Genomic DNA, 569,251 nt, shown 5'->3' with positions numbered 1-569,251 from the left:
CTCTATCATATCCCCCTTTAGTCTCCTCTTTTCAAAGCTGAAAAGTCCCTGTTTTATTAAAGTCTCCTCATCTGGTAGCTGTTCCTAATGCCTAATCATTTTTGTTGCCCTTGTTTGAACTTATTCTCATTCCAAGATAAGTAGATTTAAGCTATCTCAACTTGAGTTACCACGGAGTTGACCCCACACAGGATCAACAGAGAAACTCCCCTGTTGACACCCCTTACTCATCTCGTTCCAGTGAAGCACTAGAGTCAACAAGAGAACGATCAGTGGTCAATTTAGCGGGTTTTCACTAGACCCACTAAATCAACCCCTGGTGAATTGATCGCTGCAGCATAAATCCACCAGGAAGTGAAGACAAACACTTAGAATAGCTATAGAACCAAGGAGCACTGGCTCTCTGGCCCAGAGAATGGGGTCTCTGGAATCTCTAGAAAGATTGCAGAGTAAGTATTTATTAATAACTGCCATCTGATTTTCCTTAGCATTAGCGTTGATGGTACACCACAGAGTCATGTTGCTATTGCTGCGACGCACTATGGCAACGCCGCTGGGATTTTTATGAGATGCAAACAGCATCAGTGTTAATCCTGTATTATGGAAGAGAACAAATAGGCCAAGCTGTAATACAAGGACCGTTTGCCTCAGGAGCCCGGGGCCTCTGCTCTCCCGAAGCATGATGGGTATGGTATTTTTACTAGAAGAGCTCTGTGCCTTCTTCCTGTGGGCCATTTCTAGATGTTGCTTCATGGCTTGACCACTGCTAGATGCTGGATGTTTCTCTCAATGGGTGAGTCGAGCTGTATGTTCCTAAGTTACCAGAGGCCCTTGCGGGAAACAGTCCACAAGGATCTAGACAGGAGGCAGGTTACTTTTTTCCTGTGTTTATTGTAACTCAGCAGGACAAGTACAGGAAGGCATTTCTGCTCCACATATGCACGAGAGCACCAGGCATGTGGGTTCTCAGCCTCCTTTTATGTCTTTGCAAGTTGGGGCTGGAAAACGTCTCCAGCAGCAAACCGACATCGCCTCGCATCTTGTTTGGTCTGTGTCTGCTGCCTCCCCCTTGCTTTGACGTCAGGATTTCGCCTGCATCGTTCAAGCCCCTCTGAACGGTGCTCACACCCGTCCCCCAGGGCCCTTCTCGCGGCCTCTCACGGTTGCCAATGTGTCTGGTGCCACAGGATGCCTTCAGTTGCCATGGAAATAGAGAGGGTCCCCCATGAATGGAACGAGGTTCACTCCAGCCAACCCAGTGGTTCGATATGTGACCCAGCGGCCTTCTGCTGCAGTGGAGAGCTGAGTCGTCCCAGCAGTGTGTGGCCGTCACATGGATTTGGCTCTCCAGACGAGAGCAGCACAGCGTCCGAGGTCACAGCTGTGCAGATGCAGCGTCTATGACGGACCAACTCAGGGAACTGCAGCCAACGACGACAGGGAGGCGCAAGGGCCCTGCCCTGCAAGGCACTGCCACCCACGCGTAACTATAAACAAATCAACTCTCACACTGGCCTCAGGGACTCACAGGCACCAAGTGAAGCACCAGTGAGTCGGAGCCTGGACAAGCAATGAGTTGGATCCTTCTGGGCTCTTGGGTCCACTGGGAACCCACATGGTAATGGCTGCTTCTTTGTGCTGTTGAGGCAACTTTGTCCATGATGCAGCAGAGAGCACAAAATTGCTGGCCAATTCCAGCAGGTGGCTATGATCCGGCTCTGCCACTGGTTTTAATCCCACTGGAGCAATGAGCGCTTCCGCTCTTGGGACATGGTCTATTGGCGTATCGGATCCAGAACATGGTCCTTGCTGCCTAATGAGGATTTTCGAAACGGGACAAATTTGGAGCCTGATCTAAACGCCTTGACAGGTAAGCGACATAAAAAATAAGGGAAGATTTGGCTTTGCAAAGCATCGGATCGAACTGGCCACCACAGGTGAGGGGTGGGCAAGAAACCTCTTACAGGCCGGATCCGGCCCACCGACATCCCTCCCGGGACCTGTTTTAAACACAGGGCTGCTCTGTGGGACTCTACTCTGGAGGAGGGGGGGCGGGGTTCAGGTGATCTCCCCACCCCCAGCCCAATCCTCAGCTCTTATTGGTTGGAAACAATTGGCCGCTAGGAGCGGAGAGATTGGCCTGGGGGATGGGGGCAGCGCAAGCCTCTCCTCCCTCCCGGAGCAGAGAGCCAGGTGGACGCAGCAGGCTGCATTTTCAGTGCTGTGGGGCTGCAACAGGCAGGGAGCCCAGCCGGCCTTGGGGCTGCTGGCTGGGAGATGCTTAGATAAGCACCTCCCTGCCAGAGCCTGCCTCTAGCACCCCAGCCTCTCCCACACCCTAACTCCCTCCCCCAGGTCAACTTCCAAATCCTCTACACCCCCGCCCCAGGTCTCAACTTCCTCCCTGTATCCCCTCCGACACCCACCCGCAGGCCAGAATCCTCTCCTGCACCTCTACTCCCTGCCTGACCCTACACCCCAATCCCCTGACCCAGGTCACAACCCCCTCCTTCACCCAAACTCTCAGCCCTAACACCATCTCCTGCACCCCCATCCCTCACCCCGTGCGTCCTGTGTAGGGGGGGTGCAGGGTCTAGGATGGAGGCTGGGTGCAGAAGGGCGCACAGGGTAAGGACCTCAGGCACTGGTGCACCTGGGACTCTCCTATTCTCTCTCTGTGGCATGCAACAGTCTGACTCAGGGGTGGGCACTGATTTCTGATGGGGGGGCTATTCAAAGACGTGGTCAGGGGCTGCACATTCCTGTGATATTAACGGAGGGGGGTCTGGGGTCTGGGACAGAAGCTGAATGCCAAAAGGAACCCAAGATAAGGGACTCGGGCATGGGGTCTGGCAGACGGGTTGGGTGTAGGAGTGAATTCTGACCTGGGGGAGGGGTACAGGGTCTGGGGGGAGGGCAGAGCTGTGAGCAGGGGGAGGGGTACAGGGTCTGGGGGGAGGGCAGAGCTGTGAGCAGGGGGAGGGGTACTAGGTCTGGGGGGAGGGCAGAGCTGTGAGCAGGGGGAGGGGTACAGGGTCTGGGGGGAGGACAGAGCTGTGAGCAGGGGGAGGGGTACAGGGTCTGGGGGGAGGACAGAGCTGTGAGCAGGGGGAGGGCAGAGCTGTGAGCAGAGGGAGGGGTACTAGGTCTGGGGGGAGGGCAGAGCTGTGAGCGGGGGGAGGGGTACAGGGTCTGGGGGGAGGGCAGAGCTGTGAGCGGGGGGAGGGGTACAGAGTCTGGGGGGAGGGCAGAGCTGTGAGCGGGGGGAGGGGTACTAGGTCTGGGGGGAGGGCAGAGCTGTGAGCGGGGGGAGGGGTACTAGGTCTGGGGGGAGGGCAGAGCTGTGAGCAGGGGGAGGGCTAGAGGGTCTGGGGGGAGGGCAGAGCTGTGAGCAGGGGGAGGGGTGTAGCGGGAGTGTAGAGGGAGCCTGTGAGGATTGTGCTGGGGGGCAGAAGCAATGCACAGAGAACCCCTCCCAAGGGGCGCACACCGCACAAGCTGGCCCCAGCAGCTGGCTGCTTCGAGGGGAGCATGGGGGCGTGGCGAGCAGTGAATCCGCTCAAGGGTCCCAGTGGGCCATGGGACCTGGGCAGCCCAGATGATGTTGGTGGGCTGGCTTCAAATATTTGGTGGGCCAGATCCGACCCGTGGGATTTTTCTGTCCACGCGTGGTCTACTCTCGTGTGGGCTGTAATGTCGTGGTCTAATGTTGGTGGTTAGGCTGAGCGAGTGGGTGCTGGGTGGTGTGGGTAGGTGATTTGGCTGGTGGCGTTTTCTGGAATTAAGCAGTCTGACTTTATGTCTCCAGCTAAGAGCTACACAGAGAGGACAATCCAACCTGGGAACAGTACAAAGAGAGGCTCAGCTCACACACCAGTTATCTGTATCTAGGTCACAAACCTAAAAGACTTCTTGCTGCTAAGCCAACAGAGGGAAGAGAACAAAAAGGATTCAGTGTCCAAGCCGTCTGCAAGGCAGGAAATAAATTCCCCCACATTCTGTCCCGATCAGGGCTGCTAACAGATCAATGGGGAAAATTGCAGGAAGGTGAGCAATGACCCAGAATTATTTCAAAGCGATTATCTGGGATAACAGTAATTACATTCAAGTACAGAGAAGGTCAGACTGTCCTGTCCTGCTGCTCAACTCTGTTGCACATGGCGCATGAATACGCGTGTACGTGTGTGTGTCACAAAGAGCTGTGGACCAGAGAGGAAAGCCCCCTGGCATGATGGTGCCCTCCCCAACATACACCCCCCTAAAATGACATTGATTCAGCAGTAGAGCTGGTTGGGAATTTTCCACGCAAACTTTTTTTTGGGAGTTGAAAAATGTGAATTCCGCCAACACAAAACTGTTCACACAAGAGGGTCCATTTGGGTGAATTTATGCACTCAAAAAAAAGTTGAAAAATTTGAAATGTGCCCAAAAAATCCCATTTCAAAAATTGCCAAACAAAAATGTCTGCTTTCCTGGTTCAAAACCCCCCTTCATTCCCAAATTTGAGCTCATTGATAATTAAAATAATGACATATGGGACAAAAGGCAAAACAAAATCTTTGACAGTTTCAAAAAGAATAATTTCCATTGACCCAAACAGAAATATTTCCAGTTTCTTGGCTGACAAAACATTTCAAGATTCTGGTTTTTCTTGTCTTCCCATCTTAGGATGGAAATGGTTTTCAAAATCTTGCATATTCTCCTGAGATGAAAGAACCATTTCCTGCCCATCTCCCTGCAGCAGCCAAATCAGATGGAGTTGTTTATCAGGAGACAAGGGTTAGTTTGACTCTACCCAAGAGCACTATTTCTTCACTCAGCACACAGTCAACCTGTGGAACTCCTTGCCAGAGGATGTGGTGAAGGCTGGAACTTTAACAGGGTTCAAAAAAGAGCTAGATAGATTCATAGAGGTTAGGTCCATCAATGGCTATCAGCTAGGATGGGTAGGAATGGTGTCCCTAGCCTCTGTTTGTCTGGAAATGGGAGACAGGGGAGAGATCACGTGAGGATTACCTGTTGTAATCCCTCCCTCTGGGGCACCTGGCACTGTCCACTGTCGGCAGACAGGATACTGGGCTAGATGAACCTTTGGTCTGACCCAGTGCGGCCGTTCTTATGTTCTTACTGTGCTCTTTTCAAATCTTTTTTTTTTTTTTTTGCATGTATTATAGCACAGCTGTCCCGGACTCCATTGCCATACATACCCCTCATGAGAGAGAGCCTGATCCTTTGAGCTTATAGTCCGAGTAGACAAGGGAAGGAGAAAAGAAGAACAATTTAAAGGAAATCTTGACAGTCCCAAGGCTAGACTTGAATACTTCATGGAGCCAAAGCAAGACAAGATGCATTTCTGGGAAATATGCTTTACCCAAAGAACAGGGGAACGAGACACAATGCAATGGCTGTACTATACGGGAGGTCAGACATGATGACCTTTCTGGCCTTCAACACTATGGCTCCATTATCCCCATTTTTATTGAAGGGAAACTGAGGCACGCAGCAATGGAGTGACATGACCAAGGTCATAGAGGGGATCTGTGGTGTAGACGGGAATTGAATCCTGACCTCCAGAGTCCCGGCCCAGTGTTTGAACCACAGACCAGCCTTCCTCTCTATTCACCACATCCTCTGGCAAGGAGTTCCACAGGTTGACTGTGTGACCAGTGAGTCAATCAATCCAGCCCTTCTTGCCAGCTGCTGACATTTCGTAGCCTACATGACTCAACACTGCCAGACTGCTGGTTGTTTGGACCATGGCGTGCCGCTCGGTTGCTGGCCATGGCTACTTGCCCCCACGCTCCCCACTACCCTGGGTTTCTCCACGCCGCCTCGCGTGGGCCTTGGTCAGACGCTCTCCTTCCCCTCTGCTCTCACCTCGCTTTGCTCTCTCAGCTGCTATGGGCAGACCTGCCCGCACTGCCTGTCTCCTGGAGCTCCTAGGTTAGCAGCCTGCAGGTATGCAGACCCCTTTCCAGCCTCTACCATGTGGCTCCCCCAGGACAGACACTGACTGCTAGTCCCGTCTGCCCCTCCTGCTGGCCCTGCAGCAGTCTCTTCGGGCCCCTCTCCTGGCCTGCTTTGCTCACTGCTTTTTCCTTCTCTCCAACAGATGCTACTTCTGGGCTGTCTCTTCCTAGCCCCTCTGCATCCATCCCCTGCCCGGCTGCACAGCTGCTCTGTGTAACCAGGCTCTGCCAGCTCCCTACAGATACTCACCTTGCTCCGTAGCTGCTCTGAGCCCCAATTTGCTCCTCCTGGCCCTGGGTGGGGCTTACCAAGCCTCCTTCCGATCCCAGCAAAGCCAGGGGAGTGGGTTGATCCTACCTGGTCCAAAGGTCTGCTACCAGGAAGACGGGCCTGTGTTTAGAGACCGGGGCCTTTCCCCGTAAAATGTCCTAGGATCCAACCCATATGGGACCTAAGCCACAGAAAGAATCCGTGGGCTTTGAGCCAGATGCGCCGATTGGGGAGGGTCCCTCGCAAACCTGCAGGACCTAAGGCTGCCAGTTCTGGTGGGCTGTACTCCTAGAGGTTTCCCCATCGTACATAATTGCTCGTTACATGTTAATCTTTAAATCCTGGAGACTCCCGGGCAATCCTGGATGGCTGGCAACCCCTGCAGGACCGTCCTAGGCCAAACAGAGCTGAGGCGGCTGGAAGAGGATCCTCTCCCCATACAGGTTTTCAGCTCCCCTCGCTCACAGGTCCCACTCTACTCATTCACCAGCATCCCCCGCATTAGCCCCTGCAATGACTCTTGTGCCCACTCCTGCTTCTTTAGGCAGAGCCAGCCTATTGCTAATGGGCCCCAACGTCGCCTCTCTGCTGGCGTTCCCCACGCACCAGACTCCTGCAACAGCCAGAAAAACATCCCTTCCCTCATAGGCAGGCAGTACGTGAGGCAGGGGGAGGCGAAGCCTTCCCAAACTGCCAGCCTGGCCCCGCCCAGACTCCGCCCCCGGAGTGCCTGCTGTAGGCGCCCTGGGGGCGGAGTGCGGCTGCCTCGAGCGCCCGCCCTCCCCCGTGGTGCTGTGGGGGGCGGGGCCTGGGCAGAAGGGGCGGGGCTGGGGGCTTGCTTCCCCCAGCCCTACCCCGCCCATGCCTTCCCTTTATACCAGTTACTGTGGGGGAGGGACACCTGTGATGCCGGGAGCCTTTTAAACACCAAGAACATGGGACCGGCCAGACTGGATCAGACCCACGGTCCATCTAGCCCAGGGTCCTGTTTTCCGACAGCAGCCAATACCAGATGTCCCAGAGGGAGTGAACAAAAACAGGAAATCATCAAGGTCCCCTTCCTTCCTCCCACACTGGCCTGCACAGGCGTTCACACGAGACTCAGAAATGGGTGCATCAGAAGCCATTCGAAGGCCCCTGCCCCATAAGCCAGCTGGGATCTGAGCGATGAATCTATCCAGTACCACTGGGGATCCGCAGCATTTTCTTTACACACTGTATCTTCAGTAGGGTTTCAAAGTGGGATCGTCAGCTGCAAAACCACTGGGCTTGACTGCTTGGGCTTCTGCGGAGCAGGCTGGTACGGTAACTCGGGCCAGCCACTAGTGACATTTCCCCACCCTACAGGTGAAATTCGCCCCGCGCCACGGGCCAACAAAAAGCCCATGAGCCTGTTGACTTGCCCTCAAACCCTCAGGCACTTGGCAAAGTGTTGCACAACCCTCAGCCCACGGTGAATTCTGCCATCCCCACACGGAGGAGCGAAAACTGACTCACCCACATGTCCCTGCAGCGATTGACTTTTTCACAACCCAGCAGTTCTCCCCAGCTCTGTGCAAACACCTGAAAATGAACACGCTCCTGCCTGCTTCACCCGGAATTTACCACCGCCACACGCCTGACAGGTTTAACTGGGAAGAGACTGATGAATTGGTTCCCATGCACCTGTCAGAGCCGGGGCTTCTGGCTTGGGCAGAGCATTTCATGGACTGGGTGAAAGCAGGCCTGGGCTGCAGAACATGGTGACTGCAGTGGGCGAATGCACACAGCTGGGAGCCGTTTCATGCAGGGCTGTGGGAGAGATTGTCTTAGCCAAACACACACATGTATACACATGCACGCACTCGCAAACCTGCACACAGATGCATGCACATACATACAGCATACATCTGTGAGCATTTACACATGCACAAAATCATACACAGTACACGTACCCTCTGCCTGTGGCTGTTGAATGAACAATGTTCATTTAACTTACCTAAACCACAACCAAGGAGAATGAAGTGGAGACAGGATGCTAGAAGCAACTGATGCGCCAACCTGAGCACTGAGCCTTCCAGAAACAGATTGGGGTAACTGCACTTAGACTGTCAGCAGCTCACAGCAATAGGGGTTCTGGGTTTGTACAGCACCAGGCGCAGCGTGGGCCTGGTTAACAGCCAGATCTTCCAGGCACAACTGCAATAGAAATACAGCCGTGTGTGCTGGCAGCTCTTCTGTTTGTCTGTGTCTGGGGCCTGGTGACACACTCATGCAGACGCTCCTCTAAGTGCCCTCCAGAAAGATGCTCTTGTTGTGTGAGTAGCAATCTGAGACGCGGCTCCACAGGCTGCCACAGTCAGGTATGTCAACAACATAATTAAACAGGCAGCCTCAAGTTGCAAGTCCTGGTTTTCCGTGGGTCTGTAATCAGCCCTGCCATAAACGCGGCGCAGTTCATCTCAGCGGCACGCTGGCCTTTTCAGATGAAATTATTAATGAATCTGAATAACAAACGCGGCGCAAATCGGGTCAACGCCAGTTTCCCTGCCTCCAGGGCATGGCGAGGGACTTTATAATGGAACACTGCCCTCACAGTGGGTGAAACATGCTGTTATTATTATTAGAAATAAAAGGGCACCTACATCCCCTATAGGTGATCAGGGGCTGATTGTGTTAGTTCCTACCCTGGTGGCTGACAAGTTAAATAAACAAGACGGACCAAGGGTGGGAGGGAAATCAAGGCACATAAAAGCAAAAGACTTGCCCAAGTTAGAGAAACCAGGAATAGAACCCAGGTCTCCTGAATCCCAGCCCAATATACTACCCAAGAGATCCTCCTCATAGACTTTAAGGTCAGAAGGGACCATTATGATCATCTAGTCTGACTCCCTGCACAGTACAGGCCACAGAATCTCACCCACCCCCTTCTAGAATAATCCTCTCACCTATATCTCAGATATTGAAGCCTTCAAATAGTTTGAAGACCCCAAGATGCAGAGAATCCTCCAGCTGTGATCTGTACCCCATGCTACAGAGGAAGGCGAAAAACCTCCAGGGCCTCTGCCAATCTACCCTGGAGGAAAATTCCTTCGCAACCCCAAATATGGTGATCAGCTAAACCCTGAGCATGTGGGCAAGACTCATCAGCCAGACACCCAGAAAGTTCTCTATAGTAACTCCTATCATCCCTCCATTGACCTATTTCCCACTGATAATGAATGATCCTACTTGATTATTAGAAATAAAAGGTCACCTACATCCCCTAGGATGAAAATACTGATGGGAAAAACGGGGGAGGGGGGAGAGGAAGAGAAAGATGGGAACATGCGGGATGAGACAGAAGAGACGAAAGGTGGACCCATTGGATGGCTGTGATGGTCAGCCCCTCGTTGGGGAAAACGGTGTCTGGGGAGGGGTGGGAGGAGCGATCCAAGGTGTTCAGCGGAGAGGAAAGACACCCACGAAGGGAAAACAAAAGGGAAAGAGGGTAGCCCTTAGCTGGGTTCCCATGGCAGCCGGGAATGGGAGTGGGCCGGAGAGGCATCCCCAGACATTCTGGGAAGGTGAAATTCACCCCTGGGGCATGGTCTGGCATGAGATCCACGTACCGGGCACTTACACCGCCAGCACAGGGGTGAATTTCACCAGCAGTGCATAAGAGCAGCAGTGGGGGGTGGGGAGGGGCTTTACCCTGACTACCTGGTGCACATGGGCCTTGCTCAGTTTAAGGGCTAGGGAGCGGAGTGGGGACTGTGGAGATGCCAGGCTGAGTCTGGCAGGGTGAATAAACTGGCTCCTTACCGCCTCTGTGCCACCCAGGAATGCTCTACTGCCTCCCCCATGCCTGCGAAAAACCTGCTCCAATGAGACTCTCCGTGTGCCGAGAGCCACCGGACAGCTCAGCACCTGCTCCCTAGCGGGGAGGTAACGGGTCAGCTTTGCCAGCGGGACCCAAGGCAGCGGGTGACTCCTACCTACAGCGATGCAGCCAGCGGCTTAGGGAACTCTCCGGCTCCCTAGGAAAGCATGAGGGCCCCTAGAGTCCCACGCAGCCGAGAGCCAGTGGACACTCGGGTGCCTGCACTGGTGCCAGAGTTTCAGAAATCCCAGCGGATGGATAATGCGGCACAAAACCATCCAGCGGCTTGAAGACAGGACAGTGCGGCGGCTGCCGATGCTAACGGCTTGCCCGGGTTAGAAAGGTCTGAATTGGGTTGTTTCCCAATAAATGGAGGGAGACGGGGAGATTTCTGCAGGCCACAAGCACCGGGAAAGCGAGAGCTTACCACACCGCTAGCCCTCAGCCTGGGCCACTGAATTGGAGAGCAAAATTCCCAGGGATGTCAGCAGGTGCAGGACTGAGCCAGGCAGCTGTTGTTTATTAAAGTGCAGGAAGGAGGACCTAGCGGCAGAGCACGGGGCTAGGACTTAGAGGCCTCAGTTCGAGTCCCTGCCCTGCCACAGCCTTTCTGTTTGGCTTTGGGCAAGTCGCTCAGTCTCTGTGCCTCAGTTCCCCACCTGTACAATGGAGATATTAACCCTGCCCTGCTTACAGGAGTGTTGTGAGGATACATTCGTTACGGGGGGGTGAGGAAATGGAAATGGGGGCAGATAACGGCTTAAGACAGAGCATGTTCTTTCAAAGCTTTTCCTACCCTCAAGGATTGGCTAACGGGGGAAGGGCGGGTGTTAAGGACGGTCCCTAATCTTGCTGTGGGCCCCCACTACTGTCAGAGGCTAAGGCTCAGAGTTACAGTAGCAGCGGCTTTACGAAATCTTCCCTGCTGGCTGGACAGCTATGCAGTATGTGCTAGATGCTGTCCATCACATTGCAAGAGGCGTGCCGCCATTCTATGGTCTAAATAGAGGAGACAAAGAGGGGAAACTGAGGCACAGAGCAAGGCAGTGACACAAAGCAGGTCAGTGGTAGGAACAGAACCCTCGTCTCCTAACTCCCAGGCCAGGAGCTATCTACAACAGTAGGTTTCACTGTCTGCCGCTACGCTCCGTGTCATGTCTCCGCTCACACACCGCACTGCCGGCAGCACAGGGCTCCCTACGCCCATGCTGGGGCACTAGCGCGATCCTGACTCAGCCGAGTCATTCGTTCCCATTGATCCACCGACTACACTTCTAGCAAAATGGAGCTCCCACCCCAGCCCACACCCACACTGGGATCAGGCATCGGAGGGAGCACAGACTTTCAGGTTAATCGTTCTAGATCTAATTTGGTCTTCTGCATAACGCGGGCCATGCAACCTTGCCCACTGGTCTCTGCATCCAGGCCATAACTTCTCTCTGCGCATCTCTTCTTGAAAGGGAAAGTCTCTGTGGAAAGGTCTCAGGTGACAGAATCCACTGTCCCCGGAGAAATTCTTCCAATTGCTAATCACCTTCACTGTTAAAATTTGCACCTTATTTGTAGCCTGAATTTGTCCATGGGCAGCTCCCAACCCCAGGTCTCATCTGGCTTTTGTCTGCTAGATGAAAAAGCTGGCTTTTGTTGGAAATCTCTTCCGTGCAAAGGTCTTTGAAGACAGTGGTCAAGTCCTCCAGTCGCCTGCTCTTGGATAAACTAAACAGATTAAGTATCTTCCGTCTCTTCCGGGAAAGCACAGTTCCCAGGTGCAGGAGATCCAGAAGAAAGAATAGTAGATGGGATCGCATAAACAGGAAGAGACATGCAGCATGGCTAGAAGCACTGAATACCACGCACATTCTCCCCACTTTGTCCGAATCTCCCGTTATGCGACTTTAATTTTTATGGCAGAGCAGGCTTGCTCGCATGACCAAAAGAATAATTTAATTAACGTGGCGAAATGTAATTAATTGTAATTGTTTGTGGTAATTGATTGTTTAATAGGATATTAAAATTATAAAAATCCTAATGCCCAGTAAACGTTCTACAATATAATAGTTAAACTCTCATATAGGAGGCACTTCAATTTAAAGGGCTTTGAAATTGCTCCTGGGCTACAGAGTCGAAATCAGTGACCCAGAGAGACAGAGCACCTGCAGGTGAGCCCCAACAGCGGGGCCAGGACACTGCGGCTTCTTTAAGTGTCCTGTGCGGAAGAACCAAACTAAGGGCTTGTGTACCCAGAAACACTCAGAAAAGTTACTCTGAATTACCTAAAGGCTTGAATTTAAAGTAGATGGTTTCAACAAAAATACCGGACCCACTTGACATTACATCACAATCTACATTACATCTTATTTAAAAAATACCGGACATTTCTATTTTCTCAATTTGTTTCCCAAACAGAAAGCTCAAATACTGGACTGTCTGGCTCAAAATCGGACACCTGGCAACCCTAATTTAAAGTGGGTTAGTCAAACCACATTATACTCCCCTGTGGATGTTTTCATTAAGACTTAAAGGAGCCTTAATTGGTTTTATTTTAATTCACTTCCAACGTAAACTAAACCAAATGGAGGACGCAAGCAAGGCCCTGCTGGGATAGGTGCTGTCCACACACAAGGGCGGTGTCTAGACACAGCAACCAAAAGCGGGAAGTCAACGTGCGTAGGTTAAAGCATGCTGAACCCCGTGCGGCTACTCTCATCCAGGAGTAAAATGGCCTAAACAACTCCTCCTCGCCACCCCCCACTCCCCGGGGGGGGGGGGGTTAACAAGAGTCACTCTCCCCCTTTTACAAAGGGCCAGAGAAACTAAAGCAACTTGCCCAAGGTCAGTGGCCATGTGGGGAAGTGAACCCCCCAACTTCAAGGGCCTTCCCCTGCAACAATATCCACGCTGCAGAACAGCAGCCCTCGATTTTGCCTTCGCTGGGACCACCGTGGAGCAGACGCGAGGTCTCTTAAGCGTGGTGCTTTTCTTTCCCTCCGCCCTGCCCCGGCATAAAGCCCATGTTCTTGCTCCCTCTGCATTTCCACCCCAGGAATCTATAGATGCTGCATCAGTTTCTGCCAGACTCTGCCTACGTTGAGAGGAATTCAAACGCGCCGTTCCACAACAGACACATTCTGCCCCGCAGGTACGCAGGGCAGCCGCAGGCTGGGATCCGGTAACTGCCGCCCATCAAAAGACCAACTCCATCGGCTTCACGCCAGACGCTCTCTCTGAGCTTCCCAGCAAACGGTGCTGGTGATGTCGGAGAGCTGTTAGCAGCTGCGGCTCTCCAAAGGGCGAGGGGAATATTCCTGCAGCGGCCTGATGGATACGTGCACCGGCCTCTTTTGCAATGGGTTTGAAGACAAAGGAAACGCAGGTTGGTCCTGCCCTTAGGACACTGAATGAGGAGTCGAGAGACATGGTCTGAACGGGCCTCTCTTTGCCTGACCCTGGGCAAATCATTTCACTGCCCTAGAATGGGGATAGAAATCTCTCCCTCTCCCTCGGCTATTCAGACCATAAGCTTCTGGGGCTGGGCTTGCGTGCGTCTAGTGCTTAGTGCAAGGGGGATTCCCTTTCAGCTGGGATCTCTGGATGTTACCATGGGGGTCTGGAAGGAACAAGAGCCGTGTTTTCCTGCAGCAGGAATACGCCCCCTTCCCAAGTGGCAGGCCCACCGAGGGGGAGGGGCAACAGAAGCAATTGCCCCAGGGCCCAGCGATCCAAAAGGGCTCGCCGCTCCCGGCTGCCACCGCCGCTACTGCCACCCCGCTGTGCCTGGAGGGTCAGCAGTTCTGTCCCCCACCCCACCAGGTGTGGTACATACAAGAGAGAGGGGGCCCGCACATCCTGCTCGGAACAGGACAGTCCCTTTCTGAAGCCCTGTCGCGGCCATCTCGCCTTCTTCGCAAAAGTGGGGATTTGTCCCCTTTGCTTCGCTGACCAGACCAGTTGGCAAGAGCAAACAGGACAAATGCCCGGAGGGCATAGCGGGGCCAGCTCTGCACGGGAGGGGGGCAGGGCTCGAGAAAGGAGCGTTGCCAGCCTCACCCTCACATGGCGGGGTGGGGGGGCGGATGAGCAGCAACAGTAGCCTTGCCCAAGGAGGAGGAGCAGGGCTTGGCTGAGTGGTGGGGGAAGGAGAGGAGGCAGCCTCAAACCAACTCTGCACAGTCTCCTATTTTCCCCTTAAAACAGGACTGGGCAAAATACAGCCCACGGGCTGGGTGCAGCCTGCCAAGCCACCAGATCTGGCCTGCAGACCCCTCGGGGAGCCTCAGACAGGCTCCCCATGAGCCCCCCCCCCCCTCAGAAAAGCAGCTACGGGGCCATTTGTCGTTCAATAGCTATGTGCCCAGGGAGGGGGGAGGTGTCAAGTGCTGCCCCACCCCCAGCACAATCTCATTGGCCAGTTTCTGGCCAATAGGAGCTGCCTACTCGAAGCAGGCACATGGTCCCTGCAGGCTGAGCTGGGGCAGGACAGGCAGGAAACCTGCCTGAGAAACCTGCTGGGCTGCTGGTCGGGAGTCACCCAAGCAAGTCCCCTGGCCAGAGCCTGCCTTTGCCTTTCCCTCACACAATCCTCTGCTCCCCCAACTCCTGCCCCCATTCCTCACATAACCCAAACCCTCTGCCCCCCACACCTATACTCCACAAAACGCAAACCTTCTGCCCCCCACACGTATACTCTACAAAACGCAAACCTTCTGCCCCCCACACGTATACTCTACAAAACGCAAACCTTCTGCCCCCTTCCTGCACCCGTACCCCCTCCCAGAACCTGCACCCCAAGCCCCTGTCCTGGCTCACAACCCCCTCCTGCCCTAGATCACAAGCCAAACGCCTACACTCCCTCTTGCATATCAGTCTCCTGCCCCAGGTCACAACTGCCTCCTTCACCCAAACTCCCTGCCAGATCCCTTCCTGCACCTCAGTCTCTTAACCCAAACTCCCCTCTGCACCCAACCCCCATCCCAGACCCCACACCTACTCCATTCATATAGTGGAAGAGCGCGGCCCTCGACCACTTTCCAAATTCTTGGAGTGGCCCCCCCCCCACCAAAAATTGACCACCCCTGCCTTAGAAGAAATATGGTCCCCCCCCCCCCGACAGGAGTTAATCCCCAGATCCAAGCCACAGGGTTCCCTCAACCAGGAGGAGAGCACGATGAATCAAACCACCCGCCATCCCCATCCCCACTCCAGCTGCGCATGTAGAACCTGCCTCCACGACCGTTGTGTTCTCCTCTCCTCCTGCCCCCCTCAGCTTCCTCACGAGGCCAGAAGAACCCGGCGGTGGCGGCTCTTCCCTTCCCCCGCCACATGGGGAGAAAACAAAAAGCGCACGAGCCCCAGCAGCGCTCGGGGAGCGGATCAGAGCGATGGCATTATCTGAAGCCTCATTGAACTTTCAGAGCTTGAAAACGCTCTAATTTCCATGTGCCGGGTGTCCTCTGCCACTCGCATCACCAGCTTAAGTACTTAAATATACAATTTACATGAAGGAATTATATGCTGCTGGCTGCTTTTTAAAATAGGGAAAGGACCCCCCACAGAACTGTTTGCTTTCCTCTCGTGGTATAAGCTTCTGTGAAAAATCTGTCCTCTCCCTCTAATTGTACCATCTGTGCCTTGGTGGATGGGCATGTATATTCCCCCCTTTCTCCCCCTCTCCTTCCTTCCTCCTCCTTCATACCTCTCTGAAGACATTTGCAAGCGGCGTTTTTCCATTCCGAGTACAAAAGCGGCGGGTAATCGGACTCACGGGGCTGGGCAGATTCAGGTTTTTATCTCGCTGTCAAATGCGTGACGCCGTTCGCACGGGTGGTCGTCGCCGAGAAATGCCACGGTGGCTGGGGCTACACGGGCCGCGTGCTTGCAGCCCGGGGGAGGCAGCGTTGAAAGGGAGTTGGGAAAGCGAGAAGGGCACTAAATGCCGCCCTTTGACGTATCGCAATTCCAAAAGCTGCTGCTCCCCCGCCTTTTCTGTGGGCTGGGTCGGCTATTTGAAGCCCCAGGCAGCACACAAAGTATCCCTCCCCCCTTCTCCTCAGGCTCATAGCTATTCACAGATGCACATGGCCCCTGCAGCCTGTGAGGGGGAGGACAGGTAGGGAGCCTGCCTGAGAAATCTGCAGGGCTGCTGGCCGGGAGTCACCCAGGTAAGTCTCCTGGCCAGAGCCTGCCTTTGCCCCCCTAGTACCTCCCTCCCCCCAACCCTCTGCCCCCCACTCCTGCCCACCTATTCTGCCTCTACCCCTTCCCCTTGATATTATCACTTGCATTTCTAGAGCTCTTTACTAAATGAGAGATGCATCATACACCCATTGAGGCAGAACACTCCTCTGCTCTCCCTGTGAGCTGGTATCAGCACAGATCAGATAGCAATGTCGGGTTTGCTGAAGAGTTACAAAAGTCTATCACACCCCAGTGTCACTTGGTCCAAATAGGTGCGTCTCACGCCACACGAGCCAGACTCCTGCAGATGCGAGTCCCACTGGTCTCAGCCTTAGAACAAGAAAGACCTGCCCCTGTCCGCCACGGGAGCTGCACCAGCCAAAACAGCCGTGGAGATGAGCAGAGAGCAAGGCAGTAGCCAGCGTAGCTGCTCTGCCACCTTGGCTCAGCAAAGCCCGTGCGGACAGGACTCTTGCTGATAACGTGAGATGCCCTTGCAACAAGCCTCGTTGTCACCCCTGGGGAGTGTGGGTTGCAGGTTGCCCTCGGGGCCGGTTAGAGGGCATATGAGTTGGCACAGCTCCCAGCTCGGAGCCAGAATTCTGTAGCCCGGGGCTGGGGAAGCTCGGGCCTCTGTCGTGCTTGGATCTAGCCCCTGAGATTCGGGGCTCCCCCAGCATTGGGGAACCTGTGCTGGTGCTCCAGCCCCACCTACCGCCCCGTGGGTCTGGAGCACACAAAAACTACCAGGCTGAGGCCCCCTCATCTCTGGTTTGGGAGGGGAACGTGGAGAGTGACTTTCTCCTCAGCTGGGGGCCATGTCAATGAGGGAGGGTTGTTTCACTTCCCACCGACTGATTGTTCTGTGGGTCAGTAGCTCCTGACCCAAAGGAGGTTCCCCACCCCTGCTGTAGCAGGTCGTACATTCGATGCCAGCCGGCCGGGGTCCAGTCCCTGGTGTGCTGGCCAATGGAGCGGCCATCACACCCCCGCAGGGTGGTCCTCAAGGAGAAACTTTGCCAGCGGACTGACCGCTGCGCCCCGGAGTCTCCGCAGCCCTGGCTCTAGTGACGCACCCAGACTCCGCCAGAAGGGCCATGCTAATCCGCACTGCTGGAGCCCTTGCAAAGACCCACTCTCTGGTGAGGCCGCTGGCTCCTCCAGGACCGTCGGCCATGTTGGCAAAGCGACAGCTACCTAGGGACAAGCCGTGACTGCGTACGTTAGCACCACACGGCCTCTGCCACAACTGGGCCTCCGCCACCTGTGAGTTCTCCCCTCCTGCTGCCCCCCTCAGCTTCCTCACGAGGCCAAAACACCGCGATGGCGGCTCTCCCTTCCCCCAGCCCCCGGGGAGAAACCAAAAGGCGCGCGAGGCCCAGCGGTGCTTGGGGAGCGGATCAGAGCGATGGCATTATCTGAAGCCTCATTGAACTTCCCGAGCTTGAAAACGTTCATTTCCATGTGCCGGGTGTCCTCTGCCACTCGCATCACCAGCTTAAGTACTTAAGGATGCAATTTGCAGGAAGGAATGATATGCCATGCCATGCGTATGAATATTAGCCCCTAGAGGCCTCGGTCACAACTGGGCCCCGCTGCACGAGGAACTCTACCGACTCTCAGAGGTGAGAGCCTCTGCGTGAGCGTTTACAGTCCACACTGAGGTAGGTGGAGAATCCGGCGCAAAGGGAGGTGGAGGGAGCTGTCCAAGGTCACACTAAGGAATAAAGGCAGGTCTCCTGCCCGCCTGGGCAATGCCCAAGATCACTTTTTGGAAATAAAGGGCAATGGTCTTTCCCAGAGGCACGGCCCCTTCCCCCAAAGCCCTGCCTACTTCACCTCCCCGGCTCGCTCTCCCCCACCCTCCCCCACTTTCCTCTGGCTGGCACGGGGCTTGGTGTGGGAGGGTTGCAGGCTCCGAGAGGGAATTTGAGTGGAGGGGGCAGCGTTGTGGGGAGTGCAAGCTCTGGACTTTGCACCAGCCTGGAGTCTGCTCCTGCACCCAAATTCGCTCCCAGAGCACACACCTCACACCCTTCCCGGCACCCCAGTGCTCTGGGAGGGGGCTCCAGGCTGGAGCAGAGTGTTGGGTGCAGCGCAGGGTGTGGACGGTGGGCTCGGGGAGGGGGTTTGGGGGCAGGCATAGGGGATTGGGAGGCAGGCTGCAGCTGGGAAGTACTTGCTACAGGTAGCTCCCAGTCTGGCAGCACGGTAGCCCCATGCTGCACCTGGAAACACTGGCTGGTCGGGTTCGGGGACCCCTGTGTGCAGCCCCTGGAGGGGGTCTCCACATGCTGCAGGCTCAGGGTAGCAGTGCAAGTGCAGCTCCCATTGGCTAGTTCCTTGCCAATGGGAGCTGCTTTGACAGTGCTGGGGTCAGAGGCAGCGCAGAGCTGCCTCCCTCTACCTCCTTCCCAGGGGGCAGTCCCAGGGGCCTGCACTCAGCAACCGGGTGCTTCCAGGAGCAGCCTGAGGGCCAGGCAGGCAGAGATGGCCTACCTGAAGCTCAGGATGGACCGGCAGAGGCTCCATGATCTACCAGTCGATCGCGATCGACTGGTTGGTTGCACTAGACCAAAGTGCCCCAGGGCAAGGCCGGGTCAGAGGTCGGACATAGACACGCTCCTCTATTATTGTGATTATCTGGATTATCACAGCGCCTAAGCGACCCAATCACTGACCAGCACCTCACTGTGCTAGGTGCTATACAGACCGAACAAAACACCAGGCCATTCCCCAGCAATCTCATCTACAGCCCCGAACATTTCCTGGGGAGCTTTGCAAGCAGGGATCCAGACGTGATCATGAACCAAGGCTGGCTATTTAGCAGAGACCATGAAACCTCCCACCCAGGCACGTGTACTAACCCCAATCCTGAAGCCCGGCTTTCAAACTGGGTCATCTCCAGCATCTTGGGTGGGGAGAGGGTACAGCTACATTTCCAGAGCATCCTCCACTGATCCAAAGGACCCAAGGGCACTGTGACGGCAGCACGTTACACCTGTCCGGGTAAATCGAGGAAAGCCAATGTTCCCAAGAGAGCGTGCACACACCCAGCGCGGGTGGGGCATACGATGACTTTTTTTCAAAATTATTGAAATTGTTAGACACAAAATGGGCTTTTAGTTCTTCTGTGAATGAACAGTCATTTCTTTTTCCTTAATCAGGCTTTTTGCCAAAAAAGGAGGGAGCTTGGGGGCCGGCATGGGGTGGGTTGGGGTGCAGCTGGGAAGCACGTGCTACAGGCGGCTCCCAATCTGGCAGCACACCGGGGCTCAGGCAAGTTGCCTCTGCCCAGCTCCATGCTGCTCCTGGAAACGCTGGCTGGCTAAGATCAGTCTCCCTCTGAGTGTGGCCCCTGCTGCCCTGAGCCTGCAAGCACAGCCCTCCTTGGCCAGCTCCCAGCCATTTTTCGCTTTCAAAAATGTTTTTGAACAAATGTTATAGAACACGGCTTTTTCCAACAGTCCAGTTCTTAGCCAGCCTTCCACCTGGTGGCTGGGGAGACCGAGAGGCCTATGGCGTTGCATATAAAGGCAGGCTACTTGGAGCGAGTGGCGGTGAAAATAACTGAACATTTCTTACCAGTCCTGTTCTATCGCCACTCGGGTCCTTGCCAGCTCTTTAACTAGCTCCCTGCTGGCTTTTGCCGCAGCTCAGCCCTCTCTTGCCGGAGCTGCGCATCACGGCGCCCCAGCTTCCTTTCACCGCCAGAAGCAAGTTCTTTTACTCCGGCCAGAGAGCTCTGCTTTACCTTCTGTTCGTGGTGGAACAGCCTGACACAGGCCACTTGGAAATACAAAACAGATCACCGGATGGGGACGTAAGTGGCAAAATGCTCAGTTCCCCCCTCGTACCATCCTGCCCTAGCTGGGCAGAGCTCCATTTCCAGAGCCTGTAGAGTTGAAATCCTACAACAGCCGCCAGCACCGACTGAGAACTGCCGGGCAGGAGAGGGTGCGAAATTAACACACAATCCACACATGTGAATTTCGCAGGACGAGCCCGTCTCCTGGCAGCCAGGCGCTGTGCCGAGAACACATCAGCCCCAGGGTACGGGGTGGTGTTCGGGCATGTCTTTCAATGGCTGCTGACTGATTGAGATCGCAGGGGGCAGACAGAGACGCGAGTGCCTCAGCGACAGAGGTCGGCAAAGCTGTCTATTCACCGGAGCCGACAGACACAGCGATGCGCGAGCCAGCTGCGCACATGCTGTCGCTCATTCTCACTGCGAGACCCTGGCTCAGGAGCACCGGGCCATGCTGCGGTGTCGGAACATCGCCTGGGAGACAGTAATTGGGCCATCGCTGTTCTCTGCCTCGTACACACGAAGAGCGGAGTCCTACAGCGCAAACGTTCCCAATGCCGGGGGAAGCCGGCCGTGCTTCAGCCAGGAGAGGAGGATTATTATTAATTATTATTTTATTGTGGCAACCTGAGCCGTGCGCCTGGACCCCACTGTGCACGGAGCTGTACAAAGAACAAAAAGATTCAGTCTGCCCGCCGAGGAACCGACAGTCCTAAGACTTAAGGATCATTCGAAGTCGCTCGGCCTTGGCCTAATTCTGCAACCAGGGAGGTCGATGGGAGATTTAACATCGGGCACTTTGGAAACTTGCCCCCTTGCTGCACTTTGGACTTAGCCCACCTTGGGTGTCTCTGAACAGTACGACCGCTAGAGCCAGCCCTCCGTCAGGCCAGGAGGTGCCATGCTAGACGCACCAACCATTATGCTGTTGGGGGGTGGGAGGAGAGAGGATGAATTCCCTTCTCACTTGGAACAAACGTAGCTCTTTGCCTGCAAGCCAGAAGCAGGGTAGTTAATGCCTCTGACACACCCCTCCCTCCCTCCCCCAGCAATAGTTCTGGTGCATGGTAAGGATGTTAAAATGTGGCTCATTCACTAGTCAACTAATTGATGGAATTCCCATGGACTAGTCCATAGGCACTTCTGCAGTCCTCCCTTGAAACGCCAAGAGGCCCTGCTGGGGTTTTGTACATTTCAAAGGAGGAATGAGGAACTCCGCCTACAGCCCTGGACCAGCAGGAAGTCCCACTGACTCCAAGCTGCAGGCTACGTGCCTGCTTTGAAATGCACAAGAGTCCCTAGGAGGGGCTCTTGTGTATTTCAAAGCCATGGAGCCCAGGGTCAGCAGGGGACTCTCAGTCCCCCGATGACCCTGGGCTCCATGCTATGCGGCATACCGCTAGGCACTTAGGGTCAGCTGGGGAATCCAGGAACAGCAGCTGATCCCAGGATCTGGGGAAGTGCCGTGGGGAGCCCGAGATCAGCTGGGAGTCCCCACCCCTCCTGTTTGTGCTCCAGCATGACGGACAGTAGCGCCAAAGGGGTGCTTGAGGCAAGATTAGGGCCCCTGTGCCCTGCCCAGTGGAGCAAGGTGGCTGGAACCTGCCTGCCAATGCCCAGCAGAGTCATCTCCTGCTGGAGAGGAGCTATGCACCGGACAGAGCTGTGAGCAGCAAAATTGCTAGGCTCTGTAGATGGCAAGGTGGTGGGGAGGCGGGGAAGGAGCAGGAGAAATATGTGGCACCCATAGCGCCAGTCCCCCCGCACAGAATGACCATTGGACTCTCTGGTGCCCCTCTTTCTAGCCCCTGAGGCCAGAGGGGCAAACCTCCGTGTCCGTACCTTCCCGCCAGCCGCAGGACAGAGAGGGGCTCCACGTTCCTCTCCGCTAGCTCTATCTGAAATCAATTGGCCCAGCCCATGGGTTCTGCTCAGGTTTGTGCTCTCGGTGCATGCTGCTCTTTGCTGATCAGGGTCTGTTGGGTGCATGTGTGCGCACACGTGGACACACGCCCCTCCCTACCTCCAAGGCAGGTTATGATCCACATGCATGTGAGTAGGGACTGCCCCATTGTCCCTCAGTTTGTGGTTCTCCATGTGGGGAGCTTGGGAAACCTGCTCTTGGACTCACTAACATAAGGCACGGTGTTTCTGGTATCGTCCAGGCCAGTGTTTATCAGCCTTTTTAAAAAAAAATAAAGTACCCCTTTAAAAAAAAAAAGTATAAATACTCCATTTTAAAATATATATAAGTACTCCCCCTACAGTTTTCAGAGACACAAAACATTTTTCTACCATTGCAACACATTTGTTTAAACAACTTAATCAGAGCTGGGCAGGAAATGTTTGGGTGTAAGGTACAAAAATAATAAAATGCTGTAAAACTTAACACAAAAATTCAGTTCTCCAAATTTCGGTTGCGTTGACGTACTCCCCAGACTTCTCTCGAGTACCCTTAATAGTACTCATACCAGTGGTTGAGAAACACTGCTCTAGGTGAGAAAGCCACCAGCTGTGTAAGCATTACGGGAACCCTTCTTTAAACGACCTGCTTTCTGCCGCACCACAGCCAAACAACAGAGACGCAGTGACTGCAAGGGACACGTGCAATGTCTTTTGAAGGGTGAGGCCCTGTCTACACTAAACAGAAGATCATCACGGCCACAATCAATCTTCCAGAGTTCGATTTAGTGAGTCTAGTTAAGACTTGCTAAACCAAACTCAGAGGGCACCCCCGCCAGAGTTAGGAACTCTTGCTCCCATCCGTCTCCCACTGTGGGGATGCTGCCAAGCTTGGCTTAAGATAAGCCGACTCCAGCTACGTATTCTATCTAGCTGGAGTTGCGTATCTTAATCTGAGTTGCAGAGTCTAGCGTAGACCTGGCCTGAGCAAGCCATGCTGAAGGCAAAGTGTGGTAGCCCAGTAGGAGGAGAAAGCTTTGCTGGTCTCTTTATTAAGGCACAGGGAGCTGTAAATATAAAGTAATGCAAGTGTTAATACCCGTCATCTAACCCCGATACAACAAGAAGCTAAACTCTGGGTTCACTACAAGCCACAACCCGGTGCAGTCCACACCCCTACCTTCCCCTTCTATCACTTTGCATACCATTCTCCCACCCAATGCTCACAATCTCACAGACCAGGGTGGTGGAGGAATGTGAGGGTAAGCAGCATGGTGGATCCATGAACCAACTTTGGTCCCTGGAGGAGGGGTTTCCAACTGAGTAGGTTGCAGGGTAGGGGTGAGGTGCATTGGCAGAGTGTGTAAGGGGGGGGTGTCACATTACCGAATTGGAGGGAAGCAGCCAGATCGCTGCTGCACCCCTAGGTGGGGGTGTTGGCCCCAGAAATTGGTATGAAAGGGAGCCATGTGGGGTATTGAATGGGAGCTTGTTGTTTTCTGATCCTGTGTACACTATTTATGTGAGTATATAATGTCTGCATGGGTAGATCTGTAATCTGTGTGGAAGCTGAATATTTCTTTGAATGTGGTTAAGCATGGCTATGGACAGGCTGAGTAGTGAAGCCTGGTGGAACAATGGCACTTGATGGCCCAAAGACACACCTAAAGCAGGAGGGCGGAGACCTAAGAGAGGCCAGCAGAGAGAGGCTGAGGACCAGGTGACCTGCTGCATACCAGAAGAGGCCAGGAACGGGGTATAAAGAGGCCATGTGGTCGATGCCATTTTGTTCTCAGCTCAGCACTTCATCCCAGAGGCAGCACTGCAGGGATTGAAGAGCCCGGAAGACCTGTGAACCCATCCTGATCATAGGATGTGCAATAAGAACTTTTAAACCAGCAGCTGCAACATCTCTGCTAGAACCTGCATCGAGAACTGGGAGATTCGGTGCATGTAACGTACTGTACTTTAATAACCTTACTCTCAGGCTTTTCTTTCTTGTAATAATAAACCTTTAGATATAGATTCTAAGGGATTGGCCCAGCGTGATTTGTGGGTAAGGTCCAGAGGGTAAATTGACCAGGGATCTGTGGCTGGTTTCTTGGAACCGGACAGAACTTGTTCGGGGTAGGTGGGATTGGGTGCTAGGACCCCCCACCTGTGTATAGGCCCGGGGCCATCTGGGGCACAGATATTGCTGGGGTGTCAGAGGGGTTTTGCTCGGGAGGCTTCAGGCAGGTTGCTGAAGCGCTCTGTGGGACTGGTTTGTGGCCTGTTTGGAGAGGTCACCAGTCAGGGAGCTGTAAGGAGCCCCGGATTCGAGCAATTCGCCCTGAGCGGACGCCCTCAGCTGTGCCCAGACACGGCCCGGTCCGTCACAGGGGGGCCCTGCAAGTCCAGGGTGAGGTGCATTGGCAGAGTGTGTAGGGGGAGGGCAATGCATGGAGCCCAAACGGGGCCCTGCAAGTCCAGGGTGAGGAGCACTGGCAGAGTTCTGTGGGTGCTCAGGACGGCAGTGGAAGGATGTGATGTAGGCCAGGGTCGTGGAACATCGGCAGAGTTTTCAGATGCCAGGACTGGATGACCCAGCAGGGCAGCTTTGAGTTATCTTGGCAAGTGCCTAGGATGAGAAAAGGTCGGGAAGCCAGGACCGAAATGCATTTATTGGCAAAGCTGTGCAAAGAGAGACTCTCGCGCCCCATGCTGCTCACCTCTGGCCCGCTGCTTACCAGAGCAGCCAGCCCCTAATGAGTTAGTCACACTTTTACACCTGGCAAGATTAAAACTTCACTGCACACCATTTAAATAAGAACAGAATAAAATTTAATGAGCAGCCTTTTCAAACACAGTGTGCGCCGAGAGCAAATGCTGGAAGAAAGCCGTATCGCCCTTCCCAGCAGTTTGACTAAGCCACTCCCACCTTACGGGAGTAACTTTATGGATGCAAGTTTGCATTTTTCCATTTCATAGTCTCTTCATCCCTGTAAAACATCTCCCTCTCTTTCTTTTTAAGCTCTGTGCTGCTCTTTCTGAAGGTCCCAGCTAACTAATCAAACAGCCCATGCATACCCACCTCTCAGCCAGCCCGTCAGTTTTGCTGAGCAATTGAGGCAAACCAGCCGAACCGGACAGAAAAGAGGTACAAGGCCAAAGCTGAGATTGTGCTAGCGCAGGGGATGTGAACAATTAGTCAACAATCCGATAAGCAAATGCTGATTGGAGAGTCAAGCACACTAATCGACTAAATACTCCCGCACCCTCCCTCGCTCCCGTTGCTGCATCTCGGCAGCAAGGGGTGGGGGGAGGAAAAGGAAGGGGTGCTTCAAAATGGCTGTGCCACATAGCGCTCTGGGTCAGGTGGGGACTCCCTGCTGACCCAGGGCTCCATGCGGCGCTGCCGCTTTGAAATGCCGGGGGAGCATGGGGCCAGCGGAGGACTGCTACACTGCGGTTGTTGCTACACTTCAAAGGCGGAGGCGCCCTTATCGACTAATCGAATAGTCGATGCAAATTGATTATTCTAAATTTAACATTCCTAGCTAGCACAGGGAGACTTATCCCTGTTTTCCAGTAGCTCCTCGGGGCTACCAACACCTAGATCAGGGCCCCACGGTGCTAGATGCAGGACTAAGAGCTGAGGTCTTCACCAAGGGCTCGTTTAGACTATGCCGAAGTTCCGAAAGAGGATATGCAAATTCTGCGAGCATTTGCTTATCTTCTTCCGCTCTCTTCTGAAAGCGGAGTTTTCGAAAGTGAAAGTCGTCGGGGTGGTTTTTCCGGCAACCCCCCCCTTTTCGAAAAGCCATGTAAACCTCAGTTTGAGGAACAGCGGCTGTTTGAAAAAGGGGGGTTGCCGAAAAACCCCGTCTCAACTACTTTCGCTTTTGAAAACTCCGCTTTTGAAAGTGAGATTGGAAGAAGATATGCAAATTCCCACAGAATTTGCATATCCTCTTTTGGAACTTCGGCATAGTCTACACCATGGGTTCCCAAACTGGGGAGCATGCCCCCCGGGGGGCGTGAAGAAATTCCAGGGGGGGTGCAAGGGGAGCCAGCCACACACACTCCCCGTCAATCCCACCCCAAGTTTTGCTGCTTTTGGGGGGGGCGGGGTGAGGGTTTCTCAAAAATCAAAAGGGGGGAAAACTTAATCAGAGCGGGGCAGGACATTTTTGGGTGTAAAGTACAAAAATAATAAAATGCTGTAAAACAACACAAAAATTCAGTTCTCCAAAGCCAAAAGACCATTGTCCCAGCTGTAGCAAGATTGACTTGCAAACTCCCACCTCTAATTGGATGGGCCACATCCCCCTTCTCGGCCAAGAAACTTGCGAACAGCAAGACAGTCTCTCCAGTGTTCATCTCCAGCTCAGGACTACTTGATCCTAAGCAACATATTGCGAGAGAAGCAGTCAGGAGGAAGAAGCTGTCAAGCTACCAGCACCTTTTGAGATGCCACCTGGAGAGGGGAATTGCCTTTCTAAGCTCTGGGAACATCATCAGTTGAGGACCTGCCCTACTAAGCGAGAGATGGAAAGAAAGAGGCACGCATGGTCCATGGCTATTAAAGAGCAGCAACCACCAAATCCAGATTGTTCCCAGAACTCTCAGTAGCCAACTCCAGGGATGAGCCTTTTCCGACTGAAGCTACAGGCTCCATTACTCTTCGGCTGCGTAGAGGACACCACCCCTCACAGAAGCCCCCATGGGTTCATCCTCCATGCTCCAAGCAACAAGAGGGCACTGTTGTCTCCGGACACAGAACACGAGCAACACTGAATTTGTCAATCTGCTAGGCATTTTGGTTCCCAACCTTTTCAGGAAGACAGCCTGAATAATTCATTGGGTTTCGCTCCGAGCTGGAAACCCAAGACAGCTACTTAACACTGCGCGTGACCATTGAAATTGCCCAGTCGGCCAACATCCTCTGCATGAGGAAACAGAGAAAAGGGGAAGGATGATCTTGCGGGCTAAGACTCAGGAAATCAGACTTCAGATCCTGCCTCTGTTACCACAGGCTCCGGATGACCTGAGGCCGTCACTCGACTCTCTCCGTGCTCACGCTCGAAAGCAAAGATAACCTCCCCCCGTTTGTCAGTCCGACCTGTGGCTTTTTGGGGTAGGGGCGGGGGAGCACAGGATGCAAAGCTATTGCCAGACTAGAAAATCCATAGCTATTAGCTGCTGTCTGTGCCCCCACCGGGCTCAACCGCAGACCACCCTGCAAGCAGCTGGCTCGTGTGCAGGAGACTCTCCTCCAAATCCATCCGCCACGATTAGTTACATTCTTTTGAGCATGCCTGAGCTACCAGAAACACGCAGCGGAACACCCACTTCGGGCTGCCTCTTTGGCGAACGTGCACAGCAACAGGCTGGCGGAACAGGGCGACACTCGCATCAGCCCCTCCGGCTTGACCTCTCGCCTCACCAAAAGCAGCGAGCAAAGCCAGAGGCGAGGGCTGCAGTAATTTTGTATCTTTTGAAGCAGTTACCAACTTCAGCACGTGACTGTCAAATCGACACGTTCTGCACATGGCAGAGCTAGAACTGCCCGACCGTGTGTCACGGGCCCTATTCTACAGAGAGTCTCCTTGTGCTTTTGTGGCAGGAAGACCAGCATTCTGGTCTCTAGTGTCACATGGAAATCATGGAACACTGGAACTAGAAGGGACCTCGAGAGGTCAGAACGTCCAGTCCCCTGCCTGCACGGCAGGATCAAGGACCATCTAAGATCATCCCTGAGAGATGCCTATCAAACCTGCCCTTAAATATCTCCAGAGATGGAGATTCCACAACCTCCGTAAGCAATTTATTCCAATTTTTAACCACCCTGGCAGTTAGGAAGTTTTTCCTACTGTCCAACCTAAACCTCCCTTGCTGCAATTTAAGCCCATTGCTTCTTGTCCTACCCTCAGAGGCTCAGGAGAACAATTTCTCTCCCTGTGACACCCTTTCAGATACTTGAAAACAGCTATCCTGTCCCCTCTCAGTCTTCTTTCCAAACTAAACAAGTCCAATTCTTTCAGTCCCCCCCTCATAGCTCATGTTTTCTAGACCTTTAATCACTTTTGCTACTCTTCTCTGGACTTTCTCCAATTTCTCTACATCTTTCTTGAAATGGGGTGTCCAGAACTGGACACAATCCTCCAACTGAGGCCTAATCAGTGCAGCGTACAGCAGAAGAATGCTGCCTCGTGTCTTGCTCACTACACTCCTGTTCACCTCACATGGCCTGCGGTTTGTAACAGTATTTTGTCCTCACATTTTTTTTTTTTTTTAAAAAGCCAGGGATGGGAATGCTGTGCTTCAAAACACAATCACCCGGGAGAAGTCAATGAAATCTGCTGACCAACACGTCTACGTAGGAAAAGCCAATGCAAGCGACCCAAGGAGGAACATTACACAGTTGCTTGCTCCTTTCTATCACTACCTTAGGTTGGCATAGTGCAGAACAGAGACTCTCTTCCAGCTCAGTGGTGTCAATAGAAAGACACACAGCAAGCAAGAGATCAAACTCAGGGCCCTGCAGTGCTGATCTTGGCCCTACCATGCAATCACCAAGAACATAAGAACGGCCGTACTGTGTCAGACCAAAGGTCCATCTAGCCCAGTGTCCTGTCTGCCAACAGTGGCCAGCACCAGGTGCCCCAGAGAGGGTGGACCGAAGACAATGATCAAGCGATTTGTCTCCTACCATCCTTCCAGCCTCTGACAAACAGAGGCCAGGGACACCATTTCTATCCTCTGGCTAATAGCCTTTTATGGACCTAACCTCCATGAAATTATCGAGCTCCTCTTTTAAACTCTGTTATAGTCCTAGCCCCCACAGCCTCCTCTGGCAAGGAGTTCCACAGGTTGACTATGAGCTGTGTGAAGAAGAACTTTCTTTTTAGTTTTTAAACCTGCCACCCATTAATTTCATTTGGTGTCCTCTAGTTCTATTATGGGAACTAATAAATAACTTTTCTTTATCTGCCCGACCAAGCAGATCTTTGCCAGAGTTCTCCACCTGGTCAAGCTAGAATAGCATTTGCTTAGCTCTTGGGGGAGCAAGACCCCTCACTATTCAGAAGATACTCAGACCTCAGCACCCCAGCCAGGCTGCAGCCCTGACCAAGGCAAACGCCGCTGAAGAACCATCTGAAATCAACTATTTTCAAGGCGACATGTGTGGCCAGTAGACCACCACCCTTTCCAGGGGAACCCCTGCTTGGGAGACATGGGTCAAAGGCCTCACTCTAGCTGACCGCCCTTCTGGGATGGGCTCCTTGCCTCTGCTGCACACCAGAGACTGGATTCCAGTATATCCCTTTCAAGGCAGCCTTGCTGAGCACGAGAGGAGAGCGCGGCACAGCTCTGCTGCTCCAAGGGCTCCGTTGACACTTAGCGCAAGTCGGAGGCTTTTGCTAAAAATACCGCCACGGATTTGAGTTACACGGCTCGCTTTGATCGGACCAGAGGAGACAGCTGCTGGCTCACAGCTCCGTGTGTGTTCCGGAGCCATCATTAACAGCTTACACGGGGCTGGCTGCCAGTTAAGTAGCTCATCTTCAGACGAGCGCTGTAAAGAGCGGAGTTTGTTTTACTTCCAAGGGCAGGAACTGTGGCTGCAGTTTTAACAGAGGGATTTGCTACAAATGCCGGTTAATTCCATTTCCACCTCACAGCCCGGTGGAACTAATCGAGGAATAGGAAGGGGCGGAGGCGGTGGGGAGGCTAGTTAGGGCAGGTTTGAGTGTGTGGCTAGAACCTGATCACTGCAGTGGGGCAGGGCCATCTCCAAGAGGTGGGGCAAACAACTGGAGGGTCGTGCAGCCCTACAACCTCCCCTGCTCGTTCACCCCCCCCCCCCCCAACCCCGCCCCTGCTCTTGCTTTCAGACAGAAATACAAGGGCCTGTTGGAAACATGGCATCTAACAAGCCGCTTTGACAGGGGAGTTCCCTCCTGGTTTCTTGTAGAGGTTGGCCCTGCCTAGTCTGGCAGCCTCAGGACCTGATTGGTCCCAACCAACAGAGTTTGCTGGCTCAGGGGATGTCAATTCTGGCCCCTCGGTCACTGGGTTCTGGTCCCCTCCTGGCCCCTGCTGCCAGCAACCTCTGCCACTGGACTACCAGCTGTTGCTAGACCAGGCAGCCCCAACATCAGTGGTCCTGCTAAGTCAGATGTTGCCAGACTAGTGAGGTTCAACTTGTACTGCTCCCAACACCCCGCTGCCCCCACCCCCCCGGGGCTTGCCTGCACTACCAAGTCTGGATGTTTGACCTTGTGCTACCTGGGCCCACACCTAGAATGTGTCTAACAATACCCCCCCCCATATAGAACCAGTGTGTTCTGCTTATAACCAAGTAGCAGCATCTACACTGGCAGGCACCCTGATGGTCCTCCAGCAGCTGTCCCAGGACCCATGACTGCTTTGACCTCCCATGCCTCAGATCCTAGAAGCCCCTCCACTTTCAAGGGCGCCAGCCTGGTTTTGCTGATCCTTTGTCTGGTTGCACACCCTGCTGAGCACCCGGACTGGCCTCTGAGCTGCAGTCCAGCCAAAACCACTTGGTTGGTAGAGGAAAGATGGCTGCCCTAAGTAAGCTAGAACCACTTAACCCCCTTCTCCCACCACCCCCTTACATGAGCTAGAATAAAGAGATATGGACACATCCTATTTCCCAGTTTGCTTCCATTGAGAAGGGCAGAGTTCTAGGACTCCCTGGCCTTACTGGCATGCTCAGCCATCCACTAGCACCCAGCCCAGGCAAAGCAGCCCCCTACACCCACACAACCTGCAGGCAAGGGGCTGCTGCAGCCTGGCTAGGTGCACTGGGCTGTGGCCAGAGTCCTGCTCCAGCAGCCTGGGCATGATGCAGTGGCTGGCAACACAGGAGTAGGGCTACTCCACTCTGGAAGCCCCAGGAGCCACAATGATACTCACAGCACATGCCGCGGGCCACAACGTAAGTGTGATTGCATAGAGATGCAGCTAGCTTTTCCCCATTGACCAGGCATGAATATCAAGCACTTCCCACAATGCCCCTGTGCTCCCTGCACCTCCTCCCTAGGGGGTTAGAAACACGGACACCCTGTACACACCTGTTCCAGCCAGCCCATCTGCTTGCATCTTTCAACACTCACACCACGCAGAAGATACTTGGCTGTTGTGGAGTGTTCCCAGTGGGGACCACATGCAGAGGATCCCACCCATGGGCTGCCTGTTGAGCCCTGCGTAAACCCAAACTGCACCATAGGTCGCACGTGGTTCACGTATTGAGTAGCCCTGCACTAGAGGCTTGACATTTTAAACGGGGTTTTGCATTTGCTCACCTGTGCATTTATAGGTAGGGCTAGCAGTTCAGTACAGGCAGGTCAGTACAGGCTGGTAAGACCCTTGTTTGTAGGCGATGGCATCTTAATTGGCTCCTTGGCTAGAAAGACCAGGCAGATGTTTCCTGGTGCCCACCAAGCTCCAGCCAGCTCTGCCAGAAGGTGTTTGACCATCTGTGTGCACGCTGCAGCGGTCTGGGCTGCAAGACCACGGTGGAAAGCCAAGTGCAGCGCTCTACATTTTTCCCCCACTTAAGGAAGATGTCACAGCTTGTCAAGCGCAGGAGATAATACACATGTACCATGGTGAGGCTGTTTAAATGCCCAGAATGCTCTTAATGATTTGCCTGATTTTGTTCACGCTCACCCAGAAAGGCAGAACACCCAGCCTTCGAGTCAACTAAAGAGGCTCAGGAACATCCCTCCCCCACGAGAGAAACCCTCATGCAGCTAAGGCATTAGCTGAGCACGGGAAGCCCTGCATGGTGGAGTCTCCAATCCCAGCAGCCTGAGGTTGTTTATGCACCTGAACATGGCTTGGGGGCAGGGCTGTAATGCAAGAGCCGCCCCCACCCCCCCCAGCACCTAGAACTCCCAGGCATGAGCAGATAGTGCTGAGTGAGAGCCAGGTGCTCTGGTCTAGCCCCCCCATCACAGGGCTAGTGAACCCTGCCTCCCCCATGAGTATTGCACCAGATCCCTCTTGTGATCTCTTCCCCCCTCGCCCCTGTGATTCAGTAGAGTCAGACATCCATGGAAATCCCAAGGAGTCCTAAAAAGGACTGTGGAGCTACAGCCCTGCTGGGTGCTCTGAAGCTCCTAGGATTGTCTCTTCCCAGGAGAAGCCCAGCCTTCCGGCAGGGTTGAGAGAGTAGCTCAAGTTAGTTTTAATCCAGATTTCAGTGCCTCAGCCCCGTGGTGGGGACTCTTTGGTCTGATTACATTATGATGGGGGAAGAAGGACATGGAAGCCACAGCTGAGGGACAGCTATGCCAACCTTAGTTCTGTCTGGAAAAAGGGGGGGGGGAGTTTAATAGAGGAGCTCCATCTCCGCAAGAGGCAGTGGAGTCGATGGGAGAGCTCTTCCACGTCAGCTTTAGGAGATTCCTCGGAGTGCGACAGGGGTGCAGTTGCACCACGCTTGCCCCGGCACAGTGTAAGAGCCTCCAATGCTGGGTTTCCCCATGCCTACAGCGCATGCAGTGGCTTGTCCAAATGCTCCTCTAGCACAGCCAGATGCTGTTTAGCCTCCACATTACGAGAGCGACAAGGAATCCTGTAGCACCTTATAGGCTAACAGATGTATTGGAGCACGAGCTTTCATGGGCAGAGACCCACTTTGTCAGATGCCCATGAAAGTTTATGCTCCAATACATCTGTCAGTCTATAAGGTGCTATAGGACTCCATCGCTTTTGCGGATCCAGACTAATGCGGCTGCCCCTGATACTGACACTTCAAGACAACACCATAGGAAACTGGAGTTTCCTTAAAAAGCAAGCGGTGTTGTCAGGACAAAACAGCCCTCCCTAGTCTGACTGCATGCCCTGATCTGCCACAGCAACAAGGCAATGTCAGTCATTTAGTCCTGCCCAGGCACTGCAGAGTGAGCATGTCAATTGCACGGCTAACCGGAGGCCCTTGGACCAAAGGTGCGATCTTTGTGAGAATTCCAATGTTTGCAGATCCCATCGGTTACCAAAAGAAAACCAGTCCTGCAAAGCACTTCAAGTATTTAATCTGCACATGTCCCTTGTCACAGGGGACTGTCTCTGCATGTTACAATTCTCCACTTTGCAAGCCAATACACACACTTACGCCTTCCCAACGATCAGTACAGCAAATGGTTACAGCAGCTTGCACAAGGAGACACGGGGCTAGAGGCTACTCAGACTATTGGTTGGTACAGTTGGGTGGGGGAAAAAAGAGCAAACGGGCCCTTTAATCCCTACTGGTACAGAAGCGAGACCAGTGGCAATTCACGTTTCCCCAGCCAGCCCCCACAGAGGAGTTATAGAATAATTAGTCCCTCTGCTGCAAGATGGAGTCAAAGCCAGACATCTAATCTCATCTCTAGCCCCGAGAAGGACAGTATGGAGTGCTCTTAGTGACAGATCCATAGCCTCACATTTTACTTCACCCTCATGATGAATCACCAGTAAGAAGTGCACGCTAAGTCCCTATACAGGTGATCACTGAATTAGGTTTATACAAGCTAATGCATGTGTCTAAAGCCATCTTAGGAAGTTTTGGAAGGAGCACTCCCAGCAAGGAATACACTGTCCCAGCACGTTTTGTGACAGGATTCAGAAGCATTTCCTGTGAACTATGGCTGGCCCGGCCTCGTCGTATTCCTGCTTGCTGATCCACACCTGCTGGAAGGTAGAGAGGGAAGCCAGGATGGAGCCACCGATCCAGACGGAGAATTTGCGCTCCACCGGGGCGATGATCTTGATCTTCATGGTGCTGGGGGCCAGCGCGGCGATTTCCTTCTGCAGGCGGTCTGCGATGCCGGCGTACATGGTGCTGCCGCCGGAGAGCACCGTGTTGGCGTAGAGGTCCTTGCGGATGTCAATGTCGCACTTCATGACCGCGTTGAAGGTGCTCTCGTGAATGCCGCAGGTCTCCATGCCCAGGAAGGCGGGCTGGAAGAGCGCCTCCGGACACCTGAACCGCTCATTCCCAATGGTGATCACCTGCCCGTCAGGAAGCTCGTAGCTCTTCTCCAGAGAGGCAGACAGTGCAGCAGTGGCCATCTCTTGCTCGAAGTCCAGGGCGACGTAGCACAGCTTCTCCTTGACGTCACGCACGATCTCCCTCTCGGCCGTGGTGGTGAAGCTGTAGCCCCGCTCCGTCAGGATCTTCATGAGGTAGTCGGTCAGGTCCCGGCCGGCCAAGTCCAAGCGCAGGATGGCGTGAGGCAGCGCGTAGCCTTCGTAAATGGGCACGGCGTGGGTCACCCCATCCCCGGAGTCCATCACGATGCCGGTGGTACGTCCAGAGGCATACAGAGCCAGTACAGCCTGGATGGCCACATACATGGCGGGGCAGTTGAAGGTCTCAAACATGATCTAGGAGAAAATGAGACTTACTGCACTGAAGGAACCACCATCCACACTGTGACCCAAGGCTCCCCCTTGTATCTGGAGCTAGCCAGGGCTAACTCTAGATAACGTCAAGGATTACAGAACATAACAGCCAGACTGGGTCAGACCAACCTTCCATCTAGCCCAGTATCCTGTCTGCCAACAGTGGCCAATGCCAGATGTCCCAAAGGGAGGCACAGAAGAGGTCAACACGTGATCCCTCCAGTCACACAGATTAGACTGTTCTGAGCTCAGTCAAAACACTGGTCTCCCCTTTGACCTAAAGAGACTTCTGCTGTCAACAGCAAGAGGTGTGCAGTACAGCAGACACCACACAGGCACTGTGGTGATGGGCATCCAGGTATTTCTTAAATAGCTTTTGCAATAGACTTTGTCCAGAGAGGTTTCGTAAGTTTAGCTCTTCTTCCCGCCCCAGGCCATCTACCAGTTAAATTTATAGTGAGACTTTTCCTCTAGAAAAATTGGTTAGAGCCCTGCAAGTGCTGGTGAACTAGTTCCCTGGACACTCAGTATCAAGACAAAGAAGAGGAGACAGCCAGACCCTGAAGTGGCAGGTCTGCCACTTTTTTGGAGCCAAGGAGTAGAACAGTAAGACACATACAGGATAGACAGTTGCAACTGTACCTGGGTCATCTTCTCTCTGTTGGCCTTGGGGTTCAGGGGCGCTTCTGTCAGCAGGACAGGGTGCTCTTCCGGGGCAACACGGAGCTCGTTGTAGAAGGTGTGGTGCCACACTTTCTCCATGTCATCCCAGTTGGTGACGATGCCGTGTTCGATAGGGTACTTCAGGGTCAGGATGCCTCTCTTGCTCTGGGCCTCATCCCCGACATAGTTGTCCTTCTGCCCCATCCCAACCATGACCCCTTGGTGCCTCGGGCGCCCAACAATGGAGGGGAACACGGCACGAGGGGCATCGTCGCCAGCAAAGCCAGCTTTGCACATCCCAGAACCATTGTCAAGGATGAGCGCGACAGTTTCTTCTTCGGCCATTTTGGTTTGTCTGAACGAGGAGAAAGGGAGACCAGGCTGTTAAGTCACAGTCAACTGCCCCTGCTAGGGAGCTGCTCAGCACTTTGGCAGCTAGTATGTGGATTGTTTATATCTGTGTCAGACCCGAGAATAATTACCCAAGTATTTCTGAAGACAAAGGGACCCTTAAGGGGAAGCTCAACAGATGCTTTTGGAAGGGGACTTGAGCAGCCCTCAAATACTGGCAGATATAAATGTCTATGCTATTTCCAGCCTCTATGGCCAGCTAAGAGACTAAACTCAAGTGCCACTTCAAGGACAGGCTTTTAATGCTACAGGCCAAGTCCGAGTGGAGGCTGCTTCTTTTCCCCAGCTACCCCAGGCAAGGCAAGTTCATTCGAGACAGAATTTAGGGGGATGTGGTTTTCATTCAGGTCATTCAAAATGCCACATCCTTGAGTGTCCTGCATCTGTAGGAGCTACATGGTGGGACCCACCTATGGCTTAATTCTGGCCTTCTCAGTGACTAAAGGCAGACAGTGGTAAGAGCTAGGTTTTCCAACTAGCTTAGCACTCATGTTTCTGGCATGTTGACTGAAGCCTCAGCTTGTCCTGGTGAAGGGCTTTAGTTATACCCCAACCTCTCAAGGGCTCCTCTAGCTAAGCCCATGTTGGATTTTGCCTCCATCTGTTTCCCTTACTCCTTGTGAGGAGCAGGAATACTAGTGCTGACAGGGGCACCCTCTGAGTTTTAGTGGATCTAGTACAGACCCACTCAACCAAACCCTGGAACATCAGCCATCTTCACTGTAGTGTCAACATGGTCTCAGAACCCCCAAGATTAACTTCGAGGTCCCTTCCAGTTCTGGTGTTCTAAGATTACCTGAATGGAGTTAGAGTCTAGTCCTCTGCCCTCACAGCAGAACCAAGCACCATCTAAACCATCCGTGATAGTCCACAACCTCCTTAAGCAATTTACTCCAGTGTTAGCCACCCTGACAGGCAGGAAGTTTCCTAGTGGCCAACCTCAGTCTCCTTTGCTGCTGTTTAAGCCCATTGCTTCTTGGCCTATCCTCAGAGGCCAAAGAACAATTTTTCCTCCCTCTTCCTTGTGACACCCTTTCAGATACTTGAAAACTGCTATTATGTCCCTTTCAGTCCTCCTTTCCAAACTAAGGTAGCCCAGTTCTTTCAGTCTTCCTTCATAGGTCACGTTCTCTAGACCTTTCATCATTTTTGTTGCTCTTCCCTGGACCTTCTCCATCTTTCTTGAAATGGTGTCCAGAACTGGACACCGTGCTCCAATTGAGGCCTAATCAGTGCAGAGTAGAGCGGCAGAATGACCTTGTGTCGTGCTCACATTTATTAATGCATCACAATGATGTTTGCAACAGTGTCTCACTGACTCGTTTAGTTTGCGGTCCACTAAATCCCTTTCTAAACTCAACTGCCTTATTCAGTTTGCACCAACTGCTAGAGACTGGTTACTTGCAATGCTGTAGCCTTTGAGCTCAGGGCAAGAGGAGTAACTCATGACCCTACAGACTATGCTCTTGCCCGGAGGAGCAGCTGCCCCTGCAGCAAGGCAGGAGGGGAGGAAGCTTCCAGCCGCCTCAGCCTGGCCCTTGCTAGAACCAAAGACCGTAAATGTATGCACCCGCTATGGGAAGTGGGGTATTTTAATGCCACGGCTCTGTCAGGTGGATGGACCTTGGAGCATGAACCTTATGTAGGATCTGACATGCCATTGCCAGCTTCCTAATGAACATCTGATTGCGTGTTGGAAAGGGGGGGCCGGAAGGCACACATGGGAAGAAGCAACAAAGCCAATAGTGGGGACCGACGAGTGCTGGAAGTGAGGGAAGAGTAATTAAAGCGCTGCCTAACCTCGCTGTACCTTGGAGGTATTTTAACATTACTCTCTGGCAGCAAGGATTGATTGATGGCCCCTTGGCATGCTGAAGCCCTGATTAATGTTAAGCTAACCAGTCCCTCCACTCTCTGGGGAATTAATCACTTAAATGTGGAAATTACTCACTAAACCATTCATACACGCAATAAACCAAGCCATTAAAAATTAATCGCTTGACATCCCTGCCATGTAAACACAGCTAATAAGATTCTGACGGAGGGAAGACTGCCAGCCGGCCAGACCACGCCAGGAACAGACAAGGCTACGGAGGAGAGCAAAGTCCAGGCAAGAGCCAACTAGGGTGTCTGAGGGCAGCTCTTTGGCCCCCATTCCAACATCCGCTAGTCGGCAGCCCCTGGGGCCAGGCTCTTGTTTGGAAGAGGCCTTGCCATCAATTGCACCCCCAGGGAAATTTGTACACAGCCAAGCATGTGCCATAACCAATGCCAACCCTGCAGCTAGATTAGGGTGACCAGGTGTCTGACCGAATGCCTCATTGAAGAGGGACCCTAGCAGTTAGTCACTTGCTGATTGGGCTGTTGGAAACCTAGGGGTGGTGCTGCAGGGGGTAAAGCGGGTAGTCCACACCCATCCTATGCCCAGGAAGCAGCCAGAAGGTCCTGCTCTACGTGGTACCCCCCTGCTTTGTGCTACCCTGCCCTGAGCATCAGTCCTTGACTCCCATTGGCCAGGAACCAACCAATGGGAATTTAAGGGCAGCACATGGAGCCTCCCGATTCCCCTAGGTGCCTGCCACACCCCGAAAGCTGCCAGGCATGGAGCCCAGACAGGTAAGGAGCCTGTCTTAGCCCTGCTGCACTGGCCAGGAGCTGCCTGAAGCAAGCCTGTACCCCAATTCTGGCCCCCACAAACCTGGAGCCCCCTACCCCTCAAGCCCCCCCTTCCCTGGCCCTAAGGGCATCAGCCTGCATGGGCCTCTGGGCAAGAGGGAGGGGCAGCTGTCCTCCTGGAAGGGGCAGGGCCAGGCAGCTAGCTCTGCACCACTTGGAGGTGTTTTGCTGACCCCTCCTGCTTAGGGAAATGTACCATTCCTCCTGCAGCCCTTGGCCTGTAACTGCAGAGGCATTGACGGTCCCCTTCACCTTGGAACCGGTTATCCTGTGCAAGATCATTCAACCTGTATTAGCTTTGATGCTTAGAGCCATTGATGCTTAGAGCCATCAAGGCCGGGAAAGCCACTCAGCAAGTTTAAATGCACGTCTCACTGATGGAAGTTGGTCCAATAAGATTAATTCACTCACCTTGTCTCGGGCATGTGCAAGAGATGAAGAGGTGCCGGAAATGGTGTTTAATTAGCAAAGCAGGGCAGGGAAAGTCAGCTCAGAGATATTTGAACAAGGCTGTGACGATAAGCAGTCACAAATTCAACAGCAATTCACGGCAAGAGGAGATTGGCTTTGGAAGATGGGCTACATGACGGGGAAAGATTAAGTATTTAGAACGGTCTCTGGTACCTGTCGATATGCCAAGGGCCAGTACTTGCAAGGAGATTAGGGCTTGCAGGTTGGATTACTTACCCATTCGCTAGGGAGCCCTACAGGCAGAAAGCCTCAGCTCACGAAAATATGCACATTTTGACTAAGCAATTTGGCAACAGCCAAAATGAATAGTTTTGCCAGATTTAAAAGAATTTGAGCATTCGAGCTGTGTGGATGTTACAGGGGACTTGAATTTTAACTTTAAGAAATGCTTGCTTGAAATCAAGACACAACATTGCTTCAAAACAAGGAAGTGATTTTTTGGGTAACTGCCAAGGAGCTGAAAAATTTGATACAGCTACAGCTTTGGCAGGATGAAACTGAGGACAGCTGTGAGTCAGTCTATGGAGATTGTTTGGAATCCAGGGAATAGCAGGTATGAGATGCCTGCCCATAGAGCTTTCTGCTGTTTTGCAAACACTCCCAATTGGCCATATCGAAGTTAAAAGCAACCTAAAAACCTCAGTGCCCGGTTGCGATAGCAACAGAAAACGTTCGATGATCTGAAGAGGAGTATTCTAGTCATGGCTAGATTTGCTTTCAGGTCAAGTGTTCGACCTGGCTGGCTGAATTTTGGAAATGTGATTTCCTGAGGAGCCTCATCAAGTTGTCAATAAGGTGTCTGCTAGAAGATCTCACTGGGGCCACATTTTCATCACAGCAGTGCAATAGCTTGGGATCATGGAGTCTTGGCAGCCACATCAGCATGTGTTGCAGTTCAGCTGGATCCGGGTACATTGAATTCAGGAAAGGGCCTGTACAGACTCATTTCTGGTTGCAAAGCTAGACAAGAGCTTTATTTTAAAGCAGAGATGCTAGGACAGCTCTCCCTACATGCTGTTCGATGTCCATTTTGACTTGGACAATGTTAGCTCGCTACTTCTGGGGCTGACAATTTCTTGCTTCATGGTCACTGACCAAAGAAACTTGTATTATTTTGAATTTCTCCCTCCCCCCACCATGAGGCCAAGACTGACCACTAGATGGCAATGCATGGTAGAGGCAGCTGGTGCTTAACTCCTAAGAAAGTGTTAGATGGTGCCATGACTGGGGTGGGCAATAATTTGATGCCCCCCTCCAGATTTTGGAAAGTGGTCATGGAGGGGGTGCAGGGTCTGGAATGGGGACAGGGTAGAGAAAGGAACTGGGGAAGTATAGGGAGCAGGAGAGGGTGGAGTCTAAGAGGGTGTTAGGGTCAACCCCTTGACCCTGGGCAAGGTATTGGAGGAAGGGGTATGGGTGCAGGAGAGGATTCTGGCCTGGGAGTAGGATGTAGGAGGGGACACAGGGTCTGGGAGGGAGATTGGACCTGCAGGAGGGAGGTGCAGAGCATTGGAGCAGGAGGCCATGGGATGCACAGGCAGGCTCTGGCTGGGAGGTGCACATCTTTGGGGGTGCCTGGCCAGCAGCCTAAGGAGGACTCAGGCTCCCTGCCTGCTGCAGCCCCAGGCTGCTCAAAATGGCTAGAGGTTCCCACCATGTGGTCCTCTGTACACCCATGTGGTGGGGGAACTTAGGCTGGGGGGACATTGTGCAATCATGAAAGCTCCCATTTGCATGCTGCCAAGTCCCCCACCCTGCCTGGGGCATGTGCTCTTAAATGGCTGGTTACTCTCCAAGTAGGCTCCAGCTGCAACAGGCAGGGAGCTTGCCTTGTGGTCTTGGGCTGCATGAAAAGGCTTAGTGAGCCACACCCAGCCCACAGAATGCCTCTTGCCTGCCCGTGCTATGAAGTTCAGGCAAAGCAAGCAAGACTCCAGCAGACACTCTGGCTAGAGCATAGGTTCCCAAACTGGGGGGATGCCCCCCTGGGGAATGTGAAGAAATTCCAGGGGTCATGAGGCAACCCAGCCCCCCTCCCCCAAGAAAGAGCCTGGGCCATCTGGTAAAAAAAAAAATGAATGGAACATCCCAGGCACACTTTCAAAATGGCTGCCTTAAAAGGGCAATGCCTGCTCTGGTCTTTAAAGGGCAACCCCCCCCCCCCCCCCCCAAGGTTTGCTGCTTTTTGGAGGCATGGGGGTTTCCTCAAATCAAGGGGGCATGATGCCAAAGTTTGGGAACCACTGGGCTAGAGGCTTGCAGAGCATGAGGGGACAGGAATGGAATGGAAGGTGCTGTGTTCATCTGCTTGGTTCACAAGCACTGCCAGCTCAAAGCAACACCACCGAACCAGCTTCAGTGCCAATGCCAGGCGAGAGCTTTTTAAAATCCCTTTCTCCCGTGATGCATCTGACACTAATCAGGGATCCAGCCCTGTGGGAATCAGTGATTAATGATGTTAAATATAGCAGGAGATTGCCAGGGTAAAATTAGGCACCATGCATAAAACATCACAGCTCCTCGTTAGATAGTCAAATTAGACTCTAATGGTTTGATGTTCATCTATTCACACTGGCCCTGTAATTACAGATGGACTGGCTAACCCACTCCCTGTCTTTATGTATATAGCTTTGATGTCTGTGCTCAGATGAAATTTAGTCTTCAGTCTTAATTGGAACACGGCAGTCAGTTTATTAGAGATATCGCTATTAATGGAGTGTAGAACCTCAGTCAGGTTCTTAGTTTTACTCCACACGCTAGTCCAGAGACCCAAAAGACATGAGCACAGGGGAGCACAATGCACATGAAGGCTGGTGTCACTCAACCGCTGTAACCCTTTGTCTCAGGAGACACCACTGCCTGCTGGAGGAGATCACTAGACTCATGGGGAGGTGTCCCTACCAGGCTACGGCAAACACCATTTCCTCTGCAGCAAATAGGATCCTTCTGGGAACTGCATTGGAATTGGGGGGGGGGGGACTTTGCCTGGAGCCACTACCTAACGGACAATTCCGTCACAGGGAGCCCAGGCTACCACAGAGGCTGAATTGTTTTACCATTTCAGTCCAGCAACACATCAGGGGTGGGTCTCTTAGGCTGAGAAAGGCACTGCCTCCTCCAACTGCCTTGCCCTGGCCCTGTGCCATGCCTGCTGGCCAGCTCTGGGGCTGGGCACCACCCTGGGGCAGGGGCCAATAGGCCAGGGAAGCAAGGGCTCTGGTGAGTGGGGCTTGCCTCCAAGCCATGAGGTCACCCTCCCTACCCCATGCATAGGGTTGCCAAATGGTTTAACCCCCCCCAAAAAAATTGGGGAAAAAGTTGAGAACAAAGGGGAGACCAAAGTTAAGCAAAAAAGGCACTGCACCTTTAAATAGCCCCATGCTTCACGCCCTTGTCCCCCACGAGGAGTGGCAGGGGAAAATTGTCCCCGCCAGGCTTCTGTCCAAGGAAACAGGAAATATGGGATATTTCATATAGGGTTTAACTGGATGGGAGACCTGAATAACCGACAGTCCAGGCAGAAACAAGACCTGGCAACCCTACCCATGCACTTCATTGAGCTGAAGATGCTGTGTTTGTAATGGGCCCTGTGGAGGCAGCTGGAGCTCTGCCACTCACAGGACCCACCCCAGCTCTGAACACAGCCTGTGCGTGCTGTTTGCCAGTGATGAGGCATGCAGGTCTAGGACAGTTTGCTAACATCCCTTCAAAGCCCACACCGCCTGCACAGCCCAAGTGGGGAGCGTGAGGTGGCTTCCTGCTACAGCAGTAAGCTACTTTCCAGACATAGGCACTGGCTACATCACAGCAAGAAGTCACGCTGCTGCGGGAACACGGCTCACTTGGGAATCCAAGCTCCCTGGGGCTGGAGCTGCTGGAAGCACCATTTACATGGCCCAAGATGAGCCAGCCATGTGACAGCCCCACCGCACCAGCCTAGAGGCAGCCCCGCAAACCCTTATGCTTCAATAAGGAGCCTGCTGAGTCACCGGCAGGTCTGTACTTCAGCAAGTGACTGAAGTGTTATTCCGAGCACAGCTAAATTTCTAGAGACCTACCAGTACAGGCATCTGTGTGTCAGGCCCCAGGCTGGAGTATTGGTTAAGCCCCATTCCTAGAGAGGATGCGCCTTTTAGCTTGCATACCCTGGAAGCAGGATTGTTCTCAGCTAGTACCCCCTTTGCCTGGGACTTCCCTTGGCCTGTCAGTTTGCTGCCAATGGATTTACACCCCCCCTCCCACACACTCCTCTGCATCTCAGGCTACATCTAGACTAGTGTCTCAGTCTTCTATAAAGTAATTTTTTTAAAGAGGTAAGTACCCCCAGTACCTACAGTTTTATGAATTTTTTCCTACCATTCCAATACATTTGTTTAAAAAAACCTTAATTGAAGCCAGGCAGGTGATGAAATTTTTGGGTGCAAAAAATACAAAAATAAAGCACTACACACTTAGTTCTCCAAATTTCAGTTGTGTTGATGTATCCCCAGGCTTTTCCTGAATACCCCTAAGGGTACTTGTACCACTGGTTGAGAAACACTGGTCTAGACTACAGGCTTCTTTTGGAAGAAGTTTTTTGGAACATTTCTTCCAAAAGAGCATCCACACTGCAAAAGTGCATTAAAAAAGACATCTGCTTTTTTGAAAGTGTCCAGACTGAATGGACGCTCTTGAATGTAAGCTGTGATTGCTATGGACGAAACAGCCACTAGGGCCCCTGTGCTTTCCCCTTCTTCTGAAAGAAATCTGTCCACACATGCCTTTTTGTGAAAGCTTTTGAAAAAAGGCTTCTTCCTTGTAGAATGAAAGTTAGCAATGCTGGAAAAAAAACCGTTTGCATTCTTCTGCAAGAAAATCAATTGCAGTGTGGATGTTGCTAAATTTGTCAGGAAAATGGCCATTTTCCTAACAAAACTCTGTAGTGTAGACTTACTCAGTTATTTCAAACCATTTGCTGAAGTCCGATCATGGCTGAAGTTTATTTGCTCAAAACTCTAATCTGACCAAGTTGAACTGAGTCTCACTGCAGTTTACATGCAAAGTGATCTTCTGTCCCTGGCAGGACTGTTCAGTCCAGTTACACTTTGAGATACTAATTGGTAATACAAGACACTGGAAAAAGATGGAGCAAGAAAACAAAGCCAGCACACTTCTCTTCCCTGATTCTCTAAAGAGAAAATGTAACCAGTCCCTCAAACGTATCACTGAGACAAGTCAGTGTAATTAATCTCATTATCTAGAAAATAGAGACATGGGAATGGGTTTAGTTCGAGACGGCTGTCAAAATCCAGCTACAGAAGGATAATCCTTTGTGAAAGGCAAAGCTTGGATAGCCACCAGAATTGGAGAGACAGTTGATGGAAGATCAGAGGATAACAGTGGAAAAGATCCAGGAAGTTAACCCACAGGGACCAATATAATAAGCCTGATTTCACCGCCTCTTTCCTCAGGAATTTCAAAAATAGCCCAGAAAAATCTTCCTGTCACTAATCTCACCACCTGTTCTGCTCCACCTCTAAGGAGACTGTTCACTCTTAGCTCACCTTCCTGTAGGAGATCCTCCTCCAGAATTGTTAGGGCCTTCTAGGACCTCCAAAGGAGAGACTGCTCACCCTGGCAGTGAGGAGGGAGGGAGGGAAGAAGAGACGAGTCAGCACATAACAGCCATACTGCATCAGACCAATGATCCATTTAACCCAGATCCTGGTCTTCACCAGCAGCTGGGGCAAGGTGCTGCAAAGGGAGGAGCAGAACAGGGCAATCAAGTGATCCACTGATTATTAGAAACTAGGGCTGGGTAACAGGGTAGGGATATCCAGAGCATAGGGTTGCATCTGGGACAGTTTTGACTTCTAGCCACTGAATGACGGGTCAATTCTGTTCAATCCTATAGAATTGTTTGCAATATCCCCTGGCAAGAAGTTCCACAGGTTGCCTGTACATTGTGCGAAGAGGTACATCTTTGCAGTTTAGGCTCTGCCCACCCTGGTTCTTGTACAGGTTGGACCTCCCTTGTCTGGCACCCTCAGTGGTCCTGAACAATGGCGTTTGCTGGGCCAGGAGAGATCAAGGCTCCCTCCCTGGCTGCAGGTTCTGCCGCCGGGTGGGGCTGTACTTCCTACCATCACCTCCAGCTCCCCACCATACCAGGCTAGGGCTGCAACCCCCACCACACCAGCCCCAGACAGGGGCAGACCTGGCTGCCTCCAGCCATGGCAGTGGCTGTGCCTCCAACTCCCTCCCCATGGCACCCAGCTGGGCAGCATGCCCAGCTAACTCCCCAGCCGTGACCAAACCCCTGCACTGTGCCAGCCCCAACTGGGACTGTGCCCCTTGCTGCCAGCCCAGCCTGGGCTAGGATTGTGAACCTGGCCAGCTGTTGCTGGACCAGAGAGTCCCAGATTGTAGAGGTTCAACTGGAATATGGGCAAGCACTCCAATTCATTTCCCCCCCCCCCACACACACACCCCCATTCATGAGCATAGGACCTCGGTCCTGTACCCCTGATTCTGGAGTGCAATCAGACCACTGCACTGTCCTACTGCCCTAGAGGCTTCAGTTTGTTGAAGCTTCCAACCCAAGCCTGCCAGCAGGTCATACTTAGAATGGGTGTTGCCACAGGCCTGTTACAGCAGCTGACTGTCAATCTAGCCTCCACCAGCTTGGCTATACTTGCCAGGTGACTGTACAGCTGCCCAGGAGAGGGCTGAGCAATGCAGAAGGTCAGTTGCCCCCAATCAAGGGTCCATATTCCATTTATATTAAAACTCAACTGTTAGGAAACCCCAATTTAAACTAGCCAAGTGGTGGGTTGAAACTGAAGTTGATGCAGCTACAGAAGATTGAGTACAGGCAGTCCGAGAAACTCAGATCCAACTTATGTCGGATCCACAATGTCAGATCCGCAGTTACGAACGGGGTTTGCTGCCCGTCTCCCTGGTCTGCTGGAGATCAGCAAACCAGGAAGATGGGAAGCAAAGCTGGAGCAAAGCCTCTGAGGACATGGGCAGCGGGACAGCTGCAGCCCATCTGGGCTGTCTACTGCTCGCGTGCTCCACAGTTTTGCTCCACATCTCCCCAGACCAGGGAGACGGGGAGCAAAGCCGGGGAACACGCGGGCAGCCGCGGCGTGTCTAGGCTGTCCACTGCCCACATGCTCCCCGTCTCCCTGGTCTGGGGAGATGTGGAGCAAAACTGCGGAGCATGCGGGCAGTAGACAGCCCAGATGCGCTGCAGCTGTCCCACTGCCCATGTCCTCAGAGGCTTTGCTCCCCGTCTCCCCGGTCTGCTGGTCTCCAGCAGATCAGGGAGACAGGGAGCAAAGCCGTGGAGGACCTGGGCGGCGGGACCGTGGTGCGTCTCCGTCCCCTGGTCTGCTGGGGGGGGGTGCAGCTAGTACACTTCCCTCCCCCCCCCCCAGCAGACCAGGCTTTTCTCCGGACGCCTGTGGTAGAGCAGCTGGGGTGCTGCCGGTTGGTCCCCCAGCACCACTCTGGGTGCTACTGGACCAACCCAGCAGCACCCCAGCTGCTCTGCCCCAGGCATCCCCAAGTCAGCCACTGCTGAAACTGACCAGTGCTGACTACAGGAAGCCCGAGGCAGAGTTGCTCTGCCCCGGGCTTTCTGGAATCAGCCGCTGATCAGTTTCAGCAGCGGCTGAATCTGGACACCAGTTCTGACTTACATACAAGATAAGAACAAACCTACAGTCCCCAAGTTGAATCTGTATGTAACCCGGGGACTGCCTGTACTAGATTTTTTTTTTTCTAATCGCAGTGCTTCTTAGTAGCTGGAACTCACCATAGCAGAAATTCCACCCTCCTCCCACCATGTTTGGAGCTGAAGGAATCGAGCCAGAATCTCCAAGTCAAAGGGCTGCTTCCTTCTAGCCAAGAGGATCTGGGGTGGTTTTGCCCCTCACTTTTATACTCTAGAAGAAAGGTTTCCAAGAGGGCTGGGGTCACCCTCTCGTCAGAGGGCATGCCAGGAGCATGGGCAGATGTGGCATCTTACGGAGATCAGTTCCGCTTGCCGAGAGCGTGGAGCCATCTGTTCCTGCCCACCTCAGAGGGCAAAGAATAGCTACTGACTGGCAGTCCACTTTGAGGATGCCTGGTCGGAGACAGCAGCTTGGTCCCATTTCTTAATACAGGCTTCTCCCCTCCCCAGACTTGCATATGAAGAAAGTTACTCCCACTTTTACACCCACATTTAAGCCACCCCTCACAAGGTCGGCCTTGCACCAAGACTAGAGTAGTGTTGAGGTTGTGACTAGAAGTGCTTTTGGTCATAGAAAAGGTGCCCGGGGGAGTTGAAGGGGGACTAAGGGTCTGTAACCCTTCTGAGCCATCCTCCTGCCTTTCCCAGCTCCAATATTTTTAAGTGGCACAACCAGAAAGGCGTGCAGTATTGAGGAATGGGCAAGCCAGGGACCTTTTCTACACTTCCCTTCCCTCCTTGTTCCCCAACTTTCTCTCAACAGCGCTTGCCTGAAGGGGATCGTTATGCCGAGTGTTGTGTCATCTGAAGTGGGCTGTGCCCACAGAAGTGCATGATCCCATCTACTTGTTAGTCTTTAAGGTGCTGCTAGTCTCTTGTTTTTAAAGTGTTTCCTGTTAGATGAACTCGGCTCCCCCTGTGAAGCTCGTGTTCTACTTGCCACTCTCAGCTTGTCTGGGGGAAGCCCAGCAATTTCTCACCTGGTGTCTAGATTAACTTCCCCCTTCCACTCCAGCTGGGAATTCTGATTCCTAGTGAGGTGCCTCGTCCTTAGTCGGCCACCAGCAATATTGTGCAAGTGTAAGGAGGGGGAATGTTTGTTTTCAGCAGAGACTCTGGGCAGGTTTACACTGAGCAATGTAGCGGGTCAGTCTGAGAAATCCACACCCTCCTGACAGGCCAGCCCCAGCGTCCACATTTTTTTTAATACCTGGTACTCAAAACAATCCTCTGTAGCTGCATCAACTTCAGTTTCAACCCACCACTTGGCTAGTTTATATTAAAACAACTGTTAGAGTCTTCTGCTGACCCTGCCAGCCTAGCTACTGCCTCTTGGGGATGGAGCTTAATACATCATAGAATCGTCACATCATTGTCCTGAGTGTGTACAGTGGTGCAGCAGCTGTAGGGCTGCAAGTGTGGAGGCAAGCACGGAGATCCCTGCACTACTGATGCAGGACTTGGCATTTGCAGGTCTTGACCTTTCAAGCCAGATGCCAAGACAGCAGCTCAGCAGCACTCCCACAAATGGTCAAGGGCTTTGTTCTACACGCCTCCTGCAGCTCGGACTGAAGCTCTGCTCCTGTGTCCAGCCGTGGGGTTACTCACTGGTGCCAAGGGAATGCAAGTTCCACAAGCAGCCACACTCCAGGCCAGACTAGAAACAGGCAGGTGCCCTATCCCCTAGGCCACTCGGAAACTCGCCCCACCACCTTATCGCAGGGAGGCCCTTTATCCCGCCTGCCCCAGGACTGCCCATCCCAACTCTACCCATCCCATCCTGTCCCTGACCTCAGGGGAGATGGGATTGAACCCATGACCCTGTCCTACACCAGAGCACCACCCTTTCATGCTCCCCACCATGCTAGAGCCAGCTAACACCAAGCCACATACCTAGCCCCTCTTGATGGCAACAGCACACTGCCAAAGCGACTCGGCTTGCTCGAGTCCCTTCCCTACGGAGGCCACGGGGCTGTCAAAACGCTCGTCTCCTTGTGACAACATGCTGAAAATTGCAGATGTCTGTTCTGTGCCGTTTCAATGGAGATTGTCAATTGTTTCAAGAAGGGCAGATTATAGCCTGTCAAGCAACCTGAAACCGAGCCAGCCAGGACGCGTCAGGATGTTAAGCCCCTGGAAACTAGTCAGCAGATTAAAGACAGACGGGAATAGCTGGCACATCTCCTCACCCCTTGGCTAGAACTGCAGAGGAATCTTCTCCAGAGGCTGCTATTCCTGCTTAGTGCTGCCACCTCTTTACACAGCCCCCATCCCTAGGGGACTTGATGGCAGGAAGAGGGCAGCTAGGCCACTGGTCTTTGTGGAAAGTGCAGAGGCTGGTTTGGGCTAGTGAAGGTGCCTAACAGGGACCTGGAGAGGGCGGGCTGTGAATGGTTACTAGTGCAGTCTCCCTTACCAGGTATAGTTACCCAGCAGGGGATGGAGCAGTGCCCCAGTGGCTCCCGCCTGAGCAACCCCCAGCCATGACGGCCTGAGGGGGTTGCTCCAGCCTCCCCCCGTGTAAGCAGTCCAACACAATGGTTAAGTGGCTGATTCTGGAGGGCTATAAAGTCCCCTGTAAAGGCAGGAGGGCTGTAGGAGTCTTTAGCATGGGAGGCAGCAACCCCAGAGCTGGTTGCTAAGAGAAGGCTTGGGCAGCAGCCTGCAAGAGCCGGGATGGTGGGAAGGAAGAGACTGGCCTAGAGCCGGAGTTCTGAAAAAAGTTGTGCAGCTGCTGGAAAAAAGTCTCTGCCTGCCCCTGGGTGCATCAAGCTATCTAAATACTTGCCTAGTTCTACTACAGCAGGGGTAGGGGAGTCTATGTCCCTGCTTCTCAGTGTTAGCTACTGGCCTGCTCCCCCCACCAATTTACCAGAAGATCCGTCAGTATGGCCACTTGGTTTGCTATTCCCGGCCAGTGGGAGCTATGGGAAGTGGTGCAGGCTGCAATGGCAAACTGGCCACCACAAGCCATCATACCTGTGGCTATTCAGGTGAACCACCTAGCTGGTGCCTCCCACCCCTAGTGACTAACCCTAAGTCCCATGTGGCCACACCCCTCCTCCCCCCCAAACCTCTGTACTACAGGCTACATCAGGGTGGACCATTTCAATGGGCCACTCCAGAATTTGTTCAGTGGTCAAAGGCTGTACTCTTCCATGAGATTCATGGAGGTAGAGCATCCGGGATGGATGTTGGCTGGCAGAAGGAGCTCAGGGTAAGGGATTGGGGTGTAGGAGGGGATTGTGACCTGGGGCAAGAGAAGGGAGCTACTGGGATGGTAGGGGCAGGCTCTAGCCTGGAGATGTTTGCTTCAGTGACTCCAGCCAGCAGCCCAGCTGGTTCCCTGCCTTCCATGCCCCTGGAGGCTGCTTAGAGTGGCCATGTGCCTAAACAGCCATGAGCCAGGGAGGAGGGAAGGAGGGGTACTTTGCATGAGGACTGTTCTTCAAACAGGCAGCTCCCATAGGCTGGTATCAGGCCAATGGGAGCTGCAAGGTTGTGCTGGGGGGGGCAGTGCACAAACCTTCTCCCCTTCCTCCCCAGGCTTGCAGCTGTTCAGCCAGACAAAAGCAGGCTGCAGGGCCCTGAGTAGCATGTGGGGGCAGGGTGCCTTGCTGAGGCTCCTGCTACATCTGCAAGCCACGCTGCTGGATGTGGCAAGTTGGATCTGGCCTGTGGTCCATATTTTGCCCAGCCCTGGGCTACCTCAACACTAGAGCAGCCAGAAATTTGTCTGTATGAAACTGACTTTAGAGGGCTCTGTACCATATACCGAAATGCAAGTATAATACCTCCATGCCAAATGATTCTAGAATCAGGTTAAGGGAGACAGCCAGTTGGCAAGTGTGCGCTAGGACGCTTACAAAATCAGACTAAACGCAAGTTAGAGGTGAAACTGGAATACACCAGACAAGTTGGGTACAGTAGGCCAGACAGGTTGAGCACCACTGCCCAAGAGAAGCTATGCAACATTGCAGGCCTTGGAGAGGTAATTCCACAAGCCTTGGTAAGCCATCTGTTGGAGCCTGACACTTGGAGGTAGTTTCCCAGGCCTGAGGAGCTTTGTAAGCTTTTCCTCATGACCAGAAGTTAGTCCAATACTGTTAGAAATGTAGCCGTGTTAGTCTGGTGTAGCTGAAGACTACAGGACTATGTAGCACTTTAAAGACTAACAAGATGGTTTATTAGATGAGCTTTCGTGGGCCAGACCCACTTCCTCAGGATACTAAACTCCAAGAGGCTCTGGGAGACAGACCCATAGTCTCCTATAGACAACCACCTAACCTCAAGATGATTCTTAACTACCACAGGACATACCACACTAATACCAACCCTGGTACCTTCCCTTGCAACAAACCCCGTTGCCAGCTTTGTCCACATATTCACTCTGCTGATACCATTATTGAACCTAACCAAGTGAGTTATAAGATCAAGAACACATTCCTGTGCATCAAGAAATATAATTATGCTATCATGTACCGAAAGTGTCCGTCTGCTATGTACATTGGACAAACGTCTCAGACACTTCGCCAAAGGATCAATGCCCACAAAACAGATATTAGACAGGATCACAAAGAAAAAACAGTTTGCCATTTCAACCAGAAAGGACACTGTCTCAACGACTTAATTACCTGCATCCTCCTTCAGAAGCCTTTTAAATTTGCACTGGAAAGGGAATCCTCTGAACTGTCATTCATGTTAAAATTCGACACTTTATGGGTGGGTCTCAAACACTCTAGTTATCTTACCCATTACAAAGATAGCTTCCTCATTATTACCTCTAATATCATTAGCTCAGAGACATTTACCCCCCCCCCCCCCGCATCCCCCTTCTGTTCTGAAATTTGATTTGTCCTTTCATATTTTTTTTAAAAGCATATACCCAAGGATACAATTTGTGACTATTTTCTTCCATTATTTGATCTGAGGAAGTGGGTCTGGCCCATGAAAGCTCATCATCTAATAAACCATCTTGTTAGTCTTTAAAGTGCTACATAGTCCTGTATTTTGTTCCAATACTGTTAACACTCCACCCACACACTAACCTCAGGGCCAACCCAGATTGTATGCTCTTACTGTAGTAGTTAACTTCTAGTCTTCACTACTACATATCCCCTCAGCCAGCTCTTTTATGACTCCTTCATGCAATGATGCACTTGCTTCCAGGTTCCTATGCTGGAGATCAGAAGCTTGTTTAAAGTAATAAAACAAAAAACCAGACTTCTGAATCTCAAAGCCACCGAGTTGCTTTTGCTTTGACCATGCAAACCTACACTGACTGCCCCCTCCCCCTCCCCCAATCCTTGAGGAATGGGTTTGGAGACAGACGCTAAGCTTGAAAGACTGACCTTGCATTTTTGGCCTGCTCTAGGGTGAGGTTTGGAGAGTATTTGCATTTGCTTGCCAGTGCTTGAGTATATTTGCATTCATTCTTTCCTTCTAGCCCTAGTCAGTTTTGGATACAGGTGACCCAAGTGGTCAGGTGTGTAGTATTAAGCTGGAATAACTGAAGATCTGCATCTGGGTCTATTAAATAAAAATACCTCATTGAGGGTGCACACCTATTTCCCTCTCCTCCCCATGCTAAGCCTTTTGCTCAGAGTCCCGGGGCTCTGAGTCAAGCCACTGAGTAATAGGAATTCTCTCATGCTTGCAGTGCACTCCACCACATCCTTTTGTGAAGTGGCTTCTGTCTATTGTCCAGGCAGAAACATCCCAATTCAAGGACAGAGGCCAACTCGCTTAGATGCAGGGAAAAAGCAAATTCACTCAGGAGCAAAAGTAGCATTTCAGAGTCTGCCCCAAAGCTGATCTTTCCAGACCCAGCAGGGCTTATCGGGTGGCTAAGAGGCCACTTTCAAAAGCAGCATTATGCCATACCAGGCTTGCTTTGCAAGGCAGCAGCCTTAATCTGAGGCCAACAAGGAGGAAGTGTTTACCAATTCATTTGTGAGGGAGGAGAAAGAGGCCCATGCCACCTGCATGCTGATCAGACTAGCCCTCTATCCTCCATGGTGGGAGGGAGAATGAGCACCCCAGCATCTAGCAACTTGCTGCAAGACAGCATCCATCTGTGTTAAGGGGCAGCTGTCAGAAGAGACAGCTGTTGAGGAATGCAGCTGGAAGCTCTGCCTTCCACTCCCCTAGCATGCCCCCCAACAGCATCACGGGCTGAATCTAGAGCATCAGCCAACGTTTGCTATAAGCCAGCACATTTGTTGAGACTTCCTCCAACATCTCTCCTTTGATTTACAGAGTGCCACTGGGTCATTGCAAGACTCAGCTGAAAGAAGATTATTCCTCTGACGGACTGAACTAGCCTCCATGGTGCTCCTATTTAGATTGCTAAGTGCCTCAGAAGAAAGAAAATACTCCCTGTATGTTGGGTGTATCCCACTGTGCCCTTGCGTAAGAACTAGGATCACCAAATGAAATAGGCAGCAGGTTTAAAAACAAAGGAAGTTTCTTCAGTCAACCTGTGGAACTCCTTGCCAGAGGATGTGGTGAAGACTAGAACTTTAGCTCTTTTTTTTTTGAGTCTTCTAAATAGCCATTGAGGGACCTACCCTCCATGAATTTATAAGCCAGGATGGGTAGGAATGGTGTCCCTACCCTCTGTCTGGAAATGGGTGACAAGCGAGTGTAGTAGTTACCTATTATGTTCCCTCCCTCAGCAGCCAATACCCGATGCCCCAGTTGGCAGACAGGATACTGGGCTAGATGGACCTTCAGCAATGCTGGGTCAGACCATTCTTATGTTATGTTGACTCCCTCCAGGGGTTCTGCCGAGGTCGAGCTGTGATTTCAGACCTCAGGACCCAGCCACAAGATAGAATTTCTGACCAGTGGTTCGAGGCAGCCTCGTTCTCTTCAGACAAGAGTCTCCCATTGTTAGACAGCAGCACAGCTGCATTTGGGAGAGGCATGGCAGCACCTCAGGACAAGTTTTGAGCATAAATAGTTCAGATGCTAGACACCATTTAGCCAGAATCTGTTCTGGCAGATCATTGCTTTGAGGCCTGTTGCTGCACCAGTTAGGCCAAGGTGCCGCCCCGAAGGTCCTTTCTTCTTGTGTTAGCGATTTCAGCATGTCGGAGGCTCCATCCTCATGTCTGTGCAAACTGAGCCAGACTGGAAGTCAAAGCCCTGCATTGGTCCGCATGGATTTTGGAAGGCGGCATGTAAAGTTCTACAGACCCAACATGCCCCAGACAAGATGCATCTCCCGGCAGCATCTGAGCAGGAAGTTTGCAGCGTAAGGGGAGGGCATTTTCAATCATTCTGTAACCAGACAGCAGCTGTTCTACAGCCCCTTGGGATTCAAAGCTGCTAAGCAGGGTTAGGTCAGGTCAGTAATTGGAATCAAGCCCTCAGGGCTTTGGGAAGTGGTGTTGACAGTTCAAAGCAGCCATCTTCCCTGTGCAAGAAGGGACTTAGGAGGCACTTTGCTGTTGGAGCTGAAGCTGTGCCCCATCTCGAGCCTTCCTGCCTTTACTGTAGGCTCTTTGGACCAGACGTGGCACTGCTGCTGCTTAGAGTTACTTGGTTCTGCTCACTCCATAGTAGACTTAAAAAAAAAAAAAAATCTACCAGCTTCCTGTGGCCTAGGAGCAGTAGTGACTAGTGGTCCAGCAGTACCTGATGAAGCCCTGTCATAGGCTGGGTTATTACAGAACTACAGGGAACTCTTCCCAATAGGGCTGGTAGAATGTTTCCAACCAGTTTAGAGCCAATAGGAATCGGTTTGGACAAAGTTATGGAAAGTGTGTGTGGCCAAAGCCATAAAGAATGAGTTTTGGCAAAGGAGTTTGAAGCAACAAAGAGTCCTGTGGCATGTTCGTGGGGAGAGAAATCAGCAGAGAACAACCAAAATGATTAGGGGGCTGGAGCACATGAGGGATTTGGGCTTAGTCTGCAGAAAAGAATCAGACTACAAGAACCAGGAGGGAATCTTGAAAGTTAAGCGAGTCCAGTCCCCTGCCCTCATGGCAGGACCAAGCATCATCTAACCTGCTCTTAAATATTTCCAGTGATGGCGATGCCACAGCCTCACTCTCCACCTCCCCCCCCCCACTTACAATTTATTCCAGTGTTTAACCACCCTGACAGGAAGTTTTTCCCTAATGTCCAGCCTAAACCTCTCTTGCTGCATTTAAGCCCGTTGCTTCTTGTCCTATCCTCAGAGGCCGAGGAGAACAATTTTTCCTCCCTCCTTGTTGTGACCCCCTTTTAGATACTTAAACTGCTGTCACGTGCCCTCTCAGGGTATGTCTACACTGCGTGGGTTTTCCAGGATACCAGGGAAAATGTTTGCTCCTTTTTGCAGAAGGCCAAACACTTTCAGGGAGCCCCGTATACCCTGTTCTATGAGGTGTAAGGGTTCTGGCTCTGACATTTGGCCCCATCTAGACAGGGCCAAATGGTGGAAAAGCCTCTTCCGGAAAAGCAATTGGAAAAAGCTATGCAAGTTATGCTTTGCAATTTGCATAGGTTTTTCAAAAAAAAAAGCCATGGTACTGTAGCCCTAGCCTGAGTATTCTCCTTTCCAGACTAAGGAAGCCCAATTCTTCCCTCGTGTTCTCTAGAGCTTAATCATTCTTGTTGCTCTTCGTTGCCTTCTCCAAAACTTTCTTAAAATATGGTGCCCAGAACGAGACAGTTCTCCAATTGAGGCTTGATCAGCACAGTAGAGCAGAAGAATGATGTCTCCTGTCTTGCTCATAACACTCTTCACTCACTTTCTTTGAAGACCCGTGAAGAGTTATGAGCAAGACATGAGATGAGGCAGGCTCAGACCAGCTCTGTGCCTCTGTCCTGTTACTGCTGTTTGCCACCCAAGCATCTAGTCCCTTGGGCTACATCCACACTGGCTGCTTCTTGCACAAGAACTGTTCTTGTGCAAAAACTTGCTGGTGTCTACACAGCACATGCATTCTTGTGCAAGTAAATTTACAGTATAGCACCAGAAAGCAGGGCTTCTTCTTGAAGAGTTATTCCTCTCCCCACGAGGAATAAGCCCTCTTGTGCAAGAGCTCTTATAGTGTAGACAGGCAACATGAATTTCTTGCACAACACACACCTATGGCTAAAATAATCAGAGCTTTCTTGCACAAGAGAGCATCCACACTGCCATAGATGCTCTTGAACAAAAGCACATGCTCTTGTGCAAAAAAGTCTTCCACAAGAGCATGTCTACACTGGCATGTGTTTTTGCACAAGAACTCTTCTGCAAAACCATTCTTGAGCAAGAAGCCGCCAGTGTAGCTGTAGCCTTGGAGTTCAGGGCACAGACAAAATCTGAGTCCTAGCTGGCCAGCCCTTTCCTGGGACTCTAAGCTTTTTGCCTCAGCAGGCATGTGAGCTCATACCTGCTATCAACTCTGGGAGAAAAAATGGTGGATTTTCTGCACTGGTCAGCGCCTCATCCCCCATCACGATTGGCTGGCTCCCCCAGGCTTCCTGCATGCTGTGGGAGGAGCAAGGGCCAGGCATGCTCCGCAGGGGTCTTGTGGAAAGGTAGAGTCATAGCCTGGGGTAGCACACTGGCCCAAGTCCGTCACCTTCTTGCCATGTGAGTGGCTGCTGGGAATATTACCCAATCCAGCTGCTTGAGGTCGACCGTGGAGGGGCAGCGTTACTGGCTGCCTCACGTTGCAAAGCTACTGAGCACATGGAATGGAGTTTGCAGCTCCCTGGGATATGCCTCCCCAAATCTCCTTTGTCCTCCCACTGCTCTGCCAGGAGCCACAGGCCAGCTCTTCCCACAAGTCAAGAGGCTGCCAGGCAGCAAAAGCTGCACCACTTGCCATCCCAGTGGGAGTGACAGACACAAGCCTAATCCCCATTATTAATGTAATACTCTAAAAGCTGCTCTCCCTCCCCCCTGGAATGTCTGGGAATGGCACGCCCCATGTCCAACTCGGAGTGACAATAACCAAATTGGCTCTTATTAAAACTCCAATAATGGCTGGGAGATTGCAGCGTTGATAAGTGCAGCCGAGGTCAACTGCATTAGGAAAATGTAATTAGACTAATAAATTCTTGGCAATCTTTTAACTCTCTCGGGGAAGTGGGAGCCACTTAACCAAGCCTCATTAGCTACAGAAGCCACAGATCTCTGGCTCCCACAGCAGAGCGCTCTGGTGGATTTTACACGTGGGTTAAGTTTGACATGAGCCTGTTTGGCTCAGGGTGGGGGGAGGTCTTCAGCGCTTTGGAAGACAGAACTGGTGGGAAATTTGTGTTTATTGCTTGATTCTAGAAGCCTGCTAACAGGGACCCAGCTTCATCTGCTACTGCCTGGCATGATTTCAAACCACAACTAATGGGGAAAAAACCTCTAGTTCATGCCTAATGTATGAAGGCTGGACTCCCTGCAAGGATCCAGCTCTTGCATGGAAATTAAGTATTCCTGATAAAAAAATTCTATTTACAGGTCTCTACCATGTGCTTTCCAGCCTACTGGCTGCTTCCTCTTGCCTCACCACCTTCCAGCTGCAACAGTGGGGGAGCCGCTTCTGCGGTTGGCTCCCAACTCTTCTAGGGTCATGACTCCATCCCAGCAGCAGAGAGCTATTTTAATGAGAGGTGCACCCGGGGCAAGGTTTGGGATGGGGTGGTATTGATTGCATTGCTTAAATATTTCAGCAGCATCTGTTGGGGAAGGTTTCTCCCCCTGCCGTTCAGGTGTTGCTGAGTATTCTCTGCAACATTCCCCTAATACCCCATTCAGCCGGTTCTAAGTTAGTAACTTATACTGCTCATCACTAGAGTATCTGAGCACCTACAGCTGTGCATTCAGAATGGTGAGGGAGATTGTTCGTGTGGTTGTCTCCTGGAGGAGACACCTTTGCAGGAGAGGGTCTTGTTTTGGTTGCATGTGGCTTGCAATGGCTGCACATTAGACCCCTTGGTACCTCCCAGGAGCAACACAGGTGTGCACAAGAGGCCCACTTTCAGAAACAATGAAACCGGATGAAAACAGCTGCTTAATACGCCTGTGCAGCAAAACAAGCTCTTCCAGGCCAGTTGAAGCTTGAGAGCATGCAGGAAGCAGCGAATTTTGCACCTCAAGCCAGACATCTTGCCCTGTGTCCTATTTAGTGGTATTTACACTCTTGTGGAGCCTGTTTTCACTGATTATTAAGGTGCAATACAGCAGAGTGTTAACAGCAAAGGTAACTTGTTACATCAATGGAAGATTTGCGTCATGTAAAGTATTGCACATGTGACTAGATGTGCAAGCAGGCCAGATTCACATGGACGCAGGGCAGCCGGAGTTATGCAGGAAGGCTGACTAGGGTGTGGTACCCGAGTGGGACGTGGAGCCACACTTGGCTGAACAGAAAAATTCTGTCTGAGATCCTCCCCCCAGGCCTGTAGACCAGCTCGGCTGCAGAGTCAAAGCCCAGATAGTGCCCCCTCGCTTTGTGTTCAGTGTCCTAACTGCTTCAGTGGCTAGACTGCACTAGTGTCCATTTGCTTAGACAGGCACCATGAGAGGGCATTCAAAAAAGATCACACTAAGCAATTGGGCAACAAAATTGCAAATGGAATTTAATTGCATGTGCATTACTTCCATTTATTATCTCCCCCCCCCCCCCCAAGCTATACATACAATATCATAGACATGGAAGAGACCTCAGGAGGTCATCAAGTCCAGAGCTTGCCCAAAGCAGCACCAATCCCAACTAAATCAACCCAGCCAGGGCTTTGTCAAGCCTCTAGGGATGGAGATTCCCACCACCCGCCCCAGTTGTTGGGTAACCCATCCTAGTGCTTCACCACCCTCCTAATGAAATAGTTTTTCCCTAATACCCAACCTAGACCTCCCCCAAATTGGAGAGGGTGGGAGGGGATGAGCAACTAATTTGACTACAGCCACAATAGATCTTGGAGTCATTGTGGACAATTCTCTGAAAAAATTGTTCAGTGTGCAGTGGCAGTAACGCAAATAGAATTTGGGAATCAAAAAAGGGAAAGAGAAGGAGACTGAAAATAGCTTATTGCCTCTAAAACCATGGGACGCCCACATCTTGTATACTATATAGATGTGATTGCCTCTTCCAATGGAAGTATTTGTTGAGATAAGGTTCTGGAAAGGGCAACACGAGTGATCAGGTCTGGAACAGGTCCCATATGAAGAGAAAGGAGAGACTTGGACTTTTCATCTTAGTCTTTTCTAAGGGGGATATGATAGAGGTCTATAAACTGACATGTGGAAAAAAGTGAATAAGGAAAAATTTACTTGTTTCCACAATATAAGAACTAGATGTCAAAGGAAATAGGCAGCAGGTTTAAAAACAGAAGGAAATTTCTTCACTCAGTGCAGTCAACCTCTGGAACTCCTTGCCAGGGGATGTTGAAGGCTAGAACTTTAACAGAGTTCAAAAAAATAACTAGATAGCTATTGATGGACCTAGCCTCCATGAATCTATTAGCCAGGATAGTCTAGGGAGACCATTCCTATCTGTCTGGAAATGGATGACAGGAGAGGGATCATGTTATGATTACCTGCTGTGTTCACTTCCTCTGGTGCACCTGGTATTGGCCAACAGGAAACCGGGCTAGATGGACCTTTGGCCTGACAGTAGGGCCATTCTTGTGTTTCCTCAATACTGACTGCCAGATGGAGCTAGTAGTGGAGAGCCAGCTTACCCAGCCATAGGGGACACAAAGCAGCACTCGGGAGAGGGCACCTCCCCCTTGTGCTCCTGCTGAAGTTGCTAAGTAGCTGCCTGTATGCCCCCCTCCTTGCCCTTCTGTGTGGCCCTCCAAGCACAGGTACCTCTACCCCACATGTGGCTTGGGGCATAGGGAGGTTCAAACATGCCATGTTGCTATAGGTCCTTGTTGCCACAGTCCTAGACTTGCTGTGCTCAAGTGTCTTTCCAGCAATTGCCCCATCAAGGGGATCTGCTGCTTTTCTCCCCAGGGCAGACTACTTAACAGGCCAGGCAGCTACCCCAGTGTTAGACTGGCAATTGTCCTACAGCGAGGTGGTAACACATCAGGACTACTCCAGAGGTTTAGTCTCACTGTGCTACTTACTTTACTGAGTCCGAGTTCAAGTGAAAGGGGGCTTGCACCTGCATGCTCAAATACAGGACAATCCTATTTAGCCCTTCCTAGATCCCAGGCAGAGAAATTGCTTTGCTTTACAGACACATTGTGGCTATCAGTCTCATCTAGTCATTTCTAGTCCAGGCACAATAGCCTAGTGCTAGTGCACAGGAACCAGAGCATGAAATTGACTGGCTGCAGCCTGGTCTTGTTTTGTCAGCACGGACAAGGAAACAAGTAGCCGAACAGCACCAGGGGTGAGACATTAAACACCCGAGCACAATTTAATGCGGGGAGTATTAGTAACACATTAAGCAAGGTGTCCATTTAGACAGGACACGATGTGGTTTTAGGGTGAGCGCACAAGCCTGCAGTGCGTAGGCAGAGTAGTTGTGGCTAGCGGGATGACAGCATGTGCTGCCTTAATTGTTTGAGGCTGAGTGTTCCGACCACAGAATGCTGTCGACAGCTGACTACTGTTAGTGCTCCATGCTTCCCCTAGATCGCTGCCCTCTGCCCAGCCAACCCTAGTCTAGTCCATCACTTCAGCTTCCCAATTGTCCTACAGCTGGGTCTCCACATGAGCTAGCATTGGCATGGCTGCTTGACCGCTTGGCAGCCTAGAACCACAGAGCTGGAAGAGGCCTCAGAAGGCCATCAAGTCCAGCCCCCTGCTCTAGGCAGGACCAATCCCAACTAAATCTACCTTGTCTAAATGGGGAAGCAATTGAGTCTGATCTCAAGGTAAGACTTGATCACCAACAATAGATGCTCCAAGCCAAGCTGCCCATCAGCCCAGCTACTAAATTTTAGTTAGAGTTCTAATCCTGAATGTCCTAGGATGTGCGTTTCACTAGGACCAATGTGAATTGGGCTGGAGCTCAAGAGGTCTTGCTAATCATTCTCCCACCTTCCTTGGCATTAGTAAGGCCAGGAGCCTGTTCTGCTGTCTTTGTGAAGTGGAACACATCCAGGCTCGCCAGTCACGGAACAAGCTACTTGCAGTTGCCCATCTAAAAAAAGCAGTCTGACCTAGTTACTCATATCTGGTTGAGAATCAGCCATTTTGTTATGTGCTGTTGATAGTATAAGTAGTCCTGAAAGCTCAAATTTCACCTAAGTACCACCCTATGGTGTCAGCCCAAAAGTCCATCTAGCCCAAGGTGCAGTCTTCCCACCTACATAACACTCCTGCCTCTAGCAGTGAGGCTATAGGAGGAGAGGCTCAGATCCCCAGGCCTGGTTGAACACCATCCTCAGAGTCCTGGTTGCTGGGGAAAGACAGCTGCTCTGGCTCACCCTGCGTCTCGGCAGCATGAATTAATTCCATCCTGAACTCTAGATTGATCACCTCACTTAATCAAATTAAGAACAAATGAAATAATGGCAGCTGTGGCGCAGTTATTCTCTGCAGTCAGGCACCTCAAAATTTATGGAGTGTAATAAAAACCAGATCTTTAACTGTCAGTTAGAATCACATTTAAAATGCTCTCCGTGCCTTTTTCAGCATGGAGTCGATCGAAGGAGAGGGAGAGCCCTACCCTGGAGTTTAAGAATTTGTTATTTTACCCAAGGCTGGAGACAATATATCCAACAGCTCGCCACACTGGACAGCAAACAGCTTCTACTAGAAAAAATGATCCAGGAATCTCCACCAATTGAGGCCTGTAAAGACCAGTAGTCCTAGCCCCAGACTACAGGCAGGTTGGTCCCTAGAGGGGAGCGTATGCAGGAGCAAGCCTACTGCACCACTCAGAAGGGTCACCTGTGTGCCTCATGTTGTACAGAATGCAGGGGTTAAATTCTAGTTTGAGGCTTCAGCATTTGGAGTAGTTACATGGGCATGTTGCTACACCCCTATGGGTGACTAGTTGGGTCCCCTGTTTTGCCAGGATTTCAGCTGTAGTTGAGTCAGGTTAGCTTAGTCTTACCAGTTTGAGTCAACCATGGAGCCTGAGTATGAGCAACTTCTGTAGTTGGGAGCAGGGGGGTTGGAGACTAGTCTTGCGGCAGAGCCCTTGTCTTGAGTTGGATGCCTGTCCAAAGTTGAGGCCACCTAAGATGTGCTTAGCCCTAAGCATTTTGTTCTAGTCAAACTGTTAACTCATGACTTCATTCTTGCTGTTGCTAGACACACCCTTCTCTCCCCCCCCCCCCAGGGAATTAGACTTGCATAAAGAACCAAAGTCTTTGCTAGAATCAGCATAGAAGCATACAGCTGGAAGAGCCCTCAGGAGGTCAAATCCACCCCCCCTGACCAAAGCAAGACCAACCCCAACTAAGCCATCCCAGCTTAGGCTTGGGCAAGCCCAGCATGAGGAAATGTTAGGCTATGTCTAAACCACAGGCTTTGGAAGAAATCTTCTGGTGGAAAAGAGCTGCTGAAAGAGCATCCACACTGCCAAAGCACATGGAAAAAGTCATCTGTTTTCCCAAAAGATAGCTTCCACACTGAATGGATGCTCTCTTGCATGCAAGCTGTGATTACTATGGGTGGAGTGGCTTTTTCCTCTTTCGAAAGAACCCTCTTCCCCATCCACACCCCCTTTTCTGGAAGAGCTCTTTTGGAAAAGTCTTCCTTGTAGAAAGAGGTTTACCAATGTTGGAAAATCCACTCTGTTCAATTTCTCAAAAGAATGCAATTGCAGTGTGGACATAAGTGACTTTTTTTGGAAACACTGTTGTGTAGACATAGCCTTGAACTGGTTATTTGGTTCAGCAGCAGCTATAGGGCAGGGCAAGCGGGGCTGCTGCCCCCGGCTTCAATAGGCCCTGCACATGCTACGTCTGGTCAGTTGCTGCCTAGGCACATGTGCAAAATTGTGCCTTCCTGGGCCCTGCGGCGCAGCCCTGGGTCCTGCAAAATCCACCCCAATTTGGTTAAACCCCGACAGGCTGGCGCTTATTGGTTAATGTTAGTGAAATGCTACTCCCCACACTTTGGCGCTGCATGTTTGCCTTTTGAGCCACGGGCCCGGTAGACAATAGACAAAGATTTAACACTAGGATCAATCTTACAAGTTCATGTTTGAAAGTGAACTCTGCCCCCTTCTCCCATGTGCCTCTGGCTTCTTAAGGCTCCAAGACAGTGGTCACCAACCAGTAGATCAGGATCCACTGGTAGGTCTGGAGCCTGACAGGTGATTGACCTGTTTGGACACATGGCTATCGAGTGCCAGCACTCAGGAGTGGCCTGAGGCCGGCTGCAGCAGCTAGCGCCCTAGACAGGGCAGTGCTGTGCTGTCATCAGGCACCCAGGCCAACAGTGCCCTAGGCAGCTGCCTAGCTCGCCTAGGATCATGGGCTACCCCTGCCGGCACTTCAGCTACCCCTCCCTCCCCCCACTACTGTGCAGCTCCGGCCCTTAGCCTTGGAGCGGTTCCCCAGGAGACTCCAGCTTGCTATGCACGGCACTGATGTCAAGGTGCCCCCTTCTCCTACCGTGTGTCCTATCTCCACAGAGCAGAGAGGGGGCAACAGGACTAGGATAGAGAAAGTTTGCTGGCTGCTTTTGGCAGTGGTGCAGGGCTTAGCCCCATTGCACCACACCCAGGAGCCACCTGAGAAACAGGGCCCAGCTGGAGCCCACGTCCTGAAACCCTGCCCAAGTCATGCACTTCCACCTGCACCCCAAGCGCCTGCCCTAGCCCTGCGCTCCCATGCACCCAACATCTTCCCAGAGCCTGCACCCCAACTGTCTGCCCAAAGATCAACTGAGCCCCTCACATTAAATCCCTTAACCCAAGACCAGAGCCTGCACCCCAACCTTCTACCCCAGTGTCAACTTTAGAGTACCCCTTTTTCAAATAAAATAAACATCCCCAGTACCTGCAGTTCAGACAATTTTCCTACCTTCAACATTTTTGTTTAAACTTAATAGTAGCTGCCAGGCAATTAAATTTTGGGGTATAAAAGTACAAAATTAAGTTCAATTCTCTAAATCAGTTGTGTTGATCTACCCCATCCATACACACTCCTTTCAAGTACCCCTAAGGGTTCTCATACCAGCGATCTACCCCACCCTAGTGAAAGTGAGGGAGGGAATGAGGCTGGAGTGAGCAGGGCAAGGATATTTGGGTGAGACAGATCTTTGCTTTCACTTAGATTCAGAAAGTGATCTTGTGCTGAAGGTTGGCACTCTGCTGTAAGGTGCCACACCTTGACGGGAGGGAGGAACGAATGAACAGGCTTTCCCTGTTCTCTGCATGTGATGGGACAAACTTCTAATAGAGTCTAGTCATGTTGCATCAAAGCAATCAAGAGTGATTATGAACAGAACAGATATGAGCAGGAATGCAAGGCATTTCTGATCAGCTATGGGAGGAGTGTGTTAGAGATTTAGTGCAATCAGTCCTTTGATTAAGGTTTGCATTGCCTTACGCAATGCCCCTTAACAAGCCCTGCATGTCCAAAAGCCTCCAAGCCAACTCTGGAGTAGACCTTAAGCAAGAAGGCCCTTGCAGGTCTTCCTACAATAGGAAAAGCTGGATTGGTGCCTTCTGCCATCCTTTGTAGGCAGATGTTACAGGGGACATTCGACTGGGCCACAGCCAAGAGGTTTCCTGTTCAGGGACTGATGTGCAAAGCTGCTTTGTGTCTGTCAGAAATCCATGGGCTAGGCCATTTTCAGCAATTTCAGCTCCATGTTTAAAGGATTTAAAGTCCCAGGAGGCCACAACAGGTTTCAGGAAGCAAGCAAGCAAGTCTTGAACGCTTTCAAGAGGGTGATCAAAATCCAGTCCCTCCACACACACACACACGAACCCCTCCATTGCTCTGGAAGAGGGGAACTTGCTCAGGGCAGGTACTGGAAATGTCACCGGGTGATAATGGAGACGTTCAGAGCCATTGGCGTACCAAAGACAAGTGTGAAAAATTGCTTGAAGAGACGCAGCATTTGCAGGAGGGAGAGGGGCTGACAGCCAAGGGAAGACAGGAAGCTGGGTGGGTGGATATTTTAAGAAACTGTGAGTCAGACAGTCTCTTTATGCTCATTGTTATGCCTCACTGCAGCAGTCTCTTGCTACCACACTACGGCTACATCTACACTGGCCCCTTTTCCGAAAGGGGCATGCTAATTTTCAACATCAGAATAGGGAAATCCGCGGGGGATTTAAATATCCCCCACGGGATTTAAATAAAGATGTCCGCCGCTTTTTTCCATCTGGGGAAAAGCTGGAAAAAAGCGTCTTGAAGTAGGAATAAGATCCTCTGGAATAGGGCTTTATTCCAGAGGATCGGGCCAGTCTAGATGCTTTTTTCCAGCTTTTCCCCAAGCTGGAAAAAAAGCGGTGGACATCTTTATTTAAATCCCACGGGGGATATTTAAATCCCCCATGGATTTCCCTATTCTGAAGTTGAAAATTAGCATACCCCTTTCGGAAGAGGGGCCAGTGTAGACGTAGCCTACTAGTCTTAACCCAGGGAGGGAGAGTGGGGAGCACATGTACCCACCTGCTGAGTCAGAGCGTGCTGCCAACTGCAGCAGAGCCCTGCCTCCTACCCTCCCCTCCCGGACAGGGGCACGTTTACACTGGAGAGCCCAGGGTGACTGCCTGAGGTCACCCCACCACTGTGCCCACTGACACGTGCATTTGGCCCACTGCTGGCCAGAGTAAATTGACTCTAGGAGCCAGGCATCAATGGTGTAGCAACCTGACAGGTCTCCTGCTCCATCTAGGACGGATGTTTGGCTGCATACATTCATGCACATGGGCACAGTCAGCAAGGGAAGCAAATGCAATTAGTCACCACAGCAGACTCAGCCTGCAAGGCTGCAAAATGGGAAGAGGATTGAAAGCAGCAGGCCAGGTTAATTGTAGGTGAGGCTGGTCCAGGGAAGCTAGAACCAAAAGGGTTTACCGTTGGGCATACGTGTGCTAGCCTATTACAATGGCCAGTCAGTGCCATGGAATTCAATGCTGCCACCTAGACCAGCCAAAGACAGCTCTTTGGGGTGCACTTTACAGGTACAGTCAAATTACACCTCACTCCTGATTGTCAGTTGCCATCTCCGGTTGCTTATTTACCACCCCTTATGAAAAGGGGGTTCTGACCTGTCATGCTGCCAGTTTAGATCCCCACCCTGAACCTGGGTCAGTTTGCCTGTTGTGGAGTGAGATTGGTACAAGGTGTTTAATGAGGTGTTCTGTTACAACCCTCCCCCCACCCCCGAAAAGTTGGCCTGTACCTGGCATCTTTTAGTGTTTTATACCCGTAACCCTGTTTCTACTACATCTTATTAGCCAAGCCTGCTTCCTGCTCACAGCTTAGTTTTGCTTGGAGCAAAGTCTTATTGCTCTTTGGTCTCAGGCCTGTGATACATGATACAGTTCTGCCCTCCCCACTATAGAAAGGATGTGGACGCATTGGAGAGGGTCCAGCAGAGAGCAGCCAAAATGGTTAGGGGCTGGAGCACATGACCTATGAGGAGAGAGTGAGGGATTTGGGTTTGTTTAGTCTGCAGAAGAGAAGAGTGAGGGGGGATTTGAGAGCAGCCTTCAACTTCCTGAAGGGGGGTTCCAAAGAGGATGCAGAAAGGCTGTTCAGTGGTGACGGATGGCAGAACAAGCAGCAATGGTCTCAAGTTGGGGGGAGGGAGGAATCTAGGTTGAATATTAGGAAAAACTATTTCCCTAGGTGGTTGGTGAAGCACTGGAATGGGTTATCTAGTGAGGTGGTGGAATCTCCATCCCTAGAGGTGTTTAAGTCTCAGCTTGACCAAGCCCTGGCCGGGTTGATTTAGTTGGGATTGGTCCTGCCTTGGGCAGGGGGCTGGACTTGACCTTCTGAGGTCTCTTGCAGCTCTGATGCTACATGGGCTTATGTTTTTCAGATCCTTCTTCCTACATGAGCCAGCAGTACAGGCAGTGGAAGCAGCACTATTAAAACATGCTACGTTGACTGCAGAGCAGAAGCCAAGACAGCGGGAAAGTACAGGGAAATAACACGTCTGGTGCTTTAGCACATTTGTGCTAGTTACTTGAATCCAGGAAGTGTTTCAGATACCATTCAACAGACAGCTGTGTTTAATTACCATAAAACCTCTGTGTTAAAAACTGTCCAACCCCTCACGTGGAACCAGGTGTACACAATAAGGCAGCAGAGACAAAAGTACAAAGAGGACAAAGAGCAGCACCACTTTTCTCCCTAGTGAAGTGTCAAAGCTGTATTAAGTCAGTGTTCAGGCATGACCTGTTGGCAGTACCACCATAGCATGGAAGGAAGTGGTTTGTAACAGAGGTTGCACTTGCTTGAGCTGCAAGAACACTGCCAGCATTGGAGGATGTTTCCCATTGTGCTATTGGGAGCTACAGACACCAGTGGGACAAGACAAGGAAGCAGCTCATTTTACAGACCAGGGCAGAGGCACCGAGTGTGGGGGCTTGCAGCACAGTTCTATGGAAGATGAACCCAGACCTTCCAAGGCCAAAACCAGCATCTCCAGCCACTAGCTCACTCAGCAAGGCATGTATAGGCCAACTAGTACCTTCCTGGGGTAGATGGATATCTTGGGACTGGAAAATGCCATGAACCTTGCCCTATTACTCCAGTGTCACGATGAGACTGACTCCAACACAGTTTTTTGGGCAAAATAACCAGAACAGATTCAGCAGCACAGTTGTTTAAGAATTAGAAACAATTAGTGACCACTCAAGTGTGGGCACCGTAGAGTAACACATATACCCATAGCATCATGAGCAAGACCCACTTCAGAGTTAGAGGAAGGCTTTGGCCTGGTTTTGACAGAGAAGCCTAGAAATTGTAGTCACACTGATTTGTCTGAAACCTGTTTGGAGATCTGCTTTCATTTTATCAAGTGTTTTTAAAGTGGCAATTGAAAGTTGAAGTTAAGCATTTGTGTTGTTTTAATTATGCCCACAAAGGCAGGCAAAACCTTTTAAGATTCGAGTACAGCTAGTTCCCTTAGAGGCCTTGGGATGAACGCCGGTATCTGCGTAAGGTGTCAGCTTAGATGAAAAGCTTTATTTCTGCTGCTTTGACTCCAAGTATCCCCAAAACAATTTTAAAACTTGACTGGCATCTCAAAAGGGGCTGAAGGTTTAGGTGTGGGGAAGACTAACTTTGAGGGAGCATGGAACACACATTAGCAACATCTTGAAAGGCTGAACATGACACAGGCCAAGCTCTTCACAGGGCCAGGTTAGGGCCAACAGAACCAGGTGCTGCTCTTTGCAAGGAGCTAGAAGCTCAGCACTGAGGTTGACAAATCAGTTTCAGGAGGAAAAACTAAGCCCCACCTACACCCTGCTGCTCAGCCAAGTCTAGCGGCCACCGATAGAGACAGCCTGCAATAGCATCAGTGCACTGCAAGGCTAGGTCTACACTGGCCACTTCTGTGCCAGAAATATGCAAGTGAGGCTAAGCATGGAATATTGCTGAGCCTCATTTGCATACCTAATGAGCTGCCATCTTTGCAGAACAGGCTCGTGCCAGAAGGAGCACCTAAACTGCCCCTTCTTGCGCAAGATGACCCCTCTCGTGCAATGCTGTTAATCCTGAAAATAATTGTCATAGTGCAAGAGGGGTTTTCTTGCACAAGGGGCAGTGTAGAAAGCTCCTGGCACAAGAGCCTCTTCTGCAAAAGAAGTCAGCTCATTAGGTATGCAAATGAGGCTGTGATATTCCATGCTTAGCCTCATTTGCATATTTCTGGCACAAGAAGCTTCCAGTGTAGACATAGCCCAAGAGCCCTAGCTAGTCTGTCATCATACACCCACCGCAATAGCCTTGCTTTGGAGAACCTGGCCTCACCTGCCAGCATGGCTGCCCCAAAGACAGCCAGCGTCCCTCTGCAGCAACAGAGAGCCACAGGGCTGCTCTCCCTTCCCACGCCCCTCCTGGGAGGAGAAGAGCTGAGCAGTGGGCACCTCATGAAGTCACTTCCCCATAGACCGCAAGTTCCCAGGGAGCCCCCCTTCCACATGTGGTCTCCTTGCCACCCCTTCAGGTGTGGATTTCCAGCATCAGTAGGAGCAGGGATTGTAGGAGCAGGGATCTAGTCTCATCCCACTCCGATCACTTCCTGTCATGCACCTTGCCAGCCCAGGTCTGCAGCCCACCAAGAGAACCTCAAAGCCTAAGAGATGCAGGCCTGTCCTGGGGTGCCCCAGTTTTACATGCTGCCAAGTTCAGATGAATTCCTGCCATTCCAGCCTGCACTGCTGAGATGGAGCCTTCTAGACCCCTCATTCAAAGGACAGGCCATGCCAGAGCCTTCCTAAGCCAGACTCTAGCCTCAGGACACTGCAACAGTGGCTATAGCAGACATAACAGGATCTTCAGGCCACATGCCAGGCCTAGACTGCAGGCTCAGAAGAGAAGCATGAGGGGGATTTGACAGCAGCCTTCTGCTCCTTGAAGGGAGGTTCTAAAGAGGATGGAGAGAGGCTGTTCAGTGGTGACAGAACAAGGAGCAATGGTCTCAAGTTGCAGTGGGGGTGGTCCAGGTTGGCTATCAGGAAACTTTCCCTAGGAGGGTGGGGAAGCACTGGGCTGGGTTCCCTAGGGAGGGGGTGGAATCTCCATCCCTAGAGTTTAAGTCCCAGCTTGATGAAGCCCTGGCTGAAATGATTAGTTGGGGCTGGCCCTGCTGTGGGCAGGGAGCTGGATTTGACCTCCTGAGGTCTCCACCAGGCCTGGGATTCTATGAAAACCTTAAGGGCTTGATCTCTGCTAGGCTTCTGGAAGTTGGCCTAGAGGGGGCCAAATTCATTGTCAATCACTTGGAAGATTCAGTTGCTTCCCTCCCCCCAGCAGGGTGCTCTGAAAGGTTAAGGACCCCTTCTGTTAAGCTGCTCTAGAGCAAGTCATCCTTGGGAGCGCCCTGCTGAAATCCAGCTTGTTCAGTGGAAGCGGAAGCAAGCTGGATGCATTTTAAACCTCTGGGATTAGAGAGTTACTTTGCCAACCATTCCAAAAGTGGAGCAGGCAGCTCCAGCACGGGGTCGCTGGAAGGCAGACTACGACAGGGTTGTCTCAGCTAGGATGCAAGGTATAAACACTGCCCATCATTGGCCTGGCATTACCACCGTTTGAGACCAAGACCAGACCATCTTACTGTGTGACAAGCCAGCGCTCCGATCGCCCCATTGAGCTGAGGTGGTTTCACAAATATGGAAACAGCATCATTAACAGCCTCCTGCCTAGGAACTGACACCATTCATCCTGGTCGAGAAGGCCTGATGAATAGTATCCTAAGATCCAATTCCCTGACCCCGGTGTCCCCTGTCACTGGAGCGCTTGGACAGCCACCCAAGAGACATTCAGATGCTGAGTAGCAGAGCAACACATGTTTTGATGCACATACAATGGATTCTGCACACAGATGGGAAAGTTAGAGGGAACACAGTCCTATTGTCCCAGTATTGGGCAAATTCTACCTGCTCTAGGGAGATTCCTGGCTATTGGTTTAGCAGCTCCCCACATTTGCAGTGTAAAGGGAAAGAATCTCGTTGAGTATCCCTCCTTCCCCCTCCCCATTTACTCAAGAACACAGGCAAGTAGTGCCTGCTCCTGATGGCATTGAAGGAGCTGGAGTATCCCAGTGGTGATGTTGGATAGGTGCATCTCCTCTAGACACCTCGCTGCTGCACTCCCTTACCTCTAAAGGAATTCAAGAGACAGCTGGTGCCTCACCTGGCTGGCCCCTGTAGACACTATGGTGTGCCTGGGAATACATTATCCCTGGAGGGTTCCAATACTAAAGCAGCAGCAGAGATCCAACTCAAACAGAACAGTTTACTTCAATTAGACTTACCCCGTTTGGGTTTTAAGGGGGTTAGAGACCAAGGTTACCGATCACTCGACATGAAATCCAGTGCACAGCTGAGTAAAGAGTGTGCCAGTTAAGTGTCACTTGCTGTATTTACACTGCCACCATTCACCCCAGCCCTGAGCATACCTTCCCCCTCCCCCTCGGATGCCAGAGGTCCAGATGCTTCATCTGCAGCGGAGCCAGGGCCGGGGCTGTGTCTCCCTTGACCAGAGGCAGCAAGCAGCCTAACTCCTCTGAAGCTGGGGCCAGCTTGTGCACACTAGAAGCAGAATCCTGGTTCAGAGCCCTCTGCCTCCAAGCCGTGCTCTGCTGTGCTCCTGTCTATGCAAGCCCTTTCCCAAACAGGCAACAGCTCACAGTTCCTTCTCTGCAGGCCCTTGTCAGCCAGCTCTAGACACAGACATAGCAGCTTTCCCTGAAGGGGAGAGACTAAGCCTCTGAAAACCCCAGCAGGCGCTAGCTTCCCAGCAGTTGCTGTGGAGGCTTTTCCAGACCAGGAGCAATCTGGGATATCTCTGAAAAAAAATGGAGCCCACCGCCAAGGGCTATGGGTACAAGCACTCCCCCTGCCATAGGATCTTGCGACAGGGAGCCTGCAAGGCCAGATTGCAGCATGCAGGAGCTCCCATGGAAGGTCAGTGTCTTGGTGAAGGGACTGACTTGTTTTGACATAGAAGCCAGGAGTGACTTGGTCACCAGTTGAGACCAGCTGTCTATGCCTATACACGGGTCAGGCTCTGTAGCCGCATCCTGCCAAAACTCAGCTACCCCCTCCCCCGCCATCACTCCACCCAGTTCCTTTCCCTTCCCACCCTCAAAGCAGGCCAAGAGTCACCACACTATGGCGGCAGCTTTGCTAGGAGACGCACTGCCACTTGGCCACAAGATCAGGGATTGGCACATTAGCTTTGAGTTTATGAAACCCACCAGGGGCTGCCCAAGAGATTCCACCCCCTTGACACACTAGGTTGGAGGTTACTGCTCAGCCTGGCTGGGAGACCGGGCCACGAACATGAGAGAACCAACCAAAACCTATCGGGGTGGCCTCTTCCACATTTACAAGCCCTTCACCAGATACAGGCCCTCACCCCTCCAGGGGATCACCACAGCCCATGTTTCCTTAAAAAGGCTGCAGAGAAAATGGAGCAGCTGCTCTAGTTAGAGTGTTGACTGAATGTGGCCAGTACAGGTACCCATCACAGTCATCTCGTTGTACAGCACTTTCCTTAAGGGTTTAAAAGGGACTAAGTCTGGCGTGCAGGAGGCAGGCCAGCTGAAAACTGGTGCTACACTTCAATGCAGAGAGGAGAAATTGTGGCTTTAACAGAGCCAATAAGGGGAGAGGTTTCCTAGCTACTTGTGGTCCCCAAGTCCAGCTACCATGACTAGGAAGTGCAGGGCAAATCTCCTTTAGCCCATCATGTGCAAAGCCATCACCTTAACGGGCAAAACCAGAGGGCTCCATTTCATCCTGCAGTTAGAGTTACATCAGTGTCAGATGGACCACAGCTGGGCTAGCCAGGTGCCTTCTCTATGGGGGGGAGGCTTAGAACTCCCTCATTAGAGCAATCAGATACCACTCTGAATTAGATCATTTAGAAACAAGGTTGGGGGAGGTGGGGAGTTTAAAGGGTGCTGCTTTTCAGTTCCTTGCACTTTCAGGGCAGTGCCTTACTCCAAAAAGCTACAGCATGCAAGGGGTTAACCCTGCAGCCCATCATTAAGAGATTCAAATGAACCTCTGCCTTGTTTTGGGCAACCCACCCTTCTGCAGCTCAATCAAGTTAAACAAGCAATCCGAGCAGGTGAAGGGCACTAGCTCCTTGAATCATTAGGGAGCTGGAAAACGAGAGACGTGCCTTTCCCCAGCAGGTTTAAGATTTTCTTTGCCTGCCAAAGCCTTCAGCAGCAGCTGGATGCAGGGGAACATACCCCGCCCAGCCCTTCTTCAGCATGCAGCTCATGTAGAAGATCTCACCAGAGGACTTTGTTATGTTCATGTACCTCAATGGGGCATGGATCTGCTTAGCAGAGGCCACTGTAGGGCCAACAGGGAGCGCACACAAGCCAAAGCCCAGGAGGCAGCTAGGAGCACATCACAGACACAAGCTAGGAGCAATCAGGGAGAAGGACACAGTCACACCACACCACTGGGGAGCGTGCCCTCCGAGCCAGACACACTGGGCACCCCTCAGGCAGAGATTGCCAAAAGAAAATAAGAGAACAATGTTTCCTGGCAATTCTTATCCCACAAGACAAGGCAAGATCAGTCTTAATTAATAGTCCCACCCACATAGTCTCACTGAAAGGTGAAACTCATACATCTGCTGTGCAGAAGGTAGATCAGACACCACCATATCCAACAGGCTAATAAATAACATGCAGTGACTCACACAGCCAGCTCCCTGAAAAAGAGCCTGCTCCTTACCTGACCAGGTGCTCTCACAAGGAAGGGAAGGCTAGTCTCAGCCCTAGCCCAGGGGCCTGCTTTTATAGGGGCAGTCTAAGAGGGCCCCGCCTCTCTCTTAAAGTGCCCCTGCACCCCATTTCCCTTTGACTACCACCAGCCCCGTTGCATCTACTTCTAGGGCAGAGAGACTCTGCTGAATGTGTGAGGCAGCAGTGTGGCCTAGTGGATAGGGATAGTACTCAGAAGACTTGGCTTCCACTCCCAGCCTGGCTGAACAGCCATGGATGAGATGCTCCTTGGCTCCGGTGGCCCTCAGGCCCTTTTGGGAGCTCCTCAGGGCAGGGGCTGTGCTTCATTGCGCATGTGTGTGGCCCCTCATACAACAGGGCCTCGCACTGTTACCATAATTCAAATAATAATCCTGAGGCCTGTAAGCAGGGGGGGTGCAAACGCCTCCCCTCCCCCCCCAAGGTCCTCCAAGTAAGCGTGAGGCTGGGGTGGTGCATTGCCCCAGCTTCCCTTCTCTTTCTCCAGTGGGCTGAGGGAAGGCTGGGGCTGATACCCCCTCCCCTCTGGAGTGAGGCCAGGGGCAGTGCTGGGCCACAAGGGTGGGGGCAGGGCAGCCACTAGCCCCTCCCACAACTCACCCCCCCCCACACACACACAGAAATTCCTGCATATAGGCCTGATCCTGAACCCACATTTTCATCTTCCAAGGCTAGGGAGGCTGCTTTGGATGCTAGACAGGCAGCAGGTTTAAAACAAACAAAAGGAAGCTTTTCTTCACACAGCGCACAGTCAACCTGTGGAACTCCTTGCCAGAGGATGTGGTGAAGACTAGAACTTTTACAGGGTTCAAAAAAGAGCTAGATAGATTCATGGAGGTTCGGTCCATCAATGGCTATTGGCCAGGATGGGTAGAAATGGTGCCCCTACCCTCTCTTTGTCTGGAAATGGGAGACAGGGGAGGGATCATGGGATAATTACCTGTTGGGTTCCCTCCTTCTGGGGCAGGAGTCTCCAACCTTTTGAACCACTAGATCCCTTTTTCAATTTAAGTGCAATACCTCAAACCCAGATACCCGTGCCCGGCCGGCTTCCTTCCCCCCCTTCTTTAAGTCCCTGCCCCTGCTCCACCCCTTCTCCGAGGCCCCCCCCTGCTCACTCCCTCCCCCTTCTTCCATCCTCACTCACTTACACCAGGCTGCGGTAGGGTTTGGGGAGCAGGCTCTGGTCTTGGGCCAAGGGGTTTGGAGTGAGGGAGGGGCTTTGGGCTTAGCCCAGGGCAGGGGATTGGGGTCCAGGAGGGGGCTCAGGGTGCAAGCTCTGGGAAGGAGGACTCATGTTTAGGGCAGGAGGTTGGGTGCAGGAGGAGGTTCAGGGCTGGGACAGGGGTTCAGGGAGCAGGCTCTGGCTGGGCTCCGATTAACTGAAGCAGCTTCCGGGTGGTGGAGCAGTGGGGTTAAGGCAGGTTTACTCCTGCCCTGGCCCTGCACCGTGCCTGAAAGCAGCTGGTGTGTACAGCGATGGCTCCAGGGCACCATGTGCTGCCCCACGTCTTCAGGCACTGAGCCCACAGCGTCTACTGGCCACAGTTCCCCATTATTGATCAACAGGAGCTGCAGGAGAGTATCTGCAGGCAAGGACAGTATGTGGAGACCCCCCTGCTCTGCCTCTCTCAGGGGCTGCAGGGACATGCCCGCCACTTCCTGGAGCAGCAATTCCCACAGGGATGATGACTCCAGCCAGGGCAGGTTCGGGGTTTTAGAACTCACCACTCAACAAATCACATGTAAGCGTAAGCAAAATGCAGGACAATGTAGCACTTTAAAGACTAACAAGATGGTTTATTAGGTGATGAGCTTTCGTGGGCCAGACCCACTTCCTCAGATCAAATAGTGGAAGAAGAGAATGTAAGCGTAAGAGAGAAATGAACACGATGAAATGCACAGACCAGTCAAACCCCCAAACTAACCCACTTTGCAAGCAGTAAAAGGAGTAACGACCCCCCACGTACGTGTTAGGGCAGGAGAGGAGTGCAGGACAGTGTGTGTGTGTGTGTGAGAATGACAAAGACACACACAGGCTACGTCTAGACTGGTGTGATTTTCCACAAATGCTTTTAACGGAAAAGTTTTCCATTAAAAGTATTTGCGGAAAAGAGCATCTAGATTGGCAGGACGCTTTTCTGCAAAAGCACTTTGTGTGGAAAAGCGTCCGTGCCAATCTAGAAAATCGCCATTTTCACGATCGGGGCTTTTTTGCACAAAACAAATCTGAGCTGTCTACACTGGCCCTTTTGCGCAAAAGGACTTTTGCCTGAATGGGAGCAGCGTAGTATTTCCGCAAGAAGCACTGATTTCTTACATGAGATCGTCAGTGTTCTTGCGGAAATTCAAGCGGCCAGTGTAGACAGCTGGCAAGTTTTTCCACAAAAGCAGCTGCTTTTGCGGAAAAACTTGCCAGTCTAGACACAGCCACAGTGTGTGAGCGTGGCAGAGATTTGCATTGCTAAACTCCTTCCATCCCCTTCTCTCTGTGTGGAGACAGGGTACTAAAGTGGGGGGAGGAGGGACACCCTGACATCAGCACCCTCCTTTCCCCCCCCCCCCACACTCTGCACAGCAAGCAGGGAGACTCCCGGGGGGGCAGCTCCAAGCAAAGGGCAGAAGCAGTGGGGGCAGGGGCAACTGAAGTGCCGGCACTTGATAGCTTCCTGGCCAAGCCAGTCAGGATTCCGTCAGAGGCTCCAGGATCTACCGGTAGATCCCAGTCGAGTAGATGGTGACCACTGCTCTGGGTCATCCGGCACTGGCCACTGTCGGCAGACAGGATACTGGGCTAGATGGACCTGTGGTCTGACCCAGTCTGACCGTTCTTATGATCCGATGACATTCCAGCGGGTAATTAAACCCTAGCCGGGAAATCAGTTACCAACTGATACAGCCACCTCCGACAGTTGTTGTTCCTGCGGTGGTTGACCCAACGCGGGGCTTGCCCGTTGTGACTCTCCCCAGCCCCAAAGGAGCAATGTCGGCCAAAGAGCAGGAGACAGCTCCTTCCTGCACCTTGATTTGCACTTGGCATGCGGCTAACTGAAGCGGTTCTGTTTCCCCCACCTGCCCCCAGAAAGGCAGAGGGAGGGACTGGCTCCCCCTTCCCACGCATTTCTCCGAGTGCATGGGAGGCTTTTCAGCAGCCGGGGAGAAGACGGATGTTAGAACGCAGGAGGGGACGAGCCGGGGCCTCGGGAAGACAGAGCGAGTACCCGAAACATAAAAGCCAGGAAAGATGGAGGAAGGAAAATATTTTTATGGATCCGAAAAAAAGAAAGAAGAACTTGCTTAAATGAGCCAAAAAGTCCACACCTAAAAATACAGCTCGACATACATGTGCAGGCTAGGAAAGTCCCATCCTGTTTCATTGGAAGGTGCTACACTGCACACTGCCGGCCAGCAGAAACCCCATCCCGTCTTCCTCACAGCCAGCCCCTGCAACCGTAGCTTACTATAGCAGTGAGAAAGATCTCCCTGAGAACGATCTCCCTCATCGTGTAGTGAAGGGCCCAAACTCTTTAAATAAAAAACGTAAGAGCAGCCAGACTGGGTGAGACCAACGGTCCAGCTACCCCAGTATCCTGTGTCCTGACAGCGGCCAATACCAGACGCCCCAGAGGGAGGGAACACAACAGGTAATCCTCATGTGATCCCTCTCCTGTCACCCATTTACAGACAAACAGGCTAAGGACACCATTCCTGCCGATCCTGGCTAATAGCCATGGATGGACCAATCCTCCATGAATATATCTAGGCTCTTTTTTGAACTCTGTTAAAGTCCTGATCTTCACAACATCCTCTGGCAAGGAGTTCCACAGGTTAATTTTGTCTTGCAAGAAGAAAAACTTCTTTTTTATTTGTTTTAAACCTGCTGCCTATTCATTTCATTCGGTGACCTCCAGTTCTTGTATCATGGGAACAAGTAAATAACTTTTCCTTATTTACCTTCTCCGCACCAGTCAGGCTTATTTACCTTCTCTGCACCAGGAATGAAGGAGCAGCATGAAGTCTAGCAGGCTCCTGAGATAATGAACTGCTTTGACAGGGGACTTGCAAATGCCCTTAACTTAGCACAAGGATATTGACTTTGCAAGTTATTAAAAATGCATCAGCATTACTTCCATCTTTGCTGGCTTGAGCTTAGCTGCATGGCTCTCCTCCAGGCCCTTATCTCTGCCAGCCATTAGCAGTGACAAGGGGGAATCCAACAGGAACACACAGACGCAAGCCTCTCCCCTCTCCCAGAGTAGAGAGTCAGGTGGACGCAGCAGGCTGCATTTTTCAGTGCTCTGGGGCTGCAACAGGCAGGGAGCCCGGCCTGCCTTGGGGGTGCTATAGGGCTGCTGGCCGGGAGATACTTAGGTAAGATACTTAGGTAAGCCTGCCTCTGGCACCCCAGCCCCTTCTGCACCCCAATGTCACCTTCCAAACCCTCTGCACCCCCACTGCCCTAGGTCACAATTCCCTCCCACGCCCTGTACCCCCTTTCATATCTCTCCCCAGGCCAGAATCCTCTCCTGCACCTCTACTCCCTGCCTGACCCTACACCCCAATCCCCAGACCTAGGTCACAGCCCCCTCCTTCACCCAAACTCCCTCTCGGACCTGGCACCATCTCCTGCACCCCAGTCCCTTACCCCGTGCGCCCTTCTGCACCCAGCCTCCATCCTAGGCCCCTCCCCTCAGTGTGGCCCTTGACTACTTTCCAAATTCTTGGAGTGGCCCCCCCACCCAAAATGATTGCCCGCCCCTGGTGTAGAAACCAAGCTGTCCCCTACACAGTCGTTTATGCTGGTGCCGGTGGAAAATGGATAGAAAAGGCTGCTCTTCTGCTGCAGCTTTGCCCTGACTGGTGGGGTTTCACTGGTGTAGCCACAGCAGGGGCAGGGCCCGGGGGAATCTAAGTCTTGACCTTCTACCCCAGCGAGGCTGCAAAGAAAACTGGGTTTGTGCGATGCCTGGTGCAGTGCTGCCCACCTGAGCCTGCAGCCTGCTAGCACTGAGCAGCGTGAACCGCCCCTGCGCCCCTCAAGGATGCATTCGTCCTGAAGCCCAGTGCTAATCATGTTAATAGCAACTCTGGCAGCTGTTTCGCCTGGGCGCCGAGGAGGCGTGTCGCTGCTATTCCTGTCCTTCCGCGACCTAAACAGAGCCCCCGCCTCCTCTGGCCTCCGAGATGTCAATGCTGCTCTCCCAGGCTACGTCTACACTGGCCCCTTTTCCGGAAGGGGCATGTTAATTTCAGAGATCACAATAGGGAAATCCGCGGGGGATTTAAATATCCCCCGCGGCATTTAAATAAAAATGTCCGCTGCTTTTTTCCGGCTTTTAAAAAAGCCGGAAAAGAGCGTCTCCACTGGCCCCGATCCTCCAGAAGTAGGAATAAGACCCTCCGGAAAAGGGCACTTTTTCCGGAGGATCGGGGCCAGTGTAGACGCTCTTTTCCGGCTTTTCTAAAAGCCGGAAAAAAGCGGCGGACATTTTTATTTAAATGCCGCGGGGGATATTTAAATCCCCCGCGGATTTCCCTATTGCGATCTCTGAAATTAACATGCCCCTTCCGGAAAAGGGGCCAGTGTAGACGAGCCCCCACACGACAGTGCAAGCCGTTTCTCTATAGGGATTTGTCTGTCGTTGCAGCTGAAACATCCAGCCACTGGATGTCTAGCCAGGGGCACCAGGTCAACCCATAGGATTCTATGGCAGGTCGACCTGGTGGCACAACTTAAACGTGCGTCTCTAAAAGCCTCTTAATAATCATCATCAAGATCACGATTTGTGGTACAGAGCCATCCAGAGGATCCGATGGCTAATGAGGCACCATGGATGTGCAATGCGAAAGACTGCTCCTACCCCAAAGGGTTAGACAGAGAGAGGGTGAGAGGGGAAGTAGACACAAATGGATGTGAAGCAATCAGCTATTTACACAGAGCTGGGGGGTGGCTTAGAACTCAGGTCTCTGGAGTCCCTGTCATGGGATCCTAGCAGCATAAAGCCTGGCCTACACTCCAGAGTTAGGATGATATAATGCAGTTTTTGGTACATTATCTCTGTAAGACCTGATCTACACTACAGCAAAAGGTCGACTTAACATACACAACTCCACTACGTTAATTACGTAGATGGCGTCAACGTATCTCAAATCAGGTTTCTGTGTCATCCAGGGTACGTCTAAACTACAGGCTTTTGTCGGCAGAAGTTTTGTCGACAGATACTGTCGACAAAACTTCTGTCGACAAAGCAAGCGTCTTTGTCGACACGGTAGTGTAGACGCAAAGGACAGTTTACATGCAATAACACCTTCTGTCGACAGAAACTCTGTCGACAGAAGGCGTTATGCCTCGTAAAATGAGGTTTACCAGCGTCGACAAAACTGCTGAGTTCTGTCGACGTTATGTCGACAGAACTCAGCGGTAGTGTAGACGCAGGTATAGTTTTGTCGACAAAAGTCCACTTTTGTCGACAAAACTCTGTAGTCTAGACATACCCCCACAGAGGGAAGTCGCTGGGAGCAAATGCTCCTGTCAATTTCCCTTACTCCTTGTGAGGAGCAGGAGTATCGGTGGGGACACCCTCTGAGTTCGACTTAGCGGGTCTAGTATAGAATCTCGGAAGATTGACCGTTGCAGCGTCGATCTGCGTAGTGTAGACGTGGCCTAAGTGTCTACACTACAGCATTGCTCTCGCCAATGTCAGTCGCCCATTTCACCAACCTAATAACTCCGCTGCCGCGAGAGGCGTCATGCTTCGCTTGGCAGGACGAGGCAGTGCCTGTGTGGACACTGCGTTACTTCCATCACCTGTTGCCTGTGAGCCTTGCATGGGTCTCACAGCTCAAGCCCCTGGCATCACCCAGGGCTGGCAGCTCAAACGGTCCTCCCCACATGACAGGCTCCAGCTGTCAGGGCCCCACACAGTTAAGACAGTAGAACTGCTCCTGGTCAGGGTCTAGACTGGCACGATTTTCCAGAAATGCTTTTAACGGAAAAGTTTTCCATTAAAAGCATTTTCGGAAAAGAGCATCTAGATTGGCATGGACGCTTTTCCGCAAAAGCACTTTTTGCAGAAAAGCGTCCGTGGCCAATCTAGATGCGCTTTTCCGCAAAAAAGCCCCGACCGCCATTTTCGCGATCGGGGCTTTTTTGCGGAAAACAAATCTCTGCTGTCTACGCTGGCCCTTTTGCGCAAAAGTTTTTCGGGAAAAGACTTTGGCCCGAACGGGAGCAGCATAATATTTCCGCAAAAACACTGACAATCTTACATGAGATCGTCAGTGCTTTTGCGGAAATTCACGCGGCCAGTGTAGACAGCTGGCAAGTTTTTCCGGAAAAGCAGCTGATTTTCCGGAAAAAGTGGCCAGTCTAGACACAGCCCTACAGAGGGACCCAAGTGTAGACGTGAAAAAGAGCAGTGACTACTGTGGTGGCTGTAGACTGACCTAACTTTGGTCAACTTAATTGTGTAGCATCGACTTGCCCGAGGACAGGAAGAGAGCTCAGTAGTTCACCTAGTCCGGTCCCTGCACTCCAAGCAGGCCTAAGTAATACTGAGACGGTCGTAGGCCCTAGCCCCTGGCCTGCACCGCAGAAAGGAGCAGCACTTCGCACGGTGCCGAGCGCTTACAGCCACGAGAGGAAGCCGTGAAACGAAAGTGCTTCCTTCCACGACTGCTCCCCGCTGGCACGAGCTAAGGCCTGGTGCAGAGGTGGAGGGAAGTGGATTTGCCCGAGCTCATAAAGAAGTCTGTAACCTTATTTAAAAGTCACTTTTACTCATAATTGGAGGCACTTACCCCCTCAGATACATCACTCGCCTCGCACCCGTTTTATTACCAGTAATAACTCTCGTAAATTCCTCAACAGATGGAAATTTTATTTGCCTAATCATTGCCATTTGACTTACTGTGGAGCTGCATATAGCGGCGCAGGGCAGACATTTTCCAGCAGCGGTGATGGTTGCGGGGGTGCGGGGAACGTGGCATTTATTGCCAAGGCCACCTTGAAGATTTGTGGGGTTGGAAGGTGGCTCCATAAAGTCACTTCTTCTGCGTTCCCTCCCCAGCAACCGCAGCCGTTCCACTGTGTGCGCAGTGGGTTGAAGAGCTGCTGCTCAGGTGTTCATCCTGTAATCCCTCTGGAGAACCCGTGTTTAATGGCACTGCGGTGCTTGGTGGGGTTCACACAGGGTGTGCGTCCCCTGTGGAATGCCCACGGGATAACCCACAGGCAGGATCGAAAGGGCACGTGTGGCATCTTAGCTTCATCTCAGACAATGCCGGGGTGCTCTGTGATTAGCAATGGGCTGAGAAGAGCTCTCGAGGCAGCTCCATCCTGCACGGAAGTTGGGATCTTGACCAATGCTGGGTGAATAACAGGTTTTTGTTTTGTTTTGTCCCCTGGCAATTCCAGAAAATGCAGGGAGGGAGGGTGACAGGTTCAGTCACAGAGACCCCCTTGAAACTGTCCCCTGATGTCCTGATATACCACTGAACCTACTGTTCTGCCCTCCCAGGTACCAGTGTTCCCTCTAATTTTTTCCATCCATGTGCAGAATAAATGTTGTTACATGCACCAAGACATGTGTGGATGTACACTAGCAGTAGAAACACATGCTGCCAGCTGTGGGGGCTCTGCGAATCAGCTGGGTGGCATTTGAATCTCTCCTGGGAGGCCGCCCAAGTGTTCAGCTTGCAGTGAACACTCCTGGACCCCCCCTCAATTCTGTGCTGCCAGGCTAGGCCCTCTGGCTTCCTCCAGCAGTGACACACAGAGAGTCACCGGCAGCCCACTGCAGTATAATTTAACACTGAGATCAGCTCAACTCTGGGAAGGTTCAACCAAAGGGACCTGCCTTAGCCCCCAAATGCACAGCACCAATGGGACCTGAACCCAGAAAAATCCTTCTTATACTGTATAAAGTTTATACAGGGCTAGCTCATATTCACCCTCTTTCTCAGGGTAAAGAGAGAGATGAACAGATTCAAAACACACACACCCCATAGCTCCAGTAACAAAAATTTATTAATAAACAAAAGGATAAAAAGTAGGATTTAGGTGGTCATACGAGATAGCAACCAGAACAGTGCAGGTTACTAAACAAAATAAAACAAAACACGCAAGCTACACTTAATACACCAAGAAACTGGTTACATGGCTCACCCTCTGTTATTCTGGTAAGCTTCTTTCATGGACTGACCAGCCTTCTAGTCTGGCTCAATCCTTCCACCTGTTCAGTCTTAACTGCGTGGGTGGTGAGCAAGGGGGTCCTTACATCTAGTTGAATTAAAAAACAGGACTATGTAGCACTTACCTCTAGTAGCCTCTATTATTGTTTGGCTTCCCTCTTTTACATAGATTTTGCCAAAGTCAGGAATCCTTTATGTTCAGTTTAAACGTTTCCTCATTTTCAGTGCTATCTCCATCCCTGGAGGATTTTACGTCCTACCGTCACCAAGACCAGGCTGGGATGATTGAGTTGGGGACCTCGATGACTCCTGAGGTCTCTTCCAGCCCTAGGATTCTAAAAAGAAACATCAAGCAAATGGTCTGGTAGCACTTTAGTGACTAACAAAACATGTAGATGGCATCATGAGCTTTCATGGGCACAGCCCACTTCTTCAGATGTCCAGAGTTATGATTAGAGGATAAGGAAATGTGAAATAAATAGGAGAAAGGAAGGGGGCAGGGGAAAGAAAGATGTTCTGTCGCCCACCCTCCTACCTCTATGCATAAAGTATCAGGAGAAAGGGTGCTAAACCTGAGTAGATAAAGATCAAAGTCAATGGCTGGATAAGGCAGGAAGGATACCATTCAGAATGTAATAGAAATGTAGCCGTGTTAGTCTGGTGTAGCTGAAACAAAATACAGGACTATGTAGCACTTTAAAGACTAACAAGATGGTTTATTAGGTGAAGAGCTTTCGTGGGCCAGACCCGCTTCCTCAGATCAAATAGTGGAAGAAAATAGTCACATATATATATGGTTGTGACTATTGGTTGTAACTATTTTCTTCTACTATTTGATCTGAGGAAGTGGGTCTGGCCCACGAAAGCTCATCACCTAATAAACCATCTTGTTAGTCTTTAAAGTGATTCAGAAAGTAGTTAGCACCTTCATTGATAAAGGTTCCACCACCCCATATCTTGATTAAGTCCATAATTAATTGAATTGAATTTGCATATGTATTGTAATTCCTAAGTAAAGCATCCAAGAAGGGTCCCAGCATCATTGTCCAGTGGCCACATGGTAGGATCAACCAGAGCCTCTCATCCCAGGCTTACAGGAAAAACAAGTCCATTTACAAGTCATTGTTTTCTTGGCAATGGGCCATCAACACCCTGAAGTACCATTAATGGCCCTCACTTAGCATGACTGCTTTAATGACGCAGGTTTACACTCCATATTTCTAACTCCAAATACAGGAATGATACATGCATACAAATGGGATAATCATATTCAGTAGATTACAGGTTTTCCAATGATACCTTTCATGAGCGCATTTAAGCATATTTCAGTTATGTCCTTTTCATATTCATCAGCATATTTTTATAACACATATGGAATGTCCCATCACAGGGAGGAAGGAATCATATGTAGCCACACGGCAAAACAACCACAACAAACCCAGATTTTGTCACAGGGAAACCTTTCATCAAACAAAACATTTTGCTTCAGGTTTGACCTTTTCAAGGAGATTTCAGACCGACACATCAAAATGGCTTGCCATTTGGGGAATTTCCAGACGATTGATTGGTTGTGGTTTTGTTTTGACGGGAACGGGTGGGAGAAATCGACAGAAATTCCTGGCACGTATTTGATGTCACTGAATGTGCATTTTTCACTAAAATAAAAATTAGGGATGAAAAATGTTCCCCAGCTCTGATCTTCAGGCCTGTTGACTGGCCAAAGATGTAGGCTATAAAAAGGCATTATTCGGCCTTCTAAGAAGGGGATCTGGCACAGTCTGCCTGACCTCTCTCCAAACCCCACTACTTACGCTCTGAGGGAATGATGCATTTATAAAGAAAGCTAGTTAGACACGTGTCTGCCTTCCAGTAAGGGAGTGGTCTCATTGACTCCACAAAGGGGGACTTTAGCCACCAAGGCTGAGGCCAGGTCTGCACTAAAAGGGAAAGTCGAATCAAGATACACAACTCCAGCTACGTTAATTACATAGCTGGAGTCAACATCCCTTGTCTGGAGTGTCCCCGCCATGTCCACAGTGGGAGGCCAATGGGAGCAAACACTCCCGTCAGCTTCCCTTACTCCTCACCTCTGAGTAGGGGAGCATCCTCTGAGTTTGATTTAGAGAGTCTTAACTAGACTTGCTAAATCGAATGCCAGAAGATCAATTGCGACATTTCTGTTTAGTGAAGACATGGCCTAAGTTTTTCAGAGCTGCCTTGGGCATTTAGATTGCTGCGTCTAACTCTGGGGTGGGCAACCTGCAGCCTCCACACAGCCCAGAAGGCTAATCTACTGGCGGGCTGGGAGAACATTTATGTTGGCTGTCCGCCGGCACAGCCTCCTACAGCTCCTAGCGGCTGGAGTTCACCGCTCCCGGCCAATGGAAGCTGTGGGACATGGAACAGGCTGCAGGGACATGCTGGTTGCTGCTTCACTCAGATCCCATTGGTCAGGAACAGTGAATAACGACCACAGGGAGCTGCGGGAAACCATGCCTGTGGACGGTCAACATAAACAAATTGTCTCATGGCCCTCCAGCAGATTACCCTGACAGGCTGCATGCGGCCTGTGGGTCACAGGTTCCCCACGACTGACTCTAACGCCGCTAGGGCAGCTTTGGGAATCTCTGCTAAATCCACAGTAGGACAGCTGTCCCTCAATACCAGCCCTGACACGTGGGCGAGTTCCGAAGAGTTTCCAGAGTCGACAGCTCTCTTCTAGGGCCCTTCCCTGCCTGTCGCCCCGGTGCATAGGGGCATGCGGAATCCGTGCTGTGCCCAGATGTCCAAGTGCTGATGGAGAATGACAGTTGCACCTCTGGTTCTTGGCACAGATCCCGTATTGCCATGCTGCCGTGGAGCTGCTACATTTTCAGTAACGTGGGGCCTACGCCAGTGACTATCCCGTGACATTTTAGGGGCCTGGCACCACACTGGGTGGGCCCTGGGGTGTAGCACACAAGGGTTATGTTTCCAGGATCTCTCAAAGGGGGTTGTCTTGTTATTGCATCTCTGGGGATCTGGTGTCTTTATCTCCGCGTGCTGTCATCGTGCCAGCTCCAGAAGCTTATTCGTATTCTGGAAGCGAGGAAGCCATCTGCTGCCATGTCAGAGGCCTCTCCTGCTGGGATCACCTGGATGGATGGTTTGTGCCCTGCTCCGGCACAGAGATAAGAACTGCTTGGTCGCTCGACCCATGTGAGGTTGGTTCTGGGGAAGGGCACAGGGGCAGGGGTGAATTAGATGAAGAAATGGACAGCTCATTATATTGCTTTAGCTCTTTCTTTCTTTCTTTCTTTCTTTCTTTCTTTCTTTCTTTCTTTCTTTCTTTCTTTCTTTCTTTCTTTCTTTCTTTCTTTCTTTCTTTCTTTCTTTCTTTCTTTCTTTCTTTCTTTCTTTCCCTTGCCTGGCTGGGGCTGTATAAGTACCTTCAATAGAGTCTGCCATTCTGATGGAAAGACCCTCCACCATTACTGTATTTTGATTTTGGCTGCCCCTTGGCAATTAACGCAGATGCTTTAGCTACCATGGCTATTGACCGTGTTGCCTAGCTACTGAGCTAAGCTAATGTGGGAACTCTGAATCGGGGACCTACTCTTGGTGAAGCAAGTCCCACTGCCCTCTCCCAGCCTGCTCTGCTCTGCCACCCTCTCCCACCCTGCCCCACCGCCCTCTCCCAGCTCACTCCACCCCGCCACCCTCTCCCAGCCTGCCCCACCGCCCTCTCCCAGCCTGCTCTGCTCTGCCACCCTCTCCCACCCTGCCCCACCACCCTCTCCCAGCTCACTCCATCCCGCCGCCCTCTCCCAGCCTGCCCCACCGCCCTCTCCCAGCTCACCCCACCCCGCCACCCTCTCCCAGCCTGCTCTGCTCTGTCACCCTCTCCCACCCTGCCCCACCACCCTCTCCCAGCTCACTCCATCCCGCCGCCCTCTCCCAGCCTGCCCCACCGCCCTCTCCCAGCTCACTCCATCCCGCCGCCCTCTCCCACCCTGCCCCACCACCCACTCCCAGCTCACTCCATCCCGCCGCCCTCTCCCACCCTGCCCCACCACCCTCTCCCAGCTCGCTCCGCCCCACTGTCCTCTCCCAGCCCACTCCGCCACTCTCTCTTAGCCCGCTCTGCCGCCTTCTCCCAGCCCACTCCGCTCCACTGCCCTCTCCCAACCCGCTCGGCCCCGCTGCCCGCTCCCAACTGAGAAGGGAAGCGGCATAACCTAGTCCCAGCCCACCCCCCACCCCCAAACCCTGCATCCCTCGGGAGCACAGTAGGCTGGAGACGGGGCGTGCTGCTTCCTGCTGTCACGGCGAAGAGGAGTGACCTGGCCAGGAGACGGCGATGGAGCAGAGCAGACTGATGTGTCACTCAGCTTCACGTGGCTCCCGCTGCTGTGGGGAGTGGGGTGAAGCCGGATCTGCTGCCAGCCTGAGGCCCCTCGCCCCAGGTAATCCCCTGGGCTCCACAGCTAATGTCACTATGGGGGATCATCCCATCCATAGGACGGGTGAGGTGGTCACCCTGGGGGCCCTCAACGTGCAGGGTCTGGCGCGGCCACCCCGAACCATCCAATGGTGCAGCCCGTCCCTCTCACCAAGGGAGCCGCTGGCAGATGCAGGATGGGAACGTGGGTCTTTTAAGTCTCAGCCCAGTGCAGTCACACACGGCCAGTCTTCCTCCTTTCACACCACCTTTGAGCTTTCTGCTAAATACAAGTGGCACCTCTGGCAAAGACCACGGATGTTGCTGGCAGAGCGCCCTGGGAGCGGGGCATTCTGGGAGTCCAGCGGGGCCAATGGCCGGGGGATTGGTGGGGGCTGAGAAGCCCTAGCTGGACCGGCCGCAGGGAACCCAAGTCAGGACGATGGCAGGGGGCTGGGGCCAGGAAGCTGCAGATGGGAGCCCCAGTTGGGAAGGAACCAGTGGAAGTGGAGCCAGTGGTCGGGAACCCCGCTGGATGGGGGCGGAGTCTGTGGAGCTGGTGTGGAACCAGCAGCCAGCAGGGGAACATTTAGTCCCCTAGACTATCAACATACCTGGTTTGGGACCACTCCGGTCCCAAAGGTGGGAGACCAAGGAGGTCCAAGTTGCTTCAATTCCAAAGCAGCCCTGAGTTCAATGGCTGTCAGCACAATGTGGACCCAGACCCCAAAGATAGAGGGTCTCTCAATTGGGCTCAAAGCCCATTACAATGAAAAATGGGCCCAGCTTTCCAAGGCTTTGGGGTGAGCGCATTTTTAATCAATAAACCAGATCCTCAACAGCTGTTGGTGTGGGCTGCTGCTCTAGCAGAACCAGTAAGCAAAAGCCAATAAGGGTGACACTTCCTGGTTAACCATTCACATCCCGAGCAGGCAGCTGCGTAGCCGCCTTAGCAAAAACATTTCTGGGCAAAAACATTTCACGTTTCTATGACATTTTTGTGACATTTTCCCCTGTGTGTTGACCAATTGTAGAAGTGGGAGAACGTTTCAAATGTCCATGACATTTCAAAAATTGATGAACAACCTCTCCAGCTCTCCCCCATCACCAGAAACAAACTCACCACCACCCTGAAGCGGGCTTCGGAGGGATGCTGACATTTTAGGCAATTTCCCCCCAACGCTGCATGCCTCAAAGCAAGTAGCCACGGGCCTGTTTACACCTCCTGACCTCTAGAAACCTGTGTTTACTTGTCCAATGGCATCAGAAGGGGACAATGAGTCCAGAGAGACGATGAAATGCCCAATGTGCAACATCTTAGAAGTACCCTAGGTAGAACTCTCACCAGTCAAATTGTCCAATGTAATTGCTGCCCCTTTGAGAATCAAGAACTACAAAGCCTCAGGGCATGCTGGGAATTGTAGTCTTTCTATGGAGATCTCACAGGTAGAGAGAGAGTGGAGAAGACGACTATGAAGAAACAGCAGTAAAGAACCGCACTCCCTAGCATCCATGAAGTTCTGTGGCTCTTAGCACTAAAAAGAAAAGGCCAAACAGTGATCACTGGGCCAGATTCTGATTTCAGCTGCCTGTGCGTTGTTGGGGTAACAAATTGGCGCCAGGGGACCATCCTAGCGCTAACCTGCATTAAGATCCAAACTGGCCCCTTTAGGATCTATCTCGTCATGAAGAAACATTCAAAATGATGGCTGTCACCATTCTTTCAGCGTGTTTAATCAATTTTGCATGAGGGTTTTTTGAATACCGAGCATGGTATTGAAGCAGCTGATAAGCAGTGTGCACGAAACTAGTGGATACAGCATTTGTAAATTGATTGCAGTGAAGTGGCATTGGCTTCCAAGAGCTGTAGCCAGCAGCTTTGTGCTTCACCCTACAGAGGCTTAACGCCGAAGTATCCCTACCGAAGTCACAAAAGTGTCTCCCAATTCCCACCAGCACGAGTGAGCCCTGAACCTGGCTCACTGTGCTTTGCCATTTATTGGTTCTTTGGGGGAGGGAGGAATGCAAACTTTGGGAGAACATCTGCCATCCTTTATCCATTGTTTTATACAGAGCTGATTGACTTCTGCTGTATTTCTAAATTCCTGGGCCTGGTTCTTCCCTATTGCACAGGGTGCTGAGTATAAAGACATTAAAGATTCATAGAATCCCAGGGTTGGCAGACCTCAGGAGTCATCAAGTCCAGCCCCCTGCTCAAAGCAGGACCAATCCCAACTCAATCAACCTGGCCAGGGCTTGATAAAGTCAGAATTTAAAACCCTCCAAGGATGGAGATTCCACCCCCTCCCTAGGGAACCCATCCCAGTGCTTCACCCCCCCACCTAGCGGAATAGTTTTTCCTAATATCCAACCTAGACCTCCCCCACTGCAACTTAAGACCATTGCTCCTTGTTCTGTCAACACTGAGAACAGCCTCTCTCCATCCTCTTTGGAACCCACTTTTAGGCAGTCGAAGGCTGCTATCAAATGCCCCCTCGGTCCTCTCTTCTGCAGACTAAACAAGCCCAAATCCCTCAGCCTCTCCTCGTAGATCATATGCTCCAGCCTCCTCATCATTTTGGTTGCCCCCTGCTGGACTTTCTCCAGTGTGTCCACATCCATTATATAGTGGGGGCCCAGAACTGGACACAATACTCCAGATGTGGCCTTACCAGTGCCGAATAAAGGGGAACAACTTCTCTAGATCTGCTGGCAATGCTCCTCCTAATGCACCCCAATATGCCATTAGCCTTCTTGGCTACAAGGGCACCCTGTTGACTCATATCCAGCTTCTCATCCACTGGAATCCCCAGGTCCTTTTCTGCAGAACTGCTGCTTAGCCAGTCGGTCCCCAGCCTGTAACAATGTTTGGGATTCTTCCATCCCAAGGCCATCGTTGAACCTCATCCGATTTCTTTTTTGCTGGCGCTGAGATGCCCTGGAGTGAGGCCCGGATGTGGCACCGATAGTCCCAGACCTATCTACATGTGGGTGGAGGGGGGAACACTATGCGCAGTGGGGCAATTGGTTCCATTCAGGCAGCACGATACCCGAGACTCAAATGGCGCCATAATTAGATGCTCTTTTGTCCTGTGGCTCTACGCTGGGGACACCAGCCCGTGTGGCTTTGCTGCTGCTTGGCGGGGAGAACCAAGCCCAGTGTCCCAGGTCACAGCAACTGCCCCATATCCCCTCTCTGTGTCCAGCAAGGGCAGCCACTCTTGGCTCCAGGCGCTTTGTTTGTCACCCCTCCAGGGTATGGGGATGTGTCTTGCTGTCTCCCTCTGAACTGGCGTATTTCCAGTCTATGCAGTCCCTGTCTTCATTACCTGATTCCCAAGGTCTAAACAGTCTCCTCGTCTCTCCTCCAAGGCAGTTGCTGCCCGGTTTCAGTGACCACCCAGCTCTTCCTAAGCAAGTACCTTTATTCTTAAGGTAAGAGCAGTGCCGAGAAAACCTAGAAAACAATGAAAGAAGCTGCACATGTCTGGAGATCACACACACACACACTCCCAACCCCAACAAGGGCTCTGGCTGCTGTTTAGTTCTTCATATCGCACCCGGAGCTTCTCCTGAGCCTCAAGGCCATCGGGGTTTCACCTCAGAACAAGGACCCAAGTCTTGTGGGGCTTCTGTGGGCACAAGACCTTCCAGCACTGCCCTGCAGATGGGAGCCTGCCTTGGGCTTGAGTACATTTGCCTAACCCCTCCCAATTAATCTTAGGCCTGGGGGGGCTGTTGTCCCCCTCCTCCCTAGGATTCCATGCAACCCCTCAAGAGTGCAGAGATATTCACATGTTTAATACAATGAACTCACAAAACACTTACACTTAATCCAGGAAGGCTTGTGCAGGAACATAAGAATGGCCACACTGAGTCAGACCAAATGTCCATCTAGCCCAGTATCCTGTCTGCCGACAGTGGCCAATGCCAGGTGCCCCAGAGGGAATGAATTGAACAGGTAATGAGCAAGCGATCTCTCTCCTGCCATCCATCTCCACCCTCGGACAAACAGAGGCCAGGGACACTATTCCTTACCCATCTTGGCTAGTATCCATTGATGGCCCTAGCCTCCATGAATTTATCTAGCTCTCTTTTAAACCCTGTTCTAGTCCTAGCCTTCACAACCTCCTCAGGCAAGGAGTTCCACAGATTGACTATACGCTGTGTGAAGAAAAACGTCCTTTTATTTGTTTAAAACCTGCTGCCCATTAGTTTCATTTGGTGGCCCCTAGTTCTTATATTATGGGAACAAGTAAATAACTTTTCCTTATTCACTTTCTCCACACCACTCATGATTTTATAGACCTCTATCCTATCCCCCCTTAGTCTCCTCTTTTCCAAGCTGAAAAGTCCCAGTCTCTTTAATCGCTCCCCATATGGGACCCGTTCCAAACCCCTCATCATTTTAGTTGCCCTTCTCTGAACCTTTTCTAATGCCGGTATATCTTTTTTGAGATGAGGAGAGCACATCTGTACGCAGAATTCCAGATGTGGGAGCACCATGGATTTATATAAGGGAGATTGTGAACCTGTCACACCCTGGTTTTAATCTGCTGCCATACAGTCACCTTTCTAGCCTCAGGGAGGGGGGCGTTGTGTCGTGTGATGTATGCTGGGAATGTACTGCCCGATCGTCGCGGCATGTGGCTTTCTGCTATTTTCTCCATCAAGGGCTCAGGCAGATTTTGTCTTGGCGTTTTTCTTGGCTTGTCGTTACATTTAATTATTTTTTTTAAAGACACCAATTAGATTAATCCATCTCTAAATTAGTTTGTGGCTTGGTGTGGAAACCTGATCGCCAGATCCTAGGCACAAGGGGAAACAAACAAGGACTCATGGCTTTAGTTTGTATCCTTTGTTGTTGTGTGCATCACGCGTGTGTGTGTGTTTGAGTACGCATACAGGTATACGGTGGTTTGGAGGCAGGGTCTGTGTGCGGTTATGTGCCTATGTTTGTGGGCATTATAGATGAATGCATCCTTCTGCGGGTGTAAGTCTATGTGTGGGGCTAGATGTGTATGTGTGTGATCGGCAGTGTGTGTGTGTGTGTGTGTGTGCGCGCTGTGTGTGAATGTGGGGGATGCACACACGTGCATGCTGTACAAGCCCAGGCACGTATGCACAGTTTGCAAATGTGGGTGCTGTCTTGGTGCATACTTTGGGGTACACGTGGGCATGCGTGTGAGACGCTGTGTGCCTGCAGTTGTGTGCCTGCTGTTGTGTGCATGCGCAGCTACATTTCTGCAATACAAACCAGAATGACTGGGCTAAAATGACACCCCCTCCCCCCGGGGGCCAGGCCTGCCCTAGTGAGTGCATTGCTGTTACACCAGGGATGAATTTGGCTCCAGAATTTGTAACCAAACCAAACTCAGCTTTTAACCCCACTCGGGCCCATGCAGCCGGCTTGCCCTCCTCCCGCCACCTTCACCAGGCAACGCGTCGGGCTAGGCCTGCACCTGTTCCCATTTCAGTCAGTCAGCAGCAGGCGCTATATTCAGTGCTGACTGACAACCGGCATCGCCGCGGGTTGCATGGGGTGCCAGATCAGCACAGGCGCAGCCCTGTCCACTGCAGCGTAGCCAGGCTGGGCTTTAAATCGGCAAATGTGTATCGAAGGGAGCACAAACCAGTCCGCCTGACGCTGTGAGGATGCTACCCTCAGCCCGGATGCAGCCGCTTTACACAGCTCCGGTGGCACAAGCAGCCGGATGCCACCATCCCACGCTATTATATTGCAGTAGCACCAGGGCCCCGGACGAGATCAGCTCCCCGTGTGCTAGGGGCTGTACAAAAACCTTGGAAGCGACAGGCCCTGCCTTGAACAGCTTACCGTCTAAATAGATGAGCCAGGCGCGGGAAGGAAGGGGAAAGAGGCAAAATGACTTAGCCAAGGTCACACAGCAGCTCAGTGGCAGAGCTGGGAATGAACTCAGCTAATACACCACACTGCCTCCCTTGGAGAGCTCCCCGTGGCTAGCCTCATGTGGCATAGAGGTGCCATTGTGGCTCCTATGCTTCCTCTCTGACAGCCTAATAGAGAGGATGCTCCATGGGGAAGGCAGGTTATTAGGAAAAACTATTTCCCTAAGGCAGGACTATGCAGCACTTTAAAGACTAACAGGATGGTTTATTAAACCATCCTGTTAGTCTTTAAAGTGCTGCATAGTCCTGTCTTTTGTTTCAGCAAGACCAGACTAACATGGCTGCATCTCTATTACTATTTCTCTAGGCGGGTGGGGAAGCACTGGGATGGGTTCCCTAGGGAAAGGGTGGAGTCTCCGTCCCTAGAGGTGTTTAAGTCTCAGCTTGACAGAGCCCTGGCTGGGTTGATTGAGCTGGGTTGGTCCTGCCTTGGGCAGGGGGCTGGTCTTGATGACTCCTGAGGTCTCTTCCAGCCCTGGGATTCTATGAGTCTAACTTCTACCTGCTGGAAGGTCTGTGTGTGTGTGTCCGTCTGTGCAAGTTCATTTCAGCAAAGCAGCTTTTGGCTTTTATTTGCGTTGGCAACGAGCCACGCGGCCAGGTTCTGTGCTTCCCTGTCCCGTCGCTGGTGAGCGGAGAAGCCGCCTGCCCGCCTACACCCCGGTACAGAGAGGCAACTTAGCCACAGCTGAGGAATTCAATTTGTTCTCTGTGTTGTGCTTTATGGATGTATTTGAGTTTTCCAGTGAGCAAGCGGCTCCTTGTCTAATCTGCTTTCGTTCCCCGACGCTTGCCTCCGAGGGGCGGCAGGCCGACAGCGTGCCGCGCCAGGGTGGTGACGGAGGATGGCGGCTCGCTCTCTTCCCGGGGACACACGCTCGGCTTGGCGCACCCAGGTAACTGTATCCGGATAATACACGCTGCGCCGGGAGCAGGCCGGGCGTGATTAAGAACAGGCCGTCATCCCCTCTTGCCGAGCGAGGAGTCGCGTCATCCGCCTTTATGGTGAGTGATGGGTTCGTTTGGGGGTTAACGCTCCAGCAAACTGGCCGCTGTGCTGTGAAATGACAGCCTTGTGTCTGTGGTAAACAAGCGTTGCCGGCGGCTGCCGCTGGGTCGGCTTCCTGCCGCGGGCAGAGCGCGGCAAGAGCAGCAGTGGCTTGCGCGCCTCTGTTTGACCCAAACGGTTCCACACACACACAACACGAGCCGGCGCCTTGGGCAATTTGATTTCACAGCGTGGGCCAAGACTCGGAGATTTCCCTGCCGCTGTTGCAGGTGAGCAGTGCAGAAGCCAGGCTAATACGCCGAGATCGGGGCTCTCGGTCTGTTTGGGGCAGCAAACCCCTTTTCCATCACCGGGCCTGTGTGCACAGACTGCTTGGGATGCGGCTGCCCAGTTGGCCTACACCAGAGGTGGGGGGGGACCTTTTTTGGGTTGGGGGCTGCTGACCCACCGAAAAATCAGTCGGGGGCTGCAGACAAGTGAGAAGCAAAAAAGAAAAACCCAACCCTCATGGGCGTGATCCCCGACTGAAGAGAAAGACACTCCCCGCATTCCCCGCACACACCAGAGCCGGGGAGCCTAGTAGATTTTGTGTGCTCCAGCCCCACAGTGAAACAGTGGGAGAAGGGGGCTGGAGCACCCCGGTGCTGGGATGGGGAGCCCTGAACCTTGGGGGCTGGATTCAGGGGGGCTTATCTGGCCCCCGAGCCTTAGGTTCCCCACCCCGGTCTACCCACTCAGTCACTTCATGCTCAAGGGGAGGCCCCAGCGCTCCAGATGTGCTGCTAATGAGCAGACTCCCCAGGCATGTGGCTCTGTCACTCATCCAGCAAGGGGTTGGAGGGATTTAAGGTGTGAAGATGGACGCTGGTTTTTTAAGTCTCTAGCAGGAAGCTTTACCAAAAGGGGGCTAGAGATGGCACAGGACAGACGCTCTTCAATGACCCGAGGGATTAAGGAAGGCACCTCCCCCCCCCCCATGCACACAGCTGCAGAACATCTGTACCCCACGGAATTCCTCTTAGATTTCAGAGGGACTTAACTGCTTGAGCGTAAAAAAAGTCCACGTTGAACAATTATATTCCTCTGCCCAAAATCCCACAGGCGGGGTCAGCTGGGTGTAACGAGCCAGACCCTCCTCTGGTGGAACTCCATTAACCTTATGGGTCTGATTACACCAGCAGAGCACCTCTTCCCTCCTGGACTGGACAAACACGCGGAGTAACGGCGGGATGCGGTTCAAGCACGTTTGTCGCTGGGGGGGGTGGCGTCTCACGGGCAGCCGAAGCGGCTCCTCTGTCGGGCTCGCTCTCCGGCAGCCAAGCGCCAATGAAAAGTCGCTTTCCTGCGACACAGAACAAGGAAAATGGGGGACGCAACAGCAATGGGTCAGTGTTGCCTCACACAAAGGGGGTGAAAGCTACTGAGCCACACCCCCCTCTTCTAGCAGCAGCCTGAGTCTTCTGTTAACTATTAGGGGCTGTGCTGCCCGGGCGGTTGCTCCCCAGAGCTAGCCGCAGCAGGGGCTGTGCTGGCCGCAGGGCAGCTCCCCAGGGTTGGCCATGGTGCGGTCCTGTCTGCCAGGGTGGAAGGTGGGAAGCTGACCTCCACCTCTGCCCACTGCTGGCCCAATGAGGCTGTAGCTGTCCCGCTCCCCAGCTCTGGATAGCCAGCATGAAAATGGAGGAGGCTAGGGCGGAGCTGACTAGCAAAACCTTGGACTGGAACCCTGCGGGCAAAAGGCAACAAGCTGGGCCACGGATAACACGGACACGCACAACGGCTATCGAATGACACGGGAGGAAGCTAAGGCAGCAGCAGGAGGAAGGGCATGGGCACAGCCTTCCCAAAACTGCCTACACACCCCACCGCCGAAGGCTGGGGCTGCTGCCTGGGCAAGCTAGGGCCACAGTGCAGCAGCCCGGCTTGCCCTGCTGCCAGGGAGGGATGGGGCTGTGGCCGCAACATGGCAGCCACGGCCCACCACGTAGCCAGGAACGATGAGGTTGGGGATGGGGCAGGACTTGGTTCCAGGGGCGGGACTTGGGCGGAAGGGGCGGGGCTGGGATTTCCCTTCCCCTGCTGGGCTTTCACCCACTGCCCGTGAGGAAGGGCGAAGATGGAAGGCGGTGGTGGTGGCGGAAGCAATGTGGTCGGCATGGAATAGGCAGGGACGAGAGCGTGCGAGCGTGATCCCAGCTGAGATCGGGGGCCCATTGTGCCCGGGGCTGTACAGCCACACAGGGCGTCTGACACTGGAGCCAGAGATGGAGAGATACCCAAGCTAGCTTTGACCTAACCCAGGCACCAGCCGCTTGAGTCTGTTCCCAGGCCCCCAGCGCGGAGCGAGTTAGACCCAGCTCCCAGCGCTGCGCTCACACCGCCTGAGGGACCCCCAGTCAGAGACGGAGGCTGCCCCCAAGCGTTTGCAGCCTCGGCGGGGAGGGAGAGGAGACAGAACGGTGAGAAGGTGAAGTGACTTGCCCAGGGCTCTGCCCAACACGGACCAGCCCCTCTTGCCAACGGAGGTGTTACAAAATCACCGCCCAAGCAGGGCGGATGTCAAGAGCCGCAGGGTGACTGACAACGGCGAGGCAAACGCAGCGGGGATACTGCTGGGCCCGAGGCCGGTTCCTCAGCTGCAGCAGACAACGGCGCTACTTACACCAGCTGGCTGCCTGGCTGCTTGTTCCAGGGACTGGCTGGGGATCACCGTCGTCACACACACGAGCCGTCCCCTGCAGGGAAAGGAAAAGCAGGGGCAGAGTTTACTAAGGAGGAAAGGCCTGGTTAGCTGTTGCCTGGGCATGGATCAGCATCCATGGGCCAAGGGCTATATTCCATCAGCCCCACGGAGCTCAACTGGGAGCAGAAACGGGCCCATCAAGTCACTTTCCAGCTGTGCCTCTGCTACACCACAACAATGCTCAGGTCTTTCGGGAGAGGGGTCTGAGGTGTAGGGAGTGCGGAGGGGCTCAGGGCAGGGGGCTGGAGGTGTAGGGAGTGTAGGAGCTGCCAGGGGCCACAATGCCTGCGTGACGGCTCCCTGGAGCTGGCTGCAGCAGAGGCCGGGAAGGACCGTGCTGGCTGTGGGGCAGCTCCGCAGGGCTAGCCATGGCAATCCCCTGGGCTGGCTGTGGTGGGCACCTCACTGCCTGGGTAGTGGGTGGGAAGTTTACTTCCACCCGTGCCCCCTGCAGGGGTTATAGCTGTCCCACCCCCCATCTCTGGCCCCTTGTTGTCCCCTGTGGTCATTACACAGTATAAATATCCCTAACAGCTCCCTTTCTATGCTATGGAACACAATAATATTCGAGGCACATCCCATTGTCCTGGCACAACCAAACGCTGATCTTGATTTAAGGTACGAGAAGAGGAAGTTCCAGTCCAAATATGGTTGTCCTAGCAACACTCCAGTCATCTGAAGAAGTGGGCTGTGCCCAGGAAAGCTCATGAAGCCATCTACACGTTTTGTTCGTCTTTAAAGTGCTACCGGACCATTTGTTGGTTTTTAAATTTTTCCATTTAGGAGTTCTTGAACAAACAGACGGATGGACAGGCTCATTCTTTCTCTGACAAAACCCTCTCCAAAATATCACAGTGCTAGGTGCTGTACAAACCCAAAAGAAACACACACACCCCATCTTTCTTCATTTCCCAGGTGACATTTCCCCATCCACAAAATGAGAAGGAAGCTGGGGAAATTCCTCGCTTCCCAAAGAGACATTCTGTTGGACATTGGACATTAGGCCAAATTCCCCTCTGCCGTACACTCACCTTTGCGTCTGTCTGTCTGGGGGTTCAGCCTGCCACCCATCACCAGAGAATCTGGGCAACTTCCATGGCAAATCAACAGTGAAGTCACTGAGTCTGGTTTCATGGTGTCTTTGGCAGTAAAACTTATAGAATCATAGAACCATAGAGCTGGAAGAGACCTCAGAAGGTCATCGAGTCCAGCCCCCTGCTCTAGGCAGGACCAATCCCAACTAAATCAACCCAGCCAGGGCTTTGTCAAGCCGAGACTTAAACACCTCTAGGGATGGAGACTCCACTACTTCCCTAGGTAACCTATTCCAGTGCTTCACCACCCGCCTAGTGAAATAGTTTTTCCTAATATCCAACCTGGACCTCTCCCACTGCAACTTGAGACCATTGCTGCTTGTTCCACCATCTGTCACTACTGAGAACAGCCTCTCTCCAGCCTCTTTGGCACCTCCCTTCAGGAAGTTGAAGGCTGCTCTCAAATCCCCCCTCACTCTTTACTTCTGCAGACTAAACAGACCCAAGTCCCTCAGCCTCTCCTCGCAGGTCATGCGCTCCAGCCCCCTAAGCATTTTGGTTGCCCTCCACTGGACCCTCTCCAATGCGTCCACGTCCTTCCTGTATTGGGGGGCCCAGAACTGGACACAATACTCCAGATGTGGCCTCACCAGAGCCGAATAAAGAGGAATAATGACATCTCTGGGTCTGCTGGCAATGCTCCTCCTAATGCAACCTACTATGCCATTAGCCTTCTTGGCTACAAGGGCACACTGTTGACTCATATCCAGCTTCTCATCCACTGTAATCCCCAGGTCCTTTTCTGCAGAACTACTACTTAACTGGTCGGTCCCCAGCCTGTAACAACGCTTGGGATTCTTCCGTCCCAAGTGCAGGACTCTGCACCTGTCCTTGTTGAACCTCATCAGATTTCTTGTGGCCCAATCCTCCAATTTGTCTAAGTCACTCTGGACCTTATCCCTGCCCTCAAGCATAACTTCACCTGGATTCCAGGGGTCTGTGGCAAACGGCCCCTGCCCAGACTTTCACAGCTTTTTCCTGCTCCCAGCTGGGCAAAGTGACGTGTCCCACCACTGGACCCTCCTCCCAAGAGCTACCAGCTCTCTGAGTCCACTGGGCCAGGGCTGCTAAACCTGGGCTTTTGAAATAGGACGAGAGCCATACATAAGGCTCCAGCAGTGCATGATAACCGAAAAGTTCCAAATGGGAGAGTCCATCAGGCTGTGAACTGAGCTGACTCTGACCGGCAGGGATGCCATTTGGGAGCATCGCCCGTGACAGATTTGGTGCGACAGCCACATTGCCCTGCCTGTTCACCCCGGCAGAGGTCAGCAAACTGTCAGCAGAGGCTGCGAAAGGGATCAGCTGCCTGGCTCAGCAACCCTGGAAGTCCCACCCGTAAATAGGTCAACCTTAGCGCGCCACCTGATCTCCTCCGGAAGGGTGTTCCACAGCTGGATTGCCTCCCCCAGGAATGGTCTGTCACCCCAGCATGCAGCACACCCACATCTGTCTGCCTGTCTGGGGGTTTAACCTGCCTCCCATCACTGCAGAATCGGGGCAGCTTCCATGGCAAAGCAACAGCGAAGTCACAAATGGGTTTCATAGAGTCTCCGGAACAGCTCCCTTTTCCGGGTCAGAACTCCGCTCCCGGTGGGGGAGGGACGAGACAGGGGTTGAATTGTGAGCAGATATGGGGAAGGCTCTCTGGAGGAGGAAGGCTTTGCAGTGTTTACACTGAGGCCCTGGCTATATCTGATCCACAGCGGGGGCCCCGAACGGAAAGGCTTCATCTCAGCTCAGGGTTGTGGTTTTTTCCTCCTGAGTTCTATGGGCCCTTTTAATTTACGGGCAGAACTTCTCCCTGGAAGAGAGATTAAAAGACTTGGACTTCTCAGCTTAGACAAGAGGAGACTAAGGGGGGTGGATATGATAGAAGTCTATAAAATCAAGACTGGTGTGAAAAAAGTGAATAAGGAAAAGTTATTTACTTATTCCCACAATGTAAGAACTATGGGTCACCAAATGAAATGAATAGGCAGCAGGTTTAAAACAAACAAAAGGAAGTTTTTCTTCACTCAGCGCACAGTCAACCTGTGGAACTCCTTGCCAGAGGATGCAGTGAAGGCTAGAACTTTAACAGAGATCAAAAAAGGTTATGTTTATCAGTGGCTATTAGCCAGGATGGGTAGGAATGGTGTCCCTAGCCTCTGTTTGTCTGGAAATGGATGACACAGGAGGGATCACGTGAGGATTCCCTGTTGTGATCTCTTCCTCTGGGGCATCTGGTGTTGGCCACTGTCAGCAGACAGGATACTGGGCTAGATGGACCTTTGGCTTGACCCAGTCTGGCCGTTCTTATGTTCTTTTCACCTTCAGCTCCCTTTCTGGCTAGCTGCTCAGCGCTCGGCCACAGAGGCGGTGGTGGGAGCAGGACGATAGCCCAGGGCCGCAGTCGGTCAGCACCGAGCTTTAACCCTAAGGCCATCCTGCCCTCGCCCGGTGCAGGCACTTCACGCAAGGAAAGGCAGGCCTCCGCTTCATGCAAACCTGGCTCAGGGTGGGACTGTGCGCTGAACCCACACAGGACTTTAGAATGACAGGCCCCTGTGCGTTAAGTAGCTTCAAACGCCTTGGCGAGGGGTGGACAAGGCCAGATCTGCACACCGGACTGCCGCTGCCTTGCCTTCGGGGAGCCATCCGTACGCGGGCAAGTGGAGCGGAGCGCGAGGGCAATTCTGAACTCTCCACCCGTTTGCACCAATTTACTCCCAGGCACACTGGAATAAATGACCCCATGAGACAAGGGTCCCTACCCCGAGGAGCTCGCCCTCTGAGCAGGCAACGGGACAAGTGGTCAGAGAGAGAGAGTTGTGGGGAGAGGCAGAAAGAAAGGAAACAACGTGGGTTCACACAATGAAAAGCTGGATACGAGTCAACAGTGTGCCCTTGTAGCCAAGAAGGCTAATGGCATATTGGGGTGCATTAGGAGGAGCATTGCCAGCAGATCCAGAGAAGTGATTATTCCCCTTTATTTGGCTCTGGTGAGGCCACATCTGGAATATTGTGTCCAGTTCTTAGCCCCGCACTATAGAAAGGATGTGGACGCATTGGAGAGGGTCCAGCGGAGGGCGACCAAAATGATTAGGGGGCTGGAGCACATGATCTATGAGGAGAGGCTGAGGGAGTTGGGTCTATTTAGTCTGCAGAAGAGAAGAGTGAGGGGGGATTTGAGAGCATCCTTCAACTTCCTGAAGGGAGGTGCCAAAGAGGATGGAGAGAGGCTGTTCTCAGTGGTGGCAGATGCAGAACAAGGAGCAATGGGCTCAAGTTGCAGTGGGGAAGGTCTAGATTGGATATTAGGAAAAATGATTTCCCTAGGCGGGTGGGGCAGCACTGGGATGGGTTCCCTGGGGGGGGGGGGGGGGTGGAATTTCCATCCCTGGAGGTTTTTAAGTCTCGGCTTCATCAAGCCCTGGCTGGGATGATTTAGTCGGGATTGGTCCTGCCTTGAGCAGGGGGCTGGACTTAGTGACTCCTGAGGTCTCTTCCAGCTCTAGGATTCTACAATAAGCTGTGGTCCCTGCATTTCAGTTGCCTTAAGTACCATTGCATAGCTACCCATGCTGGGCCACTAGGGGTGATGGAGATTCTGTAGCCAAAATATTTTTCATGGGACCCAAAACAAATTTTGTTTCCAGAATTGTCACTTTGCCAAAAATCCTCCAAAATGTCCATTTGGGGTTGATCCAAAGAAGTACATTTTTAGACCTGCCAGGGACCGGACAAATCTATTCCTCACCTCGCTCTCCTACCCGCCTGTCCAGGGCACTGTCTGTAGCCAGCCCACCCAGTCACTGGAATCCCTGTAGTTCTTCCCAGGGAACCGTGTCAAAGTCCTTGCAGCGCTTACAAGCTCTCCTTAAGCCAAAAGAAGCCAAAGAGCCTCTGGCTTATCTCCCCAGCTCACCTTTTCACAGCCAGTATCGACCCATTTATTCCGAACCCAGCATAAAATGCAGGCAGATCTGCTGCTGAGCAAAAGCCTCAGCCAGAGGGACTTCCCGCTCTCCAGGATTAAAGGCCAAGGCCCTGTGAAATCATTGGGATTACTCCCAGTGTCTCCAGCAGGATCAAACCCAAAGACCATCGCCCCTTCTACTTGCGAGGAGAGCAGGATTCCAGCTGGTTTGCACGGTCGCTCCTGTCTCACCTCTGTCTCACATTAGCTCGTTTGTTACTAAGGGGCCTTTTCAGAGTTGGGGGCCAAAGCTGTCTCCGGCCTGAGCAGGCAAGGTACGATGCAGGGAATTTGCCAGATCTGCGTTAAGCCCCCCATGGTGCCAGCCGCCCCAGAAATACCTCTGGTCAAGGAGGAGACAAAAATCCAGACAGTGCAATAAATAGGGGAAGAAATCATAAAACACTAGCCCTGGAAGGGACCTTGTGACAGGTCATCAGGTCCAGTCCCCTACGCTCACGGCAGGACCAAGCACCATCTAGATCATCCCTGACAGGTGTCTGTCTAACCTGCTCTTAACTATCTCCAGTGATGGAGATTCCACAACCTCCCTAGGCAACTTATTCCAGGCTACATCTACACTGGCATGATCTTGCGCAGAAACTTTAGCACAAGAGTTCTTGCGTTAAAGTAGTTGAGCCAGAGAGCGTCTACACTGCCATGTGCTTTTACACAAGAGCATCCTTGCCCGTGTAGACGCTCTCTCGCACAAGAAAGCTCTGGCGGCCATTTTAACCATCGGGCTTTCTTATGCAAGAAATTCATGTTGCCCGTCTGCACTGGCTTCTTGTGCAAGAACAGTTGTGCAAATGGGCTTATTCCTGAACGGGAGTGTCAGAATTCTGGCGCAAGAAGCCCTGATTTTATACCTTAGAACATCACTTTACTTGCACAAGAACACGCGGCCAGTGTAGACAGGCAGCAAGTGTTTGCACAAGAGCAGCTGCTTTTGCACAAGATCGCACCAGTGTAGACACAGCCCCAGTGTTTAACCACCTGGAGAGGCAGGAAGTTTTTCCTAATGTCCAACCTAAACCTCCCTTGCTGCAGTTTAAGCCCATTGCTTCTTGTCCTGTCCTCAGAGACCAAGAAGAATAATTTTTCTCTCTTCTCCTTGTAACACCCTTTCCGGTGCTTGTAGGTTTAATCACACAAAGGTGCCATAAAGTTAAACCATTCTCCTTGGGGGAGGGGAGGCATGTCCCTCGCCCCCTTTGCAAGGTGCAAGGGAGTGCATGGAAACTCCTCCTACCTCTGCTCTATGGAGGGGTGGCACCAGTTGTCCTGCAGACTGCTCCCTTCCACACTCCTCGCTCTCATCTGGCCAGCTCTTTCCAGCGGTCCCCAACGGGCACAACCCCAGCCCTCAATAACAGCCAGCTGCCCCGGGCCCCAGAGGCCTTCTGCCTCCCGCAGCGGCAGGCTCCAGCTTTCACCTGATGTTTGCTGCCTGGGCTGCGAACGAAGCGCCTCGCATGCAGCGAGTTGTGAGCGGAGGTTTGGCGGGCCCAGCGTGCGGTTCTGGAGCTGGAGCCAGAGAGATGGCTGGAGCTTGGAATTCAGGCTGCTTTGAGTGCTGGTTTGGAGACGGGTTTAGTGCCAGGTGCCGCAGGGATTTACACTAGTGGCATGACTTAGAGCAGCCCCCACGCCGCTCCAACTCCCTGCGCGCCAGCAGAGACTAAGGGAGCTGTAACTAGCTCCGTGACAGCCCCTCCCTTGCACCCAGGGAGGGCTGAGTCCCGGGAGAATGAAGATGAGAGAGTTGCTCCGAGTCCCATCGCTGCATCCGTGCAAATCCTAGTGCAGGTACACCAGGGGCGGGACAGGTTGCACTGGGAGTGTTAGGCGCCCCGAACCATCACTAAACTTATCTGCACTTGGTGGTTGGAATCAGGGTGAGTCCCCAAAGGAGACAAGGCCTAAAAAAGGGGGAGAGAGAAGCACTCACCTCCAAAGTGTCCGTCCCAAGCCAACTTCCATAAGGAGAGAGCAACGCTGGAGACAGAGACCCTCGGAGCACCTCAACAGACGGTTGGGGCCTCGTCCGCCACTGCCCGGCCCTGGTGGAGTCATTTCATAGAAACCTGGAATCCCAGGGCTGGAAGAGAACTCAGGAGTCACCAAGTCCAACCCCCTGCCCAAGGCAGGACCAACCCCAACGAAATCATCCCAGCCAGGGCTTTGTCAAGCTGGGACTTAAAAACCTCTAGGGATGGAGATTCCTTCCCCCACCCCCACCCTGTCGTTGGGTAACCCATCCCAGTGCTTCACCACCCTCCTAGTGAAATAGTTTTTCCCTAATATCCAACCTAGACCTCCCCCGCTGCAACTTGAGACCATCGCTCCTTGTTCTGCATCTGTCACTACTGAGAACAGCCTCTCTCCATCCTCTTTGGAACCCCCTTCAGGGAGTTGAAGGCTGCCCTCAAATCCCCCCTCGCTCTTCTCTTCTCTTCTCTTCTCTTCTCTTCTCTTCTCTTCTCTTCTCTTCTCTTCTCTTCTCTAGACTAAACAAACCCAAATCCCTCAGCCTCAACTTGTAATTCATGTGCTCCAGCCCCTCATCATTTTGGTTGCCCTCTGCTGGGCTCTCTCCAATGTGTCCACATCCTTTCTGTAGTGGGGGGCCCCCCAGAACTGGCCGCAATACTCCAGATGCAATTCCACCAGGGCGAGCGGAGGGCACGCTGCACGTGGCCATCAGAAGGCTCCTGCGCTTCCCTCCTGTGGGGACTGGGCAACATCTGGGGCACGGGGCAGGAAACCCGGGCAAGAGGTTTGTCCCACCTGCCTCCATGTCTCAGCTGGAGGGGCAGGCACGGAGCCTCGTCTCGCTGCACCGCTCCGGTGATGTGCTCTAGATGCAAATGGTGCCAAATGGGACGAGTAAAGAAAGGCTAATTGCAAAACTAAAGCAAAACCCCCTTACAGATTAATTTATCATTTTAATTAAGGCCTAATCAGAGGGAGCTGGCACTCCGGAGGGAGCGCATCAATCATTGCGTCAGAATCACTTCAGAGAAGGGGAAGGGAGGGGACCCAGAGAGCACCGCACTGCAAAGAGGCCGGCTGACTCTCTAACCAGTGCCACCCTGTGGCCCGGATTAGCCTATCCCAGCCGGCCGCAGGAGCACGGCCACGCCCCGTGGGACCCTTCGGAGATGCCCAGACACCAAGTGTGCCCCTCCCCTCCGGCGGGCTACGAGCCCCGCGCCGTGCTCAGGCTGCGGCGGAAGTGACCTGAGATGGAGGCTGGCTCTTTAGCTCCGACCGCAGAGACTCACGTGTTTCGCTCTGGAGGCCCCGGGGGCTGGCAAGCTGGTGCCACCAAACAGGCCGAAAAGAGCAAACTCCAAATGAAAAGCCGGGGCCGGATCCCAGCCTCAGCCTGGTGCCTGCAGAGTCAACGAGCCAGGGGTGACCTCCGTCATCGGGCTGGCTGACACTCTGTGGTGCTGGTCCCTTACGAGGGGGAGCCGCCAGGTCCGAACACGCACAGGGGCTGGGACTCACATATGACCCAGGTGTGGTGCATGCGTCACCAGTGCAGCTCCTCTGCTCAGCTCAGCCCAGACCTGGCGCATGCCCTGCGGCTCTCTGGCTATTGCAGGCTTGCTCCTCCCCCTGCTCCAGCACAGCCTGGCCTGCTGCCCCCCCTGCACAGGCCCTGTCGTAACCATGAGGGTGGGTCAGCAACCTGGGCACTAAGGTTAACTGTACCTAGCCAGGTAGCGGTCAGCCAATAGAAATGCAGGTAGGAATTTCAAACTGAGACAAAGGAATTTTTGGTTTTCCCTCCTTTGTCTCTAGTCAGTTTGCTCTCTAGATACGGAGGGGGAAGACAACATGTCTCTCCAAGAAAAAGACTCTTCAAAATGTGTAACGAGGGTAAAGTTTAGATAAATCCGTTAGGTTTTATCGTTTTCTGTCATGGGACTTTGGCTCTGATGTCTGTGCTGTTCGAAACGTTTTCTTCCCTCTTTTGTAACTGAGTTTTGAGCCCATGGGAAAATTCCCCCCGAGTTTATTAATTGGTGACGTTTTCCATCTAGTCATTATGCTTGCAACCGGAGTATTGTTTTCATAATATAAATTCTTTGGATTTTTTTTAATGAACCTGGTATTGGTTCAGTTCTGTGTCCTGGAAAATCTGTCTGTGGATCTGCATGCCTTTGACAGCAGCCTCAGCCTGCAGGTTCTATTTTCTCTTTCTTGCCCCTGGGGTTGGTTTCAAGCATCCACCCCTGTTTGTGGGTTCCAAAGCACTTGATGGTGGCAGCGGATTCCCCAAAATCTGGGAGTTTTTGTACCAAAGCCTGGAGAGATCAGGTTTTGGGGTACTTTTGCGGGCCCCCACTTCTGCATTTATAGTGCCAGAGTGGGGAAACAGCCTTGACAGGCCCCGATCCAGCTCCCTCTCGGGTTCAGCTCTGCCAAGGCCCCTCATTCCGCTCCTTTGGGAGCTTTTGTTTCTTCCAGGGCAGACAGAGCAAAATACTGGATGTAGCCAGCAAACTTCCTAATCCTTTCATCCGGCCTCATGCTCAGGGCTTTGCCCTCCCCTGCCTTGCCCCTTGAGGCTTCCTGCAGCTCCAGCGACCGCCTGGTTCAGCTGGATTTATGGCAGCACAAACTGGCTGGCACGTGGGCTGGGTCACAACAAGGATCTGTCACACACAGCTGTGCGAACTAGGAGTCCATCGCCCCGGAGGGCCACTAGGGCAGGTCACACACCTCGGCCATTCCCCACCCACACCAGACACCTCGGTCTTCCCTGGGCTCCTCCTGGGACTCACAGCAGGGGGACCCTCATCGGACTCAGATGTTTCGGTTTAATTGACATCGCTGGGGAGAGCATAGGGAGGGCGGGGGAAATGGCCTGTGTCTGCAGCAGGTGAAACGAGAAGACTGCGAGGTCCCTTCCAGCCGTAAACTCAACGAGCCTCTGAAAACTGGGCTGGCCGGTTGTCGTGTGGTTCGATTGTAAATCCGAGGGAAACCAGGACACTCCCGAGAGACTTAACCATTTCCTCATTAATTGCAAGCTTTAAGTAGTTAATGCAGTTGTTTAAGTTTGACAAGCTTTAAAAGAAAAACAATTACTGCCCGATTTCAACCTTACATCCTAGAAATTCCAAAACAAGGAGTACCGCACAAAACAATACAAAAGCAATTAGTAGAAGGTTTATTATATTACAATAACTAAGCCTAGTTCACTTACCCCTTAGCCACCTCCAGTACCAGGCAGGAGGCTCGTGGTCCCTTTGACTCCCACGCTTCGGGACGCCATGCACTGCGGTAGCCGGTGGGATAGGCCTTTTACTTCTACTTACAACGAGCAGGATCTTTGGGTCAGTCCTGCTCCCTCCCGACCATTGATTCTTACTAAGCCCATTTCATAGCAAAGCGAGACTTGGTCGTTCTAATAATATTTACCAATTGGTTACGTATTGGGTAAGATACCTCAAATGCCCAATGCCCTTATTTGGGGCACATCCTGCCCTCAGGATAACGATACTCGTGGTTAATAGTTTCATGGCTATAGCTTGAATTTTTGCTTGTCGGAAACTGGTGCCACAACAAGGTTCCTCCCGACGTCATGGGGGCGGTCTCTGTACCATGCTGTCTCTGCATGGCTGTGTAAAACGCATTCCTGCCTCTCAACGCTTCCCCCCAGACTTGCCTGCGATCTTAGGTGCACTAGACCTGAGACAGGCCTGGGTTTTGCTTGTTAGAGATCCACACTGTGGTCAAGGCCGACGTTGTTATTTTTGTCAAGGCAGGGCCGGTCCAGGCTCCCCGACACCGGTACAAAGGACTCCACAGGGCCGGCTGCTCGGTTCCACCACTGGGCCCAGGGAAAGGGGCCTATACGCTGCCACAGCCGAGCAAAGTGACCTGAGTTCAAACGGGAATCAGCTTTTCACTTGCAAAGTGGGACAACACTAGACCCCGTGGGCCAGAGTCAGAAGAAGTCAGCTCCCAGCGAGGCACCAAAAGCAGCATCTCGAAGAGAGCTTTTGGGCGCTGGCCCTGGGTGAATGCCTCAGGGTCCTGTTAATGCGGCACACAGCCATGCTACAGGCGGATAGCCTCAGAGACCAAACTGGGGTGCTGAGCCTCAGAGAGCCACCAGGACGGTCCTGTCCTCCGCCCTTGTTCCGTGCACTTTCTGCATGTGCGTGCGCACACAGTGCGGCTGGGCAGCGCCAGTGCACGCACGCGAGATGTTGTCTCATTTTCTACGTTGACAGGAAAGCGACGCCTTTTGCTAACACGCTGGGCCCCGTGTCTCAAAGACAGGAGTTCTTGTCTCCTCAAGTCTTCTTCAAGTCTCCTCAACTTCAGGCTGAACAAATTCCTGGCTCAGCCTCTCTTGGACAACGGTGCTGGAGCCAACGGCGCTGCATGCGCACGCCTGGGCATTTGAGGCAGTAACTCTACAGCTGGCATCTCCCATGTGTCTATGGCCTTGGGACCAACCAGGTCAGGAGCCTCCTCTTGTCAACCCCCCTGGTGGGACCCAGTGCTACCACCGCACCTCTGAGAAGTCCTCCTCAGGTCTTCACCTCCTCTTGGATGGACCATTGCAGCTTCCCCAGGGCCTCTCTGAGCTCCGGCTCTCAGCCATGGCCTAGTTTGGCCTTGCCTCTTGGTTCTCCCCACTGCCCAGGCACCTGCTTCCTTCCTGACCCCCACGGCACGATCGCCCTACTGCTGGCACAAGCCTTCTCCTCCACAGCTCCTGCTGCCGGGGCCAGGCCTCCGGTGCCATCCCAGCGTATTGCAGCATTGCAATCTCGGCGGAAACGCTCTCCCCACCTTCGTGCCGACGCGTCGCTCTCCCGCTGCTGGCGGGTGCAACTGCAGCACCATCGTTTAACCCTGCCAAGCGTTAGAACCGATCCAGTTTGTACGGGAGGGCGGTGGGGCGGGGCTGGACTCAACGCCAGATGGCGCCTCCTTCTGGCTGTTCTGGGGATTAGCTCTGCAGCCGCCCTGTGGCACTGCTTCCTCCTCCGCGGCAGCCCTCCCCTTACTCCCTTCCCTTCGGCCAGGCCACACAACGGTTCGCCTCTCAGGTTGGGCTTCCAAAGACTCTTCTGTCCAAGCAGACAGAGGCTGGCCTCATGCCCACAGACCCTCTCTCGCCAGCAGTGACCCAGGCAGCGCTCCCGTTCCCTGCCTGTAACAACACGGCGCCACCACAGCTGGCGGGGAACCCCCACCCACCCTCTACCCGGGGCTCTACTCTGGAGAACAGTTCAGGTCTGCAGCTCTCCCCCCGGATGCCCTACCAAGGTCCTTCTCCCCTACCTCCGGGATGGGGCAGGGGGCTGCAGGCTTCTTCCCTGCTGCCCACGTGTGCTTCCTTCTAATTAGCTTCCCCTCTGCAGCCTCACTGGCTGATTGGGCCCCCGTGGCCGAATGCCGCTGCAGCAGGCTCCATGCAGGAACTACCCCAACAAGTCCTTTCGCTTTGGGGAGGGGGCCAGATGCCCCCCAATCATGCCACACTGCAAAGCGGGGATGTTGCTGGCCCAGCAGAGAGCGGAGGGCAAAGAAGAGAGCAAATAGTCACTTCCCCAGCGAGCAAGAAGTGGTACCTGCTTTGTTCCTGGGCATTACCCCGTCCACCCCGACAGAGGGGAGTCGGAGGCAGCTGTCGCGGGCCTTGCATTTCTGTTGCTGGAGATTACCGAGGGCAGCCGAGAGCTCTCTGCTTTGAGTCTGGATCCCCCATCTCCGGCGCTGGCTTCCAAAGGACGTGCTGCCATTGATGCCCGCAAGCACGAGGGACGCCGGCTCTGGCCCATGTGTTCTCCCAGGGTTCTTTTGAATTAAGAAAAACAACAGAGGCCCCCGAATGTGAGAAACTGACATTCTGCTGGTTGGGGATGGAGGGAAGGGCAGCCTCCAAGGTATCACGGCACCTTCCTCCTGCAGATCGGAGGTGTCTAAATACCTTTGTGGCTCTAGGTCCCAGCCTGGCCACGTCTGCTCCTCCCGCTCCAGCCGGGTCGCAGCAGGAGAGGTGGTTAAAGCCCTCCAATGGCATCCGGGAAGGTCGTGATCTCCCTGGCTGATACAAAGGCTGTCCTTTGCACAGGTACAGAGCAGAGGGGTTACTTTCATGCTCAGCTATGGATTCAGATGGCTAGCTTTAGAGACTCAAGATTGAGCATGACTTGAACTGCTCAGAGCCTCAGTTTCCCCACCTTTAAAACAGAGATATTAACATGTCCTTTCTGTAACGGGAGCTAGTGACACTCCTGTCATTACAGACAAGCAATGTTCCCTCTGATCTTTTCCACCCATGTACGGATTTTTTTCCCATCCATGAGCGGCATCAATTTTGTTACGTGCACTGAGGCATGTGCAAATGTGCACCACCAAGAGAAACACAAACCTAGCTGTTGGTGCCCTGCTAATCAGCTGGGCAGCATTAGAATCTCTTCTGAGCAGCTGTGCAAGGGCACACTGCAGACAGGTGCTCTGAGATCCTTCGGTGGCATAAGAACATAAGAACGGCCGTACTGGGTCAGACCAAAGGTCCATCTAGCCCAGTAGCCTGTCTGCCGACAGTGGCCAGCACCAGGTGCCCCAGAGGGGTGGACCGAAGACAATGATCAAGCGATTTGTCTCCTGCCATCCCTCTCCAGCCTCTGACAAACAGAAGCCAGGGACACCATTTCTATCCCCTGGCTAATAGCCTTTTATGGACCTAACCTCCATGAAATTATCTAGCTTCTCTTTAAACTCTGTTATAGTCCTAGCCTTCACAGCCTCCTCTGGCAAGGAGTTCCACAGGTTGACCACACACTGTGTGAAGAAGAACTTTCTTTTATTAGTTTTTAAACCTGCAGGGGCTTGCTCTGGATCGACGACGTATGGTCTACGTCAGGTCAACTGACAAAGAACGCAAGGGGAAACTGAGGCACAGGGAGGGGAAGTGACTTGCCTATTGGCACAGAACAGGTCAGAGGCAAACCTGAGAATACAAGGCAGGACTCCTTCCCCTTAGAATAAGGCCCTGTCTTATTAGATCACACAGCTCCCCGCTGCTCCGTGCTGTCATTTCACTGCTGCGGGACTGTGTATTCGGTGTGGGAGGGAACGTGCACCAACTGAGCTCCAGGGATTTACCCGGAACAGCCGGGGAAGGGAGAGTGTTTATAAATAGGGTCTGGTTTGTCAAGTCTTCATTTTTAAATTAATCTCCCTTTCATCCCACCGGCACACAGGCTCCAGCTTAGCGCAACCCTGCCTCTGAAATGGGGCTCGGCTGCCGCTCAGCTAGTCCCTCGCTGTGTTTGAGAGACTAATATCCCCGTAGGAATCCCCCTCCTCACACAGGCCGCATCTTCGCTTGCAGCTCAAAACGTAATAAGCAAACTGCTTAAGAAGGCCCGTAACCTCATTGCTGGGGAATTTGATTCTCCTCCTATATTGCTCCTTTGACAGGGTCTTTGCTCATACATAGTTAGGTTTGTCACGCACAATAAAAACCCCAGCTCCTCTCCGGAGCACTCAGACGTTTGAGCTGTTTAATTCCTGGTGTGGTTTTGCCACAAGGAGTTTGATCCCTTCCTGGCCAATTCCATTCTTGGAGATTCATTTTCACCCGGCTCCTCGGTGTTGGCTTTTCTTGCCGTGCGTTTGCGGGAATCGGTAACCGAAGACCCTCGTAAGACCACGGAGGCCCTGGGTTGGGCTGGGACCCGTGGTGGGAATAATACTGACCCAAGCCAGTGGGAGCAGCGACTCTAGGAGCGGTTCCGCTCACCCTGCAACCGGGGCTGACGCTTGGGGTACGGATGCTCAACGGCTACAAGCAGACGTTGTGCTGCGGAAAATGCAGAGACGCTCCCGTTGGCTGGTGGCAATCAAGGCCTTTTTGTGCAGAGGCACTGGAGGAGGTTCCAAATCGGGTTGCCAAGTGTCCGGTTTTCATCCGGACAATTGCGTCTTCTGTCCGCTAGAAAACCCCAGAAAATACCGGACCCCAAAAAAAGGTTGTTCTAAATTCCCATGCTCTCCTGCAGTGTCTAGTGGGGGTGGGGAGCACGGGAATTTAAAGCAACCTTTTTGTTTTGCTCAACCCATTTTTTTCCCCACCATGTTCGGGATTTTTGATGAAAGTATCCGGCGTCTCTAGTTCAAAACCCATCCGGGCCTGACTAGTAGAATAGACTGTGCATGGCAAGGCCTAACGGCAGATGCAGCACGGCTGGGAGTGAAGCTGGAATAGGCTTCCAGAGAGAGGACAACGACGCTATGAGGAGGCTGTATAGCTCTATAGGGGAAGGGACTTGGCTAGGTCCCTGGAGCGGGTCCAAGGAGAATAAGTCTCAGGGTAGAGACACCGGCAAGCGCCTACGGGGAGGTGAAGTAGCCATGGGGAGCAGCAGAAACTCTCGTGACCCAGCAGGCAAGCCAGAAAAGAGGGGAGAAAGGCGGACAAGGGCCCAGGAAAATAGCACCAAAGCCGGCACTTGAGCAGAATGGGGCTGCTGAGCCCAGAGCCCTAGTAGTAAGCAGGCTGAGTTCCCACTGAGAAAATGGTACAGATGGGGCAGTGGATTGGAGAGGGCCAGAGACAGGTTCTCCAATGGGGCTGCTACCCTGCAAGGGAGAGTGATAGAGATGTAGCCGTGTTAGTCTGGGGTAGCTGAAGCAAAATGCAGGACAATGTAGCACTTTAAAGACTAACAAGATGGACGCTAAAGACCTGGTCGGAGGGCGAGTTACACAAACAGAACACCCAAGGCCAGGGACAGAGACTCAACGGGACCACCAGGGAGCATCAGCCTGGTGGAGCTAGTCCCCAGATGGAGATGCCCCAGAGCTGAGTAGTAAAGCCCCTACCAGGCCTGGCGTCTCAGGGGTTGCAAACAGAGCAGACACGCAGTGAAAGCGGCCCTTCAATGCCGCTTCCCCCAGGGCCCAGTGGGAGCTGTGGGCCACATTTCAGCCCTAGTAGAGAGACCCCACACCTGTCATTAGGCTTGTCAGAGGCTTTCAAGAAAAATCCCGATCATGGCAGTCTTGATTGAGCAAAAAAAAAAAAAAGCCACTGCACCTTTAAATGGCCCCGCGCTCCTCACTCCCCCGCCCCTGCCAGATGCCAGACAGGGGACGTGAATACCGAACTGTCTGGGTGAAAACCAGACCCCTGGCAACCCTACCTGTCATGTCGCATGCTGCTCCCCTCTAACGGAGGACGTGGCTGAGTTTAACGACACAGGTGGTTAGTCAAAGCTGTAGCCAGCTTGCCCTCCTCCAGTTACAGCTCAGCCACCAACAGAGGGAGACTCAGGGGTTTACACTTACATGGTGTCACATAAAAAGCCATATGTAGGCCTGCAGGGGTTACATCTGTATTCCTCTAGGCCAGCCGGGAGCCCTGTTGGCAAAAATACCAGGTGTTATTTATCCCATAGGAGGTTCTCAGCTAGCAAGCAAAGGGGAGTTTTGGCTGGTGAAGACCATCTGATAAAGAGTGCCTGGTATTTTTGCCAGCAGAGCTCCCGGCTGGCCTAGAGGAATACAAATGTAACCCCTGCAGGCCTACATATGGCTTTTTGTGTGACACATGGGACCAGCAATGTTTAGGGTAGGTGGAATTTAGCTCCTGGAATTCCTCTTGACGTGGGTGAGAAATGAATCCAGAGCAGACCCCCATGCACGACTCCAGCTGTGGGACGAGGCTGGTTAAATGCAAACTGCAGTAGCATCCCAGGGTATTTCTGGCTTGATCCCATGAGAAAGACACGAGCATTTGCCGAAGTCAGACCTGGACCCCGGCTGGGATTGAAACCGTCCAAAGTTCCGAGCTGATCACAGCCGGGAGTTTGGGTCAGGCTGATCTCAGAAGCTGACCTGCATCACAGTGATTAGAAACCCTCCGTTTCCTGCCCATCTCGTGACACGGTCCTTCCAGCATCTGCCTTGCAGGGGGCTCCCCCGTCCGATTGCAGATTCAGCTGGTAGGCCAGGCCAGCTTGAACAGCCTGGGGTTTTAAATGGCTTTCTTTGGAGACGTCTGTTCTGGAGTCTTTCCACCCTCCCACTTTGTCCCCTACTCCCGGGGCTGGTGTGCACGTCTTCAGGGAAGCTACCCCGCACCGAGCCCCTCAAAATGGCGTCCTCCCAGCCCCATTGGCACTAGCAGGCTGTTTGAAGATGCTGGTTTTCCACCACGCTGCCGCCCCCACGGTGCCGTCACCTTTGTGCCCTTCCACTGGGGAGACCTTTCATCTCCAAAGCTCTGTCAGCCACCGAGAGCGCTCGGAGGAAGCGAACCCTCTCTTCCTGCTGGTCAGAAGTTTATGCAAATGAGAGCTACCGCTCAAGGCCCAGAGATGAAAGGCGCTTTCAGGAGGCAGTCTGCTGATGCCGTTTGAGTCCTTTCGCTGTGTTATGCCCGGGAGGAGGGGTTGCGTGGAAGCTGGGAGAAGTCAAAACTAGTTGATTAAAAAGAAAAAATAGATATAGTCACCGCGAAAACAAACTCCTTTGCCTGCAGCTCTCAGTGGAGGAGCAACAGCAAGAAAGAACAGAAAGCTTGTTGAACTAGCGGAAAAGGGGTCAGGCAGAAAGCAGCACAAGAGTTCTGCCAGGACGCTAGTGGAAGAAGGCGGCCACGGAAGGGTCGTGGCGCACCCCCCCCCCCCAAAACGTGACTGTCTGTGCCATGCAGAAGGGCAGACTAGATCATCTAGAAGTCTCAGAGGGGTGGCCGTGTTGGTCTGTAACTTTAAAAGCAACGAGTGGTCCCGTGGCACCTTGGAGACGAACACAAATATACATCCTGAGCTTTCGTGGGCAAACCCCGCTTCCTCAGAGGAGATGATCATCAGCGAGTTGTGAGGGGTGGGACTGAGGGTGTGTATTTCTGTGCACTTCCGCCTCCTGAGGAGAGGGGACAAGACATGGGGAAATAAGGCCCTGCGGTGTCAGAGGCCTGGGATACATTTGCTGGAAACAAAACATCGCCTGCACTTCAGCCTTCTGGGCTCCGCTCACTCTCCACATGGCAAGGACCAGCGCAGCGGGCGAAGGGAAAACCCCCTAACACCCCACACCAATGAACTCTGCCCGATTATCGAAATCACAGGGCAAGGGAAAGGTGACTGCAGGAAACTCTGCTGTCCCTCTCTGACCCCAGAGTCCTGCGTGTCTACCAGTCCCCTGGCAGCGAATATGTAGCCAACAAATATTTTTTCTTGAGGGCACGGGTAGCGTTGCCAGTTGCTACAATGTATTTAATTTTACAGATTCATTAATTAGAAGGACTCTCTCTCAAAACATGCAATCGAGTTGCCCTAAATAACCCCATTCTCGCCAGAGGCAGGGAGGCGAATACATCATCAGCGCCCACTATCTGGATGCTGACACCACCCCTGGTATCCAGCCAAAATGAATATCCAGGACAACCGACACTCATTTGCAAGGGGCTTTCGTTACAGCAGTGCTCACCGACCAGTCGAGGGGGCCTACTGGCAGAGCTTGGAGCCTCCGACAGGGGATCCTGACCGGTTTGACCAAGAGGCTGTCGAGTGCCAGCACTTCGGCTGCCCCTCCCAGCTACTGCTGTGCAACTCCTGCCCTCTGCCTTGGATCTGCCTCCCCCCTCCCCCAGGAGCCTCCTCTTGCTGGGCAGGGCAGGGGAGGGAGGAGAGGGGCACTGATGTCAAGGTGCCCCCTCTCCCACCCTGGATCCTGTCTTCACAGAGCGTGGGGGGGGGGGCCCCAACAGGGCTTGGGATGGAGGGAATTTGCTGGCTGCTTCTGGGAGTTGGGCAGGGGTGAGCCTGGCTTAGCCCCCCTGCACCACCACCCGGAAGCCACCTGAGGTTAGCAGGGCCCAGTCGGAAACCACATCCTGAAACCCTACCTGAAACCCTCCTGCACCCCAAGCTCCTGCCCTAGACCCAAGCACCCCGGCATCCAAACACCATCCCAGAGCCTGCGCCTAGAACCCCCTCCGGTACCCCAACTGCCTGCCCCAAGCTCAGCTCAGAGCCCCTCTCACACTCCACATCCCTTAATCCAAGACCAGAGCCTGCCCCCCCCCCTCCACCATCCGCTGCCCCTGCCTGGGGAAAGTGAGGGAGGATCGGGGAGGGAGGGAGGATGGAGAGAGCAGGGGCGGGGCCTTAGAGAAGGGGCGGGAAGGAGGCGGGGCCAGAGTGTTTGGGTTTGAGGTAGACTCTGGATTGTGCTTAAATTCAAAAAGTGATCGCGTGCTTTAAAAGGTTGGAGACCCCAGATTTACAGCATATGGGAAACGGCGCGAGGGGCTGCTCAGGAGCTCGGCGGCTCGCCATCAGGGCTGTTGGCTCATTTGCATACCCTGCACCTTCGAGGCGCACGCCTGCTGCACGTGAGGAAAACATGTCAAGGCTGAAACACACACACACACACACAGGGAGGACTCACACACACACACACACACACACACACACACACACGGGGAGGACACACACACACGGGGAGGACTCTCTCACACACACACACACACACACACACACACACACACACACACACACACAGGACTCAGCTGAGCTGCGACACAGCACAGAGAACAGCAGGGCCTAGCACACTTTGGCGTCCCGGGGGGGGGGGCCGGCTCAGAGTTCGTCGAGGGTGTGACGTTGCTGGGAACTTACACCAGGGATGAATTTGCTCCCAGTGTCCGGCTGCCGTCTCAGGATCTGCTGAAAGCGTAAAAAGAATAAATAAGGCAGGAAATGACTAATAATGCTTTGTGCCCCGGTGGGATGGATCTCCAGCCACGTGCCAGCCATGAATTAACTCTTAACGCCAACCACGCTCCATGCAGCTGCCATTATTCTTCAGCCAAGGGCACAGTGACATGGAGCAGGCAACAAGAACTGGACCCCCAGAGCGTTAATAGTACTTCCATGCACTAACCACTAGGCCATACTCCAGCCCTTAGGGGACATACAAGGGACGTGGCAGCAGAGGAGGAGCGTTTGCAGGGAGCTGTGACCAAAACAGTAGCAAGGCCAACCACTTTGTATCCCTCATTCTTATGGGCCTTGCAGCTGCTGTTCTCAGCCAGCATGACTCTCCCAAATCCACCCCCTGCCCCTTTGGTCCACGGATGCTCCTATCCGGGCTACTACAAAGCCATGGTACCGCATGCTTACATACCATGCTCATGCCCTTTGCCAGGACTGGTTGCAGCAGCGGGTGCCGGATGCTGCCTTCTTTGCCTAATCCCCTCCCATATTCCTGCTCACCCATTAAGTTCATGCTCCCCTCTACCCCACAAAAAGAGTGAAGGGGAGAACTGGCAGCGAAGTGCCAGAGAGGGCAGGGCAGATGACGACCGCACCACACACCTGGGGCAGGTCTCCCACTGCATGCACCAGCCTGGGTGCAGCACATGGACCGTGGCACTTGGTAGAGTTTGGGCAGAGCTAGGACACAGAGCTGCCCCGACGGATGCCCCCTTCCCGCTCAACCCCCTGACCATAGAACTGTTTAAAGCCCCTTGAACCATGAGGCCTTGGCGGCACTGGTCTATTCCTTCCGCTCTGGCCCTGCTGCTCCACCATACAGGAGCATGCGCACAGACCAGCACGGGTGCGTCTAACCCTGCGCTGAGCCGCGTGGTTAAAATCCCCGGCCCCCTGCTAAGCTCAGGGCTCTGTTCCACTCTGGCCTGGCATTGAGACCTCTAGGGTGGGATTCAGAAGCCCTGAATTCTAGGTGTGGCTCTGCCACGGACCAGCTGGGGGATCTCGGGCAAGCCACGTGGCTTTTCCGTGCCTCAGTTTCCCCATCTGCAAAATGCACAGGAATAAGCCTGGCCTCCTTTGTAAAGCACTTTAAGAAGGTAGGAAGTGCTGTATTAGGAGGACGGTGTTACTGTGCTAGGCCCTGTACACACACGACGAGAACAGAAGGCAGTCCCTGCCCCAAAGTGCTTACAATCTATGGAGACAAGGCCCACGGTCACTCAGCAGGCTGTCAGTGCTGGGAATACAGCCAGGTCTCCGGAGACCCAGGCCAGCATCCTGACCCCCCCACTAGACCACACCACCCGCACCAGGGACAGCAGGCGGTGGGCCATGTCAGAGACACTCCCAGGCACACAGAACTCGTGAATGGGCTGGCTGCTTTGGCAGCATCTGCTGCAGAAGGCATGTGCTCCGTGGCAATCCCTGCTCGGCAGAGCCAACGCTGGCACAGGTAGCCTCCCGGCCACGCCACCCCCCGAGCTTCTCCGACTCGCTGCACGAGAAGAGGGCGTGCATCACCCGGCAGCGCACTGCTGGCCGCGGCGCCCGAGGGCGGGGGGGAGCTTCTCAGCACAATGAAAGCTTTTGTGCAGTGGGGGGTGATTCATGCCACAGCTGCGAGTGAGTAACAGCAGTTGCAAGCGGGGCCAGTCACTACCACTGGAGCATCCCAAGGGGGTGAGTTTATTGGGGGCAGATTCCCTGTGACGCTGGTGGGTGCCGGAACGGAGCCTGCCTGACAATTATTTCAGCATCTTGCAAGCATCAAACACTCCCCCCATCCCTACTCTGAATCCACATCTCCGTGTATGACTGTCTCAGGGAGGAGGAGTCTGGCTGCTACCAGGATGGGGGAAGGACGGGAGGGGATGAACAGGATTCCGTCCTTAACCCTGGCCCAAAACCCTCTGGGGTCCAGCTGTTTCCTTGGCAAAACAGAAGCCTAGAGGGGACTATATTGCAAATATACAAGTGCAGGCCACTGAGCTAATGGCCCGGGAGCTCCGGCGCCGACTGACCGGGAATTTCACGTGGTGCAGGAGTGAGACGCCTCTCCAGCGGCTGGCGAGGGATCGTTCTGCAATGAGAGGAGGCGGCCCAGGTGCCTAATTGGAATATGATTTGCAGAGGGGTCTATTGTTCGGGTTGAAACGCTCTGCAGAGCAAATAATTATAGGGCGCGGGAGCGATGCTCTCATTGTAGCCATTTATTAAGCAGCAGTGTCATTAATAAATGCCCATTAAAAGTGCTCTGAAATCGCCCCTCTGCAGCTACTGCCGCTCAGACAGACCTGCCTTAAAAGTCCCAGTCCCAGTCCTGTTCCTCTCTGGAGACTGTAAGCAGAGCACCATAGGAAGCTGGCCCTAGCTGCTCTGCTACCGCACATGTCATGCCTCCACCAGGCTTCTCCAAGAGGGGTGAAAACACCCCAAGGCTGGCCAGGAGAGCTGGGGCCAGACAGACCAGCTCTGGGAGTCTTGCTCCCATAACATAAGAACTAGGGGTCGCCAAATGAAATGAATAGGCAGCAGGTTGAAAACAAACAAAAGGAAGCTTTTCTTCACGCAGTGCTCAGTCAACCTGTGGAACTCCTTGCCAGAGGATGTAGTGAAGACCAGGACTTTAACAGGGTTCAAAAAAGAGCTAAGTCAATTCATGGAGGTTAGGTCCATCAATACATATTAGCCAGGACGGGTAGGAATGGTGTCCCTAGCCACTGTTTGGCAGAGAGTGAGAATGGATGACAGGGGAGGGATCACTTGTTGTGTTCTGTTCTGTTCACTCCCTCTGAGGCACCTGGCATTGGCCACTGTCAGAAGACAGGACACTGAGCTAGATGGACCTTTGGTCTGACCCGGTCTGTCCGTTCTTATGCTCTTATGGAGGCTTCAAGGAAGAGCAAGAGACTGTTTTCAGCCACAGAGCAAAAGATATGTATCGAAGGGGTAGCCGTGTTAGTCTGAATCTGCAAGAAAAACAAGAAGTCCTGTGGCACCTTATAGACTAGGGGTATGTCTACATTGCCACCCTAGTTCAAACTAGGTACGGACTAGGTAGTTCGAATTAAAGCTCCTAATTCAATTGCAGGAGGAGTAACGGTAGTTCGAATTAGGAGTTTTAATTCGACCTACCTAGTCCGTGCCACATGTAGCCGCGGGCAGGGAGTTCAAACTACGGGGCATTTAAAAATGGCAGCACCCGGGAACATGCAAATAAAGCCCCGGATATTTAAATCCCGGGCTTCATTTGCAAGTTCGAATGCCTACATTAGCCATCCTAGGGTGGCAGTGTAGACATACCCTAACAGATATATTGGAGCATAAGGTTTCGTGGGCAAAGACCCACTTGGACATGCATCTGACGAAGTGGATCTTTGCCCACGAAAGCTTAATCTCCAATAAATCTGTTAGTCTATAAGGTGCCACAAGACTAGAGCGAAAGAGAATGTTGGATAGGACGGAATTTGATCACTGATTCACCGGGACACTTCGTCCTAACCCTGGGGTTAACTCTCAGGCCCCGAGCCATGAAAAAAGTCAGGAGAGTCACCGATCTCTTTTCCTTTGCTATTTGAATGTGCCTGGGGCTGGCCGCTGCATGTTGCAAGTTGTTGGTGAGCTGCTGCATGTTGCAAGCAATGCAAATGATCAAAGGTTTAGAGAACTGGACCTACGCACAGAGGTGAAAGCAAGCGGGTGCACCCTGCTGTGCAGCTACGGAAAGAGCCAGCTGAGCTTCAACAAAAGGCAGCAGGGATCTGTTTCAAGAGCTGGGCGGGAGCCGGGTTGCGATAGGACAGTGTCTGTAAGAAATGTGAAGTTACTTTCTCCACTGCCTACAAAGAACAATTAAAAAACCTGAGTATGTTTCATCTCGAGAAAAGAAGATTTGAAGGGGCGTCTGATCAGTCTCTGTTCAGGGCTGTTCTACAGCGGGGATCTATTGTTCTCCATGTCCACCGAAGGCAGGACACACGGCCACAGCTTAACCTGCAGCAGAAGGGCCTCAGGTTAGACATTTGGGCCAATGGTCCCTGGAAAGACTGTTATTGGGGGGACATCAGCAGAACAGGAAACGTGGGGAGTGAGGCTGGAGGCAGCTCATCCCTATGGGCAGAGCAGTACATGGGGTTTAATAAAAGTTTGGGCATCATAACATTGTGAATGAAACCCCTCCCAAGCCCCTCCCTGCTGCAACAGCCCTGGATGCTGCATGAAGCGGCCAAAGCCAGAGAGCACGCCAGCCCTCCAGCACGTGGTGTCTCCAGTGTTAGCTGTCACTGTGAGCAGGGAGCTTGGCTCGGGGCTTCCGGCTATTTTCAGGCTCACGAGACTTGGACCAGATGGGGAGAAGGAGAGATGGAGCGGAACAGGCAGGGCTTGCCCAGCTGTGCCGCACAGATGCTGGAATTCCAATCAGGAAAGATTCTGCGAGGGGCGGAAGGGGACACATGGGATGTAGAGCAAAAAGGCATCCATGATTTAATTCCAGGCCCTTGTTCTGCAGCACAATCCCAGAGCATAATCCCAGAGCATGATCTCAGAGCAAGCTGATTCTGGCCTCTTGGGAGGGCATTTTGGGACTCTCCAACCTCTCACATTGCTGGGAAATCAGACACAAAAGGAGAGAGAAGCAAAATCCCATATGAACTAGGAAAATCATCCCCAGCCATAGTCGATCATCCCCAGCCATCTGTCGACAAAAGCCTGTAGTCTAGACGTAACTTTAGGTGCCACAGGACTCCTCGTCCCCTCTAGAATAAGTGGCCAGCCTTGTTCCCAATACCCCAGCCGATGGCCCCTGGTCTTCTGTAATCTCTATGCAACTGGCTTCCATCACTCTCTGTGGGGGATGTGTCTCCAACCCAGTGCAGCTCGGCATTCCTTCCAGCACCCAGCTCACATTTCCACTTCATTTCACGCCCTTGCTCCTAGCCATGCCTGTGCATGTTTCCCTCGGAGCCTCTATCCGGTTTACACACCTCAGATATTTGCAGACGTGTCTCTTCACACATAACCCTCCGCGGACCAGGGCTGGCTGGGGAAGCTCATAACGCTGGTGTCTATTCCGGAGATGGGGGTCTCCAGGGCTGCCAATGAGACCGGCATCGAAATCCACGGCGTAGGAAAGAATTAGCGAGCCCTGCGCATCTGCTATGCTGTCCCACATGCTTCCTCCTCCAAATTATGTCTCTCACTTATCACAGGTCACTGCAGCGTCTAGGCACAGGTCTAGATTGGCACAAAACTCCTATGAGCACGCGAGCCGAGCCTGAAAATGAAAAGCAACTGAAGCTGGTGGCGATTTAACCCTCTCATTGAAAGTCACCAGGAAGTACAGTCCCAAGCACCAATTTCCGCATCTCAGTGTCCACCAGGAATCTATGATCCTTGCAATACACAGGCAGGGGAAAAACCACGGAGTCCTGTGGCGCCTTCGAGTCTTTGCCCATGAAAACGGATGCCCAAATAAATCGGTTAGTGTTTAAGGAGCCACAGGACTCCTTGTTGGTTTTGCAGACACAGACTAACTCAGCTACCTCCCCCGACAGAGGCAGGTAAGACAGAGAGGGAGATATCTCCTCACTCCTCCACCAGCTGAGCAGGAAGGCACCGAGATGAGCTTCATGTCCACGGGAAGATGCTCCGCCATGCTGCCCATCAGAGGTGTGTGCTTGTCTTGGAAGGTGAGAAAAGGACAGCAGCTCAGTGGAAAACAGGCTCAGTTGTCTGGAACAGGTCATTAATTTCTAATACAGAATGACCTTCTAAATGTAAGCTGATGAGGCGACGCCGTGCCAGGTAGTACTCCAACAAGCTGCGTGTTAAGTACCCGGAGATTACAAGGTCTGACTGCCTGAGAGTGGGTGACTCACCTTTCCGGCACTGCATACGAAATCAAAGCCTCGTTAACATGGAAAGCGCAATGAGCAATCAGGCCTCATCGAGACCAGGGGCCAAATGCAGCCAGTGGGGCAAGGAAGTCAATTGGCTGGGAGGGAGTTGTGGCCCGTGACCTGACCTGCGACAGCGCTGGGAAAGATCAGCTCTGCGAGCCATCTTCAGGCAGCCCTGGAGGTTTTCATGTTGCTCCGAGATTGGACAGAAAAGTGTTCGGAGTGCACGGCTGGAGAGAACAGATCAAACAAAACTATTCCGGGTGGAAGGCTGTCGCATCCCTCTGCGGCATGTCCAGTGTGAGCACACAAGCACCAAAAGCAGGCAGAGAGAAAGCAGGCTGCTCCCTAAGCCACAAGGAACAAGGGGGATGGAATAGTGCAGTGGATTAACCAATTCACCAATAAGCAAAACCTTATTGATTAAAGCTGTAGGGTACACACATTTCCTCCCCGGCCAGTACATGTTTTTGCAGGCTGGCCGGCAGCATGGCTCAGTCCTGGCTTGTGCTGGATCTGGGACCTATCCCTGCTCTGGCTCTGCATTTAAAGTGTATTAGGAGCCAGGCGGGCAGGCAGCCTGGCTCAGTCCTGGCTTGCACGAGGTCTGGGAGCTCAGACCCCCGCCCCGGACAGGGACTGCTGCCACCCCGCACTGCTGCTTCTGTATCAGAGGCAACAGCAGGGGGGACAGGCAGACAGTCTGCGAGGGGAGCTGGTTTTTAAACTGTCTTCCCTAGTGGACCAGCTCCAGCCTGGCACCCCGTGCTGCTGCCTCTGATACTGAGGCAGCAGCACGGAGTGGCAGGGAGCTCCTCAGGAGTGGGGCTGGAGCACATTGGCTGCTGGCCCTGGCCCTGGGGACTATAGAATAGTCGAGTACCCAATAAGAATTCATGAGGTTAATCGACTATTCAATTCATCAACATTTAACATTCCTAGGCACAATTCAGGCTGCCTGGCTTTAAGCTGGCGCTTTCCACATTGATTCAGATGACATGCTGTAGCCAGACAGGAACCCCCTTGTAACATCCATTTTTGCTTGCCTGGAGCATACAGGGCACACAGAGCAGAAGGCCCAGGCTGTGTGACCGTGAATGGCTGTAAACAGAGATACGCCAATTGCTGACCAAGAGGCTGCCAAGGGGTGCCCTTGACTGAAACCCATATTGATACGAACACACATCCATCCGCGGGGGGAGGAATCTCTCGCCCAGTAAAAAAAAATGTCTAGTACTCACAATTTAGTTATCTCTCTTGCAAGTGTAAATTAACTTGAAACTTGCTTGTAAGAACTGGCGCCACAAAACGGACCAGTACAATTCGGCATCTTAGATAAGAAAGAGGATACGGGCCCCCAGGGGTATATAGATGGGTCCAGCAGCACATTTTCTCTGAGTGTCAATCTACCATCTATCTGCTGGTCGGGTTAGGTGTTTGATCTCCCGAGGTTCCAGAGGGGACGCCCACCTCGTATTCGTCTTTCCTAGGAATTGAGAGACCGGCCCTGGCCTGACACGCTGGAGTCGAGAGGCACAGAAAAGGGTAAAAATTGTACCTGGATGTGGTCCTTTGCTTAAGTATATATATACATAGACTTAGAGCTCTTTAAAGATTAAGCTGTCACTTGGTACCATTATTTCTATTTTCTATCTTTATTTTCTTTGTAACCATTTTTAAAATCTGTATTTGTTAGCATTTAAGAAATAGAGCAATAGCCATTGTAACCATATGCTTTTATAAGTCTTTTAATAAACCTGTAACTGTTTAAGTTTTAACCTGACTCCTTCAGTTGCTGTAACAGAACCAAGCACAATTTAAAAGAACTTCAGCCGGTCATAAAAGGACAGACATAGGGAGAGCTTGGGCGTTTGGATCTGTGTCACTCCCAGGTGACAAGATCCGTTAGGGCACCTTTCCAGCCTTTCCCAGGCTGCCCACTGCGAAGGAACTTTGTGTTCTAGCAGTTAAAATCTAAGGTGTAATAAGCTCTTCCTATATAACGGGGCGTCTGTTAGCCTGCTGGCCACCCTCTGCGACGGGACCCCGGTCCTAGCAGTAAAGACACGGACGTTAAACCTTTTCTCAGAAGCATACACACACACACTGCCCTGACCGTCGGCTGACACATGCTTTGCTACGGAGGCCCCAGCCTGCAAGACACACACACACACACACAGACAACAAGCCTCAGTACATCACACACACAGACAACAATCCTCAGTATATCACATACACACACACACAGAGACAACAATCCTCAGTACATCGCACACACGCACACACACAGAGACAACAATCCTCAGTACATCACACACACCCCCACCCCAATCCTCAGTACATCACACCCAGTTCTGATGTGGGATCAGCTATGGGTCTAAAAAGAGCCCCACCTGCCAGGTGTTTGGGGGAACGTCCATCCCAAGCTAGCCGCTGTAGGACGGACACTCGACTTGCCTCCCTTTGGCAGGGCTCTGCCCCAGAGATCATTTCACCCACAAAGCCTGCCCAAAGCCCGCCCTGCTGGGGTCGTACCCCCCGGAGCAAACCAGACACAAGTCTAAATGCAGCAAGCTCGGCTAGCACAGGGAGGGTGCTAACAAAAGAAACGCTGCAGGAGGGGCAAGCTGTTTAGGCCACGGGTGTGGTGGCATCGTGGCCTTGCACCTACAATCTCCCTGCCTTGCATGGTACCCGCCCGTGCTCAAGTAGCTTGCTCACGCCAGGGGCCGTGTTCCCATCCATCCTACTTGGCATGAGAACATCTTAGGCCAAGACACAAACCTAAGGGGTCATGCCTGCGCCACTCTAAGTCCCACCCCAAGGCTTTGTAATACCTGGCATGGATTCTTCAGCGGGGTGGAGCAGCCTCTATGGTTATTTTTGGAGGGGCAGGTGCTGGGGACATTACGAGACTGCAGAAAGAGGGTGCGAGGAATTTGTCTACACCTCCCAGGAGCTGTGAGAGCAGGATCAGCGCTGGCACCCCCATCTCCACTGCCCCGGTGGGAAATCCGGGGCTGCACTGTATTCACGAGACAGGCATCCAATCTGTACCTTAAATAGGACACCGAGTTCACTCGGAACCGCCTCAGCATCCAGGCATGATCCAGAACGATCCTGACGCGCCCCCTCCCCCCCCGGCCACCTCACACACGAGCCAGCAGCTGCGTTGCAGATGGGAGGCATTTGTTTCGGAGGCAGAACCGGGGGACGTAACAACCTAAAAATACCGTTACAAAAAAACCCTCCTGCAGACAGGTGCTGCGGTGTCTGACACAAATGAATGCTGATGGAATTAAATACTCCATTACAGCTGCCTCAGCCACACAGCAATGGCACGTGATGGGTTCAGCAGAGACGAAAAAGGTGCCAGTGGGGGGAGGGCGGCATCTCTTCAGCCAAGGGGTCGCGGCCCCCGGGATGATCATGACACATGGGTGGCGGGTAGCACAGGCAGGGGAAGGCTTGCCTTCCCAAACTGCCTCCCCTGGCCCACCCATGGGTCCTCCAGCCTCCTCCCTCGTCTGCTGCAGTGCCAGAGCCTGGGGAGGGCAGGCTGGCGGCTGTACCTGACCTCCCGGTGCAGGCAGGCTGGCGGCTGTACCTGACCTCCCGGTGCAGGCAGGCTGGCGGCTGTACCTGACCTCCCGGTGCATGCAGGCTGGCGGCTGTGCCTGACCTCCCGGTGCAGGCGGGCTGGCGGCTGTACCTGACCTCCCGGTGCATGCAGGCTGGCGGCTGTGCCTGACCTCCCGGTGCATGCAGGCTGGCGGCTGTGGCTGACCTCCCGGTGCGTGCAGGCTGGCGGCTGTGCCTGACCTCGCGGTGCGTGCAGGCTGGCGGCTGTGCCTGACCTCCCGGTGCATGCAGGCTGGCGGCTGTGGCTGACCTCCCGGTGCAGGCAGGCTGGCGGCTGTGCCTGACCTCCCGGTGCATGCAGGCTGGCGGCTGTGGCTGACCTCCCGGTGCAGGCAGGCTGGCGGCTGTGCCTGACCTCGCGGTGCGTGCAGGCTGGCGGCTGTGGCTGACCTCCCGGTGCAGGCAGGCTGGCGGCTGTACCTGACCTCCCGGTGCGTGCAGGCTGGCGGCTGTGGCTGACCTCCCGGTGCAGGCAGGCTGGCAGCTGTGCCTGACCTCCCGGTGCAGGCAGGCTGGCGGCTGTGCCTGACCTCCCGGTGCAGGCGGGCTGGCGGCTGTACCTGACCTCCCGGTGCATGCAGGCTGGCGGCTGTGCCTGACCTCCCGGTGCATGCAGGCTGGCGGCTGTGGCTGACCTCCCGGTGCGTGCAGGCTGGCGGCTGTGCCTGACCTCGCGGTGCGTGCAGGCTGGCGGCTGTGCCTGACCTCCCGGTGCATGCAGGCTGGCGGCTGTGGCTGACCTCCCGGTGCAGGCAGGCTGGCGGCTGTGCCTGACCTCCCGGTGCATGCAGGCTGGCGGCTGTGGCTGACCTCCCGGTGCAGGCAGGCTGGCGGCTGTGCCTGACCTCGCGGTGCGTGCAGGCTGGCGGCTGTGGCTGACCTCCCGGTGCAGGCAGGCTGGCGGCTGTACCTGACCTCCCGGTGCGTGCAGGCTGGCGGCTGTGCCTGACCTCCCGGTGCAGGCAGGCTGGCGGCTGTGGCTGACCTCCCGGTGCGTGCAGGCTGGCGGCTGTGGCTGACCTCCCAGTGCAGGCAGCCCAGCACTGGCAGCTTCGCTGCTGGGAATGGGGAGCTTGGGGTCTTGCCAGCAGGCATGGCCTGGGGCCTGATGGGCTGTGCCCCCCCACCAGTTCTCCTCTCTGGAGCTCTGGGGCCATGGCTGGGGGCAAGGAGCAGCAGCCACATTGTGCATGGGAGCGGGGAGGTCTGGGCAGGAGCCAGCAGCAGCCACAGTTGGGGAGATTGGACAAGCCACGGAGTCAGCCACTGCCCAGGCAGGTGCCGGGTTACGCCAGGACGTGGCTCTATGGGCGGAAGGGTTCCAGCTGGATGAGAGGAGGGCTCCAGGCTGGAAAAGGGGGGCCCCAGACGGAAAGGATTGAGAACACTGAAGTAAGCTCGATCAAACCCTGCTCTTGTGATTGTCTGGCCTGTGTGGGAATGGTGGAGGGGGGGGGAAGCAAGGAATCATAGCTGCCTTGGGAGTTACCCACACCGCCGCAGGTGCTCAAGGCCTGCACCCAGAATGAGGCCCTTCCCCTCTATGCTGCCCGTCCTGGTGTGACATCCCTGGTGGCCCAGGAGAGCCGCCTGTGATGCTGAGTCGGGGTTCCCCCAAATCCTGCAGCCCTGTAGCAGCAAGAACAGACTCCGCCAGCCAGGGAATAGAGAGGGTTTATTGCTCCTTCAGGATACAGCACAGTGTAGACGTGATGTGGCTACAGGAGTCTGAGCCAGGATGCCTCAGATCCCTTGGGTTAGGGGAGGTCCATCACACCCCTAGACCTTCAGCCCTCAGTTTAGGCCGACTCCCTCCTGTTCCCCAGCCAGCAACTGCCCTTCCCCCGAAACCTCCCTTCCTTTGTTCCCTGCCTACCTTCAATCGGTCGGACAGGTTGAGTCCGTGGCACTTGTGGGATGACGCTGGAGGATTATCCGCCCAGGTGGTTTTACCGACCTCTTCCCTGCAAGGTGAGCAGGTCCCAGCCTGAGGGAAACCAGAGTCTGGTTGTTTCAAAAATGGCAAACTGAAGCATTTCTGGTTTTCCTGATCTGTCCTTGCGGCTTTTTTCCAGATGCACCCATTCTGCAAATTCAACACGAAGTCAGACAACGTTGTAGTCCAATCAACTCTGCATTTTTCAGGGGGAAAGACAATGTTAGGGATGGAAAAAAGAGTTACCCGGCTGCTAAGGGAACATGGATTGTGGCCCACTGATCTCTTGGCCTGTAGCCTCTCTGCGGAGGCTGCCAGCAGGCAGGCCCGGGTGTGCGCCGTCGTTGGCTACAAGCATGGTGGGCAGGTTCCCAGCCATCAGCCACTGGACAGAACCCTCGGACTCCTGTCACAGACAGCTATTGGGTGACTGTTGCAGCCCGTAGTAAGAAGAGGGCCACGTATCACAGGCCTGGTGTGAGGCCTGAGGCCTAGGAACAAATGTTCAAGGCTTTGTTAATATAAAGCAAAATATAAGCTGTGTGAGCGTGCTGATAGAATCTGGCATGAATAGGGTTAAAGGCATAAAACAGGCACAGGCTGTAAACACATTCCCGAGGACACCTCGCGAAGACCTCACGAAGAAACGTCCTGAGGACACCTCATGAAGAAACATCTTGGTACCAACACACGCTCCTCAAACAACAGATGTACCCACCCAGGTCCAGAATGGGACCTGTCTGGTCAAGAGGGATGGTCAGCAGCTTGGGGACTAAGGGTTACTTGTACCTAGCCAAGTAGCAGTCAGCCAATAGAAATGCAAGTAGGAATTTCAAATTGGGACAAAGGAATTTTTGGTTTTTCCCTCCTTTGTCCCTGGGCAGTTGTTCTCCAGATACAGAGGGGAACAGACAACATGTCTCTCGCCAAGAAAAGACTCTTCACTATCTGTAAGTAGGGTAAAGTTTAGATAAATCCATTAGGTTTTATTGTTTTATGGTTTGGGAATGGGAATCTGATGTCTGTGCATTTAAAAATGGGCTTTCCTCTCCTTTGTAACTAAGTTTTTGGCCCATGGGAGTCCCCCACGAGTATATTAATTGGTGACTTTCCCATCTAGTCATTATGCTTGTAACAGGAATATTGCGGTGATGATAGAAGTTCTTTCTTTTCTATGAACCCAGTATTGATTAAATTTTGTGTCCTGGTTTTACTTTAGGGCTGAGATTTCCCAAGTGATTTCTTCGCTGGTTTTCTTACCATTACTTTGGTGGTGGCAGCGGATTTTTATCCCCCAAATCTAGGTTTTTAAGATTTTGGGGAGGAAGTTTTATACCAAAGCCTGGAAAGAGAAGGTTTTGGGGTACTTTTGCGGCCCCCACTTCTGCATTTGTTGTGCCACAGTCGGGAAACAGCCTTGACGGGGCTTAAACTGACACCATGGCAGACAGCGATCTGACCCCCATCTACAAGGCAAGCAGGTAACATCAAAGGGTGGCAGCCCGTTATGTCAAGTCCTCGCTTGTACCTATGTATGAAAATGTACCCCAAGGGAGTTGTCTATATCCAGCCTGTGGGGCAGTGGTTCATCCCTGTCACTGAATGAGTCGAGTCCATTGTAACAAGCACACGTGTGGTAGCCTAATTATAGTTATGTGATCCGGGGAAGCCAGGACCACGCTTCATTTACAATAAACCTGGCCCGGTTCCTTCACTGCCTAACCTGATTTTGTGGTCTTTGGGTTTCTCTCAGAGGCTATGTCTAGACTGCAGGCGGATCTTTCGAAAGAGCAATCCGCTTTTTCGAAAGAGAGCACCCAGCGAGTCTGGATGCTCTCTTTTGAAGAAGCCCTATTTACATTGAAGAACGCCTTCTTTCGAAAGAGGGACTTTCGAAAGAAGGCGTTCTTCCTCGTGAAACGAGGTTTACCGCCATCGAAAGAAAAGCCGCGTTCTTTCGAAATAATTTTGAAAGATCGCGGCTTGAGTCTGGACGCAGGGGAAGTTTTTTCGGGAAAAGGCTACTTTTCCCGAAAAAACCCCTGAGTCTGGACACGGCCAGAGCCTGCAAGGTCACACAACACACAGAAGGAGCACATGCATGCAACTGAAGGGTTACCGTCTGACGGAGCAGGAGACCTGTTAGGACTTCTGGCCACTGCACCCAAGCAGATACTACTGGGTTACGTCATTCAGTCACCTCTGCCTGCCTGAAATTTTCTTGGCTGCCTCCAGTGGGTTCCTGAGAAATCAGTAAAGCAGAAGGATGCCTGCTTTCGCACAACCCGATTTCCAGCAATGATTTCAATCAGCAGCCACTCACCTCGACAGAGTTCTTGTTTCTATTTCAAATGAAAAGACAAGGAAAAGCGTTTAGCGTGGAAAGTGGAACACAGCATTGTGTTTAATGCTCACATGCCGCTCTGCACTCCACAGCCTCCCGCCTCGTGGATCATCTTTTGCGGGGCTCCAAAAAAACCCTAGGGTAAGAAGAAAAAAAAGTGATGTAAAAAGAAAGTGGGGAGCGGGGGATAAAACGAGGGGAGGTTTTTGAAGCACAGACCGCAGCCCCTTCCGTAGCTCAGCTGGGTTTAGGGAAACATCAGACAGTGCAGAATAAAGGAAATAATTTATTGTGAGTTTTCCATGCCCTTGAAGTCTATGGGATTATGCGTGGCACCAGGTGCTCCCTCAGTGACAAGAATCAGAGTCTGGTGGTGGATTTGATCTCAATAACCCCCCTTCACCCTCGTCCCCATCCAGCTCTACCAGCAGCTGGGTAAGCATGGGTGATCGACACATTACATATATGTTGCAGCTAGGAGACGTAATTCTCAGCATGGGTAGATGTAAGCACGCTCATGCTGCTTGAACTAGTGCACAAAAAGTGAGCCCCTGCCGGCGCCGCTCAGGTGGCACTGCTATTTGTACATCTAGCTTAAGCCGAGCTAGCATGGGCACGTCTTCCCCTGCTAGGAATTATACCTCCCGGCTACAGTGTCGTAATAGCCCGAGTCAAGACACCACTGCTGGCCTCCGGAGCAACAGGTCCTGAAGGATTCAGACCAGCAAACAAGTGAAAAGAAAGCAACTTAAGTCCACCTTTCGGCCCCTCCCCTGGCAAAATGTGCTTCCTCTGAAAGCAAAGATCTTGGTTTGTTTCTGAGTTAAAACTGTCTCCCCTCTCAAGCAGCTACCCCCCTCCATCCTTTACCCTGAGATAAGCACATACACAGGTGACTGCCACCAGGTAGATTTGAACCTGTAACCTCAGGAGCTTAGTGGAGAAGCCTCTACAGCACGAGCTATGAAGCCAGCTGGCTCCCAACCCACGCTGTAGAGGTCTCTTGTTCTTATCTGTTGCTATAAGTGGTCCAAGTGCCACCGCATGGGACAGTGAGCCATACTAGGTGTGTGGGTTACACGCGCACACACACTGGCAGCTTTCGGGTGCTAAGCAGCTTTGGCAATCCTCTATCCCCCTCTTGCAAGATGCCAAAATTCACTGGCCACCTCCATCTCTGTGGTAACCCATAGAGCCCTGAGCTGGGGCCAGCATCTCTCTCCCCAGAGCAGTGCAAGAATATTCTCTTCTCCCCTTACGAAGGGGGAAGAGCTGCCCCCTGAAAGTACTGTTGTCACTGATTTGCTTTGTGAATTATGAACAGTCATTTCACACCGCATCACAGTGTAAAATTCCTTTTGTGTGTATATAACAACCTTATGGCCCTGCTGTGCTAGGCACGCATGGCCCCACAGTATGCTAACATCTTTATGGCTGACCTAGAACAACGTTTCCTCAACTCCCGTCCCCTTTCACTCCTCCTCTACCTACGGTACATCGATGACATCTTTATGATCTGGACGCATGGCCAAGAAACACTGGAGATATTCCACAGAGATTTCAACAACCTACACCCCACCATCAACCTCAGCCTGGACCATTCTACACGAGAGATCCACTTCCTGGACACCACCGTACAAATCAACAACGGAAAATTAGACACCACTCTCTACAGAAAACCCACCGACTCATACAGTTACCTACATGCATCCAGCTCCCATCCAGAACACACCACACGATCCATCGTCTATAGCCAAGCCCTTCGATACAACCGCATCTGCTCTAATCCCACTGACAGAGACCAGAAGCTTCAGGATCTCTACCAAGCATTTATAAATCTCAACTACCCACCCAGAGAAATAAAAAAGCAAATTGAAAGAGCCAGACGAATACCTAGAAACCATCTACTTCAAGACAGACCCAAGAAAACCAACAATAGAACACCACTTGTCATCACCTACAACCCCCAACTTAAACCTGTCCAACACATTATCAATAAACTACAGCCTATATTGGAACAGGATACCATACTCAAAGAGGCTCTGGGAGACAGACCCATAGTCTCCTATAGACAACCACCTAACCTCAAGATGATTCTTACCAACCACCACAGGACATACCACACTAATACCAACCCTGGTACCTTCCCTTGCAACAAACCCCGTTGCCAGCTTTGTCCACATATTCATTCTGCTGATACCATTATTGGACCTAACCAAGTGAGTTATAAGATCAAGAACACATATTCCTGCGCATCCAGAAATATAATCTATGCTATCATGTGCTGAAAGTGTCCGTCTGCTATGTACATTGGACAAACATCTCAGACACTTCGCCAAAGGATTAATGCCCACAAAACAGATATCAGACAAGATCACAAAGAGAAAACAGTTTCTTGCCATTTTAACCAGAAAGGACACTCTCTCAATGACTTGACCACCTGCATTCTGCTACAAAGACCTTTTACATCTGCACTTGAAAGGGAATCCTCTGAACTGTCATTCATGTTAAAATTCGACACTTTCCAACAAGGACTTAACAAACATTTGAACTATCTCACCCATTACCAAGATAGTTTCCCCAATTATCACCTCTAATACCATTAACTCACAAACATCCCACTCTCCCTACCTCTAATATCATCAATTCACAGACACTTACCTTCCTTCCTCCCCCCCCCCCCCCCGCATCCCCCTCCTGTTCTGCAATTTGATTTGTCCTTTTCATATTTGTTCATTTTTTTAAATTGTATCCTTTGGTATATATGGTTATGACAACTTTCTTCCACTATTTGATCTGAGGAAGTGGGTCTGGCCCACGAAAGCTCATCATCTAATAAACCATCTTGTTAGTCTTTAAAGTGCTACATTGTCCTGCATTTTGCACAAACCCAGTGTGAGAGACAGTCCATGTTCTGAAGAGAAAGAAAGGATGTGTTATCCCCATTTTCAAGATGAGGAACTGAGGCAGAGAGATTAAAGTGACTTGCCCATGTCCCACAGTAAGTCAGTAGCAGAGCTGGGAAATTAACCAGATTCCCTGAGTCCTACGCCTGGGTTTAAACCACAAAAGACCATCTTTCATCTAGCCCTATGAGATCCTTGTGAATGATGCCACATAAATGCAACGTATTATGAGCAACAACAAATACTTCCCAAAACCCAAGAGTTGCAGGCCCAACTGAGGGTCAGAAAGCAGCAAGAAAGCCTTTCACAGAGCTAGAGGCACCAGCTCGACAAATCCCCCGTGTCAGAGGAGCCAATATTGTTCATCTCCATTCCCTCACTTCGTGTTTGTCACACCGCTCCTGTAAATATCTCCTCTCGTTAGCCTCAGCGGAGTACTATAATTCAACCCTCTCTCCCTGTGATGGTTCATGAGCCGTATCACTGAGAACAGCACGGCTCAGGGCTCAGAAAAACACCTGCAAGTCGAAACCTGAGAACTTTATTCTGCTCTTTAGATTCCTGCCTACTGGACAAACCATGTTCTGGGGGATTAGGGAATGGAGAGAGACGATTATAGCCAATTGCAGCCAGCTAGTGGACTTGCAGACGATGGGCAAAGGGGAATTTGCAGCTAGTATTTTTGCACTGGTTCAAAGCGTTTAAGAAGCTGGAAGGTTTGTTGCAGCCTTAGGCATGTTATCTCGGCTCTTTTTCTTTTCCCCTCTTTCCCTATACACTTTGGAGTCGTTTGCTGTCATAAATGCTAAATGGAGCTTGCGATCTTTAACACTGGTAAGCTGGAGTTGTATAAACAAGGTGGTAACATTTAAAGGCATGCGTGGAGATAACCACAAGGCTGAAGAGCCAGCAGGGAGCTAACACAGGGTGTTAATCCCACCTTTAAAAGGTGGAGTAAACATACAGGCGAACCACAGGGGCTGCAAATCTAAGGGTGGGTGAGGTTGGCAAATACTAGCTGGGCCCTCTCCCCATTGGGGTACTCTGAATAAAGGTCCCCCAACCCGTTGGCCATCCAGACCTTTATCTTCACATCCAGGTATGAAACCTCCCCATTCTACCCTCAGGATTCAGTGGGGACTGAGGCTCAGCTATGGAATCACCAGGCTGGTGCAGCCAATGCAGTATCCTGTCTCAAAGTTATCAGCACCAGATCCTAGAGCTGGATGAGACCTCAGGAGTCATCGAGTCCAGCCCCTTACCCAAGGCAGCACCAACCCCAACTCAATCAACCCAGCCAGGGCTCTGTCAAGCCGAGACTTAAACACCTCTAGGGATGGAGATTCCACCCCCTCCCTACGGAACCCATCCCAGAACTTCCCACCCTTCTAGGCTACGTCTAGACTGGCGTGATTTTCTGCAAATGCTTTTAATGGAAAAGTTTTCCGTTAAAAGCATTTGCGGAAAAGAGCGTCTAGATTTGCACGGACGCTTTTCCACAAAAGCACTTTTTGCGCAAAAGCATCCGTGGCCAATCTAGACACACTTTTGCACAAAAAAGCCCCGATCGCCATTTTCGCAATCAGGGCTTTTTTTGCACAAAACAAATCTGAGCTGTCTACACTCCCTTTTTCACAAAACTTTTGCGCAAAAGGATTTCTTCCCGAACGGGAGCAGCATAGTATTTCCGCAAGAAGCACTGATTTCTTACATGAGATCGTCAGTGTTCTTGCGGAAATTCAAGCGGCCAGTGTCGACAGCTGGCAAGTTTTTCCACAAAAGCAGATGATTTTGCAGAAAAACTTGCCAGTCTAGACACAGCCGTAGTGAAATAGTTTTTCCTAATATCCAACCGAGACCTCCCCAGATGCCACGGAGGAAGGGATAGGAGCCCCACAGAAGTTCTGGGTGTAATAATTTGCCTCCCTAATGTTAAGTTTACCCTGATCTCTGATGGATAGAGACTGTCTCAGAGATGCCAAGACTCAGCCATTCACCCAGCTGCCACAGAGATGCTGCTACGCGGGTACTTATGCTTGCATGGGTTAGGGTGGCACGTGAACGCCATGGTGGTGGGTGCAATTTACAAACCCAGGCCAATGATCTCTGCTGTGGAAGACTGCACTACCTTCTGCCTTGTCTCGTTTCCCTAAAGCAGGGCTAGGGGGACCCTTTTTTGGGTCGGGGGCTGCTGACCCACAGTAAAATCAGTTGGGCAGAAGACAGCGGGGGCTGGAGTGCCAGCAGGGGCTCCCCATGGCTGAGGGTGGAGGAGCCCTGAGCACCAGGGGCCAGGTCCAAGAAAGCCGGGGACCACATCCGGCCCCTGGGCCTTAGGTTCCTCACCCCTGTCCTAGAGGAAGACAAACAAGCCCTAATTCCGCACTGGCCACTCCAGACTTTCCTTGAGTTCTCAGCGCTCAGCCCTGCTCTCCCATTCCCTCCTTGGCCATCCGCCTCGCATTACCGGACAGCCACTGTAGCTATGGGGGCTTTGCATGATGCCGAAACAGGCACAAGTCTGGTGAGCCCAACCGTGGCTCGTTTCTGAAGGCGATGCACTGCAGCTTGCGGGCGGGGGGAGGGAGGTGCGGGGGGATGAGAGCTGGAGTGCTGGTTACTGTCCAGGAAGGGGGAGAGGGCTTCAATTTCTTTTCTTTTCCCTTTCCGCTGAGTTTTAATTTTAATTAAAAAATGGAACACGCCTGCAGGAGCATTATACAGATCTGAATGGTTGTGCTGGGCAATTCCTCTGCGCTGGGGCCTAGACTGAGGGCCAGAAGGACTGTTCATCAGCCCTGCAGTATAGTCCTTTGGGTCCCCCGCCCCCCACATGAAACCTGCCACGAAAAGGGACAGATCCACATACACTCGACAGTCTTTCTATTATCTCGAACAAGTGGGGCACGAGCCAGCCCCTCACTGTGGGGCACAGAAAGGAACAGGGCTCCAAAATGTGGGAATGAAATGATAAACGCTACAGAGAAATGCTACATTGATATGCAGAGTAGGCCAGCTCGTCTTCCTCCTGCGAGGGGGGCTGCGCACATCGGTCTTGGCTTCCTTCTGTTGTTGACAAATCACGCCAAGCAGAGGCAGCTTTTCTGCTTTTCTTCCCCATGTTGTCCCCCTCCACCCGCTTTTGAATTTCTTGCACTGTCTCTTATCTGCAGTCGCCCTGAAGTCTCAAGTGGCTTTATATTGTCGCAGCGAAGGAGGAAACAAAAGAGCACAGCGTGCTTCACCACCGACTCACCCACTAAAGGGGCCGTATTGTCAAAGGAGACATTCCTACCCGCTAGCAAATGACTAGAGAACCAGATAAATGGCACCAACGAGCACGCACGTTCATCTGGATTGTCAAGGGAATTCACTTGGGTTGCGGCCTCCTCCCTTTCCTGTTCACTTTCCACAAACAATAGAGCAATCGAATTGCACTAGAAGGAATGTGCAAGGAAAGCAAATTTGAAGCACGCACAACAAGAGAAAACGGCAAAGTGTATTCTTTGGCAAGGGCCCCTCTTACCCAGGCCACCGCTGGGGCCGGCCTCTTCTTCCCAAACCCTGGGGTTGGGGTTCATAGCAGGCCTCTGTGGTAGGGAGCCCAACCACTTCTTCTGGGACTCCTTCCCCTGGGCTATGTCTAGACTACATCCCTTTTTCGGAAAAGGAATGTAAATTAGACGTATCGCAATTGCTAATGAAGCGGGGATTTAAATCTCCCGCACTTCATTAGCATAAAAATGGCTGCCGCTTTTTTTCAGCACGGAGCTTTGCCGGAGAAAAGCGCCAGTCTAGACGCGGATCTTTCGAAAAATAAAGCTTTTTCCGAAAGATCCCTTATCCCCATGAAAAGATCCCTTATCCCCATAAGGGATCTTTCGGAAAAGGCTTTATTTTTCGAAAGATCCAGGTCTAGACTGGCGCTTTTCTCCGGCAAAGCTCCATGCCAAAAAACAGTGGCAGCCATTTTTATGCTAATGAAGTGGGGGAGATTTAAATCCCCGCTTCATTAGCAATTGCGATACGTCTAATTTACATTCCTTTTCCGAAAAAGGGATGTAGTCTAGATGTAGCCCTGCTGTTTCTGCTCTAATGCTGGAGTGACTCTCTCCCAAACTTTTTGCATTCTCGTTCTCGTTCTCCCTCTCCCTCCCTCTCTCTCTCTCTCTCCAGGCTTCCAGCTACAGAGGCTTCTAAAGCCCTTCAGCAAGCCTGCAGTGGAGTCGGCCGGCCCTAATATGCCTGAGCCAGCTCCCGTCCAGCTGCTTCTAATTGTCTTGCAGCCCTCTGCTTCTATTTAGCAGATCTTTTATGCTTTTAAGGCTACCACTCTGCAGCAGCCCTCTGGTCTAACTCTGCTGCAAGAGAGAGCGAGAGACAGACACCCACCCACCCTCCATCTCTCTCCCCCAGAAGACATGACTCTGCTACAGGTCCTGGCCTTTGGCTTTTGCTTTTAGCTTTAGATCCCCAGTTCAATCATCAGTGTCAGTAACATCTCTGCTTTCAAATTTTGAAGGGCTACACAGGGAGCTGAAGCTGGTCAAAAGAACAATAAAAAATTCTTCTGAAATTTTGTACTTTCTTGAAAATTCAAGAAAACAGGGTGGGAGCTATATAAATTGGGACCCTGCCAGAATGAGCCAGTCACTGGCTTTTGTTGAAAGAATACAGGGAAGAGAAAGAGCCATTTTCATGCCCAGATCTAAGCTCACTTTCCAAACAGAAGGAATGGATTGTTAGCCCCACGTTGCAAATGAGAAAACTGAGGCCCATGGAGGTGAGTCTTAGGAAATTCAGGTCTCGGAATTCACTGTGCAGTTCCCTCTCCATGGATGACTGAAAAAATGTTTAGAACCTAATTTACCCTTTTACCACTGTGGCTGATTGTTTATATTTTGCACTTCATTCTGCTTGACACACCAAAACCAGACTGCTCTGTTTCACTTTCTGTTTATAATCAAATTTCGCTTTTCATGGCAAGGTCATGAACATGCATGTTTAAAACAATTAATTGCACATGTGTGCATGCACACACATCCTGCAATCTTTTTATTCCTCTGGGGTGTGTACTGCTGTAGCAAAATCTCCATTTTAGGCTTCAACAAACTTAGCCATGGGAGGATTCCTCCAGAGGTGTATGGGAATAGCTATCCTGGCAGAGCTCCCTAGTGAGGAGACAAAACATACCAGTATAAGGAGCTCTTTGGCCAGCAGCTTCACGCCCTCCTTAGGATTAGCTATAATAGCAAAAAGGACTCATTTGACCTTGCCCAAGGTCACACAAGCAGCCTGTGGCAGAGGCAGGAAAGGAATCCGTCTCTGCTCAGCCCCTATCCATTGCTTTATTCACCAAGACATTCTTCCTCCAACCTCCCTTTAAACGGGGGATTGGGACCCGCATGAACTTCTCTACCTGCCCCCTAAAATATCCCTCTGATCACATGCACCAGTCACGGCCAGTCTGTTCCTGATTCCCAGGAGAATGGAAGTGGTGCTGCCGGAGGGTGAAATCTGCTGAAATGCAAACTGTGTGAATTTTCACCATTGCTGTCCTTTCTCCCTCTCTGACCAGGAAAACATCCCAGCAGCAGGGGAGGACTGGCAATCAAAATAGGCCTGGGAAATGGGTTGAGAACGGCCCACGTTTTCACATCGAAGACATTTTTTTATAATTTACTCTTTGACCCCCCAATTAGCCACACCCCTGACCCCTGTTAACCACGCCCCTGGCCCCCATTAGCCAGGCCTCTGGAGGTAACACTCTCAGGGCAAGATGGACACATGACCAGAAGTAAAAGGTGTCATGTGACCACTCTAAGGACTTTCCCCACTATCCTCCTACCAATAGGGATTAGGGGCTCCAGACCACGTGCTGGGCCTCGAGTTGGGCCGCATGGTGCAACTTTGGGCCAAGTGCTTTTAAAGTCCTGGGATGTGACGTCACACCACACCCAGGCATCTTCCCTCTCACCTGTTGCGTGACATTTGAGCACACTGTGCATGTGCTCCCTCGGCCCCACCGTGCTCCGTACATGGCCAGCGCATGGCGCCGGGGAATTTAAAGTGCAGGACTGCAGTGCCCCATCACAATCCCCCTCCTCCTCCAGCAGTCTCCAGCTGGCCCTTCAGCCGGGCCTTCGGAGGACGAGGACGGCCCACTGGGAAATTCCCGGTGTCCCGCCGGGCCAGTCCGCCGCTGCCCAGCAGGACAAAGATTTCTCTAAAACTGGGGGCCATAATGTGGCTATTAGGGAGCTGTTAGAGACACAGAAAGGGACTGTACAGAGACACAGACCTAGACCAGCTGATGAAGCTAAGAGAAGGAGCAGGCTGGCAGTGAAGGAATGGGCCTGGCTACCGGTCATTCCTGCCAAAACACGCACCCTTTGCTCTTTCGATTTCTTATTCCCTTTCCTCCCGTCTGAGAAGAGGCCACATACTTGACTCTATGATGCCTTCAGCATCCCTCATGGGCCACCTCTGCCCACTACTTACCAGCGCACCCAGAAGAGCACAGCTTGCTGAAGCATCTGGCTTGGCGCACATCGCTTCGACTTTTCTCCCCTGAAGGGAGAGCAATTCCCCTTGGGAAACATCTTCACAAGCTCCTAACCCCCTTTCCTGGCAAAGGGCAACCGTTCTCTACTGACACGCCCCTTGAGCTTGTCACAGACTAGCCTCTTCTGCCCAAGTCGATGATCTTGCCTTGCTGGAGGCAAAAACCCTCTTTGCTCCTTCTCCGGCAGCCTTCCCTGCCCTAAATGGCTCCTTCAGACAGAGGAGTGCTTGTTCCATAACACACCTATGGTCAAGCCACTTTGTGTTGCCACGTTGGAAGCCAAGCAGCTGGCTGGGAGGGGATGCTTTCGAGGGAGACCCAGGCGGCCACCAGAGTTGCAGTGGGTGGCCTTGAGGAGTGCTCTGAGCCGGACACATCATCTGAGGTAACTTCTAGTGAGTCCTCAGGGCCCAGCCAATCCACAAGTAAAAGTCTAAGCAGGTGACCCTCCCAAGGCAGCGATATAGGTCCCAATGAAAGCAGCCATGCTGGTCTGCTCAACATCACTCCTTTGGCGAGGGGATACTCCCAACAGCTAGTAGTTCGGACAGCTTGTGCCTGCTCCAGCCATGGCCGGTTGCCTGACAGTGACCGAAGCGATGTCACTGCTCCCTCTGAATCAGAACAGAGCCAACACCTCTGTCTGAGATGCCCATGACCCTTTGTGTTCAAATGCTCCTCAGGAAACCGCTCCCTTAACCCCCAGTCATAGAATCATAGAAGACTAGAACTGGAAGGGACCTCAAGAGGTCATTGAGTCCAGTCCCCTGCCCTCACAGCAGGGCCAAGCACCATCTAGACCATCCCTGACAGGTATCTGTCCAACCTGCTCTTAAATCTCTCCAGAGATGGAGATTCCACAACCTCTCTCGACAACTTATTACAGTATTTAACCACCCTGACAGGAAGTTTTTCCTAATGTCCAACCTAAACCTCCCTTGCTGCAGTGTAAGCCCATTGCTTCTTGTCCTATCCTCAGAGGCCAAGGAGAACAATTTTTCTCCCTCCTCGAGACACCCAAAGGAGACGACTGTGGTAACAGCTAGCCCCAGGGATGTCAACTTGCTCCTCGCCCTTCCACCCTCACCTCTAGCCCCTTTTCCTACATATCTGGTGTCACCAGCCATCGGTAAAGTCACCATGTGGCTCTTTCCTCCTTGCCCTCGTGCACAGAGCCCATGATCATAGAGATGAGCCTCCAGGTGGCTAGAGAGGAACTGTGACAAACATGGCCATTTCCTGCAAAATCTTATTGACTTAAGTTAAAGTATCTGTGGAGTCCATTGTGCTAAATTCAGCGGCAGTAGTATCGTGGGGTGTGATGTAATTCCTAGGCCAAAATTACACTGAGTTGGCCTTAGTGCTGAGGGTAAAGATCTGTAATTTAGAGTAAAATAACATTACAGGATTTTAATTGACCTCAAAACAAGCATTTCTATAGGGAAGGGAAATACAACCCCTCGTGTACAGGTAACAGATCATGTTTCAGGGCTTGCCTTTAGCAAGCAGCATGATCTAGTTGGGGGGACACTGGACAGGAATGCCAGAGACGTGTTCCAGTTCACCCTCTTGCCCATGGCCGCAGACCATCAGTGCAAGTTTCCTCCCCTCTGTTTACCCTCCCACCTGTATAGCTTGTCTCTTTAGATTGACCGTGTCCCTTGTCATAAACAGTGCCTAGCACAATGGGGCCTCAATTCTGGCTGCAGCCTGTAGGCTGGGGATGGGCAATAATTTTTGCAGGGGGCCACTTCATGAATTTTGTTATGTGGTCACGGGCTGGCTCCACCCCCTAGAAAGGGCAGGGCCTGGGGTAGAAGGGGCGGGGCTGGGAACTAGCTTCCCCCCAGGGTTGTCTGGGGCTGGAGGCTTTAATTTAAAAACACAGCAAAAGGCTCACGGGCTCTGGGCCCTACTGCTACCGCATTGCCTGGCCGCCGCCTGGGGTTGCTGTGGCTATTTAGAAGGCTTGTGGCTCTGGCCCCTGTATGGGTAATGCCACGACAGAGAATCGTGAGCCATTGAAATGGGATTCTGCTGCCTGAGCCCCCGCCTGGAAATTTGATGGCACAAGCAGCAAGTGATACATAGAAAGTGGCCAGATGCAGTCCGAGGGCCGGATGATAGTGTGAGGCGGGCCAGCTCCGGCCCCAAGCCACATCTGGCCCAGCCCTGCTGCAGGCACTATACAAAGGACAAGAAGTCTATGACTGCAAGTGCTGGCTTGTTATCCACATAAAAAACAGAATTCGGGTTGGCAGAATTTGGTTTTTTTGTCATGACAAGCAGATAACCACAATGGCTATTTTTAAGTATTTTTCAAGTTTCAGTTGTGCAAAATGAGGGGTTTTCAACATTTTTTAATTTTTATCGATTAAAATTTTCACTGTTGTGGGAAATTATAAGGGATGAGACAGTAATTATTGAATGACAATAAATGTTGAGATTTAAAGAGCTAATGCACTAATTCGCAGTGTCGCAACCAAATGCGCCAAGTAAATATGCTTAAATCAAACTCCATTAAGTTCTCAAGCAACACTTTTCATAGCTTGCCTAACTTCTTACCACCAGAGGAATATTTTTTCGTTGTTTGCATGTGTATGGCAAAAATCAATGTTTACCCACGTTTCCTGATAAAAATCTAATCCTTCCAAGCCTAGGCGTGATGATCTCTGGCCCTGTGGAGGTCAATATTCATTTTGTTTGGGTTTATTTAGTCTCACCAGCCTTATCTCTGTAGAGCTGATCTTTCAGGGTTGCACCTGAGTTTGTAAGAGCTCTGTTTGACCAAGAAAATCATTTACCTGGAAGTCTGAAGGGGTTCAGCTGCATCTGCTGAGTGGCTCTGGGTCTTCACTGTTCACTTGTGGGTAATGTTGACTCAAGACAAACCAGGAAGTACTTTTCAGGGAAGGTCCTACCTCCTTGAAACAATGTTGTGCGCCTGTTCTTCTGAAGAGGAACAGAGGAAGTTAGAGATCCATGTCGGTATGATGCAATCCATCAGTCTACAATCTCCATTTTTTCTGCTTTTTTATGGAAGGAAATATAGAAGGAGCAATGAAAGATTAATAACCCACAAAATGCTGCCAACTCTAACGGCTAAGCTGACAAAACGGGAAACTGGGTGGCTCGGGGAATGAGTAGATCCGGGTTGCTGGTTCTGTAGCGTCCATCCGGAGCTGGCTTGGTTGTGGTGAATTGTGTGTAGCCGTCTCTCAAGAACTCACCACAAAAAGCAATCAGCATGACTGGCATGCATGTCAGCAGTCTTAAGGGTGACGGCGGAGCTACCCATGAGAGCTGACTGGAAAAAATAATTTTTCCTCCACCAAAAAGAAATTAAGATGGAAACATTATTTTTGTCTAAGTTTTCCAGGGCCAATTTCAAAATTCCTGCAAAAATTAGAATGGAGAAATACTTCAATTTGAAAACGCTGCCTCCTGGGGGCTTTAGTTTGGGTGCCTTGTGCGCCCATTCTCCTCTATAGGTCAGGCTCCCTATAGTTCCCATGGTGTAGCTCATGCAGAGCTGTCCCCATGCATATACAGAAAAGGTGCTTGCATAGGGCATCCCAAAATTTGGGGCACCACTGGGACTGCAGACAAGAATGGGTGAGGATGCAAACACTGTCATGATCAGAAGGAGTGCTGACTAGCATCTAGTGACTAAGGGTTAACTCAGTTAACAGATGTCGGTTGGGGTAGGACGAGGGCGGTTTGGGCAGCCAGCCAATAACAACGCAGGTAGGAATTTCAAACTGGAAAAGAAGGGTTTCTCTCTCTCTCTCTCTCTCTCTCTCTCTCTCTCTCTCTCTTTTTTGTTTGAGCTCAGAGCATTTCTCCCAGGTATTGAGGGAGATGGGAGACACTTTCTATTTCCAAGAACAGACTTCTTGAAAAGTGTAAGTAGGGAAAAGTTTAGATAGCCCATCAGGGTTTATTGTTTTCCTTGTTTGGGGATTTGGAAATCATGTCTGAGCTGGCTAATTGTTTTTCTCTTTTGTAACTAAGGATTGCTGGACTTTCCCTGAATATATATCAAATCATGGCCATTTACCACCTAGCCAATTTACTATGCTTGCAACAGTAGTTTTGTTTTGATAATAAAAGTTTTCTTTTTATTATAATTAACTGGTATTGGTTGATTGCTGTGTCCTTGGGATTAAGTGCCTAGTTACAAGGGCAGAAACCATTGTGTCTGTGGATTCCCTGTTTTTCGCAGCTCCAAGCAAAACGGAGGTTGGAGCAGGAGGGTTGGGGCTTTATCTTAGGAGGGGGATTTCCAAGTGATCTCTTCCCTGGAAAAGCACTTATTTTTATATTTTCTTGGAGTCGCTTGGGTGGTGGTAGCGAGGAACCAGTCTTGTCTCTTTTTTTTTTTTCCGGATCTCGGGGGACTGAGATTGAATACGTTTCTCTCTGGGAATTTGCAGAGACAGGTTTTTGCAGTGTTTGTTCTGCTAGCCGGCCTCCCACCTCTGCACTCAGAGTGTCAGGTTGGGGGACTGAGCCATGACAGGGCATGTCTACACTTGGAAACTACTTCAAAATAACTAAAATCAATTGAATAACTCCCCAAATAAAAAAGATCAAAATAGCGTGTCCCCACTACGGGGGAGCCTCGAAATTAGTTCGAGGCAGATTCCCTTCATGTGGATGCAGTACCCCAACTTAGAGCCATGGGAAGCACCAGGGAGTAATTACTTCGAATGACTCTGGGGAGTCGTTATTTCAAAATAGCGGCACTGGAGTGTCCACACGACTGCCATTTTGAAATAATTATTTCAAAATAAGCGTTATTCCCCGAGGAAAGCAGGCGTACAGACTTCGATATATCGGGCGTGGTAGGATGGACGTGCCACTTATTAATGCGACTTAAGGGGGAGGGTGTATTTCAAAATAAAAGCGTAGACCAGGGCTGGGGTGGTTACCTGGTTACTGCTGCTGCCAGCTCCTCACAACGAGCCATGGAGCTGAACAGCCTCTGCAGCACCAGGATCTAGGCCCCCTTCCTCCCTGCAGGACCCTCCCACATAATATGCCATGGGGAGGGGATGTGGAGAGTGCAGGGGTCCTGAGCTGGGGGTGGGAACAAGCCATATGGGGAAGGGGGGATATTAAGAACCTGGCCCACAAGGGACAATGAAGAGTCAAGGTGAACAAACTACAACTCCCATGAGGCACTGGAGCAGCACATCCAAACTGAACTCTTTCAGCTTCGGGCTGCTTGACAACCGAAGGGTTTCCACAGACAGCAGAGACGTTGCGGAAAAAAACATTCCTTGTAGTTGAAAACCCAATTTTCCATTAAAAACAATTCATAGGGAAGCGCTTTGACATTGAGGGGTGCCCAAAAGTTGAGTTCCACTGATAGCTGCGATATGGGCACCAACCAAGCTGTAACCCTTTTATCTAAGAATGGGATTTTGCCCTCAGTCCTTTTGCAAACCTTAAAACCATTTGTGCACTGTGCAACTTCCAGTGCTTTCCTTTAAAAAAAAAAGAGGAGGAGTTTTACAAGAAAACTCCACAAATTCTCAACTACCGCAGCAACGGGGACCATGTAAGAATGAAATAGAAAAATACCTGAATAAATGGACGGAATCCAAGATCATGTTGATGCAGAATTTTTATGCCTCCTCCGTGATCTTTATTTCTTGGTGAACATTCAACCCTTCTCCACGGGCCACTCTCTCGAAAATTGTGTATTCCAGATGGTTTGAGCATTTTTATACATCAGAGCCCTGTAGCTCTGCTGCACGCTCTGTTCTTTGCCTGGCCTCATCATCGCTTGGAATTTATTTCCCCCCATTTTCGACCGACAGTGCATCTGTTTCTCATAAAAGCCCAAATTCATTTTTTGGTGTGTGCTTTTCTCCAGCTCTCCCCTCCCCCGTCGCCTCACCACTTCTGAATGAATTTTAGTGCTCACCAAAGACCATAGCACATGCTGCAGACAAGCCTGCTGCAAACTGCATCTTGGCCAGTGCACCTGAACTCAGAGTGGCAAATTGTTGCAGGTTATGGACTAAACTGCCTTCAGGAACAAAGCAAGATGCACAGTGTATTGTGGACCTGAGCAAGCTTTGACCCCAAGTCGTCAGCAGTGAAAAGCTATTTGTTCTCCTCCTGCACAAATCAGTTCTTCTCAGGGAGATGCTAGGCAGGGCGGGCGTCTTTCTCTGAAGGGCCAGGAGATAATGCAAGGGCTGGAGCCAGTATCAAATCAAAACCAGGCTTTGAATGTTGGGGAAGTGTTGACAGCAGCCCCTCGGCCTGATTCTGTTGTCAGTTACACCGGTGTAAACAGGAATATCTCCCAGTATTGTCAAATTGCTAAAAATTGAGAGATTGGTTTAAAAAAACACAATACCCCAACCTTGAGAGTCAATGGGAACAGTCCTCATTTGGGTTCTTTTATTTGCCTTTAGTTTCTCAGCCCGAGGGCGTAAGCTCAAGGTTTTTTTCTGCTCTCCTCAGGATTGGAAGCTTCCCTTTCTAAACACACGAAAGCTGCGTTTCTCCGGTCACAGGACTCCAACAGCCAGCGCTGTAACAAACATGCCAGACCTGTCATGTCATCACAAGAGGGACTCAACTCACCATCCCTAGCCTTATTGAAGATCACTGGGAGGAACAAACTGAAAAGCATGGGCCCGAATCTGCCTGCAAGGTATGGGGGGTTGGACCGCCGTTTATCTGTGGATCTCATGCCTGTGCCAAGCAAAGACCTGTCTGAAGGGGAGAGGCAGGTTCACCACTCACACTAGAGGAGCTGATGAGTATGTTAGAGGGAAGACCTGAAGGAGCAGTGTTAGAGAGCATCCCAGGCTATGTAGTACCTGTACTACCACTTTGTCCTTGACCTGCTTCTCCAAGAAGACACAAGGTTTTCTCAGAGACAGCTGAGCCCCACGGAACAAAGGAGAATGACTCCTCCAAGACACCAGAGACATGGGCCTGGTTGCGCGGAGGATCAGGTCTCCTGTTCGCGGGGGTGGGGAGCAGCCATCTTGGCGATGCCACCACACAATTTTTGCTGCTTGTTACCAGAGGTCGGGTGGTTTCTCTATTCCTTCCACACACACACTCCCCGGAAGAGAGGCAACCGGCAGACAGCTGGCAAGCAACAAAACCAGCAGCCTGCAGGTGCCCAAGGGGCTTTGAAAACAGGGGATTACACCAGCCCTCAGCCCCCCTGAGCCTGCGGGCTCATCTCGCCAGGAACCACCTCAAGAGAGGAAGGGTCTGAGAAGCCTGCGAAAGCAGCGTGAGATCTGGGGAGGAAAAGGGGAGGGGGAAGAGTTGACCTTGATGAGGAAAAGAGAGGGGAATCGGGAGTTTCTTCTCCAGGCAAAGCAGCTCAGCCTGGAAAGCAAATCAAAAGGAACAGAGCACAGAGCTGGGTGCCAGCCGTCGCCACGCACTGCCTCTGTCAGGATTTAACTGGGACAGATCAGCCCTCGGGGTGCTGCAGCGCATAGGTGCGTGTGTGTGTGTGTGGCAGGCAGTTTGGCTGCACTCACTTCTCGTTTGCTTCCTCTTCGGCGTGCAAGGCAGCTCAGCGACCCTGGTGCCTGGGAACGCTCGGCCCAGAGGAGACACTTGCTTACAGGGATCTTGTCCCTCTCCTTCCCTTCCAACCCCACCCAGATTACAGCCCGAGAACCCAGGGCTACCGTGTTCAGTTGCGGTGCTGTTTGCCAAGCAATCTGGGGATACACAGAAGCTCCGTGCGCTAGTCAAGCTCTTCCTCCGGCCAGATCCGGAGAGCGGAATCGCAATGCGGAGTTTGGGTTTTGGAACTGGGCAAAAGCACTTCTTAGCCCATGCCCAGATGGGCAAAGGGCTAATTTCCAACCAAAAGCTCAGCCCAGGCAAGGCACAGTTGTCATTACTGGCATGAGATCCATGACTATGGCTGCTTAGCACCTGAGCCAAATGCTTCTGACTCATACAAAAAAAACGCCAACCCATCTAGGGGGTATTCCCTGCCCCAATGAAAGTTCATCTACAGAAAGACGTGGCCACAGACATGGCACCCAAGACATAGAGCTGCTGGGAGCGGAGGAGAAGCTGGGGAAGGCAGAAGCTCCTATGGGTTTTGGAGCTTAAGGCAGGCCTCCTACTGGAGGAGTAAGGGGGGGTGCAAATCATTTTAGCTGTGGTTTCGTGCATGGGTGGGGTGCAGCTCTGTACCCGAAGCCTGGGGCTGAACTTCCAGTCATTATGGGGAAAGATCAGGTCAGGATCCAGCCCAGCTCTGTGCCAAACCTGCATGTAGACTGAACGTCGCCAAGCGCCGCTCTTCGGGGTCTGCTTTCACGCTCACTTCCACGCTGGAGTCTTGCCATGCTCCATCTCCCTACAAAAGGCATTGAATTACATACAGCGACAGGCGCATACGTTTGCTTAGGCCAGCAACCCACCAGACCTCTCTTACTTCCAGCATCCGCTAATGCTTGCAGTTTCAGGGAAAGGCCAAACCCACAAGCTTGTGGGGTCAAATCCTCAGCTGGTGAAAGTCAATTCAGTGGAATTGTGTCACTTTACACCAGGGCTACATCTACACTGCAGGCTTTTTGCACAAGCACATCATGCTTGAGTTGCGCAGGAGCACAAAAGGTCAAAGGGACCCCATCAGAAGACACTTGCAGAAAAGACCTTCTCCTCAGGTAGAATCAGATGACGTCTGAGAGCGAGAGAGACAGCAAGAGAGAGATGATGGCTACAGCCAGCTACCTCCCCACATGCCCATCTCTCTGCGCTGGTGCAGCCCTGTGGCTTCTCCTCTCTGGGAGCACACGACCCAGCTACCCACGTGGCTCAGGCTGAAACAGATGCTCAGGCTGCCCCCAGAGATACCTCGATACAGATCAGACATGGCTCTTTAATGCTTCTGCTGACGGGTATTGTTTTGCCAGGCAATGGGCTTTATAGTCTCCTGGGGAGAAAGACTCAGAACCGGTTCCACTTTCAGCTCACCTCGACAGTATATTGAATAACCAGAGCCCTTTTCCCTGCAAAGTGTGCTGTAACTCCAAACTCCCCCTCCCCCTTTGCTTCCCATATATCTCCCGTCTCAACAACTTGTGTCTCTTACCCTGCCTTCCTATTCCAGTGACCAGGGCAGGAAGCTAAAGTGGAAGAGGAGGGGTTGTAGTGGGGAAAACAAAGCCTTGATCTTTCCCTCCTGGCAAATAATTCTAATCGCACAGACTTCATAATACAAATACATCCCAGGAGATTTTTAATAGCAGGTTAGATAAACACCTGTCAGGGATGGTCTGGATCGGGGTGGGCAAAAGAGCATCTGTGGGCCGGATCTGGCCTGCTAAGTGGGTTGATCCTGCTGCTCCCCCAATCCCAGGGTAATCAGGGCCTAGGGATGGGGGAGCGCACGGAACTTAGTCAACCTTGACTCTAAGGGTACATCTACACTAGATTGATCTAGGGAGGCTAATGAGGGCGACCGGAATTGCAAATCAAGCCCGGGATTTAAATATCCCGCGCTTGATTTGCATGCTCCCGGCTGGTCGCCATTTTAGAAATTGAGTAGCCTGAAGAAACTACCCACGTCTACATGCGGCAGTGAAACGGAATTCCGATGTAAACCCCCTAATTTGAATTAGCTGGTAAACCTCATTGCAGGAGGAATACCAGCTCATTCGAGTTACGGCTTTAAATCGGAATCCTGTTTCACTGCCGTGTGTAGACGCGGGAAGTTACTTCGGGCTAGTCAATTTCTAAAATGGCGACTGGCTGGGAACATGCAAATCAAGCGTGGGATATTTAAATCCCGGCCTTGATTTGCAATTCCGGTCGCCCTCATTAGCCTCCCTAGATCGATCTAGGGGGCTGGTGTAGACATACCCTAAGCACCATGCGCCAGAGGGCAGGGAGGAAGAGACTTTGTGCTTCGCCCGCCCGCAAGCCAATCAGGGCCTAGGGACGGGGCAGTGTGCGAAGTCGCTCAGCTGGTGGGTGACTAAGTGCGGTGCACCCTTGCAGGGCAGGGGCAGAGGCAGGGGCAGAATTTGGATGCTGTCCCCATCCCCAGGTCCTGATTGACTCGGGGACGTAGGGTGGGGTGGGGAGCGTGCGTCTGCTCCTACTGCTAGGGGCACGGGGACCTAGAGGGAACCACCAGCAGCTCAGAACAGCTGGCGGTTCTCTCTCGTGAAGGGGTGGGGGCAAAGACTTCCTGTGCTCCCCCACCCACAGACCAATCAGAGTCGGTGGGCGGGGAAGCATGGAAGTGTCCAGGTCCCGCCCCTCCACCCGAGGCCCCGCCCCTTCTGGGGTGGCCTGGGGCCACTTCAGAAATTTCTGAAGTGGCCCCTGGTCAAATATTATTGCCCTTCCCTGGTCTTTCACTGCCAGCACTGGGACTAATAAAAGATATTATCTCGTCCACCTTGTCTCTCTAATATCCTGGGACTAACCTGACTACAACCATTACAAACCATTATGTCTGGGTAGCAGCCATAAAGAAGAGAGCTGGCCCATTTCGTCCAACCTATGGCTCTCCATCATTAAAGCTAGCTCTCTGTTTAATGTCACCAGGCAGGAGTTTTCAAAATGCTGCCTGTGACCAGCTCGCCTGGCGCTCATCCTATTAGCATCTCAGAGCGATAACGAGTCTGGAGAAACCGATCAATAAAGGAAATATTGGAAACCTAGGAGCACCAGGATCTAAATTCATAGCTGTTAAGGTCATCCCTTCAATACACGGACGTCAAACCCATTGCCTCCTACAGCAGCCTGCACAGTTTAGACGTTAGAAAGTCAGAATTATCTCCAGAAAGACCCCATCAAAGGTATTTACAAGGAAATAGTTCAGGGCATGACAGTCCACCAGGTTACATATATGTTTTAAATAGAGAACAAGTCACATTACTGCCTCAGAGAAGCTTCCTGGAACTTGCCAAGAAATCCTTTCCAGCTGGCACTGCATAGTCAAGCTATCTTCTCTGAATATCCCTGGCATCACAATATATTTAAATCCATCTGGGGTATCTCATAGTGGTCGGGAGGCCAACTCCGTACAGCTGGACTGGGAATCTGCAGATAAGAGTTCTAGTCTTAGCTTAGTCACTAGCGGACTTTGAGCAAGCCATTTCACCGCCTTACGCCTCAGTTTCCCCATCCATAAAATGGGGATTATAATGCTGCCCTGCTGGGTAAAGCACTTGGTGATCAACTGATCGAAGTTGTTTTCTTTTAACAGCAAAGTTTTCCATCCCCTCTTGCAAATCATTACAGCACCAAACCTACTATCAGATGCTCACAGAGGCAAGGGGACGTCTACTTGGATCCGACAGAGGGGCCTAATATTGTAACAAAATGATGTGAGTAGAACCCACTTTAAAAAAGGTTTTGGCCACAATAGTTGAAACCTTTTTTTTTTAAAAAAAAGGGTAATAAAAATGTGGCTGATGTCTATCAACTGATGGCTAAATGAAAGTTCAAAAATTTGATATTGAAATGTTTTAACACAACAAACTTCTTTGTGGAAGTTTCTCTGCCTTTCTCAACCCATCCATGCATCTCGGCCACTTCTGCCAGATGGACGCTGCTCAGCCATGTTCATAAGCGGCTGGACGTTCAGATGCTACGTGGACGAAAAAGGCCGGGAGTGCTAAATCAGTCCGATGGCAAGGGCTTTTGGCGTAGGAGGAGCACACGTCAATCTCTGCTGCAGCTGGGAGCAAGGACTCAGAGAAACGATGGCCCAGAGGTTAGAGGACTTGCCAGAAACACAGATTACTGCCCCTGTCCTGTTTGCGTGCCCCTGGACTCACGGACTCTTGGTCTCTCAGCTCTCAAATTGGGAACAGAGCTCACCCGGAGTGTCTGAGGGTAAATACAGTGAGAAGATATTTTGTTAGGCCCTCAAATATAACAGCAATGAAGGCCATGTACGGAGCTGAAATAAAGCAACTGCTCTGGTGCCCTAAAGAGTTGAGTTGTGCATCATCCGTAGACTCCTAACCCATCCTATGTCGTTCAGGGGGGTGAGATGAGCCCTGGCTGGTTAGCCTCTAGCAGGTAAGAGAAATCATCCACCTAGATGTAGGCAGCCTGGCCTAGCAGTCAGAGCTAGTAGGTTGGGGAACGAAGCCAAAGGTCAGCACTAGAGTCACACTGCTCACGACTAGAGCCAAGGGTCAGAAGCTGGAGGTCAGGGCCAGAGCCAGGACTGGTAGCTGGGCATTCGGGGGGAGCGTAAGGGAAGGAGAAGAGGCAAGGAGCAAGCACGGAGCAGGAGCATGGTGGGGACAGGAGCCAAGGTAGGTGCCAGGAGCGGAGCAGGAATGGGACTGGGTTCAGGCAGCAGGTACAAGCAGAGTCCTGCTGCTCCTGGGTCTTCTTCTGTCTGAAATACTGGAGTTGGACCAATCAGTGGAGCTGGGCGCTCCTCCAAACAGAGCCCTCATGGGTGGGGCTTCGGCTGGGGATGTTGTCCTAGTAGCTCTTCAGCCCACCAGGTTCAGTGGGCATTGGGTGGAGGCCAGGCAGCAAAGCGCAGGGGCACCCACCTCTGGGTTCAAGAGCCGGGGACATCGCAAGCATTTTGAGAACTCTGATCGAGATGCGCATTACTCTAATTACCAGCCCGGGCCCTGGTCCTCGCTCATCCTTAGACTCACGACACAGAGGCTCTGCTATTGTGCGGCCTTAGCACTAGGGAGTCAGCGACTCATTCTCATAATCAAAAGACAGACTCTTCAGTGGCCAGCCCCCTGGAGGTGCAAATCTGTGCATGCGCCATTGATGTCAATGGGACAGATTGCCAGCCACGGCCAACGAGCACAGCACCACGGAAATAGAGCTACCCCAGCTGAGAGGAGACCTGAGAAAGGCCCTGCACAGCGAGAGGGATTTACGCATGCGAGCTAGCTCATGGGACCCCTCCCCGCCCCGCACGCTCCAGACAGCCGATCTCATTAAGGGAACAGGAATTAGTTTGTTCTCTTTGACGGTTTCAATCTGCGAGACACGGCGCCTCTCAGAAGTGCAATGCCTACCTTATTAGACAGCTGGCAGAAAACGAGGCGCTGAGAAACGTCTTCATTCCTCCGCTGCGCCGGCTAAAGTACATTAATTTGATAAAAGATAATCAAGCCCTCCGGAGCGAAGCTAACAACGTAACCCCGAGCAGCTGCTGCCAGAGCCTGGCTCAGAGCGACTCTTGTGATCAAGGCCTGCGCTGCTTGGTCTCGCCGTACGGGGGGAAGACAAGGGGCCCAGTGCATCCTTCTGCCTTCATATAACCTCTTTGCGTCACGCCTGCTCCAGTGTCCATTGTTGGGATATGTACAAATTCATAGGGTTCCGGGAAATAAATACAATAGTGGGAAGGGGTCCAGCCAAAGCAGGTACTGCCCTTTAAGCACGTTTCCCCCCCTTGTCCTTGCAGCCTAGGAAGACAGTTGCACTGAACAGTGTTTTCTTTGTTTTGTCTGTAAAAATACTGTCAGGGTCACATTCTTTGTAACCTGCTGACTTGGAAAGTTTGTAGTGTAAAAAATGTTGATTTATTTAAAAATTTGTGAAGAGTAATTAGGGGCGGGTATCATAATATTCTTCGCCTGCCTGTTCATAATCATGGCATAAAAATTAACATTACTACATAGAATTTTAGAAAAAACACTAATAAAGGTGTACATTAACATACTACAATAAGTAAAAAAGTGTCCTGATGCCAAATTATTGCCACTCGGAATGGCGTGTTGGGGGGTCCAAGGTAAACGTGCGGCGGCAATAAAGTGGTCCGTTTACCCCATCTGCTCCTGGGTCACCTGTTTCTTCTCTAGCATCCACCAAGTTACTGGTAGGACCCATGGACTGGAGTGAGCCTTGAATAAGCTAGTTACTTTAATGGCTTTTAGACTGGACCCCTGATTCTGCTTGAAAAGACATTAAACCTTGTACCCTCCCCTGTTTGCTGGGTCTGAACGGCTGAATCCCAGGCCAGGGAGTCTAAAGGATCCAACAGGCTCCAGGTGCTCTATGCTTCTGATTCTGGAGATCCCTGGCTTCCACTGCTGCTGAGCGCAATGTGACCGGCAAGAAAGTTCGAAAGTGCAAAGGGATGTGACGGGCCTGTCAGAAAATGTTGCTATATAAATGCAGGTCAGGGACGGGCTCTGGGAAGGAGTCCAGCATGTCCCTGGTTTGGAATCGCAACACAGTTTACGCTCTGGGACAAAAGGATGAGCTTGATGTTAAGGTCCTGGACTGGGACTCATGTGGCTAGGGTCAAGTTCCGGACACTCAGGGCCTCCCATGCATGCACGCCGAGGGACTGGCTTTGAAGGCCGTTCCTTGTGGCTCAGTGTCATCTCTGCTGAGTTCTCAAGAGGCTGCTCACCCATGGATCTGCCGAGGCGGCAGCAGGGCAAAGCCACCGTGCCAGTTGCACTTCCAGGCTGATGTTTGTGCAGGCCGCGGCAGCATTTTGGAGACGATGGTTCACCTGCATGCCATTTGCAAAGGTTGCTGGGTGTCTGGTTTTCAACTCATTGGCATGAGGGGGAATGGGAGACAGGGCCGGGGGGGAGAATGGGAGAAAAGGTTTGAGGGAAGAGGTGGTGCAGGGGCGGTCCTGGCACTCAGCGTCCGCTTTTCCCAAATTGGAAAGTTGGCCATCCTAGCAGGAGCCACAACTGCACTAATGAAACTGGGGAGGGGGAGAGAAAGTCTTGCCCCCGCTCGATGCTTGGAGTTCTAGCCCTCTTTGGCATTACATGCAGCTACAGCAGGTTCCTCGTTTCCAGGTAGAAATTCCTTTTCTGTACACTCGGAAGAATCCAGCGAGACAGGCCCTTGCCATCTGTATTGTCCGCCCAGATTTTTCTGCAATTCACTCACCTTGTTTCAGTTTTCATTTTCAGCTCCATGAAGGGTGAAGCCTTTTGGCTTCTGGCAAGAGGTTCAGCATCCGCTCGCCTAACATCACAAACATTCCTTTGTGGCAACAACTGGTTGGCAGGGGTGGGGATGGGATGGGTGCTGCCTTCGGGTGAGGAACACACACCTGGCCAAGAGCTGAGCCATGTCATGGCTCGCCCACGCGGCCTGGGATCTGGGGCGTCGGGTGAGAGACAGTTTGAAGGGGCTTGACTTCCAGAAGGTTCCGAAGAAGCCCTCTCAGCGAGGTCACCACTTGGCCCTTCCACAGCTCGGGACACACCAAATGACTCGTCGCTTTTCACAGCGTGGTCATCATGTCCCAGAGCCTCAAACCCAGACTCATAGACTTTAAGGTCAGAAGGGACCATTATGATCATCTAGTCTGACCCCCTGCACAGTGCAGGCCACAGAATCTCACCCACCCCTCCTAGAATAATCCTCTCACCTATATCTCAGATATTGAAGCCTTCAAATACTTTGAAGGCCCCAAAATGCAGAGAGTCCTCCAGCTGTGATCTGAGCCCCATGCTACAGAGGAAGGCGAAAAACCTCCAGGGCCTCTGCCAATCTACCCTGGAGGAAAACTGATGGCAACAGGGTTAGGTGATTAAATACCTGGGCCGACATTGCAGCGATGTGATCGCATCCGTGCTGTAAGGCAAGGATCCAGACCCTCAAAAAAGCTGGTCTCCTTTACCCCAGCGAAGGGGCTGCCCCCTTCCTCGACTCCATGAACTAACCACGCTTCCCTATGTGACAGCCGCTGAGATGCAGGGAAAACTTATTAAAAAACAGCTTTGCAAAAAAATACATGCAGATTTGATGTCTAATTAGAAAAATACCAGGAAATTGGTGTAAGCTGGATAATCTTCTCTTTTCTGACAAGCTGTCCCATTTCAAGGATGAATAGTTGGGAATATAAATCTGATAATTGCAATGCTGAAAATGAAAATCAAATTGAAGCCATCAGAAGATCCTATTTTAAATTGATTTAGTCCTCTGACAAAATTTCCATCTTCCCCCGTCCAGAGCAGCCCTAGCAGACAGCTGGACGGAGTGAGCGGTTGTCAATGGCTGAGATGTGCCGCAGCTGGTTGAAGTGTCCTGGTCAAAGATTCTTGGCTTTGGTCCCCTTTAGTCCCCCACCAAGCACCATCCAACGGGCACGTTTGGCTGGTACCAAGTCGATGTTTTTCAGAATTTTCATTTGGCAGGAAATGTCCAAGTTCAGGCTGTGTTCCTGCTTGGGGAAGGGACCAACCTGGCTCCTGCTGATAGCCCGAGGGCCACCAGAGTGCAGTGCTCAGTCTCACGTGGCGCTGAGCAGGCAGGTTGCCCACACCCCAAGCCAGTGGCCCTCCTCACCAGCGCACAACAAATTCTGTTTCCATAAAAGCATTTGGAAGATTTTGGTTTAGATCTGATGCTGTCCCTGGGTCACAGAACTGTCCCCCTCTAATGGACTCCTGGGGTCTTTTCCTTCTCCCTAACCTGACCTTCCTCCTCACCAGCTGCACGTTGGGCAAGGAGGGGCAGCCCACTTTCAGCTCCGATGCATTGCTACAATCCTACCCCCGACATGAAGGAAGGGTTTGGCAGATTTCGTGGCAGCGAGTAGATGGCAGCAAATGTTGATCATGTTAAAACGCCTCCAGGGCTGGTGCGGAGACATTCGAAATCCGCACTGAACCGTGGCCGCCCAAGCTGGGAACTGAAGTTCAATTCCCAGCCAGAAGTTCTCTCGCCAGCTGGTCTTGTAGCTCTAAAGGCAGCACCAGTCAATCGCTGAGCAGGGGCACTCAGCTGTTTTCTCCCAACATCTGGATGCTCTTGCTTTGGGAGTCCCATCCCATCCTCTGTCTGGCCAGAAGGAGATGGAGCAATACAAGCCACAATGGAGGGCCAGGAAGCCAGGAATGTCTTGGGGGAGATGAGTTTTTTAGAGCCATGGAAAACTTTGGGAATGACCCTGACAGCCACAGGAATACAACCCCCATCCCCCTGCCTATCCCTTCCAGGCAAACTCGGGGCAAAGTACAGTTGCAAGCAAGAAGCCACATCTGCTGGGAGACAGGGAGCATAGGTGAGGTGCAGGAAGCTACAAGGTGCATTTTGTAACCTCTCTATTAAGTCTCATGCCTCCCACACCAGCTGTGCCATGCACACAAGACGGGGAGGCAGGAGGGTGTCAGGATTCGGGGGCGGGAGTGAAGTTCGAGTGGCCTGAGACCTTCAAACGTACTTTGGCTCCAAGGCTCATTAGATTACGGGGGAGTGAACTGGTTTCAGGCATCTGGGCCTTAGTTCTCCATCTGGAAGACGGGGTGAACACTGTACCCCGTCCTCCATCTTGTCCAACTGGCCTGTCTGCATAGACACAATCGGTCTGATTTCAGCTGGATCAAGAGGTGCTGCCCCAGTGCAAACAAGAACCCAAAGGACTGGCCCAGTGTCTCCAAAAGGAGAGCTCACGCTTCCGTCCCAGCTGCAGGCTGTCCGGATTTCAAGAGTTCAGATGACAGCGGGCTGCCAGAGCCATTTAAACAGGCGTGAGCTGGCAGCAGGGAGCCCTGACTCCAAGACATGTTTTCCTCCTCTTGGCTTCCTGTTTGTTCCCTCTGGAGGGGGAGGGTGGGACTGGCAGTGGCCACTATCATCAGACAAGATACTGGGCTAGATGGGCCTTTGGTCTGACCCAAAAAAGCCGTTCTTATGTCCAGCTGCTTCATTTCCATTCGGGAAGGTTCGTCCCTCAGCTGCTGCTCCCATAGGTATTTGTATTGCAGATAAGGATCATGGTGGCACCCTTCAGAGGCTGGGGGGTGGGAAGCAACGCTTGGAAAGGAACAGGACTGCAGCTTCTTGCAGGATTATTCGTCGCTATTCCCCTGAAGGCCCAAGGACAGAGCCCCAGTTAATACAAATCCCGGTCGTGCCCTGCAAGCAGCGGATCTATGCCAATGTCGCTCTGCGTGGGCCCAGGCCCGGCCTTTGAAAGGCTAAGCAGCGATTTCCCCTAGAACGGCTCCTCCAAGCAAGACCCATCAGGTTTCCACGCCGTCTACTCCGTCCTTCCGCCCTAGGTCTCTGCTGCCAGGCACGTCACCGACGGCAGCTGCTCCGGGAGCCGTCGTGGGTGGGCTGTGGGCAGAAGGGGCAGGGTGTCTGCAGTCACTGGCTGGCAGCCCCGTCGGCAGGGAGAATCCAGCCCAACACGGCTGACTCCCTGGGCTGCGATCTTCTATTCCCTTGCGGCTTTGCTGGGCGGGGAGACCGCTACAGAGATGCCTGGAGTCCTCGCCTCTTGCTGATTAGCCTGTTGGGAGGGAGAGGCTGAAGGACCCACCTGGTGTATTTTTCTTCTCTGCATGGAGGCATGGAAACCATTGTTACTCTGTGGGGTGCAGCCAACAAAGGGACACATGGTGCAGGCAGTTTAGATTCCCTGAGGTCCCTGGCTAACTAACAAGCTCTTGCTCCATCTTTTAGAAGCTAAACCGGTTCGTTGGCACAAACCAAGCCCAGATCCTTGGCTTCCCTTCCAAAGACCTCCAGTGCCTTGCAATAAGAAGCCCTGAGGCTATTGCAGGAGGGCAACCCCCCACAACGCAGAATCGCTGCCAAGGGCTCCAAATGTAGCACTGTTGTTATTGGCAAAGGGGGTTGCTCCCCCCTGTACTCTAGTTCTCATCAAGAATCCTTCTCTTCCCCCACCCCCATGTGCCTGTCAGGTGTTGGCCCTGGCTAGAGAGCAACCCTAGTCAACTGCTCTGACACAAGCCACACAAACCTCCTAGAAGCAGCAGTACCGCGGCACTTCCCAGTGCAGCACGCTGCCCTGACGCTGGAGCGGTCCTCTTCCTGTCACCAGCTCTAGTCCCGACAGCAAATGGATGACTATTAGCCAAAGGATAGATAAGGTTACCAAAGAAGGTTGTAGTAGGGATGCTTAATTGCGGATAATAGACTAATCGAATAGTCGATGCACTTTGCATCGACTCTTCGACTAGTCGATAGGGCGCCTCCGCCTTTGAAGTGTGGAAACAGCCCTAGGACTGTTGCTACACTTTAAAGGAGAAAGCGCCATGTGGAGCCCGAGATCAGCTGGGGACTCCCTGCTGATCCCGGGCTTCTGTGCAGCGCTGCCGTTTTGTACTGGCGTGAGGAGCCTGACTCCGGGCTCCCATGGCGGCGTTTCAAAGCGGCAGCGCCGCATACAGCCCCCTCCCCAGCTGACCCCGGGCTCCACGCGGCGCTGCCACTTTGTACTGCCGTGAGGAGCCTGACTCTGGGCTCCCATGGCGGCATTTCAAAGCAGAGCCGCACACAGCCCCCTCCCCAGCTAACCCTGGGCTCCACGCGGTGCTGCCGCTTTGAAATGCCGGGAGGAGTTGGATGCCGGGCCGCATGGTGCCTGGTCTCCCTCCTTCCCATCTCTTTCTTACAGAAAAAGCAAAAGGGGGTGAGGGGGAAGCAACTAGTCGACAAGCTTGTCGACTAGCCCTTCACATCCCTAGGTTGTAGAATCACCATCACTGGAGGCTTTGAGCACAGGCTGGACACACAGCTGTCAGGGCCGGTTTAGATTTATTTGGTGTTGCCTCAGTGCAGGGCCTGGACTTGGTGACCTCCCAAGGACACTTCCAGCCCTGTGTTTCTAGGACTCTTGTGACCTGACATTGGGTTTGCGCCAGCCCACCCGAGGACCCTGGCCACTGCTCTTTCAGGGGGCAGCCGTCGGGTGTGTCATGGAAAACATGCCAGCTGTGTTCCCATGCCCAAGCAGCCATGCCCTGAAACGCCTCATGGCTGGACCGGTCGTTCTCTGCCCAGCTTGAGTCCAAGCCCCAGAGGTACGAGAAGAATGACCACTGGCACCACACAACCCAGCCGGGTGCCATAAATGAACCCAGGTGGCCGGCCAGCTGATCTCAAGGGGCTCCTGAGAGAACACAGAACCCGTCGGGCTGAAATTTGCGCCTCTTTATTCCTACGCTTCCTGCTGCCGCAATATATACAGATGGTTTATTTATACACATAATAATATACAGAATTAGATTTATATCTCTCTCTCTATATTCACACACAGACACTCGCGCCCCCTTATGAAGGGATGTGCCCAAGAGCTCAGCAAACCTCCTCAGCCCGCAGGGAGGGCGCTGTTCCCAACACACCCAGAACGGTAAAAGAAACCCCCATAAACAAGCTAGTTTCTCAAGAAAAATTACAGGAAATGTGAAAAAAAGTCTTTAAAAAAGGGGGAGTGAGGAGGGGCTTTGTTTGGTAAGTGAAGCAGCGACTCCCTCCTGACCAGCGGCAAGTCCTTCCGGTCGGCCTGGGACAGTAAGAGCTACAGTCGCAGCATTCCCTGGTGCAGGCTGCTCTTCCGAGAGGCTGGCAGGCGTCTGGAGCCAGGGTTAGGCACTCTCCGTGGTGCATTGTGGGTAGCGGATGCTGCCAACGCTATAGCATCAACGGGACCTGCCATATGAGAAGAGTGCTGTCCGTCTCGCTGCAGGCAGGCAGCTTGCTGCCGGGGTTGAAGTTCCGGTAGCCCCGCCCACCGGAGACGATGGCCACCGAGGAAATCTCCTTGCGGTGAGTGTCCCGGGCGCACGGCCTGCTCCGCACCCAGACGTCCGGGTCGTCAGCCATTTCGTAGATGGAGCCGTCCTCCTCGCTGTGCTCCAGGGTGTTCCCGCCCAGCGGCAGAGAGGCCTCCTTCACCGAGAGCAACTGTCCAGGCAGGTGGGAGGTGGAGCGGAGGCGGTATTGCAGGAGGATCCCCTTCTTCCTCATCTCCCTGGGTGGGTTGTCGTGGGCACACGGCTCTGGCAACGGGCCGTCTGGCTTCTCCTCCTGGCCGCCCTCCTCCTCCTTGTCGTTCTTCAGCACGTCCGAAGCCAGGGTGCTGGCGGCCACGGCCAGGAATTCCACAGGGCCACAGTGGCCGTTCAGAGAGACCATGCCTTTCCCTGGGAGCCGAGCAGGGACAGCGTGCGAGAGAGACAGAGAGGGAGAGAGGGAGAGGTTTTATTAACAGGAAACGCTTCAGAAAACAAATCAAGTTCACACCTCATAAATATTGCAAGGCTCGTCTGCCGAGCCCCGGCGGCTCCCTGCTGCCTCGATAACTAGAGCACGATATTCTGAGAGGCACAGACGGCCGGAGCTCTCCGCGCCTCACTGTTAACCCTGAGCCTGCCAGCACACGCAGACCCCCACATGCCCAACAGCTCACCGCCTCCTGGTTCCCACTGACAGCACTAAGAGGGTTCGGACTGACGTGCCGTGTGCCCCCGCTGGCCACCCCTGGCCTTTGTCATGTGAGCTAGTGGCTCCTGGCTCTCCTCACTGTACACACACCCCAGTCCCGCCCCTCCCTGCTGTGGCTCTGTTCCCTGACTACACCATGTCCCCTTGCCTTGCCGCGCTGCGACTCTAGGTTTGTATCGTGGGGGCGATGCTGGGAGATCCCCAGCAGACAGGCCAGCAAGGGAAGCTCAGTCCACCCGCCGTGGCGATGAGGAAAACGCTTTTGTCCCCGCCAAGGCAGCGCGTCCTCTCTCGGGGTTCAGACGGTGCCCGAGCAGGGCAGACATGCAGCGGCTGCTTGGGGGGGGAAGAGGGGAAACACGCCATGTGGGGGCTTGCAGAAGCCAAGGTCCTGCAGGGGTGCCTGGTGCAGGCCTGTAAGGAGGGGCTTTGTGCTGGCTTCCACACACGCAGCTCTGCCGGGTCACCCCAGCCCTGAGCGGCACCCCTCTCCTCTGCTACTCCAGCCCTGGAGACCCTCCTAGCTCAGCCCTGGAACTGGCCCCACCCTGCCCTTCCCCAAGTGCGGAGAGGAATGACCCTGGCCCCAGTGCTGAGCCAGAGAGCCAGGGGCTACTCTCCAAGACAGCCCCCAAGGGGGTTCATCTGGGGCTTTGGCCCCCACGTGTCCCCCGCTGGAAGGGGCTGGGAAGTAGGACACAGTAAGGCCCCTCCATGAGACTCCCTGGTGCGTGATCTCTCCAGGGTCCCATTGCGTCTGCCCAGGGCTCAGCCCAGGGAGGGAGGCTGCCCCCGAACACCAAGCGACGCCGTGAGGTGGCCGTAAGAGGGCACAGCAGTGGGTGGTGCGAAGACGTGGCTCAGTGAGGCACACTGCGGATCGACCAGCACGTGGGGCTTCCGGGCCCCAGGCCCCAGCAAGCGGCCGGGCTGCCAGGAGCACAGCACCGCTAAGTGCACCTCAGAGCATCCAGAGCACTGCCTGAGTCACCGCCACCGCCACCGCCTCCCGCCAGGACGGGGCCTTCCCTGGGCGTGGCCCTCCCAGCCCCGAGCCAGCCACCTTGCATCCCCTGCGCTGCGGAGAGCACGTCCTGAGGCGGGGGGGGGGGGGGGAGAACGTTCTGAGGCCAGGGGGGACGTCCTCAGGCTGGGAGGGGGGACGTCCTGAGGCCAGAGGGGGAACATTCTGAGGCAGGGGGGACATCCTGAGGGCGGGGGAAGGGGGGGAATGTTCTGAGGCGGGGGGAGGAGGGGGAACGTCCTGAGGGCGGGGGGGAAGAACGTTCTGAGGTGGGGGGGAATGTTCTGAGACGGGGGAGGAGGGGGAACATTCTGAGGGCGGGGGGGGAGAACATTCTGAGGCAAGGGGGACGTCCTGAGGCCGGGGAAAGGGGGGGAATGTTCTGAGGCGGGGGAGGAGGGGGAACATCCTGAGGGCGAGGGGGGGGAAGGAAGAACGTTCTGAGGCGGGGGGGGACGTCCTGAGGAAGGGGGGGAATGTTCTGAGGCGGGGGGAGGAGGGGGAACATCCTGAGGGCAGGGGGGAATAACGTTCTGAGGCGGGGGGAAGGGGGGGACGTCCTGAGGCCGGGGGGGGAAGAACGTTCTGAGGCGGGGGGGAATGTTCTGAGGCGGGGGAGGAGGGGGAACATCCTGAGGCCAGGAGGGAGGGGGGAAGAACGTTCTGAGGTGGGGGGGGACATCCTGAGGCCAGAGGGAGGGGGGGAACGTTCTGAGGCGGGGGGAGGAGGGGGAACGTCCTGAGGCTGGGGGGGAGGGACCATCCTGAGGGCGGGGGAGGAGGGATGTTCTGAGGCGGGGGGAGGAGGTGTAACGTCCTGAGGGCGGGGGGGGGGGGGTAGAACGTTCTGAGGCGGGGGGGGAGAATGTTCTGAGGTGGGGGGAGGAGGGGGAATGTCCTGAGGCCGGGGGGGGGGACATCCTGAGGCCGGAGGGAGGGGGGGAACGTTCTGAGGAGGGGGGAGGAGGGGGAACGTCCTGAGGCCGGGGGGGAGGGACCGTCCTGAGGGCGGGGGGGGGGGGATGTTCTGAGGCGGGGGGAGGAGGTGTAATGTCCTGAGGGCGGGGGGGGGGTAGAACGTTCTGAGGCGGGGGGGGAGGAGGAGGAACGTCCTGAGGCTGGGGGGGGGAGGAGAACGTTCTGAGGCGGGGGAACGGGGGAGCACATTCCTCCCCCCAGCGCTAGCGTTTCACTTGTCCGTCCAAGGAGCCAGCTTCGCAGTCCCACCGCTCGTCAGGGGTCCACCCGCCCCAACGCAGGCCCCCCCGCTGGCGGCGCAGACAGCCCTCCGCTCGGGCCAGCCCCCGGGGGCAGGCAGGCCAGGAGAGCAGACTCACCGGTGATTTTGGGGATGCCCTCCAGCCTGGGCACAGGCAGCAGCACGATGATGCCTTGGTCTGTGCCAACCCACAGGAGTCCCTGGCAGATCAGCAGGCTGGTGACCCGGACGTTCTTCTGGCCTGTGGGAGAGAGCCGGGAGTGAGCATCCCTCGGCCCCACCAGCGGGTTCAGCACTGGGCGGGGGAGAGGCGGCCCCGGCGAGATGAGCTCCCCTGCAGCCGCCAGGAGTGAGAGTCAGGCGGATGCCAAGGGGCACTGCCTGGAGCCACCGGATTAGAGCTGACAGGAAGCCAGACTCCTAGACCGGCACGCGCGGCCTTACACCAGGCAAGGGGGGACTGGCAGCAGGGGGGCTAGGCCACGCCGACTCCACAGGCAGCATGGCAGAGCCTGGCACCAACCAGGGCTGCTGAAGCTGAGCAAGGTGCCAGCCTGGCTGGGGACCAGCAGAGAAGGCAGAGCACCCCATGCACCCTCGCAGGGCCCAGGCACGACCCTGGCTGGGCGAAGAGCCGGAAGCCACGGGGCTGCAGCGCCTGGCAATCTCCTGGCAAGGCCCTGACGGCGCGATGCCGGAGCCGTGTTTTACATTCGGAGCGCATGAGTGCCTTCCGCTTGCGAGAACAGAACACCCTGTTGTTCCTCGGCACGGACAATGAGACGGATAATTCGCTGCCATGAATTAACATGTTTTTGATGTCAGTCCAGATTAGCTCGTCCCGCATGATCAGCGCCGGGCTGTCTTTTCACTTTAGCGGCAACGTTCAGGAGAGGGAGGACGGGGAGGCGGGCGGCTCAGCGAGGACGGTTCGGGCTCCGCTCGCCAGCGCAGACGCACCTGGGGCATGGCGGGAGGGGAGGTCTGAGCAGACGGAGGAGCCCATGGACTCCATGGGGGCCGGTGGGATACAAAGAGTTCCCCAAGACCCATCAGGTTGGATTCCTCCTCCCAACGCACGAGGGGCCCAGGCCAGCTGGTAATGATTCACCCTATGCTCTTAGTGCACTGTAGGATGGGGTTGGGGGGTAGGGCTGGCTCAGATCGCAAATGTGGGGGGGGCTCTGGCAACCCCCCAACTGGGCAGGACGGATGATGAGCAGGATATTTAGTGCCCAGTGCTGTCCAAGCCATTTTGTGCCAACCAGGGTCCCTGTGCTTGCGACGGAGCGCTCCTTAGGGAAATGGGACACGCCTCCCTTTGTCTCAGCCCAGGAAGGGCTGCGTGGCTTCTTTCCCCACGTAAGACAGGAATTCACACTCTGCTCCTGGGGTCTCGCAGCAGCAAGTAGCTGGATGGTAGCGTGGGGGAAAGGGGGGAGCACGAGAAGTCTGGTAGCCAGTGCCAGGTGCCCCAGAAGGCCCCGGCAGAAGGGGCGGGGCTGGGGGCAATCAGAGCTTTGGGATGCCCACCGCAGGGTGTGTGGTCCTGCCTGTGTTGGTGAATAGCCATTGGGGGGACCTATCCGCTATGGGACGTTCGAGTTCTCTTCTGGACCAAGCTACGGTTCTGGCCTGTGCTGCATCCCCCGGGCAGGGAGTTCCACTGGGCGGCTATGCAGTGTGAAGAACTACGTCCGTTGTTCCACACCCGCTGCCGGGCGATGTTATTAAACGGCCCCTGCCTCTGGTTTTATGAGAAGGGGTAAATCCATGGGTGGCGGGTATGCGAGGCAGGGGGAGGCCTTGCCTTCCCAAACTGCCAGCCTGGCCCCACTCACACTCCGCCTCCACAACACCTGCTGTAGGCGTACTGCGGCAGGGTGTTGCTCCCCCCAGCACCTGTGCTCTGGCCCGGGGAGGCTGAGGCTGCATGGCCACCATCCCCGTGCTTGGGGAGAGGGGTAGTGTGGCATGCTGCCCATCTCTCGGCGGTGCCGGAAGCGGGGAGGCGACTTGGCTCCTGTAGAGGGTGGGGCCTCAGCAGAAGGGGCGGGGCTGAGGGCAGGGCTAGGAGTTTGCCTCTCCCAGCCTTACCAGCACCCACTGTCCTTATTCCCTTTCTCCACATTACTCATGGTTTTCCAGCCCTGTATCATATCCCCCCTTAGTCGTCTCTTCTGAGCTGAGCAAACCCAGCCTTTGCAATCTCTTCCCAGCTGGAAGCCGTTCCAGACCCTTCGTCAGTTTTCTCGTCCTTCTTGGTACTTTTCCCAATTCTCACATTTCTTTTTTTGAGATGGGGCACCCAGAGCAGCAGCCAGCATTCAGGGGTAGGCGTACCATGGCTGCGCATGGAGGCATTATGGTATTTATTGCCCTATTTTCTCTCCATTCCTAACCGTCCCTAATGTGCTGTTTGCTTTTTTGATTGTGGAGGCCCATTGAGTGGATGTTTTCAGAGAATCATCCACAACAACGTCGAGTGGGAATAGCTAGTCTGCACCTCACTATTTTGTACATATGGCTGGGATTATGTTTTCCAATGGGCATCCTTATGCATTTATCTACATTCAGCTTCATCTGCCATTTTGTTGCCCAGCAGCCCGGTTTGGTGAGATCCCTTTGTAATTCCTCGCAGTCAGCTTTAGTCCTAAGCATCTTGTGTCATTTTGTATGGTCTGGAAACGCTGCCGCCTCACTGTGCACCCCTTTCCCCGGATCATCTGCGAGTATGTTGAACAGCCCTAGTGCAGACCCATGGGGGAACTCTCCCCCAGCTTCCCACTGACCATTTAATCCTGTTCTGTGTCTCCGATCTTTTAACCAGTTACTGATCCGAGACCAGCTTCCCTCTTATCCTATCACTGCTTAATTTGCTTACGAGGCCTCAAGTGGGGGACCATGTCAGAGGCTTTTTTGGCTGTGTCTAGACTGCATCCCTTTTCCGTAAAAGGGATGCAAATTAGACACATCGCAATTGCAAATGAAGCGGGGATTTAAATCCCCCCCGCTTCATTTGCATAAAAATGGCTGCCGCTTTTTTCCGGCTCGGAGCTTTTCCGGAAAAAAGCGCCAGTCTAGATCTTTCGGAAAATAAAGCCTTTTCCGAAAGATCCCTTATTCCTTATTTTAAGAGGGATAAGGGATCTTTCGGAAAAGGCTTTATTTTCCGAAAGATCCACGTCTAGACTGGCGCTTTTTTCCGGCAAAGCTCCGAGCCGGAAAAAAACGGCAGCCATTTTTATGCAAATGAAGCAGGGGGGATTTAAATCCCTGCTTCATTTGCAATTGCGATGTGTCTAATTTGCATCCCTTTTACGGAAAAGGGATGCAGTCTAGACACAGCCACTATGCCCCCTGGCACCCTCGGTCCCCATGCAAGAGAGGCTGGACTGGCCAAGAAGACGAGGGGTGCTATTAACACCTGCTTGTATCCCAGTGCTCCCTGGTTTCTAGAGCTAGCAGACACACTACCCCAGGGCTACTCAACGTTGAAGCCGTGGGGGCCATAATGATACTCACAGCACATGCCAAGGGCCGCAACTTCAGTGTGGTTGCATAGACCTGCAAATATATATGCAAATCTATGCAAATAGCTTCTTGCACACGGACGGGCATGAATACAAAGATGAAGGCAAGACTACACAACACGCAGGCCCCATTTAAGTCAGTTCTGCTGATATTAATAAAATGCAACAGTTACCTGATTTCCACCCACAGGCAGCACTTTTAACGAGCAATGACAGTGCAGGGATTTAACTACTACAGCGCATTTCAACAGAAGACCATCACATTGACTGCCTTCTGGTTTGGGCTCCCAACCAGACTCCTCAGGCTGCAAACAAATGGATTGCAGGCCACATGTGCCGCATGTTGAGTAGCCCTGCACTACCCTGTCCCCAGTGGAGGCAGCTCCCACCAGAGACGAGGAAATGTCAATTACGGGATGGGGCGGGGCGGTGGGCGGGGCAGGGGAAGAGAAGGATTATGGATTATACCCAGTCTCCCTTCTCCTTTCCCCCACTCCCAGGGTGCACTGCTTTCACCGGGCTGCCCTGAGCAGGGATCCAGTCTCCACAGACCCCTTCCCCGGACAGGGGCTGCTGTCACCCCACACTGCTGCTTCTGTATCAGAGGCAGCAGCGCGAGGGTGACAGGCAGCCAGTCCGCAAGGGGAGCTGGTTTTTACACTGGCTCCCCTCGCAGACCAGCTTCCGTCTGGCACCAGAGGCAGCAGTGCGGAGGGGCAGGGGGTTCCATGGGAGTGGGGCCGGAGCGCACTGGCTGCTGGCCCCACCCCCAGGGACTACAGAATAGTCGAGTAACCGACAAGAATTCATGAGGCTAATTGACTATTCAATTAACCGAGATTTAACATCCCTAGCACGCATGTGCGGGGTTAGCCTAGAGCCGGGGGCGCTGGACGACTGGCACAGGATCACTGCAGCCACAGCAGAGTCTCCAGCTCTGATTTGGACCTGCCTCTTAGATCCAAGCCAGGGCCGTGGCTTTGTCCCTCTGTTGTCAGTAGTTCATGTCTGTTGGCCCCGGAGAGAAGCATGAGTCAGGCAATTCCGTGACCCCCGGCGGCTCCACCCCGGGGGCCCTGTGTGGCTGGACCCTGGAGGAGGCTTTGCGAGAAACAAATTCTTCATGGATATTGGTTACCAGCACAAGCAAACAACACAGGGCAGGGCACGCCGGCTCAGGAGGGAGACCCCCTAGCTGAGCACCAGCTGGGCACAGGAGCACCAGCAGGGCCCAAGGCCCCCAGACATCTGCAACAGCAAGGGGGTTGGGGAGGAGCAGGCAGCCCCACTGAACCCCAGAGCAGGAGGGTACCAGAGCAGGACAGATGGCAAGCGCCCACCATGCCCAAGCACTGCAGGAGAGAGACAGCTGCTTCCACCCCTTCCCTCCCCCCCAGCAGCCGCCTTTTCCACTCCAGCCACCAGCTCAGCTGTGCATCCTGCCAGCATCCTCCCCATCCCCGCTCAGGCCTCCCCTGCCTCACCAGACGAAGGTCTTGCTCATTAAACTCGCACGCAGCCCTTTCCCGGCTAATGCTGTGAAAGGCTCAAAGGAGGCTTGAGAGCGGAGTTCTGAGCGCCCATCCCTGAGCCTCAGTTTCCCTGGCCCCCTTTGTTCATCCTACCTGTTTAGACTAACCCCCCCAGGGCAGAGACAGCTGTCACTCCTGCTCTGGCACTAGTAAAACCTGAATGTGAGGCAGCTAGTCCGGTTAGCGTTACGGTTTTAGTTTGTAACTGAAATAGCTCTAAGAGTTATGTACCAAGCCAAACGTGGACACAGTTACAGACACAAAATGGTGGCAGAACCATAGAATCATAGAACCATAGAACTGGAAAAGACCTCAGAAGGTCATCAAGTCCAGCCCCCTGCTCTAGGCAGGACCAATCCCAACTAAATCAATCCGGCCAGGGCTTTGTCAAGCTGAGACTTAAACACCTCTAGGGATGGAGACTCCACTACTTCCCTAGGGAACCCATTCCAGTACTTCACCACCCTCCTAGTGAAATAGTTTTTCTGAATATCCAACCTGGACCTCTCCCACCACAACTTGAGACCATTGCTCCTTTTTCTGCCATCTGTCACTGCTGAGAACAGCCTCTCTCCATCCTCTTTGGAACCTCCCTTCAGGAAGTTGAAGGCTGCTCTCAAATCCCCCCTCACTCTTCGCTTCTGAAGACTAAACAGACCCAACTCCCTCAGCCTCTCCTCATAGGTCATGTGCTCCAGCCCCCTAATCATTTTGGTTGCCCTCCGCTGGACCCTCTCCAATGCGTCCACATCCTTTCTATAGTGTGGGGCTCAGAACTGGACACAAAACTCCAGATGTGGCCTCTCCAGAGCCAAATAAAGGGGAATAATGACATCTCTGGGTCTGCTGGCAATGCTCCTTTTAATGCAACCTAATATGCCATTAGCCTTCTTGGCTACAAGGACACACTGTCGACTCATATCCAGCTTCTCATCCACTGGAATCCCCAGGTCCTTTTCTGCAGAACTACTACTTAGCTGGTTGGTCCCCAGCCTGTAACAATGCTTGGGATTCTTCCGTCCCAAGTGCAGGACTCTACACTTGTCCTTGTTGAACCTCATCAGATTTCTTGTGGCCCAATCCTGCAATTTGTCTAACTCGGATCTGTCTCTGGCTCTGGCCTGGGCAAGCCACCTTGCTCTGTGCCTCAGTTTCCCCATCTGGAAAATGGAGATAATGGTACTGCTGAAAAGTTCTATAGGAGAGCTAGGATGCAGTCATATGCGGGTACATGTTGTTCTCTTTCCTGTTTAGGTATCAGCTAGAGCAGTATCATTGTGTCCATGCTGTGGGAGTGGGACTGTTGGAACCTGGCTGGGATGATTTAAAAGGCTCAGCTTGCTAGTGCCGACCGTGCCTAAGCATCCGTGCATCACCTAGCACACCAGCGCCCCGAACTCCAGCGACTCTTCTCGGCACTGCCATTACACCAGCCCCATTGAGAAGACCCTTAACTCTTCAGGGCTCTTTGGTAGCGGGGCTCCCCCTCCCAGAAAGGAAGAGCAAGACATCAAAAAAAAAAAAAGTCAGATTTCTAATGGCAAATAAATATTTTATCACAGCGACTTAACGCCGCGGCGTTGGACTCACCGAAGCAATATATCTGCTGAGATACAGCTTGAGAAAGCCAGAGCTCTCCACGAAGACTTTATTAATGACCTGTCTAGTTAAGAAAGATGAGGGAGCTTAAGTTCAAAAACGCATTAATGCCAAAACACTCACTCTCCCAGGAAGAAAAGGAAGTGATAAATTTTTTAACATGCCCTAAAAAAAAAAAAAAGCCACCCACTTACACGACTACTGCCTTTATTACTAATTAAACAATTACTCCTGTTCAATGCGGGAGTGAAGGGCGGGGACCCGACACTTCAAAGCCGTGAGGGGGGAATGACAAATTTCAGAATTCTTTCCAGCTGACTTCCCTGCTGGTGCTTTCAGAGGTGGGTATGGAGCAGAGCTCCCTGGTTCCTTGGAAATTGGGGTCAGCATCCAAAATCTGGGGTTTGAGCCCATTTTGAAGGGCCAGCTTCAGGCCTGGCCCTCATTAGGGGGCTGCCCTGACTTCAGCCAGTGGCGTAGCTGCATCAGGCAGAGGGTATGTCTGTAATCACAGACTGCAGTTCCAGGAGCCATCCCTGAGTTAGCTTTAATCCAGTGAACCTGGGCTCTGGAGCCACTAGCCCCCAATGAAGCGCGCGTGGCCGCCGCGCCGTTACTCCGCTACCCCAGTTACTGCGCCAGATTAGAGCTGTGGGTGCATCCCCCTACCACAGCCCACGGTTAGGCTGTGTCTACACTGGGCCACTTATTCCGGAAAATCAGCCGCTTTTCCGGAATAAGCTGCGAGCTGTCTACACTGGCCCTTGAATTTCCGGAAAAGCAACGATGCTCTACTGTACAAAATCAGCCGCTATTCCGGAAAAACTATTCTGCTCCCGCTCGGGCATAAGTCCTTATTCCGGAACACTGTTCCAGAAAAGGGCCAGTGTAGACAGCCCAGTAGTCTTTTCCGGAAAAAAGCCCCGATTGCGAAAATGGCGATCGGGGCTCTTTTCTGGAAAAGCGCGTCTACATTGGCCACAGACGCTTTTCCGGAAAAAGGGCTTTTCCGGAAAAGCAGCCTGCCAATGTAGATGCTCCTTTTCCGGAAAAACTGAAAACGGAATAGTATTCTGTTTTCAGCAGTTCCGGAAATTCATGCCAGTGTAGACGCAGCCACACAGTACAGACATGCCAGAGCTGCTCCTTCCACTGGGGAGGCAAAACCCAGCTGGATCGCTGCTAACTGGCAGCTTAGAGCAATTTTACCGTCTCGGCAGAGGGCACGTCCATTGGTGCCACCTTGCCGGAAGGTGGGCAGACACCCCCCCCCCCCCCGGGTGAAAAGTAAACCCCGGTTTGGAGTCTATTTTTGGATTTTCTACAGCTTCTGTAGCCGCAGGATCTGAGCACAAGATACAGGAGAACTGCATCGAACCAGAAACTTGTCAGCCAATGCAGAAGGCAAGGGATAAACGGGGCATAAAGCTGTAATGGACAGGAATCCTGACCAGCACCCAGGGACTAAGGGGTTAAACTCAGGTAGTTCGCAAAGGTGTTGGCCAGGGGGTCCAGAGAACCAATCAAGATAGAGGGTTGAAATTTGAACTGGATCTAGGTTCCCTGCCTGTTTTCTTTGTGTGGGAGAGAGAAATCCGGAGTTGAGAGACACAGAGGCTGTGTCTAGACTGGCAAGTTTTTCCGCAAAATCATCTGCTTTTGCGGAAAAACTTGCCAGCTGTCTACATTGGCCGCTTGAATTTCTGGAAAAGCACTGACGATCTCATGTAAGATCTCATGTAAGATCGTCAGTGCTTTTCCGGAAATACTATGCTGCTCCCGTTCGGGCAAAAGTATTTTTCTGAAAGACTTATGCGCAAAAGGGCCAGTGTAGACAGCACAGTACATCGCGAAGATGGCGATCGGGGCTTTTTTGCGGAAAACCGCGTCTAGATTGGCCACGGACGCTTTTCCGCAAAAAGTGCTTTTTGTGTCTGTGTGTGTATCTGCATGCCTGACTGAGGGGTCGGCTATCAGAGACTGCAGCTTGTTTTTCTCTTTTCAAGCTCTTTTTGGGCTTGGGGGTGATTCCAAGTGTTTGCCCCTGGTTTTTAGGGATAGAAAAGCACCTGCTGGTGGCAGCAACTCCTCAAAATCTGTCTTATAATTCTGGGGGGAAGTTTTTGTCACCTGTGCCTGGAGGTGAGGCTTTGAAGTTCTCTTGCAGGCCGTCACGGAGTGCCAGAGAGGGGAACAGCCCTGACAAAAGCTCTAGGGCAGGACAGTCCCAGGGCAGCCTCGCCGGAGAGGACGACGACCTATCGCTATTTGGTGGATAAACTGAATTTGGCTCTCAGAGGCGGACAGCTCCCAGGAGCTTGTTTGGAGTCACTCCCCAGACTGCATTTCTCATCCCAGCAGCCTACTCAAAAAACCCCGTTAGCACCGCCAAGCATTTGCATGACAACAAGCTCTTTGTTTCCACAGAGTTCACCAGCTCCTGGCTTCCCATTGGCCGGCTAGTTACTCCTTGCGATATCGCTATCGGTTGCCTGGAAAACCACTGACAGTGCACATGTCCGATCGCGATTCGGGGCGGTGGGGGGATGGGAGGAATTTGGAGAGGAGCTGGGGAGACGTGAGAGACCATGCTCGATGGGGGCAGCCCTGGGAATAAAAGAAGAGTGGCAAATGGATGAGAATGCAGAAGAGGGGAGCTCTGGGCAGAGATTTCTCTGGGAGGGATCAGGAAAGGGCTGGAAGATGCAGCGGCTTGTCTAGAGGAGGGAAACGTGCAAGTGGGGTTCACTACGCCAGCGTCCAGTCTCTAGCGTGTGCCCATTAGCACAGAGCAAAGATGCGGCAGGCACTCATGTTGCGGGCTCGGGTGCAAACCCAAAGCAACGGTATCAATGTAATTACACCGGCACAGTTTCCTCAGGCAGCCAAGCACAAGGACTTTGTGGCTTTTTATACCATGCATGAGACTTCTCAGCTCATGAACGATGCCAGCGTGGCAACCCCAGACACCCAAGTGCTGTAACTAACCAGCACCGGAACCAGGCAGCACCCCCCTCCCGGCTGCCCTGCCAATGTGCCTCACCCCTGACACAGGGACGCCTGTCGAGGGCCGAGAAGGGGACTCAGTGGAGGTGGCCTGAGCACAATTTGACTCCTCTGAGGAAGCTGCTGGGAAGCGAGGGTGGTTCCAGTGGGACCTATGTCACTCTGCACTGAACAGCCTTCCATAGGGCAGGCGTCTGGCACCACCAGTGTCTGTATCAATTTTCAGTGCGATCCAGGGAAGCAATTGGGTTGCACCGACACGGACGTCAACAGAGGGTTTAACCAAGGGAAACAAGGCAGCAATGCTCCTCGAAAGCCCGTCTCCTCCCTCTCTGCACACCTCAAAGCGCTTGACAAAGGTGGAGTAGCATCACCAGCCCTATTGTTAAGATGGGGGAAACTGAGGCACGGACAAGTTCCCTAAACACACGTCGCTCTATCGATAAATGGCAGAGCTGGGGAACAGAACCTACGTCTCCCGACTTGGCCTGAAACCGCACTGATGTGTCGCGCCAGCGCCACAGAGTCACGAACGCTGCAGGGGGTGCCACGTTCGTGCATGGCACCTGGGTGGGGCCATGGGCAGCTGTATTGCACCCAGCTCTCCAGCAGCCTCCTGCAAACCTGCAGCCGCACACCCACTCTGAGAGGAGGCAAATAATCACTCTCACTTCACAACAGGAGCCTCCAAAGCAGGGCATGGGAGTGACTTGCTCCAGCACCTGATTTCCAGCCTCAGGCCTGTGTGTTCCCCCCACACCCACCCATCTCTCTCAGCGTAGGCATTCGGGATCACGGAGTGCCCCCCTGCGGTTCGCTGCTGATCCCGGTTGTGCAGCAACAGGGCACTCCTGAGGGAAGGCAGATGAGGGGTGGGCGGCCACACCACACCCGTCAGAGCCGCCCGAAGGATCGCTCAAGGCATTTTAATCTGGGGGTTCAGCCACTCACTGGGGTACAGTCCTGGCCCTTTAAGAGCCATCCTGGAGAATCCACCCTGCAGAGCAGCTGGCTGAGCTGCCCTTGGAAAAGACCAGACTAGGGCAAGAGGAAATGTAAAGGGCCAGGCCTACGGTTTTAAAACAATCTGCGCATCCCAACCCCCAGGCCTGGCTCCCCAAAGCTTTGCCAGGATGAGCCTGGGCAACGAAGATCCATGCTCAGAAATGTGGGATTTCTGCCCCCCCCAACACCCACTGCCTCAATTACACCCCACTTTCCCCCTCCACCGCTTTCCCTGCCCTCCTGCAAAGCCGGCTGTCACTACTCCACAGGCATCCAGCCACTCTGCACTGGCAGGGGAGGAGGCAGAAGAGAACGTCGGCCAGCATCAGCCCAGAAAGGGACCCCCTCTGTCAGACGGCGGGTGACGTGGGGAACAGCTTTTCAAATCACCAGCAAAGAATCCGCGCCCGATGCGCCGCGAGAAAGACGGGAGCAGCAGCATACGCAGGCATCACACAAAGGCCACTTCCCACAGCAGCGGCCACAGCCCATCTGTCTCCTGTAGCCGAGCAGGTCGCCGGAGTCTGGCCCACACTCTCCTTTAAGGATAACATGCCCCCCCCCCCCCCCCCCCAGCGCTGGTTCAGGGCTGAGGCAGGGCCCAGGCCAGAGACTCTTCCCCCTGAATGCAAGGGGTCGTTTGGCTCGTCTGCTCTGTGTGTCCTGCATGGATGGGACAGCTGGAAAAGGTTGGGGGGGAGAGGGGGGAGTCGCTTCTCTGCAGATCGTCACCTCCTGCCCACCTGTCACAGGTCCCGTATGAGGAGAGATCAAAGAAACTGGGACTTTTCAGCTTGGAAAAGAGGAGACTAAGGGGGGACAGGAGAGAGGTCTATAAAATCATGAGTGGGGTGGAGAAAGTGAATAAGGAAAAGTTATTGACTTGTTCCCATAATATAAGAACTAGGGGCCACCAAATGAAATTAACGGGCAGCGGGTTTTAAACAAATAAAAGGAAGTTCTTCTTCACACAGTCAACCTGTGGAACTCCATGCCTGACAGGACTCTGGGCTAGATGGACCTTTGGTCTGACCCAGTGTGGCCGTTCTTATGTTCTTATACGCCTGAAGAAACTGCTGGCAGGCTGGTCCTCAGGCAAAATCTGCCTTGTTTCCGATATGTGTGGTGGTTCTAGCCTGGGTGGGACATGGGGGTGGAGAAGGAAACCTCCCTTCCACCACACTGGTAAGATACCCAGGCCCGGCTTCAGAGCCCACTTCTGGCCGTCTGTACGATGCAGCATTCGCTCACGCAGGGAACAGGACAGGGGAGAGTCTGGACTGGGCACGGAACCTGTAAACCATGGGACGGCGGGGAGGAGGCTGAAAGCGAAAAGGTTCGAAAGTGCAGTCAAGTGCCCACGGCAGGCGCATGACTGCTCCCTAGTGGTGAATATCAGAATGGCTCAACTGTGTGTCAAGCCCCTACACAGCGAGCAGGAGGATCGGGGATGAGGCACAGCACAGCAACAAACCGGGGCGTTCCTGTCGGGCCAGGGGTGCTGGCCATAAGCGAGGGAGAGAAAGCAGGATCGGAAGCCGAGAGAAAAATCCGGCCAGCCCACTCAGTACGGCGCCCCCTGCTGCTTGTAGGCAGGAAGTGCTCTCTCCAGCGAGAATGAACGCAGCAACACTGCAGACACTCGACTGCCGGACTGAGGCCGGGGAGAACAGGTTCTTGGCACAGTCTCCAGGCTGATTTGCTTCCCTGGTTGGCGGGAGGCGGGGGAGGAGGAGGAGGAAGGGGTCTTTCTCCAAAGTGTGGCATTGCAGACCTCCAGCAAGCTCACCTGCTCCCCATGGCATCTCCCCACAGTCCCGTCCACTCCATGGCTGCCACGAAGCCAGGCCTGACCCCGGCTACGGTCCTGCGGCTGGATCCCATTGGGGCAAATGCAGCCTGCCTCACCCCAGACAACTTCCCCATGGACCCCACAGCCTGCGCTCTGGGATGCAGAGGCTGGAGATGGTCATCCCCTCCCCCCCCGCGAGAACAGTTGGCCCAGCAACCGTTACGGACACAGCCCTTTGCTAAGACGACGTACAGCTTCCCAAAGGGTCACGTGCCTTCCACAGAAATACCCCCCCCCCCCCCGGCCTCTCTAGCACCCCATGCACAGGAACAGCCTCCAGCACACCCCCCTGACCATGGGGCTGAGCCTCAGTGGGCTGCCCCCTCCCAAACAGCCCCGCCTCGCCCTACCTGGCAGGACGAAGGTGGTCCGTGTTGCTATGTTAATCTCCTGCAGGTGCTCCAGGGTCTCGGTGTGAAAGAGGCGAATGGAGGAGCCGGAGGAGAAGGCCATCCAGACGCCGCTGCCTGCCTTGATCATGTGCGTCACGCTGGCTTCCTCGTCCGGGTGGGCCTCGAAGGTTTGCTGCAGGGGGGATGAAAGGGGAGGGCTGAGACTGCTTGGCCACTGGTTAACCCGTTACCCAGTAAGTCTCCAACCAGTGGGGCTGGCGCAGCCTCCCCACACCATCCGCTGCGGGCAAGGGATGCTCCAGCCCCACACGGCCCACCATGGGCAGGGGTGTTACAGCCCTGCCGGAGCAGCCCCCGTCTGTAATGGGGGGAGGAGGGAAAGCACTCTATCACATCTGTGGTGGGGGGCTGCTCCAGTCCAGGTGTGCTGGGACAGCCCACCCACTTACCCCAGGGTTTACCCGATTAACCCAGGGGTGGCCAATCCATTCTGGACAAAGAGCCAAGATAGCACTGGATCCAGTGTGAAGAGCTGGGGCAAAGTTGTCAAGCAAAAAACCTGCCCCTTTTGCTCCTTTAAAAGGAGCCCCCGGTTGTGTTTGGTCGTGCAAAAAAAAAGAAAAGAAAAGAAAAGCTCTGCCCCTTTAAGAGGCTTTTTGGCCACATTAGGCTCCCACCAGCTGACACCCAGGTCAGCACAGAGAGCAGGGGGCCATTTTTCAGGGTGCGGGGACGGCTTACGAGCTATGGGGGAGGGGAGTGCTTCGCAAGCTGTACTTGGGGGAGGGGAGAAGCCTCCAGATGGCCATGGCGGGATTGACCAATTAAACAGGATTTTACAACCCTAGTTGCCACGGAGCACTTCTGCATTCGGAGTGCTGCAGGAATTCACAATTCCGATAGGAACTGACCGTACGCATCAGCCCGGTTGAAGTTACTCACCCTCACCCTCTCCCGTCGCCCAGGTCCCCCCCCACCTGCTCATGCCCCTGTGACAGCAGAGAAGGGAACGCCCCGTGTCCTTGCTCCGTGAGATGCTGCCTCCCAGGGGCTGGCAGGCTGCATGCGGGAGGAGACGAGGCGAATCGGATTCCTTTCCAAGAAGATAAACATTCCGGTGAACTAGAAACAACAGGGCCAAGCAGCATCACGAGCAGGCTCCAACGCAGCACCCGGCATCCCGTGGAGCCAGGCATGGGAGCGAGCCACGGAGACAAGGGCAGGCTCACGCATGCAAACGCAGGGAGCCCGTTTACTAGATCCAGGGATGCGGAGCCAGAGAAAGGACAAATTCAAGCGCTCTCTAGCCCAGCATCCCAATGGCCTCAATCCGTGCAGGCTGCCAGCTTGCTCGGAAGGTCCCAGGTGAACCCAATTTCTTGCTTAGAACGAGTCACTCTCGTTGCAACGCACCCACCACATCAGCGGCTGTACAGCAGGGGACGACTGTTGATCGCTCACTGCCTCTTATTTCTGAGGTGTCTCTTTAGACCAGGGGTAGGCAAGAATTTTTTGCCTGGAGCCACTTCAGAAATTTTTGAAGCAGCCCCTGGCCGCACTGGAAGGGGCGGGGCCTCAAGCAGACAGGGCGGGGCCTCAAGCAGTGAGGGTGGAGCTTCAAGCAGAAGGGGTGGGGCCAGGATCCTTCCCTGTTTTCCCACCCGCAGACCATGATTGGTCTGGGGGTGGGTGAGCACCTTTGCCCCCCCTCCACTCCCACCCCCTGCAGAGGATCGCTCTAGGTGCCCATGTCCCTGGCGGCGGGAGGAGACTTCGCAGGCTCCCCCTTCTGCCCCCAGCTCCTCGCAGGGTGGGGACACGGCAGAGGAAACTTCATGCACTTCTCCCCGCTCGCAGGCCCTAAGTGGCCTGGGGGCGGTGGAGCGCTAGGGCTTCCGTGGGCCAGATCGACCGGATCCAGCCCGTGAAGGCTCTTTTGCCCACCCCTGCTGTAGACCCTCCACGCCGGACACCGGGGTTTTAGTCAGCGGTGAGAGTAACTGAACATTTCCTACGGGGACTGGCCTATTGCAAGCCAGGTCCCCGTCAGCTCTTTAAACAGCTCCCTGCTGGCTTTTGCCGCAGCTCAGCCGGCTCTTGCCGGAGCCGCGCACCACGGCGCACGCCCCTCCTCCCCTCTCTGGTTTCAGTACCCGCTGCCCCAAACCACAAGCGTCCAACAGCTGCAGCCCCTTCTCCAGCACTGCAGGCCTGTCCTGTGTCTCTACACCTGGGCAGGGGCACGAGTCCCAGCTCCCAGTGAGCAGCAGCGCCAGGAGTGACTGAGCACACGCTCGCGAGACACTAGCCAGGGAGCCAGCCCGTGCAGCTCCGGTCCAGTGCTAGCGCCCGAGCAGGCTCCGAATGCTCCTGGAAGCTGGGGATCAGCCCACCGGCTCCAAGGGCAGACGTTCCCTGCGTCCTTTCAGGAGGACCGTCGGCAGGGACCGCACTTCCTGTTGCGTCCGTGGCAGGCTGTGCTCACCACCCCACCCGCCTTAGCAGGGACCCTACGGATCAGGTGGGGAAGCCACCACCCTTTCAGTCTGCAACTCGGCAGCTCTGCCGAGCTCTGCAATTCAGATTGCGGGGCTAGGCCCATCTCTGCCTAGCTAAGGGTTTTACGCTGCTGCCCATCACCCAAGCATCTGAGGGCCTCCCGCGTACCATCCCAGCAACAGGGAAGTCCCCAGTGCATGTCATGGACTCCATCTCCTCTATTCTCACCCAGTGTAGATCACCTCCTGACTCCACCTCATACGCTGCACACAGGCACTTGGCCTTGGCTCCTCCAGCCGGGTCAGCCTGCAGCCCAGCGAAGAGAGTAGAAAGGATTTTGTCCAGTACAACCAATGACTCATTTCCAGGTGAGGTGGCAATTGATTTACACTGGGTCTTCACGCACAAGGCTTAACTCGTAGGTTAGGCTTGCAGCACAGGTTACAAGATTCAGCTTTACCTGGAACTGCGGGTCTGTCTAGCCCCCTCTGGTCTCGGAGCAGCTGACTCTGGCTTGGGCTGTGGGGGCTAAAAATAGCAAAGTAGAGATCGGGGTTGGGGCTGGATGCTGGGCTCTGAGACGGGAGGGGGGGCTGAATGTCTCGGCTGCAATGTTATTGACCTCAGGCCTGCGCTCGGGTACTTTATTGCAGTGTAGACATGCCCTTGCAGTCAGGTTCTGGGCTTGGCCCTGGGCAGAGGGAAGTCTGGCTCTGGAAAGCAACGGGAGTTGTTTAAAAAGGTGCCGTGGAGGCAGGGCTTCTGAATTCCTCCAGGAAGTCTAAGGAGACACGCACAATGCATCATTCAGACCTTAAAACAATAAGCTCTGAACTGTAAAGGGTAAAAAAACCAATTCAGAATGACGTCTCTCAGCCTCCGCTCCCAACGGGACGATAGCACCGTGCCCTGCAGAAGCGTTTGTGCCCCGCAAGCTACCGTGCGGCAGCTTCACACCCAGGCTGGCCGCGCAGACAGGCTCTGAGTCACTTGGGTGTTTACCGCTCCCTGACTGTCGCTGCCACTTCCGCGCCTAAACCCCCAGGGCGCTTCTCAAAATGGGGAATGAGGCGCTTTGGAAAACTTTACCCCAAGCCGACCAATCGGCTGCAACCTTTCCGTGGCAAATCTGATTCCAAAAAATCCAACCTTGGTGTTAAAAATCTCCAACCAGGGAGACTGTCCCAGAACCTGTAACTTGTCCTGATGGTTAACGACCTTCACTGGGAAAGGACAAATCAGCCTCCGTCTGGCTTTGGATCCTGTTACACCTTCCTCAGCTAGACTGAAGAGCCCATTATCAGCTATGTGTTCCCTGCCCAGTTACTTAGGCTCCCGCAGCTAAGTTTAATGCGCTGCTGCCGCAGGGCTGTAACACAGCAGTGGGGTCCCGGCATCAGCGCTGGGGGGGAGCGCTCTCCTAGCGCTGTAGGTAAGCTGCCTCCACGAAGGGAATAACTGACTGCCAGAAGCTTGGTGCTTTAGAGCGCTATTACTTGCTGCACTTGGGGTGGATGTGGGGTGTTTTCATAGCACAGTAAGGGTATGTCTAGACTACATGGCTCCGTCGACGGAGCCACGTAGATGAGGTTTCTAGACATAGGGAAATGAAGCGACGATTTAAATAATCGCCGTTTCATTTACATCAAAATGGCCGCCGCGCTGTGCCAAAAACTCTGCAGCGTAGACATAGGCCGAGTGGATAAGTGACTTGCCCCAGGTGTGCACACAGGAAACCTGGGGCAGAGCAAGGCTGGAACAGCAGGTCTTCCAAATCACAGCCTAGCGTCCTAACCCCTGGACCACGCTTCTTGTGCTCACACCTACCTCCACCAGCATGTGTTAAAAGTAGCCAGACAGCTGATTTATTTTCTCCTTCCCCCAGTCTAGCAATAAAACCCGGGCCAAGATCCTATGCATTGCGTCCAAGCTCAGAGCAACATTTTATGGTGGGAGTTATAAAATCCTGAATATTACATTGGAAATGCTGCCACAAGCTTACCTACAGCAACACAGTATTTATGTACCTAGAAATGTCTATATAAAATAGAGGCTCTATAAATCCACACAGCAGCAAGCAAGGCAGGAAAAGTCATTAGTATTGATGAGGCATCAGTTGTGCCAGGAAATTTCCAACCTGCTGTTGATACTAAGAAGCTTTCTTGGGGACGTGGAGCCTAAGTTAATGGGAGTTTTTCCTGGTGAGTTTCATGGGAGCCTGGGTGGAACGTGGCATTTTGAGAAGGATGGTGGGGTTGTAAAGTCCAGGACTGGCTCTCGGAACAGGATTCCGGTTCCCAGCTGCGTTGTGTTTAGAGACAGCTGGGAATTTCTGGATGGACTTTTATCGCAAAAGCGACTGATCGGCTGGAAGAGAAGCTGCTTGCGAAACAGGGCCGGGTTCCAGGAATCGCCAGACTTAAAAAAGTGGAGACTTTCTCCCCTCCCCAAAAGGCAACATTTTCCAAACGAAAATTTGCGATTTTTCCAATGAATGACTTTTCATTTGGATATTGACGTTAGCGAGACGGGGGAGGGGGAGAAGATTCAAATCAGACAGCCATATGCATGGGGGGTGGGGAGGATCATCTCCCACCCATCTCTAGCCCATCCTCACTGAGTTACCTTGTGTAGGTCACGTAGGCGTTCCTGAAAATTCACCTTCAGTGACTTAGAAACCTAAGAACCTAAAGTCTCTTTTGTTCCCTTTTGTGAGGCTTCATTTTCCCACCGGTACTACAGAGAATACACCCTTTCTCCGTCCTGCCTCCTTCAACAGTTAGCCCTTTGGAGCAAGGAACATCTCTTGGGATGTGTACGAGCAGCAATCAGGTTTTAAAGTTTCCTCCGGCCGCCTGTCCTGTCTCTTACGAATGCATTTATACAGCACCTAGAGCGACAGAGGCCCGATCTCAGCTGGAGCCAGCCTGTCTCCAAACACGAAGGAGGCTGTGTCTAAACTACATCCCTTTGCTCGAAAAAGGAATGTAAATTAGACACTTTGAAATTGCAAATGAAGTCGGAATTTAAACTTCCCGTGCTTCATTTGCATAATTGTGGTCACGGTTTTTTCGAAACAGGGCTTTTCAATAGAAAAGCGGCAGTTTAGGCAGGGATCTTTCGAAAACAAAACCCTTTGTCGAAAGATCCTGTAAACCTCATTTTTTCCTGTAAACCTTTGAGAAAAGGTATGTCGTCTAGACACAGCCGGCGCGGGGTTTGCATTGCTGAGGAAAGCAGCTTAACCAAAGGGAGCAAGCAAAGCTGGGTGTGGATCGAGCAAGATTATTGCTGAAGCATAAATTAGGGGCTGGCAAGAGCCTCATTAGATTACCTCCACCTTCCTCCCCACGAGCGTGGGATTCACTTGCCCTGTGGTTCATCAGCCAGCACTTTGTCCCGTGCACGAAAATACAAGAGCCCATTACACAGCGCTCCGTCAAATTCTATTTATACTGTAACCAGAGGGGGTGTTTGCAGAGCCGCTATTATACCTCTGGTGGCTCGTGTTAGTCATAAGGGAAGTAATAATGCGGTTAAGTGACTGTTCATCGGATACGGAGGGAGAAAGCTGTGAATACGCAGAGCTAACACACGGCCCAACGTCCCCAAGCGGCAGCAGGAGCATTCATTAACACAATGCTGCTCCGGAAGGGAGGGGGGCAGGTGTTGGCCATGTTCAGAGACGGGGCAATTACCACAGAGGTAAGTGGCCTGAACTCTGGGGGTGCTGGGGACCCAGCACGAGCTACAGACACTCAGCAGCTCATTGGCAGGCCCGCCGACATGGGGGAGCAAAGGGAGCAGTTGCCCCTGGATCTGGCAATTCAAAGGGGCCCTTCAAATCACCGTGAGAGCACCGTGCCGCATGCGCCGTGCATTGGGGGGACTGCACTCCAGACGGCACTGAGAACAGGTTGTCTCCAGCCCCGCCCCTTCTGCCCTGCCCTCTCCGGAGCAGGGGCACTCAGGTGCTGTCTGCTCCCCTGGTCGTGGATAACTTGGCAAAGGCCCCCCAACAAGTCCCTGGCAGAGCTAGGCTCAGAACTTCGCCTTCCACCCAGACCCGTCTGCAACTTTGCCCGAGTCCCTGCTTCCCAGGAGAGACTCCCCCTTCCAGTGCGTGGGGCCGAGGCTCTTTCCACAGTAACGGATGGCTCGCTGGCACCCAGCTTAGCAAGCAATGCAGGACTTGCCCTCCTTATTTCTCATGCTGACGTGTGTGTGTCTGCGAGTGTGTGTGTGTGTGTGTCTGTGAGTGTGTGTCTGTGCGTCTGAGTGTGTCTGTGTCTCTGTGTGTCTGTGTGAGTGTGTCTCTGTGTGTGTGTCTCTCTCTCTGCGTGTCTCTGAGTGTGTGTCGCTCTCCGTGTGAGTGTGTCTGAAGTGTGTGTGTGTGTGTCTGTGTCTGAGTGTCTCTCTCTCTGTCTCAGTGTGTCTGTGTCTCTGTGTGTCTGAGTGTGTGTGTGTGTGTGTCTCTCTCTGCGTGTCTCTGAGTGTGTGTCGCTCTCCGTGTGAGTGTGTCTGAAGTGTGTGTGTGTCTGTGTCTGAGTGTCTCTCTCTGTGTCTGAGTGTGTCTGTGTCTCTGTGTGTCTGAGTGTGTGTGTGTGTGTGTGTCTGAGTGTCTCTCTCTGTGTCTGTGAGTGTGTGTGTCTCTGTGTGTGTGTGTCTGTGTCTGTGAGTGTGTGTGTATCTGTGTGTGAGTGTCTGTGTGTCTGAGTGTGTGTGTGTGTCTGTGTGTGAGTGTCTCTCTCTCTCTGTGTCTATGAGTGTGTCTGTGTGTCTCTCTGTGTGTGCCTGAGTGTGTCTCTCTCTCTCTGTGTCTGTGTCTGTGTGTCTCTATCTGTGTGTGTCTGTGAGTGTGTGTATGTCTCTCTCTCTCGCTGTGTGCATGTGGGTGTGTGGGATCTGCCAGCTTTGTCAGTGACGATTTTAAGTTTTCTTCCAGGTCCTTGATGACAACACCGAATAGCGGACGGCCAAGACCTGATCCCCACGGGGTCCCACGAGAAACATACCCTGTTCGTGAAGCTACCCTGTTTAAAACCCAACCCGCGAGCTGTCCAGATGTCCAATTTCTGTTTCCAGCTCCCCCCGCTTTGTTGGCTCTTCCAACTCCCCACGAAGAACGGAGCATGGAGGGACGGACTTTGTGGAGGAAAGCGACGCGCACGATCCCCTGCACACCAGAGGCCTGAACGCTGGAACTCTGCCCTTTTGGCAGCTTTGCAGCCTTCCTAAAACTCTGTTAATTTCCCAGCCCACATGCTGATTTGCAGGGCATTACCCAGCATGCCCTGCGCCGAGACGTCTTTTTTTCCCCTTTTGCAAAGAAGTCCCAGCCGGCTCGTGTCATAAATAAGAGAGGAGAGAGCAAACTAATCCAGCCCCGCAATGCATTATTCATCCCCGGCACTATTGTGATGACAGATTTACAACAGCTAATACATGCAAACTAAGTTTGGGCACTTAAATGTGAAATTTAAGGGTGGGAGAAAAGTCGCTACAGCTGCAGGAAGTTCGTTCAATACGACAGTGAAAGGCAGGCTGGCTTCAGCCCTGTCACTGCCCAGGAGAAGCTCGGCTGGTTCTGCCCCCCTTCCCCTAAGATGCCCCATCCAGGTGCTGCTTTGGAGCCCTTCGTTCCAAGGCCCTGCCTGTGCGGGGTCATGCCAGAGCTTGCACGTTGGTCTTTAAGCCGGCCGCCGCCGCCTGGTTTGTCTCTACCAAGCTGCACGTTTCCTTCCAGGCTGGCTTGCAGGCATGAGCTGGGCCCCCCGGCTTCGCCTGGGAGACCACGACTCTCTCCCTTCGCCACCGCTACCGCCACACCCCCAAGAAACCCAGACGATGCCGGGTGGGTGAATCTCTCCGTTATACGTAGCCAGACCCCTGGCTGGTGTAACCTGCCGCAACTTCCTATGCCACCCGGCCCCTTGTCACCTGCTTGGGACCATCGTGCTAGGCCCACTGGGTGCGTAGGTCACTGAGAACACCCCTTGCCCTTCCTCCTCTGGGTTGTCAGGCTTTGCTCCTTTCTTCTCTGCATCTCGGGGGAGCCTTGCCGGGCCCTTGGTGCATAATGGAGCCCTGCTCCGGACTTGCTCCTTCTCACGCTCCTCTTACTGCCACGGTATCCAAGCGCCTTCTGTGCAGGCCAGCAGACACGGTCCCCTCTTCGCTGCTCCCCTCCCACACGGCAGGCCTCTCCGGAATCGGCGACGGGGGGAGAGAGGAAAATCCCCCAATGGCTCCCTGTTCTGTTCACTCCCTCTGGGGCACTTGGCATTGGCCACTGTCGGCAGACAGGACACTGGGCTAGATGGCCTTTGGTCTGACCCACTGAGACTTTTCTTATGTTCTTAACACCAGGGCTAAACATCATCTCCCCCCCAGAGTGTTGGGGCCACCTCTCCCTCCCCAAGCCATCCACCGACCCCCCGTTCGCTGCTTTAAGTCTGTTCCTTGCTCCCCCTCTTACCCACGGCCTTGCCAAGGCTCAGAGGCGCCAGCTGTCCCCTTCTCCGTACAGCGACACTTGAGGCTGTGCCGAAGAGCCGCCGTAGGGGGTTTGGCGGAGACCAAACGGGGATCCAGACGCAGGAACAGGCCTGCTGAGGTGCCCAGGCAGAGCTGTGGTGTAGGGGGTGCTGCTGGCTGGATCATGGTTTGGGGCAGAGATGGGGTGGCTTGGTCATCCACCTGCCGCCAGCCAGAACGGCTGGGCATTGCCGGAGCTGGGTGCAGAACTGCCTGCCTGTGTGGGGGGGCACAGCGGAGAAGCGAACTCCTTCCAGCGCTGGCGTCGGGGGGCGGGGCAGGAGACGCCGGGACGGGAAGAGGAAACCGGGCGCCGCGGAACCCACTCGGCCTTCAGGTCCATCAGGCGCCCAAAGGGAAAACTGCAGGATCCGACGTGACGGGGGGCGGCCGTGGGAAGGGAAGTCATTTCACATGCACGCAGGCCTGACAGCAAAGAGCCTCTCCGGCAGCCTGCCCGGACGGCTCTCCCCAGCCTGCCGCATGCTGTGAAACGCTGCCATTACAGGGAAGACGCGCCCCCGTGACGCCCGCCCCACCCCCTACCCCGGCCCTGGCGAGATGGAGCGTGTGTGATGGTTGCGCGGACTGTCATTAGCTGTATCCAGAGGGCCGCGCCGTGGAAGGAAGCCCATTTCCTATTCCGCTGCCAGCAGGGGCAGCTCTCTATTAACGATGGAGCGAGTTCACCGTGTTCCCGCGCAGAATGGAAATGGGAAGGCGCGTGCTCAAGGCCAGCTCCCCCCCGCCGCACACGCCACCCCTCGACGTGGCAGTTGCCACTGGGTGGCCGACGTGGGTGGCTTGTTCGGTGCTCCCCTGCCCCCCCCCCTTCCTGGCACGCTCCCCTCGGCAATCGGCAGGCCGGGCATAAAGCGCAGGCTCCCTGCAGCCGATCCTGTTTAAAAGCCGCTGGTGCTGTGCTGGTCTGAAATCATGAGTGCCAAAAAGAGAGGGGCCGCGGCTTGCCCGGCCGGGGAAAGGAGGGGTCATGGCTGCTGCGCGGAGGCTGAACACGGCGACCTGGCCCTGGCAGATCCTCCCCTGGGGATCTGGCCCATTGACCCCGACTGGAGATCGGGGACTAGACTCCCTTCTCCCAGCCAGAGCTGGCACCACGAAGAACAGAGCAAGCACGTTCTGGGGGGTAAGACATAAGCTGAGCCTCTGGATGCCTGGCTGGAAGAGGAAACTAGCCCCAGACTAGCTGCCTAACCTCAGACCAGTCACTTGGGCCATGTCTACACGGCATGAGGGGGGGATGAGCCAACCCACCTGGGCCACATCCGTTCAGCAGCCCCACGCACGGCTGGGGCCAGCCCTATGCCCGCGGGAGAGTGGCCTCCGGCGCCCAGCGGGGAGGATTCCGCCAGTCCAAGGAAGAGCTCTCCCTGGTTGGCTTAGGGCAGCGACCCCAGGGAGCTCCCAGCGGCCGCGTGCCCCCGGCTGTCCAGCGGGGACGCCCCTCCCCTCAGCGCGGCGGGCTTCGAGCACATTGCGACTCGGGAACGTGACCCAAAGGCTCCTAGCTTGTCTCCACAGCCCCGGCTCCCATTTACAAGCAGTGGGGAGGGAGGAGGGGTCTCAGTGCAGCCCCTCACAGCCCCCCCAGGCCTGACGCCTTGCTAGTTTCCCTCCAGCTCTCTCATCCTCCCCAGCAACCGGGGCCAGGCGGCCCTTGGAGGTAGCTAGGCAGCCCCCTTGCTGGGGTGGATTTGCACAGGTGGCCTCTTAAGAAAGGAGAAAGGAACAGGCTGCGTCCCCTGGCCCAGAGCCAGGTTGGCTCTGTGGGGGCACATGGGAGCACCAGGAGCTGGGCCGGCCGGACCCGGGTCCCCAGTCGGAGCGGATGGGCCCGGTTTGCCCAATGGACGGACTGCCGGGAAGGAGGCATTGAGGGTCGGGCGGCCGATGGCTCAGAACCCAGGCACGTCGGGGCCGGCGCCCGAGAAGGACGGCGCCACGCTCTCTGCAGGGGGAGGTCTCGCAGAGGCTGGAGAGAGACAGGCCAGTGGGGAGTTTGCGCTCACAGGCAGAGGCCAGGGAAAAAAGCCCCTTAATGATGCAGCCCAGCCCCTCGTCAGCGGGAAACCTGTGCTCTCACCAGACCGACTAATGAGCTGCAGCCACACAGCCTGTTGGGCAGGAGGAAGCTGGGGTCGCCGGGCCGGCCCGGCAGAGAGGCCCTGACCCCACCGCCGTGGCTGGGCACACGCACGCACGCGAACAGTCTCCCCAGCCCCGGCGCGGCCGCCTCCGTTCAGCCCCTTGCGGGTGGAGCGTTGTAGCAGCGTCCCCGGGAGCGGGCGCAGCCAGGCGAGGGTGCCGAGGGGGCCTGCAAAATCCACTCTCCGCCTGCCTGCGCCACTCCCAGCTGGAAAGCCTCCATCACGGCCTTCAATGCCTGTTTGTGCTGCAGGCGCGGGGCCCTTAACGCCTCAGCTCAGAGCGCAGCCCCGCGTCACCTCCACAGGCTGCCAAGGGACGGGGGTCTTGGGGGTGCTGCCAGCTGCACCAGCTTTAACGTCTGGGACTTGAGTCTGCAGAGGGGGCCCCCAAAGCGGGCCTGGAAGCACCAGCTGTGGGAGGCTGGGGTGCGGTGCACCGTGAGCTCTGGGGGGCGGGCGTCCTAAAACTCTGGGGAGCCTGACTGGGAGGGGGGATGGGGGGGGGCGCCACACGTTTATTTAACCATTTCACAGCCAGAAACAGCAACAGCCTACAAAAGCCTCCGCTCCTCCTCCACACCCACTCCCCAAACCCGGGGGAGCTCTGAATCCCACCCCCGGGGTGCGGGAGAGGGGTCTGTGCCAGCCCTCCCAGCGAGCCTGCTGCATCCTGAACATGGCCCCTGGCTCAGGATCCCAGCCTGCAGCCCCCTGAGCGGGGCTGAGGCCCTTCAGCCTGACCGGGACCCGCACTGCCTTCGCGTGGCCTTTTAGAAGCCCCCATGCTAGGGCCTGCCAGGCAGCCAGCCTTTGTTAGACTGAGTTCTCCCCCCTCCCCCGCTCTGGTCCTTTGGAAACTGAGTCAGGCCAAGGAGTCACGTCGGACGAGACCCTCATCCCGCAGCTCCGGCCAAATGGGCCTCTACTGGAGCTACAGGCCCCTTTCTGTTAGGGTTGCCATACGGTTTAACAAAAAATACCGAACACTCCCCCCCCCCAAAAAAAAACGGGGGAGGGGGTGGGAGAAAGTTATTGAACAAAAAAAAAAAAAAGGTGCTGCACCTTTAAATGGCCTCACTTCCCCCGCCCACGCCACTCCCTCGCCCTGGCTTTCATCCGAGTGGACATATCACATGTCCAGTATTTTCTGGTTTTTTTACCGGACGGGGGACCCAAATAACGGACAGCCTGGTCGAAAACCGGACCCCTGGCAACCATACTTTCTGTGGGCCGAGCTATTGCAGTTCTCGGTGGCATGGGGAGCCCTGAGAGGAGCCAAGAGCAAGATGTCCTGTCGCCTGGGGCTGTGCAAACGCCATCAGACAGCTCCCGGGGGGCACCCCACACTCCCTGCCAGCAGGCTAGACACCCCCCGTCTTTGGGTTTGCCAAGCTGAGCCTCTGCCCGTCTCTCGCCACTACCACCCACGAAACCACTAAAACTCCAGGGTGCCAGGCCCATTTGCCCAAACGAGTCGGGGCCGGCCGATGGGTCCCATTCGGCCAGCAGACGGTTACCTCGGCCCCCCATCTCCCCCCGGACGCTGGCGGGGGGGGGAGGCTGGTAAACGAGCAGCACTCGCACAGCCGCGACGTGAGCCCGCTCCCTCCCCGTTCCTGCGCCGAGGGCCATTTCCAATCAAGTCGCAGCCCATTAGGCATGAGGCGGCATGGAGAGGCCGCGGCCCGCACATCCTTGGAACAACCCATCTCCCTCCGCGTAATAGGCCGGGAGCGCTCCCAGCGAGCCAGTGGCCAGCAGGAGCACGGGGAGCGCTCAACCGAGAAATGCGCCCTCGTTAGAGGCCTCGCTGCTGCCGTTAGATGATGGGGGAGCAGGTTCGGGAGGGTGGCCCCCGGAGCACCTCCAGCTGCATTCGCTTGTGCACGGCGACAGCCGCACGCGATGCATTGCCCGCAAAGCCTTCCTGGGCCCGTCGCAGGTGGGGCGGGCAGGGGCTGGCTGAGCCGAGCGGGAGGGAAGCTCGCATGTCTCCCCAGGCCCAGAGGGGGTGTGGGGTTCTCGGCAGGCTGTCGGGGGCTGGCTCGCCTCTCAGGAGCAGGGGAGGCGTTGCCCCAGTCTCCCTCACTAGAGAGGACACTGAGGGCTCGTCTACCCCTGAAACGCTACCGCCAGCCCAGTGCAGCTGCACCCCAGGGGAGACGCGAACGCCGAGGGGAAAGGTTCTGCCCTCGTGGTCGTTCATCCACCTCCGCGCCAGGCGCTACCAGAGCCACGGAGGGAATGTTCCATCTCCCCAGTGCTGTCTGGGCAGGGGCTTAGGTCAGCTTATTTACCCCCCCCGGGGGTGGCTTTTTCACACCCCTGAGCGAGGAAGCTGGGTTGATGGCGTGCCCCAGGGGTCTGTCTACACTACAGCAGAGAGCGGAACTGGCTCCAACCAAAACAGCAGCAAAGCCACGGCTGTCCAAGCCGCCTGGGTCCCGGAGCAGGTCTCCAAGCCCATCCTGCCACGGCGTCCGAGCCGCTGCTGTTCGGAGCTCGCTAGAGCAAGCTCGGGTCTGTAGACGCACCCAGAGGTGCTGGAGCAGCGGCCTCTCCCGAGGGAGAGCTCAGCTTGTCCCGGCTGGCGCACTGGGTGCACGAGAGCCAGTGTTCAATGGGGAGAATCGGGATTGCGAGCCGCCCCACTCCCCCAGTACGTTCCAGAGGCATTAGCTGGGCTGCGTGTCGGGCTACCGGCCTCCCTGCTCTCTGCAGGCTTCTGCCCCCCTCTCTCTTGCAGCCAGGCCTCAGCCGCCCCACTGCTCCTCCGGCCTCCCCGTGTAGCTCTGGCGCCATCTTGGCCCACACCCCCAGCGTCACTCGCTGCCTCGACCCGCATGGCCCCGACGTCCCTCTGGGCACGGGCTACTCCAGAGCACCCAGCGCCCTGGTGGGGGCTGCTCCCCACACCCCTCCACAGCGACGGCTCCACGCTCCTTCCCCATGCCAGTGCCTTTGGCAGGTCCCCCTCCCGCCCCATCAGAAGCCGGGTCCGGGAGACCTCACACGCGACGGTGCAGGGGCCAGGACTACTAAGAACACGGAGCTCCGCCGAGCCATTCCCCCCTCCCCCACCGCAGGTCCTGTGCCTGCTGCCCAAGGCCCGTTCCCGGGCCCTTTGGTGCCTGGCTAGGCTGCCCCAGGCTCCGGCCTTCCCCTTTGCAATCGTCCCAGCCTTAGCTCTGCCGGGCCCCAAGGCAGGCAGAGCCCAAGACAAAGGGCACGGGAAGAGCTGGCCAGGGTAGATCCGGCTCGGCTACTCCCAGCCTTGGCTCCAGGGCGGCTGATGGGAGCACGGATGAGACGGCACCGGGGCCGTGGGGGCCGGCGTCACAGCCGACCCCGAGGAGCAGAGAGGCTCACGGACCAGTGACGCTCCCCTCCTCCCGTTCAGCCATCACAAGATACTCTCCCCTCCCCTCCGCTGCTGCTCAACGCTCCCCCCGTCCCCCTCCCCTTCCCCTTCAGAATAGCAGGGATCCCGCAGGGCACAGGCCAGGCCGTTCCAGGGACTCCCAGCCCAGACACAGCGATGGGGAGAGGAGCGTAGAGCAGCGTAGCACCAAAACCAACATGCCCCAGTGGGGCAGGGAGGGTCAGTCGCCCAGCGCGCAGGTCGAGAGGCTGTGAGGGGATGTGCGGGGAGGGCAGAAGGGGAGGAAACCCCACTCTGAAGGCAGCTGGAGTCTGGGCCCCCGGCGCTGCAGACGGCAAGGGGAGCGGAACCGCCCGGAGGACCGGCCGTACCTGAGCCTTCAGGCTGGCAACATCCAGCACGGTGACGTGGTTGGCACAGCTGGCCCACACCGTGTCATCCAGCGTCAGCAAGGTCCGCACCGGACCGGTCCCCACCTCCAGACAGCTGGGCTGCGCCTCCAGATCCCAGAGCCCCCCTGCAGCAAGGGGAGAGAACAAAAGCCGGCGAAATCAGAGACTGCTCAGAACAGACCAGAGGAGGAGACACCTTGGAGCCGGACCTCAGCCCCCTTCCCTCCCTCCAATCCCACAGGATCTAGGGCTTCCCCCTCAGGAGCCGGATCAGACGCTGAGCCCCAGCTGAAACCCAGGGCATGACACGGTTGTGGCACAAGCCACGCTTTCCACAGACAGCTGGAGCCCCACTCTCGGACCATCCCTCCTTCCATTCACCACCTCAGCGCCGCCCCGAGCCAGTAACCGTCACTAGTTCCTGGGAACATCTGCAGCTGACCGTGGGCACGACCCGCCCGACGCTCTCCCCAGCACCCAGGCAAGGCCCCCACGGACTTGAGCTTGGAAGCCTCTGGCCTCACGCCAGGCCTTCCTCGCACATCCAGCCCTCAGAGGAAGAGGTCCCGCAGGGCTGGGGTGTGGCGCCTGTCACGCTGGGGGCAGGGAGAGGTGCCGGCATAGCTCTCCCTCCTAGGACTCCAGTCACACCTGACATGTCTCAACACACTGAATGCTGCAGCAGGAATCACACAACACTAGACCTCGAGAGTCACCAAGTCCAGTTCTCTGCCCTCGCGGCAGGACCCTGCACCGTCTAGACAATCCCATTCAATCTGCTCTTAAAAATCTCCGGGCATGGAGATTCCACAACCTCCCTAGGAAAACAGGCACAGCTCTCATCCCTGCAGCCCTGACAGCGTGCATGGGCTATTTATAACCCGGCAGCCAGGTGCCGGAGAGGGGGGATGGCGCGGGACTGTTGGCACTGAGAAACACGCAATTCTGGGGAGCACGCGGCAAACGTCGCCTTTTCAATCTGGCAGTGGCTACGCCGGGGCTACCTCACTACTCTGCCTAAACTTGGGCAGCAGCCTCTGGGCGCTCATTAACTTCTCTGCCATGCATGGGCACGGAGAGCCGAGCCGGGGGAGGGCTGGAGCAGGTGGCAGAAGTCAGCTGGCTTACAGCCTCCTTCGCAGAGCGCAGTGGTGTAACACAGATCCAAGGAGAAAGGGGTATGTGGGAGGCGGGGGGATTTCTGATAACAGAGACAAGCCGGGAGGAGGGTGCAGGGGGTGTGAAGGGAGAGGGGTTTGAAAATAGCCCCGATCCCAGGCCCTGCCCTACTGCCCAGTGAGACGTGTCTCCGCGGCGGCTCTACACCGGCGCAGCCACACGCGATTGAACGAACGCGCGTTGGGCACACGGAGGCGCGGCAGCTTTGAGAGCCGTGGAGCCCTTCTGCACTTCCTTGCGCTCGGCCCAGCCTGTCATTAAGAGAAACTGAACTGCCTCGGCTGTTTCATCAGGGCATCCTGCTGCGCCAATTTCCCCACACAAGGCGCGGCGGGAACGACCTCTCCCGCCCCTCGCGTTTTCTGATCCGCTGCCAGTTGACCCTTCTCGGCACCTGCCTGACGCGAGCCATGAAAGGATCCCTTTGCTCCCCGACTCCCGCCCCGCAGCGTGCGCGACTCCACAGACGGTTTAAAGGGCTGGAGGCGGTGGCTTCTCTTCGGGGAAACGGGGACGTTGAGGAAGCTCTAATTAAAGCGACGCCGGGTTACGGATGAAGCCTGAGACTCGAGAAGAAGAGAGACAGGATGCTGCCAGCGGCGTGTGATGCAGTGTGGGGACTCGGGGCAGTTGCATGCTGCCTGCTGGGGGTTGCGGTGTGGTGTGGCGCAGGGATAGAAACCCCTCCTGCTGCAGAGCACAGCCTCAGCCGCTCACGGTTAGCATGGGCCATCAGGGGCAGCGAGACAGACCTCCTGCACATGGCTGGCCACAGAACCGCCCCCACCCAACCTACTCAGCTCAAGAGGGAACTTTACCAAGCCCCCGCTGGGTAGGTTATTCCTCAGCTCCCAACTTCATGCTGCCTTGTTTCTTCCTGGCCTCTGGCGTTGGCCCTGAGCTAGGTGGAGAGCAGGCTGCGGGTGGCCAGGAGGGGGAGACATGGTAACACCAACCAAGCCAGTGTTAATTAGCTCTGTTCGAAGCAGAATTATTGACAACTCCCAGTCCTGAGAGCTCGGAGCTGCAGCCTCCTTGCCTGAAGGGCCCCAAGCTAAGGGCTGAGACAGGGACGGGGGCCCTCAGAGCTCGTTTTTTTTTAGCACATTTGGGCAATTCAGGTCCACATCCATTCAGGAAGGACCAGTATCTGCTCAGTGCCCTGGGCTCAAAGGGGAAGTGCTGGAAGCCTGGGGAGGACACGCCATGTTCTTCAGGAAAAACAGAGAGGCTGAATCCCTGCTTTAAGCCCCTAATTGAACTCAACTCGAAGGCAGGAGAACCACAGACCTGCACCGTCATAGCAGAGTGGCCACGCCCAGCAGGAGAGCCACAGACCTGCACCCTCAAAGCAACGTGCCCACGCCCGGCAGGAGAGCTGCAGATCTGCACCGTCATAGCAGCGTGTCCAAGTCTGGCAGGAGGGCCACAGACCTGCACCGTCATAGCAGTGTGCCCACGCCCGGCAGGAGAGCCGCAGACCAGCACCGTCATAGCGGCGTGGCCACGCCTGGCAGGAGAGCCACAGACCAGCACCGTCATAGCGGCGTGGCCACGCCCGGCAGGAGAGCCGCAGACCAGCACCGTCATAGCGGCGTGGCCACGCCTGGCAGGAGAGCCACAGACCAGCACCATCATAGCGGAGTGGCCACGCCCAGCAGGAGAGCCACAGACCAGCACCCCCATAGCGGAGTGGCCACGCCCAGCAGGAGAACCACAGACCAGCACCATCATAGCAGAGTGGCCACGCCCGGCAGGAGAGCCACAGACCAGCACCGTCATAGCAGCGTGGCCACGCCCGGCAGGAGAGCCACAGACCAGCACCCTCATAGTGGCGTGGCCACGCCCGGCAGGAGAGCCACAGACCAGCACTCTCATAGCGGCGTGGCCACGCCTGCCAGGAAGTGTCCAACCCAGGCTCCTCAGAACCTCTGGGGCAAACTTCCACCAGGTCCTTTTTCTTCCCCCAAGCTTCCTCTCTCCATGCAGAGTTTCCTTCCCTCCGCTCGTCACTGACAATAGTTCTCTGCCCACAGCTCGGTCAGGCGCACCTTCTCACATTCGCCACTTGCAAACTCCCACCATTTTGAGGTCACATCAGAGGGCTCATCTCCTGGTGGGACAAGCTTAGTTTTCAGTCAGGCTCCTAGCGCAGTCACTTCTGCGAAGGTTCAATGCCCAAACAGAACCACTATGAGCATGTAGCCTTCACAGCGCAGGACGGCACCGAGTCCCATTGCAGTGTGAGACTGGAAGCCACCCCCAGAAGCCAGCCCCCTGTGCTGAGGAAAAGCCAAGGACCGAATAAACCTAGCCCAGCCCTGACAGGCATTTGTCCAGCCTCTTCTTAAAAACCTCCCTTGATAAACCTATTCCGGAGCTTTCCTCTCCTTCTCCTTAGAAAGTTCTTCCTGACATCTAACCTAAATCTCTCTTGCTGCCGGTTAAGCCCATTATAATCTGTCCTCCTTTCAGTGGACACTGAGCAATTGATCACCATCCTCTTTATGGCCGCCCTGGACACAGTGGGAGACTATCATCAGGTTCCCCACTCTCAATCTCCATTTCTCAAGACAGCACGGGTCACGGAATTTCACCCCGTAATTCCTGCAGCGAAGGAAATTTTTCCCTGCTATTGAAGTGACATTACAGAGCCGATTAATGTGTGGTTGAACTAGAGAGCATCTTTTAGAAAGACATCCAATTTGGATTTAAAGCTTTCCAGTGATGAATTCACCATCGCCGCTTGCTAAGCTGTTTCAATGGCTAATTGCCCTCACTTAAAAATTAGCATCTTATTCCCAAAATGATTTTTTTTAAACTGCAAACCATTGGACCTTGTTATGCCTTCATTTGCTAAATGAAAGGGCTTCCTACAGTCAGATCTCTTTTTGCTGGTACCTGGAGTTTGTAATCAAATCATCCCTTAGCCCTCTCTTTGATAAGATAATGATCTTAATCTATTTAAGTCTGTCCCCAGAAGGCCTGTTTTTCAATTCCTTGATCGTTTTTGGAGCTCTCTGAGCATTTCTGCAATATTCGCCGAACATCAGCGGCTCCAGAAAATGCTCCTACAAATGAAGTCGCTCACCAGACCAGTTACTTTCGGCTTAAGAAGCTGCAAGAGCATTTATGGAAATATTTCTTCTTGAATTATTTATCCCGCCCTCCTCAGGTACTTCACACCAAAAAAATCTCTGCAGAAGAACTATAAACAGGGACTGAAAGCAACCTGGGCAGCCATCCCGTCATTACCTGGGCTTGGCAGACCCTGGGCTGGTGTGGATGGGCACCGCTCTACTGACTTCAGTGTCACTACACCGATTTGTACCACTTGGGGGCCTGACCCAGGCTCCTGGGCGCTGAGAAGCAGCCTTGGACGAAACTGCGAAAAGCTTTTGAGAGAGAAGCTGGAGACACTGGCATCCAGCCAAGTGAGAAGAAGGGAAGGTAAGCAGGTGCGTTGCTAATTTCTGCCCTTCTGGTCAAGGAGGGAGAGTGGCGAAACGGAACAGAAAAACTTCACTTCCTGAGGCCACTGTGGGTCTCAGCACCAGCTCCAGCTCAGCAGCCTCGGTACAGAAAGCGACCGGTGCCATCTGGGTCGGGTAATAGCACGGTGACGTCTGGCCACACACACAGGGCACCACATGTCTCCCGTACAGCCCGCAGCGGAAACACGGACGGGAACACACCAGCCTGGCGGGAGGGCAGAGCATGTCTGCATATGCTCAACCCACACCCGCTCTTACATTAATGGTCTCACTAGGATCCCACGCCAGGCCACCTGCAGCACTGGCTCAGTTGGAAAAGTAACATTCCCCACGCTGCTGCACGCGGCCTTTGAGCGCCCGCACCCAGCACCGGCCCAGCGCCACGGCAGGAGAGTTCAGGAACCCAGCGGCTGCGCTTCCGAGCCCAGGCCCTTAGCAGAGCCCCTGTGAGCAGGAGAGGGATCGAGGACTCTGCTGGCTCATACACCGTTGTCCTGGACAGCATGCCCACGTGTGGCCAGACACCGAAGCCTTGGGGAGGCTGGACGGCCACGCTCCGTGGTAAAGCCAGACGAGGGTGATCAGCAGCGACCCCCATCTGGGACCCTACTGCAGCTCAGGAATTAGTCTCGCTCTCTAACTACCGGGTTGGCACAGACACGCCTTCCCCTGCGGCCCCGCGGCTTTAACCTCGGGCCAGGGAGCTGGTGGAGTCTGCCCCTACGCTGCTGACGTGTTCCCCGCCTTCCTCTCCAACGCCCCCCAAGCCAGAGCCCAGCAGGGCCCCTAGAGCGCAGGGGACCCATGCTCCTTATGCATGTCTGTGCCCAGTCTTGCATGGAGGCTCTTTCCTGCCCTCTAGTGGCAAAACAGAGCTATTTCCTCGCCCACTCCGTACGGTCCCTCCCACACAGCATCCTCGCACGGGGATGTAATAGTGTAGTCGATTAACCAATTAATTGATACGCACATTTTTTTAGCAGGCTGGCCAGCAGCCCAGCTCAGTCCCAGTTTGCACTGGGTCCCGGACCTACCCCCGCTGCGGTTCTGTATTTAAAGTGTATTAGGGGGCAGGCAGCTCGGCTCAGTCTTGGCTCACGACGGGTCCAGGAGCTCAGACCCCTCCTCTGGACAGGGGCTGCTGCCATCCCGCGCTGCTACTTCTGTATCAGGGGCAACCGCACAGGGCGACAGGCAGCCGGTCCGCAAGGGGAGCTGGTTTTTAAACTGTCTCCCCTCACGGACCAGCTCCCGCCTGGCAACCTCCGCTGCTGCCTCTGATAGAGCAGCAGCAGCGCAGAGTGGCAGAGGGATGGGGGGGCTCCTCAGGAGTGGGGCCAGAGCCCATTGGCTGCTGGCCCCACCCCTGAGGACGATAAAATAGTCGAGTAACTGATAAGAAATCATTAGGTTAATTAACTATTCAATTAATTGTTATTTAACATCCTTACCTCACACTCCACCACATGTCCCATTATCCCTTTGGGCCTCTCAGCCCCCTGCCAGTCCTACGCGCCAACTCGCACCTGAGAGCCAGGGTCTCCCCTGGCAGATCCTTCCCGGGGTGGGAGGACCAGTCACAGGCCCTGGCTGGGGCTGACTGGCCTTGGGCCAGCCTCACCGTGCTTTCCGGGGACGCCAGTTGGTTCCCCCAAGATGCCCCACGGTTTCAGCAGAACATTAGAGCAGGGGGAGCTGGAGACAAACGAGAGAGCGGCTGATTCTGCCAGCCACCAGCTCTGAGAACTCCATGCAAGTCCAGCAACGAGCCAGCCTCCAAGATCCTCCACCTCAGACAGAAGGGAACCTGACCCCCTCTGATGCCACACGTTGGAGCCCAGCGCCTGGCCTCTGTGCGGGCTGCATCCCCAGCACCGGCACCAGCTGAACAGACACTGAAAACACAGGCAGACAGGCCCAGGCTGCCTTGGGAAGCCAGGCTGAAGGGCTGGGCATGAGAATGCCACTGGAAACCCTGCCAACCAGCACAGAACCGCCCCCCCATGTACACCCTCCCAGAGGGCAGCCACGGGCCCAATTAGCCTGCTGCCCCTTTAGCTAAGAGTGGTCAAGAAAGCACAAGCCAAGAAATTCATTCCCGTCCCTCCCCCCTCCCAGCCAGTCTGCCAACCGTCCCCCATGAAGGGTAACCCTCAGCACAGGAAACATGGGGCACGTCGCGGAAAGTCGTTACAGCCCCTGAGTCCCAGGGAGCCAGATCCCGAGAGAAGCAAAGCCCAGCCGCCGGGGAGAGGCGGGGAGGAAGTGGAGGTGTCACGGAGGAAAGGAGAGGAGAGAGACGCAGGGACGGAGCAAGCAGAGGGCGCGGAGAGCTGTTTCCACTCCGAGCAGTGCAGGGAGCCGGGCTCCCTCCCTATTTAGCCAGCAGAGCGAGAGCGCTGTGATGCATGAACCCTGCAGATATGGGCACATATTGACATTTCCCTCTCCCCACCCCTGCCTGCCTGGGAGACGGCGTGGGTTCCTCTCCCCCTTTAATTAAAATCTATCAATGCCTTATCAAAAACGCATTTAAAAAAGCCAACACGCCGCAAAGCGGAGCAGGAGCTCTGCACACAGCCCCGTGGATAACCCTGCGCGGGCGGCGGAGACCCAGCCGCGGAGCACGGCACAGGGAGAGGCAGCAAAGAGCCCTCCAGACCTGAGGAGAGAGTATTCCCCGCCCTACTGCAGGACACAACACACCCGGCCCCCAGCGCCCAACCCAGAGGGGGACGCTGTCCATAGCACGAAATCTCGACCCGGCCCCCCATCTGGGCGTCTTCCTCTCTGCCTGATCCAGTAAGACGCTGACGATCACTGATGCCGGCACAGGTACTTAGTCCTTTAGCTCCAGGGGCTGGGCTATGTCCTCTGGGCTCTGAAGGTCCCAGGTTCAAATCCTGACAGCGACCAGGATGACAGTCAGCAGGGATGAATCTCTTCAGCCCTCTTTTGACAGCCTGAATGGTGTATATGGCTCTGCCCTGGCCCTAGGGTTGCCAGATGGTTTCACAAAAAATACCGAACCCAAAAAAACAGGCTGGGAAAAAATTCTGTTGAGCAGGAAAAAAAAAGAACCGCAGAAAAAGTTGTTGAGAAGAAAAAAGAGGAAGTGACCCGAAATGCCCTTTAATTCCTGGGCCTCGGGAAAAACAGAAAATAGCGGGCTGTCGGGTTCAACACCGGACATCTGGCAACCCTACCTGGCCCTCAGTAGAACAGTCAATTTCCCCCCAAAATTCTCTCTGGCTAGGCATGGCCACAATCAGTCGAAGGGTGGCTACCAAGCCTGGCTGGATTCGATTTATTCTGGTAAATGGAGATTGCCAATTTCTCCCGGGCGGCCTCCTCCTGGCAGATGTCTCTCTCTGGCAACACTTGTGGAGCTTGGCAGGCCAAGGAACACTCCTTGTGTTGAATGGATCTGACACACCTCCATTGTCCATCCAGAACGCCGAGCAAGGAAGTTTAAAAGCCACTTGGAGACAACGTGGGTGTGCGGCGCCAGCGAAGTGCCAGCCAATCAATAGGAAATTAGTTTAATTCTCAAAGAGGATTTTATTTCTGCAGCTGTTACGAACCCTGAATTCCAGCGATTGCATTCACTTAGCAGCAGCTCCCTCTCTATATATTTACAACAGCAGGAAATAAAAGGTTTTAAATCGCTTGGCAATAAACTGGGATCAATTTTCCCCATGTGGCGTAGGGAAGGTTTGGACAAGACTCTGCCTCCCCTGGGTCAGGTTTAGTATTGTTCCCTTCAGAGATGTGGGGCAACCAGGGCGGCTACGCCTGCAGGCCACGGTTACCATGTGCAAATGGCCACGAGAAGAGCAGTAACTGATTGAAAACTGAAGCCAGGATGTGGTATACGGGACATTTCCATATCCCATCATCTCCTGTCTTCGGTACATCTACGGCCTTCATTACAACAATAGCCGAGTGGCTCTCCATCTCAGACATACTTATCCCTACAACAGCCCTGGGAGGCAGGGCAATACTATGAGGCCTGTTTTAGATATAGGGAAATGATGCACAGAGAGGTTAAGTGAGTTGGCCAAGGTTATGGAGGGGGTCTGTGGCAGAGCAGGGATTTAAATCCATGGCTTCCATCTCCTCGGGGCCAACCGGTGCCACTCCACCATCCTTCCCTTCTGAGCAGGACACTGGCCACAGGCTGGCTGTTTAGAAGATCCCATTCCTTCCCACCCGGCCAGCACGAGGCATGTCACACGCATGGACCAGGCACCAGTACAACAAACACCGAAGGGTTAACTAGCGGCCCTCCTGCAGCCAGGCCAAAGGTGAGACATGTCGCAGACCCGCTGCTGGGAGAAGGCGGGGCGATCATTCCCGTCGGGCCAGCCTCACTCCAGATCCCTGGGGAAGGCCGGTTGAAAGCAAAGCACCGGTCCCCCTCCTTCCTCCCCTCCCCCATGCTGCTCTCGTGCTCACCGCTGTTTCTGGCGTAAGCAGCAACGGTGCCGTTCTGCAGGCCGGCGAACAGGTAGTCCGGGCTGTGCTTCAGGGAGAGGACAGGCTGCAGCCCGGGGCTACTGCAGGTCAGCAGGCACTGAGCCCCCGTGTCGATGCTGCCATAGACCAGGATGCTGGACAGAGGGGAAAGCGTGGAGTTACCATGGTGAGCGCCCAGCCTGGCCAGCTGCTGAGCACACCGGGAGTCCTGGGCACAGGGTGGGCAGCGGGAGGAGGCCCGGCTGAGCCGCCTGCCCAAAGCAGGGTCTGAACATGCCCCCCCCACAGCTGATTTCTTCTGTTTCTGCCCCACCCGTTTGCTCCCAGACACAGGACGGTTTGGCCCAGCTCTTCCAGGCCCAGGAGTTAGCCTGGGGCAGGCACAGCTAGGAGCAGACAGCTGTGTCTGAACTGGAGTTCTGGGACTGGCTGGCGCCTGCAACGCCAAACTCAGGGCTCCGCCTCAGGGAGGTGCCATCAGGTTACGTTCACCACTTGGCAGTTTCCCGTAGCCACGGAGCTAAGTGAGAACGTGGGCAAATCAACATGCGCAATGCCAGGAGCGCCAGAGAGAGAGCTAGGTCTGGGGACACCGGAGATGCCCAGAGCTTGGGCTTTGCACAGGCATCCTGCTGCGGCAAATGCAAGACGAGACCGGGGGGTGGAGAGGACAGATGGGGGGTATCTACCGGCTGTGATTTACAGAGCCTGTCGGGGGCCTGGACTCCACCTTCCAGGCCAGCGGAGGCAAGAAAAATATGGTAGAGAGGAAGAGAGTTAAAAGCGCTTTACGAGAAGTGCTCCACACACAGCCCCGCCCATTGCTCCAGGAGTGGAAGGTGCATCCAGGCCCACGGTGGGAGACACTGGGTGTCCTCACAACGCTACTGGGTCACAGGAGGAGAAGGAAAGCCAAAGGAGGAAACCAACGCAGGGCCAGCCAGCCGGATATCTGCAGTTGACAGTGCTGCGGGGGGTAGCAGGCCGCTGGCATTCCATACACAGCACGTCACGGTGGCTGACTGACGGCGATGACAGGGGGCAGCTGCCTGCATACAGGATACCACGAGGCCGAGACACCACCCTCGGGAGACGGTGCCGCCGAATCCCCTACCCACAACTCACCTGCCGTCCTGCAGCCCCAGGCAGATGGTGGGAGGCGGAGCGGAGGGCTGCTCGGCCGCCGTTCCCGAATCCTCCGCTTTTCCCTGCTCCGGCTCCCCCTCGCCGGCCTCAGGAATGTATTCCATGCAGAGCACCTGGGAGGCCACCGGGAAGGACTTCACCGTGCGGGGCACCGAACGGTTGAGCGAGAAGATCTCCACCTGGCCTGCTGCGCCTTCCTGGCCTCCCCCGACCTGTGGAGATAGAAGCAGACACCCGGAAGGGCTTTTGACTTCCGCTCCCGTCGGCTGGAGCATCGCCCCCACCCCGAGCCGCCATCACCACGGCAAACACGGGGCCCCCCTCGTTCCCTGGCTTTGCCACAGTGGGGGAGACCAGAATGGACAAGCTACGTGGGCCATCGTCGTGACAACTCCTCCCCTGGCTTTGACTCTCTGGCCAGGGACTAAGGGGCCAGGCTGGCTGCACACAACAGCCTCAGCTGGGCCGCAGGCTCTCTGAGGTGCAGAGGCATGTCTGAGAGCGGAGCCTCCGCCCCATCCGCACTCACTAGGCCGGGGGGTTCATTAAGATGCGTCCGCCCGGCCTTAGTATCCCGCAAGGGACCAAAACGTCTGGGGCTGCGGCGTTTCACCGCCCTCCCCTTTGCTGCCAGCCCCCTCCCCGCTGACACCGACCAACGGCGTGCTGGCCCGGATTGCCCAGGACCTCGGCTGAACCCCGCCCAACGCATCTCTCCTCTTCACCTCGCCCATCACCGTAGTAGCTGGACACCACAGGCCTCAGCGACTTCGGGCCCAGAGGGTGAGCCCTGCCTGGCGCTAGCCCCCGACTCTCGGGAGCTGTTCCCCGGCAGATCAGCTCAGGCTGCACTCACCCACAGATACCCCTGTGGCAGGGAGGTGCTGACGGCCGAGAAACCCAGCAGCGAGGACTGGACGGGATTGTGCACCACGGCTCCAAGCTGGAAGAGAGAGGGGGACACGCGGCCGTCAGGGCAGGCCGGTACAGCGCTTTGCTGGGAAGCGCCGCGTGCGCACGAAGAGCCGACGGACTCCCCGCCACCGGCCTCTCCACCGCCCTTCTGCACCCCCGCGTACCACCTGGGGGAATTTGATCACATGCTCCCCACACTGCCCGGCGGTGAGAAACACCCCGGTAGAGAAGATGGCCCCCTGGCTCCTGACCGCCCCAGGCCCTGAGCCGAGCCATCTGGGGTTCGCAGACAAGCCTGGACGTGTCACTTGCCCACGGAGATGCTTGATCCTTCCCTCCCATCCTGGCGACGTGGGATTCTGAAGAGCCATTTTGGGAGACACCGGTTTGAACCCCGGTTTTCCATAGCCAGCCTCTGGATGGGCATGTGGGGTATTTGGGGAGCTCTCCACTCAACACAAGCTGTATTGGGGAGGTGGGAGGCCGAGGGAGAACAGCCACTGCCCAGCACGCAGCCCGCATGCCTCGGATCCTAGCGATCCAGCTGGCTTGGAATCAGATGCCAGCATGCGTTAAGACCCAGCCTTGAGGAAATGACAGTGTTGGCAGGTAAGCAGCCTCTTAATAATATAATAAATGGAGCTATACCTCTCTAATAGAGCTGGAAGGGACCTTGAGAGGTCATCAAGTCCAGTCCTCTATCTTCACAGCAGGACCAAGTACCATCCCTGATAGATTTGCCCCCGATCGCTAAATGGCCCGCTCAAGGATTGAACTCACAACCCTGGGTTTAGTAGGCCAATGCTCAAACCACTGAGCTATCACTCCCACAAGAAGGGGGAGGGTGAGGGCGGCAAAGAATCACAAACAGGCCCAGGGTAGTTTTTCAGCAGCACGTCCGTGACTCAGGATCACAGGGCAGCATCAATCACATGGGCCTTTCTGGAACGTCTCTCCCAAAGCGATTCGCTCAAGGTCACGCAGCGAGCGCAAGGCCGAGCCAGGAGTGGAGCCCGGCACCCTGTCGGAAGGCTCCATGGTGGAACCGAGCGAGTCTCCCGCTGAGCTCCACACCGCAGATCGCTATCTTGGGCGGGAGTGGGGGGTCTGGAAACACACTGACTGATCAGCCTCGGAGGCAGTTTCACATAAACGCTGTGGCACAAGCCAGACAAGGCTTGTTTGGCTCCAGGTTCCCTGCTCTGACCACTAGACTATTTTGCCTTTGCAAAACCCACAAATGTTCTCAGAGGAAGAGGGGCGCTGTAAACCCAGACCCCCTTCCGCATCTTTATTCCCTCAGCTGCTATCAGAGCAAACTGAGACAAAACAGGGACTTCCCAGTTTCCTCCGCCGCACACTCAGCCAGGGATCTCAGTGCACGCACGCAGACAGAGCGTCATGCACCTTTTCTCCCTCATCTGCACAGCGAGGCGCTCACAACCGAGACATCGTCTACACTGCGGCTTTTGCAACATGAGCCTATGCAAATGAAGCACAGATTAGCATATCGCCATGCTTTGTTTGCATAATTTATTCAAGTCATTTTTTGCGCAAGGGGTTTTTGCACAAAAACAAGCAACGTGAACGGGGTTGTTTTGCACAAAATTCCCATTTTGCACAAGATCCTTATGCCTCTCTGGGATAAGGGTATAAGGATCTTGAGCAAAACGGGGGTATTGCGTAAAAAAAAAGTCCACACGGCTTGTTTTTGCGCAAACATGGCTTGAATAAATTATGCAAATGACGTGTGGTGATATGCTAATCCACGCTTCATTTGCATAGGCTCTTGAGGCAAAAGCCACAGTGTAGACGTAGCCTGAGGCTCCGCCTGTCCGAACAGAGTCTCAGCTTGCTCTCCATTGCTCCACTGGCTCAAAGGCTCCCAGAGCAGAAAAAAGCACCAGAGGAGAGAGACTCAGGGGAGCAGGACAGAGCTGTTTCGACAGGCCTGACCCTAAACGTGTGGGCAAAGCCGGAGCATCCATCACTTGCAGGGGAGCCAATAGTGATGGCCTCCAGCAGCTGCCTGGGTGGGCAGAGGGGGGTAGGACTTGAACCCTGTGCTCCCCTGGCAAATCCCCTATCCAATAGGCCACTCCAGAACCCATCCCATCTCCCTATCTTGGGGTAGGTCTACACTAGCTCGTTAATTCGAGCTAGGTAGGCAAATCAGGCAACCGGAGTTGCAAATGAAGCCCGGGATTTAAATATCCTAGGCTTTATTTGCATATTCCCGTCCGGCCTCCGTTTTTAAATCCCCCTTCGTTTGAACGAACTGCCCGCGGCTACATGCGGCAGTTTAAAGTTAATCCGAACTAAGTCCTCAGTTCGGATTATCTGTTACTCCTCGTGGAATGAGGTGTAACAGTTAATATGAACTAAGGGGGATTTAAAAATGGCGGCCGGACGGGAACATGCGAATAAAGCCTGGGATATTTAAATCCCGGGCTTCATTTGCAACTCCGGTTGCCTGCTTTGCCTACCTAGCTCGAATTAACGAACTAGTGTAGACATACCCTTGGAGATTTCCCCAGTGCCTGGAGGCATCTGCAGACACAGCCTGGTGCATAGGACTTCCCTCCCCCCCCACACACACTATCTAGCGCCATGGGGCCTGCCAGGATGGCAGAGGGCAACCAAGCCCAAAGAGTCGGTGTTGGCTGGGGAGGGGTGCGGTTCAGGAAGCTGCTGACTGGGTGCATCTCCCCAAGAGCCTCAGCGAGCAGAGATGCTACGAGCCCAGCACACGGCCCTTCACCCAGCAAACCTGCGAGGGAGGGCAGTAACGGGCAGGCTGCCAGCCCTTCCCCACGGACGAAACGCCCCCTCCCAGGGGAGGCGCATGAACAACGCCGCCATCACTGATGGAGAGAAGCCCTTAGAGAAGATTCGCCTGCTGGGGCAAGATTCGCCCCTCAGCTGGCCCACCCCTGGGCACAGAACTGGGCCTCACCTCCCCCGGCACACGGATGAATACGTGTGGACCCCGAAACACGGCTCCGGCTGCGAGAGCAGGGCTTGTGTAGCCCAGGAAGCCACGAATCGGACACTGGCGCCACGCAGCAGGATGGGGAAAGGGTGAACAGCCCACAACCGACCGCTCGGGCCAGCGCATCAGAGACTGATGGCCAGGCTTGGCAAAGCTGGCCCCTTGGCCCGGCCATGCAGCACGTGCTCAGAGGCCAGCTCTGGCCGGCCGGTCACCACGTGGGCCTCACTCCTGCGGACTCCAGGACAAGCCCGGAGGATTGGCAACTGTGCTGGTACACGAAGGAGGGCACCACCCCCTTGGGGTACCCCATCTCCCATTACTACAGCGTTTGCTAATGGCATTCAGCCCTTCAACGAGCGCCCCCGTTAGCCTCCCCTGGGGGCCTTTCTAGCCTTGTTTTCGGTTTAATTGACCGACGTTATTTATTCATTCAAAAGCACCAGGACCCGGCCCATCTGTTTGGCATGGGCTGCCGAAGCTGTTCTCGCAGATGGCGCGGGGAGGGGCTGTACAGAGGCACGGACCAGGTGGCGAAGGGGGATGCCAGGAGTTCGAGAGGAGATGCCAGGAGAGAGGAAGATGGGAGGGAACAGAGCAGGTGCGAAAGGGAGAAGCCAAGGCCTTTGCTGATGATCACTGCAGGAACGAATCCCCCAGCGCAGGATCTGATGGGGAAAGGGGCTTGCTCAGCCTGGTCATAGAGACCCCGCAGCCGGCACTGCTCCAGCACAGGAACCGCGCGGGAGGTTTGCTGCAGCGCAACCAACTGGCTCACAAGCATCTCCCCCCTCTCCCCCGCAAACTGTGACATGGTCCTCTCCGCTCCGGAGAAGCCCAGCAAGGATTTGGACCCAGCCAGCTCAGGTTCTCCCCATCTCCTCCTGTAGCCCCACAGACCCATCCTCCCTGCCGCTGCACTCCAAGCATCCACAGAGCTGGAGACATCTCGCCTCATCTCCAAAAAGATCTCTTGGCATTGGACAAGGTTCAGAAAAGGGCAACAAAAGTGATGAGGAGTTTGGAACGGGTCCCCTATGAAGAGAGATGAAACAGACTTGGACTTTTCAGCTTAGAAAAGAGGAGACTAAGGGGGGATAGGACTGAGGTCTATACAATCAAGACTGGTGTGAAAAAAGTGAATAAGGAAAACTTTTTTACTCGTTCCTGTAATATAAGAACTAGGGGTCACCAAATGAAATGAATAGGCAGCAGATTTAAAACAAACAAAAGGAGGTTTTTCTTTACTCAGAGCACAGTCAACCTGTGGAACTCCTTGCCAGAGGATGTGGTGAAGGCTAGAACATGAACAGGGTTCAAAAAAGAGCTAAATAGATTCATAGAGGTTAGGTCCATCAATGGCTATTAGCCAGGATGGGTAGGAATGGTGTCCCTAGTTGTTTGTCTGGAAATGTATGACAGGAGAAGGATCACATGAAGATTACCTGTTGTGATCCCTTTCTGTTGAGCACCTGGCATTGGCCCCTGTTGGCAGACAGGACACTGGGCTAGATGGGCCTTGAGTCTGACCCAGTCTGGCCGTTCTTATGTTCTCAACACTAGCATGTGCAGGGCCAAGTAAAGCCCAGCTCGTAGTTCTCCCCTGAAGCGAGCGAGGCCACCTCCCATTTGGCACCAAACACAATCTGCTTAGTGAAGAAGCTCCGCAAACCTGAGCCATGAGGCGCCATGCTCTGTCGGGGTAGAGCCCTCCCCTCTGTGTCCTGCTGCCAAGGGGGAGAACCAGGGAGCTTAGTCTGAATTTGGCGAGGATCTGGAAAGCTTAAGGCTCCATAGAAAAAGACTAGAATTGGGGTTAGGCTCAGAGGCTGGATGCAGCCCCCAGCTTGCCTGCATCCAGCCCCCGAGGCTCAGGGCTCCTTCCACCCAGAATTGGGGAGTCCTCACGGACACTTTAGCCCCCCCCAATGTCCCTCTGCGGCGCTGGAGCACACAAAATCTACTAGCCTGCGCCTGGTGTGCGAGGCAGGCGAGTGTCTTTCTGCTTCTCGGTCAGGGGCCACGTCAGTGAGGGGTTTCGGGTTTTTTTCTCCCCTTTTGCTTCTCACTTGTGTGCGGCCCCCGACTGATTTTTCTGTGGGTCAGCGGCTTCCAACCCAATAAAGATTCCCCAGCCCTGGACTAGAAGTTCCCCAGCCCCGGGACCCCAGCGAGACTTCAGTGTGAAGTCAGGACACTGCAAGCGCTCTGCAGGATGTCACCTAGGCACAGGAACTGCGAAGATTAAAGACGTAATCGGAGCGCTGGACTCCTCCCGCTGGAGTGGCTATTAGCATGTTGGAAAACAACTGTAGAGCCTCACCGACAGGGCTGATAGGAAAGCAGCGTGCCCGGGAGAGACAAGCTGCCATTTGCTCTAATTAGCCGACACGACAGTGAGCGCTCCAGAAGGAATGTTCCTCCACTGACGAACCCGACGGAGCTGGCTGGGGGTGGGGGTGGGGGTGGGGGAAGGGAGCCAGCAGCTCGACCACATCCCATCTGTGACTGTCGGTAATGGGAGGAAAGGCCTAATTCCTCCCACTGATTGGGTTACTTCTCTAATGAACGGCAACAGGGAAGCTGGGGGAGAGAGAGGGGGTCTCTCTTGACATAGACGCAAGAGGAGATCACTGAGCATGGCCATGCAGGTACCCGCCTACCACCTGTTAGCCACGACACACCAAGAGACACCACTGCCTGCTAGAGAGAGACTAGGAGACAGAACTCCTGGGTTCTGTTCTTGGAGACTCTGTGCCTCAGTTTCCCCAGGAGGATGTGACGCCCCTACCTCCGAAGGCTACTGGAACGGTTCATGGTTCCTATCTTAAATGCTTTGAAGACCTGGGTTAAGAGAGATTATCCCTTTCAGGACTTCAGGGTTATAGACAAGGATGAGGCACCATCCAAAAAAGCCAACTGGCCAGGATATTTCCATGGATACCGCTTTCGAGGGGGGCATTTCTTGCCATGGGTGGAAACGCAGCAGGCAGAAGCGTCAGGAAATCCATGACTCTTTCAATGGTACCGTGGCTGCCATCCCCCTAAGCCACCAGCCTCCCAGCCCTCTCCATGGCACATGCATGTGTGATGGATGGGGGGGGTACGGTTCTTTTTTAGACATCCCAGCATTCGGTAACTAAAGGGTTAAAAGCAGACCAGGGGGTATCCAGGCCGTGTGGGCAGGGAGCCAGGAGAGCCAATGGGAAGAGAGCAGGTTTCCCTTTGCGTGTGGGTTTTTCGAGCAGGAGGTGGGGAGAGAGAGTTGGACTGACCCAGGCTTGGATTTTTGGCGCTATCTATGCCTAAGGAAAGGCTGAACCCTGGAGCAAAGGCCAGGTGAGTGAACAGAGATGCTTCTAGTTAGACGAGAGCAGGATATTTTCTTTGGTTTTGGTTTGGTTAAAGGCCTCAGTGCTAACCCCCCTGCACCCAGTAACTGAATCACAGAATCATAGAATAGTAGGACTGGAAGGGACCTCGAGAGGTCATCGAGTCCAGTCCCCTGCCCTCATGGCAGGACCAAATACTGTCTAGACCATCCCTGCTAGACATTTATCTCACCTACTCTGAAATATCTCCAGAGATGGGGATTCCACAACCTCCCTGAGCAATTTATCCCAGTGTTTGACCACCCTGACAGTTAGGAACTTTCCTAACGTCCAACCTGAACCTTCCTTGCTGCAGTTTAAGCCCATTGCTTCTTGTTCTATCCTCAGAGGCCAAGATGAACAAGTTTTCTCCCTCCTCCTCATGACACCCTTTTAGATACCTGAAAACTGCTCTCATGTCGCCCCTCAGTCTTCTCTTTTCTAAACTAAACAAACCCAATTCCTTCAGTCTTCCCTCATAGGTCATGTTCTCTAGACCTTTCATCATTCTCGTTGCTCTTCTCTGGTCCCTCTGAAACTAACCCCCAAGGAAGCCATTCTCTGCACTTTCAGCTTTTCTTGGGTTGCTCTGTGATACCCAGCGACCAAATCACATCACCGTTTTTAAGGCTTCGATTGGATTCCTGTGAACTACAAAGCAGGAGGGTCCACGTGCATGTGCCTGAGACGGAGGCAGCCGCTATTAGAAATTACAGTTTGTTTTCAAACGCTCTCCTGAAGGAGGGTAAAAGAGCTGGGGGAACCCGCAGGAAGAAATTCCCAAGGGAGTCCTGGGTTCGGGAGAGGGGTTTTGCACGTGGGTGGCGGCAGCGTCCTTCCCAAGACCAGGGAATCGGTGACCTTGGGGAGTTTAAAGCAGAAGCTGATAGGGCAGGGTATTTTTAAAGTCTCTTGCGGGCCCCCTCTTCTGCACTCGAAGCGCCGGAGTGGGGAACAGCCTTGCCAGCATGTTGTGCCGCACTGAGCCTGCGGCTGGCTCCGGGTGCACAGCGCGTTCTGTTCCACATTAGATGGTGGAAAGGAGAGTCCACCCCTCTCTGTCTCCCCAGGACCCATTGGCTTGACCCTACCTCGCACCTCCAAGGAAGGTAGGGCACTACCGGCTGGTAACAGCCAGTTCTGCCTATTCAGTTACCCTCAGCAGCCGCCGCAGGACACGAGGGCTTACCTGGGACACCTGAGCCAGCATTGACGCAGCACCTGGAACTGCTCCTGCCCCATAATCCAGTGTCAGAGACTCCCCTCGCTTCTCTCCCCGAACTTCTGAGCCGCCACCCTCTCTTTGGCTGGCTTCTCGCCTGCAGCAGCCACACGACTCACCCCGATTCTACCACTGGCCTGCCCTACAGCAGGGCATCACATCTGATAATCCCCCACCTTCCCCTGTTAGGGTTTTCCAAAAGGACACAAAAACCCATGTCCTGACTGGGGAACCTGTCCCCACGTCCCCTACGAGCAGGGCCATGCAGGCCAAGAGAGGCAGCAGTGACACATTCACGCGGGGCAGCCAAACAGCCCACCCCATCTGGCAGCCTACGCAGCTCAGGGGAGGGGAGGGGAGGGGAGGAGAGAGAAGAGAAGAGGCCAGGTTCTTACCTGCAGGTCGAGGGCCTTGGAGGAGAAGGCGGGCATGCGACACGCCAGGATGGGGCACCAGAAGGGAGCCTTGCTTTTCTTGTCTTCGTCAGGGCACAGCCATCCAGGCTGGTTCTCCTCCCCTGTGACAAGCGGAGCAGGCAGGGGAGGTTAAGAGCTTTGCAGGTCTTCCTAGCAACCGCTGCCTCCTCTCCGGCTCTCCCCAAATGCCTCCAAACATGCAGAGCCAGAGGGCTCAGAGCCCCAGCTGTCTGCAAGCTCTAGCAGGGGCCTTTGCCCATCCCACCGGCGGAGACAGGTTTCAAGCCCTGCTTCTTAGGGAAAAAATATCCCCATCCTGCAAGGAGCTAGAAACGGGTCCCCGACCCCCAGCACTGGGTTTAAAGTGCTCCCCGATCTCAAGCAGGTCTGACTGAAGTATTTACATGGCCCCCAGCACAAGGGGCATTTCTTCACCCGTCACCCATAGGTGCCCGTGCCAGCATCAACCCAGCAGCACTGGCTGGGGACTTGAGCGACACGCCCAACACACAGAGGAGAACCCAGATCTCTTACTTCCTAGTCCCGTGATCAAGCAATGGGGCAGCCCCTGTACCGACAGAGCAGAGACTAACCGCTGTGATATCACCATCCGGTACCCCAGCTTTCCAGGGTGCTGGTCCAGCACCGTTTATAGCAAAGGACACACTAGAAGCCGTGAGCTCACATCACCCACGCCTCACGGCATGGCGTCCCTGCTTTTCTCCAGCCGGCCTCTTCCATCCCCTCCCCTCCCGAGCCAGGGTGGGGACAGGTCGTATCTGTAAGGCACTCCTAGGAGCAAGGCTCCTCAAGTTTGAGGCCTGGTGCTGCTGGCAGAAGTTCCTCTAACTGTACAATTTCCTTTGCCTTGTCCATCAGTGGTTCATCTCCCGCAGCCACCGGGCACTCACCCAGCAGCTGCTTGCAGAGTGACCGCACAGTGCACCATCCACTCCTAGGCATGTGCCTGGCCCAGACGCCGCGCCACACAACACTGGTTTGTCCAGTCAACCCCAGGGAATAGCTGCACACCCACCCTTCCGAACCAGCCCCATGCACCTTAGGGGGGAACTGCCCAGTGGCTGCGGGAGACGAGCCTTTGATGGACAAGACAGAGGAAATCTACAATTAGAGGAACTTCTGCCAGCAGCACAGGGCCTCAAACACGAGGAGCCTTGCTCCTAGGACATCCTCTGGCACCCGATCGCTCCCAGAATGGATCTTTCCCTTTCCACCTGCGGGCAGAAGACGACGCACCCCCAGCTCAACGGGATGGGAGCTGTGGGTCCACACTGAAACCAGAGGCGTAACTAGGCAGACTGGAGCAAGTGTTACTAGCCAGCATGGCTACATAGCGCCTCGCACTGGCCTGTAATGACCCTGCAGGCAGCCAGCTTTCACTGCCAGACCTGCCAGCCAAACACCTTAGTGCGAGGCATTAGCCCGTTGCAACGTTGGTGCTTTCAGAGAGATTTCAGGACAAGACCGGTGCCACCAGCCACAGTGGGCATCAGAGGGCATTTTAGTCGCGGGCTCTGGCGTCCTTGGCTATCGGGGGGGCCCTACTGTAAACAGAAACATAGGGTATGTCTGTACTGCAGCTGACACCCACGGCTGACTCCGGCCTTTGGGGCTTGGGCTCAGTGGCTGTTTAATTCCGGGTTCTAGGACCCTCAGAAGTGGGAGAGCCCCAGAGCTTGGGCAGCGACACCGCACCCGAGGCCCAGGAGCCCTAGTGGCAAACCACAGGGGTCTCATCGCAGTGCAGATGCAGCCACAGCCTCTAGAGGAAGGGCACAGCAGGCACCAGCCGGCCCGTTCGCTGGCTAAGACGACAGCGCCCCGTCGCACGCGGCCTCGGCTTTGCCTCGCCTCGATTTGAACATGCCAGCTCGTGGGATCTCCCCCCACGTTTCCCTCAGTGTCTGTTCCCGCCGGACGCACGGTGCTGCCAGGACGGTTCGCCCAGGGCTAGCCGAGTGGTAGCCCAGGTTTGAGTTTGACACTCTTACCTCCCGCCCCCCCGGCTCTGAGCCTGGTTATGCAGCACTACTCCCCCGCCCCCCTTCCTTGCATCACCATCCCATGAATCAGGACCCCAAGCAAAGCCAAGAAAGGCTTCCCGGCCCCACAGGGATCTCCTGGCGCCCTAGAGAGAGGGGTGTCCGGAGCCACTGCACCCAATATTCTCCTCGCACCAGGCTGACCCAGCTCCACCCAAGTCACAGAGATGTTCCCAGCTTGCACCGGGAGAGAGGGCGTGAGCCCAGCACGAGAACAAAACAGGCCCCGCTCCTGCCGTCAGAGGAGGCCTTCTGCGCCCTCCTCAGCACGTGGCCATTGCGTCTCTCTGCTCAGCCTGGGGACTGCTGCTGGACTTGGGATCAGGCTGCACAGATCACGTGTGCAGAAGCCTCATTTGCACCTGTACCCTGCCCACAAGCCACGGCCCCCTGTGACCGAGGTTTTACTTCTTGTCACTTCACTGACATTCCCAGATCCACAAAGCGTGATTAACGGATGGAAGAACGATCGTTGACGAGGCTTTCATGAGGCCGCTTACCCTAGAGCAAGAAGGCCAGCGAAGAGCTTTGTACTTCTCCTCACAGAGAGACTCTGCCTTTTACGCTCAGAACTTCCCCTCTCCCCTCACACAATGGTTAACACGCAGGCACCGCTCGCGTCTCCAGAGTAGCGGCACTAGCCCCTTGCTAGCCACTGTCACCTGAAAAGCATCTGAGGTGAGACAGGGATGTGCCTGGGGAACCAGTCAAACGGTGATCCGGTCAGCATCACCCTTAACACACGATGCTGGTACCGGGTAGCTGGTACCAGGGAGCAGCCTCCTGCCCATGGCCCAGCACTCCCCCCCAGCAGCAGCCCTCACAGGCAGGGACTGCTCTAGCCTGTCCCCAATGGGCGAGAGGGCTGCTCCAGACCTGGTGGAGTGGCTCCCCGCCCACAGCCCTTTAATCGGTAAAGGGTGAAACGTAGTGTTAACCGATTAAACGGGATTTTACATCCCTCCTCTGAGACGCAGCCCTCTCAGGATACAGTCAGGCAACAAGAAGCTGTTTGGAATCTAGGGGGGCGTCAAGTGGGCACCACGCGGAGCTGGGGGTCCCCACCAGGCAGATAACCCAGCTGGCTCTTTCTCCTGCCAGTGCAGGGTGGCTTCCCGAAGTTTGCTCAGTCTGATGCAAGCAACGGGGGCCACAGGCAGCAGGAAGGCCCTGTATTCCAGCTGTAGTTTTCCTTTTCCCGACTCCATCCCGTATCCAAATCCGACAGGGGGTCTGAAGCAGGACACCTGCTCCAAGGTGCCGCCCAAGGATCCCGCTCTCACTCAGCTACTGAACGCGCCTGGCCATCCTACAAGGGCAGAGATGGGTGTCAGCACAAACCCCTAGAAACACATCACTTGGGAAAGATGCGTCGACACAGTCAAAGCTACGCGCGGGGCCTAGGCCTACCTGAATGCAGCGAGCAGGGCTAACAAGAGCAGTGAACACAGAACAGATGTTCAGCACAGACTTGAAGTGGAGCCTGGGTACGCCCTCACCTTGCTACCTATTGTTACTTGTGCCTTTGCTGGATAGACACAGACACGCCCTTATCAACTGCGTGAGCAGCCAGGCTGGCATTACCACCTCTCAGCGGACTAGCCTGCTTTGAGCAGTGTCTCTCAACAACTGGTCCGGCCGATCCCCAAGATCTCCATGGCACCATTGAGGAAGGACACAAACCAGCCCCTTGTGTGAAAAGTTGAAAAAAGGCGGCTTAGAGCTTTAGGGGTCGGAAATCAGATTAGATCAACAATGTTTAAAATGCGCACGGACCATCTGCCGCCAATGAACCTATCAGGGGTGGCCACATTGAAACACCAGCCCCTAGTATAGATGAGCACTAAGAGCGATTCTTTCGGCCTGTTCAGCGTCTCACACACCGTGTTCTCTGCGTCAGCTTGCAGCAGAGCCAGGCCCAAGCAGCAACAGTGGGAAAAAAAGGAAAAGAAATAACAAAACGTTTCTTCACACGAGGCTTTAATGCATTTTTTATTCCTAACTGGTGGTTACAGGATTGCCCCTCAGGCATCCCAGATAAAAAAAAACCCTGTTAAAAACAAGAGAATCAAAACTCCTTCCAGCCTGGGGGAATCCAGGCATTCAAATACGATTTCAAATGAATTTTTCTTCCATTAAAACTTTTTTTTTTTTTTTTTTTTTTTTGCTGCAGTGGCTGGTGGAGTTAGCCACAAAGATAAGAAGGGATGGACGGACCACAAGGGAACTTGAAGCTGACGAGGGACTGGAGAGCGGAGGGGAACGGTGGCTGCCTCGAACCATTTGCCTTTCTTCCCCCCCGTTTAATGAAGAGATCAAAAGGGCCCCCGTGCTCTGAAAAGCGATTCTACCCATGACATTGCGGGGTTACACAGACGCTCGCTATAACTCCCAGAGGGAATGTGCTCCGTTTACAAGACAAGATTGGAAACCGCCTGTGTGGCATGTTCCGCCTTAGAGGTGACAAATTACAGATCATGCAGGACTTTCCAAAAGCAGCTGGTGAATGTGGTGCCTCGGTTCTGTAGCTCCCAAATTAAGACCCTTTAAAATGGATCCAATCGCCAAGCACCTACCCTGAGGACTAAGGCCCTCCAACGCACCTCAGGCGAGGTACCCCTGACCACTAAGCAGTGTTCAGAAACCTGGCCATCGCAATGGAATCTTCCTGCCATTCAGGAAGGTGACAGGCTGCGTCTGACGGGGCACCCATGGAATAGGTTACAGGCTGCATCCGACAGGGCACGGCACTGCTTTTTCTAAGGCTAAGGTAATGGCACTGGCAGAGATCGGCATTTTCTTCCTCTCCAGCATGGTTCCACACCTGGCACCTTTTGATGAAAAATAGTTTGCTGCAGCACTCCCAGCTGGTTCTAGTCCAGATCACTCAAATGCTGGACCAAACATCCTGACCCCAACGTCCCTCATTTTTCAGACCAGACGTCGCTTTAAGCAGAGCACTTCACCTGCCTTTGGTTAAATCTCGTGGCCGTTTCAGTGGTGAAAGGGAGACGTCGGTAGATGGTGTCTCCATACGCATGAGTATGCCACATAAGCATATCAGAACGTAAAAGTGGCCATGTTGGATCAGACCAAAGGTCTATCTAGCCCAGTATCCTGTTTGCCAACAGTGGGATGCCCCAGATGCCCGAGAGGGAGTGAACAGAGCAGGGAATCATCACCTGAACCCTCTCCTTTTGCCCATTCCCGGCTTCTGACAAACAGAGGTTAAAGACACCATTCCTATCCATCCTGATTAACAGCGACTGATGGACCTGCCCTCCATGAATTTATCTAGCTCTTTTTTGAATCTTGTTATAGTCTTGAGCTTCACAACATCCTCTGGCAAGGAGTTCCACAGATTGACTCTGCATTACGTGAAGTAGCACTTGCTTTTGTTTGTTTTAAACCTGCTACCTATTAATTTCTTTTGGTGCCCCCTAGTTCTGATATTATGGGAACATACATAACTTTTCCTTATTCACTTTCTCCACAACAGTCCTGATTTTATAGACCTCGATTGTATCCCTCCTTAGTCTCTTTTTTTGTAAACTGAAAAATCCCGGTCTTTTTAATCTCTCTTCCTATGGCAGCTGTTCCAACCCCCTCATCATTTTTGTTGTCCTTTTCTGAACTTTTTTCCATTGCCAAGATAGCTTCTTTGAGATGCGGCGACCACATTTGTACACAGTATTCAAGAGGTGGGCGTACCATGGATTTATACAGAGACAATAAGCTGTTCTTGGTCTTATTCTCGATCCCTTTTTAAATGATTCCTAACATTCTGTGGGGTTGTTTTTTGGTTTTTTTTGGACTGGTGTTGCATATTGAGTGAATGTTTTCAGAGAACTATCCACCATGACTGCAGTTCTCTCTCTCGAGTCTAGTCCCCATCATTCTGTACATAAAGCTACACCTACAGCAGCTAAGGTACCTTTGCTCCCAGCTGAGAAACTGCCAAATTCCAAGCCACAGGCTCCCATCCTCGGTCCCCTAGAAGAACTCCAAAGAGCTCAGCTCCTATTCAGGACCCAAACAAGTGCCCAGATTTTCATCAAATTCAGCACCAGTTCGGATGGCAGCCGCTAAGTGTGGCGCTCGGCGACGAATCTGGTCTCAAGAGCGGGTACCGAGCACTAGAAAGCCAACGCTGAGCTCTGTGGAAAACCTGCGACCTTCTTCACCTCATCAGCCTCTCCCTGGCAAGGAAGCACCTGCAGAACCGACCCCTCCGGGTCCTTCTAAGCACGACACCCCACACTGGCAGGTCAGAAACACCACTCAGTACTGGGGGAAGGGGCTGTGATTGTTCTCCACTCAGGGTTCTCCATACTGGCCAGGAGGTGGCCACTCCAGGAAGTATCTGTCCAACCTGCTGCAGGACCCCAGCCATACCTATGAACCAGGGCCTTGGGCGGCATTAAGATTGCTTGCGCACGGCTCCACACCAGGCCGCGCTGTCTAAACAGGAAAGCTTGGAGAAGCTTTGGGACTAAGACCCAACCAGCCCCACACAAGAGCTAACCCACGTCCTCAGCATTCAGAGCCCATGCAGCCCAACAAAATCCCCAGGCAGGAGACGCTGGTGTTATTGATTCCTCTGATCTCCATGGTGATGGCGGCTGCAGGGCGTGTTAATTACAGAGCATTAAATGAGCGTTAATCAAAGGCCGCACACAAACGCGTCTTGCCCTGAAGGTCACTAGGAGAGCCAGGGACAAGCCTGGGAAGGAGCCGGCAGACGTGCTTACTTGGGGGTGTCGATGCTCGGCCGCCCAAAGCACGGCCTGCCATGACCTGCGGGGAAGCCTGCCGTCACTCCAGTTCCTTCTGCTGGGGCGTAGCGGTAGGGAACCGGGAAGGCTGCACTGCACCACCGGGTGGTAATCTCCTGTCTTCCAAGACCATCGCGATTGTCTAGTGTGACCCTCCTGTACAAACGCGGGGCGCAAGGTGCTGTCCAAAGCCTTTGAGAGGGACGGGAAAATCAGAGACGGGACTGGCTGGCTGAGATCCCATCAGAGAGAGGAACTGTTGGGGGAAACTGAGGCAGTCCATGGCATTCTGCTAAAAACCCTATTAAAATCCTACCTGCATCCAGAGTGTCCAGAACGATTCCCTACAAACAGAATGGGGTCCTTGCGATAGCGCGCGCCAGGGAAAAGGGGGTGAAGGCCCTCAAAGCGCCTCACCAGGACGCACAGCGCCAGGGGCTCGCGAGGAGCTGGAATTTCATTTGAGCCACCGACGGGTTTTCTTCCATGCGAAAAGCGACCGCGCGGCATCGACCCATCGCTGCTTGCAGCCATCGGGGTTGGGTCCCTCCCCTGTGGTGCTCTCGCTTGTGTGGCCCAGACACCTTCCCCGTTCTCCTCCTCGGCCCCAACCGCCGGAGGAACGCTGCCCAGTCGAGGAGATATGCCAACCTCGCTGTTCGAGCCACAATTCCCCCCGCTCCCAAGACCTGTGACTAACATTCTCCTGATCCCCTGCCACAAGCCCTGGGCACACGGGGTATGACCACTTAGCGAAGTCGCTCGAAGCAGCCGAGAACGGCACCCACCAGCTCCGGCTTTAGAGACACAGGCAGGAGGTTTTCCTTCTGCCCGCTTCGCAGCCACAGCATGGCCACCAGCAACCTGCGTGTTCCCGACTGACCCCCAGCAATACAGCCCCCCCCTCCAGTCTGTTACGTCACCTGCAACGTGCTGCCCGCTGGGGGAACAGGGCGCCGAGGGTTCGGTTTCCTGAACTCTGACTAAGCCACACGTAAGCCAGGAGTGCCATTTAAACAGGGGTGGGCAGCCGGGCCCCTCCCATCTCTGCACTTCGTACCAGGTAAGAGAGTGCGCAGGTGCCTGAGAGCCCCTCGTACCAGCCGAGCCAGGCCTCTCTCAGCGTGCCAGGACATGGGGACTGGGGCCCCTCTGCCCAACCTGCCTCCCTGGACTGGCCGGGCTAACGCGCAAGCTGAACGGCGGGACGTGCATGTCGACCGCACTGAAGCCAGTTGCGTGGCAGCCACCTCCCACAGCCCACCACACCCTGGAGGGACCCATCCCAGAGCCCCCAAACCCAGCCATCTCCCACAGCCCTCCACATCCTGGAGGGACAAGAGGGACCCATCCCAGAGCCCCCACACCCAGCCACCTCCCACAGCCCACCACACCCTGGAGGGACCCATCCCAGAGCCCCCACACCCAGCCACCTCCCACAGCCCACCACACCCTGGAGGGACCCATCCCAGAGCCCCCACACCCAGCCATCTCCCGGAGCCCACCACACCCTGGAGGGACCCATCCCAGAGCCCTCACACCCAGCCATCTCCCAGAGCCCACCACACCCTGGAGGGACCCATCCCAGAGCCCCCACACCCAGCCATCTCCCAGAGCCCACCACACCCTGGAGGGACAAGAGGGACCCATCCCAGAGCCCCCACACCCAGCCACCTCCCACAGCCCTCCACATCCTGGGGGGACAAGAGGGACCCATCCCAGAGCCCCCACACCCAGCCGTCTCCCACAGCCCACCACACCCTGGAGGGACCCATCCCAGAGCCCCCACACCCAGCCGTCTCCCACAGCCCTCCACATCCTGGGGGGACCCATCCCAGAGCCCATCCCACCCAGCTGTCTCCCAGAGCCCTCCACATCCAGGAGAGACGGTTCCCTGGGGTGTCTGCATGCAGAAGGGGTGGTGCCCGGAGGACCTGGGGGGCTGGACGGTTACTGGAGGGGAATGGGGCTGTGCACGTGTAGCAGGATGGTGCCTCAGGGGCTGTTTGGGGAGGGCAAGGGATGGTATTCGGGGAACTTGGAGGCGGCGGGTACTTGTCGAGGGATGGCACCCCGGCGTGTGAGGCGTGTGCATGCATGGGGGTGGTGCCACTGCCCGTGCGGGCCGGCGGAGAGAGGTGTACCAGGGGCTGTGTGCACAGCAAGATGGTGACTCCCCACGTGATGTGCGTACATGAGATTGGTGCGGGGTTCGACTCACTAACTTGGAGGCGGTGGGTACTTGTCGAGGGATGGCACCCCGGCGTGTGGGGCGCGTGCATGCATGGGGGTGGTGCCACTGCCCGTGCGGGCCGGCGGAGAGAGGTGTACCAGGGGCTGTGTGCACAGCAAGATGGTGACTCCCCACGTGATGTGCGTACATGAGATTGGTGCGGGGTTCGACTCACTAACTAGCTGTAGCCTGCGTGCCACAAGCATCAGCCCTGGAGGTCCTTTCCAAACCGTGCACTCTGTCGCCTGACTGGGGTTTGTTTTCTCCACTCCCGACTGACTTTCCTAAACAAGCTGGCTACGGAAAATAACTTGGTGCTATTTAACGCTTCAAAGATAAGCCCCTCCCCTGGGAAACCACTCCTTGTTTTACATCCATAACTCCCCTTGACTCCACAGTGAGAGGGCAGATACCTAGGGCGTCTGGTTTTCGCCCAGACAGTTCGGTATTTTGGCCTTCCGTCCAGTTAAAAAAAAACCCAGAGAATACTTGACACATAAAATGTCCGATATTTTTATGTTTTCCTCAGACAGATGGCCAGTGGTGTCTGCGAGGGTGGGGGGCGCGAGGTAATTTAAAGGCACAGCAACCTCTTTTTTTTCTTTTTTGCTCAACCAATTTTTCCCTGCCTGTTCGGGATTTTTTGTGAAGGTATCTGGCAACCCTATACCTTGGAGTCAGCTCCAGCCTACACTCTCTACCTCCTCTCACAAGCCAGAACCCTGAATGGAAGTCATACAATTTGCCTCTGATCCTCAGTTTTAAAAAAATGCATAAGCCCCAGCGAACAGGCAAAACGACCGGCCTTTCGTGGGGCTCGCTCACGGGAGACTGACACCCGTAAGCTCTGACCGACTCCGAGGGTCTATCAGGCTAGTATGCAGGACGGTACATTTGCTGTACATGGGGAAATGTCTCCAGAAAGGCTGCCAGGAACAGAGCTGGTACGTTAGACATTGTGTCCAAATGGAAACTAACATGGGGAACTTATTACAGGTAAGAATCCTGGCCCTGCCCTCCCCCCGCAGGAGACCCATGTTAGTCATTTTGTCATAGGAAACCTACATGAAACCACAAGTGCTCCCAGCATAGAGCAATTTTTTACACCTTATCCTTAGCTTCCAGGGGTCTGGGGACTGCTGGGGAGGCTGCCACCAGCCGCCTCCCCAGCACTGAAATCTGCCTCGTGCTCTCGGCTTAAGCAGTTCCTCTCTCTGGAAGTTGCACTCTCGATGCGTCGTGTAACGGTGTTTTCTAGCTATGCAAATCTGCTTCCCCGTTTCCGACAGGCACTTACACAACACCCAGCACGAGGCAGGGGAAAGACTTATAAAAGCAAGTTCTTAAAAACACAGAGGCGTGAGTCAGAGAAATTGCACCATCGCATTCCCTTGCCATGGCTGACATCGCCAGCTGGGGCGTGTAGGGAACCCAAGTCAGCAAGGAATCTCCCTAGGCGTTCTCCACCTTCACGGCCGCCTGTCAGCAGCAAGGAGAAGCCACAACTGTTGCTAAGCCTTGGGGCTCAACGACTGTTCCACAAAGGGAGGCCCCTGGTGACAGAGAGCAGGGCCTCCATTCCCACACACCCCCGGCATTCGAATACCTGCTGTGCAGCGGAACCAAAGGTCTGCAGGCAAGAAAGTCCCAGTGATTGTCACTGTCACCGGTCCCTGATGACACCATAAGAACAAGGAAGGAACACGCTTGTAGGGCATCCACGGCAACGGGAAGTCACCCCGAGGAGAGAGGGGTAGAAACCAAGCCAGACGTCACAACCCAAGCCCATCTGGACCATGGTTCTCCACTGCCCTGCAGTTTGCACGGTCGTTTGCACCAGTGCAAAGCGAGTGTGAGACACGAACAAGTCAGCACAGGCGCGCTGCACACTGGGAGGCGTGCACCAGGCGGTGGAGAGCTGGATCTCCAAGGATGGATGTGGCCCATCGCGAAAGCCCTCTTGGATAAGCGGCAGCCAACATCCTGCTCGGGACGCTCTCGGGTGACACTGGGCAGCCAAAGGCCCTTCCTGGTCAAGCTCATCTTTGCGGCTCTGGTAGGGTTTCGACCTTCCAAAATTGAGGCTTGTGCTTGGCACATTCCCCCAGTGCCACGCGCCGGGCAAGGAGCTTTGGTTCTTATTTCTCCTTCCTGAAAGGCGGCCACAGGCTCTCCCCACCCCGCCCTTTCGTTCGCATTCAGCGGCAAGGACCCCCGGCCCCTGTTACTCACGCAGGCCGATCTTTGCCAGGTGCAGGCGGTTCACCCAGGAGATCTTGCTGAGCGGGTTGGGGGTGATGAAGACCACCATGACGCTGATGGGACGGCCGGACCTGCAGCAGGAGGAGGATGGAGGCTAAACTGTAGCTCCGTTGGGAGTCGGACTGAAAGTCATTTATGGACCCAGGCTCCTGGCACCACCCCGCCCTGGAGTAGCTCCCCTCTGTGCTCAAGGGGAGTGGCGCCGCAGAGAAGTGCAGCCACCCCTGCGGGGAGTTTACACTAGGGATGGGAGCTATTGGGTAATAGATTAGTCGAGTAACCTCATGGATTCTTATCGAGTACTCGACTATTCCAAAGTCCCCGGGGGCAGGCCCGGCAGCCAGTGCGCTCCGGCCCCACTCCGAAGGAGCCCCCTGCCACTCCATGCTACTGCCTCTGTATCAGAGACAGGCGGGAGCTGGTCCGTGAGGGGAGCCAGTTTGAAAACCAGCTCCCCGCACAGACCGGCTGCCTGTCGCCCCGTGCGCTGCCTCTGATACAGAGGTAGCAGTGCAGGGTGGCAGCAGACCATGTCCAGGAGCGGGGACGTCTGAGTTCCTGGACTCCGTGTGAGCCAGAACTGAGCCAGGCTTCCTGCCCACCTGGCTCCTAATACACTTTAAATGCAGAGCCGCAGCGGGGGAGGTCTCAGATCCGTGCAAGCCGGGACTGAGCCAGGCTGCGGGCCAGCCTGCTAAAAAACGTACTGCCAAGGGGGGGGAGGGAGGAATGCATATGGTCTAAGATAAGCTTTTGCTTATCAGTTAATCGGCTGCACTATTCCATCCCTAGTTTAACTACGACGTTACTGAGACAGAGAGACCAGCCTGTCCTGTTTTCAGGCACTAAGTTCATAGGACTCCTCTTGGCAGCTCCGGGAGGCAGTTACGTGGTTCACCGCCCCTGTGGCCTGCAGCTCTGCCGGGAGACACAGCCGGGGCTTGCCGGGGGGGCGCCGAGCGGCTCCTGCGCAGGGCTCACCACCAGCATAGACCAGCGGCGGCGGATGCTGGTTCTTAGGCCAAGGCCCCGCAGAGCACGGGCCTGGAGAGGCTTTCGGAGCTCCGGCCGGGCCCGGCAGAGCCAGAGCTGCGACGCTGAGGAACGGCATCTCAGCAGGAAGGGAGAGGACCCAGACCTGCCGTCGTCACCGCCTCCCGCCCTTGTCTCTGTTCTAGCTAGAGGAGCACCCACACCGGGAGGGAGCAAAAAGGAGCCATGATGCACCAGGAGCACATTGGCCCAGATCCTCTGCTGCCGGAGAGCTGGACAGCACCCCACCCCATCGATCTCCACCCGCCCAGGACCCTTCCCTTTGGCTCCTCCATGAAACCTCTGAGTGTCTGCTCAGAATCAGGGCCCAATCAGTGTGGAGTGGTGCTTCCTCCTTCCCCCCCACAGTACCTGGGGGCCCACAGGGAGTTACACCTCCCTGCAAACCCTTCGGCATGGGGCCAGTTGTTTGTTCTGGGACGTCCCAGCCCGGCCAGGACACGACTCAGGCTGCTCTGGCCAAAACGTGCACAAGGCCCCGGGTATGGAGGAGACCTTGTTCTTACCCGCTGGCGAACACTTCCTTCACTGGAGACATACCCGCCCGGGCTGCACGCACACCCGTACCGGACTGAGAAAGTGCCTCGCAAAGCCCCTAGGTCTTCCCCCTCGGATCCACTCTCCATGCTCAGAGGGTTGCAGCAGGAAACGTCCCGCCCACAGGAGCCGGGAGCAGACTTACTTGTCCGGTTTCCCCGGCAGCAGGAGACGGAGGCGGCACTTGTTGGCCGAGTGGATTTCCTCCTCCTTCACTCTCATCATCCTCTGCAGGGCCAGGCACCAATCCTGGGCCACGGTCATGTTCAGATTCTTGGAGCGGGAGAGGAAAAGAAACCCTGAGACGGGGGAGGGTCCGGGCGTGGGAGAGGGGGCCATTCAGAGTCTACGAGTCACCATCCAATTGCTCCCAAAGGCCCAGCCAGCAACCCAGGACTAGCCCGGGCACCCCTCCAAGGCTGGAGAGCCAAGTCCATCGGGAGGTGGGCACGTCTGCAGGTGTCTGGGGAAGCCAACGGCCGTCCAGAGCAAGGAGCTACCTGTCCCCCAGCTAACGAGCAAGCATAGCAATGTTTGGGGCAGCGCGTGAGCAGGGGAGGTGGGGCCGCGGATAGGGAGGAAAGACAATCGCTTTAGAACCTCTTTCCGCGCCATTTCCTATCCTGTTCCGAGGTTACGTCCTTTGTCGTTTGGACCCTTCCCTGTGGGGACGATTTCCAGTTACCAGACTGCCCTGGCTTCCCCCAGCCTCGGCCGAGGCCCCAGTCACAAACCAGCAGGGGAAATTGCTCCATTTCGTTAGTGAATCCCATCCCCAACCGCCCAGCGAGCGGCACTCACAGAGTGTGAAGGGAGCAGCCTGGCCCGTACCTGGTAGGTGCCATGGAGGGTGCTGATGAGTAGGGTTATCTGCTCCACCACGGCCAGGTCCTTCTGCAAATCTTGGAGCTCCTGGAAGAGGCGAGGGGGGCCGAGGAACACCTTATCTTGGGAGGAAAGCCAGGCATTAGCGGGCAGAGGGGCTGAGTGGGATGATCAGCTGACCTTCCACTTTGGAAGATATGGCTCCAAATCCCAACTCGGGTCCCAGGGGGAAGCAAATTTGCATTCTCCCTTCGTAGCACTGGCAGGCCCTGCCGAGGAACAGAAGAGCGGGGGGGCGCTAGCATCCAGACTGGAGTACGTTTACATGGTGGCACAGGGACGCTGAGCGCAGACACGGCCAGGGCTACCCAGCCCTGCCCTGCCCGAGGGCCAAAACTCACGCGCCCTCTGAGCCCGGATTCCCTGGATCCCTTGGGCCATCATCCCTCTGGACTGCCTAGCAGCCGAGCTCCTAGGGCAGCATAGTCCGATGCGTCGGGCTGCCTGTCAGACACCCTAGGCCAAGAGGGCCCAGGCCCATCAGCCTTACCCCTGGGAAGCAGGGGGTACGGCTCAGCCTTCGCACCATGCTCCCACGCCGGGGAAACGAATGAGCCAACCAGTGGACCAAACTGAGCCACGAGTCTTGGCCGCCGGAGATGCACTGCGCAGCTGCTAAGAGGTTGCCTGACTCGGGCACAGTCCTGGCCTGAGTCCAAGGACACCATTTTGGGAGCGCGCAGGGGGGGAGGAAGGGGGCGCAACTGCACATACCAGGACGCTGCTTCCTCTTCCCCTCACTATCAGGGAGGGGAAAGTATCCAACCTGACTGCATGCCTCTTGCTCCTGCCTGGGGAGGGGAGGGACCAAGGAGGCGAACCACCCCCTGTGCTATCCTTTCGCTCCCCGATTGCAAGGGGGAGGGGAAGAAGAGCAAGCAGCAGCCCCGTACATGTGGCTACAGCCTCACCCTGAGTCTCCCCAGTAATCCCCACATCAGACTCAGGTTATGGCTGACCTAGGACACATCTTCCTCTCTGTCTCACTGTAAAGACTCCAAGCCATGGACAATAAGAACATAAGAGCGGCCACACTGGTCCAGACCAAAGGTCCATCTTGCCCACTATCCTGTGTGCCGATGCCAACTGCCCCAGAGGGAGGGAACACAACAGGCAATCCTCACGTGATCCCTCTCCTGTCACCCACTTCCAGAAAAACATTCCTACCCATCCTGGCTAATAGCCATTGATGGGCCTAACCTCCATGAATCTGTCTTGCTCTTTTTTGAACCCTGTTAAAGTCCTAGCCTTCACTGCATCCTCTGGCAAGGAGTTCCACAGGTTGACTGTGCGCTGAGTGAAGAAAAACTTCCTTTTGTTTGTTTTAAACCTGCTGCCTGTTAATTTCATTTGGTGACCCCTCGTTCTTATATTGTGGGAACAGCCGCTAGAGAAAGACACAGCACACACAGCTGGCGCGTTACCCCCGCGCCCCGAGCGGTTACTCACTGTGGGACGACTGGCTGGCTGGCGCGTGTTTTTTGGCTCCCACGTTCTGGATCACCACGTTGTCTTTGTCGTACGCGCTGTTCTCCTGCCCAACTTCCACCACCTGCACCTGGGGGAGGGCAGTGTTCCATTTCACCACGTACTTGGGGCCCAAAGGCACGAGGCTGCTGATTTCCAGCTGGCCTCTGCAGACAGAGGGAGAAACTCTGTTATTCCCTCATAAAACATGACCGCAGCACCTTCACCACCCCGCGCCACGCCAGAACTCTGCAGCACCAGGAGGGAACAGTCAGGTCATGCTAGGAGGACACCTCCAAACCAGAAAAAGGCAGGAAAGTTTGCAAGCCCAGCTCCCGCCCCGCTGCTTCAAAACTTGCATTCCACGCCCTGCACCAGCATGTTAATTCCTTCCACCATAAAACTGCACCCCCACCGCACGGGGCAAAACCACCACACCATGTGCTAAGCCTACCTGGTACTCACAGGCCTGGAAAGAGAGAAGATTAACAAAGGTCATTATCATAATGTCATGCAAGTCCTCAGCTGCTGCTCCCTCCCTGGATACTGCAGCTACTTTTTTCTACCCTTCGCTCTCATGCTAGTAGTTCTGGAAAGCAGGGAGTTCTGAGTTCAAATGCCGGCGCTGACACCATCTGTATCCTTAGATGAATCCCTGGTCGGCTGCCAAAATGCACAATCAGGGTCTTCAGTCGGCCCTCAGCACTTTGGAAACCAGGCTACTTACAGAACGATGGACGTGTAGAGCTAGGAGTCCTTCCCCGGAGGCTGAAGCAAGACCAAGTAAAACCATCCCTGACAGGTGTGTCCAACCCATTCCAAAAAACCTCCAGCGATGGGGATTCCATCGCCTCCCTAGCTAACCTGCTCCAGTGCTTAACTGTCCTGAGAACAGAAAAGTCCTTTCCCAAGGTCTAACCTGAATCTCCCAGAATGCAAAAGAAAAAAAAAGCCGATAACTTCCTGTGCTGCCCTGGCGGACACGGGGAACAACTGATCGCTGTCCTCTTGACAACAATATAAGGCAGGGCGTGGAACCTGTTTTGGGACGGGGGACGCTGACCGACAGAAAAAAATCAGTCAGAGGCCGCGCACAAGTGAGAAGCAAACAACTGCCCCCCTCAAAAAGTTAACAACCCCCTCCCTTCTGAGATGGCCCCTGACTAGAAGGAGACAGACACTCCTCGCATTCCTCTCACACACCAGAGCCTCGGAGGACCCAGGCTAGGAGATTTTGTTTGCTCCAGCAACGGGGAGCCTATTGGCGATGGTGGCTGGATTCAGCCTTGGGGGCCCAATCCAGACAAGCCAGGAGCCGCATCCGGTTCCCAGCCCCGATATAAGGTTTCAGAGCGGTCGCCATGTTCGTTGTAGATTTATTTGGGCAGAAGCTTTTATGGGTCAACTGACAAAGTGTTTTTGACCCACAAAATCTTGCGCCCAAATAAACATCCGTCTTTACAGCGCCACCGGACTCCTCGTGGTTCATACGGGGTCGCTGTCCTGTTTGCCCTTCAGCCTTCTTTTCTCAAAACGAGACACGTCCCGTCCTTCGAACATTTCCTCACACAATGTGTTCTAGCCCTTTCGGTTGCTCTCTTCTGGACTCTAAGGGTATGTCTAGACTACATGCCTCTGCCGGCAGAGGCATGTAAAATAGGCTACCCGACATAGTCAATGAAGCGGGGATTTAAATATCCCCCGCTTCATTAAAATAAAAATGGCCGCTGCGCTGTGCCGGCTCAGCTGATCGCCGGCACAACGCGGCAGTCAAGACGGGGATCAGTCGGCGAGGAAAGCCTTTGCCAACCGATCCTGTAAACCTCGTTTCACGAGGCATAAGGGATCGGACGGCAAAGGCTTTCCTCGTTGATCAAGCTGCATCTTGACTGCCGCGTTGTGCTGACAATGAGCTGAGCTCTGAGTTCTGTCGACAGACGGCGTTATTGCATCTACACTGTCCTTTGCGTCTCCACTCTTATGTTGACAAAGTAGCTTGCTTTGTCGACAGAATTGGATGTAGTCTAGATGGTCTTTGTCGACAGAAGCTTTGTCGACAGTATCTTTCGACAAAGCCTCTGTCAACAAAAGCCTGTCGTCTAGACATAGCCAGAGGCTGTAACAACGATGGGTAAAACGAGATTAGGATGCTAGTTATGACCGACGGGAGCCCAGGGCAGTGCTCTGCAGGGACAGGATGCGCTGGGATGCAGGCAAGAGAGAGTACTCAGACCAGCTGCAGGTGGTAGGTTAGCCTAGATTGCTGCAGCTAACGGCAGCAGCGGCTGGCAATGTACCGAGCCAGACAGGCAGATAACAGAGCTCTTCTGCAACAGCTCTCGGGTAACTTGCCAGTGCTGGGAAAGTGCAATCCAAGGCGTATTTTCAAGTCAAAAGGGGCCATCTTTGATCACCTGTGTAACTCCACGAAAGCCACTGAGATTGCACCAGGGATCCATGTGACCCAAGGTTGCTAGAACGACTGCCAAGAAAAATGCCAAATCCCAGCAGAGCTGGCAGAGGCGGGACTGAAGTGGTGCTTCAGAAAGGTCAGCCTGCGCTTGTTAGCTGGATTTCACTGCCTGGAGCCCTGGCGCTGGAGCCCTGCAGATGCCCCCGGGCTGCGGGGACACGTACGGCAGCCGTTCAGCGGGGCTCCCAGAGGAAACGGACGCCGCCAACGTACTTGAAGTTGATGTTGGCGCACACCAGCATGTCGTTGAGCAGGAAGACTTTGCGCTCCTTCGATTTGATCAGCTGGCCCCGGTCTCCGTACACCGTCTCCGTCAGGGTCTCACAATGCAGCAGCTGGCGCTGGCCTGAATTCAGCAGCTGCAGAGGCAAAGGAGCAAGGAGGACGTTTATTAAAGGAGCAGGGAGAGACGGTAACATCCTAGCTCATCACGCGTGTGCATGACTGCTTCCTGCTGACCAGAATTGGAACGGCTCCGCTCTGTGTCCTAGGCCCAATACTGCTAACAGCTACCGGGGTTTCTCCTGCTTCCTGCTGACCGGAATCGGAACGGCTCCACTCTGTGTCCTAGGCCCTATACTGCTAACAGCTACCGGGGTTTCTCCTGCTTCCTGCTGACCGGAATCGGAACGGCTCCACTCTGTGTCCTAGGCCCTATACTGCTAACAGCTACCGGGGTTTCTCCTGCTTCCTGCTGACCGGAATCAGAAACGGCTCCACTCTGTGTCCTAGGCCCTATACTGCTAACAGCTACCGGGGTTTCTCCTGCTTCCTGCTGACCGGAATCGGAACGGCTCTGCTCTGTGTCCTAGGCCCTATACTGCTAACAGCTACCGGGGTTTCTTCTGCTTCCTGCTGACCGGAATCGGAACAGCTCCGCTCTGTGTCCTAGGCCCTATACTGCTAACAGCTACCGGGGTTTCTCCTGCTTCCTGCTGACCGGAATCAGAACGGCTCCGCTCTGTGTCCTAGGCCCTATACTGCTAACAGCTACCGGGGTTTCTCCTGCTTCCTGCTGACCGGAATCGGAACGGCTCCGCTCTGTGTCCTAGGCCCTATACTGCTAACAGCTACCGGGGTTTCTCCTGCTTCCTGCTGACCGGAATCGGAACGGCTCCGCTCTGTGTCCTAGGCCCTATACTGCTAACAGCTACCGGGGTTTCTCCTGCTTCCTGCTGACCGGAATCGGAACGGCTCTGCTCTGTGTCCTAGGCCCTATACTGCTAACAGCTACCGGGGTTTCTCCTGCTTCCTGCTGACCGGAATCGGAACGGCTCTGCTCTGTGTCCTAGGCCCTATACTGCTAACAGCTACCGGGGTTTCTTCTGCTTCCTGCTGACCGGAATCGGAACGGCTCCGCTCTGTGTCCTAGGCCCTATACTGCTAACAGCTACCGGGGTTTCTCCTGCTTCCTGCTGACCGGAATCGGAACGGCTCTGCTCTGTGTCCTAGGCCCTATACTGCTAACAGCTACCAGGGTTTCTTCTGCTTCCTGCTGACCGGAATCGGAACGTCTCCGCTCTGTGTCCTAGGCCCTATACTGCTAACAGCTACCGGGGTTTCTTCTGCTTCCTGCTGACCGGAATCGGAACGGCTCCGCTCTGTGTCCTAGGCCCTATACTGCTAACAGCTACCGGGGTTTCTTCTGCTTCCTGCTGACCGGAATCGGAACGGCTCCGCTCTGTGTCCTAGGCCCTATACTGCTAACAGCTACCGGGGTTTCTCCTTTAGCTCAGGGAGCCTGGGCTTTCAGGCTCTGAGTTCTGCCGAGCAGTTCTGAGCGGTCCTGCTGCACAGAGCAGAGACAGCCGGGGTTACAGATTTGTACAGCAATTTTCTCCTGTGCAGAGCTTTATCCAACAGGACTCCGCTGCCTGACAGCACTAGCACACTGAGCCACACCCAGCAGGACCCGGCTCAGGGGCACTTCAGAACTTTATTCCTTGCTCCCCGAGTCCCTGAGCCCAGCTGCGGGGAAGGGGGGAGCGGATGGAGCCAATGACGGAGGGTAGGTCTACACTGTGTTTTAAAACCTGCGGTGGCGAGCCCCGGAGCCCTCTGATCCCCAGCTCTGCAGGATCGGTCCCTTCGCTTTCATTTCCTCTGCAGAGCAGATCGCATCCCGGCGTGCCAGCCCAGCCCCACGGGACTGCTCAGCCACAGGATGTTCTGCAAACGCCCTTCCCCGGCGATTTCGAAATCGCGCTGACTGCGTTCCAGCCTCTCTCCTCTCAGGGGGTGCACGGCGAGGGGGGAATTTCCGACGCGCTGGTTTCGGGAAACCAGAGGCACTCCAAGAAATACTGCAGCCTCTGGGTGGCAGCTAGCCAGGCCAGGCTCGCCCCGCCGTAAGGACACGTATGAGAGACGAGCCCACCCCCCAGGCTGCCCGACGCGGCCTCTGAGGCACCCGCTTGCCCTCCCTTCATGATATAGAACCCCAGGCTATTGGGGGGGGGGGTTGCTTTGCTTGGGGAAACAACGGGCTTCCCTTCCGCACTCTCTTCCCACCTACGCCCCCACTTGGCCCACACGCTCCCTCTCTTTGCACTCTGATCTCCCGCTCAGCCTCGCCGGGCTCTGCCTGGCCTCTGCGCTGGGCACCGCGGCCCTGCCCCTGCCCTGTTCCACTCTCAGCAGCGTTTGCAACGGCGTGGCCGGGCAGCAGAGCGGCCCCCGAGCGCTCACACGGGTTATAGCCCCCGCACAGCTGGCCAAGGAGCCACACACCGAGGCCTCGGCTGGGCCAGTCTGTCTGGGCGAGCTGTAAAGGGAGAGCTTGTCCGACGCCACAGGCACACCCCCGTCCCCAAACACTGATGGGTTCCAGGTGCCTCTGAGAACAGAGCCATCCCTGTAACAAGACACAGCCTCCATCCAGCCTTGGGCGGGGAGCGTGCCCCAGCAGGCTGCCTGCTCCCTGGGCCCAGGCTCCCTGGCAGAGGGCCCCAGCGCGGACAGCCAGGGAGATGCCAGCCAAGACAGTCTGAGGTGGCTTTTTCAGAGAGGAGTCGCCACGGCAGAGCCGCGAGCATAGTCCCCTCTGGGTCAAACCCTCCAGGCTCCAGAGATGTGTTCAGAAGCCGGCAGTCCGGCCAGATGTCCCAGGCTGGCTGCAGTACACTCCCGGTTCCCCTGCCAGCCCTGAGCAGAGGAGTGGAGCAGACAAAGCAGCCGGTGGGGCCGGGAGAAGAGAGGACCCGGGGGCGGCCGGTTCGGAGGGGGTCTCCTTGTGGCATCCCGCCCTGTCCCTCCCCAGGCTGCAGAGACCTGGTGCAGTTACATGGCAGAGGGCAGACCCGCGGGGCTGAAACAGAACCAGCGAGCGACTCCAGCAGGCGACAGGGGAGGGACGTCAGGGGAAGGGTGAAGAGGATACAGGAAGGAAGAGGTTTTGGTCCTAGCACTGGAAGCCGGAATGCAGCAAGGACAGCGTCGTGGATCTCCGGAGAAAGACTCAGGAATTCTTCTGGCCGCGAGACAAGTCAGCCACAACCCCACCCGGGAGATTGTCTACTCCGCACGGAGGCTGTAGGCAGAATCCGTGTGCGGGGGGCTCAGCTCTCCGGTGATTTCCTGCTCCGTTACCCCAGCCACGGGAGCAGAGCAGAGTCACAGGGAGCTAGTCTGATCTCCCCGTGCCAGCGCCTCCTCCCGCCCCGCCCCAGCGGGGATGCTGGCAGCAAGTAACGGCACACACCCGGCTCCAGTTCGACCTGGCAGAGCCCACAACTAGGACGCGTGGGATTCGGAGCACGTGTGTCCGGAGAGCAGAGACCCGCCCCTTGCCACCCAAGGCCATATCGATCCCGGCTCTGTCATAGGCTACAGCTGGGATGGGGGGAGGGCCCCCCAAGCTATTCACATACACACACTGTCCTCTAGTGGGCAGAGCCGGGAAGGGACTTTCCCACCCGGAGTCAGGCCCCCACCTTGTTCAGGCTGCTGCGGTCGCTGACGCTCCTCGTGAGCTGCTGGATCTCGGCCATCTGGTCGGCCACTCGCTTCTGCTCGTTGAGCTTCTCCGCCAGCGTCTCCAGCTCGGTGAGGGCGAGCTGGAGCGACAGCCTGTCCGGGTGGCCTTTCGGGGTGTTCTTCAGCATGTCCTGCGGGGGGAGGAGGAACCCCATTACCAGGTGGCGAGGGGATCATCGCGGGAGCCCGATGCCCGGGGTGTGGATTTGCACAGGTGCCGAGGAGCTGCCGCTCCCAACCAGCCCCTCTGAACAAGTCAGCCCTGGATTTCACACGGGCCTGGCCTGCGAGGAGACTTGGGGAGCAGCAACGGCTCAGGACGAACACGCCCACGCACAGTGTAGGGCCACTTTCTGCTCTTTATCCCCCCCACCACCACCCTGGCCAGCTGGGTGATCGGTGACCCTGGACTCTTCCCCCCAGGCACAAAGTGCATCCCCACGATGCTCAGACAGCTGCCCCGCCCTGGTCCCTCGCCGGGCGGCTTCATACTTCCCGGGCACAGAGACCTAGGAGGAAGAGATGCTGCTGCTTTGTTCTCCCACGGGGCTGAGTTCGGGGGCCCTGACAGCAGGATCTGTCTGTTGAATGGGAACTTTCCTGTACACCCCGGACGATGGGAGCAGGCCAGCCCTGGCTAACCTCTGGGATAGGCACCCAAATGGGGCGGGGGGGGGGGCATGTCCCATCACATTTTACTGGCCATAAGGGCGGGTGATGGGGCCTCAGAGGCAGAGAGGGGCAGAGAGTGGGACTGTGGGGGCAGGGCCATGGTTTGGGCACTGGTGGCATCCCCAGGTTTTGGGAGCTTCCGCCACTCCTGCCCCTGGGCCTGGAATTCAGGTTGAATTTCGAGCCCTTCATAGGACTGGTCCTTAGCGGCTGTGAAACCAGCTTCACTTTGCTGACTCCTGTGGAGCCACCCAGCTGCGGGGCAGACTCAAGAGACCAGACGGACGGTGCCCATCCCCCCAGCCCTCCAATCCGGCCCACTGCCTCTTCTCCCGGGCGCGGTACCTGCAGCAGCAGGATGAACTGAGGGAACCGCTGGATGGGCTTCACCATCAGCCCGTAGAGCGTGACCCGGTCGGGGCTTGTCATCTGCCGCTTCTGTAGAGACAGGCACAAGCCACTGCCCCCTGCACTTCAGGCAGGAGCTCCCGGTGCAGAAAGCCCGGCGCCGTCAGCTCCCTCCCCTGCCCCGCGCCTCCCCGAGCCACGGATCTGGGTGGGACTGGGGCTTTTTACTGCTCCACTCCAGCCCAGGCTCATTCCCTTTTCATCCCTCCCTCCCCGGCCGCCTCCCGCGCTCCCCGGTAGATCAGGGAGATGCCGCAGAGATGCAGTAACGAATCCACCCGCCCCGCCACGCTGCTCGGAGCACGGCTTCACGCAGGCCCTGCAGCGGCCTGCATGGGCAGCAAGACGGTCGCTCTGGGCCCTCTCTCCCAAACTCCCCCCAGATGCAGGGTCAGCAGCCGAGCCTGGCAAATGCACCGCAGGGATGCGAAGGGATGGGCAGGGCACGGTCGGGTCTGAATGGGCTGCGGCCAGGTCTATCGCATCACCCTGGCATCGCAGAGATCAGGAGGGTGGCACTGAGCGGGCGGCTCCCGCATTGCCGTTCTGGGGAGGGAATCCACGCCCCAGGACGACACGGGGACTTGGCAAGGGCTTGGTACGGGCCCGCTGGCAGGGGCTGCAAGCTGGCGTCATTCAGTGTGGCTATGCGGGAGGAGCAGCTACCCGCCCACGTCGGGCCAGCAGCCGGCTCTGCAAACCCAACCCTGGGCGCGGAGAGGCCTCCAAGAGAGCGGGGAAATCCTGGGAGCCGGCGAGTCACCGAGCAGCGTTTGAAAGGCGCCTTCTTGCATCCTCTGCCTGCTCCCGGGAAACGGGCGCCCTCGCGCTAGCCCAGCCGCAAGCCGGGCCCCCCGCAGGCAGGGCATCAGAGAGCACCAACGCGTCCTTCCCCCCCCCCCCGTCCACGGACCTTGAGGAACTCCAGGAACGCGGGCTTCGTGAGACAGGCCTTCTTGATCACCGCCATGGCGTTGGTGAAGTTATTCACGTAATCGCTGTACACGTCCAGCACCATCGACTTGGAAAACTTGGCGCATGCACAAGGAATGGGACAGGCGGGAGAGAGGGGAGAGTCAAATCCAGTGTCTCGTCACCAGCGCCACATAACGTGGCCAGCTCCCTGCAGACCGCCAGCAGCGCAGCCGGAAAACCTGCCCCCCCTCTCGCCCCCACCTCATGCTGGCCTAAGGCATCTGCATTCAGACACCCAGAGCTTCCGTTTCCACCTGCAAGGAGGGCACCCCCAACACACAGACCACGAGGGGTGCTGGGTCTGCCCCACACCGCAGAGCAGTCCGGGGGTATTCCCACTTTAATGGGGGGCAGCTGACCACTCGCTCTTAGGCCAGAAGACTGCGATCTCAAATTCCCCACCAAGATCTGGGCTTGCACCCGGCCTCGGCAGGGCTCCGAGCGAGGTACCAGAGTTCGTACAAGATCGCCGGAGCCTCGCTCGCCTCTGGCAGCTGCTGCAAGGAGTCTGAGCCATGGGAGCCCACCTGCCCGCCCCCCATCGCCCCGGCGAGCCCCCCAGCCTGCCTGGGCTACCGTGGGGACAGAAGGGCCGTGTAATAGCCACGGTGCTGCAGCCATCTGCCTGGCTGCCAACCACGGGGCATGAGATGGCGCCTACTACACCGATGCCTGAAAGCGGCTGGAGGACACCAAGCGTTTCTCGTGGGGGGGGGGTGGACTGCCCCCTTGGATCGCGCTAAGCAGCACTGTCTAAGGGTGCTCCGCCAGGCCTCCCCTCATTGGCGGCTGCTCTGAGATCCTTCCAGTCGCCTCTGTGGCCGAGGCGCGTGGCCACGGTATCATCTCCCCCACCCCGGCAGGTCAAGCCCCCTCCACCTGCACCGCTTGGGGCAGCTCCGTCCAGTTCCCAGCGGACCCACGTCGGAAGCCAGTGGGGTGGAAACTCGGCAGAGGGGCGTGGGGCCTTAGGGGCTGCTGGGAAGGTCCGGACGGAGGGACACTGACAGAAGACACTGGTGCATTTTGTATCCTACGTCACTGCCTGCCGGGGGCAGGGCTCTTGACCCCCCCCCACTGCCCCGGCCGTGGGAAAGGGCCGTGGGTTGGGGTGGATCCACGCTCCTTCCCCTCGCTCTAGAAAGTGCCTCTTACCGAGGCCACGAAGAGGTCCCCGATTTTCTCTGCGGTGTCCCACTCGGCCACGCGGGAGGACAGGGCGATCTGGAACATGGAGTGGCAGTGCAGGATTTCCTTGAGGCGGAAGAAAACCACCTGGCACTTCCTGGCGCTGAGGACTTTGGGCTCCATCTCCATCAGGGGGTGTCTGTAGTCCTGGAGGCCCCAGAGGAGGGTTTAAAGCGGCCTGGCCCAGCCTCCCCCTGCCCTCACCACCCTAGATCACTCACTCAGGGCCCACCAGAGGAGCCACAATGAGCTGGGGGCCCCCGTGAACTTCCCAGCCTTGGCTGCCCCTTCCCAGCCCCCAGCTGCGAGACGGGGGACTGCGCTGAACCCTCACTGTGGCTGCCTGGGGGCTTCTCTGCCGCCCCACGAGCTCTTCCGGACAGGGACCGACTCCCCCAGCATCAAGCACCAGGGCCCTCAGCTGGTCGGATCCAGCAGCACAGGCCGTGAAGCGGTTTGATGGTTTTAAAACCACCTGCCCAGCCCGCCTCGCCCCAGCCGTTTCCCCTCATCGTCCCGTTGCTGCTCCTCCACCGGGCTCAGAGAGGCAGGGGCAGCGGCTCAGGCAGCCAGCGGAGTGGGGCCATGGCTTGGGCAGCCGGCAGGGAGGGCACCGGGGAGGGCAGCCGGCAGGGAAGGCGGTGGCCAGCGGGGAGGGCACCGGGGCGGGCAGCCAGCGGGGGACAGCTGGGAAGGGGGATTAGAACTGCAGGCTGCGGTCCAGCCGTGCTCGGGGGAGGGGGCTTAAGTGCGTCATCACCTGGAGAATTCGCTTTAACGAGTCCACGTAGCTGCTCTCGCTCTGCACGATGGAGCCCAGGATGTGGCGCCGCACCACCTGCAACACCCACGGCAGGCCTGGGGTCAGACCCGCGGGCAAACCCTCCCCCGCACACCCGGCACCCCGCTCCTACGCTGCACCCGGGCTGGGGGTTTGGGAGGAAAACCAGCAGGGGAAGGGGCGGGGGAGGGAGGAACAAGTGCCACGGTGCCACGCTGCACAGGAGCGGAGCTATTTTGTGGACTCACAGCGCTGCCTGGCAGAGTGACACGGAGCCATCTTGCAGACTCAGCCTTTTGGGAGATTGGGGGGGAAGAGGGCTGAGGGGGGGAGGAAGGAAACTCCACAGAAGAAGCCCCATCGGGATCCTTCATGCAAAGAGGCCGTGAGCAGACCAGCTCCAGACCTTGGGGACACTTCTAGGTCCTCCGAGGACAGGGGTGGGGAACGTCAGGCTCAGGGGCCGGATGCGGCCCTCAGCTCGCTTGGATCCGGCCCCTGAGGCGCAAGGCTTCCCTCCCAGTATTGGGGAGCCAGTGCTGGCGCTCCCGTGGGGCTGGGGCACACAAAATCTTCTAGTTTGGGTCCCCCAGGCTCGGCTGGATGAGGAGAAAATGGAGCGCGTCATTCCCCTCAGTCGGGGGCCACATCAGTGAGGGGTCTGATCTATTTTTTTTTGCGTCTCACTCGTATGCAGCCGCCGACCGATTTTTCTGTGGGTCAGCGCCCCCCCCTCCCCCCAGACATGATCCCCTCCCCCATCCTGTCCCACGCGGTTCAGCCAGGGAAGGCAAAGCCACTTGCGCCACAGACCTGCTGAGGGCTTAATCCATCCGGCATGGGCCCGAGCTCTGGGGGCGGGTGTTTCACGTCCGAGACGGAGACCTCCAGGAAGCCCATGTCTTCCTCCTCGGAGTCACCTGGGAAACAAATCGCACGAGCAATGAACACCAGAGCCACGCGCCCAGCAGAGTGTAGCCGCGGCCGGAGGACGAACGGCTAGTACCTGGCATGGGCCAGTAGCCCTCTACAGCCTCCTCAGAACATAGGGACGGCCACACGGGCTCAGACCAACGGTCCACCTAGCCCAGCGTCCTGTCTGCCCACAGTGGCCAGCGCCAGGTGCCCCAGGGAGGGAACACAACAGGGAATTATCAAGCGACCCCTCTCCCGTCACCCCTTCCCAGGCTCTGACAGAGGGCAGGGACGCCGTTCCTACCGCCCTGCCCAATTGCCATCGCTGGTCCTAACCTCTGTGAATTTATCTGGCTCTTTTTGGAACCCTGATGGCTCACCTGCCCTGACATCCTGCCCCTCCTCACGGGGAGGCTGCATTTACCATTCAGCTCAACCCGCACCGTGGGTCTGGCCCCAGAGCCTCGCACAGGCTGCAGACAGGGCTGGCTCTCAGCATTCCCGGCGTTCTGCCAGCCTGCCCCCACCTTCGCCCGCACCCCCCACCTGGGATCCTTGCCTGGTCTCCCTACTGGCATCAAGGACTAACCTGGAAGCTTGATGCATCTTAGGTCTTTGCTATTCCCCGGAGGCAGAGATGTACCCACCCCCCCTACACACACACACTGCTCCCACCCAGCACTCAGGTCATGCGGGACTGAGACGTTCACTGCCCGCAGGGGTGGCCAGGGCTCAGCCACAGCCGGTTCAAGGTGAAGAGCACTGTTCTCTCTGCAGCAGCGTGTTGCACGACTGCTTCGGCTGAGCCAGGACTTTCGGGAGCCCCCAGAAAGCTGACACCCGACACCACAGGGCTGCAGGAATCAGCCCGAGGAATTGGCGGAGGCAGGAACGGGAGAGCCACCTTCTTTGCCGGTTGAGGTCTGACAGCCCAGTCCAGCTGGGAGCCGAGAGCCCTGTCAGCCAGGCAAACGCCTCGAACGGGGCCAGCCAACTGGGGAGGAAACAGAAAAGCCGCAACCCGCCTCAGGACCCTGCTAAGGGACGGAACAGAACGGTCCCAGCCGCACACCACAGGCCTTTTCTGCTGGTCTTCAGAAAGCCAGCCCACGCAAGGGGGGGGGACACGAGCCCCACACGGGGAGCGAGCAAGTTTGGGGAGCCGAGGCGGCAGAACCTGAGACAGGGAAGCCCAGAGAGAGGGATCTCCCCTTACCTGAGGCAGAGACCGAAGAGGAGGAAGAGGAGGAGGAGGAGGAGGACGGGCTGATAAAAACGTTGCTTTCAATGGAGTACCGTTTCCTCCACATTCTGCCTGCTGCATTCTCCCACCAGCTCTGCCCATCAGCTTCCTCTTTCCTCCCTCCCCCCCTCCAGTTCCCATTCTGGTTTGAGGTTGAAGCACGGGGTATAAATAGTCGTGGCATGGGACACTCCGGGCTTGTGCTGCCGGAGACGGGGAGGGGGAAGCTTGGCAACGAGGGGATCGGCAGGCTACAGGAATCAAGCAGCTGCTTGGCTCGCAGCTCCCCAGTGACCTTTTTCTTTCCCTAATTTTGGAAGGGCGGCTCAGCTCGCTGTCTCCGCTCTGACCCAGCTGCCCAGCGCTGCCGTCACAGCCAGGGATGGGTGGGGGACCCATCCTGTCGGCCCGGCACCCATCTCGGCTCGGAGGCGGCTCTCGAGGGACACGGCAGCCTCTCGGCCAGGTTGCAGGGCTCTGCAGTGGCCCCCAAGCCCCTTGCTGCACAGACAGTAGCAGCCTGCGGAGACCATGGTGGGGGACGGGGGGACAGTGAGGGGGAGGGGCAGAATTCAGCCAGGTTCATCCCTGACTAGATTTGTCACCTAGGGCAGCTCTTCCCTTGGACAGGAGGCAGCTATTTACCTCAGCCACCACCCATCGGATAACCCTACGTGCTGCTCCGGCATTATCCTGTGCTTCCCGCCCACACCCGCACCCAGCCTCTCTCTGCTATTTAATCATCCTCTAAGACCCTAAAGGACACGTGATGCTCTCTAGTTACAGCACAGCCTGTGTTTAGACACAGTAACTCACTCTCCCCATGCCTGTGGGCAGGCTCCGCTACAGAGGGCCCAGCTAATAACCAGCACGGTCTGCACTGTTGCTACCCCCTCCATTTGTGAATCTCAAAGCATTCAGCAAGTGACCCCTCGACACCTGTGTGTTAGACATTATTCCCATTGTACAGATGGGGAAACTGAGGTACCGCGCGAGGCAGTGACTTGCCTCAAGGTCACACAGGGAGTCTGGAACTAGAACTCAGGAGTCCTGATTCCCTGCCCTCTGCTCTAACCATTACTCAGCACTCCTTCTGGGAGATGGAGAAGAAAATGGACACTGAAAATCAACCCCCAAATACCAGGGAGCCATACTCTGGGTGGACCACAGGGTATGTCTAGATTACACGCCTCTGCCGACAGAGGCATGTAAAATAGGCTACCCGACATAGTCAATGAAGCGGGGATTTAAATATCCCCCGCTTCATTAAAATAAAAATGGCTGCCACGCTGTGCCGGCTCAGCTGATCGTCAGCACAACGCGCGAGTCAAGACGTGGATTGGTCGATAAGGGAAGCCTTTGACGACCGCTCCCTTATGCCTCATGAAATGCGGTTTACAGGAGTGGTCGACAAAGGTGTTTCCTGTCGACCGATCAGCGTCTTGACTCGGGTGCTGTGCCGACGATCAGCTTAGCTGGCACACCGCAGGCGGCCATTTTTATTTTAATGAAGCCGGGGATATTTAAATCCCCGCTTCATTGACTATGTCGGTAGCCTAGTTTACATGCCTCTGTCGGCAGAGGCGTGTAATCTAGACGTACCCATACCCTGCTCTACCAGACCCCAAGGGGTTTGCCTCTTTCTTATGCCCCAGCAGCTTTCATAGCGCTCGTTATGCCAGGCATGTCTCATTAGACTGGACTGAGTTCAGAGCATACGGACCGGAATCCTCCTACACTCTAGAAATCCCATTGGTATCTCTGGAATGCATGGGGGGTGTCGCACCTCTTCCATCTCCACTGCCCCATGCCTGTGTCCCCCATTCCCTGTATCACACGAGAAGCATGAGCAGAGAATCGGTTTGGCTGGACTAGACTCCTTGCTTCCCCTCCATCGGCAAGCCTCGCACCTCCCTTCTCTGCTGTTCTACAGGCCCAGCCTTTTCCAACGGTATTTAGGTCCCCAACTCCCACTGAAATCCAGCGAAATAGGGGACTAAGTGCCTTTACAAATCTAGGCCTCATCTGACCCGTGTGCACGCAGCTCTGTGTAAACGCGCACTGCCCAGCCTGCTAACCCAGCATGGGCCACTGGAAAGGAAAGTCCAATATGAAACCTTACAGCCAAAGCCAAGGACTAGCTAGCCCCTCGCTATTTGTACCCCTGCATGACGCCTCTCTATAGCCCAGTGTTTCTTAAGCAGTGCTCCGTGGCACACTGGCGTGTCGCAAAGCAGTCAGAGGTGTACCGCGGAGAACAACAGAGTTAAAAATGGCTGCCTTTAAAGGGGTAGGCAATTTTTTTTTTCTCAATAACTCCCCCCCACACACACACCCTTTTTTTGTTTGTTTGTTTAGTAATTTTTCCCTGCTCCTTCCCCCACCATTTTTTTCCCCTCAACAAAAAATCCTTGGTGTTCCTCCTAAAAGAAAATTATTGTTCGGTGTTCCTCGGTCTTAAAACATTTGAGAAACACTGCTATAGCCCCTGGCTGGGATTTACAAAGCCAGGGATGGTCAGAGCAGCTGGACAACAGAACGGAGGCCCAGGGAGGTGGTGGAAGCCCCTTCGCTGGAGGTTTTCCAAAGAAGGCTGGACAGCCATCTGCCTCGGAGGGCTTAGATACCACAAACCTGCTCTTTGGCAGGGGTTAGACAAGAGGGCCCATGCAACCCCTTCTAGCCCTACGGTCCTAGGCTTGTCTGAGTTCAGGAATCCCGCTCAGGATACATTTCCACAGGAGTGGTGTGGCTTGTGCCCGCTGTTGGGTTTGAAGGCCTCAATCCCTCCATGTAATGGGTAACAGCTCACTGAGGGTACGTCTACACTGCAGAGTGTTTCTGGAAAAACATGACTTGCGTCCACACTGCCATTGAGTTCTTTCGACGGAAAGTCAAAAGAACAGAAGGGTTTTTCCGACAGCAGTAAACCTCATTCTACGAGGAAGAAGCCTTTTTCCGAAAAAGGCGTGTGTGGACGCAGAAAAGACCGTTCTTTCGAAAGAACTCCAGGAAATAACAGAGGTGCCCTGGTGGCCACTCTGTCCAGACAATCACAGCGCTCTCTTTCGAAAAAGCACATCACTTTTTCGTTGCGCTTTTGTAGTGTGGACGCTCTCTTTCGGAAGAAGCTCTTCCAGAAGATCTCTTCCAGAAAAGCTTCTTCCGAAAGAAGCCTGCAGTCTAGACGTAGCCTGACAGATCGGCATGCTTTGGAAGACAAGAGTGCTCAGCAAAATCGACTTCTTTCCCATCCCCCAAGGCCATTGTCCATGAAGGCCAGTTGGGACCAATCTTCTCTGGGGTGGAACTAAATATTAAAGCTGATGAGAAAATGGGGCTTCTTCCATTACTAAGCCATGCACCATTTCAACAGAAACTAAAAATTTATGTCAAGCAATTGGCCAAAACTGAGATCCTATTTTCCACCAGAAAAAAAAGGGTGATTGACATTTTTGACCAGCCCTACTACGTATCCCTGATTTAAGGACATGCGGGTTTATCAGGGCCTGCAAGGGGCACTGTGCAATGTCAACACCTCTGCAACAGAAAAGTCCCCACCGAGACACACAAAGCACTGGCTGGCCGCACGGTGCTGGCCCTTCCTCCGCCCCAGCTGCAAAGACTCACTGAAAAAGTTTGAAATGCAGCAATACTTCCCTGAGGGCACTTCTCCGTGTGAGCACTTGTCCCTGACCCATCACGAATGGGGTAAGTTCTGGGATCTGGGTTACAGGATGATCTGTACAAAGAGCTGCTATTCTAGGAAGAGGAGGGGACTTGAGGCTGCAAGGGACGGTTGTACTTTCAATCTGATGCTTTGTGGTGCTTAGTGCATGTTCTGGACTCCTGAAGTTTCCCACCAGACCTCACCATACTGGAAACACCTTGGCGAGGTCTTTGTTTTCCTCCAAGAGGAGCGTGATTTGCTTTAACCATGTGCTGTCCTCTCAAAGACCACAGCGACATCCCGCTCTTGGGCCACCACTCGCTCGGGCTTCTCCTCCCATTCCTTGAGAAACGACGGTTCTGCCACCCAAACTAGCTGGTTTCCTCTCTCCTCACATGCCACCGAAAGGCTAACGGAAGGGGAAGGTTTGGTACAGTCGTTTCCATGGAAGTAAAGCAGCAACACTCAAAATTACAACAGAGCCAGGTGGCCGAAGGGGGAAGAGCCCAATTTAGCCAGGAAGGGCCAAATTCTCCGAAGCAGCAGTGCCGACCCGGCCAACAAAATTACACTCGTTACTCCAGCAGGCGCTTTTGCCCCAGCCTGTTCTTCTGATTTAGAAGCAGCAGCAGAAGCAACACATGAAATAAAACAGGGATGTGATTTTTAGCCTTAAAAAATGAGATTAAACAATCACATTTCAGGCCAAAAGCATCTGTCTTGGTTTCCCCAAAGCGTGCAGAGCACCCTCCACTGCTACTGCAGATAGACACTTCAGACATTTGGGCCATTCGGGGACAGGTTTTCAAAAGACTGTGGGGACAGATTTTTCAAATGCTCCCCAGTCAGAGTCGGGGCCAGATGACCAGCTCCCGCGGAGACCCGCAAAAGTTTTCAGAAGAGCACAACACTCAACCCAAGTTTGTCTGAAAACCTGGCCCGTTTTTCAGCATCTACTTCGGAGCAGGGTTCTTTAGAAACCTCGGCCCTGGATTAAGGGTGTTTTTAACATATGGCCTTAGGTTGCCATTTACAACTTGGGTATGTCTACACTACCCTCCTAGTTCGAACTAGCGGGGTAATGTAGGCATACCGCACTTGCAAATGAAGCCTGGGATTTGAATTTCCCGGGCTTCATTTGCATAAGCGGGGAGCCGCCATTTTTAAATCCCCGCTGGTTTTAAATCCCGGCTGGTTCGAACCCCGTGGTGTACCGGTAGTTCGGAATAGGCATCCTAGTCCGAACTACCTAGTTCGAGCCCCGTGTAGCCGCGCTGCACGGGGTTCGAACCAGCGGGGATTTAAAAATGGCGGCTCCCCGCTTATGCAAATGAAGCCCGGGAAATTCAAATCCCGGGCTTCATTTGCAAGTGCAGTATGCATACATTACCCTCCTAGTTCGAACTAGCGGGGTAGTGTAGACATACCCCTTGAGAGTCCTGAAGGTTTTAGAAAAGCTAAATAGAAAAAGGATTTGGGGATGAGTTTTTAAATCGTACAAAAACATTGGACGTGCGTTTTCCCAACCCCTTTGCACTGTTGGGGTGTGTCTAGACTACAGAGTTTTGTCGACAAAAGTGGACTTTTGTCGACAAAACTATACCTGCGTCTACACTACCACTGAGTTCTGTCGACATAACGTCGACAGAACTCAGCAGTTTTGTCAACCGCTATAAACCTCATTCTACGAGGCATAACGCCTTCTGTCGACAGAAGGTGTTATTGCATGTAAACTGTCCTTTGCATCTACACTACCATGTCGACAAAGCAGCTTGCTTTGTTGACAGAACTGAATGTAGTGTAGACGCTCTTTGTCGACAGAAGTTTTGTCGACAGTATCTGTTGACAAAACTTCTGTCGACAAAAGCCTGTAGTCTAGACGTACCCTTGGAGTCTCTGACTGAACAGCCTTGCACTAGAGAAGGGGTAACATTTTCTCAAGAACCTACAGAGTGAGCGTGTAGTTTACAGAGCAAAAAGCGTAAGTCGATCACAGAAAAATCAGCGAGCCCCCTACCGTCAGCAAGGCTACGGGTATGTCTACACTACCACCCTAGTTCGAACTAGGGTGGTAATGTAGGCAACCGGAGTTGCAAATGAAGCCCGGGATTTGAATTTCCCGGGCTTCATTTGCATAAAGCCGGCTGCTGCCATTTTTAAATGTCCGCTAGTGCAGACTCCGTGCCGTGTGGCTACGAGGAGTAACGGTAGTTCGGAATAGGAAGCCTAGTCCGAACTACCTAGTGCTACACGCGGCACGGAGTCCGCATTTAAAAATGGCGGTGCCCGGCAAGATGCAAATGAAGCCCGGGAAATTCAAATCCTGGGCTTCATTTGCAACTCCGGTTGCCTACATTACCACCCTAGTTCAAACTAGGGTGGTAGTGTAGACATACCCTACGATTTTTTCACGGAAGACATGGATTCCTTGATTTCCGTGACTTCAGCCTGCAGCGGTAGGGAGCAGCAGGGGGAGTCCCGGATTTCCAAGCGGTCCCTGAATCTGTATCCTCGTCAGTGTGAACCTGATCTCCTCATTTTGCCATTGGTATTTTTAGTGGAAGTCATGGACGGGTCATTTTTCTTTATTGCCTGTGACTTTTACTGAGCCAGCGCCCGTGATCAAATCTCAGCCTTCAATCCTGAGCAACGTGTGAATCTGATTTCTGTAAAAACCGGCTCTTTTGCACAGGACCCCGACTGTCTCCGCGCCAGTTACCTGGGGCTTCTTTCCGGTGCAAGAAGGTCACTTTCCGCATGACGGCGATCTTCGTCTTCTCCAAGCCATCCTTCGTGCCGCTTCTGGCGGCTTTCATCAGCTGGGTCATCTGAGCAGAATCGGGGGAGAGGAGGGAGACACAAAGAAGTGACCATCTCTGCCAACCCTCCAGGCCCAGCGGCTCCATCCCGGAGCAGCCGCCAACGTGCCTAGCCCCTAAGAGCAGTTCTACCCCCCAGGCACAAGCGCATCTTCCCCACGCCAACCCCACATACACTTCCCAAGGGGCATGGAGGTAGAGAAAAGTTCATTTCCCACACTGGGCCATTAAACAGGAGCTACTGAAAACTGTCCCCCTCATGGCCCTAAAGACTCTGCTAACTTCTTTCACGAGTGGCTTTAAAAATCAGCGACACTTTATACGAAGGATCCCTCAAGAAAGGGTTAAATCATTCAGCGCTGTCATCAGCATGTTCCAGGCAGAGTAGCAAGGGCCACAGCTGGCTGGAAGCGCAGCCCTAGAGAGGGCAGGTGGTGTATAAGCAGTCACTGATCGGAGGTCTCCTTAGCAATCTGGAACAAGTGAGAGGGCGTCTATTAACCTATTAGAGACAAAAGCCCTGGTACAAAACGTGGTCCATGTACCTAGAGAGATCCCCGGTGGCGATATCATCGCAGGAGCCCAATGAGCTGTGGCGAGCTGCAAGTTCGGATCTTTTCCATCTCCGCAAAAGAGGAAGTGCCCCTTTTTTTTGGTTTCAATGCGTGAATTTAGTCAAGGGGTGGGGCTGTCAGACACGCGCGGCATTGGCCAGCGTGAGGGTAGGTGGATCTAATCTTTGGTGGCAACTGGTGAGCAGCCCCGGGGACAGAAGCCCCGTTGGACATGGGGCAGGGCAGCAGCAGCGCCAGGCTCCCCCATAGCACCCTGCAACGCACTCCCTGGAGGCATTACCTCCACAATAGACACAGCCCAGGACCCGGCCGCTCCTTGGCCCCTCTGCCGAGCCCACAGCAAGGCAGCCGCTGTGTCACTGGTTAGTCCGCTAGGGACCGGACTGAGCCCCATGAACTAACTCCACACAGGCCACTGAACTGCCAACCAAGAGTGGCATCTCCTAGTCCCTGCCAGCCCGGATCGAAAGCTCCCTATGCCAATCTGCTGGGTGGGCAGGACAGCCTGCCCTCCTCTTCTTCCGGCATTTCCAGTCGGACTCAACAGCAGCGTCCTGGCATCTTTGCCACCTTCCCTCTGGGACCAGCCTGGGCTCTAGGAACGTGTCGCCAGCCACGGGCAGCCGAGCCATCCTACCGGCCGGACAGCTCCCCTTTAACACTGCCCCACTGGAGACCCCCATCACCCTTTGGCAGGCAGCCCTCACGTGGATCGGTCCAGCCCATTGAAAGGGCCAGCAGGGAAGGGGGGAAGAGCAGGTTCACTGTGCGGCCACACAGCAGCCTCGTGCACAAGGGGCTGCTTGAACACGTGGCACTTGGCAACCATGGCAAGGCACCTAGTGCCAGCTGAGGACAGCTGGGCTGTGTCCAGACTCAGGGGTTTTTTCGGGAAAAGTAGCCTTTTTCCGAAAAAACTTCCCCTGCGTCCAGACTCAAGCCGCGTTCTTTCGAAATTAAATCGAAAGAATGCGGCTTTTCTTTCGATGGCGGTAAACCTCATTTCACGAGGAAGAACGCCTTCTTTCGAAAGAGGAACTTTCGAAAGAAGGCGTTCTTCAATGTAAATAGGGCTTCTTCAAAAGAGAGCATCCAGACTCACTGGATGCTTTCTTTCGAAAAAGCAAGCCGCTTTTTCGAAAGTTCAACGTGCAGTCTAGACGCTCTCTTTCGAAAGAGGCTTGCAGTCTAGACATAGCCCTGGTGTACAGCACATCCGGACTCTTCCTACTCCCACCCCGGCACCGCGGCTGTGAGGAAGGCAGCCTGCTCGGAACACCCCAGCAAGAAGCATCTTGCACCTCTCAGGTGGTGAAGAAATTGCCCCATGTAGACCCCTTCGATCTGGGCCAGGCTTGAGTGTTAGACAAACCGAACATTTAAAGCAGGATGGATTCTCCAGCTGGGCAAATGGAAGGCAAAAGCTGACCTGATCTGCTCAAGACCCTACGTAACTTTGTGCTGGAAGCTCCATTAAAATGTTTATGGGACATGCTTTTACCACATCTGGCAGCCCCCCCCCCCCCACACACACACATACTTGTGCACTTGTAGTGGAACATCCAACAGCGGCACGTGGAAAATGTCCATTTGCAAACTTTTGGGGATCAAAACCAGTACAGCGTCCCAAGGAAAACACGAAGGGGAGGGCAGATGCGCAAACTCTGCTGAGAGCAGGACCAGTATCTAACCTCAGAGGTGACAGAGCTGGTCAGAACAATTTTCACAGCCCATTTTCCATCCGGGAATGTAGTTCTATCAACGTTCAAGCCCTTCCTGAAAGGTGGCAATTTCACCAGCAATCCATTTGGGACTAACCCCTCCCAAAAGTTCCTATGAGTAAAAAAGGGGGGGAGGGGGGTTCCTGTTGGCCATTTTCAAAACAGAATGGCTTGATTTTGCATTTTGAAAAAACCTGTTTTAATGACCTTTATTAGTATTATACATAGCGAGGAAGAAGTTAATCCAAATTAATTGAGCAAAAAATAAAACTGGAGTTTTCTTTCATGGAGTGTTTAGAAACGAAACCTGGACATTTCTAACCAGAGGGAAGACAAACGCTCCCTCGTCACTCGCTGACTTGTTGCAGGTGGCCTTTGTCAGCTGAGCAGGTGAGCAAGGGTGCCGTTTCGGGAGAGCGGGGGGGGGATGGCGGGGAAGCAGCCATGCACACCGGGACGCGGCTTGCTTTTCTTCCCGCTCCCATGGTTATAAGGGAGTGAGGGGAAAGTACTTGGATTCCGTGTATGACGCTCACTCCTGGCTGGTGAAGGGCGGGGCAGAAGAGTAATTCACGGAATCCAAGTACTTTCCCCTCATTCCCTTATCGCCAGGGTAATGGGAAGAAAAACAAACCGTGTCCCAGCAGGCACGGCCACTAGGCAGGCCACGCCCCGGTGCACACGGCCACGTCCCAGCAGGCACAGCCGCTGCCCTCCCCCCGAAATGGCACCCTTGCAGATGAAGTGACAGCAACAAGGGAATTCAATTCAGTTTCCTACCAACCATCGAGTGTTGAACGCTCTCGGCAGCGGGATTTGAACCCACGCCTCCAGCACTGACCTCCATCCCACTACTAGCACAGTACGGGGCCTTCCACCGGTCACTACAGTCGAGCAGGAACTCTTCCGATGGAGGATGAAGTTCAACCTCTGCCTTCGGGAGGAAGACTTCGACGGCAGGTTTTTAACGGGCAGCTGCTTCAAGCCACAAAAAGGTTTGGGATTCAGAGCTAGCCCTGGCTCAGATGGACTCCTGGGCAGAGGGCAGGCGAGCTGGACCAAGGGGCAGAGTCAGTGCCAGACATCTGACTGTTGTCGCTCTCCTGTTTCAGGGAGCATCGTAAGCAGCACTACTGAGAGGTGGAACCCACAGGAAAGACGTGACCATCAAATGAGAGGCTAGCCAAATAGGACGCCCGTGTTCAGTCTTCGGCAGTGGCTCAGATAACAACAGTCATTTTATACACAGGCTCCATCTACAAATGCTCTATAATGGGGGACTGAGCTGCCCTAAGCGTGCTAGACACCCAAAACGTGTGCTAGGGATGGTTGTAAGCGGATCACTAGAAGGCACCACAGCAAACTAGAAGACTTACTCAGCATTGCTTGGGTCTTTCAGGGCAGGGTGCCAGCAGCATGAGGGGTGCAGGCGTCACAGCAGGGGGTTGGGTGTTGGGGCGGGGTGCAGGAGCCAGGGCAGGGGGTGGAAGGTGTGGGGAGCAGCTCAGGGCAGGGCGTGGGAATGCAGGAGTCAGGGCAGGGAATGTGGAGCTCAGGACAGGAGTATGAGGCGTGGGAAGGCTCAGGGCAGGATTCAGGACAGAGGGTGGAGGGTTCAGGCCAGGGAACTCAGGGCAGGAAGATCTGGGGGGACAGGGGGCTCAGAGCAGGAAGATTTAGGGGGACAGAGGGCTCAGGGCAGGAAGATCTTGGGGGACAGGGGGCTCAGGGCAGGAAGATCTTGGGGGACAGCGGGCTCAGAGCAGGAAGATCTGGGGGGACAGGGGGCTCAGAGCAGGAAGATCTGGGGGGACAGGGAGCTCAGAGCAGGAAGATCTGGGGGCACACCAGCAAGGTTTACCCCTAAGCTGTGTGCCAGCACAGACCTGCAGCTGTTTAATGAGCCCTGCCCAAACAGGGGCTCAGGGAGCTGCCCAACTGTGTGAGTGGCACCTCTCCCTCAGCGACAGCAGCAGCTCCCTGCTGAGGAAAGAGCAGCGAGTCTCTCCCAGCTGGTAGGGACACGTCCGCTCCCTCTGGGGCTCAGGTCGAAGAGGGAGCTGAGCAGGGCCGGTAGATACAACCATCCTCCCCACCATTTCACTTAGTAACCACATTCACTTGAAAGAAAAACATGGAAACACTGTTCGCAGAGTCACTTTTCAGAGCCACGGCCATGCTCTGTAGAGCCCATGGCAGGCAGAGAAACTTTCTGCCCATTTCCTTGAAAGGTAAACTGAGGCACAGAGGTGCTATGGCTCAGCTGCAGGCTACACGTCAAGTTCGAGAGCATGTATCCATGCTGGCTCTGATGGAGCGAGCGCACTAAGGATAGAAGTGATGCTGCCCCCCAATGAGGAGACAGCGGCCCCAAGTACATGCCTATAGTCTCAGATGGGGTCAGACTCTGGGAAGCCAGCCCCGCCTGCGACTTGCACTGCCACAGTGACACTTGTACCGTGCATGCCATGGCGGAGCAGAGCTAGTGCGGGTACGTCTCCTCGAACAGGGGTTTGCACGTACCCGACGAGTGGCCAGGAACTCCCAGTTCTTGTCACTGGTCTGCACGCCCCTGCCCCTTTGGGAGCCTCGAGCTCCGGCAGGTGTGAGCCAAGCAAGCCTGGTATGAAAAGGAAGCAACTGTGCAAAGCAGAGTTACAGCAGATGGGAGACTGTGGTGCAGAGAGCATGCAACCCAGGTGGGACCAGGAAGAGAGTAAAAAAAAAAAACCGACTGAAGGAGGGACAGTACCTTACAATCGTACTTCTGCTTCAGCTCCTGCATGTCTCTCCCCCCAACTCTTAAAGCCAGAATGTCCCTCTTAGTCCTGGCGTATCTCTCCTTTAGCCTATTCAGGTCTGGAGAAAGCTGCGCCCCAAGCAATCGGGTAGGAGGAGAAGCAACAGGCGGAGGGAAGAGAGGCAGAGAAGAGAGATTCAGGTAAGCAGCCAAACACAAGAGGAGGAGAAACAAGAGGACCGGCAGCCCCTCTCACCTCACCCAGCTCCAGTCCGAACGCAGGCACGAGGTTCCTGGGCCCGCCATCTTAAGGAGGAGCAAGCCAGCCGTACCCCCACCGGGGCGGAAAGCTCTGGGCTGTGGACAACAGGAGTGAGGGGAATCTAATTGCTTCAGGTCCCTCTCTCAGGCAGCAAGAGGGCAAGACTCTCCCCACCCAAAGACCTGTCTGCGGAGAAGCACCAGGGGCTCCTGGAGTTCTGCCAAGGTGAGGGGGAAGGGGGCTAGGAAAGGGGGCTGCTCCCCCCCCCCAGGTACCATGACAAGGGGATTCCAGCCTGTGGAACTGAGGCCCCCACCCCTTTAGAAATGCAGGCAGGCAACAACTGCTACGTTCGGTAAGTGACTGGGCTCTCCACAGTCCCAATCACGTCCAGCCCCCCACTCTGAGCCCAGGAGAACTCGCTACGCCACTGAAGAGGGGTGGTCAGAGGGAGGGGGGGGGGATGCGCTCACTGCTCCAGAGCTCGACCCAGAGCACACAGCAAAGCGGGACAGAGGCCGGCACATGCAAAGACGCTGGCCGCAGGGGGTAGCACAGACTCATGCACTATGCAGGGCGCCAAGCGGGATCTCAGCCAGCAAGAGGCATTGCCGGGTGCCCACCATCCCCATCAACCCCTCTTCCCTCCCACGGCTGCATCCTGCCCCCTAGTCGCGGTGCCCGTCGGCCGAACCGTCAGAGCGCCGGGATGTCTTGTCCCAGCTGACGGAGCTCAGAGCCCTGACGTGCAATAGGCCCGGAGAGAACACAGCTTCACTGTGCACATCTGCCCACATGGGTATCTGGCCTGGCGGCTCAGTGGAAAACCCGGGAGGGATTCTCTGGGGCACGGGCTCTTCTCTGCTTGCTCCACAGTCCAGCTGTGGACTCGGGACAGGATCTCCCCAGGACATCACTGAAACCAACGGACAGCACGTCTAGAGACCTAGCTGAGTCTGTGCTGGGGCCTGCCAGGGTTGAGACCCGGCTCCTCTGGGCTTGACCGTCCACAGCCCTGCCACCTCTGGGTGTGCCATGTCAGGGATGCAACGAAACACCTGCCTGAGCCTCAGCACCACTTTCGTTACAAACTAAGCACCAGCTAACGGGCTACGTGCCCTTTCGAGACGGTGCCAGCCCGTGGTACGATTTCATGACTAGCCGCTTGAAGAGGCAATCGGTCAGTTCTGACTTGGCAGAGGGACAACCCACCATGCGAGGGAGCGGGACACTCGGGGTCCAAACACCCCAGGAGAGAAAAGAAGCTTTAAGCCCCCCCAAACGAGCACTTGAACTAATCCATTCCCAGTCCAATAACACCGTATGGATCACGTACGGGGAAGGTCTTTTAGGAAAGCTTCTAAAGTTCTGAACTTGGCCGTCATGCAAATCCGCGGCTATCCGCTTCGTCTCGGTGGCTACAGATGCAGAGATCTGCGGCTCTTTGTCGCAGGCACACATTTCGTATCTAGAACCCTGCAAGTTTTTGCGGAAACGGAGGCGGCTCTCCAGTCATGAGCTAAGAATGCAGGGCCCAGCTCCGTCCCTGCATAAACACCGTACTCATCACGGCATTACAATGTCAGGTACACCTCACCGCAGGGAGGGGCGCCTCCCATGCCACTGGATGAGAGGAAACTGATTCAAGTAACAAGTCACTCGGCGGGTGCTGTCCGTGAAAGACTGGATCCTCCCACAGCTCCGGGGTACACTGGGAAACTGTTCAAAGGTGACAGGCAGCTTGTACTAGGAAAGGGATTTTATGGCACGTAGGAGCATAACGCCTGTGGTTGCCTCTTTACATTTATCCTTTGGGTGACTCTGTCATCTCGGACTCGGCGCCTCTTCTATTCAATAAACCTGTTTTCACCCCAAGCAGGCCCCAAACAGGGCGGATGTGGGGTCCTGAGTCAGCTGGGGGGCTGGTTTCAAGCTTTGAGGGTGATGCACCGGAGGGGGAGTTAAGAACTAGGAGAGGATGGATTTGGGGAGTCCTGGGACAGTCGCCCTGCAAATAGTAACTAGGCTGGCAGATGCTAGCGTGAGACTTTGTGCTCGTGGGCTGGCTACTGGCATCAGAGCTCCGAGCCTTTGCTGCACAGCCTAGAGGCCACCAAGGCTACCCAGCAGGGGTGACTGGACACCCTGCCGGCCTGGGTGGACCCCAGAGCGTCCCAGGTCTCGAACACAACAGTCAGAAACGGGATTCTTGCTGCCCCACTGATGAGCCTCCACTAGTACCTGCAGCCAGTGGTACGTGGTCTGATCACAAGCCATTAGCTAGCTATGCATGGGGCAGGGGCCTTCAATGCACCCCCCAAGTCCCCGGCTCCTAGAACACTGCTGCATCTCAGGACAGTCTCTAAGCCACATGCTCCATCCTACCTGCTGTGTCCCCCCCCCCGGCCCATTCCACATGCAGACTCCTGAGTCATACAAGGCCAGAAATGGCTTCCCCAGTACCAGGCAATATCTGTGATGAGCACCTAATGTACAATCCCAGTTCAGTTCTCTAGGCAAGGTGTTCCGTAAATACAAAAAAATCTTCCCCACTTGAACATGTGGCTGTTTATAGGGCTTTACAACCATAGATCTCAAAGTACTTGACAAAGAAGGTCGGTGGCATTCGACCCATTTTACAGGTGGGAAAACTAAGGCACAGAAGGGAAGGGGCTAGCCAAAAACCACCTAACAGGCCCCTGGCAGAGTCAGGAATGGAACTCCGGTGCTCTGTCCACTAGGCAACACAGCCTCTAAAGAGTCACTTAAGTCCCCTTCTTCCTTCCCAGAGAGTGGGGTAAAAGGATTCACATCCAGGCGATTCGACTGTACCCCACAACTCAGCTGAGTCACATCTGGAACAGCTACCCTACTCCCACCGTCCCAGTCCACTGCTTACACTCAAGCTAGGGACATACCCTTCTCTGAACCGCGGATGGGCTACAAACATTTATAGATGGGCATTCGCCTGACAAACCATCTGGCATTTTCCATCCTGCGCCCCCAACCAGTACAGCCTTGGAACATGGATGGAAGAACCAGTCAGGGGTTATTTCAAACTGGCGCGCCCTCCCCCCACCCCAGACGACGAGGCACCGGGCGTATCATTTCTCAGGGCACATCATGTGCCGATTACCTTTGGCTGGAAGGATGCCTTGTGTTTGGTAGGTTCTGCCTCAGGCTTAGCCTCTTCTCCAGAATCGTCGCTGTAGCTCTCAAACTCGCTGGAGCTCCAGCCTAGATCCTCCGCTTCCCGATGTGCCCCATCCTCGCAAAGCAGGTTTCTGTCTGTCCCTGCCGGGGCGGGGAAAAGAACAGAACATCACTGGCAAAGACCGACGGCATGGCCTTTTGGGAGGAGCCATTTCCTTCAACACGCGACAGGTGCAATTAGTTCAACATTATCCACACTGAACCCCACGCCACCCATTTCCGCCGAACAGCCTTCACCAGTGTGGACCCAGGCCTGGTGATGCCGCTGCGTTCGTTTAGCATCGCGCCAGAGCTAGGAAAGTCTCCTGCGGCCAAGTGCAATGCCAGTAAATCGTACTGGGGGAAAAGAGGAGTGAGCGTCACCTAAGGAAATGTACAGACTCCTAGGGCTGGAAGAGACCTCAGGAGTCATCGAGTTCAGCCCCCTGCCCAAAGCAAATCCAACCCCGACTCAATCATCCCAGCCAGGGCTTTGTCAAGCCGGGACCCTAGGGATGGAGATTCCATCCCCTCCCTAGGGAACCCATCCCAGTGCTTCCCCACCCTCCTAGGATACGTCTCCACGACAACATTATTTCGAAATAACTAGTGTTATCTCGAAATGACTTAGTCTGTGTCTACACAGCAGGCAGCTATTTCGAAATAATGGAGGACTTCTTACTCTGACTCCTGTAACCCTCCTTGTACGAGGAGTGAGGGAATCGGAGGAAGAGCGCTCTATTTCGAGATACGTGCAGTGCAGACGCTCCCAATTTCAATTTCAAAATAAGCTACGCAATTGACGCAGCTCAATTTGTGTAGCTTATTGCCAGTTAAGCCCAGCTGTGTAGACTCACCCTTAGGGAAAACGTTTTTCCTAATATCCAACCTGGACCTCTCCTGCTGCAACTTGAGCCCATTGCTCCTTGTTCTGCCACCTGCCACCACTGAGAACAGCCTCTCTCCATCCTCTTTGGAACCCCCTTCAGGAAGACTGCTATGAAATCCCCCCTCACTCTTCTCGTCTATGGATTAAATAAGCCCAAGTCCCTCAGTCTCTCCTCGTAGGTCATGTGCTCCAGCCCCCTCATCATTTTGGTCGCCCTCCGCTGGACCCTCCCCAATGCGTCCACATCCTTTCTGTAGTGGGGGGGCCCAGAACTGGACACAATACTCCAGATGAGGCCTCCCCAGTGCCGAATAAAGGGGAATAATCACTTCCCTAGATCTGCTGGCAATGCTCCTCCTAATGCACCCCAATACGTTATTAGTCTTCCTGGCTACTAGGGCACCCCGTTGACTCGCACACACTTAGATTGCTTCAAACCAGGCAGGATGGTGGATGAGGAAAGGAAGGATCTTGGAAGCAGGATGGAGAGGGACAAGGCGGCTAAGGGACCGTTTCCGCTCTGCAACATCTGTTTCCAGGAGCTGGACTCAGCAAAGACAAGTAGTGGCTCGAGCTGGCGACCCTCTGAACATGCAGATGCCGAGCCACTTTGCACCGAGCCCAGAAGACGGCCTGCGCTCCTGGCCAGCAGCGTGCTCGACCTCTGAGAGCAGAGACGGCTGCAGGGACAGACCAGCCATGCGTCACCATGAGGAATTTGAGAGAAGGCGGAGGAGGGGAAAGCAAGGCGAGAAGTCCTGAGAGGGCCAGTAGAACACGACAACCCAGGAAAAGCAGCTTCGGAGGCTGCCCAGCTTGATAACGGATCCCCCTTTGAGTCAGCAATAACTGGAATCACAAGGGACAGCACAGAACCCAGCAAAGTATCAGTAGGTGGGTGAGTGGGCAGGGTGGTGCTGACCAGCAGAGGGAGCTACTGCGCCACCGTTGGAAAACTTCGTTCTTTCCCTGGAACTGCACGGAAAGGTAGGGCGAATGCTGGTGCACCCTAAGCTAGTCTGCAAGCCCTCCGCTAGAAGATCACCAGGGCAGTGGTGTCAGTGAGAGGCAGCGTTTCTTGAGAGAGATCCAGGGCGATGGAGCGAGGCATTTTATTACTGCTTGTTTTGTCACAACAATGCCGGAAGGACCCAGTTGGGACGGGGGCCCCCTCTGTTCTCTAATTAGAGGCTCTAATTAGAGCAGGACAAGGAAGGAGCATCAGCCCTATTTACAGATAGGAAGCAAAAGGCCAGAGAGATTAAGTGATTTGCCCAAGGTTACAGCAGAACCTGTGTCATAGCTGAGAGATTCCCAAGCACGGGGCAAAACCAGCCCTTCTAACCACAGAGCTGTTCTAGCCCCTTTCTGTTTGCTACTTGTATTTAAACCAGGGGTTCTCGAATTGGGAGACGTCAACCTCCCCTCCAAATCCTGTTTCACTTCCAACATTTGTAATTCTTGTTAAATATTTTAAAATGTGGCCGGGGGTAGGGGATAGGTATTTAGGAAGGGGGGTCAGGAGTCACATTCATGAATGTTTGAGAACCACTGGTTTAAACCTTGTCTGTTTGCTCCTTTTCTCCTCCTCCTCTAGCTGGTATCGCGTGCTTTTCCATTTCATTTTGTAAAACCACCATCCATTTCCGATTTCAGCTGTTCAGTTTTCCACTCTCCCCAGGAGAGATTTGGTCACATGGAAGAGGATCTGGGGCTGGATCTTGTATGTTTGTATCCCATCTACAATAAAAACCCCAGCCCGTTCCACACTGCCAAGCCCCTTTAAACTGATTGCATAGCATATTAGTACCAGTACTGTTTATTTCTTATTTGCACTGCAGTAGCTACCTCAAACCCCCAGCACGCCTTCAGTACGCCAGGTGCTGTACAAACAGAACCAAAGGGCGGTCCTTGCTCCTGCGAGCTGCTGCATTACACACCCCAAAGGTAGGCGGCAAGCCCAGTTCAGAGTAAAAAACACATCCGCTCCTCTCTCCTTGGCAAACAAGCTGTTCGTATGAGCAACGCCCAGATTTCCTTGCGGCGCACGCTGCCAGACGGCCAAGACACAGGCTGCTCATCTGTCTCTGTTCAGCACTGTGGAATCTAAGCCACGTGTCTCATTTTAGTTGCACAAGAACCAGTGTTAGCAAGTGAAGAAATGGGCCTGCTTTTCCCACACTCAGATCTGCTTTATTCCTCCACTGCAGGCGAGGTCCATGCGCCATCTCAGACCTCGTGGTCTTCCATCCCAGCTGATGCCACCATGCCTCAACTCCTAGGCACTTCTGGGACCTTTGCCCCAGGTCACCACGGGACTGCTGAGCCCACTCCTCCTGCTAGCTCCAGCCAATACCTGGCAGCCCTATTTAAACACGGTCCCGGCTTTTCTCAGCAGCGGCTTTCATTGTGTTCTTGTGAGGTTTTAAAAGACTGGTCACCGCAAGGAAGGGATGGGACTAAGAGCCCGGCTCCCGCCCCATTCCTAGGGCAGATCTTTCAGACAAACATCCACCCTGAGAACCCCGCTTGAGCAGTGTTCCCCGTAAGCTGGGCACGTGTGCAGCTACTCAGGAGAAATTCAAGTGTCACCCAGCTGATTAGCCAAGCGCTCCCAGCTAGGTTTTGTTTCTACGAGTGGTGCACATTCACACATGCCACGGTGCACATACAAATTATTCTGCACATCGATGGAAAAGATGAGCGGGAACATTGACCATGACCCTTGGTACATTGCTGAAATGGTCAATTACTCGCACAATTACAAATTGACACTTTCTCCCCAGTCTAAAGCCATTTAGCTTCAACTTCCAGCCTTATTGGCTAGTGGAAGATCCTTCTCTGCTAGAGGGAAGAGCCCATTATTAAATATTTGTTCACCATGTAGGTACTCAGAGACTGTAAGCAAGTCATCCCCTCTTTGTGACTCTAACTGGATTGAGCTCCTTGAATCTATCCCTATAAGGCAGGTTTTCTAAGCCTTTAGTTGTTCTTGGGGTTCTTCTCTGAACCCTTTCCAATGGATCGACCTCCTTCTCGTATTGTCACCAGAACAGGGCACAGGACTCCATCAGTGATCGCACCAGTGCCAAATACAGAGATAAAACAACGCTCTGCGCCCCGTCAAGACTCCTACTGAGGTACCACAAGATCGTCCTTGCTCTTTTGGCCAGTGCGTCGCAGTGGGAGCTCATGCCAGCTGATTACCCTGCACAATCCCCAGAATTTCGTCCAGAGTCACTGCTTCCCAGGACAGAGTCCCCCATCCTGTCAATACGGCCGACACTCCTTGTTTCTATGTGTGTGTGTTTACATGCACACTTACAGAAGCGGGTGACAGAGCTGGCCATCCATCAGTAGAGCCCCGCGCGGATACAGAATGTGTATCCGCCTCTGTGGTGCCACAGATATCCACACTGACATCTGCGGATACACGTGGATACAAAGCAGATATCCACGGATTTGCAGGGCTCTACCCAGCAGCGTTGCGCCTCTGGCCCTGAGATGGAGACGAAGGCTAACATCAGACAGGAGACCCCTCGTGTGCAGTGCACAGCACTGGCCATAAACTACAACTGTGTTGGGCTCTTGCCCTTCTGCCCAGCGGGAGAGCTCAGGAACAGACAGCTGGATTTTCTCCACTCTCGGAACATCCACTCCTCCAGCTGGGGAGGGACCCGAGTTCCACAGAGCCCGGCAGGAGGAGGAGATGCTCTGGAAAGAATGCAGGCGGACAGGAATTTTAAATTTGATTCCAATCATCGGGCTATTATTAAACAAAAAGATAAACAACTCCCTAAAAGAAGATTTGATTTTAGCTCACGTGTGCAACTGGCCATGGAGGCGTGAAAAACACAATCACCGCGCAGCCATGAGACGATGGCTACACTAACTTGCATTTCCACCTCCGGGGGCCTTGCTGGATGGAGACAGACGTTCACCATCATCGTGCACACCACAGTGCCACATAGGCGATGTCTTCAGAACCAGCAGCAACGAGCGTCCGAGCCCCAGGTAACAGACCTGACTCACGGGGCTCTGGTGTTAAAACCAGTGGGTGGACGTTCAGGCACGGGGCTGGGAAGCCTAGTGAAGAGGGCGGGTTTCACAGCCTGAACCTGAACATCGACACAGCTGTTTCGGGCACCATTCGCGCAAGCCCGAGGCTGTGGAGCCGAGCTCTGTGACTCCCAGCCCTGTAGACGTACCCGTAAGGTACAGACAGCCTTTGCCCACAGAGCTTCCCATCCAAACAGCTACCACAGACAAGGGGGAGGGGGGGACCACAGAAATTGTTCCCCTCCCCCCTTTGACAGACCAGACACAGAGGCATAAAGTGAATAAGAACCAGGGTGCTTCAAAAACATAGGCGCCTAAATCTCTATTTTATTCACCTAAACTCACTAAGCCCCGAAACCCGTCAGGGTAAAAGTTCTCTCAGTCCCTGTCTCTCTGTAGGGATCCAGATGCCCCCACCTAAGCCGCAGGGCAACTCCCAACCCAGGGAAAACAGGTGTGCCACCGGCCACGTGCAGTGACAGGCAGGGCCCAGTGTAGTAGGCGTCCACCGACCGGACTGGGTCCCATTGGCTACATCTAGATTGCAAGCCTCTTTCGAAAGAGGCTCTCTCGAAGTCTCTTTCGAAAAAGAGCATCTAGACAACAAGAAGATTTTTCGAAAAAGCAGCTCGCTTTTTTGAAAGAGAGTCTAGACGTTCTCTTTTGCAAAAGCCCTGTTTTCATGCAATAGCGCCTTTTTTCGAAAGATGACTTTGAAAAAAGGCGTTATTCCTCGCAGAACAAGGTTTACTGCCGTCGACAAAACTGCCGCGGTCTTTCCATTTCCTGTCGACAGAACGCGGCGGTAGTCTAGACGCAGGTACAGTTTTTTTTCGAAAAACCCCTGTAGACTAGACACACCCATTCAGAGCCTGGCAGGAGGAAGAGGAGCTTCTGACCCACTCTGGATAAATCCCAATGGGAGCGGGAGAGCGTCTCTGTCATCCAGTGCTTCAGGCGAACACCTTGGAGATTGGAGACCCGGGTCCTCCCCCCGGGAATGTCCAGTGGAGCTGCTTTCCCAGGTGAGATGAGGGGAGCCCCCCATAGGCCACTAGTCCATGGCTTAGAGATTAGCACGTCTCCGGAGAGCTAGGAGTCCCTCGTTGAAATCCTCCCTTCCCCCAGGCAGAGAGGGTCACAGAAGCTGGGTTTCCTACCTCCCAGGGGCGGGCATGAGTCACTGAGCTAAAAGCTGTAATAGGGGAGCCCTCAAGTGCCCAACTCGGCAGAGAGATACACCTCTACCGATCTCATAGAGCTGGAAGGGACCTTGAGAGATCATTGAGTCCAGTCCCCTACCCTCACGGCAGGACCAAGCACCATCCCTGACAGATTTGCCCCAGATCCCTAAATGGCCCCCTCAGGGATTGAACTCACCACCCTGGGTTTAGCAGGCTCGAACCACTGAGCTATCCCTCCTGGCTGAACTAGGCCTCTCCCTGCAGTCTGGATTTGGGAGCCTCAATCTCACACCTCTCTGGGCAGCACCTCCCATTGACGATCTTAGACAGCTCCCTGCCGCGTGTGCCTCTGCGTCACAGGCACCCCGCTCTCCCATCGTGCCACACAGAAGTGTAGGTGACTAACTCAGGCTTTGGGATGGACAGGGAGTTTTCCAGGAATCTGAATTACACACAGTGTCAAGGCCTAACTCCTTTGGTGCACTCAGCCCTAAGTGACTTGCCTATGGTTACACACAGTCAGTAGCAGAGCCAGGACTTGCTCCAAAGCTCCCAAGTGCTAGCCCACGCTCTAGCCATTGGGTCATACTTCCTATCTCCATCAGAGCTTACCCAGCACAGAAAGTGACAGCGCGGGTCTGGCTCCCCCCTGCAACACATCCAAGCTACAGCTTGATATTCTAGGTCCCCAAGTCAGCCTCGTGAGCCCCAGATGTGATATGCTTCAGATAATATCGATATTTTCATCCTTGGGACAGGCATCTAAACTCCCTCAGTTTCCCACTGGCCATCCATTAACCTCTCTGGGGAACACTCCCACACCCAGTGGCAAATATAGGGCAGGGCGAGTGGGGCAGCCGCCCCAGGCCTCACCCTTCAAGAAGCCCCGCGCATGCGCCATGCCAAAGGGGGGCCCCATGAAATTGTGATGCCCTGGGCCCCGCAAAATCCTCATCTGCCCCTGCCCACACCAACATCATAGAATCCTAGAGCTGGAAGAGACCTCGAGAGGTCAAGTCCAACCCCCTGCCCAAAGCAGGACCAATCCCAACTCAATCAACCCGGCCAGGGCTTTCTCAAGCCAGGACTTAAAGACCTCTAGGGATGGAAATTCCACTCCCTCCCTAGGGAACCCAGCCCAGGGCTTCCCCACCCTCCTCGGGAAATAGTTTTTCCTAATATCAAAGCTGGATCTCCCCCACTGTAACTTGAGACCATTGTTCCTCGTTCTGCCATCTGTCACCACTGAACACAGCCTCTCTCCAGCCTCTTTGGAACCCCCCTTCAGGAAGTTGAAGGCTGCTCTCAAATCCCCCCTCACTCTTCTCTTCTGCAGACTAAACAAACCCAATTCCCTCAGCCTCTCCTCATAGGTCACGTGCTCCAGCCCCCTAATCATTTTGGTTTCCCTCCGCTGGACCCTCTCCAATGCGTCCACATCCTTTCTATAGTGGGGGGCTCAGAACTGGACACAATACTCCAGATGTGGCCTCACCGGTGCCAAATAAAGGGGAATAATCACTTCTCTGGATCTGCTGGCAATGCTCCTCCTAATGCCCCCTAATATGCCATTAGCCTTCTTGGCTACAAGGGCACATTGTCAACTCATATCCAGCTTCTCATCCACTGTAACCCCAGGTCCTTTTCTGCAGAACTGTTACTCAGCCATTTGGTCCCCAGCCTGTAACAATGCTTGGGATTCTTCCATCCCAAGTGCAGGACTCTACACTTGTCCTTGTTGAACCTCATCAGATTTCTTTTGGCCCAATCCTCTAATCTGTCCAGGTCACTCTGGACCCTATCCCTGCCCTGCAGCATATCCACCTCTCCCCCAGCTTAGTGTCATCTGCAAACTTGCTGAGGGTGCAATCTCATCCAGGTTATTAATAAAGACATTGAACAAAACCAGTCCTAGAACCGATCCTTGGGGCACTCCGCTAGAAACCGACTGCCAACCCGACATCGAGCCGTTGATCACTACCCATTGGGCCCAACAGTCTAGCCAGCTTTTTATCCATCTTACAGTCCATTTATCCAATCCATATTCCCTTAGCTTGCTGGCAAGAATATTGTGGGAGACCGTATCAAAAGCTTTGCTAAAGTCAAGGTATATCGGCATCCACTGACTTTCCCACGTCCACAGAGCCAGTTACCTCATCATAGAAGCTCATCAGATTGGTCAGGCACGACTTGCCCTTCGTGAATCCATGTTGACTATTCCTGATCACCTTCCCCTCTTCCAAGTGCTTCAAAATGGATCCTTGAGGATCCCCTCCATGATTTTTCTGGGGACTGAGGTAAGATTGACGTGTCTGTAGTACCCTGGATCATCATTCTTCCCTTGTTTTAAAGAAGGGCACTACATTTGCCTTTTTCCAGTCATCTGGGATCTCTCCCGATCTCCACGAGTTTTCAAATATAATGGCCAGAGGCTCCGCAATGACATTTGCCAACTCCCTCAGTACCCTCGGATGCATTAAATCCGGGCCCATGGATTTGTGTACTTTTAGTGCATTTGTCTGGGGGCTGACCTTGTCCGTGAAGACAGAGGCAAAGAAAGCATTGAGTACTTCAGCTTTTCCCACATCATCTGTCACTAGGTTACCTCCCTCATCCAGTAAGGGCCCCACACCGTCTCTGATCACCCTCTTATTGCTAACATGCCTGTAGGAACCTTTCTTGTTATCCTTCACATCCCTTGCTAGCTGCAAGTCCAATTGCGCTTTCACCTTCCTGATAACTCCCCTGCATTCTCAAGCAATAGTCATCTGTCCCAGTTTCCACTTCTTGTAAGCTTCTTTTTTGTGTTTAAGCTCACCAAGGATTTCCTCGGTAAGCAAATCTGGTCACCTACCACTTACATATTTGCTTTTCTTGCTGCGCATGGGATGGTTTCTTCCTGTGCCTTTAATAAGGCTTCCTTAAAATATTGCCAGCTCTCCTGGATTCCTTTCCCCATCCCAGGGAATCCTGACCATCAGTTCTCTGAGGGAGTCAAAGTCCACTTTTCTGAAGTCTATGGTGTGTATTTTGCTACTCTCCTTTCTTCCTTTAATTTAATTAAATGGAGATTGCCTATCTCCTAGAACTGGAAGGGACCTTGAAAGGTCATCGAGTCCAGTCCCCTGCCTTCACAGCAGGACCAAGTACCATCCCTGATGAATTTTTGCCCCAAATCCCTAAATGGCCTCCACAAGGATTGAACTCACAACCCTGGGTTTAACAGGCCAATGCTCAAACCACTGAGCTATCCCTCCCCCTTTGGTCAGGATCCTGAAATCTACCATCACATGATCACTTCTTCCCAGAATGTCACCCACCTCTACTTCCCGTACTAGTTCCTCCCTGTTAGTGAGCAGCAGGTCAAGGTGTGCATGGCCCCTGGTTGGTTCCTTCAGCACTTGTATCACGTAAGTTACCCCCAACATTCTCCAAAAACTTCCTGGATTGTCTGTGTACTGCTGTATTGGTCTCCCAACAGAGGTCAGAATGATTGAAGTCCCCCATGAAAACCAGGGCCTGTCATGTGGAAGCTTCTCTCAGTTGTCTGAAGAAAGTTTCGTCTACCTCATCCACCTGATCCGGTGGTCTACAGCAGACACCAACCACATCATCCCTCTTGCTTCCTCTTCTAAACTTAACTCATAGGCTCTCAATAGGCTTTTCTCCCTCTATATGCTGGAGCTCCGAGCAATCATACTGCTCTCTTACATACAATGCAACTCCTCCTCCTTTTCTCCTCCACCTGTTCTTCCTCCACAGTTTATACCCTCCCATGACAGTGCTCCAGTCATGCAAGTCATCCCACCAAGTCTCTGTTATTCCAATCAAATCATAGTTCTTTGACTGGGCCAGGGCTTCTAATTCTTCTTATTGGTTTCCCAGGCTTCTTGCATTTGTGTACAAACGCCTTAGATAACCAGGTGATCGCCCTGCCTTCTCCATCCGAATAAGGGCCCTTCCTTGTTGCTTGTTCCTCCTTGTGTTTCTTCCCGGTATCCGACTTCCTTACTTAGCACTGGGCTTTGGTCACCATCCCCCAATGAACCTAGTTTAAAGCCCTCCTCACTAGGTTTGCAAGCCTGCCCGCGAAGATGCTCTTTCCTCTCTTGGTTAGGTGGATCCCATCTCTTCCTAACAGTCTGTGTGTCCGGAATAGAGTCCCATGGTCAAAGAAACCGGAGCCCTCTCTCCAACACCACCTGCGCAACCACGCATTTACTTCCTCAATTTGATAATCCTTAATTGGACCTTTTCCTTCAACAGGGAGGATGGACAAGAACACCACTTGCACTTCAAATTCCTTGATCTTTCTCCCCAGCGCTACATAATCTGCTGTGACCCGCTCAGGGTCATTCTTGGCCGTATCGTTGGTTCCTACGTGGAGAAGCAGAAAGGGGTAGCGATCCGAAGGCTGGATCACTTTTGGAAGACTCTCGGTCACATCCTGAATGCGAGCTTCCGGTAAGCAGCACACTTCTCAAGATGCCAGGACTGGACGGCAGATGGATGACTCAGTCCCTCTTAGAAGGGAGTCCCCGATCACCACCACCCATCATCTTCTTTTGCGGGATGGGGGTTCCACGACCACCACCCTAGGATTACGCATCCCATGCCTTCCTGTAGATGGTGTTCCCTTCTGATTTCTACCCTGAGAGGTCCCTACCAAAGTATTCTCCACTGCAGTGCCTGTGGAGAGAGTCTGACAGCGGCTCCTTACCCCTACAGGAAAGGGGGATACCTGAATTGGCCGCCTTCTTCTTCTAGAGATTACATGCTGCCAGTTTTCTTCCTTGTCCTGTACTGCCGTCACTGGCTCTTCAGCCTGCTGTGCCTGCAGGATTGAACGCTGCCTTCTATCGAGGAAGACTTCATCCTCTCTGATGGAACGTAGGGTCGATACTCGGGCCTCAAGTCCTCTAATTTTTTCTTCCAAAATGGAGATCTGCTTGTACTTAGTGCAGATGAAATCCCTTCTTTCTTCCGGGAAGATGACAAACATGGCACATGCTGTGCAGGTAACAACTGCAGACCTATCACCATCCATACCTGCCTTCCTTCTGAGAGATTCCTCAGCTGTTATTAAATACCTCCTTGAAGGGCAGGAGTTCAGTGAAAAGATTTTAAAGCAGTGGTTCCCAATCTTTTTGATACTGGGGACCAGTAAACCCATTCACAAGCTTTTGGAGGACCGGTAACATTTATTTGCATATTTGCACATTCATTAAGCAAATGATGAATATGCAAATAAATTGTTTCTGGTCCTCCCAAAGCCCCCAGTGCTAACAGGAGCAAGCCCGGTTGACTGCCCTGAGCAGTTTCCTGACCCCAACCCCAAGGTATCTACTTCACCCCCGTTTGGGACCGGTAAGGTTAGAAAGTCCCTCTCAGGCCTGCCAGGTGACTCAGCTCGTATGGGCTCTGGAGGTCGGGTGAGTAACCCCATGTCCTCTCCCCCAGTCACGCCTGAGGCGTGTTGCTGACCCTACCTATCTGGCAGGTTGTTCTGCCCCCCCCTCCTGGCCCCAATCCCGGTCGCGTTATTGGCCAGCACCAGCTCCCCTGGCTGCGTCCAGTGCCGGGCGTTCTGCATTGGTGCGCATGGCGCTCGGCCTTCTCCCTGGGTCCTAGCGCCTGCCAGATCTAGCCCCGCCTCCCGGGAGCATGCCCAGCAGAGACGCCACAGCAGGTGGGCTCTCTCCCTAGAATTGTGTGCGAACATTTTTCTGAGGACTGGTATTTTTTTTTTCTAAGGACTGGTACTGGGCCATGGACCACAATTTGGGAAACACTGTTTTAAAGAATGGTGAATGTATCTCACCCCCTTCCCACTCTCCTTCCTAACTCCCTCTCAAAACTCCCTGTTAGCAGTCCCTGTTCACAAGCTCCCTGGTTGCTGACTCACTCCTTTATAAAGCCCTGGACTGCCTGATAGCCCCTCCCCCGATTAAGGCTCAACCAATGAGCAGAGGCTTCTAGATTTCAAACCCTGATTAGAAGCTCACAGCTTTTACCTGCCAGCCACAGCACACACTCCATGGGGGGGAGGGAAAGGGAGAGGGGAAAAACCCAAACAGCCAAACACAAGTTCAGCACACAGCAAGAAAGCCCCAAACACAAACACACACTACAGACAGCCACTTCCCTCAAGGGTCCTGTATTAGCTTCCTCCTTCGCCTGGAGAACTCCGTTAGCAATCCCTGATCCTGGCCTCTCCTCTGGCCTCCAAGCCACCCCAAGTCCAGAAGCAAGCTCCCCAGAGACCAGGGTCCACAACTCAACCCAGGTGATCGACACGCCCACAGCACACTTTTTAAGACCCATGGATCCTACACAGGCCTCTCTCCACATGGGGTGTGTCTCCTCCAATGCACAATCCCCCAACACAAACCATGGGGCTGAAGCCAGCCAGTCTCTGTGCTCCTGAATGAACTCGTACCACTCAATTATGATAAAAGACAAAAACACCCTATGACCCACAGGCAAGCACTGTTCACAAAACGATCACTCCGCATCCGACTTGCCTTGCCCTCAAAGGAAACCGCTACAACACCTTCAAAAGAGCAGCCTTGGAGTTAAAATCCATCAACTTTGCTAGACACTAAAAATCAGGGACCAAATACAGAACCCGGATTTTAGGGCTTATTACAACAATCTGTTCCCTCCCCCTGTGACTGGAGAGGTGTTAACTGGTCACTTCACCTTGAAACATGTAAAAACAAGGAGTCCTCTGGCAACTTTGAGACTAAGGGTATGTCTACACTACCCCGCTAGTTCGAACTAGCGGGGTAATGTATGCATACCGAACGTGCAAATGAAGCCCGGGATTTGAATTTCCCGGGCTTTATTTGCATAAGCCGGCCGGCGCCATTTTTAAATGCCAGCTTGTTCGAACCCCGTGCCGCATGTACGGGCTAGATAGTTCGATCTAGCTAGCCATTCCGAACTATCTGTACGCCTCGTGGAACAGATAGTTCGGAATGGCTAGCTAGTTCGAACTATCTAGCCCGTGCCGCGTGTAGCCGTGCGGCACGGGGTTCGAACAAGCCGGCATTTAAAAATGGTGCCGGCCGGCTTATGCAAATAAAGCCCGGGAAATTCAAATCCCGGGCTTCATTTGCACGTTCGGTATGCATACATTACCCCGCTAGTTCGAACTAGCGGGGTAGTGTAGACATACCCTAACAGATTTATTAGGGCAGAAGCTTTAGTGGGTAAAACCCCACTTCATCAGATGAGTTGGAGTGGAAATTGCAGTGGCAGGGGCATATATAAGAACAGCACAAGTAGTTAGTTGTCAAGTGAAGGACCGGTGTTAATAAGGCTAATCAAGTCCGGATGGATGTGTCTCATTAGCAGCATTTGATGTGAAAATGTGAAAATCAGGAGAGGGGAAATTGCCTTTGTAGCGCGTTAACCAGTTCAGATCCTTAGTCAATTCTAAATTGATAGTACTGAATTTGCAAACGAACTCCAGGCCGGTTGACTCCCTTTGGGTATGTCTACACTACCCTCCTAATTTGAACTAGGAGGGTAATGTAGGCATACTGCACTTGCAAATGAAGCCCGGGATTTGAATTTCCCGGGCTTCATTTGCATGAAGCCGGCCGGCGCCATTTTTAAATGCCGGCAGTTCGAACCCCGTGCCGCGCGGCTACACGCAGCACGGAGTAGCTAGTTCGGATTAGGCTTCCTAATCCAAACTAGCTGTACTCCTCATTCCATGAGGATACCCTCTGTCATCCGGGTTTGAAGTTCTTTTGTAGAAGGATGGCTACTTTCAAATCCACTACTGAGTGTCCAGGGAGGTTAGTGTGTTCCCCACAGGTTTGTGTGTGTTGCCTTTCCTGATGTCTGATTTGTGTCCATTTATCCTTTGGTGCAGAGACTGGCCAGTTTGGCCCATATCCACGGCAGAGGAGCACTTGATGGCATAGATGATGTTAGCGGATGTGCAGAAGCATGAGCCCCGATGGTGCAGCTTATGTGGTTGGTTCCTGTGATGGTGTTGCACGTATAGATGTGTGGACAGAGGTAGCGGCGGGGTTTGTTGCAGGGGGAGGTTCCTGGGTGTTTGTGGCGTGTGGCTGCTGGTGAGTCTTTGCTTCATGCTGGGGGGCTGCCTGTAGGTGACAGCTGGCCTGTCTCCCAAGGCCTGTGAGAGTGAGGGATCGTTTTCCAGGAGAGGTTGTAGATTGTGAATGATGTGCCGGAGGGGTTTTAGTTCACCCCCCCTTGTAATTCACTGTAACACTCGAAGGCTTCCCAGGCCTGCAGGAGAGCTCTGCCTAAGCATGTCTCTCCCATCAAGAGAAGCTAAAAGATATAACCCACCTACCGTGTCTCCCTACTCAGCTGGGACCAACACGGCCATACCCCCATAGCAAATGGCGAGGGAGCAGGGAAGCAGTCCAAAGGCCCAGCTACGCGGCAGACGGTGCCACGGCATCACTGTATGTAGCCGCTCAAAGCCGACGGGGGAAAACTGTCCTGTCAGCTTCACTGCTCCAGCCAGAACCGTCCCATGCTAGGATGATTCAGGGCGGCCGCCCCAGGCCACCTCAACCATCCTATGGACAGGAGGCCCCCCGAGGAGGGGCTTGGCGTGGGGCGGCAGCAGGGGTCCCCCCCACCATGGCAGCAGGAAGTAGAGCGTCCCAGCCCTAGGAGGCGCTGCAAAGCAGTGAGGCGCAGCAGGCTGGAGTGGAGCAGGGTGCCGGCTCGCTCTGGTTCCCACCGCCGCGCTGAGTGCATGGCGGGGGGTAGGCCCCTGCTGCCGTCCTGCCCCAGGTCCCATAATCTTCCGGCTCGCGTGGCAAGAGGGAGTGGGCAAAAGAGTGGAGAAGGGGTGGGGCGGGGTTTGGGGAAGGAGGGGACCAGGCTTGCGGCAGAGAGGTTGTCCTGGGTCTCACATGTAGGGCACTGGGGTGGGGGCGTTGCCCCAGGCCCCCCCAAGGGACGGCCCTGACCCCAGCCCCATGCGTGGCAGTAGCGAGCTGGCAAAGGAAGCTCTCATGCCGACGCAGGGCTGTCCATACCAGTGCTTATGTTGCCGTAACTTACAGTGGTCCCCAACCTTTTGGGGCTGCTGGGCGCCGGGGGCAGGGCCGCACATACACCGCGCACCCGGGGCGGGGACCGCACATGCGCCCGGGGCTCAAGAACGGCTCGGGCTGGCCCTGGTCACTAGGCGGGCGCACAGAAATGCCCCGGCAGGCACCATGGCACCCACGGGCACCACGTTGGGGACCCCTGACTTACATGCATCAGGAGGGTGGTTTATTCACACCCCTAGGCACTGTAAGTTCTGCCGACCTCAGCTGTAGCGTAGATCTGGTTTAAGGAGGCAGGACTCCTGGCTTCTATTCCCAGCTCTGCCACAGAATCAGCAAGTCATGCCACCACGGTTGCCTCAGTATCCCCATTTGTAAAATGGAGTTCACACCTCCGTTCCTCCCACCACTCAGGTAAGGGCTCCACGCTGCTTGGATGGAAGGGGCTACGAGAGAAAGGAAAGAGCTGGCGGAGGCAGGGGAGGGAGTAAATAAGAAAGAGGGGCGAGGACAGCGTATGGGAGAGGAGGAAGTGAAAGACACGTGTGCTCATGGCAGAATTCTGGTGGGTCCATACCGAACTGATCTGAGTTCAGGTTTTCACATGGGACGTCATCATAGATCACATCTTCCTCCAGGTCTGGGAATTGAAACCGCTCGCCTGGAATGAAAAGCAACACAGGGCAAGCTGTGGAGAGGAACCTGACACCAGGAGAGAACCATGATCTTCAGCTACACCTGGCTTTGACGGTGTAATGGCAGCATAGGCCAGCGGGCAGGGCACTGAGTCAGGACATCTGGGCCCTATGCTGGTCTCAGCCAGTGACCTAGTAGCCAAGTCACTTCTCCTCTGGGACTGCTCCTCCTCCTTTGTCTACTTAGACTGTCAACTCTTTGGACAGGAACGGTCTCTCCCTGGGGATCTGCACAGAAACATCCCAGCTACGTCTAGACTGGCATGATTTTCCAAAAATGCTTTTAACAGAAAAGTTTTCTGTTAAAAGCATTTTCGGAAAAATCGCGTCTAGATTCGGAAAAATCGCGTCTAGTGGCCAATCTAGACGCGCTTTTCCGCAAAAAAGCCCCAATCGCCATTTTCGCGATCGGGGCTTTTTTGCAGAAAACAGCACTATGCTGTCTACATTGGCCCTTTTGCACAAAAGTCTTTCGGAAAAAGACTTTTGCCCGAACGGGAGCAGCACAGTATTTCTGGAAAAGCACTGATGATTTTACAGGAGATCGTCAGTGCTTTTCCAGAAATTCAAGCGGCCAGTGTAGAAAGCTGGTAAGTTTTTCCACAAAATCAAATGATTTTGCGGAAAAACTTGCCAGTCTAGACACAGCCCCCGAGTGCTACCGGGCTGCAATTCACAGCAGGTCTTGCCTGGAGCACCCGACAGTTCAGAGCCAACCTCCAATGTGCTGCTCTTGGTGCCTTTTCTGCCACAATGGCCAATGCCAGAACCCAGCCCCTCCCTCTGAGGCATCGCTAGGGAGAGCTCAAACCAGGGGCCTGAGTTCTCTGGCTGGACTTCCTAAGTCCTTTGGCTCTGGGGCTTAGCCCCGAGGAGAGAGAATTGAGGCCAGCTGTGAGAGCCACATCTGGGCCGGGCACTGATCCTCAGGCAAAGCCGGGATCAGGCCCTTCTCTAATTTCAGCCCATTAGCTGGTCATCCCCCTCTGTGGGGCCTGGTAACGGAAGTGTAACGTGTTGTCCCGCCGATGGGCTCGGACACGCCCCGCCTGGCCAGAGAGCCGTTCTAGTGATACCTGCCTCGGGCACAGGAGACGGGACGCGAGTCTGAAGGAACCCAAAGTCATTTCGATGCATCTCCAGACCCCTACCTCGTCGGATGCTCTTCCTCTTCCAGCTGCCAGTCCGAGTCCCGGGGACCACCACGTCCCCATTGCTGACTGCCGGCAGGAACCTAGGGCGGGAAGAGCACGCTGAGTGGAGCAGTGGGGCAGGCAGGCAGCTCGCAGCAAAAGCAGCAGCCACACCCCAATCGCTGGGCGACAGACCTGCCTGCAGACTGGGATCCTCCCATCGCCGACCTAGATGGAGCGTGACCGGCACGGGCAACCCATGCTCAGACACGCTGTCCCCCTCTAGTGGCTGACCCGTGGCTAGCGAGTCTCCTATGGCGTCCAGCTCCGCGTCACCCTGCAAGTCCCGTGACAGGCGCGCGAGTTTTGTGCTCTGAAGGGGCAACTCCCTACGCAGAGCTGGTACCACGTGCAGCCACGTACACCCCCAGGCTCACAGACTGACCCTGAGCACCCCACCATCCAGTCACACTGCAGTTCTCCATCACACTGGCGCCCAGCATGCCCCCCCAACACTGCCAACGTGCGTCACCCGCCCCTTCGCCCCCCGGTCCCAGCACAACCCCCCGACACTGCCAACGTGCGTCACCCGCCCCTTCGCCCCCCGGTCCCAGCACAACCCCCCGACACTGCCAACGTGCGTCACCCGCCCCTTCGCCCCCCGGTCCCAGCACAACCCCCCGACACTGCCAACGTGCCTCACCCGCCCCGTCGCCCACCGGTCCCAGCACAACCCCCCGACACTGCCAACGTGCCTCACCCACCCCGTCGCCCCCCGGTCCCAGCACAACCCCCCGACACTGCCAACGTGCATCACCCACCCCGTCGCCCACTGGTCCCAGCACAACCCCCCGACACTGCCAACGTGCCTCACCCACCCCGTCGCCCACCGGTCCTAGCATGACCCCCCGACACTGCGAATGCACCTCACCCACCCCTTCGCTAACTGATTCCACCATGCCCCCCCAACACTGACACTGCGCCTCACTCACCCCTTCACCCCCCAGTCCCACCATGCCCCCCCGACACAGGCCAATCAGGGCGTGGGTGGGGGGGAGTGCGTGAATTCTCCCAGCACATAAAATTAACCACCAGCTGCTGCTTAGTTGGCGGTTGACTCTAGGCGTGGTGCTGCCTGGCAGGGTGGGGGCAGGGAGCAAGAGACTTCACCTGCTCCCCCTTCCCAGGCCCTGACTGACCTGGGGGCAGCAGAGAGGAGCATGGGAAGTCTCCCCCCACCGCCAGGGGTACAAGTACCTAGAGAGAACCGCCAGCTGTTCAGAACAGCTGGAAGGTTCTTGGGGGGGGAGGGGGCAAAGACTTTGTGCGCTTCCCCCACCTCCAGACCAATCAGGGTTGGTGGGTGGGGAAGCAGGAAGTGTCCTGGGCCCGCCCCTTCTGCCTGAGGCCCCGCCCCTCCGGGGCAGCCTGGGGCCACTTAAAAAATTTCTGAAGTGGCCCCCTGGTCAAGAATTCTTGCCCATGCCTGCCCTACGCCCATCTCCCCCGGAAGCAGGCAGCAGCGCCTCCTTCACCAGACATGCCAGAGCATCATCCCGCATGGAAGCGGTTACCAATGTTTAATACTCAGGGTTAGAAGGGAGACTTCCCTCCCGTGACAGATCTCTGGGAAAGGTGGCGAGGAAGAGGACACGAGAGCAGTGAGATCAAAGCGTTTCCCAGACATCAGCTGACTGTGTCCTAGCGACCCCGCCTTCATCTCTCCAGGGGACGGGCTCTGCCTCCCCCAGCCCTGAAGAAACATGAACTGGGCAGATCTGGCCACAAACTCAGACCTGAGGAGCAGGCGTGTCAAGTCTCCAGACACAAACATCTTTCTCCTTGTGTCCTTTCCCCCGCGGTAAGATCCGAGAGGCTATAAAGCAGCGTCCAGGGCCAGTAGACGGTACGCTGAGTTAACACACCCGGCCTCGCCCCGGCTCTGCAGGGAAGCAGCAATCCGGGTTCAAATCCCCATCGTGGAACTGGTGAGATGAACAAAATCCACAGCCGCCCCCTAACCTGCCGCCACGTCGCAGAACCTGGCTCAGCACAGCGCTCGGGGGAAGCTGAGTGAGCAGGAGGCATCCAAACCTAAGCTGGAGGCAGGGCTAGTATGGACCAGCCCCACCCAGCCTGGACTCATCTCTCAGCTGCAGGGCAGGAGGGCGACAGGCGGACAGAGCCGCTGTCAGGCTGAGAGGTCAGGCTGGGGCCTGGTTTCCCCTCCACATCTGTAGAGATTTGTGCACGTCTGCAGGGGCGGCCCGTCCATACAGGCGAACTAGGCGGTCGCCAAGTTAATTGGGGCGCCAAATGGTGGTGCAATATCATTGAGGGGTCTGGGGGGGGGGCGCCGATTGCATGGCTCGTCTAGGGCGCCAGTTGCTGGCAGCTAGTCTAGGGCCGCCCCTGCACGTCTGTCCGCATGAGAGTCCCTTTGTTCAAGAACGGCCTCCTAAATTCCAGCAGGAGCTGGGGCCACCAAATTCGGCAGGCAGCTCCGTCTTCTCCTAACGGAAAGCAAGGTCAGGTCTGGTAGAGCCCGGAACACAGGCAGTGCTGGGAATGAGGCTGTTTTCCACAGCCCGGAAAGGGAGGGGCACGGGGGGGAGGCGCGATACTGAGCGTGGTCCCTGGAGCCAGGGAGCGTGCAAGGGAGAGCGATACGCTGAGACGCCACTGGGGGCAGCCGCACCACGACGGGACGGGCCTGCAGGACTGGGGAGCTGCCAGCACAAAGTAACCCTTCCCCCCGCCCTCGGCTGCATTGCTGGAGGTGGGGAGAAAAGGTCCCTGGCAGGGGAGGGGAGCAAGAGAACGTCCCTCCATCTGGGTGAGCAGGGGGGCTGAAGAGGCCCCGTTAGGCTTGAGGAGCTGGGGGGAGGAAAAAGAAGACCCCTGGCAGGCCGGAGACCTTGGGGGTGGGGGTGGGACCCCCTTGCCCTCATCCCCCAACTCTCACTGTAAGGAACCCCAAGCTGTGTCTGACCCAGGTGAGAAGCACCTCACACCATCCCCTGCTTTACTCTCCAGCTGGGGTCTTTGCTCAGCTTCCCTGCCAAGAGTAGAGCAACCCATCTCCCTCTGGACAGTTGCTCCTGTCTCCTTGGATTTCCCACGGATCCTTTGTAATGGCTCATTCAGGCTCAGCCCGCTGAGTCACCTCTCCTAGAGAGCAGCCTTACACCTCCCCTCCACACCCCAGGTTGCCATACAAAATGTAGGGGAAACTGAGGCATACGTCTCACACACACCCCATGAAAACACTACAGGAAATTCCCCCTTCATCACAGAAGCCACTCAACTCCCCCCGCCAATGGCCGGAGCCAAACCTGGGATGGCGTCTCCCCGCCGAGCAGGCCAGGCCTCCAGTCGGGGTCTGTCTCCCTGCCCCGACTTTCCCCTCCGCTGGCAAAACAGGCTTCAGTTCTCCCCAGCAGGCCTCCCCCCGAACCCGAACACCCAAGGAGCAAGCCCCGGCCCAGCAGCAGCTGCCATTACACCTGCCTGGGGGGTCAGCCCGGGAGGGGCAGAGCATGTGCTCCCCCAGCAGCCTCTGCTGCCTCCAGCCCCTCTCCCGGCAGGCAGCCCGGGAGGCAGCACCTGTCTCCTCACGTACCTGAGGGAAGGAGTAAGGACGCTGCCCGCGACACGCACCAGTGCAGAAATCAGGCCCTTCTCCCAGGGCGCGGCAGGAGACGCATCACCTCGGCTCCCAGCTCAATCCACCGCCGGCATCCCGAGATCTTTCCCGTCCGCCACGCGCCCACCCTGCTCCACACCCCAGTGCGCACCGGGCTGGGGCCTGCGCTGGCTCGCTGCTCACTGGGCAAGAACGCCAGGCAGCCGGCTGACCAGCACGGCTCTTCCCCCCTCCACCCTCACTGCATCACTCCCTGCTGCATCAGCTGCTGGATCCAGGAGCAACGTCAGGCTGATACCGAGAGCCGCTGCCCGCCTCCCCACCCTCCTCCGCTCCCGGCTGCCTTCTAGCTGGGCTGAGAAGCCCCCGCACTGGCAGCAGGAGCGAGAGGAACCAATTAACTGGATCAGAAGCCCCGTGTGGCCGTCAAGAGCTGCCGAGACACCGATAGCTGGGCAGGAAACAGCGACAGACTCCGGGAGCCTGACATAGGAGGAAGCAGCCTCCTGCAGCTAGTTAGGGTTAAAACTGATTTTAAAAGAGACAGGGGCTCTGAAGACCTGGCTCCAACTCCCTGCCCTGCCACTGCATGGCTGGGGGGGCCTTGGGTGCGTCCCTGCACCTACATGCCTCCATTCCCCTCTCCAGGCTTTGTCTGTGTTGGATAGTTGAACTGCAAGCTCTTCAGTGCAGCAATTGTCTCTTGTTGTGCGTCTGCGCGGCACTCAGCACAACAGGGCAGTGATCTCAGATGGGCCGCTAGATGCTACCATAACAACAATAATTGTAAAGTGTTTAACAACGGCTTTCTAAGCCTTTAGTCCTGCAGGAGCCCAGAGACATCAATTACTACCTGATGAAGTCCCTTCACTCACTACTGAAATGCAGCCACCTCTGGGCTGTAGCACAGAGCCACAATTTAGAACAAGGGGTGAAGAATAACTTCTCTAGCCGAACCTGTGGGGTTAATTTAGAGAAGTAGGAGGTATCCAAATGCCCCAGCTTTCCCGCTCCAAATACTTTTTTATTAGGGCAAAAGCTTTTCTGAGTTGCCATCAGAGGCATAAAGTGAAAGAAAAAGAAACAGATGGGAGTCTCTGTACTCCTACAATCTGTTTCATGAGGTGAGTTGCGGCTCAGGAAAGCTTAAGCCATAATTAGTGTTAGTTTTTACGGTGCCAACAGACTCCTTGCTGTTTTTGTTGAAACCAACTAATGCAGCTAATCAACACAACACAGGAGCGAGGGGGGTCACCAAATGAAATTAATAGGCATTAGGTTTAAAACAAACAAAAGGAAGTATTTTGTCACACAGTCAACCTGTGGAACTCCTTGCCAGAGGATGTAGTGAAGGCCAAGACTATCAGAGTGTTTGAAAAGAACTAGATCAATGCATGTAAGATAGATACATCAATGGCTATTAGCCAGGATGGTGTCCCTAGCCTCTGTTTCCCAGAAGCTGGGAAGAGGCGACAGGAGAGGGATCACTTGATGATTCCCTGTTCTGTTCACTCCTTCTGGGGCACCTGGCATTGGCCACTGTCAGAAGACAGTCAGAAGACAGCTAGATGGACTTTTGGTCTGACCCAGTCTGGTGGCTCTTATGTTCTTAACCGGTGAGGAGGCAAACACTGGAGCCAAGCTGGCCTCCAACACCGGCGATCAGTTCAGATTCTGCACAAAAACCCAACAGCCTTCCCTGATCTCCTTCCCAGCTGCATGACCAGATGGGCAGGCAGGTCACCATCTCGCCGTCCCCACGCTCTGGCTGCTGGGGCGCGGCCCTGCACCAGCAACCAGCCCCAAGCCATCCGGCGATGGAACGTCCCATCCCTGGGCCACTCTAAGCTTTAGACACAGTGAAGGCTTCTGTGTCTCCTGCAGTATCGAGCCAGACACACCTGTGTGCACAGGGCCATCGCCATGCCCAACTAACGCCACTCACACGCCACTTGCGGGCTTCACCGAATGCCCAGCACCGCCCCCATGTACGTACGACTCAGGCCGTTCTCTGAGAGCAGGCCACGCAGCGATCCCCACACACGGAGCTTGCGGTAGCCTCAGAACAGCAGCGCGTGTCCGCAGCCTGCATCCAATGCAGACATGTGAGAGCACACCGGCCCAGACACCCTGCAGCTGGGGATTTCAGAATCTCTGGGCAGGTTACCCAGACACCAAATTAGGCAACATTGTTTGGGATCCCAGCTATCTCCTCCCAATACTTTTGGGTGCCCTGCTGGGCAGAGGAGAAAGACCTTCGCGCTGCCTCTATGAAATGTTTCACAGCGCATCCGTCAGAGCAGCTCCGCTGCTTTGCAGAAACAAAGCACAGGCCCCTGGGAGGTGTCAGGTTGGGAAGTTGTACTATCGAGAACATAAGAACGGCATTCTGGGTCAGACCAACAGTCCATCTACCCCAGCATCCTGTCTCCTGACAGCGGCCAATACCAGACACCCCAGAGGGAGGGATCACAACAGGCAATCCTCACGTGTTCCCTCTCCTGTCACCCATTTCCAGACAAACAGAGGCTAGGGACACCATTCCTATCCATCCTGGCTAATAGCCATTGATGGACGTAACCTCCATGAATCTAGCTAGCTCTTTTTTGAACCCTGTTAAAGTTCTAGCCTTCACTGCATCCTCTGGCAAGGAGTTCCACAGGTTGAGTGAAGAAAAAACTTCCTTTTGTTTGTTTTAAACCTGCTGCCTATTAATTTCATTTGGTGATCCCTAGTTCTTCTACTGTGGGAATAAGTACGGTTCAATCAGCACTTCCCGCAAATCCTAGGCACGCCAGCGCAATCTGCAAAACTACCCCATGCCGGACGACCGTCTTGGTTATGACAATCTTGCGGCCCCACTGGGATGAAAGAGGGCCACTCATGCAGCCCACTCGCTAGCATCAGTTGCCCACGGCTGCTCTAGAGGCTCCCACACGACAGCTCCCATGTGGCACTGTGGCAGGATTTCCCAATCCAAGTGTTTTGGGTTTCAGCCAAAATAGTTCAGCACATTTTTTGATCAAAACTAAAAACATTTCCCATATGATCTGGTAACAAAACGGGCAGAGGGGAGCTTGAGATAACTCCGCATGCACACAGCAACTGGTTCTCGTTAGGGATGTAATAGTGTAGTCGACTAACCGATTAACCGACAAGCAAAAGCTGACTGGTTAATGCTACAGACTACATGCATTTCTCCCCTGCACTGGCCAGTACATTTTTTAGCAGGCTGGCCAGCTTCCCAGCTCAGTTCTGGTTTGCGCTGGATCCAGGACCTACCCCCGTTGCAGTTCTGCATTTAAAGGGTATTAGGAGCCAGGTGGGCAGGCAGCCAGGCTCAGTTCTGGCTTGCACTGGGTCTGGGAGCTCAGCCCTGCCCCACAGACAGGGGTTGCTGCCACCCCGAGCTGCTGCCTCTATATCAGCAAGGGGAGCTGGAATTCCACGCTGCTGCCTCTGATACAGAGGCAGCAGCTTGGAGTGGCAGGCGGTTCCTCAGGAGTGGGGCTGGAAGGCCCCACCCCCAGGGACTATAGACTAGTCGACTAAACAATAAGAATTCATGAGGTTAATCGACTCTTCAATTAACCGAGATTTAACATCCCTAGTTCCCGCCTGAATAGAGTTATTCTAAACAAGAGAAAACACAGAGCTCTCCACAAGGGAGAGCACAGAGTACTTGCCTCTCTCTTTTCTGCAACAGTCTGCATGTGAACTGAACTCCGGCTCTGTCCACGCTGGAGAGCTTACAGCAGCACAGCTGTGTGGATGGGAAGCTCTCCCGCTGACGTAGTGCTGTGCACACCGCCACATATGCCAGCAAAACCCATGCACGAGGCCAGGTGTTTTTTCACACCCGAGTGACACAAATGTTGCCCACATACGCGGTACTGTCGACATGGCCTCAGACTCTGAGCTACGTGGGGCAGGCTATTCTGTGCCCTTAAGCATCAAGCATGAGAGGATCCTGTTTGGCTGGGTTGGTGTCTAGGCACTACAACAATAAACATGATTAATAATAAGTGCAGCTTCCACCAATGAGAGATGTTGAATGGTCAACCCAGAAGCATGGAGCTCACTGGTACACTTACTGGCTGACCGGTCCTTGCCAGTGAACTCCGGCAGCAGCCAGCCAGGCCAGGCCGGAGCAGCCCCAGCTACGGAAAGGCAAGTGGGCCAAATGGTGAGACCACACAGCCATGGCCACAGAGGGGCCAGGAGGCTGGTTCTGCGCTAAAATAGTTAACTGGTTAACCATTATAACATCCCTACTGCCAACAGACCAGCGGATTCCTAGAAGGTGCAAGAAGCAGAAAAGAAAATCAGTGACACAGCTAAGCCACAGCCTAATGATCTCTTAGCAACTGGAACAAAATACCAAGGCTGCAGCCATATTCGGTGTATCCCCCTTACTAAATTAGGCTGCACTCTCCCCCAGACCAGCAAGCTAACTCTTTGGGGCCTCTTTATGGAGTTAAGCCATTGACAGTTTGCACTGAACAGAACCTTTTGCCCAAGGATCTCAAAGCACTTAAAGAAAAGGTCAGAACGATCCCCATTGTACAGAGGGGAAACTGAGGCACAGAAGTGATGCAGCGAGCCAGGAGTAGGACTTGGGCTTCCCTGACACACAGCGCCCATGCTCTCAACCACTGTGAGCCAGTAAACACAGCCCTACACAAGAAAATACCTAAGTATGGAGGGAAAAATCCCTCCTCGGCTCCTCCAGGCCTAAGGGCATATCAGTGCCGTAGGACAAGACTGAGCGGATCCCAGGTGCAGGCTGCCCGGATGGAGGTCGAGAATTGCAAGTGACCCTTTGAACCCACTTCAGTCCTGAAATTTTTGCTGTCTCATGCACGATGCCTTCCGGTGCAAATTGGTGCTTTTTTTGTGAGAAAAAAAAAAAAGTGCCGGTACTCCAGGGGAAAAGTTGTTAAGCAAAAAAAAGAAAAAACAAGCTGGGAGGATGGGGCCAACACTGCCCTTTTAAGACACGTGGCCCCTTTAAGACATCCGGCTCTGCCGACTGTTGGACAGTACACTCCGTTCCTTCCAGGTAAGCTCTGGCTAGAGGTGCCAGTACTGTGTACCGGGCAGTACTGCCACAAAAAAAGCACTGGGCGCAATTAACCCCCACCTCCTTCGGGTGGGTGGGGCTGGAAAACTGTAGTGTAGACACTCGGGGGAAGGTCCTGCAGCGTAAGCCAGCTCACCCGGGCCGGCCTAGGTGTTTAACTGCAGTGTAGACAGACCCTTAGGCTAAGGGGTTAATCCATTCTTGGTTTAACACACACAGGTGCCCTTTTCCCCCTTCAGTCCAGCTGACCACATTTAGACACGTCCCCGCATGCATGAAAGCGACATTCCGCTCCTGCTTTACCAACCCAGGCCCGACTGCTCCATCAGGGATGAGGGAATCCAGCCTAAACTGTGGCAAAACCTGTGACAGGGGAGCCTAAAATCTTCAGCCGACTGTCCCAGCTGCAAATGCTGCTCTGAGAGGGTCAGAGAGTGAAAACGAAGCCCAGAGGCCATCAGATAGCAGTGTGACCCAGCCACCAGGGGAGTAAGGACCAGACATGGAAGGTCAAATGGACAGAGAAAGCAACAGGCACTTTCTTACAGGGCTCCACAATCCACTCTGGGGCGGGTGTAAGAGAAGCGCCCAGTGGAGATCTGCCTAGCACCGCACCCCTCGGTCCAGCCACAGGGAAACAGTCGCGCCCCCCAAATGACATTTTCGCGATCGAGGCTTTTTTGCGGAAAACAAACCTGAGCTGTCTACACTGGCCCTTTTGCACAAAAGTTTTGTGCAAAAGGACTTTTGCCTGAACGGGAGCAGCATAGTATTTCCGCAAGAAGCACTGATTTCTTACAGTAGGAAGTCAGTGCTTTTGCGGAAATTCAAGCGGCCAGTGTAGACAGCTGGCAAGTTTTTCCGGAAAAGCGGCTGATTTTCTGGAAAAACTGGCCAGTCTAGACACAGCCCCAGTGTGGTGGGGGAGCTGGGCAGAGGTTTCAATGCATGCATTACTGCCCACCAGCGTGTCATGGCTTGGGTTCACGCAGCAGCATGAACTGGGTTCAAAAGCCTTGACAACGCCAGCGCAAGGGGATGGCGGCTGAAGGTCACAAAACTGAGGCTGCAGCAGACCCAGCCTAGCAGGCAGGCGCTAGCGGGAGGGGACGAGCACACTAGAGCCCACATTTCTAAACACTGCTTAAAGGCCACGCTTAGATTTAGCAAGCAAGCGTCAAGCTGAACCTAAAACCAGCAGGAAGGGATCCCAGGAAGCCTGCATTGCAATTGGAAAGTGTAACCAGCAAACACTGAAGCATAGTGCAAGTTGCCCTGGGGAGGGGTGGGCAGGGGGGTAGGTGAGCTAAGAGACATGGGAACTGAATTGGGGGGCATCGTTTTGATGGCTGTTTGCAGCTAGCGGGTATGTGATCAGAATGGAGCAGCCTGTTGTGTTAGATTTGCTGGTTTATTATTGTTCCAACAGTGGCGCATCTTAGCCAGGATGAAAGCAGCAAGGACAATTCAATGGGCCCTTATCAGCACCAACAGATGCACAGGTGAACCGGAAAAGGAAACTGACCATGGAGTTTTCCCGGTGTGGTGGGCCAAGCAGCCTCCGCACTGGGCTAAGATTCAGTAGTGCTGCTTTCAAAACCCGTTCTGCCACACGACTCCCTGGGCACGTAACTTAACCTGGCCACAGAACGGGGCTCCTGGCCTTTCCGGTCGCTCGGCTCTGTCTGGTTCCACTAGAAACTCTTGGGAGCCGAAAACGTCCCTTGCTATGCACGCAGTCCTGTGGGCCCCAGGCCTCTAGCGGGTATGAAAATGCCAGCAATGAATATGGAGCATGTGCCCAAGCCACCCCACGTACAAGAGCGCTAACCGGGCAGTAGAAACGGAGACAAGCGAAGGAGACTGAACACAACTCAGCGGCCACCCCTCCGGCGCTCTTTGCAGCACAGCCGGAGAGAACATTCAGCCCTCCCAACGTTTGCCAGGGGTCATCTGAGAGGAGGTTAAAGGCCAAGGGAGCTCCCAGGAGAGGGTTAGAAGCTGGAAGCAGGAGGAGTGGACACTTTGTGTGACTGGGGGGCAGAAAGCCCTGAAATAGCGACCAGAAGGCTCTCGCTGAGGGCGGCAAAGGGCCAAGCACAAGTGCTAGCAGAGAGCAAACCGGGATCTGCTTCATAAACTTGATTCAGGAAACACCCACCCAGAGAGCAACCTGCCTCCCTTACCTGGCCAGGAACCTACTACGCAAGCACCTTTTGGTGAAGCTACTGGAGCAATCCATACAGACCCCAGGGCAAACCCCACTAAGGCTGCCTAGCCAGCCTGCCTGCCCTTGTTCCAGGCTGGGACACAAGCCTGGGCCCCACAGAGCTCACACACATCCAGCTCCTCTGGCTGCCTCCCAGCTCACCTGAATTATCACCTTGGCTGTGGGAGGGGCCCAGCCTGTGAAACAAGCCAGCTATTAGCAGCTGGGGAGGAGTTAACCCTCCAGGTGCTGCATTAGGGGAACAAGTCTAAAGAAGCGACGAGGAGTCCTGTGGCACCTTATAGACTAACTGAAGTGTAGGAGCATAAGCTTTCGTGGGCAAAGACCCACTTCGTCAGATGCATCATAGGTTGCATCAGATGCATCAAAGACCCACTTCGTCAGATGCAAAGTCTAAAGAGCCTTTCTAGCTCAAGGCCACGCTGGTACTGAATCAGTGAGGAAACATCAGTGCTCTGGGGCAGTGTTCCCCGATTTTATTTGGCCCCGGAACCCTTTTAAACTCGAAAGAATTTTGCGGAACCCCTAATAACTGTCTTATCGATGCAGCTGAAAAAGCAGACCACAGGTAAGTAAGGATAATAATCAATAAATGCTAAACAAGGTCATGAGATGTAGATTAATGGATCATCGTCCATTTAGATTGGTCACGGTTACATTTCTAAATACAAGACATCACGCAACTATACGGCCTGCACACTCCCATACAAGCAACTGGTGTGACAGCTGTGACGTAGTGGGGGTACCTGGCTGGTTTCTACGCTGCTGGCTCTGGGGTAACCCCCACTGGCTGCAGTTGGTACCGTGGCCCAGAAGGACAGGCCATGAGTCATTATGCAAAGAAGGTCTCAACCTGTCTGACCAGTCACCCCCCATGGAGAGGAACAAAGGAAGGTGGAATGCTGCCCTGGCTGGGGGCAGGGCTGGAAGAGGAGAGTTAGTTCCTGGCTGGAAAGCAGGGAAGAAGGAACTGGGGAGGGGGCGGGGATCCCCCCATCTCAAGGGGGCACTGAGGCCTCTTAGCCCCAGTTCCTGTAACCAGATTACATCTGTGCTGTGCTGTATCCTGGAGGAGCAATAAACCACCCTCAATTCCACTGGCTGGTGGAGTCTGTTTGTGCCATTTCGGGGTGCAGGAGACGGGGGACCCCCAACGCGCCGTCACAACAGCTGAAATGTCGACTTTGTCCGACGCAGTGCTAGTCGATTGGTATCCAGTCACCCACGGGATCCACGCTGCCTGAGAGCGAGGAGGGGGGTTTACAGTGGTAGAACAGGCGATCGCACCACTGACCGACTGTGCGCGCAGCGCTGAGTAGTGACATTGTCCCCATTCTCTGGCTAAGCTGGCATTACGCAGGGACACGAATCATGGCAAACACACATGGAAATGGTTTGCAATAAAATTCATAAATGCTTAAACATTCATTATTATTATTTTTAAATCATACAATGTTATTGTAATGGAATTTTCTTGCGGGACCCTTGTTTTCAGGATTCCGCGGAACACCATTTGGGAAAGACTGATCTAGAGTATTAGTTACCCTCTCACCTAGGAGCCTGAGCCAAAGTCCAGAATCCCTCTATGCAAGGTGCTGTACAAGCACAGAACAAAGGACAGTCCTGGGCTGCCTCCCAGAGCTGCCTGCTCGGAGCTTCTCGATAACCTATGGGCTGCATCTAGACTGGCAAGTTTTTCCGCAAAAGCAACTGCTTTTGCGGAAAAACTTGCCGGCTGTCTACACTGGCCGCTTGAATTTCCGCAAGAACGCTGGCGATCTCATGTAAGTGAATGCTTTTGCGCAAGAGGGCCAGTGTAGACAACGCAGTATTGTTTTGCGCAAGAGGGCCAGTGTAGACAACGCAGTATTGTTTTGCGCAAGAGGGCCAGTGTAGACAACGCGGTATTGTTTTGCGCAAGAGGGCCAGTGTAGACATCGCGGTATTGTTTTGCGCAAAAAAGCCCCGATCGCGAAAATGGCGAGTGGGGCTTTTTTGTGGAAAAGTGCGTCTAGATTGGCCATGGACGCTTTTCCGGAAAAAGTGCTTTTGCGGAAAAGCGTCCATGCCAATCTAGACGCTCTTTTCCACAAATGCTTTTAATGGAAAAACTTTTCCATTAAAAGCATTTGCGGAAAATCATGCCAGTGTAGACGTAGCCATGGGGTTTGGTTCAGAATTTGGCCCAATTCCAGCGGAAGGGGGATCTTGCTGCTGGCCCTCTGCCTGAAAAGTGCTTTGAGATCCTCAGCTGTTCTGCAGTGTCAGTGCAATGCCCACCCGCTTATAGGTCCCCCCTCACCATCCCGGAGAGACACGTCACCTGGACTACAGCGATGGTCTTGATGAGCGAAGGATCTTTAGATCCAGAATTCAGAACCGGATCCAGGCTGAGAATAGCACAGCCCCCGGTACAGTTACTCAGATCCGGACGGGGGCCAAGGGCGTGTGTGATTTGCCCCGATATGGAGGCAAGGGCAGAGTCTGTCTTTCTGTTCTGTGTGCCCAGCACCTGAGGTACTGAACCATGGCAGCGGCTCCTGGAGGCTACGCCTAATAAATAACACTGCTAATTCTGGCCCCAATCCAGATTTGGACTCACCCCCAAAATAAATTCAAGGGGGAAGGTGTATGATGGACTGGGGGTTGGGACGAACGAGTGCTGAGCGACGGTTAAATTCCCAGACAGACAGAAGAGGGGGATAAAACAGCTGCTACTGAGCCAGTTCAGGTGATCTTGTGGTGAAGAGGCTGTGCTGGGCCTCCAGAGAGCTGGGGGTCAATTCCTGACTCTGCCACAGACACCCTGTGTGGCCTTGGGTCAGTCACTTGTCTACAAGAACAATTCACAGCAGGTTGGGGTGTGAATCCACCCTCCCCCGGCCTGCCCCGGACGAACCGTCGCAGGGGACCCCGCTGACGTGCACTTGCCCTTCATCGGTGCGCTTTGATCTCATCCCCTTTCAAAGAGGGTTAGCGCGAAGCAGCTGCACATTCCAGCCTGCCACAAATTAATTGTTCGTGCAGAGGAGCCCTTCATAGCTCTGTGCCTCAGTTCCCCATTTGTGATCACTCTTCCTCCCCGCTTTTCTCTGGGCCAGGGACTGCCTCTTGCTGTGCATCTGGGCAGCGCCCAGCCCAATGGGGCCCTGGTCTGCACCTCTCCTGGCTCTTAAAGTAACCCTAAAGGGCAAAGCTCAGTGGTCGCCAGGGTGGGCGCAGAATAAGAAGCTGAATAGAGGTGAATCCCTGGGTAAGCAGAGTGCTCCCTTCCCGATCCAGCCCCGCAGAGCCTGTGATGTCAGTGACAGAGTTTCCAGTGGATCCCTGAGACGCTGCTGTGGATTCTTTGGCTTGGATTGGAGGCCTGGAGTCAGAGCAACAATGGAAGACGGGACTGGATTGCAAAGTGCCAGCTGAGGCCAGGCAAAGGGCCCCAACCCCTCTGGGACAGAGAGCGCGGCTCCTCCAGCTAGTGCACGAACCCAACGCCTGGGTAGCGGCCTGCCTGAGAGCAGGCATAAGAACATAAGAACGGCCGTACTGGGTCAGACCAAAGGTCCATCTAGCCCAGTAGCCTGTCTGCCGACAGTGGCCAACACCAGGTGCCCCAGAGAGGGTGGACCAAAGACAATGATCAAGTGATTTGTCTCCTGCCATCCCTCTCCAGCCTCTGACAAACAGAGGCCAAGGACACCATTTCTACCCCCTGGCTAATAGCCTTTTATGGACCTAAGCTCCAGGAAATTATCTAGCTTCTCTTTAAACTCTGTTATACAGGCAGTCCCCGGGTTACGCGGATTCGACTTATGCCCGTGTCCTCCGGGGCAACAAAAGCTGCTCCGCGTCTCCCTGGTCTGCTGGGGAGGAGCTCCCCCAGCAGACCAGGGAGACGCGGAGCAAAGCTGCAGAGGACCCGGGCGGCGGGACCGCGGCGCGTCTGGGCGGTCCCCCCGCCCGGGTCCTCCGTGGCTTTGCTCCGTGTCTCCCTGGTCTGCTGTGCCGGCAGCTGCAACCCAGGAGCTGGCTCAGCGTCTTGCAGGGAATGGGAGCCAAGCTGTGCTGCAGAAATCCACTGGGCTTTCCCCCCAAACGTCCCAGGCCTCTCATGCCCTCCCTCCCGGCTCCCGTTCTGTCCACCACCCCCGCTCACGGGGCAACAGCAGTTCCCTTGTATAGCCCTGTGCCCTGGGATCCTTTCGGCATCCTGGTGAGATCCTGGCATGGTGGAGAGCTGCCCGCATGCCAGGGAAGCTGCGGGATGGAGCGGGGAAGGGATGTTCCAGCCACACAGTGAGTCCGGGGCAGAGCCAGGAACAGACCCCTGGACTTGCAAGGCCGTGGGCACCACTGCCCGAGGCCCCGCCCTGCAAGCACTTGCACGCCTGCCGAAGTGGAAGCATGCGAAGTGCTCCATTGGCTGCAGGGACTGGGCCCCAGGCCTGGAGTCACATGGGCTGCTGCCGTAAGCACCCGAGCAAACGCTGGCAGGCTCAGGGCTCCCCTATGACCAAGTGCAACCCACACACCTAGTGTGGGTCACTGTCCCAGGTAGTGGCCCTTAGACCACTCACAGTGAAAGACAAGAACAAGGGAGCTCTGCAGCCCAAGCGGAGAGCCAGCGGGCTTTTAGCTCACGTGGGAGAGGCTCCACTAAGTTCCAGAGGTCCCAGGTTCAAATCCGCTTGGTGGTAGTTACACAAGCCGCGAGGGAAAGGCTAAAGCACGTTGAATGACAGACTGGACTTTCCTAGCACTAGACAGCAGGAGGTAGCTAGTGGCAAGGCAGCCTTCTCTCCCCATTGCCAGCAAAGCATCACAGGTTCTAGAAACGATATGAATTCTCCTCCCCTACCTCACGCGTTCGGATTCCCCCGTCCCACGCAACCCACCAAGCACCTAGGGATAAGAGGGGAATAAAATCTAGACTCACTTACTCTGTCTGCAGCTTTGTGTCAAGTGGATCTGTCAAAAACAAAACCAGAAGGAAACCAAGTAGGTATCGTGCAGTACGTTAACCTGAGCACAACGAGATTCAGAGCTCTCAAGGGCACGGGAACTGTTCGGCTGGATCTCAGCACGGGTCCAGCGTGCTCAGTCGCCTGTCTCTCCGGGTATGTCTACACTACCCTCCTAGTTTGCACTAGGAGGGTAATGTAGGCATACCGCACTTGCAAATGAAGCCCGGGATTTGAATTTCCCGGGCTTCATTTGCATAAGCGGGGAGCCGCCATTTTTAAAACCCCGCTTGTTTGAACCCCGTGCAGTGCGGCTACACGCGGCACGAACTAGGTAGTTCGGACTAGGATTCCTATTCCGAACGACCGGTACACCTCGTGAAACATGGGGAGAGACCTGCCCTGGAAGAGCAGGGGAGGGAGTGGCTGGTTTGGATCGAGGGGCATCAGCAGAGCTGGGCAGGAGCCCAAAACTGCAATCAGTCGGAGTGCAAAACATGGCAGGCCTGATCCTCTGGGCCCTGCACTTTGCTAGTCAGTTTCGCCACTTCAGAGGTGTCACGGACGGGCGTCAATCTCTGCCAGGCCTGGAGGGTCTCTTGTGAAACTCACTGCACTGGGTACGTGACTGCCAGCCGAGCAGGGCAACGACGACTCAGGGCCTGGCTCTCACTCATTCCTGCTGCTTCTCGGCCACTAAGCTAAGCCTGTCTTGTTGCACCCCTCCCCTCCGCCCCGTTTTGCAAGGACCCCTTAGGAGCAAAGCATCCTGCATTGCCACGAGCAGAACTCCCGACTTACCGGCGCTGGTGCTGGAGCCAGAGTCGGTCAGCGGTGCCTGCCCTGCAGGGGGCGCTGCATCCTGCTCCGGCTGGGCCGGCGAATGGGGCTGAGCGGCAACTCCTGACCTGTGCCTCCGGGGAGGGGCCTGCAGGGCCACTGCCACGCTGGGCTCGGTGCTAGCGCTGCTGACCCCCAGCGTGGCATCCTCCTCGTCGCTGTCGTCGAAATCAAACGCCTCCCCCAGCTCCTCCTCCTCCAGCGAGGTCTCCAGGGGCCCTGGAACCAGCACGTCTCCTGTCGGAAGATGCAAGAATTCGGTGGATGGATGCACTTAGGTTGGGAGGGGTGGGGAAGAAGAAAACATGGTAACTCCAGGCAGCCAAACGACATAGGAAAGCAATGGGCCGTTTCCCCTGGGTACCTGTGCCATGCGGCCCATGGTGTCCATTTGCTACTGCTTTTGTACCCATGCTAACAGGGTGGCTCTCTCCCCTCCACAGCCTGGACCAGATATTACAAGGTTACAAATCTGCTACTGTCTCCATGCGAACAGTATCCCAGAGCCCGATCCATCAGGAGAGCTCCCAGTGCTTTCCAAAGGAGAGCTGTATTTTGTCCCCCATTTACAGACAGGGAAACTGAGGCACGGGAGCGAGGCAGTGTCTTGCCGAGGCAGAGCTGGGGATGGAGAGGTCTGCAGACCAAGACTGACGTGCGTTGACAGAGCTGGGAGGTAAGTCTCAGGTCTGGGGCAACCATAGCAGCAGCAGTTAGGGAGTCCCCTGCTTTGGCTAGGCGGTTTGGTGACCCGGGCCTGGTCCCTGCAACGGCAGGGGGTGCTGAAGGCTACAAAAGGGGTGTCTGAGCAGAGGGGGTATGTCTACACTACAAAGTTAGTTCGAACTAACTTTCATAGGCGCCTAACTAGCGCTCCGTTAGTTCGAATTTAAATCGAACTAGCGGAGCGCTTAGTTCGAACTAGGAAAACCTCATTTTATGAGGATTAAGCCTAGTTCGAATTAGCTAGTTCGAATTAAGGGATGTGTAGCCCCTTAATTCGAACTAGTGGGAGGCTAGCCCTCCCCAGCTTTCCCTGGTGGCCACTCTGGCCAACACCTGGGAAACTCTTCTGCCCCCCTCCCGGCCCCGGACCCCTTAAAGGGGCACGGGCTGGCTACGGTGCCCATGCCAGGTGCAAGCCTGCCAGCACCCAGCCAGCAGACCCTGCACCTGGCACGGATCGAGCCACCCACCCGATGCCCCCCAGCCCTCCCCCTCTTCCCGGGACCAGGCTGGCAGCTCCCGGGAGCTTGCCCGGGACCGCAAGAGGCGGGCACCCACCTGGGCTAGTGCGGACATCGTGGACCTCGTCCATGATCTCCGCACTAGGCACAGGAAAGTGGCCGGCTAGGGAAGGAGAGCTGCCAGCCTGGCCACGCAGGAGCAGGTGTGCAAGAGAATCAAGGGGGTCCACTGAGACCCCCGACCCTGAGCCCTGAGCTTACAATGGCCGTACTGGGTCAGACCAAAGGTCCATCTAGCCCAGTAGCCTGTCTGTCGACAGCGGCCAACCCTAGGGACCCTGGAGGGGATGGATCGAAGACAGTGACCAAGCCATTTGTCTCGTGCCATCCCTCTCCAGCCTTCCACAAACCTTGGCCAGGGACACCACTCCTACCCCCTGGCTAATACCACTCCATGGACCCAGCCTCCATGACTTGATCTCACTTCCCTTTAAACTCTGTTCTAGTTCTAGCCTTCACAGCCTCCTGCAGCAAGGAGTTCCACAGGTTGACTATTTGCTTTGTGAAGAAGAACTTTCTGTTACTAGTTTGAAGCCTGCTACCCATTCCTTTCCTTTGGTGTCCTCTAGTCCTTCTTTATGGGAACCAATGAAGAACAGCGGGAGGAGAAAGGGAGAAATTCAGAGAGAGAAGCAGCACCTCCCCCGCTCACTCCCATTGCCTGGCCTGTCTCTGGCCCGCAGCCCCGAGCGCCCTGGAGAACATGTCTCCAAATGCGGGAACAACTGGCAGAATCGAATCTCAATCTGCTCTTGATTTAGCAGACACGGGCTGGGCGCCAGGACACCAGTGATTAATGTGGTGGAGTAAACACAGCCACCTGCGAGCCTGCGCACTGCCGGACCCGGCTTCTCCTCGGCTGGCTGAGAACAGCCTCTGCCCTGCAGCCGGGCTAAGCCCCCTGCCTGCATGTCCCCTGGGAGGGGGGCACATTCTGCTGCTGTGAGGACTCGGGGGAGGGCCTGCCTCAGGATCGCGACCCAGCCCTTCCTGTGCTGCGGTATTAGCCCGCCAGCTGCTCCCTCTGTCTCCCGTCACCGTATCCTCTCTGCCCCCTCCTTCCATCTCTCTCCCACGCCTCCGTCCTCTGTCTCGCGCGCTGGTGAAGCAAGCGTTATTGCAGAGCGGGAAATGCCAGCCCAGGCTGTGCACATGTGCCCACATTACCAGGCCAGAGCATGGGGGGGCGGGTGTGTGTACACGCACGTGTGAGGCTACTGTTCATGCAATTGGGTAAACCCGAGTCGCTCCCTGGACTTCAGTGGAGCTGTGGGAATTCATTCCAGCTCAGGATGTGGCCATTCGGGGTTTAGGAACTGGTGTGTCAGTGGTTATAGAGCTTGACACAGCCTCTTTGGTCGCCTAACACAGTGTTTCTCAGCCTTTTTTTTTTATAAAGTACCCCTTTTTAAAAAAAACCACGAGTACCCCCATACCTACAGTTTTCAGACACACTTTTTTTTTTTTCTTCCACTGCAACACATTGGTTTAAACAACATAATTGTAACCAGCCAGGCGATTAAATTTTTGGGTGTAAAAAGTACAAAAATAATAAAGTGCTGTAAAACTTCAAACAAAAATTCAGTTTTCTCCAAATTTCAGCTGCGTTGACGTACCCCCCAGACTTCTCTCAAGTACCCCTAAGCGTACTCGTACCACTGGTTGAGAAACACGGCCCTAACATATGCTCGGTGGGAACCCAGCACATTAAACCCATCAGCCCCTCTTTGGAGGGTAAGACCAGAGGAAACGCAGGGATCAAATGATATTGGGAGGACAACCAATGAAAAAATGAAAAAATGGGAGGGGGAGGGAAGATCACAGGAATAGAATCAAAAAATCCCTTTGAAGGCTCTCAGGCTTCCTGTCCTGTGCTACAAAGAACCTCTAACAATCGGCTCTGAGGTATTCTTAATTCTCCTTCACTCGTCTCCATTTCTCCTGCCTGTTTACTGTGCTCGCACGCTGTGTGGCTTGGGCAAAGGGCTCCTATTCATTGTTAGCACTATAACAATATCTGGCAGCACAGCAACAGAGTCTCTGCCCCAAAGAGCTTCCAGTGTAAACACACAGGCTACGTTTAGACTACATCCCTTTTTCGTAAAAGGGATGTAAATTAGACGTATTGCAATTGCTAATGAAGCAGGGATTTAAATCTCCCCCGCTTCATTAGCATAAAAATGGCTGCCGCTTTTTTTCAGCATGGAGCTTTGCCAGAAAAATGCGCCAGTCTAGACGCTGATCTTGCGTAAAATAAAGCCTTTTCCGAAAGATCCCTTATCCCTCTGGGAACAGAAGCCCAGCAAGGTTAAGTGACTTTCCCAGGGTTACACATGGGGTCTAGGGAAGAGCAGGACTTGATTACAGCTCTTCTGAGTCCCAGCCCCGAGCCATCCACCCAGCACATAGAGCTTTATACAGCCAGCCTATGAGAAACTGCCTGCCTGGCAAAGTCTGAGGCAGAGCTCAGCTCAGAGCAAGACAGCTGAAGAGCCAGCCCAGCTCGGTTACGTCCTGCCCTTAGCTCCAGGCATCATTAGGTGCTGCAGTTTTCTATGTGAGGAAAGATGCTTAATGGTTAAGGCTGTAAGAAAGGACTAGGCTCAATTCACAGCTCTGCCACAGACTCTCCATATGACCTTGGGCAAGTCATTTGCTCACTCTGGGTCTCAGTTCCAAATGGGGGAGGAGGGGAATCTCTCTCCTTCCTAGAGCTTATCCCCCTGCTGACTCTTCACTTGTTGGCTACTTGGGATAGGGATGGACTTTTTGTTCTGTGATTGTACAGTACCTTGCGCAATGGGGGCTGGCCCAAGACTGGGCCATTTCGGTGCTATTTTAATACAAATAATAGTAATAACATCCTTCCTTCCTCTCATCCTTCTCTGTCTTGTCCCCTCATACAATCCGCTGTTCGGGGCAGGGCCTGTCTCTTACACTGGGTTCAAGCAGCCCCTAGTGTAATGAGACCCTGAGGCCTTTATGTGCCACTGGAATAGAAATCATATTGATCTCATTGCTTCTTCCTTCTCCGGCGTCACCCTTTGCAGTCTCCTTGCGTCTCCGAGCTGTGGGTAGAGAAGGACGGGCCACTGCGTGGACTGACTGCAGCCTCCGGGACCGGTCCAGGCTGGGTTCCTCTGGCCGGCCAGCTCTGCTTTATAGGTAAGGTGTGTATAGCACAGACCGGACCGGACTGCAGGAAGCGGGTCTGTATGGCTCCCGATCCAATGCTATGAGGGGCAGGCTTCAGAACTGGAGTTCAAGGTGAGCTCTGGCAACTAGATGACCCGGTGGCTAGTGCACCAGCCTGGAACTTGAAAAATCTGAGCTGACGTCCCGGCTCTCCCACAAGGTCCCTATGTGACTCTGGCAAGTCACTTACGTCTCCCTGTGCCTCGGTTTCCCATGTGTAAAATGAACCGTAAGTGCTGAGCAATCCAGCTGCCCATGATGATGCCTATACGGATGCAGAGCTCCTTGGAAACCATGGGCCCCGAAAGTCTGGGGACCGGGAGTTTGGTGGGGATCTCCGCGGCAACAGGTTCACTCAGGTGATGGGCACTTTGGCGGGCCCGGGGGGTCTGAGTGACCACACTGGCATGTGCCCACACAAGTCCTGCACTGACTGACACGGGGTCTTGGCCCCCGGCTCTTAGCGCTGCCAGGGGCTGAGATGCTCTGTGATTCTTTCCCAGTGAATCGTGGGAGACTTTACATAAGAACATAAGAACGGCCGTACTGGGTCAGACCAAAGGTCCATCTAGCCCAGTAGCCTGTCTGCCGACAGTGGCCAGCACCAGGTGCCCCAGAGGGGGTAGACTGAAGACAATGATCAAGCGATTTGTCTCCTGCAATCCTTCTCCAGCCTCTGACAAACAGAGGCTAGGGAAACCATTTCTATCCCCTGGCTAATAGCCTTTTATGGACCTAAGCTCCAGGAAATTATCTAGCTTCTCTTTAAACTCTGTTATAGTCCTAGCCTTTCACAGTCTCCTCTGGCAAGGAGTTCCACAGGTTGACTACACGCTGTGTGAAGAAGAACTTCCTTTTATTAGTTTTAAACCTGCTACCCATTAACTTCATTTGGTGTCCTCTAGTTCTTCTATTATGGGAACTAATAAATAACTTTTCTTTTTCCACCCTCTCCAAACCACTCATGATTTTATAGACCTCTATCATATTCCCCCTCAGTCTCCTCTTTTCTAAACTGAAAAGTCCCAGTCGCTTTAACCGCTCTTCATATGGGACCCGTTCCAAACCCCTAATCATTTTAGTTGCCCTTTTCTGAACCCTTTCCAAGGCCAAAATATCTTTTTTGAGGTGAGGAGACCACATCTGTACACAGTATTCAAGATGTGGGCGTACCATAGTTTTATACAGGGGCAGTAAGATATTCTGGGTCTTATTTTCTATCCCTTTCCTAATAATTCCTAGCATCCTATTTGCCTTTTTGACCGCCGCTGCACTCTGTGTGGAAGTTTTCAGAGAACTGTCCACGATAACGCCAAGATCTCTTTCCTGATTTGTCGTAACCAAATTAGCCCCCATCATACTGTACGTATAGTTGGGGTTATTTTTCCCGATGTGCATTACTTTACACTTATCCACATTAAATTTCATTTGCCATTTTGTTGCCCAATCACTCAGTTTGGTGAGATCTTCTTGGAGTCCCTCACAGTCTGCTTCTGTCTTGACTATTCTGAACAGTTTGGTATCATCCGCAAACTTTACCACCTCACTGCTTACCCCTTTCTCCAGATCATTTATGAATAAGTTGAAAAGGATTGGTCCCAGGACTGACCCTTGGGGGACACCACTAGTTATCCCTCTCCATTCTGAAAATTTACTATTTATTCCTACCCTTTGTTTCCTGTTTTTTAACCAGTTCTCAATCCAAGAAAGGACCTTCCCTCTTATCCCATGGCCTTGTAATTTACACAAGAGCCTTTGGTGAGGGACCTTGTCAAAGGCTTTCTGAAAATCTAAGTATACTATATCTACTGGATCCCCCTTGTCTGCATGTTTGTTAACCCCTTCAAAGAACTCTAACAGATTAGTAAAACATGATTTCCCTTTACAGAAACCATGTTGACTTTTGTCCAACAAATTATGTTCTTCTACATGCCTCATGATTTTATTCTTTACTATTGTTTCGACTAATTTGCCCGGTACTGAAGTTAGACTTACCGGTCTGTACTTGCCAGGATCGCCTCTACAGCCCTTTTTAAATATTGGTGTCACGCTGGCTACCTTCCAGTCATTAGGTACGGAAGCCGATATAAAGAATAGGTTACAAACCACAGATAATAGCTCAGCAATTTCCCATTTGAGTTCTTTTAGAACCCTTGGATGAATGCCATCCGGTCCCGGAGATTTGTTAACATTAAGTTTTTCTGTTTGTTCCAAAACCTCCTCTAATGACACTTCAGTCTGGGACATTTCCTCAGATTCATCACCCACAAAGGACGGTGCAGATTTGGGAATCTCCCTAACGTCCTCAGCCATAAAGACTGAAGCAAAGAAATCATTTAGTTTCTCCGCAATGGCTTTATCGTCCTTGATTGCTCCTTTTATAGCTCGATCATCTAGGGGACCCACAGGTTTTTTAGCAGGCTTCCTGCTTCTAATTTACTTAAAAACATTTTGTTATTTCTTTTTGAGTTTTTGGCTAGCTGTTCCTCAAAATCTTTTTTTGCTTTTCTTCTTACATTTTTACACTTGATTTGACAGTGTTTATGTTCCTTTCTATTTATCTCACTAGGAATGGACTTCCACTTCTTAAAAGATGCCTTTTTGTCCTTCACTGCTTCTTTTACATGGTGGTTAAGCCATGGTGACTCTTTTTTAGGTCTCTTGATATGTTTTTTAATTTGGGGTATACATTTAAGTTGGGCTTCTATTATGGTGTCTTTAAAAAGTTTCCATGCAGCTTGCAGGGATTTGGCTCTAGTCATTGTGCCTTTTAATTTCCGTTTAACTAACCTCATTTTTGTGTAATTCCCCTTTTTGAAATTAAATGCCAGAGTGCTGGACTGCTGAGGTGTTCTTCCCACCATAGGAATGTTAAATGTTATTATATTATGGTCACTATTCTCCAGCGGTCCTGTAACGGTTATCTCCTGGACCTGATCTTGCGCTCCACTCGGGACTAAATCGAGAATTGCCTCTCCCCTTGTGGGTTCCTGTACCAGCTGCTCCAAGAAGCAGTCATTTAAGCCATTGAGAAATTTTCTCTCTGCTTCTCTTCCTGAGGTGACACGTATCCAGTCAATATGGAGATAATTAAAATCCCCCATTATTATAGAGTTCTTTATTTTGGTAGCCTTTCTAATCTCCCTCCGCATTTCAATATCAGTATCGTTGTTCTGGTCAGGTGGTCGGCAATATATCCCTACTGCTAAATTCTTATTATTGGAGCATGGAATTACTATCCATAGCGATTCTATGGAACATGTTGATTCATTTAATATTTTTATTTCATGTGATTCTACATTATCTTTCACATACAGTGCCACTCCGCCACCCACCCGGCCTGCTCTATCCTTCCGATATATTTTATATCCCCGTATGATTGTGTCCCACAGATTTTCCTCATTCCACCAGGTTTCTGTGATGCCTATTATGTCAATCTCTTCCTTTAATACGAGGTACTCTAGTTCACCCATCTTATTAGTCAGACTCCTAGCATTTGTGTAGAAGCACTTTAAAAATTTGCCACTGCTTATTTGTCTGCCCTTCCCTGACGCATTGGATTCCTTTATATGCGGTTGGTTGACTTTGTCCTTCTGGGCACTGGAGGGATCGTGGGGAGGGAGCAGAGACACTGTCAGGGTGACTCTCCTCCCTGACCATCTGCTTGGCACCTTGTCGTGGCCCTCACACCATGCAACATGCGCGCAAGCGAGCTGCAGGGTCCGAGCTGGCTGTGCTTTACAGTCAAGCTGCCGGGTGAAGCAGGTCCAGGCCGCCTGACTTTTCTGTCTTCCCTCCCCTGCTACAGGAGATAAATCAGGCACCGCCTCCCTGCATCGCCCTGGCCTGCCCTTTGGCAAGAGGGCCACACACAGCATGGCTGACAAGGGTGAAGTGGGATGAACAGGATCATGCACCGCCAATGCGGGTCGACTACCGGGGGTCCTGCTGCCGCCTGTGCCTCGGAGTCCTGAGGAACAAATGGAACTCCTCGCCGGGTGATGGGATGGCTGGTGGCTCGTGGAGAGCACTGACAGCCCTACACCCCAAGGGGCTGCTCTGCCCCATGAATGCCTGGATGCCGAAGGGAAACAGAGGCTGCTCATCACAAGCCGCTCTGTCTGCGGTTCTCATTTATTCCTGCGATCGCAAAGCCCCCCTAGAGATGCCGACCAGGGTGCCCTTGTGTCAGGCGCTATGCACACACGTAGCGCAACGGGAGCTCCGGCCCCACGAGCTCAGCCCGCGAGGGGACCAGTCCCGATTGGTCTCATTTCCTAACGAGGAATACAAATGCTTGAAGGGAGAGGGCTGGGTTTCCAGTACCTGCGGCGGGGCTTCGTGGTGGGCTGGAGGAAGCCATCTCTTCAGGGGTCCTGACGCCTCACCTGGCACCTTCCCAGCTGCTCTCCTGGGAACGGAAAGAGAGAAAATCTGTTGGGAGGAGAATCCTGGCTCTGTTTATACCACGGGCGGAGGGTGGAATAAATCACTGAGTTCTCTAGCACCTCGCAGGGCTCTGCTGCTCATAATGACAGCTCCCCACGCCCTGTGAAGGTGAAGGGGAAACAGGGCCACAGAGATGAGCCCCCTAGTTTTGAGAGGAACTCGAGCCAGGAGTGACTTGCTCCAGATCGCACAGCTAGCAAGGCATACGGTAGCATCCAGAGGCTGCCCTGACCCACTGTGGTAAAGCATGGGTCAGAGCCTGGGGGCTCCCAATTCCCTCCTCCACCCACTAGACAACACTCCCCCGCAGGCACTTTGCAGCTACAGAGGACTCAGAGTTTCCGGGGGGAAGGGGAGCAGAGTAGGAGCTCAAAGTGGCAGGAGGGGTTCAAACACCAGCAGCGCTGCTCCAGGATGGAGCAAAACCTGCTAGCAACAATGTTGCTGGTAGCTAGTGAGGAAAAAGAGAGAGAGAGAGACCACCCTGTCCCCTCCCGTAGAGATGGGGAAATTGTGTTTACTTTGTCCTTGGTTTAGTGGCAGGTGGTCACATCCTATTGTCTCTGTTCACTGGCTGGAGGAATGTGACAAGCCTATCATCAGAAAATCAAGTGCAAATGTTTGTGGAAAATGCATTTAACATACTCTTTCTGTAAATGTGGAGGGGGACATACGTGATGTGGAGGGGGATGGAGACTGTAGTGGGGCGCTATTTGAAAACATGGCGCCCGCCCACTTCTAACAGCCCCTCCGCCCTTGTGGGAGGGATGACTGGACCCATGTTCAACTGATCACTGGGGACACATTAGGACTAAGGGATCAGGGGGTGCAGCTCACGGGGTCAAAACGAGGGAACCGGATGGGGGCACAGAGCAAAATGCAAAGACCGGCCGCCGGCACAACGCCCCACGGGGGAACCTTTTCCTTTCCTGCTGGGGAGAAATGCCCTGCTAGAACTGCCGACTGGCCAAGGCTGCAGCCATCCAGCTGCCCCTGCCGTGGGAAACATGCTCCCTCAATCTGCAGATTTTCAGAAAGAGGAGGCCTCAAAACGCCCCCCAACTCGAGCAACCAAGAGCTGCACTCAGCCCCCAGGCTTAAAGCGCAGACACACATCTGTGCCTTGGGGATTTCAATCCCCAGAGCATGCAGGGGAAACCTGCCCGCCACCCCCAGGTCTGCAGCCGGGCTGCGCACAGCGAGTTCAAACAGCAGCCCTGCCTGTTTGCACAGTGGGTTTCCTCTGGCCAATCCCCGGACAGGCAGGGCCTCCGTTCCAAAGGGCAGGCGAGGGGCAGTACCTGGCACTGAACAGGCCAGTGGATTGAAAGCAGAGCGGGTCCCAAGCCAGGCGGGGATCCAAGCTTCCCCTATATTTGGAGGGAGCTCGGACGCACTGGTTTGGCTTGGACTCTTAGGCTATGTCTACACTGCAATGGAAAACCTGCAGCCGGCCCGAGGCAGACAATGGGCGTGTGGGGCCCGGGCTGTTACTTTGCGGTGTGCTCAGGGGCTGAGGCTTAAACTCAGACCCTCCAGCTGGACCCCCAACACGTCCAGAGCAATTAAACAGCCCTGCGAGTCCGAGCCAGCCGCGCGGTATCAACTGTAGCGCAGACCTGCCCTTATCAGTGTTCCCTGCCAGCTGGGTGCTTGTGCGGCCACCCAAGAGAGATCCCATTGCCACCCAGCTGATGACCAGAGCGCCCACAGCCGCATGTTGTGTGTCTCCTGGTGGTGCACACTGCTTTACGCGCACCGTGGCGGGTGCCAATGTATGGAAAACACGGACAGAAAAGTGCACAGGAACATAGACCCTTAAGAGGTGGATCCCGCCCCAGAGCAAGAGCAAGGCTTCTGCAGGAATCACGCAACGGGCAGCCAGACTAAAGAGAGGAACGTGGAACCGCTTCAGAACTAAGCTGGGGAGGAATTAAAACCTTCAGCCTCATTTCCTCCTGGAGGCGGAAACACGTGTCTAAAGCCAGCGGAGTCAAAAGGGCAGCAGCCAGCTGCCACAGGTGTGTCCTGTACGACCAGGCTGCATCTGCACGGCGACTGCATTTCTCTGCCAGAAGAACAGACACGGGAAGAGCGCAGCCCTGCTTGGGATAGGCCAGGCAAGAGTCAACGGGCTCGTTTCCTCTTGGGTAGCGCTGTCCGCCCCACTCCACCCAGCTGTCCCAGGCAGACAGTCCCACGTGAACAGGGCAGAGCTGTGTGTGGCGCCCGGACCTGGCTGGGGACTGCTCGGCCAGGCCTGCCTCCCGCCCTCCAGCGGCAGCTTGGATAGAAAGAGGTGCCCGGGCAGGGCTGTGGGAGCGGCGCAGGGCAGGACTGAGGAGCCTAGGAGGAAAGGCTGCTGACTCCGGCCACGAGGGGGAGGATTGGAAGTGGGGCATGAGGAGACTGCAGAGCCTGCCGAGGAGCTGTGGGCAGGACGGGCCGGGAGAGGAGCCCCTCATCGAGAGAGGGAGGGTGCTGGGAAAACAAGGGCCCTGTAGGGCGAGGAATAAGCAAACTCTCAGAGATGTGTATCCCTCACGGTGCTGAAGCCTCAAGCCCCGCGGAGCACTTCCCCTCGCCGGACCGGGCCTGGCTCTCAAGAGATCCCCCCACAAGATTCACCCAGCAGGCCCAGCGCAGGCTCCACTCGGCTGGCGGCTGAGTCTGAGTTTCCTCCCTGCCTCGTGTCAGGGCCCCCACGCGGCTACGCGATCCATGACGGACACACTGCCTGGGCCTCTGAGACCATCCCTGGCCACCCGGTGAGAGCAAGCCGAGTGCCTGGGCAGGGAGCCGGCAGCTGCATCCGCCCTGATCCCGGCACCAGATTCATGCACAATTTAGTCTCTCTCTTTTGGTTGAACTCAATGCTGGGGAAAGGCGCACGGGAGACCCAATGTCCCTGTTGGCTGTGGCACAAGTACCCCCGGCACCGAGGGCTTCCCGGACGCACACAGCAATGTCCTGCTAGCGCCACTTTATCCAGTCGGCCTGGCCCACTCGGCCTTTGGCCGCTCTGCAGCAGTGGCCCACGGGTCTGCTGAGAGGGTCATGTAAACGCCACGGCAACAGGGCAACATCTTGTGCCCTCTGTCCCTCCCCAAGCCTGGGCTTCACGCAGGCAGCTTTGCAGAGAAGAGGGAGCATGGACACAAATTAAAATCGGGGCTTAATTTTGGCTGGAGGTTGGCCAGAGCTGAGCCCAGGCACCTCGGGGGCTGGCAGTTCATGGTCCCAGCACCTCCGGGCCTGACAACTCAAAACCCAGCACGTCGGGGGCTGGCAGTTCATGGCCCTAGCACCTCTGGGCCTGGCAGTTCATAATCCCAGCACCTCCGGGCCTGGCAGTTCATGGCACCGGCACCTCTGGGCCTGGCAGTTCATGGCACCAGCACCTCTGGGCCTGGAAGCTCAGAACCCAAGCACCTCCGGGCCTGGCAGTTCATGGCACCGGCACCTCTGGGCCTGGCAGTTCATGGTCCCAGCACCTCCGGGCCTGGCAGTTCATGGCACCAGCACCTCCGGGCCTGGCAGTTCATGATCCCAGCATGGCACCGGCACCTCTGGGCCTGGCAGTTCATGGCACCGGCACCTCCGGGCCTGGCAGTTCATGATCCCAGCACCTCCGGGCCTGGCAGTTCATGGCGCCAGCACCTCCGGGCCTGGCAGTTCATGGCGCCAGCACCTGTAGGGCTTGGCTCATCAGCTATGAAAATTTTTAAAAGACCCACCTGCCTCTTTCATTACAAATTGTGCCCTGATGAAAACCAGTTAGCCGTGACAGGCACAAGATTTGAACCCTGAACCCCAGCACCTGCCTCTGACCACTACCCCACATGCTCAGCACAGAGCAGGACTCTTTCAGGTGCAGGAGGGCGGTGAGGTACAATGGCCCTCATAGCAACACGCACCAAGCTCTCTCCCCCACCCCTGGAAACCATGCCACTGACTTCAGTAGACTCTGGATCGGGCCCTTCTGTAGGGCACTACTTTACATGACATTCGTGGGACACAGACGGCTTGCAATCTAGTCAGTACCAAGAAAAGTTTGGCAGGAGTTTCGGGTGACACGTTTGGCTCACCGTCTCCCATCCCGGCCAACAGTGACTGTCACATTTTCCTGGTTTTTTCAGCGTTTTTCTCTCCTCCTTGCTGTGTGAAAGGCCCACACAATAACTCTCTGACTGTACCTGGCAAACAGCGGACAATACACAGGGCGCTGGCAGATCCCACAGGCTTTGTTTGCCACCAGGCACTAACACAATTCCAGGCAAAAGAACCACGAGAATGCTGCTGCTGCCAGACCCTCCGCGTCAGGGTGTGGCTACGTGTCAAGCAGCATGTGTACATTTGGTCAGCGCTAAGGGGGGGGCAGACCTCCTCGAGGGGGAAACTACACCGCCAGTTTGATGTGTGGGCGAACCCCTCGCCTCACTTGGCACGAGCTGCCACACTGCAAAATAACACTCAGGCTGCGCAGAGCGGCCGCACAGGCCACGGATGAGTTGGCCTCTCCCCGCCCCCCCTTGGACCAGCCAACAAGCATCAACTGTGGTGGGTGGTGGATGGGACTTGAGTTGGGGGCAACACACGAGTTCTAACTAGGGCTCCCTGCAGGGAAAGCTTAGAGGCACTCAGCCCCCCTTTTAAGCAGTATTATTGCCCCCATTTTACAGACAGGGAAACTGAGGCACAGAGAGACACCCTCCTCCCCCAATTGCCCAGGATCATGGAGAAAACAGAACCAAGGAGTCTTGACTCCTAGTCCCAGGTCTCTACTGAGACCATTTCTAAATCAGCCCTATGAGGCGGCTGTGCTATTTCAACGTATAATCCTGCAGGAGAAGAACTCTGTTAGGGCATGTCTACACTACCCCGCTAGTTCGAACTAGCGGGGGTAATGTAGTCATCTGCAGTTGCAAATGAAGCCCGGGATTTGAATTTCCTGGGCTTCATTTGCATGAAGCCGGCCGGCACCATTTTTAAATGCCGGCTAGTTCGAACCCCGTGCCGCGCGCCTACACACGCGGCACGGAGTACCTAGTTCAGATTAGGCTTCCTAATCCGAACTAGCTGTACTCCTCGTTCCACCCAGCGGAGCAGCTTTTCTCGCCGCGGCTTTGCTCCGCGTCTCCCTGGTCTGCTAGGGGGGCAGCAGACCAGGGGGGGCCCCCCCAGCAGACCAGGAGCAAAGGGAGGAGGTAGGAGCGGGTTCCACGAGGAGTACAGCTAGTTCTGATTAGAAGCCTAATCCGATCTAGCTACTCCGTGCCGCGTGTAGCCACGTGGCACGGGGTTCGAACTAGCTGGCATTTAAAAATGGCGCCGGCCGGCTTCATGCAAATGAAGCCCGGGAAATTCAAATCCCGGGCTTCATTTGCAACTGCGGATGACTACATTACCCCCGCTAGTTCGAACTAGCGGGGTAGTGTAGACATGCCCTAACAGACTAGCAGACCCTGTCCGTTCACACCGGAGTGCATAGTGAAAAGGGGATCCCCAACGTTGGGGATCGGCAGAGCTGCAGCCAGCAGTGATCTGAAGAACTGGAGAAGGAAATCATTCAACAGGGACATTTCCAAATAACTCTCGTGCTGCGGGGCACACGTGGGGGCTGGAATTTTCAGACCATCCGAGCTCCCCCAAACAGGGGCAGATTTTCAAATGCACTCAGCCCGCAGAGGCCGGAAGAACCACGGGAACGGCTGGGCGCACGGCTAAGCGTTGTCGCACACCTAGTGCCAAGGAGCCGGAAGCCACATTCCATGCGGACAGATCACTCTACAGTCGCCCAGACCAGACTGCCCTTTGGAACAGCTGGTGTTTGCCTCTGCCCATCTAACCCAGTATGTCCCGAAGCTCCCACGTGAGGTCAAACCAGGTTTTCTGCAGCCTCACCGGGTCTATTCAGCCGCCAGTCTGACGTTTCACCCCGTGTGTTGAGACAGAGCTCCCCTGAGTGACGGAAAGTCCTGCTGTGACCCCAGCTCCCTCCTGGCCTCCAATTTCTACTGCTGCGGATGCATGCCGAGGGTCTGGAAGGCAGGCCGCAGAGCCACTGGGAAGAATGTTCTGCAGGCGCTGGGTGTCGGAGGGTTTTGCAATTGCCGTGCACGGCTGCACAAACTGTTTGAGCGCGGCTCACTCGCTTGAGCCAATGACACCAGCCCGAGAGAATGCAGCCGGAGCTGGTTTGGTAGCTATGGTGACTGCGTTTGTCTGCAGAAGATCTAACACAAGGAGGGAGGAGAAATCTAGCAGAGAAATCAGCTGGCTCCCTCTGGCTCAGAGCTTTACAAGTGTGAGAGAACCCTTTCCCTTCCAGCAGATCATTTCTATACAAGTATAGAACAAGTTAATAATAGGACAATCGGGTATCTGTCCACAACAGGACTTAATAATTGCAATACGATCTAGTGCAGTGTTTCTCAAACTGTTCCGCAAGACATCTCCAGGGGCTCCGCGAGGCTGACAAACAGGAAACATCGATAGGTACAACACATACAATCAGTGGACCACTGGGGCGCCATATAAATTTTTTTGCATGTAAAGGGCTCCGGAGCCCAAAACGTTTCAGAACCGCTGATCTAGTGCAATGGTTCTCAGACTTATTTGATCATTTCCCCTCTGCCCCAACTTTGCCTCGGTAGCAGTTTACATTCTCCCTTCTGTCCCTCCCAAACAAGTACAGTAAACTTCCAATAATCCGGCACCTTTAGGACCCAGGGGGTGCCAGATTATCACCTATGCTGGACTATCAGAAGGGGGGGCTATGAGGAGTCTGGGGTGGAATGGGAGGGATGCGCCCCTCGGCGCTGAGGGACCAACCTGGCAGCACCCCAGCTGCTCTGCTCCAGATTTCCCCAAGTCAGCTGCTGCTGAAACTGACCGGTGGCTGACTCCAGGAAGCTCGGGGCAGAGCAGCTGGGGTGCTGTCGGGTTGGCAGCACTACGGGACCAACCCGGCAGCACCCCAGCTGCTCTGCCCCAGGCATCCCCAACTCAGCCGCTGCTGAAACTGACCAGCGGCTGACTCGGGGAAACCGGGGGCAGAGCAGTTCTGCCCCCAGCTTCCCCGAGTCAGCCGCTGGTCAGTTTCAGCAGCAGTTTCAGAATCAGGGAAGCCGGAGGCAAAGCAGCTCCAATTGTCCGGCTGCCCAGAGCACTTCCAGGTTCCAGATGGTGCCGGACCATCAGGAGTGCCGAACCATTGGATGCCGGACCACTGGAGTTTTACTGTACATAGAAATCACAGAACACTAGAACTGGCAGGGACCTCAAGAGGTCATCAGGTCCAGTACCCTGTCCTCACGGCAGGACCAAGCACCACAGATCATCTCTGATAGATGTCTATCTAACCTGCTCTTAAATACCTCCAATGATGGAGGTTCCACAACCTCCCTGGGCAATTTATTCCAGCGTTTAACCACCCTGACAGGTAAAAAGTTTTTCCTAATGTCCAACCTAAACCTCCCTTGCTGCAGTTTCAGCCCATTGCTCTTGTCCTGTCCTCAAAGACCAAGGAGAACAATTTGTCTCCCTCCTCGTTGTGACACCCTTTTAGAAACTGGATACCAGCCTAAGCAGCAGTGCAGATTCACAGTAAGGCAGAAGTTTCAGTTTCTGTATTTTTCACTTCAGTTGTTTGGGGTAGTTCAACTCAATGATCTATGACAGCAAGCGCGAAAGCAAAACAGCAACTGTGGTCCATGCCTACAGTTTGATGCAGCCCTCACGTCATAGCAAACGGATTAACGTACAGTTGGCAATGACTTTACATAAAGCTCTGCAAACCTAACGGAAAGCTGGCCTGCCAGATAGGGCACTGGGCCTGGGGACAGGAGCTGTGTCCTATTCCCAGTTCTGCACAGATCTATGACTCTATGGCAGGAATACCAGACACATGTGGTATGGTGACACAGTGGTATCCTGTAGGGACATTAGATTGTGTGTAATTGAATAGTCGTGTAACCGCATGAAATCTAGTTCCACGACTAGTCAATACTCCCCGGGGGTGAGGTCAGCAGCCAGCGTGCTCCTGGCCCCACTTCTGCGGAGCCCCCCTGCTACCTCGCACTGCTGCTTCTCTATCACACGCAGCAGCTGGGGTGGCAGGCGGAGGCAGTCTGTGAGGGGAGCCAGTTTCAAAACCAGCTCCCTGCCCAGACTGGCTGGCAGCAGCCCCTGTCCGTGGGAGGCCTGAGTTCCCCACGGACAGAGGCTGCTCAGTGGGATGTGGAGCAGCCCCTGTCCGTGGGGAGCTTGGACCCCTTGCGGACAGAGGCTGCTTTGCAGCAACCTCCCCTCCTCTCCCTCCCCCCACCCCGCATGCTGCTGTCTCTGATAGAGGAAGCAGTGCGGGGGAGGGACATGCGGCACCGTGGAGCTGGTGTTGGGGGAACCGTCTTTTAAGTCGGCTCCCTCCACACTGCTTCCTGCCTGCCATCCCCCAGCTCAGTAGGAGTCACAAAGAGGGTGAGGGGGAGCTGACCGGTGCCCATGAACAGCTGGCTTAAAAGCCGGCTCCCCAAATATTGGCTCCAGCCTGCTCCCTCGCCCCCCACACTGCTGCTTCTCTATCAGAGGCAGCAGCGCAGAGGTGAGAGGGGGCAGGCGGATCCGGTGCACGTGGGGAGCCAGCTTTAAAGCCAGCTCTTCATGGGCACCGGCTCCTGTTTCCTCCCCGCTTGCTGCCTCTGATACAGAGGCAGCAAAGTGTGTGGGGGGGGGAATGTGTGTAGTTGACAAGATTAACCGATAAACCTAGGCACATTGGTTAATCGTATAGACCACTACATATAGTCCCTAATATAGTGAGTGACACACCATTCAAGCTGATTTCCATGACCTGGCTAGATGAGTCGGTTTGCTGCAGATAGCTGGATGAATCCATTTGGTGGACAGACTGGTACCTCATCAGCACCATTGCAATGAATAATATTTAGCACTTCTGTGGCATCTCCTAATATGTTACAGGCATTAATTAAGTCTCCTAATCTATTCCCTGTGTGGTGGGTAAGGATCATAACTCTCCAGAGCAAGGACTGTTTCTTTGCTTGTGTTTCTATAGTTTCTGGCACAATGGGGCCCCGACACGAAGGGCTACTAAGAACACAAATGAACAATTATTATCACTGCACAGGAAGATAAAGCCAGTGTCTCTGAAAAAGATATCTAGGATCCCGCTGGATAAATCAATTCAAACATCTAATGCACAGCGAGAAGGTGTCGGAGGTGGGGGTGCATTAATAAAGCATATGCTAATGATCATTACATACATTTTTTTTAGTGCTGTCTAGATGAATGAGCACAGAATGGGTGAAGACTTAGGCTAGTAACTTCACTTTTCTACTAGGGATGTAATAGTGCAGTCGATTAACTGATTAACAAAAGCTTATAAGTTAGTGCTATAGACTACATGTATTTCCCCCTTCCCCCCCCCAGTAAATTTTTAGCAGCCCAGCTCAGTTCTGGCTTACACTGGGTCCGGGACCTACCCCCACTGCGGCTCTGTATTTAAAGCGTATTAGGAGCCGGGTGGGCAGGCAGCCCGGCTCAGTTCCAATTTGCGCCGGGTCCAGGAGCTCAAACTCTCCCCCCGCAACAGACAAGGGCTGCTGCCAACCCTGCACTGCTGCCTCTTTATCAGAGGCAGCAGCACAGGGCGACAGGCATCCGGTCCACAAGAGAAGCTGGTTTTTAAACTGTCTCCCTTTGCGGACTAGCTCCTGCCTGGTACCCCGTGCTGCTGCTGGCCCTGCCCCCAGGGACTGTAGAATAGTCGACTCTCCAATAAGAATTCACAAGGTTACTCGACTATTCAATTACCTGATATTTAACATCCCTACTCTCTACCTGGCTTTCCCCATCAGCAAAGTAGAGACAATCATTCTTCCCTACCGTAGCACAAGGCAGGGAGATGGAAAATGGTCGCTGATTTTTCGGATGCTGAGTTTGAAACCCCTTGAGGCTAATTTGCAGAGCTGCAGAGCCCCTGCAGTTCCCACAGATGGCAGCTGGGTTGAGGGAGGTCCAGCAGTTTGGAGAATAGAACTCCTAAGTTGGGCTTCCAAAAAACGAAAAGCCCAAAATCAAAGGCCACAATTTGGCCTTGCTGTCTAAACAGTAAATATGTAAAGCACGGGCGGGTGCTAAGCATTGTTGTTTAGACTCAAGGTTGGTCACTTCCTGTCAGAAATACCAAAGAAATAGAAGAGAGCAGCTGAAAAGACAGGATCCGGGACCTCCCCCTGCTGCGGCTCTGCATTTCAAGTGTATTAGGAGCCAGGTGGGCAGACAGCCTGGCTGAGTTCCCGCTCGCACCTAGACTGGGACTGCTGCCACCCTGAGCACGGGGCAACAGGCAGCCGGTCCTCAAAGGGAGCTGGTTTTTTAACTGGCTCCCCTTGCGGACCAGCTCCCATCTGGCATCCCGCCTGCTGTCTCTGATACAGAGGCGGAAGCGCGGAGTGGCAGGGGATCCTCAGGAGTGGGGCTGGAGCGCACAGGCTGCCGGGCCCTGCCCCCAGAAACTATAGACTAGTCAACTAACCAATAAGAATTCATGAGGTTAATCGACTATTCAATTAACCGATATTTAACATCCCTAGTGCAGTGGTTCCAGCTCTCGCGTGGAATACCAAAGACTTTCCCTGCCACACACTTACTTTATGACCTTGGGCAGGTCACACAGCATCTTGCCATCTGTGGCTATGTCTACACTGCAAGGTTTTGGCGCAAAACCCTGCGGAGCGTCCACACCTCAAATGGGTTTTTGTGCAAGTAAATCGACAGTAAAATGGCAGAACAGAGCGCTTTTTCCAGTGTAGGTAAACCTCCTTTCATGAGGCATAACTCCTTTTGCGGAAGAGTTCTTTCACAAAAAGGAAAGTGTGGACACTCCACAGGGGTTTCTTGCACAAGAAACCTCTATGGGAAAAAGCACAGGTGCTCTGATGGCTATTCTACGAACGGCCATCAGAGCTTTCTTGTGCAAGAGCGTCCGTGCAGTGTGGACGTGCTCTTGCGCAAAAGCACATCGCTTTTGCAATGTGTTCTGAGGTGTGGACGTGCTCTTGTGCAAAAGCACATCACTTTTGCAATGTGTTTTGAGGTGTGGACGTGCTCTTGTGCAAAAGCACATCACTTTTGCAATGTGTTTTGAGGTGTGGACGTGCTCTTGCGCAAAAGCACATCACTTTTGCAATGCGCTTTGAGGTGTGGACGTGCTCCTGAGCAAAAGGCTTCTTGCGCAAGAAGCCGGTAGTGTAGACATAGCCTGGGGGAGTTGGGAGGATAAATGCATTAAAAAGGATAAAGTGCTACGGGGAAGGGGCTGTACCCTAAGACAGAAACAAAAGTGTTCACCTTTCAGGTGGGGGGGGGGGGCTCAGCTGTCAGGAATTTAGACAGGACAGGACGCAGTGACCTTAAACATCAAGTTATTTGTCTCTTGGATGGGTAGGTAGGAGACATCCCCTTCCAGAAGAACGTGTTGTATGGTCCATCGAGCAACAAGCACCACTGATGGAGGATGGACAGAGAAGTAGACAATACACAGGTATTACCTCAATGGGGCAGGGGCATTACCTGGTCCCTGAGGACTGAGGGGTGACGCTCCCCTCTGATACGTTGTATGAATAATGGCGGCTTCCCAGACAGAGGGGAGAGGCGAGCAGGGCCATAGGCGTGGAGGGGTGAGGCGATGCTCTTTCCTACACGCACGAGCCTGCCTAGCATTACGGTTACATGGGGCCAGATCCCCTCGCGGGTGCAAAGCAACTGACGCCCGCTGTGGAGCGAGCTGCAGGACTCTGGGAGCTCAGCCCTGGCCAAATGTGTGTTGCTTCTGCCAAATCAGCATGCCAGCTGTCAGCAAGCGGCAACGCACTGGGAAGCCTAAAGAAGGTAATGAACGCTGACAGGCCAAGAGACTGTAAACAGCCGAGTGGGATACAACGCGCAGCGTTCAGACCCTAGTATTCGGATCAGAGCCTGGGCGTTCAAGCTGTTGTAATAATTGGGCTGCTCCCTACTTGTGAGCCCAACTGTGGGAAAGAGGGTAAAAGTGTGAAAAGTGTCACAGCGGATGAGCATCGAGGGGGAAAGGTGCAAAAGGGAGACGGGGCGGGCTGGGTTAGTCCAGAGAAAGGGGCCTGTGAGGTCACTCAAGGACTGTGCAAAGATCGTGCCTGGTAAACAAGCCTGGGAGGGAAAAATCAGCGAACGCAAATTGGTGTGTGAGAAATTCGGCCTAATTAGTGGACAAAGTGAGGGGATGGGCTGCTCCACCCAACGTGCCTTTGGCTACCGACAGATCCTGTTTCCTCAAAGGACAAGACACAGCTCTCAGCTAGCTCCTCTTTTCCCCACAGGGACCCTTTTTGGGGTCAGGGGAGGGGGGACACTGAAAAATCAGTCGGGCACCACATAAAAGTGAGAAGCAAAGCAAAGAAACTCCCCCATTCCTCTTGCAGACCAGAGCTAAGCCGAGGGGGCCAAGCGAGTAGATTTTGTGGGAGCCCCTAGGCTTTGGGGTGGGGCCAAAAATGAGGGGTTCAGTGAGTGGGAGAGGCCTGCCAGGAAGTGGGCTTCAAGTGTGGGGTCTGGGCAGGAGGCAGAGTACGGGAGTGGGTTGGAGGGACCAGACCGGGGGGGGGGGGTGCAGGAGCAGAGTGGGGATGTGGGGTCTGGGCGGGAGGGGGTGCAAGAGCGGGGTGCAGCAGCAAAGTGGGGGTGGGGGTGAGGGCAGGGTGGGGCTGCAGGAGTGGGGTGGAGAGAGGAGGGCTGGGTGGGAGATATGGTGCAGAAGCAGGTGGGAGTGATGGGTCTGGGCAGAGTCCCGGCTTGCTCGCCTCCAGCCCAGGAGGCTCGGGGCTGTCCCCCGCCCCCCACAGAGGGGAGCTGGCACTGGCATTCCAGTCCCACGGGCAGGCAAGAGGGAGCTGCAAGGCTGGAGCGCCAGTGTCGGCTTCCCAATGCCGGGAGAGGGGGAAGCCCCCAGCATCTGGGGATGGATCCAGGCAATCCAGAGGCCAAATCTAGCCCCAGGACATCGGTTCCCCACCTCCAAAAAGCTGGCGAACGAGTTATTTCATCTAAAAACTCTCTGCGGCGAAGGGCAATGGGGCCTTACATTTCAAATACATTCACTGGTTCCTTATCCCCACAACAGGTTTAAAAGAGGTTCCGTGGGGTGTTCGCTCTGGCACTAAGCAGGAGCCCTCCGTGTACGAGGCCCCGAAACTTGTTTAAAACTGTTCAGTGTTGAACAGTTTCACTCATATGAACACCTGCGACAGGCCCCTTTATTCCATGGAAATGAAAACAACCAAGTTCTTCTGTGGAGAAGGGGAGACTGGAATCCCAGCCCCCTCTGGAGATAGCACAGGGAAATCACTGCATGCTAATGTAAATACATGCTAGATAAGAAGTATAGCGTGCAGCTGCCCAACCGGATTCACGCACAAACATGAATACAGCCGGACGCTCTAAGTGAAGTACCGGTCTTGGGCCGGCCCTTTGCACAGAAATCAATTTCCCCCTGAGTGGAGAAGTTTTCCAATTCTGAAGGAGCAAGGAGTGTCTGGAAGCAGATGAGCGAATCAACTGGAACAGTTTAATTGCCAAAGGAACTGGAGCTGCAGGACTCTGAAGCTGCCGTGTTTGCAAGGAGGAGGGGAGGCGGATGCCAGCGAGACTGAAATATGTGTTGGAAGGGGAGGAAAGGAGAAAGCTGGGAGGAATCAGAAGGGTTGTGCTGGAACAGGTGGGGAAGAAATTCATGTTCCCGAGCAACGGGTGAAGCCTGCAGAGCAGCCTGGCGCCTTCGTTGCATCTGCAGGCGGCAGCCGGAGACTGGGAAAAGCACAGCAGGGCTCTTGCAACAATTCCAAGGCAGAGGCGCCCCCAGGGGCTCTTGTACATTTCAAAAGCAGAATCACAGCAGAAGCAGAGACTGCTCACGCCACTTCCACTGTGCCTCTACTTCCCCTGCCTCCCCCGCTGCCCCCCCGCAGAGACGGTGCTGGGGAGAACCAGCTTTTAAGCTGGCTTCCCCCAGCACCAGCTCCTGCACCTACCCTCCCACTTCAACTTATCGGATAGTCGACAAGTCTTTTGGGGTGTGTCTATAGCTCGGTGGTTTGAGCATTGACCTGCTCAACCCAGAGTTGTGAGCTCAATCCTTGAGCGGGGCCGTTTAAGGATCTGGGGCAAATCTGCCAGGGATGGTACTTGGCCCTGCCATGAGGGCCGCAGATTGGACTCAATGACCTCTCAAAGCCCCTTCCAGCTCTGTGAGATAGGTATCTCTCCATACACTGCAAAGTTATTCTGGAATAATGGCCATTATTCTGAAATATCTATGCGAGTGTCTGCACAGCAATTCTGATATTTTGAAATAATGGACGGCTTGGTCCAGCTTCTGTAAACATCATTCTACGATGAATAACGCCTATTCTGAAATAAGACGTGTGCAGACGCTTCACTGCTGCTATTTCGAAACAGCCCCTCCCCAGGGCCATTCTAAGTTATCCCTGCTGGGGCTCTAAATCGAGATAGCACATTTACATCAGGGAAGCTGCCTCGGACTCATTTTGAGGCTTCCCTGCAGTGTAGACGTGCTATTTGGGAATAAGCTATTTCTGAATAACTATTCTGGAATAGCTTATTCCGAAATAGCTGTGTGTAGACGTCGCCTTACATCCCTAATCTAGACAAGCCCAGTCAGCGACACGACTCTGAGGCAAGGTGATAGTCACTAGCTGGGTTAGCGTGCTCCTTCCCAGACCAAATCTGCTTTTCCTGTGGCATGAGGGGAGCCTCACAAGACCACACGAGTGTCCAGAACTACACAATCACTACACAATCAGCTCAGCTTTGACAGGACCCGATCCGAAGGCCTTTGACGGCAAAGGGAAGACTCTGACCTCCACAGGCTTTGGAGCGGGACCCTACTTTTCCCCTGTTGAAACCAACCAGGGAAAATTCAGAGAACCGGCTACGTCTAGACTGGCATGATTTTCCGGAAATGCTTTTAACGGAAAAGTTTTCCGTTAAAAGCATTTTCGGAAAAGAGCCTCTAGATTGGCACGGACGCTCTTCCGCAAAAGCACTTTTTGCAGAAAAACGTCCGTGCCAATCTAGACGTGTTTTTCTGCAAAAAAGCCCCGATCGCCATTTTCGCAATCGGGGCTTTTTTGCGCAAAACAAATCTGAGCTGTCTACACTCCCTTTTGCCCAAAACTTTTGTGCAAAAGGGCCACTTTTGCCCGAACGGGAGCAGCATAGTATTTCCGCAAAAAGCACTGATTTCTTACAGTAGGAAGTCAGTGCTTTTGCAGAAATTCAAGCGGCCAGTGTAGACAGCTGGCAAGTTTTTCTGGAAAAGTGGCTGATTTTCCGGAAAAACTGGCCAGTCTAGACACAGCCCACAAGTGTCCAGAACTACACAATCATTACTCAATCAGCTCAGCTTTGACAGGACCCGATCCGAAGGCCTTTGACGGCAAAGGGAAGACTCTGACCTCCACAGGCTTTGGAGCGGGACCCTATTTTTCCCCTGTTGAAACCAACCATGGAAAACTCAGAGAAGCCCCACGCCTGCCTGGCTGATTGTGGTGCGGGAGGAGAGCAGGAATGATGATCTAAACCAGAACACAACACCCACGGTCCGGTGAAAGCTCCGGGCTGGACTGGAGAAGAGCAGGCCCAGCAAACCTAGTGGAATGTTCTGAGACCATCACACACGGAGTCAACCCAGGGGTGCCAAGGAGCTGACAGCTGCAGATTCAATCCCTCCACCCCTCCAAGAAAGGGACCTTTCAATGCACTGCCGGTTACAAGGCCACTACAGTAAGCACGGTCCCGGGGTTAGCTCTCGGAGCGGATGAAGAACTGGCTTTGATGTCCAAGACAGAGTGCTGCTTGTGTATGGAAGCAAGTAACTTATGACAGAAGAAGGGGGACTGGTGAAATGCCTCCAACCACGTGGAATAAAAGCAGCTGACCCAGATTTCCATACAAGCTTTGCTGGGGTCTAAATGGTTGGGTCACTTTTTCTTGTCATTCTCAGGACCTTTGGCAGGCAGCAGGGTGTCAGTAACAGAACATAAGAACGGCCAGACCAAAGGTCCATCTAGCCAATATCCTGTTTGCCGAGAGCAGCCAATACCAGATGCCCCAGAGCGAGGGAACACAATAGGAAATCCTCGCGTGATCCCTCTCCTGTCTCCCATTTCCAGAAAAACAGAGGCTAGAGACACCATTCCTGCCCATCCTGGCTCATAGCCATTAATGGACCTAACCTCCATGAATCTAGCTAGCTCTTTTTTGAACCCTGTTAAAGTTCTAGTCTTCACCACATCCTCTGGCAAGGAGTTCCACAGGTTGTCTGTGAGCTGAGTGAAGAAAAACCGCCTTTTGTCTGTTTTAAACCTGCTGCCTATTCATTTCATTTGGTGACCCCTAGTTCTTATATTGTGGGAATAAGTAAATCACTTTTCCTTATTCACTTTTTCCACACCAGCCATGGTTTTATAGACCTCTATCATATCCCCCCTTTAGTCTCCTCTTTTCTAAGCTGAAAAGTCTCAGACTTTTTAATCTCTTTTCATAGGGGACCCGTTCCAAACCCCTCATCATTTTTGTTGCCCTTTTCTGAACAGAACCCCCGGGATGAATGTAAACCGTGGGGCTTTGGTAAAGGGTTCTACAGAAATAAATGCATCTTTTATTATTCCCACAAATGATGGAAAGGCACAAAAATAAACACATCCGGCAAATAATGGGTAAAAAAAAATCCATTTGTTTTTTGCCTGCAAGGCTGAAAGTTCAATAACTTCGACCTAGTTTGGGACGCTCTTGCAAACTAACCCTGCCCACAGACGCTCTTTCAGTCATGCTTTTGCAAAGGGCCTGGTTTCTGCACAAACACAGTAACAACGAGTATATATAGAACCATGAGCTTTCATGGGCAAAACCCACTTCGTCTCTACGGGGGAAACTACACAGCACCCTTAGCTTGAAATAAGCTATGCAATTTGCGCTGTGCAAATTGCGTAGCTTATTTCAAGTGGATTTCGAAATAGCTTATTTCATAATTTGGTGCGGTCTACACAGCACCAAATTTCAAAATAAACTGCTGGTCTGAAATGTCCCTTAAGCCTCGTGGAACGAGGTTTACAGGGATGTTGGAATAGCACGCCCATTATTTCGAAAGATCTTTCGAAATAACAGGTGTGCTGTCAAGATGCGGAATAGCTATTTCGGGATACCGGAAGTATCCCGAAATAGCGCCGCAGTGTAGACGTACCTTAAGGTGCCTCGGGACTACTCATTTTTAAAGTTACAAACTAAGACGGCTATTCCTCTGAGAGATATTAACAATTATTTATTTGGAAAGAGAAACCAGGATGTTTTCTCTCTCTGAACAGTGCTCCATGACCCTCGAGTTAAAACTCCCCATCCAAGCATGGATTTTCAATCCTGCTCTGGATGTTTTTTTCTGTTCTACGTCACCATTGACTATCTGTACTGTGAACACACCATCCCCCCACCTGCCTTTCTTGCAGGCTTACGCCTGTAAATGTGTCAATGAATAAGGGCCTCGCTCCACATGGAAGACTGAAATTAATGCAGGCTCACTGAACAATAGTAGATCCCTGGATGCTCAGACTGTCCTGGTGACATCCAGGCTCAAAAGTAGATCCTCCAAAAGTCTAGGCTCCATCCCACAGAGGCAGAGGACCCACATCTGTGGCAGTGTAGGGGTTCTGACACTCAGCTGAGCAGTTCTGATTCCAACCAGTTGGAGGCAGTGGTAAAAATACCGCTAGCAAGCCTATCACCATACTCTGTGCACTGGGCTCTTCCCTCCCAGATTCAGGTACCCAAGTCCCGACATTCAATGTACAAGTCTTTTCAGATGAGACTGGAGAAGACCTGCTAGCATGCCATGGAGAGACACAAGCACCAGGAGGCTTCCACCTCTTCCAAAGACAGATACAGCAACAAACCACTAAAATGAGCCCCGAGCCTGACAAGTATTCCCTTACCCCCGGCTAATGACCAAGCAGCATGTCCACATTCCCAGTGGGGAAACCCACTGCGGCACACAGCTCCAGACTGGCGTGATACCTCCTGGCTCAAAGCAGGGCTTGAGTAGGACTTGGCGCCATGGGCCGGCTGCTGGTGGACCCCTCTCCAAAGCTCTGCGTGAGCAGCAGCAGGAGCGGCGGCAAAGAGTCACAGAAAATGCCACAGGAAGAAACGTTTGGGAGATTTTAAACGTTATCTCAGCAAACAAATTTCCTTGCTGGTTTCACAATTCCCTGGGGTTTGACTCCCCCCTGTCCCATTCCAACAAAAACAAACAGCTCTCTTCATGTGCTATTGAAATAATTGGAGCAACAAATACATAAATTAATACACCGCCGAGGTCTACAGTAAGAGACAGGACAGCCCACTTGATTTCAGCAGACCAGAAGAGATGGGGAAGGCAGTTACTGCTTTGACACCCAACATACGCTCCGTAACAGGCTGATTTCTCCTCCAGCCACTTATGTTACCATCTGGCTCCTGGAAGCGAGCCCATTACAAAGGGGAATTAGGGAGTGGGTTCTCCCGCTCTGCAAAGACAGGGGAGATCCCTAATTGCTCTGAGGTCAAGAAAAGATCTGGTAGCTGTATGGCAAGGGCAGAAATGCAGAATTGAAACAGCGAGCACCCAGGAGCAGCGGCGTGTAAGCCACGGAGAAAGGTGCCACACGACTGCTCGTTGGGTTTAACATTACAGACTAACCCAGCTCCCTTGGGAGATTGAGGGCCACATGGTTCTCCTGTGGGGTCTGGGCAAGGGATCTGTCCCCAGCCTTTATATCCTGGGGGGCACAGAGTGGCAAACGCCACTCTTGTATTTGGGGCAACAAGCAGGCCTTGCAGAATTCTTGTAATAGAAAATGCATCATGGACGAGCAGAAAGGAGAAGAGATGCAAAGACACAAGGACAGTGAGATAAAAAACAGACCTGGTTCTCCATTGATGGCCTTGCCCAGAATTCCCTCGTGCCAGGCGCTGTACAAGCACACAGCCTCCAAGAGTCCCTGCCTCAAAGAGCTTCCCGTTTCAGTTAGTGCAGTCATTTCATGCCATTGCAAAGGGCTGTCAAATGCTACCCTTGTGATTCTGTCTCATGGATTCCTTGGAGTGCCCTGCAGACCCCCGTCCTCTCATGTCTTGTACATAGACTGCAAGCTCTCAGGGGCCACATAAGAACGGCCGTACTGGGTCAGACCAAAGGTCCATATAGCCCAGTAGCCTGTCTGCCGACAGTGGCCAGCACCAGGTGCCCCAGAGAGGGTGGACCGAAGACAATGTTCAAGCGATTTGTCTCCTACCATCCATCTCCAGCCTCTGACAAATAGAGGCCAAGGACACCATTTCTATCCCCTGGTTAATAGCCTTTTAAGGACCTAAGCTCTATGAAATTATCTACCTTCTCTTTAAACTCTGTTATAGTCCTAGCCTTCACAGCCTCCTCTGGCAAGGAGTTCCACAGGTTGACTACACGCTGTGTGAAGAACTTTCTTTTATTAGTTTTAAACCTGCTACCCATTAATTTCATTTGGCCACACTCTCCTTTTGTTCTGGGTTTGAACAGCACCTACTGCCAGGGGGGGGGCTGGTCCATCACGAGGGCTCTTAGCTGCTCCAGCAATACAAATAAACAATAATAGTTTTACCCCCATCGTGCTCTGGCCACACCATGTTTGGGGAGTTTCTGTTACAGGCCCAGCCCCTGGAGGCATGTGATCAAGTGAGCCTCTCAACTTTCCTTTTTAAAAAGTGTTTGGCCCTCGCAGTGGTGGGAAAAGATTACAGATGCGACCAAGGGGAAAGACACCACATCGCAAAGTTCACCTAACCAGAGAAAGAGGCTCCCAACCAGGCGCCTCCCCAGACCTACCAACAGCCCTAGATCTGGGGGGCTGAAGAGGTGACAGTGTTAGAAACAGGGAGGTAGAACAGTTTGGTAGCTAAGGCACAAAACTGGGACTCATGAGATTTTAGTTCTGTTTGCAGCTCTTCCACAGACTGGTTGGCCAATAGGGTTGCCAGTTGTCCGGGATTGAACCGGACAGTCCAGCATTTTCACCTTCTGTCCGGTAAAAAGATTCAGAAAATACTAGATACCTAAAATGTCCAGTATTTTCTGAGTTTTTCCCAGCCAGGAGGAGAAAATCCCGGGCTGTATGGCTTAATACAGAGGTTGCCTGGCAACCCTAGCGCTTACTGGGTTTTGCAGGGGAGCTGTCCGGCCCGCTGCAGGGAGGCAAGATGGCAGGTGGCCATCGGCAGCCTGTTAAAAAGCCTCACCACACAGTTTTTAAAGGGGCCACGGTGCTTTTTTCTTTCTTTTTTTTTTTGCTCAACATGTTTGCTTGCATGTTGTTGTTGTTGGGTATTTTTTCTGAAACCATCTGGCAACCCTATTGGCCAACCACGCCCCTGTCCGTAAAATGAGCACAATAACCCTGGCCTGCGTGCAGAGTCAGTGTGTGCTTTCCTGGCGGCAGGATGTCACTCTTCCTGCGTGTGCGTGCAGCACTTCATACAGCGGGACCCTGCCCCTGGCCGGGGCTACTTGGGGCAAGCACAGGACAGAAGAGAGTAATCCATCCAGAGCTGTAGTACTTCTTAGCGCAGCCTCGCGAGCGACCTTTTAAAGAGACACATTGTTCACCCTCGCCCATTAAGGGGGAAACCATTTGAAAACAGAAGCTGAACGACCTGCTGCCCTTCTCCAGCCCCAGCGACTTAATACTCTGCTAGGAGCAAGCAGGGCAAATCTTCTTTATTCGTGTATTTTTAGCCTTTCGGCTCGACTGACAGCTTCCAGGTGTCAGAACGGCAGCCAGCGTGCTCTCTTGCCGCCCCTGCGAGCTCTGTCGCTTTCCTGGCACAGTGGTAATCGGGGAGGCCGATTTCATCAGGCTGGGTCTCTCTAGCAAGGCTTTGATGGTAACTCTGCTTTAGGACAGGGGTGGGGAACCTAAGGCCTGGGGGCGGGATGTGGCCCCTGCTTGCCTGGATCTGGTCCCCGTGGTTCAGGGCTCCCTCGCAGCATTGGGAAACCTGCACTGGCACTCCAGCCCCCCGCCCCCCCATCCCACCATGGGGCTGGAGCGCACAAAATGTATTTGCCTGGGCCCCCCAAGGCTCTGGTGTGTGAAGGGAACATGGGGAGTGTCTTTCTTCTTCACGGAGGCAGGCACTGATAGTGCCTGCCTCTGCTCTCCCATACGTATATGTATAACCGCCACCAGGCAGATTTGAACCTGGGACCTCTGAAGTGGAGTATAGGAGCCTCTACCCGCTGAGCTAAAAGCCAGCTGGCTCCCAGCCCATGCTGTAGAAGTCTCTTGATCTTAACTGTTGCTGTCTAGGTACCACTTGCATTGCTCAGTAACCACACTAGGTGTGTGGGTTACATACGCATACCCACTACATTTTCCAGAGGTTACACATTTACCCAAACACCCGCTAGTTAACACCCCTATTTCAGCTAGTGGGTGGCGGGCCGTCGTGTATATTGTGCACTGCCACTGTCAGGAGAGAACCAAGAAATAATCAAATTATAAAAGGGTTCTCATCCATTGGGTACCCAAGAACCGAGGCGCACAAAATGGAGTCATCCCGTTTAAGCCCAGGATGGGTCACAGGACTATCTAGTCAGACCTCCTGCACCTCACAGGTCACTCATCACACCTGGCCACCCACCACACCTGGCCACTCCCAGCAAGCCACACAGCTGGATTCTGACCTACATATCATAGACAGAGAACAGGCAGAGAACATCAGCGCCTGAGGCTCCCACAGCGGCATGGAAAGGAGTCAGGGGCATACACCCAAGTAATCCTGACAAGTGACTGGTGCCCCCCCCCGCACACACACTGCTGAAGAAGTCGTGTAAACCCCCAATCTGTCCTCCCTGCTCCCACAGCTGGCGATCAGTTAGTCCAGAAGCATGTGAGCATGAAGCAGACAACCAAGCACCCCAGAGAATTCTTTATATCACTTTGGAGCACTTGCCTTCCCCATCCCTGCTTATCTCCAGTAGGGTTGCCAGATGGTTGAAACAAAAATACCGAACACCCCCCCCCCCCACACACACACACACAAAAAACCCACCGGGAAAAAATTCTGTTGGAGGGGAAGAAAAGTTGTTGAGCAAAAAAAAAAAAAAAAAGATTTCAAGGACTTATTAAGCCAAAAAATAAAAACCAGGTAAGCATGACTTGGGGGGAGGGCTCAGAGCAGGGAGGGAGGCCGAGCGCTGAGTGTTTGTAGGGTTGCCAGGTACCCGGCATTTTCCCCTCCTGGCTGGGGAAAAATTCAGAGAATATCGGACATCTCAGGTGTCCAATATTCTCTGAATTTTTTTACTGGACAGGAGGCGAAAATACCGGACTGTCCGGGTGAATCCCGGATACCTGGCAACCCTAATCTCCAGCAACGGTTGTCTCTGATGCCTCAGAAGACGGAGACAACAGCAACAATAAAGCCAGCATACCCTGCTGGAAAGGGGGATTATCTTCCTGACCCCTGCACGTGCCCGGGTGAAGTCCTGAAGCATGACATTGGAGATTCTGGAACATTCTGACTTCCTCTACAACGCACAACAAGCCAGCATTAAGACTGGGATTAGCATTCACGAGTTTCCTTCCTTTCCAGGCCATGCTCTGGTCTCCAAAGTTATGCAATTTTACCACTGTTTTAAGAAGGCAGAGCTGCAGATTCCCACGGCTGGACTATTTGTTTTATTTTAAATCTTATCACAAAACACCCATTAAAATCTGCCCTCCGGCTGGCTTTCCTGTTGACACTTGCTGTCTAAGCCGTCTAAATTACAGCGACTGCCACTTGCACCTTTCAAACCATTTTTTCGTGCATTCAAATGGTCTTTAAAGAGACAGCCTAAAGGTGACTTTACAGGGGAGTGAAAAAAACAATAAAATGGACGTGTGCACTTTTCTGTTTCTCTACAGTGAATAAAGAACATCTGGAAAAGCTTTATTTTATTTTGTTAAGGTTTTCTTTCTTCTCACTTGCCCTGGAAGAGTTTATGATTAGCAGGACCAGTCCTGGGTGTTTTTTAACACAGGGAAGAAAACATTTCTGATGTCCCCTGCAAGGCCAAGCGAAAAACCAAAATCCAAACTAATGTAGCACCCTCCCACCTGATTTGGCTCCTGGAAGATTGTGCCCATGGCAACCCTCCTCATGCCTCACCACGAAGGTTGGCCCTGATGTTTCGTGAAGACCTAAAGTTGGCCTATAGTGGGCTTTGGGGTCGTGTGTGTGTGTACATGTAAGGCGTTGGAGTCGAGCAGCTACATTACCACAAGTCCAGAGTGTAAATACACTGCACTAGTGTAAGGCACTAGACTAGAGTGTCCTTTGTTTAAATTAGGAAGTTGTCCAATATCCCTAGTCTAGGCAGGGCCCCTGGGAATTGCCCTCGTCTAGGCAAAGCGAAATGACAACAGCACATTATGGAAATTGAGAGAGGAAGAGCTTTTTAACCAGACAGTTTAGAATTGTCTTATTGTTATTGTGGCCAACACCTTTTGAACTACAATAACTTTTATCGCGGATAAAAGAATCTTTTGTTAATAATTCAATACTTTGCTCACTCAAATGAGGTAGCTAAACTTAAAGTACAAATTCTTTTAGCGTCTCCACGGGGTGGATGTGTTAGTCTGTAACTTAACAAAAGTGATCCTGTGGCACCTTTGAGGCTAACAAAAATATAAATATAGCATCATCGGCTTTCGTGGGCACGACCTACTTCTTCAGATGAGTGGAGCAAAAAAATAATTTTTGAAGTGGGTTGTGCCCAAGAGAGCTCATGATACTGTGTATATTTTTTTTTGTTAGTCTCTATGGGTACGTCTACACTGCGGGCTAAAGTTGAGTTAAGATCCACAACTTCAGCTATGTTAATTGCGTAGCTGAAGTCCATGTAGCTTAACTCGGCTTCTGGTGCGGTCTACACAGCTAGAAGTCGAAGGAAGCACACCCTTCTGTCAACTTCCCTTACTCCTCGTGAAATGAGAGTTACAGAAGTTGGAGTAAGAACCCGTTATTATTTCGAAATTATTTTGAAATAACGGGCTTGCTGTGTAGACTCGCACTCTGTTATTTCGAAATAAGCATGCAGTGTAGTTATAGCCTAAGGTGCTACAGGACACTAGTGGGTTTTTTTTTAATTCTTTGAGAGTTTGCCCTCAGCAAAGCCGAGCTGGACAGTACTGAGAATTTGAAGGTGACAATAAAAACCTTCTTTTCTTCTTGGTTATAAAGATGTTGAAAATAAAAGGTCCAGCCCAATTTTTAAAAGTCCTTTGGAATTCACCTTCAATCCCCAGCCTGTGACTACTGTCTGTTATCATTGTTCTAACACAGGGGAGTTCAAACAAGGGGGGAGTGCTCCCAATTCTAGGGAAATGGGAATGAACTCCGTGCCTGAGGCCCCACAGTGGGAGAGAAGTCCTACTTCTCTATGGGTATGTCTACACTTGCAGCCTATTTCAGAATAGGGCTGCAAATGTAGGCATTCGGAATTGCAAATCAAGCCCGGGATTTAAATATCCCGCACTTGATTTGCATCTTCCTGTCTGGGCGCCATTTTTTGAAATTTACAAGCCCGGAATAACTGCCTGCGTCTACACGTGGCAGTGAAACGAGCGTTCGAAATAAAGCCCTATTTTGAACTACCTGTTATTCCTCTTGCAATGAGGCAACCTAATCATTTTGGCTGCCCTCTGCTGGACCCTCTCCAATGCGTCCACATTCTTTTTGTAGTGGGGGGCCCAGAACTGGACACAATACTCCAGATGTGGCCTCACCAGAGCCGAATAAAGGGGAATAATGACATCTCTGGATCTGCTGGCAATGCTCCTCTTAATGCAACCTAATATGCCATTAGCCTTCTTGGCTACAAGGGCACATTGTTGACTCATATCCAGCGTCTCATCCACTGTAATCCCCAGCCTCTGCAGAACTACTACTTAGCGGGTTGATCCCCAGCCTGTAACAATGTTTGGGATTCTTCCATCCCAAGTGCAGGATTCTGCACTTGTCCTTGTTGAACCTCATCAGATTTCTTGTGGCCCAATCCTCCAATTTGTCTAAGTCACTCTGGACTCTATCTTTGCCCTTAAGCGTATCTACCTCTCCCCCTGGCTTAGTGTCATCTGCAAACTTGCTGAGGGTGCAATCCATCCCCTCATCCAGGTCATTAATAAAGATATTGAACAAAACCAGTCCTAGAACCGAACCTTGGGGCACTTCGCTAGAAACCGACCTCCAACCTGACATCAAGCCGTTGATCACTACCCACTGGGCCCGGCCTTCTAGCCAGCTTTCTGTCCATCTTACTGTCCATTTATCCAATCCACATTCCCTTAACTTGCTGGCGGGGAGATACTGAGACGGCAACAGGAAAGGCGCAGGGAACCTATGGCCTGGATCCAACCCCCGGCTTCCCTTGACCTGGCCCACCTGCGGGAGGTGGGGGGATGAAGCAGCAGCATGGCAGGTGCTTCCCCTGGGGGGTGGGGAGGGAGCAGCTCCCCACACTGTGGCTCTGCCTCCCTGCCCCCAGCCAGAGAACAGCAGAGCAGGGAAGCTCTGTCCCTGCTCACGCCTGCAGGCTCCAGCCCTGTCCCTCCCGCTGGCCGGGAATCACAGCCAGCGAGAGGGGAAAGGGTGGGAGCTGCAAGCACAGGGTGGCGCAGAGCCGCGGAGCCACGGGTCCCCCCCCAGAATGGCACCAAGTAAGCACCCCAATCTCTGCCCCGTCCCAGACTTTCCTGCCCTCCCAGATCCCACAGCTCCCCCAACCCGCTCCTGCGCCCGACCTCCCCCTCCAGGCACGCTACCCCAACCCGCTCCTGCGCCCAACCTCCCCCCACCCAGGCCTCCTACCCCAGCCTACTCCTGCACCATACCTCCCCCCCAGACTCCCCAAGCCTACGCCTGCATCCTGCCTCCCCCCCCAGACTCCCCAAGCCTACGCCTGCACCCTGCCTCCCCCCCAGACTCCCCAAGCCTACGCCTGCACCCTGCCTCCCCCCCAGACTCCCCAAGCCTACGCCTGCACCCTGCCTCCCCCCCAGACTCCCCAAGCCTACGCCTGCACCCTGCCTCCCCCCCAGACTCCCCAAGCCTACGCCTGCACCCTGCCTCCCCCCCAGACTCCCCAAGCCTACGCCTGCACCCTGCCTCCCTCCGAGACCCAGCACTCACACCCTGCTCCTGCACTCTACCTCCCTCCCAGACCCCACCCCCTTACCCTGCTTTCTGGCAGCCCCCTCTTGCATACCGAACCCCCCATTTTGGTCCCACTCCAGAGCCTACGGGGGGCCCCACTAAATCTACTAGCCCTGGGCCCCTACAAGAGTTAATCTGGCTCTGAAGGAGCATCAGCAACCCTCGCCCTCTCCCCCAGTGGGGCTGCAGTGTGAGGGGAACCCTGGTGCCCCAAGCTGCACGAGTGAGGTGAGTGGCTCTTTTTTTTTTTTTTTCTCCTTCTCACTTGTGTGTGGCACCAACCCTAAGGACGCTCCCCACCACAGCAACAGGGAGTTTCCTTGCAGGTCGTATCGGGAACCCAGCCAGAGCAGCAGCAATCGGGCGGGTACCTCAGGGAACACACACCTCAGGCGGCTTCCTGCCACGCTCCATCAACCCAGCCCCTCGGCCACCGCAGACAAGGTCGGCATCTTACCCCGGCCAGGGGCAAGCATCGCACGTGACGAGGTTCTGCCTTCCTCCCTCCCCCCGAGACACAGCTCCCCAGCACTCACGGCTCGGTTAGCGACTGCTTTTAGCGGGAAGCAGTTGTGACCTCGGGCCTACTGCCAGGATTGGAACCCACAGGGCGATTCCAGCATATTTACCACACTGTGCCCTTCCTCAGTTTCCCCCCATAAACCCTCGTTACACCTTCGGCCACCCACGCATCTTCTCTCCTGGCTTGTCACTGCGCCTTTCACTGATCCATAGACATTCATCCTAATCTCCCTACCACCTGGTGTAGCCACGCCACCCAAACACAGCCCGTTTATTCAGACTCCGGCCTCTCATCCTCGAGAATTCCCTCCACCTGAGCAACATCTTTCCTGCACCAACGTGCCCAGCAACATAAGCAACGCCGCCCATTCTGGGTCAGAATCTCGTTTCCACCAAGACCCCGGGACACCATGCCAGTAATGCAAGGGGCACACATTACAAGGGTAAATGGGCCGTGGTGTAAATGAAAATGAGTGTATTTATTTATTTTAAATATTTTTGCCCCACCTCTCTAAAATATTCGAGGTGGCTTACAAAAAAAATTAATACACAATACAAATATATATAAAAATGGAAAAATACGAGATGCCGGAGGGACATAAAACCTGCTGAAAACGTCTGGAGAGGAGGAACAAAGGAAATGAAAATTAATGATTTAAATGAAAATTAGATCCCTGAATGCTAAATGCTTCCCGATACAGACTGTCATTGCCTTGATCTAATATGCCGCTGTATGTACAGCCCAGTTCTCACTTTATTTTGCCACCACGTGTATTGCAAGTTCTTCTCTAACATGCCCTCTGCTATCACTGCTCGGTCATTTCCAACACGGACTGTTTTCCAAGTCCCGGGGGGGGGGAGGGAGGCGTGTTAGTCTGTACCTTTAAAAACAATGAGCAGTCCTGTGGCAACTTAGGGTTCGTCTACACAGCAACACTGTTTCGAAATAACGTAGCCCATGTCTACACAGCAGGCAGTTATTTCGAAATAATGTCGAAATACTGTCAAGCCTGGAGGACGTCTTACTACTACTCCTGTAACCATCGTGGTACGAGGAGTAAGGGAAGTCGGAGGAAAAGTGCTCTATTTCAAAATAAGTGCTGTGTGGACGCTCCCAATTTCGAAATAAGCGACGCAATTGACATCGCTCAATTTGTATCGCTTATTTCAAGTTAAGCCCTGCTGTGTAGACCACACTTAGGGTGTGTCTAGACTACATGGCTCCGTCCACGGAGCCATGTAAATTAGTTTATTCGGCATAGTCAAAGAAGCGGGGATTTAAATAATCCCAGCTTCATTAAAATAAACATGGCCGTCGCACTGTGCCGACGATCAGCTGATCCGACACAGCGCAGATCTGTCGACTGATCTGCAGTCTAGACGCAGATCTTTCGACTGGGGAAGCCTTTGCCGACCGATCCCTTATGCCTCGTTTCAGCTGATCATCGGCACATCGAATAAACTAATTTACATGGCTCTGTCGCCATGTAGTCTACACACACCCTTAGACACTAGCCAAACTATATAGGATCATGAGCTCTCACGGATAAGACCCACTTCATCAGATGCCTTCCAGATCAGCGGTTTGGATTCCTGCTCCCTCAAAGGATCAGCTTGCAGTTTGCCAGCTCAACTCTCCTTTTGTTCTTCCCAGCTTGTATTTTCAGACTTGCAAGCTGTCAGACACAGCCTCAGCAAATACAAGACTAATACCCTTGGAATCCCTTCGGCATTGATCTGCCAGTGTCCTACGGGGCTCCAATAGTTAATCTAGAATATGGCCGGCCGTCAGGAACATCAGGGCTTGGCTTCATAGCAGTGCCATTCAAATGGAAACCCCTCTGCACTGGGAAAAACGTGGCAATCCAAACAATGTGTTTGATATCAGAAAATCACATTTCCGCCTGCACTAGACAGGATCTGGCAACGTAGCAGGACACAAGTGTTGCCTTTGGTTTCTGGGAACTTCTTTGAACAAGGCACTGAGACTTGATAACGAAGTATGGAAACTGGTCCTGAGCACAGTCCCCCACCCCCGCACAGCTTCCCATTAAACCCCGAAATGCTTCTCCCCAAACCCCGAAGCCACCCCACTCCACCAGCCAGCACGGAGCTGCCAATCCCTAGACAGCATAACAAGTATGAACAAACTAGTTTCCTCAGTAAAATGCGACCTACTCCACACGGAACCTGAACTCTGATGCTCACTATGGGGTAGCGAGGTGTCTCTCACTCTGGGTACGTCTAGACGGCGGCGCTATTTCGGGATACGTCCAGTATCCCGAAATAGCGTTTTCCACATCTTCCTAGTGCACCCGTTATTTCAAAATGCAATCGAAGTAACAGGCGTACTATTCTGACGTCCCGGTAAACCTCATTCCACGAGGATTAGAGGAGTTGTCGGGAAAGCGGTCTATTTCGCTGTGTAGACAGCGCCACATTTTGAAATAGACTCTCTCGAAATAAGCACGAAACAAGCTTAGGAATTTGCGTAGCTCAAATTGCTTTGCTTATTTTGAGCTAGCGCCGCAGTATCCACGCAGCCTCCCTCCCTCCCTCCCTCTCTCACTCACTCACATACACACAGTTACACGTGCTTCTGCACCTTCCTCGTATCAACCAGGATTCAAAACCTAAGGCAGCGAAACACCTTTGGAACCAAGACCAGACGCAGAAAGGATCTTGAAACCTCACAATGGAGTCTGCTCTCTTGAGATTTTCAGCTTGATGTTTGAAACCAAAGAGGAAGCCGTAAGTGAGTGAGGCTACATGGGTGAGGCCACATCTGGAGCCTTGTGTCCAATTCTGGGCCCTCTCTTACAGAAAGGATGTGGAGAGGGTCCAGCAGCACATGACCTGCAAGGAGAGGCTGAGAGATTTGGGCTTATGAAGTCTGCAGAAGAGAAGAGCGAGGGGGGATTTGGTAGCAGCCTTCAGCTACCTGAAGGGGGGTTCCAGAGAGGATGGAGAGAGGCTGTTCTCAGTGGTGGCAGATGGCAGAACGAGGAGCAATGGTCTCAAGTTGCAGAGAGGAAGGTCTAGGTTGGATATTAGGAAAAACTATTTGCCTCGGAGGGTGGGGAAGCACTGGGATGGGTTCCCCAAGGAGGGAGCGAAATCCCCATCCATGGAAGTTTTTAAGTCCCAGCTTGGCAAAGTCCTGGCTGGGATGACGGAGTCAGGGTTGGTCCTGCTGTGGGCAGGGGCTGGACTCGATGACTCCTGAGGTCTCTTCCAGCCCTGGGATTCCAGGATTCGAAGGGTCTGATTAGAGAGGTGCAGCGGAATCTTGCGCTAAACCTGTTGATTCCCCTTTGACACGTCATCGTTGTCCCCGGCGAGCCAGGGGAGCACGCGAGGCCTAACGGGTTTCATCTGCCTCGGAGGAGACTCGGGTTTTAGAGTCGAGGGGAAACGTTCTAACGACAGGGACGGGTAAGCTCTGGAATAGGCTGCCCGGGAAGGCTGCAGAATCCCTGTCACTGGAGGCATTTCAGAGCAAGTTGGACCAACGCCTGTCAGGGAAGGAAGGGCGACATGTGTGGGAGTATGGGGGGGGGGATTCATGCCCCCAAACTCCATGGGCAGGAGGGGCAAGGCGCCAGCCAGCACCCGGTGGGGCTAGAGTCTCTGGGCATCTCTGAGCAGGGGGGGCTTGGTGTCCGCTGTCAGGATCCAGCTCCCGCCTCCCCCCCCCAAGCAGTGATGGGAGAAGCAGAGAAACACGGCCCCAGCACCTCTTGAGACCCCTGCCAGCCCCACTGTTCTATGCTTCTGACTTGAAGACGAGCTCTGTGTAAGCTCCAAAGCTTGTGCCTGTCAGAAGCTGGTCTAATAAAAGCATCTCTCCACCCACGCCGTGGCTCTGTAAGCAGACACCAAAAGCCAGGGCCCAGGATGGAGAACAGCAGAGACGGGTGCTGACAGGTGACAAAGCCACAAAGCTGCTTGCTCCCGCGACTGAACAAGGAACTCTGTCGCAGTAAGGCGGCGTGTTCGCTGTCTGGGGCACTCGGCAATCAGGCAGTGGAAGAGACCGGAAAAAAAAGCAAGTACGGTACAATCCGGTGCTAAAGATACACTACAAAAAGGTAAAGAACCTTTACAAATATTGACAAGGTAAGGAGACCATTGTCTCTTGGTGCTCCCCTGTCTGACTGTATCCGACTGTCATCTCTTGAGCGGCGCTCAGATTGTGAGCTCCCCTGTGGTCGGGAACCCATCTCTTTGTTCTGTGTTTGTACATCATCTAGCACAGCGGGATCCTGGTGGTCCCTCAACGCAAGGATCTCAGCAGAGTTCAATCCTTAGGATCTTTTGGAAGCAGAGCACTTGAGCTAGAGGAGTTAACTCCATAAACTAGAAGCAGTAGTAAGCAGCTATTCGTTATTTCAATCAGCCACTAGAGGACACAGCACACAGTCAACTTGTGGAACTCCTTGCCAGAGGATGTTGTGAAGCCAAAACACTAACAGGGTTCAAAAAAGGAGCTAGAAACATTCATGGAGGATAGATCCATCAGTGGTTATTAGCCAGGAAGGCCAGGGAAGGGGTCCCTCACCTCTGTTTACCAGAGGATGGAAATGGGAGACAGGGGATTTACCACTTGGTAATTGCCCTGTTCTGTCCATTCCCTCTGGGGCACCTGGCATTGGCCATTGTTAGAGGACAGGACACTGAGCTAGATGTAGGGCCATCCTTAGGGCGGTGTGGGGCCCAGGGCAACCCCTCCTGCCACAAGCCCCGCTTCTGCTCCGCCCCCACCCCACCCCCTCCTCCGTTGCCCAAAGCCCCCTCCCCAAGAGACGTGAGCAAGGGGGCCTGGCACGGGGGGAGGGGAGAGGCAATAGGGATGAGACCCCAGCCCGTTGCCGCTGCCACGGCGAAGCTGAGCACAGCCTGCCGGGAGAGGGCCAGGGCAGAACACGCTGCTGGCTCTCTCCGGCTCCCGCCACCATGGTGAGTGTGGAGTGGCCCGTCCCCGGCTGCTGCCCTGCGCCAAGTTCCCCAGTAATCCCCTGGGCCGCCCTGGGACCCGTTCACAGGGACCCCCAAAGCGCAGGGCCGGGAGCAGCCACCCCAAACCGTCCAATGGATGGGACCGCTCTGCACTGCCCCCTGCAAGAAGCCCGTAACTTGTGGCTGAGCCGCAGCACACAGCCAAGAAAAACACCCGCCCATTCCCGGGTTAAAGGACTCGGGAGAACAAGAGAGAGCAATGGGGGGAGGGGAGGGACAGAATCAGAAACCGCCCTCCCTCTCTCCTCGACATCCACAGAGCCTGCCTAGGGCCCCGGATCCTCTGCGGGGGTGGGGGGGGGGGGGGGGGCGCTGCAGCTTTTTCTAATTGCCCCCAGCCACCCTAGATTAACTTCATCCTGCCGTGGCCACAAAGCTGGCTTGCTGGACCAGGCCTCCTCCAGGAGCCTGTTGTTTTTCCACATCCGTAAGCCACGTGATTGAAGCTGCACAGCAGCTGAAGCCAGGGAAACAGTTGTGATAATAAGCAAAGATTGGGTGGCCGGGACAAGCCAGCCGTGGCCTCCCATTCCACCGAGCAGCCCCTGGTAACCAGGGTCAGCTCTCAGAACACAGTGAAAAGGGAGCGAAAAACTCTCGGGTTCCGATGGAAAGTTTTTAAAGTTTGATGGGGAAGCTAAACAAAAGGCCATCGAAAGGCAGAGACGGGCGACAACCGGCTAATGGACAGTCACCATTATTTAATCATTGGCTTCACTGTTTATCTGACGTCTCATTTTCCTCCAGCTTCTATGCCTGCATATCCCCTGCATTCACCCCGGCCTGGAGCAAGCTCTATTCTCAATCAGCTATTATTATATCGCACTCATCACGGAATATCCGAGCACCTTCCAACACTGTATTAAGCAACAGCAATACACAGCTGACTCTCCTCCTCTCCCCAGAGGGAAAACCGTGTGACATGGAGAGTCCTGTGTGGTAGGGGGGAGTTTTATTTGTATTTGTTTAAAATGCTCATGGCTGGGTATTAGAGAAGGAAATACATCCCTTGCTGTGTAATACAGTAGGAAAGGCCGGAGACGTCTACCTTGGACGTGGAGCAGAAAATGGTGAGGTTTGTGATAGTCCTTAGTTCCTGGGGGAATTCATAGTCGTGCACAGAGCCTTGCACGAATACATCTCACACAACACCCGTGGCGACACACAAACGCCGGATGTCCCTTACAGAACTTGGACGCCTGCCCCATTGGTGTCTGTGACTCAAGTCAGTCCGCCAATCTAGTGTGAGCACCCAAATGCCACGTGAGCCACGTCAGCAGCCAGGGCTTCAAATCCTCTGAGCCCCTCCCAGCACCCCAACACACAGAACACCCGCGGAGCCAGCGTGAGCATTTGGCACTGGACCCTCCGACTGGAAATGCATGTTCCCCCCAGCCCTTCACACGTTCCTGCTCCCCCCGCCGTGTGGTACGTGACACGCAGAGCACATCTCGCGATGCCTGCATCATGCTGCCAACCGGCAGATCTGACTTTCTGAACCCCGCGGCGCCTTCCTGAGCTGGGAGGAGAAGCCGGTCACGTGCATTTGGATAAATCATGCAGGTGCCTCCCCCAGGCTTCACCGGCCGCGAGGTGGCTGCGAACCCTCGCCTAGAAACCCTACTGCCACCGCCCCACAAGTGGAGGCAGAACCTACATGGTACACAGCCTTTGCACCGAGGGGCACTTCGCCCGCAGCGACTAGACACTCAGGCTACGTCTACACTGGCATGATTTTCCGGAAATGCTTTTAACGGAAAAGTTTTCCGTTAAAAGCATTTTTGGAAAAGCGTGTCTAGATTGGCAGGACGCTTTTCCGGAAAAGCACTTTTTGCAGAAAAGCATCCATGGCCAATCTAGACGCGCTTTTCCGCAAAAAAGCCCCGATCGCCATTTTCGCAATCGGGGCTTTTTTGCGGAAAACAAATCTCTGCTGTCTACACTGGCCCTTTTGTGCAAAAGTTTTTCGGAAAAAGACTTTTGCCCGAATGGGAGCAGCATAGTATTTCCGCAAAAGCACTGACAATCTTACATGAGATCGTCAGTGCTTTTGCGGAAATTCAAGCGGCCAGTGTAGACAGCTGGCAAGTTTTTCCGCAAAAGCAGATGATTTTGCGGAAAAACTTGCCAGTCTAGACACAGCCTCAGGGTTGGCGCCCATCACCGTCGACTGTGGATTCCAACAGGAAGAGAGCAAGGCCAGTGCAGAGCGCGAATGCGAACCCCACCCTGAGCTCCCGGTGGAAACAGGAAGCCTTTGTTCTTCATTTTGAAACCTGCTGCGGGTGAATGTCTCCTCTTCCAAATGAAGGGGTGGAGGGCAGCAGCCAGAGTATTCTCTGGGTCAACAATATAACAGTTCTGCCTATGCACCCGCCGTCCTAACCGCCTCTCCAGGCCCGGCAGCTGTGCCAATGTGACAACAGGAGGGCTCCTACGTAACCTCTGTGTGCCTGGAGGTTAATAACACGCCTTCCCGCCCCGTCTATGCAGACTGGAGGCTCTTTGGAGCAGGGACTCTCTCTTGTGAGGTGCTAGGCCCCCCCATGCAAACGCTGGGGCCCCCATTCAGCTGTAACTCCACCTGGACTTTCCCCCTGCCCCCTGTTTTCTGCACTGGAAGCAACAGCGCTCTTCTGGGTGAGCCTGCCTTGCTGGGCAAAACCGATCGGTCATCAGCTGGGCCTGGCTATGGTGGAGGGTTCACGTGCTTGCACCTGAACGAGACATGCAGGCCCAGCATTCACAGGGTCCCGTGGAGGGGACAGAAACCCGTCCTGCCTGCTGGAGGCACAGAGGAGTAGGTGTCAGAGGGGAGAGCCGATGCTGGAGCAGGAGCTAATGACTCTGTCGGAATCCCTTTTGGGAGCGCCTGGGGTGCACGCCGCTGATTAAAGGGTGCCGCACGGTCCCTGCTCTGCACTAGGGGTGGTAGCTATCGGGTAAGAGACTAGTCGAGTAACCGCATGAATTCGATAGCTGAGTCGACTATTCTATAGTCCCTGGAGGGTGGGGCCAGCAGCCAGTGCGGTCTGGCCCCCCTCCCACTCCGCGCTGCTGCCTCTCTATCAGGCGGGAGCCAGGCAGTGAGGGGTGCCAGGTGAGAGCCAGTCTGTCAGGGGAACCAGTTTAAAGAACAGCTCTCCACACAGACTGGCTGCCTGTCGCCCAGGGCTCTTGCCTCTGATACAGAGGCAGCAGCATGGGGGGGCAGCAGCCCCTGTCTGGGGGAGGGGAGCCCTGAGCTCCCTGTGGACAGAGGCTCTTCTGCCTCCCATGGAGCAGCCTCTGTTCTCGGCGAGCCTGGGTCCACTGTAGGCAGAGGCTGCTGCCGTAAAGCAGCTCTGTCCACAGCGAGCCAGGGCCTGCCACGGGCAGAGGCTGCCTGATAGGGGAACAGTGCGGGGGAGGCCAGGGGGAGGGAGGCGGGCAGCACCACAGAGCCACGGAGCCAGTGCTGGGGGGAACCAGCTTTTAAGCCGGCTCCCCCCAGCACTGGCTCCTGCTTCCCCCCCTTGCTGCCTCTGTGGCAGAGGCAGCAAGGGGGAGGAAATGCGACTTGTCGAGTAAATTAGCCGATATGCCTGGGCTTACGGGTTAATCATCTACTCGACTCATTCACATCCCTACTCTGCCCCCATTCAAAGCCCTTTCACTGCGCATTTGTGCAGGTACCACAGTGCGGCCCGACTGGCCTTTGGATGCAGAGACAGACGCGCCAGAGGACTCACAGGCGTCTTAACTCCTGCTCTTGGTCCCTTGGTGCACATGTCCGTCCCCTTTCCCCCAGCACCAGGGCGATCCAAGGCTCATGGAAACCAAGGGAAAGACTCGCCAGCAGCTCTGTATCAGGCCCGAATACCGAATGGCGTCTGCCTTCACCAGGGCCCCTCATACACTTGTTCGGCTGACTAGCGGGTCACAGCCTTCCTTGCCTTGCCTTTAATGGATTATCCTACCTCTGGGATCCCCCCTGAGCAGATGGCTACGCTCCGCAGTCCCCACCTCCTTGTCTTTGCTGTTCCCCTGGTGTTCAGCTTTTTTTTTTGTAAGGCACTTCCTCTGCGGCACTGTCTGTTGACAAGAGACACAGGCTAATGTTTACCAGTCTGTCTCCTAGCTGGTACCTGGCAATCCCACTGTTTATCCTCATTAGAATTAAGGGCAGACTCCTCTCCACTTCTCTGCCCTCACGCTCTGGCTCCAGGCTACTGTTTCTTAAAACACACTCATCAAATTGCACCTTGCCATTTGTAAACCGCTTTGCTGGGTCTAGTTCAATAATTCTTTGGAAGCCTGAAACGCAAAATGTGTGTCATCCCTTCCAAATGGGGCTTCCTCCCTTACATAGACCCTCTATGGAGTGTTATTGTATTTTTATAATGGAAATTGCCTATCTTCTAGAACTGGAAAGGACCTTGCAAGGTCATCAAGTCCAGTCCCCTGCCTTCACAGCAGGACCAAGTACCATCCCTGATGAATTTTTGCCCCAAATTCCTTCCACAACAATTGAACTAACAACCCTGGATTTAACAAGCCAATGCTCAAACCACTGAGCTATCCCTCCCCCCATAGGGTCCTTATTTATCTAGATTCATAAACATTCTACAAAGGGCATCTTTAGACCTATGCTGTAATCTAGGGCCCAGCTCCTCAAAGTATGTAGGCCCCTAACTTCCATGGAAACCATCTGAAATCGATTGAATTTACAAGCATAAATGCCTTTGAGGTTCTGACCTGTGTGCCTAGTTCATCGGTTTAAGACAGAGCTACTCAACACACAGCCCACGGGCCACATGCAGCCCATGGGCCGTTTGTTTGCAGCCCACGGGTAGGAGCAAAAACCAAAAAGTCAATATAATGGTCTTCTTTTGATATGCGTTTTAGTAGTTAAATTCCTGGACTGTCATTAGAACATAAGAGCGGCCAGACTGGGTCAGACTAAAGGTCCTTCTAGCCCAGTGTCCTGTCTGCTGACAGTGGCCAATACCAAACGCCCCAGAGGGCAGGATCACAACAGGTAATCCTCACGTGACCCCTGCCCTGTCTCCCACTTCCAGAGAAACAGAGCTAGGGACACCATTCCTACCCATCCTGACCTAACCTCCATGAATCTAGCTAGCTCTTTTTTGAACCCTGTTAAAGACCTAGTCCTCACTGTATCCTCTGGCAAGGAGTTCCACGGGTTGACTGTGCGCTGAGTAAAGAAAACCCTCCTTTTGTTTGTTTTAAACCTGCTGCCTATTCATTTCATTTGCTGACCCTAGTTCTTATATTATGGGAATAAGTAAATAACATTTCCTTATTCACTTTTTCCACACCAGTCATGATTTTATAGACCTCTATCATATCTCACCTTAGTCTCCTCTTTTCTAAACTGAAAAATCCATGTCTTTTTAATCTCTCTTTATATGGGACCGGTTCCAAGCCCCTAATCATTTTTGTTGCCTTTTTGTGAACCTTTTCCAATGCCAATGTATCTTTTTCAAGATGAGCTGACCACATCTGTACACAGTACTCAAGATGTAGGCGTATCATGGTTTTATATAGAGGCAATAAGATATTTTAGATATTTTCTGTCTTATTCTCTATCCCTTTTTTAATTACTCCTAACATTTTATTTGCTTTTTTCACTGCTGCTGCGCACGGAGTGGATGTTTTCAGAGAACTATCCATAATGACTCCAAGATCTCTCTCGAGTTAGTTGTAGCCAAATTAGTCCCCATCATATTGTATATGCTCATTGCTCATTAGAAGTGCTGTCATTGGGTGGAAATCGGGTAAATATTGCATTTTATTAATATCAGCAGAACTGACTTCAATGGGGCCTATGTGTTGTGCAGTCTTGTTTTAATTTTTGCATGCATGCCCGTCAGCGTGAAAGTAGCTATTTACATATATTTGTATATATATTTGTATGTCTATGCAATCACACTTAAGGTGCGGCCCTTGGCATGTGCTGTGAGTATCACTGTGGCCACCGGGGCTTCCAAAGTTGAGTAGCTCTGGTTTAAGATGACCTACCACAAATCCCTTTCCAGTATTGCCCCACCCTTACAATTCACTGCCTACCCTATTTCCAAATGCCTGAGAGAAAATGTTTACCTTGGCCCGTACCCTGGAAAGCACCAGACTCACTCTGTTTTAGTTTCCATGTGCTCCCTTCAGCTCCCGGATCTATTATTGTCACGCGGCTCATCACAAGTGCAGGGCCGGTGAGTAATTTTTAAAAATAAAAGTGCAGCATTCTTTCCAAAACACTTTGCGCGTTCAGTGGATCCAGCTCACTGAGACTTTGGGCTGGCAAATCAGCTATGGCACAGGGAGTTGGCCCAAGTTTCCCCTTTATTCGGCTCTGGTGAGGCCACATCTGGAGTATTCTGTCCAGTTCTGGGACCCCCACTACAAAAAGGATGTGGGTGCATTCAGGGGCGGATGAGAGTGCTGCGGGGCCCAGGGCAGAGCCGCAGGGCCCCGGGCAGCGAAATTTTGTGGGGCCCCCCCTTTGATACGGCGCATGCACCGTGGCGCCACGACGCATGCGCGGGGCCTCGGGAAGCGCGGGGCCCGGGACAGCCGCCCTGCTCGCCCTGCCCTAAATCTGCCGCTGGATGCATTGGAGAGGGTCCAGCAGAGGGCGACCAAAATGATTAGGGGGCTGGAGCGCATGACCTATGAGGAGAGACTGAGGGAGTTGGGTCTGTTTAGTCTTCAGAAGAGAAGAGTGAGGGGGGATTTAATGGTTGGTGCCGGCATGTGCCCCAGGGCCGGGGCTGGGGCTGCCCGAGCGCCTTGTGCCGTGGGCCTGGGGCCAGCGCCGCTGCCCGAGCCGCGCGCCTGGGGCCAGCACCGGCGCCGCTTGAGCGCCGTGCGCCCGCATGTGCCCCGGGGTTGGGGCCTCCCGAGCACCGCGCACCCGGCGCCGGTGCGTGTCACGCACCTGGGGCCGGCGCCTCCTGTGCACCGCGCACCGGGGGCAGAGCCGGCCCAGGTTGTCGGCGGGCGTGCACAAATGCCCCAGCAGGCGCCATGACGCCCGGGGGCACCGCGTTGGGGACCACTGTTCTGAGGTCTCTTCCAGCTCTATGGTTCTATGATTCTAAGGTCCACGAATCAGGCAGTTCCCAATTAACACCACAGAACAGGGATTTATTCATGCCTGGGCGCTGGGCAGGCTGCCTGGGCGGGGCTGGATTTCGCCTTTGGTCAGGTACACTACAGCCACAGTAGACAGGTCCCAAGCTTGACGCCTTCATTCTGATGAGGCCCCTTTAGCTCTTTAAGATTTGTACAAGCCGGTTTGGTCTTTTCCCCTTCCCCCTTCCTCCAGCATCACTAATTTGATTAACTTAGTATACAAATTGAGAAAGATCCAACACAGAACGAGATCTCGGAAGTATTTCAGTGACATGATCTAGCAGCTGGAAGTTGAAGACAGACAAACCCAAACTAGAAATATGGTATAACAAGGGCAATTTGCCATTGGAACCGCTTAACAAGGCTTGGGGCGGAATCTCTATCACTGGAAACTTTTAAATCAAGACTGGATGATCTTCAAAGAGCTCTGCTTTTGTTCAAACTAGGGACGTAACAGTGTAGCTGATTAACCACTACGCAAAAGCTTATAGGTTAATGCTGTAGACTACATGCATTTCTCCCCCCTCCCCCTGTCAGGAAATTTTTAGCAGGTTGGCCGGCAGCTTGGCTCAGTTCTGGCTTGCACAGGGTCAGGGACCTACCCCCACTGCAGCTCTGTGTGTATTAGGAGCCAGCCGGGCAGCCAACCCGGCTCATGTCAGGACCAGGAGCTCAGCCCCCTCCCCTAGACAGGGACTGCTGCCACCCCACATTGCTGCCTCTGTATCAGAGGCAGCAGCGGGGGGCGACAGGCAGCTGGTCCGCGAGAGGAGCTAATTTTCAAACTGTCTCACCTCCTGGACCAGCTGTCACCTGTACAGAGGCAGCAGCACAGAGTGTCAGGGGGCTGCTTGGAAGTCCAACCCCACCCCCGGGGTCTATAGAATAGCTGAGTGACCGATAAGGATTCATGAAGTTAATCGACTATTCAATTAACCGGTATTTAACATCCCTAGTTAAAACAGGAATTATGCCAAGGAATACGGCCTGGTATGCAAGAGCTCAGATAAGTGACTGCAAAGATCTATTCTGACTTGAGAATGTTTGGAAAAGCACCAGTATCTTAAGTCATGTTTGGAGCTGGTTCCAGCAACAACTTTAAGTGGTTTTAATCACATCTTCCTGCTGTATTAAATCATGCTAAACTTCAACCAACGGGTGAGCTGTTATGGTGCGGCACAGGCAGACCTCGGCAGGATGCAATTAGTACTTAACTGGACACAGAGCTAGGGTTTGTGTCATATAAGCACTTTCCCAGTCACATCTTTAGCTATACGTGACAGGGTGTATAACTGGCCCCGAGGGGTAGCCGTGTTAGTCTGTAACTAAAAAACAATGAATCGGCCCATAGCACCTTAGAGACTAACACAAAAATGGAGAGGGTATCATGAGCTTTCCTGGGCACAATTCACTTCTTCAAATGAATGGGGCAAGGGGTCCAGAGGTGCAAATAAATATCAGAAAAAGAGGAGAGAGGAGAAGGGAAAGAAAAAAAACTTATCAGTTAAAGTGTCCCTGATAAATGAAGCTAATAGAGTGGTCTGTAAGTGCTGTTTACTTAGCTTGGATGGGCCATTATATTCAACACCCAAATGACATAAAAAGCTTAAGTATCGGGCACTTACAGCCCACTCTATTAGCCTCATTCAGCACGGACACTTTAAATGACCATTTTTTTCTTTCCCTGTCACTCTCCCCCCTTTGTCTGCTATTTATTTGTACCTCTGGACCCCTTGCTCCATTCATCTGAGGAAGTGGGTTGTGCCCACGAAAGCTCACAATACTCTCTATATTTTTGTTAGTCTCTAAGACTGTGTCTAGATTACATCCCTTTTTCGACAGAGAGATGTAAATCAGGCACTTCGAAATTGCAAATGAAGCCGGGATTTAAATGTCCCACGCTTCATTTGCATAATCACGTCATGGCTCTCTTTTGAAAAAGCGCTATTTTGAAAGTAAAACCACAGTCTAGACGCGGTTCTTTCGAAAAGGGAAGGCTTTTACGAAAGATCCCGTAAACCTCATTTAAGCAGAGGTATTTAAGCATGCAGAGTAACCCTTTGTAAGAAACCATTCAAAATGAAGTGAGCAATTAAAACTCTACAGCCACACACAGTCTATGAACATGAGAACAGCCATAGTGGATCAGACCAAAGGGTCCATCTAGCCCAATAGCCTGATTTTAGAATTTATGAGAAAGAGCCAATATCTTAAGCCATGTTTGGAGCTGGTTTCCAACAGTGGCCATTGCCAGGTGACCCAGAGAGAGTAAAGAGAACAGGTAATCCTCAAGGGATCCATCCTATCTGTAAAGAGGGGTTGTACCACTTTAACTATCGCCGATGGAAAATCTCTATAGTGCATCCACTTTAAAGACAATTATACCACTTTAAAGGCCCGGGTATGATGATAATATTGTGGTCAGAAGTCACCAGTGTGGTGTCCTGACAGGTATCTTGCTCTGTTCACTGATAATCATTCGGCTGTGTGGTTTGCTCCCCCTGTATACTGCACGGCTGTGTCTAGACTGGCAAGTTTTTCCAGAAAATCAGCCGCTTTTCTGGAAAAACTTGCCAGCTGTCTACACTGGCCACTTGAATTTCTGGAAAAACACTGACAATCTCATGTAAGATCGTCAGTGATTTTCCGGAAATACTTTGCTGCTCCCGTTCGGGCAAAAGTCTTTTTGCGAAATACTTTTGCGCAAAAAGGCCAGTGTAGACAGCACAGGACTGTTTTCCACAAAAAAGCCCCGATTGTGAAAATGGCGATCGGGGCTTTTTTGCAGAAAAGCGCGTCTAGATTGGCCACGGATGCTTTTCCGCAAAAAGTGCTTTTCCGGAAAAGCATCCTGCCAATCTAGACGCGCTTTTCCGAAAATGCTTTTAACGGAAAACTTTTCCGTTAAAAGCATTTCCGGAAAATCCTGCCAGTGTAGACGTAGGCCACATGTATTACACAGGTAGCCAGCACAGCAGACCACAAAATCAGATAAGGGACAAAGGCAGCTGAGCCAGTAATAGTTCCCTGGATCAGATGTCTACAGCAACGCTAAGACTGAGCCAGTGACAATGGACCCAGCTCATTTGGTGGCAGGATCCCCACTGTCCCTTAGGGACAACCCCCTTAAGATACAAACAAGTTACATGTCACTCCCGACATATCAGGGTGCCGCCCTCTGATGCATCTCGCTCCCGCCCATTGTCTTGCCCGGGGTGGTTCAATCCAAGCAGCGCTTGTCAGCATGCTGCCATGCTGGACCCCGCTCAGAACTTGGGTCCGTACGTCCTTGTTATCTGTGGGGAGTGTGTTGGGACCAAGATACCTCCTAACAAAGTGTCCTGTGGCCATCGCTCTGGAACAGGCACCGCACCGCCTGTGCCTCTCATGCAGGAACGCGTCAGCCCTGTTCTCGCCAAAGTCTGCAAGCAAGCCTGCCTCTTGCTCGCAGTTCTTGGCCACTTTTGCCTAGGCCTCAGGCCTGAAATACAAGGGCTTAAGTTTTAGGCTCGCCTCTTACTACAGCTATACCTTATCCCCATTTCAGAGAATAAGTTCTACCACGAGAAGGCACCTCTATCCCCTCTCACTGCATCGGCACCCGGGGTTGTTCCGCTTTAACTCTTTCATTTAAAAACAAACCGTCCCACGCAGCCACCATTCACTCCGCGTTGGCAGAAAAGCCACGGACACACCGGGCCACGGAAACAGAACGGCTCTCTCGCCCCACGGCTGAGCTCTTCACAACACACAAGGGCCACAGGTGGATTACTAAAGGGGGGCATCTATCGGTTCTGGCTGGAGAGCAGCTTCCCAAACTCCCCTTCGCCTAGGGGGCTGGCCTGGCCCCTTGGAGCCACATTGAACAGCCGTGAAAACGTTCAGAGCCCAGGCTAAAAAGCAGGGCTATTTTCCTGTGCCTTCCTTGGCCAGCCTGAGTGTTTCCAATCCCTGGCTCTGCCAGCCCCTCCTCGCAAGGGGGGCTTGGCCCAGCGATTTGCGCACAATAGCAGGGAGGAGGCGACCTCACCCTCCAACAGACGCACCCATGGGCCACCCACCAGACATTCAACCCCCCCGCCAGAGCCAGACGGGGTCTGGGTGAGCAGGGCAGGCTGCCTCCCCTCTGGCTTTGTGTCTGTTCCCAGCCGGGGGGGCAAGACGGGCGCTCCCCAGGGCTGGGCTCCGGAGCTGGGGGAGCCGGCCCCGCGGTCTGGTTCCCGGGGGGAGGCTCCGCAATCCGGCCGGGAGAAGCAGGGGGGGGTCGCCGCGGTCACTTACCCCGCTCCGCGCCAGCCTTTGTTGCGCGCTTACAAAGGAGCAAGCGCCCGGCTGCAGCCCACGCTCCGCGCGCCCCGCCGGCTCCACGCGCGCCCGGCTCCTCTAGGGCTCCCCTCGCGGGCCCGCTGCCATCGCCCCCTTGCACCGCGGCACCGGCTGCGCCGCTCCCCGCTCGCGGCGGCTCCCCCAGCCAAGCCCCTCGGCGGCTCCCCGGGCCAGGAGCCTCCCGCAGCCAATGGCGGAGCGCGACTGCCCGCTCCCGGCTGCGCGGCCGCTTGGCTCCCGGCCGCCGATGAATATTCAGGAGCGCAGCCCAGGGGCGGTGGGCGGCCGACGTCACAGGCCCCAGGCCGGGGAAGGGGATCGGCTCCGGTGGGACTCCTGATGGGCACCGGGCGGGTCGGATGCAGGCCCCCTCTGTGCCGGTGCAATGGCTCCGCTGCACCTCTGCTCCATGGACTGCTAACCCCCCCCCCAGCACCTCTGTCCATGGGCTGCTAACCCCCCCCCCCCCCCCAGCACCTCTGTCCATGGGCTGCTAACCCCCCCCCCAGCACCTCTGTCCATGGGCTGCTAACCCCCCCCCAGCACCTCTGTCCATGGGCTGCTAACCCCCCCCCCCAGCACCTCTGTCCATGGGCTGCTAACCCCCCCCCCAGCACCTCTGCTCCATGGACTGCTAACCCCCCCCCAGCACCTCTGTCCATGGGCTGCTAACCCCCCCCCCAGCACCTCTGTCCATGGGCTGCTAACCCCCCCCCCCAGCACCTCTGTCCATGGGCTGCTAACCCCCCCCCCAGCACCTCTGCTCCATGGACTGCTAACCTCCCCCCCCCCAGCACCTCTGTCCATGGGCTGCTAACCCCCCCCCCCAGCATCTCTGCTCCATGGGCTGCTAACCCCCCCCCCCAGCATCTCTGCTCCATGGGCTGCTAACCCCCCCCCCCAGCATCTCTGTCCATGGGCTGCTAACCCCCCCCCCCCAGCATCTCTGCTCCATGGGCTGCTAACCCCCCCCCCAGCACCTCTGTCCATGGGCTGCTAACCCCCCCCCCCAGCACCTCTGTCCATGGACTGCTAACCCCCCCCCAGCATCTCTGTCCATGGGCTGCTAACCCCCCCCCCCCCAGCATCTCTGTCCATGGGCTGCTAACCCCCCCCCCCCAGCATCTCTGTCCATGGACTGCTAACCCCCCCCCCCAGCACCTCTGCTCCATGGGCTGCTAACCCCCCCCCCCCCAGCACCTCTGTCCATGGGCTGCTAACCCCCCCCCCAGCACCTCTGTCCATGGGCTGCTAACCCCCCCCCAGCACCTCTGTCCATGGGCTGCTAACCCCCCCCCCAGCACCTCTGCTCCATGGGCTGCTAACCCCCCCCCCCAGCACCTCTGTCCATGGGCTGCTAACCCCCCCCCCCAGCATCTCTGCTCCATGGGCTGCTAACCCCCCCTCCAGCATCTCTGTCCATGGACTGCTAACCCCCCCCCCCAGCATCTCTGCTCCATGGGCTGCTAACCCCCCCCCCAGCATCTCTGTCCATGGACTGCTAACCCCCCCCCCCCAGCATCTCTGTCCATGGGCTGCTAACCCCCCCCCCCCCCCAGCATCTCTGCTCCATGGACTGCTAACCCCCCCCCAGCATCTCTGTCCATGGGCTGCTAACCCCCCCCCCCAGCATCTCTGCTCCATGGACTGCTAACCCCCCCCCCCCAGCATCTCTGCTCCATGGACTGCTAACCCCCCCCCCCCAGCATCTCTGTCCATGGGCTGCTAACCCCCCCCCCCCCAGCATCTCTGCTCCATGGACTGCTAACCCCCCCCTCCCAGCACCTCTGCTCCATGGGCTGCTAACCTCCCCCCCCCAGCACCTCTGTCCATGGACTGCTAACCCCCCCCCCCCAGCACCTCTGTCCATGGACTGCTAACCCCCCCCCCCCAGCACCTCTGTCCAAGGGCTGCTAACCCCCCCCCCCCAGCACCTCTGCTCCATGGGCTGCTAACCCCCCCCCAGCACCTCTGCTCCATGGGCTGCTAACCTCCCCCCCCAGCACCTCTGCTCCATGGACTTCTAACCCCCCCCAGCACCTCTGTCCATGGGTTGCTAACCCCCCCCCCCCAGCACCTCTGCTCCATGGGCTGCTAACCCCCCCCCCCAGCACCTCTGCTCCATGGACTTCTAACCCCCCCCAGCACCTCTGTCCATGGGCTGCTAACCCCCCCCCCAGCACCTCTGTCCATGGGCTGCTAACCCCCCCCCCAGCACCTCTGCTCCATGGGCTGCTAACCCCCCCCCCAGCATCTCTGTCCATGGGCTGCTAACCCCCCCCCCAGCACCTCTGTCCATGGGCTGCTAACCCCCCCCCAGCACCTCTGTCCATGGGCTGCTAACCCCCCCCCAGCACCTCTGCTCCATGGGCTGCTAACCCCCCCCCCCCCAGCACCTCTGCTCCATGGGCTGCTAACCCCCCCCCAGCACCTCTGCTCCATGGGCTGCTAACCCCCCCCAGCACCTCTGTCCATGGGCTGCTAACACCCCCCCCAGCACCTCTGCTCCATGGGCTGCTAACCCCCCCCAGCACCTCTGTCCATGGGCTGCTAACACCCCCCCCCAGCACCTCTGCGCCATGGGCTGCTAACCCCTCGCCCATGCAACCCCCCCCCAGCACCTCTGCTCCTTGGGCTGCTAACCCCCCCGCCCCCACACACCTCTGCTCCACGGGCTGCTAACCCGTGGAAAACTTCTCTTTTCCCAAAACATGCCCTGGGAACCATAGCGAAGAGAGAATCTTGGCTTTTGAGGGCTCAGCTCAAGGGGTACGTCTACACTAGCCCCCTAGTTCGAACTAGGGAGGCTAATGAGGGCGACCGAAATTGCAAATGAAGCGCGGGATTTTGGAAATTGACTAGCCCAGAATAACCGCGTCTACAGGCGGCAGGTGAACGGAAGATCGAAGTAAACCCCTAACTCGAATGAGCTGTTATTTCTCGTGGAATGAGATTTAACCACTAATTCGAGTTAGGGGTTTACTTCGATCTCCCGTTTGCCTGCCACGTGTAGACGTGGGCAGTTATTCCGGGTTAGTCAATTTCCAAAATGGCGACCACCCAGGAACATGCTAATGAAGGGCGGGATATTTAAATCCCGCGCTTCATTTGCAATTTCGGTCGCCCTCATTAGCCTCCCTAGTTCGAACTAGGGGGCTAGTGTAGATGTACCCAAGGTGAGGTGGAAACCTACATCTCCACCTTCGAAGGCAGAAATACCTTCCTCGGTTATGTTAATGGCTTAGGACTTGTCTTCACTGCCCCTTTACTGTGCTGTGACCTTCTTGGTCAAGGATCTGAAAAAAGCCATACCCACCGAGAGCAGCAAGTGACAGTGCTGTGAAGCACCGGTGCAAACAGTCTTCCAGCGCAGGGAGCAGTTAGCTCCTCTCCTTAGCTACCATGCTGTGAGAGCTGTCTCCCAGTGCTGGTGCCAGGACCCCACTGCCACGGAAAAGCCCTGCCACAGAGGCGCATTAAACAGAACAGTGTAGACACAGCTTCAGAAAGTGCACTTCTAAAGTTTGCAGAAAATACCAAACTCGGAGGGGTTGCAAATGCTTTGGAAGGTAGGGGTAAAATTACAAAGGATCTGGACAATGTGGAGAAAAGGTCTGAAATAAAGAGGATAAAATTCTATAAGGACAAATGCAAAGTGCTCCACTTAGGAAGAACCCAGCAGTTGCTCCCACACACACAAAATGGGAAATAACTGCCTAGAAAGGAGTACAGCCGAAAGGGATCCAGGGGTCATAGTGGACCACAAGCTAAATACGAGCCAACAGTGTGACACTAGCTATGTCTAGACTGCAGGCTGCTTTTGGAAGAAGCTTTTCGGGAAGAGATCTTCCGAAAAAACTTCTTCCGAAAGAGAGCGTTCACACTGCCAAAGCGCATCGAAAAAGTGCTGAATGGACGCTCTCTCGCATGTAAGCTCTGATTACGATGAGCAGAGTGGCCACCAGGGCACCTGTGCTTTTTCCTCTTTCCTCTTCTTGTGAAATAACTCTCTCTTCCCCATCCACACACATATTTTTCCGAAAGAGCTCTTTCAGAAAAAGGCTTCTTCTGAGGGAAAACCCCTCAGTTCTTTCGATTTTTTTTTTTTGAAAGAATGCGATTGCAGTGTGGACATAATTGAAGTTTTTCTGAAAAAACTCTGCAGTGTAGACATACCCCCTGTCGCATAAAACGCAAACTTGATTCTGGGATGCATTAACAGGACTGTTGTGAGCAAGACTATATGAGTCAACAGTGTGCCCTTGTAGCCAAGAAGGCTAATGGCATAGTGGGGTGCATTAGGAGGAGCATTGCCAGCAGATCTAGAGAAGTGATTATTCCCCTTTATTCAGCTTTGGTGAGGCCACATCTGGAGTATTGCGTCCAGTTCTGGGCCCCCTACTACAGAAAGGATGTGGACGCATTGGAGAGGGTCCACCGGAGGGTGGCCAAAATGATTAGGGGCTGGAGCGCATGACCTATGAGGAGAGACTGAGGGATTTGGGTTTGTTTAGTCTGCAGAAGAGAAGAGTGAGGGGGGATTTGAGAGCAGCCTTCAATTTCCTAAAAGGAGGTTCCAAAAAGGATGGAGAGAGGCTGTTCTCAGTAGTGAGGGATGGCAGAACAAGAAACAATGGTCTCGTTACAGTGGGGGAGGTCTAGGTTGGATATTAGGAAAAATTATTTCCCTAGGAGGGTGGTGAAGCTCTGGGATGGGTTCCCTAGGGAGATGGTGGAATCTCCATTCCTATAGGTTTTTAAGTCTCAGCTTGACAAAGCCCTGGTTGGGTTGATGTAGTTGGGATTGGTCCTGCCTTGGGCAGGGGGCTGGACTTGATGACCTTCTGAGGTCTCTTCCAGCTTTAGGGTTCTATGATTCTAAGACAGGAGAACTCATTCTTCCGCTCTGCTTTGCACTGATTAGGCCTCAATTGAAGTACTGTGTCCAGTTCTGGGCACCACATTTTGGGAAAGATGTGGACAAATTGGAGAGAGTCCAGAGAAGAGCAACACAAATGATGAAATGTTTAGGAAGTATGACCTATGAGGGAAGATTAAACAAACCCAGGCTTTTTTTTCCAGTTTGGAGAAGACTTAAGGGGAACATAACAATTATCAAGCACCTACAAGGTTGGTACAAAGAGGAGGGAGAAAATTTGTTTTTAACCTCTAATGACAGGGCAAGAAGCAATGGGCTTAAATTGCAGCAAAGGTGGTTTAGGTTGGACATTAGGAGGTTTTTCCTAACTAACCATTAAGGGTGGTTAAGCACTGGAATAAATTTCCCAGAGATATTGTGGAATCACTGGGGATTTTTAAAGAGCAGGTTAGACAAACGTCTGTCAGAGATAATCCAGATAATACTTACCCCTGCCAGGAGTGCAGGGGACTGGTCTAGATGGCTTCTTGAGTCCAGTTCTATGATTCTATGATGCTATGAAATTGACCCACCCCCAAGATTCAACAGACAGCAGGGGTTGGCTAAATACGCACTGAGAGCAGAGAGTGAACTGTTTCTAAGATTTCTACAGCAGCCAGCTCTCTCTCTCACTCACACACTCACACTCACACTCACACTCATTCACAACACACAGACGTGCGCACACACCGTCTTCCACCATCACATACCCCATCTCTGCAGAGCGGAGGAAGGGAGAGACACCAGAGAAGGACAGCTTTCCCTGTCTTAAAAAGACAGCACATGGAGTGTCTCAGAAACGTACCCAGCAGCATGTACCCACACTCTATCATACACCCTCACACCTTGTCTGTGCCGCACACACTGTCCCAGTCTCTGTGCCACATGCAAACACACAATCTCTATCACAAAGTCTGTCTTTCAAAGACACACAGAGAGTGTCTCTGTCTCCCTCACACACAATTCTCTCTCTAGCCCTCTGCCCCACTCCTTCCACCAAGGCCCCGCCCCTTCTAGGGCCCAGAACTGGCCCCTGACAATTTACCAAAATTTGTAGAGTGGCGACATGGCAAAAATTATTGCCCACCCCTGACCTACAGCTTGAGTCTCCAGTGCCTTGAGTGGCATTCTTTTTCATCATCACTCACACTAGTGCTATGCAAAGCATAAGTAAGATGCAATCAACTCAGAATCCTGCACTTTTGCACTTTCACTTTGCACAAGCAAAAGCAATTCCATAAGGCAGAGCAGGTTAAAAACGGGGGCGGGAGGAAAATGTGGAAAACCTTGACATTGTTTTTGTTTTCCAGGATTGAAAAACAAACCCACTTTTCCCCTCCTCTCTCCACCCCCCACACACAGTTCCATAATGTTTTAAAACCAAAATTAATATAACCATGGTTCCAATATTTTTCATTTATTGCCCCTTCCAGGAGCAAGGAGACAGCTCCCCAACACACATCCTATCCAGGGCCCGGAGTGGCTGTCGGCTCCCCTGCATATGTGTGTGTTAACTGGTCAAGTTAAACCCCAGACTCCAAATCAGTGTTTGCCTTGACATACTGATCCATGCAAAAATGACAAGCTACCCCGTTCTCTCTCTAAGATTATAAGTCGTTTTAAACACAAGGTAAGAAAGTATTGTTTAGATCCACCCTCAGAAGGAGCCATTTCCTTGTTATCCTGAAAATATTACTAAGTGAACTAAAACTATTTCATTTAAAGAAAAAAGCAGCCACTAAAAAACCCTCCTGCAACAACCTTTGTAAAGACGACAAAATGAAGCCGTGCACGGATCAGAGCTGGCAGAATCCCGGAGAGAGAGAACTCATGATCCAGTTGAGCAACTTTGCCCATGACTCTGCTGTTTTGTAACTTCTAGAGCCAATTTTCCATGAAGCCAAGAAGAAAAGATGCTCTAATCCTGGCAGCCTGACTCAGCCACTGCAGGACAGGAAATACCACTATGGGAAGAGAAAACATCTTACCCACATAAGCAACTCTGGGAACAGCAGGGGTAAACCAGGCGGCTTAGATCCTGAGGTGGAGTCTGCCACTGGCTCTCAGAAAGTGTCTCCTGCGTGGAAAATGCTGGGTAAACACAGTTGCACTGACTAGTGCTATAGTCTGGATTGTAGGAGCACCGTGATGAATCATGCAGCGGGAATTTTGCATGACTCAGGACATGTGAGCACCAGTGGGTGAGGGAATAAGAGCGACAATTACTGTTGGTCTGACAGTTCAGCGTGTGTCTTGGACAAGACTCTCCCTTATGCCAAGGACCTCGGTCAGGAAGACCTAAAGTGCCTGGAAATCTGCCCCCACTCTCCCCCCAAGAATCCAGCTGGTGCAGAATTCTACCTGGCTCTGCTTCTGTCACAAGGATAATGACATGGCTGTTTTCTTCCCCCTCTGAGGCCTTGGGCCCCACTAGAAGCAGATCTTATGCAAAAGCAACCCTGAGACTGCTCTGATCTGCACTAGGGGCTTGGCAGGACCCTGAACAACCCCAGAGTACAGAAAGTAAAACAAGCATTTAAAGTCTTTACCCCCTGAGCTAGGTACACATCGCTGAGTTGTTGTACAAGGAGAGTTTCTCAGATGCCTAAACCATTAAGGAGCAAAAGTCTCATTGGCTTGCAGTGAGATTTATGCCCCTAAAACCTTTAGATGCTTTGAAAAAATTTCCCCGTACATATTATTTTATTGGAATTATGTCCGGTTCTGGAAAAGGCAGAGGCGATGCGCTGCCAGCCTCCTTCCTTTCCCCCCTGCCTCATGTGCCCCAGCTGGCCAGGAGAAAGCAGAGGCGTGTGCTGCCCCAGCCTCCCTCCCCCATGCTCTGGTCAGCCTGGGGAAGCCTGGGGTGATTCTCCAATTCCTACCCCAGGAGAGAAGCTGGTGGCAGGGCTGGGCCATGGGGGCATGGCTGGGGGCAGGGCACCCCCCTCCCCAGAAATTCACACACTCCTCTTCTCCAAGATATAGAAGTACTCAGCCTGAGTGGAAAGAAGGGTTCTCCAGTAAGGTTATGAGGGTTACAAATAAATCAAACGGGCAGGTAAATGATGGGTTTGAAACGAGCTAAGAAAATCATAGACTCAGGTGGTTGGAAGGGTAAGATCATGTTCGGCTGGATGTCCTACCCTTGTAGTATGCGCTGCGTTTGGCTGAGGCATCCTATCCTTATAGTATGTGCTGATCCCATTGGGAAAGTGCTAAGTGTTCCCGTGACTAACTGGGGAAGGTGGCTCCATTCTCCATGTGGATATAGGATGGCTCTCTAGAAAGAGAGGACCTAGGATCAGGGCTGAGCAGTCCAGAGAGGAACTTGGGGGGGGGAGGGGCAGCCAAGCCCAGGGAGTAGGCTTGAACTGATCTTTGTTAATTTTTCTATTCCACCTCCAGGAAAGGGGCTGAGATTCAAATCTACACGCTGCAAGGATTGTCTCAGAATGGGCTGGATACGGAACCCCCTTGTAGACCGGTTAGAACCTACTTGCCAATACACCCTTTTCTCTCCGTTCCAGGATTTCCTTATTTGACTGCTCGGCAGATGGTACTGAGGCAAATATTAAACTCCCAGCTCTGTCATGTCATTTGTAAGGCAGGTATGATAAGATTATCTCTAAGTACTGCCATTGAGTGCTCTGCATTCGCTCGAAGGGCAGACAATTTCCAAAAATCAGCCTACTGCAGAGATCAATGGGATTTTAATTATTTCCTTTATGAAATACCAGCACGGCCACCAGACGTGACTTATAGCATCATTCACGTTAGACAATGGACGTGCTGGGGGAAATAGAAAAGGGAGAAGGAAAAGAAAGAGGAAAAGAAAACTGAGTGATTGTCAAAAGATAACATTCAGGCCTAAGGTCAGCATTATGAGATGTGGGTTCTAACTCCAACCCTCCCATCTACTCCCTTTGTAATATCAGGCAAATCACAATTTGAACAGAGTGTTACTCACCAGTTCTGCTCCGGGGCTGTGTCTAGACTGCATCCCTTTTCCGTAAAAGGGATGCAAATTAGACACATCGCAATTGCAAATGAAGCAGGGATTTAAATCCCCCCCGCTCCATTTGCATAAACATGGCTGCCGCTTTTTTCCGACTCGGAGCTTTGCCGGAAAAAAGCGCTATTCTAGACGGGGATCTTTCGGAAAATAAAGCCTTTTCTGAAAGATCCCTTATTCCTCAGAGAGATGGGAACCCGGTGCATCGTTCGTTTTTCTGTCGACTTTTCCAAAAAGTTCACCTTTCGTGAGGGAAAAAAAGCAGGTTTCACTCCCAATCGCCCTGCAGATGCAGATGCAAATTCTCTTCCTTCCTGGGCACCAATGACAGACCGGCTCATGGCATTAGAGTCAGCTCCATTGGCACTAACCCAGCACTAGCAGCCCAGCTACAGTCGCATCACCATGGCCACAGTCAGGAAGCACCGAGCCTGCACAGGGGTAACCAAGCCTATAGTACCAGTGAGAAGACCAGAGATGGAAAGGAGCCTACTGGATTCACCCATCCCAGCACCGGGGTGCAGAGCAGACAAAGAAAGAAGAGCGAACGGTCCGTGTCAGTCAGGGCAGCTTCACGGAAATCAATGGAGCAATGGCAACTGGTGCCAACTGAGGAGCTAGCCTGACATTGTTCCTGTGCCTCGGTTTCCCCTAATGGGCCCATTCCACCTTTGTAATGCACTTGGAGATCTGTGCTGTACCGTTGCTGAGTATGATGACTGGCTGCTAGAAAGTGAATGTTTCCTGTTTTGAATTAAGCCTTCCTGAAATAGCAGCTGCAGGCATTCCAGGGTTTCCACTAGCTTTCACTGAGCCAGCCCACCCCCACCCCCACCGCCCTCCCGCCGTGCCAGCCAACAAGCCAGCATCCTCTTCAGCTTGAGCTGAGCTCCACCTGGAGACACATTAGGAAGCACGACAGCTGGTCAAACAGGGGGACAGGAAACTCCAAACCAGTCCTATCCAGTCCGGCTGCCCATGCTGTCTGGACCAGGTTGTCCAGTGGGCCATGTCTCCACTGGGATCTCTGGCACAGGTGTGGGGACCGTTTACCATTTGCAGGGACCGTTTATGCTAGTGCAGCAGGATTTGCGCCAGTACAACTTGCCCCCGTTGGAAACCAAAGAGAAACCGCCCCGGGTGCAAACTGGGATGCGTTTGTGCCTGCGTTCGAGGTCTGCGCGGCTACGGCTACACGGCAGCGCTATAGCTAGTCCGCGTCTTTTGGGCGCGCTCGTTATTCCGACGTCCTTGTAAATCTCATGGCATGAGGAGTAAGGGACGTTGGGGAAGAGCGATTTATTGCAAAGTAAGTGCTCTGTCGACAGCGCCACATTTCAAATTGAACTCAAAATAAGCGACACAGGTCGAGTAGCTTATTTCGAGCTCTGGGTGCAGTGTCAATGCCACCTACTGGGGCAACTCCCCTAGTGGCTGCAGTCCCTGGGCAGACATGGCCTTCTTGTCTCGTCGTGCGGCTGATTCAAGGTCCTTGGCTTGTACTTCCCTTCAAGGCAATGCATAGTCCCATCCCTGCCCAGCTGGAGCTCTGACCCCATTTCCTCCTCTCCCCTTCGCTCCCACCCCCTCTCCGCAGCCAGGCTAAGGATGTTAAAATGTGGTTAATTGACTAGTTCTGTGTTCCCCAACATGGCGCCCGCGGGGGCATTTGAATGCGCCCTCCAGGTGCTCGGGGCTGGCCTGGCCCCGGGCACATGACGCATGGTGAGCGCCGGCCCCGAGCGCGCGGTGCTTGGGGGGGAGGGAGCACTGGGCGCGCGGCGCTTGGAAGGGGGGGAGCGCCAGCCCCAGGCGCACGGCGCTTGGTGGGGGAGGGGCCGCCGGCCCTGGGTGCGCGGCGCTTGGCGGGGGGGGGCGCCGGCCCCGGGCACACAGCTATGGGGGGGGGCCCCGCCCCCGGGCATGCGGCTATGGGGGGGGGCCGCCCCCGGGCACCCGGTGGGCGAACGGCCACACCCCCTGGCGCCCAGCGGGCAAACGGCCACGCCCCCTGGCGCCCGACAACCTCAAAAGGTTGGGGACCACTGGACTAGTTGATAGACACTTTCGCATTTCACCTTTGAAATGTACAAGAGCCCCTGCTGGAGCTCTTGTACATTTCAAAGGAGGAATGCGGAACTCCTAGTACAGGGCCAGTGGGAAGTCCTGCTGACTCTGGGTGCCTGCTTTGAAAAGCCATGGAGCCCGGGGTCAGTGGGGGACTCTGAGTCCATGCTATGCTGCATGCCGCTAGGAGCCTGGGGTCAGCCGAGCACTCCCGAGCTGATCCCGGGCTCTGCTCAGCACTTCCCCGGAACCTGGCCTGGAACCCGCCGTGGAGGCAGCGTTTCAAAGGGGCAGTGGAGCCCGGAGTCAGCTGGGGACCCCCTAGCTGATCCTGGGCTCTGCGCAGCATTTCCCCAGAACCTGGGGACAGCTGGGTATTCCTACTGATCCTGGGTTCTGGGGAAATGTCGCGGGGAACCCGGGGTCAGCTGGGAGTCAGCTGGGAGTCCCCGGTTGACCCCAGGCTCCACAACAGCTGCCCCTTTGAAACACTGCCTTGGGTTTCAAAGCGGCGCAGCTGTGCAGTGCTACCACTTTGAAGTACCCTCTGCCCTCCCCCCCCACTTTTGCTGCCTCTATCTCATAGAGGCACCGGGGGAAGGGGGGAGAAATCGACTAGTCGATTAGTCAAAAGACTATCCGATAAGCAAATGCTTATTGGATAGTCGACTAGTCTTTAACACCACTAATCCAGCCTGCTCCCCATGCCTAGATCCCTGCTTTCTCTCTCCCCTTCCTCACCGCCCCTCTCAGTCCCCAGACCCGCCCATCTCTGCTCTGCTGTCCCTCGACTAGCTTGTCTTTGTAACTCGAGAGCTTGGGGCTTGTCAGCAGAAGCTGGCTCACAGTGGGCCTGGCCCTGGGGATGGGGTAGAAGATGCCTGGAAGGGCCAGCCTGCAGAGCAGTGCCTGTCGCCAGTCATCCCAGCCGTGCATCCCTGGGGCTGATCTGCAGGGGAAGGCTGGCTGGCAACCCAGGGCGTGGCTGAAGGGTGCCCAAAGCCCACCTAGAGCAAAGACTGATGGAGGAGGAGGGCTGGAGTGGTTGGTCCAGAAACGCTTCTTATTCTGAAACGTGCTCCAAACCCTCCTTGCAGCTTCCCTTCCTCCCCTTGGCCCTTGAGGGATAAGCCGCCTAGATCACCTCCCACGTTCTGCAGAGACAGTCTCCTGCCAGCGGGGCCAGGAGGAGTTGGCCACAGAAGAGACAGCCCCCATGGGGGAAAGGGCTAGCAGGCAGGCAGGCGCTCTGCGGGGAGTACATTTCGCTCAGCCAGGAGAGGGGTTGCCAGGTTCCAAAGGCGCTCACATCCAGCACCCGCCGGCCAGCGGGGGGGGGGGGGGGGGAGGGCTGAGAGAGCACGTGGGGTTCCTGGGGGCTCAGAGAGACCAGCCCGGCACCCATCATTGAAAATGAAGCTCCAAGCCTGCTGCTGATCCAGGGCTGGTTTCAGTGCATTTGTAACCCCCGGGAGGAGGGGGGTGCTGCATGTGCCTGGTCTGGGCTTTCCTGGCCAGTCCCATCTCTGCCCGTCACCAGAGGCTGCTGGAAATGACCCTCCCGGCTCTCTCAGGGGCGGGGCGGTTGCTGTCCCCCTGCATTGTCAGCTGCCGACCCGTCACACCCAGCACTCCACCCGCCAGGCCTCTGTCGTAAGAAGGAATTTGATGGTGCCGCCTCCACCCAGGTTGGCTTATAAAAGAACAATTCACCCATTGTTTCGTTGGGAACCAGATAAGCCAGACGGACAGCCCCAGTGACATGGAACGGCCCTTGGGATGCCATGACAGCAACACCCTAGGCAGGGCCGGATGATCTGCTGGAGCTGGTAGCCTGCCTCTTGTTCCTACTGTCGAGGGCCCCGAATCGGCAATCAGATCCACACAAGGAAACCCCAAAGGCCCCCCGGCATCCCATGGGAGGCAACAGATGCTAGCCATGTGTGTGTACGGTTCTAGCCACACGGCTCCTATGGCGCGAATGGGGCCCGTCAGGGGCGGCCCGAGACGAGCTGCCGGCAACTGGCGCCCTAGGCGGAATGCGCGATCGGCGCCTCCGCATCTAAAGCCCTCAGTGGCGGTGCATCATTGGGCTCCCCGTTTAACGCGGCGCCCTAGGCGACTGCCGAGTCTGCCCCGGGGCCAGTAACGCTCCAATACTGTCCCACAGGGTTGTCAGCCCTAGGGATTTCACAAGAACAGCCAGACTGGGTCAGACCAAAGGTCCGTCAAGCCCAGTGTCTTGCCTTTGCCAGTTGCCTCAGAGGGCGTGGACAGAACAGGCAATCATCAAGTGATCCCTCCCCTGTCACCCATTTCCAGCCGCTGACAAACAGAAGCTAGAGACACCGGCCCTGTTTACCCTGGCTAATAGTCATCAATAGACCTATTCTCCATACATTTCTAGTTCTTTTGAAGCCTGTTATAGTCTGGGCTTTCACAACATCCTCTGGCAAGGAGTTCCACAGGTTGACCTTGTGTGGTGTGAAAAAGATCCTTCCTTTTGTTTGTTTTAAACCTGCTGTCTATTAATTTTATCTGGTGACCTCTAGTTCCTGTGTTATGAGAAGGAGTAAATGATACTTCCTCATCTACTTTCTCCACACCTGCCATAATTTTATAGACCTCTATCGTAGTGTCCCCTCCTCCTCTATTCCTAGCTAAAACACCCAGTTTTATTAGGCTGTCATCACAAGGCAGCTGTTCCAGACCCCTAATACTTTTTGTTGCCCTTTTCTGAACTTTTCCTATTCTAACGTATCTTTTTTGAGATGAAGCGACCACATCGGCACACAGTATTCAAGATGTGGGCGTACCGTGGATTTACACAGAGGCAATGTGATATTTGGTTTTATTTTTATCCCTTTCTTAATGATTCTCAACATGCTGTTTGCTTTGGCGGCTGCTGCGGATTGAGTGGATGCAAATCTCCGGGATGGTATTTGCTGTTTTTACAACTCCTCTAGCTCCTGGTGTCAAGTGACAGCAAGAAAGAAAAGGGACATTTCTAGATTTTGGGGCTGCAGAGAAAAGCTTGAAAATGTGACTCCCGAAAGATTCAAAAGACACAAAGGGGAAAAAAATCCAACTTTATTATTACTTTTTTTAAATCTCATGATTTTAGGATTCTGCCTTATGATTTTTGTTACTTTAAAACTTTTATCTGCAACCAGGAGGGCTGGAAACTTCCTACTTTTGTAATGAAATAAAAGAATGTTGCCTAATCGTATACATGCATCTGATGAAGTGGGTCTTTGCCCACTAAAGCTTATTCTCCAATAAATCTGTTAGTCTATAAAGTGTCACAAGTCTTCTCGTCACTTTTGCAGATCCAGGCTAACACGGCTACTCCTCTGGGTATGTCTACACTACCCCGCTAGTTCGAACTAGCGGGGGTAATGTAGTCATCCACAGTTGCAAATGAAGCCCGGGATTTGAATTTCATGGGCTTCATTTGCATGAAGCCGGCCGGCGCCATTTTTAAATGCCGGCTAGTTCGAACCCCGTGCCGCGCGGCTACACGTGGCACGGAGTAGCTAGTTCGGATTAGGCTTCTAACAAGGAGTACAGCTGGTACTCCTAATCCGAACTAGCTACTCCGTGCCGCGTGTAGCCGCGCGGCACGGGATTCGAACTAGCCGGCATTTAAAAATGGCGCCGGCCGGCTTCATGCAAATGAAGCCCGTGAAATTCAAATCCTGGGCTTCATTTGCAACTGCGGATGACTACATAACCCCCGCTAGTTCGAACTAGCGGGCTAGTGTAGACATACCCCCGGATACTTGCCTAATCATCTGACTCCAGCTGCTGGGTCTTTGTTCATAAGTAACAATCCTCCCTTTTCTGCGGCTCTTTTCATCTGTAGATCTCCAAGCACTTTACAAAAGGATTTTACTGGCAGGGGAAAGCAGCTTGTCCAAGGTCACCCAGTAGCAGAACAAGGAATGGTCTACACTACCCTTATTTTGAAATAATCAGCGGAGCGTCCACACTACCACGCCCGTTATTTCGAAACAAGGAGCTGATTATTTCAAACTAATAACTCCTGCTTTCCTTGAAGAACAAGCTATTTCGAATTACAGGTCGGCCCTCCCCGGTCCAGCACCCTGGGGACTCGAATGGTCCCAAACAATGGAGTTTGCCGGACGAGGGGAGGTTAAGGCTCTCTACACAGCTGTAGGCTCTTCCTGCTGCTGCCTCCACCATGCCAGGCCTGGCTGGGGCTGCATCCTGCACCGCATCAGCTCCAGACAGGGGTCAAACCCGCTGCCCTCCAGCCCCAGCACTGGCTGCTCTCTCCCCTCCTGCCACAGCGCCAGTCTGGGCTGTGTGCCCAGCTGACTCCAGCCCCAGCCAGGCACCACGCCATGCTCCTGGCCACCAGCTCTGCTACCTCCAGGCCTGGCTGCGACTGCTCCTTGCCACCAGCCCTGGCCAGCTGTGCTCTCCCCGCGCTGGCCCCACTGGAGCTGGGCTCCCCACCACCAGCCCAGACTGGGTTAGGATTCTGAGCCTGGCCAGCCGGGGCTCTCGGGTCCAGCAATATCTATGATCCTGCCAGACCACAGATGTTGCCGGACCAGAGAGTCCTAGAGGTTCGAGGTTCAACCTGTAGTTATTTCGGGAGTTCTTATTGCAAAATAATATCCTAGTGCAGCCACGGCCCTACAGACCAGTCCAAAGTGCTAGCCACTCGTTCGTGCCTCTCACACAGCAAACATCTCACGGCTCCCGATAAAATAACAGCAGGGCCGGTCCTAACCAATTGGCGGCCCCGGGCGACTGCCTGGCTCACCTGTAGGAGTGCCAGATGGTTTAAAAAAAAACACCGGACAAAAATTTGTTAAGCAAAAAAAAAAGGGGGGGGGGGTTGGAGAGTAGCCAAAGAAACCTGGGGGGAGGATTCAGGAGGTCGGGCCGAAATGCAGTCACGGCCTGCCCCTAAGACTGGCTCTGTCGGCGGCCCCTTGAAAATGGAGGCCCCGGGAGACCATCCGGCTCGCCCACCCCTAAGACGGGCTCTGAATGACAGGAGCTGACATTGCTGGCATGTGAGAGGCAGACAGACAGGAATGGAGGGGGGATTCTTTTTATTCACACAAATTAATCACATGCCCGCCGGGATTGAAATGACAACGCTGTTCTACTCTCTCCGTGCGAACAGCAGCCGCCTGTCCAAGGAAACCTCCGTCGGCCTGTCTAGCTGCACGATGGGGTCAAGCAACATCCGGCCTCCCAGCGCTTGATAACAGTAATCCCCAGTCGTTTTGAGTCGGATCCAGGCAGACCCCGCAGAGAGACTGGCTTGGGCCCGTGTCCTTGAGTTTGTTTTTTTCCTCATCCCGGGGCTATGTCTACATGAGAAGTTTTCGTGGCAGAAAATATGCTAATGAGAGACTCATTAGCATAAGTCGTGACATCATTAGCATATTTTTCTGTCGTTTCTTCTTGCGCAAGGGCTTTTTGCGCAAAAAGAAGCAGTGTGGATGGGGGGGGCGGTTTTGCACAAAACCCCCCATTTTGAGCAAGATCCTTATGCCTGACCCCTTGTGTAAAAAGAAAAGCCAGAAAATATGCTAATGAAGTTGTGACTTATGCTAATGAGTCCCTCATTAGCATATTTTCTGCCACAAAAACTTGTTGTGTAGATGTAGCCCCTCAGATGGAAGAACATGGAGGATGCCACGGTGAGCCCCAGGAGACGTGTTTAACGAGGCAGGGAAGGGCTAAGCCTGGAACCAGAGCACAGAGGACTCACACCAAAGGGCTGATCCCTGGAGCCAGGCCGGCCCTACCATGAGGTGAACTGAGGCGGCCGCCTCAGGTGCCAGACCGTGGGGGGTGCCACTAGGACCCAGAGGGTAGAAAATTGTGTCTGCTGCTGGTAGGGTTACCAGGTAGCTTCAGAAAAAATACCGGACACACTTGATGGGAGTGGGAGGGGGAAGGGACCAGCTGGGAGGGGAGCAGGGCTGGCGGGGTAGAGGAGTCGGAGACAGCGGGGCTGGCCGGGGAGATCGGGGCGGGGTGTTGGGGGGAACGGGGCTGGCCGGGGAAGATCGGGGTGGGTTGTTGGGGGGAGCGGGGCTGGCCAGGGAGATCGGGGCGGGGTGTTGGGGGGAGCAGGGCTGGCCGGGGAGATCGGGGCGGGGTGTTGGGGGGAGCAGGGCTGGCCGGGGAGATCGGGGCGGGGTGTTGGGGGGAACGGGGCTGGCCGGGGGAGATCGGGGCGAGGTGTTGGGGGGAGCGGGGCTGGCCGGGGAAGATCGGGGCGGGGTGTTGGGGGGAGCGGGGCTGGCCGGGGAAGATCGGGGTGGGTTGTTGGGGGGAGCGGGGCTGGCCGGGGGAGATCGGGGCGGGGTGTTGGGGGGAGCGGGGCCGGCCGGGGGAGATTGGGGCGGGGTGTTGGGGGGAGCGGGGCCGGCCGGGGGAGATTGGGGTGGGGTGTTGGGGGGAGCGGGGCTGGCCGGGGAGATCGGGGCGGGGTGTTGGGGGGAGCAGTGCTGGCCGGGGAGATCGGGAGGTGGAGAACTGGCTGGCAGATAGCAGGGCTGGCCGGGAGGGGGTCTGGGTGAGTGTGGGGGAGAGAATCGGCCGGTGGGGAGCAGGACTGACCCGGGCACATGCAGATCCCAGGGCGCTGCCCGTCCCGCGCACAGTCCAGGCAAAGCACGATTGAGTCCAGCTACGGCTCCACAACGCGCCTGACCAGCGCTCGGGGGCACGGACGGGGCTTCTCCTCCTCCCCAAGGCGTCACTCCTACGTCAGACGCAACCAGAGGCTCCCAGCGCCGATCGCGCCCCGCCTCCCAGCCACTCCCCCGCCCCCGCCCGGCTTCCATGGGGGGTCCAGCCGGAACACCAGAAAACCATTGCACATGTCCGGTATTTTCTGAATTTTTTGACTTGACAGAGGGCCCAAAAACTGGGCTGTCCGGTTGAATACCGGACACCTGGCAGCCCTACCTGCTGGTGCAGACGTATTCTCTCTGCTCTAGATGCACAGAGATGGGGGAGCGCTGTGCTGGAGGAAGGAGGGCACAAGTGACCTTTCAAAGTTTTGGCCCAAGCGAGGGGCCATGGGGGTGTCATGTGAGCTCCCCGCCTCAGGTGCCAAAATGTTGTGGGCCGGCCCTGGCTGGAGAAAACCTTGGAACACGGCCCCGGGCTGCTCTCCCTTCTCTCATTGTCTCCCGCACTTGCCTTTCCCCGGAGATGAACTTTTCCTCTGCCCTCTGGTTCTGTTTCCACTTCCTTGTGGCAGGGAACCGGGCCAGGAAAGAAGGCAAGCGGGTACCTGCCTTCCGCCCCTCCTGCCCATGACTCAGGGCCCGTCACATTGCACCGTTGCAACGACATGTCGTGAGCTCAGCTCCACCCTGTTCCCTGGCAGGTTACCCCGCGCCCGACAGGGCCTTCTGCCAACGGAGCACGACTCCTTCCCGCACTCCGGCCGGCTTCAGAGTGACGCCTCGTCGGGGCGGCCAGCGCTCCATTTGTACCCAAAGCAGGGCCAGGGCCCCAGACTTTTTTTTTTTTTTTTTACATTCAGAATTGATGCGGCCAGCCCACGTACGCCAGGGCTGCCTCATAGGTGGCAGAGCTCAGCCCTGGCACAAAAGCAGCACCAATTCAGTTCTATTTTGGAACTAATTAAAGGAGATTTCGGCACCGTGATCTCTGAGCCCAGCTCATTTCGGGGGTTCGGTCTGTCGGACAGCCGGGCGTGGCCAGGGCCCAAGCTCTGAAACTAAGTTCCTTCTAAGCTGCTAAGCTGTTAATTCCTGCACACGGCCTATTCGCCTCCCTCCAGGAGCTCAAGGCTGCAGCGGGAGAAGTGCCCTGAGGCTGCTGCAGCTGGCGGGAGTGCCCACCGTCCCCAAACCAGAGCTGCCACGACCAGGGGAGAAGCACCTCTTCTCACTGGCCCTGAGAGAGCTTCCCTGGCTCCCCCCTCCGGCCTAGCCTGGATTTGCCCCAGCTAGGGGACAGGTGCCCACAGGTATAAAACTATGGTACGCCCACACCTTGAATACTGTGTACAGATGTGGTCTCCTCACCTCAAAAAAGATATTTCGGCCTTGGAAAGGGTTCAGAAAAGGGCAACTAAAATGATTAGGAATTTGGAACGGGTCCCATATGAAGAGAGGTTAAAGCGACTGGGACTTTTCAGTTTAGAAAAGAGGAGACTGAGGGGGGATATGATAGAGGTCTATAAAATCATGAGTGGTGTGGAGAGGGCGGATAAAGAAAAGTTATTTATTAGTTCCCATAATAGAAGAACTAGAGGACACCAAATGAAATTAATGGGTAGCAGGTTTAAAACTAATAAAAGAAAGTTCTTCTTCACACAGCGCGTAGTCAACCTGTGGAACTCCTTGCCAGAGGAGGCTGTGAAGGCTAGGACTAGAACAGAGTTTAAAGAGAAGCTAGATAATTTCATGGAGGTTAGGTCCATAAAAGGCCATTAGCCAGGGGATAAAATGGTGTCCTTGGCCTCTGTTTGTCAGAGGCTGGAGAGAGATGGCAGGAGACAAATTGCTTGATCATTGTCTTCGGTCCACCCTCTCTGGGGCACCTGGTGCTGGCCACTGTCGGCAGACAGGATACTGGGCTAGAAGGACCTTTGGTCTGACCCAATACGGCCGTTCTTATGTTATGTTCTTATGTGCCTCCTCTTCAGCCTGCTGGAGCTCCAGGCCCCAAGCTGCTGTGGTGAGAAAGGGCTGGGGGAGAGGGAGAGTCCTCTCAGGGCAGCTGACACCCCAAATCTTTCATCCCTAGTCTCTCCCCAAAACCCTCACCCACCCCCTCAGCCAGAGCCCTCTCCCTGCACTCCAACCTTCTGTCCCAACCCTGAGCCCCCTCCTGCACCCCAACCCCCTGGTCCCATCCCTGCCCCACCCTGCCCACGTGCGGAATGACTTTGCATGGAATGCGCACCAGCACGGAAGAGACGTCTCAACAGAGCACGATTCCTTATTGCCCTTCCTCCTCATCGGTGCACAGAACAAAAGTCATTCCGCACACGGGCATAAGAAACTGCTTCTGTAACCCGGCAAGCAGGAAGGGTCTCAGCCGTGTCTCCGTGGCGTGCTTTAGCCCCACTCCCCACATGGGCCAGCCTCATGTCTTTGCGGCTGTGTGGACGTACCCATAGCTACCCTGGAGCAAAACGAGGCCTCGGCGCCAGGGAACACATCTGCCCTTAGGAGAACACAGCCTGGAGTCAGCTCCAGGGGTTCTTGGCTCCCTCTCAGCGCAATTTCCTCCCCTCTTCTCCTCACACTTGGAGTCACTCGCCCTGGGCAGAGCAGAGGAGAATCGGTTTGTCTGCATGCTCCTCCCAGTCACGGCTGGGTTCTCACGAGCTCCTGCTCCCCTCTCCTCACAGTAATAGGGCAGCAGACTCCCCAGGGAAACCTCCTTGCTCCTTGTCTCGCTCCCTGAGGCAGCAGGGCCGGAAGGGGCTGTCAAAGGGACGAAGGGGAAAGTGCCTCGCAGGGCTGAAGACAAAGTCTCCTAGACACCTAAGAAGCCGCAGTGACCAGCTCTAAAAGCTCAAGCTACAGCCCCAAGAGCAGGGCATGATCAGGCCTGAGGTAAGTTTAATGTTTGCAGGGGAGGCAGAACAGTCTGCGTGAATGGGGTTATTTTTATCAGCCCAAGCACTGGTATAATGGTGACTAACCAGGAATATAGCTTAGGAAAGACACAGGAAGGACAGTGAGGACTAGTGGATAACTCACAGATTGGAGGCCTAGGTGTTATTCCCAGCTCTGCCACAGACCTGCTGGGTGACCTTGGGCAAGTCACTGCCCCACTATGTGCCTCAGTTTCCCCCAATCTGTAAAGTAGAACTAGGGATCCTGACCTCCCGTGTAAAGCCCTTTGACGTGTGCTAATACCACTTAGGAAGGGTGGGCGTTATTATACTGTGCAGCTAGGTCAACGGGACTCAGGCTAGTTAGAAAGATACAATTTCCAAACGAAGACCAAGCATTTAACTGGTTAAAAAAAATCCCAGCTGTGGAATCCGAAGAGGAACCAGCTTCCCACAGGAGGTTCCCGCGCACCGATCCTTTGATCCACCAGCCAAACCACCTCAGCCCAGATCTGATCAAGATCCTATCAGTAGCACAACACACTCAGCCCGGCGCAGTGCCGAGGATCCCCTCCGCCTGGGAAGACAGACACTAAAAATCTTACCTGGCTCCTCTCCAATGCTCTGCTCGCCCCTCCCGAAAACGAGCCCTCGGGTGCAGCAAAGCCGATTTCGCTCCCGTGGACGAGTCCGATTTGAGGTCTCCAATGTCTCGGCTCTCCCTTCCAGTGCAAGGACTGTCTCGCAGGAGTCTGGAAATTCATCAGACACTTGCAGGAGGAAGAGAGATCCAACAGGTATCAGCGTTCCCTGTCTGGAGTGACGGCTACCGGCTCAGTTTGGGCTGGGCCTCTGAGTCAGCCAGTGAATGAAAGTCTGGAATTAAAAGCTGTCCTGCTGCCAGCTTAGAGGCGGGGATCCTTCCTTCGTTGTGCTGCAGAACCCCGGTCCGGAGTGCAGTGCATCTCAGCCCCAGGGGGTATCTCCCCCTTCCGTACCTGTTAGCAGCACAGAAGGCCATTTGCGGAGGAGAATTAACCTGGGTTTCCTTCATCAAGAAGAGCCCCCCCACACACACGCACATACACTAATATTTAAAACCCCCGTTGCTGCTTGAAGCCGGGCATTGCCCTGGGCAAGAGGTGAGAGCCAGCCACACTGTTCAAAGACAGCCTATGTTCTTGAAAGCACCAGTTATCTGGGGCACTTCAGTGACTGGGAGCTCTCTCCTCCCAGGCTTGCTACCCTGAGTGGGGTAGTCTCAGCGACCAGTTCGTGGACCACTCCAGTACCTGTGAGCTCCTTAGTGATAGAAATGTAGCCGTGTTAGTCTGGTGTAGCTGAAACAAAAGACAGGACAGAAAATTGTCACAACCATATATACCAAATTTCAGAACAGAAGGGGGAATGGAGGCAGGGGAAAGGGGGAGGTAAACGTTCCGTTCTGAAATGTGATTTGTCCTTTTCATATGTGTTCATTTTTTTTATTTGTATCCTTTGGTATATGTGGTTGTGACAATTTTCTTTCACTATTTGATCTGAGGAAGTGGGTCTGGCCCACGAAAGCTCATCACCTAATAAACCATCTTGTTAGTCTTTAAAGTGCTGCATAGTCCTGTCTTTTGTGAGCTCCTTGGTACAGTTTAGGAAGGCAGCAAGCCAGTCTGAGGGTATGTCTACACTACAAAGTTAATTCGAACTAACAGCCGTTAGTTCGAATTAACTTTGATAGGCGCTACACATACAAACTGCTAGTTCGAACTTAATTCAAACTAGCGGAGCGCTTAATTCGAACCAGGTAAACCTCATTCTACGAGGACTAACACCTAGTTCGAATTAAGCAGTTCGAATTAAGGGCTGTGTAGCCTCTTAATTCGAACTAGTGGGAGGCTAGTCCTCCCCAGCTTTCCCTGGTGGCCACTCTGGGCACCACCAGGGAAACTCGTCTGCCCCCCTCCTGGCCCCGGAGCCCTTAAAGGGGCACGGGCTGGCTACGGTGCCCGTGCCAGGTGCAAGCCTGTCAGCACCCAGCCAGCAGACCCTGCACCTGGCACGGCACGAACCAGCTACCTACTGCCACCCAGCCCTCCTGGTCTAGTGGGTGGCAGCGCAAGAGGTGGGCGCCCGCCTGGTCTAGTGCGGAGATCGTGGACCTCACCCACGACCTCCGCACTAGGCACAGGAAAGTGCCCGTCTAGGGCAGGAGAGCTGCCAGCCTTGCCACCCGGGAGCAGGTTTGCATGAAAATCAAGGTGGTGCAGTGAGACCCCCGACCCTGAGCCCTGAGCTTAGAATGGCCGTACTGGGTCAGACCAAAGGTCCATCTAGCCCAGTAGCCTGTCTGCCGACAGCAGCCAACACTAGGTACCCTGGAGGGGATGGACCGAAACAATGACCAAGCCATTTGTCTCATGCCATCCATCTCCAGCTTTCCACAAACAGAGGCCAGGGACACCATTTCTACCCCCTGGCTAATACTACACCATGGACCCCAACCTCCATGACTTTATCTAACTTCTCTTTAAACTCTGTTCTAGTTCTAGCCTTCACAACCTCCTGCAGCAAGGAGTACCACAGGTTGACTATTTGCTTTGTGAAGAAGAACTTTCTGTTATTAGTTTGAACCCTGCTACCCATTCATTTAATTTGGTGTCCTCCAGTCCTTCTATTATGGAAACTAATGAAGAACTTTTCTTTATGCACCCTCTCCACACCACTCATGCTTTTATAGACCTCTATCATATCCCCCCTCAGTCTCCTCTTTTCTAAGCTGAGACGTCCCAGTCTCTTTAGTCTCTCTTCATCTTGGACCTGTTCCAAACCCCTGATCATTTTAGTTGCCCTCCCCTCTCCCACCCTCTCTCTTCCCCTCTCCCACCTCCTTTTCCCAGTTTCCCGAGTTTTGTTCAATAAAGAGAGTTTCTATTTTTGAACACACGTGTCCTTAATTTTGTATATCAGGAAGGGGGGCTAGGGAGGGGTAAGTGGGAGGAGGTGAGGGAGGAATGGGGTACGAGCCCCCGATGGGGAGGACTGGGGTGGCTCTGTGGGCTTCTCGGGGTGGAAGCTCTCCTGAAGCCCCTTGATTGACCCCCCCCTCCGGATGGCAGCCTGTGGCAAGTGCAGCCGGGCTGATGGCCGAGTGCTGTGATGTGCCGAGTGTGGGCACTCAGGGCACTCCAAGACAGGACTGCTTTGCAAGCGGGAAACCCCTGAGGACTGTCTGTCAGGGGTGGGGGTCAGGTCCCTTTAAGCACAGCCCTCGGCTAGCCTGAGGCAGCAGCTCCACGCTCTAAGTCCTCCTCTGATGCCCTGCCGGCACTGCTTCCGGCCATCCTTAACCTCGGTTCAGGGTCCACTCAATGTGGACATGCTAGTTCGAATTAGCAAAATGCTAAGTCGAACTAGTTTTTAGGTCTAGATGCACTAATTCGAATTAGCTTAGTACGAATTAACTAATTCGAATTAAGTTAGTTCGAATTAGTGCTGTAGTGTAGACAGACCCTGAAAGACGCTGGTGTCGACATAGCCTTAAAGGTTAAAAGCCTACTACTGCTACAGGTTAATGAAGTTACCTTTTTAGCATGAGTGGAAGAGAATGAGTTTTAGGAGAGGAAGGGCCCTTGTTCCCTTCCTGATGACTTCTGGTGCAGGCCATTACCTTTGGTTTTCCAGCCATAGCAGCAGATAGTGCTATTAGAGCTTACAGGGAACATGGCCTGTGAACAGCCTCAGCCATCCAAAAGAGAAATGCTGCCCAGCTGATTAGCAGAGCACCCACAGCTGGCAGCATGTATTGCTCATTGTGGTGCACACCCACATTTGCATTTGTGCATGCAACAAAATTTATTCTGCACATGGATGGAAAGAATTAGAGGGAACATTGCTCACAGGCTTATGAGATATGGACATCTGCAACAGAGTCAAGCTATGGGAAGCAGCATCCTGCTCAGGCCACCTTATCAGCTAATGAGAGTTTGTTTTGAAACTGTAAAGCAGAGGGGGTCTCAATCTATGGCCCATGAGCTCTGGGACATCTGGCTGGCCACATGGTGCTGGGTCCTCCTGGTTTTACATGTGCTCAGCCCGGAGCTGCAAACAACGTAGGCATAGCTAACTGCATTAGGGATTGCTGCTAGATATGCTGGGGAACGGGAGCTGCCTGCAGGCACTAAAACTCAGTTAAGCTGAGTTGAATTCATCTCTTAATTCTTAATAAACTCAGTTGTTGTTTTTCCAGCTTCCCAAGTGTGGACTCTTGCATGTTCCAGAGGCGACAGAATGCTGCTCCCCTTTCTGGCTAGCTGGAGAGGAAGCAGGATCTTGGGACGGCATCCCTTTAACACAAACAATAATACATCCCTTTAAGCAAACAATGCACATATGCAGGGGCAAGATTAGAAGGCAAAGGCACAAAACGTGCTCAAACTACCTAGAGACATAAAAGGAAACAAGAATACTTTATATAAATATATTAGAAGAAAGAGGAAGACCAAGGACAGGGTAGACCCATTGCTCAGTGAGGAGGGAGAAACAGTAACGGGAAACTTGGAAATGGCAAAGGTGCTTAACGACTTCCTTGTTTCGGTTTTCATCTAGAAGATGGATGATGACGGGATGCCTAAAATAGTGAATATTAGTGGAAATGGGGTAGGTTTAGAAAACAAACTTTTAAAAAAGCAAGTTAAAAATTATTTAGAAAAGTTAGATGTCTGCAAGTCACTAGGATCTGATAAAATGCAGCCTAGAATACTCAAGGAGCTAATAGAGGACATATCTGAGCCTTCTGCTATCATATTTGAAAAGTCATGGAAGACAGGAGAGATTCCAGAAGACTGGAAAAGGGCAAATCTAGTGCCCATCTATAAAAAGCGAAATAAGAACAACCCAGGAAACTACAGACCAGTCAGTTTAACTTCTGTGCCAGGGAAGATAATGGAGCAAGTAATTAAGGAATCCATCTGCAAACACCTGGAAGATAATAAGGTGATAGTAATAGCCAGCATGGATTTGTAAAGAACAGATCATGTCAAACCAATCTGATAGATTTCTTTGATAGGATAACGAGTCTTGTGGATAAGGGAGAAGCCGGGGACTGCTATACCTAGATTTTACAGTCTCACATAACCTTCTTATCAATAAACTAGGCAAATACAACTTAGATAGGGCTACTATAAGGTGGGTGCATAACTGTCTGGGTAACCGTTCTCAGAGATTAGTTATTAACAGTTCACAATCCTACTGGAAGGGCATAACAAGTGGGGTTCCACAGGGGTCTGTTTTGGGACCGGTTCTGTTCAATATCTTCATCAACAATTTAGATATTAGCATAGAGAGTACGCTTATTAAGTTTGCAGATGATACAAAGCTGGGAGGGGTTGCAAGTGCTTTGGAGGAGAAGGTCATAATTCAAACTGATCTGGCGGAAAGAGATCTAGGGGTCATAGTGGACCACAAGTTGAATATGAGTCAACAGTGTGATGCTGTTGCAAAAAAAGCAAATATTATTTTAGGTTGTATCAACAGGTGTGTTGTAAGCAAAACTCGTGAAGTCATTCTGCCGCTTTACTCTGCACTAGTTAGGCTTCAGCTGGAGTACTGTGTCCAGTTCTGGGCGCCACATTTCAAGAAAGATGTGGAGAAATTGGAAAGGGTACAGAGAAGAGCGACAAGAATGATTAAAGGTTTAGAGAACATGACCTATGAAGCCAGGCTTCATGAACTGGGCTTGTTTAGTTTGGAAAAAAGAAGATTAAGGGGGGACATGATAGCGGTTTTCAAATATCTAAAAGGGTGTCACAAGGAGGAAGGAGAAAATTTGTTCCTCTTGGTTTCTGAGGACAGGACAAGGAGTAATGGGCTTAAAGTGCAGCAGGGGAGGTTTAGATTGGACATTAGGAAAAAATTCCTAACTGTCAGGGTGGTCAAATATTGGAATAAATTGCCAAGGGAGGTGGTGGAATCTCCCTCTCTGGAGATATTTAAGAACAGGTTAGATAGACATCTGTCAGGGATGGTGTAGATGGAGCGTGGTCCTGCCTTGAGGGTGGGGGGCTGGACTCGATGACCTCTTGAGGTCCCTTCCAGTCCTATTATTCTATGATTCTATGGACAAACCAGAGAAATGGTCTGAGGTGAACAGGATAAAGTTTAATAAGGACAAATGCAAAGTACTCCACGTAGGAAGGAATTATCAATCAGTTTCACACATAGGCTACATCTAGACTGGCATGATTTTCTGGAAATACTTTTAACGGAAAAGTTTTCCGTTAAAAGAATTTTCGGAACAGAGCATCTAGATTGGCAGGACGCTTTTCCGCAAAAAGCACTTTTTGTGGAAAAGTGTCCGTGGCCAATCAAGACGCGCTTTTCCGCAAAAAAGCCCCGATCGCCATTTTCGCCAAAATGGCCAAACTAAATATGAGTCAACAGTGTGATGCTGTTGCAAAAAAATAAACATGATTCTGGGAGGTATTAAAAGGAGTGTTATGAGCAAAACACAAGAAGTCATTCTTCCGCTCTACTCTGTGGTGATTAGGCCTCTGTTGGAGTATTGTGTTCAGTTCTGGGTACCACATTTCAAGAAAGATGTGGAGAAATTGGAGAAGGTCCAGAGAAGAGCAACAAGAATGATTAAAGGTCTAGAAAACATGAGCTATGAAGGAAGACTGAAAGAACCGGGCTTGTTAAGTTTGGAAAGGAGAAGACTGAGAGGGGACATCATAGCTGTTTTCAAGTGTCTAAAAGGGTGTCACAAGGAGGAGGGAGAGAAATTGTTCTCCTTGGCCTCTGAGGACAGGATAAGAATCAATGGGCTTAAACTGCAGCAAGGGAGGTTTAGGTTGGACATTAGGAAAAACTTCCTAACTGCCAGGGTGGTTAAACACTGGAATAAATTGCCTAGAGATGTTGTAGAATCCCCATCTCTGGAGATATTTAAGAGCAAGTTAGACATCTATCAGGGATGATATAGATGGTGCTTGGTCCTGCCGGGAGGGCAGGGGACTAGATTTGATGACCTCTCAAGGTCCCTTCCAATTCTAGTGTTCTATGATTCTAACACAAGCCAAGCTGGAACGGTAGGGTTTGGGGGGGTGGGGGGGTCTGGCAGCAGCACGCCGAACCAGGAAGCTGGAGAGATCAGAGGTAAGGGCAGTGGCAGAGCGCACATAGGGAGGGAGGAGATGTTAACAGAGTTATGTCCGTGAAGGGAACAGGAGCCGGGAAGTAGGAGTCCAACCAGGGGAGAAAAGGGAAAGAAAAAGATGTCACTGCAGAACCGCTTGAAAGAGCCTAGAGGTGAGAAGATCCAAGCAGCTGCAACATCTTCTCTTGGGGACTTTGCTTCTATCAGAATGGAGCTGCCCCCCAAAATGAAAGCAGAAAAGGAGGATGCGAAATGCACCTGGGAAGATGAGCACCGCTCAAGGCAGTGTCTCACTGCTCTGAGAGCATGGAAGGCTGCAAGGGCTGCTTTCCGACCCATCAGCTAGTTAAATGAAAAAGATCCTGTTCCAGTGAGACCTGTGTGAATCCAGGGAACCTCTATTCACGCTAACGGAGTCCTTCTGGATTTACACCTGCATAACTGAGAACAGAATCTGGCCCTTCCCCTTGAGCCAGACACCTGCTCCCTCCTTTCTGTCTGCACGACATGCTAGAGAGGAAGGTGCAAAGCCATTTCTGCCAGTGTCAAAAGTGGTCAGGTTTCCATCGGAAAACTCAACATGCAAAAAATCAAGAGAGAGAGAGACTGCAGCAATCAAAACTTACATTTGGGATGCAAATGTTTATGTTTGGTATTTTTTGCCAGGGGGAAAAAATGTCCATTCCCCACCTAGAACCCTTTCTCTGTCCACCCCAGCGTTTTCCAGCCACCTGTGTCTTGGTAACGCGGTGGAGGGAGAGGGGCAGAGAAAACATTTGGTCAGTAAAACGATTTGGGATAAAATGCTCTTTCTTGTACTGTTTGTGACTCCACAAGGCTAACGCCAGCTGACTGGGACCTTGTTAAGCACACTGCCAAATTCTGCAGAGATGATCCTGGAGCCAGGGTTCCCTCTGCTGGCACTGAGGAGATAAAGCACCTGCCATTTACGCCCAGAAAAAGCAACATTAGTGCTTTGCAGCAGTTCATTCATCAGCACACACATCAGGACACTCCTGCGAGGTAAGTAGGACTATTGCCTTATTTTATAGAAGAATCAGTGAAGACATGGATGGTGTGTCTACACGGCATTCAGGTTTTGAAGGGGTTTTTTTCTCAAGTATGGCAACTTTCAAGTCGCTGAAGTGACTGTTACTGAAGTGTCCGGGGAGGTTGAAGTGATCTTCTGCTGGTTTTTTAATGTTACCGATTTCAGTAAGTTCGCAGATGACACACGGAGGGAGAGGTAGATACGCTGGAGGGCAGGGATCGGGTCCAGAGTGACCTAGACAAATTGGAAGATTGGGCCACAAGAAATATGATGAGGTTCAACAAGGACAAGTGCAGAGTCCTTGGGATGGAAGAATCCCAAGCATTGTTACAGGCTGGGGACCGACTGGCTAAGCAGCAGTTCAGCAGAAAAGGACCTAGAGACTGCCTTGGATGAGAAGCTGCATATGAGTCAACAGTGTGCCCTTGTAGCCAAGAAGGCTAATGGCATGTGGGGTGCATTAGGAGGAGCATTGCCAGCAGATCTAGGGAAGTGATTATTCCCTTATATTTGGCACTAGTGAGGCCACATCTGGAGCATTGCGGCCAGTTTTGGGCCCCCCACCACAGAAAGGATGTGGACGCATTGGAGAGAGTCCAGCTGATGGCAGCGAAAAGGATTAGGGGGCTGGAGCGCATGACAAGCCAGGGGTGGGTAACTTGCAGCCCATGGGGGTTCTATGTGCAGCCCACGAGACATTTTGTTGACTGTTGTCCACATGCAGGGTTGCCAGATTTCACTGGTTTCTGTCCGTGTCGGTTTTTCTCCTACCAGTATTACTAAAGTGACACGTGCTTAAAGCAAGGGCATGTGAAGTGAGCGTGTGTTGATTGCACATAACACTGACTGAGCCGTGCGCTCCCTCTCGCTGCTCCGGCTCTGTCACCACACCCCGCAAATTCTAGGTACACCAATGCAGTGAGCAACCCAACCCAATCTCAGGAGACTGTCTTGGTTATGACAATCTTGCGGCCCATTGGGATGAAGAAGGGCCATTCATGTGGCCCACTCACTAGTCTAGGTTGCCCACTATGAGGAAAGACTGAGGGATTTGGGCTTATTTACTCTGCAGCGGAGAAGAGTGAGGGGGGATTTGGTAGCAGCCTTCAACTACCCGAAGCGGGTTCCAAAGAAGACAGAGCCCAGGCTTTTGTGAGGCCACGTCTCCCCTTGTGGGAAGACTGACGCTGCGGCGGTCGATCTTCCAGCACTCAATTTAGCAGGTCTAAATCCAACACTCAGGGTGCCCCCTCGGTGCCGGTACGCCTGCACCTCGTGAGGGGTAAGGGAAATCAACGGGAGCATTTCTCCTGTCAACCTTCCTCTGTGAGGATGGCACTGAAGCATGGCTTAAGGGACGTCCACCCCAGCTATGTGTTTTATGGAGCTGAAATTGTGTTTCCCCTGTCGTGTGGGCCTGTCCTCAGTGGGGACAGATGGCAGAACAAGGAGCAATGGCCTCAAGTTACAGTGGGAGAGGTCTTGGTTGGACATTAGGAAAAACGATTTCCCTAGGGAGGTGGGGAAGCGCTGGGATGGGTTCCCTAGGGAGGTGGAGAAATCTCTATCTTGGAGGTTTTTTAGTCCCGGTTTGACAAAGCCCTGGCTGGGATGATTGAGTCGGGGTTGGCTCTGCTTTGGGCAGGGGATGGACTCAATGACTCCTGAGGTCTCTTCCAACCCTAGGATTGTATGTAAAGTATAAACGGACACAAATCAGACATCAAGAATGGTAACATTCAAAAACCAGTAGGCGAGCACTTCAGTCTCCTAGGGCGATCAGAAACAGACTTGAAAGGTGACATAATTGAGCAAAAAACCTTCAAAACCAGACTGTAGTGTGAAACTCCGGAGCTGGAGTTCATAGGCACCCTTGACACTATCAGACTGGGTCTGAATAGAGACTGGGAATGGCTAGCTCATACAGAAAGCAATTTCCTCCTCCCTTTCCCATGGGTATTCTCACCTCCTCTGGGTGTGGGCCACATCCACCCTGACTGAATTGGCCTCCTTAGCATCAGTCTTCAACATAGTCACCGAACACTCCCATCTTTGCACGTGTGCCTCTCGGTCAAACCGAAGTTTCCACTTCCTGCATCTGAGGAAGTGGGCTCCAGCCCGCGAAAGCTGATGCCAAAATAAAGGTGTTAACTTTTAAAATGCCACCGGACTCTTCATTTTTGTTGAAATGCCACAGGACTCTTCATTTGCGTCGCCCTGCACTGGCCCTTTAAGGGGCTGAGAGTGGCGTCACAGGCAAGCCCAGCTGAGGTGGCTACTGAGGGCCCAGTTGGAGGCTATAAAGAGCAACTCCTGGAAGGAGGAAGGAGACCTGCCTGCTGCTCTGGAAGGAGGGCACTAGAGACCTGACTGCCAGGGAAGCAAGATGCTCCCTGGAAGAGAGCAGGGCTGGGGGGCTTTGGCCTAGCAAACCCAGGCTACCAGGTCTGAGGCCGTAGGTAGGGTGGCCAGGTGTCCGGTATTCTACTGGTCAGTCCAGTATTTGCACTCTTTGTCCGGTAAAAAAAAATCAGAGAATAGCAGACATGTGCAATGTCCGGTATTTTCTGATTTTTCCGGCTGCGCACAGGACGGAAGCCTGGCGTGGGCGGGGCGAGCGGATGGGAGGCGGGGTCATGATCGGCACTAGGACCCTGTGATTGCGCAAAAGCCTGGTGTGGGCGGGAGGGGGTGGCTGGGATGCCCAGGCTCGGGGGTGGGGCCGTGACCACTGGTCTGGGGCTGTCACAATGGGGGGAGGGGCTGGGAGAGGCAGTACTTTTTTTTTGCTTGACCAAAATACCGTGTGTCCGGTATTTTTGGGGAGGACCATCTGGCAACCCTAGCCATAGGGGCTGCAAGAGGCAGATGTGGTGGGCTGGGAAGGCTCAGGCTGGGGAAGCCCCAGGCTGTAAGGCTTGAAGGCAGGGTTGCAGGAGGCCACCTGGTAACCAAAGGTAGCAGGTCCGTACCCTTTGCCAGGGATGAGTGGCCAGAAGGGACTGCTGTCTGCCCAGAGACAGGGGCTAGAGAGAGGGTCTGGCAGGGGGCGACTGAGGCCTGGAAGGTGCAAGGGAACTAGGTATTCCTGGAGGGAGCTGGGTGTTCCCTGGTAGAAGAACTGGGGGTCCTAGAGAGGATGGAAGAACCCTGGAGTATAGTGAAGGAAGAACAATGACACACACACACACCCTGCCGGAAGGGGGTGCCGACAAAGACCGAAGTGGGCACGGACGGAGGGCAGTGCCCTGAAGACAATGCCATACCGATGGAGGACATGGGGGAGACACCAACAGAAGAGGGGTGTTGGAACAGCCAGCTAATTCCCCAATGTCACCTACCTTGCTGAAGGCGCCGTGCTGGTGACTTGACCCCATTACAAAGCTGTGGACTTGTGGCCGCTCAGGAGAAATTCACATGCTGCCCAGCTGACTAGCAGTGTGGCCATAGGTAGGCAGGTTGGTTGGTTTGTTTCTATTGGTGGTGCACATTTGCATATGCCTTGGTGCGCATAAAAAGTTATTCCACACACAGGAATAGAAAAGATGAGAGGGAACACTGACGGATTGTCTGAGGGTCTCGACAATGTTCCGTCACAACTGAAAATGATCCCTTCTATTTAGCTAGCCATACTCTGCAGGCCCACAACATCTTCAAGGCACACAATGTTTAGTGAGTTGCCTCAGGGACCTGTCCCCGGAACAAAAGAGAGAGCCTACAAGTCCAGGAGGGGTAGGACATCCAGCAGCTCCTGTGTTCAACGTTGAGTCTTGAGGCAGTGGGTTTGGGTGTAGCAGGAACCCAGATAAGCCGTCCAGTATCTGCATGGTTTTCCCCCACCTCACGGATGCTTTTTGGGGATGGCAACAAAATAGATCTGGTCTCCTCGCATTCTTCCCACCATCCAGGAGATGAAATCCAAGGAGCGTATTCAGTCGTGTACATTCCATCGCGTATCCTGTCCGACCGCCCCATAAATGGCTCCTTGGGGCATTAGAGCCCCTGACAAAGGAGACTTACCGTAAAAATAAACACAGAGCCAAGGACACACCTACCTGGCAGCCTTCCCTGCGAGAGGTCCGTCTCGCTCTCCTGTTTCCAGGAAGCCTTTCACCTTCCTATTTACTTCGCTTTGGAAAGACAGTTGGGAGCCTTTGTCCTGCCTTCTGCATGTTCTTTGTGATGCGAGCGTCCGTGTCTCAATTTGCTGATTAAATATCCTGGAGAGGGGGCGGTTCCTTGCCTGATTTATCATATTTATTACACCAGATTACCCCCATTGTGAGCCTCTCTAGCAGCTGCCCTTTTCTTTGTGCCACCCCAAACCAGTCAAAGCTTCATTTAATGCTGCCTCCCTACCCATCATAATGCTTGACCGGGGATTGCTTAGGGCAACACAAGGCAAACGGGACAGCCATCAGTTTGGTCACTGAACCGGGGCCTTCGGGAACATGAGCTAAACAACCCCTCTAGGAGCAGACTCCATATTGTCTTTGGGCAAGACACAAGGGGGAGGAGGTACTGAGCTGAGCCGAACTCTTCAGTTTTGTGAAATGAACTGGCCCCCAAGAAAGGGGTGTGATTGGACCATGTGAGTCTACATGCGTTCTTTGGGGAGATCAGTCCAGGAAAATGAGGCAGCTGATGGGGATGTTGACAGGGATGAGAAAACTGACAACTCCACGTTGGATCATCCTCCATTCCCTGACATTTGGTAGGTTCTGCCATGCACTTTGAACCTGAGTATTTAGATTTTCATTTAACAAAACGAGAGAGTCGAGTTAAGGAGAGCGGTATGTGCACCTCTTCTGTGACATCCTGCATCACCTCAGTCTCCCACGGTGACAGTGCCCTCTGCTGACAGACTCGTACAGGCGCAGGAAACCAAAAATGAAAGCAGGGAAGTTATGTCCTTATATCCCCAGGAGAGGATGAGAACTGGCTAAATCGGAACTCCTGAAGAGCCAGACCACTAATGTTTTGGGGGTCAAACCCCAAGCTGGTAGCAGGAGGCCTGATTTCAGGGTCCAGGTCAGACATGGATGGATGGATTCATTTGTGACTGTTCCCAAAACTGAGCCTGGATTCAGCCCCCCTGATTCAATCCGCATTCGTCAGCCTCAGTGTGACTGGAGAATCCATTCTCCCAGCACGGGAAGAGAACAGCAGCTGCTGCCTTCAGCAGAAGTTATCTGCATCCTAGGGCAGGAGAACAGAGCGGTGGTATCCCAACTCTGTGTCCACTCCCAATCTCTAATTCACAGCAAGAAGTAAGTATTGGTGTGTTACAGAGGATCACAGAGTTCGAGGCCAGAAGGGACCATCAGATCATCTAGTCTGGATGCCTGTGTGTCACCGGTCCCAGCACCACCCCACGCTGAACTCAACAACCAAAACCAGACCAAAGTATCTGAGCCCACAGTAGACTAAACTATGTGCCCCAGGCAGAGAATGGGGGCAACCCAGAAGTACCAGTGCCCGAAGCCCCCATGATAGCATAAAACTGATCAAGTGAGAGACCCAGAAAAACCTGGCATTTGATCAATACCCTCATGCTGCAGAGGAAGGTGAAAATGCCCCGAAGTCACCAGAAGTCTGACCTGGGGGGAAAATTCCTGCCTGACCCCACCTATGGCAATCAGCTAGGTCATAGAATCCCAGGGCTGGCAGAGACCTCAGGTCAGTGAGTCCACCCCCTGCCCAAGGCAGGACCAACCCAACTCAATCATCCCAGCCAGGGCTCTGTCAAGCCGGGACTTAAAAGCCTTTAGGGATGGAGATTCTACCCCCTCCCTAGGGAATCCATCCCAGTGCTTCACCACCCTCCTAGGGAAATAGTTTTCCCAACCTAGACCTCCCCACTGCAGCGTGAGACCACTGCTCCTCATTCTGCCATCCGTCAGTACTGAGAACAGCCTCTCTCCATCCTCTTTGGAACCCACCTTCAGGTAGCTGAAGGCTGCTACCAAATCCCCCCTCACTCTTCTCTTCTGCAGACTAAATAAGCCCAAATCCCTCAGCCTCTCCTCATAAGTCATATGCTCCAGCCCCCTCATCATTTTGGTTGCCCACCGCTGGACCCTCTCCAAGGCATCCACATCCTTTCTGTAACAGGGGACCCAGAATTGGACACAGTACTCCAGATGTGCAAGAAGTATGGGGAATAAGCAGGAAGAACTTGAAGTGCTAGTGAATGAACACAACTATGACATAGCGGGTATCGCAGAGACTTGGTGGGATAATACACATGACTGGAATACTGGCATAGAAGGGTACAGCTTGTTCAGGAAGGATAGGCAAGGAAAAAAGTGATTGCACTTGGACTGAGGTAGAGATGGATGTAGAAGATAGACTTGTTGAGAGTTTCTGGGTGATGTTAAAAGGGATAAAAAATAAGGATGATGTCACGCGAAGGGTCTACTACAGACCACCACCGAGGCAGAAGAAGTAGATGAGGCTTTTTGTAAACAACTAACAAAATCTTTCAAAGCCCAAGATTTGGTGGTGATGGGGGACTTCAACTATCCAGACATATGTTGGGAAAATAACACAGCAGGGCTTAGGCTATCCAATAAGTTCTTAGACTGCATTGGCGATAATTTTTTATTTCAGAAGGCCGAGAAAGCTACTGGGGGAAAGCTGTTCTTGATTTGATTTTAACAAATAGGGAGGAAGTAGTTGAGAATTTGAAACTGGAAGGCAGCTTGGGAGAAAGTGACCATGAAATCATAGAAATCATGATTCTAAGGGAAATAGAGACAATGGATTTCAGGAAGGCAGATTTCAGAGAGCTGGTAGATAAAGTCCCATGAGAAGCAAGATTAGAGGAAAAAAAACAACTGAAGAGAGTTGGCAGTTTTTTAAAGGGACATCATTATTAAGGGCCCAAAAGCAAACTAGTCCACTACAAAGGAAAGATAAAAAGTACATCAGGAATTGTATATAAAGTGGAAACTAGGTCAAATTACAAAGGATGAATATAGGCAAATAACACAGGTATGAAGGGGCGGGATTAGAAAGGCAAAGGCACAAAAAGACCTAAATCTAGCTAGAGGCATAAAGTATATTAGGAGCAAGAGAAAGACCAAGCATAGGGTAGGCCAATTGCTCAGTGAGGAGGAAGAATCAATAACAAGAAACTTGGAAATGGCAAAGGTGCTCAATGACTTCCTTGTTTCGGTTTTCATCTAGAAGATGGATGATGACGGGATGCCTAAAATAGTGAACGTGAGTGGAAATGGGGTAGATTTACAAGATACAATTTTTAAAAAGCAAGTTAAAAATTATTTAGAAAAGTTAGATGCCTGCAAGTCACTGGCATCTGATGAAATGCAGCCTGGAATACTCAAGGAACAATAGAGGAGGTATCTGAGCCTTCAGCTATCATATCTGAAAAATCATGGAAGACAGGAGAGATTCCAGAAGACTGGAAAAGGGCAAATCTAGTGCCCATCTATAAAAAGCGAAATAAGAACAACCCAGGAAACTACAGACCAGTCAGTTTAACTTCTGTGCCAGGGAAGATAATGGAGCAAGTAATTAAGGAATCCATCTGCAAACACCTGGAAGATAATAAGGTGATAGTAATAGCCAGCATGGATTCGTAAAGAATAAATCATGTCAAACCAATCTGATCGCTTTCTTTGATCGGATAACAAGTCTTGTGGATAAGGGAGAAGCCATGGATGTGGTATAACTAGATTTTAGTAAGGCATTTGACAGGATCTCACATGACCTTCTTATCAATAAACTAGGGAAATACAACCTACAGGAGGCTACTGTAAGGTGGGTGCATAACTGACTGGGTAACTGTTCTCAGAGAGTTATTAACACTTCACAATCCTGCTGGAAGGGCATAACAAGTGGGGTTCTGCAGGGATCTGATTTGGGGCCAGTTCTGTTCAATATCTTCATCAGTGATTTAGATATTAGCATAGAGAGTACGCTTATTAAGTTTGCAGATGACACAAAGCTGGGAGGGGTTGCAAGTGCTTTGGAGGAGAAGGTCATAATTCAAACTGATCTGGACAAACCAGAGAAATGGTCTGAGGTGAACAGGATAAAGTTTAATAAGGAGAAAGGCAAAGTACTCCACGTAGGAAGGAACAATCAATCAGTTTCACACTTACAGGATGTGAAGTGACTTCTAGGAAGGAGTACTGCAGAAAGTGAGCTGGGGTCAGAGTGGACCACAACCTAAATATGAGTCAACAGTGTGACGCTGTTGCAAAAAAAGCAAACATGATTTTGGGAGGTATGAACAGGAGTGTTGTGAACAAGACACGAGAAGTCATTCTTCCGCTCTACTCTACGCTAGTTAGGCCTCAGTTGGAGTAGTGTGTCCAGTTCTGGACACCACGTTTCAAGAAAGATGTGGAGAAATTGGAGAAGGTCCAGAGAAGACCAACAAGAATAATTAAAGATCTAGAAAACATGAGCTGTGAAGGAAGACTGAAAGAATTGGGCTTGTTTAATTTAAAAAAGAGAAGATGGAGAGGGGACATGATAGTGGTTTTCAAGTACCTAAAAGGGTGTCACAAGGAGGAAGGAGAGAAATTGTTCTCCTTGGCCTCTGAGGATAGGACAAGAAGCAATGGGCTTAAACTGCAGCAAGGGAGGTTTAGTTTGCACATCAGGAAAAACTTCCCACCTGTCAGGATGGTTAAACACTGGAATAAATTGCCTTGCGAGATTGTGGAATCTCCATCTCTTGAGATAGTTAAGAGCAGTGTAGACAGACATCTATCAGGGATGATCTAGAATAGATGGTGCTTGGTCCTGATGTGAGGGCAGGGGGCTGGACTTGATGACCTCTTGAGGTCCCTTCCAGTTCTGTGACTCTATGTGGCCTCACCAGAGCTGAATAAAGGGGAACAATCATTTTCCTAGATCTGCTGGCAATGCTCCTCCTAATGCACCCCACTATGCCATTAGCCTTCTTGGCTACAAGGGCACACTGTTGCCTCCTCTCCAGCTTCTCATGCACTGTAATCCCCAAGTCTTTTTCTGCAGGTCCTGAGCATATGAGCAAGAACCAGACAGCCAAGCACCTGACAGACAGACTGCTCATTGCCACCTCAGAATCCCAGCCCATCCTGTCCCACGTCTCATTCCCAGTTAAGACCCTCCTGATGCTGCGGAGGAAGTAGATCAGAAAAAAGAAACTTGGGATACATTGAGGGTGGCCATCTGTGACCTGGATGTCGAAGCTTTTCAAAATGCAAGACACAAGACAATCCACTGTTCACTCCTTTGTAAACACAGCACTTGCCAAATCAAATATCAGAACCTACCCATATAATTTTGACCTGGGAGTGCGGAACTGCTCCCACACAAAGGAGAAAACCCGAGGTTAGTAACTGAGAGACAGCCTGACGTTGGCATATTTTCATTTTAGGATTAACAGGATTAGTGTTAGGAGCGAGCATAATTATCACTTCTGTCACATCATGCTTTTGTACGAATCGTCTCTTAACGGTGGCGGAGCGCGGGCTGATATGGAGCAGCCGTGGTGACTACACAGCTATTTGCTGTGACCACGCTCTAGCACAGGGAACCTTTTCTGGGTCGGGGGCCGCTGACCCACAGAATAATCAGTCGGGGGCTGCACACAAATTAGAAGCAACAGCAAAAAACCCCAAACCCTCACGACTGTGCCCCCCAACTTGAGAAGGAGAAAGACTTACCCCACGTTCCCCTCACACACCAGTGCCGAGGGGGCCCAAGCTAGTAGATTTTATATGTTCCAGCCCCACGAGGGGGACGGCAGGGAGGTTGGAGCACCAGTGTAGGCATCCCAATGCTGGTGGGGGGAGCCCCGAGCCTCAGGGGATGGATCCAGGCAAGCTGGGGGCCACATCCGACTCCCGGGCCGTTGGTTCCCCACCCCTTCTGTCTCAGGAGCTGCAACCACAGCCGGCCCTACCATGAGGTGAACTGAGGCGGCCGCCTCAGGGGCTAGACTGTGGGGAGGTGCCACAAGGACCCAGAGTGTAGAAAATTGTGTCTGCTGCTGGTGCAGGTGTATTCTCTCTGCTCTACATGCCCAGAGATGGTGGAGTGCTGTGCTGGAGGAACGAGGGCAGAATTAAGATCTTTCAAAGTTTTGGCCCAAGCGAGGAGGCATGGGGGCATCATTTGAGCTCCCCACCTCAGGTGCCAAAATGTTGTGGGCCGGCTCTGGCTGCTACTGGGCGGGGCACATCTGACTGAAGTCAAGGGGACCCCTCACAGGCATGGGGATGCGGGCTAGCAGAAACCAGTGCAGCCCGGGGAGCAAGACTTGCCAGAGGTCTCCCCATTTTGCCCGCCTCTCCCTAACTGGGTCAAAATAAAACGGTTCCGTCCAATTCCTCCCGGCGCCGTATGCTGCCCGAGGAGCAGGCACTGTCTTTGTGGGAAGGTTTTTAAGGGTGTTGTTAGTGGGCTCTTCGGCCTCTTCCCCACACAGACCTTCCCCCTACCCCTGCCCTGGGCAGGCTCAGCGCAGAGACAGGCGATCTCCAAAAACACCCAATAAAAAAACACCACATGCAGAGAAGAAGTGTTGCCCTTCCATGCTACCTGGCTTGCTTCAGAACGTGACAGCCAGGCGTCCCCGGGCAGCAAAACATACAGTCCCATTGGGGAGAGACATGAAAATAGTCCTTTGAGGCCTACCCCCACCCCCCTTGTTTCCTTTGAGGCCTACCCCCACCCCCCTTGTTTCATTTGAGGCCTACCCCCACCCCCTTGTTTCATTTGAGGCCTACCCCCACCCCCCTTGTTTCCTTTGAGGCCTACCCCCACCCCCCTTGTTTCTCCCTCAGGGGATTCCCTTCCAGGGGTAGGCACTGACGGAGCGACAGCCCTTTTGCCTACTCTCCGGTGAGACCGATGCGAGCAATGGATAACACAAGCACGGACTTTTCTTTTGACTGGTGGGTGGTCCACTCGCAGGCCCCCACCCCCCCACTGCCCCCCCTCCAAGGACCTGTCTCTGCTCCACTCCCGCACCCCAAGACCCTGCACCCTAATGACCGTTTGCTGCTTCCTGCCCTCCCCAATGCCTCCCTCAGCTGCGTCTGGCAGGCGCCAAGACCCCCCTTGATTTTGGATGGGTGTTTGAGCCTCGGAGCAGCCCCGGAGTCTGCGCTTACGATGGATAGCAACCTTAGGTGCTGTGCTTGGAGTCTACTCAGGGAAAGATTGGCTCTATCCCACAAGGCCAGCACGTCCTCCTCAGGGCCAGATGACTACGTGCGGCATAAAACGCCACCCAGCGTGAGCGCGGCGAAGAACTTAGCCCCGAGCAAACCAATCTGAGGCAGTGAATGGGTTGAATCCAGGGGTCACTGATGCCTGGCGGGGGGACGACTGCAGAGAGGGCAGAGGGCGGGTGGGGGTAGGCCTCTTAGGAAATCAAATGTTGGCAGGAGTATAAGGGGGCAGTGCAACTCCCGAGTGCTACCACAAGTCCCCGCTGTTTGAATCTTTAGATTTAAAGACATGCCAAGACTATAATCCCCTGTGGACAACACCTCTGAGGGTTAATAGGACAAGGCCCTTGAGGAATATAGCCCTTTGAGAACTTGGAGGAATGCAGAATTTGCTTACCAAGGTTGCTGAAATCTTGGTGTTGTCCTGTAGAACCAGGGCCCTATAGTGTCACATACTGGCCAAGCATAGTGTTCCAACTACTGTCTGCCTCAGTTTCCCCTTCCTGGTGGGTCCCCACACAGGCCCGAGTTGGTGCTGTAGCTTAGCCCTCCAGCCAAGATCAGTCCCTGAAACATGACTCCTTCCAGGATACCAAAAGTCCAAACACACAAGTGCTTTCACCCCCCTTGGCTCCACTTCAGCCCACCTTCCGGGCTCCCTTTATGATTCCCCACGCTGGGAGGGAACCCGATTGCCAGGCAAATTCCTTGGTGCCCTTCCAGGCCCTACTTCAAGGCTTTCCACAAGAGCCCACCCAGCTTGCTCTTTGGGCTGCCCCCTCCCCTAAGCTGGCTTCTCTGCCCTTTTATGAGACCCAGGTGTTTTTCCAGCTGCCATCTGACCCCAATTAGTTCAGCCCCCTTAGGCTGGGCAGGGGCTATTGAGGGCACAGGAGGGGTTGATTGAACCCAAGCCTCCTGTCCCTTAAAGGAGCAGGCCACCCTGTAACGCCAGGATTTTAAAGACTTGGTATTGAAAAATAAAATCCACGCTGCCTCCGCTGGGAAATTCAAAGCAGGGACCACTGCTTGCCTCGTGTCTACAGCAAAAGAAGATGTACGCTCCAGCTGCTGGCTCAGCGGCAGCTAACCAGGTCTCTGCCTAGTTCTCTGTCCATCACGCCGGTCTCAGTGACCGTGCTGCGGATCCTTAGTGACCCTGCTCAATACAAATCCAGCAGCTTGGCTAGAAACACGCACACACACACACACACACACACACAAAACAAAATAAACTCTTGTCAGGTTAAAAAAAAGCAGCTTTGCACCATTTTATTTTCCAGCTTCCCAGGCAAGGATTAAAAACCACTGGAAAATGCATTTCCCAAAGTAGCTGACAGTTGTTTTAAGTCAAATGGGGCTGAAATGTGAGTTGCAGGTGCACATCTGCTTTTCACATTTGCCGTTCCTCACAGAGTACTCAACGGAGCCATTTCGCATTCACATGGGCCCTGTGGTTTTGCTCAGAGTATTTTATATATTGCTGTGCGCTCACCTACACCGTTCCCGAAATTGCATTCGACTCTCCTCAGAGTTAAATCTGGAGGTCATAGTACCATAGGGGATCAAAGGCGCCCCTTTTAACAGCAGTACTGCTGCCTACCAGCAGACCGGAAGAGGAGCTGTGTCGAGCTCGAAAGCTGGTCTCTCTCCCCAACAGAAGTCGTCCAATAAACTATATTGCCTCACCTACTGTGTGTCTCTATATTTATTCTGCAGTTTCAGCTCTCTTAGCCAATCAGAGCTCAGGTCTGCTGTTCAGTGACGGAACCCTAACTTTTTCCTCACTTCTCAGTTATGCAGGTCTCTGCAATAGGATTGGCTGAGTTATGCTTTTCACAAGCATTGTTCTCTTCTTGCACAATAACCATCCAGCATACAAATCCCTGTCTGCTGTTTGGCTAAGGGCCATTATTACCCACTTGGAGAGCTGTAATTTGCATCAGCTGGCATGCTTATTTGCATGAATTGCATCAGGCTTCTGGAAAGCACTTAAGCATATGCTTTGCTTTCATTTGTGACCGCAAGAAGACTATGCTTGAGACATTCAAAACATAAAAAGCAGTCACCACCATTTCTGTAGGGCCTACGAAAACAAGGAAACATAGCCATGTAAGCACCACTGGCTGGCTCTGCATCAGCTTTAGCAATGAACTAAATAACCTCTCAGTCTACCTAGACTCTATAAGGTTATCCATCTCCACTAGATAAGGGCCAAGTATCTAGTACAGGGGTGGCCAACCCATTCCGGACAAAGAGCCAAGATGTCAATGGGTCCAGGGTGAAGAGCCGGGGCAAAGTTGTCGAGCAAAAAAAAAAAAAAAAGTCTGTCCCTTTAAAAGGTGCCCCCAGTCGCATTTGGACAAGCAAAAACCACACAAACAAAGGTCTGCCCCTTTAAAAAAAATGCATTTAGAGATTCTTTGGCCACATCAGGCTCCCACCAATCGACGCCAAGTTTATACTCCATCTTTAATGGCCGCACCGGACGGCTCTCCTGCCCCAGGGAGCACAGGGAACCAGGAGGAGAGGGCTGTTTGCCAGGGCACGGGGGTGGCTTTCTGAGCCATGGGAGGGGCTTCACGAGCCGCACCCTGGTGGGGGGAAGAGCCGCATGTGGCTAGCGAGCCGGCCACGCCTGATCTAGTAATTCAGTCAAGCGAGTTTCAAGAAGGACCTGATCCTACACCCAACAAAATCATTGGCAAACCTCCCAGACATAGCTAGATGAGACCTCTGGAATAGTTCTCTCAATAACAATACAGAGGTTATGCAAATTCCCTCTCCCTGATTGGCTATTATACTCATAACCCCTCCCACTTCACCTCACCCCAGCTGTTATGTACAATGAAATGTATTCATGGTGGGAGGAAAGGTAACTAAGGCTATGTCTAGACCACAGAGTTTTTCTGGAACTTCCGGAAAAACTCAGCCACGTCCAGGGAATGCGTCTGCTTTTTCAGAAACTGTTCCGAAAAAGCAGGTGCTTTCTTTTGACATCCCTGTATTCCTTATTTTATGAAGAACAAGGGATGTTCCAAAAGAGGAGGTTTTTCTGACATTTGGCCCCATGTAGATGGCCCCTCTCTGCCAAGAGTGGCCAATGCCAGATGCCCCAGAGGGAGGGAACACAACAGGTAATCATTACATGATCCCTCTCCCGTCATCCATTTCCCGACAAACAGAGGCACCATTTCTACCCATCCTGGCTCATAGTTATTGATGGACTTAACCTCCATGAATCTACCTAGCTCTTTTTCAAACCCTGTTAAAGTCTTAGTCTTCACCACATCCTTTGGCAAGGAGTTCCACAGATTGACTGTGCGCTGAGAGAAGAAAAACTTGGTGGAGATGATGAGAAGCTTGGGGATAGTTGGGAAGCAACAAGTGGGGGAAGGATTTGGATGATGAAGGGCTTGTGTTTCTTGTGATGAGGGGCCTGCATCACACCCAGTGTGGCCAAGTTAGCACGGGCAGATGCTCAGGCTAGATGACCAGGTACATACCCAGGGGACCTGGAGGGTGGTGTATGCAGTGGCTGGCATGTCCAATACTAACATGGCTATGCTGCTCTTTTTAGCTTATTAGCTTGAGCAGAGCTAGTGTGTGTCTGTCTATCCACACTGGAAGGCCTGCTCCCAGTTACAGTGCAGACACTGTGACGTAGACCCATTGTGAGAGATATGACAATTTCCTCCAGTATATTTGGAAAACCTTATTGTATTAAGGCGGTGTCTTTCAGCCTCTCTCACTTGTGAATCCCTACAAAATTTTGAATGGAACTGTGGTCAAATCTTAAACAGAGTCTGCAGACCCCCAGGGATGGAAAACAATTGTATTAAGGTGATGTATTATGGTGGGCAGGGCTTGTATATTACCTCTCTAGGGATATGTCTACACTACCTTCCTAATTCGAACTAGGAGGGTAATGTAGGCATACCGCACTTGCAAATGAAGCCCGGGATTTGAATTTCCCGGGCTTCATTTGCATAAACTGGGCGCCGCCATTTTTAAATCCCTGCTGGTTCGAACCCCGTGCCGCGCGGCTACATGCGGCACGAACTAGGTAGTTCGAACTAGGCAGTTCACGAACTAGGTAGTTCATTCCATGAGGAGTAACAGTAGTTTGAACTAGGAAGCCTAGTTCGAACTACCTAGTTCGTGCCGCGTGTAGCCGCGCGGCACGGGGTTCGAACCAGCAGGGATTTAAAAATGGCGGCGCCCAGTTTATGCAAATGAAGCCCGGGAAATTCAAAAAAGAGCATCAGAAAAGCAACGTGCTTTTGCACAAGAGAGCGTCCAGACTGCATGGACTCTCTCTCGAAAGCAAGCTCTGATTGCTATGCACAGAATAGCTACCAGAGCACCGTGCTTTTTTCTATTGGCTCTTTTTGCACAATCCCCCCTGTTGCCTGTCCACACACACCTTTTTGTGCAAGAACTCTGCACAAAAAGGAGTTATTTCTTGTAGAAAGAGGAACACCTACGCTGCAAAAACCCTGCTGTTCTTTTGATTTACTGTAAATTTACTTGCGCAAAAACATGCTTGAGGTATGGACGCTCTGTGGGTTTTTGCACAAAAACCCTGTAGTGTAGACGTAGCCTGAGAGTTCAAAAAACTACACTGACAATGTGCCAGACAAATATGGACGTTGGGGACAAAACGTGCTCATGGATTTCCTTAGGGAGAAGTTAATGTGAATTCCCAGTTCCCAATTATGCAAAACCCCAATTTTTTTAAGCGATCCCCAAAGGACAGGGTCATTGATTGGCGATTACCTGTTACACCAGGCTGAGATCAAAGGCCAGAAATGACTGCTCCGCCCCATCCTTGTTCTGATTCTGGGTGCAGCATGTGGATGAACTGCTAGATGGACTCTCCCGGTGGAGAGTTTTGAAACATTAAAACCTACCACAACCCTAGGCTGGATTTGCAGGGTGACTCTGGTAAGCCATTTAGCCTACCAATTGGTTCTTTTATTGTTTAAATAGGTTTTCTCTGAACATAAGAACATAAGAACGGCCGTACTGGGTCAGACCAAAGGTCCATCTAGCCCAGTAGCCTGTCTGCCGACAGTGACCAGCACCAGGTGCCCCAGAGAGGGTGGACCGAAGACAACGATCAAGTGATTTGTCTCCTGCCATCCATCTCCAGCCTCTGACAAACAGAGGCCAAGGACACCATTTCTATCCCCTAGCTAATAGCCTTTTATGCACCTAACCTCCATGAAATTATCTAGCTTCTCTTTAACATTTGTTATAGTTCTAGCCTTCACAGCCTCCTCTGGCAAGGAGTTCCACAGGTTGACTATGCGCTGTGTGAAGAAGAACTTTCTTTTATTAGTTTTAAGCCTGCTACCCATTAATTTCATTTGGGGTCCTCTAGTTCTTCTATTATGGGAACTAATAAATAACTTTTCTTTATTCACCCTCTCATGATTTTATATACCTCTATCATATTCTCCCTCAGTCTCCTCTTTTCTAAACTGAAAAGTCCCAGTCGCTTTAGCCTCTCTTCATATGGGACCCGTTCCAAACCCCTAATCATTGTAGTTGCCCTTCTCTGTAGTGCTTTTACCTTAAGAATTAATATGCTTGCTTAGAAGGAGGTGGATGGTGATTTATAACTGCAGGCAATCTCCTGGCCACAGCGCTTAAAGCGAAATCAAAGCACAGGTGCTGGCCTTTCAGCCAGGCAGCCTGGCTTGCTGGAGATACCACAGTGTAACCGGGGCATGGTGCAGCCTTAAAATTCACCCACAGGCGCGAGTGAGAGGTAGGTCTCCACCCAAGAGAAGTGATGGATGTGGGTGCCCTCGATGGAACCCTGAAGGGAGGTTACCCGTGCAGCTGCTCTGAAATATGACCCCTCTCTGGAGGAAGAGGAGTTCAGTGATTAGGTGCCAAACAGTTCCCTGATCTACTACGGATTTCCTGTGTGAGGTTGTGCGGGGCACCTGGTCTCCACTTCCTATCTATACAATGAGGAAAATAACAGTCCTCGCCTCACAGGGAAACATGAGGAGAAATCCACTGACGATTGTGCTCAGATAATATAGTGAGGGGGGCCGTATGAGCACCTAGAATAGAGAAGGTGATTTGGGTCCCTACATCTCCTTAGGCTGCTTTGAAAATCCGATCCTACAAACATTGCCACTGGCAGGTCTCACTTACATTTTTTATTTGTACCACAGTAGCTCTGAAGATCTATGGGACAGGCCAGGACTACTCAACACATGGCCCACAGGCCACATAGAATCCTAGAGCTGGAAGAGACCTCAGGAGGTCATCAAGTCCAGCCCCCTGCCCAAGGCAGGACCAATCCCAACTCAATCAACCCAGCCAGGGCTCTGTCAAGCCGAGACTTAAAAACCTCTAGGGATGGAGATTCCACCCCCTCCCTAGGGAACCCAGCCCAGTGCTTCACCACCTTCTTCTGTCTGTTTGCGGCCCACGGTGCAGTTTGGGTTTACATGGAGCTCAACACATGGCCGGGAGCCAAAACAAAAAAGTAGTGAATATAGTGGTCTCCTGCTGAGATGCGTTTTAGTAGTTAAATTCCTGGACTGTCATTGCTCATTAAAAGTGCTGTCATATGGGTGGAAATCAGGTAACTGTTGCATTTTATTAATATCAGCAGCACTGATTTAAATGGGGCCTGCGTGTTGTGTAGTCTTGTCTTAATTTTTGTATTCAAGCCAGTCATTGTGAAACAAGCTATTTGCATACATTTGCATATACCTTTGCATGTATATGCAACTACACTTAAGTTGCAGCCCTCGGCATGTGCTGTGAGTATCATTGTGGCCCCTGGGGCTTCCAAAGTTGAGTAGCCCTCTGTTAGGTGCTCAACAAACCAATCATAAAGACGGTCCCTGCCCCAAAGACCTTATCACATTTTCCCCATCCCTTTCCTGTTCAAATTACACAGCTAAAGAGTCGGTTCTAATGACAACCCTGTGCTCGCCTTCATGGTAACAGTAGCAGGGAACAGAGATCTTTGGGCATCCTGTTTTAGGTCACACCCTGATTTCACTGGCAAACATCCCCTTTGAGTATGTGCAATGATCGGCCTGTCTGTATTTCTTATCTAGTGGCAAAAGGATTGAGAGCAGAGAAAAAATAAAAAACTCTGATAAATGTATTCCCGACACTCCAAAAAAAGCCAGAAAAAAGAGCTGCTGTAAACCGACTCCCCTGAAATCAATGGAGCGACCACAACCAGCTGAGGATCTCCCCCAAGTGCCTGCTGATTTACATGTTTAAATCCCAGGAAAGGATTATTGTTTGTTCTTGGTACTGTGGTCACACCCAGGAGCTCCAGTTATGGACCAGGGCCCTATAGTGCCAGGCGCTGCACAAACCCAGAACAAACAAGCGGCTGCCCAGAAGAGCGGTCGTTTGATCCTGACAATAAAGCAGCATCCCCAGAGGCATTTTTCAGAGCACCCCAAACTGACAACTGAAAAATGAACAGGCCTCTACCACTCCTACGGAGCACCCCACCCTGTGTGGATTCTGAATCGTCCGCCTGACTGGATTCAGAAACAAAGCCACCGCCTCAGAGACAAGAGGTGTAATTCCCGGGATGGTTTTTTTGGAGAACTAGTGTTTTCTTTGGTCCTCCTCCTCTTGATAATTATCCTCATCCTCATTGTTTTGCCGACAAGCCCTAATCGTGGACCAGGACTAAACAAACACAGACAGTCTGTGCCCCAGAGAGGTTCTGGTCTAGCGGCACAATGCAGTGTTGTGGCACACCTTACCTGTGACTGTCCACACCCTCTTCTGCTGGAGAAGTCCCTGTAAGCACAGCCAGAGGCCTCCTGAGATGAAATGACAAGGCGTATGAACCACAGCATACAGTAGTATAACTATCCTGGGAAGTTAACAGGCAGGACCAGTTCTTCACTCTCCAAATTACTTTTCCAGGGCAGCCCAGCCTCAGGAAAAACCAGTTTCTGGAAATCCACACCTTAGCGTCATACGATTCTTGCACCTAGTTACATCAGCGCTCGTGACACACAAGGGGAAAAAGAACCTTCATTTTCCTGCCTGCAGCCCAGACATAATCCAGTTTGCCACACTGTAAACATTTCTCTAGCAGAGGCCAACTGCAATGTGCTGTTTTCCTAAGCAAACCTATTGGCAATTATGTGGCAGAACAAACTCCTTGATAGTTGGCATTCTGGGGGCGGGGTGTGGGCGGGGCCAGGCTAGTAGTTTAGGAAGGCAATGCCTTCCCCCACCTAGCATACTCACCACCCATGCACTAAGCCCAACTACCTGCCTTCTGAGGTCCCCCACCACTCTGTCCTGGTGAGCCAGATGCTCCAGTCTCCTCCAGTGATGTCACAGAGCTGAGGGCACAGCCCACAGCAGAGCAATCCAGACTCTGAAATCAGCTCAGCTCTGGGAAAGCTCAATCAAAGGGATTTGACACAGCCCCAATGGGATTAGAACCCCAGATAAATCTGTCTCACTCTGCATAACGTTTAACCAGAGCAAGCTCATAAAATATTTGCCCACTTTATGAATGAAAGAGATACGCACAGCTGTGTCCCTCCTCCTCTCCCCCCCTAACAATTATTTACACTGGATTCATTAATAAACAAAATGTTGTAACAAGCAGGATTTAAGTGGCTGCAAATAATAGCAGACAGATCAAAGTAAGTTACTAAACAAAATAAAACAAAACATGTCAGCTAAGCTGAATAAACAAAGAAACTTGTTACATGTAAAATCTCACCCGCAAGTTCTTTTAATTACACAGACTGGGTAGCCTTCCCAGCCTGTCCCAGTCTTTCTTAATGTTCAGTTCCAGGTATTTGCTACAGACATCTTAGATGGGAAACGGGTGGCCTGGCATCTCGGGGCAGTTCCAGTTGTTTGTTTCCCTCACCTTTATCTCTCTTTTGCAAAAGGTGGGAATCAGAGGTGGATTTACAATGACACACACCGTGCCAAGCACAGGGCCCCACCAATGACATGGGGTTCCCAGAACTGGACAGTCCAGCATCAGGTCTGGCACCCTCCCCACCTCCGAAAGGGGTAGCCATTCTCTGGGGCAGCCAGTCCCTCTGCAGAGAGGTCTGTGTTGGAGGCAGGAGAGCAGGGAGGCTCACCCGCAGGCTGCAGCCTCAGTAGAGCCAGCAGGAGGCGGTGAGCAGCACCAATACGGTTTGGAAGGCTTCAGAGGAGCATGGGGCAGCCACACAGCCTGCCGGAGAAAAGCAGCACTTTGAAGCAGGAAAGCGTCACTTTTCCCCAGCCAAGAACCCATTCAGGAGGACTGAGCAAAGCACTTTACCAATAGTCAGCTAATGGTACAAACAGCATTTGGAAAGACCATGAAGTGGTCCCCTGAGACCCTCAGCAATTTTCAAGTGGTCTGTGAAAAAAAAGTCACACTACAAAAACAATCCAGGGACCTCACCTTATTTTCATTTACTTCTTATTATTTATAATATAGGAGGAGGATGAAGGGAAAAGAATGAAAAATGGCAGGGAGCAGCAGGAAGAGTGAATTTTCTTTTTCTTGGCTGGGTCCCCAGACCGCACCCAGAAATGAAGCTGAGCACAGGGCCCCCGTAACTCTAAATCCATTACTAGTAGGAATCCTTTGTGTTCCATTTAAACTTTTTCACACTTCCAATGGAAAAGTACAGCATCCAAAATGTGTTCCGGCATCATGTGACCTGACCACAAGTCTCAGCAAGACTCACCGTAGTCCAGGGTTACAGGAAAAACATGACTATTCACAGATTATTGTCCTGAGTATCTGGCCATTAAATTCCTTGAGTACATCTAATGGCCCTCACTTAGCATGTCTAGAAGGATAAAACAGGTTTATACTTCATATTTCTAGCTTCAAAGACAGGACGGGTACATGAGCACAAACAGAATATACACATTCATCAGATTATAACTTTTTAAATAATACCTTCCAAGATGTACTCAGCCTTCTGATCATTAAGCCTACAGAGCTGGGAAGAATAAAATGTAAAGAAGGAGTGTGTTTTCACAGGTTAGAACAAAGATCTCTCCTGCCTAAGGTGATTCCTAGAATCAAAGAATCATAGAGCTGGAAGAGACCTCAGGAGGTCGTCGAGTCCAGCCCCCTGCCCAAGGCAGGACCAATCCCAACTCAATCAACCCAGCCAAGGCTTTGTCAAGCTGACACAAAAGCCTCTAGGCTTTGTCTACATTACACATTTTTGTGGCAGAAAATATGCTAATGAGGGGCTCATTAGCATGAGTCACAATGTCATTCGCATATTTTTGGCCGATTCTTTTGGCGCAAGGGGTTTTTGCGCAAAAAGAAGCAGTGTAAGGGTATGTCTACACTTGCACCCTAGTTCGAACGAGGGATGCAAATGCAGGCATTGGAAATAGTCAGTGAAGCAGGGATTTAAATATCCCGAGCTTCATTAGCATGATCTTGCTGGTGCGCTAGTTCAAACCACAGCTGATTCGAACCAGGAAGTGTGTGCCGGGACGCATTAGTTCGAATCAAACCCCTTGGTTCGAACTAACATTTGAGGAGTAACGTTAGTTCGAACCAAGGGGTTTGGTTCGAACTAACGCGCCCCGGTGCACACTTCCTGGTTCGAATCAGCTGTGATTTGAACTAGTGCACCAGCGAGACATAGCGCTAGGGATGGAGATTCCACCACCTCACTTGGTAACCCATCCCAGTGCTTCCCCACCCTCCCAGTGAAATAGTTTTTCTTAATATCCAACCTAGACCTCCTCCACTGTAACTTGAGACCATTGCTCCTTGTTCTGCCATCTGTCACTACTGAGAACAGCCTCTCTCCATCCTCTTTGGAACCTCCCTTCAGGAAGTCGAAGGCTGCTCTCAAATCCCCCCTCACTCTCCTCTTCTGCAGACTAAATAAGCCCAAATCCCTCAGTCTCGCCTCATAGGTCATGTGCTCCAGACCCCTCATCATTTTGGTCGCCCTCCGCTGGACCCTTTCCAATGCATCCACATCCTTTCCATGGAGGGAGGCCCAGAACTGGACGCAATACTCCAGATAATTTATCATAGACAGTGCATTGATTCAAATTGATCATAGACCGTGCATTGACATCTGGATAGTGAATCCGAGATAAACAATCTTGAGGGTTTTTTTTTCTTGCAGATAGGACACAAACCTCTTTGAGGAGCTATTATGTCTCCAGTTATCCACAAAGGTGCTTCAGAGGAAACACTATTAGAGCCTGATTTTTGAATTTATTTTTAATTTCTTATTTACAGTGTGTTACAATGCAGCAGGCCCTGGGCACAAACTCTATAGGCTTAATTTTGCTGTCAGTTTTCACCAGTATAAACCTAGAGTAAATCCATTGACCTATGCACAGTTAGTCCAGATCTAGAGTAAGGCAGAGGAGTCTGCAGTAGGGCCTGTCATGCACTTACCATAAGTTTCCAGTCACGCTGGGCCAGAACAAAGCCTTTCAGTAATTAAACAAGCTACGACAGCTCAAGCAATAAAAAGGGCAGCTACTAATTATTTGGAGCATAGGGGTGGGATAAGAAAGGCCTTAGAGACTTTTTTATGTGATAGGATTGCAGTTTAGTCCTGTACTGCCAAGCTACAAAGGCATCCTCAAAGCCACTACAGTGTCTTATCTACTCTTCATTTTTAATGGACTATTCTGCACCACACGTCAAGGGAACGGTGAAGCCGGCAAAGGAAGGGTAACCGTCACTGACGTTGTGTCTTCGCAATAGCTCTAACCTTTTAAAATCAGGATATTGCAGTGTTCTTCTGCTCCAATTTCCTCTTCTCCCCATTCTGAAGTAACTTGCTGAAAGAGCAATTGCGTAGAAGATGGCCTTATCACACATGGGAAAGTATGTTTATGTTCCTAGCCATGTCCTGGCACAAACAGGGAGCCTGGATTTGATAGGAGGAGTCTTGGAAAATTCCAGGTTCAGTGACTCTTTCTTTCCTCTAAACCTGTAATGAGCAACTCTATGATCCTAGCTGGGATCAGGGGCCAGCAGATGCAACCTGTCAGGTGACATGTAAAATCAGATCCTGAGCACCTGTTGGTCATCAATGGCTTTTTTTTTTACAGGGTAAAACCTTTAACACAATGCCCTGGGCAATTTCCAATTTGAGTCATTATATTTTCTCTAGTTGAATTCCATGCTGTGCCAGTCAGAGTATGTCTAGACTACAGAGTTTTGTTGGAAAAACGGCCATTTTTCTGATGAAACTTAAGGAATGTTCATACTGAAATGCGTTCTTTTGATAGTAAATCAAAAGAACAGAGGTCTTTTTGCACAATTGGTAATTCTGGGTGTGTCTAGACTATAGGGTTCTGTCGACAAAAGTGGACTTTTGGCGACAAAACTATACCTGCATCTACACTACTGCCGTGTTATGTTGACAGTAAGTCGACAGAACGTGGCAGTTTTGTTGACAGTTGTAAACCTCATTCTACGAGGAATAACGCCTTTTGTCGACAGAGTTCTGTCACCAAAAGGTGCTATTGCATCCACACTGCTTTTTCAAAAGAGAGTGTCTGGACTCTGTGGAAAAAGCGGCTCGCTTTGTCGACAGAACTGGCTGTAGTCTGGACGCTCTTTGTCGAAAGAGGCTTTGTCGACAGTATCTGTTGACAAAGCCTCTGTCGACAAAAGCCTGTAGTCTAGACGTACCCCCTCATTCTATGAGGAAGAAACCTTTTGGCGAAAGAGCTCTTTCACAAAAAGACGTGTGTGGATAGGGAAGAAGGAGTTTTTTGTAAGAAGAGGGAAGAGGAAAAAGCACAGGTGTCCCGGTGGCCATTCTGTCCATAGCAATCACTGCTTACATGCGAGAGCAGTCTGGGCGCTATCTTTCAAAAAAGATTTTGCAGTGTGGATGTTCTCTTGTGCAAGAAATCTTTTCTGAAGATCTGCACCTGCAATCTAGACTTAGCCTCAGCATGAAGACACCCCAACAGAAGGGCAGGGGGATCTAGACCCCAAAGAGCAAGCACGTGAATCAACTGGTTGTATGCAATGTTATTGTGGATAAAATAGGTGGAGTGAGATCTTTTATGAAAGCTTGTAATGCTCTGAACTTGATGGCCATTATGAGCCATGTCTGAAGACCATGGTTATGAATGTGGGTATTTATGTATATAAACTACCATGCTCACAACTGGTACGGCAATTTCAAATCCACCACATAGCAGAGAGGAGCTTCTTCCAAGTCAGCTGTTTTCACAAAACTGGACACAAGTGGAAATCCAGGGTTCAGTCCAGGAAAAGACATTACAGCTACTGGAAAAACATTGTCATGCCCCCAGCTGTTCACTCAAGGCGGAATTTCCTCTGGCCTCATACCCAGGGTTAATTCAGATTGGCAATCTGTGACACTCCTTGCCCTAACTCACTATGTGGTGTCAGTGGATCTGGGTGTCGTTAAAGAGCTGCTGGGTTTTAATACCGAGATAGATGCATTTCAGAGTAGGATAAAACCAATTGAGACAAAGGCATAGAAATATCTACCTACTGTGTATCAGAGGTGAGCAAAATACAGCCTGGAGGCTATATCTGATCTGCCAAATTGTCGGATCCATCCTGCCACCATCTCATGGCACAGCTCAAAGCAATTGCCTACAGGGGCCACGTGCTCTCTGTGCACCATGCATCTGGGGCCATGTGCTCTCTGTGCACCATGCATAGCTCCCATTGGCTGGAAACTGGTAGGCTGCATGCAGAGGGCCCCCGGAAGGATGTGCAGTACACAGAGAGCACATGGCCCCCACAGCCAGACTCTTTGAGGGGCATGCAGAGGTGTGGCAGGCAGGGATCCTGCCTGATGATCCCACTGGGTTTCTGTCTGGTAGCTGTCTCAGGTAAATGCCTCCCAGCCAGAGCCTGCCCTGGCACCCCACCCCATCCTGCATCCTAATAACTCTGACCCAGATCACAAACCAAACCCTCTGCACCCCCTCCTACACCTCTGTCCCATCTCACAATCCCCTCCCAGTCCCTGCACTCCCTCCGATATCCTTCCTCCAGGTAGGAATCCTCTCCTGCCCCCATGTCCCTCCTGGACACTGAACCCCCTCCCGCACCCTAATCCTCTGCCCCAGATCACAACCCCTTCCTTCACCCAAACTCCCTCCCAGACTCCACACTCCTTCCTGTACCACAATCCCCTACCCCAAGCACCTTTCTGCATCCAGCCTCCATCCCAGATCCTACACCTGTTCCATTTATTTCATGGCAGAGGGCAGATCTTGGCCACTTACCAAATTATTAAAATTTGTAAAACATTTGCCCATTCCTGATCTATAGACATACAGCAGCTGTTATATAATTTGTAAATCAGAGCGCAATAGCTTGTTTAGGGCTTTGGGAGTATTTGGAGTGAGAAGAAGTATAGAATTATAATAATCCTGCCAACAGAGAGAACCAGCATGTGAGACCTAATAGCAATAAATATCGACTAGGTGAATGGTGTTGTATTTAAGGCCCTGGACTGAAACTCAAGCGGCCGGTGTTCAGTTCCTGGCTCCACCTGCTTCTTCCAGTATGACTCTGGGCAACTCATTTAATCCAGTGTTTCTCAATCTTTTTTTATAAAGTACCCCTTTTAAAAAATTATAAGTACCCCCAGTACCTACAGTTTTCAGACACACCATTTTTTTCTACCACTGCTGCACATTTGTTTAAATAACTTATTCGTAGCTGGTCGGGCAATGACATTTTGAGGGGTAAAAAGTACAAAAATAATACAACGCTGTGAAACTTAAAACAAAAATGCAGTTTTCTCCAATCTTCAGTTACGTTGATGTGCCCCCCAGATTTCTCTCGAGTACCCCTAAGGGTACTTGTACCACTGGTTGAGAAACACTGATTTAATCTCTTTCTGTCTCAGTCCTCAATCTGTAGAATAGAGATACAGGCAGTCCCCGGGTTACGTCAATCCGACTTACGAACGGGGTGAGGCAGCCCCGCACTAGCTGCGCCCCCCCCCCCAGCAGACCGCAGAGACGAGCCGCGGTCCCGCCGCCTGTGTCCTCCGTGGTGAGAAAAGCTGCTCCGTGTCTCCCTGGTCTGCTGGGGGGGAGTGCCCCCCGTGCCGCCGGAGGCGGCGACAATGGGGGAGGCACCCACACTAGCTGCGCCCCCCCCCCCCAGCAGACCAGGGAGACGCGGAGCGGCTTTTCTCACCGCTGAGGACGTGGGCGGCGGGACCGCCGAGACGCGCCGCCTCACAGGCGGTTCAGCCGCACTGCCCCGAGCGCCGCAGGAGAAGCACCCCCCGCGCTGCGGGAGGCGGCGACAGTGGGGGAGGCACCGTGCCGCGCCAGCTTTGGGTCCATTGGCCCCGCGGACGCCCCTGGGCAGCTCCAACACCCCCCGCTGTTGGCTGGAAGGAGGGTCTTGAGAATAAAGCTTGAGAATAAAGGACTGAGGGAAGTGAGGTGTGGGAGAATAAAACTGAGCTCTGGAGAAATGTTTGGCTAGAGTTTCCCCTACAATATGTACCAGTTCCGATTTACATACAAATTCAACTTAAGAACAAACCTACAGTCCCTATCTTGTACGTAACCCGGGGACTGCCTGTATTAGTTCCTTTAGAGCTACCCCATATAGGGATTGATCCAGCAAACTGCTGAGCATTCTGGTCCTAATCCAGCAAAGCATATGCTTAATTTTACACCCGGGAATAATCTCGGGGAAACAGACAGTAGGACTGAAAACTCTTCAAGCGAGGGACTCTCTTTTGCTGTATATTGGTAAACTGGAAAGCTTGTCTCTCCCCCCAACAGAAGGTGGTTCAATAAAAGATATCACCTCACTCTACTTGTCTCTCTAATACTCTAGAACTGACACCGCTACTACACTGAACATAAGAACAGCCATACTGGGTCAGACCATCTAGCCCAGTATCCTGTCTTCCGACTGTAAGGGTACGTCTACATAGCACTGTTATTTCGGAATAACATCCAATAGCAAAGTGCATGTCTACGCTGCAAGACATTATTTCGAAATAATGGTGAGCTGGAGGACTTCTTACTCAGACTCCTATAACCCTCATTTTACGAGGAGTAAGGGAAGTGGAAGGAAGAGTGTTCTTCCTTCGACTTCCTGCTGTGTAGACAGCGTCAAAAGCTGAATTAAGCTATTTCGACTTCAGCTACGCAATTAACGTAGCTCAAGATGCATAGCTTAATTTGGCTTTTGCTCTGCTGTGTAGACATGCCATAAGTGACCAATGCCAGATGCTTCAGAGGGAATAAGAACCTTAAATGATCCCTGTCACCCACTCCAAGGTCAAAGGTTAGGGACACCCAGAGCCTGGGGTTACATCCCCAACCATTTTGACTAATAGCCATTGATGGACTTCTTTTCCATGAACTTTTTTCAATCTTTTTTGGAACCCAGTTTTGTTCTTCACAATGTCCACTGGCAACAAGATCCACAAGTTGGCTGTGTATTGTATGAAGTAATTCCTTTTCTTTGCTTTAAACCAGCTGCCTGCTAATTTCACCGGGTGATCCCTGGTTCTTGTCTTATGTGATGAATAACACTTCCGTATTTACTGTCACTGCACCATTCATGATTCACATCATATCCCCCCTCAATTGTTCCTTTTACAAGCTGAATGGTGCCAGCCTTTGTAATCTCTCCTCATATGAAAGCTGTTTCATACTCTTAATAATTTCCGTTGCCCTCCTCCGTACCTTTTCCAATTCTAATATATCGGGTTTGGAAATGGGGAGACCAGAACTGCACATAATGATCAAGGTGTGGATGTACCATGGGTTTATATAGTGACATTAGGATATTTTTCTGTTTTATTTATCTACCCTTTTTCTAATAGTTTGTAATATTCTGTTGGCTTTTTTATGCTGATGCACATTAAGCAGACACTTTCGGAGAATTATCTCCAATACATATATACATCAATAGCATTTATTAGTGGAACATGGCCCTAATCTCAGTTTGCATCTGTTGACAGTACTCCAATGCAAATAAATAAAATAAAAGAGTACCAAGACATAGCAAATAGGTACTTTTATCGTTAGCCTTAATGTATGCAGGAGGATTTCATTATAGCATGGGGAAGAACCTCCCCCACCCTCATCTTAATTGCATTAACCTCTCCCCCTTCTTCCTCCCCCCCCCCAAGTCATCCTGTCCTAAAGATGGAGCTCTTTTCAAAGCTGGCTTTTGCCTGCTTCCTTCCTTCACAGCTCTGTCTTTTTTCTTGTGCATACATGTGTTTCTGTTTTGTATTGTAGCATTTGTTCTGGCGGCTCATATTTACATTTTAAGTGCATCTGGTGGGTGGGCGCTAGGGAGGGAAAAAAAACCCTTTTCTTTAACAGGAAGCAAAACAAAATTAAAGCCTTTGAATTCTTTCTTTCTTTTTGATTCACTCTTCATCCAAACCAGGTAGAGTTTTGAAATTCGATTCTGATCTCTTTGGGAGGAGGAGAAAGTTGATGTATTTTCAAAGGTTGGGGGGGGGGGGGAAGGGAGCGGATAAAAAAACTAAGAGGGGGGGTTGGGGTTGAATGAATAAAAAAAGGGAAGGAAGGCGGATCCACGTGGTTTAATCGGAGACAGACAGAGATCCCATTGTTCAAATTTTTTAAGGCAGACAGAGCAAAAGAAAAAGGAGCGCTAGAGGAAAAACTAGAAAAGGAGAGCTGGAAAAAAGCCTAACCTGGATCAGAAATAAACCGGCTGAGCTCTACGGGCAAAAAATAAAAAACTGCCGAAAAGAGTTGGAGAACATTAAAGTTTTTTTCCCGGGATTTGGAACAACAACAACAAATCCAACTCCCCAAACAGGTGTTTATAAATTTTATTGGGGGGGGGGGGGATTTGTGTGTGTTTATTATTTTCTTGAAAAGGCCTGGGAACGGATCGGACTAATGGAAGATCAAGCTCTTAATTCCCTAGGATGGGGGCATGAATTGGATTTTTTGTGTCATTTCCGAGCCGGGCGTGGGTGGGGGTGCGGGGGGGGTGTGTGTGGATAATTAAGTTCAATTTATTTTAAATGAGATGGGGAAGCTCAGAGACAAAAGCGGCTGCAGGTGAGGGGGAATTCCCCACACGCACGTTTCGCGGGTGCCAAGTGGAGGTAAATTTTACTTTTCATAGACTTTAAATCTCTTTGTGACTATTACGCTGATTCCGATGGAGGGGTCGATCACTCACCTATACTTTCTGGAGACGGCTTGTATATGGGGGGGGGGGAATCCCCCACTTGTTTTAGGTTGGGTTTTTTTTTTTTTTTTTGGTTGGGCCTTTTGTAAAACTATTGGAGGCGCTCATCACCCCTTTCTGTCTGTGTGTAGATTTAACGTCTTGATCTTTTCTAGCTTGCAGCTTTTAAGGTGGGGGGGGGGAACCGATTTTTTCCCCTTTCATCTTGTGCGTTGAAATGCTGGGGGGGGGGGGGAGACAGCACACAGACAATTACCCCCTAAACTTTTGGAGCAGTGTGCTATTTGCATGCGGACCCCCCCCCCCCCCCTCCACTCCCTGGTGACAAATTTCACAGGGGGGGGGGAGTTGTTTCCATGAAGGGGGGGCTGTTTGGTTCCAGGTGCGGGGTTTGTTTTTGCACGACTGCGCGTTTCATGCAGGCGGGGGCTGCCCCCCACGTTTCCCCGGGGGCCGGATCGGGGCCCCTGACCGCCTGTGTGTGTCTCCCCCCCCCCCCTCCTCGCCCAGCCGGCAGGATGCCCCGGAGGAAGGCGGCGGCGGGGCCCGTGTGGGAGGCGAGCTCCGGCAACGGGACGGCCCGCTCGGGCGGCAGGAAGCGGCCGGGGCCCGGCCCGAGGAAGCGGGGCCGGCCGGAGCGCGGGGCCGGCGAGGGCAGCAGCAGCGGCGGCGGCGGCAGCAGCGACGAGGACGGGCCCCGGGAGCTGCTGCTGGCGGCGGCCGAGCTGGACGGGACCCCCGGCGGCAAGAGGGCGGCCAGGGCCGGGCCGGGCGGCGGCCGAGCGGCGGGCCAGGCCGTGATCATCAGCGAGCCGGAGCACAGCAAGGAGCGCATCGTGAGAGGCGGGGCGGCCCGGGGGGGCAAAATCCAGGGGTGGGGGGAGGAGTCAAAATCCAGGGGGGCCAAAATCCAGGGGTGGGGGGAGGAGTCAAAATCCAGGGGGGCCAAAATCCAGGGGTGGGGGGAGGAGTCAAAATCCAGGGGGGCCAAATTCCAGGGCTGGGGGGGGGTCAAAATCCAGGGGGATCAAAATCCAGAGATTTGGGGGGGTCAAAATCCAGGAGGTCCAAAATCCAGGGGTGGGGTGGGTCAAAATCCAGGGGGGCCAAAATCCAGGGGTGGGGGGAGGAGTCAAAATCCAGGGGGGCCAAAATCCAGAGATTTGGGGGGGTCAAAATCCAGGGGGATCAAAATCCAGGGGTGGGGAGAGGAGTCAAATTCCAGGGGGGCCAAAATCCAGAGGTGTGTGGGGGGTCAAAATCCAGGGATGGGGGGGTGTCAAAATCCAGGGGGTCTGAAATCCGGGGGGGCCCTTCTGTTCCTGCCCCCCCACTTCCAAAGTAACGTGGGGGGGAAGAGAGGTGACAAAGTCCTCATTTGTCCGAAAGGGAGAAAATGCCCCCCCCCCCCAGCACAGCCTCCTGAGCAGCATGTGCCCCTCATCCCTGAGACGTGCTGGGGGAGGCTCCTCTCTTGTGCCCGCACCCCCCTTCGAGCGGTGAAGGGGCAATAGCTGCTCCTCTAGAAATTGACCCAGTTCGGGAGGGCGGGAGGGTTTCTATGACTTCATAGGTTAAAACAAAAGACAGGACTATGTAGCACTTTAAAGACTAGCAAGATGGTTTGTTAGATGATGAGCTTTCGTGGGCTCATCACAATTCATAGGTTTCTATCACTATTCCTAGGTTAAGGCTTTTTTTTCTTTAAGGAATTACTGATCCCTAGGTTGCATCCGTTTAAGCGCCAGGAAAAGAAATCTTCCCTTGGCAAGACTCTGCGGATGGCCTGGGCCCCAACTCGGCCCCTTTAAGCCCGTGGTGAAACCCCTTGTTTGACTAACCCCCTCCTTACAGTGACTCTTGATAGTTATCAAACTTTGTCTCCTCCTCCTGGCCTGGATTGTATCCCCCTATGGGGAATTCTAGCCCCATCCATATTCCCACCTCTTCTGGGCCAGCCCAGGGATTGGTGTTCTGCCTGGGTCTGAAGGGGTCCTTCCATATTGTAGAGGGAGAATTTAAATGCTGTCGGAAAGCGACATCCCTCGTGGAAGCACCCAAGTAAACTCGCGTCTCCTATGGATGGAGGAGAGCCCAAGCCAACCTGCCTTTGAACATGATCCCTTGCCTTGTAAGGCTGCTTTGGGTTTGAGGACAGAAGTTCAAATCTGACCTGCAAATGGATTCCCCACTAGCACCCTAGATTAGGCCCCTCGCTGACTCAAATGGACTCACTTTTTTGGAGGTCTATAAGCCTTCACCTCAAAGAGAAGGGGAGAAGGGATTTGATGGCACGCAAAGAAAGCTAGCTGGGATCTGTGGCGTGCCCATGTTTTGGCTGGTTCTTTCCTTGTTTAGTGGGAAATCTGGATAGTCTCAGGACTGAGCAGAAAACAGGCCTCAACATTTTTTTTTTTTTTTTTGATGGAACATTCGAATCTCAAACTTATTGGTCACTAAGAGAGATCTCCCCTTAGCTTCACTGTGGTGTGTGTGAATGTGCTGGGACGTTGGGGACGTGATCCTGGTATTAGCTGGGGAGAGGGTCTGCTTTTATCATGAAAGCGAAATTGGATCTTTGATAGACAGACCTTCTGTGGCTGGGATACCTTTAGAGGAGCCCAGCTTCCTGAAAGAAACTGCCTGGCCTTGCCAAGTCTTCCGCCAGAAAGACTTAATCTAACAGTTATTTACAGTGTTGGACCTAGGGTGTGAGTTCAGGCGGGTGAGGTAATATCTATTATTGGACCAACTTCGGCGGGGGAAAAGACAAGTATTAGAGCTCCATGCAGCCGAGGAGCTGGGGAGCTTGTCTCTTCCCCCACAGAAGTTGAGCTAGGATAGATGCAGACTGTCTCCTTCCTTGTTTCCCAGTGGAAGTGGGAAGTTCCTGCCTGTGCTCCCTGTCTGATATTGGCCTGTCTCTGTCTGGGAGCAGTGTGGGGTTGGGGGTCTGCATTAGACACTCTGGGAGATGTTATTATAGGGTGGGGAATTACTTAATGTTGGGAGGGGGGGAGAGAGAGAGACTGACTATGTTAATGGCTTTGAGGTTCCCGCCTTGTCTGTGGCAATTAATCTTGGGGGGGGGGGGGAGAAGGAGGCGGGCAGTGCACATGCTCAGTTGCTCCCACCCCTTTTTTCTTCCCTCCCATCTCCCCAGGACGTGGGGGAAGCCCTGCTACAGTTAGCAGGGGTCAGGCAGGCAGTGCGCTTGCGTGTGCTGCTTGTGTTCCCCTCCCCAGCATACAAGGGGAGTCCTGCCAGCTGGAGAGAACGTGTTGCGCATGCTCGCTGTGTGTTCTCCCTTCCCCCTCCCGTCTCCCCAGGAGGTGGGGAAGCCCTGTTTGGCTGCTGATATAATGGGGGCAGCTGAGAGAACTCGGTTAGCATTGTTGCCAGCACACGTCTTTTTTTTTTGTTTTTTTTTTTTCTTTTGTCTGGTGCAGACCTGTTTGCAAGGAGAGAGGCCAGGAGCTGGAAAGTGCACCGAGCTCCTGCAGATCCCTAATTAAAATGGTCTGACTAATTGTCTTGCCCCTGACTTTGGCAACCCCCAAGCCTCTGGAATAAGCAGAGATGTTCTGCTGAAGCAAGCGCTGGTCTCCAGAAACGTTTGTAATTTTCTCTCACAAGCAGCAGCATGTTTAATAAAAAAAAAAAAAAAAGAAGAAAACATGACGGAAGTCATGACTGCTCCATGGTGTCTGTATTGGAACGAGTGGCTTGCCTTCTAGTGATCAGTTTTACCGAGCAGCCAGTTTGCTTGGGCAAGAATTAAAACAGATGCAGGACTTGCCCCCCAAGAGTTCGCAACCGAAGTCCTAGTTTGTAAAATCTGATCCATGTGGGTGGTGCCCATGTGCAACTCCGTGGGAGGCTCAGAGCCTGAGAATCCACCCAGTTGCACAACTGAGACTTAAGTTTAGATCTTTAAAAAAGAAAGAGAAAGGGATTGGAGCAACGTGCCGGAGAGTCGTTTGAATAACATGAATGTGGTTACTTAGGCTTGGTACGAAAGCAGAATCTTCTTCACCCCTGGGACGTTGGTAAAAACAGCATGTCCCCCATCAGGCTGTTTAGTAAGCAGAACTTTAACGCATGACTGACTTATTGACGTTGCTTCTGCAACAGCTTTTAGCATCAGCTTCATGATGCTGCATTTTGTCTTTTATGAGGGAAGCGTACCAGTGTTCTGTGGCGGATGTGTGCAGGGGGCTAGACTTCTGTTAGATGCTGGTGTGCTGGCAACTAGAATGTAAAAGGAATCAGAAATAGCAGAAGTGTTGGTGAGACCATGAGCAGTTGGTCTGGGTTCTGTTTGCTTCCCTTCTGCCGACCAGTTAAGAATGGAAGCGTTTAAAGTATTTGTTTGTCTAGTCGGGTTTTTTTCCTCATACGGGTGCCAGACGGAAAGGTCAGGACAGTGCAGACTATTTTAAACTTTTCAAGACCACCAGCAATGGGACTTCAGAAGAATATTCAAAACTGCTTCCAGTCTAACTCTTTGGATCTGTTTAAACTTTCAAACATAAAGGAAAACAAGCTTTGGATCTGCAGGTGTTCATCTTCTCTGAAAATCTTGTCGAAAGTGTCTGCAGATGCCTTGATGGAAAGGCCACACCTGGATTAACAGATCTTTAATTTTCCCAGTGGTAACCGTGCCCTGACTTATTCGGATCTTTTGTACTTGTGGATAAAGCCCGTTTTAGGGCTTGACTTGTGAGCAGGGGAGAAAGCAACAGAGGAGTGAATGGTTTTACTTGAAACAAACTGTGGAAAATGTTTTGCTCATTCCTTTGGAGTAGAGATGTGAAAGCGGATAATTAAGTAACCGTGTAACCACTGAAAATCGTAGCATTTACATGCTGCAGGCTCTTCAATCTAAATCTTGTACTGCAGAGAATGGGGCAGATGCTAGGGGGCCGGCTTTTAAGTTGGCGCCCAGTTGCGCACCTGCTCCGTGGGAGCCGCCTGCCACCTTGGATAGCAGCGTGGGATGGCAGCCAGCTCCCCGCTAGCTGGTGCTCACTGAGAGCCAGCTGTTAAGCCAGCTTCCAGCTTGTATCGGCTTCAGGTCCTGCCCCCAGAGAGCCAGCTGCCTCCCCTTTCTGTGGACTCTGATCTAGAGCTAGCATCATGGGGTAGCAGCCTGCTCTCCAGAAGTGGGGCTGAAAGCTGGCATGTAACATTTACGGTAACCGATAAGCACATGGTTATCGGTTAACTGTTTAAATGGGTATACTATTGAGTAGAAGTTGATTCTGCTGTGGCATAGTTTGGTCACTTCCTTTCCAAACTTCTTAACATAGAAGACAAGGAGGGACCCCCCCTCCTACAAATACCGTCAGGCTGCTTTGCCAATAAGGCCTGAACTCTGCTGTTGCATGCATATTAAGTCTGTGATCTCTGCCTGAGTGGACAGAATGCATTGTAACCATCTCTTTGCTCTGATCAAGCAAATGCTGTTGGTCGTTTAATGGGATTGCAAGCTGAATGCAACGTCTGCATTCAAAGGGGGTGTGAACTCTGGGATGACTTCAGATTTAAGTCATAAATTAGGTTTGCCCTGTTTTGTAGGTGATTGCAATAAACGCATTCCCAGGCACCTTTAACACCCTTTCCTTGTCTAAAAGATGCAGCCTCCCAAATGAGTCTGTTAAAAGGTTGAACCTTTCAAATATCTTTTTTCCCTTGAGTTATAATTCCAAGGTAATTTTACCCTAGAAATCCCATTTTGCTGATTGAAGAAGGCTCTGTATATTTTCCCCCTTCCATCACATCCATCTTAGCACAAATTACGTGACTAGGGTCTAAATAGACATCAGAGCTCCGAAGAGTGTGCTAAGGTTAGTGTGCAGGGAAGACTTCTTTTATTGCTAAGTAAATCTTTGGTATGGTCTTTCAATCTGGACAATACCGAACGTTCCCGGCTTAGCAACTTCCCTCCAGGGAAATTGCACTCCACTTTGATGGGTCGAATAGCCTTATTTTGTTTTTGCAGCATTGATATATTCTTTGAGTAGCCATAGCCCGGCATCTCGTCATCATGCCTATCCTTGCAATAGGAAGAAAATAGACCAAATGTTGTTAATCCTGTTACTAATAAAGATGACAGTTAACTCTCAGGTCTCCCAAGTCCATGTGTCAGTCATCTGTGAGAAGCATCTGTAATTACTGCAGTGTGCTACATGTAAAATGCGCTCTCTTTTTAGCATAGTTGCTGTTGTCCTACTTCTAAAGCATCCGCAGTCAAGCTGCGGGTAGGCTTGTCTAGTGTCTGACTCCGACGTGGGAGCAGAATATATTGGGATTTGAATGCTGAGTGACGTGCTAGCTGCATTGTTCAATATGATACCAAATCTCCCTTATTCCCAGATGTGATACAGTATCAAATAAATACTCAATTGATTTGACTAGCCTTCCTATGGGGAGCAGCTGCTAGAAAATGATTTTTTTTTCTCTTGCACTCTATTTTCTGATCCATTAGGCGGCCCAGGAAGTTGCAGGAGTGAAGTCAGTTGAACCTACAGAGGGTTTTTCCTGAGGAATCAGTTCCTGTTTCTTAAGACAGATGCTTTGATGTCACATAAAGGCAACAGAGGCTGATGCTTAGTTCTGGAATCCCTGCTGCAAAAATAAAATTCATGGCCTATCAGTTAAAGCAGAAGGGGGAGGGGAGCAGAGAAAACAGTATGATCTCAAATGGCAGTGGCATTTGAAAGCTTGTGATTCTTATCTCTCTGATGAAGATCTTCAAATAATTTCAAAGTGGCTTCCTTTGTCAGATTCTCGTGCTGTTTCTCTTCCTTTTCAGAGGTGTCCTGGTAAACTGACGCCTCCTTCCTCACTAACTGTTTGTTACAGAACATACGTTGTTGGGAAGACCTGTAACTGGCGGTTAGTTGCGTACTTGAGACCAAAATCAAATGGAAACGTAGTTTCTCCAGTCTTGTAAAAGCCACAGGGCAGAGTGTGAAGCATTCTCTTGTGTACCAGGCTATTTTTGTTTGTAAGATGTCAGCCAAAGGTTGGAGTGGCTGCTTCTGGGGTTTTGTATTATCAGTGACTGCAAACATAATGGCTGGGATGTTCAAAGGAACCTTAAGGAGTTAAGCCCCTAGCTTCTATTGTATTTCAAGGCTGGTTGGATGCCTAAATACTTCAGCTCCTTTGAAGATCCCAACCAATCACGTCAATTTACGCTTGGTTCCCACTCTTCTTCTTAAACCTCCTTAACTTGGGTAAGTTCAGTCCCGTGGGGGAACCCTTTGCCTTTGTGAGCTGCCCATAGATAGCATTGCAGGATGGCAGTTGTTTTCTGAGCTGAGTGCCCATTCGACAGTCAGAGGGCTGGATTTTTCTGAGGTGCTGAGTACCCCTTTGGAGACACGTAGGCCGTGTGCTTGAGGAAAACCAGGCCCTGGTATTTCAGCTGTAAAGAGTCAGTTTTTTTTTTTATTTTTATTTTTATTTTTTTTAAACGTTGGAGAGTCTCCGTTGCCTGAAGGATCTGGAGGCTCTGAAAATATGCAGGTGGTGCTTTTCGTGTTGATGGGTTCACAATAAGTGGTGTGGTTAGAAACCAGCTTGCTTTTGAGGCTCTAAGGCACGAACAGTGGTGCCCAGCAATGCCTTGGGTGGCCCAGTAGTGGGCTCTGAAGGGAATCCCACCCTAACTAGTAGGACATAGTGGTATACTTCACTGTCACCAAAGTGTGGGGAGTCACTGGGCCCTGCACTTCCTCAGCCAGCAAGTAGAACCAAAGGCTTATTAAACAGGCCACAGTGTAGAACAAATGTGTCCGCACAGTAACCAGAAGCAGTCAGTACAGTCCGTCCGTGGGAGAGGGCTCCAGGGTTGGTTCTTGACCTGCACCCCAAGCCAGCTCTGACGACACCAGTCCTAGCATCCCCAGGCTGGCCCAACCTCCAGCCTTTGTCTTGCTTCTTGGGGAGAAAAGGTGTCACCTGGTTGCACCCCCTCCTGGGCTCAGGCCATTGTGTATGCAGGGGAGACTCTCCCCCAAATTCCCATTGCCATCTAGCTATTGGCTAGAGTGCCCCAGGAAAACTGAGGCACACACGTGAGGTTTCATATAGGACAGTAGAACTCTTAAGAACGGCCGTACTGGATCAGACCAAAGGTCCATCTAGCCCAGTAGCCTGTCTGCCAACAGTGGCCAACACCAGGTACGCCGGAGGGGGTGGACCAAAGACAATGATCAAGCCATTTGTCTTGTGCCATCCATCTACAGGGACACCATTCCCACCCCCTAGCTAATAGCCTTTTATGGACCTAACCTCCGTGAATGTATCTAGCTTCTCTTTAAACTCTGTTATAGTTCTATCTTTCACAGCCTCCTCTGGCAAGGAGTTCCACAGGTTGACTATGCATTGTGTGAAGAAGAAATTTCGCTTATTAGTTTTAAACCTGCTACCCATTAATTTCATTTGATATCCTCTAGTCCTTGTATTATGGGAACTAATGAATAACTTTTCTTTATTCACCCTCTCCACACCACTCATGATTTTATCATATCCCCCCTCAGTCTCCTCTTTTCCAAACTGAAAAGTCCCAGTCGCTTTAGCCTCTCCTCATATGGGACTCACATGTGACATAAGGTGAATCAAATCCCCAGTTCGTCGCACTCACTTTCAGAGAGTAAGGGCTAACAATGTAGTGGGTTGCTGGTATAAAAGTGGTTTGAATCCTGTGTGTGGTGTATTTGACTGAATTATTTTAACTGCTGATCTATTCAGCCTTAAGAATCTGCTCTATTCTATCCCTCTAGCATTGCGCTTTCTAATGGCCATCCAGCTTTGGGGGTTTGTTTTTTGTGTGTGTGGTTTTTTTTTTTTTTGTTTTGTTTTGTTTAAGGCCAATTTTATTGGAGTTTATCCTCTCTCAGGGCTTGTCTTCACTACCTTCTGGATCAACAGGGAGCGATCAGTCCAGCGGGGGTGGATTTATCGTGTCTAGAATAGACCCGATAAATTGACCGCGGAGTGCTCTCCCATTGACTCCAGTATTCTGCCAGAATGAGAAGAATAAGCGGAGTCGACGGGAGAGCATCAGGAAGACGCGGCAGTGAGCAGACCTAAGTAGCTTCAGCTACCTTCGTCACGTAACTTAAGTCACTGGCCCACAATAGTGTAGACAAGGCCTCAGTACTGTGACTGTAACTTGCAAGTACCTATGCCGATGGTCATTTGCTGCAATGCATTTGGCACTAACCTTCACCAGTTTGAGACACAAATAAGCCTAAAATAAACAGTAGATATAATTACCATGCTACAAGCTGCTGTGCGGATGCCCAGAGCATCTAAATGAACAGTAACAACATTAACAAACTGTTTAGTTTCATGCCACCTGTTTTCTCGTTATGTAGAGGTAACTGCAAAACCGTTGTAAGTCCTATTTCCTGTCCGGTGTTCTGAACTGATTGTTTTTCTCTGTCTACTTGGCAGAAACTTGAAGGGTCCAAGTGCAAGGGGCAGCTTCTGATATTTGGAGCAACCAACTGGGACCTGATTGGCCGTAAAGAAGTGCCGAAACAGCAAGGTAGGAGAAGCTAAGCAATTTATGCCTCTGAGTGGCCCATTGTGGGTAAAATTACAGTAATGATATGTCTGCACCGCAATCAAAAAGTGTGATTGCAGCTGGTGTAAGCAGAGCTGAGCTGGCTTTGATCTGCAGTGTCACCTCCTGATTGCAGTGTAGACGCACCCTTTAGGAGACAAGCCTGTTGTCTTTTTCTACCCTCCCTGTACCAAAGCCAGCCAGGTGTCCGAGAGAATTGTGCTGTGTCGTGAGGCATTGTCCTAGAATCTACCTATCGCCAAACTGTCTGAGTGCCATGGGTTCGTTCATCGCCAGCGGTAGACAGCACACTGCTGTCCCCTGTGAAAAGGGATGCCAGGATCAGAGCTGTTTGGAAACTCCTGAAGTTCTGAGTGAGTGGGGTAGAGAGAGCCATCTGTGCCAAGTATTCGCAGAGGGGGTGGCTTCCTTTTTCTCCAGTCCGTGCGACATGCTTCTCATCAGCCAGCAAGTGAGCCTGATCCTGCCATGGGAGATGCATATCGCTGTATCTGGTAAAGCTGTCAGCGGGACGTGCAGCAGTCCAAAAATTCATATCCACGCTCACAACCAAGCCCAAAAGCCATTTAAAGCCAAGTCTACCACATCCGTGCTTTGCAGGGCAGCTCTCTAGTGTGGCTGGATGACTTGGAGCCATGGCGCCCAACATGCTAGCCACATGTGTCTCTTTGGCCAGTTGAGTGTGGCTAGTTTGCTTCAGACACCACGGACTTAGAGGGCTCCTGTGAGGCCACAGGACTTCTTCACGTGAAATTACTGAATTCTGGGTGTCTGTTTGCAGCGCTGCTTTAAGGCGATTGCAGGATCGCAAATCACTGGTCGCTTATTTGGGAAACTCCGTTGGATTTTTAACCTCCCGTGAATGTTGTCGGTAGGTAGCTTATGTTAGGCATGCCGTAGGAAGGTAAATGGGTGATGAAATATTTGTTCTAGTACTTGGTGGTTTGGGGGTGTGAAGTACTAGGAATGCTAGTAAGTGTTTTACCGCAGCAAGGTGATAAGACTAAGGAATAGTGGTTGAGGAGTTCCCTGATGTGATCATCTGGGGAAACATTTGCGAAAACAAATTGAACACACACTGCTGGGGGAGGGGAAGCACGAGCTCTCCTTAATGAATAAAATGTTTAGTCTTGCAGTTGTGTGACTGCATCTTTCATAAAAGATGCGACCAGGGTCCGATCTGTGTCCAGATGGCCTGATTTCCAATTACTTGCAGTGCTTCTGAATATCAGACCAGGCATTCATTGAAATATGCTATTTCCAGACTTGCTTACGGGATTGTGTTCTCAGGATCATGTGAGAATGAAGAACAAAGACACCTTCTCCACCGGCCTTGACAAACTCCCAGCCTGTCTGTTATCGGGAGGTTGCCTCCTTGTCTGTACTCAGACAGTGTGCTCTTTGTTCGGCCTCTGACTTAAAGGCAAGCTGCACCTATTGTGTTCAGCCCAGTGGTCTAGATGTTCAGAGCAAGAAATGCTTTTCGCTTTGCAAAATGGGGCAATGTGTGGGGTTTTTAAAATCTGTAACTAGCTAGCGTGTCTGAACTTTGGAGGGAAGGCAGCTGGCAGAGAAGGCTGGTCCAAGTGAGTACTAGTCTAGAGAGACCTGGGTTGGAGTCTCTGCTGTGACACAAACTTACTGTGACACCTGAGCCAAGTCACTTAATCTCTTGGGGCCTCAGTTCTGTACCTGTACAATGGGAATAATTACCCCATAGTGGGGGAAGGGGACGGTGAGGATTAAAGATTTGGATGCACTGGATATGGGGATAGCAGGAGCCACGTAAGTGCCCCCGAACAGCTAGATCCTTCTGATGTGCGGTAATGCTGACTCTGGAGAGTCCTGAGGATTAGACATTCCAGCAGCGGCTTCCCAAGCCATGAGACCGCTGCTAGTCAAATGAAGGGCTGCTTTTTCAGGCTGCTAAACGAATACTACAACAGGATTGCAGCCTTTGGAGTTGGGAGATGTTCAAAGCAAAGGTCGCATGACAGAACCTTTCAGCAAGGAGGCTGCCTCTGGCAGGCTGAAAAACGACATTTGCTAATCGTATATAACAGTGTTTCTTAAACTTTTTAAGACCGAGGAACACCAAACAATATTTTTTTTTTTTTTTTTTTGATGAGGCACACCAAGGATTTGTTGAGTTTGGGAAGGGAAAAAAAAAAAAAAAGTCGCCTGCACCATTTTGAACTCTGTTGTTCTCTGCAGCACACCTCCAACTGCCTCGCGACACAAGGGTGTACTGCAGAACACAGTTTAAGAAACACTGCTATGTAACCTTAATATTGCTGGCTTTTATCTAGCATGTCTCCTCCATGTACTTCAAAGTCCTCTACAAAGGAAGTAGGGATCATTCTCCCCATTTTACAAATGGGAAAACTGAGGCACTGAGAGGGGAAGTGCTGCTGGCTGGCCGGCCTTGGGCAGGTCAGAGTCAGGAATAGGACCCACATCCTTCTGAGTCCCAGTCCAACACTCGGTCCACAGTGGAACGTCTCTCGCCAGTGGTTCTTGGTGACAAGTGATTCTTACATTGTGGCCTCAGACTGTTGGACTGAATAAAATCAGCATGGCTTTCTGGTGTTCATATGGTGGTAGCACCTAGTGGTTCCAGCCAAGCTCACAGCCCCACTGTGATTGGGGCTTTATAGACACAAGTATGAGATGTCTGCTCTGACCCACCTACAGTCTAAATGGAGGTTGGAAAGGGAAACCGAGGTAGAGGGAGATGAAGTAACGCTTGCACAAAGCACATCAGTGGCAGAACTAGCAATTGAAGCTAGTTTTCCATGCATTTCACCACTTAGGCTACGCTGCCTTGGTTCTACATCCTTTGTTATCGTTTTGGCTAGTGTACTGTCTCTAGAGCCTCCATAGAGAGACCGGGTGAGATGCTAGGACTGGATTTCCCAACCTGTGAGTTGGGATCCCTGGAATATTTTACAGGGGTGCATAGCAGCTCCTGTCCCATGCAGGTGTCTGGCCTCACTTCCCTGCTCCCGGCAGTGCCACCTCTGGGATCTGAGTCCCTTTGGTTTGGCCCAGACACCGTGATGATGGGACTTGGGGTAAGCAGCAGCCCCCTGAGCCAGATCGCAACTCCACTCACGCACGTTGGGGCCAGACCTGAGCAGTGCTGCTCATTGACAAAGGAGCCCTGATCCCCAAACGGTGGCGAGCCGCTGAGGTAGGGGATTTAGGCACCCAGGTCCCACCACATCTTAAATGCACTGGTTGGCTTTGAAAATGTCGAGTGCAGCAATTAACAGGTTTCCTCCATCCCAGGCAATCAGGACAGTTAGTGCGATTCAGCAGACCCAGATGGCGCGAGGCGTAAGCCATAACAGCGGGGAATTAAAAACCACAGTTAAACGGCATTCCAGAGTTAATAATAGGAGTAGAAGATACACCCTTCTTAAATGGTATAAAATAGACCAGTTCTGCTTGATTTTTGTCATCTGAGATAAGCATGTACAAACACCTCCTGTTTCTCTTTTCCAAGTTTGTAACACTGGCCAGTACAGCATGGCTGTGTCTACACTGGCCTCCCTTTCGGAAAAGGGATGCTAATGTAGCACTTTGGAATAGGCAAATCCGTGGGGGATTTAAATACCTCCCGGGGGATTTAAATACCCCCCGCGGTATTTGCATTAACATGGCTGCCGCTTTTTTCCGGCTTGCAGATAAGCCGGAGAAAAGCGCCAGTCTAGACGTGATTCTCTGGAAAATAAAGCCTTTTCCGGAGGATCTCTTATTCCTACTTCCTTATTCCTATTCCAAAGTGCTACATTAGCATCCCTTTTCCGAAAGGGAGGCCAGTGTAGACACAGCCTATGTGTCTAGTTTCACTACCTCAGTGGTCAACGGCACCTTCACTTACAGTTGATAATTAAAATGGGGAAGAGGTGGGGGGGAAGTGGTTACCTTGGCAATCTTATCAGCCATTCCGCTTTGCTTTGCGTTATTCCAATCCAGCCTGCTCTCAAGTCTTTGCCCTCCAAAGTGTTCTGTTCAGTGGCCAGTCCCCTCTGCCATCTTGTGTGCTAGTGTATCCCTTTATGGCAGGGGTACTCAAGTTTGGAAGCCCCAGGGGCCACACTGATACAGCACGTGCTGAGGGCAGCAGCTTAAGTGTGGTTGCATATGCATGCAAATATATGCAAATAGCTTCTTTCACACAGACAGGCATGAATACAAAGATTAAGGCAAAACTACACAACACACAGGCCCCATTGAAATCAGTTCTGCTGATGCTAATAAAGTGCAGTATTTACCCGGTTTCCACCCATATGGCAGCACTTTTAATGAGCAGTGACAATCCAGGAATTTAAGTACTAAAACGCATCTCAACAGAAAACCATCCTATTGATTACGTTTTTGTTTGGCTCCTGCCTATGGGCCACATGTTGAGCCCCACATAAATCCAAACTGCACCATGAGCCGCATGTTGAGTAGCTCTGCTTTATGGCATCCCACTATTCCTTCTTGTCAGCCTCTGTCGTTTTCCTGTTGGACTTTTAGCTATAAAGTTACCAGGAATATACTTTACATGACCAAACTGTGGGCGTTGTCAGTCCCCCTCTTTCCCCTCCCCCCCACATTTATGGGTGTTACTTTTAGCATGTCTTTCCCATTCTTGTTCCTTCTGTGGTCGATCTTGTTTGCAGCACTCCAACATCTTAACATCCACCTCTTGGTGGAACAGATTGTTTTCCTTCTGTTGCAGAACATTGAGTGCCGTGCATTAAAACTGGATGGACAACTGTTTTTTGGACTTGAATCTTGCTTAACATCCCTAGAAGATACCAGCATCAACTAATTGACTAGTCGATGGAGAAGGCGGGAGATGATCCCACTGTGGTTCTGTGCTTTAAGTGTAATAAGAGCCCGTCGTGATCTTACTACATTTTGGCTATGTCTAAACTTGCGGCTTCTTGCGCGAGAAATATACAAATGAGGCTAAGCGTGGAATATGGCCGAGCCTCATTTGCATACCTAATGAGCCACCAGTTTTGAAGAAGAGGCTCTTGGGCCAGAAGGAGCTGTCTACACTGCCCCTTCTTGCGCAAGAAAAACCCTCTTGCGCAATGCGGCTATTCCTGAAAATAATCGGCGTAACGGCATTGCGCAAGAGGGTTTTTCTTGCGCAAGAAGGGGCAGTGTAGACAGCTCCTTCTGGCCCAAGAGCCTCTTCTGCAAAACTGGCTGCAAAAAGGTATTCAAATGAGGCTCGGTGATATTCCACGCTTAGCCTCATTTGCATATTTCTCACGGAAGAAGCCGCGAGTGTAGACAGCCTTAAAGCTCAGAGCCGCAGCAGGATTAGCTCCCGGGGCAGTGTGAGCTCTGCTTCCCCCGCCCCCCTCCTCCTCCACCTCTGCACTGCAGAGATGATGCTGGGGAAAGCCGGCTCTTGCTTTCCCTCCCCCCGCTGCCTTTGATACAGAGGCAGCAAGGTGGGAGGGAAGCAACTAGTCCAATACTCGCTTAACTATCCGACAAGCCTATTGACTACTCAACTAGTTGCTTACATCCTAGTGTCTTCCTATCACCCGGCCCCACTTATCTCTCGCCATTTGAGCCCGGCACTTTTATCCTAGCTTTAATTTTTGTCCTCTGTGCCCCCATGTTCCCATATTCTGGAACCAAGATGCTTGAAACCTTGCATTTCTTTAACATTGTCTGCCCATCTGCTTTCAAGGATCATTCTTCAGTATTGGTATCCACCATTTACTCTGTTTTTCTCTGCTTATTTTGAATCTGTGTGGGTCTCTCTCTGTTCGTCAATATCCTCTTCTAAGCAGTGAAGAAAAAGGCTAGTTTAGAATATCCTCTGCACACGTGCACCAAGGTGCCTCTTTCCACACGCTCTTCATGAGAGTATCCAGGATGAGAATCGAGCTAATCCTCATCATTCAACATTTGTAGCTAAAACAAGCAGACTTAATTGGTAGCTGTCACTCTTGCAGACTGCCAGCCTGTAACAAACTTCCCTGTGGCATTCTCCGTCCCGCTTCACCCACAGACTGCAGAGGCTGACTAGGAAGCCAAAGACAGAATGCCAGTTCTCTATTGCTTTGCACACACGCAGTGCTTCCAGCTGCTGAACGAAGTTTCCCAAGACCCTGGTGATGTGGGGGTCAGGAGCGACCCTAGACTAGCTGCCGGCAACTGGCGCCCTAGGCGAGCCACTCAATCGGCATGCAATTGGCGCCCCCACCTCCAAACCCCTCGATGATATCGCGCCACCATTGGCACCCCGTTTAACTTGGCGCCCTAAGCGACTGCCTAGGTTGCGTCTATGGACGGGCCGCCCCTGGTGGGGGTTTTAAAGAAATAGTGACAGAAATGGAAGAGCATGAAATGGCTTAGAGCCCAAGAAGTTTACGTATTGTGATGTTTAGCTGGGCAGTGTTGTGGGGGGGTAGATCGACTAGCCAAGAAGGGGTCAAAGCATCGTGGAAGAGGGAGGGAACAAACCGGATTTAATGTGCAGAGTGGAGTGTGTCCATCCGCCCCTGCTTTGTGGGCAGTGCGTGTCGTCAGCCAGAGGCTCTCGTTCCTGGCACTGCATGGAAGTCCGTGGGCGCTCGATACCTTGCGGGATTTGACCCCTGGGTTCTTTGTGTAAAATTGGACACTCTGTAGGTACCCAGCTGGTGTCAGGAAGCTAAAATCACTGATGATTTGTCAAGTACTTTGTGATCCCCGGAGAGAGATGCTGTATTAACAGCCCTATTATACATAGGGGCTGTGTCTAGAATGGCAAGTTTTTCTGCAAAAGCATCTGCTTTTGTGGGAAAAACTTGCCAGCTGTCTACACTGGCCGCTTGAATTTTCGCAAGAACACTGACGATCTCCTGTAAGAAATCAGTGCTTCTTGCGGAAATACTATGCTGCTGCCATTCGGGCAAAAGTCCTTTTGCGCAAAAGGGCCAGTGTAGGCAGCTGAGATTTGTTTTGCGCAAAAAAGCCCTGATTGTGAAAATGGCGATCGGGGCTTTTTTGTGCAAAAGCACGTCTAGATTGGCACGGACGCTTTTCCGCAAAAAGTGCTTTTGCAGAAAAGCGTCCGTGCCAATCTAGAGGCTCTTTTCCACAAATGCTTTTAACGGAAAACTTTTCCGTTAAGCATTTGCGGAAAATCATGCCAGTCTAGACGTAGCCAGGGAGAAAATTAGGGCGAGGGATCAAGTGATCCTTGAAGCCATTCATTTGTGATCAGAGCCATCTAACTAGGAGGCAGGTCGTTGCAACAGTGACCTCCATTGGTGTATTGCGCTCCCCATTCTAACTCCATCACTTTGTCAGGGACTGGTAATTGCTGGGACTGCTTTGTTGGGTCGCTTTTGGTTTGTTTTAACCTGTCAGTAGAAATCCGTGGCGATAGTGACTCTGAAAGGTCGACTCTCTTGCGGTCCTTTCCCCATTCCTGTCTCATGTCGGGAGCCAAGAATATCCTGTAGCACAGCAAAACGTTGAGGTGAATGTAAGACATCTGTGATCGGCTGAACTATTTCTGCCGTAGCCGGTATGTAAAATAGAACCCCCCCAGCCGGCGGGTTGCGGGAAATATCTTAGGACAAGCCTGAACTTTGAGTAATCTCTGGGCCAAAACTGAATCCCCAAATACGTCCCTTTCCGTGAGGACGCCGACATGTGAGAGCGCACTCGCTGCAGTGGTTGGTAAGACTTGTCTGCATTCTGTTCTCCCCACAGTGGCTTATCGTAACCTGGGCCAGAACTTGTGGGGGCCTCACAGGTATGGGTGTCTCTCAGGGATTCAGGTACGGACTGTGATTTCGGGACCATGTGCAGCTCATAGTCTGCTCATCACCACAGAGGGGAAGCTCTGGAGCTGGGGTGAGTATTGGGTAGAAGCAGTAACTTTTTGTCCCTGCATAGCTCTGGATTACTGCCGTCACCTAAGGTGGTCTCTGTAGCTGAAGTGCTGCAAACGTGGCTAACTCAGAACTGCTACCTGAAACTGCCTGCTTTCTGCCTTGGTTTTGAAGGGACAGTGGAACGAATTGGGATGCTCCCCTGAACTCTTCTGTTAAGGGTTCAGCCTCTTTTTCCCAGATTGAATTTTTTTCCAGGGCCCCTTTTAGGACTCCTCAGGCAAGTTTGCTGTGGTTAGTGCAGAGTGGTGGCTTCGTTCTTTGATGGCTAGTGGGTAACTTGTCCCTTGCTGTGTCTTGCGGAGCCTAGTTCCAATTCGGGATGTAACAGTGCAGTTGATTAATCAATAAGCAAAAGCTTAGCAGTTAATGTTGTAGACCACTCACACACCCCCGTCCCTGAGAGTAAATTTTTTTTAGCAGGCTGGCCAGCGGCTTGTGCCGGGTCCAGGACCTACCCCCGCTGCGGCTCTACATTTAAAGTGTATTAGGAGCCAGGTGGGCAGGGAGCCTGGCTCCGTTCTGGCTTGTACCAGGTCCAGGAACTCAGACATATTCTCCCCTGGACAGAGCCTGCGGCTGCCACCAGCCAGTCGGCGAGGGGAGCTGGGTTTTAAACTGGCTCCCCCCGTGGACCAGCTCCCGCCTGGCACCCCATACTGCTGCCTCTGATACTGAGACAGCAGCACAGAGTGGCAGGGGGCCCCTCAGGAGTGGAGCCGTATTGCACTGGCTGCCGGCCCTGCCCCCAGGACTCTAGAATAGTTGAGTAACCGATAAGAATTGAGGTTAATCGACTATTCGGTTAACCGATAACGACCATCCCTAGTTAGATGCCTCGTGCGCACTAGAAGGGTGATTCTTCCCCTTCCATGCTACAGCAGAAGAAACGCTTCAAGGCTGCCCTTTATCTAGCCCTAAGGAAAGGGAGCAGCGTGGCCCCCGCCCCTTAGAGACCCGTTGCCATCCCCATGTCAGGCTCGGTTTGGGACGGTCAGAGGGGTGGTTACAGTTCACAGGATGGGCTCTCCTAGTGGGAAGCTGCTCACAGTCGCTGTAGCAGGTGCCCCCTTGAATTGTATGAAGGTCGGCCCCTGCTCACGCGTGTTGTTTGTGTGCCCGCGTCTCTCCAGGTCGTAACGAGAAAGGGCAGCTGGGGCACGGGGACACCAAGCGCGTGGAGGCTCCGAAACTCATCGAAGTTCTCAGCAATGAAGTGATTGCATCAGCCGCTTGTGGCCGAAACCACACGCTCGCCCTGACAGGTACGGGAGGGTGCTGGGCAGCAGGACACAAGGCCTGGGCTCCGTCTCTCTACAGGACGCTGAGGAGACTGGGGCATGCAGGGGACCGGGGCGTCGAATGCTGACCCTCCAATCCGTAGCTGCCTGCCTGGATACGGCTGGCTGCCCGCGGATAGATACCGTATCTGCTGCTCCACAAGGCTTATCTCCCTGGAGACGCTACAGCCAAAGGAGAGGAATGTGGTGCCGCCACTCGCAGGATCCCGCGCTGGCAGCTCCTCCCAGCCATCTGGCGCTACCGCTCCCAGTCCTGCCACTAGTGGGGCTGTATGACCCTGGGCAGGAGACCTGGCTGGTGGCAGGGTTGGGGGCTGTGCGGCCACAAGGCTCTGCCCGCACAGAGCGCTGGCTCCTGAGCGCGGTGGCCAGTACCCACCTCCTTTGCAGCAGCGCTCAGCACTCCCTTTCCTGCTTGAAGGCGAGTGGCGCGGCAGTGGAGTCTTCCGGCGTGGCAGAGCGCCACGTAGCCCGGCTGGGGGGGGGGAGGGGGGGCGCATGGCAGGTGGCTTCCCAGGGTTGTAGTGAGGTTGCCCCTACTGGGGTAGCCTCGTCACTGCCCTGTTCCAGCTCTGGGGGGATGCCACTTGGCCCAGGTGGGTGGAGCTACGTGGCGGGCAGCTTCCCGCATATTCTCCGGTTGGAGCCAGGGCCTGGTGAGGCTATCTCTACTGAGGCAGCCTTGCGCAGCCCAGGTTACAGCTCCGGAGCAGCTCAGCTGCTGCTGGGGCGGGGCGGGTGGCTGTTCTAGGGCTGCCGTGAGGCTGTTCCTTCCAGGGTACCTCACTGTGGCCCTGTTCCAGCTCCAGCAGCCGCCCGCCATGCAGCCCAGGCAGTCACCACACAGCCCAGCTGGTCCTAGGGCAGACCCCATGATGGGTGGCTGCCTGGAGGCTGCATTGAGGCTGCCCCTCATTCCCTCCTCGCCCCCCCCTCCTGGTTTCAGCTCCAGCAACTGCCCACCACGCGGCCCGCCCTGGGAGCATCTGGGGGCCGGCAGCTCCAGCAGCTGGGGCTAGAGCCAAAGCTGCCGTGTTGTAGGTAGAGGGAGGCCAGAGCCGAGTCGCAGGCGGCGGCGGCAGCCTCGGGGTCCGCAGCCAAATGGCAGGTGGCCGTGTACAACAGTCGGGATCCAGTGGATCCCTTCTGTGCTTTTGTCCCGCTGGAGGTGCTGAAGATATAAAAGCCCCCCTTACAGTAAGGGTGAAGCGTGGCCCGTAGCAACGCCTTTAAGCAGGGCTCTCCAGCCCCTTCCAGCGTGAGAGCACTTTGAATTCAAGTGCAACCCAAAATCTACTTTAAATATAAATCCCCAGGCCCCGCCTCCCTCCTGCCCCTTCTGAGGCCCCGCCCCTGCTCACTCCATCCTCCCTCACTTACACCAGGCTGGGGCAGAGGGTTGGGGGCAGGCTCTGGTTTTGGATTCAGGGATCTGGAGCATGCGGGGCTCGGAGTTGCTCTTGGGGCAGGCGGTAGGAGGGGTTCTAGGGGCAGGCTCTGGGGTGCAGGAGGTGGTTCATGACTGGGGTAGGGTTTCAGAATGTGGGCTCCAGCTGGGGACTGCTTAGCTCAGGCGGCTCCTGGCTGGTGGTGCAGTGGGCTATGGCAGGCTCACCCCTGCCCTGGCCATGGGCCACTCCCTAAAGCAGCCAGCAAACTCCCTCCCACTGCCCCCTCTGTTTTGTGGAGCTAGGATACAGAGCGGGAGGGGGCCCCTTGACATCAGTGCCCCTCCTCTTCCTTCCCTTCCCTGCCCGGCACAGCAAGCAGGAGTCTCCCCGGGGAGGGGGGTGGGGTAGCTTCAAAGAGGTGAGCAGCAGTGGGAGGAGGGGCACTTGACAGCCTCTTGGCCAAACCAATCAGGATCACCCGTCAGAGGCTCTGAGGTCTACCAGTGGATCCCGCTCTCCTGGTTGGTGACCGCTGCTTTAAAGCTTCTCGTTGACTGGCAGTAGCACCCGTTCAACAGGCATGCCGCGTTCATCCAGTCCAGCGTTGGCAGGGGTAGGATTTTTAAACTAGCTCTAAGAGCACCTGCCCTGCCCAAGACCGCCCCGCCCAGTCTGTCGTAAACCGTTACTGCTCCTACCAACACAATGGCTCAGCCCCTTCCTCCTCTTCCTTTGCTGGGCGGGGAGAGAATTACCCAGCAGACCCCGCCAATGGCGGCTCTAAAGGCCGGCTGCTTGACATCTGTGCCTTGCTCCGTTGTGCAGTTTGCTGCTGTTTTCAGTGGAAACAACTTTGTTGCAACCTCCTGCACAAAGAAAAGCTAATGCAGGGCCGGGCAAACTGGGGCCCTGCCCAGGGTGCAATAGCCAGAGGGGGAGGTGTTGCTGGGCAGGGAGCAGTGTGGCAGAACATGCTGGAAGTGAGGGTTGGGGCACAGGTGGGAGGAAAGTGCAGGGGATGGGATGGAGGGGTCACTGTGCTGCAGTTGGGGGCAGAGGGGGCACAATGCAGGGTGAGTGAAGGGTGCAGCGGATGGGGGTGTCGGGGTTGTGGAGCCCGTGGATGCAGCAACGGTGGGAGCAAGGCTGGGTGGGAGTGAGCCTGGGTGATTTTCAGGGTGGGTGGGTGGGTGCTGAGTGATGCACCTCGTTTAGGGGTGTGTGGCTTGTTTTTTTTCTCTTACATAACTGTTTAAATTATAATTTTGTTAGTAGCTGGTGGGTGGCGCCCGTCCGAACAAGCGCACGTGATGTCAGTATTGGTGCCCAAGACACAACTCCCTCCGCTCACGGATGGCGAATCTTAGCGGGACCACTGAGCGGCGCTTCTGTGTTTCTCTCAGCCTCCTGCAGATCTGCGGATACCCATGCCTGTTAGACAGTTGTAGCCACGCAGGGCTCTTCAGCTCCCATTGGTGGAGGGCCTGTAAGCCCCCGCTCCACCAGAACCACCCCACCAGCTCCCATTGGCCACAGAGTTCCATTCCTGGCCAATGGGAGCTGCAGCAGGTGGTGCTTGTAGGCAGGAGCAGACCAAGATTCCTACCCCCTCCACACACGTGGGACTGCACTCCACGCAGGGGGAGTGCCGATCGCGATCAGCTGGGAGGCTCCCCAGGATCAACCAGTCGATCACGTGGTTGGTGACGACTGGTTTAAGCTTATGCGACATGGGACAGTGTGCTGTCATTTAGCACGATGCCTTGGAGTGGTCAGCTCCATTCTGTGTTAACTCTGCATTCACGTGGAGGTTTAAACTTCTCCCTTCCTGCCTTTCCCCCTCTTGTTCCAGAGACTGGCTCTGTATTTGCATTTGGAGAGAACAAGATGGGACAGCTGGGTCTTGGCAATCAGACGGATGCAGTTCCAAGTCCTACTCAGGTACCGCTAATGCTCTTCTTTGGGCTTTCTCTCGGTCAGGTAGCGGATTCCTTCATTTCTCGCATCCTGGCCACCACCCGAATGTCCATTTTGGGGGCCATGTTGATCCTTCACACCAAATTGCTTGGGCCCAGTCCCACTAATGGGGGGCAGGGGACACGGAATCGTGCTGAGAGCAAAAATTCCGCCGTATTTTTTCTTCTGGTTTTGTTCTTCATGGATTTTGGAAATATAATCGACAAAATACGTGTGGTGCTGTTTGCCGGGCCAATGGAAAAGCCCTATCCAAGCTTATGATTATAGTGTTGTCTGAGTAAATGTAAACCTGCTGTCAGACGAGCTTTGCCTAACGTAGCTAGTAAACCATGGGATGGGATGGTCCAAACCGTTTTCAAGCCAGACTTCAGATTCCAGCTCCTTGCGTGGCCAAATGTGAACTATAATACCAAAAGAGGCTGATGTGCTCCTTCTCTGGAGCCTCCTAGAACTGTTCAGCATGGTTTTAAAATGGTGTTCCTTCCCCATCTTGTCTAAATACCCACACTAGCAGATTGGCCTCTGGGGTGGCCAGGGACCGAAAGCATCCCATGCAAGTTTTTGAACCTGCACAAGTCTGGAGTGTGGGTGGAAATCAAGAACTTTACAGGCAACTAAAATGATTAGGGGTTTGGAACGGGTCCCATATGAAGAGAGGTTAAAACGACTGGGACTTTTCAGTTTAGAAAAGAGGAGACTGAGGGGGGATAGGATAGAGGTCTATAAAATCATGAGTGGTGTGGAGAGGGCGGATAAAGAAAAGTTATTTATTAGTTTCTATAATAGAAAAACTAGAGGACACCAAATGAAGTTAATGGGTAGCAAGTTAAAACTAATAAAAGAAAGTTCTTCTTCACACAGCGTGTAGTCAACCTGTGGAACTCCTTGCCAGAGGAGACTGCAAAGGCTAGGACTATAACAGAGTTTAAAGAGAAGCTAGATAATTTCCTGGAGGTTAGGTCCATAAAAGGCTATTAGCCAGGGGATAGAAATGGTGTCCCTGGCCTCTGTTTGTCAGAGGCTGGAGAAGGATGGCAGGAGACAAATCGCTTGATCATTGTCTTCGGTCCACCCTCTCTGGGGCACCTGGTGCTGGTCACTGTCGGCAGACAGGCTACTGGGCTAGATGGACCTTTGGTCTGATCCAGTACGGCCGTTCTTATGTTCGCTCCAGTGTTCCTACGACAGCCAAAACAATGGCCAGATCACTTGTGTCTTAGCCATTCTCATTCTGTCTTTGAAAAACAAAATGAATCCAGGCTGAGAACCTTCACTCCTCCGCTTGGAGAATAAACCGAACCTGCTGCTACCTTATAATCCCTGCCGGGGGTCCATTCTCTTATGGGTTTGGCTGAAGATGCAAGAGCCGTAGGGTTACAAAATATTGCCCAGATGCACGAGGGATGCTTAGAAACGTCCCTGCTGCAAGCAGAATGGAAGTTGGCCCAAGGAGCGCTCGTGAGAAGTGCTTAAAGTACGTCTGCCCGGGATCTGGGGTGGAACCCCGCCAGCTCAGATGAGACTACAGTAGAAGCATAGCTTCTGTGGCGCAAACTGCGGGAGAGGCTCGCCCAGCCATCGGACCTAGCAGCTCAGGCAGGGTTACACGCAGACGGCTAGCCCCACCCACCAGCTGGCTGCCCTTCTGGCTTTAACATGCTGGCTTGATCAGAGTCCGCATAGGATGTCCCCTGAAGCCCGCCCCCTCTGCTCCTACGTTCCCCTTCTCTCTTCTGATTCATGTGGGTTAGTGAATTGACCATTTCTCAGTGGCAGGGCAGTTAGTCAAACGGCAGACCCAGTGCTTTCGGGTAGGCTCGCACAGTTTTGCATGTAAATTGGTGCACGCTGAACACAGCCACCAGGTGTATGCAAACGAACGGCTTAACCGTCCATGCAAATCCCTCGTTTGCCTAAGTTGGGCCTGGTGTTTGCTCCGTGTGCCCTTTGCAAATGTAGCTCTCTATCTGCTCTGCGCTGGGCCGTGCTCCCTGGCAGGGGCACTCGAGTCCGTCTCCTGCTCTCATGCGTCGTCTCTTTCCTTTGTAGATCATGTACAATGGCCAGCCTATTACCAAAATGGCCTGTGGGGCAGAATTCAGCATGATAATGGACTGCAAAGGAAACCTCTATTCCTTTGGGTGCCCTGAATACGGGCAGCTGGGTAAGAAGGTTTATTTTTAAAAGTCGATCCAGTTTTAATGGCGGCAGATTTCATTTGGTAGCTGCCCCAAGCTGGATTGTTTTGGTGTGTTTTTTTTATAGACTGGTGTGTTGGACCAGTCAAACCAGTAATGGGGTGTGCATCTTACCCCCACCCCCTTCCAGAAGGGATGGTGACCTTGTGTTTTTAAAACCTAGGATCTGGCTTCTCGTCTCTCTGCTCTGTTTGTGTGACACTGGGCAACACGCTTTGCCTTTCTGTGTCTCAGTTTCCCTGGGTGTACAAGTGCCTCTTTTAACCTTCGCACCTGCTGGGCGTAGTAAACTGTCCTACCTACTGGCACCAAGAGCACTTACAGCGCGAATGCGTGTGTGGCGAGCCAGCTGGGTTTTAGGTCCTGCGGTAGAGGCTCACGCGCTAAGCTCCAGAGGTCCCAGGTTCGGTTCCGTCTGTCGGCCTCCCCGCAGTCTCACGCGGGAGTGGCGAAGTTTCATTTGCCAATGTTCACAACGTGCTTTTGGGATCTTCTGTTTGAAAGGGGGTGAGAAATGCCAGGCGGCGGCGCCGCGATAACCACAAAAGCCCTTGTCCCTGGAGTGTCCATAAAGCCCCCGCGCTTTGAATTGCTGCCGCACCGACAATGTGCCACTGTGCATCCAGGCCGTGTGTTCCATTATGCATGAGCAGGACTTTGTCTGGCAATACCCAGGAGTTGCTCTGTACGGAACAGGAAGGGCGCACGCTTTCCTGCAATCTTAGCAGCCACCGAGTGCTCTCCCCCTCTTGTGGGGGGAGAATTTCCTGAGCTGATCTTTGCAGCGGTGTCTGCACCGCAAGAAGAGGCCCATGGTTGGCCCAAGTTAGCTGTCTCAGGCTTCCGGGGCTCTAAACTTGCAATGTCAACTTCAGGCTGCAGGCTTGATCCCAGGGTTGGGGAGTTTCAGCGCCCGGGTTCCAGCCTGGAGGTCGACAGGAGTTTTTAGCCCCGTGAGCCGGGCTCCGAGAGGTGGGGTTGTGGGTTTTCCTTGCGGTGGAGATGTGCCCTGGAGTGGGGAGGTGCAGTCCCCTGACAAAATGGGGAGTGACCGTATCTGGCCTGTTCAGGGAAGCTGGATGGGAAAAGCTCCAGGAATAGCTGCACGACATTCCTCAGCGGGGAAGCTCTTTGGGGCGGGTCTGTCTCTCCAGACCAGCGGTTCCCAAACTTTTCAGCATCACGCCCCCTTTTTGATTTTTGAAAAACCCTCATGCACCCCCTCCCCCCCAAAGCAGCAAAACTAGTTGAGCAAAAAAAGGAGCTGACCAGGGGCAGCAAAACTTGGGGGGGGGGAGGGGCTGGGTTGCCTTGCGTGCTTCCCCCCTCCCCCGGAATTTCTTCAGGCCCCCCCCAGTTTGGGAACCTATGCTCTAGACTGTGAGAGCCCAAGCAAGGGGGGCGTGGGCCGTGGCAGGGCGCTGCTGTAGTGGCTGGTAGAGGTGCGTCTGGCTAGCAAAGAACTCTTCCCCGGATGGGGGTCAGGGGTTCGGGGGGCATGCGCTGTCCCTGGCCTCCCTGAGGAAGGACTCCTGCTGCGTTCCCGGGTGGGGCGACCCAGGCCAGCCCCCTCCTCTTTCACATCCGGCTCTTTGCCCCGCCACAGGCCACAATTCGGATGGGAAGTTCATTGCCCGTGCGCAGAGGATAGAGTTTGACTGCGAGCTGGTGCCCCGGCGCGTTGCCATCTTCATCGAAAAGACGAAAGATGGACAGATCCTTCCGGTCCCTAACGTGGTGGTGCGAGACGTGGCCTGCGGCGCTAACCATACGGTAATGCTGGGATCCCCCTGGCAGCCGGAGGCTCCGTGTGCCACCGCCTGGGTTGCCAGGTGTCCAGTATTCAACTGGACAGTCTGGTTTTGGGACCCTCTGTCGGGTCAAAACACCAGTATTTTCAATGTGCAGTGTCCGGTATTTTCTGGTGTTCCGGCTGGACGCCCGATCGAAGCCCGGCAGGGGCGGGGGAGTGGCTGGGAGGTGGGGCGTGATCGGCGCTGGGAGCCTCTGGTTGCATCTGACATAGGAGTGACGCCTTGGGGAGGAGGAGAAGCCCCGTCCGTGCCCCTGAGCGCTGGTCAGGCGCGTTGTGGAGCCGTAGCCGGACTCAATCGCGCTTCGCCTGGACCGTGCGCGGGACGGGCAGCGTCCTGGGACCTGCAAGTGCCCGGGTCAGTCCTGCTCCCCACCGGCCGATTTCTCTCCCCCACACTCGCCCAGACCCCCTCCCGGCCAGCCCTGCTACCTGCCAGCCAGTTCTCCACCTCCCGATCTCCCTGGCCAGCCCCGCGCCCCCCAACACCCCGCCCCGACCCCTCCCGACCAGCCTTGCTCCCCCCAACACCCTTCCGGCAAGCCCTGCTTCCTGCCAGCCGGTTCTCCTCCTCCCGATCTCCCTTGGCCATCCCAACTGCCCCCAGCCCTGCTTCCCACCAGCTGCGCCCCTCCCCCAGCTGCGCCCTGCTGCCCCTGAACCCCCTCTCCCCCCACCAGCCCTGCTTCCCATCCCCCCCCCCCTTTCTGGCCAGCCCTGCTCCCCTCCTGGCCAGTCCCTCCCTCCCCTCTCCCCCTCCCCCCCCCCCCCATCAAGTGTGTCCAGTATTTTTTCTGAAGCTACCTGGTAGCCCTAGCCACTGCGCCCCTGGAAGAAACCCGTTTCCTAGCTAGCTTTGATCAGCAGCAGCCATGGGACTTGCTGCGTTCCCTTCGTTTTGTTGAATGCTCCGCGGGTGGCGGAATCCCTCCATGTGACTGGCCGTTAGGGTGTGTCTCTCTTAACAGGCCGCGGATTCCTGCTGGGTTCTCTGTCATAGAGTTGCACGGAGACGTTCTGAGCCAGTGCCAAGAACATCCAGCGATTTGTATTTGGCAGCTGGGTTTATCCCAGCTCTGATCAGCCGATCCAGGAGGCCAAGTTGAAAACCTTTCCCTTGTGTTCGCCCTCGGAGGCGTTACAGCCTTTGGCGTGTTGCGTGGCTACAATTAAGGGCATATCTACCCCTCGGTCGCAGGAGAGGGAGGATCCCCACGTTGAGGAGACCTCACTTGCACTAGCTGCACCTGAACCGGTGCATTAAAAATTAGCCGCAGCAGCATGAGCAGCTGGACAGCTAGCGGCCCTGGCTGCGTGCCTGCAGCCTCAGGTGGCTCGGACTCGCTGCTAGCCCATCCTGCTTGTGCTGCTGCACTTACTCCATTTTTAGTGTGTGGGGCTCTCATTAAGCTAAGAATCCCATCCCAGCTCCAAGTGCAGGCGTCTCCTAAAAGTATGTTCGTCCCCGCCTTAAGGCTATGGACTATTTGGAAACCCCCAGTGCAAGGGCTGGGTTGCAACTTTGTCTCGGTGCATGTTGAAACTTCCCTAGGGATAGTTGGAGTCAGACACCTTGACGCTGACAGGTAATTCCCGCCGGGAAAGGACGGGAAACCAAACCAGCCGGTCATACAAGCTGCCATTTGCACAAACCTTCCGTGTCTCCCTGCCTCGCTTAGGGTTTGAGGCCAATCGTGGCATAATCCGATTATGACTCTGGTTGGCGTGGGAGGTGTCCTAATCCACCTGCAGTAGTTTGAATTCTCAACATTGAGGGAGCTGAAATGCAGAATAATAGATTTAAAAATAACCCTCTTCCAACTCTGCAGATCCACCCTGAGCGCTTGCTAAGCGACAGCAGAGGCAGACAATGGAGGAAAAGATACCTGTGTCATCACAGTAGAAATGTCTTGTTTCCAGTTACGGAGTTGTTTCAGCTGACTGAAGTCACATGACCGCTTCCCTCCTCTGACGCTGGAGGCCGCCTCTTGGGTGGCAGCTAAATTCTAGTTCTTGTGTAAATGCACCAGGCAGAGTGCTGGTATTGTATTGCCCATTGTTGAGTACTTCTGTGTAGAGCAACACAAAAGCGGAGTGGGAATCCTGGGGGGGGTGAAGAGGGGGGTGTCGTCCTCTTGTTTGCTCTTCCTGCAGTTTAATCAATATTGGACTATGCAGTTGACTGAATTACACAGCTGTCTAGACACCTAGTCCTTTTTGTTCCTGGCTTTATCACTCGGCGGGAGGAATGGGAAGACATGTGACTTCACAACAATTGAGATGAGAATGGAATAGTTGGCAGAGAAGCGTCCTTGTACGAAATGCATCATCGCAATAGTTTTGGCCTTTGCCGTGTAGAATTCGCCTGAGGCTATGTTTATGCCCCTGATGCTGCTGCATTTGGTCTTCTGCCAAGATCCATAGAGCAGAACCAATAATCCACCCTGCAGTTAGCTGCATGATGGGGAGACTTCTTCCTGCACCTAAACCCAAGTCTGTGTCACCATCTGTCCCTTTTGCAGCTTGTCTTAGACTCCCAGAAGCGTGTGTTCTCTTGGGGCTTTGGTGGATACGGCCGGCTGGGCCATGCCGAGCAGAAGGATGAGATGGTGCCACGGCTGGTCAAGCTCTTTGACTTCCCGGGCCGCGGGGCAGCTCAGCTCTATGCCGGCTACACCTGCTCCTTTGCTGTCAGCGAAACAGGTCAGTGGCCTTGCTTTTTCTTGGCAGATGGGTTTTGGTGTGGAGCCAGCATGCCGCACAAAGTCTCTGTTGTGAGAGCCGCGCTCTGAGACGGCATTTGCCTACACGCAGGGAGAGCTCGCTTGGACTCTTCCCAGTGTCTTGGGGTTACTGAGCAGCATGGTCGCTGTGTGTCAGTAGAGTCAAGCCCTTCCTTCCGAAAGTTCTCTGCCTTCCGGAGTGCGGCCGCCTGCATTTCAATCGGGTTTCCGGGTTGGAGTCTGACGTTGCCTGGCTGGTTTGCTTTGCAGGTGGCCTGTTTTTCTGGGGAGCCACAAACACCTCCCGTGAGTCAACCATGTACCCGAAAGCTGTGCAGGACCTCTGTGGCTGGAAAATCCGCAGCTTGGCCTGTGGGTAAGTGATGACTTCTGGCCTCTGACTACCCCCGGCTTGCCTGGAGGACATCCTAGAAGCAGTGCTAACGCAGGCGGACCCAAGTGCAGAAAGGGCTGATTGTAGGAGCAGGGAATTTGGCCCTGTGCAACGGCTCCTGTGACTAGTTATATTTACGTACACAGATCGGATTCCGTCATCCAGGCCAGCGCTGCTTGGTGAATCAAGGCAGGGATAACGAGAAGTCCTGGGCACCTTATAGACTATCAGATGTATTGGAGCATAAGCTTTCGTGGGCAAAGACCCACTTCGTCAGATGCATCTTTCTTTCATGGTCTTTCCCATGAAAGCTTATGCTCCAATGTATCTGTTAGTCTATAACCCTGTTTCTTAAACTGTGTTCCAGGGAACGCTGGTGTGCCACGAGGCAACTGGAGGTGTGCCACAGAACAACAGAGTTCAAAATGGCTCTGTTTTTTTTTTTTTTTTTTGGCTCAACAAAAAATCCTTGGTGTGCCTCATAAATTTGTTAAGACCGAGGAACACCAAACGGTGTTTTTAAAGAAACACTGGTCTCTAAGGTGCCACACAGATTCAGACTAACATGGCTAACTCTCTGATACAAGGCAGGGGTGTGTGTGTGTGTGTTTGACCATGTGGAAGAGGAAAAGCTGCTGGATACGCAGGGTGACTGTTTTAATAGCAGTGGAGAAGGCAGGGAGGGCCAGGATAAATGAATGCCTAGATGCAAACCTCTCCTGGAATGGTTGTGGCCTCCATCCTGTTCTGGGAGGGAGTCAATGTCTTTAACTTTAAATTCATGCCGGAGGGCTGAGAATTCATCGGGAGAGGTCTGACCTTCCAGTTCCCGCTGGGTTGATCGGTTTCCTAGGGGATTGCATGATTGCTGCAGTCAGCTGGGTGTGGGGGAGAAACGGTCAAATCTTTGCCTCACCCAATCTGGTCTCTTTAATATCGCTTATTGGGCCATCTTCTGCTGGGGAGACAGACGAGACAGGCTTTTGAGCTTACCCAGAGCTTGTGTCTCTGCTCACCAGCAGTTGTCCTATAAAAGAGATGAGCCCCTCCCACCGGGGTCTCTAATGTCCTGCGACCAATAAGGCTACAACAACCCTGCCTACAAACCTTTACATGATCACTTGATTTGATCTGGGCTTCTAAAGTCTTATGCATTGTCCTGCACTGAGTGTAGCTCTCCACAGTGCGGGGGAAGGTGCTAGCTCTCAGGCTGCATCTGCACTGCTCTCTCTTGCGCAAGGTAATATGCAAATGAGGCAAAGCGGTGAATATCACCACGCCTCATTTGCATACTTAAAGAGCCGCCATTTTGCACAAGGGGCTTTTGCACAAAAAAACCCTTTTTGCACAAGAGCCATTCTGCTGCTTTTTTTTTTTTTTTTTTCAGGAAGAACGGCTCTTGTGCAAAAGGGTTTTGTGCAAAAAGGAGCTGTGTGGTCAACTCCTTTTTGTGCAAAAACCCCTTGTGCAAAATGGCAGCTCATTAAGTATGCAAATGTGTGGCAATATTCACTGCTTCTCCTCATTTGCATATTTTCTTGCACAAGAGAGGGCAGTGTAGATTTAGCCTCAGAGTTTCTGGGTTGCTTTGAGGATGCTTCTGCTTGTGTTAAATGAGAGTTTTGTGAGCATTGGGCCAGAGAAGAAGGAAACGATTTTTCTTCCCTCCTCACCTCTTTAAAACCTTCCTTCTCCAAGAATCTTTCCTCTTTGCTCCCACCTCTCCCTTATCTGGCCTATTGTCTCATGCCATATCTATCTTGGTAGTTAGGGTTGCCAGGTGTCCGGTTTTGAACTGGACAGTCGAGTATTTGAGCTTTCTGTTCGGAGAAACAAATTGAGAAAATGTAAATGAGAAAATATAAAGTCCGGTATTTTCTAACTAAGATGTAACATAGATTGTGATGTAATGTCCAGTGTGTCTGGTATTTTTGTGAAACTATCTGGCAACCCTATTGGTAGTGTGTGTGTCTGATGGCAAGCTCTTTGGAGTTGGGGAGCATCAAGATATGTTTGAAAGGTCCCCCTGTAAATACACTGATTTGGTTCTGCTACGGTCAAGAAACCCAGCCCACGGCCTGCCCGCAAACTTTCAGAGTAAATCTTTTCGCTGTGATTTCAAGATTTTTTCCCTACTCCCTCGACTTAGGCATTCCCCGAATATTCTTCTGTTGCTAAAAAGGAGGCAGCTTCTGATCTGTGTGGGTGCTCGTTTGCGTGACCTTTGCGCCGAGACTTGCTGGGTGCCGTTTTAGAGGGAGCGTTGTATTAATGGACATGGGAAGAGAGTCTCCCAAGACCTGGTGTTGGATTATTGTTTTTCCTGTTTGTAAAGTGTTTATCTTCAGGACGTTACAGGGCTCTCAACATTCCTGGTCGCCTCAGAGGGCAGCCCCCAACTCTAGCTGGGGCTAGCACTGGCAAACCCTTCTGTCCCAGCCTCCCTTGCGCCATGGGTCAGGAACTTGCCTGCCACCTGCCGAGTCCAGGTGCCTCATGGCCCTGCCGAGTGGGAGCGGGGAAGCTGCTTCCACTGACAAGAGCCGGCGCCGGGCGCACCAGCCCCCGTGTCTCCTGAGGCTCCGCCCTGAGGAGGCGGCATGGCCCAGGTCGCCAGTCCCTGTGACAGCCCTGGTGTGAGCCCCCAGGCAGCGAGTCTCACTGCGTTGCACAACAGCTGTCCAGGAGCAATAGCCATGTGCTGCCGAGATGGGCTGCTGCGTGGGCCCCATCCCTGCTCTCTGCCCACTCTTTGGTGGCGACTGTGGCCACACCCAATCCACCGGCGGACACAGTGAGAAACCACTGCATTAGGGAACGGACGGTAATGGGGATCGGTTTGGGGGCGGGGCTCCACAAAGATCCACCCACCCGCACCAGCCTGGTATTACATTGGGAAGCAGCTGGACCGGGGCTGGTACCAAGCAGCCAGGTGGCATGGGAAATGGAACGGCAGCTGGCGGGGCTGCCGGGGGAGGGCAGGAAGGCAGAGGATGTTGCAGTAACAGCCTGTGTACCTGTTTCAGAAAGAGCAGTATTATAGTGGCGGCAGATGAGAGCACAATCAGCTGGGGCCCATCTCCAACCTTCGGTGAACTGGTAAGGAGGCAGCTGTGGACTTGCACAGAAACCCAGCCAGGCTGGTCCAGCACCAGAGCAGAGAAGATCGCAAGCAAAGAGACCGGGGGGTGGGAAGCTTTTGCAAGTGGACTTGCTGTGATCCTGAGATCACTCAATTACTGGGTGTAAATTACTGGGTGTAATATTTCTAAAGGGTCTTTGTCCTGCTTAATTTAGGTATTAAGGGGGAAAACATTTGTCGCACCTGCTAAAAAGTTAGCCTGGAAGAGGCAATAATAAGGGGTAATTTGGTGCTACACACAAACCCACCTTTCTCCCCAAACCTACACACCACCAGGCAGAATTTTCTCCCAGAGAAAATTGCCCAAATGTTCCTTGGTGAAGTTTTCTGGCAGCAGGGAGCTTGCCTGGGAGGAGAGGAGACCCATGGGTGCATTGAACTTGCAGCCTCCAGTGAGTTCTGCATGTGGATTCGCACTGGCTCCCTGTGAAAAACACTCGGCGTTGCCTTGTGCCGAACGGCCCCTGCAAAAGCAAGTTGCTTTCCCTCATGCGCTTCCTCGTGTCTAATTGCTAAATATTTAATCTTCCCCACAAATGTTTGCATCCGTCTTCTGTCTCATTCCTGAGTGCTGGGACAGATCTAATAGACGCCCGCTTCCCTCGGAAATCGTAGCGTTGGTTGAGGGCGTCGGTACGGTCAGGAGTGTTGTGTGGGGGAGGATGCGAGGGGGGGGCACGTCCCCCAAATGCCATGGGCAGGAGGGATGAGGGAGTGGGGCCAGGGGGACTAGAGGGAGGGACTGGCCCCCTTCCTCTCCCCCGCGCGCTCACTGGCGCAGCGGAGGAGGCGGAGCAACGCAGCTCCAGCTCACTTTGCCCTCCGGACGCTTCGCTTTGGGGTGGCGGCTGGACCACCCCGCACTTTGCTGTGGGAAGCGGAGCGAGCTGGGGTTGTGCTGTTCTGCTGCCACCGCTGCTGGTGAGTGTGGGGGAGCTGGACTCCACTGCTGGCATTGGACCCTGAACCCGCTAGGCCGCATGGCTAGGGGGAGGGTGCAAGGGTGGGTGGAGGTGGGGTCTGGGATAGAAGGGGAGTTTGCCCAGCCCTTCCCCAGGCTGGTGGGGTGTCATGTGGCTGGTGGCCCCTTGAGTACCTTTTTTAAATGCTCAAACTATTTTGGTGTGAGGCCCTGAATTACGCCGTTCCAGTCTCACTCCAGTGTCTGGCTGCTGCGGGTGGGTTTTGTAGGGTGGCTTGGTTCTAGTGCTCTGTCCCTAGTGGTGGGGGCAGAGCGGGGCGGCTTGTGGCGCTGGATTTCTCTGTTGGTGCATTTCACTGGTTCGAATTTCCATGGGCTTCAAGGTTCAAATTGTAGACGTCAGAGCCATTTGGGTCTCCGTCCCAGAGAACTCTGAGCAGGCAAAGGTGGCCAAGACAGTCCCTGACCTCCGAGCCATTGGTTATTCCAGAATCCGGGGACAAGGCTAAGTAACCCAGTCCAGCCTCTTGGAAAAGGCTGAGATTGTGGTTTCCCCACTGATTTCTTACAAGTCCCCTTCTCCGTTGCTCTTAACAGGGCTATGGAGACCATAAACCCAAGTCCTCTACTGCTGCCCAAGAGGTGAAAACCCTGGATGGAATTTATACCGAGCAGGTGAGAGCAGACGAGAACACAAGCGATTAGCCCAGCGGACTGGGCTGGTTCATTTCCCATCTCGTGCGTCTGAAAAGGACCACCCTTCTCGTAACCTCCTTCCTCTTAATGCTCTGCCTTGATGCTTTGGCCAGATCCCTGGTTAGCCTCAGGACCCTGGGCCATTAGATTGTCACATGCAGAACGCAGCAGCTGGAGGGGGAGAGAAGTGCAGGGGAACTAATGGAACGGGGTGTGTGTGTGGGGGGGGGGGGGGAGAAGACGTGGACTGTCAGGTAGAAACGTGGCCCAGGCAGGTTTGTGGCTGTGTGGCCACGGCAATTGCACGAGGAGGGTTGTGAAACGGAGTAAAAATCCTTGCAAGTAGAGCCGAGGCTGCTCCTGTTAATGATCACGCCCCCGTCCGTTTTAAATCCGCACCGAAATTGACCAGACTCCCTTCCTGTCCCCAATGGTGACGCCTGAGCTGGGAGACAGTAGCCAGCAGATCTGTTACCATGGTGCCCATGAGAGATGCAGTGGCTGGTGTGTCTGCAGCCCCCTCATGAGGCGTTCGAGGAATGTACAGACAGGGTGCGTTAGACTAAGCGTGGCTCTTCTTCTAAAAGATAAGCCCTAGGAAGTATTTTGCGGAAGGGGCCAGACTAGATTAGGGGTGGGCAAAAGGACGTCCGTGGGCCGAATCCATCCGGCCAAGTGGGTTGATCCGGCCCGTGGAGGCCCTGCCGCTCCTCTGCCCCCAGGCGCTTTGAATCTCCGCTTGCAGGGCGGGAGGAGATGTCACGCGCTCCCCTGCCCCCGAGCTCTGATTGGCCTGGGGGCAGGAGGAGTGTGCCAAGTTTCCTCCCCCCGCCCTGCGGGGAGCGCACGGCGCCCCAAAGTGGTGTATGCTCATGCAGGGTGAGGGAAACTTCACACAGCTCTCCCACCCCCAGCCAATCAGGGCTTGGGGACGGGGGAGTGCAACGTCTCCTCCCGCCCTGCCAGGGGCATTTGCCCCCTCTTCCCACTAGGCACCCAAGGGGCTTCCCCCCCCCCCCCCCGACCAATTATGGTTTGGGGGTGGGGAAGCCCAGAAGCATTCTGGCCCCGCCCCTTCCAGATTAGGCCCCACCCCTTCCGGGCAGCCCGGGTCCACTTCAAAAATTATTGCCCACCCCTGCACTAGATGATCACAGAGGTGCCTTCTGGCCTTGCATGTACCCAATTCATAAATTTCCAGTCCTTGCGCACACTTTCCTCCAAAGCTCAGTCATAAAAAGCCACTGATTGTAAAGGGACTTGTGATTTTTTTTTTTTTTTTTTTTTTTTTTTTCCATCAGCAGAACTCAGTGTGTGAGACACCTGGTCAGCATCCTTACCCCTTGCTTTTATACTGAGGGAAACTGAGGCACAGTCACACAGCAGAACTGGGACTAGAACCCAGATCCCTTGAGTCACAGGCCAATGCTCCACCCGCTAGACCTCTGGACTCAGCGGCTTGTTCCTCTTTTATTGTTACAGTGGAAATCCCAGCATAACTGTTAGGCTGGCAAATGCTTTGTTCTGTCTGCCCAGGTGGCGATGGGCTACGCCCATTCTTTGGTGATAGCCAGAGACGAAAGTGATGTGGAGAAAGAGAAACTAAAGAAGCTGCCGGAATACAACCCACGCACCCTCTGATGGGGCCAGGGCCCTGCGCCCCTACAATGGCAGCTGTCCTTTCCAATGTGCACTGGGACCGAAAAGCGTACGAAGAGATTGCAGACCGGCAGCGAGACCTGACTGAAGCTTTTTGTTAGACTTCCCGAGGTTCAATTTTATAAGCGATTTGCAGTTTTAACTACCTGTTACAGTCTGATTTCCAAAGTGTTTGGTTCTTTTAAACGTTGGACATTTACTCCTGGCTCACGCTCCCATTCCAATGACAATGGCAGGACCTTTTGGCATGTAAACCCCACGACCTCTGAGCAGCGGAGCAGCCGCTCCTGTGTAAGAAGGGTCACGTGGCGCTGGCTGCGTTGAATTGAAGAGAATCCCAGTTGGGGGGAGGGGAGGACAGATTTGGAGAGGCACAAAGGGCACGGGAGCACCCCACTCCCATCGGAAAGCAGACCTCTGCTAGCCCTGTGTGCCTTTGAAAAGCTACCCCTGCGTGTCTAGGGGCCCATCTCTTTGAACAGAAGCAGAGAGCTGCTTAGAACTAGAGAGCAATCTCCTATTCCCTGGGAGGGGTGTTTGATAGAAGTCCCAGGGAGAGAGTATCTAGATGTGTAACCCGTGGGTGGGTTAAGCTGCGGGACTCTGACTGCTGCCTATTTCATGGCTGCTTCATATATGTTTGACCTTTCAGTGTGATTTTTTTCAATTGTTTCGGTTTGGATTAAACACCTCCATCAAGACCCAGCTAGGCCAACATGTTCCACAGGCCCCTGGTTTGGGGGTGCCCAGGTATCCTAAAATCTGACCCACTTCGGGGCTCATTTTTCAGTGGCGCGGAGCGCTTGCCGTTCCAGTTGAAACCAGAATCTGGAGGCTCCTCCTCTAGAAAATCAAGCCCTAGGTATGTCAAGTCGGGCATCCAAACCCTGAGGTGGTGTTTGTAAATGAAGTTGATTCTAAAGGAGGCCAATTCCGGGATAATTGCGCTTGTGAGCGGTTTTCGCTGCCCGGCCCAGCGAATGATTTCGAGAGTCTGAAGCCTTCAGAGAGGGGCCTCAATGAAAATCGAGGATCCAAACACTACTCAATTTGTGAGGGATGGGGGAGGTTTGGATCAGAACTTTGCAGCCCAGGTCTCTCCCTTTGCTCGGCGAGGCATGGGCTTAGATTCCACGAATCTTACTTGCATGCTTGATGCTTCTTATGCGTAAGGCATCCCACTGAAGTCAGTGCTGCTCTGAACTCAGAGCTGGGCACATCTCTGGAGGATCGGCGGGCGGGGGAGGTTAGAATGAGTCAGAAAATAACCCCAATGCTGAAACATCAATAAACATCTCTTTCCATAAAAAGTGCCCCGTTTGAGCCGATCTAAGACATGCCTGGAAAGGGGGCATCCTTTGTCTTCCTGGCCGTAGAAATGACCGCCCCCTGTTGACCCGTGAACCCTGTCTTTGCAGTCACGTCCGATTCCGCCAAACTGGGCAGCAGTCCCACCAATAGGGACGTGGCCCTCGATTTGACCCTTGCACGGCTGTTGAACCAAATGGGTTTTGCTGGCAGAGAGAAGCAAAGAGCCCCCAGCCCTGGATGGTTGTGAGGTTTTACTATCTTCCAGTTGCGATCAGATATCTGCCAAAAGTTTCTTCTATTCCAATATCCTGCACTGTGCTGGAGAAACGAAGGTGCCTTTTCACAGAGCGCTCTGCTCTGTCTCCACACAAACCCGAGGGAGGCCTTTTTTTTTTTTTTTTCCCCCTTTCTCCCTACACTAGCAAGCTGCTTTGATCTCTAGAGGCAGCGTGTGCTGACGTCCTGTTACGCAGCAGTGCTGGGATTCTTGCAGTACTGACTGGAGGAAAAAAAAATTCCAGTAAAAAAAATTCCTGGAACACGGAGAGCAGCTGGATGGGAGGTTCTGCAGTTGAGTATTTGCTGTGCTAGACTAAGACTGTGAACTAGCCTTTCCCATGTGCAGTCGCGAGTAAAGCCAATGGTCTCAATTGTAACTATTGCCCTCCCCCTTACCCCATCTCTTCCAGCCAGGGCCCAGTTGAAAAGTGGCTAAATTGAATTGGTGTTTTTTTTTCTGTTGACTTTGTGATTCCATAGGCTCTGGATCAGGTGGACGTCCAGCAAAGTGGGATGTCCCTTGTGACGTCAAACCACAGCCGTAGCCACCTGCAGTGTCTGTACCTGGTTCATTCTGCATGGAGAAGCAGCCAGGGTCAAATGAACTCCTGGTTGAACTAGGTGCCCAAGGGTGTCTAGCCTACATGGCTCCGTCGACAGAGCCATGTAGATGAGGTTTCTAGACATAGGAAAATGAAGCGGCGATTTAAATAATCACCACTTCATTTACAACAAAATGGCCGCCGCGCAGTGTCGATCAGCTGTTTGCTTCCCTTGTCGACTGTGGAGCATCCAGACTACCTCGCTGTGCCACCAAACAGCTGATCGGCTCAGCGTGGCGGCCATTTTGATGTAAATGAAGCAGCGATTATTTAAATCGCTGCTTCATTTTCCTATGTCTAGTAAACTCATCTCCATGGCTCCGTCGATGGAGCCATGGAGTCTAGACGTACCCTAAATGTGCAGCTGTTTATAAACCACCCGCAGGCCATGCGGCTGCAATCTTTCCAAAAAGTCCAGCTAACTTAGTGCCTGTGCTTGCAAGAGGCTAATTTTTGTCCCCTAGAAATTTTTTTTTCCTTGGGTTTTTTTTTTTCCTTCCCAGATGCACTAGGCAGCCAAAGCTCCCATTTGAAATCAGTTCTCCTAGGTACTTGGTGCCTCTGGCTACCGGCCCCACATGGCTTAAATTGGGCACCTTAAATGAGTCCGCCTGCAAGTGAGAGAGTTGTTCTGAGAATTGAATCCAGGCAGGAGGTTTGGCTGAAATGAAACTCACCTGAGCCTCTTCGCCTTTGTCACCCAAATCTGTTCACTGAACTAGCTGCAATTGTGGCCTCTCTTCTGTCTGGCTGCGGCGACACTGCCATTTTTTGCGGACGAGGCTATGCAAATCGTGCTCACATTTGCATATCTTCTTCCTATTCTTTTTGTGGAAGAGGTTTTTCCAATAAAAAGCCCTGTGTAGACAGGGCCATGTCGGGGGGGACCCTCTTTCGCAAGACCCCTTATTCTTTGTAAATCGAGGGTTACAAGGTCTTGCGAAAGAGGGGTTTTTCTGACATGGCCCCATCTACCCAGGGCTTTATCAGAAAAACCTCGTCTGCAAAAAGAATTGGAAGAAGATATGCAAATGCAAGCACAATTTGCATATCGTCCGCAAAAAAAGGCATTGTTGCCGTAGCCTAAGTAACACAATAATCTCCCTTCGGGCTGTTTTCTTGGCTTACATATTAGCCCATTTGCAGATGCGGGCCACGAGTGGACAGAGGTTTGACTTGCCTGGGACCCCTTCCGGAGAGATTTAAGGTCTCCAGGGCTGCTCGCTCTTCCCGACCCTTTTGAGGGTTGCCCAGAGAGCTATGTGCTGACAACTGCCAGAGCCAGCACTCCACCTGGCCTGGGGTTAAGCTGAGTTTCAGCTCTAGGGCTTTTTATTAAACCATTTATCCTTCAGGAGCATGGTTTTGTGAAAACCCGCAAAATAAACAATTCAAACCCCAAGGGGCTGAACCTCTCAATGCAGGTAGTGTCCTGCCTGTGATTGAAATTAAACATTATTCACACTCCTCATTAACTTCTCCCCCAGCTGCCGCCTTCTTGCTCTTACGTTGGGAGAGTGAAAAAAAGTCTTTTAAAATCTTGGAACAATTTTTGATTTAGACGAGACGAAAGGTTCCTGGTTTAGTGCTGTAATTGTATTTTCAATGTTTTTTATATTTCTTGGAGTAAATGTTTAAATAAACAACGTCATTGTGTATACCCTCTGGCTTACGGGCCTCTGTTGATCGCCTGGACGGGACGTGTGCTCTGCTCCTCTAACGAACAGCTTAGGTGCGGGAAAAGGTGTCATTGATTGGAAACCCTTCGTCAAGGCAAACCTTGCTTGTACCCTTGTGTGGCTTAGAGCAGTGCTTCTCAAACGTACTTGATCACCCCGCGTTTCGGGCTGTTCGCTATCGTATAATTGAATAGTTATGTAACCGCACAAAATATTGTCAGATACAGACTATTCATTTGTCCCTGGAGGTGGGGCCGGCAACCAGGCTGCTCCCAGCCCCATTTCTGGGTAGCTCCCTGCCACCCTGCGCTGCTACCTCTCTATGGCTATGTCTACACTCGCGGCTTCGTGTGCAAGAATGGCCGTTCTTGCACAAGAATCCTCAGAGCGTCCACACTGCCCACCCGCTCTTGCGCAAGGAAATGTACAGTACGGCGTGGTAAGAGACCGCTCCTTGCACAAGAGCTACGCTGTTTCCTATCCGGCGTAAGCTCTCCTGCGCAGGCGCTCTTGCACAAGTGTGGACGTTCGGCAAGCGCGTACTTGCGCAAGAATTGGCCTCCACACAGGTGGCCTCTCCTACACTCCGTACAGGCAATCACCACTCATTGGTTCCCCCTAGGTGGGCCCCCCTTAAAGGTACAGGCACTCAGCACAGCCGTTTGCCACGTGCGGCCCGGATAGCAGCCAGGAGGAGCAATGGCAGCTGCCCAGCCTCAGCCAGGTCCCTCAGACCCCACCGAGGAGCCACCCCAGAGCACCCAGCAGGACCACAGGGACACCAAGCGGCGGGCTCCATGCTGGAGCACCGCTGAGGTGACTTCCCTCCTGGACCTCTGAGGAAAAGAGGAGGCCCTCTGGGACCCCAAGTCCAGAAGGAGGAATGCCCACAGCTTCTCCCACATGGCCCAGGCGCTGGCCGCACAGGGACACCCGGCCCGGACCCTGGAACAGGTCCGGGCCAAGGTGAAGGAACTTTGCCTCACCAATGTGCGGGCCAGCGAGCGTGGGGGTGGAGGAGCCACTGCCTGTCCCTATTTCCACTGCCTGCAATGCATCTTGGGGGACAAAGGGGCCAGTCCCATGCTGGCCCAGGTGGACACAGTGGTGGCCACCCTAGTGGTCCAACCCAGGGAACCGGAGGAGGAGGAGGTAGACCGGTCCACAGAGGAGGTGGCAGAGGACAGCAGCCAGACCCCGCCATCCGGCCCAGCAGCAGTCAGGACGTGTCCCGGGCGTCCTCAGAAGCTGGCGAGGGATTGTCTGGTGAGTGCCATTTGCAAGTGTGCTGGGGGCGGGGGAGGGCCACAAGGTGGGGGAGAGGTAGCGGCACGTGGCACAGCCTGGCCATATGCTCTGCAGAGGCATGCAGCACGTGCAACCTTGTGCAGCTAGGGATGCCAGGTGTCCGATTTTGAACCGGACAGTCCAGTCTTTGAACTTTCTGATCAGGAAGCAAATGGAGAGGATATAAATGAGAAAATAGAAATGTCCAGTATTTTCTAACTAGATGTAATGTCGACTGTCATGGAATGTCAAGTGTGTCCGGTATTTTTGTTGAAACCACCTGGCAACCGTACGTGCAGCCAGACCAAGTGGCACGGAGACGCAGCAGCTAGCCCCAGCCTCTCCTAAATACGCAGTTGTTTATAAACCACCTGCAGGCCATGCGGCTGCAATCGTTCCAAAAAGTCCAGCTAACTTAGTGCCTTAGTGCTAATTTTTGTCCCCTAGAACTTTTTTTTCTTTGGTGCTGGGGTGAAGCAGCTTTTAATCAGTCCCCCTGCCAGCACTGGCCTCTGCCCTCTTTTTGCCCCCCTGCCTCCTACTTGCCACCTCTAATACAAAAGGGGATGGGGGGGAGAAATGTGAGTAATCAACAAGATTAACAAATAACCAATAAGCCTAAACTTAATAGTCTAGTTGACTATTCATTAATATCCCTCCCCTCCTTGTCAGTCTAGGGCAAACCTCCCTCTCCTGGCACACCAGTACATGTTGGCTACGTCTAGACTACATTCCTTTTACGTAAAAGGAATGTAAATTAGACGTATCGCAATTGCTAATGAAGCGGGGATTTAAATCTCCCTCGCTTCATTAGCATAAAAATGGCTATCCCTCTGGGATAAGGGCTCTTTCGGAAAAGGCTTTATTTTCCGCAAGTTCAGTGTCTAGACTGGCGCCTTTTTCCGACAAAGCTCCATGCCGAAAAAAGCGGCAGCCATTTTTATGCTAATGAAGTGGGGGAGATTTAAATCCCCGCTTCGTTAGCAATTGTGATACATCTAATTTACATCCCTTTTACGAAAAAGGGATGTAGTCTAGACGTAGCCGTTCTGTGCTACGTAGGGGCATTGCTTCCCTCCAGTCAGTTCGGACTTTCTGGTTTTTATGTGAGGTGGTGTGGTTGTTGTGTGACGGGGGGAGGGAACCCAATTATGCTGAAGCTCCCCTGTAATGAAGGCAAAAGCAAACTGCACTTGTGGTCTGTATTCACTGTTAAAACTGCACCCTGCGTCCTCCCAAAAGGCGTAATGTGCACATGGCAGCAACATTGGATAATGCTATGCAAGGTTAACGGAAATCTGTTCAAATACACAGTGCCCTCTAGCGTCCAATAGGCAGCACCATCTTCTAGATTAGTGTTTCTCAATCTCTTTTTATAAAGTACCCCTTTTAAAAAAAATAACAATTAGAAGTACTCCCAGTACCTATAGTTTTCAAACACACTATTTTTTTTTCTACTACTGCAACATATTTGTTTAAACAACTTAATCGTAGCCGGCCAGGCAATAAAATGTTTGGGTGTAAAAGTTACAAAAATGATAAAGCGCAGTGTGACAGGGCCCCGTCAGCCCGCCCCTTCTGTGCACGACCCGCGGTGGTGGGCAGCGTGGCACGCTGAGGAGCTGCGGCCCATGTGCAAGTGGCCCAGCGGGCCGTTCAAAAGGAGGTGAGCGAGCTGGCTGACGTCGGTCAGGTGTCCGGAGCAGGGGCAGGAGTGGAGGCGACGGCTGCTCCTGGAGGGGGGGGAGAGACTGTGAAAGAACGGCAGCACGCGGTGGAAAGAACCCAGGAGGCAGAGGGAATACTGGCCGCCGAGGAGGGCAGCAGGTACAGAGACCACCAGGACAGGAAGCAAGAAAGACCAGCCCCAGGGGACCGAGACCGAGGACCAAACTTCCTTAGCAGCCAGGTCCCTCCTGCTCCCCAGCTGGAGCAAATCTGTCTTCCAGCCTCTGGCAGGGAGCCCTTACTTATGCAGCCCCCAGCTGGGCCCTAATTGGCTGTATCTGCCTCAGTTGCTGGTTTGCACTCTGCCCTCTCCCAGGGCTGGGTTCTTATGATGCGGGTCTGGCCAGTGCAGGGCAGACACCTCGTCACATCATGTGAAAACAAAGGCTTGATGGAACCCCGAAGAGCAACACTGGACCTCTGCTTGGTTCTGGCATCTCTTTGGGATTACAGATGCTATATGGCCCAATCTCTAAAATTAGCTTAATATGCTCAATTGAAGGGATTTATTAGACCGTGACGTCTTTCTAGGACCCTATGGATTCGATGCTTTGCCAAATAAAATGTGCTAAACCACTTCACTGTACAGATGCCCTGTTAGGAAGCTGTTTGAATGGTCACAACATGATGAGTTGTGACTCCTCTCCCCTGGTACTCTGTGGGATTATGAACCACGAAGGGTTGTTAGCCGGGTTGTGTAGCTTCCTAATCGGTGTACAAGGCATGATATATACACACACGCTTCAGCCTCTAACTCCCAGAGGCTAGGAAGGACATTTCCAATGACCCAGGCAGAACGTGGGCCTATATGGGTCCCTGGTTTGACCCATCCTGGCCGTTCCTAGGCCTACAGCCCAGGAAGTATGCTAGGCATTCGGTGATCCAGTCCCACACGGTTCCAGCCCAAAGAGCTGATTGTAGAGATGGCAGTAGTAGCAATCAAGATGGAGGGAGGATGAAGGTTACAAGATGGCTACGTGGGGGGGAGGGAGGAAGTGTGTGGGAGCGCTAGAGAGGCTGGGTTGGGGCGGGGAGGTAAAGACAGGCCAGGCCTGAGGAAAGTGCATTGAAGGTGGTGGTGGTGACCATCAGCGTGAAGGCAGGTAGCCTATGAGTCAAAGCAGGGAGCTGGAATCAGCTGCGGAGCAGTGGAACAAATTAAAGTGAATGCAGCCAGGTGGGCTGGCCCTGTGGGCTGGGGGCGGCAGTGGCTCACCCAAGAATAGGGTTGCTAGGTGTCCGGTATTCACCCGGACAGTCCAGGATTTTTGCCTCCTGTCCAGTATAAAAAATTCAGAAAATACCGGACACCTAAGATGTCTGGTATTTTCTGATTTTTTTTTTCTCCCAGCCAGGAGGCAAAAATGCCAGGTACCTGGCAACCCTACAAACACTCAGCGCCTGGCCTCCCCGCTCCGAGCCCCTCCAACACCCCCAGCCCCCATGCTTACCTGGTTCCGCAAGGCTGCCAGCACAAAATGGCTACCGGCAAAAAGACCAAGGGGAAGCAATGACTCCCCTGGGTCTTAGTGCTCAACCTCCCCCTGTTCCTATCCCTGCACTCACTCTTAAAGTTGCTCAACAACTTTGGTCTCTCCCCCCTTTCTTTTTTCCTTCAACAGAATTTTTTCCTGTTGTGGTTTTTTTGAGGGGGCAGGTGTTTGGTATTTTTGTTTCAACCATCTGGCAACCCTACCCAAGAATCCATGGGAAGCCACTTAGGTCCTGTGGTGGCCTGGGCTGGCTAGCAGCCAGTGCTGTGCAGACATGGTAGCTGAAGATGTGTGTGTGGAGGGGGGGGGAAGCCGCTGCTTGCAGGAAGTTCACATGGTGGAGAGAGTGAGTGATGGGTGCTGACGCTGTTTCTAGATTGACAAGAGAGGGAAGGGAGGCAGCCAGTCCTTGGCTGCATTGGGACATGGCCATTACTCTGCCTCGCCAGCCCTGGACTGTTCTCCCAGCCCTTACTCCGGAGGCATAAAGAGTTTTCATCTTCTGCTTGAAAGGAAGGACCCAAGTCCCTGCTGCATCAGCCAGTAGAGGGCAGGAGCACCTCATGAACAGCATCCTAGCACCCGTCTGTCATGGACCGGTTCTCTTCTCTTCCGAGCCATGTGACGTTGGTGAGCCATGAGTAGAACGGGCCTGATTCTCTTCTCCCACAGTTAATTTAGGATTGATTCTGCCGGAAATCAAAGGAGTCGAATCTGTATGAAAACCGACAGGAGCATTGACCCCTCGCATGCACGCACTGTTTCTAGCTGCCCAGGCGTCTAGGAGAACAAGCCTTTGGAAGAGCTTAGCCCAAGTGGCTGGTACACAGCGAGGGAGGTGGGGAGCTCTTACACAGAAGAGCTAATTCCAACCCACGCAGGAGCACAGATGCAGCTAGGTGACACAACCATGGCATGTTAATTCTGCCCTTTCTTCACCTCCTCCACTGGGATCTTTTCAGTCACTCCCTTAACCTGCTAACACAGGCAAAAGCTGCAAACAGCTGTTTCTTCACTAAGCTGTTGTGGCCTATTAACAGCCATATTGTGGGTCTGATCAATGATCCATCTGACTCTGACAGTGGCTAGGACCAGAGCATCAGCTACAGAACAAATGGCAATTTTGGAGCGATCCACCCATGTGTCACCCTCTTATCTACAAGCAGGCAAGTTAAAGAGGGGGTTGCAGCCCTGAACAGTTGCCTAATCATCTCTGAATAAGTTCCAGGAGGAAAGGTCCATCAGTTCTCTTTTTTTTTAACCCAGTTCTATTTTTGGCCATTACAAATTCTTGTGGCAATGAGTTCCACTGGTTAACGGTGCCGCGTATGTAAAAATATTTCCTCTTGTGTGTGTGAAATCTGCTGCCTGTTAATTTTATCAGGTGACTCCTGTTTTTTATCGCCTGGGAAAGAGCAAATGACACTTTTTCCTCCCTTCCCACAACATTCATGATTTTATAACCTCTGTCACGTCTGCCTTTAACGGTCTGTTATCTAAGACATACAGCCATGATCTTTTTTAGTGTCTCCTCAAAAGGATGCCATTTCAGACCCTTGATCGTCTTTGTTTCCCTTTTCTGAATCTTTTCCAATTTCACCAAGGCTGTGTCTACATTGGCATGATTTTGCGCAAAAGCAGTTACTTTTGCGGAAAATCATGTTGCCTGTCTTCGCTGGTGGGAAGTTCTTGCGCAAGAACACTGACATTCTAATGTGTGAAATCAGTGCTTCTTGTGCAAGAACTATGATGCTCCCACTCAGGAATAAGCCCTCTTGCGCAACTGTTCTTGCACAAGAGGCCAGTGTAGACCGGCAACATGAATTTCTTGCGCAAGAAAGCCCGACGGCAAAAATGGCTATTGGAGCTTTCTTGCGCAAGAGAGCATCTACACTGGCACAGATGCTTTTGCGCAAAAGCACATCTCTTGCACAAAAGCACATGCCAGTGTAGACGCTCTCTTGCACAAATGTTTTAATGCAAAAACTCTTGCGTTAAAAGTATTTGCGCAAAATCTTGCCAATGTAGATGTAGCCCAAATGTTTTTGGCGATGGGGCAACCAGAACTGAACACACATGCGAAGTGTGGTGTACCGTGCATTTATATTGTGGCAAACAGAGATGAAGAATTTAACCGGTTAATTTATAAGCTAGTTAAATTCTGCCCCTTCCTGCGGAGCCGATTCTGCTCCCGGGGAATCAACTGCCCCATGCTAGCTGGCCCCCCCACATTGCCTTGTGAAGCCCACAGTGCAGGGCAGCTAGCTCCCTGGGCGTGGGGCTAGCCTGTCCCTCCCCAGTAAAGTGGTGAACCATGTAACCGATAGGATGTTTAATGGTTACGCAGTTCCAGGTGGTTTCGATTTTTTCATCCCTAGCGGTAACGTGATCTTTTTCTTCTTTTCTCATCCTCTCTGACCTGTTGCTAACGCTCTGTTTGACTGTTTGCTGGGCGTTGAGCTGAAGTTTTCACAGAAATACTCACAGCGATTCTAAGATTCCACTCTTGAGTGGCGACAGCTAATTAAGTTATCACGCCTCAGTCACCGCCGGGTAGGAGCACACTCATTCTGTGTTGCCCTCGCGAAGACAAGGCATAAAGCTCAGATTTTACAAGGAGCTTAAGGATATGACTCGCGAGCATGCTACACCCCGCCTCTGACTCAGTACCTAGGGCCCTGCCATAAAAAAGAGGTCACGGTGTACATAAAACTCTACAGGCCCACTGCACCTAACCGTGAGCTCAGATTTTACATAACACCGCACGGTGGTCAACTTCCAGGTGGTCAACATTTTATTACTCAGACAGGTATTTTCTCCAGACTCAGATGTCTTGGTCCTTGATGTGCTGCTTGAAAGTTCAGTGGTTGACGTGGATGTGAGGAAAAGTTGCTTTTCATCCACCGCATTGAAAGGTGCCTCTGCCCTGCAAGCCGCTAGCCTTCTTGTACGACAATAAGTCATAGTTGTGAGCAGGCCCCCTGCTTAAGTGCTCACACAGCTCCCTTAAATCCGTGGCGCTCAACTTTTCCAGACCCTTGTGCCCCTTTCAAGAGTCCTATCTGGCTTGCAACCCAAAGTTTCAGATCATCTAAAAATAACTTGCTTGGAAACACAGCTGTAAAAATACCACCAGACGTCACCGCACACTGGTCCTGAAAAAATGGCTGATTTTTTTTTATCCTGGATTATAAAATCACTTGGAATATAATCATTGTGCTTACATTTTAGGGTATCTGCTACACAGCAATAGAAACCGGTCATTGTACGAAATTTTAGTTTGGACTGGCGTTGCCAGGGCTTTTTTACGTAGCCTGGTATGAAACTAGGCAGTGAGGTAGAGGAGTTGATGTACCTCTGTATATCCCACGGGTGATACGTATCCCTGGTTGGGAATCACTGCGTCCAATGCCAAACCAGCAAAAACCCCACCCTTCGCTTTTGGCTAAGGGCGCGCCTTGGAAGGTGCAGCTCTCCCAGGGAGCGTGTAGAGGAGCAAACCTGCAAGGACAGGTTTGGGCTGCCCTGCGTCTGCACTTGGAGCTGGTGCTTTCTGTAGCAGAAGTGGGGCCCTGGGTGTGAAGCCGGCGTTGGCTTTTTTCCAAACAAAACAGGCAGGTTTGTTCACGCTCAGCTGGGGAAGAGAGAGCGGCTCCGTCGGCTGATGGCTAGGGCCCAGGCCGGGAATGGGGGAGACCCAGGTTTGCTGCCAGAAGCAACCGGAGCTGAGAGGAAAACATCTGCTTTGAACGAGGCTCAGGAGGGACGTATGCACCCCACCTCCATGCCCCCCCCCCCTTCAGCACCGTGCACCCTGCCATGCAGTGGAAGTGCCGCCCTCCAGGCAGCTGAAGGTGAGACAGGCCGGGGACACCAGATGCGTGGTCGGTAAGGGTAGAGCCTGGAGTCTCTGCCTGGCTTGGCGGAAAGGCCACCACTGTCCCTCCCTCACTGCCAACCTGCTCTTGCCCTCTGCCTTGAAGCTGCCTCCCCACCCCCACCGGAAGTGGCCTGCTTGCAGAACAGGGTGGGGGAGGTGAAGAGGGGGACCAGGATGTCAGGGTGTTTCATCCCCCCCCCACACACACACACACACCTGGAGGGAACTTGCTGGCAGCCGCTCCTGTGTCTGACTGTGCTCAGCCAATCTGTCACACACACACAGTGGCTGTGTCTAGACTGGCAAGTTTTTCCACAAAATCAGATGATTTTGTGGAAAAACTTGCCAGCTGTCTGCACCGGCCACTTGAATTTCCACAAGAACACTGACGATCTCATGTAAGATTGTCAGTGTTCTTGTGGAAATACTATGCTGCTCCCGTTCAGGCAAAATCCCTCTTGCACAAATCATTTGTGCAAGAGGGCCAGTGTAGACAGCACAGTGCTGTTTTCCGCAAAAAAGCCCCGATGGCTAAAATGGCGATCGGGGCTTTTTTGCGCAAAACTGCATCTAGATTGGCCACGGACGCTTTTCCACAAAAAGAGCTTTTGCAGAAAAGGGTCCTGCCAATCTAGACGCGCTTTTCCAAAAATACTTTTAACGGAAAACTTTTCCGTTAAAAGCATTTGCGGAAAATCATGCCAGTCTAGACGTAGCCACAGTGTGTCCAGTCTTCCCACCGTCTCTCACCCCCTCCCTCCTGCCCCCACGCCTACCTGGCATGTTGTTACTTTTACCTCTTTCAAAGTGTTAGTTTAGCTTTTTGACTAGTCCGTGCACGTCGTGGTTTTCACCTCTCTTGTGCTTCAATTGAAGCGAGTAGGGGGATCCAAAATGTCTACCCAGTCACGGCTGAAGTAATTATTAGGGATGTCAGGGTGTAGCTGACCACACGATTGATCGATAAACCTGGGCTTAGCGGTTAATCTTGTCAACTACACGCATTCCCCCATCCCCCCTTGCTGCCCTCTGTTTCAGAGACAGCAAGGGAGGGGAGGCGTCCATGAAGAGCTGGTTTAAAAGCTGGCTCCCCATGAGCAGCGGATCCACCTGCCCCCTCCTCCCCCCCCCCGTACTGCTGCCTCCGACAGGAGGGTGAGGAGGGCAGGCTAGGGCCGATATGCATGGGGAGCTGGCTTTCAAGCAGGATCTCCCCCACCCCCCTCCCACCATTACTGCCTCCTACAGAGATGGGGGGAAGGGGAGGATCAGGCAGAAGCTGGTGCTGGAAGGAGCCAGCTTAAAAACCAGCACCCCACAGCACAAGCTCACCCCACCCCAGCAGGCACTGCTGCCCCAGCCTCAGCCCGGAGCCACTGCTGCCCCTCAAATCCCATAGCCCAAGACCAGGACCTTCACCTTCTGCCTCCACCCTCCCCCCCAAAATCCAACCTAGTGAAAGTGTGACACGAAGTGGGGGAGGGCAGGGTCGAGGACAGACTGAGCCCGGTCAGAGCCTCGGAGAAGAAGCGGGGAAAAAGGGGCAAGGGTGTTTTGGTTTGAGAGAAATGCTGCTTGAAAAGGTTGGAGACCACTGCACTAGACTGTGCCATATCTGGCTCTGCTACAGCCTTCCTGTGACACCTTGGTCATGTCACTTAACGGCTGGTGCCTCGGTTTCCCAGTCAAATGGAGTTGACCAATACTTCTCTACCATACAGAAGAAAATAAATACATGCTGATGGGGATGTTTCAGCCCCTAGCCAGCTATAATAAATGAGGGGGCAAGGTCCAGCTTAAAAAGATCCTATATATGATGAGCAGTAAGAAACTTGGGGGAGGAGGGAGAAATGTTACAATCCAAGTACACTGCAGCAGAGAAGGGAAGGGGGCAGCTAGTGATTTCACAAGAGGCTCGTTACCTTGGGGTTTCCCGAGGACATATTTTTTAATTAAAGTTACAAGTTCAGCGGTGGGGGAGGCGACCCCCAAGAGACTGTACCCCAGCGTCGCGTTTCTCCTTCATTCCCTCTTCTGAATAAAGCCTTGAGCTTTTACAGGTGGATCCGTTCAGGGGATCATGTTCCACCACTTGAAGGAGAAGGGTTTTCTGCGGACGTTGGTGCCGCAGTGGATCTCCCCCAGCAGGGCGTGGTAGGAGAAAAAGTCATCGACGAAGGTGCAGGTCAGGCCCAGCGGCTCCAGCAGGGAGCGGACGTTCTCTTCCAGGCAGCAGCGCCCGTCGATGATCGGCCCAAACGGCTTTGGGATGCCCAGATGTTTCCCCAGAACGATCATGTTCACCTGCACCCAGGAGAGAAAGACCAGGGTGGGCGTATTGAACATACTGTTACAACAGCCGGACACCTTCCTGCGCCACTCCTAGACGATGGCAAGAAGGAGACTGCGCAGCCACATGTTGGGGGGCTCAGCCAGGACTCAGCCTCTATGCTACAGAGCGCAGATGGAGACAAGCCACGAAACTCAGCAGCAGAGCCAGGCTGCGGCCACCCTAAGTTTGCCGTGAGTCCCTCTGGCACTGAAATACTTGTCATGAGGCGCTGTACATGGACTTCCCATTACATTAGTGCACTGCCTGCCAGGGTCAGTGAGTCCTGCCCAGAATCTGGGGGGCTGCTGAATATTTTTGAGCTGGGGGGGGGTTCTCAAAGTTGGGCCCATGTCATAGGCACTAGCTCCCCCTCCGCTTTGTGAGTGGGAGGGGCCACACCCCTACCCACCATGCCTGTGGCACCTAAAGCAATTCCTCCCCCCCCCCCCCCGACAAGGTTACAGTAGGGAAATCAAGGCAGATGAGCAGTTCTTAAATATAACTTAGTAGCTGGAAAGGGGGAGGAGCCAAACCCATGTGACCAGCATCATGTCTACCGTTCTTAACTAAAAGGAAGAGTCACGTGACCCTCCCTGAGCCAACGGGTCTCGTGAAGACGACAAGTAGCAGACACTTTGTCCGTTTGCGTGGAACACGCTGCCCAGCCAATGGAAAAGCGCCGCACGGGAGAGCCTGCGGCATGGAGTCCGAGCCGGGGCTGGTGGACGCGGGCGGCAGGGCTACAAATAGCAGCATGGAGATGTGGGGCTGGGCTGGGCCCTGGGCCCTCCGACCCTCCCACCTCGTAGGGTCTCTGGGGTTCCACGCCACAGCCGGACATTGCAACTTCATGGCCTTGCAGGCCGGAACCCAGAGGCCCAAGTCTGCTACCCCAGGCCAACTGCCCCATGGCACAGCTGAACCCCCCCCTCGCCCCCCGATAGGCCCACGCTGGAGCTGGAGGAGGAACTCCAGCTTGGAGACCGAGCTAATGCGCTGAGAACAGACGTGTTGCTGAAACCCCAGGCATGCGCTCGGCCTGGCTGCTTCTCCTGCTTCTGTTTTCAGCAGGCTAGTGTGGGTACGTCCCCCTGAGCCGGCAATGCCGCCTTTCCACCCCAGTGGGCACTCCGGGCTGCCCTCTCGCCACACTGTAGCCCTGGGTAGCCTGCACCCCAAACTCCTTCTCCCCAGCCCCACCCCAGGACACTCAACTACCCCCCCCCCCCGCTTTGTCCCCTCCCCCACTCTGGATTCCTTGGCTCCACCCCCTCCAACACATGAATTTTGTTAGGTGTAGGTGATACATCTCTGCTAGCTTCCATGTCCCACCTCACCTCCATATTGGCGCATATAAAATTCATTCCACACATGCATGGGAAAAGCTAGAGGGGACCCTGGTGCGGACCAGCCCTGTGTGCCAGAAGAGAAGGATTGCGCTGCTCTGCGGAAACAGGAGGCTTCTCAGGCAAACTCAGGTTTTGGATCCATTTTTAATTATCGAATGTGGTTGTGCCTGAGGGCGACGACCGGGACCCGCTGTGCTGGGCACTGAGACAAAGGCCCTCACGTCAACAGAAAGGTTCCCTTGGACTTGAATCAAGCTTGGGAGTGGGCCCAGAAGACAGGCTGGGCGCCTAAAGGAGGCAGTGTTGTCTAGTGGAAAGAGCAACTTGACTGGGCCTCAGGAGACCTGGCTTCTAGGCCCAGCTCCACCCCTCTCCCGCTTGGGCAAAATCTCTGCCCTGTCTCCAGTGTGGGTGTCACGCCACTCACCTCCTTTGTCGAGTGCTTTGCGGTCTACTGAGGAAACGCCCTCAGCATTGCCAACCCCAGGAGGAGTCAGTCCCCAGCCCTACCCCAAATCTCACCCCCCCCCCCAAGCCCTGTGCCCTCAGGGAGCGCAGTGGAATGGGCGGGGGCCAAGCTGCTGCCCCCCAGGTATTCCCCCAGGTGGACATGGGCCTCAGAATACAGAGGGACCTCCTGTCCATAGCATGGTTGAAGTGGCCACTGCACGCCCCCCACAGCGCTAGCCCGGGGGCAAGCTGCCTGAAACGCAGGCTCGGTGGCTGTCCAAGGAGGCGGCCTCCAAGTTGTATTGAAGATTAGCCTGGTACTCAGCAAGGTTTGCGTGTTTTCAGCAAAACCCAGTCTCTGGAGAAAGGCCCAGAGGAACGGGATGGAATTTTTCTAGAGGAAACTCTTTTTCTGGTGAAAATGCAGGTTTGGCATCTCTGAGGCGATGTCTACACTGCAGAGACAAGGCATGCGGCTGCTTTTCTGAAAAGAAAATTCAGAAAAGCAGACATGTTTTTGCGGCATCCCTGTAAATCTTGTTCTACAAGGAAGAAGGGGTATTCTGAAAGAGGGTTCCCCCCCCCTCCAACATTTGGCCTTGTGTAGATGGGCCCAATGTTGGAAAAGCCTCTTTTGAAAGAAAAGCGGAAGATGATACACAAATAGCGGTTCCAACTTTTCTTTGTAGTGTAGACCCTGTGTGAATGTGGGTTGGTTTTGCCAAATTGCAGTTACACAAGTCTGAGAAAACTCTGGGTTGGATTTTTTGGGTTAGTTTTTGAAGCATTTGGATCTTTCATCTGCAAGATTTCCTTCAGCAGTGTGTTTTTAACTCAGAGCCATTTCAAAATAGACTCAGTTCGAACACTGGACCTGAGCCCACGCCTGCGTCCTCTCCTCCCGACGTCACGAGCAAAGGGCGGAAGAGGCCCTTGTTCCCACGGCCCTTACCATGTCTGGGAAGAAAGCACTGGCTTCCTCGTCGAGGACGGAGAAGAGCTGCGGAAGGTCTAGGATGTCTCTCTCGCTCAGGCCCAGCTCCCGTTTTAGGATGTCTCGGTTCCAGTCGATGCAGCTCTGCATGGCGGAGGAGGGGGGGACAAGGTCACTAAACTGCTCCTCCAACAGGCGGCCCTGGGAGGAGCCTTTTCGTGGTCTGCGCAGTAAGAGACAACGTGGGACGGGCACAACTCGGGTCCGGACGTGGGGAACGAACTTGCGTGGGGGCTGCGGCGTTTGAAACCCAGCCACGAATCCCGCCCCTTGCTAGGCCTCGTATCCAGATCAAGGAGGCAAAGGCTTCCCTGGCTGGTTCCCTGGCTCTCCGGTGCCACTGGGAATCTGGACAAGCAGAAGCCACGTCCAGTGCGGTATCTCTGCCTGCCCAGTGTAGGAAACGGCCCTTTCAGCTCCTTTTGCCACAAAAGCCGCCTCCCCTCCCTTTGGTAAATGGCCCATTTTCACTCGGCGCATCACCCCGTGGAGCTACAACACGAGCAGGGTGCACGTAAAATACATTTCTAATGGAGGGGGGAGGGAAGCGTTGGCTTTAGGAAGTGCGGGGCCCAATTCGAACAATTTCGACGGGGCCCCGCAGCAATTTTAGTTGAGAGAAAAGAAAAATAAAAAACCACACACCACCAGCGCGCGCACACATGCACGCAGCACTGGAAAAGCTTGCACTAAACTTACACTTCCTATGACGCAGGCAGCCGACGCACTCCTCCGGCGCCAGCAGAGGCGGCAGATTTGTACAATTTTTGGTGGTGCCCCATTACCACATCTCCTGGCCCCCGTTAACCATGCCCTAACCCCAATTAGCCACACCCCTTGGCCCCATTAACCGTGCCCCAACCCATTAGCCACACCCCCTGACCGCCATTAGCCAGGCCTCTGGAGGTAACATTCTCGGGGCAATACGGACACATGACCAGAAGTAAAAGGTGCCATGTCACCCCTCTCAAAGGATTTTCCCACCATCCTCCTACCAACAGGGATTAGTTTGGCCCCCACCAAACCCCCCGCACGCAACTATCCTGCAATTGCATTAACCCAAGGTGTGTGACATTAACTCGGGGCAGAGAGGCTGAGGGAAGTGTTCCCTCTAAGGCTATGTCTACACTTGCAGCTTCTTACGCAAGTACAGTTCTTGCGCAAGAACCCACAGAGCAGCCACGCTGCCCGCCTGCGCTTGCGCAAGGAAATTTACAGTACGGCGTGGGAAGAGAGGGCTTCTTGCACAAGAGCTACGCTCTTTTTTATCAGGTGTAAGCTCTCTGGAGCAAGAGGGCAGTGTGGATGCTTGGCAGGGATTTCTTGCACAAGAAACCCCTGTGGCTAAAATGGCCATTGGAGCTTTCTTGCTCAAGAGAGCGTCCACACTGCCATGGATGCTCTTGCACAAAAGCACAGCCCGCACATGGCAGTGTAGACGTTCTTGCGCAAGAAGCTGCCAGCGTAATAGCCTAAGAGTTTCCTCTCATGAGCAGAATGGATTTTGTGTTGTGCACCTGTACTGAGTTCGTGTGGCTTGTTTGGATGTGCCACTGTGGCACCCAAGTTATTAATGAATATCTTATAAATGTCGACCTTTTCCCTCTGCTGCCATGTCTCCTCCCCTTGCTCCATCAGCTCCCCTGGTGCCTGCTGCCCCCCAACTCCTCACCCTCTTCTGCTGTCCTGACGCCTGCCCTTCTCACTGCCCTCAACCTTCCTTAGACCTGCCCCCCTCCACCCGCCCTTCTCTCCCTCCTGTGCCCACTCCTCCCGTAGCCCCACTCGGATCATGTGAGCTACCCCTCCTCATCCCCTCTCCTAACACCTCCCTCTACACACCCGCCCTGCCTCTCTCCTCTGGAGCTGGTCCCTCCCTTGCAGGTGTCTGCCCTTCTGCTTCACCCCAGAATCCCTTGGCACCTGCACCTTCCCTTAGCCCCACACTCTCCTGGTGCCTCCCCCTTCCCTTACTGCCCCTGCCCTCTTTTTCCCTGATGCCCACCCCCCTCACCACTCTCTGCCCCTGTTCCCCTCCTGCCCCTCTGTGCCCTCACACAGGACTTGCTCCATCCCCACCTTCCTCATGCCCACCCCTTCTTTCAAGCCGTCTCCCAGCACCTCCCCCTCCCACCTCTAACCCCCAATGCCCTTCCCCTCTCCTCTGCCAGCATCACCCTGTCCCCCCTCCCAGTGACACCTCCCCTCCTGCCCTTTTCCTTATTGTCTGCACTTGGCTCCCTGGCATTTGTCTCTCCCCCCCGCACAAGTCCCTTCCTCTCCCACCCCTCCCCCCTCCACACAAGTCCCTTCCTCTCCCACGCCCTCCCCTTAGTTTTCCCCTACCTTCTGCCTTCCACTTTGTGGGGCCGGAGTCTGCACTCGTGCCCCGGACTCTGAACCCGGAGCCAGGCCACGCCCCACAATGCGGCACCGAGACTTTTAAAGTCCCAGGTCATGACATCATGTCACGCCCGGGCGTATCCCCGCTTATGGGAAAGCTGCGCATGGCAGCAGCAGCCGGCGAGGGGGAGCCGCATCGAGAGCCATGCATGGCAGGGCCGGGCCAGGGCCGGGGCGGGAGAACGCACAGGGGGGCCGAGGACCACGCCAGGCAGAGCCAGGGGAGAGACTCAGCTCCAAATATTGCTGGAGCAGGGCCCCCGGCTCTGAATATTAACTCGCGCCCATGGCGCCCGGCACACTTCCGGGTTGAGGGCGTGGGGCCCCTTTAGGCGCAGGGCCCCATTCGGGGGAATCGGTTGAATCGGCCTAAGGCCGGCCCTGGGGCAGGGGGAAGACACCCTCCATGTGACTCCGCCCTACCCATGTTCCATCCCACATGATTGGGGCAGGGACAGGGAGCAGTAACTGGCTGTTCTGCTCTTTTCCCCCACTGCCTGCCCCTCCCAGTGGGGAAATGGGGCAGAACTCCCAGCCCCACCCCGTGCCCTTGCCTGGAGCGGTCTCTCCTCTGGTCTCTCCTCTGGCTGAACGACAGGCGGGGAAGAGCAGGCTCCTCCAGCTGCCATACCGCCCCCTCCCAGCCCCTCTCCTCAGCCATAGGTGCTGACTATGGGCACTCCAGGGCCAAGCACACCCCCCAGCAGCCAAGCTCCCCCTCTGTCCCACTCCCCCCAGTGCCTCTCAGCCACTGCAAATTTGTAGTGTTCAAAGAGCTCCGGGAGGGCGGGGGAGAAGCAGCGCAGTCTGGGGAGGAGACAGGAAGAGGTGGGGCAGAGGCTTTGGGGAATGGGAGCAGGGCCTGGGGCAAGGAGAGAAGCCGGCCCCCAGGCTGTTCTCCTGTGGGGCTGCTTCAGTACAGACAGAGCCGGAGGAGAGGCAGCCCCATAGAGGAGCTGGGGTGGGGGTTCAGGGTCTCTTCCATACGCTGTACCAGCTATAAATATCTAAATATCTTGCTGCTACGGTAGACCGGACCGGTCCGCACCAGCCGACTTGCACTGCTGGTCGGAGAGTCAAAAGTGCAAGAATCTTTAAAAAGTCAAATTTCCTTATTGGTGTCAAAATCCCCTTTTCAACATGGCCGCCTTTATTCTGAGCAGTTCTGGCCCCCTCTAGGCCTCATCTCCAGTCTTCCACTGCTTCCAGCACAACAGTTTCAGATGCAACAGTGAACATTCCGCCCACTGGCCCCTAGAGAGACAGACGGGGACTCGATCGGGTTACCCGAATTCCACCCCCATCGCCGAGTTATTGCCCTGTCCCCACCTGAACATAGTCATTGTCCCGCCGCAGGCTTTCATTGGCCAGAATCTCATCTATCGTTGTCGTGGGGACCGTCTCCAACCCTGTAAGAAGAAACAAATTTAACAAATGAATGAAAATCCAGGCATTAATTGGGGTGTGTATGTGTGAACCACGTGTGTCCACGGAGAGATCTAAGAACCCCGCATCCTTCGTTAACTCGGCATGATTGGGGACCTGGCAACCACACTGATCAGTGGGTTGAACACACATGCACACATATAGTTTTCAGTCGGTTACAAACGCTGTTTCGGGTTTTACCGGAGTCTGTGCAATGGAGCTGGCCAACAATTTTCAAAGTATTCATCTTTTGTGACAGACGGCTGGCTAAGCCAAGCTCTGCCCCTACAGCCTGGCTGAAAAGGCCAAATGGAAGCCAGCTGAGCAAGCCCAAGCCTGAAGGGCTAATGGAAGCAGCTATGGGCCTCATTAGCCAGAGGGCTAGATAAGGTAGCCAGAGGGGAAGGAGGAGGAGCCTGGGGGTGTGTCTAAACTACACGTCTCCGTCGATGGAGCCATGTAGATGAGGCTGATCGGCAGAGGGAAATGAAGCCACAATTTAAATAATCGCGGCTTCATTTAAATGGCTGCTGCGCTCCGCCGACCAGCTGACGATCAGCTGTTTGTCGGCAGATTGGGGCAGTGTGGACGCACCACAGTCGACAAGGAAGCCTTTGTCGACCGGCGCAGGTAAACCTGGTTTCACGAGGCAAACCTGCGCTAGTCGACAATGGCTTCCTTATCGACCGTGGTGTGTCCAGACTGCCCCAATCTGCCGACAAACAGCTGATCGTCAGCTGGTCGGCAGAGCGCGGCAGCCATTTACATTTAAATGAAGCCGCGATTATTTAAATCGCGGCTTCATTTCCCTCTGCCGATCAGCCTCATCTACATGGCTCCATCGGCGGAGATGTGTAGTTTAGACACACCCAGGGTGCGCCTGAGGGTGCTCCCAAGCCAGAAGAAGAGGCTGGCTGAGTTTGCTGTGAACAAAAGTTCTGTAAATAGAAGGTGGTGGTAAATTGGTACGGACAAAACAATAAATATATGGAGATATACATATCTCAGAGCTGGAAGGGACCTTAAGAGGTCATCATGTCCAGTCCCCTGCCCTCATGGCAGGACCAAGTACCATCCCTGATAGATTTGCCTCAGATCCCTAAATGGCCCCCTTAAGGATTGAACTCACATCCCTGGGTTGAGTAGGCCACTGAGCTATCCTTCCCTGCCCCCCGGCACAGGCAACTGCACCAGAAAGGGTCTCAGGTTGATTTGTGACCCAAGAAGGGGTCTCAAGCCAAGGGGCCTGGGCAAGGACTTTGCCGCATTTTGTCAACATTTGAAATTTTGACCAAAACACTCCCCAAGCCCACAACACTTCCTTGCTATTTCCACCTCTCCCCCACCAAAAAGTTCTACATCTTGGTTGCCAGCCAGTTCTCGTCAAGTGAAACAACTTGAGTATGGAGAAGACCTGTACATGTCCAATGGAGGGTGTGATGAAAAGGGCGCACCTCTCCCATCCTAGACATCCCAGCATCATATATATAGTAGCCCAGTGTCTGTAACGCTGACGTACACGGCCACGCCCCCTGCCCCCTTTCCCCTCCCTCCATGGCGGTTTGGCCCAGCGCTGACAGAGGGGGAGCTTGGCTGCTGGGGGGTGTGCTTTGGCCCTGGAGTGCCCGGGGCAGCAAGCAGCAAAACATTATGTTGACAGAACTCAGTGGCAGTGTAGACGCAGGTCTAGTTTTGTCGACAAAAGGCCTCTTTTGTCCTCAAAACCCTGTAGTCTAGACACACCCCAAGTGATCCTACTGGGACGTCTAGAAAAGGGTAGTACCCCTCCCCACCATCAGAGTGGATTTCAAAGCTTTTCTGAAATGGCACTGGGATTCTACCCCAGCAGAAAATGAATTCCATTTCTCTGTGTATATAATGAGGGCACAGAGCTACTGCGGGTCAGAAAGTGGATTCATTTCCCCAGGGAAAGTCGTGACAAAACACAACAAATGAAATGCGGGATATTTAAATCCCAGCTTCATTTGCAATTTCAAATGTCTTCATTTGCATCCCTCTCTCGAAAGAGGGTGCAAGTGTAGACATACTCAGAGAGAGAGATGAGCTAACCTACCTTCAAACAGCCTGGCATCTCCATAGCCCTCTTCCTGCTTCTCTGTCAAGAGTTTGTAACAGGCACGGGGGCTGGCTAAGAGCAACCGGAAACCCTGACAAGAGACATACCAGTTCTGGGACAGGTCTTTTGCCAGGCAGTCAGTCACATTTCAGGTTGACAGACCATCTACAAGGGGGTTGTAATATCCTGCTGGGTCAAACAGATGGGGTAACCACTCTCATTACACCCTCCCTGGAACAGCCAGTTTTCTGGAGCCTGGTAAATTCAGCTCGGAAAGAAGGATCTTGCAGCGGAGAATTCCACATGTTTTTACCTCCCAAAAACGGGCAGGTGACTAGGCAGCACATGGCAGTGCTGGAGCAGACGGGTGCGCTGGGCGTCCGAGGATGGGACCGGAGGTGTTGGAGGGGGCCCAGCTGGTCCCTGTGTTCACAAAAATGTCACATTGTAGGGAAACTTGGTCTCATGGAAGGGAAAGGACAGCTGGCCTGAGAGGTCCCACCCAGTGCGCGGTGCCCCTCTGCCCTGGGACGTCCCACCCAGCAAGTGGCAAGGTTCCCTGTCATCTTCCCCCTCCATGTGCAGAATAATCTTTTCTATGTGCACCACCCTTGTGGTGGGCAGTCTGCAGGACGACACTGGAATTTCGGAGTGGGTGCCCATGCACTCAGCTTCCAGGGAGCACTGGCCAGCGTGCCGTACCTGTCGGCCCAGGGCTGGGACAAAGCTCAGGAATTCGTCCACGTGACCCACACACAGCCAGTCGACATAGAGCTCCACGGGGGGCTGCACTTTCTGGGCGTAGAGGAAGTCCCGGACGGCCTTCGTCATCCTCCTGCCGCCAACCCTGGAGGCCCAAGGGAAGCAAGGGAAAAGCCAGACGCATCCTTCAGTTAAGGACAGAATCAGTACCCAAGATGGAGAAGGCCAAATGAAGGCGTAAACATTACAGGCTCATGGCTAGCCCCTCGCCGCCCGCCGGCCGGGAGAGTCAGCGTCTAAGCCCTCACAGCGGCAGTGGAAAGCTTGAAAATGTGCTGTGAGCGCCACCTGTGCGGAGTCTGCAGAGAGCCTGAAACCAACTGCTCTGAAGAGCTACTGCCCCGGGAAGCTCTGTGGGGAGTTAACTCCGTGACCCACAGCCAGGGCCGGTCCTAACCGATTGGCAGCCCCAGGCAACTGCTCGGTTCGCCCGTAGGGTTGCCAGATGGCTTAAAAAAATACTGGACAAAAATTCGTCAAGCAAAGGATTCGGGAGGTTGGGCCGAAATGTTGTCACAGCCCACCCCTAAGACCAGCTCTGTCGGCAGCCCCTTGAAAATGGAAGCCCCAGGCGACCACCCGGCTCGCCTGCCCCTAAGACCAGCTCTGCCCACGGCTGTGGGGCCCCACTTTGCCTGTGACCCCGGGTGCCGCAGGAGGAGAAGTGTGTAGCAGGCCAGGCTCAGCTCCATATTCAGCTACTCCTGGAGTAAGTCCTGGGCGGGGAGGGGGAGGAAGGGAGGAGAGGTTACGCTTTTGAGCCTCTGTGGGAGGGGAGGCCGGGCCACCCTCACGCTGAGCAGGGAGGAACACCATGAACTGGAGATGGAACATGGATCCCATACCCGTGACCTCACAGTCCCTCAGTCTAGCCCCAAAGGCGGATACAGGACAGACGTGTTATTGCTAACTGCCTGCCCCATGCAAAGTGCAAAGACTACTCCGTGCTTTACACCGTACGTTGCCAGGCAGCGGACGCTGACGACGTAAGTCGTCTCACCTGCACCTTGTCCAAAGGTGCCTGGAATCCGCCTCCATTAGCCCAGGGCTCCTGGCGATGCTGCTTTTCTTGGTCGCTTGCAAAAGGCTTGTGGCCCGTCATTTCATTAGATGTGTCTGTGCCGCACGAGGCCCCAATCCCTGATAACTTACTCTCTAAACCTGCCTTAGCACAAGGGGGTGCATTAGAAGACCTTGGCGGCTCCCTTCAACTCCACCTGTCTGTGGTTGTTTGCAGTGTTTTTGTAGCTGTCTCAGAGTATGTCTACACTACAGAATTGTGTCGGGAAAATGGCCGCTTTTCCGACAAAACCCAAGTTACGTCCACACTGCAATCACGTTCTCCCGAAGTAAATTGAAAGAACAGAGTTTTTTCCGGTGTTGCTAATCCTCTTTCTATGAGGAAGAGGACTTTTTCCAAAAGAGCTCTTTTGGAAAAATGTGTGTGTGAATGGGGAAGAGGGAGTTTTCACAAGAAGAGGAAGGAGGAAAAAGCACAGGTGCCCTGGTGGCCACTCCGTCCATAGTAATCACAGCTTACATGAGAGAGCGCGTCCATTCAGTGTGGACGCTCACTTTCAAAAAAGCAGATGGCTTTTTCGATGTGCTTTTGTATGTGGACGCTCTCTTTTGGAAGAAGTTTTTTCGGAAGATCTCTTCCAAAAAAAGGTTCTTCCGAAAAAAGCCTGCAGTCGAGACATAGCCTCAGTCCCTGGATATCAGAGAGACATCTCATCTTCAAGCTCTGGGTAAGGTCAAAAGTGTCTCCCACCAACAGAAGCTGGTGAATCCGGCCTCACCCTTGTTCCAATGGTTAAGGACTCTCACCGTGAAAAATTCACCCCTTATTTCCAATCTGAATTTCTGTGGCACTTGCACTATTGTGTAAGGACGCAGAACAACAAGGCCAAAATATGAACAACACTTGTTGTAGGTGATGCTACCGCTCCGATGTCTTATTTAAAGTCACAAGATCAGAGACATGTGTCACTGGACACAAGGGCTGCATCTAGACTGGCATGATTTTGCACAAATACTTTTAACGGAAAAGTTTTTCCGTTAAAAGTATTTGCGCAAGAGAGCATCTACACTGGCACGGATGCTTTTGCGCAAAAAGTGCTTTTGCACAAAAGCATTTGTGCTAGTGTAGACGCTGTCTTGCACAAGAAAGCTCTGATGGCCATTTTAGGCATCAGGCTTTCTTGTGCAAGAAATTAACTTGTCTGTCTACACTGGCCCTCTTGCGCAAGAATACTTGCACAAGAAGGCTTATCCCTGAGCGGGAGCATCAGAGTATTTGCACAAGCAGCACTGATTTTGTACAGTACAACGTCAGTGTTCTTGCGCAAATACTCGCGGCCAGTGTAGACAGGCGGCAAGATTTTGCGCAAAATCATGCCAGTCTAGACGTAGCCAAGTATTGTTGGAGCACACAGCAATTAGCCCATCAGACACTTTGGGGCAGCTTAATAGGACACTGGTTGCAGGGTCTTAGGCACTGAAGAAGAGATGCATTAAAGTGAGGGTTAAAATACTTGTAAGTCCCAGTGTTGCAGGGCTTTGTTGGTACTCCATATCATGGGGTATTTCTGTAAGCTTTTGGGGGGCAAAGGCCAGCTTTTTGGTCTCTGTTTGTACAGCCCCAAGCACACTGGGATCCTGACCCAAGACTGGGGCACCTGCATGATACCACAATGCAAATAATAAAATCTCATCGTAATTAGTAAGTGTTCTATCAATGCAAGACAGTTCTAGGATGAATTAAGGCAGGGGTAGAGAACCTAAGACCCAGGAACCAGATGCAGCCCCTGGCTTGCCTGGATGCAGCCCCTGATGCTCAGGGATTCTCCCATGGGGCTGGAGCACACAAAATCTACTACCCTGAGCCCCCCAGGCACTGGTGTGCAAGGGGAATGTGGGGAGTGCCTTTCTGCTTCTCAGTTGGGGGCCACGTCAGCGGCCTCCCTGGTTTTCCACCCCTGGATTACGTGCAGGACTGCAGCAGAAGGCACGGAGGAATTTGCTAGTTACTGCTGCCAACTGTCAGCAGGTGACTGCCCAATTCAGTAGTTAAACGTCAGTCTTGTTGCGGGGCGGGGGTAGGTTGTAATTCTTGCTGCGTCTGTATCCAGAACTACTGCTGTCCCGCTCACCGGGCGGCCCTTCATATGCTGCTCCCCGGCATGGAGATTCTACCTGGGACACTGTACCCCCTGCAGTTACATCTGTGCCTCCTGTGCTCAGCCGGGAGGAGTCCTTGCTCTGTTGGAACTAGGGGCATGCCCACCTGGGAAAGCTGCTTCCAATGAGGATCCTCCCCAGGGGATACGCCTTCCCACGGACGGTCACCGGGGGGCTGACTTCCAGGTTCCCAAAAGAGTCGAGGCTGGAGACGATTTCGTTAAAAGGTTCTTGGGTCACGTAGCCAAAATCGGGGCCCTTGCAGGGAAGAAGAGGACAGTGAAGAGGAAAGCAGTGAATGGGGTTGGTGCTAAAAGCTCCGTCTGGAACGGGCAACTAAAGAGACCCCATGGTCCAACAGCATGGCAAGTCAGAACTACGGTATTCTGTTCCCAGCATTGCCTCCAACTCCTGGTCAGACTTGGGTGAGTCACATACTGACAGGGGAAGTAACATGCGGGCTCCCCTCACCTTTGCAAACTGCTTGAGACCTGTAGGTGGGAAACCCTACCCAGGGTTTGCATACAAGTGAACAGGGCTGGCTGTGAAGAAGAGAATTTGAGTTGGCTCTACAGCCCCCAGAGCAGCTGGCGTTTGAGACATGGAGCTGGGAGGAAAACCAGCTTTTCGATTTCACCCAAAAAGAAACATTTCGGGTACGTCTAGACTACAGGCTTTTGTCGACAGAAGTTGTGTCGACAGTATCTGTCTACAAAACTTCTGTCGCCATAGAGCGTCTAGACACATTCAGTGCTGTCGACAAAGCAAGCTGCTTTGTCGACAAAACCCTGTAGTCTAGACGCAACCCTACAGGCAATAACAGAGTTCTGTCGACAGAAGGTGTTATGCCTCGTAAAATGAGGTTTACCAGTGTCAACAAAACTGCTGAGTTCTGTCAACGTTATGTCGACAGAACTCAGCGGTAGTGTAGACGCTGGTATAGTTTTGTCGACAAAACTCAGTAGTCTAGACACACCCTTCAATAGGCTCTGCTGAACAAAAAAAAGTTTGTTTGGGGCTGATCAAACCGTTAATCAAATCCCAACATTTCCTTCCAATTCTGAGTTTGAACTTCATACACCAATTCCATACAAACAGTAAATTTAGACTCAAGTTCTTTCCAAAATGAAAACCCCAAAGGGTTTGTCCTGAAAAAGCCCTGCATTCCATGTTTAAACTGACATCTCGTGGCTCTCCGTGCATTGTTATCAATAGCCTCAAACTGTGTTTTCTGTCCCAAAATGTTTCAACTCAAGCGTATTGAACTCAGTGCAGGCATCACAAGGTAGTGCCACGTACCAAGATGCTCTTAAAAGGGAAGTCCTGCAGCTCTCTATCCCTGGGCGAGTCGAAGACCACGGGAAAGGTTTTATGGGGAGCCTGTACATAGCCGAGCTCCATCTCATCCTGTTAGAGAGGACAGAGAGAATGGCAGACAGACAGGCAACCAACATGGGACTCTAACCCATGGCTGTGGGATCAGGCCTGGGGGGGGGGGAGGGGATCAGCTCACCTCATTGTGCCATTGCTCACCAGCTAATTTTGCTGCAGTTTAAAGACCAGGCTTGTTCAGGGCACCTGCCTGTCTCCAGCTTGCTCTTAGAACTACATCCTAGACTAGCGCCACTCCTCTAGCTTCCAACCTCCCTGCTTTCAGCTGGGGGGGGCGGGGTGAGGGAGGTGACCATAGCCTGCTTCCTCACAGAGTGACTGACATCCGCCTACCAGGGCCACCAAACGCCACCCAGCCGCACCGTGTGCCTGTCCATGACTCCGCAAGGCAGCGGAGGGACAGACCCCGTGCATGTGGCTATCCCGCCCTGGGCAATATGACCTGGATCCAGCGGTCCCCGCGGTTCTCCACCTCCGGGCAGATGGTCAACTTGCAGTGGGCTTTCTGTGCGAGTTCGCTCATGGCTTCCACGACGTCAGCATTGTCACTCAAACTGGGTAGGAAACAGGAGAGGAGAGGGAGGCCTGAACTAGGAGACAGATGAGCCCTTCCCCTCGCCCCGCCAACATCCCCCATCACGAGGGAGACCCCCACAGACCTAGGTCAAATCACAATGGATTATGTATTTATCCCACAGGACTGTAAGGGATGAACGACATGAACGAGGTGCTAACTGGCTTGGTTCCTGAGAAGGGCAGATCCCCGCTTCCTGGGTATCAAGAGGGAATTTGTCACCCATCCGTCTCACTGGGGCTTTTGGCCCGAGTGTTCTTGCCCAGCCACGGTACAAGGGCAGGTTGGGGGGAAGTGGTCCAGGCTATGATCAAGCTGTTCCAGGGTCAGTGTTTGGTCTGGTAAGATCTCCACATCTCTGAGTGCGGCGCCTGCAGAGACCCACTCTGATCAGCAGGGCAAGGGCTGCCTCTTCCTACCTCTCCTGCTCTTATATCCCAACGAGGCACTTGGGCCAACGCCCATCACGGTTGGGGGACTCCGCATGGGTTAGATGCTGCGCCTGTGCTGAAGGGCTGCTCTGGACCCGGGGCAGAGGTCTCAGCCCCTTGTAGGATCAAACCCCTGGTTGGAAAAGGAGAGCTCAGGCTGTTCTCCCATGCCAACTGACCCACCCTGCTCTCACCTGCAGACAAACACCTCCAGAGGCCGCCGAGTGTTGGGAGTCATTATCCAGGGAGCCACCCGGAAAACCACGGTGTCTGTGAAAATCGGGGTCTCAGGAAGACTCTACAGGGGAGGAAAAAGTGGAGCCTAGTCCATCTCCGGAGCTCTCTCTGGATCCCGGCTCGCATTTGGCCTTTGCCCTCTCCCTGCTAGGTCCCCCTCACAGGGAAGGGTCCTTTTCTCCTTCCCTTGGCTGCTCCCCTGCATTCGGTTCCTTGCCCACCCTCGTGCAGGCCCCTCATGCGGCCTTTGCCAGAAGGAAGGGGAGGGTCAGGCCTGGCTCGCAAGGCCGGAGACCTCAATTCCGTTGCTATTCTGAAGCAGTTTCCTCCTGTTAAGCATTTAGCATCCAAACCCTTGGTTCTCATCCCGCCCAGACTGTGCCACCAGTGTTATGCGTCACACCAACGACCCTCGACACCAAAGCCTGCTGCTGTTTCAGCGAGGGAAGCAGCTCCACTAGCTGGTGGCAGGTAGGGGCCAGCTACGGGCAGTGGACAGGACACACGCTCTTTGCCAGCGTGATTCAGGAGCAACGAGAAGGTTGGCACAGAGCGCTCCGGGCCAGCAGCTACTGACCAAGCGGCTCATCAGGAAAGAGCAAGTCTCTCTCGTTTACCGGGCCCAACTGCTCTTATTGTACCTCAGTGGGCATGTCCAGCAGGGTGACGTGGAAGGATACCAGCCCCGAGAAGTCAGCGTCCGGGAAGGCCAGCCCCTCCACGTAGAAGGTATTCTCCTCTCGTCCGCTGGCACGCTCCACTACGTAGGAGAGCTCGTGTGACCCCAGCACGTGCTCATACTGCTGGAGAACGTCATCGCCTGGGGACACAGAGGAGCATAGGGACATGTCAGGGGAACCACGCTGTGCCCAATGGACAGAGATAGCTGCACTATTCCCAGCTCCTGGGAATCAAGCTTCTAGATGTGACAGGACACACGTCGGATGATGGGCTCTTGCCTTCAAGAAAGATGTGGAGAAATCAGAGAGGGTCCAGGAGAAGAGCAACAAGAATGATGAAAGGTCTAGAGAACATGAGCGATGAGGGAAGACTGAAAGAATTGGGCTTGTTTAGTTTGGAAAGGAGAAGACCAAGAGGGGACATGACAGAGGTTTTCAAGTATCTAAAAGGGTGTCAAAGGGAGGAGGGAGGAAAATTGTTCGCCTTGGCCTCTGGGGGTAGGACAAGATGCAATGGGCTTAAACTGCACCAAGGGAGGTTGAGGTTGGACATTAGGAAAAACTTTCTACCTGTCAGGGTGGTTAAACACTGGAATAAATTGCCCAGGGAGGTTGTGGAATCTCCATCTCTGGAGCAGGTTGGACAGACATCTATCAGGGATGGTCAGACGATGCTTGGTCCTGCTGAGGGCAGGGGACTGGACTCAATGACCTCTCGAGGTCCCTTCTGGTTCTAGTTTCTATGATTCTATGCTGCAGAGACCTTGTCTACATGGACAATGAGCCCCAATAGCGTAGCTGCACTGGTGCAAACTAAGGAGGTTAAATATAAATTAATTTACTAGTCAACTAGTCAATGGAATTTCCATCAACTACTCGATAGGCACTTCTGCATTCCTCCTTTGAAATGTACAAGAGCCCCAGTGGGGGCTCTTGTGCATTTCAAAGTCGGAACTTTGAGTGCAGCGGGAAGTCCTACGGACTCTGGGCTCCATGCAGGCGCTTCTGCTTTGAAATTCGCAAGAGTCCCAGCAGGGACTTTGGCCTCCCATAGAAGTGCTCGGATTGTCAAAAGGGTTGAAGACCCAGCAGCTTCCCTGGAAATCAGCGGGTGGCTCAGCAGATTTGAAAACCAGTCAGCAGACTTTTTCAGAGCCAAAACCTGGCTTTGGGAGCAGTGACGGGGGAGGGGGCACTGAGGCCTCTAGACCCAGTTGTCCCTTGTTCAGTTCTGCCATGTGTGGACAGGGGAGTGGAAAGGAGAAGGCTATTTGGGCCTGACCAGGAAGAAGAGCAGAGTGCTGCTAACCCCTTGGTGTGGGAAGCCTTGTTAGAGCCGAGAGCCTGGGCCAAGCCCAATGAATGGGAACGCAGACCCTAGAAACTCATCAGCCAGCCCTGTTCCGAGTTCTTGCTACTCTCCCTTTGGGGACTTCTATACCTGGCAGGGATGGGACCCAAGCCAGCAGGCTAACACATCCCTGCTCGGACAGTGACCAACACTTAGCGATTCCTGGCAGGATGAGTTGGGCCACAAAGGGGCCCTACACAGGCAAGTCCTGGCAGAGGCTCCTATGGTTCCGCTCTGGCTTTTAATGAGTAAAACCTACATTTGGTGCCGCACGTCGACACTTCTTTGGTAAATGTCGATTTCACCACAGACGTGCAAGCCACCAACTAAATTATGTTCACCGACAATAACTGAAATTTACAATTAAGCAGCATTTCTCTCACTTTGCCTAAACACCATATTTGTAAAGGCCGGCAAATCCTTGGATACCCGTGGATATATAGAGCGGATATCCACATCCATGGGTGTGGATGCAGATATCTGCCCCTCATTTCCATGGCTATAGATGGGCATGCAGATACAAATTTTGGATCTGCCCGGGGCTCTAGATATTTGGTCCAATTCCAGTGATTTAGACTTTTAAATTAGACTTGTTACAAACGAATTAGCAATCGGATAGTAAAAGCAGGCTGGAGGCGTTGATTTACTTTGTAGAGTGTGACTTAGGCTGACAAATTTGAGTTTTTAACAATTTATGACGCTTTAATTCTTTGACTCACAGCATCTATGGTCACTGAGCAATTGTCACACACATACACACACACACGAATTTTCAGCACCTGAAAATTTAAATCATTATTGTTTGAAATTCTAAAAAAATCGATTTGTCAAGCCTGTGCGTAAAGCACCACGCTCCACACTCGTCAGCCTCATACACAGATCGAAGTCTCCATCTCCAAGTGTCCCCCGTCCTTGCAGCAGCTTTTAAGTCTGACGCAGGGTAGTCAGGTTACAGTTACCTCTAACTTGCAATCCCAGAAGCTGCAATTACCTGCAGCCCACAGTCACTTAGAAAGGGGCGGAATTCTCACTCTGCCTTTGAAAGCCATCAAAGAAATTGCTTCCACTCTGATCCTGCCAGCCAGCCGTTCCTCTCATCCACGTACAGATGGATCACGAAGACTGAATTCCCCTGTGTGTCTGACGTTTGCTCCTCACTGACCCACGCAGGGGACTCTCTGGATTTTCTCGTCCCATGAGGGCCGTCCTTAACATGTTTGGTGCCCTACGCCCCCCAAGTACCTACAGATTCCATCTTCTATGGGGGAGGGCACTCCATAGGGCAGGGCTGTGCAGGCAGGAGATGGGGGGGCAGGAGGAGGGTAGGGAAGCGGATGGGGGAGCAGGCAGATTGAGTGGCGCAGCTGGCGGGAGGCAGAGCAGCCTGCCTGAACTGTCACTGTCAGGTAGAGGAGGGGGTGGAGGATTGGGGCAGGGCACTCAGAGGTTAGGGGACTGTGTTGGACAGGTCCAAGAGGCAAAGCAGAGGGAGGACTGGGCTGGTGCTGCCCACAGTCGGTAGTGGATCTAGGCATATGCACCATAGGGCACCTCTGGTGCCCCAAATTTATTGGTACCCTACACAACTACATACAGGTGTATGCCTAAGGACGGCCCGGCTTCCCAGACTGGGAGAGAAGGAGGAGCTGTTGGTCCCCAAGTGGAACACAGCACCTCCGTCCTTCCCCAGCAATTAGCAGGCCCTGGACGGGGAGGAAGAGACACAAGGGGAAAGGACTCTGAAGCCGGCTTTCGCTGGGGGAACAGCTTTGTTTGATATGGCAGCAGAGCTTGTGCCCAAAGAATAAAACCGTGCCCTGCAGGAAGGGGCGGGCCAACTTTGGAACCAGTCCTTGGTTCTCCCTGGACTGGAGAGGCGGGCCAGCCACGTGCTGCGTGTGGACGCTTTTGTGAGACTGGGCAAGAGTGTGGAAGCAGGTGGATGCAGAGAATGACCGGCCTGCGGGGAGCCCCCAGGGTGCCACAGCGAGAGAACAGCTAATCGGAGGGCAGATTTACAGCCTGATCCTGCTCCCCTTGAAGTCAAGACCAAAGCTCCCATTAGCTCCTGTGGGAGCAGGACCTTGGATGGACCCAGTATTCCAGCCAATTTTTACTGCCACTCTGTTCCATTTGCCATGGAGCAGGGTCCTGAAGTGCCACCGCTCACCACAGTAGGTTATCAGGTCAGGCAGTGGAGCAAAGGCAGAGAGAATTCGGTCTCGGCAGAGCTGGAGTTCCAAGCCCGCAGTAGCCAGAAGGCCAGATACTCACCCCGCGCGTGGAAAACTCCCACTTTGTCTGCATCAGACACGGAAACATGAAGAACCAGCTTGTGGTCATCAAAGATTGCATCAGGGCCTTGAGTTCTCAAGATCATACATGACATGTCCCGAAGGTCTGAGTACAAGAGGAGACCAAGAGAGAAAAGAATGGGACCTACAGAGCTACAATTCATTTGCAAATTTGACACTATCAATTTAGGATTAAACAAAGACTGCGAATGGCTAGCCTACTACAAAGGCAGTTTCTCCTCTCTTGGGGTGTGTCTAGACTACATGCCTCCGTCGATGGAGGCATGTAGATTAGCCAGATCGGCAGAGGGAAATGAAGCCGCGATTAAAATAATCGCGGCTTCATTTAAATTTAAATGGCTGCCCCGCTCTGCCGATCAGCTGTTTGTCGGCAGATCGGGGCAGTCTGGACGCGCCACGCCGACAAAGAAGCCTTTCTTGATCGGCACAGGTATGCCTCGTGAAACCAGGTTTACCTGTGCCGATCAAGAAAGGCTTCTTTGTCGGCGTGGCGCGTCCAGACTGCCCCGATCTGCCGACAAACAGCTGATCGGCAGAGCGGGGCAGCCATTTAAATTTAAATGAAGCCGCGATTATTTTAATCGCGGCTTCATTTCCCTCTGCTGATCTGGCTAATCTACATGCCTCCGTCGACGGAGGCATGTAGTTTAGACGTACCCTTGGTGTTCACACCTCCAGATCAGCTGCTAGAAGTGGACCTCATCCTCCCTGACTGAATTGATCTCGTTATCTCTGGCCTTCCTCTTGATTGGTACTCCTTTCTGTTCATGTGCCTGTATATTTATACCTGCCTCTGGAATTTCCACTACATGCATCTGACAAAGTGGGTCTTTGCCCACGAAAGCTTATGCTCCAATAATAGTCTATAAGACTTCTCATTGTTTATTACAGATATGGATCATCAAGTCTCTGGAACCTAACTTCGTGTCAGGAAAAAACACACACAAAACAAAACAAAAAACAGAACTCCACCCACCAAATCACGTGTAAGAGGCCAAGACCTCAGCTTCTTGGGCTAGTGTCCAGTGTTGGCATCTTTTATATAGGTGTAGTAGCTTCTTAGAACTCATCTAGCATTTGGCAGTCTGGCCTGACCTGGCTGGAATTTCACACATTCCGCATCATCGGGTTAACACCTAGCCCCAAAGCAGTGATCCTTCCATTCCCAGCCAGTACCTGCATAAGATCGCACACAGAAATCCATGTTGTCCATCTCGGAGGACTTTGGGTCATCCCTATCACAGTTCACCAGTAGAATAGCTCCTTGCCCATCTGGGCCCCATATCCACTCTTTCTGCAGAAGTAAAACGAAGACAGGCTTGGTATGGAAATGAGGAGCAAGACCAGAGAGCTGGAACCCAGTTCTTTTCACTACTACAGTAACACAAGCTGAAAGGACAGGCAAGAGAAATAGCTGTTTCCTGTTGCACAAGCCCCTATGGAAAGGGTTTCCCAGCTCTTCTTCGTGTTATCCAGCTCAGAAATGTATGAGCTTCCACGTTCCAGCCACTGAAACACATCCACTGTTTTAAAGGCAAGCACTTTGCTATGAGCACAGGACTGAGCCAGGATCTGCTGATACAACTGGGTGGCAAACTTTCCCAGCCGATGGACATTTCAGAAATATCAACAAATGTATGTCAATCAAAACATTTCAGTCATTGAAACATTTTGTTTACTACTTTTTCTGTAATTAGCTTACAATTTCTGCATAAAACTCAGAGAGCTAACATTTTTCACCTTGAAAATGTCAAAACTAAGCACTAACAATTTCAAAACATCTCACTTTTTTCTTCCAAAGTCAAAACATTGTCAAAACTTGACCCTTTCCTGGGAAAAGTTTCTGTTTTGACAAATTGACATTTAAAAAAAAAAGTCACTAAGGGTTGTCTACGCAGGGACACTCAGAAAAGATAATCCACATTAACGAAAGATGTGATTTTTAAGTGGATTAGCATTAAACTCCTTTGTGGTTTTAGCCAGAATTAAAGTAGCCCTACTCCAGTCTAGTTTAGCTTCCAAAGTGAATTATTAAATTGAATGAAGGCCACTATTATTCTAAATGAGAGCATGTTCACACAGGGATTTAATGCAGTTTAACTAATTCACTTAAAATTCACACCTTTAGTTAATTCAGATTAGTGTTCCTGAGCATCCCCATGTAGACAAGCCCTTAAGTAATGTGGTAGCTCCTTTAATGCTTCTGCAGGCCACCAGCAGGAGCTGCAGGCCACAGGATTAGAGAAAACGTGATTGACAGTATGTCTCCTTTACACTCCACTCTCAGCTGGGGAGTTCCAGGACCATCAGCTCAGAATTTCAGCCTCCTGGTCTCTCTCTTTCCATGGGTGTAAAGATGGATCACACTCACCTTATCTGTTGTTCCCCTCTGCACCACCCCGCTGCGAGTTGTATCAGCATCCAGGGAGACGTCTGCAATGGCACAAGACAAGCAGAGCACACATGGGGAAGGAGGGACACTGAGAACCAACAAACTGGACTCAAAACCTCTTTCTAGCCATGTGTGGGATCTTCAGTACTCAGAGCAGAGATGGCGGGGGGGGAGGGGGAATCCTTCAGCAGGGACGTCCTAACACAGGCTTCTTTAAAGGTGTGCAACCCACATCACCTCAGGGCCTGACTGAGCCCAGCTCAATGGGGAGGAGGGGCGAGCTATAAGGGAATGGGTCTCCACTAAAGAATGGGGCTCAGGTCAACCAGCCTGGCCCTATCAGCAGAGCCGCTTGAAAATTCTCCATCAAAATTGTCTTTGACTAAATGAAAATATTTACAAAAAACATTTGCTTTCCACCGACATTTTTGAGATTTTTTTCCCCCCATTGAAAACAGAATGCCCACAAACTGAGGCGGGAATGCTGCCATGGTGCCTTATGGTAGTTGTAGGTTAGATGCCTCTTGCCCTTTTATACCCTCTGAGCCATGCTTCTGGCTGAACTACATCTCCCAGAATGCACCATAGTAGTGTGGGTACCTTGCTGGTTGCTATGCTTGACAGTGGGTTGTGAGTAACCTCCACTGGCTGCAGCATGGCCCAGCAGGGCAGGGGATAAGTCATTATGCAAGGGGGCTTCAAACCTGTCTGATGAGTTCTTCCCCAGGGAGCGGAACAGTGGGAAGAAGGGGAGTGGAGCCCTGGCGGGGGGGCAGGGTTGGAAGTGAGTGGGTGAGTTTGGGTGTCTGAGAGCATGGAGGAGACAGCCTAGGGAAAGGGGCTGAAATTTAGGGGCCCAGTCTCCCCCATCTCAAGGGGGGCTGAGGCATCCTAGGCCTGCCCTGTAACCAGATTACATCTGTGCTGTATCCTGGAGAAGCAATAAACACCCTCTATTCTACTGGCTGGTGGAGTCAGTCTGTGCCATTACGGGGGTGCAGGAGACGGGAAAACCTCAACGCGCCGTCACACAGCCCATAATGCACCAATTCCCCTTCCCAAGGGGGAGACAGTGGTGCTTCATGGGAAACGTAGTTTGACTAAGAAGCCCAGAGGAAAATGGGAACATGAGGCTCTCAAACTATAACTTCCATAAGTCACTGTGCCAGCATTTCCAAAGAGAAATATTTTCACTTTTGAATCTTCACTCAAAAATTAAAATTTCTGAGTGCTTCTCCCTCCTCCCCCACCCGCACTTTTGCCAGTGTATCCAGACACCATCATAGAAAACACAATTTCCCCCCTCCTGCCCAGGGAAGGGCGTAGTACTTTGGGGCTGAGTTTATGGAACAGATGGATTCTTAGGTTCTACTTACCAATACAGGTAAGGTAGAGCATGGTACTATGTATAGCTGTCCCCCCATCTTGCCCGTAGTATGAAATCCTAACCTGCAAAGACATCATCCAATCAACACGGCCACTTTTAAGACAACATCGCCTGTAGCGAAGCAGAGAGTAAAACAGACACAGCCTGGGGACCTAGCGCTTGCCATGGATGAAACCGCAGCGAGAGTCCTGCGTGTGGTCTTCCACTTGACAAAGCCCTGGCTAGGATAATTTAGTTGGGGTTGGTCTTGCTTTTAGCGGTGGTGGGGGGTGGACTCGATGACCTCCTGAGGTCTCTACCAACCCTAAAATTCTAAGCTGGGAGCAACCAGGAGTGCTGTGCACGCGACTCCATCATTAAGAATCGTGATTTTAAGATGAGAGGATGGTTGTGCAGCTCAGGACCTAGGCCAGGACTCAGGCATTCTGGGCACAATTCTACGTCCCTCATCTATGAAGGAGGATTATATTCCCCTTATTCCACTGTCGGTTTTCTCCAGGTAGACCAGCAGCATCCTGGGGGTCCTCAGACTATGTCTAAGATTTCCAAGGGGTTCTGGACTGCCATTCAAAAACGTTAAAGGGTTTGCATATGAAAAAAAGAGGTTGAAAACCACTCATTTAGGCAGTTCTGCTGGCCAGGGATGGTCACTGTACAGCATGTAGCCCAGGGGCTCTGTAGATACTACTGTAATACAAATACTAATTCAGAGACAAGTCGTATCGCTCCCTCGTGGAAATGTGCAACAGGATAATGAGTCTAAATAATCAACAACCCTTCAGCAAGTGAAAACAAAGGAGCAGGTCCAGGCTGCTGCAACGAAGCAGTTTTATAGCTGGGCTGTTTTCCTAGTCAGCGAGGCAACAAAAGTCCTGCCTGGAAATGCATTGCCCAAGGATTCATGGGATACCCCGCTCATTCTAATGCCCCAACATGGGCTCCCTTAGCAAGCAGGCATGTCATCAGTCAAAGCACAGCGTCTTCAGGCCCGGCCTTAGGGCAAGGCAAGCAAGGTGGTGGCTTTGGATCCCGTGCCTTCAGGACCCTGTGCTGCCCAGCGCCTGCCCTGGCTGGAAGCTGTCCGGCCATGCGGTGAAGCCAACCGCAACATGCCACCTTGAGCCCTGCAAACTCTTTGGTTAGGCCTGAGCATCTTTGTTCATCAACTTCCAACACCCAACTTCCAGCCGGGGCTCCCAAACAGCAGCGCCCGCACTCATGGAAGTCTGACCTTGTGTTTCTCCCAAGGTTGTTTCTCTCCTTCCAAACGCACCTTATGATCATTGATGTCTTTGCTCGGGGCCTTCATAGTCACCATCACCTCCACCTCATCATCTAGGGGCCATCTGGGCACACACGTTGGTACCTTGGCAACCTGAGGGTTGTGGACAATATAGATGTCAACACCAGGGGTGCCACGGACATTGAACGACGTAGCATCCTTCGGGGCTGATCTGAGGCAGAGGAAGAACATTCAGTTACTGTCGCAGCTGGAAATCCCATCCACTCCCTAGTTCAGCTCCATAAAGATGCTACAGAGTCAGACAGCTCCACTGGCCACCTGACAGCGCCTGTTCTAAGGTGAGGGAATTCCACAGTAAATGCAAAGGCTGCGTCTAGACTGGCAAGTTAAAACTTGCCAGCTGTCTACACTGGCTGCTTGAATTTCCACAAGAACACTGACTTCCTACTGTCTGAAATCAGTGATTCTTGCGGAAATATTATACTGCTCCCGTTCGCAAAGCTTTTGCGCAAAAGGGCCAGTGTAGACAGCTCAGATTCGTTTTGCGCAAAAAAGCCCCGATCACAAAAATGACGATTGGGGCTTTTTTTGGGGGGGGGGGGGGCAGAAAAGCGCATCTAGATTGGCTCGGACACTTTTCCACAAAAAGTGCTTTTGCAGAAAAGCGTCCGTGCCAATCTAGACGCTCTTTTCCAAAAATGCTTTTAACGGAAAACTTTTCCGTTAAAAGCATTTGCAGAAAATCATGCCAGTGTAGACGTAGCCAAAGTCTGTGGGCACAGTCAGACACACCCTGGCAGATCCTGTCGTAAACTGCCGGAGTTTGTACTTCAAGAGCAGACATGTGGGAGGGGAGCCAATAGTATTCAGTACTTTGGTGTGGGCAGGGATAGCTGAGATCTTGGAATACGAAGGCCAAGTGGATCATTCTTCCAACACAGATTACGAGAGCTTGCTGCCTCTGTTACAAGTCTATGTATCATAGAATAAGGGACCTTGAAAGGTCATTTAGTCCAGTCCCCTGCGCTCCTGGCAGGACCAAATATTTCTCTGGCCGGTGTTTGTCTAACCTGCTCTTAAAAATATCCAGTGAAGGAAATTCCACAACCTCTCTAGACAATTTATTCCAGAGCTTAACCAACCTGTTAGGAATTTTTTTCCTAACGTCCAACCTAAACTCCCCTCGCTACAATTTAAGCCCATTGCTTCCTGTCCTAACCTCAGAGGTGAAGAACAACACATTTTCTCCCTCCTGGTACTATTTTATGTACTATGAAACCGTTATGTTTTTTGTTCTTTTTTAGACCATCACTCATTTTGTTGCTCCTTTCTGGACCGTTTCCAATTTGTCCACGTTTTCCCGAAACGGTGCCCAGAACTGGACACAATACTCAGGTTGACACAGAGTAGACCAGAAGACTATCTTGTGTCTTGCTCATAACACTCCTGCAAACACATTCCAAGTTCACATTTGCTTTTTTGCCCCAGTGTCACCCTGTTGACTCATATATAGCTTGTGCTCCGGCAGAACCCCCATCTCTCTTTCCCAGGACCAGATTAAGGCAGCTGCCCGGGGCGCCAACCTATGGAGGGCGACTGATGGCATCTGTAAGGGGTGCACAGCGCCCCTTATAGCTGCCATCAGGTGCTGCACGTCCAGCTCCCAGATCATGGCTACAGCAGCTCCCAGCGGCCACCCTGGGCGGGGGCCACGTTAACCCCTGCAGCACCGGCCAGCAGCGCCCTTCCCCCCACGGTCACGGGGCCCTGCACGGCCAGGCTCGGCCTGCGTGGGCGGCCCTGGGCTACACGCCAGCGGCGGTAGCCGGGCTGGGCCGGACCAGGCCCGTGCGCCCTGCCGCTGCCAGCTCTGCGCACCCTCCCCCACATGCTGGGCGGGGGCGGGGCCACACATATGCCCTCCCCCACGCACCGGCACAGGGCCGCGCATGCGCCCTCCCCCATTCCAGGGTGCAATTCAACTGTCTGCCCGGGGCGCCGGAATGGCTCGGTCCGGCCCTGCCCTTTCCACAGCACTCCATCCTAAGCAGTCATTTCAAATTGCGTCTGTGTGCAGTGGATTGTTCCTTTCTAACTGGAGTACTTTGCATCTGCCCTTGTTGAAGTTCGTCCTGTTTACTTCAAACCAGGTCTCCAATTTCTCCACATTACTTGGAATTTTAATCCTGCCCTCTCATGCACTCGCAACCCCGCCCAGAGTGGCATCAACCGCAAACTTTATCAGTGTACTCATCGAGTCGTCATCGAAATCATTGACCAGAACGGGTCTTGGCAGGACCCTTTGTGGTACACCCTGCCAGCATGACTGAGTCATTAATAGCTACTCTCTGGTGCCCCGAGGCCAGCATAACTGTAGGGGAGTCGGCAGTCATGCTGGGCCCCTGGGTTAGGGGGAGGGGCGCCGTGTTTCTGGAAGGGGCAAAGCCTTGGGTGGGAGGGGAAGATCTGGGGCCATCAGTCCTCAGTGCTACCCAGAATGCACCATGCTCTGCTCCCTGCCTTTAGAGTCGCCCACACCACGCTGCTCAGGGCTCCGGCGGGGATTTAAAGGGCCTGGGACTCCAGGCACAGGAGCAAAGCGGCAGCCAGGAGCCCTGGGCCCTCAGGCCGTTGCCCCTCCCCACTACCCCACCCCAGCAGCAGGCCTATCGCTGAGAATGATTTTTCAACCAGTTATGCACCCACTGTAGAGAGACTCCATCTAGGTTGCGTGTTCCCTGGTTGGTTAACAAGAAGGTCACGCGAGACAGGATCAAATGCTTTGCTAAAGTCAAGATAAACCGCATCTACCACTTCCCCCAGCCACCAGGCTTATGCTCCTGTCAAGGAAAGCAATTCGGTTGGTTGGAGAGGATTTGTTCTTGACAACTCCATGCTATTACTTAACGCCTTATCTTCTAGGTCGGGGCGGCCAACCAAGCCTGAGAAGGAGCCAGAATTTACCAATGCGCATTGCCCAAGAGCAACAGTTGTCACCAGCCCTGATCATCTCCCCGCCACCGCTCTCAGCACATCCCGCCCACGGGCAGCCCCACCGCTCAGCGCTGCCTTCTCCTTTTCCTCCTGCCCACTGGGATCAGCTCTTTCTCAGTGGGAGACACTGGAGGGGGAAGCATGGGGGTGACAGGCTCAGTGGAGAGGACAGGACGTGGCAGGCCTAGAGCAGAGCTGGGGGTGGAGCAGTGAGCATCCTCCAGCCCAGTGGAAAGCTGTAGCTCCAGCCCTGGATTTGGTCCCTATGCAAGGAGCCGCGTATTAAACTTCCCAAGAGCTGGAGCCAGAGTTCGGCTACTGCTGTTCTCGGTGTTTGCAAAAGGATCGCTTCATTATTGGCTCCATGATCATCTTCCTGGGCACTGAAGTTAAGCTTGCTGGTCTAAGTCAGTCCCTGCTTCCCCTTTGCTGGTCTGTAATTCCCTGCTTCCCCTTTGAATAGGCTGGCACTGTATTTGCCCTTTTCCAGTCCTAGGGAATCCCTTCGGTCTTCCCTGGCTTTTCACAGAGAATCGCCAACGGCTCAGGCACCTCCTCGGTCAGCGCCTGGCGTACTCGAAGCTGTATTTCATCAGGCCCTGGGCGACGAGCCCTAAAGCAGGGGAGTTCTGGGGGACAGCAGGGACAATCCAGTCCATGTGGAGAGAGACCGCTCCGCATTCAGGCAGATGCCGGCCTTCAGCCCTTGCTAGCCAGTGACCTCGGAACGGCCCCTTTCAGCTGCCCAGGACAGAGGACCCCTGGCAACCCGAACTCATCCTTAAGAATCCACCTCTTCCGTTAACTCCAATGACCAGGCCTGTCGACAAGGGGAGGGGGCGCCAAGCGGGCAGTTGCCCTGGGGCCCAGTCATTCAAAGGCAGTGACAGCAGCTAGCCCCACCCCTTCCACCCACAGCCCCGCCCTCTTCCGGGGCACTAAGCCGGCCTCCTCCACATCTTGCTCGGAGGGTGGGGGGGGCAGGATGGCTGTCGGCACCATTGCTCACGAGTCACGGCCTTCGCACCGTCTCTGTGGTTAGAGCAAGGATCCCTCCGGGCAGCTGTGCACACGCCAGTCACACCCAGCCAGCCGCCAACCCAGGAAAGCAGCTCTTGCCAAACAGGTGGAGTTCAGCTCTCAGTAAAGCAGAGAGAACATGCTTTTCCCAGCCCTCCTCCCCGGATGGAGGAACCTGTCGGGCTGGCAGGCCCCAGCTTATGCTGCGATTTGGCAGAGCAGGGTCAGGAAGGAGACACGCAGTCCCAAGGCACGGTGCTCCTTGCACAGCCTCCTCACCTCAGCAGACAGCGCATGGAGGACACGAGCCTATGGCTCCTAGGGAACGAGTGGTTAGAGGCAGCTCGGCTTTCCGGGGAACAGTGCAGGGAGGATGCCTTGGGAGCATCAGATTCTGTTCCCACAGCTCATGGGCTTGAGTCAATCTCAGCCTGGGAAGCTGGTTGCTTCCCCTTTTAGTGTGCGTGTGACCATCGCCAGAGCCCTGCAGAGACACTCAGGCTACGTCTACACTGGCATGATTTTCCAGAAATGCTTTTAACGGAAAAGTTTTCTGTTAAAAGCATTTCCGGAAAAGCACGTCTAGATTGCCAGGATGCTTTTCCGGAAAAACACTTTTTGCGGAAAAGCGTCCGTGGCCAATCTAGATGCGCTTTCCCACAAAAAAGCCCCGATCGCCATTTTCACCATCGGGGCTTTTTTGCAGAAAACAGAACTATGCTGTCTACACTGGCCCTTTCGGGCAAAAGTCTTTCGGAAAAAGACTTTTGCCCGAATGGGAGCAGCATAGTTTTTCCAGAAAAGCACTGATGATTTTACATTAGGTCGTCAGTGCTTTTCCGGAAATTCAAGCGGCCAGTGTAGACACAGCCAATCTGTATCCACATCTGCAGATGTCAAGGCAGATATCCACTGCTCCCTTTTGCAGATGCGGCTACCCACAGATATAAAGTGGTATCTGCAGATTTGCAGGGCGCTAAACACAGCCCCTAGGAGCCAAAGACATGGATCAGAACCTTATTGCACTCGGCACTGCACAAAGCCAGGACAAAAAGACAACCTCTGCCCCAAGAGGCTTACAAACCAATGCATGATACAGACAGACAGGGGCGTACAAGGAAACACCGAGATGGCACAGGCCAGCATGGTCTCAGCACATGTGCCTGTTTCCAGTGGGTCTCCCAGCAAAGGAGGGACTGCCTCCTTGTTAGAAGGGGTTTTCCTTGAGGACGTAGTCTGGCTGGTTGTTGCAGCTGTTCTCTTCCTGCCAGTTCATGCTGCATGACTTAGGAGGAGAGGCTGAGGGATTTGGGCTTGTTTAGTCTGCAAAAGAGAAGAGTGAGGGGGGATTTGAGAGCAGCCTTCAACTCCCTGAAGGGAGGTTCCAAAGAGGATGGAGAGAGGCTGTTCTCAGTGGTGGCAGATGGCAGAACGAGGAGCGATGGTCTCAAGATGCAGGGGGGAGGCTTAAGTTAGACATTAGGAAAAACTATTTCCTTAGGAGGGGGGTGAAACACTGGGATGGGTTCCCTGGGGAGGGGTTGGAATCTCCATCCCTAGAGATTTTTAAGTCCCAGCTTGACAAAGCCCTGGCTGGGATGATTGAGTTGGGTTGGTCCTGCTTTGGGCAGGGGGTTGGACTTGATGACTCCTGAGGTTTCTGCCAGCCCTGGGATTAGCAATGAAGGTTGGTTCCATGGGGGAGGCTTTGGACTGAGATTCCTGGCCACACCGGTGAGCCCACTGCTTGTCCATCCTCCTGGCAGCCAGCACGGAGGTACCAGCTCAGGGTTAACCAGGCACAGAACAAACAAGAGATCACATCACAAAACCTGCCCTCTAAGTAGCTGTGCACGTAGATGAGGATTGCCAAAGCTTTCCCCATCCTGCAGCAACAGCTTCGTCTCCTGGGTATTAACTGTTATTAAGACTCCCAATGGGGTGGTGCACAAAGATGATTAAAGACAAAGGGAGAGGCAGGGATGGAATCGAGTCTGGCAGGTAAGGAATGTAGCTCCCCAACCCCTGCTCTGGGTCTTTTCCAGTCAGTGTCCTGCTCTTCTTTGGGACACGATGCTTCTAGCCATAGTGCTGCCAACCCCCAGTGCTGGGGGAAAACAAAACAAAACAAACAAAAAAAAAAACCACCCCTCATGAAAATTATAAGATTCAAATAAAATACAGGTGGGGCTCAGCATTCCCTGTAAACTGGGCGTTTGGGAAGCCACCCAGGAGAGATTCAAATGCCACCCAGCTGATTTTCAGAGCGCCCATAGCGACCATAGCCAGCTGCATGTGTTTCTACAGGTGGTGCACATTCACACATACCTCGGTGCACATAAAATTTATTATGCACATGGATGAAAAAAAAATTAGAGGGACTGTTGGTAGGGCTCTTATTTGTTAATACCTGGTCTGTGAGCTGTTAGGGATGTTCATGAAAAAAGTTCTCATGAAATTCTCAATGAGACTCTGGGAGCTCATGCTTTAAAGGGCGGTGGGGGGCAGGGGAGAAACCCACAAAGAAACCCACCAAAATAAATTAAAAAAAAAAAGGCAGAAACACTGATGGCAGGTTTCAGAAGCATTGATGTATTCACACGCATACAAGCAAGGAGATTGGGTGTAGACTGACCTGTCCAAAAGTAAGTGTGCCCCCAAAAAAAATGCAGCTTTGGGGCAATCAAAATTATTTGCCAATCTAGGACAAATTCAGTAAATAGTTTTTTTTCCAAATTAAAAAAAGTCAGAAGTTCCTTTCAGCATTTTCTGAATGAACCATATTGTTTTAAAATAAACCAGGTTGCTTGGAATTGTTTAGACATTTGTTTGGTTTTGATTTTTTTTTTTTAAAGACATGGGGGTCCTTTCAAATTGATATTTTCTGAGCAAAATGCCACTTCAAAACCAGCCTTTTGAAAGGTTTCCTTCTCCCCAAAGAAACGAGGGTGTTTTTTCAGTTGCTTTGTTTCAGCAAGACCAAAACACCAAGGCAACAGTTTCCTTTCAGTTTGGAACTAAAAGGGTTTCAGGGGAGATCTCTTGGCTGGGGGACTGAACCCACAAACCGGCGATTCCCTCGGCTCTCACTGGGTGCATTCTGCAGTGGCGGCGGCTGGAGCCCCTCCGTTTGGCTGTCCTGTCGGGCCCAGTCTGCTCCTGGCCTCGCAGAGTCTGCTCCACTAAGCAACCCTCTGCATTTACAGCACGGGTGGGGAACCTAACGCCCCGGGGTGGGATGTGGCCCCTGACTTGCCTGGCTCGGGGCTCCCCCAGGGCTGGGACACACAATAGCTACTAGCCAGGGCCCCCCTGAAGCTCTGGGGCGCAAGGGGAATCTTTCTCCTTCACAGTCAGGGGCTGCCTCAGGGAAGGGGTTTCCCCCCCTTCTCACTTGTATATGGCCCTCGATTGATTTTCCTGTGAGTTGGTGCCCCCCCCCCACCCTGACTCAGTGGTGCATCCTGCCCCCCTCCCTCTGAACCCTGAAGACATCCCGAGCGCTGAGTAGATCGTACGAATCCGTGACACCCGGGGGCCATTCTCTGAGCTAGCTACAAAACAGTCCGTCTATAGGCGGGAAGTTATACAGGCCTGTGGTGCCCACGATCCACCAATATTCAGAAACGTGGGCCCAGCTTTTATTTCAGAGCCGCCCCGTCCACAGGATGCACCAGGGCTACCATCCCAGGCCCTGCACTTCAGGGGCCGCAGGGCCCTAGACGGCCTGAAGGGCTAGTGGGAGGTACGGTGCTGGCAGCAGTGCGTGACCCAGCCCCAACCTGCCCCGCTCCACCCCTTCCCCCAAGTCCCTGCCTCTTCCCACCACTGCTCCACCCTTTCCCCCAATGTTCTGCCCCCCGCCCTGCCTCCTTCTGGCTTCTGTCCCCTCCCCCAAGGGAGGCTGGGGGTCGGTGGGGCAGAGTGGAACGTGGTAGGCTGGAGCCAGGTCACTCTGCTGCTGGCATCAGCCCTCCCCCCAACCCTCTCTCCCTGAAGCACAGGGCCCTCCCCAAAGTGCGGGACCCAGGGCGGTTGCCCCCATCCGTCCTACAGATGGGACGTCTCTGCTTGGACCGGTTCTGGACACCACCAGGCCTGGCCTCCAGGAGACCATCTGCTTCCCGACTGTGCAACTGCCAGGTAGCTCAGGGGAAAGGAAACCCAAAAGCACCTCAAACCCTGGGCATTGCTTGCCCCCTTCTGCGTGTCACGCCACCGAGCTGCCTGAGGGGAGTGAACAACTGCAGCACAGAGAGCTATGAGGAAGCCATGGTCCGGAGATGCTGAACCCTCTCTGAGGGAGCGGTTGTATTTCTAGAGAGGGAATACATGAGCCAGAGGCGCTAACATCCCCTAGGAACTGCCCAACGTTAGACAAGGCTTGGGGTTTGGTACTAGGGATGTCAAAAAGGTTACCCATGTAACCAATCAAAATTCTATTGGTTACACGGGTAAGAGGGACCCGGCTGTTGCGGACCAGGGTCTGTCCCAGCCAGGCTGGGTGCCGGTTTGAGAGACAGAGACTTAGGCCTGCTTAAAACCATGGGAAACACACCATTAAAATCCTTTCAGCCCTTTATTAAAGAAAGAAAAACAAATAGGTAAAGCACCTGAGATGAACGGTACAAAGCTTTCATCTTAACAGCATCCCTTGGTTAGAAATGACATCTCCTGGCCAGCAAAATCCCTCCTCCAGGAGCAGTCAGGGCCCGAGGGTGCCGCACCAGGCAGGTGCAACCTGTACCAAAACTGCTCCCTTCAAATAGTTCAGCAAACAGCTGCCAGATGTGTAATGACCCCTCCCCCGCAAAAAAAGGTGCCTGTGGAGACTGAACCCCACATATGGCGCTCTAAGACAGGTCTCTGCCACAGGAGCTCACGGAGCAACTCCACTACGTGAGAGCAGTAGAAGGCTTTTATCCGCTCTGGATCAGGCACTGGGAGGAAGACAACCCACTTAGCCAGCCTGTGACGATGCTAACAACTTCTAATCTTCTTTGACCTGGCTTTGAAACAGGGACTGCCAAGCTGTCTGGAGAAGCTGCGGAGCAGGAGGGCTAATTCCGGCAGTCTGTTAATCAGGGCACGCAGCAGGAACTGGCAGGGAGTGCTATACGTAGATGTCACCAAGCAAGTGTGAACTCCTCCGGCATTAAACAGCTTTGTCAGAGTCACAGCGAGTCCTCTTGGGCACTGCTTTCTATCTTGATCCCTTACACCTCCCCCGAAAAAAAACCCACAACAATATTCAATTCTAAAACACCAATTATTTAGCCCAGGGGTGGGGAACTTCTGAGCTTGCCTGGATTCGGCCCCCCAGCCTCAGGGCCTGCCCCCTCCCCCAGCACTGGGAAGTCTGCAGTGGTGCTCTAACCCCCCCGCCCCGCCCCCCCATTCGCTGGAGCACACAAAATCTATTAGTCTGGCCCCCCCGCCCCGGCTCTGGTGTGGGAACGGAATGTGGGGAGTGTCTGTCTCCCCCTTAGTCAGGGACCCTGTCATTTGCTTCTCACTTGTGTGCAGCACCCCCCAGCTGATTCTTCTGTGGGTCAGTGGCCCCCGACCCGAAAAGGTTCCCCACCTCTGATTTACCCCAAATCAGCTGCACCTTAGTCGCTACTGCAAAGGCAACACTGGTAGCCAATCCCATACCGAACAACGTGACGATCTATTAATTAAGAAAGACACACGAGTCCTTTAACCCTGTAACTACGACAAACATCCACCGACCAGCGAGCGCCTGAGATCTGAAAAGGTGATGGAAGCTACAGGCTGCCCATAAAAGCTACCAGACCCCTGGGCAAGGTGGGGGAGCAGGCTCCGTCCCTCAGAAGGGGCAGGGCTGGGGCTAACCTCCCCCAACCTGCCCTTCGGTGTGGCCTGATCCATGCCACGTGGAGCTGGCCCACAGGTGGCCGCTGGATGGGGCACGCAGCACATACAGACCACCGCTGCTACTGCAGTTTAAAAGCGGCAGGGAGCCACGGGAGGCCACGGGCTCCCCCTCCCCCCCCCCCCCCACTGCTGCACCACTACGGATTTAAACTGCCCCAGTGGCAGGGAACTGCCAGCCGCCACCTTCGTTGCTATGGGAGCCCTTTTAAGTCACCTAGGAGCAATTGCCCCATTCCCCCACCCCCGGGTCAGAAGCCCTGGCAAGCTGCTGTAAAATGCAAGCTCCGTAAGTCCTCCAAGGCTAACCTAGAACTGGGTATCCCTCGCTCGTTGCCCCCTCTGAATCCAAACGCCATAAAGCCCCAGTTTCTTCCTGCTGGGGATTTTTATTCCCTTCCCAGAATTCCAGCCGGTGGGATGGTTACTTGCAGGTCTCCACTTCACGGGGGCAGAAATGCACAAAATCTGGTCTCCTTGGATGTCGCACAATGGTTTGTCTAGTGGCCACGGGCCGTCTGCGGCTGGGCAGGAGAGAACGCCGCCCGGGGCAAAGCAGGGAACGCCCCTCCCCGACTTGGGGGTTTCTGGTTCCAGAGCAGACCGTGCGGTACGGCTGTTAGAAGCGAGAGTAGCGCAGGGCGCAACTGACAAGTGCTGCATTGAGTCGAACCCGTCTGCGTCGCTCCGCTAACCCTGAACCACATCAACGCAGAGATGGGCCAGGCCCGGCTTCCGCGGGGCGTCTGTTAGTGTTGAGGTAAGGCCCAAGGGCCTTCGACTGAGCTGGCACCTGGCAGCTGTATCCATCCCTGGAGCCAGGCAGAAGCAGAGCGCTGGCCTTAGAGCACTGCATGAGGCGGGGATTCTGGGGGGGCCCTCGGTTGGGAGCAAATAGCAGCAAGAAGTTGCCCCGGGCACTTAGCTGTTCCGCTTCTGGCTTCCCGCCAGGCAATGGAAGTTTAGACTTGAGATTAGATGAAGGTTTCTAACCATTAGAGGAGTGAGGTTCTGGAACGGCCTTCCAAGGGAAGTGGTGGGGGCAAAAGATCTATCTGGCTTCAAGATTAAACTAGATGGGTTTATGAAGGGCATGGTTTGATGAGATAACATGATCTTGGTAACTAATTGACCATTCCTTATCAGTGGGAAATAGGTCAATGGAGGGATGATAGGAGTTACTATAGAGAACTTTCTGGGTGTCTGGCTGGTGAGTCTTGCCCACATGCTCGGGGTTTAGCTGATCGCCATATTTGGGGTCGGGAAGGAATTTTCCTCCAGAGTAGATTGGCAGAGGACCTGGAGGTTTTTCGCCTTCCTCTGTAGCGTGGGGCGCAGATCACAGCGGGAGGATTCTCTGCATCGTGGGGTCTTCAAAGTATTTGAAGGCTTCAATATCTGAGAGATAGGTGAGAGGATTATTCTAGGAGGGGTGGGTGAGATTCTGTGGCCTGCACTGTGCAGGGGGTCAGACTAGATGATCATAATGGTCCCTTCTGACCTTAACGTCTAAGTCTATGAGTCTATGAACGAGAGCTGCCAGAGGCTTTTCCTTCATCTCTGGGGTACCCCAGGTCACCTGCTCCCTGCCAACAAGCAAGCACCCCCGAAGCGATTCCACGTCGGTCTGTTTCCCTTGGGCCGGAGACAAACGCAGCTGCCTCGCACAGGGACTCTGCAGCCCAAGCGCAAGCTGGCATTGGGCTGCAGATGCGGCTACAGATGTTCAGAGCGCTGGGGAGAAAAGGGAGGGACACCAAAGGGCAGCCGAGAATGACAGGCCAGTCTCGTTCCTGGGAGCTGACCCTGGCACGCCGCCCTCTGATCTCACCCCATTCTCCTTCCCTCCAGCACCGGTACCAAACCGGGGACGCGTCCCCTTTCCTTCCCCGCCCCAGAAGCCCGTAATAAAAGATGGTGCTGCTAGAGATGCTGCGGACTCAGGTTAGTTAAGTATTTGTATTACAGTAGCAGCAGAGGCCCCAGTCTGGGATCGGCGCCCCGTTGTGCAAGGTGCTGTACATACATATACTAAGAGAGCCCCCTGATGTACAATCCAAGGTGATGGTAAAGAGCTCCCTGGAAGAAGCTGCTTCCCTGTGTCAGCTGCACAGCTGCCTCCACCCCCTGGGACCGTACCTGCAGGAGGGGCCCACGAGTTCCCCGTGCAATGCCTGACTGCGCCTCCCGTCTGCTGAGCAAGTCACTTAACCATCCTGCCTCTGAACTTTCTCCTGCATCCCTGGTGGGTCAGTAAATTAACCCCGTGAATTTCCCTGCTCCAGACAGAGCGGGGAGCTTGGAGAAGGAAGCTGCATTACAGGAAACTGTTGCCAGTCGCAGCCCCCACAGTGAGTTCCCAGCTCCCACCACCTGCCTCTGCTCCCCCCCCCCCCACACACACACACAGGGACAGGAGATCCCTTCCAATACACGGAACCACCACCAGCAATTCTGCCAATTGCAAGGGTCTCCTGTACATCCCAGAGAACTGGAGCAAAGTCTCCCCTCCCTGAACCTCGGCCTCCGCACCACTGCTGCAACCAAGGAGAGAAGCCAAGCACTCCGGGCAGCCAAAAACCATCAGAATTCTGCAGCCAAGCAGTTCCTCCCCACACAGCATCCCAGCCGGGATAGAGCATCAAGAGCCTACTGATTTCAGGGCAGCCATGCCACCTTGCACCTGTGCAGGATCTGCTCGTTGACACACACACACACACACACACACCCCCCAGCAGAAGTTGCCCCTTACCACGTCCATGTAGCAGTTCACAGGCTGATCTGTGGGTACTCAAGAGCCAAACCCAGACTGGCAGATGCTTTTGAATAGACCCTGACATCTTTTTAAGAAATTATTAGTAGCATTCTTTTGATGAGGATTATTTTTGCTGCACCGTGCCTGAACCTCAGCCATGAAATCTGACAAAAATAATTGACCATCCCCTGCCCTAGCATATGATTTTCTAACACACCGCATCATATTTCCTGCTGAGTTCATTCCGAGTTACTTTGGCCATCACGGTGCCCCCTGCCTTCCCCCAGGGACTCACATGGTCCAGGATCCATTTCAAGCTGATGCCAGTACAGATCCCAGAGATTAAAAGCGATGGGAGGAAGTTGAGCAGCTCAGTGAACCGCCCGCGCCTAACACTCACGTTTCTTACCCACGTATGTCAAGAGAGATTTCTGTGCCCAGCACATAGACAGTGCTAGTGTGCAGCTGTGAGGACAGCCGGAGGGTTCTCTGTTGGGACATGACCGTATCCTTCCTTGTGCTGCTCTGCTTCCAACAGCTGAGCCAGCATGATCAGATTAAAAGGCATGGACAAAGCGTCCCACCCTTTGCTCTCCACTATTGGATGTGATTAGCTGGAGGCAGATGTAATCCCACCTCCAGGATCTCTGCTTGGGGATTGGAGGGGCAGGTTGTGAAACAAGCAGAATGCGGCTTGCTGCAATCAGCTGTTTAAAGGTCAGCACTTAGTCCCAGCTGAGAGAATGGGAGGCAAGAGAAACGTTATCTTGGGGAAAACAATGATCTAAGGGGCTGCTTCTGTCCTGCGTCTTTTCTCCCCGGCCTGCTAGTCCATGTTCTGCAGGGTTCTTTTACATGCCTGCACACCAAGGAAACTAGCTGCGAAGAGCCAGTGTCTTCACATATTTAGCATGATGCTGGAACAAACTTGATCATGCATTGTCAGGGAGCTTACTGGGGGCTGTCTGCGCACACTTGCACGGCTACGATGTTGTTGGTATAGCTTTACAGGCAGTAACACGCAGGTGGCATGTATAGCAGTGGCTCCACGCACTACCCCTCTTCCACAACAGGCCCCGACCCCATAGCCCCCACTGGCCACAGTTCTCCATCACTGATCAATGGGAGCTGCAGGAGCAGCGTCTGAAGGCAAGGACAGTGCATGTGTAAGGGGACTGTTACCCCTTACTAAAACTCTGTGGGAGTTTTTTGGTTTACCAGCTTCAGAAGGGGAAGGGTTCATGAGACTGACAGACCCCAGAGACAATGGAAAGCAGTCAACACTCCAGCTCAGCCTGACTGACAGGTTGTAAGTGGGGATTGTTCTGGCTCTCTCTGAGCAAACAGGGAGCTGAAAGAGCAGAGCCAGCTGTGTGCAGAAGAGGTCCTGCAAAGACAGAGCTGAAAGAGGAGTACAAGAAGAAGTCCTGCAGCGACAGAACCAGACACAGACAGGCCAAGCAGTGCAGACCCTGTGTTGAGCAGCAGACTGGCAGTGCTCAGAGAGCCAGAAGGAACAGAGAAGCAACACAAGGAGCTGGAACTGGCCAAGCAGCACAGCCTGCAGCTGGATGTGGTGAGCTACTGGGACCTGCAAAGTGTGGGGAAAGGCTCTGGACTGGGAGAGGGGTCTGGCCACTTAGAGACTGAGGCTGTGTGGTCACTACCAGTGCAAGCGTGTCCAGCCTGCAGCCCCTTGCAGCACATCCAGGGCTTCTAAGGAAGAGACTGTGAACTGTCCTTACACTCTGCAGACTGCTGTGTTGATGTCCCTGTGCTACAGAGCAGGGCTGTGTGTTCCCATTTAACCATTCTCATTGTTTCTTATTCTACTCTCTTTAATCAGTTGATGTTTAATAAATTGTATTTGCTTTGAACCTTATGAAGTGATCACTGGGCCAAGAAGGCCTGCAGTGTAAAGAGAGCACCTCGGAGTGGGGACACCCTAACTCCTGCCCCTAGTGACTACAAGGTCGGGGATTAAGCCCCAGGAAACCTGGGCCCAGCCTTGTTGGGGTTTCAAGGGCTCTGCTACTCAGGAGAGTGAAGGGGGAGCCCTCAAGATCAGGGAGCCGTGGGGTAAAGGAAGTGGGAGCAGGGACTCAGATCCTTTCGCTGGTTCATTTCACCGGGGTGGTATAGAAGCCAGGAAAGTTCCCCACAATAGCGGGATCATTCCCCCGCTTACACATGGAGACCCCCTGTGCTGACCCTCCCGGGGGCTTCAGGGACATGCCAGCCACCTCCAGGACCACAACTACCATCAGGTGCCTTGGCCTTGCACCACTCCTGAAAGCAGCTAGCATGTACAGCAAAGGCTCGATGTGCTGTCTCTCATCTCCAGACACCAACCCCTACAGCCTCCACTGGCCTTTACATCTTCCAGCATTAACTCATCCCCCAGCCTCCTAAGAAGTAGTTGAGGAAATGCGATTGTCCCTATTTTACAGATGGAGAAATTGAGGCTGAGGCCTAAATTTTCACAAGTGCCTGCTCAGTCTGAGCCACTTGATTTCAAGAGGTTGTGGGCCCAGACTCCACCCACGATTAGGCTGCCAGTTGTTCCTCATCTCTTGTGCACCTGAGATCTCAGATTTAGGCGGGTGTTCGGGGGGCTTGGCTTTTCTTGCCTTCTCTTCATTAAATTGTTAGGCTGTGTAGAGACTGCATCCCTTTTCCGTAATAGGGATGCAAATTAGACACATCGCAATTGCAAATGACGCAGGGATTTAACCCCCTACCGCTTCATTTGCATAAACATGGCAGCAACTTTTTTCCGGCTCGGAGCTTTCCTGGAAAAAAGTGCCAGTCTAGATGCGGATCTTTTGGAAAATAAAGCCTTTTCCAAAAGATCCCTTATTCCTCTTAAAATAAGGAATAAGGGATCTTTCGGAAAAAGCTTTATTTTCCGAAAGATCCCCATCTAGACTGGTGCTTTTTTCCAGCAAAGCTCTGAGCCGGAAAAAAGCAGCAGCCATGTTTATGCAAATGAAGCGGGGGGGGGGGGATTTAAATCCCCGCTTCATTTGCAATTGCGATGTGTCTAATTTGCATCCCTTTTATGGAAAAGGGATGCAGTGTAGACAAAGCCTTACTGCTTCAGGATAGGAGACGTATCTCCTCTGCATTCGTAAAGATCCAGATTGGCGTAGTGGGGGGGCTGTCTGCTCTGTGACCCGGGGTCCCCCTGTGGCATAGTGGGGGGGCTGTCTGCTCTGTGACCCCGGGTCTCCCTGTGATGTAGTGTGTGGGGGGGGGGGGGGAGCTGTCTGCTCTGTGACCCCGGGTCTCCCTGTGACGTAGTGGGGGGGGGCTGTCTGCTCTGTGACCCCGGGTCCCCTTGTGGCGTAGTGGGGGGGCTGTCTGCTCTGTGACCCCGGGTCCCCCTGTGGCGTAGTGGGGGGGCTGTCTGCTCTGTGACCCCGGGTCCCCCTGTGGCGTAGTGGGGGGGCTGTCTGCTCTGTGACCCGGGGTCCCCCTGTGGCATAGTGGGGGGGCTGTCTGCTCTGTGACCCCGGGTCTCCCTGTGATGTAGTGGGGGGTGGGGCTGTCTGCTCTGTGACCCCGGGTCTCCCTGTGATGTAGTGGGGGGGGGGGCTGTCTGCTCTGTGACCCCGGGTCTCCCTGTGACGTAGTGGGGGGGGGCTGTCTGCTCTGTGACCCCGGGTCTCCCTGTGACGTAGTGGGGGGGCTGTCTGCTCTGTGACCCCGGGTCCCCCTGTGGCATAGTGGGGGGGCTGTCTGCTCTGTGACCCCGGGTCCCCCTGTGGCATAGTGGGGGGGCTGTCTGCTCTGTGACCCCGGGTCCCCCTGTGGCATAGTGGGGGGGCTGTCTGCTCTGTGACCCCGGGTCCCCCTGTGGCATAGTGGGGGGGGCTGTCTGCTCTGTGACCCGGGGTCCCCCTGTGCTGTGATGGAAGATTCTCACTGACTCTCCCAAATGTCTATTAACCCAGACACCCAGACTTAGCGTCCCAGGGGGAGAGATAAAGGGAGGAAGGCGGAGACCAGCACCTGGCTGGGGGCAGGGCTGGAAGAGAGTTTTAGTTTGGCTACGTCTACACTGGCCCCTTTTCCGGAAGGGGCATGTTAATTTCAGAGATCGCAATAGGGAAATCCGCGGGGGATTTAAATATCCCCCGCGGCATTTAAATAAAAATGTCCGCCGCTTTTTTCCGGCTTTTAGAAAAGCCGGAAAAGAGTGTCTACACTGGCCCCGATCCTCCGGAAAAAGCGCCCTTTTCCGGAGGATCTTATTCCTACTTCGAAGGGCGCTTTTTCCGGTGTAGACGAGCCCCCCCCCGTCTGGAATCATGGAGGAAGCAGCCTAAGCAAAGGGCCCAGTCTGCGCCATCTCAAGGGGGGCTGAGGCATCCTAGGCCTGGCCCTGTAACCGGATTACATCTATGCCGTGCTTTACCCTGGAGAAGCAATAAAACTCCCTCTATTCTACTGGCTGGCGGAGTCTGTGTGTGCCACTACAGGGGTGCAGGAGTCGGGGGAACCCCAGCGTGCCATCACACCAGGTTTATGTCCGATACTATCTGTACATAGAGGGATGCTGCAATGTCTCCCCTATGGTGCTTTGGGAGGGCAAACTGTGTGAATGAATTTGTAATTTTATTGCTGGGGCGTGGCCTTGTCCAAAGCGATTGCCTCACAGTCGTGGTTGATCTTTGGCAAAATAATACCAGCTGCAATTAATTAAGGCTGGCTTCATGGCTGCTGCTGAGTTCAAATCAGACCCTTGGCTGGCATAGGATTTTATAGCCACTGCGTTTGGGAGGCAGAGGGCTGAGCACGAGCAGGGGAGGGAGTATGCCTTTAGGATAAAGTTTTCAAAGGCGCCAAAGCGTCTTTGGCTCCTACGTGCCCAAGACAATTTTGAAAATAGGGCCTAAGTCTTGTTGCAGGTGAATGGGACTCAGGCTGGTGCCTACACAGCATCGAGGCTCTGGCCCACTTGCATAGTCACTTTTGAAAATAGGACTTGGGCGCTTCTGAAAATCGTGCCTATCGCGTGGTTCAGGCTCAGCTCTGATCCACCTTCTTCCGGCTCAGCCAGTTTGTCAAGGGTCTTTCAGACAAGACAAGAGGTAGAGCTGGGTAAAACAAAGCTGCTGCACTCAGCCCCCCTCGCACGCTCCTTGCTCCTGCCCTGGTCCCCCCATACCCAACCCCTGCCTGAACTCCTGCACCACCCTTCACTCCCACCTTGCTCTGGGCTACAGAGGGGTCAGTAACATCACCTTACTGGTCTGGGAGAACCTCCAAAGTGTCCCAGCAATAGCCCACTCCTGCTACCTGCTGATGGCAACTGTGGGGCCTTGAGTTCAAATCCTGTGGCTAGTTTGTGCTGTGTATAGAGAAGGTGCAGACACACTTGAAGCAAGTTATCAAGGAATAAATTAACTCTCACCAACTGTTTACAACAATCAACGTGACAGAATACAATTGGAAATACAAGACATTTGGAGAAAGCCCAGGAAGTGAGTTGAAATGCCCATGTTCCGTGTCGCTCTTCTGCAACACCAAAGGAGAAGTAATGAGATTTTTATGACCGTTAAAAATCACTGCTAGCCAGGGAAGTTAGGGGGAAAGATGTGCTCTCCTTGGCTCTCGGGAGCAATAGTTTTAAACTATGTTCAGCCCTGGATCCTAGGAAGAATGGGAAGGACTTTACAGACAGGCACATAGAGAGCAAATGACTTGCCCAAGATCAAACAGCAGCTCACGAGCAGAGCTAGAAATAAGAGACATGACTCCCAAGTCCCTGCCCACCTCCTTAAAAGGGGCCCAAAATACTGGGATGTCAGTAGGTTGCCCCTGCTTCAGAGGGGCCTTAGGGGTGCAAGAGAGACCGGGCATATGGCTAAAATACTAAGCTCTGAATCAGGATCCACTGAAAGTTCTGAATTTTGGGGCAGATCTCCAAATGCCAAGTAACACTTGAGCCCTGCAGCTGTTCATTATGTTCCCCTGTGGCTGTGTTAACACATCTGTAACGAACACCTGTGCTCTAATTGCAGCAGCAGGAGCACACGGGTTACAGCAGAGAAGGACCGGCATGTGAGAGTTTCCAGCTTAGGGTGCAGGGCTTCTTAGAGTCCAGGGCTTCCTGGGATGGTGTTCTCTTTATTTACAAATCTTATGAAATGACCAGATTCCAGGGTCCTTTATCCAGAGTTCGTTAGCATCAATTTGGTCCCGTGTCCCTTTGTTTGGCAAAAGGCCAGCGCCGGTCGTGAGGGTTTCGCGCCCTCCGTTCAGGGGATCATGTTCCACCACTTGAAGGAGAAGGGTTTTCTGCGGACGTTGGTGCCGCAGTGGATCTCCCCCAGCAGGGCGTGGTAGGAGAAAAAGTCATCGATGAAGGTGCAGGTCAGGCCCAGCGGCTCCAGCAGGGAGCGGACGTTCTCTTCCAGGCAGCAGCGCCCGTCGATGATCGGCCCAAACGGCTTTGGGATGCCCAGATGTTTCCCCAGGACGATCATGTTCACCTGCACCCAGGAGAAAAGAGAGAGAGGCACGGTGGGATATCTAGCAACCAGACAGCTCCTCTGTGTTTTACATGTAACCACCCTTATGCCCTATCCTCTTAGCTAGAGATGGGCTATATTATTCAACCAACACTTTTTTTTAAAACCATAAAATGCAGATTCAGTGACACTGGAATGTTTTGTGAACCTGAGTTGATTTTACAAAACTTTTCAGTTTGCCTTTTTCTCTAGGACAGTTTTTCATTTTGAAAACAACTGTTTGCCCTGAAAGTTCCTTTACTTCTATGTTTGAGTTGTTTTTCAACAGTTAAAAAATGATCTGAATCAAACTGAAACATTTTGAGTGGAACAGCATGTTTCCTCGGCCCCCTCAAACTTTTTTTATTTTACTCTTTGCCGAAAACATCGTTTGGCTACGTCTACACTGGCATGATTTTGCGCAAGAGATGTGCTTTTGTGCAAAAGCATCCGTGCCAGTGTAGACGCGCTCTTGCGCAAGAAAGCTCCGATGGCCATTTTAGCCATCGGGCTTTCTTGCTCAAGAAGTTAACGTTGCCTGTCTACACTGGCCTCTTGCACAAGAATAGTTGCGCAAGAGGGCTTATCCCTGACCGGGAGTGTCAGAGTATTTGTGCAAGAAGCACTGATTTTATACATTAGAACGTCAGTGAACTTGCGCAAATACTCGTGGCCAGTGTAGACAGGTGGCAAGATTTTGCGCAAAATCTTGCCCATGTAGACACAGCACATGAGTTTTCTTTTCAGTCCAACCCCAGACAGTTTTCCCCAACTTTTCTAAATCTCTGCAGAACCAAAAACTCTTTCGTTTGCTCAGCTCGACACGCGACGGTCCTGCATGTCATTGGCCAGGTCTTGCCTCCTGTTTGAGACCCACTCTTTGAGAGCAGGTCCTGGGGGCGGAAAGGGAGTCCAGGAGCGAGAGTCCAGGATGGAAAGAGAAAGGCAGAGGAGGGAATTAGGGAAGATAAAGACTGAAAGCTTGGCTGGGGAAACAAAGCGAGCAATAGGCGTCCGATGGGCAATGCAGAGGATGGCGCAAAAAAGAGAAGCAACTGCTTGAGCAGGGCTCGTCCCTCACCATGTCTGGGAAAAAAGCATCCGCCTCGGAACCATTCAACTGGAACAGCTGAGGGATATCAACGATGTCTTGTTCAGTCAGGCCCAGCTCCTGCTTAAGGGTCTGTCGATTCAAGTCAATGCAGCTCTGGGGAAAGGAAGGGTTGGAGAGGAGGGAGGTGACTGCAGGCCTGTTGGGGCTGTGGAGTGGAAGGGCTGTATTTCTCCCGCTAGCCAGTTGCAGAGACAAAGGCAACGTTAACCCTAGAGTCTGTATGAGGGGGAGAGTTATTGGGCTAAGTGGTCGCTAAGCTGTCAATCGGGATCCACTGGTAGATCTTGGAACCTCTGACAGGGGATCCTGACTGGTTTGGCTGGGAAGCTATCAAGAGCTGATACTTCAGTTGCCCCTTCCCCACACTGTCATGCTGCTCCTGCCCTCGAGCTGCCTTTCCCCCCCCCCCCCCCCAGCTGTGCAGGATGTGGGAGGAAGAAGAGAGGGGGACACTCTCTTTAGTTCCCTAAATAGAAGAACTAGAGGACACCAAATGAAATTAATGGGTAGCAGGTTTAAAACTAATAAAAGAAAGTTCTTCACACAGCGTGTAGTCAACCTGTGGAACTCCTTGCCAGAGGAGGCTGTGAAGGCTAGGACTATAATAGAGTTTAAAGAGAAGCTAGATAATTTCATGGAGGTTAGGTCCATAAAAGGCTATTAGCCAGGGGATAAAATGGTGTCCTTGGCCTCTGTTTGTCAGAGGCTGGAGAGAGATGGCAGGAGACAAATCGCTTGATCGTTGTCTTCGGTCCACCCTCTCTGGGGCACCTGGTGCTGGCCACTGTCGGCAGACAGGATACTGGGCTAGAAGGGCCTTTGGTCTGACCCAGTACGGCCGTTCTTATGTTCTTATTCTCTTCCCCACTCCTACCTGCGCGTAGTTATTGTCGCTCCTCAGGGTCTCATCATCCAGCATGTCGTCTATTGTTACGGTCTCCACGGTCTCCAGCCCTGGGAGGGAAGAGAGAGAATCACCGGGCGGCCTCTGAGAGGGACCAGGGCGTCCTCACTGGGCCACTCACCTGCAAACTGGGCTGCTTGGCCATGACCTTCTCTTTGTTTCTTCTTGAACAGCTTGTAGCAGGCGTCTGGGCTGGCCAAGAGCAGCCGGAAACCCTGAACAGAGAGAGTCAGTCAGTGTCGGGCCTTGTTGACATTAGACTCCATCCTCTGAGCTCTCCCACCTCTGCTCCTACTGGCTCAGCCTCGCCGGGGACACAGGTGACTGGTGAGAGCTCATGCAGCCGAGGGACTGGTGTCCACCGGCCCCCGAAGCGCTGTGTCTCTAGACCGGCTCTGAGGCCCGTGACAACGCCTGTGGTGGCCGGAGGCCTGGCTACGCCAGAGGGCCCACTGTTGCTCTCTCTTGGGGAGCCAAACCAGTGAAAGCAGCAGCATGGCAATTGGGGCTGGAAAGCTCTTCAGAGATGTCCGTATGGTCTAGTGTGTCCAGACAGAATCCTGGAGCCGTGGGTTCTACCCCAGACCTGCTGGGCCATTCCGGATGAGTCCCTAGCTGTTCTACCCCCCCCCCCCCGCCTTATTGAGAATGGGAATGGTTTGGGGCAGGGGCTATCTGTCCTTTATGTGGGTACAGTTGGGCCCCCATTACAATGGAGGGTGGGACTCTTAGATCTCCTGAAATGTACATTATAGCATCCCCATGAGAAGGTTGGAATTGTTGCAATTAAAACACGTGTCTCTGACCAAAACTTCTTGGAACTTTCCTTTTCCTTTCACGGGATTGCTCTCCCCATCCCCTGACAAAGCCTCAAAGCAATGAGCTAGGGGGAAGTTTCAGGGACTCCCAGGGAAGCATGAGAAAAATGAAAGGCAATTGTGGTGGAAAGATCTGCATTTGGAACCAGAAGCTGGTTCCACTGAGTGGGATGAGCATAGAATCAGGATGCAGCCGGGTGCTTGGAGCTGTACGAGAGACCCAGGAAAAAGAGGCAAACAGACTTTCTTTTAAAATGGATGTTGTTATAATTACATGGGGCTGTCCCTTGAGGTAGCTCAGTGTGTCATATCAGCCAAATCACTTCCTTGCCTCGATTTCCGTAATCTGCTGTTTACCCATCCTAACAGGGTGGTTGTGGGGCTTACTTCACCTTTACAGAGAGCCTTGGGAGTCACAGATGAAAGGGACTTGAAGAACTGGAAGTATTGTGGAGAGGAATATGCAAGCCCATCATAACAGGAATCCAGTCAAAATTACATCCATGTTGCTCATGTATATGGATTGCAAGGCTACAGGCTAAGTTCTTGCAAGAGTGTAACTATTATAGACATTTGGTCTGTGACATTTCCTCCTCTAAAAAGAGGCAATACTGTCTAGTGGGTAGGGCCCAAAACTTGGAGTTAGGAGATGCATTTTCTATTCCCACCTCTGCCACTGGCTCATCATTTGACCTCGGGCAAGTCACTTTCCCCTTCCCTCTGCCTCAATTTCCCCATCAGTCAAATAAGAGGAATGCTCCCCAAACTTCTGTAAATTGCTTCTAGATCCGCAGCTGATGAATGCTCTCAAAGCGCCAACCCTTACTGGAAGGGAGGATGGGCTCACTAGAAAATGAACCTGGTGACTGGTACCTTCCCATCAGGAGCTGGGACAAAGCTCAGGAATTCATCAATGTGACCCACAGTCAGCCAATCAGAGTACAGCTCCACGGGGGATTGAACCTTCTGGGCATAGATGAAGTCCGTGACGGCCTTTGTCATCTTCATGTTGCCCGACCTGGGAATTCAGAGGGAAGAGAGAACATAGGAGTTGGTAGAAGTCTCAAAAGACCCAACCCCCAGTCCTCCCTTGTAACTAGCTTTGTCTTGACACAAAGAGCCAGGGTTCTGTGACAATGCCTGTCTCTGGCCTTTTCAAATGCCTGTGTCTGTTCTTTGAATGCTGCTTCATTGAATTTCCCACATAAATGCCACAGAGTCGGGGGCTGAGGGAGATCTCCGTGAACAGACTCCTTTGTAAAGCCGGGTTCTTTACCACACAAAGCACATCTCAGCCCTCTTGTCCCAGCTGCTCTGCCTAGTACCAGCTACCCCGACAGTCGGAGCAGAGCCAAGCCGGGTCCGCTCACTCCGTTCATTTAACCTTTTCGGAGTCATCCCTCTTCTCCCATTTAGGGCCTGCTCCTCCTTTGCCCTGCAGGCCATGGGGTCTTTCCCACCGGTGCACGATGGGTGTAGACACCAGACCGGTAGCAGCTTAGACTCACTGGCTGCATCTAGATCGGCATGATTTTCCGGAAATGCTTTTAACGGAAAAGTTTTCCGTTAAAAGCATTTTCGGAACAGAGCATCTAGATTGGCACGGACGTTTTTCTGCAAAAGCACTTTTTGCGGAAAAGCATCCGTGCCAACCTAGACACGCTTTTCCGCAAAAAAAGCTCCGATCGCCATTTTCGTGATCGGGGCTTTTTTGCGGAAAACAAATCTGAGCTGTCTATACTGGCCCTTTTGCGCAAAAGGGACTTTTGCCTGGACGGGAGCAGAATAGTATTTCCACAAGAAGCACTGATTTCTTACAGTAGGAAGTCAGTGCTTTTGCGGAAATTCAAGCGGCCAGTGTAGACAGCTGGCAAGTTTTTCCACAAAAGTGGCTGATTTTCCGGAAAAACTGGCCAGTCTAGACACAGCCACTATGTCCTGGGGGAAACAACATGGGGGACAGGGCAACATGGCATCAAGCCCATAAACTCTGTATGTTGGCTGTGCGCTGTGATAGGTTGACATGCACAGTGGAGGGTGAAGGACTTTATATGGCAGTAGGAAATTTAGGTCCCTCAACCCGCTGAGTAGCACTTAACCAGGCTAGCAGGCCCATTGAGAACAACAGAACTCTCCAGGGCAAGGCCACTCAAGACATGGAAGGGCTGCGGATCAAGAATGTTTCATAGACTCATAGAACACTAGAACTGGAAGGGACCTCGAGAGGTCATCAAGTCCAGTCCCCTGCCCTCATGGCAGGACTCAGTACCGTTTAGACCATCCCTGATAGATGTCTATCTAAGCTGCTCTTAAATATCTCCAGTGATAGAGATTCCACAACCGCCCTAGGCAATGTATTGCAGTGTTTAACCACCCAGTCAGGTAGGAAGTTTTTCCTAATGTCCAACCTCAACCTCCCTTGCTGCAGTTTAAGCCCATTGCTTCTTGTCCTGTCCTCAGAGGCCAAGGAGAACAATTTTTCTCCTTCCTCCTTGTGACACCTTTTAAGATACCTGAAAAGTGCAATCATGTCTTCTCAGTCTTCTCCTTTCCAAACTAAACAAGCCCAATTCTTTCAGTCTTACTTCATCGCTCATGTTCTCTAGACTTTCAATCACTCTTGTTTCTCTTCTTTGGGCCTTCTCCAATTTCTCCACATCTTTCTTGAAATGTGGTACCCAGACCAAGACATAATACTCAGGGCTGGCCTGAGCCATTCACGCTCCCCGGGCCCTGGGAGCACGGCGCTGCCCCCAGAGTGCAACGCATGCGTGGCCCCACCCCTGGGCGCATGGCGCCTCCCGCCCCTGGGCGCCCAGTGTATGCACAGCCCCACTCCGGGAGCCCGGCGTATGTGCGGCCCCGCCCCCAGGCGCCCGGCACATGCATGGTGCCGCCCCCGCCAGCTCTGACCTTGGGCCAGATCTGACAATACTCCAATTGAGGCCTAATGAGCACAGAGTAGAGCGGAAGAATGACTTCTCGTGTCTTGCTCACAACACTCATTAATGCCTCCCAGAATCATGTTTGCTTTTTTTGCAACAGTGTCACATTGTTGACTTATGTTTAGTGTTTCACTATGACCCCTAGATCCTTTTCTGGGGTCCTTCCTAGACAGTCACTTCCCATTCTGTGAGTGTGAGACTGATTGGACCATCCTAAGTGGAGTTTCCATGGCTACAACTAGGAAACGGGCCCAAGCGGCAGAACCCGTCACTCGGCATGTCCCGATCAGGGGGGTTGGTTCAAGCCTTTCTAAAGCCCCCGAGGTCAGCTCCAGCTTGAGGGTGGGGATATTAAAAACCAGGCTCCCGTGCTGGTCCTTCCTCAATGAGTCCGAACATCCTTGCTGGCGACCTCTCGAGTATCCATACACGGGATTGTTCTTCCAGGCCCTGGGACTAGCCACGGCACCAGGATCTAGAGGTGCTGCAGGGCTGTCAACTTGCTGAGACATCCCAGCCGCCTTTGCTGGGCTTGGCTCAGCTTCACTCAAGGGCCAGAGCCCAAAGGTTCCCTTGGGGGTCTAACAGGTATGTCCTAGGCCGGTGGGCCAGGATCCCATTCTCTGTCCGTATAACGAAAAGAAGCGGAATCGCTTCTTCCTACACGTATGTGTCCTCTTGCCGCTGTCCACCTGCCTCCCCTGACTGTAGCCTATCCCCTTGTTGCACAGGCTGATAACGGAGGAGTCTCCCTGCTCCCTGGGACAGGACGCCTGTAGGTGGTCCTCGGAAGGACACTGTTCGGAGCAAACAGGATCTCAGGCGCTGGTTACGTAAGATCACTGCCGGAGACGTCCTAGTCCTGTAACTCCGGACTATTGGATTAGATAAGGCTGTTCCCGTATTCTACCGACCTGCACCCCAGTGCCATCGAGTCTCCTAGTTCCAAGCACGGCTGGCACCTACTGCTTTGTTTTCAAACCCGGCTTGTCTTGCAAAATGGAAATGAGGGGCGATGCTGACCAATGAGGAAGAGCGGTTCAGACACTAGTCTGGGCCGGCTCACCAGCCTTTAGCTTCCTGCTCTGCCACAGACATCCCCTGTGACCTTGGCTCTCTGGGCCCCCGTTCTCCTTCTGTGAAATGGCATGGCCCCCAAGCCCGCGCTGTTGCGAGGGCGAATACACTCAAGGGTGAGGCTCAGACACAGTGGTGATGGGCGGCACAGAAGCAGAGGCACCCAGATAGAACCAGCAGGGGGCGTTCTTGCGGCCCCGCCCCTCCCATTGCAAGACTTTGCCTCTGAAAGCGGCTCAGACGGGGAGGGGTGGGAAGTCCTCTGACTTCATTGACGTCTCTGTGCAGAACGGGGCTCGGACATTGAATCCCTCCCTGGTTACAATAAACTCCTCCCTGGCGACAAGAGGGCGACTGATTCGAAGTGACAGACAGCAGAGGGAATCGGCAGTTCAGCAGCGGGGCGACAGTCTCGGTTACAGGAGACGCCCCCCCCCCCCCGATCCCCGACTGCCGGCACTAGCAGTGAGCTGTTAACCTCTCTCACACCAAGGCCTTAGTTTAGGAGGCCTAAAAGTCCCACATCATGGTCCTCTCTCACCTGGGCAAGCTGCTTCCAATGAGGATCCTCCCCAGGGGATACCCCTTCCCACGGACGGTCACCGGAGGGCTGACTTCCAAATTCCCAAAGGAGTCCAGGCTGGAGACTTGTCCCTTGGAAGAGACTCGGGTCACGTAGCCAAAGTCAGGGCCCTTGTGGGGAGGAGACCATCAAGTTAGATAAACTGTTAACTGCTCTGCCCACGGAGCTGCTGCTAGAGCACTATCGTGCTAAAGACGACCTGCTGCTTCCACCCACCCTGGAAGCAGCCGAACAGCCAACACAGGCTACTGCAGAGCTGGGGCTGGCTTTAGCACTCGGAAGGCAGGATAAGGGATGCCGGGGAGGTGGGATAGGTTCTTGAGTGCCCCAGGGGATAGGGCATTCATCGGGGGCCCACAGGGTCATCAGCTCAAGCCCTGATCCTGTTCCCCCACCAGCCTGAAACAATACCTGCCTGAGTTGGCAAGCCCTCACCAGAAGGGGGTGCTATCCTTTTCAACCAGTGAAAACAACCAGCAGTCCTCTGGCACCTGCGGGCACATCTACATTGGGGAGTTATTTCGAAATAACAAGGCGAGTGTCCACACTATGGGTGTGTCTGGACGACAGGTTTTTTTTAAAAAACTTCCCCTGCATCTAGACTGCTGCCGCATTCTTTTGAAAGTAAATTGAAAGAATGCGGCAGTTTTTTCGACCGCAGAAAATCTTGCTTTACGAGGAATAACGCCTTTTTTCGAAAATGCTTTTTCGAAAAAAGGGGCTATGTAATGCAAACTGTGCTTTTTCGAAAGAGAGCATCCAGACTGCCTGGAAGCTCTCGTTTGAAAAAGCAGCTTGCTTTTTCAAAAGTACTGGCTGTAGTCTAGACACTCTTTTTCGAAAGAGGCTTGCAGTCTAGACATAGCCTACCAAGCCTATTGTTTCGAAATAACTCCTGCTTGTGAAGAGGGAAAAGCTTATTTGGAAATAATTATTTCTGGAGTTGTTATTTATAACTTATTTCGAAATAACCTGGTAGTGTAGACAGAGCCTTAGAGACTAACTATATATCAGCATGAGCTTTCACGGGGAAAACCCATTTCCTCAGATGAGATGATCTTGTAGTGGGTTTTGCCCACGAAAGCTCATGATACCATAGAGATATATTTGTTAGTCTCTAAGGCTACGTCCGCACTGACAGTTCTTGCAGCAGAAAATATGCTAATGAGGGACTCATTTGCATGAGTCACAATCTCATTTGCATATTTTCTGCCGATCCGTATTTGCGCTAGGGGTTTTTGCGCAAAAACAAGCAGCGGGGACGTTTTCTTTTTGCACAAAAACCCCTTTTTGTGCCCAATCCTTATGCCTCAAAAAAAGAGGACCACTCATTTTTACAGTTACAGACTATCCTGTCTCCCCCCCATCCCCGTGAGACTTTCAACCAGCAGTTCCTCATTTGAGGAGGAGCAGTTGACCTCCTTCGCCAAAGCCAAGAAAACGAGCTCTAGAAGGACCCGCTTTGGCACCGCGCTGAGGTCGTGCCTGATCCATCGCCAGGCGTTCCTGACTTTTGTCTCCAGCTGGGAAGGTGTGTAAGGCAGTGGGGCCGACAGCCTGCCAGGCCCGGGACAAGGGGGGCAGCTCCGAACCCTGGAAGGAGCACCGCCGAGGGTGGAAGGGGCCACATATGTCCCCTCCCCAGTCCTCATGGAGATGCTCAGCAGCGCTCCAGCGGCACATCAAAGAGGCCTGAGCTGCCACTACTGCTGCAGGAGCTCTGGGACCCTTTGCATTTTTGGACCCCAGGGCCACTGCCCCTTTTTCTCCCCTCCCTCTCCCCCATCCATAGACCGGGTGTAAGGCAACAAGCAGCAGTACAGAAAAATAGCGTGGCTGGACCAGTGGTAATGGACGCTGGTCCAGCAGGGTTCTCTGGGTCCCTCTGGGGATGGACGTAGCAGGGTTGAGGACAGGGGTCTCAAACACGTGGCCTATGGGCCAGCTGCAGCCCAAGCTGACCCGTGCGTGGCTGGTGGTAGGTGAATCTCTGCAGTCCTGGAGGGGCGGGGGGTGCTGTACCCGTCCCCCAAGTCCAGCTCCTGCTCCACTCCCACCCCACCTCTTCCAGCCTCTGCTCTGCCCTCTGCCCCCCATCACACCCTGTCCCACAAGCCCCCTCCCCTGAGGGACGCAGCCTCAGGGATACTGGGGGGCCTGGCACGGGGGGGCAGCAGGGGGCGAGCCGCCCCCTTCCCCGCACTCACCACGGCAGTGGGATCTGCGGGGAAGCAGAGATGGCCGTGAAGCGGAGCAGGCTGCGCTGCTTTCCCGCAGCTCGTTCCACCCTGGTGAGTGCAGGACGGGGTTCAACCTGAGAATGGGAGACCATCCCTCCGTAGGACCACTGGGGTGGACACGACAGACCCCCCACAAAGGACGGGGCCCAGAGTGTCCTGTGGATGGCACGGCTCTGCACACCCCTCCGACCGCCCTTACAATGAGGGGTACGGGAGTCAGAGTAAGAAGTCCTCTGGCTGGGCATTATTTCGGAAGGAACCCTCCCAGGGGGACCCCAAATGAGCAACAGCCCCTCCCCAGGGGGGAGAGCTCCGAGCTGGCCCTGAGCGGCCAAACCTGGCCCCAGAATGAGGAACAGCCTGCAGGGAACCTGCTCTCAGCCACTGGGGGGGGGGGGGGGGGGGGGGACCAGCTACCAACCAGAATCCTTTTAAAAGCAAAATCCTTCAGGCCTCTGTCCCTGGGGGAGTCGAAGACCACGGGGAAGATCTTGTGGGGAGCCTCCACGTAGCCAAACTCCATCTCGTCCTGTTGCGGGAGACAGCGGGGGGAGCACGTAGAGCAGCAGCACGGGCGCGGGTGGTGGGCTAAGAACATGGGGGGGGGGGGCGATGGCTGCCTTCCTGGTGGACCGGGAACTTCCTGGTGGACTTCAGAACTGGGGGCTGCCACTGTCCTCTGAGGATCAGCCCAGAGGGGACCTAGAGCACCTGCGCCCAGAGAATCCCTCTCGCTCCTCCTCCAATCCCATCCGTAATGCAGGCTGTTCTCACAGAGCCTGGAATCCAGGGGTGGGGACCCTATGGCCCGAGGCCGGCCCCCAGCTTGCATAGGGGGGCTGGGCTGGCACTCCAGGCCTGCAGCCCCTCTCCTGCTCAGACTCCGCACCCCCAGCCCTCTCCTGCCCAACCCACCAACCATCAGCCCCCTCCTACATCCTCCCTCCTGCCCAACCCACCAGCCCCCAGCCCCCTCCTGTACCCTTCCTCCTGCCAGACCCACCAACCCCCAGCCCCTCCTGCGCCCTCCCTCCTGCCCGACCTCTACGCCAAGCCCTCTTCCTGGCAGCTCCCTGGAATCGCTTTGCTGCCCCGTGCCTCAGTTTCCCTCTCCGTGGCCTAAGGATCAAGCGCTTTGGGATGGCCGGAAGGAACGTGCTAGGTCAGAGCCTGGTGGCGCTACCTGGATCCAGCGGTCTTGCCGGTTTTCCACCTCAGGGCAGACGGTGAGCTTGCAGTTGGCTTTTCTCACCAGGGCTCTCAGCGCCTCCAGAAAATCCCCATTAGGGTTGGCGTCTGTCTCAATGCTGGAAGGAAAATGAGTGACCCATGGAGCAGAAGGGTTCATTAGTTACAGGCAGTGGGGCACAGGGACTTAGCCGGGAGCCAAGCCCCGAGGGACCTTAGCTCCTGGGGAAGGCGAAACCTTGCCAAACAGCCGCACTGCAAATGGGCCCTCATTCCTCCTCCCTCTCCGATCAACGGCAAAGCCCCTGCGGACGTCAGACGCAGCAGCAGGTCCAGGCTCTTCAGCATTTGGACCAGGGCGTCTGGAGACCACGGGAACCAGCCGACAACGCGGCTTCCCTTGCAGGCTGGGCTGGATTGTCCAGGGAGTGGGGGGAGAGGGAGGTTGCTTCAGATTAATGGAGGCTCTTCCCCCGGGTGCCACAGACAACTGCGGTTTCTGCAGCCGGGGACTATCCCCTCCCCACATCCCCCAGGGCACAAATTGTCCCACAAACCGCCCAGATGGAAGGATGCGGGGAAGGGAGGGGGTTGCACCATCCCTGGGGTACCAGTATGACTTGAATCCTCAGCCGTTAAAAGCATTTGCGGAAAATCATGCCAGTCTAGACGTAGCCACTGTGTAAGTGTATGACACATACGCCCACTGTGCTCCTTCGAGCTGGGGATGCCATGTGGCTCCCCCCCACCCCCACCCCACCCAGACTGGCGACTGACAGTCATACCGTTCTTACCTGCAAACAAAAACCTCCAAGGGCTGCAAGGTGTTGGGGGTCATTATCCACGGGGCCACCCGGAAGACAACTGTGTCTGTGAAAAGCGGGGTGTCTGGCTTGTTCTACGGGCAGCAAGAGGCAAAAAACACTAAGCACCGAGCAAAAGCAAAGCCCTTCTCACCGGGGAGACACTGAGCACCCAGGCTGATGCCCCAGGCACAGCTGCCGGCTAGCAGGATGGCTCCCAAACGAAGGACTGGGAAGCCAAGACGCCAGTCACCCCCCCGAAAGGCGGGTTCTCGCACTGGGCTGCCGAGCAAGAGGAGGAGAAGCCTGAGAGCACCTGGCAAGAAATGCCCGGACATTGCAAGTGTGCGGCTGAGGAGTTAGAGGAGGGGGCCTCTGGACAAGGCGGGTAGGGTGGGGGGGAGGGCTGGCTCTGCACTTTCAGAAGGGGCGTGGCCCCGGGCAGAAGGGGCGGGACTGGAGAGTGAACATTCCACGTCAGCCCTTCCCCCCACCACTCAGTGCATCCTGAACCACAGCACCCTCCCCCCACACCGTTAGCACCACCTCGAGAGCACCACGTGACTCTCCCGTCAGAGTGGCCAGGAGCCCCGGGCCCTTTAGAATCACCAGGCCCCAGGGCAACTCCCCCCTGTGCCCCGCCCCGTGGGCAGGCCGGGGTTAAGCCCAGATCTGCCACTTCTCTGGTTCCGCCACCTCCCTGCAGGGGGCTCCCGCCACTCTCGTGGCTTTTCCACGGAAGGGGCGTGGCTTTCTCCAGCGCCTCTCTGAGCCGCTCCAGTCGGGTCTCGCCACAGCCTCGGAAGGGCTCTCCAGGGAGAGCTAAGCTGAGTTCACAGGTGCTGTAGGGGATTCCTCCCGGTGGGGAGGCGGGGCTCCCCGAACTCCACAGACGTGGCTAGGAGGCCCCGTCTGTGCGGCACGTCTACACTGTAACTGGGCTCGCCTTTAGCCCTGGCAGTGGCGAAACACGACCGGGGTTAGGAGCCGTCCCTTAACCGCCACATGCCGCTCGGGACCCTCCATCGCCTTTTCCAGGTGCTCCTTTACTATAGGGGTAACTCGGGCGATCCTGTCCTTCATTCGGAGGACTGCTCCAAATGCAGTAAAACAGAGTCGTGTGTCTGGTCCGTCAAAGCGCCGCTCAGTCCGACTCTGGGCTCAGCCAGCAGCCCCCCTCCTTTCGGCCAGACCAGGGGCCAGACCAGGGGGGGTCGGGGACGGCCAGCAGGTGGGGGTAGGAAGCAGCCCAGGGCAAGGGACAAGAGATAGCCCGGAGAGCTTGATGTGCTTTGGGGGCAACTCCCCGCTGAGCCAGTGGTGGGAACCACCCGCCACTGATAGGGCTCTGGGCTGGGGCCCGGTGAAGAGGGAGGACCCGGGCCCCCTAACCCCCCTTCCCTGGCCCCCCAAAGAAGGGAACCATTTGGATGCGGTATAGACTCGGCCGCTACGCCACATTTACCCCCAGACAGGGGGGGCAGTATAGACTCGGCCGCCAGGCCATACTATACCCCCTCCCAAAGGGGCACGAGGCGTCCACCCCCATAACAGTGCCCAAAACGTGCTCCCCAGGGAAACTCCCTCTCTCAGCAACTGACCAGAAACTCGCGCTCTGGGAACTCTAGTTCAGCAGCAAAGAAAGTTACAGGCAGAGCTGGGAAGCTGGAAGTTCAGGGCTGTTTCTAGTTTGTCTGAGCCTTTCGGTCATCCCAAAGCCCTCCTCCCAGAAAAGGGGGCTATGCTGGCCTGACCCTTGCCTACCTATGTGATCATCCTTCCACTGGATAAAAGGCACTGCAGCTAGACGCATCTCTCTGTACGGCCCATCGTGAAAAGAGTGTTCCCTACCTGCTCGGAGACCTCTAGCAGGGTGACGCTGAAGGAAACCAGCCCTGAGAAGTCAGCATCCGGGAAAACTAATCCCTCGATGTAGAAGGTGTCCTGCTGTCTGCCGGTGGCATCCACTACATAGGATTGTTTATTCATCCCCAGTACATGCCGGTACTGGGAAATCGAGTTATTGCCTGGAGACATGAAGAAACATAGCGCAGTGTGAGCGGGACATTTCACACACTGGGATGGACAGGCAGCAGGGGGAAGGGAGGAAGCAAGTGGTGTGTTCCAAAGAGAACATCTCCTGCAGTCACAGCCGTCCTCAGGATTTGGGGGCCTGGTGCAGGATTATTAAGGTGGTACCCCCTTGCCTGATGTCAACGATTTTTTAGAGCTGTGATTTTGTAATCTTAGCAACACACTAACGCCATGTTTTTGAACCAAATTTTAAACTAAAGTCCTGTCGACTAACACAGTCAATTTCAGAGATCGTCCTGTTAGTCTGTTTCAGCAAAAACAACAAGGAGTCTGGTGACACCCTACAGACTAACCGTTTTATTGTAGCATTTACTTTTGCCACTGTGACGTAGTGGGGGTACTTGCTGGGCTGTGGTGACCCCTGCTGTCTGGAGCAAGACCCAGCAGGGAAAACCTCGCTAGGCAGAGGTAATGCCAAACTTGTTGAGCCAGGGGCCAGACACCCCCCATGGAGAGGAACAAAGGAAGGTGGAATGCTGCCCTGGCTGGGGGGCAGGGCTGGAAGTTGGTTAGTTGGTTGGTGGCTGTCTGTGAGGATGGATGAGACAGCCTAGGGAGAGGAGCTGGAGTTTAGGGGCCCAGTCTCCCCCCAACTCAAGGGGGCCTGAGGCACCCTAGCCCAGCTCTGTGACCAGACTACATCTGTGCTGTGCTGTATCCTGGAGAGGCAATAAACTTCCTCAATTCCACTGGCTGGTGCAGTCTGTTTGTGCCATTTCGGGGTGCAGGAGACGGGGGACCCCAACGCGCCGTCACAGCCACTCACAAAAGCTGATGCTATAATAACTTTGTTAGGCTTTAAGGTGCCACCCAACGCCTTGTTGTTTCATAGCAAATTCGGAAACTGACATATATCCTTCAGGTAGGCAAATGCCTGTCAAATAGCGTCATTACCACTTGAATGGCTCTCACAAGAGAGGTCTGGCAGAACTTTCTACTGTGAAGTTAACTAGATCCTTTTGAAAGGAGGCAGAGCCACAAAAGAGGAATAGGAAGAGGTGGATGGACATTAAGACCCAGCGGTGCCCCAAATTTTTGTGTGCCCTACACAACAGAGTATTCTGCCTATGGATGACACTGCCTGCACTATCCAGTGGACGCCATTAATATTCCTCTACAAGTGGAGATATACACCTCCGAGCCAAATTTTCAAATGTGAGTGTCCAAAGTTGGGCCTCTCACTGCATGGCCTGATTTTTCACGGGGAGCCGCAGGTCTTCAGCACTCAGCTGTGGATTAGCCGTTTAAATAAGAACCAGTTTGTCCAGCAAGATACCCCGCTTGGCTAGAAGTGTCCTGCCCAACACGTCAAGTGGCTGTGACAGCACACTGGAAAGTGGGCAATCCTTAAACCAAACTGCTCAAGATAGTTAAAACCAAAGCAGACTGTGAAGGGCTTCAAAAAAACCTCCCCAAACTAAGTGACTGAGCAACAAAATATCAAACAAAATGTAATGCTGATAAACGTAAAGTAATGAATGTGGGATTTTTTTTTTCAAACTACACATACAATATGATGAGGACTAATTTGGCTACAACTACAAGGCTGTGTTTACATTGGCACCCTTTTCTGGAAAAGGGATGCTAATGAGACACTTTGGAATTGCAAATGCCCCAGGGATTTAAATTTTCCCCGCGGCATTTGCATGAACACGGCTGCCGCTTTTTTCCGGCTCGGGGCTTTGCCGGAGAAAAGCGCCAGTCTAGACAGGTATATTTCGGAAAATAAACTCTTTTCCGGAAGATCCCTTATTCCTACTTAAAATCAGGAATAAGGGATCTTCTGGAAAAGGCTTTATTTTCCGAAAGATTTTTTTCTGGAAAAGGGTGCCAATGTAGACACAGCCCAAGAGATCTCAGAGTCATGGTGGGTAGTTTCTCTGAAAACATCCACTCCGTGCACAGCAGCAGTCAAAAAAGCAAACAGGATGTTAGGAATCATTAAAAAAGGGATGGAGAATAAGACAGAGAATATCTTATTGCCTCTTGTGACAGGGCATTTGCCCTGCACTGGCCCTTTAAGGGCAAAACCCCAGCCCTGAGGGAGGGCTGAGTGCAAAACCCCAGTGGAAGCGGTTCTGGCTAATGAGGGCCCAGCTGGGGGGTATATAAAGGAGGACTCCTGCCAGGAGAGGGAGAGCTGACTGCTGCTCTGGGGAGAGAGCAGGAGGGATCTGACTGCTAGGGAAGCAGCAGGCTTCCAGGAGGTAGAGCAGTGCTGGGAAAGGAAGGCAGAGCTGGGGAAACTCTGGCCAAGCACGCTCCAAGGCTGCAGGGCCTGAAGCAGCCAGGTTAGGCAAAGGCAGCAGGTCCACACCCCTTTGCTAGTGATGAGAGGCCATTACAGACTGCAGTTTGCCCCTGAGGCAGGGGCTAGATGAAGACTGGCAGTGGGTCACTGAGGCAAGGTGGGTACAAGGGAACTGGGTGCCCTGGGGAAGGAAGGACCCTGGAGCGCAGTAGAGTGAACAACACCCCCAGAAGGGGGGCTCAGACACTGGAGTGGGCACTGCTGGAGGACAGTATCCTGAAGAGGACGCCAAGGTCCGTGAATGACACTGGACTAGAGCGGGCAGCTAGAGGGAGGCATCCAGCGAGTCAATAAGCTAATTCCCAGAGCAGCCAACTGGAGGCACCATTGTAGTGAGTCGGCCCTGTGACACCTCTCTATAAAACCAGGTACGCCCACGGCTGGAATACTGTGTACAGATGTGGTCACCTCATCTCAAAAAAGAGATATCGGCATTGGAAAAGGTTCAGAAAAGAGCAACAAAAATGATGAGGCGTTTGGACAGGGTCCCATCTGAAGAGAAATTAAAAAGACTTGGACTTTTCACCTTAGAACAGGGGAGACTAAGGGGGGGATATGATAGAGGTTTGTACAATCATGACTGGTGTGGAAAAACTGAATAAGGAAAAGCTATTTACTTATTCACACAATAAAAGAACTAGGGGTCACCAAATGAAATTGTCAGCAGGTTCAAAACAAACAAAAGGAAGTTTTTCTTCACTCAGCGCACAGTCAACCTGTGGAACTCCTTGCCAGAGGATGTGGTGAAGGCTAGGACTTTAACAGGGTTCAAAAAAAGCTAGATAGCCATTGATGGACCTAACCTCCATGAATCTATTAGCCAGGATGGGTAGGTATGATGTCCCTAACCTCTGTCTGGAAATGAGTGTCAGGGGAGGGATCACGTGAGGCTTACCTGTTGTGTTCCCTCCCTCTGGGGCATCTGGCATTGGCCACTGTGGGCAGACAGGATACTGGGCTAGATGGACCATTGGTCTGACCAGTCTGGCTGTTCTTAGGTACCAGTCTTGTATTTGTTCCCCTACGTCACTCTGCCCCTCTCTGAAGTTTGTTCTGGAAAAACTGACTTGCGCCGTGATTTGGAGGGGTAGGCAGGCTGGCAATCATGTTGCAAAGCAAAGCCTGCCCATGTTTGTTCCGCCGCTGCAGGCAGCTACGCTTAGAAATGCCTAACGAAACATCCAACACGGCTCATTGTCCAAGACCGCATGGGGAGCGGCAGGCCCTGCCCTCTGAAATTTCAGAAGGCTGCTTCAAACAAAGCCGCCTTCTTTTTTCAATCCGCCTACCTGCCCTATAACCCAGCCTTCTAAAAGGGCTCCTGCAAGAGCCGCCGGAGGTGCTCAGAGGGCAGGAAATGTATTTGAAATCGGAGGACTCCACGTTGGACAGGAACCATGAGCCGAAGGAACAGGAAACTAAAATGACCGGGGACGCCTTATCTGTCGGGGTGCTTACAGAGCCATTGGGAGAATGACACTGGCTGTGGAGCTGCAGTGATGCTCTGAGCATGTTGTAGGGTCACTGGGCTTCGAGTGACTGCCAGGCAGCCAGGGTGGTCTTGTAATTCAGTCTCCCGAGAGACGGAGACTGTCCGGCTCTGCCACAGAGTGTGTCTACAGCAGGGGTGGGCAAAAGAGCCTCCACGGGCCGGATCCGCAGGGCGGTGGCAGAACGGAGAAGGCATCGGGCGCTTCCCCGCCCCCAGGCTTTTGCTGGCGGGGGACGTAGGAAGCCTCCTCCCATCCTGCCAGGAGCACGTGCAGCACGGCTCACAGGGAGGGGGGAGAGCGGAGGAGGCCTTGCACACTCCTCCCCCCCTGGCCAATCAGGGCCTGAGGGCAGGGGAGCCGCGTGAAACTTCCTTCACCCTGCCCCAGCCCTGCGAGGAGCCCACGACTCGTGCCACGTGTGCCTCGCAGGGTGGGAGGAGGCTTCCCGCGCTCCTCAGCCCCCAGCCCTGGATTGGCCTGGGGGTGGGGGAGTGTGCCAAGCCTCTTTGAGGGCATGGGTGCCTAGTGGGAAGGGAGGGCAAAGGCGCTCCCCCCAGACCAATCATTGCCCACCCCGGTCTACACTATGAGCTAGGCTGGTGGCTTCCAGCAGGGGGAGGCATTGCCTTCCCAAACCACCAGGCACAGCCCCGCCCATTCCCCACCCCAAAACACCTCCTGTAGGCAGACTGAGGATTGATGTTGCTGCCCCCAGTGCCGCCCTCCATGGTGCTCTGGGGCCAGAAAGTCTGGGGCCGTGCACCCTCCTCCCTCTCCTTGGTGCTGGGGGGCAGGGTCTGGGCAGAAGGGGTAGGGATTGGGGGGCTTGCCTCCCCCAGCCCTACCTCCACCCCCCGCCCATGGTCTCGAGAATGTTCCTACATGTAGAACCCTGCATGGATACCAAATTTGTATCCGCATCTTTATCTGCAAAAGTGAGCCCCGGATGTCCACGTCCACATCCACAGATCTGGATACCCACCGATATCCCACATTTGCAGGGTTCTGCTTGTAGGTTTGTGCTCAGGGGGGCTAGCCCATTCTTCCGCCAGGTAGCAACACCACTATTTTGTAGCATGCCTGTCCATGCGAGTGGCAATCACACGCCTTGTTCCTAGTGTAGATGTACCCACAGACGCCTTGTGTGACACTACACAAGGCATGGAGGCCAGATTTAAACCCCTTGCTCAGGCTGCTAACCAGTTGTTCACCCAAGGACGGGGACTGATGACAGGGGAAAACTTTTTGCCTCCGTTTGAGTTTGTATTTTCCTGCCATGTAATGGGATTGGAGACAGATGGTGGGATGGTGACTTAGCTCTAGAGCTGGGAGACATTTTGGGGCCAAAACTTTTTTCCAGCACAAAATCCACATTGGCACTGAAGCATGTTGTCAGTTTTCACTGATTTGTTTCAGGCAAAAAAAAATGTTTTGATCTTTTCAAAATGAAGCTTTGCAATTCAAATGCCTTTTTGTTTTGAAATGGTCTTAAATTCTATTGGAAAAGGAGTTTTTTTTTTTAAGTTAAAAAAATGTTCAAAATGGACGTGAACATTTTATTGGGGGTTGAATTATGTTTAGGCATTTTCAGCAAATCAGAACATCTGCTTTTCATTCCGTTTTGCTTAGCCACCCGAGTCCCATTGACTGTCATGGGATTTGTCCATGAAGGCACTCAAGAAAATTCCCCTTAAGCCCAATAATAAATGTGAGTGGCCCAGATATTTTGGAGATGGGGCCACCCAAACCCCTAGATAGGAAGGCTGAATACTCACCACTGTCATGGAAAACTCCCACTTTATCCACGTCAGACTCGGAAACATGAAGAACCAACTTGCAAGCGTCAAAGACGGCGGTGGGACCTTGGACTCTCAGGGTCATAAGTGACATGTCTTGAAGATCTTGCAAAGAGAAGACAGGCACTAGCCGCTGTTGTTATTTGTATTAGCATAGAGCCTAGGAGCTCCAGTCAGATCAGCCCTCCCATTGTTCTAGGGCAGTGGTCACCAACCAGTCGATCGGGATCAACTGGTCGATCTCGGCTCTTCTGACAGGTTTGGCCAGGAGGCTGCCAACTGCCTGCACTTCATCTGCCCTTCTCAGCACTGCCCTGCTGCTCCTGCCCCCTGCCTTGGAGGCTCCCCTCACCCCTGGGAACCTCATGCTGCTGTGTAGGGCATGGGAAGAAGAGGAAGGGTGTCCATCCCTCCACCCTCTACCCCATCTCCACAGAGCAGAGGGGGGCAGGGCTGGTGAGAGTTTGCTGGCTGCTTTTAGAAGTGGTGTAGGGATAAGCCGGCCTTAGCCCCCTGCACCACCACCCAGAAGCCACCTGTGGTAAGTGGTGCCCACCTGGAGCCAGCATCCCAAACCCTGGTCCCAATCCTGAACCCCTCCTGCACCCCAAATCCCTGCTCCCAGCCTGATAAAAGTGAGCGAGGATAGGGGAGGGAGGATGGAGTGAGCAGAGGCGGGGCTTCGGAAAAGGGGCGGGAAGGAGGCGGGGCCAGGGTGTTTGGGTCTGAGGTTGACCCTGGATTGCACTTAAATTCAAAAAGTGATCCTCTGCTCAAAAACTGGTGAGCCCTGCTCTAGGGGCTGTTACAATAGAGCAAAGAGACACTCCAAGAAGTCATGGTCTGAGACAAGAGACTAGGGCAATGTCTACACTCGCGGCTTCTTGCGCGAGTAATATGCAAATGAGGCTAAGTGTGGAATATCGTAATGCCGTTCTTCCTGAAAAGTAATAGATGTAACGGCATTGCGCAAGAGGGTTTTTCTTGCGCAAGAAGGGGCAGCGTAGACGCTCCTTCTTGCGCAAAAGCCTCTTCCTCAAAAATGGCGGCTCATTAGATATGCAAACGAGGCTTGGTGATATTCCATGCTTAGCCTCATTTGCATAGCTGTGGCGCAAGATCGCGCCAGTGTAGACATCGCCTAGGAGTGGCCTTTGTGCAGATTAGGGGAGGACACTTCCAAAGTGGATTAAGCCGCACTGCACAATGATACAGTTGGGGAGGAAAAGGAGCCCAGGGTATGTCTACACTACCCTCCTAGTTCGAACTAGCGGGGTAATGTAGGCATACCGCACTTGCAAATGAAGCCCAGGATTTGAATTTCCCGGGCTTCATTTGCATAAGCGGGGAGCCGCCATTTTTAAAACCCCGCTGGTTCGAACCCCGTGCAGCGCGGGGCACGAACTAGGTAGTTCGAACTAGGCTTCCTAGTTCGAACTACCGTTACTCCTCATTTCACGAGGAGTAACGGTAGTTCAAACTAGGAAGCCTAGTCCGAACTACCTAGTTCGAGCCCCGTGTAGCCGCGCTGCACGGGGTTCGAACCAGCGGGGTTTTAAAAATGGCGGCTCCCCGCTTATGCAAATGAAGCCCGGGAAATTGAAATCCCGGGATTCATTTGCAAGTGCGGTATGCCTACATTACCCCGCTAGTTCGAACTAGCGGGGTAGTGTAGACGTACCCCCAGGGAGTTAACGCAGTATAGCTACTGTGCTTAATTCATGCCCTGGCTCGCTGGTTCTCACACTCCTCTGTGCAGATGACCCTAAGAGGGGAGGGGAGATGTATAGAGAAGGCTTCCCCCTCATCCCCCCACAACAAAAGACAAGTAGCTGTGACTAGCAACACGAGACAAGGATACCTCGCTGTGCTGTAATCGTAGTGGTGGCATGTGACAGGGTTGGAGAGGTGACCCTAATTCTGGCCTGGCCTGGCTCACTTTCCAGTTTCCCCTCGGCACCTGTCTAATGCTTGGCCCAGAGCAGAGATCTGTCCCCAGCGAGTACCTGCACTGGACCGCACATACTGGGAAGCACTGTCCATATCGTGGCAGTCCCTGTCACAGTCCTTGTCGCAGTTCACCAGCAACACGGCTCCCTGCCCGTCAGGGCCCCACGTCCATTCCGTCTGTAGAGGATACACAAAGGGATCTGGAACAAAAACTGACCAGGCCAGTGAGGCTGAATGCATCTTCCTCTTCCCCCAGAACCTACCCTCCCTTTCCTCCTTCCTCCCCGCAGTCCTGGAAGCCACCTTGTAAAGCAAATGTACTGAGTCAGCAAATCCAAATGCAGCCTCCGGTGGAAACGAAGGGGCCATTTACACTGCACTGGGAAGGTGACACACCTGGAATCAAAGCTAGCACGGGGACAGGATGGCTGTGAAGCTGCAGCAGCATAGGTGCAGGCTTGGACTAGCCCTTTCTGGTCAGACTCTTTGTGGCCATTCAAGTATGTACCCAGGGTTATTCAGTGATCAAACTTCCCAGTTGCAATGCAGACATTCTCTAAGGGCATGTCTACACTAGGAAATGATATTGAAATAACTAAACTTGAAATCATAACTCCCGAAATAACTATTTCGAAAGAAGCCTATTCTCCCAGGAAAGCAAGAGTACAGATTTTGAAATAACCAGACCATAACTTCGAAATAAAAGCTTGGAAGTGTGTAATCTCTACTTATTTCAAAATAAGGGGAGGTTATTTAGAAATAACTACCTAGTGGAGACAAAAGTCCAGAGCTGTATTTATGGTAGGAAAATAGAGTTTTAACATGTTAGTGTGCTAACACCCAGAGGTAGACAAGGGAATTAGTTGTAGTGTTAACACAAAACAAGCAAGGTGCGTCTAGACTGGCAAGGTTTTGCGCAAAAGCAACTGCTTTTGCGCAAAACCTTGCCGCCTGTCTACACTGGCCGCGAGAATTTGCGCAAGAGCACTGATGTTCTAATGTAAGAAATCAGTGCTTCTTGTGCAAATACTTTGACGATCCCAGTCAGGGATAAGCCCTCTTGCACAAGAATACTTGCGCAAGAGGGCCAGTGTAGACAGGCATCTTAATTTCTTGCACAAGGAAGCCCGATGGCTAAAATGGCCATCGGAGCTTTCTTGCGCAAAAGCACGTCTATACCGGGCACGGATGCTTTTGCGCAAAAGCAAATCTTTTGCGCAACGGCACTTGCCAATATAGACGCTCTTTTGTGTGAATAGTTTTAACAGAAAAACTTTTCCATTAAAAGTATTTGCGCTAAATCATGCCAGTCTAGACGCAGCCGCAGTGTGGACGTTTTCTTTTTGTGCAAAAACCCCTTTTTCTGCAAGATCGGTATACCTCCTTTTTTGGGGCATAAGGATCTTGCAGAAAAAGGGGGTTTGGTGCAAAAGAAACTCCACACTGCTTGGTTTTGCGCAAAAACCCAGCGCAAAAATGGACCGGCAGAAAATATGCAAATGAGATCACGACTCATGCAAACAAGTCCCTCATTAGCATATGTTTTGTGGCAAAAACTCGTAGTGTAGACATAGTCGATGTGAAGGAGGGCAGAAGTTACTTGCTTTCCCTGTAGAGAGTCCCTTGAGAGCAGCTGGGGCATGTCTATCCCTGGAATACTTGGGCATCTGCCTTTTCAGCCCAGGCATGGAGCAAGCCTGCATCCCCTGCAAACACACAGATCCAGGTCTGAAGGGAATCCCTTGCTGATCTCAAGTCTGATGGGAAAAGATAGGGAGCCAAATTCTTTTCTCTAATGCGACTGCTGCTCCTCCCAGCTCTGCCCTGCAGTAGCCCAGGGGAGAATTAGGCACAGGGCCAACTCTGTATTCTTTAGTGATAGGGCATGATGCAGACTGGGACTAGGTTGGCTTCTTCAGCCATTCGGAAACCAGCCCGTCTCCACACACGGGCTTTGTCGCTGTCCCCGGCTGGTTGCAGGTGCCCGTTAGGAAAGGGACAAGACGAGATGGGATCCACTCAACGTGCTCCCATGCTGAATGCTTTCCCTTGCTCTTTGCTTACAGGTGCAAAATGTCCCATTACCTTGTTGGTTCCATTGCTCTCCACCCTCCCGCTGCGGCTCGTGTCGGCATCCAGAGAGACATCTGAAATCACAAAAGGAGGAGGACGCCACAGCGCGGCTGGCAGGAGAGTACACAACCAGCACTGACGCCTTCGAGGTGTCCTTAACGCTATCCACCCATCTCTGGGCAGCACCAACTCCTCCACCCTCCTATGCACCGTTGGGTTCAAGAAGGACTCCGGGTCTCCCTTCACAATCTGCATTTTCCGACCTTTTCCTGCTCCTTCCTATAATTGTCCTCTGCCTACTCCCTGGGTATGTCTACACTATGAAGTTTTTTTTTCAGAAAAACTGCCGTTTTTCTGAAAAAACTCTGATTACGTCCACACTGCAATTGCGTTCTTCCACAAGAAAATCGAAAGAACAGAAGGGTTTTTCCGGCATTAGTAATCCTCATTCTCTAAGGAAAAAGCCTTTTTCCAAAAGAGCTCTTTCACAAAAAGGCGCATGTGGACGGAGAAGAGAGTTTTTTCAGAAGAAGAGAAAAGAGGAAAAAGCACAGGTGCCCTGGTGGCCACTCCGTCCGTAGTAATCACAGCTGAAATGCGAGAGAGCGTCCGTTCAGTGGGGATCTGTCAAAAAAGCAGATCACTTTTTCGATGCACTTTGGCAGTGTGGATGGTCTCTTTCAGAAGAAGTTTTTTTGGAAGATCTCTTCTGGAAAAGCTTCTTCCGAAAGAAGCCTGCAGACTAGACATAGCCCCAGCTTGGTGCCTTGAGCAGGAAATCACCGGTGGAAATGGTTCCATGGATGCACTGAGTCTTAGGCCCATTTCCTTGATATCCATATTTTGCTGTTGAATGAAGACTAACCACAGCGGGGGCAGGAAGAAGTGTTTCTAGAACATGGGCATGTAAACACCAAAATATGTGTTTGCCCTGAACTATGAGGGCAGGGGACTGGACTTGATGACTTCTAGAGGTCCCTTCCAGTTCTAGTGTTCTAGGATTCAATGATTTTAAATGGGTCCTTCCTTGGGAAGAGCTCCTTCCCCTCCAGATTTCTGACCATATGCTCCTTACTGTGCCCCTAGCCAATAGTAGCCTTTAGAGCTGCAAATGGAGGTTCTGTCTGGTAGTCCACTCAGCTGATCAAAAAAAAAGACAGTGGAAGAAACAAAGTGAGTGTCATGCAGTGGACATGCAAGTGGAGGGGGAGGCGGCTGCTTTTCTGAACATCCAGAGGCAGGTCATGGAGTGTGGTGTTTTGAAAACTTGTGTTAAAATTCAGGCTGTCAAAGGATGAATACAATCAATTGTGATTAATTGCATTATTAAAATAGTTGTGCAATTAATGACACGGTTGAACAATAATAGAACATTTATTTAAATACTTTTGGAATTTTTTTCTCTGCTTTCAAAAGATCTTGATGTTTGGTTGCAATGCAGAATGCACTTTATTTTCTTATTCCAAATGTCTGCACAGTGAGAAACAAAAGAATTGGCTTTTTTTCAATTCATCACATACAACCAGCGTAGCGCAGTCTCTGTGGCGTGAACATTGAATGACAACGATAGAATTCTGTGCAAACCTTAACTGCATTCAAAAATAAAACAATGTCACACTTCAGAGCAGTGTTTCTTAAATTGTGTGCCGCAAGGCAGTCGGAGGTGTGCCAGGGAGAACAACAGAATTCAAAATGGCCACCCTTAAAGGGGTAGGCAACTTTTTTTTTCTCAATAACTTTTCCACTTGCTTTTTTTTTTTTTTTTTTGCTCAACAAAAAACCCTTGGTGTTCTCCATAAAAAAAAATAATTATTGTTTGATGTTCCTCCATCTTAAAAAGTTTAAGAAACACTGCTTTAGGGCCTGCATACAAGTCCACTCAGTCTTACTTCTTTTGTCAGAAACAAGTTTGTTCACATTTGCCGGCGATAATGCTGCCTGCTTCTTGTTCACCTGGAGCGGAGAGCAGACGTGGGACTGTTGCAGCTGGTGTCGCAAGATTATTTATAGGTCTGATTAATCTCTCCCTTCTTGCTTCGTCTGTCATGCCAGAGGACATGCATCTATGCCAAGGGTGGGCAAGATGGATCTGGCCCACCAAGCTTTCGGATGGCTGGAGAGAGGAGAAGACTTTTCATGATGTTCTTGCCCTCCAGCAAAATCTCTTAGCTCCCATTGGCCAATCTCTCAGTTTCCAGCCAATAGGAGCTGAGAATTTTTGCTGAGAACAAGGACAGTGTAGGAAGCCTTCTTCCTTCCTCCTCGACCCCCTTTCCTTTCCCCCTCCCTCTCCCTATTATGTCCTGAGCAGAGCCATGTGGAGCAGCCAGTAGCAGACAGTCTGCCTCAGGTTTTCTTCTGGGAAGTGCCTCCCAGCCAGAGCCTACCTCTGGCACCCCAGCCCTTCTCTTCCCCGCCCCTCTGCCCCCCTTCCACATACTGAAACCCTCTGCTCCCTCTTGCACTTGTACTCCCTCCCAGATCTGGCTCCCGCAGTCTTCTGCCCCAACTCTCAATCCCCTGCCACCCTAGGTCACATCCCAAAATTCTATATCCCAGTCTCCTGCCTGAGGTCACAACTGCCTCCTTCACCCAAACTCCCTCCCAGACCCCATTCTCCCTCCTGCACCTCAATCCCCTACTCCAAGCTCCCTTCTGCACCAACCTCCATCCCAGACCCCGGAATTCCTCCATTCATAATCATGGAAGAGTGTGGCCCTCGACCACTTTCCAAAATCTTGGAGTGACCTCTCCCCCCATCAAAAATGTATTGCCCACCCCAGTCGATGCTGACGATGGGTTTTGCTTGATAACAAACCAAAGCAGTGCAGACAGGTGCATGGTCATTTTCATTAGCTGAGTCAGATGCCACAGGAGGAGGTTGATTTTCTTTTTTGGTGGTTTGGGTGCTATAGTTTCTGCAGTGGAGTGTTGCTGTTTTAAGTCTTCTGAACACCCGTTCCACACCTCCCTCCCTGTCGGATTCTGAAAGGCACTTCAGTTTCTTAAACCTTGGATCAAGTGCTGTAAAAAAATCTCACATTGATTCCTTTCTTGTGTTCTGTCAAATCTGCTGCAGAGAGAGTGTTCTTAAAATGAACATGTGCTGAATCATCATCCGAGATGACTATAACATGAAATATATGGCAGAATGTGGATAGAACAGAGCCAGAGACGTACAATTCTCTCCCAAGGTGTTCAGTCACAACTTTAATTCATGTATTTTTTATTAACGAGCATCATCAGCATAGAAGTGGGTCCTCATGGCTGAAGGGTGAAGGGCTGTGCGAATGTTTAGCATCTCTGGCACATAAATACCTTGCAATGCTGGTGACAGAAGCCCCCTCGTGAACACCTGTTCTCACTTTCTGGTGACATTGTAAATAAGAAGTGGGCAGCATTATCTCACCTAAATGTACACAAACTTGTTTGTCTTAGCAAATGACTGAAGAAGAAGTTGGACTGAGTGGACTTGGAGGCTCTAAAATTTTCCATAGTTTTGTTTTTAAGGGCAGTTACGTAACATCAACAAAATCTCCCTTTGTAAGTTGCGTTTTCATGATAAAGAAACTGCACGTCCGTCAGCTCCCTACGGCGGGGTTTTCAAAAGCACGTACGGTAGAACCTCAGTGTGACAAACCCCTCAGGAAGGGTGGCTGTTCGTCACTCCCACATGTTTGTAGGTCTCAACAAGACGTTATGGCTGTTCTTTCAAAAGTTTTCAAGTGGCCATTGACTAAACACAGCTTTGAAACTTTATTAGGCAGAAGAAAAATGTTGCTTTCCCTTAACTTTTTTTACTAGGTTACCACCCATGCCTGGCCCCCTCTCTCTGGCCACAAAAATCTTTCACTTCACTGAAAGCTGGCCTCCTCCTCCCACCCACCACCTGACAGGGGCCTGTTCTCTTTCCCCCTTCCCAGCCTGCCAGCAGCTTGTTCTCCCATCCCCAGGCTCTCCCAAGCCTCTAAGGGCCTTTTCTCTCCTCCCGGCCAGACCGCCCCACCCTGCCCTGCCCTGCCCCGTCCTGCCCCGCCCCACCACCAGGGGCTTTTTCTCCCCTGCCCCAGCCCTGTTCTGGCACTGGGGCCAAAGGCCAGGAGAGGGGGTTTAAGGCAGGCAGGCTTCTTCCTGGTTTGCTAACAGGCAAGATGACGGAGACAAGGCTCTGCTGGCCACTCCGTTGATGGTGCAGCTGCCCCCATAGATGCTCTGCAGGCTACCTCGCCCCTGGGGGTTCGCTGCCCCCTGTGGCCGTTCTCAGTGTCACATCCCTCTGGGCAGCCCCTCACCTCCCATGTTATGGAAAACAGTCCCTTTCCCGGGGCTTCTGGCTGTCCTGGCACAACCAAACCCTGAACTTGTTTTAACTTAGGAAAAACGGAAGCTGCCTACCAGATTTGGTGGCCCTAACTCTGACTCAAGGATTACGTTCTCATGGAGGAATTCTTGAGCAAACAGACTCGCAGACAGACACACAGGCAGATGCACAACTATCTGTCTCTCTCTCTACACACACACACACACACCATATTGTATATATTTAATGTAGGGAGGTTCATATCTTTTTCTCTTCCCTTTCAATAGCTTATAATGAAGTGGATGGAAAAAACAGAAAAAGTGAACGTATCTATCCTCACACGCAACCTAAACCCCATTTTGCTGAATAGTTGGCACGGCTCAAGTGTACTTAGCCAATTGTTTTCACAGTACTTACTGACACAGGTGAGGTACAACCAAGCCCCCTCTATTGGTGCATCCTCGATCGGTCCATAGTATGAAATCCTAACCTGTGAAGACATTGCCTGGTGACGACCAATTCCAGCAAACGTCCATAGCATGCTATACTCACTTTGTCCAATGTGTTTTCTTCCCCGCAGGGTGGCAGCACTCAATGAGGGAGTGATGCCCGATATCGGTTGAGGTTGGGGGGTCGGGATGGAGGCCACCCTCAATAAATCCGAGGGAGGGCCAGGCCTAGGCCAGCTGATGAAATCACAGAATGGGAAGGGATGTCTCCCAGAGTCATAGAGTCCATCCCCTGCACTCACGGCCGTTGTTGAGTCATTCAGTTAAATAAAAAAAACCAACTCGCCACCAGGCCTAATGCTTGCTAAGGGGAGCTGGGAAAGGCCATGCCGATGGATTTCTCACCCCAGCATTCACCTATGGAACAGTGCTTGGGGACGCCCATTCCATGGAAGCCTGCGTGTAGTTTCTGGGATCAGGGCAGTGAGCCTCCTGACCCGGGTTAATGGACGGGGGCTAGCAGGGCTCTACTCACAGCTGTGTATTCAGCACTTTGAAGCTGCCGCTCCGGTTCGGAAGCCTACTGCTATTTTTAGAGCGTTAGCACAAGCCCCGCTAGCCTGAACCTGTCAATCCAGGATGGGAAGTTCTCTGCCATGGGCTATGCAGACCAGTGGGGCGCACGTTTTTCCCGTCATCCCAGCCCCTGCCAGTCACAGAATTTGTCATTTCTCTCCTCCCACCCGCCACTGATTATCTCAAGTAATCTCTTAGTTCTGCATCTGCGTTTAGAGCTGGATAGCCAGACGGCACTGGCCACGGGAGAGCGCATTCATAGGACTGGGGGAATCCCAGTTTCTTTGTACCTTCCCAGAAACACTTGTGTGCACCCCCGGGGGGGCATCTCGCCCCAATTTGTACCCTGCTCATCTAAGCAATTCCCACGCACAGTTAATCTCCATGGCTACGTCTAGACGGGCATGATTTTCCGGAAATGCTTTTAACGGAGAAGTTTGCCGTTAAAAGCATTTGCGGAAAAGAGCATCTAGATTGGCACGGATGCTTTTCCGCAAAAGACCCTTTTTGCGGAAAAGCGTCCGTGCCAATCTAGATGCGTTTTTGCGCAAGAAAACCCCGATTGCCATTTTGCGTGAGAGGGCTTTTGCCCGAACGGGAGCAGCATAGCATTTCCGCAAGAAGCACTGATTTCAGACAGTGGGATGTCAGTGTTTTTGTGGAAATTCAAGTGGCCAGTGTAGACAGCTGGCAAGCTTTTCTGCAAAAGCAGTTGCTTTTGCGGAAAAACTTGCCAGTCTAGACACAGCCCATGCGTACCATTGCCACAGTTGTGACGGCGAGTTGCAGCTCCCCCGATCATGCAGCCCCATAGCAGCATGAACAGACTCCGCCAGCCAGTAGAATAGAGGGGGTTTATTGCTTCTCCCGGATACAGCACAGCCTAGACGTGACGTGGCTACAGGAGTCTGGACCAGGATGCCTCAGACCCCTTGAGATGGAGTGCCACGGTGTGTCGGCGGATTGGGGGTCCCCCGTCTCCTGCACCCCGAAATGGCACAAACAGACTGCACCAGCCGGTGGAATAGAGGAAGTTTATTGCCTCTCCAGGTTACAGCACAGCACAGATGGAATCTGGTCACAGAGCTGGGCTAGGATGCCTCAGGCCCCCTTGAGATGGGGGAGACTGGGCCCCTAAACTCCAGCCCCTTTCCCTAGGCTGTCTCCTCCATGATACCAGCCAGCCACTAAACTCACTCTCTTCCAGCCCTGCCCCCCAGCCAGGGCAGCCTCCACCTTCCTTTGTTCCTCTCCATGGGGGGTGTCTGGTTCAACCAGTTTGGCATCACCTTTGCATAGTGAGGTTTTCCCTGCTGGGTCTTGCTCCAGACAGCAGAGGTCACCACAGCCCAGCAAGTACCCCCACTACATCACACACGGCCATTAGACTCCCAGCCCCCTCCTTAGTCTCCTTCATGATTCCAGCCAGAAACTGACCCTTCCCTCCAACACTCACTTCCTTTGCTCCATCTCTTCCCTTAACCGGTAGAACAGTTAGGTCACTGCCACGGGGCCCTCAAGGCGCCCCCGCTGGGCAGTGCTTACAGACAGAAGGCAGCAGGGGTCAGCCACAGCCCAAGCACAGCAACCAGCAAGGTACTGACACTATCACACAAGTGCACTATACAAGCCAAGGTGAAAGAAGGGTTTTCTTTTCTCTTGCACCCGCTCCTGGGCATTTCAGTCAATGACTCTCCGAGGGTATGTCTACACTACCCTCCTCGTTCGAACTAGGGTGGTAATGTAGGCATACCGCACTTGCAAATGAAGCCCGGGATTTGAATTCACGTGTACAGCACGTGGAACGAGGTGTACCGGTAGTTCGGAATAGGCACCCTAGTCCGAACTACCTAGTTCGAGCCCCGTGTAGCCGCACTGCACGGGGTTCGAACCAGTGGGGTTTTAAAAATGACGGCTCCCCGCTTATGCAAATGAAGCCCGGGAAATTCAAATCCCGGGCTTCATTTGCAAGTGCGGTATGCCTACATTACCCTCCTAGTTCGAACTAGCGGGGTAGTGTAGACAGACCCCAACATAGTAGCGATGGGCAACCTAGGTGAGTGAGTGGGCCACATGACTGGCCTCCTTCATCAGAGGGAGCTGCCAGATTGTCCTCAATAAAATGGACCCCCAGGGTAGAGGAGTTTTGCTCACTGCGCTTGCGTACCTGGAGTTTGCGGGGTGCGCCGACTGAACGATAGCATTGGATTGGATGCAGAGGGCACACCGGCTCTCACAATGCTGCGTGCAATCAGCACACACCTCGCTTGGCATGCCCTGGCTTTATGTGCATGTCACATTAGTAATACCAGTAGGGAAAAAATGACACGGACAGAAACCAGTGGAATCTGGCCACCCTGTGAGTGGGCAACGGCAAACAAAATGTCTCACCGGCCACACACAGGACGTGGAAGGGCCACATGCAGCCCACGGGCCACAGGGTGACTTCCACCGCCTTAACTCGCATTATTTGGCAGTGGCCTAGCGAGTAGTGGGGGGGGCAGTTGCTCCCGGGTGCCATGGTGGGGGGGCATCAATTTAGCTGAGGGGCCACTTGCTCCCTCCAGACAAGCCGCCAATGCAGGGCTGGGTAAAGGGAGTAGGTACCTCAAAGGCCTGCCCAGGAGCCCAACGCCCCTGGCTTGGGAGCCGCTGCTTCCCCCGCTGCGCAGTTCGGCACAGTTTTGCCTTTGCCCGCCGGGCACATAACACCCTGGCTACGCCACTGTTCTTTGGGCGCTCTCTGCCCCCATCTCACACACCCTTACTTGCTTCTGTTTCATTTTGTGGCTGTTAATTGCTCAGAATCTATTCTGTGGACAGCTAGAGCCCTGTGCGGATACAAATGTCTACCTGCGGATGCCAGTGGTTTCCGAGCGCCAGTGCCCCATGCTGGTAGCTCCTCCCAGCTGTGCAGTTCTACCACCTCCAGCCCCACCGCCAGCTGGGCTGTACTGTCCCAGACAGGAGACGCAAGTTGGGGCGGGGCTGGGGATGGTACAGCTGCCCTGCTGGGAGAAGTGGCCGGCACAGGGCGCAGTCTCCCTGGAGTGGCAGGTCCACGTTCTTCTCCTTTGGCCACAGTGTCTCTTGGGAGAAACACCCTAGCGGAGCCCAATGCCTATCTGCAGAGATCTGCATCCGCGGGGAGAGCTTTGTGTCCGCTGTGTTTCCTGACACACAAGCACTACGCAACCATGCCACATCCAGCAGTTCGAATATCCCTTTCTCTGAGCCTGCAAAGCATGCCCCCGTGTTTGCAGGAGTGATCCTGAGATTCCTTTAAGGGCCAGCAAGCCACGCACCTTGTTATCATTGAGGGTACTGCTGGGGACCCCCATGGACACTACGACCTCCACCTCTGGACTGAGAGGCCATCTCGATGCACCAGCAGGTTTCTTCTCAGCATTAGGGTTGGAGGCAACATAGATTTTCACTCCAGAGGTACCCTCCGCATCAAATGACGTAGCACCGCTTGGGGCGGATCTGGGAGAGAAAGGAGCACTTGGTTACTGTTGGCGTTGTCCCTGTCACTGGCTATGTACATGCATAAACACACTAACCAAAATCCCCAGAGCCACAGGAAATTCCCATAGGTTGTCAAATGAAACCAACGCAAATTCATCTTTTTTTTTTTTTTTTGCACAAAAGAAGCTGACTTTGAAAAATTTTGCCCAGTTCTAACCCTTACCAAATGGTGATAGAGATGTAGCCGTGTTAGTCTGGTCTAGCTGAAACAAAAGACAGGACTATGCAGCACGTCAAAGACTAACAAGACGGTTTATTAGGTGATGAGCTTTCGTGGGCCAGACCCACTTCCTCAGATCAAATTGTGAAAGAAAATTGGCACGATCATATATACCAAAGTGATACAATCAAAAAAAAGTGAACACAGATAAAATTGACAAATCAGATTTCAGAACAGAGGGCGGGGGTGAGTTTTAGAACAGAGGGGGGAAGGTTAGCATCTGTGAGGTAATGATATTGGGGTGATAATTGGGGAAGCTTTCTTTGTAATGGGTGAGATAGCTTCCCCAATTATCACCCCTAATATCATTACCTCACAGACACTAACCTTCCCCTCCCGCCTCCCCCCCCCCCCCCTGTTCTAACATCTGATTTGTTAATTTTTTATCTGTGTTCACTTTTTTTTTTTGATTGTATCCCTTTGGTATATATGGTCGTGCCAATTTTCTTCCACAATTTGATCTGAGGAAGTGGGTCTGGCCCACGAAAGCTCATCACCTAATAAACCATCTCGTTAGTCTTTGAAGTGCTGCATAGTCCTGTCTTTTGTTTCAACTTTACCAAATGTGATTTTTTATGAGGCTAAATTAATGATGGAAATTCTCAGATGAAAGATGGCATTAAAATGCAAAATCCAGTTCATTGGCAAGAAAGAATTATTCTTTGCACTCAGTATACCTGGCAAGTCCACACCTTCAAAGCACCCTGCCAACATTAATTCATCTATTAACACCTAAATGTGCTGTGGGAGGCATTTTTGGCCTGGGTGTGATTTGCATCTTTTCCTTTCCTTTCCCAAAGAAAAGAGATGAGGCTGTAAACATGAATCATAAAAATATTGAAGGGAGGTTTATTTCATCTCCCTTTGCATGAGTATGTCAGTGCCTGAAGCAACTCATAAAGAGGGCAATGAATCTGTCATCACTCGGCCTCCTCTAGAATTTTACGTCTGCCGGTAGAATAGCTTCTTTTCTTCTCGTGGGGATTGCGGCAGTGTTAGTGTCAGATTTACCGCATGCTGCTAGAACTAGAGCCGTGGTTTCTGGGGCTAGTTTTGAAAGACCGGAGAAGCAGGCTGCGTTTATAGCTATCAAAGGGTTATCTAAGGTTGTGGTGGAATCTCCACCCTTACAGGTTTTTGGGGCCAGGCTTGGGATGGTTTAGTGGGAGTTGGGCCCCGCTTTGAGCAGGGGGTTGGAGTGAATGACCTCCAGAGGTTTCATCTACCCCTCGTCTTCCGTGATTCTCTGAGTGGATTATTTCCAGTGGTCCCTTGTCATTGCCACACCTGAGACTCTCTCCATCTTGAATTGCCTGAGCAAAGCGGATTCTCGCAGCTGAGCACAGAGGCAGGCGTCTGTGTGTGGGACTGGGAGGGAGAATAATTGTCCTGCAAAGAGGTGTGAGATGTCCAGGTTTCTCCCTTCCCTTGCCTCAGGAGGAGTTGTTTCCTGCTACTATCTGAACTTGCCCCCAAACACACTGCTTCCCCCCTGCGCTGCCTACATACACAGGGTACATCTAGACAACTTTCCTCTTCTGAAAGAGGAAATGCAAATGAAATACTGATTAGCATATTCTCATGCTTCATTTGCATATCCCCTTCGACCCTTTTTGCGGAAGAGGTTTTTTTTGCCAAAAAACACAATCTAGACGCGGCTTTTTCACACACACAAAATCTTTTTCGGAAGACCCTGTAAACCTTATTTTTTGAGGAATACGGGTTCTTTCAAAAAAACAACGGAAACAACTGTCAAAAAAAATCTGTATTACTTTCTGTCATTTAAGCGACTACCATTTCACAGTTCCCAAAGCATGGACCAGATCATTTAATTTTAGGAAACAGCCGAATAGCCCTTTCTTATCTTAATCATCTCTTAATCACTCTATTTATTAACAAAATTTGGACTCCCTGCCTCGGGGCCCAAGGTAGGAGCTGCGTCAGTCTAATTTACAACTCTATTATTTCCCCTGCAGAATTCCTTATCTTGCCTATTCAGGCGGCCAGCCTGTGGCTTGCAGTTTGTGGGGGAATGCTCTCCTATAGCCCCCAAACTCCACCTATCAGGGACAAATTGGGTGGGCATAAAAGCAGGGACCCAAGGAGAGGGAGGGGAAAGCTCCCTGTGGGGAAAAGGATGGGAAAATAAGGTTGCTTCCTATATGTTATTCAAGCTGGTTGAAAATTTTTTTTTTTTGTTTCAAACATTTTTTCAAAAAAATATGGCCCTTTTCCCTGACCAAAAATATTGAAAAAAAAATCACAACTCTTCTGGATTTTTGTCACAATGAAGTTGTAAATGATTTTATTCCCTCCCCCCCCCCCCCGCTTTATTCCTTTCCCCCCAGTTAGAAAAAGTGTGAAATGTTGCAGAGTAGCAAAAGGATAAGAGGGAGGGGAATGCAAAAATGGGAAAAAACAGTCCTGGATGTCATTCATTTAATTGCATTCTACAGCACCCATGAGGAAGGAGCACAGGGGTTCAGAGAGAAATTAAAAAAAAAGTTAGAAAGACTTTCATAATTGTTTTTGGAAAAAATGGGGAAAATTTGGAGCCTGTGAAGCAGAAACAATCTAAAACATTCAAAAGGTCCCTTTAAGGGTTTTGGGTTTGTTTGGGGTTTTTTTTGCCTGCAGCCATCTTCTCTCTTACTCTGTGTGGGAAGAGAGCTCCCCTGCGGAACCAGGTAAGTGGGGGTCCGGGAGGGACCGGGGGCTGGGCCCGGTTGCTGAACGTCATAGGGTTGCCAGGTGTCTGGTATTTTCGCCTCCTGGCAGGGAAAAACAATCAGAAAATACCCAACATTTTAAGTGTCCAGTATTTTCTGATTTTTTTTAGCGGACAGGAGGCTAAAATACCGGACTGTCTGAGTCAATACCGGACACCTGGCAACCCTAGTCTTGTGGCTTCTCAGGAGTGCCTGAGGTTTAGCAACAAATGGTGGGCACGTGTGTGATCCCACTCCAGATGATTAGCCGTGCAGTGCCCTAGACCCCGTGCTTTGGGGGACCCCGTGCTTTGGGGTGCCCTGTGGGGCCCAGGGCAGCCGGGGAGAAGAGCAGGGAGGAGGAGACTGTTTCCAGCAGCGGGGCCTGTCCCCACCCTCACCAGCGGCTGCAGGAAGCGGAACCACGTATCCCTGAGCCACTTTGCTCCCCTAACTTCCAGCCGGGGGAAAGGGTTTGGGGAAGGGTGGCGCAATGCATGGGAGCCGGGGGAGTGGAGTGGGCTGAGGCTGGGTCTCTCTGCACCAGGCCCATCACTAACGCTTCAGACTCTGAGACTAGGCAGTAAGGGGGCAGGGCTGGAACAGAGGGGGGAGTTGTCCTGGGCCCTGCACCCCACTAGGAATAGCCGTGAGCCCAGGAACCGGACACAGGGGTGGATTTACAATGAAACATACCAGGGCCCCCAAGGCCGGGCAGTCCAGCACCAGGTCCGGCACCCTCCCCTCTCATGCAGGGGCAGCCGTTCTCTGGGGCAGCCAGTCCCTCTGCAGAGAGGTCTGTGTAGGGGGCAGGAGAGCCGGGAGGCTCACCTGCAGGCTGCAGCCTCAGTAGAGCCAGCAGGAGGCGGTGAGCAGCACCAGTACGGTTTGGAAGGCTTCAGAGGAGCGCGGGGCAGCCGCACAGCCCGCCGGAGAAAAGCAGCACTTTGAAGTGGGAAAGTGTCGCTTCTCCCCAGCCAAGAACCCATTCAGGAGGACTGAGCAAAGCACTTTAGTCAGCGAATGGTACAAACAACATTTGGAAAGACCATGAAGGGGTCCCCTGACACCTTCAGCAATTTTCAAGTGATCTGTGGGGGAAAAAAGTCAGACTACAAAAACAATCCAGGGACCTCCCTATATTTTCATGTACTTCTTATTACTTATAATAGAGAAGGAAGAGGGAGAAAAAAGAATTAAAAATGGGAGGGACAGGAAGAGCGAATGTTCTTTTCTTGGTAAAGGTCCCACAGGGGCCCCCCAAATTAAGCTGAGCACAGGTCCCCCTTAACTCTAAATCTGCCACTGGCCTGGCACGAGGGCGTGACAGAACTGGTGAATAGGGGGATGCTTTGTCCCAGACCCTGGGAGCAAGGTACAAGGGGACAGAACAAGGAGACATCACGAAACCCATAAGGGGGTGTATATAAATTGCATGTCTCAGTCTATGAATTTCAGGTACCTCGCTTTGCTCTGTGTGTAGCCAAGGGGGCAACAGAAAGTCCCGGTGTTGACTGTGTTTCTCCTTGCCTTGGGATGCACATGTAAGTGTAACCACAGAGACGGGGCTGGAGGGCAGTCAGCCTGGCTGTGGGTCACTGTCACTCATAGAATCATAGACTCCCAGGGCTGGAAGAGACCCCAGGAGTCATCAAGACCAGCCCCCTGCCCAAGGCAGGACCAAGCCCGACTCAATCAACCCAGCCAGGGCTTGGTCAAGCCGAGACCAAGGATGCTAGGAATTATTATTAGGAAAGGGATAGAAAATAAGACCCAGAATATCTTACTGCCCCTGTATAAAACTATGGTACGCCCACATCTTGAATACTGTGTACAGATGTAGTCTCCTCACCTCAAAAAAGATATTTTGGCCTTGCAAAGGGTTCAGAAAAGGGCAACTAAAATGATTAGGGGTTTGGAACAGGTCCCATATGAGGAGTGGTTAAAGCGACTGGGACTTTTCAGTTTAGAAAAGAGGAGACTGAGGGGGGATATGATAGAGGTCTATAAAATCATGAGTGGTGTGGAGAGGGCTGATAAAGAAAAGTTATTTATTAGTTCCCATAATATAAGGACTAGAGGACACCAAATGAAATTAATGGGTAGCAGGTTTAAAACTAATAAAAGAAAGTTCTTCTTCACACAGCATGTTGTCAACCTGTGGAACTCCTTGCCAGAGGAGGCTGTGAAAGCTAGGACTATAATAGAGTTTAAAGAGAAGCTGGATAAATTCATGGAGGTTAGGTCCATAAAAGGCTATTAGCCAGGGGATAAAATGGTGTCCCTGGCCTCTGTTTGTCAGAGGCTGGAGAGGGATGGCAGGAGACAAATCGCTTGATCATTGTCTTCGGTCCACTCTCTCTGGGGCACCTGGTGCTGGCCACTGTAGGCAGACAGGATACTGGGCTAGATGGACCTTTGGTCTGACCCAGTACGGCCGTTCTTATGCTCTTATGTTCTTATGAGACGTCCAGTGTTTGTTCTTTCTGAGGAGTACTATTGAGGAACCAGCCATCTGTGCGGGGCCAGGACAGCAGCCAGAGAGTGCGCACGCACTGACAGACAGCTGCCCCTTGGAAGCAAAGTCTGAATAACACACGGATGATGCAACTGCCCTGACCCCTAAGTAGCAAACGAGGCCACCGTGGGGGGTGGTAGAGCCTCCACCGCTGACCTTTTACAATCAAGTTTAGAAGTTTTATTCTGAAAGCTCAGCTCTGGGGACTCTTTTGGCGCAGGTCCCTGGCCTGTGTTATCCAGGCGGCCAGACTTAAAGGTCCCTTCGGCCTTGCCATGTGGGGAGGACAGCGGTCCCAGAACTCAGCTCTGACCTTGTTTACTTCTCGGGGTGAGACCCGGCTTAATCTGTGGTGTCAAAGAGCTGCCTCTGCTCTCCAGCGACATGCTTTGCAGCTGATTCCGCCCCCCGACCCACTCTGCTGCTCTGGTGGCCGGCACGGGCCGCACAAAGTCCTGCCCCTTCTCATAAACACAGGAGCAACCCAGGGTTCCCCCACATACACCTTTCACGGAGGGGATGCCAGAGTAGGAGGGGGCGGATCAGAAGGAGTCGCACTCGCACTGCTCAGAACTACAAGGATTTTGAGCGACAACACTGATTCTGGGCAGCTATGGAGAGGCAGCTGTGGGTTGGGCTGCTCTGATTTACACCAAAGGCCATTTCGAGCCCTGTATCAGCACAAACCCTTTCTGCGGGTTGCATTTTCTAGGCTGTGTCTTTCCGGGGGTGCAGCTGGAGCCTGCCCCTTCGTTCCATAGACAGGGATGCTGTTTCCAGCCCAGACAATTCCCGCTTGGATTTTTGTTTGTAACCGAAGGCTCCCCCAGCATTTCCCCCACACTGGAATCCTGCCCAGAAGCAAAATCTCTGGTCTGCAGGGAATGGGGTGTTCAGTAAATGATGTTCCTCAGACAGGTGCCCAGTCAATCCTGGGGCTCACCACTCAACCACGGAGCATCCTGGGCCTCTCCTGCAAGCGGGGAACACTGCAAGCAGGCAGGAATGCCTGGGCCTCTTCGCGTGGCCCAAGCTCTGGCCCAGCTCGGGGGCTAGGACAGATTTGCACCACCCCATTCAGGAAGCATAGCCACTGTGACAGACAGAGAGTGCTCCTCTCTGAGGCTAGTACCGGGGGAGCTGGGCCATGACCCCAGAACCTCTTCCCCCTTCTGGCATGGCTAGTGTCCACACAGCCACTAGCAGGGCGGGCAAGCCCTATTTGAGCTATACAGGGCTGTCCTTACCCAGACGCAGAAGAACATAATAATCATGTGAAGAGCCGGTGCTGTCCTATATGCAGCGGCGTAGGGCACCCAACAATTTGGGGCACCACTGGGTCCTAGTGTCCACCCACCCACCGCTTCCAATGCCTGTTCTGTGGCTCAACTTCCTCCGGAGAGGATCTAGTTAACTTGCAAGTGAAAAAGCCGTCCAAAGCCATGAGCAGAACACTGAACTGGTAAAAGTATCGTTCATAGAATCATAGAATCACAGACCACTAGAACTGGAAGGGACCTCGAGAAGTCATCGAGTCTGGTCTCCTGCCCTCATGGTAGGACCAAGTACCATCAAGAGTGACCATCCCTGATGGATGTGCTCTTAAATATCTCCAGAGATGGAGATTTCACAACCTCCCCAAGCAACTTATTCCAGTGTTTAACCACCCTGACAGTTAAGAACTTTTTCCTAATGTCCAACCTAAATTTCCCTTGCTGCAGTTTAAGCCCATTGCTCTTGTCCTGTCTTCAGAGGCCAAGAAGAACAATTTTTCTCCCTCCTCCTTGTGACACCCTTTTAGCTACCTGAAAACGGCTCTCATGTCCCCTCTCAGTCTTCTCCTTTCCAAACTAAACAAGCCCAATTCTTGCAGTCTTCCCTCATAGGTCATGTTCTCTAGACCTTTCATCAAGTGGCAATGAAGCCATTGAACAGGCATTGGCCAACCCCAGGTCTAGACGGTACTTTTCTGAATTGACCGTGTGGTTGAAGATTATAAAATCACCTCTCTAAAAAAATTGTCATTACCCCCCACCCCGGGCCGCCGTTGGGCATAGGGGACCCATAAATCCTAAGGATGTTCCTGGAGCTATGGAGGTCGTAGGCTCCTGCCATTCCCTCCTTGTGCAACTGTGGTTGCATGACCCGATGTAACGGGAACAGTCCCAATTATTTGGGGCTGTGTCTTATATAGATGCATATTTGTCCCGTCCCATCCCGATTTCCCACTCTTGCTGTCCCTAGCTAGGACCAGCCTAGATATGGGCCATCGATGGGTCACTTCCAGTCGACCAATACTGACTCCAAATGGCCAACGTGGGATGCAAATTCACTCACTCCAATGGGATGTGTATGTGTGGGGCGGTATCTGTGAGTGTGTGTGTGACACAGGGCTGTCCTTACCATGAGGCAAACTGAGGCAGCAGCCTCAGGTGCCAGATTGTGGGGGGCACCACTAGGACCCAGAGTGGAGAAAATTGTCTGCTACTGGTGCAGTGAGGAAGTATGGGGGCGTCATTTGAGCTCCCCGCCTCAGGTGCCAAAATGTTGTGGGCCAGCCCTGGTGCGAGACTTGATCTACCTAGCGCTCCATAACCACTGCAAACATGAACATTGAAACCTTCTTTCACAGTACAGTAATTACTCGTTTAACACATGCCCGCTTAACACGTTTTCACAATAGCATGATTTTTTTTAGGGAACGTTTTTCGAATAACACAACCATCCCCAAAATACCACAAAAATAATCAGGTGGTGGACTACCTCGTGTGGCAGTAAAAGTCGGTGAAAACAGTGGTAATACGCATGAGTGGACGAATACGCGTGGTCACAGCGCTCCTCCGCTCACTCACATGTTTATTTTTAACAAAATACAGGACTATGTAGCACTTTAAAGACTAACATCAATATGACCTACCAGATCCTCCCTTTCAACACAAAAGGAAAAATAATTCTATATGGACTTCCCCTGACGGTCGGAATTACAATCTGGATTTCTATAGACAAAGCTTCCGCAACAACGCACAGACTGACATTATTCGCAAACAACAACAAGCGACACACAATCTCAGCCGTGCTGAACACCATGCCATCCAGAGTCTCAAAAACAACCTGGACATTATAATCAAACCAGCTGACTCTTGTTAGTCTTTAAAGTGCTACATAGTCCTGTATTTTGTTTCAGCTACACCAGACTAACACGGCTACATTTCTATCACATGTTTATCTTTGTGTTTTAACAAACCGCAGTGACTTGTGTTGCTAGATATCTAATGTTGACGTTGACGACCCAGCACCAACAAAACATTGACTTTGCCACCACCACCTGAAACGCAACCCCCACCTTTTCCATTACTTTTAATAGGAAAATTGACCCCGCATCGCACGTTTTCGCTTAGCACAAACATTTTCAGAAACGCATCTAGAGTGTTAAATGAGGAATTGCTGTATTCCTTTGCTAACCTGAATTCAGAGCTTGTCTGCAAAGGGGAATGTGTGCTGTTGTCACCTAAAATATGCATTGAAACCAGTGCAGTTAAACTACTGCAAACACCTTTGTGGGTCTTTGGATTCGGTTTGGATTTGGAACAGACTTTAGTGAACAAACAAATTTCCTATGGAGAAAATTCTGATCTTTTACCTGGCTCTCGCAACCAGCCTATCTGAATGATTCAGTCAAATAATGAGGTTAGACTTAGGTTGGCCTCACCTGTTGTTTGCCTTTAAGAGGTGATTCTTAGACCAGTCGGTTACTCATGCTCCCTTAGTCATGCACTCTCAATGTAAACAGCCTTGATTGGTTTTCAATTGGTTTTCAGCCACAACAATGACTCAAGGGAATGGGAAAAGGAGAGAAGAGGTTGACCCCGCTAAGGTCACTGGGTGGTTGAGAGTTGTTCCGCTTGTTTTTATTCCATGGAAGGACATGGCTGCCAAAGGAAGTGGACTGCAGAACTGAGGCTTAGTGCCTGATGTGCCTGTGTTCTCCTGGATTGGCTGTGTGTGGGGGTGACACAGAGGTTGCCTATTTACTATGGGCAAACATAGGGGGAGGGATAGCTCAGTGGTTTGAGCATTGGCCTGCTAAACCCAGGGTTGTGAGTTCAATCCTTGCAGAGGCCATTTAGGGATTTGGGGCAAAAATTCATCAGGGATGGTCTTGCTGTGAAGGCAGGGGACTGGACTCAATGACCTTTCAAGGTCTCTTCCAGTTCTAGGAGATAAGTAATCTCCATTATTAAAAAAAAAAAAAAAAAAAACATCTTGAGGTACCTAACCTCAATAGATTCCAATGGCCGTCGGCCTCCGTGCCTGGCAGGCAGTAGTGCTGGCCACTGCCATTAAGGTGAAAGGGGGAAAAGGTTTTGGTGAGGGTGGAAGCTCCCAGCCAGCCAGGGCCTGGCACCCTACCCATACTCTCTTCATAGCCAAAGGCTATTTTTAACCCTTAACCCCCAACCCTACTGCAGCTGCAGTCAAATTCTCACCACTACAAACTGGTTCCCAGCCACCGCCTCGTCTGTAACAACAGGGCATCGGTGGCTTCATGCTGACATTTACATGGACTCGTGGTTCTCAGCCAGGGTTACGAGGCTGCCTGGGGGGCTGCAAGCCGGTTTCAAGGGTCCACCAAGCAGGGCCAGCGTCAGTGGCGACAGCAGGGAGGGACACAAAAGGGGGCACTTCGCACATGACTGTCCCCCACGAGTCCTTCCCATGTCACCTTTAGCCTGGGAGAGGTCCCCGCCTCTTCTGCCCCCCTCCCTACCCGCATTCCATCTCTTCCCCAAAGCCCCCTCCCCCCGCAATGTGGCCCAGGGGACAAGTGGGGACCTGGTGCCAGCAGCAGGGGTCACCCTCCCCCCATGCTCAGTGGTGGGGCGGGGCGGGAAGCAGAGCCACCTGACCCCAGCCCGCTCTGCTCCCCGGGTCCCAGCCATGTCCCTGCATCGCTGTGCAATGGGGGTGGGGAAAGGGGTGGAACTGCCCCCCACCCCGCACTCATTGACGGCGGGAGGCGGAACCATGCGGCTGGGAGCCTGGGCAGCAGAGAGGGCTGGGGATGGGTTGCTCTGCTTCCCACCCTTGCTGGGAAGTGTGGGGGGACCAACCCCACTGCTGGCACCAGGCCCCCATTAATTGCCTGGGCCCTATAGGGCCCCCAAAGCATGGGGTCTGGGATGGTTGAACGAACCATCCACAGGACAGGACATTTGTACCTGGTGGCTGCTGGTCCCTTCCCTTCCCCTCCACAGTGTTTGGGTGGGGGGCACGTGGCCTTTTGTAACCCCCCCCCCCCACACACACACACACACATCACCCCGGCCAGCATTAGAGTCATGGGGCTTAGGGCAGAAAACCAAAGCCTCATTGTCTGGGTTGAAGCTCGGGGCTCTGAACCCCACCACTGCAGGCTGAAGCTTAAAAAATGTAGCTGGGGGGGAGCGAAGGCATTTTCCCTGCTCCCCCTCCCCCCCCCCCCCACCCTGTCCCCATGCCAGCCCTAGCTTTTATACGCAGAAAAACAGTTGCTGTGACACACAGGTGGGCCATGGAGTTTTTATTGCACGTTGGGTGAGCCTCAGAAAGAAAAAGGTTGAGACCCCCGTGCTCTAGACTGCAGGCACAGGAATGATTTTCGTGATGTGTGTAGACAGCCTCGCACAGTGGGGCTCCGGGTAATAGAAAAACATAATGATCGTGTGTAGAACCAGTGTTGTCAGTCGACAGGACCTTAGTTTAAAGTTTGCTTGAAGCATATTTCAATAGTGTGTTGTTCAAGCTTCTAAAATCACATCATCAGAAATTCATCATCCCCAACCAGGCTGCCATTGGGCATGGGGGCACCAGGTTAATAGCACAGCCTAGGGCCCCATAAATCCTAAACACGCTTCTATGTCAACTAGCATCCAGTTCTGGGCCCCCCACTATAGAAAGGATGTGGACGCATTGGAGAGGGTCCAGCGGAGGGCAACCAAAATGATTAGGGGGCTGGAGCACATGACCTATGAGGAGAGACTGAGGGATTTGGATTTGTTTAGTCTGCAGAAGAGACGAGTGAGGGGGGATTTGAGAACAGCCTTCGACTTCCTGAAGGGGGGTTCCAAAGAGGCTGGAGAGAGGCTGTTCTCAGTAGCGAGGGATGGCAGAACAAGGAGCAATGGTCTCAAGTTACAGTGGGGGAGGTCTAGGTTGGATTTTAGGAAAAACTATTTCCCTGGGAGGGTGGTGAAGCACTGGGATGGGTTCCCTAGGGCAGGGCCGGATTAAGGGGGGGGCTAGCCGGGCAGCTGCCCGGGGTGCCAATCTATGGGGGCGTCTGATGGCAACTGTAAGGGGCGCCGCATGCCCGATTGCAGCTGTAAGGTGCACAACGTGCCAAGGGGTGGGTCCATGCATGCACCGTGCGCCTGGGGGTGGAACCGCACACGCGTCGCGCGCCCGCTGCCCGCAGCGCAGGAATGGCTTGAGCCGGGCCTGCCCTACGGAGGGGGTGGAATCTCCATCCCTAGAGGTTTTTAAGTCTCCTCCTGACAAAGCCCTGGCTGGGTTGCTTTAGTTGGGTTGGTCCTGCTTTGGGCAGGGGGCTGGACTCGATGACCTTGCGAGGTCTCTTCCAGCCTTAGGATTCTATGAGTCTATAAAACAGGCTCCTAGCTTGGTTTGTACTATTTCACTATACAAAGTTATTAAATTGTAATAATGCAACAGCATTAGCAAATACACCCTCATTTCTGTACAATAAAACGCCCCTTGTACTTCACATAATGGAAATCTTTTTTCCCTGCAGTTATCCCTTTAAGCTTACTCGGACATATTTATGTATTTTATGCACTTAGAAGAATGCATATTTATTCTTTATTCAGTTTAATTCTTTACAAATTACTCACCTAGACAGTTTGCTGCCTTGCACACTGATGGCCAGAAATAGTATTCATTTAGCAGGGGCGTGCACTGGCTTTCATATCTGCAGTTGTCTCAGCTGCCTGTGTTTTGAATCTATGCTTTTCAGAACTGCTTCAATATGTCACATGTGTGTCTGGGGAAAAGGTGATGCAAGGCCGTGGTCTGCTTCCAGCAATGGAAATTGTGCAAAGAGACCGAGGGAAAATTTCCAAAAGCGTCCAAGCATCATTTTCAAAAGTGACCTCCTTATTCTCCTGGAGTTTCAATAAGTGTCCGACTCCCTTTTGAAAATAGGAGCCTTTCACTCCAGATCTCATACTATGCTAACGCTAACTAGAAAATTTGGATGGAGGGCCAGAGACGGGATCCAAATTTCAGGGAGGATGTTTAGATCCATGTTTTGCTCAGCTGCAATCCACAAAATACAAGAGGCCAACCCCCACTGTGATGGACTTGTCCAGTTGAAATAGGTTAGAGAAAGTGACAAGAATCAGTAAATCTCCAGGTATTAAAAATTCATGTCTTACCTGTAGATGTCTACAGAGATCTCTGTGCCCACCACACAAACAGCGTAGCTGGGATGTTCTGTTGACACCTGGACGACTCTCTGCTCCTTCATGATTGGCCTGGGACCAGAAACGTGTGTGAAGTGAACAGCCGTGCTCCCGCCTGTTCTATTTTTTATAGGCAAACCAGCATGACTGGTTACAAAGCATGAAAATATTTGTTCCGCCCTCTTCCATTCCCTATCGGAACTGATTAGCTGGAGGTACAGTCCCCTCCCCCTCCAAGATCTCTGCTACTTCTGTTTGGGCTTTATACTAGGGGAGGAAAAATGGGCAGGAGTTGCTGACCCAAGCTCCAGCTGGAGTTTGTCACTTCCAAGCACCGGCTCTTAGGTTGTGCCAAAGGGACTGGCTCAGAGCAAACTCAGGTGTAGACAGCTTGGAGAGTCATGGGCATTTGCATGGTGTGTTGCTCCTGGGGATGATCATATGCAACACTTCACACAGTCTCAGGGCTTTCACGTTGCTTGATTATTAAAAACCCCTTTGGGGAAGGCAACCGGGAGTGTTAATGAGGTGGTGATCAGCCTCAGTGTTGGGTTATGTTCTGTCCAGAGGGCTGCGTTCAGGTAGGATGAGATGGTGGCAAAATTCCAGGAGATTTCTGGCTGTATCTGAGCAGGACCAGTCTTAGGGAAAATGGTACCTTGGGGGAACTTATATTTTGGCAACCCCACCCCCCTCATTGCTTCTGACCCCAGCTTCCACTCCCTGACCCCAAGCTCCTTTCCACAGCCCCACACCCCCGCCCTGCCCCACTCCACTCCTTACCCGCGGCGAGCCCCCACCCATGCCCAGTCGCCCACGCTGCCCTCCACAAGGCCAGCTCTGCATCTGTCGATAGCCCTTTTTGCTCAGTGTTTGTACAGCACTAGCACAAGGTCCTGCTCTGTGACTAGGGCTCTAGGCACTATTGCAATCAAATAATAAATAACAACAGGCTCCTTCTGCTGACTCCCTGGGGTGGAGTCCATCCTGTCTGATGTTGCACCAGAGGTGGGGAAAAGAGTCCTCGCGTTGCAAAATCTGGATCTCTCACCCCAGCTGAGGTGGCTCCGTTTGACCCAACGAACATACCTACTCACTTGGACTGGGAAGAAAACGTCATTCCCACCGTCTAGAATGAATCAAAACAGGTATTGGACACCAAAGAGGAACCGACGTGCTCATAGACGTTAGCACCAGAAGGACCATCAATGTCATCTTGTGTGACCGGCACATCATGGGCCACCTGATCCGGTAATAGACCCAGAACCACTGGCTTAAATTATTGAAGTCTTCAGATCATGGTTTAAAGGCTTCAAGTTGCAGAGAATTCACCATTTACACTAGATTAAAGGTAGAATCGTAAGACTGGCAGGGACCTGGAGAGTCTTCTAGGCCCCTGCACTCATGGCAGGATGCTGTCTCCAGGATCCCTCGAAGCGAGTAAGATTTCCCCTTGGATGCCTATTACTGATGAGTACGTAGATGAGAAATTAGGCCAATTCTGGTAAGGATCATGGGCAGTGGCTGCATGTGAGGTGTCTGTCTCCAGTGGTGCCGACACCAATTCGGGTCCGGGCAGGCTCCTTACGTCGGGCTCCCTGACCTTCTTCGTGGAGACCTCGCTTGATCTCAAAGTGCTGGGCACTGTTCTTGATGGTGGTCCTCCAGGTTACCCCACTTGCCTCTCCCAGGTGTCAGCTTCAATGCTGCACTTTACCCAGGTGTTCTTAAGGACGCCCCTTTAGTGCTTCCTCTGCCCACCATGACACCTCATCCCCCCAGCCCTCAGCTGGGCGTAGAAAATCTGTTTAGGCAAGTGTGTGTCAGGCAGGGCCGGCCCAAGCCATTCGTGTGCGTCGGGCCCCAGGAGCCCCACCCCAGGTGCCCGGCGCATGCGTAACCCCACCCCCGCCCGGTCCAGCAGCCCTGCATAGTGCCCCCTACGATGGAGCACCCCGGGTGGTAGCCCAGTCAGCCTGTAGCATGGGCCAGCTCTGGTGTCAGGCATCCTGACCACGTGACCAGACCATTGTAACTGCCTGGGGGTGATTATTGCCTGGATGCTGTGGGAATCCGCCTCTGCAAAGACATGAACGTTGGTCCGTCTGTCTTTCCACATGATGCCCAATATTCTCCTCAGGTCCCTTTGGTGGAATTTCTCCAGATCTTTAATATGTCGTTGATAAGGAGTCCAGGCTTCAGCTCCATAGAGCAACATTGAGACGACTACGGCATTGTAGACATCAATCTCGGTCTGCGTCTTGATGTCACGGTCATCGAAGACTTGCCTCCGTTGATGTCCATAAGCTGTGCTGGAGATTCGACAGTGGATTTCACCATCACAGCAAGACTAAGCATTATCTAAGTCAGGGGTTCCCAGACTTTTCAGCATCACGTCCCCCTTTCTGATTTTTGAAAAACCCTCAGCCCCCCCCAAAAAAAAACTTGAGCAAAAAAAAAAAAAGGAACTGAGCAGGGCAGGAAAACTTGATGGGGGGGCTGGGTCACCTTGCGCCCCCCCCCCCCCCCGGAATTTCTTCACCCCCCCCCAGTTTGGGAATCCATGACAGATCATCCTTGACATGTTTTTTCTAATCTGCACTTAAAAATCTCTAGTGATGGAGATTCCACAACCTCCCTAGGGTGGGTAAGCACTTGAATAAATTGCCTGACAGGCAGGAAGTTTTTCCTCATGTCCAGCCTAAACCTCCCCTGCTGCAATTTAAACCCATTCCTTCTTGTCCTGTCCTAAGAGGTTAAGAAGAACAATTCTTCTCCCACCTCCTTATAGCAAACTTTTATGTGTTTGAAAATTGTGATTCTGTCCCTTCCCAGTTTTCTCTTTTCCAAACTAAACAACCCGGCTACGTCTACACTGGCCCCTTCTCCGGAATAGCCATGCTAATGTCGAACTTTGGAATAGGGAAATCCGCGGGGGATTTAAATATCCCCCGCGGGTTTTAAATAAACATGGCCGCTGCTTTTTTTCCGGCTTGGGGAAAAGCCGGAAAAGAGCGTCCAGTTGGTCTGCATCTTTCCTGAAATGTGGTGTCCAGAAAGGAACACAATACTCCAGTTGAGGCCTAATCCTCATGGAGAGAAGAATGATTTCTCATGTCTTATGTACAACACTCCTGCGATACATCCCGAAATAATATTTGCTTTTTTTTTCTGACTGCGTGACACGGGCAAGTGAAGTGACCCATGCTCCCTATGGCAGAGGAAGGTGAAAGACACCCAGGGTCAATGCCAGTCTCACCTGGGTGTAAATTCTTTCCTGACCCCAAATATGGGGATCAGTTGGACGGTGGGCATGTGGGTGAGATTCAGCAGCTTGACACAGGCGAAAAAACTCACTGTAGTAACACAAAGCCCTCCCCAACTAATGACCCATCTGACCAGCTGTTGGAGACAATCGCTACTAGCAGTCCCAGATCCGCCCCACAGCACTGTAGGCAGTCTCATCACACTATCCCCTCCAGGAAGCTATCAAGCCCAGTCTTGGAGCCAGTTTGAAGATCTTAACAAAGCTTGTCCCAGAATCACTAGCCTTTTGCTGACTTCTGGCAAGCCCTCCTAGTGTAGAGACAGCTTAGAATGGCATAGAGTGGTTTGGAACGGGTCCCATATGAAGAGAGATTAAAATCATTTGGACTTTTCAGCTTAGAAAAGAGGAGACTAAGGGTACATCTACACTACAGCCGTGTTTCTCAAACTGTAGGTCCTGACCCCCCGGGGGGTCGCGAGCAACTTAGAGGGGGGTCACGGTATCACAAAGTTTGAGAACCCCTGCACTACAGTGTTTTGTCAGAAAAACGGCCGTTTTTCCGACACACCTTGAGCAACGTCCACACTGCAATGGCGTTCTTCTGCAAGAAAATTGAAAGAACCAGAGGGGTTTTTCCAGCATTGGTAATCCTCATTCTACAAGGAAGAAGCCTTTTTGCAAAACAACTCATTCACAAATAGGCATATGTGGACAGGGAAGAGGAAGTTCTTTTGAAAGAAGAGGAAAGAGGAAAAAGCACAGGTTCCCTGATGACCATTCCATCCATAGCAATTACAGCTTGCGTGCAAGACAGCATCCATTCAGTCTGGACACTCTCTTTCAAAAAAAGCGCCGAGGAGTCCTGTGGCACCTTAGAGACTAACTGAAGTGTAGGAGCATAAGCTTTCGTGGGCAAAGACCCACTTCGTCAGATGCATGTAGTGGAAATTTCCAGAGGCAGGTATAGATATGCAGGCCAGAATCAGGCTGGAGATGACAAGGTGGATCTAATCAGGGAGGATGAGACCCACTTCTAGTAGCTGATCTGGAGGTGTGAATTCCAAGAGAGGAGAAGCTGCTTTTGTAGTTAGCGAGCCATTCACAGTCTTTGTTTAATCCAGAGCTGATTGTGTCAAACTTGAAGATGAACTGTAGCTCAGCAGTTTCTCTTTGAAGTCTGGTCCTGAAGTTTTTTTGCTGCAGGATGGCCACCTTTAGATCTGCAATTGTGTGTCCAGGGAGATTGAAGTGTTCCCCTACCGGTTTTTGTATGTTGCCGTTCCTAATATCTGATTTGTGTCCATTGATTCTTTTACGTAGGGACTGTCCAGTTTGGCCGATGTATATAGCAGTGGGGCATTGTTGGCACATGATGGTGTATATTACGTTAGTAGATGTGCAGGAGAATGAATCAGTGACAGTATGGCTGATCTGGTTAGGTCCTGTGATGGTGTTGCTGGTGTATATATGTGGGCAGAGTTGGCACCGAGGTTTGTTGCATGGATTGGTTCTTGAGTTAGAGTTATTATGGTGCGGTATGTAGTTGCTGGTGAGAATGTGCTTCAGGTTGGCAGGTTGTCTGTGGGCAAGGACTGGCCTGCCTCCCCAGGCCTGTGAAAACGAGGGATCATTGTCCAGGATGGGTTATAGATCACTAATGTTGCGTTGGATACGTTTTAGCTGAGGACTGTAGGTGATGGCCAGTGGTGTTCTGTTGGTTTTTTTCTTGGGCTTGTCCCGTAGCAGGAGGCTTCTGGGTACACGTCTGGCTCTGTCAATCTGTCTCCTCACTTCCTCGTGTGGGTATCATAGTTTACAGAATGCTTCTTGAAGATCTTGTAGATGTAGGTCTCTGTTTGAGGGGTTGGAGCATATGCTGTTGTACCTCAGTTCTTGGCTGTAAACAGTGGATCGTATGGTGTGTCCTGGATGGAACTGGAGGCATGCAGGTAAGCATAGCTGTCGGTAGGCTTTCGGTATAGGGTGGCAGATCGCTTTTTTGATAAACTTTTGCCGTGTGGATGCTCACTTTCAGAAGAAGTTTCTTCGGAAGATCTCGTCCAAAAAAAACGTCTTCCAAAAGAAGCTGGTAGTCTAGACGTAGCCTAAGAGGGGATATGACAGAGGTCTATAAAATCATGACTGGTATGGAAAAAGTGAATAAGGAAAAGTTATTTACTTATTCCCACAATATAAGAACTAGGGGTCACCAAATGAAATCACTAGGCAGCAGGTTTAAAACAAACAAAGGAACTTTTTCTTCACTTAAGCTATGTCTAGATTGCAGGCTTCTTACACAAGAAGCTTTTTCCGGAAGAGATCTTCCACGAAATCTTGCACAAGAGCGCGTTCACACTGCAAAAGCGCATCGGAAAAGCGATTCACTTTTGTGCAAGAGAGCATCCAGACTTCAGGGACACTCTCTCGCAAGAAAGCTCTGATTGCCATTAACAGAATGGCCACCAGGGTACCCGTGCTTCTTTTGCTAGACTGTTTTTGCACACAAAAAACCCTGTTTCCCAACCCCACACACCTTTTCGCGCAAGATCTCTTGGGCAAAAAGGAGTTATTCCTCGTAGAAAGAGGAATACCTATACCGCAAAAAGCCCTCTGTTCTGTCGATTCACTATAAATTTACTTTAGCAAAAACATGTTTGAGGTGTGGATGTTCCATGGGTTTTTGTGCAAAAACCCTGTAGTGTAGATATAGCCTCCGTGCACAGTCAATCTTCAAGCCCTGAAAGCCTGGGAGTTGGTCAGGGGATGCTACGACAAAAAACTGCTCACCGCCGTTCACATGGAATCGTTTAAAACGATTTAAAAACCTGCAACTTGCTGGGTCTGATCCTGCCCCACTGACATCAAGGGCAAAACTCCCGTAGGGTCAGGGCTGGAAAGAACATAGTTCAAGGAGGCCGGGTTTTTGGCAGCTGCACCTTTACGGGCTGAGCTTCCCAGGCAGAGCTGGGGCGAGGCGCTGGGAGAGCTCTTGTGATGCACAGCAAGGAGTCTTGTCTGCACCGCACAGGATACCCCTTGGAAGGTATGCACCCGTCTCCCACAACGGCCCGAGTGTGGACGCAGCGGTGACAACACTGTATCTACCTCGCAAGGCAGCTAGCAGGAGCATTTCATGCTTGTTGCCTGTCTTGAGATTTGCGGCCAGAAAGTGCTACGGATCCGTGCAAGTGACGTTGTCGTTGCTCCTGGTGTGGGCTGGGCACGGGGCTAGCTTCCTCAGGGAGTTCTGGCGTCTGCCAGCCAGTCCTGAGCTGCTCACTGCTCTGCTAACTCCCCTCAGCGCTCCTACCCAGCACTCTGCTGAGGCATCCGTAGCGACGTAGGGATGCCCCAGGGATGGGACGTTAAGCAGCCCTGGGCAGCACCGGCTCCAGCAGCCTGACCCTGGTCGCCCTCCTGCCCCAATGTACTCAGTGCTGGGGCTCCGGCGGCCTCTCACCCCAACTCCCAGCCACATCCCCCTCTTGGGCTCAGCGCCATGTTCCAGCAGCCCACAGCCCATCCCTCCTTGCCCCTTCCCACACGAGCTCAGTTCTGGGGCTCTGTCAGCCCTCAGCCCCAGCCACCCCCCTGCTACTGGCTCAACACAGGGGCCCCTAACCCCATCCCTCAGAAGTACCCTCCCCTGTCCTTCGTGGTCTGTGCCCGGCCCCTGCTCACCAAGCAGCAGCGAGTGGTGCGAGAACGCAGGCCGGAGGACTCTGGGGGAGCAGGGATGGTTGCATAACCACAGGCTGGAGAGAAGCAGCAGTTTCCCCTTCAAAACCCTGAGGCTGGCTGGCTGGCTGCACGGCCACCCTCCGCTCCTCTGGCCAGTGCTCCTGCCGCCTGCCTGCTGCCCCGAGGCTGCTCGTGAGCCTCCCTCCCAGCCCTGCTCCGACTTGCCAACTCTCCGGGACCAGACGCCAATGCAGCAAATGGCACCAGTCCAGAAGAGTTGGCAATCCCCCACCCCCCACACCGTCGGCTCTTGCCACTCCCCCCGCAGAGAGGGGAGCTGGGGCTCAGCTGTATAGGGCACTGGCACTGATAGGAACGGCCCTGACCCGGCTAGTCCAGTGCACAAGCTGCAATGACAAATGAACCGAGACAGCGAGCCTTGGCAGGGCATCGAGGGCCCGGGTGTGGGATTTTGCCCCTACGTGCCATCGGCGCGCCGGTGTTTTGGTAGCTTGATTTGCATTTAAAACCAATACTGGCGCCGGCGTGTCTGCCGGGGTGTGAAAAAACCACCCTCGGGAAGTCAAAAAGCCCCCCACCGCCGTGTAAATGCCGCTACGCCACCCGCTAGCGACATTCAGGGACGTGGGGCTCCTACCCCAGCAGCAACACTCCTTCGTTTGGCGCACGATGCGTCCACACGAGGGGCCACGTCAGCGTAGACTCTTCCAGAGTCTGTCCCCACAAGCGCGAGCTCTTCCATTCCCTAACCCCGAGCAGTAATTGTTCTGCAACGTCTCAACCCAAGAGCCCCGCTCTACCAGGGAGTGGCAGAGAGGTATGGCAGTCCCATGGCTGAGGGTACTGTATCTAGACCTCTATCCACGTATGGCTCATTGTGTCACTCACGGCTATATTATGGGGTCTGGCGGTGACCTCTAACAGTCCCTCCTGTTAACACGCACAAATTTCCGTTCTTGGAAGCTACACCTGCCTCTTCCTCCTCCACCTGTCAGTGGCTGGTGCGAGGTTCCTACCTGCCCATGTGGCTGCAAGGGTGCTTCGAACTTTAACTCGTCAGGGCTGAGCATTTTCTTGTAATTACACTGTGTGCTGGAGCCTGGTTATTAAACATTTGGAAGACACCCAACTAGGAGTGGGTAGAGGAATCTGGACCACAGAGATCAGCAGCATCCCCTCTGTGCTCCGGAGTTAGGCTTCCAGGAAGAATGAAGCTCTCTGGTGGCTAATCTCTTGTCATCTCATCCTTCGTACCTTCTGATGGCTGCATCTTGTGACCGACAGGTCCCGGCATCTCAACGTGCCGCAGACACACACTCATCGAGGAGGTGGCAGTGTTATTTTCCCCCGTGGCAGACTGAATTTGCTAACTCTGGGGCTGGGCTTGGCAAACTGCAAAAAGGAGCTGGCTTGGCCAGGCTTGTTTTCCAGCCCGACTCGTTCCCCTGGCTTCCAATGACACCACTGCCAGCCAGGAAGAGGCTCTGCTCCTCTATAGTGTTGTGCCTCACACTTCCCTGTGAGCAGCGGCTGCTGGACGCAGGCAGGCCCGTGCCAAGCACAAGCCTCGGCTCCAATTACTTAGCACAGCAGCAGCTCTCGGGGACATAAGCAGTTTTTTTAAGGACACGAAAGAACAAGAGGAGATTTTCTCTGCCTAGGGTTGCCCAGAGAGCAGCCATGTGGCTTGAAGAATCCCAGCTCAAGGACCTCATCTTGGAAGCACAGGCTGTAGGACAAGACCTAGTTGGCTCTATTGGTCTTTCCCTATTGAGAGAGAGAACAGGAGGATATGAGGGAGACAGCCAGGAGGATTCTGAGGAACAGGGCAGGGTGAGAGATGGAAAATCTACTCTCTTGACTATGGGACTGCCAGAAACATTCTTCCAAGGCATCGACACCTGTGGGTGCCAGCGTTGGGCAACCCTGAAAGAACACAAGCAGGGTAGTGTGCCTCTCCTCAGCACTGGCCTGAATTTAAAATGGTAGCTGCCTCCAGCAGGAACACTGAAAGGTACAACACCGCCCCGCTCCCACCCCCGCACCCCGAACAAACTGTAGGTTGCCTAGCTGCTTAGACTCCTAGAACCATAGAGCTGGAAGAGACCTCAGAAGACCATCAAGTCCAGCCCCCTGCTGTAGGCAGCACCAATCCCAACTCAATCAACCCAGCCAGGGCTTTGTCAAGCCGAGACTTAAACACCTCTAGGGATGGAGACTCCACTACTTCCCTAGGGAACCCATTCCAGTGCTTCACCACCCTCCGAGTGAAATAGTTTTTCCTAATATCCAACCTGGACCTCTCCCACTGCAACTTCAAACCATTGTTCCTCGTTCTGCCATCTGTCACTACTGAGAACAGCCTCTCTCCATCCTCTTTGGAACCCCCCTTCAGGAAGTTGAAGGCTGTTCTCAAATCTCCCCTCACTCTTCTCTTCTGCAGACTAAACAAACCCAAATCCCTCAGCCTCTCCTCATAGGTCATATGCTCCAGCCCCCTAATCATTTTGGTTGCCCTCCGCTGGACCCTCTCCAATGCGTCCACATCCTTTCTATAGTGTGGGGCCCAGAACTGGACACAATACTCCAGATGTGGCCTCACCAGAGTCGAATAAAGGGGAATAATCATTTCTCTGGATCTGCTGGCAATGCTCCTCCTAATGCACCCTAATATGCCATTATCCTTCTTGGCTACAAGGGCGCCCTGTTGACTCATATCCAGCTTCTCCTCCACTGTCACCCCCAGGTCCTTTTCTGCAGAACTACGACTTAGCTGGTTGGTCCCTAGTAGAGGGACTAGGACACCGAACTGGTTCCCAGTAGAGCTCCATGACTATTCATTCTGGGATACAGGAGATAAAATGCTCCCTCGGCATGTTTTGCTGAAAATTCCCCCCACATGCAGGGGAGATGATAGCCTGGCCAGGCCCCTGGGCAAGGGGGACGGGGCAGCTCTGCCTCCTGAAAGGGTCAGGAGAGCCAACCCTCAGTGCTGTTTGGATCATGCCACCTGTCCCCCTTCAGCACCGCCCGGTGCTCTGCAACGCCATGCGGTGCTCCAGATGCCAATTAAAGGGTCCAGGGCTCCAGCCACTGCTGTGGCTGGCTCAGTAGCAGCGGTGGCAACAGAAGCCCCTTGGAATCACTGGTCCAGGCAAGTTGCTCCTTTCTCCCCCTTCCCATCAGTGGACCTGCCCACGTGGTCCATTTCAATATTACCATCATGATTAATATTCCTCAAAGGACCCCATTGTGCGTTGTTTGAACACTGAGCCAAAAGATGATCCCCACCTTGCCCCCCAATACTGTTCATTTCCATCAAGCTACACAAATCTCTCACAAGGGGAAAATACACTGTTTGTAATTTTGGACGCGGTGTTGCACAACTGGGTGTTGTGAAACTAGCATTGCCCAGAAAATCGTGCGGCAGGGCCAGCGGAATTAGAAACAACAGTGACTGTCCTCTAAGCAGGGGGTGCAACCTGATTCTTTAATCTCCTGGGCATTGTGGAATTGCTGTCAATTGTGCAACCTGCCTTCTGACTTGTTAGCACTTGCCCGGATGTCGGCGACTCCACATTGCTCATGGGATTGGGTCCATATTTGCTCCAAAGTGACTCGTCAGCCTCAGGAAATATGACCATCTGAAACTGTGATAAGTGAGGTCATCTGAGAAGAGCTGCCTTCCAGAGAAGGCTAATCCCATTCCTGAGCTAATCCCATGTCCCAAGACACGAGAAGTCATTCTTCCGCTCTGCTCTGCGCTGGTTAGGCCTCTGTTGGAGTATTGTGTCCAGTTCTGGGCACGGCATTTCAAGAAAGATGTGGAGAAATTGGAGAGGGTCCAGAGAAGAGCAACAAGAATGATGAAAGGTCTAGAGAACATGACCAATGAAGGAAGGATGAAAGAATTGGGTTTGTTTAGTTTAGAAAAGAGAAGATTGAGAGGGGACATGATAGCCGTTTTCAGGTATCTAAAAGGGTGTCATGAGGAGGAGGGAGAAAACGTGTTCATCTTGGTCTCTGAGGATAGAACAAGAAGCAATGGGTTTAAAGTGCAGCAAGGGAAATTTAGGTTGGACATTAGGAAAAATATAGGCGAACTAGGTGGTCGCCAAGTTAAATGGGCCGCCAAATGGTGGCGCAATATCATTGAGGGGTTTGGAGGTGTATGACCCTCCCCCCTCCACACCGCAACTCCGTGTGGCTACGTCTACACTGGCATGATTTTCCGAAAATGCTTTTAACAGAAAAGTTTTCCGTTAAAAGCATTTTCGGAAAAGCGCGTCTAGATTGGCATGGACGCTTTTCCACAAAAGCACTTTTTGCGGAAAAGCGTCCGTGGCCAATCTAGACGCGGTTTTCCACAAGAAAGCCCCAATCGCCATTTTCGCCATCGGGGCTTTTTTGCGGAAAACAGTCCTGTGCTGTCTACACTGGCCCTTTTGCGCAAAAGTCTTTCAGAAAAAGACTTTTGCCCGAACGGGAGCAGCATAGTATTTCCGGAAAACCACTGATGATCTTACATGAGATTGTCAGTGCTTTTCCGGAAATTCAAGCGGCCAGTGCAGACAGCTGGCAAGTTTTTCTGGAAAAGCAGATGATTTTGCGGAAAAACTTGCCAGTCTAGACACAGCCTGTCTGTTAAATGTGTCCCGTATGGCAGTGGTTCTCCCTTTTCCCTACTTTAACCCACCTCCTCCTGGACAGCATCTAGCAATTTCCCATGTAGCAGCATGAATGAGGCCAGGTAGTTGCAGTTCTGTGACTCCGGCATAGGAGTCTTGACCCCCTACATGGACAAACCCTTCCCTTATTGGGTGGCTCCTTGCTGGGCACTAGCTTTAATCCCTCTCAGAATGACAAAGAAAGGTTGATAATCTCCGTGAGCTGATAATTGCACATTATTTATTCCACCATGTGCGTAACTGAAGCCGGCAATTTCATTAGCCTTGTCGGCTAATTACTTGCAATAACGAGAGGCATGCAACCAGTTGTCGCTTGCCGTTCTTGTTTGCAGAAGGATTGATTTAATTAGCTGGGCGGCTGTACCAGATGGTGAGCCTGTCTGATGAGCACAGAACCGCCAGCCTCCTTCAGCAAGCTTGTCCTATGCACTGGCGCCGAACGCGGGGAGCGCTAGCACCGAGGTGGCGTTGGGCCCCTGCCACCTTATAGAACACACCCGCCGGATGGGGCTGCTGTGACACAAACTGTCGCTCATCCTGGACTGAGTCAGAAGCAGCTCCCGGCTGGCAGAGCTCAGTGGCACTCTCAACGTGGCTCTCCATGGGGGGACAGAATCCCTCCCCGCGAGCAGATGGCCTGTGATGTATTGGAGATTAGCGAACCTCCCTGCCTTGGAATCTCGCCAATTCCTCTCTGCGTAGGTCTGTTTGGGAGTCTCAAGTAGACCAGGAGCTCTGGCTTCTCAGGCTGCAGTGCGTGTATTCTGCTGAGAGTCTTGCAGCCATTCACGTCTTGCCTGTCCCACGGGAGGGCAGCCGAATGTCTGGGACTGCGGCCCTTGAGAGCAAAAGCTGGGAGTTTTCATGCCACACGGCAACCAGATATCAAACCGCCCCCACGGAGCCTCCACTCAGAGCCCGACAGCGAAAAAACAGCTTTGAGCAGAGCTCGCCATGGCTGGGCTGGACCCCAAACCACAGAGACGAAATAGAAAGTCAAGGATTCACCCAGGCCTGCTGAGAGGAGGTAGGGGAGGGGGGGAAGAAGGCATGGGGGGGGAAGAGGAGGGAAGCAGCAGGGCCGCCTTACCATGAGGTGAACAGAGGTGGCTGCCTCAGGTGCCAGACTGGGCGGGGACGCCAGAGTGTAGAAGTTTTGGCCCAAGCGAGGGGGCATGGGGGCATCATTTGAGCTCCCCGCCTCAGGTGCCAAAATGTTGTGGGCCGGCCTTGGGAAGCACGGGGGGAGGAAACGCGGCAAATGCTCCAAGGCCCGGTGATTCAAACGGCCACTGCTACTATGGCAGCAGTGATGGCTGGTGCGCCAGGCCCTTTAAACTGCTGCCGGAGCACCTCACTAGGTGTCTTTGAGGGCTGGGAGGGGAGACATATTGTGGTCCAGGCAGTGCTGAGGGCCGGCCCTGTTGGTTCTGCCTGAGGCCTGCTCATTACAGGGGCCTGACAAGGCCGCTGGCTCCCCAGGATACATCCCTGGCTCCTTTTGTTTTAGCTTGATGCTTCATAATTCTCTTCCTCTCTCTGTGGCACTTGCTTCACCCTCCTATGAAGGGCTCCAACCAGAGCGTTGGCCTCTGTGCGGCTTTGGAGCTTGTCTCTGGTCAGAACAGGCGATGGGCTCTTCCTGGCTGGCAGTCCCCAGATGCGACACACGTTGGGGCTTCAGTTTTTGTGCAGCTGCGATGCAGACAGAGCCCTCTTGCCTGTTGAAACCCAGGGGAATTCAGGGGCTTGTCTCATCCTGGCGGTGTCGTTTTCCTGGCACCTGATACCAATGGCTACCCTTTGGTTTGCTCTGCCCGTTTTCCCATTCGGAGTACCACGGCCAGCTACTGGCGGCTCTGTATGTGCCCATTTCGCTTCCAGAGCTGTGTAGCTGAACTGTCTCTTGAGCCCCGGGCTAAGGGAGACCCACAAAAAGATCTGTGGGCCGCCAGAAGCCCAAATCTTCTTGCGAAGTCCCCTTAGCCCAGGCTGCAGCCATTAAACTCCCTGCACAGTATCCTACCCTGCCTGGCCAGGGGACAGGGAGGAAGGAAGCTGGAGCTCAGGGGGAAAGTCTGTCCCCATGCTGCCCTTGCCTGCAGGCTCCGCCTCCACAGTTCCCATTGGCTAGAATCCCAGACAATGGGAGCTGCAGGGGTGAGGGACATGGTGCCTGCAGGCAAGCACAGAACAGCGTGCTTTGCCCCCAAAGGGTAAGCACCGCAACCCCCTGCCCCAGGTAAGTATGCCAGCCCCTTGCCCCAGCCCTGAAGCCCTTCCCACATCCTTACTTCCCTCCCAAACTCCACCCCCCAACTTCCTGCCTTGGCTCTGAGACCCTCTCCTTCATCTCACATGCCAACCCTGAGCCTGTCCAGACCCCACCCTCCACCCCCTGCCCTAAGCCCCCTCCGGCACTCCAAACCACTTGGCTCCAGCCTGGAGTCCGCTCTTGCCCCACAAATGCCTCATCCCCAGCCCCACCCCAGAGCCTGCACCCCCCCAGTTGGAGCTCTCACCCCTCCCACATCTACCCTGCTCACACACTCAGAACCCCTCCCCCCCAGCCTAGGGGACCCCAGGAGAGTTCATCCAGCCCTGCCCTTGTGACAGAGGAGGTTCACTGGGCCTAGAAATTGTGAGTGCCATTCAGTGCGGTGCGAGCCCAGGTGCACAGAGCCGGCCTACCACCCAGTTTGAAGCCGGTTGGCTCAGTGTCCAGCACAGAGACAAACCCACATGTGGTTTCTCTGGTGTCACCCAGAGGAGGGGGACGCCATTTTGAAGAGCGCATGGCTCCCCCCAGGCCGCCGTGACCTCCAGGTGCAGTCGTGCTAGCGTGGGTAGACCCCTACCATTCCCAGCGGTACCCAAATGTCCCATGAGCAACGGTTACGTCTCACAAGTAACGCACGGGAGCTAATTCAGCAAGCTGCTGCTGCTGGACCTCTAATTAATACTGACCACGATATAATTAGGCTCCAACTCCCCGGGGAAGTGACATGCCGACCAGTGACACAATGACACTAAACTTTAAAAAGGGAGAGTTCAGTAATGAGAGAGGATGAGGGTGAGGTCCAGGGGAGGGGGGAAGTAGCAAATTTCCAACAGCAGTTGGACGTTTCTCATGCTTATGTGGGCATAAAGGATGTGGGATGTAAGTCTGGGGATTTACTGTCCGCTTGTAAAATGCTATGTGCTCAGTGGACTCAGATGGTCCAGAAGAGCATCACTGGCTCTTTGCATCCCCACAATCCGAGTGGGAGACAGGAAGCCACTGGGGAAGCTCCTCACCCCACTCCTTTTCTATCAGAGGCCGGCTCACAGCATACGCCTTAGCCCCAGACCGGCTTGAGTGTGGAATGGGATGAGTTCTGTGCTGCTCCCAGCTTCCCATCCTTGGGGCAGGGAGGTTGTTTATAGACAGAGGCAGGGTGATTAAGACAACAAAAGGCTAGTCATTAAATTAAATTAAATTAAATTAAATTAAATTAAATTAAATTAAAGATCCTTCGATGCACCTGAAAGCACTGCCAGACACTCCAGTTAAAAGACAGGATGCAAAGGCAGGAGACAAATGGTTGGTTTTCACACTGGAAAGAGGTCAACAGCGGGGTCCCCCCGCCCAGGATCTGCACTGGGAGCAGAGCTGTTCAACCAACTCATAAATGACCCAGAAAAAGGGGTGAACAGTGAGGTGGCAGCATTTGCAGATGACCCAAAATGACTCAAGATAGTGAAGCCCAGAGCGGACTGCAGCGCGTTACAAAGGGATCTCACAACACCGGGCAACACCACGGCAGATGAAATTTGATGCTGGTCAATGCAAAGTCATGGCAAAATATAATCCGAGCCATGCAGCTAACTAAATGGATGGAAAATAGCAGTTACCTAGCCAGAAAGAGATGCTGGTGCCATTGCAGATAGTTTTCTGAACACGTTCGCACAACATGGGTGGTGGGCAGGGCCAGATTAAGACTTTTAGAAGCCCTAAGCACTGAAAACATTATGGTGCCCCCCAAATGTAATTCAAAATAAAAACAATACTATACCGTAAAATAAAATGATATTTTTTGAAATGACACAAAACTGACACGTCTTCTGAAATTAAAATAGCTTCTTTCTAGATTTTCTGATTGCAAAATTCTAGATACATTCATCAAAGCTGACTTGACGAAGCGCGTCCGCTTCCAGACGCAATAGGGAAAGTGAATCCAGTCTGTCCTGACGCATTGTTGTTTTCTGAGGGGTTTCTATTCTTTTCAGCTGAGAACAAGAATTCTGCGGAGTTCTGACTTTTCCCACGATGACAACTTTGATGCTTTTTTTTTTAAAATATCAAATTTTTTCCAAAAAAATCTTTTTTTTTTTTTTTTGGTGCCCCTGCTTTGCTGGTGCCCTAAGCACGTGCTTAGTCTGCTTATTGGATAATCCAGCCCTGGTGGTGGGCAGAGTTCCCCTTTGGGAAGGCCAGCCCCTGGCTCTACCACTTTTGCCAATACCTCCCCCCTTTGGCTGGAGTCACCAGAGGAGCTCATCCCCCCACTAACTCCACCCAAAGGAACTCTGGGCCAGCTGCAGAGCAAAGCTGCTCTGGGAAAAAGCATCTCTTCAAAGAAGTTTTTGCTCTGCCCCATGGTCTCCGGGACGATCACTAACGAACCCTGGCAGATGACTAGCAAATATCTCCTCCGCCACCGCCCCAGAACCTGCATGGGCATAATGAAGTGGAAAACTGGAATAAGGAAATGTTACTGGCTGCTTCACGTAGCTCAGGAGAGAGGGGTCACCCAAAGAAATGATCAGGCAGCCGATTTAAAACAAACAATGAACGTTTTAATCTTCACGGTCAACCTTAGCCAGTTCCTGGCTAAGGCCAAGACTGTAACAGGGTTCGAAAAAGAGCCAGCTCAGTTCCTGGAGGTTAGGTCCAAATGGGCAGGGATTCCGCCCCAATCTCTGGGTGTCCCCGGCCTCTCTTTGCCAGAAGCTGCAGGGGATGACTCACTGGGTTGCCGGCTCTGTTCGTTCCCTCTCGCACACTTGGCCCTGGCCACAGCAGGGTGCTGAGCTAAATGGAGATTCGTGGCCAGATCTGGCCAGATGCTGATGTTCGTGTCTGTAACCCCGCTGTAGCCCGCTCCCCTCCCAGAGGTCAGCCGGAGCCTAGCCGTCCTGACAGCGGCTCTCTCGCGGTTAGCGACAAAGTAAGGATCGACATTCCCATTGTAAACCGAGCCAGCATCCCACCAGGTACTGGCCCAGAGGGGAAGTAAGGCCCTGTGCCCTGGTGCGGGCTCTGGCAAGGCGGGGCCAGCAGGCTGCGGGAGGAGATGGGGCGCACTTCCAGCCAGGGTCCTGGGGCTCTCCTGCAGGCTGCCTGGTGAACCAGCACACAGCCAGGCAGGATTAAGGGGTTGGCGGGGGACACGCCCCCCCCCACCAGTCCAGGACTGCACCAGCCCAAGCCCCTTCCCCATCCTCCCCACCACTTAGGACGGGCAGGGCACTGGAGGCCCCTTTCCCCCGAGATGTGTACCAGGATGTTGCTTGTGTTTCCCATTTGTCACGCTCAGCATCCCTGCATCCTCCCCCTCTTGGCTGGGGCAGAGGAGTCAGAGACCCATGCTCTGAGCGTCCCTCTTGCTCTCTGGCAGGGACGGAGGGGAGCAGCAAGCAGTGTCCTGGTACAAATTGGGGGGGCAGGCTTCAGGGTATCGGGATATGGGGGGGCGCAGGTTGGGGGTGTGAGGAAGGGCTCAGGGGCTGTCCCTAAATAGTGCCTTTACCCACCTGCACCACCCACACCCTCAGCCCGAGCCCTTCCTCACACCCCCAACCTGCGCCCCCCCATATACCCATCCCCTGCCCTGAGTCCTCAAATCCCCATACACCTGTCCCAACTCCCCTTATCCCTGCCCCCTGCCCTGAGCCCCACATCCACACACCACAACCCCCTACACCGAGCCTCCCACACTCCACCCCCTTCAATTTCTTACAGCTACAGTCGTATTACAACCTCCCCCAAACTCCTGCCCCACCCCTGCCCCTGGGGAGGGGAGGGTGTTGCAATATGGCAGCACCTGTAAGAAACGTAAGTTACTTTCACCTCTGAATTTCCACAGAATGTCAGAGCACGTTAGTAACAGAGCAGAGTGGGTCTAACATTTATTTCACGTTCTTTCTTCTTCTGGAAGTGGATGCAGTGCTCCCGTCAGCTAACTCCTAAGTTGTGTGTCAAAACCCAGAGTTTTCAGGTGACTAAGTAGCCCCTGGAATCACAGTGAAAGTCCCCCCATTCCTGGGAGCTGACAGACCCTTTGGCAAGATGGGGGGCAGCTCTGCATCCCCAGAAGCAGCTGGATCTCAGGCAGAAGACACGGGGTGGGAGCAATCCTCCCCCAGCCAACCCTCCACATGGGCAGGAGAAGTAGGGGGAGGGGAGTGCTACAGCACTCTCAGTTTTGCCCCCAGTTTTCCCACACCGAGGGGCTGGCCCTGCTGCCATGGACTTTCCTGGACACCTCCCCCCGCCCCTTAGGCCTGCCAGCCCTCAGGGTCCTGTCACCTGCTGGCTCCACTGGCCTCAGGGTCTCACTGCCTGCCGGCCCCGCCAGCCCCAGGGTCCTGCCGCCAGCCCAGGGCTCTGCAGGTGCCCCTGGCTGTGGCCACACCCTGGGGTGGTGAGGGCTGCCTCTCCTGGGATTAGACAGACCCCATTCACAGCAATGGAGTCTGGTCCGTTTGGTCCAGGAGAGAGGGCAACCCGATCGCAACCAGTCACCCCCTCAGCCCAAAACCAGCTCCAGTGCCGCCCGGAGGATGCTGCTCGGATTTCCGGTGGCGATTGAAAGGCCTGCGTCTGGATGCCACCGCTGCCATAGTACCAGCAGCCGGGAGCCTCGGGGCCCTGGGAAGGGATGTAAAAGTGCAGCCTGCTTGCCGGTTTCCGTTACGGCTACACGCTGGGGCTCACCTCACGCTGCGGGATCTGCGGGAGAAAAGTTGTACTGCGGAGCCTGCAGCGAGACCACAGCTGGCCCTGCTCCCCAGCAGCCGGCTGCACTGCAGGCTCCACGGTCCAAAGCTTATATATAATTGCATGTAACCGTATACCCCAGGGGTGGGCGATAATTTTTGCAAGGGGGACACTTCATGGATTTTAGTATGTGCTTGAGGTCTGGGCTCCGAGAAGGGGCGGGGCCTCACGTGGAAGGGGAGGCCCTCAGGCAAAAAGGGGCGGTTCCCTCTAGGTGCCACACGCCCCTGGCAAGGGGAGGAGACTTCGCACCCCCTCCCACCCCCAGGTCTCAATTGGTCTGGGGGTGGGAGAGCGGCAGGGCAAGCCACGGGCCAGATCAAATAGCTTGACAGGCCGGATCCGGCCCGTGGGCCTTATCTTGCCCACCTTTGATATAACCGCCAGGATTTTAAGAGGTTACACAGTTATACTTTTAAACAATTTTTTACACCCCTAGTACTGGGGCAGCTGCCCTATTTTCCATTCCCTCCCCCCACCCCCACTCCCGCCAGTTGACCTGCCCCTCTACACTGCAAGCTCCGAAATGTGGTCTGGTGGGACAATAGGGTTTGTTCCTGCACACGCATGCGATGACCCTGCAAGGCTTTCTGTGCCCCTGCAATGGGGCCTTTTGAGAGGGGTCAGCAGGAGAAAAGTTCAGACGTGATGCCACTAATTTTAAATCGTGAGAAATAACACACGCACACACCCTGTGTTTCCGTGAGGAACCATGGTGGAGGGACCCAGGTGGGTAATTCCAGACACTGCACAGTGGGAGATTTTGTCCTGCCTCCCTCCCCCCCCCCCCACCTCTGATTGCTTTGATGACATTGTGCGCCTTGAGTTTTCTATGGATCATTCAGGGTGGAGCTGTCCCTGGACAGGTGGGCACAAGAGACTTTGCTTCATTTGAGTCCCCACTAAACCCCATTTTGAGCTGGGGCTAGTCCCTGGGGCGAGTCTGGCCCCGGGGTCACCCCCATGAAATTCAAGGCACCGTGGCCCCCCCACTGGTGCTGCCGAAGAAGGCTGTCAAGGCGCCATGGAGACCAACCGTGCGGCCAAACGCCTCCGGCTGGCTCTCCGACCTCCGGGCTGCATCCTGTGTGTACGTGCTTGGCATGTCTGGCAGCAGCCAACGAGATACGTGCTTCTGCCTCTGATGCCAAGAATCACGATCCCACTCGGTAGCTTCTCGGCTTCCTCGCTGAAAGGAAGGGTTGAGCTCAGGGTGCGGAGCCAGGTTGTTTAGCAACTGGTCGGGTCGGTTTTGCGTGCTGCCTGCTCGGGTGCTCTGCGGGGGGCGGGGAGAGGGGTGTTGTGGTTGAACTTGTTGATTTAGGGGGTGGATTGCCCCCCTGGTTTCCTCATGAAGTACCGAGCTGGGCAGATCGGGAGCGAGGGGGCACAAAGAATGCGACAGCTGGGTCCATGACGTGCTCCCCCTTTCCTTCTGAACCCCCCCCCACCCGTTCCCCTCTGGTGCCCTGTGGGGACTGGTCTCTGAACTGGGAAGGGGGTCGCTCTGGGAGAACAGCTATTCCCCAGTCTCCCTGCCCCGGCATGTCTGGGCAAGGACTAAAGATCTTGATGAGGGTTTGGGGTTCTTGCCCAGGTTTCCCTTTCTCTGAGACAAGCCACCCTTTGGTGCGCTGCCCGGGACTGCATGACAGCTCACTCCCGGGCAAGCCTCGCTACTGTTTCCCAGGAGACACGGGGCCTGGGGGCTGAGGGCCTCCCGGCCTCAGGATGTCCCACGAGCCACAGATGGGAGTGAGCTCTCTCTGAGGGAAGGTGGGGGGAAGGGGTGTCTCGCCTCCCCACAGCCAACAGGAATGCCTCAGCAGAGGGCCCTCACGGTGCGTGTTTCTCAGCCCTGCTGCGGGCTGCTGGTGCCTACAGGAGAACGGGGCTGTCGGGCTCTCCTGTACTCAGACGGGTGAGCCAGAGACGTCGGACTCACCTCATGCCATCGGTAGGGAGGGCTCTCCAGGTTACTAGGGAGCCTGGGGCCACCCAGCCTGACCCTCCTGGCACTCCGTGTCCAGACAGACACCTTGACTTTCAGAGGGGTTTAAATTTGCTCCAGCTGAAGGAGCCTCACCCCACGGCCCTCCACAATAATCCAGTGATAAGAGAGACATAAAGACCCTCATATTGTACAGCTCACTCCTTCATAGGTGCTGCTGACAGCCCCAAATGCCACTGAGGTGACTAGCAGCTACGGGGACTCAGCACCTCCGGAAAGAATCAGGCCAGGCCTCTTTACTGTCCTCGGAAACACAGGGACAATTTCAAAAGTATCCAGGGAGGACCCATTACTCAGTGTAAGTGGCAACATTCCTGCTGCAGTCAGCAAGGAGCAGCAGCCCATGACTAACTGGTGGCTTAGAGGAGTGATGCCTTACCTAAGATCTATCCATTCAAGGTGCAGAGACGTGCCTGTGATCAGTAAGAAGAGTATTCCCCAGAAGTACATGATTGTTAATTAAAGCACCTTATGTAAATGACCCAGATGGGGGTGTTGATGGCCAGAAAACAATGTTTGGTGGGTCCTTTCAGTCTGGGCTCGCCCTTCTGTCTCTGCCACTTCCTCATAGTGTGACCATGGGCAAGTCACGTATCTTCTCCAAGTCTTTGTTCCCTCTGTGTAAAACAGGGTTCTGTCTAGCCAGGGGATAAAATGGTGTCCCTGGCCTCTGTTTGTCAGAGGCTGGAGAGGGATGGCAGGAGACAAATCACTTGATCATTGTCTTCAGTCCACCCTCTCTAGGGCACCTGGTGCTGGCCACTGTCGGCAGACAAGCTACTGGGCTAGATGGACCTTTGGTCTGACCCAGTATGGCCGTTCTTCTGTTCTTATGAGATGGCACAATGTATGTGAGTGTGCCCAGGAATGGGTGCCAGGAACACTTAGATTATCTTCCCAGCTCTTGCAACTGACTAGCATTGGTTGGCAATTTTTTTACTGAACATTTTTTCATTGGTAAATTCCAATTTATTAAAATGGAAGCTTTTATTCATGGGAAAGGGCCAGTTTCCATGAAGTTCCTGTTTCCCAACCATTTTTGGAAAAAAGTTTGGAAGGTGTCAAAACGTCCCATTTTGATATTTTTTAAAAACAAAAATGCTGCATTTTTGTGAAAATTTTTCTGGTTGGGGATTACATTAATTTAGAGTGTTGAAAAAAATGAAAAAAAATCAACATTGAAATAAAATGTTTTGATTGAGCCAATTCAAAAAATGTTTAGATTTTCAATGTACAAAATGTTTTGAGATTTCCACTTTTCACTCCCGATTTCAGACTCTTAAAAGCTCTTGTAGAACAGAGACATTGTTTTCTGCTATACTATAGTACAGCTGACCTCAATCAAGTCATTTGCTCATCTGCACAGCTGATTGTTATGCAGCACTAATGAAAATATGAGCTGCTTCTCTGTCTGGACCTGGCTTCCAAAATACCCGGGAACACCCTAAATAGCTCACCTATATCAAACGATGGGCCCTACACAAGTACCAATTGTTAGGGGCTGAAATGTATTGGCCTGGGTTATGCAGGAGGTCAGGTGTGACTACCAGGAGAGCTGGCAGTATTTTAAAGAAGCCTTATTGAAAGCCCAGGAACAAACCACCCCAATGTGCCGTAAGAAATATAGCAGGAGACCCGCTTGGCTCAGTGAAATCCTTGGTGATCTTAAACCCAAAAAGAAAGTTGACAAGAAGTGGAAACTTGGACAGATGCCGAGGGAGGAGTATAAATATATTGCTTGAGCATGCCGGCGTGTAATCAGGAAGAGCAAAGTGCAACTGGAATTGCAGCCAGCAAGGGATGTGAAAGGTAACAAGAAAAGCAACAACGTTACTATTAGGGATGTTAGATATCGGTTACTGTAACTGCACCAAATCTTAGTGGTTACACGACTATTTGCTAGTCTCCCGGGGCGGGGGCGGTAGCCAGTGCGCTCACAATCCCTCTCTATCAGAGACAGCAGTGAAGGGCCAGTGGGAGCCAGTCTGGGAGATAAACTGATTTAAAAACCAGCTCCCCTCGCGGACCAGTGGCCACACGCCACCCTGATACAGAGGCAACAACGCGGGGGGCAGCAGCAGCCCCTGTCTGCAAGAGGCCAAGCTCTCTGAAGACAGGCGCTGCTCCGACATCCCGCTTGTTCCTCCCCCATGCTGATGCCTTTGATACAGAGGCAGCAGCATGGGGGTGGGGAAGCAGTTCCATGAAACCAGTGCTTGTGGGGAGCCAGATTTTAAGCCATCTCCCTCCAAGCACCGGTCCCCACCTATCCTCCCCCACTGCCTCCCTGGGAGGCAGCAAGGCAGGGAACAAGTGGCTCCGCAGAGCCAGTGCTTGCAGGGAGCCATCTTAAAAGCTGCTTCCCTCATGCGTATTGGCTCCTGCCTTCCCCCCTCACCCTTCACGCTGCTGCTTCTCTATCAGAGGCAGCAGCATGAGGATCCAGGTGGCTCCACGGGATCCCATGCTCAATCTAAAAACCAGTGATAGAGATGTAGCCGTGTTAGTCTGGTGTAGCTGAAACAAAATACAGGACTATGTAGCACTTTAAAGACTAACAAGATGGTTTATTAGATGATGAGCTTTCGTGGGCCAGACCCACTTCCTCAGATCAAATAATGGAAGAAAATAGTCACAACCATATATACCAAAGGATACAATTTAAAAAAAATGAACACACGTGAATGGATTGTTCACTTTCAGTCCTTTGGGTACGATGTCCATCTTCTTGCACTTGGATAGAAAGATGATGTCTGTCTGTATCTGTGCAAGTTTCTTCATATGGTTGATGGATTTCCATTCCAAACGGCTAAATGTAGTGCCTTGCATGTAGAATAGTGATAGAGATGTAGCCATGTTAGCCTGGTGTAGCTGAAACAAAATACAGGACTATGTAGCACTTTAAAGACTAACAAGATGGTTTATCTAAAAACCAGCTCTCCATGGTCACTGGCTCCCACCTCCCCCACTACCTGCTGCCTCTGACACAGAGGTAGCAAGGGCAGGGGAGTGCATGTAGTCATTAGGCCCAGGCTTATCATGGTGAGGCCACATCTGGAATATTGGGTCCAATTCTGGGCCTCCATTATAGAAAGGAGGTGAATCCATTGCAGAGAGTCCAGCAGAGGGCAATAAAATAATTAGAGAGCTGGAGCACATAAACCCAAATCCCTCAGCCTCTCCTTGTAGGTTATTTAGTCTACAGAAGAGAAGAGCAAAGGGGGATTTGAGAGCAGCCTTCAACTTCCTGAAGGGAGATTCCCAAGAGGCTGGAGAGAGGCTGTTCTCAGTGGTGACAGATGACAGAACAAGGAGCAATGGTCTTAAGTTGCAGTGGGGGAGGTCTAGGTTGGATATTAGGAAAAACTATTTCCTTAGGCGGGTGGGGAAGCCCTGGGCTGGGTTCCCTAGGGAGGTGGTAGAATCTCCATCCCTGGAGGTTTTTAAGTCCTGGTTTGATGAAGCCCTAACTGGGATGATTGAGGTGGGGTCGGTCCTGCTTTGGGCAGGGGGCTGGACTGGCTGACTCCTGAGGTCTCTTCCAGCCCTTGGATTCTGTGATCGGAATGGTCCTTTGGGACTCTGAAATCTACGAATATCTGAAAATTTAAAGTTTGCTGAAGGCAATGTTCACTTTGCCGATCTTTATTCTTATTTCGTCAGAGCATGTGGCAACTTGGCTTCCTGTGCTTCCACAATATTTGAATCCATCTACCCTCCCTAGCTCTTCCTTGTCTATTTTGATGTTTAAATCCATATCTCCAATTCCCTCAGTTTTACATTTCTTTACATTGAATCACTCTCCTGCCTTCTCTGTCATTCCTTTGCCTTCATTTAGGCATAGTTGAAGTCCTTCAGCATTTTCATTAGAGGAGTGATATCAGCAAATCTAGGGCCAATAATCTCAAATGATTCCACCTTAAGCCATAATGGTTATTCTGACATCACGATGCCATAATCAATTATGAGTAAGAACAAGAATGGAGACAGGATGCACCCTGACCTTACCCCTGTCTTAATTTCAAATAGTTTACATAATCCACTATCCATTTTAATATCCCGTCTCAGTATCGGTCTACACGAGAGAACCTGCCATTTTGGGTGTGCGTTATGGTAGCGCCTAGAGGTCCTGAGCGCGGACCCCTATTTTGTTAGGTGTTGCACATGGAGACAGAGAGGGTATGTCTACACTACAGCACTACTTCGAACTAACTTAATTCGAATTAGTTAATTCGAACTAAGCTAATTCGAACTAGTGCATCTAGACCTAAAAACTAGTTCGAATTAGCATTTTGCTAATTCGAACTAGCATGTCCACATTGAGTGGACCCTGAACCGGGGTTAAGGATGGCCGGAAGCAGTGCCGGCAGGGCATCAGATTAGGACTTAGAGCGTGGAGCTGCTGCCTCAGGCTAGCCGAGGGCTGTGCTTAAAGGGACCTGACCCCCACCCCGGACAGACAGTTCTCAGGGATTCCCCCTCACTTGTCTAACTCGATGAGGGACAGCAAAGCAGTCCTGGCTTGGAGTGCCCTGAATGCCCACTCTCGGCACATCACAGCACTAGGCCATCACCCCGGCTGCACTTGCCGCAGGCTGCCATCCGGGGGGGGGGGGGATCAATCGAGGGGATTCAGGAGAGCTTCCACCCTGAGGAGCCCCCATCGGGGGCTCGTACCCCATTCCTCCCTCACCTCCTTCCACTTACCCCTCCCTAGCCCCCCTTCCTGATGTACAAAATAAAGGACACGTGTGTTCAAAAATAGAAACTCTCTTTATTGAACAAAACTCAGGGAGACTGGGAAAAGGAGGTGGGAGAGGGGAACAGAGAGGGTGGGAGAGGGGAGGGCAGCTAAAATGATCAGGGGTTTGGAACAGGTCCCATATGAAGAGAGGCTAAAGAGACTGGGACTTTTCAGCTTAGAAAAGAGGAGACTGAGGGGGGATATGATAGAGGTCTATAAAAGCATGAGTGGTGTGGACAGGATGCATAAAGAAAAGTCATTCATTAGTTCCCATAATAGAAGGACTAGAGGACACCAAAGGAAAGGAATGGGTAGCAGGCTTCAAACTAACAACAGAAAGTTCTTCTTCACAAAGCAAATAGTCAACCTGTGGTACTCCTTGCTGCAGGAGTCTGTGAAGGCTAGAACTATAACAGAGTTTAAAGAGAAGTTAGATCAAGTCATGGAGGTTGGGTCCATGGAGTGGTATTAGCTAGGGGGTAGAAATGGTGTCCCTGGCCTCTGTTTCTGGAAGGCTGGAGATGGATGGCACGAGACAAATGGCTTGGTCATTGTCTTCGGTCCATCCCCTCCAGGGTACCTAGTGTCGGTCACTGTTGGCAGACAGGCTACTGGGCTAGATGGACCTTTGGTCTGACCCAGTACGGCCATTCTAAGCTCAGGGCTCAGGGTCGGGGGTCTCAGTGGACCACCTTGATTTTCATGCAAACCTGCTCCTGGGTGGCCAGGCTGGCAGCTCTCCTGCCCTAGACAGCCACTTTCCTGTGCCTAGTACGGAGGTTGTGGATGAGGTCCACGATGTCCGCACTAGACCAGGCGGGCGCCCGCCTCTTACGGACCTGAGCAGGCTCCCGGGAGCCGCCAGCCTGGTCCCGGGAAGAGGCGGAGGGCTGGGTGGCAGCGGGTGGCTGGCTCAAGCCGTGCCAGGTGCAGGGTCTGCTGGCTGGGTGGTGGCAGGCTTGCACCTGGCACAGGCACTGTAGCCAGCCCGTGCCCCTTTAAAGGCTCCGGGGCCGGGAGCGGGGCAGAAGAGTTTTCCTGGTAGTGCCCAGAGTGGCCACCAGGGAAAGCTGGGGAGGGCTAGCCTCCCACTAGTTCGAATTAAGTGGCTACACAGCCCTTAATTTGAACTAGTTAATTCGAACTAGGCGTTAGTCCTCGTGGAATGAGGTTTACCTAGTTCGAATTAAGCGCTCCGCTAGTTCAAATTAAGTTCGAACTAGCAGTTCGCGTGTGTAGCACCTATCAAAGTTAATTCGAACTAACGTCTGTTAGTTCGAATTAACTTTGTAGTGTAGATATACCCAGAGACATCCCTGCCTCAAAAGAGCTTACAGTTTAAATCAGGGGTTTTCAACTAGGGGTACCCCTATCTCTGGGGGTTTGCAGCAGGAATGTTAAATATCAGTTCATTGAATAGTCGATTACCCTCTTGAATTCTTATCGGTGACTTGACTATTCGGTAGGCCCCAGGGGTGGGACTGGCATCCAGTGAGCTCCAGCTGAACTCTTGGGGAGCCCCCTGCCACTCCATGATACAGGGGCAGCAGCTCAGCTAGCTCCCTTTGTGGACCAGAGTGCCTGTCATCCCACGCTGCTGCCTCTGATACAGAGGCAGCAGCTCAGGGTGGCAGTAGCCCTTGTCTGGGGGGGAGGAGGTCTGAGCTCCCAGACCCAGTGCCAGCCAGAACTGAGCCACTGCCTGGCTCCTAACACATTTTAAATGCAGAGTAGTGACTGAGCCAGGCTGCGGGCCAGCCTGCTAAAAATTTACTGGCGGGGGGGGGGGGGGGGAGGTTGTGTGGAAATGCGTGTAGTCTATAGCACTAACCTATAAGCTTTTGCTTATCAGTTAATCAGTTAATTGACTACACAATTACATCCCTAGTTTACAAATGTCTTCCAAGGGTACCTCAACTCATCTAGATGTACCTCTGACTACATAAAAAGCACTAATAAAGTCAGTACAAATTAAAATGTCGTACAATGCCTTGTTTATACTGCTCTATAGACTGTCCACTGATATGTAAGTACAATAGTTCTATTCCAGTTGATTTATGGTATAAGTGTATGGTAAAAATGAGAGTCAGTAATTTGTCCGTGACACTTTTTTGCATTTTGATGTCTGATTTTGTAAGCAAATAGTTTTTAAGTGAGGTGAAAACTGGAGTCTACAAGACAAATCAGACTCTAGCAAGGGGTACGGAAGCCTGGTAAGGTTGAGAGGCACAGGTCTAAATAGAGAAGATAGTCAAACAGTTCTGGGGTGGGGTCTGTCTCTCTGCAGGAGGAGTTATCTGTGTTACCCATGGGGACCACAAGAGCATTGAGAGAGTAATTTGCTCAAAGTCATCTGGATGGTCTTTATTCCAACCTGTGCCTAACCAGCAATCAGCCACCTTTTCAATGGTTGGAGAACATGTGCAGCAAGTGCAGGCCCAGCTGGAGAAGGTAAGCACAAGCCCCTCCCCTTCCCCACAAAGCCACACCCCTTCCCCCAAGACCATATCACTTCAACAGCCTCCCCACCCTCCACCCCCAGCCAAGGCCAGGCAAATTACAGCCCTCAAGCCTGATTCTTCCTGGCCATCAAGAGGGCTAGGGGCTGTCACACCTTGGCCCCAGCCCTCCCAAGAACCTGGGGAGCAGGGCTGTCATGCCATGGGCCCAGTCCTCTGCAGTGGCTGGCTAGTGTGGGCTGTTTGGGGAAGTCAAAGCCTTCCCTTGCCTACATTACTCATCACCTATGGGGGGGGATTTCAGGAAAAATCTCAGGCCAGACAGAGCCCAAGCACAGCTGATTTATGGGGAAATGTCACCATTTTTTTTCAAAATTCCATCTCCCTCCCCTCCCCCATATTAGTTTTGAAAGTTCAAAACCATGTGCTCATGTCCAGCCCCTCCTAATGGATGGTGCCAACTCACTTGTGTAACATCATTGATGACACAAAAAACAGGACTGTATAGCACTTCAAAGACTAACAGGATGGTTTATTAGATGATGAGCTTTCGTGGGCCAGACCCACTTCCTCAGATCAAATAGTGGAAGAAAATGGTCACATCTGAATCTATCAGTCGCCTTCTTCCTTTCCCCTCTTCTCCCAGCATCTCCTGGCCATGTCCTGATCCCCTGCAGCCCCCAGTCCCGGAAGCTCTCCCTGCTCCCCTGCCTGTTGGGTCAGGCAGTGACTGGAGGACTCAATTCTCCCATCTAAAGGGTTCCACATCCCGGCTGGCACTGAGGAGCTGTGAGGTGGTGACCAGGCGACACCTAGTGGCCACTCAGAGCTTGTAGCATCGCTTGCAATATGTTTCCCAGCATGCACCATTCAGGATGTTGCCCTATCTGGGAAAGGCTATTTTCAGGTGCGGTGCATGTTTTTTCCCAAGTTGTTGATCCCAGGAGCATATGCTATGGGGGGGGGGGGGGGGGGAGGTTAGCACCGAATGCAGGAACTTTGTGTGTGGAGCTGCTAGGAGATTGTTTTATATCTTCCCCTGTGTTCTGCGGGTACCATTTTCTCTTCTGTCATCCCAGCTTTCTCCTGGCACATGCACACCCAGAACTGCCCTAGCCCAGTGTGAGGTTTATACACCCCACGGGGCTATCCTCAGAAGCAATCCGAGGCAGAGGGGGTCAGCTGGAATTGAGACAACCAAATAGCCTCGTTCAAGACAAAAAGTTCCTGTGAAGACCCTGAGCTGCCCGTTCAATTTTAGGATTTTTAGAGGGTGTTGAAGCCCATTCGGACTCTTTCAGCAATTCTAGATCTCACACTGCCAATGAGAATGCCCCCGGGCATTCCTTCAAACCCAGAAGAGGGGACAGTTGGAAATATTTTGAGACAGATTTATCCCTTGGGTGCCTGGCCAATTAAAAACTCGTCCACCTCACAGTTCAGGCTTCCCTGGATTTTCCAGCAGCAAGATTCCTCCCTTAAGTCAGAGAATCACTCCTGGCTGTAAAAGTTCATTAGTAGGAAGCAATCTCCTGGAAGCGGAGCTGTAGAGTTTGATGAGGCAAGAGGGCAACTTTAACCATGGTTCAAGTAGGCACCTGAAAATTCTAGGGTTGGGGTTTTGTTTGTTTGTTTGTTGCAAACAATAACTTAGAAATTAGCTGATAGGGCTCTGTATCTATCTATCTATCTATCTATCTATCTATCTATCTATCTATTAGAATGCATCTCTCTATCTGTGTGGGTACGTCTACACTAGCCCCCTAGTTCGAAGTAGGGAGGCTAATGAGGGCGACCAAAATTGCAAATGAAGCGTGGGATTTAAATATCCCGCACTTCATTAGCATGTTCCCAGGCGGTCGCCATTTTGGAAATTGACCAGCCCGGAATAATTGCCTGCGTCTACACACGGCAGTGAAACGGGAGTTCGAAGTAAAAGCCTAACTCGAATTAGCTGTTATTCCTCCTGGAATGAGGTTTAACAGCTAATTCAAATTAAAGGGTTTACTTCAAACTCCCGTTTCACTGCCGTGTGTAGACAAGGGCAGTTACTCCAGGCTGGTCAGTTTCCAAAATGGCGACCACCCAGGAACATGCTAATGAAGGGCGGGATATTTAAATCCCGTGCTCCATTTGCAATTTCGGTCACCCTCATTAGCCTCCCTAGTTCGAACTGGGGGCTAGTGTAGACGTACCCTGTATCTGTTTGTCCGTTGGTTCAAGAATTCCTCCTAAACCGTAAGAGATAGGACCACCAAATTTGGTAAGTAATTTCCTCTTATCCTATCTTAAAGAAAGCTCAGGGTTTGGTTGCGTTTGGAAAACAGGAAGTGCTGGGAATGGGACTGTTTTCCATACCATGAAAAGGGAGGGGGCAGAGAGTGGAGTAATTCGAAAAGGAGCACAGAGAAGAGGATACTGAGGGTGGCCACTGGGGTCAGCAGCAGCACAAAGAGAGTGGCCGGCAGGGCTGGGGCTCCGCCATTTTGCCTGCCTCGATTGCCTCAAACCCAGAGCCTGGCCCACCCCCGAAGGGAGAGCCTACAGGACATGGGGGGCAGCTCCCAGAGCCTGGCCCCTCCCCAGACAGGCTGCAGAGGGGCCACTGGAAGCCAGGGTCAGCCGTCAGAACCCCCATCTGACAAGGGCACAGACCCGGCCCTTCAGGAGGAGCCGCTGGCCGGGAAGCATTGCCTCAGACTCGCCAGAGCAGCGCTACCCTTGCTGCCCACGGTGGCCTTCCTAAGTCCTTCCCCCGCATCTCCCAGCCTCCCTACCTTGAGGCCAGCACCTCCCACCTGCCTTGATTTCTGCATCCCCACCTCCTTCGCCCTGCCCTGATGCCACTGCCCTCTGCCTTGAGCCCCCCGCACCTCCCCACCTTCTACCCCCTGCTTCTCCTTACTCCCAGACCCACACTCCAGCCTTCGTTTTCCTTCGTTTTTTAAAAAAACAGTCATTGAAATAAGGCATTTTTCATGCATTTCAAACAAAAAACTTCAGTTAAAGCCCTGAGCAACACTGAGTACACCTGCTAGGGCCTATATAAAAAAGGGAATTTAATAAATATGAGGCCTACAAAGCTCTAATACTGACATTTTCTCATGTCTTGTGTCAAGTCACGTGAGGAGCCGTGGTTAGGTAGTGTTGAAACAAATGGTTTCCACAGTAGGTTTAAAATGGGAATGCATATTCTTTGCTCCTGACTCTTGAGTACAACAATTGAAACAACTTTTAAAAAAATCTAGATAACGTTCTGTCGCTTTATGCAGTTCGTCAAGCATGGAATAGATCATTTAACTTTGGAAACTTCCTACTAAGGCAAGACCCCAGGTGTTCATACTGTACCCGTTTCATAATAAAATAGAAACTGACCTTAGGCAGGAGTGAAACTGACACTTTGAAGTCACTCTCAGTGTGTTGCCAACCCCAAAATGTTCAAAAATCATGAATCAGGCTCACCAAAAATCATGGGATTGGCTTTGAAATCATGAGATAATGTCACAATGATAGATGTGGAGATCTTTTTATTTGCTTTTTGAGTCTTTAAGGTGCTCTGGGTCACATTTTAAAGCTTTCTCCACGGCCACGAGGACTAGAACCGACATTGTTTTCTATGTACGAAGGCTGAAATCATCACAGGTCCACGTGACGCCAAGAGCCAGGGCTTTGAGGAAAACAAGAATCCCGAGACTCAGGACTAGCTGGCAGCACTCCCACCCCTTCTGATTACAGGCTAGTGCAGGGGTGTCCAACCCGTGGCTCGTGAGCCGCATGTGGCTCTTCTCCCCCAAAAGTGCAGCTCGCAAAGCCGCTCCTGCGCCCCCATCCCCGGCTCCCCTCTGGTGAATGGCACCCAAGATGGTGGTCATCGATGGGAGCCTGATATGGCCAAAGAGCCTAAGCTTGTTTCTTAAAGGGGCAGCTTCCTTTTTTTTTCTTTTTTTCCTTTCCCTTCCCTTCCCCTCAACAATTCTGGTGTAGCTCTTCGCGTTTTTTCTGCCGCTGTTTCAGCTCTCTTTGTTAAATGGGTTGGCCACCCTTGGGCTAGTGACTCTCCCGGTGGCTCTGAACCATGCACTGCAGTGACTGAATCACAGTTCTCCCGGGAGAAGGTTTAAACCCAAACTCCAAGACAATTCCACATTTTAAAATTGAGAAGAAAATGGAGACTTCTGAGGTATCTCGGGGCCACGGCAGGTAGGCAAGGAAAATACACAGGCCCGGGAGCTCTGGGCAGCTCTTCCTTTAGAAAGAAAGTAGGAGGGCAAGATCTTCTAGTCCTTAATCAACTACATTTCTATTGCCCTCAGCACCTTCGTGCAGAGATATAAAAATCACAGTGAATGTGTGAGGTCCATAACTATGCACTTCATACTCAGATATCTGAGCCATCAAAGCCAGTTACATCTTATGTGCACAGGCTCAGGGAGTGGAATTTCTGGCATGCTCTGAACCGAGCTGAGCATGCAGATGGTGCCCAGTGAATTATGCAAATCATGCCAATAACTGTCAAGTTTATGGTATGGACCTGGTAGATGCAGTTTCTGTTCTTTGTTCGGGAACTGGCCTGGATCCAGCCAGTTAGATAAGAATTTGAGGCAGAATCATACCTGACACTTTCTCATTCCTTCCTTTACTCATCAAACGCAAGAGGAAAAATGACCGATCAATACGGGGGTCGGTTAAAATGTAACTTTGTACAGTGTGCAAATCTTGCTACCTCGCTGTACACCCTCTTTTCCAGATCACTCGTTAATCTGGTGACCCACACTGGGCCCAGTACAGATCGTTGGGGGACTCAGGTAGTTATCCCTCTCTCTTGTGAAAACTGGCCTTTTGGCCTTACAGTTTGCTTCCTGTCTTTTTAACCAGTCAGCAATCCATGGGAGGACCTTCCCTCTTATCCCGACTTACAGGCACTGACTCTGGCTGCCCCGAGGCTGGAGCACCCACGGGGAAAAATTGCTGGGGACTGAGCAACCACCAGCAGCTCCTTCCCTCCTCCCAGTGCCTCCTGCCCACCAGTGGGCCTCACAGAGCAGCACCTCCACCTCCCTGCGCCTCCCACCCGCCACCATCAGCTATCTGGGGCTGGGGGAGAGGGAGAAGCAAGGATGTGGCTCTCTCGGGAGAGGGGGTGGAACTGGGTGGGAGATAGCAGGGCCCGGGTGGAGGTGGGCAGGAAGAGGTCAGGCAGGGGCGGGGCCTTGGGAGAAGGGGTGGATTGGGGAAAGGCCCTGGGGTAGAGCAGTGGGTCGAGTACCCCCCAGGACTCTTCAACATCTGTGCCTGTGCCGTGAGTGCTTACTTTGCTAAAGAGCCTTTGGAGCGGGAGATGCGGGGGGAGGAGGAACCCTCAGGGGAAGAGCCTTTGGGGAGCACCCCCCTC

The 569,251-nt window shown here is 53.1% G+C and overlaps 5 protein-coding genes across 42 annotated transcripts; 1 reads left to right on the top strand and 4 right to left on the bottom strand.

Moving 5' to 3' along the window:
* Positions 1-33,003: 33,003 nt before the first annotated feature.
* On the bottom strand, positions 33,004-72,625 carry ACTL8 (actin like 8). Its single transcript, XM_014569564.3, has 3 exons — positions 72,603-72,625; positions 35,013-35,388; positions 33,004-34,352 (listed from the first exon to the last, which is right to left on the bottom strand). The coding sequence occupies exons 2-3, from the start codon at positions 35,376-35,378 to the stop codon at positions 33,588-33,590; spliced, it is 1,131 nt and encodes a 376-aa protein (XP_014425050.2). The 5' UTR covers positions 35,379-35,388; positions 72,603-72,625; the 3' UTR covers positions 33,004-33,587.
* Positions 72,626-112,034: 39,409 nt separating this feature from the next.
* Positions 112,035-359,941, bottom strand: ARHGEF10L (Rho guanine nucleotide exchange factor 10 like). 34 transcript variants are annotated; one of them, XM_075906156.1, is made up of 37 exons: positions 338,409-338,669; positions 294,984-295,068; positions 286,177-286,452; positions 285,355-285,382; positions 269,477-269,559; positions 268,208-268,291; positions 252,390-252,547; positions 249,004-249,120; positions 243,856-243,964; positions 236,122-236,228; positions 235,288-235,365; positions 234,495-234,674; positions 233,278-233,394; positions 232,302-232,394; positions 231,242-231,415; positions 227,523-227,668; positions 225,291-225,305; positions 224,819-225,003; positions 223,316-223,431; positions 222,630-222,757; positions 220,865-220,965; positions 209,541-209,662; positions 201,502-201,588; positions 200,625-200,857; positions 199,479-199,633; positions 190,327-190,472; positions 175,367-175,541; positions 162,608-162,730; positions 152,083-159,945; positions 149,952-150,907; positions 141,853-147,416; positions 127,480-129,713; positions 127,174-127,383; positions 119,617-119,748; positions 115,657-115,704; positions 113,211-113,896; positions 112,035-112,388 (listed from the first exon to the last, which is right to left on the bottom strand). In XM_075906156.1, the coding sequence occupies exons 2-29, from the start codon at positions 295,018-295,020 to the stop codon at positions 159,434-159,436; spliced, it is 3,885 nt and encodes a 1,294-aa protein (XP_075762271.1). In that variant the 5' UTR covers positions 295,021-295,068; positions 338,409-338,669; the 3' UTR covers positions 112,035-112,388; positions 113,211-113,896; positions 115,657-115,704; positions 119,617-119,748; positions 127,174-127,383; positions 127,480-129,713; positions 141,853-147,416; positions 149,952-150,907; positions 152,083-159,433. The 34 variants fall into 34 exon arrangements, with proteins under 34 accessions (XP_075762271.1, XP_075762282.1, XP_075762284.1 ...); XM_075906167.1 differs by having other exon boundaries at positions 113,211-113,448; positions 115,657-115,701; XM_075906169.1 differs by having other exon boundaries at positions 113,211-113,432; positions 115,657-115,701.
* Positions 359,942-395,725: 35,784 nt separating this feature from the next.
* RCC2 (regulator of chromosome condensation 2) lies at positions 395,726-436,112 on the top strand. Of its 4 annotated transcripts, none has more exons than XM_075906609.1 (14): positions 395,726-395,872; positions 396,081-396,274; positions 397,166-397,491; positions 406,127-406,220; positions 413,985-414,128; positions 415,300-415,431; positions 418,711-418,799; positions 420,885-420,999; positions 422,640-422,806; positions 425,369-425,549; positions 425,840-425,945; positions 428,990-429,062; positions 430,625-430,702; positions 432,260-436,112. In XM_075906609.1, the coding sequence occupies exons 3-14, from the start codon at positions 397,174-397,176 to the stop codon at positions 432,362-432,364; spliced, it is 1,602 nt and encodes a 533-aa protein (XP_075762724.1). In that variant the 5' UTR covers positions 395,726-395,872; positions 396,081-396,274; positions 397,166-397,173; the 3' UTR covers positions 432,365-436,112. The 4 variants fall into 4 exon arrangements, with proteins under 4 accessions (XP_075762724.1, XP_075762723.1, XP_075762726.1 ...); XM_075906608.1 differs by having other exon boundaries at positions 395,733-395,872; positions 396,077-396,274; XM_075906610.1 differs by lacking the exons at positions 395,726-395,872; positions 396,081-396,274 and adding an exon at positions 396,484-396,569.
* Positions 436,113-446,508: 10,396 nt separating this feature from the next.
* LOC102458579 (protein-arginine deiminase type-3-like) lies at positions 446,509-484,899 on the bottom strand. Of its 2 annotated transcripts, none has more exons than XM_014569565.3 (16): positions 484,689-484,899; positions 471,646-471,826; positions 470,362-470,434; positions 468,965-469,026; positions 467,770-467,887; positions 466,553-466,678; positions 462,889-463,067; positions 462,205-462,308; positions 461,448-461,559; positions 460,913-461,020; positions 459,720-459,871; positions 456,374-456,518; positions 455,669-455,762; positions 453,499-453,578; positions 449,725-449,850; positions 446,509-446,945 (listed from the first exon to the last, which is right to left on the bottom strand). In XM_014569565.3, exons 1-16 carry the CDS (start codon positions 484,778-484,780, stop codon positions 446,712-446,714), a joined length of 1,986 nt encoding a protein of 661 aa, XP_014425051.2. In that variant the 5' UTR covers positions 484,781-484,899; the 3' UTR covers positions 446,509-446,711. The 2 variants fall into 2 exon arrangements, with proteins under 2 accessions (XP_014425051.2, XP_025036472.2); XM_025180687.2 differs by having other exon boundaries at positions 471,646-471,747; positions 484,689-484,845.
* Positions 484,900-489,653: 4,754 nt separating this feature from the next.
* LOC102445288 (protein-arginine deiminase type-3-like) lies at positions 489,654-536,065 on the bottom strand. The gene is made up of 16 exons (XM_075906414.1): positions 535,919-536,065; positions 522,817-522,997; positions 518,904-518,976; positions 514,199-514,260; positions 512,170-512,290; positions 510,143-510,268; positions 504,321-504,496; positions 502,461-502,564; positions 501,662-501,785; positions 500,900-501,007; positions 498,197-498,348; positions 494,507-494,651; positions 492,937-493,030; positions 492,786-492,865; positions 491,879-492,004; positions 489,654-490,779 (listed from the first exon to the last, which is right to left on the bottom strand). Exons 1-16 carry the CDS (start codon positions 536,008-536,010, stop codon positions 490,546-490,548), a joined length of 1,998 nt encoding a protein of 665 aa, XP_075762529.1. The 5' UTR covers positions 536,011-536,065; the 3' UTR covers positions 489,654-490,545.
* Positions 536,066-569,251: the final 33,186 nt, after the last annotated feature.

The sequence above is a fragment of the Pelodiscus sinensis genome, chromosome 23 (assembly GCF_049634645.1).
Source record: "Pelodiscus sinensis isolate JC-2024 chromosome 23, ASM4963464v1, whole genome shotgun sequence".
Taxonomy (NCBI): domain Eukaryota; kingdom Metazoa; phylum Chordata; order Testudines; family Trionychidae; genus Pelodiscus; species Pelodiscus sinensis.
The sequence above is the reverse complement of the archived record's forward strand: the minus strand, read 5'-3'. Positions and strand labels throughout refer to the sequence as shown.

Bases quoted from the DNA above. Each gene is read 5' to 3' on its own strand.
- ACTL8 (XM_014569564.3), bottom strand. From the start codon at position 35,378: ATGGCCGAAGAAGAAACTGTCGCGCTCATCCTTGACAATGGTTCTGGG. The intron at 34,353-35,012 runs GTACAGTTGCAA...ATTTTCTCCTAG, and splicing joins ACAGAGAGAAGATGACCCAG to ATCATGTTTGAGACCTTCAA.
- LOC102458579 (XM_014569565.3), bottom strand. From the start codon at position 484,780: ATGTCCCAACAGAGAACCCTCCGGCTGTCCTCACAGCTGCACACTAGC. The intron at 456,519-459,719 runs GTGGGCATGCCC...TTGGGCCTCCAG, and splicing joins ATTGGAAGCAGCTTTCCCAG to GGTTGGCGGCAGGAGGATGA. The intron at 455,763-456,373 runs GTACGGCACGCT...GTCTCTTGTCAG, and splicing joins TCCCAGCCCTGGGCCGACAG to GGTTTCCGGTTGCTCTTAGC.
- LOC102445288 (XM_075906414.1), bottom strand. From the start codon at position 536,010: ATGAAGGAGCAGAGAGTCGTCCAGGTGTCAACAGAACATCCCAGCTAC. The intron at 512,291-514,198 runs GTAATGGGACAT...TATCCTCTACAG, and splicing joins AGAGCAATGGAACCAACAAG to ACGGAATGGACGTGGGGCCC. The intron at 492,866-492,936 runs GTGAGTGGCCCA...CTTCCCTCCCAG, and splicing joins CCAAGCAGCCCAGTTTGCAG to GGCTGGAGACCGTGGAGACC.
- ARHGEF10L (XM_075906164.1), bottom strand. From the start codon at position 295,020: ATGGCTTCCTCCAGCCCACCACGAAGCCCCGCCGCAG. The intron at 201,589-209,540 runs GTAAGAACCTGG...TCTCTCTTCCAG, and splicing joins CCAAGGCCCTCGACCTGCAG to CTTGGAGCCGTGGTGCACAA. The intron at 175,542-190,326 runs GTACGGCCGGTC...TCCCCCCTGCAG, and splicing joins TTGCCAGCCTGAAGGCTCAG to CAAACCTTCGAGGCCCACCC.
- RCC2 (XM_075906609.1), top strand. From the start codon at position 397,174: ATGCCCCGGAGGAAGGCGGCGGCGGGGCCCGTGTGGGAGGCGAGCTCC. The intron at 397,492-406,126 runs GTGAGAGGCGGG...TCTACTTGGCAG, and splicing joins AGCACAGCAAGGAGCGCATC to AAACTTGAAGGGTCCAAGTG. The intron at 429,063-430,624 runs GTAAGGAGGCAG...TGCTCTTAACAG, and splicing joins CTCCAACCTTCGGTGAACTG to GGCTATGGAGACCATAAACC.